The 576,716-nt window shown below is 45.2% G+C and overlaps 3 protein-coding genes, 4 long non-coding RNA genes and 2 pseudogenes across 14 annotated transcripts; 4 read left to right on the top strand and 5 right to left on the bottom strand.

The window, feature by feature from the left end:
- Nucleotides 1-39,390: 39,390 nt before the first annotated feature.
- On the top strand, nt 39,391-49,582 carry LOC133234125 (uncharacterized). 2 transcript variants are annotated; one of them, XR_009732030.1, is made up of 3 exons: nt 40,026-42,710; nt 43,218-43,525; nt 44,749-49,582. It is a non-coding gene; the product is annotated as an uncharacterized LOC133234125 (long non-coding RNA). The 2 variants fall into 2 exon arrangements; XR_009732029.1 differs by lacking the exon at nt 44,749-49,582 and having other exon boundaries at nt 39,391-42,710; nt 43,218-43,493.
- A 6,088-nt stretch (nt 49,583-55,670) lies between these two features.
- On the bottom strand, nt 55,671-65,059 carry LOC133234718 (BTB/POZ domain-containing protein KCTD2-like; annotated as a pseudogene).
- A 46,971-nt stretch (nt 65,060-112,030) lies between these two features.
- Nucleotides 112,031-224,122, top strand: CHD2 (chromodomain helicase DNA binding protein 2). 6 transcript variants are annotated; one of them, XM_061394299.1, is made up of 39 exons: nt 112,031-112,644; nt 112,986-116,811; nt 130,954-131,185; nt 135,131-135,217; nt 136,824-136,885; nt 143,401-143,505; nt 146,289-146,429; nt 147,997-148,130; nt 148,826-149,051; nt 150,368-150,468; nt 151,347-151,391; nt 151,539-151,717; nt 153,716-153,840; nt 157,038-157,254; nt 159,041-159,130; nt 160,007-160,197; nt 170,686-170,874; nt 172,407-172,569; nt 172,902-173,054; nt 174,787-174,858; nt 177,945-178,094; nt 178,782-178,930; nt 180,013-180,109; nt 180,523-180,615; nt 184,037-184,207; nt 185,146-185,321; nt 190,162-190,203; nt 190,760-190,899; nt 193,785-193,923; nt 194,107-194,257; nt 195,369-195,491; nt 196,715-196,843; nt 197,676-197,816; nt 199,513-199,647; nt 204,019-204,197; nt 206,175-206,274; nt 208,805-209,018; nt 214,062-214,308; nt 220,656-224,122. In XM_061394299.1, the coding sequence occupies exons 2-39, from the start codon at nt 116,711-116,713 to the stop codon at nt 220,987-220,989; spliced, it is 5,523 nt and encodes a 1,840-aa protein (XP_061250283.1). In that variant the 5' UTR covers nt 112,031-112,644; nt 112,986-116,710; the 3' UTR covers nt 220,990-224,122. The 6 variants fall into 6 exon arrangements, with proteins under 6 accessions (XP_061250283.1, XP_061250285.1, XP_061250287.1 ...); XM_061394301.1 differs by having other exon boundaries at nt 112,032-112,644; nt 112,986-113,118; XM_061394300.1 differs by lacking the exon at nt 112,031-112,644 and having other exon boundaries at nt 112,651-113,118; nt 113,992-116,811.
- Nucleotides 125,739-130,973, bottom strand: LOC133234122 (adenosine 5'-monophosphoramidase HINT1-like; annotated as a pseudogene).
- Nucleotides 160,204-162,626, top strand: LOC133234123 (uncharacterized). Its single transcript, XR_009732027.1, has 2 exons — nt 160,204-162,261; nt 162,317-162,626. It is a non-coding gene; the product is annotated as an uncharacterized LOC133234123 (long non-coding RNA).
- Nucleotides 174,824-175,713, bottom strand: LOC133234124 (uncharacterized). Its single transcript, XR_009732028.1, has 3 exons — nt 175,222-175,713; nt 175,011-175,138; nt 174,824-174,898 (listed from the first exon to the last, which is right to left on the bottom strand). It is a non-coding gene; the product is annotated as an uncharacterized LOC133234124 (long non-coding RNA).
- A 12,238-nt stretch (nt 224,123-236,360) lies between the features above and the next one.
- Nucleotides 236,361-286,302, bottom strand: RGMA (repulsive guidance molecule BMP co-receptor a). The gene is made up of 4 exons (XM_061394296.1): nt 286,003-286,302; nt 264,592-264,707; nt 247,224-247,738; nt 236,361-238,718 (listed from the first exon to the last, which is right to left on the bottom strand). The coding sequence occupies exons 1-4, from the start codon at nt 286,014-286,016 to the stop codon at nt 237,996-237,998; spliced, it is 1,368 nt and encodes a 455-aa protein (XP_061250280.1). The 5' UTR covers nt 286,017-286,302; the 3' UTR covers nt 236,361-237,995.
- Nucleotides 286,303-286,417: 115 nt separating this feature from the next.
- LOC133234120 (uncharacterized) lies at nt 286,418-422,090 on the top strand. 2 transcript variants are annotated; one of them, XR_009732026.1, is made up of 6 exons: nt 286,418-286,868; nt 287,367-287,427; nt 413,400-413,471; nt 413,679-413,739; nt 417,464-417,533; nt 418,924-422,090. It is a non-coding gene; the product is annotated as an uncharacterized LOC133234120 (long non-coding RNA). The 2 variants fall into 2 exon arrangements; XR_009732025.1 differs by having other exon boundaries at nt 418,920-422,090.
- On the bottom strand, nt 310,292-310,755 carry LOC133234118 (large ribosomal subunit protein uL29). The gene has a single exon (XM_061394295.1). It carries the CDS (start codon nt 310,692-310,694, stop codon nt 310,323-310,325), a length of 372 nt encoding a protein of 123 aa, XP_061250279.1. The 5' UTR covers nt 310,695-310,755; the 3' UTR covers nt 310,292-310,322.
- Nucleotides 422,091-576,716: the final 154,626 nt, after the last annotated feature.

Below are 576,716 nucleotides of genomic sequence, written 5' to 3'. Positions count from 1 at the left end.
AAACTAGACAGCATATTAAAAAGCAGAGACATTACTTTGCCAACAAAGGTCTATCTAGTCAAAGCTATAGTTTTTCCAGTAGTCATATATGGATATGAGAGTTGAACCATAAAGAAGGCTGAGCACCAAAGAATTGATGTTTTTGAATTGTGGTGCTGGAGAAGACTCTTGAGAGTCCCTTGGACTGCAAGGAGATCAAACCAGTCGATCCTAAGGGAAATCAATCCTGAAAATTCATTAGAAGGAGTGATGCTGAAGCTGAAGCTCCAATACCTTGGCCACCTGATGCAAAGAGTCGACTCCCTGGAAAAGACCTTGATGCTGGGAAACATTGAAGGCAGGAGGAGAAGTAGATGACAGAGGACAAGATGGTTGGATGGCATCACTGACTGAATGGACATGAGTTTGAGCAAGCTCTGGGAGTTGGTGGAGAAGGCAATGGCACCCCACTCCAGTACTCTTGGCTGGAAAATCCCATGGATAGAGGAGCCTGGTAGGCTGCAGTCCATGGGGTAGCTAAGAGTCGGACACGACTGAGCAACTTCACTTTCACTTTTCACTTTCATGCATTGGAGAAGGAAATGGCAACCCACTCCAGTGTTCTTGCCTGGAGAATCCCAGGGACGGGGAGCCTGGTGGGCTGCCGTTTATGGGGTCCCACAGAGTCGGACACGACTGAAGTGATTTAGCAGCTGGGAGTTGGTGATGGACAGGGAAGCCTGGCTGGCGTGCTGCAGTCCGTGGGGTCACAAAGAGTCGGATACAACTGAGTGACTGAACAACAACAACAAAGTAATTTCACTACCTTCTAAAACAAAACTCAACATTCTTCAAAGGTGGAAGACAGATTTGAGACTCTCTACAGTACGTCCCCCACAAAGTCCAGTATCAATAAGAAAAATTATTAGACAGGTAAAAACAAAAGAAAATGAGACATAAAAATAAGATAAATAATAAAAATAAGAGATCTAATTAAATCTAAATAAGAAACTAATTCCAAGATGACTCAGAAGTTGGAATTAGTAGACAAGAACTTTAAATCAGCTACTGTAAGGCTTCCCTGGTGGTCCAGTGGTTAGGATTTCGCAGTTTCACTGCCGTGACAAAGGTTCAATTCCCTTCCCAGGTGGCACTAACAGTAAAGAACCTGCCTGCCAATGCGGGAGACAGAAGAGACACAAGTTTGATCCCTGGATCAGGGAGGTTCTCTGGAGGAGAGAATGGCAACCCACTCCAGTATTCTTACCTGGACAATTCCACGGACAGAGGAGCCTGGGCAGGCTACAGTCCACAGGGTCGCAAAAAGTCGGACACAACTAAAGCAACTTAGTACACATGCACATAAATATGTTCAAAGACTTAAAGAACAATATGGTCATGATGAATGAATAAGTTAAAATATGAACAAAGGAATGGAAAATCTAAAAAGTAACCAAATGAAAATTCTAGAGCTGAAAAATGCGAAATCTGAAATTGAAAAAACAGGAACCACTGAATAGTTTACGTGTAGACTGGCTATAACACAAGGAATCATCGTGATCCTGAAAATCAGTCAACAGAAATCATACAAGCCACAGTTTGACCAAGTTCCCAGAATAATCAATAAAAGGGGACTCATACAGAACCAGTGGAGAATTCAATCATCATGACCATTCCTAGGTATAAAGAGGCGAGGGGATGTGGTATCAGAACCCAGAGAGAGTTGCAGAAGGAATGACAGCGCTCTCCTGCCCCTGATCTTTTCCCTTCCAGTGGGCCAACCAAGCAGACGCTCAAAGTCATGGGAGTCAGTTGGTTCCATGGGCAAAAATCCCAGGGCCAAAGCAGGCTGGGGGAAATGGAGACTGGATCTAGAGGGAAAACATGGAATACCTAGGTCACACATCTAAATATATCCCAGTAAGTGATTTAAAAGACAAAGGAAGACTTCCCTGGTGGTCTAGTGGCTAAGAATCCACCTGCCAATGCAGGGGACAGGAGTTCAATCCCTGGTCCAGGAAGATCCCACATGCCACAAGCAACTAAGTCTGTGTGCCACAACTATTGATCACTCGCTCTAGAGCCCTCGAGCCACAACTCCTGAAGCCCACCAGCCCTGAAACTCATGCTCTGCAACAAGAGAAACCACCGCAATGAGAAGCCCAAGCACCGCAACTAGACAGCCACCCCCTGCTTGCCTAGAGAAAAGTGTGCTCACAACAACAAAGACTTAGCACAGCCAAAAACACACACCAAAAAAAATTTAATTAATTTTAAAACAATAAATAAAAGACAACGGAGAAAAAAAAAAAAACACTCCAGCATAAATCCTAGGTCACTTACAAAGGAATATAACTCACACTGCTCAGAGTTCCTGCAGCAATAGCAAGAAGTCCCAAAAGACAATACAGTAATATCTCCTCAATTTTGAGCAGCAAGGTTGCAAACATTTTTCAACCTAGGTAAAAGGTTTTTCATGTGTAAAGGCAACAGAAAGTTATTCTCAGATGTCTAAGGATTAGAAAACATATCCTGCATGTTGCTTTGTGAACAAATTACTTGGCCAGCTAAGGCCAAGTATATATATATATACACACTTGGACAATTGTCTTTATAAATATATATAGTATATATATAAATATACAATTGTCTATATATATATAGTATGTATATATAAATATACTAAGGCCAGCTGAAATAAAAGTCAAAATTAAGAACTCAAAAACAGAGAATTTATGGTGTAAAATAATTTCTGTAATGATTCAATCACACAAGGAAGGGCTTATGCATTAAAATTATCTTTTTCTTTTTTAATTTACAGTTGAACAACATAAGACAGATGATGTATGCATCAAATCCACAGCCTGCTCCTAGGATGGGAGGGAAGAGTGAGAGGCTTGGAATCTGCATGGAGACAGGAAGTTTAAAGAAATGGTCCAAAAGGTAGGATCTTCTTTGCCTCTGCTGGGCACCAGACTCACCAATCCCATTAGACTATGTCCTATCAGATGGAATCTGGAGCTTGGGGCAAGGCTTGGCCCTGCGTGCTTTACTCAAGTGTTTCCATTCTGGATCTGATCCTCGCCCACTGCTATATTCTTCACCCTGCAAAACATACACTATCTGATTTGATTCCTTGAAACAATTAATTTACTGTCTTTCCCCACGACTTTCTAACAATGGCTAAACTTCTCAGGATTGAGACACAGTGCAAAGAATCACTGAATAATCTTCACAAAACCTGGTGCTAATAAGGAATCACATAATGGCTAATATCATTGTAAAGTAACTTGAGAAACAACTTTTCTCATTGATTGAAGGAAAAAAATCTGGTAACAAAGACTATCTCTAGAGGTTGGATTATGGCCAATTTAGACTTTCTACAGTAACAACTGCAATTCTATAATTTTTTTTAAATTTTTTACAATAATCATGCTATATATTTAAACTGGAAAAGTGTTTAAAGAAATCATTTTAAAATAAAATAAAGTTCCCTGTGCTGTACAGTATTTTAGTCGTTTCAGTCATGTCTGACTCTTTGCAACCCATGGACTGTAGCCCCCAGGCTCCTCGGTTCATGGGATTCTCCAGGCAAGAATATTGGAGTGGGTAGCCATTCCCTGTCTTTTCTTATGATGTCTTCGTCTCATTTTAGAATCATAGAAAGAATCTGAATAATTTTCCCTTATGCCCTTGAGAATGGTTTCCACTCAGTGAAACGGGCTTCCCGGGTGGCTCAGATGGTAAAGAATCTACCTGCAATGCAGGAGACCTGGGTTCAATCCCTGGATTGGGAAGATCCTCTGGAGAAGGGAAAGGCTACCTACTCCAGTATTCTGGCCTGGAGAGTTCCACAGACAGAGGAGCCTGATGGGCTACAGCCCATGGGGTCACAAAGAATTGGACATGACTGAGTGAGTGACTTGAAAAAAAAAGGAGTTCACCAGTGAAGCCTTTGAAGCCTTCAATGCCTGGGCCTTTCTTTGTGGGAAGTTCTCTGATTATTAATCTCTTCACTTGTTATAGGTCTATTCAGATTTTCTACTTCTTGTCAGTTTTAGTGGTTTTTATCTTTCTAAGAATTTTCCCAATTCATCTGTTGCTGCTGTTGCTAAGTCGCTTCAGTCGTGTCCAACTCTGTGCGACCCCATAGAAGGCAGCCCACCAGGCTCCCCTGTCCCTGGGATTCTCCAGGCAAGAACACTGGAGTGGGTTGCCATGTCCTTCTCCAATGCATGAGGGTGAAAAGTGAAAGTGAAGTCAGTCAGTTGTGTCTGACTCTTAGCGACCCCATGGACTGCAGCCTACCAGGCTCCTCCATCCATGGGATTTTCCAGGCAAGAGTACTGGAGTGGGTTGCCTTTGCCTTCTCACCCAATTCATCTAGTTTATCTAATTTATAGGGATACAATTGTTCATAGTACCTCCTTTCAGATTCACTTTTTATTTGTGTAAGATCACTCATACTGTGTCCTCTTTCATTCCTGATTCTAGTAATTTGAGCTCTTCCTCCTTTTTTTTTTTCTTATCAATCTAGCTATAGGTTTGTGGATTTTATAATTATATTAATGAGATTAGAAATCAACATTTTCACTCCATGGGAAACAGGTACAAGGGTAAAACCTAAGAAGTCACGTAAAAGCCCCAGAGTGATCCATTTGGATTGCAAGTGTCAGTATTAATACATTATTCATTTTTATTTTGCCACTGCAAAGGGTTAGGAACAATGAAAGAGCCTGAACACTAGTATAGAGTATGGTACCTCTCAGATGGTGGCATCTAACAGCCATTCCCCACAAAGGTAACTAGAGATCATGCAAACGTACCTGGTTCTAGGTCTGCGGAAGGACATGTCAGGGACAGCTGTGCAGAAAGCAGGGAGGCTATCTAAGAAAAATGGGGTCATTTCAAAATGACACAAAAGCCAACATAAAGGATCCTCATTGGCTATAGATGGTACAATGTGAATATCAAAGACATCAAGGGCTTTACATGAATCAACTCAGTTGATCCTTACATCAACCCTGTGAGTTATCTCCAGACTAGAGACAGAGAAACTGAGACACAGAAAGAGGTTAAAAGTCACTTGGCCCCGCGACCCACAACTACCGAGCCCATGTGCCGCTAGTACTGAAGCCCGCCCCTAAACTCCCGAGCTCCGCAACAAGAGAAGCCAGGGACTCCCCTGGTGGTCCGCTGGTTAAGAATCTGCCTGCCAACGCAGGGGGCACGGATCTGATCCCTGCTCCGGGAAGAACCCACATGCCGCAGAGCAGCTGAGCCCGTGCACCGCGACTACTGCGCCTTCCTGCGCCCCGAGTCCCGGCTCCACAAGAAAAGCCGCTGCAGTGAGAAGCCCGAGCTCTGCATCTAGAAAGCAGACCCCGCGAGCTGCAACCAGAGGAAGCCCACATACGGCGACAAAGACCCAGCGCAGCCACAATATAAATAAATAAAAAATCAATAGAAATTTTAAAAAACACAGAGAAGCCACTGCAATGAGAAGCCGGCACACTCCGAGAGTAGCCCACTCTCTGCAACTACAGAAAAAGGCCACTTGCACCAGTGAAGACCCAGCACAGCCAAAATAAATTATATATATACGTTTAAGGAAAAAAGGGTTACTGTTTAAAAAAACAAAAGGTCACTTGGCCCCTTTCTCACTGTTAGGAAGTGGTGGACCTGAGCTCAGAATGTGTACCTAACTCATTTTTATCTGCCTGTCAATAGTTATTATTTTATCTTCAGAAAAAGAAAGTGCTGTTTTTAAACTCTCTTATCATGCACTTACTCTGTAAGTTTTCTAGAGTTGAAATTAAGAAACTGGTGCTGACATTTTAGCTTTTAAACTTGGCTCTTTGGGTGAAATGCCTCAGACTAACAGCAGAAGTGGAGCATTCTTGAAGATCATGGCTCTCACATTCTTTGGCTTGGTAGGCAGAGCTGGGCTCCCGCTCCCAAGTGCTGTCTGGAGTTTGCCCAGTTCTGTGCTGGAGGCTTTTATATAGATAGATACATCAAGTGTCAGATATTCAATCCATGGCAGCTCTTATTAATACGAAAACCCCATTTGCAAAGGGCTTTTTCTACCCCATTGAATTGGCCCAGTAAAGTAATCCTGTTGAAAACAAAGACGTTTCTCCAGAAGCCCAGGAGGAGTTGCATGTTATTTGCATAGATTTGCATATCAATGCATAGCTGGTGGAACTCCTCATTAAGGGATGGATTATCCCAGGCTCCTGAAATCCTAGGAAGAAAATATTTTTCAACTAATCAATTCAGTAGATTACAAGTAATCTCTCTCTCCCTGCTACCAACCTCTCACCTCCAAAAAAATAATAATAGTAAGTCTTCATCCAAACCCAGATTTTCCATGGAAACTCTCTCGGGGTGGGGAGCTGGACGGTCATTGGATGAGGATTCTGAAGGAAGGAAGTGAGAAACACTTCAGGCCAGGAGGGAGTTCAGCTCCAAAGTTAGCATCCTTCTCTGAGATTCAGAGTCTGCAAAGGAAGCCCAGACCAAGAGCAGGAGCCCCAGGCTTCTCCACACCATCTCTTTTCTCTGGTGCTCCCTCTCAATTGCCTCCTCTGATTCCCCTCTGCCTGCATCCAAAATTCCTTTAGTTCCACCCTTCCTCTCCCTCACATCCTTCCCCTCATCTTCAGTGTCCCCCTCTGGCCTCAAGAATTAAAGAGGGGAGGCTTAGTTCTATACCTTCTTTCCTCTGAAAGAGTTATTGAAAGATAGCATCTGTGGCTAATTTAGGATACAAATTTAGATTCTTTTTGGCTCACATCTTGTTTGACATAGAAGTTTTTGATTCAGTAATCACTTACTGAATAAAAAGAAAAGTTAGGAATATAATAGATATTACTTTCAAGAAGTATGTGAAGAGCCTGATGCAAAGACCCGACTCATTGGAAAAGAGCCTGATGCTGGGAAAGATTAAAGGCAGGAGGAGAAGGGGCTACAGAGGATGAGATGGTTGGATGGCATCACCAACTCGATGGACTTGAGTTTGAGTAAGCTCTGGGAGTTGGTGATGGACAGGGAAGCCTGGTGTATTGCAGTTCATGGGGTCGCAAAGAGTCCAACACGACTTAGCAGCAACTGAACAACAACAACTTTCAAGAAAATAGCTAATGCTAATCATGAAGATTAAAATCTAAGTGGCTGGGATCATATTGAATCTGCACAGCAAATCATGGGTATTGGACATCTTAACACTATTGGCTGACACTATACTACACAGAACAATCAAGAAATGTTATCTGTTGGTCTGGGTTGCCAAGTGTTGCACAAAAAAACTACTGTACTGGACTCCCCTGGTGGTCCAGTGGTTAAGAATCTGCCTGCCAGTAGAAGGGACATAGGTTCAATCCCTGGTCCAGGAAGATCCCACATGCCAAGGAGCAACTAAGCCCGCAACACCACAACTACTGAAGCCCACACACTTAGAGCCTGTGCTCCACACACTTAGAGCCTGTGCTCCACACACTTAGAGCCTGTGCTCCACAGAAGAAGCCACTGCAATGAGAAGTAACCACAAAGACCCGCTGCAGCCAAATAAATAACTACCCCATGACTTAACTGGCATAAAACAAGCACTCTGCCTGCTCTAGATTCTGTGAGTTGGGAACTCAGAGAGGGCTCCGGGGTGGCTTTTCTGCTCCACACAGCATCTCCCAGGGTCATCCACTCAGCTGAATTCAGCTGGGTCTGAACTGGAGGGGAGCTTTCAAGGCTTCACTCCTCTGCGTTTGTTCACGTGGCCCCTCTCTTTTCACATGGCTAGCTTGGGCTTCCTCACAGCATGGTGGTCTCAAGGTATTCGGACTTTTTACAGTTTGATTCAAAAGGCGGCATTCTGAATGAGGCTTCAAAAGAAAGCATTCCAACAGTGGAGGCAGGAGCCAACCTCTGAAGGCCTCACCTCCGAAGTTACACAAGGCCGCTTTCATTGCTGTCGGTCGGTCAAAATGAGTCCCAAAGCCAGCACAGATTCAAAGAGCAGGGAAATAGGCTCTGCCTGTTGATGGGAGAGCAGCAGAGAATGCGCGGCCATCTTTTTAATCCATCTCACTGTTGTTTGGCAGTGGTGTCCACATCAATGCTTGAACTGTGTGACTATCTTCTAAAGCTTTTTCCATGGCCCTGGGAGTTCTCTCACACCTGAGATCACAGACCTTTCCAAAACACTGACTTAAACATGTCATCCTCTCTCTCTCTCAAATTCCTCTAGGATCCCACTGACTTTGGGAGAGAAAAACCTTGCATAAATTGCTGTGCTCTACAGACTAACAAGCAGGCTTCCCTGGTGGCTCAGCAGTAAAGAATCTGCCTGCCAATGCAGGGGAGGTGGGTTCGATCCCTGGGTGGAGAAGATCCCCTAGAGAAGGAAATGGCAACCTACTCCAGTATTTGTAATTGCTGTTGTTCAGTAGCTCGGTCAGGTCCAACTCTACAACCCCACAGACTGTAGCCCACCTCTGTCCATGGGATTCTTCAGGCAAGAATACTGGAGTGGGTTGCCATTTCCTTCTTCAGGGGATCTTCACGACACAGGGATCGAAGCTGAGTCTCCTGCTTGGCAGGTGGATTCTTTATCACTGAGCCACCCGGGGTATTCTTGCCTGGAAAATCCCATGGACAGAGGAGCCTGATGTGCTGCAGTCCATGGGGTTGCAAAGAGTCAGACACAACTTAGTGACTAAATAGCAGTAACAATGGCCTAACACACACGCACACCTATTTCCTCCCACAGACAACTCTCACACAAACAAGCACACAATATACAAACTCAAATACATACATGCTGGTGACTGCCGACCTCCCAGAAGGACCGCCAGAACAGCTTGGGCATCACACAGCCATGATCTTTTCCTGACCACAGTCACAGACATCCTCCCCAGCCTGACCAACCCCAGGAGGGTCTCAGAAAGGGGAGACCAGGGCAGATACAAACATGGCTTTGGTGTCTGAGCTCAATTGGTTGAAGACTGAGCAGAGGGACTTCCCTGTTGGTCCAGTGGCTAAGACTCTGCACTCCCAATGCAGGAGGCCTGGGTTCAACCCTGGTCAAGGAGCTAGATCCCAAATGCTGCAAATAAAGATCCCACGTGCTGCAACTAAGAAAAAAGAAAAAGTCCATATGCTGTAACAAAGATCAAAGGTCCCGGGTCCATCCTGCAACTAAGAGCTGGTGCAGCCAAATAAGTAAATAAATAAATTTTTTTAAAAAAAGACTGAGCAGAGTTCATGAAGTTATAGTTTAGGACTGGTGGCCATAGGAAGGCAAGGGCCCTAGAGCAAGTGTCTGTTAGTAAACAGCTGTTTGGCTAGTGGTGGTTTTGCCCAGGTGAGCAGCCAGTTGTTCTGAGAACAGGGCTATGTGCCCCAATGCACAAGCCCTTATTTGAATAAAGTGGTTTTCAGGAACTTCCAAAGCAAACAGTGAAATATCGAATGGCTTACAGTGCTTTCTTCCTGGGTAAGACCTTTCTGGAATGCACAGCCATCTTGTTGACACAGCTGGTTCCTGTCTTTCATCCTGAGCACGCCCCTCAGTGCGCACCTCAGGCCTGAGCACACAGTCGGACGCTGAGTGGTCCTGCTCGCCTCTGGCTTTGCATTTGCGCATCCTCACCTTCTTTCCTAGCAAAGTTTATTTTCTCTCTTCGTAAGTGTCATGTGTGCTCATCACTGGGAAGTTTGAAAAGAAAAAATGGCTAGAAGAAGTCATAGTGTACACAAGGGGATTAATGGATGGAGATGCTGTTGTATCAGTGTCCTAGGGCTGCCGGTAACACACTCCCATGACCTGGGGGACTTGAATGTACTCTTTCACAGTTCTGGAGGCCCAAAGTCTGAAGTCTAGGTGTTGGCAGAGTTCTAAGAATTTGTTCCATGCTTCTCTTGCAGTTTCTGGTGGGTCCCAGAAACTCTTGGCAGTCCTTGGGTGGGGCTGTGTTAGCTCCAGTCTCTGCTCCACAAAAGCCTGGCCTTTTCTGGGTGTGTCTCTGTGTATGTTTTCTCCTCTTCTTACAACACCAATCCCTGGATTTATGCCCCACCTTAAATCCATGATAATCTAATCTCAAGATCCTTAACTCAATTACATTTTAAAAGACTCTTAGTATATCCAAGTAAAGTGGACAACATTCTAAGTTTCCAGTGGACATGAGTTTTGGGAGACCACTATTTATCCACTACATGGGTATAAGAGACCTAAATTCTCACCTACCCTATCAGGAAGCCAACAGATAATGTCTAAAATCAATAAACCAAGAAATGGCGACTTAAGCATGCTATTGTGAGGAGGGGTGGGAAGAAGTAAAGGCTTGAACACTGTTCCTAAGGAGAGGAGGGAGAAGTTGGAAGGGGGACCACTCTTTTTCACACTTTTGTTTTCCAGTACTTCTTTTTTTTTGGCTGCGCTGGGTCTTATTGCTGGGAGTGCTCAGTAGTCGTGGCGCACAGGCTCCGTTGCTCTGCAGCCCGTGAGATCTTCCTGGACCAGGACTGAAACCATGGCCCCTGCACTGGCGGGTGGACCTCCCACTTTAACCACCAGACCTCCAGGGACGTCCTTCCAGTACTTCTTGACTCTGAATTATCAAATGACTTTTTTTGGAAAACCCAAAACTAAGAAGAAAATGTGCTTTTTCTTCCTTATGCTTTTCCACACTTATCTAGAAAAAAAATTTTTATTTCCAAATGAATGAAAATTCTTTTTACCCAGTGGTATTATGATAATAATTATAGTTAGCATGTTGGTGTATATATACTCTCTCCAAGTTTTCTAGGTTGCTCAGACTATGCAGTAGTGAACCCAGTTTAGTTCCACCTCACTTCATAATATAAACATATCTCCATATGACCTTTGTATTTTAATGAACATTATTTTTATGGCTATGCAAAATCCATTATTTACTTTAAATCAGTCCCTATTTTTTCACATTATTAATAACAGTGAAATATATATATCTTTGAGCAGTTTTTTGTTGTATTCAGATGACTTCCTTGAAACATATTCCAATTTCTAGAAGGTTCTATCACAGGGGCATGGCTGTTTTGAAAATTGTGGATATATTTGCCACAATTAATACATTTTAGGGGAGAAAGAGTTAACAGTGTGTCCTATAACAGCTCATATAAAATACTGGTCTTTCTTCTCCTCTTCTCAGTGAAAGCTTGTATTACAGGATTTTTGTTTATTTATTTTTTATTGAAGGATAATTGCCTTACAGTACTGTGTTGGTGTGTATCAAACGTCACCATGAATCAGCCATAGACTTGCCCATGTCCCCCCACCTGAACACTCTGCATTATAGGATATTGAGCCGCTTGGTCTGCTGCCCCCCAGTTTTACTTACAGTCCCAAAGTAGAGGACTCTGAGATCACCCTCAGGGCTTACTAAAAAGTAGACAAACTGTCCTTCGATGCTCACCTCCAGCCAGCCAAGAGGGAGAACACTGAAGTCCTTTTGACAGATCTCCACCCACTTTTTGGTTTTGGTTTCGTTCTGTTCTATTTTTTGGCCACTTTTGTACTTTCTGTCATTACAAGATGTTCCAGGATCATCTTATAATTTCCCTACCACAATCCTAGAATCAATGGTATTTCCAAGGGACCCTCGTCCCTTTTATTAGGGAATGGGATTGAGAAACTAAGACGCAGGCTTTGAGCGTGCTCTTCGTTGCTGGGGCGTCACTCTTTCAGACCCCCTCAGCAGAAAGAGTGAGGAAGTACGTGTATCCATGCCACCTTTTGTCATTAAACCAGTTTATGGGGGGTTTTGCTTTCCACTGACAAACTTTGGGTGCTGAGGAAAACATCGGGGCTAGAACCATCCTGAATTTTCTCTATGCAAGAAAGCAATTTGCTAGGGGAAAAAAGGGACTCCAGCAATTTTTTGTTGCATGCACTACTGGGGTAGGTTTGCCAGATAAAACACAAGTCCCCCAGTTAAAGTGGCACTTTTGAATAAATGACAAATACATTTTTAGTGTAAGCATATCCCCTGCCAAGATTCTTTATCTGAAATTCCAATGTGACTGGAGTCTTGTATTTTTATCGGTCAATTCTGGCAACTGCACAGTGGGGGCAGAGTTGAAGTGGGGGTTATAAGAACTTGGCTAGAGGAAGCATCAACACATGAGAGAAGAACAAAGCCCAAAGTTCCTGCCCAACCTCTGTACCTGCTCCCAACAGAGCCTGTCATATAAAGGGCGTCATCAGCCAAGAAAAATCTATAAGCGACACCAAGGTCAATAAACTCGGTACGCCTAGGTGTCCTTCAAAAGGCAGCTCAAATGTCACACCCTCTTTGAAGTTTCTTTAACTCTGCCCCATGCCAAACAAACCATGACTTGGCTGTGTTCGCCAAAGCCCCACGCCCATGGTCCTAGAGAGGCCTGAGCAATCTAAAGAAGAGGCGGGCGTTGTTCTTGGGCCATCCAGGCGGTTGCTCTGCACGTCTCCGAGCTCGCTGTGTACACAGCTCTCACTCTGTCCGTCTCTGTAGAAGCAGTGTCTACCATAGCTCCAGAAAGAGTCTGCGGAGGCTCTATCAACATTTGCTCAATGAACAAGTGAACAAATGAACGTTCGCTCCCATTTTAGAGATGGAGGAAACAAGACCCAGAGAAATTCAAGTCAATTTAAGTCCACACATTCTGTGTGTGTGTGTGTGTTTCTATTTTAATGAGTCCACTATGAACAAGAATGATAAATGATGTTTCAGAAGCTGGAGGGGAGGGCCCTGACACATTCTGATGGGCAGGGACGCCCGCTCTGAAGGACACTGAGCCCTGCCCTTCCTAGCCTGGGGCCAACATAGCATGGAAGGTGGCAGGCCAACGGCCGCCTTTTGGACTGAAGTCAAAAGCTCCATGTTCCATTCCGACTCTGACCTTGGACAATCACTTTGCCTCAGTTTTCTCCTCTGCAAACTGCCAGGAATGATCTAAACTAAGCAATCTCTGCAGTGCTTTGAGCTGGTTTCTCTGTCCATTCACCAACTAGGATCTGTTGAGCCCCTTCTGTGGTACCCTTCTGAGGGTACAAACTGAAATGCGATCCCTGTCCTCAGGGAAGTGGAAAGGCAGAGAAGTGAAACTGACGGGGCTGAAGTACGGTTGGTGCCATGGGATTAAAAGCAGTGTCCTCTGCTTATTTGGCGGGCACACTCGCCAAGTGCCAGCCACAGCACCAGTTCCCACTGTCGCCTTGTGACTGGTGTCATTTTAATCCCTGTTTAGGGAGGCAGCACGACTTGCTCAAGATCACTTAGTCAGTGTTTGAGCTGCCACTGAAACTCAGGTTTGTCTGACTCAGAAAACTAGCACTCATAACCAGGCAGCTATGCTGCTTCCCTGATAAAGGTAGATGAAGAGAACAACAGAAGGGGAGCTTGCCTGGTGCTCCAGTGGGTAAGAATCCTCCTTCCAATGCAGGGGACGTGGGTTCAATCCCTGGTTGGGGAGCCAAGATCACACACAGGCAACTAAGCCCATGCACCGCAACTAGAAAAAGTCCACACCACGGCAAAGACCCAGCACAGCCAAAAAAAAGAACAACAGAAAGTGCAAAGTAGGGCATAGGAAAAGTTTCTTAAGGCCTTTCTAACTATGACACAAAATCCAGGAACCATTAAATAATAATTTAAATAATTCAGTTCAGTCACTCAGTCATGTCCGACTCTTTGTGACTCCATGGGCTGCATCACGCCAGGCTTCCCTGTCCATCACCAACTCCCAGAGCTTGCTCAAACTCATGTCCATTAAGTCGGTGATGCCATCCAACCATCTCATCTCATCTCATCCTCTGTCGTCCCCTTCTCCTCCTGTCTTCAATCTTTCCCAGCATCAGGGTCTTTTCCAAGGAGTCAGTTCTTCGCATCAGGTGGCCATTGCACTGGAGCTTCGGCTTCAGTATCAGTCCTTCCAATGAATATTCAGGACTGATTTCCTTTAGGATTGACTGGTTTGATCTCCTTGCAGCCCAAGGGACTCTCAAGAGTCTTCTCCAACACCACAGTTCAAAAGCATCAGTTCTTCGGTGTTGAACTTTATAGTCCAACTCTCACATCCATACATGACTACTGGAAAAACCATAGCTTCAACTAGATGGACCTTTGTTAGCAAAGCAATATCTCTGCTTTTTAATATGCTGTCTAGGTTGGTCATAGCTTTTCTTCCAAGGAGCAAGTGTCTTTTAATTTCATGGCTGCAGTACCATCTGCAGTAATTTTGGAGCCCCCAAAAATAAAGTCTGTCACTGTTTCCATTGTTTCCCCATCTATTTTGCCCTGAAGTGATGAATTTAAATAATAGGTATCAAACACAGAATTTACTATGTTATATAGAGAGCATTGTTAAGAACACTTTAAATATATTAAGCATTTAATCTTCACAGAAACTGGTTGAATAGTATTCGGCACATCCATATAATGGAATACTTTGCCTTCTAAAAAGATTGTGGAAGCACTTTACAGATTGAGACAAGACAATTTCAAGATACGTAAAAGATTAAAAAGCCATATACGGTTGGTACTACGATCCCCATTTCAAAGAGGAGGGAGACGAAGCACAGAGAAGCAAGCATCGAAAGCCACACAGCCTGTTTACGGGCAGAGCCGGATCCTGAAGCTAGACAGTGAGGCGCAAGAACCGTGCTCCGATCCATCACACTACACTGTCAAACATCAAACGTAAAAATGACAAACTGCACAAAAAAAAACTTTGAAACTCATATCACAAAGGGCTAATCTCCTTAATATGTTAAGAGTTCCCTCTAAGAAAAAAGGCCAACAACACCACAGAAAAATAGGCAAAGCCTCTGAACAGATGGTGGTGGTGGTGGTTTAGTCGCTAAGTTGTGTCCAACTCTTGCAATCCCATAGACTGAAGCCCACCAGGCGCCATCTGTCCATGGGGTTCTCCAGGCAAGAATACTAGAGTGGGCTGCCATTTCCTTCTCCAGGAGATCTTCCCGACTCAGGAGTTGAACCCGAGTCTCCTGGGTTCAATTTCCTGCAGACGATTTACCTACTGAGCTATGAGGGAAGCCTTTCTGAATACTAAAATTAAATACATACAAGAAAAATGCAGATTGTAACCCTACCGAGATACCATTTCTCACAGACCAATTTGGCACAAACCCAAAAGTTTGACAAGAAACTCCATGAGGCTGTGAGAAACCGCTTCACATCCTTTACTGAGGGGATGCAAATGAGCTCAAGATTTATGGATGGCACTTTAAAATGACAAACCTATACACCTAGCAAAGCTATGTCTAGAAATTATTCTCCAGGTAACTCACACATGCAAAATGACATTAAGCTAAGGCTCATCTTTGCAACCTTTGTGATGGTAAAGTCTTGAAAACAGCCTTAATGCCCACCAACAGAAGCTGCTTGACTACATTTGGCACATTTGTATAATGGAATACTTTGCACTTTAAAAAGACTGAGGAAGCACTCTACAGATTGACATGAGACAACATCAAGATTCATGAAGGAAAAAAGCAAGGTGCAGAACGGTGTGTGTGATACATTATTCTTTTGTGTATATTATATATTCTTTTGTGTAAAAAGAAAAGGGAAAGGAATAGTTCTTGTATTGACTTGTACACACATTAAAAAATATCTCTGGGGCAAGACAGGAAAAAGGCAGATGGAGAGCAATGATGAGAAAGACAGCTTCCTTTATAACTTTTGCATTTTTGAGGCTTAAACCACATATTTGCATTACATGTTTTTAAATTTTTTATATAATTTTATTTTAATTTTTTTATTTTTGGCTATGCTGGGTCTTCATGGCAGCCTGGGCGCTTTCTCTAGTTGTGGGAGAGTGGGGGCTACTCTCTAATTGTGGTGCATGGACTTCCATTTTGGTGGCCTCTTTTGTTGCAGAGCACAGACAGGCCCTAGGTCCTTGGGATTCAGCACTTGTGGTGTGTGGGCTCAATAGCTTTGGCTCCCAGGCTCTACAGCACAGGCTCAATAGTTGTGGAGCATGGGCTTAGTTGTTCTGCAGAATGTGGGATCTTCCTGGACCAGGGATCGAACCCATGTCTCCTGCACTGGCAGGCAGATTCTTTACCACTGAACCACCAGGGAAGCCCTAATTTTTTTTAAGTAAACAAAGACTATTTAAATGAAAAAAAAAAAAAAGGCCTTTCAGAGAAGGAGTCATTTTAGAACTCTCTGGCTCCAAGATGACAACTCAATGGTCCTGCAATGAGATAGACTCTTCACGAACCCACTGGGGCTAAAAACAAAAAATAAAAGGATATTAAAAGATCCCCATGGGTCCAGCAAGATTCTTTCATTCTAAAGCACTCATACAGCTCATATTGCCTTTCCCCATTATGCTCCTGAGGCTCATTCAAAGCTAAGACTCAGGCACCACTGACATCTGGTAACATAGGTAACTGTGGGCAACCAGGCTTCCCTCGTGGTTGTCATGGCAATGGTGATGTTCCTACAGTTGGGTTTTCATTGGGAGGTAATTATCAGGCCTTGTGGTGGGCTCCTCCACATTTGCTGCTATTTCCATCAATGACAGTTATGAATGAGCTTAAATGAGATGCAGTTTCAGTCGAACTGTTAAGAGACGCTGTGAATTGAGTCAGATTTACATATCCTTCCATCCAGGGGGGCAAACCTTTTGAATTGTTTGATTAGCACAGCTCAGAGACGGGGAGCCACTTGCACAGCAGCCATCAAGCCCCAGGATGGCCAGAGACCCACCACGTTCCGATCCAAGAAGGGCAGTCCTTTCTCTTCTCTCCTTTCCTCCCCATCCACCACAAGTCATAGGAGCAGACCCAGCAGGCTCTTGGTTTCAACAGAACTTTGTTAAACCCCTGCATGTGTGCTCAGTCACTCAGTCATGTTCAACTCTTTGTGACCCCATGGACTGTAGCCCACCAGCCTCCTCTGTCCATGGGATTTCCCAGGCAAGAATACCAGCATGGATTGCCATTTCTTCCTCCAGGGGATCTTCCTGATCTGGGGATAGAATCCCATGTCTCTTGCATTGGCAGGCAGATTCTTTACCACTGAGCCACCTGGGATGTGTTGCTCAATCCATAGCCCTATATAATCAGCCCCACTTTACACTGGAAAAAAATCTCAAGTTCCTGCTGTGCAGAGTGTCTCCCCTGGAAAGTGATGGGCCCAGGGTCATCACCACATCTCAGAGCTCGTTCCACTTTAACTACCTCACTCAGGGGCTGGGGATGACAATTTTTTTTGTGTTTGAAACGTGAAACCGAGTTTCACAAAGTTCATGTGTCTTAGTGGACAGAACAGGTGCTTCTGCATCTATAGGCTAAATATCAGTAGGAAGTGGTTTGGTCCTGATTGCCAAAGATCCCAAGTGTCTCTGACAAGCTCCCAGTGACTCTTAACCCCATACAGACCTGTAACCCACTGATTTGAGTGCATACATCATACTCATTGTCGACTGAAAACAACTGCACAATCTAAAAGTTGAGAACTACGCTTTATTTGGTGGACTTAGTGGGGACTTAATTCTGGGATGCATACATCATCTGAGGGACTATTCTAAAGAGGTAAGGGAAGAGCTAGAATATCTAGGTGGAGAAGGCAATGGCACCCCACTCCAGTACTCTTGCCTGGAAAATCCCAAGGACGGAGGAGCCTGGTAGGCTGCAGTCCATGGGGTCGCTAAGAGTCAGGCACGACTGAGCGACTTCACTTTCACTTTTCACTTTCATGCATTGGAGAAGGAAATGGCAACCCACTCCAGTGTTCTTGCTTGGAGAATCCCAGGGACAGGGGAGCCTCATGGGCTGCCGTCTATGGGGTTGCACAGAGTCGGACATGACTGAAGCGACTTAGCAGCAGCAGCAGAATATATAGGAGCTTTTGCAAAATAAATGAACAAACAAACGGGGTTTCCCTTCTCAGTGGTAAAGAATCCACCTGCCAATGTAAGACACACGAGTTCGATGCCTGATCTGTAAAGACCCCACATGCCTTGGAGCAACTAAGCCCACGTGCCACAATTGCTGAGCCCACACGCCCTAGAGCATGAGCTCTGCAAGAGAAGCCACTGCAATGAGAAGCCCGTGCACCGCAACTGCAAAGCAGCCCCCACTCACCGCAAATAGAGAAAGCCTTCACAGCAATGCAGACCCAGCCCAGCCAAAAATAAATAAAAAAATGTTGTTAATGAGCAAACAAAAAACTCAGGTAGTCAAACATCAAAGATTACTGATAATTAAAGAAAAATCTCAAGTTAATGAATTTAGCACTTTATGTATGGGAAGATGCAAGAGTTTGGGCTTAGTGAAATTATTCCTTTGATATGCACCTTAGCTATCTACGGCCGTATTCTGTTTTTCTCCATCCTGAATCCTCTCAGGGTGCACAATCGAGGCAGCTGAAGTGGCTGATGGTTGGATGGCAACAACTTCCTCTGTTTACTAATATGACAGGCGGCCATTCTTTGTCCACATCACTGACATTCAAACACATCACTATCTCTTCCTGCACTGTATCATTCGGTTCCTATGCTATGCACTCCCTTAGAAGTGAATCCATTTTTACAGCCTGTCATTGAAATACAGTTAAAGGAAGTGTTAGGGGAAACCACTGGCTGAAACTGCCCACCCTGGCACCACTGTCACCATCTGCATGAGTTATTTTACCAGGAGGTGCTGGTAATGAACATGAAACTAACAAGCCACCACCAATGGGAAGAATTCAGGAAAGGTCAGAAGGAGACAGGAGACACCAGTCCGTATGCCGTACCAGCCTCCCAGAATCCTTCTCATTGGAATCCATCCTTCTCGATGCATGTACCACCAGGAAGGACCTGGAGTTAGAATGATGGGCCAGAGACAACCCGGAAAGGAATCCCATCACCATAAAATCCAAGACTGTGAGCCACGTGGCAGAGCAGTCCTCCTGGGTTCCCTCACCCTTCTGCTTGCCACCTGGGTACCCCTTCCCAATAAAGTTTCTTGCTTTGTCAGCAAGGGTGTCTCCTCAGACAATTCATTTCTGAGTGTTAGACAAGAACCCACTCTCGGGCCCTGGAAGCAGTCCCCCTTCCTGCAACAGAAAAGAAGCAGGAGAGAGGAAGTCTCTGGTGTTTTTCATGGTGTTTTTAGCTGCGCCACGTGGCACGTGCGATCTTAGTTCCCCGGCCAGGAATCGAACCTAAGTCAGAGGAAAGACTGGCAGAGGGGCCTGCCTTGTTCAGGCATTGATGAGACAGTGGCACAGGTGATGGTGATTAATGCAAGCAGGCACCTAAGTCATGAGCAAACATTCATCCTGCAGGCAGGCCTATGGAATCGAACCTAAGTCAGAGGAAAGACTGGCAGAGGGGCCTGCCTCGTTCAGGCATTGATGAGACAGTGACACAGGAGATGGTGATTAATGCAAGCAGGCGCCTAAGTCATGAGCAAACATTCATCCCGCAGGCAGGCCGATCCTTTTTACGCCGATCCGGAGACCATGGCCCCTTTGGCCCCAGACTATCAAATTCATCTCAAAGCAGCTCTCCTTGCTGCTTCAGATGGCTTTAAAGGAGCAGTCGCTCAGAAACCTGCATTAAACAGCTACTGAGGGGGGCTTCCCTGGTGGCTCCATGGTTAAAGAGTCTGCCTGCCAGTGCAGGAGACACGGGTCTGATCCCTAATCCAGGAAGACCCCATAAGCCTCGGAGCAACTAGGCCGGTCCACCACAACCTGAGCCTGTGCGCCCCACGGCCTGGGCTCCGCAGCAAGAGAAGCCACCACAGTGAGAAGCTCGCACACCACAACTAGAGAATATCTCACACAGCAGCGAAGACCTGGCACAGCCATAAATAAATAAAAAGACAAAGTCTTTTTAGAAATGAAAGAAAGAACAGCTACTGAGACGCACAGGGTTGAAAGCTGAAGCTTTGTCCTTAAATTCACCTGGATGGAACTTTTTCAGGTCAATCACATAGATCTGATCGCTATACCATTGCTAAGATTCAGTTACGATCAAGTTCCTGAGGTGGTCAAAGAATTAGATCCATGGTTCCTCTTTGCTGAGAATCAAGAGAATTGACTAACCAAGTTTAATTTAATTTGGGACTTTCTTATGGACTTAGTAATTTTTTGTCAGCATAAAGCCCCCTTCATCGTGTGAGATCTACAGGGAACTAAGCACCTCTCCCTCCGGACAAGGTTATTTGCTTTCTTTTCAACGCTCTTATTTAATAACACATAACACCTGGTACAAAATGCAAATGATACAAAACAGCGCCTAGAGAAAAGGACGTCGTCCAGTCCCGCCCCCCAGAGGCAGCCTTGGCAACCGTGGAAGGCACGTGTCTGTGCGCCTGCCCTGCTTCTGTTCTGTCTGGGTCATATACCAAAAGTAAAGCGGTCTGCACAGTGTTCATGACCTTCACGGTCTATCGTGGTGGCTGTGCCCTGTCAGGATGGACAGAGAGGCCCATTCTTTATCACGGCCACACATATTTCACTGTAAAGTTATTTTAAATCACTGATCCCCTGCTGCTGCTGCTGCTAAGTCGCTTCAGTCGTGTCCGACTCTGTGCGACCCCATAGACAGCAGCCCACCAGGCTCCCCCGTCCCTGGGATTCTCCAGGCAAGAACACTGGAGTGGGTTGCCATTTCCTTCTCCAATGCATGAAAGTGAGAAAGGAAAGTGAAGTCGCTCAGTCGTGTCAGACTCTTAGCGACCCCATGGACTGCAGCCCACCAGGCTCCTCCATCCATGGGATTCTCCAGGCAAGAGTACTGGAGTGGGGTGCCATTGCCTTCTCCGCACTGATCCCCTACACATGGACAATTAGATGGCTTCCAACCTTTTGCTATTGCAAACAATGCTGCAAATTAAATCTTTGTACAAAAGTCCATTCTCTGGGGACTTCCCTGGTGGTCCACTGGCTAAGACTCCAAGCTCCCAACGCAGGGGGCCCGGGTTCAATCCCTGTCAGGGAACTAGATCCCAAATGCTGCAACTAAAACCCGGTACACTCAAATAAATAAATAAAATTAATATATTTTTTTAAAAATCCATTCTCTGAATGAAAAGATAAACAAGATAAGGCATATACATACAGAAGAATATTATGTGTGCTTAGTCACTCTTTGCAACCCCATGGACTGTAGCCCGCCAGGCTCCTCTGTCCATGGGATTCTCCAGGCAAGAATACTGGAGCGGGTTGCCATTTCCTTCTCCAGGGGATCTTCCAGACCCAGGTCTCCTGCATTGCAGGTGGATTCTTTATTATGTGAGCCACCAGGGAAGCCTTTGAATGTACTTAACCTAACATACACTAAAAAATAGTTCAGAGGGTAAATTTTATATTTTACCATAATTTTTAAAAGTCCATTTTCTGTGTTCTTATTTATTCATCCATGCATTTGTCCAGTCTTTCCATAAACCTCTGTGTGCCAGAATCACACACAGTTATGTGTGATTTAGTGTGATTTAGTCCAACTATCCTTGGACTAAAAGAGACAAAAAGGAATTCAACATCAAAGATCTGACATGAGGACATTCCAGGCAGAAAGTTCAGGATGCCAGAAATCAAAAACCTGCACTAGTGAAGAGAATGGAGAGATAAGCCAGACATAAAGACGTCAGGCACCATGCTGAAAAGAGAAGGCTTTATTCTGTAAGAATAAGTAAATACTCTGAAAGGTTTATGCAGATCATCAACCTAACCCGTGTATTATGAGGGCTCTGGCTTCTGTGTAGAGACTGGACTTGAGGGAGCCAGGCAGGAGGCCAGACCCAGAGGAGATGGGCGCAAAACCTTGGGGAGAAATGATGACAAAGGACTTCCCTGGTAGTCCAGTGGTTGAGAATCTGCCTTCAGGGGGACTTGGCTTTGATCCCTTGTTGGGGAACTAAGATCCCACAAGCCTCAGACCAACTAGACCCTCGAGTCGCAATGAAGACCCGTGCAGCCAAAAATTAGTTAATTAATTAAATGTTCAACTCTTAAAAAAAAAAAAAAGGAAAGAAATGATGACAACCTCCACCAAAGGTCTTAAATGCACACATCAACAGCAGGCAGGCACAGACATTCCCAGAACCGCCACGTGAGCCAACACCACTGGACCAGAGGACCTCCGGAGGCCACCAGGGAGAGATCCTCAACTGGCCACAGCAGAGGTTATCAGTGAAGCCTCCGGGGCATCAGGGGAGCCAGCCCAGGGCCACCGACCGCTGCCAGGTCAGAGCCACGGAGACTGAAGCTGGAAAGGAATCCCTCTGTCCTGCTTCCCTCTAAAGAGGGTAGAGGAGCAGTGAAGCTTGGGGAATCCTGACCTGTCCAAAGACAGAACGCAGGAAACAGCAGTAAATTAGGGTATAAGTCACCGCTCCAGTGGGCTTCCCTGGTGGCATAGCAGTAAAGAATCTGTCTGCCAACGCAGGAGACATTGGGTTCAATCCGTGGGTCAGGAAGATCCCCTGGAGAAGGAAATGGCAACCCGCTCCAGTGTTCTTGCCTGGAGAATCCCAAGGACAGAGGAGCCTGACGGGTTATAGTCCATAGCGTCGAAAACCCAAAGAGTCGGACACGACTGAGCAACTAAACAACGATAACACACTGCTCCGATGATAGCACACTGTTCTAGTTGTCACAGTGTGGTCCCTGGAATGGCCACATCAGCATCCCCTGGGAGCTGGTTAGAAATGCAAATTCTCAAGCCCACGGGGATCAGAAATCAGGGCCGGGGCCCCAGCAAGCGAGGCGATGCTGATGCAAGCTCAAGCTTAAAACCCTATCCCTATAACGTAATTCACCACGGGTGTCTTTTAAACAGCACGTTTCTTACTCCTCCACCCGACTTGCTGATTAAAGTTAACACTCTGGCTCCTTTTTTTCCCCATTTCTTTCTTAAATTTTAATATTGGAGTATAGTTGCTTTACAATGTTGTGTTAGTTTCAGGTGTGCAGCAAACTGAATCAGTTACACATATATCCATTCTTTTTCACTTTATTTTTTGGCCACGTCCATCCCACGTGGGGGATCCCAGTTTCCCGATCCGCGTGGCATGTGGGATCTATCTTAGTTCCCAGACCAGGGATCAAGCCCACATCAGCTGCACTGGAAGTCTTAACCACTGAACCACCAGCGAAGTCCCCATCCACTCTTTTTTCAGTTCTTTTCCCACATAGGCCTTTACAGACTACTGAGTAGAATTCCCTGTGCTATACAGGAGATCATTTTTAGTTATGACTTTGGCTCCTTTGGGCTTCTCTTGTGGCTCAGCTGGTACAGAATCCACCAGCAATGTAATGTGGGAGACCTGGGTTCGATCCCTGGGTTGGGAAGATTCCTTAGAGAAGGGAAATGCTACTCACTCCAGTATTCTGGCCTGGACGGGTCGCAAAGAGTCAGACACAACTGAGCAACTTTCACTTTCACTTTCTTTGGCTCCTTTACTAACTCCTTTGGCTCCTCAGTAAATGCACAATTTACTCAATAGATAGAAAACGTTATTAAATTTACCCACTCCTCCAAATTTACTTGCATAAACTTGTCAAGAACATAAAGCAAAGAACTACTGTTTTATACACTTTACATATGTTCTATCTTGTTTCAAAAAACATTGGAGGTAGATCTGTTTACCACAGATCTCAAAGGCAGTTTATGAAGATGTAAAAAAAAAAAAAACTTAATTCTAAAAGACCTGAAACTTTGTAGAGACTTGAAGGCCACAGTTGCCCAGGCCACAAAGTCAAAAAGCCTAGGAAAGATATGTCAAGAAAGACCTGTGAACCATCCAGAAATACTGTATATCAAGTTGTCCTGGGGCCTTTAAAATGAGAGCCCTTGCTGGCTGCAGCATAACCAGTTATTCACAGCGTTTGTCTGTGAATTCAGATGTGTTATTGAACCACAGGAGATCCCTAGCAGCCTCTCTGGCTACAAAATATATTTTCTGCCATTGAAGGGAGTTTTGTTCGTCCCTCTGCAACCACGACAACGACTGCAGTTTTCTTATGCGTACGTTCCATGTAATAAATAACAGAAACACAGCAGCGGGCCCAGCGGAAAAACGAGCCTCTGCACCCTGGTGTTGAATTCCAGGTCTCCTTCTTAGCCTGAGACCCTGGGAAGGCCGCTTACACACCCTCTGCTGAGGAATCAGGCAGGCAGTGTCCTGAGTGCCTACTACGATACGGGAAACAAGGCAAATTCTCAACTAGAATCCATTATTCATGCTTTGATTCCCTTCGGGAGCACTGTCAAGGGCTGTCAAGACAGACAACGGGCCCGACGGCATAGTAACATCAGTCACCACTAGATGGCGACAACGGCGCTGAGTAATTGGTTATTAACGCTGGTCCTCAGAACCCAGCTCTACTTCCGTCACTCGGTGCTGACTCATTCATTCTTTCACAAGTGTGGATTCAGCGCCTGCTCTGTGTCTGGCACCACAGGTAGGATACAGGGATCGATGAAGGAAGACATCGACCCTGTCTATGGACCTGACGGTCTTAAGGGAGGAGACAGGCAGAGCATCACGTCAAAATAAAATAGCGTACCTACCACTTACACACAGTCAGTGCTGTGAAAGCGCCTGGGGAAGAACCAGCCTGGGTGGGGAAAGCGTCCCTAAGAAAGGGATGAGGAAAAGACGGAGGAGTCGAGATCCCGGGAAGAACAGCAGTTGGTAGGTGAGGGGTGGGAAGGCAGTGCTCAGACAGAGGGGTGGGCCTGTCAACGACTCCTAACGAGCAGGACAGCTGTTAGGCCACTTGGCTGGAGCCCAAATAGCAGGGCGGCAGGATGGGAGCTGCCCATCCCGGAGGGACCAGTGGGAGGCAGGCCATGCAGGGCCTTGTTCTTTGGGGGGATGCAGGTCTAGATGCAAAGACCAGCAGGAACCCACTGATGGGTTATAAAGCCCAGGAGAGGACAGAGCTGGGTGACCACGTTGGATCTGTACTTGACAAGGTGACTCAGCAGGTAAAGAATCTGCCTGAAATGCAGGAGACCCAGGTTCAATCCCTGGGTCGGGAAGATCTCCTGGAGAAGGAAATGGCAACCCACTCCAGTATTCTTGGCGAGAAAATCCCATGGACAGAGGAGCCTGGCAGGTTACAGTCCATGGGGTCGCAAAGAGCTGGACATGACTGAGTGACTGAGCACACACACGTCAGATTTGCATTTTGACAAGTGAACTGGGTCTGCCAGGGGGATTCAGCCGAAGGGGGAGCCAAGTGGACGCCTGCAGAGCAGTTTGAGAACTACCACTGGAATCCAGGGAAGAAAGATTTGTCTTGGATCAGGGTAGGGACATGGAGATGAAAGGAAAGGATTGAGAGGTAGGGAAAGGACCAGAACTCAAAGGCTAGGGTTCATGCAGGAAAGGAGGGTGCCAGAGATGCCCACCCAGTGTCTGGCTCAGACAGGCCAGCAGGTGGAAGGGAAATGAAGGGAGAAGGGGTCTCAAATGGTAGCTGGGTAGCAGAGACAGTCCTGAGTTCACTTTTTGACATGCTGACTTTGAGGGGGTTTTGAGATATCCAAGCAGAAATTCTAGAAGGCAAAGGACACTGTGAGTCTAGAGTTCAAAGACTGAATCAAGTTAAGTCGGTTGGGCTGGGATGAGATCAGACCACCAGGGCATGAAGACAGGAAAAGAAGGCCACCCAGATAAGGCCAACAGCCTGGGCACAGAAATCCAGCAACTGAGCACGGACAGATGGATATGCTGAGGGAGGCATTAAGAATCTAACCGAGACTGGAACAGAAATAGGGAAGATGTCAAGAGAATCGAAACATAAAAAGAGGAACTCCATGTTCCCAATGCAGGGGGGCCTGGGTTCCATCCCTGGTCAGGGACCTAAGATCCCACACACCGTTCAGTGCGGCAAAAGTAATTAAATAAAGAAACATTAAAACAGGGTTGCCTTGTGGAGTAAAGGATATGCAAAGTACCAGCGCACAGTTCTGTGCTTTGTTTAGTAGAATCTTAGTCCCTTCCCATTTATATTCCCACTTGCCCTTCCGCCCTAGGGGACAAAGGTTGCCTAACAGTGCAATTTTCTTTTCAGATTTTCCATAAGACGGACTTTGCTGGTTTGTTCCTTTTTTTTTTTTTTTCCATTTCGAAACATCTGAAAATTGCTGATGACTAGTTCAAAGTTTTGCACAATTCTTGGATTTAAGGACAAGACAGCTGAAGGGACTTCCCTTCCTGCAGGCATACCTACCCAAAGCCACAAGAATGTTGGGGGTTGGGAGGGGGATAAATGGAGGAAGACAGAGGTCTCCTGCAAGTGTACATTCATCCCACACTGCTCTGGCCAAGCTCTTAAGGTTCCAGGGTTTCTTCCTCCAGGCTACACGGGGCGGGGAGGGCGTGCCTGGCACCTCCGCTGAGAAGTAGCCCACCCTAGTTTGAAGGCGCAGGCTCCCACTTGTCTTTCCTGCCTCATCTGTTTTCCCCTCTTCCATCGCTCCACGTTCTAGCCACGTTAACCTACAGGTGGTTCCCAGCTGGACTCCGCGGTCATGTTTTTGCCCTTGACCATGCAGTAGCTCACACCTGGAATACCTCTCCCAGTGTTGCCCTAGCAATCCTGCTTTTCCACTCACCAGCTGGGTGCAATTAAACAAGCTGCTTCACCTTCAAAGGCTCCCTTTTCTAAGGGGTATTAATACCGTCCTCCTAGAGCTAGAGGATTAGGAAAGATGGCATAGAGAGAGGGCACTTAGCACCAAGAAACGGCTCGACAGATATTATTACTTGACACTTAAGAATGTTTCTGCTTTTCAATATGCTATCTAGGTTGGTCATAACTTTCCTTCCAAGGAATAGGCGTCTTTTAATTTCATGGCTGCAGTCACCATCAGCAGTGATTTTGGAGCCCAAAAAAGTAGTCTGACACTGTTTCCACTGTTTCCCCATCTATTTCCCATGAAGTGATGGGACCAGATCTTCGTTTTCTGAATGTTGAGCTTTAAGCCAACTTTTTCACTCTCCACTTTCACTTTCATCAAGAGGCTTTTTAGTTCCTCTTCACTTTCTGCCATAAGGGTGGTATCATCTGCATATCTGAGGTTATTGATATTTCTTTCGGCAATCTTGATTCCAGCTTGTGCTTCTTCCAGCATTTCTTATGATGTACTATGTGTGTAAGTTAAATAAGCAGAGTGACAATATACAGCCTTGACATACTCCTTTTCCTATTTGGAACCAGTCTGTTGTTCCATGTCCAGTTCTAACTGTTGCTTCCTGACCTGTATTTAGGTTTCTCAAGATAGCATATTGAAAAGCATAGACATTACTTTGCCAACAAAGGTCCGTCTAGTCAAGGCTATAGTTTTTCCAGTGGTCATGTATGGATGTGAGAGTTGGACTGTGAAGAAGGCTGAGCGCCGAAGAATTGATGCTTTTGAACTGTGGTGTTGGAGAAGACTCTTGAGTTCCTTGGACTGCAAGGAGATCCAACCAGTCCATTCTGAAGGAAATCAGCCCTGGGATTTCTTTGGAAGGAATGATGCTAAAGCTGAAACTCCAGTACTTTGGCCACCTCATGCAAAGAGTTGACTCATTGGAAAAGACTCTGATGCTGGGAGGGATTGGGGACAGGAGGAGAAGGGGACGACAGAGGATGAGATGGCATCACTGACTCGATGGACGTGAGTCTGAGTGAACTCTGGGTGTTGGTGATGGACAGGGAGGCCTGGCATGCTGCGATTCATGGGGTCACAAAGATCGACACAACTGAGCAACTGAACCGAACTGAACTGACACTTAAGAGACTGTACTGAAATGATCCTATTCCTGCATCTTTCCCTTGCTAGACTGTAGGCTCCCTGAGGACAGGCGATGCAGCTATTCATCTTCTTTGTATCTCTGCTGCTGCTAAGTCACTTCAGTTGTGTCCAATTCTGTGTGACCCCATAGACGGAAGCCCACCAGGCTCCCGGGTCCCTGGGATTCTCCAGGCAAGAACACTGGAGTGGGTTGCCATTTCCTTCTCCAATGCATGAAAGTGAAAAATGAAAGTGAAGTCGCTCAGTCGTATCCAACTCTTAGCGACCATGGACTGCAGCCTACCAGGCTTCTCTGTCCATGGGATTTTCCAAGCAAGAGTACTGGAGTGGCATGCCATCGCCTTTCTCCGTCTTTGTATCTCTAATGTCTATCATAACGATGGAAGGACATGCAAATGTGCAAGAAATCATAGGAAGGTTTATTTCCTTTTTGTTTCAAAATACAGCTTCCTAAGACTCAGACCTACTGTAGAAGGGGTCCTGATTTGTACGCAGCAGGGACAGTCAAGGGATGAACTTCTGTGATGTTTATCCGTAGCGACCCTTATCTCTAGCATGGATCTTTGCTAAATCGTATGTAAAGTGCTACTTCAAAACCAGTCTTCTACTCTGTATTAGTTTCCTACGGCTGTGGTGACAATTTACCACAAACTGGCAGGTTTAAAAACAACAGAAATTTGTTCTCTCACAGTTCCAGAGGCTAGAACTCAATTCAAGTGTCGGCAGAGCTGGGCTCTTTCTGAAGACTCAAAAGGAAAATTTGACGCAGACATAAAGAACAGACTTGTGAACACAGTGGAGGAAGAGGGTGGGATAAACTGAGAGACCAGTATTGAAATATACATATTACTGTATGTAAAATAGATAGCCAGTGGGAAGGGGCTCAAATCCTGTGCTCCGTGACAGCCTAGAGGGGTGGGATGGGCTGGGAGGGAGGTTCCGGAGGGAGGGGACATAGGAACTTTCTGAGGTATGGAAGAAATCAACACAATATTGTAAAGTAACTATCCTCCAATTAAAAGTAAATAATTAAAAAAAAAAAAAAAAGGAAAATCTGTCCCACTCTTTTCTCTCTGCTTCTGGGGAAGATTAAATCTCCCCCCTCATCTCAGGATCCTTAACTTAATCACATCTGCAAAGCCTTTTATTGTTTTAAACAAGACGAAGTAACAGTCACAGATTCCAAGGATCGGGATGTCTTTTGAGGGGACCCGTCATTCAGCCTCACACACACCCAAACACCATCAGTATAGACTGAAGCAAATTTTTAAGTTTAGAATCCCACTTAGATGGGCACTTATTATTGGTTTGTTGAATGATTGAACAAATGGCTTCCTCTATTGTAGAAAATCCCCTCTTCTTCCATCCACCTCCTTCCCTGACTTTAGATATAGCCCTCCAGGCAGAGACCCTCCTACCTATAATACTCCACTTCCAAAAACGTCTAAACACAGTTTTTGGAGTACTCAACTCCAAAAACACAGACACTCCCATTAGGAAGACTATGCCCCGCCACCTACCTCCCCCAACCCTTCACCCTTTTGTTCCCTGCAAATTCCCTTTTGTTAAGGATGCAAGCTTCCTCTGGAGGGTCAGAGGGCTGCCCAGACTGCTCAGTTTCTCCTTCGTCCCAGGAAATAACTTCTGCAATACTGGACTGACCCAGAAAAACTCATGATCCACCCTTTGTTTCTAGTTTGGTTTAAGAGACTACAGCTGTTGGAAACACTGGCCCCAAGACCACTAAGGGACTGCTGAGTCCAGGCACACTGTAACCCTGGGCAACCTGAGCGGGGCTAGGTACCCCGTCTGGGCTTCTCCCACCAGCGATAGTGGGGTGGCAGGCTGTGGTGTGCTGATACATGTTTAATAAGCAGTTCTCCAGCAAAAGCCTTGGATTTGTAGTGTCCACCTACTTCTCGGGAATAAATCATTGCATTGTCACCAAATTCAAGCTGCCATCATGATGTCACTGAAAGTGCGCCTTCATCCCCACCGGCCGATCCCAGCATGTCACTGCAGCTCCCAGCCATGGGTTTACTGGAAACTGCAGTCTCCTCTTGGAGAAAAGTTGCAGGCCTAGGAGCTGGACAATGTAGCTTTTAGAGAATCACTGCACACACACCCATGCCCTCCTCCAGGGGCTCTTCCCCACCCAGGAATGGAACCTGTGTCTCTTAGGTCTCCTGCATTGTCAGGCAGGATCTAGCACCACCTGGGAAGACCTTAGACGATTACTACAGAGAGCCAATTTCCTAGTTTCAGGGACCAAATGCCACTGCTAGGAGCAAGTGTCTACTCACACATCTTTACAAGCCCTTCCAACAATAAAGTTCTAGGCACAGAACAGTTCTAGGCACCTGGCTTTCCAGGCGACACAGGGGTAAAGAATCTGCCTGCCAATGCAGGAGATGCAAGAGACACAGGTTCCATCCCTGGATCAGGAAGATCCCCTGGAGTAGGAAATAGCAACCCACTCCAGTATTGTTGCCTGGAGAATCCCATGGACAGAGGAGCCTGGCGGGCTACAGTCCATGGAGTCACAGAGTAGGACACAACTGACCATGCGCAGAGGCACACATCAAACACTAATATCTTCCTCCTCTGAACTGTCATCAAGCTGTATTTCTACCTCTCTTTTTTTCCAAGTAGAAACGCAGACATAGAGGACAGACTTTGCACGCAGCGGGGGACGGGGAGAGTGGGATCAATTGAGACAGCAGCACTGAAAACGATACACTCCCTTGTGTGAAAAAGATAGCTAGTGGGAAGCTGCTGCACAGCACAGGGAGCTCAACCCCATGCTCTGTGACCTCAACCCCATGCTCTGTGACAACCTAGACAGGTGGGGTGGGGTGGGGGTGGGTGGAGGCTGAAGAGGGAGGGACCATACATGTAATTATGGCTGATTCATGTTGCTGTATGGCACAGACAAACACAACATTGTAAACCAATTATCCTCCAATTTAAAAAAACATTAGCACAATAAATGATCAATCTTTCCAAACCCAGGATGTTCTTCATATAGATACAGATTCATGAAAAAATAAAAAGCATTATTTATACATAATTAATTGTAAGTGGAACCTAATAAATATAAAATATACCGATAAAATTCTTCCCAGTGACTAGTCTTGGGAATAAGAGCACTTTGCCATTGCTACTAAAAGAGCTCCAATCTCTTGGCAATTGTCAATTAATGATAACATGAATATTCCTCGGAGTCTAGGTATTACATTTACAGTCCGTTTTACAGTTATTGTACAGCTGTTATTCGTAATCAAAATAAGAACAATTTCACCCACCAATGTGTCATGCACGTTTGGACCAGGGTCACACAGGCTCATTTTTCAAAGGTTAAAAACAGAAAGTAAATTTCTAACTAATACTTCATTATTAAAAACACCACCTCAAATTTATACAGAATTCTATGTTTAAAAGTGCGTCAGGTGTAGTCAATAGATCACTAGGATTCAGTCAGGTCTGAATGCAGATACTGGTTTCCATTCTAACACTATTCTGAATACCAATTTTCCATTTAATTTTATTTGGAATAAGATATAGATTCATATTGATAAAATAAAATTCATACTTTAAAGCAAGACAAGAAAAATTAAAGTTTTTTTTTTCTCTGCCCGCTTGGGCCTCCTCCCTCAAAGTGTATCAGTATATGACGTCCAATTGCATTAACCAGACATCCTTAGGAGATAACATTCCTTCTTCATCTTATAAAAGGTCATAATTCCCTATAAGATGACCATCTTTCTTAATCTGGTAAAGGGCCATACTGACCCACGACCCATGACTCACTTTTTACACATAGATTTAGAGTTTGCAAACGGTCAGTAATAACACGTCATTTGACAAATTACCCTTTTGCCTCAAAAACTTACATTAACTGTGCTCTGACCTCTAACAGGTGGAACAGTCCTCCCAGCTTTCTGAATGTTTTCCAGGTTGTAACCCTCAGGTTGGCTCAAATAAAATTTCCAGTTCTTTCTTACACCAACTACTCATTAATTTTTCATAAGCAATGTGGCAGACATTCAAAATTTACAAAGACTTACAGAAGAAAAAAAAAAAAAAACTCGTCCCAACTCAGTCCTGGCAAACCGCCTCCTTTCCTTGGACGTAAGGCACTATCAACAACTTCTTGATCTCCTCCTAGGGATACTTTTGCATACAAAGTACAAGCAAATACAGTAGCACATGTAAGCTTATACCATTTTGCACAAATATTAACATTTTACACACAAGGGAAGTTTGCTGGTTCAGTCTCCTGTAAAACAGCGTTGGGGAGGAATACATCACATAATTAGGAAAATGCCTAACCCTAGTGCCTGGCACGGAGTTCGCACTAAAAAACAGATTCTCTTTCCTTACCCTTAAAAAGGCTACGAGGTAAGGTATTTTTAGGGTGCCTCAGAATCACTAAGTGCTTGTTAATTACAGATCGTCACCAGCCCCTCCGGGGTTCCCAATTCAGCAGGGCTGGTAAACGCCTGGACATCTGCCTTTCCAGCTAAGCCCACAGTTGCTGTAGATACTACTGTTCAGAGCCATCTGACCATCTAAAGGCTTAGTGGGAACTAAGACGGCCCAGATTGCAACGCAGGCTCTGCCTCTGGACCAAATTACTCTCCCTGGGCTTCTATTCTCTATTTTTTAAAAAAATACACCACCACTCATCTCAAAGGCTGTTGAGCGGGTTAAGACACAGCAGATGCAGGAGCCTTTGTCAAGGCAAACGCTCAAGAACCGAAACGTGAAAGCAACCTGGGGCCGGGGGGAAAGTGGAGACAGCCGGGAGCACCGGAATCGGGGCGCCCCAGCCCGCACTTGGCTCCCCATCCCGCGTCCGGGAACCCGCGGGGCGGTGCACGCGCTCGGGGCGGACCCCGCTCGGACTCAGTGCGTCGGCGGAGGGCAGAAGCCGCTTCGGAAAAGCGAGGTTCGAGGTTCCCGTTTCAAAGTCCTGAAACACAAGACACCGCGTGCCAAAACCTCGTAGCTGCGGCCGCACGAGCTTACAGTTTAAACTGCGTGTAAAGACGCCCAGGACCCCGGCGGAAGCCCTGGGAGACGGGCCCGCCCCGTGCCGGGTGCATCGGGAGCCCCGCCCCCGAGACGCGCGGCGGCGCACATACGTGCGGCAGGCCAGGAAGGGAATGGCGAGGGCCGGGCCGGGCGGGGCGGGGCGGCGCGCGGCCGGCCGCCAGGGGGCAGCCGCGCGTCTGCGGGCCGCGGCCGGCTGGAACCGGTCTGGCCGGAAGTTGGGGCGGTGCCTCGGCTTCCGCTGGGAGAAAGTGCCACGTGGCCGGCCAGGAGGGAGGCAAACAACAAGATGGCGGCGGCAGGGGGCGGGGTCCGCTGGGAGCCCCTGAGGCCATGGGTCCCGCAAAGGGCGGCGTTCGCTGGGTGGGGTGGGCGAAGTGGTGCGAGATCCCTTTATTCGAGCGTCTGAGGTCGCCCGACCAGACGTAGACAGGGGCGTGGGCCCAGCGCACACCCTGCGTCAGCTCGGCCAGAGTCACCGCCGCGCGTTCTCAGGAACCCGCCGGCCAGCTTCTCATTTGCGGCCCGTTTCCATTTGTCCCCGCGTTTGTCGCTCCGTGCCAACAAGCACGGCAGAAACGCCTTTCTCCGGGCATTTTCGTCCTTTGATTAAGTGTGGCACATCGAGCCAGGGAGTCCTAGTTGAATCAACGCATTCTTTTTGCTACCATTTTTGGTTACCGTTTCCTGCCTTTGTTCAGCGACTTAGCACTGCTTCCCTTCTGATGGAGGCAAAAAAACCCTGGATAATCTGGACTTTTAGGTAGACTCCCAACCCTGTCCAATCGTGGTGGCAGTTTGACTTGTACACAGGAGCTGCTGTGGTATCGCCAGCGTGTGGCAGAGTCCGAAGTTCTGTTACTTTATATCTGCCACCTTGTACGTGTTTTCAGAAAGAAAAAACTGTGTGGACGGTTGCAGATTACAAGGTGCAGGAAATAAAGCAAAATCAACGAGTGTTGGTGGCCTTTCCATCACGGCCCGCAGTTTCCCCTTAGCTGTCCAAGGATCTAGAACTGGAATACGGAGTCTTTGTACCTTTGCCTGGCCAACCGTCGGGCTCCGCTTGCTTTCTTCATCCAGTTTAGTTTTACTTGAGTTTGACGCAGCAGACCAAGTATGGGTAAAAATAGTTAACACAGCCCTTCGGCTTGCGGTGGTATATTTAGAATAAAGGAGAGACGTCAGTCCTTGTTTTTGAAATATATTCCTCGTTTTTGAGAGTTAAGATTCAGATTCTTCTCGCTAATTTATGAGACTGTCGACAAGTCTGAAAGGAAGCGACTGTTTTTGTTTTAAAATAATGGAACTCGCCTCCCAAAGGTTTGGGAGTTTAAAGAAAATTTTCTGAATGTAAAAAGGGCCCTGCTACACTGACAAAGCAGAAGGACACTAATTTCTCTATGAAGACGCCCTTACAGTTTCCTCAGTCTAGTGGGGATTTAAAAACTTGGGCTGTGATCAAAACTGCGTTGCTGTTACGTGATAGACTAGAAACGGTATAATGGGGTCGGGCCGGAAAAGGGGAAGGAAAAAAAAAAAAGCTTAGTGTATTTTAAGGTTTAAATGCGTTTGTTTTCTTTTTTTTTTTTTAACCCAGAGATTTGAGAGAATCTCCCTTCACCCACTCCTGTTTTGTAAGCGCGCCTTCAGAGGTGTCACTACGGACTTGCCCATCACTTGGCAGAAAGGGGGCTGGAAGAAGTTTTTAAAGGATCTTTTTACCTGGAGGGGTTAGAACCGTCCCTTCCCTGAGCCTGGGAAAAGAATGCAAATCCTTCAGAGCAAATCCTTCCTTTGTTCTACTAAAGAAGGCTGCTTCATTGTGTCCTAACGTTTTGCAGTGATTACCTTCTTCTCTGTTTCCTTTTGTACTTACAGATACAAACTTGGGCAACTTTTTCTGCAAATCCCCCTGTTACTCAGGAGCACAAGAATTAGCATCCTCGAGCCTTCAGTTGTTTGCCTCCAGAATTTCACTAGCACTGCCTTACTGTTAAAAGGAGAAAATATATTTAAAATTTTTAATATTTCATGATAGCACATTTGATTTTTTTTTTAAGGAAATAAAAAGAACTTGTAGCCTAGCAATTCAGAGATAACTTGTAGACAAAGAAGGAAGTTTGTTTGGGGGGATTATATTTGTACAACTTGGTACCTTCACTTTTTCAGATACGTTTTTAGTTTATATTACCTAAATTATGTTCGACACAATATAAATAATACAGACGAATACAAAGAACAAATCACTCAATGCCATTATCAAGGAAGAACCACTATTAAAACAGCTTGTCTCTAGTTGTCCTAAAAGAGCACTAAACCTAGTTTGTAACTGATTTGCATTTTGTCAGTCAGTCGTGTTGGACTCTCTTCGACCCTGTGGACTGCAGCCCTCCAGGCTCCTCTGTCCCTGGGATTCTCCAGGCAAAAATACTGGAGTGGGTCGCCATTAGCCACTTGTAATGTACGTTTTCTAAGGTCAAGTAAGAATCTTTGTGATTTTTAGAGCCTGCATGATATACTATCAGTTCAATATACCACAATTAACCACCAGCCTTTCTCTTACTGCTGAACACCAAATTTGTCGTTTTTTGCTCTTATAAAAAACTCTGGCATGAGTAATTTTGTACAAAAAGCTCTTCCTGTATTTCTGTAGAATACAGCTCACAATGAATCTGAGCTTTGTAAGGTGGATTGATACATCTTTGACTCACCAGATTGTTGAGTCCATGGTGTTTCATCTGGACCCTTCAAATGACTGCATCAGCTTTGTTTACCCACACTTTTCTAAATTTTTTAAATTATAAATCATATATTCTTAGTATATTTTTCCAAGTTTTTAAAGAAGTATACTTGAGTTACATTGCTGTGCTTTGTATATTACCCTTGATATGAAGATGTGTCTAATAACTGTAAGAGATGGATACTTAACCTTAAGTTAAATATTTAAAAGGAACCCTTTCACTGTCAAATATTAACAATACAGAAACCTCTTTTCCTTTTAACAAGTTTTTTTTTTTCCTGTGTATAGATACGGTACAAAAGAAACTAGTTGTTGACATTTTCTTTCCAATGTGCAGCACGTATAAAAACTTTGTAGTTCTCTAACAGACTTAAGAACACAGCTTTGTGGGGAGGAAGTGGGGGGTGCATATGGAGAGAGTAATATGAAAACATCACTGCCATATGTAAACTAGATAGCCAATGGGAATTTGCTGTATGACTCAGGCAACGAAAACTTAAGAACCTAGAGGGGTGGGATGGGGAGGGAGGTGGGAGGGGACGTAGGTAAACCCATCAGCATTCAAGTTGACCTTTGGAGATTCACGTTGATGTTTGGTAGAAACCAACACAATACTGTAAAGCAATTACCCTTCAGTTAAAATAAATTTTTAAAAAAACTTTGTAGTTCTCCAAAATTGTCTAGTATAAATGAACTTTGGGGGTGGGTTTTTTGGGTTTTTGTAGGGTAAAAGTGTCTCTAAATCATCTGTCATCATTTAATTTGCCATTTTCAATTGTTTCATTGTGAGTATGCTACTAAGACTATCCACAGGACAGGAAAGACAGCTCTCTTCAAGCTGACCAATTAATTCTGTTTCTGCTCTGTGTTAGTGTAATGGTACTTGGAGACTCCCTACCAGGGAACCATTTCATAGCCCATTCCTCCAAAATGAAACTGTTTGCCAGAATCTTCTCTCTGCTCTCTGAAAATGATTTTGCAAACACAGAGAAGTAAAGATGAAAAAAGCAACACATGAATGATGGAGCAACATCAGCAGCCGTTCCGTGGACATCTTAAAATCACCTCAGAAAAATGTGACCCTCCTTTTCCTAGGGTAATGTTAATTCTGATCACCACCTATAATTTTTTGTTTTGTTTTGGCCACAGCATGTGGGATCTTAGTTCACTGATCAGGGATCAAACCTGGGTCTCCTGCGCTGGAAGCACAAGTCTCTACCACCTACACTTTAAAGCAATCCTATGTGTTAGTCTCTCAGTCGTGTCCAGCTCTGTGCGACCCCATAGACTAGCCCACCAGGCTCCTCTGTCCGTGGGATCTCCCAGGCAAGAATACTAGAGAGGGTTCTCATTTTCTACTCCAGGGGATTTTCCCAGACCCAGACCTGCATCTTTTCTGTCTCCTCATTGGATTCTTCACAACTGTGCCATCTTCAAATGAAGTCCTTCTAATTAATATACTTGGAATAAGATACATTCCATTAAAATGGAGAACATCACTTAAAAATATTGAAAAGGGCTTGGGGGTTCAAGAGCTACTGAATATAGTAATCATTATTATTCTGTAATAGATTTGCTCTTAGTGACAATACCCCAGTGCTGAGGCTTGTCTCTGGAAATATAGCATTTGAGCCCAGTTACTAAATAGTCTAACCGTACAGATAGACAGCAGTAAGCATGAAAAGATTTTTTAATAGCTACATCAGCATTGTGCATTAGATTAAAATCTATATATTATCAAAGATTCATTCACTGTCATCCTCTCAAAACAGCTCTAGATTTATCATTTAGATTTCATAGCTGATACCTAAGTCAGTAAATGGATGAGTATGTTTCATTTTAGTTCTTAATTTAAGGGACATTGAACAGCTTTTGGAAGCTATAACACTTAGAAGAAACCTGTCTCCTAAGAGCTGAAGTTTAAAAATCTACTGATATAAATGAAGAAGTTGGGGGAGAAGAAAAATTATTTATTTTCAGAGCCTTTGAAAACATCAAGATTCCATTCTCAGCAGGAGAAGAAAAGTTCTTGCAAATTGACCCCTTAACTCAGCACTACCGGAAATCAAAGAGGGAATCTCGGTTGTCTTCTGTCCTAGACTCTTGGCTGCTGTGTTGGCAAGTTGTGGGCACGTTCCAACAGGATCAGGGCCCTGGAGGTCTCAGCATCACTACGTTTTAGTCTTACTAGTTGCCCCTTCTTCCCCATAACAAATACCCCTAACGCCCTGCTCTCATCCTTTCAAGGTCCCTTGGAGCAGCAATTAGAAACTGGGGCTTGAGAGTCAGAGGAAATCAGAGTTGGTTTCTAGATCCGTCATTTACTAACTCTGTGATCTCTGGCAGGTTAACATCTCTGGGCCTCAGTATCTCCCCCCAGATACTGGGGATATCTCTCTGTTTGTCGTGAGGATGGTATAGTGGACAGTATGTAATGCTTAGCACATTGTGTGTATGTGTACACTAGCACGCATTCAGTCACTCAATCATGTCGGACTCTTTGAGACGCCCACAGACTGTAGCCTCAGGCTCCTCTGTCCATGAAATTTTTCAGGCAAGAATACTGGAGAGTTGCCATTTTCTACTCCAGGGGATCTTCCCAATCCAGGGATCAACCTGCATCTCTTGTGTCTCCTACATTGGCAGGTAGATTCTTTACCATTGTGCCATCTGGGAAGCCCTGCTTAGCATATTGCCTGGCACAAATAATCTCTCAATGGATGGGTGGTGTTGTTAACACTTCTACTTCCTTAAGCTGCTTTTTACCTGTGCTCGGTCCCTCATTCTCCTTTGGTTAGTTGCCTCCTCTTGGGTCTCCACCCCTCCAGCCTAGATCCCTGAGCTGCTGGCTATTCCTTGTCCCATCTTCCCTTTTAAACATGCTCTTTGCTCTCTCATCTGCCTCGTAAATACCTCCTCATTCATCAAAACTCAAACCTTACTATCCGGATGATGAAAGTATAAATTGGTATAACTTCTTTGGAGGGAAATTTTTGCAAACATTATCAGAATTTAAATGCACCAACTTACAGATCCAGGAATTCTACTTCTAGGAATGTATCTTATGATAATCTCACACATGGACAAAAAAGAAATATATACAAAGATACCAAAACTGTAAAATCTTACATGTCCAATGGAACGCTAGTATAAAATTTTTTATTTATCCCTACGATGAAATAGGGCTACTAAGAATAAATGAGCAGTTCCATATGTACTTATTTCCAAAACATATTGTTAAATGAAAAAATCAAGTTAAAAAAGCCTAGTAGAAAATGCCCCCATTTGGCTGAAAAGGAAGGAGTGATACATTTATATTATGTTTACATTAATGGGATGGTGGTGGTGACCCCTGATGATCAGTCAAGGATCTAGATGAGGAAAGATTTCCTTTTCACTGTATACTTTTTGCTCTTTTTGGGAAAATGTCTTAACTATTTGCATAAAGTATTAAATTTATTTAAATTAAAAATATATATACCCTAACTCCAGCATCTCTTCATTTTGGGAAGACTTGGCTGACCCTCTCCCACCCTTCCCAGGAAATTTCTGCCTCCTTCCTACTTTCTGAGTTGCCTTGTGTTTTGAATGTAACTTTAAATCCCATTGTATTGAATGTAACTGTCCACATGACTGGTTTCCCTCAAAACCCAGAGCATCTGTCTAGAAAGTAGAATTGATATTGTATTCATTTTTATGTTCTAAGAATCCAGCACAAGATGATACACACACACACAGTTTTTTTTGGAAAGAATGAATTAAAAACGTCTCCTTAACAAAAAAAATAAAAAATAAAAAAATAAAAATAAAAACGTCTCCTATCACAGTCTCTCCCACCACATCCCTGATCCTATTCTGGTTGTCCACAAGAGAATCTGAGCTCTGTCCAGCGTATAATCTGGCCCATCCTTTATTATTGGGCATTCCCAGCAAACCCTCTTTTAGCTCCTTCTGTTGTTTACTTGCTCAGCTGTGTTCAACTCTTTGGGGACCTCATGGACTGTAACCAGCCAGGAGCCTCTGTCCATGGGATTTCCCAGGCAAGAATACTGGAGTGGGTTGCCATCTCCTCCTCCAGGGCGATCTTCCTGACCTAGGGATCCAACCTGCATCTCCTGCATTGCAGGTGGATTCTTTACCACTGAGACACCAGGAAATCCTTGTACCTCTTGCTACACCTAACTTTTCATTTTTTAAGTTGTTGTTAGTTTATCCTGTCTGGTTGGTATTTTTTCTTTTTTTAATGGACAATGTCTTCACACTCCTTGCCTTTGCATATGTAGTTCCCTTAACGAATGTCCTTTCCTACTTCTCCAGTTTAGTTGCCTTCATTTAAATCACTTCCTCTTTGAAGCCTTCCTGTTCTTCTCCTGTCTTAGTCGATAAACTTAATGTTCCCATGAGTCTCTGATCAAACGTGTAATCCCTGGTATTTACTGCAGTTATTTTACATGTTAGTCCATCTGCCAAAAATATAGGACTTTTCAAAGACAGAGATTTTTAGCTTGTGTATCTTACTCTTCCCAGAATTTATGCCTGGCACAAGGCAGGTACTCAATCAACACCGTTAGTTGGATGAATGAACAAGTAAATGCACATGGTATTTTGAAGGGCAGCTTGTGGTGGCCATCTACAACTTATTCAGGGTGATATACTTGTATGCTGTTGTCTTACATTCACATCTCAGCCTGGCCCCTTGAGGCATTAGAGTAATGCAGGTGGAGAAATCTAATTACATGTGCCCTCTTTAAGGCCCTTACAGCAGAATTGCTAGATTTAACAACTAATAATAATGCAAGTTACTCAATTAAATTTGAATTTCCCAGAAACAACAAACAAGATTTTAGTGTAAATGTATTCCAAATGTACTTTTTAAAAAAAGTATTCATTGTTTATCATAAATTTAAACCTGACTGAATGTTCTCCTGTATTTTATCTGGCAGCCCTACCTCAACAACCAAATTCCCAAACCTCGTCTTCCTGCATTCTAACTCAGTAATTCTTAGAAAATGTTACAAACTATGCAGTCTTATCATCTTTATTAAATGTAAGCAACCAAAATCTACCAACTCTGCTTACTAAAATTTAGTGCATATTTAAACACTTTGTCTTCTTCCAAAACTTTTATTATATTTTAACCATCAGAGTTAGATTCTAATGTATATGAATTTAGCCTCTTAGCCACTTTAGAACTGGACCTGAGACGGAAAATCCAGATGACTTCACATCTGAAGTCTCTCCCTCGCTCGCTCTCTTTTTTTGTTGTTGCTCTCCTCTCTATTCTGCAGTAAATTTTAAATAACAGGAGATTACCCCGGACTCCTGTAGGGCGGTTAGGGAAGGCTCTCAGCCATTAGAAACCCTGCAGAGCTCTTTGGTCTGTAAAATACCACTTCCCTGCAGAGCTAAGGGGGTAGCCACACTACCCAGCGCTGGCACCTGCACCAACCAGCCCAGCAACCACCAAGTATTGTTACAGACTAGGCTTTCCACGAAAAGCCTATTTTAAAAATTAGAAGCATCATCTAATCTGAAATGGGGCATTTCCCGATTTCAGTTTCTTGGCATTGGTTAAGTATTCTCGCAGTGAAAAAAATTAAAGCACGAAACTCAGCTGCACCTATTTTTGTCTCAAAGGCACAATTCCCTTTACATCAAATCATATTCCCCTGCAACTTCAACATGGATGACAACTCTACACGACACAGCTTTTGGTTACAAGTAGTTAATTAGTTCTCCCTGTGGTTATGGAAAGATAATGTCACAAATATATCCCTTTTTTAACATCCAAACTTGCAAATTACAGGCTAAACACCGTCCTGCGTGTCTACATCTGCTTAGAACTCCAACGTCACAGCTCTGCGTTCTGAAAAATAAGAAAGGTTCATCAAAAATTACTAGGAAGTGGCGATTGGAAAGTGAGGGATTAAAAAAAAGACGTGTTAAAAAGGGGACAGGAGTGAAGACATGGCCCAACAGGGCCGCGAAGCAGAGGGAAATAGCTCTGTTGGGAGTGGAAAATCAACTTGCCAGGGCCGTGATAAGTCTGGGACATCACCTACACCTTCGTGAGAACCCACCATGACTCCCACGCTACTGTCCGCAGTCAGAGCGTGAGGACAAGAGTAGAAGGTGGGTACTCTCACAACCCGAAGACCACCGAGCAAACCGTCTGAAACGAACCGAAGAGAGTTAATGTGTCAAGAGCTTTACTTCCGGGAAGACCAACATCTCTATTTCGCCCAGTTGTTTCCAGGATGGCTTCTAGAAAATATTGCTTGGTAAGGGGAATCGTTTCCGAGCCACAGATTGTGTCTCAGATGTTCACGTTATAAAAATCATAATTGTTATTTATTCTTTCATAAAAGTAAGCCAGCGATAAACTAGCGCTTAACCTGAAAATCAGAAGAGCTTGTAACATGGAGAAAGTTCTTTGACGACTAACAGCCAGAAAAAAAAATCTCACTGATTATCTATTATACTGTAAAAGCCGATCTACAAAGAGAGGATAAATTTCCTGATGCCCGCTAAACCTATCCTGTTGCTTCTTACACGTTTATTCTGGTTTTTGGTAGTTTTTAATAGTTATAATTTGTCACTCCGTTTGTAAAAAACGGGTTTTCCTTGCTTCGGAACCTAATCATTTTTAAACTGGTTGACAGTCAATGTGACTATTTACGAAGTTGTTTCTTGCGTCTCGTTCCTGTGTTAGTAGCCCTTTCTGCACCAGAGTTCGATATATAAGATTTTTAGTTTTCTTTTCTTAACTTGATTAAGAAAATGCCTGTTCATTCCGACTTTACTTGCCTAAGTATAAACTAGTACTGGCCTGGAAATTGTGAACTGAATTTTACTACGTCTAGGAAGATAAAATGGAGACCCCCACTTCACATTGTAGCTTACAACGGAGATCAGCGACAGGGTTCCAGGCAATGTCCGGGCGCCTTTAAGAGGAAGCGCGGTAATTTTCCACCGCCCCGTTAGCCCCGCCCACGCGGTAGGCGGCTGGGCGCGGCGAAGTGCGGCTGCGTGGCGCGCGCCTTCTGTTGCTTGGAAACCACCTCCTCCACCCTCGGCGCCCAAAGTCCTTTTGTTTCCAAGATGGCCTCTGAGTCCTGTCTTAAAGAGCCAGGTACAAAGCCAGTTGAACACCCTTGAGCTTAGCAGAAAGCAAGAGTCGTAATGGCTGACTTTAAGAGTATTCTGTGCCAATAGCCAATATTTATTTGCTTTTATAACGTTAAAAAAATCCTTGTAGTTAGGTCGTCTGGATGGGGAAAAAATCAGGGAGTGTCTCAGGGTGTGTGTTAAGTCATGGACTAAGAGATGTGGTAGCGCTTTTGGCTTCAAAGTCGGTGATACATTAGCTTTTCATAAAAATACCCGTTTTTCCTGTTAAACTAGCTCAGGAAGAAGTCTTTTTAAACTGGCTTAACCACAGAGACCATATAATTACAAGGAGCTCAATCAGGGTAATAGCCCCTGGCTGTGTCACCTTCACTTTAAAGTTTTTTCTATTTTTCTCTTTCTTGAGAAGTTAATTTATATTCAAATTAATGGTACTATAATTATCATAACATTGTAAATTCCTCTGGAGATAAGTAACCGTATTTTCCCCATTGCTTCCCTGGGGCCACAGATGGTATAGAATTTGCCTGCAATGAAGGAGACCTGGGTTGGATCCCTGGGAAGATCCCCTGGAGAAGGGAATGCAAACCCACTCCAGCATTCTTGCCTGGAGAATCCCATGGACAGAGGAGCCTGGCAGGCTACAGTTCAAGAGTCGCACAGAGTGGGACACGACTGAACGACTAACACTTCACTTTGTATCCCAGAAATGTTTCTGCCTATAACCTTGAAATAATTCTAATTAAACTATGGAGGCTTTATACTCTGGAAAACACTGTTCTATGAAGCCGGTTTCCCCATTTTGTCTCTCATTTTCAGGTGAGAAACTAAGCCACCAGGAGGTTAAGTGCCTGAAGCAAAGATGGAAGGGAGAGTCAAACCCCGACTTTATAAGGAGAGCCTGTGCTAGCCTGCCATTGTGCTGTACTGCTGTCTGTAAATACTGCAGAGAGTACACAGTATCTTCTAATTGTGGATCTCTCAGAGAGGAGTGTGAAAATCTGTTTCTCTGAAGTCTGTTCTGCTTTGTCATGAACAGACTTTTCACATTTATATCAGGGCATTTAGATGCTTACCCATACCCTGAGCTGGAAAGACCCAAACTCAACCAACCTTGGTGGCAGGTGTTGAGGAAATATAATTAAAGACAAAATCTCCTGCCAACCCCCCAAAACTCTCCACAGAAGCAGAAGAGAAAGAAAGCTGTTTTACTACTGAATAAGCATTAAACCAAAATATGATGGGCATCACAGGCAATCCACTGAGAGGCTGCAAAGATGGAAAGGAATTTCACTTTTACACAGCGAAGCAGATATACCCTATTATTAATACTATCTCTTCTCAAGATATACAGTAACTAGTCGGAGGGCTTGACAGTACCATTTGTCACGTATAGTTCATCCTAAATTCACCTTGGTAATTGATAGCTGCTATCTGTATCAGTCAATTAGTTTATCCGAAGAAAAGACTTCTTACATATTTACGACAGGAGGTAAGTCAGAAACTTGGAAACAGGGACCTTGTGAAGTTAGATTCCTACTCTCCCAGGGAGAGTCATCTTTCTAAAGAGAGGAAATAGGGGTGTTATCTTCCTTGATGATTCCATTTCAAAGAGATAGCTCCCAGGTCTTTGAGAAAGGCATTCCTGTGTTGTAAAGCTGGCAAGAGGCTTATTTAGCTTTTAAAAAGGTTTGTGTAATTCTTAAAGGGCCAAAGAAGGAATTTACAACCATAAAATTTCTAATGTAAATGGGGAAAGAAACAGGGTTGGGGGAGAGAGGTCTCTTTCCCTTTCAGGACTAGGGAGATTTCTTATTTAATTTAGATTTGTGTTGACCTTGACACTAGATGCAGGGACAACTCAGGCCAGTTCTTCCAATCAACGATTCAGTTTGCATTCAGATTTTGACTACAGGTCCATCCTTCCCACAGACGTAATAGCCAAATAGCAGGAAATCAGGAGAAGAGTATTACCAAACGTTGAGGATTGAGTTTTCTATTCTAATTCAAAATCTTACATTCTGGTTTCTTTGAAATGACAGCTAATTCCTAGCAGACGCTGAGTGGATTTACATGCTGCAGCAGTCAGGAGGACTTGTCCGAGAGCTGCCAACCGGACAACGGGATTTGATGCTCTTTTGAGTTCCTCTTTCGTCCTCTTGCCGTTGCCTGACAGGGAAGACCTCTTTTTACCACTCGGTCTCCTGAATCTCACACTTGTATTTTAGCTTCTTTAACAAAAGGCTCTGACTGCTTGTGGCCCCCACACCTTAGCATGTGCTAACACCTCAACCTGGACCACCACCTTCCTCCACCGTTTCTACTAGCTTGGCTCAGCTAGCAATATAACTGACCTAGACTCATCCTCTGGATTCCTTCCCTGGCCCTCTTCCCTACCCACTCACCTTCCTCTGATTTGATTTCCTCTGGGCTCCCAGAACTCTTGGTAATTTCCCCTGTTTCAGCACACACACACACGTGTGTGTGTGAACTCATATATGATGTATTTATCCATAAGCTTCATGAGAGCAGAGTTTTTTTTGCTTTTCTGTTTTTTAGATCTTTGTGTTCCCAGCACCTCAGAGCAGAATACCTAGATGAATACGACTGAGATCTCAAACTGGTGACCTACAGGCCTTACCCAGCCCACCAAATTAATTTTGTTTGGCTCTTTTCTCAAATTTATTTTTTAAAATGTCAGGTCACATTTTAAAATCTGCATTTACATACTGATCAGGGTCTTTGACTTCTCCTGAAGAATGATCTATGCCCCCAGGCCCCGCCCCCAAGCCTGTTTCCATGTGGCAGCAGGCACCTAGCGCAGAGTCGGGCCCCTTTGACCAGACGCCAGCGCTTCACATTATTGCAGCCTCTGCCACTCCCTGTTGCTTCCTCCCTGAGCCTCCGTATGAGGTGTCACTTATATTTAGTGTGCACTAATGTTTTTCTTGCAGTTAACTCTCTCTTAGTACCAAAAGAGAGAACAAGGCTAAAGCATCTTTCAAGAGTAGTGGGAGAGAGCTCATTCATTTCTTGGAAATGAAGAGTTGCCTCTGTGTTTATAAGGCACATAAAATGTGTCTGTCTCCATTTTTCTCAAATTTACCTGCTTTATTTATTTACATTATCTTCTTGGTTCCTATAGATATTTGAGGTTTTGACCCTGAGAATAGATATGCAAAAGCTGTTTGAGGAAAGAAAAGCCATTAACTGCAAATGGTTAAAATTTCACACTTTTTAAGTCCAGCTACTTAAACCAACTTCCCAAACTACCACCTTTAGCCAGTCTTTCAATATCACCCTGAACATCTTTTTTAACGTGTTGCATTTTGGTTGGGTGTGCACATGACACTCAGATTCCTATAGCAGCTACCTTATCAAAAACCAGTGAGGAAAGTTCAGCTCTGTGCCCTTTGTCCTTAATGACTCAACAGGCATAGAATGCACACAACCAAAACAAGTTTAGTCTATGCAAGTAATTTTCCACAGCACCTTATATATGATAGACAGTGTTTGATGCATAGAACTGAAAACTACTTTTTAAAACATAAAATGAGGAAATGGTTAGTCCTGTTGCTGTTAGTGATTATATCAAAATGAGCATCTGAATAAATACTACCTTCAAAAAGATGCATGCACCCCAATATTCACAGCTGCACTATTTACAATAACAAAAATATGGGAGCAACATCAGTGTCCATCAACCGATGACTGGATAAAGAAGATGTGGTATATTTATACAATGCAATATTGCTCAACTATAAAAAAATGAAATTTTGCCATTTGCAAGGACATAGATTTGGAGGGCACTATGCTAAGTGAAATAAGTCAGAGAAAAACAAATACTGTATGATATCATTTATATGTGGAATCTAAAAAAAAGTAGTGACTATAACAAGAAACAGATTTAGAAAACAAACTAGTGAGGGGAGGGGTGTGGGGGAGGAGCATGATCAGGGTAAGGGATTAAGAGGTAAAAACTACGATGTATAAAATGAATAAACTACAAGGATATATTGTTGAGCACAGGGAAAATAACCAATATCTTATAATAACTATAAATGGAATATAACCTTTAAGAAGTGTGAATCACTGTTCATCTGAAGCTATAATATTGTAATTAAAAAAAATAAATACTACGTTTTCTCTCAACACTAGTGAGACGAGAAGTACTGATGCATGTACAAAGTAGAAGGATATTATTTATTCTGTCTTGCATGAAACATACCAAGAAAAGATTCAAGAAACATACCAAGAAAATTCATATTCAAGAAGTTATAAATGTTTTGAATCCCAGAGTTTTGTTTAATGGAGTTTCTGTTTTCAAGGAAAGGTTTGGAATTATTATTTCCTTCTAAATTCTCATAGCTTAGGGACTTCCCTGGTGGCCCAGGGGCTAAGACTCTGCGCTCCTAATGCAAGGGGCCTGGATCCCGTCCCTGGTCAGGGAACTAGATCCCACATGCCCCAGTTAAGACCTGGTGACTAAGTCAAATAAGTAACTAAATAAATATTTGAAAAATAAATTCTCATAGCTTAGAGTCACCTTATTTGAATAAGAATCCTGTCTGCTTTAGTGGACTGGAAAATTTTTCTGAACACCTGGAATGTCGTATAATACTGAGTGTGAAGTGATGATGTGAAGTCAAGACAAAGTGTTCCCTCTGCTCCGGACCTGCTCTGACATCATGAAACGTATAGTCCAGTCATCTGTCCCCTTCTTCTTGCCTGGGGTTTTAGAGTCATTAAATTACTGTTTTGCCTGGCCTTATTAGTCCTTTCCAAATATGTAGAGTTATTAAGGCAGGGGATTCCCTGGTGGTCCAGTGGTCAGGAATCTGTGCTTTCACTGCCACAGGCGCTGGTTCAATCCTTGGCCTGGGAATTAAGATCCCACGTGCTGCAAGGTGCAGTCAAATAAATAAGAATTAATAGGGCCATCAGTTGGGGGTAGGATCAGTTAGGAAAAGCTCACAGTTAATTGTGCCATTGTTGTTCAATCACTGTCATGTCCGACTTTGCAACCTCGAAGACTGTAGCATGCCAATAGTATGCTCCTCTGTCCTCCACTATCTCCTGGAATTTGCTCACATTCATGTCCATTGAGTTGGTGATACTATCTAACCATCTCATTTTCAGCCATCACCTTCTTTTTCTTTCAGTCTTTTCGAGTATCAGGGTCTTTTCCAGTGAGTCAGCTCTTCACATCAGGTAGCCAAAGTATTGCAGCTTCAGCTTCAGTCCTTCCAATGAATATTCAAGGCTGATTTCCTTTAGGATTGCCTGGTTTGATCTCTTTGCAGTCCAAGGGACTCTTGAGGGACTTCTCCAGCACCACAATTTGAAAGCATCAATTCTCCAGTGCTCAGTCTTTATGGTCCAGCTCTCACATCCATACATGATTACTGGAAAGATCATAGCTTTGACTATACAGACCTTTGTCAGCAAAGTGATGTCTCTGCTTTTAATATGCTGCCTAGGTTGGTCATAGCTTTCCTTCCAAGGAGCAAGTGTTTTTAATTTCATGGCTGCAGTCACCGTCTGCAGTTAATTTTGGAGCCCAAGGAAAGGAAATCTGTCACTGCTTTCACTTTTCCCCCTTCTGTTAGCCATGAAGTGATGGGACCAAATGCCATGATCTTAATTTTTTTAATGTCAGATTTCAAGCCAGCTTTTTCACTCTCCTCTTTCACACTCATCAACAGGCTCTTTAGTTACTGCCATTAGAGTGGTATCATCTGCATATCTGAGGTTGTTGATACTTGGACGAGCAATTTTGATTTCAGCTTGTGATTCACCCAGCCTGGCGTTTGGCATGATGTACTCTGCAAGTAAAGTCAAATAAGCAAGGTGACAATATACAGTCTTGTCATACTCCCTTCTCAATTTTGAACCAGTCGTTCTGTGTCCGTTTCTGTTTCTTCTTGATCGACATACAGGTTTCTCAGGAGACAGGTGAGGTAGGTGGTCTGGTATTCCCATCTCTCGAAGAATTTTCCACAGTTTGTTGTGATCCACACAGTCAAAGGCTTTCGCGTAGTCAATGAAGCAGAAGCAAATGTTTTTTTCTGGAATTCCCTTGCTTTCTCTATGATCCAATGAATGTTGGCAATTTGATCTCTGGTTCCTCTGCCTCTTCGAAACCCAGCTTGTATATTGGAAGTTCTTGGTTCACGTACTGTTGAAGCATAGCTTGAAGAATTTTGAGCATAAGCTTGGTAGCATGTAAAATGAGCCCGATTGTAAAGTACTTTGAACATTCTTTGGTATTGCCTTTCTTTGGAATGAAAATTGACCTTTACCAGTCCTACGGCCACTGCCAAGTTTTCCAAATTTGCTGATATATTGAGTACAGCACTTTAATAGCATCATGTTTTAGGATTTTAAATAGCTCAGCTAGAATTCCATCACCTCTACTAGCTTTGTTTGTAGTAATGCTTCTTAAGGCCTACTTGACCTCACACTTCAGGATTTCCAGCTCTAGGTGAGTGACTACACCGTCGTGGTTATCTGGGTCATTAAGACCTTTTATGCATCTTTCTTCTGTGTGTTCTTGCCACCTCTTCCTAATCTCTTTTGTTTCAGTTAGGTCCTTACTATTTCTGTCCTTTATTGAGCCCATCCTTGCATGAAATGTTCCCTTAATATCTCCAATTTTCTTGAAGAGATCTGTAGTCTTTCCCATTCTATCGTTTTCCTCTCTTTCTTTGCATTGTTCATTTAAGAAGGCCTTTTTATTTCATTTGCTATCCTCTGGAACTCTGCACTCCGTTGGGTATATCTTTCCCTTTCTCCCTTACTTTGTGGTTCTCTTCTTTCCTCAGTTAATTGTAAAGCCTCCTCTGACATACTCTGCCTTTAAACACCCCCCCCGCCCCCCCCGTCGTCAGTTTTCCTTTTAGGCACACTTACAAACAAGTCACAGAAAGACAGTGGAGTTCTCAAGGGAAAGGTACATCAGGTAGTTTTAGATCTATTAAACTCATGCTAAAGAGTTCTACGCAGGAGGAGAAAAAACAACTATGCAAATTGCTTTTCTTTTGGACTTGAGAAAAGAGGATGAGCCCACCACCCACTAGAAAGGACTTAAAATCAAGTTAGAGTCCCGATGCCCGTGTTTTCATGAAGAGACTCAGTAGGGTTGGGACGATGGCTGTACCAATGAGAAAATGGAGATGTCTCCTCTCTCAGAGCTTAGAAGCTGTCCCCAAGTTTAAATTCCAGTCTCTGTTGAAATGAGACTGGTGACTCTTCCTTGGTGGCTCAGAAGGTAAAGAATCTGCCTGCCATGCAGGAGACCCAGGTTCTAGCTCTAGATCAAGAAGATCCCCTGGAGAAGCGAATGGCTATCCATTCCAGTATTCTTGCCTGGGAAATACCACCCATGGACAGAGGAGCCTGGTGGGCTACAGTGCATGGGACTGCAAAGAGTCAGACATGACTGAGTGACTAACACACAGATACACATGGTGTTGGTACAAGAACCACAAGGGCTTCCCAGGTGGTACTAGTGTGAAGAACCCGTCTGCCAATGCAGAAGATATAAGAGATATGGGTTTGATCCCTGAGTCAGGAAGATCCCCTGGAGGAGGAAATGACAACCACTCCAGAGGATCGTGGAGGGCTACAGTCCATAGCATCACAAAGAGTTGGACACAACTGAAGCGACTTAGCATACACGCACGTGCAAGGACCGCACAACCTCTAGTAGGGAAGGAAGCTTATTGGTAAATAGATTAATTGTATGTGATATAAAACAGACTCATTTGGAGAACTACATTTACTTCTGAGAAACTGAAGCCTTGATTACTGCTATTTCTCTAAGCAAGCTGCAATGGTTGTGTCTTACCTACAAAAACAGAATACTTAAATAGTTAATCTTTGCAGGTTTTCATTTGCTTCAAAAAAAGATATTGCAAATACTTTGGTCCATGACTTTAAATCTGTTCAGGATTGTTACTTTATTTGATGAGGAAAACACTCTGCTGCATGCTCACCTCCCAGTTCGAGTCAGAACCCAGTCGTGGGTCTACACAGGACTTTTCTCCTGTCCTTTCTGCATTTGTTTCTTTTTTTTCCCTCACGTGTTTTTGAATAGTTTCCTTTAAACACCCAAGAATGTAGCTAAGTAGAAGAAGGAGGCCAAAGAGTTCAAAATCTGTTACCTATGACACACTGGCAGGGCCGCGTGATGCGTATGTGCTCTGTCGTGTCTGACTCTGCGACCCCACGGACTGCAGCCCACCAGGCTCCTCTGTCCATGGGATTTCCCAGGCAAGAATACTTAAATGTGTTGCCATTTGTTCCTTCAGGGCATCTTCCCAACCCAGGGATCGAACCTATGTTTCTTTTCGCCTTAAATGTGTGGTCTGTCTCTCAAGCTTTTGGACTGAGATGTCTCATGAAGGCAGAAGATCCTGCAGCCCAGGAAAATCTACTGACCCAGTTTCCCAAGAAGAGTAAAACTCACAGATACCAAGGAGCGGTTCCGTACATGAAAAAGTGAGGTGAGGCGTGATGAATTCTACCCTTTTCTAGAACCAGGAATGGAAGACTACAAGTCTTAAGTTTAGCCACAGGAAAGGATCGGTGAAAATTTCCATATATACAAATCACGGGTAATGTAAAATCTAGCACACAGGCCACAGGCTTAGGCAAGCTAGAGGTTTAAACTAAGTTTGCTTCATTTTGTAAGACTGTCTGTCACACAAGCTGTAAATCAGAGGACCCCTGGCTCTGGGCCCCTTTCTGTTTGTGGACAGTAAATTTACATCCTTTGTCCCTGGAAGACAAACTCTAAGCAGTAACCTTGGCTACCATTGCTGCACATTTCCAGTTCTACGCTCAGTTTTAGAAAACGGGTTAGGGGGAAAGGGTGGGGGGAAAAAGCATTTCACTCTGCCTCAGTTATTGACACCGAGAAGGAAGCACTCCTCAGACTGTTCAGAGGGGAAACAATGAGTCATTCATGCTGTCAGCCCAGGTGGTGCATGAATTCCAGACAAGCCACTGAGTTAACCCCTGCAGGCCTCCTCTCCCCCCTGGGCTCCTTCCCGCCACCAACCCCCCCCCCCAGCACACACACCCCAACCCCGTGGCCTCCAGGGAAGAGGGGGCGGCAAGGGGGCTGTGCTGGGAGGAAGTCCTAGCGGTAACCAAGGCACTGCCTCTGCAGTGTCAGTCCCGGGGGCCTCGAGCTGTTTCTCACCATGTGACTGGCTCCAGGAGAGGGTGGGGAAATGAAAACACTCTGCCGGGATATATTTAGTTGAAGTGCAGCTGGGGAAGCGCTTAAACAAGGGAGCTTTTGTCCTCATGCTGAAGTGTTTTTCTTAACTCCCCAAGGCTGAAAAAACTTAAGCCACTGGACTGATTTTTCTCCCCACTCGATTTTCTCTTCTTTGGGGGATGTTCTTATGCTGAAAGTTTAGAATTACCTGGGGTTTGCTGAGCAAATTTGATGCCAAACTGACACAAAAATCTCCACAGTTAAGAGATTAATTAAAATGCAGATAATTTCTGAGCACATTATATGTGGTTTGTGTGTGTGTGTTCATCGCTCAGTCGCATCCAACTCTACATGCACCATGGGCTGTGGCCTGCCAGGCTTCTCTGTCCATGGGATTCTCCAGGCAAGAATGCTGGAGTGGGCTGCCATTTCCTTCTCCAGGAGATCTTCCTGACTCAGGGATCGAACCTGAATCTCCTGCATTGCAGGCAGATTCTTTACCGTCTGAGCCACCAGGGAAGCTGGTACCTTCTTGCAATTAATTTACTGTTGATTCACCCTGGAAGTTAGGTATTTTCAGATGCCTTTACTGGACAATGTATGGAGTTAAAAACGTAATTAAGTTTTATAAACTGACAGAACCCTGTTTCCCTTGAGTTGATTCACATTTTCCAGTAATGAAAGATTTACTTCTGCGCTGATGAGCACAGCATCTTTGCAACAGATTACTGATGAGCCACGTTCATTGGTTCTCGTTCACGACCTCCCTCCAAAAACCACCGTGAACTGCCACCTTGCTACGAGGTTTTTCAGCCACTGTGTCAATGTTGTATATCAAGGGCACACCGTCTACTATTAAGAAGTAGCACAGGAAATATTTTACATGAAAATGCCATTTGCAGTTATGAATCCAGGGCGGAAACTGCTGGTCAAGAAGCTCGTGTTTTGGGTTGATACAAGAGAGCCAGGTTGTATTAGTCAGGATTCTCTAGAGAAACAGAACCAATGGGGGGGTGTGTGTGTGTGTGCGTGCGTGTGTGTGAGTGTGAATGAAGAGAGAGATAGAGACTGGTATTTTTGTTTGTTTCATGTCTATATTGACAAGACGGGGGAAAAAAGGGTCACAGCATTTCAGACTTTATTCAAAGACACAAACGGCAACAAAGAGCACTCACAAGTGACAGGCATGGTCCCTAAGGCCCTGGCTCAAAGGCCACCCTGGAGGGTGTGGGTGACTTCTCAGCCCTTCCTCTCAGCCTCTCTCTCTCTTCCTCCTCCATGCCTCACGGACACCCCTGAGTTCAGTGAAAACTGTGCAGAAACGAAGTCACTCTAGAGGAGGTTGGGCCCTGCCTGGCCAGTGTCGCCCACATGGCAGCCCTGGGCAGCTGAAGAGTGGGGGTCACCGGTCACGTGACACCCCCACAGCCAATGGCCAGGCTTCTCTCTGAAGTGGTCAGCCGGACTCTCCCAGAGGGAGACGGCTTTCAAGAAAAAAACACCAACTTGGTTCACGAAGGGCTTGGGTAAAATGCTTTCCCAGAAACCTTAAGAAATGATTCACTCTCAGATTCCTGGAGCATTGAGCAACTGAAACAGTCACTGGCTTGCCCGGAGGTGAGATCTTGGTGAAAGGCAGCCTGCTGGTTCCGCAGAGGGCTCAGCGAGGGGCTCGGCGGTCTTTGCACAGACTCCACAGTGGACCCATGAGAAGCACGATGAGCGAAATGGCACATCCAGAGGGGCTGGGCCCCAGCTGCCCTCCAGCCTCCTTGCTCCTGCTTGCTGGCTTGGGACCAGAGGCTGGTTTTCAGACGAGCCCCAGGAAAGCAGGTCTGCTTGGGCTTGAGGCCCAGATGCCGAGGCTTCCCTCCTTTCAGTCTGAATGTGCTTATTCCCTTTGGCCAGAGTTCCTCTCCCATTGTCCTCTGTCCTGCCCAGTCGACAGCAGCTTTTCCTTGACATGTTCAAATCTTTTTTTTTTTTTCCCTCCCCCTAAAGATGTCAGGATGGAAACCCTCCACCATTCTGCAGGGGTAACTGTTTACTGTAGGTAGCAGTTCCTCTAACACTTTATACCTGTAAAAATCCTGGGCACAGGCCAGACGTCTGTGGTACCAACGTTCATATTCACGTTGAGGTGTAGACACAGTGAGTCAGCAGGAGCCCCGGACACACACTTCTCCCCTACTCTACACACAGACATGTGAGGGCCATGTGAGGTTCCTGTCTGGGTTGGGGCAGGTCACAGGCTCAAAGGGCACTTGGCAGAGTCCATAGTCACTTTCAACAACCCTGACCCCAGACCCATGAGGTGAGCGGCTGAGCTGGTGATGGGCAAAGGGAGCCTCAGCGTAGAAGGAGCCATGGGCTTGCGGGGTCTTTTATGGACAAAGCACTCCCCATGGGCACCTCCCCTTCTCTGGACCACCTGCCACACTAGGAAAGTTAGCTGAAGAAAAGCCTGCGTTTTCTGGCCCCTTTGTGTTCCACGACTGCTCACCAAGACTCGAAAGCTCAGAGAGCAAGTCCAGTTACAAGTTCTGAGGCTTGGCTCCTCTGAGTGGAATAGTGTAGGATCCTCGACGCCTCGGCACCCACAGAAGGACGTAGTGGTGAGGGTCAGGGTAAGGGGAGGGACTCCTCAGCCCGCCCGGAAAGTGCACACACACTATGGTAAATGGTGCGCACTCACCACCACTGCCGAGGTCAGAAACCAAGAAGAAACACAAATATCGCACTTTGGGTTAAAGCATTTTCAAGAAACAACCACAAAAACAATGGCCACTTTTGATACTACAACCTACCACATTTGGCAACTTTCAGAGAAAACAGCTGTCTCCACCCCAAGCCATCAGAGGGTCCAAGATCCCTTTATCCTGGGCCCCAGTTTAAAAAGTCAAGGAAGGAAGACGGACCAACGGAGGGCAAGAAAAGGCTGAAGAAGCAGTTATACAACACCTACAGCGCCCACCAGTCTGGGTGTCTGCCTCCCTGCAAGAACCGTCTGCCTTGAACCTCTTCTTGGGGAGAAGGTGAGCTATCAGGGGGGCCCAGCTGCTGGAGACAAAGGAGGCAAGCTGAACATGGGAGCCGCCGTAGCCTCCAGAGCTGTGACCCCCAGTCTCAAACCATAATCAGGGACACCCCATCCTCCCCTCCTCAGAGGCTCTATTCATAGAAATATGGGGTACTCTGGTGACTCTATCCTTCACGAAAACTTCAATTCAGCCAGCCTAAACCAGATTCCTCTGCGTCTGTTGCATTAGTCTGGCGTGTATGGGAGAGAAATGTGGTGTGACTAAGCAGCTGCCCACGTCCAACAGGGCACACTCAGGTGAAAACGTGGCAAAGCTCAGGACAACACTCTTGCGTGTGCTCGGCCTTCCCAGAAGTACAGCCTCTGCAAGCACCTAGGCCTTCCTCTTCCCCGCCCCCATCCCTAGATAAGCTCCATCTGGGAACCCAGCCCAGCCGCTCTTGTAAAGATACGTTACAACACTAGCTAAGAAAACAAAAGCAGGTTTCTTTAAAAGGTATTGTGCAGCCGGAAGCGGCATCTGTCTGCGGGTTCCTGTGGCTGGGGGTGGGGTTCCTTTGGTTTTGACCAGAACACTTCTCCGCTGGGGGGGCCAGGCTTGGCGTGGCTTTGCAGAAGCTCGGTTACGGGAGTGAGACTGAACGTCACAGAGGTGCTCGGGTGGGTCGCGCTCACGTCACCGAGGACTCCGGAGTTTACATCCGAGATCCTCTGTCCTGAAGAACCTTCGCCTTCTCGCTAGGTTGGATGACAATGCCGTTGGTCGAATTATTTAGTTCTCTGGAGACAACACAGAGGAATTCTGCCTGATCCTCGTTCCCATAAGGCAATGGCACCCCACTCCAGTACTCTTGCCTGGAAAATCCCAGGGGGGAGGAGCCTGGTAGGCTGCAGTCCATGGGGTCGTGAAGAGAGGGACACGACTGAGCGACTTCACTTTCACTTTTCACTTTAATGCATTGAAGAAGGAAATGGCAACCAACTCCAGTGTTCTTGCCTAGAGAATCCCAGGGCCGGGGGAGCCTGGTGGGCTGCCATCTATGGGGTCGCACAGAGTCGGACACGACTGAAGCAACTTAGCAGCAGCAGCAGCAGCATGCTGATTAGCTGTTGGAATCTCCAGCCGTCGGACATAGTGGACACCATCTGCCTGAGCGCCTCCTCTTGGCGTTGCAGGACTCTGTACACGTGCTTCGCTGGGCCCTGGGAAGCTCAGTTTTTCTTGTTGATATCACCTCCTTGAAACCAGTCGCTGGAGAGATGCAATGTTGTAAAACTCCACTTCCTCCAGCCGCCTTTTCTGCCAACTCCTTCCTAAAGATGAGCTTCCCTTGACGGGGGTAGTTTAGGAGTGGACCCAAGTAAATAGGGTCCCTGTCAGTCAGATAGGCCCCTGTCTCGTCCTCGTCTGTGTCCAGCCCCGGATCCTCCTGGCAGCAGAGGCGTCAGAGAAAAGACCTGGGCTCCAGGCCTAGGGTCTGTCTGGTGGTCATGGAGTAAGGTGCTGCCCCGTTCAGCCGGATTCTGCGGGCCGATCACCGCCCCCTGACCCGGCGGCCCGGGACCCGGGCTCCAGCGGCTGCGCGGCGGCCCACAGTCGCAGGGGCCAACTGCAGCTCCGCCATCTTGGGCCGCCGCCGCTGCCCGCGCGCCCGAGACTGACTGATTGATTGGGAATTGGCTCATGGACTCTTTGCGACCCTATGGACTGTAGCCTACCAGGCCCCTCTGTCCATGGGATTTTCCGGGCAAGAGTACTGGAGTGGGCTGCCATTTTCTTCTCCAGGATTATGGAGGTCAAGTCCAAAATCTGCAGGGTGAAATGACAGGCCGGACACCCAGGAAGAGCCAGTGTTGCAGTTCAAGTCCAAAGGCGGTCAGCTGGCAGAATTCCCTCTTCTTCAGGGCAGGTCCACCTTTGTTCTGTTCAGGCCTTCAACTGATTGGGTGAGGCCCATTCACAGTACAGAGGACAATCTTCTTTACTCAAAGTTCACCAATTTAAATGTTAATCTCACCCAAAACTATCTTCACAGAACCATCCAGAATAATGTCTGACCCTGTATCCGGACACTGTAGTCTAGCCAAGTGGGTACATAAAATTAACCATCCTGTAGGCTAACACACGCATTTTGAAAAATTCACTTGTTATAGTACAAGATTGCTTATCAGATTGAAGCTGTTGTAAGGGTATAAAATGCATAAGGTAGAAAAAATAAAAATAAATGCATAAGGTAGGATCCCCTGTTTTCAGGATCCTCCCTTTTGCTCTCTCTTCCGCCCTCTCTCTCGAGGCTTTCCTTGGGAACCCAGGCACAGTGTTGTGCAGAAGCAGAAGCCCCAGAGAAGCCCCCAGCCAACACCAACATCATCTCCCAGTCCCCAGGGGCTCCTGCCCCAGCCTTCAGTCTTCCAGCTGTGCCCAGACATGTGGTGCCAGTTGCACCCTGTCTCAATCTCTGACCCACAGAAACCATGAGAATTTTCTTTAAATTTAATGCTATTTCAAGCCACTAAATTTCGGGGTAACTTGCTACACAGTAATAGGTAACCAACATGTAAGATTATGGTTAACTTTGTAAAAAACTACTAAAGTGTTTTCCAATATAATTTTAGCATTCTGTACTCCTACCAGCAGTATATGATGGTTCCAGGTGGCACAGAGGTAAAGAATCTGCTTGCCAATGCAAGAGATGCAAGATATGTGAGTCTGATCCCTGGGTAGGGAAGAGCCCCCCGCCCCCACAGTAGGATATGGCAACCCACTCCAGTACTCTTGCCTGGGAAATTCCTTGGACAGAGGAGCCTGGTGGGGTATAGTGCATGGGGTCACAAAAAGTCAGACGCAACTGAGCATGCATGCACGCACGCATGCACACACACACACACAAAACACACACACACACACATTTATCATCAAAGTCTTCCTAGTGGGTGTGAGGTGGTTGCTTGCTGTGATGTTAATTTGCATTTTCCTGATGATGCCACACCTACTTTGGATCAGAAATATTATTACCCAACTTAGAAGCCAACCTCATTTACTATGCTGTTTCATAGTCACATGTCATAGAGCTTGTGCTGACATTTCCAATTTGTTTTAACAATGATTGCTACCACATTGAATCTCTAAGGTTAAGAGTCATCTTAAGCTAACTTAAGAGGTTAAGCATTTATCTTGTTTGCATACCCCCAGAAGAATGAGGAATAAAAGCCATCTGGTCACAGGTGTGGGGCTCCTGGCCTAACAACACCATCATCTGTTGTTAATTGGTATTAATATGTTTTTTTGAGAAATGCTATGTGCCAGGCATTGCACATGTAGACGCTCACTTACCACAACACCTCTATAATGTTCAGGTTATTATTTTGAGCCTGTTCCAAAGGAAGAGAGGTTCAGAGAGCTCAAGAAACTTGGCTGTTGTCACACACTGAATTTGAACCCAATATCCTTTTACCTGATCTAAAACAGATTTCTCAGGCTTCCCTCGTGGCTCAGCGGTAAGGAATCTGCCTGAAAATGCAGGAGACGGGTTCGATCCCCAGGTCCAGGAAGATCCCACGTGCCATGGAGCAACTAAGCCTGTGCACAACTATTGAGCCTGTGTTCTAGAGCCAGAGAGCTGAGCCCACATGCTGCAACCGCTGAGCCCAGACACTACAGCCTGCAGTTCCCAGCAAGAGAGTAGCCCCTGCTTGCCACAACCAGAGAAATGCCCACACAGCAACGAAGACTCTGCACAGCCAAAAACAGGTAAATACAATTATTAAAAAAAAAGATTTCTCCTCACTTCTTTCTTATTTTGTACCAGAATGTAAGAAGAATTTTTGGCCTAAAGTTAACAGTATAAAATATTCTAGTCTGGGAGCTGGGAGATTGAGTTTTACTCCTGGCTTTGTCACTAATCAAGGGTCCCCTCTAGGGCCACTTCCTCTTTGGCTCACAGTTCCTCATTATTAAAAATAAAAGGTTGGGTTAAGATACTTTCCAGCTCAAAAATCACTTTATAGCAGGCACTATACTAAGCATTGTGCAAGTGTTAGCTTATTTTTATATATATATATATATCTCAGAAAAGCCTTATGCTATATGCTGCCTGCCGCTGCCAAGTCGCTTCAGTCGTGTCCAACTCTGCGCGACCCCATGGACTACAGCCTACCAGGCTTCTCTGTCCATGGGATTCTCCAGGCAAGAACATTGGAGTGGGTTGCTATTTCCTTCTCCAATGCATGAAAGTGGAAAGTGAAAGTGAAGTCACTCTGTCGTGTCTGACTCTTATCGACCCCATGGACTGCAGCCCACCAGGCTCCTCCATCCACAGGATTTTCTGGGCAACAGTACTGGAGTGGGGTGCCATTGCCTTCTCCCTTATGCTATATATAGGTGCTATTATTCTTCCCATTTTACAGATGAGTAAACTGAGGTAAAGAGATGAAATAATTTTCCCAAAGTCACAAAACTGGAAAATGGCACAGCTATGATTTATATATTTAGGGTACACCACAAAGCATGCAAGATCTTAGTTCCCTGATCAGGGCTCAGACCTGTGTCCCCTGCAAGGGAAACACAGAATCTTAACCCCTGGACTATCAGGGAAGTCCCAAGTTGGTTTATCTATCTATCTACCTACCTACCTGTCTGTCTGTCTGTCTATCTATCTATCGATCTATCTATTTGTTGGCCAGTATAGCTGTGATTTAAACCCCAGCTGTCTGGCTCCAGAGGATATGGTGTTACTCAGCTAGGTAGCATTTATAGAAAGCTTTTTTTTTTTTTTTAGGAAAGTTTAATTTTAACAAGACTTTATGATATCATGAGTTGCATTTTTCTCTCCACATCCTCACCCTCCCTTCCACTTAAAAAAAAAAAAACAAACCCAAACTTTATTTATTTATTTATTTGGCTGCACTGGGTCTTGTTTGCAGCATGTGGGATCTAGTTCCTTGACCAGGGAATGAACCTGGATCTCCTGAATTAGGAGCGCACAGTCTCAGTCACTGGACCACCAGGGAAGTCCCCCTCCTACTTTTTGAATGAAAACACTGAGCCTCAAAAAATGTATGATGTCCCAAGTCCCACAGCCAGCTAGTGGCAGAGCCAGGATGGGATGCCCAGGCAGCTTGTCATCCAAGTCTGGGTTGACATGTCCCCGTGAGTCAGAGCCCCCAGGAGTAAGAGACCACAGCGTTGCTTACCCCTGGGAATCTCGCCAAAGGCGAGAAACACCTTCGCTGATCTGACAGGACCACACCTTCCCCTCCAGATTCCAGCCTGGCTGGTTTGCCCTTCTTTCTCTGCCTCTCCTCTCACCAAGCCAGTTGCATGGGAATCAGAAGAGCTACAAATGCCCAAGGGAACCTGCCCTGGGGCACAGATGGGTTGGTGGTGGGGTCCCAGAATTGTTCGGCTGCATGCTCCTGGGGTCTCCCCTGTAGGTCTTCATTGTGATGGGACCTGGTCTCTCCCCCTCCAGACCCAATGTTGAATTCATTGCCTGGGAGTCACAGAAGAAAAGGGAGCTTGAGCAGACTGAATACTATAGTTCTGCTGCCTTGAGAATCTAGTTTTGTTTCTACTTTTTCTAGGTAAGTTGTTTTTTTTTTTTTAATAGAAAATTACACATAATAAGAAGTCAACACAGAAAGCATATTGTAAGTAATGAATATGATTCTTCATTTTAACCCTGCCCCTGTCCTCAAACGCTATGCCAAACTTTCTTGTCCTTCCAGCCAAAGATATTCTGGCATATATAACTATATATAACTATAACTATAACTATATATATATATATATATAAACTTTTTATTTTGTATTGGGGTATAGCCAATTAACAATGTTGTGATAGTTTTAGTTGAACAGCAATGGGACTCAGCCATCATATACATGAATCCATTCTCCCTTAAACTCCCCTCCCATCCAGGCTGCCCTGTGCTATACAGCAGGTCCTTGTTGGTTATCTATTTTAAATATAGCAGTGTATACAGACAGCCACAAGTTCATTCATGGAGGTATATGTTTTTAATCGCATATACTATACCTACTGTTCTGTAGCCTTTTATTTTTATTTCTAATGCTCAGTGTAGCTTGGAAAGTATTCCTTGTCAATACCTAAAGCACGCCTTTGCTTCTTTAAAAGAACTGCATGGATTCCTATTGTAGGGCTGAGTCATAATTTATCCAACCAGCCCCCTATGAGAGCGTTTGTTGTTGTCGTTCAGGTGCTAAGTTGTGTCCAACTCTTTGCAATCCCATGGACTGCAACACACCAGGCTCCTCTGTCCTCTACTGTCTCCCGGAGTTTGCTCAAATTCATGTGTATTGAATTGGTGATGCTATCTAACCATGAAAGCCTTTAGGTTGCTTCTAATCAAGCTCCGACTAGCCAGCACGGTGAATCTGCTTGTGCTTTTGTTGCCAGGCCATGTGGGCCCCTCTGAGATCTTTAGGGAGGGAGGGAGGGCAGGAGGGGAGCTGATGGCACTCTCTCCCCCAGGCAACAAGGCACAAAGAACTGCTGGAGTTTCCTCCCTTGGGTTGTAGTCAGAAGAGAATTCATGCGGCTACAAGGAGGCATTGCACAGAAAAAAGCATCCAGATGGCAGCTCAACTGATCTCTGAAATCTGGCAGCAGCAGCAATGAAAACATGCCACAACTTTTCCCAGCTATGTCTGGCCAGCATGCCACTGCCATCTTTTCCAGCAGGACCTGCAGTCCCAAGGACTGGGCTGATTCTGTGACCCATGCAGCTGGAGGCGCTGCTTATGATTCAGGGTCCAGAGGACAGAACAACAGGATGGGGTCTTCCCTCACTATGGTGGTGTCTCCAGATTCAGTTCAGTGCCCATATTCTCTCTGCTGCAATCAGAGCTTTGGGTAAGGCTGGTGGTTCCTCGTAGAAAAGCTGACAGCTGATGTCTGCTTCTGCTTGGTTTTGTTTGACGATGCCTTGCTTGACTGCCAGCCATGGGTGAGCCCCTCAGACGCCATCCCTGAGAAATGCAACCCACACCCCAAAATGCATTCGGCCAGGACAGAGGAGGAATAGCAAGTCTGGTCGATATTTTTAATATCGAGTCTACTGCCCTAACCCTTGTCACAACCAAAGTTAGTTAAAAGTGACCAACAGAAAGCCATTGATTGCCCCCCACCACCATTTCATTGTGAAAATTTCCAAACATAAAGAGACATTGAAAGAATTACACAGTGAACACACATCTATCTGCCACTTAGATTCTGCGCTTCACATTTTGCTGGATTTGCTTTCCTTATAATACAGACTTGCATCTCTCCAAGCTACTGATTTCTGCAGCTTTTTAAAATTAAATATTCAATTCATTTCCTTTTAAAACTTCAGAACTGGAAACACGCAATGCCTTGTCTGGAGCTTCCCAGGTGGCTCATGGGGTTGGAAAGAGTTGGACCTGACTTAGAGACTGAACAACAACAACGAAAGTGGCACTGTGGTGGAGAATCCCTCTGCCAATGCAGGAGGCACAGGAGACACAGGTACAGTCCCTGGGTTGGGAAAATCCCCTGGAGAAGGAAATGGCAACCCACTCCAGTATTCTTGCCTGGGAAATCCCCCGGACAGAGGACCCTGGCGGGCTACAGTCCATGGGGTCGCAAAGAGACGAGCACAACTTAGCAACTAAACAGCAAAGAATATATACCTCATGGGCCATATATATATGTTGTGTAGGTAAGCAGAGATCAATGCATATATGTAATAATGGCGAGTTTGTGCAGTTGTCTGCCAGGCATTGGGCAAAATGCCTTATGCACTTTATCGCATCCCATTCTTGTATCAGCCCTAGAAGGTGGACTTTATCATTGGCTTCATTTTAGAAATACGGAAGCTTGAGACTCAAATTGGTGAAGTCACTTCTGCAGGTGGCCCAGCTGGTGATGGGGGAGTCAGTTTGCCTGCATGCTTTGCTGCCCCCAGCATCTTGCCTGGTACAAACCTCATAACATGTGACTAAACAGGCTGCTGCAGAGGGTTCTTGCAAAGTCAAAGACAGACAGCCATGTGAAAGTGCAGAAAACTACCACATCCTTTAATGTTTGCTGAATGGCTGAATGAGCTCATCACATACTCATCATACACTTCAGCTGCTTTCTCTAAGCACTAACTCTGTGGATGCTTTCCTCTGAAGGGGATAAAAGATGAAAAATCTCCCTAATCCTGCACTCTACAAATGTCAGGTTTAACACTGCTCTTTTTTGTGTTCTGATCTCATTGATATTACAGCAATGGAGGTGGAAGTGTTAGTTGTTCAGTCGTGCCCGAGTCTGCAACACCATGGACTGTAGCCCACCAGGCTCCACTGTCCATGGGGTTTTCCAGGCAAGAATACTGGACTGGGTTGCCATTTCCTTCTCCAGCTGATCTTCCCAACCCAAGGATCAAACCTGCATATCCTATGTCTCCTGCATTATAGGTGGATTCTTTACCCCTGAGCCACCATGGTTATATTTTTGTCTGTGATCAAGTGGCAGGGCAGCAGATTACAAATGCCAGGGTCTAAGGTAAGTCCTTTTTTCTCCTGCCTGCTCCAACCTGCAATTGGAATTCTCCAGTGTGCCAAGGGCACCCCAACACCCAGGATGGCCCCAGAGAGGAGAACTGGGAGGCTCTTTACCCTGTGTGACTTTGGTAAGGCCTCTCCATGGACTGCTTGCAGTGGGATGTTTTGTGTAGCTATTTTCTACCTTTGTGATTGACTTCCCTTTCAAAACTTGTAAAACAATACCCTGTGAATGTATCCATAACTACAGTGATGATAGGTAGAATAAAGCAAGATCATCTATGGAAAAATACTTTGAAACTTTCTTTAAAATTTTGATTCAAATGCAAGACTTAAAAAATCAACTCAATAGCCCCCCAAAAAAAAAAATCATCTCAATTATCCATCAGTGGCTGAATGGATAAACACAATGTGGTCTATGCATACTGCTGCTGCTGCTGCTAAGTCACTTCAGTCGTGTCCGACTCTGTGCGACCCCATAGACGGCAGCCCACCGGGCTCCCCGTCCCTGGGATTCTCCAGGCGAGAACACTGGAGTGGGTTGCCATTTCCTTCTCCAATGCATGAAAGTGAAAAGTGAAAGTGAAGTCGCTCGGAGTAGAGTATTATTCAGCCTTAAAAAGGAATGGTTTGACACATGCTACAACATAGATGCATCTTGAGGACATTATGTGTGGTGGAATAGTCACAGAGGGGCAAATGCTGTTTAATTCCATTTTACATGAGGTATCTGGATTAGTCAAATTCATAAAGTTAGAAAGTAGGGTGGTGGTTGCTAGGGGCTGGCAGGAAAGGGGCGTTATTGTTTAATAGGTTCAGAGTTTCATTTTGGCAAGATGTTCTGAAGGTGGGTGGTGTGATGGCTGCACTGAATTGTACATGTTACATGGTTAAGATGGTCGACTTGGGATGTCCCTGGGGGTCCAGTGGTGCTTCCCTTGAAGAAGGCATGGTTCATCCTTGGTCCAGAAACTTAAGATCCCACATGCCCCATGGTACAGTCAAACAGAAAGGGAAAGAAAAAGCTCAACCCACAGACCTCTGCTTTCAGACAGGACCACACGAAGCCAGTTCATCCATTTTAAGGGATATGTGATGTTTTGAGAGAATCAGAGCACAAAATTCCAAGTTAAGTGTTTTCAGCTAACCTCTGTAGTTGTAAACACAGTGTGTTACCATTCCTCCTTGTCAGGGGGATGAGGGGTGGGGGAATGGGGAGGCGATTATTTAAAACACCAGCAAGTCTCTACAGTCTAATTTTTGTATCACAGCACGCTGTGTCACTTTCCAGCTTTTCATTTCCAAGACACACTAATCTAGTTTTTGCGCATGTGTGTGTTTTTTTTTTAAAGGCCAACTCTTTTAGCATGTCCCTGTAACTGGTTGTAATTTCCCTTTCTGTGTGTTCAGAATTGATGTAAAGGAGTAAAAGCCTTTCCGTTCCCTTCATTGCTTCTCCCTAGGGTGAAATTTAACTTCATGTTACAACAACATTTCCACAAGGAATGTCCCACCTGTGGATTTCCTGTACACGCTGACACCAAGTAACCGAACCATAGCCAACAGATGTCCTGTTTGCTGACTGTTGAATGTTTCCATATGCAGCAGGGAAAAGGGAGGTTATTGCAGTCAGGTTCTAGTCTGGCTCTAACCCTTCACAACTGCACAGCCTCATGCCTCCATCATTATAAAATGGGGATGAATTAATACTTCTTTGGGATTGTAGAGAAGAAGAAATGAAATGATAGCTATACACACATATATATATATGTATTTTAATTGAAATATAGTTAATTTACAATGTTATGTTAGTTTCAGGTATAACAGCAAAGTGATTCAGATATAAATATATATATATTGTGTAGAGAGAGAGAGAGGATAGATAGGTATAAACCTTTTCAGATTCTTTTCCCTTATAGGTTATTAGAAAACATTGAGTAGAATACCTAGGGCTGATTCATGTTGAAGTTTGACAGAAAACAGCAACATTCTGTAAAGCAATTATCCTTCAATTAAAAAATAGATAAAAATATTGAGTATAGTTCCCTGTGCTACACAGTAGGTCCTTGTTGTTTATCTATTTTGTATATAGTAGTGTGAATGTAATTCACAATTTTGGATTGTATTACAAGTTAATCACCAAAGGGATTTGCCTAGAAACTTAAATTATACATAACGGCCCATCTCTGGAAACCCTGCCTCCCAGGTAATGAGCATTAAGCTAAAACACCTTTGTTTAGCTCACAAGAAACATCCTGACCAGGCCCACCTGTGACGGCTGCAGAAGGAAGAAATTAACACATTCCCTCTGAAGGCTGATGGGAACCAGGAAGTGTTTGACTTTACTCCCTCCCTTTTTAGTATAAAAGAAGCCTGAATTCTAACTCAGGCAAGATGGTTCTTTGCGGGGGCACTAGCTCACCATCTTCTCAGTTTGCTGGCTTTCCGAATAAAGTTGTTATTCCATGCCCCAACAACTTGTCTCTCAATTATTGGCCTTTCACTTAATAAGCTGTATGAGATTTGACTGGGTAACATTTATGTTAATCCCATACTCCTAATTTATCCCTCCTCTGAGATGACAGCTATAAGTGTTAGCTCCTGCCTCTTCTTCTTTCTCTCATTCTCCCTTATTCTCTGAATTTTTTCACCTTGTCTCCTTTTTCTTTTCTCTTCCTCCTTTGTACTGCCTCTGTCCCCTCTTCCTCCTCTCTTTCTTCTTATCAAGGGAAGCCGCAAGAAATACAGCACCCTGTTCCCTCTCCCCACGACAAGGCATATCCTTTCTATTTTACTGGGCTGCCTTTCCGGATTTCTGGCCTCAGGCTAGCGATTGACAATGTGTGATCTGTCAGTTGGTGCGCTGGGATCTAGATTCACAGGCCCACTGTTGCCAATGTCTCAATCTTCATTCTTCAGTTTAATCAAATTTTCAGATTTCCCACCATCCAGGAAGTCTGTGGGTTTCCTTTCATGGAGCAGTTGTGCAGCAAAGTCCCCTTCCACTAGCTGGGAGAACTTGGCTCACTATTTCTCAAGGAGTTTGGTTTTCCTCCTTCTCCTGCTAATAGATCTTATCAGCAGGCATCTCTGCCTCCAATTTGGTGTTTTGTACTTCACTCATCAGAGTAATTCTGTGAATTTCAGAAACAAAAGCAGATCCTTTGTTCAAAAGTTCCTTCATTCTCTCCTTCTCTTCCTTAGGCTCCCTCCCCGCCTCCCCGATGCAGCCCCACCTTGTATCAAATAGTAGTCATACCTTCTGGAACAGTCCTGAGCTGTCATATGCTATGCAATGCAGACAGTGCATTTTCTCATAATCTGGAGTTGCTGGCAGAGCAAAAGGAAACAAGAAACAAAAGCTGCATTTCAGGAACTTCATTTAGTGAAATACACTTCCTTGTGGTAGTTTGCCAGTGAATTTCCTCAGCTGCCAATGATATTTTGAAAGTATATGGGCGTGGAGTGGGGTAGTGAAGAGAATCACATCAATATACTAAGTCAGGTGCCAGTTTCCAATGGTGTCGTCATTCATTCATGAAACTGTAGAAAAGAGAGAAATTCACTGGTGAATGAAATTTATTACCCTTAACTACTCTGTTCCCTGGGCTTCCTTTGTGGCTCAGATGGTAAAGAATCTGCCTGCAATTTGGGAGACCTGGGTTTGATCCCTGGGTTGGGATGATCCCCTGGAGAAGGGAAAGGCTACCCACTCTAGTATTCTGGCCTGGAGAATTCCATGGGCTGTATAGTCCAAGGGGTCACAAAGAGTCAGACACAACTGAGTGACTTTCACTTTCACTCTGTTCCCTGTGTCTCATATACAGGAGAATAAAGGAAAAAGAAAACAAAACTGATGATAAAAGGATTGCTATAGATTACAGACACCACCCAAAGTATATTAAAACAAACGTAATCTCTTACAAATGCTCAAAATTGACCCTATATTAAAATGTTTTGTTTTTTGTAATAATTAAAACCTTGAGATTATATGTTTCCTTATTTGATATTGAGGGGTCTTTAATTCAGCTGTTAAGATTACAGATAGCTACATGGGCCTTAAAAAGGCATTTTGCAGGGCTTCCCTTGTGGTCTGGTGGTTGCAAATCCGCCTTGCAATGCAGGGGACCCCTGTTAGATCTGTGGTGGGGGAAGATCCCATATGCTGCGGAACAACAAAGCCTGTGCGCCACAGCTATTGAGCTGCAGTCCTGCGACTACTGAAACCTGCCTGCCTGGAGCCTGTGCTCCACCGCGAGAAGCCTTCCTTCCCCAATCCAGATGCTATGAGTTAAATTTCCCCTTAAAAAAAAAAAAGGCATTTTGCATTTCTCCATATAGAGTTTTATCAAAGAATATCATCAATTATTTTTTCTCATTGGCAGATTAGCAAACTGTGGCTTAACAGATACATCTTAAAACATACAAGTCAGCATTAAAATAATACCCAGTGACTGGTCTTTTAAAAAAATATCATGTTAGCCATTTTAAAAAGTTTTGTTGTTCAGTTGCTATATCGTGTCCGACTCTTTGTGACCTCATGGACTGCAGCATGCCAGGCTTCCCTGTCTTTCACGATCTCCTGGAGCTTGCTCAAACTCATATCCATAGAGTCGGTGATGCCATCCAACTAACATTTATTTCTGGCTGCGCTGGGTCTTGGGGGCTGTGCGCAGGCTTTCTCTGGTTGCGGTGAGCAGGGGCTACTCTTCAGTTGGCGTGCACAGGCTTCTTATTGCAATGGCTTCTCTTGTGGTGGAGCGCAGGCTCTAGGGCTCACGGGCTCACCAGTTGTGGTATACGGGCTTAGTTGCCCCTCGGCATGTGGGATTTTCCTGGTCCAGGGATTAAACCTGTGTTTTCTGTGTTGGCACACAGATTCTTAATCACTGGACTACCATGTAAGTCCCAGAGTGATTGATTTCAACTTCTTCTCCCAGGGTCTTTGAGTACCAAATTATTTTCTGCTCAACAGGTATTTTTGAGCTCCCATTATGTACTCCAGTTGTGCTATGCACTGGAGGAGAATAGAAAGAAAGGAAACACAGTCCCCTCCCTTGCAGAGCCTTTCACATTCAAGAAGATGAGACATCCAAGAAATCTCTTGAAAACAACTCAAGACGTCCCTATGAAAAATAAGATTAGCTACACGGCATGCACTTTCAAAACATTGACAAAATCCATGGACGTATTGAAAAAATTCAAGATGGTACAGGAGAGTACCGTGAAAAGTAATTCAGCCTCCTACCCCTCACCCAACTGCTTTTTCAAAGGCAGTCTCTGCAATGAGTCCCTTGTATAGCCTTCCAGTGACAGCATAAACATTTTCAAGCAAGTTATGTATAATAGCATATATCTATTTATTTACACAAATCCTACCCACTTTTTAAAAGAAGAGTAATCTAGAAAAGCTAGGCATTGTTTAGCAATCTCAGGAAATGATCATATAGTAGGAACTCAAATATTTCAATGACTAAGTGAATGAACGAGTCCTCTTTGTCAGGACATTTTGATTTCTTGCTATTTTATTGTATTTATTTTTGGCAATACCACATAGCATATGGAATCAAACCCATGCCTCCCACCATGGAAGCGTAGAGTTTTAACCACTGGACCATCAAGGAAGTCCCATCTTGCTGTTATAAGTTATGCTGTGTGAAACATTTTTTCTGATTCAGCTCTTGGTTAGGTAGACATTTCCAGAAAAGAAATTACTTGGTTAAATACTTTAGGTATTTCCAAGTTGCTTTCCAATAGGCTATTTTCTCCCATCAGCACCATCATGGGTAGTTTCATTTTTCTTTGCTAATCTCATAGATGTAAGCATAATTTCATTGCTGCTTCTGTTTGCATTTCTTTGAATTAGTAGGGTTGGGCATTTTTTCCCCACATGTTTGCCAGCCATTTATAATCATTTCAAACTGTTTTTGCAATTATCTGGTAGAAGACTCTTGTGCATTTACCTACTGGGGTTTTTCTTACTGAATGTTACAACCTTGTTAAATACTGAGACTACTAATCCTGTTCCATGTTCTTAGTAAGTAGGTCCCCTCATCTAGTGTTTGCCTTTTTTCCCCTTTAATTGGCTTATTTTTGGCCCAGAAGATGTACATTTATATTTGTTCAGTTCTCTCTATTGAGTCATCCATAATTCATTTCATTGCCTTTGAGGCCAGAATAACCTACTTATTGCATCTTTTCAAGAACTGTGTAGAAGTTGAAGGAAAGTCCATCTTATGCTTATAGCCTGTCAACAGGGGGATTTTCTAAGCATTTGTTTGTAGAGCTAAATTTATAACTCATTCCATCTTTGGATCCCAGGTATGTGGACTTAAGAAAACATCTTAGACATCCTTCTTTTAGGGGTTTTGCCTTATTGGTGCAACTTTCATGTGGAAAGCAAATCATTTGGAGTCGTCAAATGCCGTTTTTCTTTCTCCTCTCTTTCCCTTCTACTCAGAGTGGAAAATTACTAAAGGCTTGGTCTCTAGCCTCTCAATTAGTTCATCTCAAGTCTTTCTTTCAAATTCATCCTCTTCTTGTGGCTACAACTAACAATGAATCTGATCATATCAGTCAGGGTTCTTGAGAAATAGAACCAATAGGATACACACACACACACACACACACAACCTCTCTCACATTAAAGCAATACCCGAGTGAAGTACGGAGAGGGAGGTTTATTTTAAGGAATTGGCTCACATGACTGTGGGGGTTGGCAAGTCTGAACTCCAAACAGCAGGCTGGAAACTCAGGCAGGATTTCCACATTACAGTCTTGAGGCAGAATTCCTTCTTCTCTGGGAAACCTCAGATTTTGCTTTTAAGAGATTCAACTGATTTGATGAAGCATTATCGAGGGTAACTTTCTTTACCTAAAGTTAACTGATTGTAAATGTTAATCACATTTACAAAATATCTTCACAGCAACACCTAGTCGAGTGTTTGACTGAACAACTGGGCACCATAACCCAGCCAAGTTGACACATAAATTAACCTTCACCCTGATCTTCCCACTGGATTGGCTTTCTTTATATCATATACCTAGTCTTCTATTCCTTTTAAGGTTTGTCTGTGAGTATGAGTAGCTTTTATTAAACACTGAGTATGTAGTCCACTAGCTTTTATTAAACACTGAATATGTAGTCCACTTGGAGGAGGCAATGGCAACCCACTCCAGGATTCTTGCCTGGAGAATCCCATGGACAAAGGAGCCTGGCAGGCTACAATCCAGGGGTTGCAAAGAGTCAGACACAACTGAAGTGATTTAGCACACACGCATGCCGTCCACTAGCTTTTGTTGAACACTGAGTATGCAGTCCACTGTGTGTGCTGTGTTCTTAGTTGCTCAGTCATGTCCGACTCTTTGTGATGCCATAGACTGTAGCCCGCCAGGCTCCACTGTCCATGGGATTCTCAAGGCAAGAATCCTGGAGTGGGTTGCCATGCTCTCCTCCAGGGGATCTTCCCAACCCAGGGTTCGAACCCAGGTCTCCCGCATCGCAGGTGGATTCTTTACCCTCTGAACCACCAGGGAAGCGGTCCACCAGCTTTTATTAGATGTGTCGTATGATTTTGATAACACTCACTTGTGGGTACGATCATTGCCAGATTGTTTCTATCGTTGGTTCCCTGGCTACGCAAATGTACTGCTCTAGAAGTAGAACTGCAGTGAAGCCCATCCTTGGAATTAGGAGGACATCATGTATATCTCTGACAGTATGGTTATTGGAGAGTTTGAGATCTGATAGGATATTTGATAAGAGGAATTGTTGATGGTGCATTAAATACCCCTTGTCTGGGGGTGGTATGGAGGTTTGGGCTAAAAATATCAGCTTTGTCCAGCTTTGTCCCTTACTAGTCTTGGGAACACAAAGCAAGGACTGGGAAAGGGAGGATGGAGGCATTGGTTGGTCAGAGTGCCACTAAATCAGAAGAAGAATATGGAACCAGATGTGAAAACCTGCAACTGCTCAGATACTGGGAGGAGGCAGGGTGGGAACCACCCTAGCAAAGGGGATGGAGCTATGTGGGCAGCTGCTGCCAACCTGGCAATGAAGCACAGCTGATGTACAGGATTGCAGTTATGGGAGGTAAAAAAGGACTTTACACCCCCAGCACTGATGGTGGGGTGAGGACACAGTCTTGCATCCAGGTTCTCATCCAGACAGAAGAAATAAAGTTGAACCTGCTTCTTTCTCATAGGACAGGTCAGTCCTTGGCTTCCTGAAGACTCACAGTCTTGAAACTAAGAGCAGTAACAATCACTTTTCCTAAAAAACGAAGAATCTGAGGTCCAGAGAGTTCAGTTCAGTCGCTCAGTCGTGTCTGACTCTTTGCAACCCTATGGACTGCAGCACGTCAGGCTTCCCTGTCCATCACTAACTGCCAGAGTTTACTCAAACTCATGTCCACTGAGTCAGTGATGCCATCCAACCATCTCATCCTCTATCATCCCCTTCAATCTTTCCCAGCATCTTTCCCATACATAGGACTGATTTCCTTTAGGATTGACTGGTTTGATTTTCTTGCAGTCCAAGGGACTCTCAAGAGTCTTCTCCAATACCACAGTTCTAAAGCATCCATTCTTCAGCGCTCAGCTTTCTTTATAGTCCAAATCTCTCACAAGGGGTCATTTATAACTGTATTCACATGTGTTATGAGTTGTGCCCTCTCCCCTCCAATTCATATGTTGAAATCCTAACCCCCCCAGTGCCTCAGAATGTGACCTTACTTGGAAATTGGGTCAGAGACGTAATTTGTTAAGATGAGGTCATACTGAAGTCGAGTGGGCCACCAAAAATGGGGAAACTCTACAGACATTGCATACAGGGAGCAGTCATGTGAAGATGAAAGCAGAAAGCAGGGTGATGCTTCTTTTTTTTCTAAATAAAATTCCCATTTAAAAAATAGCTTTATTTATTTAGTTATTATTTTTGACTGTGCTGGGTCTTTGCTGTGCAGTCTTTTCTCTAGTTGTGGAGAGCAGGGGCTACTCTCTAGCTGCAGTGCTTCTTCCTGCGGTGACTTCTCATGTTGTGGAGCACAGGCTCTAGGGCACGTGGGCTCAGTAGTTTCGGCTGCTGGGTTCCAGAGCCCAGGCTGAATAGTTGTGGTGCACAGGCTTAGTTGCACCGCGCCATGTGGGATCTGCCCGGATCAGGGATCAAACCTGTGTCTCCTGTATTGGCAGGCAGATTCTTCACCACTGAGCCACCAGGAAAGCCCAATGTGTTGCTTCTGTAAGCTAAGAAACACCAAAGGTTGCCAGCAGTCATCAGAAAGAGAAGAGGCTGAAACGGATTCTTCTTCTTGGTCCTTAAAGGGAACCAAGCCTGCTAGCATCTTGATCTTGAGCTTCTAACTTCCAGAATTGTGAGAGAATACATTTCTGTTGTTAAACCACCCAATTCATGGTATGTTATTACAACAGCTCTAGGAAATGAATACGACATGGAAGCACGTGTTACTTCATTTTTAGTTTAGACCTAAGCGTGTGGTTGTATTCGTGGCTACAGTTTATTACAGCAAAAGAATATGGAACAAAACCAGCAAAGGGAAAGACTCTAAACTTGGCTCAGGCCCAGTGTCACAAACAGCTCCTCTGTCATCGATAGAAATCACTTCTACTCTGGGTTTGATTTGCTTGACTTCACCCTCTTGTACTGACGTAGGTCCATCTCTCTCAAGGCTCAGTGGCCTAAACACGACACTCTGTTCCACCTTCCACCTCTCCTTCTCTCCTTTCCCTCCCATAATAGTAATAGCCAAGTCTCATAGCAATGTAAGATACACCAGAAACTGTTCTAAGGGTTTTGTATATCAACTCAGCTAATCTTCATAACAACTCAATAAGGTACGTGTGTTGTCATTGCTGTTCAGTCACTAAGTCATGTCTGACTCTTTGCAACCCCATGGACTGCAGCATGCCAGGCTTCCCTGTCCTCTACCATCTCCCAGAGTTTGTTGAAACTCATGTCCATTGAGTCGGTGATGCCATCCAACCATCTCACTACCTCCCTTTTAAACAAGAGAAAACAGGAATAAGCGGTAAAGCACATTCTTAAGATCTTACAACCAGTAAGTGGCACAACTTCAATTCAAAACCCTGTGGTCTGGCCCCAGACCCAAGGTCTCAGCTCTGTAGAACTGCCTCTCAGACTAACACACTCTGAGCTGCACACAGGCACATGCCCATGGCCCAAAGCTGAGCTAATTACAGACCTTCCAAACAGTGAAAAACAGGAACACTAACAGAATCAAAGCCTGTCCTCTACTAGCTAAAACTCCACTTACAAGCGTTTCCAAATTTCTTGAATGGCCATAGCTACTGTTCTCTGTAATGACACTATGAACCACAGAATACTGAAGTGCTTTATGAACTCTTAAAAAAAAAAAAAAAAGCTGTGCATAATAGTACAGCAATGTGTATGTAATTAATGGCATTGAACTGTATATTTTAAAGTCATTAGGGGAATTCACTGGTGGTCCAGTGGTTAGGACTCCACACTTTCACTGCCAAGGATCTGGGTTCAATCCCTGATCGGGGAACTAAGATTCTGTAAGCCATGTGACTCAGTCAAAAATGAAATAGTAAAATAAAATAAGGTGACTAAGATGGTGAACTTTATGCTGTGTGTTATTTTACCACAATTGTTAAAAATGCAGATACAGTTCTATATATTTTAGTGTGTTATGAATGACCCTTCCTCATGCATCAAAGGAGACTTTAGAGAGAAAGGTAATACTTTTATTTGGCCCTCCATCCTGATTTGAGGAAAAATGACATATCTAGAGTCCAATTGCCACTTGAAGCCTGGTCATGAAGATCAGGTGACCATTTGTATAATGCTGGTTTGAAAACAGCATCAATGCCCATAAGATAGCATCATGAATGTTTAATTGCCCTGTTACATATGGTAACAGCAACGTGATTCAGTTATCTGTATATTCTTCTTCATCTTCTTTTTCATTATAGGCTATTACAGATCTTGAATATAGTTCCCTATAATATACAGTAGAATATAATATGCAATAGGTCCTTGTTTATCTATTTCATATCAGTAGCTTGTATCTGCCAGGAGGCTTCCCAAGCCTTTGGGGTAACCCCGCATCCTCCCCAGTCGTGGAGATGTTTTCTCCTTCCAGAGCCGGGAGGGGGGTCCACTTCCATCCTCATCTGTGGTCTGCGTTGACTCTCATCGGTTTGGGATATCCACTCTTTCGAATCTTCTTGATAGTCTGCTTCTTCTAGAGATTTTTTTTTTTTCCTCTCAAACATAGAAAACAAACATGGTTACCAAAGGGGAAAGAAAGGCGGGATAAATTAGTAACTGGGGATTACTAGATACAAACTGTGTGTGTGCGTGCTCAGTTGCGTCCCATTCTTTGCAACCTCATGGTCTGTAGCCCGCCAGGCTCCTCTGTCCATGGGATTCTCCAGGCAAGAAGACTGGAGTGGGTTGCCATTTCCTCTTCCAGGGGATCTTCCTTGACCCAAGGGTCGAACCCATCATACCTCTTGCCTCTCCTGCATTGGCAGGCAGATTCTTTACCACTAGCACCACCTGGCAGATACAAGTTACTAATATGAAATAGATAAACAACAAGGACCTACTGTAGAGCATAGAAAACCATATTCAAGATCTTTAATAGCCTATAACGAAAAAGAAGATGAAGACTATATAGATAACTGAATCACTTTGCTGTACACAGAAACTACCACAACATTGTAAATCAGCTGTACTTCAACTTTTTTTTTTTAAAAAGCTTTTTTCTCTGTCCAAGGCTGTTGATTCTCAGCACCACAGTTTCAGTCCTACAGGGAACCTGCTCAGCCTCCCACCAGTACTTCTTCTATTTTATTTCCTTCTCAGGTATTAAAAACCTTACCTCTGCTCTCAGAAACCAAGACCAAACAGGCCTTTACAGTCTCCAGGGCTCCCTTCTGCTTTTTCCTTGGAGGCCAGGGTATTGTTGTTGTTCAGTAGCTAAGTCGTGTCTGACTCTGCGACCCCGTGGGCCGCAGCATGCCAGGCTCCTCTGTCTTGCACGATATCTCAGAGCTTTCTCAAGCTCATATCCATTGAGGGGGTGATGCTATCTAACCATCTCATCCTCTGCCACCCCCTTCTCCTTTTGCCTTCAATCTTTCCCAGCATGAGGGTCTTTTGCAATGAGTCGGCTCTTTGAATCAGGTGGCCAAAGTATTGGAGCTTCAGCATCAGACCTTCCAATGAATATTCAGGGTTGATTTCCTTTAGGATTGACTGGTTTGATCTCCTTGCTGTCCAAGAGACTCTCAAGAGTCTTCTCCAGCACCACAGTTTGAAAGCATCAGCCTTCTTTTTGATCCAACTCTCACATCCATACATGACTACTGGAAAAACCATAACTTTGACTAGACGGACCTTTGTCAGCAAAGTGATATCTCTGCTTTTCAATATGCTCTCTAGTTTTGTCATAGCTTTCCTTCCAAAGAGCAAGCGTCTTTTAATTTCATGGTTTCAGTCACCATATTGTTACTTAGCTGTGAATCAAACCCATGAGTACAGCTATGGTCTTTATCCATTGTATTTACAACTAAATATTTAAACAGAGCACGGAGTTCCTTAATTGTTCTATACCGAGACTGAGGAGAAAGGAGTAAAGGACTCCTTTCAGTAGCTTTTCTAAACTTTATTTTGTATGGTAGTTGTACAAAGTTTTCTGTGCTAAAGCACATCCCTTCCCCTGTCTTTATTTATTTATGTAAATTGACTGAACTGGAGACTTCTGGTGAAGAAGGGGTTAAGACTGCAGCCCAGTGGCATTTTAGGAAAGCAGTAAAAGCTTCTCCTTGGCTGTGGCCTCCTGGGAGTCTTAATTTTTACTCAACCTCACAGTTTTTCCTTCTAAATTTCAGACTTTTCCTTGCCTTTTTGGGTCTTCTCACTGTAACAACACCCTTGCCTGTAACTCTACCCATATTTCTTGAACTTTACATGTTTTCCCACTTTTGAGTACACTGGAAAATAACAGCTCCTAGAATCTTGTCCTTCTCTTCTTTTTCAGTTTTAAACCATGTCTGTCAGAGCTGGGGAATTTAATGCCTTCAACTTCACCTTTAAACTTGGTCATGTCACACATAACACTTTCTGACTTCCAAGTCTGAAGTGATGTACACTGATTTTTTTCTGCATATCCCGCATACTTTGCTGTAGTATGCAGGATCTTTTTAGCTGTGGCATGTGAAATCTAGTTCCCTGACCAGGGGTCGAATCCAGGCCCCCTGCATTGGGGATGCACAGCCGTTGGACCACCAGGGAAGTAGATTTGTGTTAATTTTTGCGTGATATATACTGCACTCAGTATGAAGTAGGACTTGGCTGAAAGGCTTTTGAGCAAAGCTAGTTATCTATTATATAGTTTGCTAGTTTTAAAAAAACTAGGCATTTGTTAGCTAATTAGAGGATTATACAGTGTACCTACATTCTTCCTTCTTGATGCTTTGGGCATTTTTCCTTTATTACCGAACGGTAAAGACAATGGAAACAAATCACCATTGATTCAGATGGCAGATGAAGAGCTTAGAGGGAAGGACAGAACAATGAATTTATTGAAAATCTCTGGTGGAGATCAGGAACATGATAAGCCATAATGAACCGCAAGTGTTGGATTTTGGTTGGGGAGGGGCAAGCAGTTTTGGAATGTGGGATAGAAAACCATGAGACATGTAGTTTTGTCCAGAGTTCTGACAAGCACAGGAGAGCCAGAATGAGGCCTGCGCCCCTGGTCCCTGGAGGAGCAGCCGTTTCTTTACCTGTCTCAGGCTAGCTTTACGTAGATGCTTCTCTTTATCCCAGTTTGAATAGCTGCTATGTCAATGGACTAACTTTAACATGTATGACTTTTCAAAAGCATGGCGTAGGGGACTGATACCAGCTCTGCTACTTCCTACAAGTAGGAGCACCCGCCTCCTACTTCTGCTTACCTAGGTCCTCACAGCTCAGGGTATAACTCCACTTCTCTAAGAAGCTCCCCCAGGCAGTCCCCACCGTCTGTTCTCTCCTCCCCTGGACCTCACGAAGCCATTCTAATTTGGCCCCTCGTTTAGATCCTTAATCATATTCCGGCTTCCATGAGACACTCACTTCATAAATGTCCCTCTTGCCACCTAACTTGGATGACAGCTTCTCAGGGGCAAGGCTCTTAGCACCTGTGTGTGCTGCATTCTTGGAGTTCCTGCACAGATGGGGGCTGACATGACGGCCTGGGAAGGAAAGCAGTTGCTCATAAAGGGAGCAACAACAGAAAACAAACTTCCAGGGTAAAAAAAAAAATCAGCATGAGAGGGTTGCAAAATATTACTGTAAGTGATACCAAACATACAGTTTGACTACGTTCTCTTACTATTAGGGGGTATTTTGCAACCTTGATTGACAAACTTTGAGAAAGCCTTGGGCATTTTAAGTAAAGCAGACAAGCAAAAACCAGACCTCCAAAAGTCAACTCTTTACCGCTACCTGATCTTACATGCTTCTACAAAAGAAAAAAACTAAGAAGTGAGAAAAATGGCTTTTAGATTCTGAGTAGCTGGGGACCAACAGGAACGTCACAAAGTTACCAAATTCATTCATTATGCAGATAGGTGTAAAATGCTAATAATAAAAGACTACTGTATCTTCTCCACTTGACTAAGTCACTGAAATGAAAACCCAGGATTATTAGATGTCTAATTAACTGGATGGATCAGAGGAAAATCTCATCCGTAACAGTCAAAAATTCTTCTGCTGGTTTTAGACAGCTTCTAATGTCCTTTCCTATTTAGCGCTGTATAGGAGAAGGCAATGGCAACCCACTCCAGTACTCTTGCCTGGAAAATCCCATGGACAGAGGAGCCTGGTAGGCTACAGTCCATGGGGTCCCAAAGAGTTGGACACGACTGAGCGACTTCACTTTCATGCATTGGAGAAGGAAATGGCTACCCACTCCAGTGTTCTTGCCTAGAGAATCCCAGGGACGGGGGAGCCTGGTAGGCTGCCGTCTATGGAGTCGCACAGAGTCGGACATGGCTGAAGCAACTTAGCAGCAGCAGCAGCAGCAGCAGCAGAAAAGGGAAACAATCTTATTACATAATTTCTCAGTAAGAGAAGCCATGTTTTCCTTGAGTGGGTAAAGAGTCTTCTAAAGAGAAAAACAAAACAAGATAGAATTACCCCTGTATATAAAAGTTACATAACAAAAGTACAAATGTTGTATGATACCAGTTATATGCTACTGAAAACGGGCATATTCATAGAGACTGAAGGCAATGGCACCCCACTCCAGTACTCTTGCCTGGAAAATCCCATGGATGGAGGAGCCTGGTGGGCTGCAGTCCATGGGGTCACTAAGAGTTGGACACGACTGAGCGACTTCACTTTCACTTTTTCACTTTCATGCATTGGAGAAGGAAATGGCAACCCACTCCAGTGTTCTTGCCTGGAGAATCCCAGGGACGGGGGAGCCTGATGGGCTGCTGTCTATGGGGTCACACAGAGTCGGACACGACTGAAGTGACTTAGCAGCAGCAGCAAGGTAGAATAGTGGTTACCGTGGGCTGGGGAGGGAAGAATGGAGGATTATCATTTAACAGGTACAGAGCTTCAGTTTGAGATGAAGAAACAATTCTGGTGATAAATAGAGGTGATACTTACACAACATTGTGAAATATTTAATGCCACTGGATTGTACATTTCAAATCATTAAAATGGTACATTTTATATTATATATATTTTATCACAATAAAAAAAACTTTAAAAAATAAGCAGCAAGAACAACAGTTTTTGATGAGACACTAATGAGATGTCACAAAGAAATTACATAAATTTGAAAATGTTAGTTGCTCAGTCGTGTCTGACTCTTTTTGACCCCATGGACTGTAACCCGCCAGTCTCCTCTGCCCATGGGATTCTCCAGACACGAATACTGGAGTGGGTAGCCATTCCTTTCTCCAGGGGATCGTCCCAACCTGGTGGTCGAGTCTGGGTCTCCTGCATTGCAGGCGGATTCTTTACCATCTGAGCCACCAGGGAAGCCCAACTGTACAGGAAACAAATAAATTAATGTTACACAATTTTTTTAGGAGAACCCTTAATTTCTATTCCACAGTCTGTCCTTTAAGAACTTAATATATACAGTAAGTATAACTATTGTACAAAAAATAATGACACTGTGAAAAACACAGAAGGTGTTAGCTCGTTCAAAATTATGGTTGTTTCCTGTATATGAGTCTAGAGTCTCAAATCATGTCAGGCTTGAATTATGTCAGCCGAGTCCAAGTTCACTTTGTCAAGGATATGGATTGAGAATGGAATTACATCCTATTCCTGGGTTCTGGAGAGGCAAAGCAGTAGTCAGGGTCACTCTGTTAGCACAGACTTATCCCAGGGTCAGAACCCAGAGGCCAAATAGATCTCAGTATTTGTTAGCTGCCGTGCAATTTCTGAAGGTCACCATCCCATTCGACCTAGGAGCTCACAGATCAAACTGGATTGGCTCATCCCTGCTTAAAGAGCAAGCCTGAAGACAAATGACTGCTAATTATTATCCCATTTTGTGTGCAGAGTAATTTTTTTTCCTATGAGATCTCATCTGACCATCATACTTAACTGCCCTGCAAATAAAGCGGGGCAGATAGAATCATCTGTATTATATGACTGAGGAAGCCATGAGGGTTAGGTCCAGGAAGGCCAAGTGTTGAGGCTTTCATGGCTGTGTTGGGTCAGAACTGAAGCCTTTTGGTTACCAGAATTCCTTTTCTGCAACTCTACCATCCACGTAGGACTGGGGTTCAGGTGAACGCACTTGTCTCAGGCACAAAATTTAAGAGGTGCCAAATCAAGACAAATAATATTTTTATGTAATGTTTTTAAAGGGGAAAATTAATGCTAAAATATCCCTGATGAACAAAATATCAAATATTTAAATCAAGACTGGCTATTTGCTGGGGCTTCCTTGGTGGTGCAGTGGTTAAGAATCCACCTTGCGATGCAGGGACATCATCAGTTAGATCCCTGATCTGGGAAGATCCACAGGCATGGGAGCAACTAAGTGTGAGAGCCACAACTCCTAAGCCTGTGGCTCTAGAATCTCTGCTTTGCGACTAGAGAAGCCATCACAAGGAGACTCCCACACCGCAGTTAGAGAGTAGCCTCCGCTCTCCACGACTAGAGAAAACCAGGGAGCAGCAACAAAGACTCAGCACAACCAAAAAAAAAAAAGGAGGGGGTGGGGGGATTTCCCTGGCTGTCCAGTGATCGAGACTCTGCACTTTCCACTGCAGGGCGGGGTGGGTTAAATCCCTGTTGGTTGAAGAACTGCTGCTGCTGCTGCTAAGTCGCTTCAGTCGTGTCCGACTCTGTGCGACCCCATAGAGGGCAGCCCACCAGGCTCCCCCGTCCCTGGGATTCTCCAGGCAAGAACACTGGTGTGGGTTGCCATTTCCTTCGCCAATGCATGAAAGTGAAAAGTGAAAGTGAAGTTGCTCAGTCGTGTCCGACTCTTCTCGATCCCATGGACTGCAGCCTTTCAGGCTCCTCCGTCCATGGGATTTTCCAGGCAAGAGTAGAACTAAGAACCGGTTATTTGCTTGTTCTCTGATCTCGAGTTATTGTGTAACGGGAATAGTTGTTTCCCCATCAGCCTGAGGTTTCCAGGCCCCCTAGGCTACCTCATCCCCCTCCTGTGGGTTTATGAGGGTTGATGATGCTGTGCAAACAGACAGGGAAATATGAGGCTTTCTACAGAGTCACAGGTTATGTTTGGAGACAAGTATGAGAACCTGGCTGCAGAGAGCCAGGGAGCAGCCAGGACCAGGTTGGATCCCACAGCTGAGGATGCCAAGGTCCATGTGCTCTGCTTGCTCCTGCATTGCCTCTGTCTACTCCCTATCTTTCTAGTGCCTACATCTAGGAAAGAGAAAAGACGACAAGGTATCACCCTACGGCACCCTGAAAATCAGAGCCCAGGTGAAGTCCCAAGGAGTTCTCAGGACAGAGTCGCTTCTGGATGGCTGGTCAGGGGCTATTGCATAAACATATCAGAGTTCCAGACAGTCTATCAGAGTGCCAGGGGCAAGATCTATTTTTGATCACTGACATACAGGGTGTGCCCTACTTTTAAGAAGCTCTAACTGGAGAAGGAAATGGCAACCTACTCCAGAATTCTTGCCTGGAGAATTCCATGGACAGAGGAGCCTAGTGGGCTGCAGTCCATGGGGTCACACAGAGTCAGACATGACTGAGTGACTAACTTTCATTTTTTCAATAAGTGGAAAACTATATTTACATAAGAAGTACATGAAATTGTGATGATTTACTTTGGCTAAATCATGTTGAAGCGCATTCAGTATAAAGTTCTCCTAATCTAGTTAATGGAATCTGATTACAGTTGGTGGGTATTTTAACAGAGCAAATCTTTCATCAGCTGATATTTGAGCATCTACAACTACGTAGTAGTAAACAAAGTCTAAGTAAGGTTTTCGGCTGTCAGCCAAAGCACGTGGAGCCTGCGCAGGGACATGTGCTCCATATACCCAAGTAGACAAATATTAAGCTATGAAAGAGCCCGTTGAGCACAGAATAACATAGCCATTGTTGTTTAGTCACCAAGTCATGTCCCACTCTTTTGCGACCCCCATGGACTATAGCCCACCAGGTTCCTCTGTCCATGGGATTTCCCAGGCAAGAATACCAGAGTGGGTTGCCATTTCCTCCCCCAGGGGATCTTCCCAATCCAGGAATTGAACTCGAGTCTCCTGCATTGCATGTGGGCTCTTTACCATCTGAGCCACCAGGGAAGCAACATAGCCATTAACTCATGGAAATTCCAAGGTGGGAAAGTAGTTCACTTTGGAGGACAGAAGACAGAACAGTTCGCATGAACTGGTTCAGTCCAACAAGCACAGCCCACTGTACTCTCAGGAGATGTGGGCTGCTCCCACTGAGGGCTAGGCAAAGGTGAGGGGCAGGCAGAGGCTAGATAGAATCACAGGAGCGTGACATCAGCAGTCTGGCTGAGTAGCTGCTTTATGAAGCTGGCAAACCACCAATGTTATGCTTGAAAGTGGCTATAGGAAGATGACTGAGAAAGAAATGGCTGAAGCAGTTAGAACAAAGCAGGGCCGGTACATGTCCAGGTCTGAAGAGCTCCAGAGGTGAGAGGTTAGTGGGTGATGCAGGAGGAAGGTCAAGGAGAGAAACACTTGAGACTGATGGTCATATCTGTAGGGGAGAGAATGTTGGGATGGCATGACTTCACAGGGGCTTGACCTGTCTGTCTGATAGGCCCCCCAGTCCTGCAGTCTTAGAGCCAACAGATAAAATACAACCACACTCTAAGTCATCTTGGTACTGTGATCCTTATAATAAAATCTGAAATATCTTTGGAAGGACATTGGGGAAACTGGTTGCATTGATTGGTTTCAGAGAGGAGCTCTGGGTAGAATAGGAAGAGAGAGGGGAGACTTTTCACTGTATAGCCTTTGAACTTTGAACCAGGTGTTAACTCTAAACCTTTTTTTTTTTTTTTTTTAATTAAAAGATAAAATCCAAGTGTGTTGGAAAAAAGAATGAAATAGGAACATAAGGTTCTAGAGTACAATCTTCACAGGATCCTCCATCAAAAAAAACAAATAAGCAGGGACTCCCCTGGTGGTTCAATGGCTAATACTCTGCACTGCCAATGCAAGGGGCCAGGGTCCAATCCCTGGTCAGAGAACTGGATCCCACATGCTGCAAGATTCCACATGCCACCAACTGAAAGATCCTGCAGGCAGCAAGGAAGATCAAAGATCTCAACTAAGACCTGGCACGGCCAGAAAAAAAAAAAAAAGCAAACTCCGGAAAATTTTAAACAAACAGCCTTATTGAGGTATAAAATTGACGTACAATAAGCTGCGCATATTTAAAGCATACAATTTGGTATGTTTCAGTGTGCACTTAACAGTTGCAGAACTATCAGCATGAAAAAGATATTCATCACCTTTAGAGATCTCCTCCCTCATGCCTTGTGATGTCCCTGTTTTACATCCCGCCCCATCTTTCTCCCATCTCCAGGCAACCAAAGCACTGATCTACTTTCTATTAGTTTGCATTTTCTAGAATTTTATATAAATGGACTCATATAGTATGTACTCTTTTTTTATTTTTGGCTTATTTTCCTCAGGCAAAATTAATATTGAGATCAACCCTGTTGCTTGTATTGATAGCTTATTCATTAAAAGTGATGGATTAGTATTCCTTTTTTCTTTTTTGGCTATACCACGTGGTTTGTGGGATCTTAGTTCCCTGACCAGGAAATGAACCTGGGCCCTAGGCAGTGAGAACATGTACTCCTAACCTCTAGACTGTCTCCGAAGTCCTGAGTAGTATTCCCGTTTATAGACACGCACCTGGGTAAAAATCGTACATTAAGTATTTTGAACTGAACAAGAAACGGCCAATGTTTTCCAAAGGGGCTGTACCATTTGGCACTTTCAAAAGCAAAGCATGAGCGTCTTTTATCGTTGCTCTGTATCCTCCCAAGCTGGCAGAGTTTTTTTATTTTCATTTTTCAGTTTTATTGAGATGTAGATGACATACAGCATTATATAAGTTAAAGATATACACCATAATGATTTGATTTTCATCCATCATAAAGTGATTATCACAATAAGTTAACATCTGTCATCTCATATAGGTACAAAATTAAAGAAAGAGGAAAAGTGTTTTTCTTGTGATGAGAACTCAGAATTTACTCTTACTAACTTTCATAAATATCATACAATGGTATTAATTATATTTATCATGTATATTATATCCTGCTGGGACAGTCTTTTTAAACTCTCAAGTTCCTATTATGTACATAGTAATATCTCATTGCATTTTCAATTTGAATTTCCCCGGTGACTAATGATACTGAGCATCTTATTTTTCTTATTTGGCTTCACTGCTTGGCTTGCATAACCTTCATTCCCCAACCAGGGACTGAACTCAAGCCCTAGCACTGAACCAATGGACTGCCAGAGAATTCCCCTAGCATTATTTCATGTGTTTATTTACTATTTGTCTATCTTCTTTGGTGAACTCTTTATGTATTTCACTCACTTAAAAAATTGCATTTTTTATTTTTTTATTATGTTTATTTACTTTTCATTGATTCATGATTTCCTTACAATATTGGTCTGATTTCTGTCACACATCAACATGAATTAGCCACAGGTGTACATATGTCCCCTCCCTTTTGAATCTCCCTCCCCCCTCCCACCCCATCCCACCCCTCTAGGTTATCACAGAGCCCCAGTTTGGGTTCCCTGAGTCATACAGAACATTCCCATTGGCTACCTATTTACATATGTTGGTGTATATGCTCCCATGCTGCTCTCTCCATCCATCCCACCCTCTTCTTCCTCCCCCTCCCCCTTGTCCGTAAGTGTTCTGTATGTCTGTGTCTCCATGGCTGCCCTGCGAATAGGTTCATCAGTACTATCTTTCTAGATTCCATATGGCCCATGCTCTCTTCTCTCTGGTACTCTGCCCTGGTAACTCCAGCCACCGTGCCCTCCCTGGGCTTCCTGGACTGCCAGCCCGTCTCCTCAGCTCAGGGAGATGGCAGGGTTCTGCCTGGGTTTCCTCTCCCAGCACCGAGGCTTGGAGACAGGGTTGCAATCCAGGCAGTAAGCGGGGGTAACAGCAGTGCTTATCACATTTGTTTCCTGCACTCAGGAATCATGGTCCTTTGTTAGCTGATGCCTGATGTCTTAAGTACCCTTGCATTTTTCTTGCCTTTTGTCTGTTTGTTTCAGGCAGGTGTGTAAATCTGGTTCCTCAGGCTCTATCTTGGCTGGGAAGCACAAGTTCCCTTACACTCTGCTTGAAAGTTTGATAGAATTCAACTTAAAATATATATTTATTTGGCTGTGCTGGGTCCTAGGTGTGGCACATTGGATCTTTGCTGCAGCATTTGGGATCTTTAGTTGTGGCATATTAACTCTTAGTTGCAGCATGTGGGATCTAGTTCTCTGACCAGGGATCGAACTTAGGCCCCCTGTACTGGGAGTCTGTTGTCTTAGCCACTGGACCCCCAGGGAAGTCCCTGAACAGTTATCACTTACTTTGGAAAGCCTGAGTTGTAGGCACTCACCTAGCTATCATGGTATATTGGCAGAGTTAGATGAAGGCTCCCAGGAGACGGCAAAGAGACGCATCTGCAGGTTGTAGTCTGACTGAGGCTTCCCTGGGAATTTACGAGAACCTCACCTCGGCAACATCAGGAGTGAATCCTGGAGAAGACACGCTGCAGCACAGTGGGGGCACTGACAGGACAAGACAGGAGGCGAGTGTTAGACGTGTGGCAGTTACGTGGTTCGGGAGTACGCTGTTCCGTTTTAATCTGCTTCTCACCTTGGTCTAGCAGTGGGTCAAAGCAGACCATATCTGTGGAGGAAGAAGTGAGTCCTCAGCTGATCTAGATGGTGTGGCTTAATGGGGGAGAGAGGAATTTTATCAATACCTGGTCCAGATAGGTCACGTCCAGATTATAAGCTAGGTCACAGGTGTGACCCCTGAGTTAGGAAGATCCTCTGGAGGAGGAAAGGGCAACCCACTCCAATATTTTTGCCTGGAGAATCCCATGGACAGAGGAGCCTGGGGGGCTTCAGTCAATGGGGGTCACAAAGAGTCAGACATGACTGAACGACTGAGCAAGAAAGCAGGTTCACCTGGGTATTCAGTCCTCAGGCACAAAGGAAGGAACCAGGGGAGGCAGATCCCAATGAAGCTATCCTGGAGTCTGTCTCTTGGGTTACGCTGCTCCAGTTCTGCCTGGTGGCTGTCTGGAGCAGACTTGACAGCCTGGGATCTCTCTGTACCGTCCACTCGGGGACTCTGTTTGCCCACCTTCTGCAATAGATCTCCCCTGTCCTCTGATTATGGCTTCCTCTTCCTTGGTTGCTCCCTTGCAGGATACATTCTCCAACAGCTCCTTGAGAAAGCATTCATGGGAGGTAAACTGTTTGAGATTTTGCATGAAAGTTGTCTTCATTTTACCTTCTACATGCTAGATACTTTGGCTAGAAGTAGAATTTGAAGTTGAAAATCATTTTTCCCTTAGTGTTTTGAAGATGTTGCTTCACTAACATGCTTTTTTTTTTTCTGGCCGTGCCTGGCACACGGGATCATAGTTCCCAGACCAGGCATTGAACCTGCATCCCCCGCTTTGAAAGCTCAGAGTCTTAATCACTGGACTGCCAGGGAAGTCCCTTCACTAACTTCTTGATTCCAGTGATGTTATTGAGAAGCCTGAAACTATTGATTCCTGGTCCTTTGTATGTGACCTTCCCTCCTTGAAGCTTGTAGAATCTTCCTTTGACTTCTATGTTCTGGAATTTCACAATGATGAAACTCAGTGTCTACTTCATCTGTTGGTCTTGCTTCTTGATCACCCTTTTCCAATTGGAAATTGTGTTCTTCAACTCTGGAACATCTTGAATTATTTAGTTGATGATTCTTTCCAACTCATTACCTTTGTTTTCTTTTTCTGGAGTTTCTATTATTCAGATGTTGAACCTACATGCTGCTGCCGCCGCCAAGTCGCTTCAGTCGTGTCCAACTCTGTGCGACCCCATAGACGGCAGCCCGCCAGGCTCCCCTGTCCCTGGGATTCTCCAGGCAAGAACACTGGAGGGGGTGCCTACGTGAGTTATCCTTTAATTTTGTCTCCTAGTGTCCATCACTGCAGATGGTGACTGCAGCCATGAAATTAAAAGACGCTTATTCCTTGGAAGAAAAGTTATGACCAACCTAGATAGCATATTCAAAAGCAGAGAGACATTACTTTGCCAACAAAGGTTCGTCTAGTCAAGGCTATGGATTTTCCTGTGGTCATGTACGGATGTGAGAGTTGGACTGTGAAGAAGGCTGAGCGCCGAAGAATTGATGCTTTTGAACTGTGGTGTTGGAGAAGACTCTTGAGAGCCCCTTGGACTGCAGGGAGATCCAACCAGTCCATTCTGAAGGAGATCAGCCCTGGGTGTTCTTTGGAGGGAATGATGCTAAAGCTGAAACTCCAGTACTTTGGCCACCTCATGCAAAGAGTTGACTCATTGGAAAAGACTCTGATGCTGGGAGGGATTGGGGGCAGGAGGAGAAGGGGATGACAGAGGAGGAGATGGCTGGATGGCATCACTGACTCGATAGACTTGAGTCTGAGTGAACTCCGGGAGTTTGTGATGGACAGGGAGGCCTGGCGTGCTGCGATTCATGGGGTTGCAAATAGTCGGACACGACTGAGCGACTGAACTGAACTGAACTGAATTGAGTGTCCATTTCTGTCCTTCATGCTTTGTTTTCTCTGAGTTTTCTCCAATTTTATTATTCTTTATTGAGTTTTCCATTTCTGTCACTATGTTTCTTTTTCTTTCTTTGAATTATTTCTTTATATGGCATCCTTTCCTTTTTCATGGATCCAATATCATTTCTTTCCCTTTTGAAATACTAATGATGATTAAGAAATTTTATTTTTTAATATCCTTTCCCTTCATGGCCTGTTTTTCCTTCAAGTTACTTTTTTTTTTTCATTCCTCTTGGTTTTGGTCCTTATCGTTCATGTGAGAAACTTTTATTAGTTGTTTGGCATTAGTTATTTACTATTAACAATTTATTCCTTATCAAGAGTGGAGTCTGAAAGGGTGACTGGAAGCTCCGACTGTAAGATTGGGTCTTATTGGAACTCAGCCAAGGTTTTCCTCAAGAAAGAGCCCAAGACTTACACACAGGGGAGTGATGACATGATCCAAAGAAGCAGGAGTGGGGTTGGTGGGAGGGAAAGTGGCAGAGCACAGCATCAGCATTAGACATGTGCCGCAGCGACCGGTGGTCTGTTTCACAGCATCTTCTGAGTCCCGTAGAATCTGTCTCAGCTGTCCAATCAGGGGACCAAAGTCTTCAAAGGTATCCTCACAGGTATTATCTTCCATAAATTTCTGGCTTCACATTCCCCCATGCTGATGCAGAGTGATTCTGTTGACCCAGAGACATCAAAGCAGCTTTGAGACAGAAAGTACATTCAGGGACGAGATAGGTCTAGATAGAGATAGTATAGGGAACTGGCTCAGGTGATTATGCCGAGAAATCTCATGATGTGTCATTTGCAAACTGGAGGGCAGAAGAACCAGTTGTGTAATTCAAGTCCAAGAACCGGGGGAGCCAATGGTGTAAGTTCCAGTGTGAGTGTAGGAAAAGACAAGTGACCCAACTCAAAAAAAAATATTAGGCAGGAAGAGTAAATTCTCTTGTCTGCTTTTTTGTTCTATCAAACTCTCAACCGATTGGATGAGGCCCAATATCCGCTCTGCTTCCCTGGTGGCTTAGCAGTAAAGAATTCACCTTTCATGCAGGAGATGCTTGAGATGTGGGTTTGATTCCTGGGTGGGGAAGATCCCCTGAAGGAGGAAATGGCAACCGCTCCAGTATTCTTGCCTGGGAAATCCCAAGGACAGAGGAAATTGGAGGGCTACCGTCCACAGGGTCGCAGAGAGTCAGACACGACTGAGCATCCATGCAGTATCTGCTCAGTCTACCAATTCAAATGGTAATCTCATCCAGGAGCGTTAATTAATATCTGGGCATCTTGTGGCTAGTTAAACTGACACAGGAAACCCATCATATTTGCTCTGGGAAGCTATATGGAACTTGATGGAACAGTGGCTATGACTTTGGGTAGAATAACAGCTGAGGTCAAGAGGATTAGGAAGCAGTGCACAAAAGGTGTCTGATACATTGATCCTGAGCTTTTCTGAAGGGTGACCTGGTTGGACCATTGTCAGGAGTTAGGAATGCCCCCTGTGGGCCTTCGTCATAGACCTATTAGATTCCTCAAAAAGAGTCTTCCAATCTCGTACCCAAAGGTAAATGTCACATTGCCAGCATTCTAAGAGCCAAATTGGGATTGTGGGTGTGCCCAGTTGTGTCTGACTCTTGGCAACACTATGGACGGTAGCCAACCAGGTTCCTTTGTCCATGAGATTTCCTGGGAAAGAATACTGGAGTGTGTTGCCGTTTCCTTCTTCAGGGCATCTTCCCGATGCAGGGATCAAACCCCTGCAGCTTGGCAAGTGGATTCTTTACCACTGAGCCTTGGGGCAGGACGACTGGAGTCATCTCACTTGCTGAGCATCTGGCCTCCGGATCTCCTGATTTTTGGTGTGGTAGCTAGGCCCTCCAATGTGCCTGGCATCCTTCAGACCAGAGACTCTCTCTTCAGAATAATCTCCAATCTCCTGCTGGAATCAGGGATGGGATGTGAGCTCTAACTGCTTCTCAAACTGCTGTCACTCAGCTCTCTTTATTTCACCCTTCCCCTTCCCACTTAGTCCCAGTGATCCCCAGCTCTGGTTTCTGAGCCTTCTGAGTGTAAGCTGGGTTGGATCTTAGCTTTCTCAAGCCTGCTTAATTTTAAGATAACCTTCATCCATCTATTTTCCAGCTTCGGAAATTGTGTTGCTCTCTTGTGTTCTTTCCCTGATAAGTTTATGAAAAGAAGAAAAGAAGGAAGTAAAGAAAGGGAAAAGAAAAGCTGTTTAATGCAGTTTGGGGATGGAGCAAAATAGCTGCATGCATACCGTCTGCCATGTTAGCCTGGAACTGGCTACACATAGCTCCTTCGTGTCCTTCTGATTTAATTTACATGTCACCTCCTCAGAGAGGTCTTCCCTGACCACTCAACCTGTGGTTAGGCCTTCCATCAACATACCTAACTGATGACTACTTGGTATTTTCTTATGTACAGACTTCTGCCCCATAAGAATATAAGTTCCATGAGAACAGGAACCCCAGTCTATGCAGCATCCCCAGCTTCTAAAATGGTACCTGGTGGGACTTCCCTGGTGGTCCAGTGGTTAAGAGTCTGCCTTGTAATCCAGGGGACACAGGTTGGATCCCTGTTTGTGGAACTAGGATCCCATATGATGCAGAGCAACTGGGCCTGCGGAACCACAATGCAGCTACTGAGCCCGAGCCCTCAGGGGCCCCAGTGCCACAACTAGAGAATGCGTGCACTGCAGTGAATATCCCGTGTGCTGCAACTAAGACCTGGCACAGCCAAACAAATGGACTTTTTTTAAAAAGGAATAAAGTTTAAAAAAATAAAATAAAATAGTACCTGGTACATGGAAGAAATAAGAACTGTGTTCGGAAACCTTTTGAATATACGAGTTTCAAGCTTGCGTGTGATGTACCCTGGGAAAAAGAAAGACCGCCGTCTGTGAAGAAGGAGCAGGGTGTATCCAGAAATAAGAGAGGCTGCATGTAAGTCACGTGAGTGTGAGCAGCAAGAGAAACTGCAAAAAGCAGGAGCAGAGAAACTCTGCCTCTGACATCAAGGTCATCCTAGGTTTTGATTGAGCCTCCGTGATGAGTTGGGCTGACCCTCGAAGGGAGACACTCCAGGCAAAGGTGGATGTGTAGGACAGGACATAAGGCGGGAAGCATGTCTGGCTGGCTCTTCTTTAATGGCCACCAGAGGAGAGGAGGGCAGAAACGGGAAACAGGCTCGCGGAGCTGCAGGGACGCAAGCAAGCAGCTCTGTCCTGCAGTGTGATGCCACAGCTCACGGGGACCGGGAGCTGCTGCCCATCATATGTGCCAGGGACCCTTACCATCAGCCAGGGACACTCCAGGGGCCATTCACATCTCTGGAGGTCCTGAGTGTTGTATGACCTTTGTTTCATTAAAAAAATAAAAAAAGGTACAGGTGTTTTGTGCAGCCAATGCAGATGACATATACACACATTTTTTTTAAAGACTTTTTGGATGTGGACCATTTTCAAAGTCTTTATTGAATCTGTTACAGTATTGCTTCTGCTTTGTGTTTTAGTGTTTTGCCCACAAGGCAAGGGGAATCGCAGCTCCCAGACCAGGGAACGAACCCACACCCCTGCATTGGAAGGTGAAGTCTTAACCATTGGATGCCAGGGAAGTCCCCACAAAAAAATCTTTTTTAAGTTACCTTTATAACAGTGGCAGCTTTTAGCCCAGGAGATCGAGTTTTCTCCCTTTTCTCTCTTCATTAAAAAGGTAATACCTTCACATGGTTCAAAGTTCAAATGTCACGAAAGGATATAGAGTACAAAATGCCTTTCCCACTTGATTCTCCACCTTCCTCTCAGGTCTCCTCAGAGGTGACCAGTGTAAACAGATCCTTGTATCCTTCCAGAAATAGTCTCTGCCCATCAAAGTTTTTTTTTTTTTTTTGACAAGATTAAATTGGAACAGATCTACTTAGAGCGCATGAAGAGGCCTTTCCTCTGAGGAAGTCAGGGCTAAGGGCTGGGTTCTTCATTTTCACTGGTAAAGAGATACAGTAGTAATAGGAGCCTGCGGGGGCTGGGGGAGGGAGTGACCTCCTCTGGGTTCACTGGCAGATCACTTAGCACGAAAGGAACTGTGGTGGAAGTAGACTGTGGTCAGCCAGGTATCAGGTGCTTTTTTTCAGGACAGAGCTAGTCTACCTTCCCTGGTGGGTTTTCTTGGTGTCTTAGTGGGAAAGATTGAGGGCAGGAGGAGAAGCGGACGACAGAGAGTGAGATGGCTGGATGGTATCACCGACTCAATGGACATGGGTTTGAATGGATTTGGGGAGTTGGTGATGGACAGGGAGGCCTGGCGTGCTGCGGTTCATGGGGTCGCAAAGAGTCGGACACGACTGAGCGACTGAACTGAACTAGTGGTAGAGAATCAGCCTGCCAATGCTGGAGACACAGGTTCGATTCCTGGGTCAGGAAGATCCCCTGGAGAAGGAAATGGCAACCCACTCCAGTATTTTTGCCTGGAGAATCCCATGGACAGAGGAGCCTGGCAGGCTACAGTCCATGGGGTCGCAAGGGTCGGACACGACTTAGCAACTAAACCATCACCACCAGTCTAGCTTTAAAGAGGATGGCTAAAGGCACAGTGTTGACATGGCAAAATAAATCATGACTGTCATGTGTGAGGTGATAGGGAAAACATTTCTATTGGGTAGATAAGGGCCTTCTCTGAAGAAGACGTTATGTGGAATGTAAGCTTGGGAGAAGAAAGCTGTTTTCTGTAAGCCACCCAAGATGTATCTTCTTAAAAGGGAGTCACTCCACAATTGAACCGTGAGGATCCACAATTGGACAAGGAGTAAAACAGGAGAGCTAGAGGGACTTCCCTGGTGGTCCAGTAGTTAAGAATGTGTCTGCCAACACAGGGTTCCAATCCTGCTTCTGGAAGATTCCACATGCCGTGGAGCAACTAAGGCATGTGTGCATGCTAAGTTGCTTCAGTCGTGTCTGACTCTTTGCAAACCCATGGACTATGGCCCACCAGGTTCCTCTGTGCATGGGATTCTCCAGGCAAGAATATGGGAGTGGGTTACCATGTCCTCCTCCACGGGATCTTTCCGACCCAGGGATTGAACCGGAGTCTCTTATGTCTCCTACACGGGTAAGCAACTAAAGCCCAGGTGCCATGACTACTTAAGCCCATGTGCCTAAAGTGTTGTTCACTGCAACAGGAGAAGTCACCACAATGAGAAGCCCGAGCACCGCAACCAGAGAGTAGTTCCTGCTTGCTGCAATTACAGAAAGCCCACACACAGCAATGAAGACCCAGCACAGCCGAAAACAAAACAAACGAACAAAACCAGAGCTAGAGACCTAGAGTTCCCAGGTGGCATGCCAGGCGATTGATAGCAACAGGGTGGAGGATGAGGACCAGGTCTGGGGACCAGGATTAAGTTAAAACGGATCTGATATCTCCCAGTTGGAGGGAGGCCCGATTCTGAAGGTGGAACATGTCAATGAAGTAGGGGAGAGAGCACCTGGCAAATCAGACAGCTCCCACAATGGGAGATCCAACTGAACCCATCCGGCAAGGGGACAGTCTTGGCCAAAAACTGGGAGAGGCAGAAGGGAATGGGTCTGGAGTCAGACTACTGGGCTCAATGCTGGTTCTAATATTTCTTAGCAGTGTGGACCTGAGCAAGTTAAACTTGCGTCTCAGTTTCCTAACAGAGATAATACACAGTGATAATAACAGCCTCTCATAGGGGTGCTGTGTGATCACCTAAATCAACCTCCAATGAGGGCTTAGAACAATGCCTGGTGCATAGCTTACTCAATGTTTTTGAGTCATACCTATTTTTAATAAGGACCTGTTCAGGCCAGTTTTGCTGGCAGAGAAGTACTCCATGATGAACCGGGACAAGCAGAATCATAGATGGATTTCAGGTAGGGCTAGGAGGGAAAAGGTGGGGGGATGAACAAAGAACACACAAGAACGAATCAGGAAGGATGAAGACAAAAAGTTCAGGGTGGGGCTATTTCAGAGAACAAAGCCTGCAGCAGGTCTACAATGTTCAAAGTTAGATTGTGTAAAGGAATATCTCTTGGAAATTAAATGGAGAAAAGCTGAATTTCAGTTAAAGAAGCATTCTTTTTGTGTTCACTTAGAGCTCAAATTACACTCTTAAGAAGAATGGCCAGTTTGCACAGAAGGAACCCTAAGATCTATATAAAGTTAGGAGATTTGAGTTCTAGCCCTAGTTCTGTCCTAAGTAGCTGATGCTTTTCAAAAGAAGGGGCCAGACCTAGTTCCTAGGCCTCATGAATATTTAACATTCTCTGATTCTAATTCAAGAACAGAAAACAGGGTCTTAAGAGAATTTCAGAGTTGCCCACCTTTCCCCAAGACTCCTTCCCTCAAATAAATCCGTTAGGACTAAGAGCATCTAGTGTTCCTTTCCTTTTTCCCAGGTCCCTTGCCAAAAGGAGCAAGATTTCTAAAATGCTGGCGTTGGGAGAGAGCCACTACTTTTTCTTTTCCCATCCATTTCAGTAAAGTTTAGGTTTTCAGTTATTTCTCGGTCTGCCAAGAGTTACTTCCAGATTTAAGTAGGAAGAAGGGGAGAGGGGGCGGGGAAAGATTTGCTTAAAGGAAGTGAAGCTTGTTTTGCCTGAGTTCTGGGAGAAGGTGGTTGGCAGGTAGACTATGACTGTTCAGCTTCAAACTATCGCTTTAACATACTGGGGAAGGGTGGAATCTGGCCCAACCAGGATTAAGAGATCCTGACTTACAAGGCCGAGTAACAACGTACCTAATACACTGCCTTTCATAAACGGTCAACAAGAAGGTTACAAACTCTCAAATAATTGGCATCTCAATTAGGATGCTTGGCTAGGGGGATGTGCTGGTTGGAAAATCACTTGGCTCTAATTCTTTGACCTTTAGGGAACGATTGGGTTGTTTAGAAGAAAAATCTTGAGTTCTACAGTTGAGAAATGGCTGTTGCCCAAGGGCTATGAACCTGCATCTTGTTTGCCCGTCATCCTCTCATTTTCCTTTTTTTTTTAAAAAAAAGACAAAAATCTGAAGTCAAAAACACCGAATTCCAAGTTTTTTCCAGGAGCGAAGGCCCCATCTCTAGGCCACTGTACTCATAATACTGGCCTGGACTATTTCGCGCCTGGAACCCCCCTAGTCTTCTCCGAGGGGTCCGCACTGCGGGGTGCAAACCCACAAACCAGCTCCAAACCAAATGTTCCATCGTCAGCCAATCGCTGGCTGGGACCCCTCAAGAAAAGCAGAGACACCTACAGAAGGTGAGTGGCATTAAGGCCAGCCTATCCGCGGGGAGGCAGCTGAAGGGGGTGGGTTCAGAATTAGCCAATAGTCTCCAAGTGGTTGTTGTTAGGCGGGAGGAAGACGCTTGCGAGCGTGCGTGAGGCCGCTCCCCGGGAAGGGGGTGGCAGGAAGCTCGAGGAGCCAATGGCCGCGGCGGGCGGGCGGTGGCGCGCATGCGTATTGCCACCTGGGGCTGCGGGCGGGAGGCGGGGAGGGTGGGGGAGGGGAGCGGGCAGGAACGCGGCGGAGCTGCTGCCGCCGCAGCCGCCGCCGCCGCAGCGAAGAGGCCATGTTGTGTGGTGTGTGGGGCGGGGGGGAGGAGGAGGAGGGAGTAGAGCCGAGAGAGGAGACGGGAGAGAGACACCACACACACACGGCACAAGATGGCCGGAGAGGCAGCAGCACCCCGAGCTGTCAGGCGTTCCGCCGCGGCCGCGGAGCCCGCCGGCCGGCGAGGACCTACTCCCGGGCGGCCCCCAGACCCGCGGGAGCAAAGCGGCCGTGGCTGGGGGGTGAGGCGGGCCGCGCGCCGGGCTGGGAGCCCGCGGCAGAGGCGCCCGGGGCGGCCGGGCCCACGACGCGGAAAGCGCCGCTGCGGCAGCGGCCGCCGAGGCTCCCCGGGGCCCCGGCGGCCCGACCCGTACGGGCGGGAGGCTCGGGCGGGCACCCTGGCGCGGGAGTCGGGTGCAGGCGACCAGGAGGGGTCGGCCGCGGCGTTCGGACCCGGTGAGTGGCTCCCCGGCTCCTTTTATTGTCCTTTGTCCTTGGGAGGAAAAGCAAAATGTCCTTGAGCGCGCGAGCAGGAGGGGGCGGCGGGCCGGGCCTCGCGGGCCGGCTCTCCCCCGGCGGCGCCGCTCGCTGGCTCTCCGGGCGGGAAGCGCCGCGGGGCCGGGGGCTGGGGGCGCGGGGCCCCGCTGCAGACCCCGCGGCGGGCGGGGGGCCGTCTTGCTGCCCGGACCGGCCCCGCGGGGAGAGGGGCGGCGGCGGCGACCGGGCGAGGAGAGCCCCCGTCTGTCCTGGTGAGTTATTTTGATATTTAGGGTAAGGAAAAAAGAATCCCCTTTTCATATCCTTCCAACTGGGGAGTTTTTTTTAACCCCTTTCCCGTGAGGTGGGAACTCATCTTCGTGGTCGAATTTAAAAGAACAGTGGAACCCTGACTACGTTTCAACAAAAAATAAAAACTTGTTTTTTTTTTTTTCCTTTTGGGTGTTGGCTTTTAACTCTTTCCAAGCCGATTTTGAAAACGGCTGCAGTGTTACAGATGAAAAGGTAGTTGCTGCTTGTTCAACCCTTTACTGACTTTAAGGTTGTATTTTTAAAAATGCAAGTTGGAGGAGTGCTTCTGGTATTTCAAAAATTACGAAGCCAAGTTTACTATGTCGTCAGGGCTGTTTAATGGAAATAGATTATAATTACGGTGCTAGAAGATGACGTTTGATTAAGGTTTATTTTACTGAGTGATTACGCCAAGATTGTTTGACATTCTGTTGTTTGAACGATGATTAAATCTACTGTTGGGGTACTTTTAAAAAGGTCATAAGGAGCCGTTATACCACACCTGAATGTTAGGAGGTACTTGGGTCAGTTCCTAGACTTTTAAAAGTTTAAGTTCGTCGTTTGATGATTTTTAAAAATAACGTATATCCTCACAAGCTGTGGTCGACAAAACTTCTGCAAAGGAATATTCAGAGACCAAATCCCTTTGTGAAGTTACTTTCTGGTAGTGTAAATATTAAAGTAGGATTGCTCGGTAATGGGCGATGAAGAGGAGCCATATTTGTTGCATGCATAAAAATCCAGTTATGCTCAAAATGGAACAGTATTTCAATAGTGTATTATGATTTTTTAAAAATTTGTAGAGTCCCCTGTACAGTCTAGAAATTTGAAACCTTGTCTGAGAGGGAATTTAAGTTTAGTGATTTGAAGAACAAACCACAAATGCACAAACCTTTGTGTATTTTAGAATATATTTGTCTTCGTCCTGCGGTAGCTCGTGTGTTGTTGTGGAGGTGAAGATCTACGTAAAAATAGTGTTGGGCAGATTTACGTAGTACTTGTAAAATCACAGGACTGTTGTATTTTTTAATGTTTCTGAGGGTATTTTTGTTAGTGAAATTGTTTTATTTTCCTAATAGCATTCATATACTGCTACACGTTACATCAGTTGCGCATATCTTGATTTTACAGACTGTGTTGTTTTAACCGTTTTGGTTTTTCAAATCAACGTTTTTTGAAATTTTTGAACCTTGCAAGTCGTTTGACATTAATATTCTGAATCTTAGTTTTTCAGAATCCTCTAAATAGCAAAATGCAAAATAATTGCTAGTTGTTTAACCTCCTAAGATCTTTTTACATGAGAAATGGGGGAAGGGAGACTGAAAAGGTTAGAGACCTCAGTTTGAAATTGAATAAAGATCATAGATAGTACATGTTTTAGATTTGCTTTAAAAGACAAAGCTAATATCCCACTTGGTGAGATCAAATAACTTGTGGTTTAAAAATTTAAAGTAACCAGTAGCCATTTTAACTTCACTTATTTCTCCTGGAGTTAATTTTTAATTGCTCGTTTCTTGTAAAAGGTAGTTCTAGATGGTAAAGAAAATTTAAGATGATTTCAATCTTTACCAGTGGTAAACTTCTTTGTTTTTGTATATTGCTTGGCATCAAAGAAAAATAAAAAGGAAAACAAGGTTACAATCTTAAACCTCTCCAAAGATGTGAATTTTTTCTTTTTTAATCTCCTTGCTTTCTCTCCAATGTCTATGCATGCACCCAGAGATGAGGAAAACAAAGAGTGATAGGCCCTCTGATAAATAGCTGCAACCTCACATGTAACAGGGAGCGCGTTGATGAGCATCTTCTTGATTTATCCAGTGAGCATGTCTCTGGAATATTTTCTCATTGTTCCATCACACTGAAACTTTGGCCAAGAATTGTTCAAAAATCAAAACACTGATATTATCTTTTTTTTTTTTTAAGGTAACTTACAAGATTAAAATTAAATTTGACGATGATTCTGAACAAATACGCTGTTTATTTGAGGTAAGAATGGGTAAATTTTACTACTTTGACATAAAAGTAAGCTTATTAGGTTTTTATTTTCTTTGATAATTTATATTTTTGATACTGATTATGAGTAAGTATCTGAAATAATTTTACAAAATCTTTACCTTTTCATTGAGAAGTATTACGTGCATAGCTATTGTAACTTAATGTGCCTTTTGAATAGTTTAAAATATTGAAGGTCCTTTAAAGCCTTTGTTTAATTTTGGGACCAAGAAAAAGACTGATTATACTTTCAGGAAAACCATAAACCAAAGATATGGTTTTTCTTTTTTGCTGCCTAATATGCTGTGTAAACAGTTTTAATCTTTAATATTAAATAAGTTCATTGGAAAATTCAATCTAGTTACTATTCATATTAACATTTTAGGGGAGAATGTTTTAAAAACTAGCGTTTTGTGAGCATAGATTTTAGTTTTTGTTCCTTTTATGAAATAAGAACTTTAAAAACATGTATTCGTACTTGGCTTTTGGTGGTTCCATCAATGAATTGTTTAGAATATTGTTTTCTCCCCCCCCCCCCCCCCAAAAGGTATGCCATTTTGAAGACTGAGACCATGGAATTTTGTCCTTGAGGATAAATCTTTGTGATAGTCTGTATTTTGTATAGCAAGTAAGTAAATGTTTTTACCCAACATATGAAGTCTAATAGCTACCAACATTTGAATAGGAAAATATCAGTAAAGGTTGTCAATGTGACATAAATTGTAGACTTAATTTCAAAAAAGGGATGAGGAAAAGCCCGTCAAGTGCATTTCCTTATATCAAAGCAGTTTTGTGTTAATGTTAAAACAGTTGATACATGTGATTTATATCAGCTGTGAGACATTCAGTAATTTTCAGTTAAATGGTGATTTAGATTTATGGTTAAATCAGAAGTTGAGTCATCTTTACAATCTGAAATGTACATTCTTCAGCCATTTTTTTGGTGATATAGATTATGTTCTAGAAATGGCGTAGAATTTTTGTATCTGCAGATCTTACAATTCTTAAAAGAACTGTATTTCAAAAATTAAGTAGACCCTTTCATAGTCTAGTTATTATTTAGTGGATTTAAAATAGTCATTTTACCTATTTTTGTGAGTCTTTCTTCCCAAACAGGTAGAAAAATAAGTTATTTTACAGGAAACTAAAATGATGTGACAAGAGAGACTTGTTACCTATAGCTTAGTAAGTCTTTAGAGCTTGAAAGGAAGGAATAATTTCAACATGTATATGATTTTTTGATATCCTAAAATTAGATACATGAATTAAAAAAAATAGGTACAGAATTGTCAGGAATAATTTCTTACTCCTTAACACTGAATGTGGAAATTAATGTCAAGTGATATTAACAAGGGATTTACCAGAGGAAATATGGAATATAATGAGATATCTTGGGAAATTTTAAGGATTGTCAAATAACCAATTAATTCATATAAGGGCAGGTTTGCATTTGTTCTTGTAATTTTTGTGGATAATTTATCATTGGTGTTAGCTTATTCTGTTGATTCAAATAGATGATAGAGGTAATATTTTTGTTTCTTTTAATTTAGCTTAATTTTTGCTTTTTGGTCCTTTTGCAGTTTGGTCAAATTTGTGTTTTTTATAATGTACAAAGGAAACCAAATGTTAGACCTTTAACAGTAAAAAGTTTTAAGATGTCATATATGTAGAGTCAAGACATGTTTTCATCCCAAGCGTCTTTAATACAAATATCAAGGTTAGGGATTCCTTCTTGTAAATGATAGGATGTTATTTTGGCATTCAGATGTGCTTGGACACTGTTGTAAAAATTGAGAATTGAGCTTCTTAAGACACAAATGTATGTGAAGTTTAGGGTAAGTTTAAGTAGAAATTGGCAGTGACTTATAATAGACTACCGAAGTTGTAATTTGAATCCATAAAAGTAAAAAAAAAAATAAAAGACTTTAAGATTAAAATATTAAGTGGAGATTTTAATTTTTTTGTGTAGTATTAATCATTATAAAAATACTTTAAATGATATAGAAACTCCTAAATTAACATAATGGAGTTCAGTTTTCCTTTTTATCACCAACAAAATAAATATTTTAAAAAGATCTGCATGTCCTTTGACCTTCATAATAATACGGTCAGTGTTTTGAAATCTGCTGAGCCAAGCTTGTAAAATTGGCAATATTCCTGGTAGACAAAAAGAATGGATACATGAGAGCAAATATAACCTAAGATTCCATTATTTTAAGTTTGTATAGTTCATAAAAAATTATTTAGTTTATTACTATTTTCTGTTTGAGTCAAAGTTAAAAATACTTAAATACTTGTTTTTATTTTAACATTTTGAATTCTTGAATCAAAATAACCTGATCAGGTTCGAGATTGAATTCCATTGTGTTTATCATTGTGGCAACAACTGTTTGAAAAATTCCCTGGAGTTCCACAGATAATGAAGGAAGCCATGCCCATAGTTAACAAAAGGCTTTCATGAACTATTGCATTATAATTAGAGGCTAGATTATATGAAATAGGTAATTTTGAATATAAATTTTCTTTCAAGCTTAGTTTACTATTCACAGTTTCTTGATAATTTAAAATTTTGGACTGTGGACAACCAATTAATTTGCCTTTTTTACTCTGATTTTCTTCTTTGTTGAGAGGGAAAAAAGATAACTTGAGGATATCTCCATCTTCTCCATTAATGAGAGGTGTGTGAAAGAATGGAAAGAATAACTGATTGAGCAGAGAGGAGACCCAGCTTCTAATCTGAATTAGTTCTGTAATCTTGACATTTTATTCACTGTGGGCTTTAGTCTTCCTATTTTGTATAAAATATTTGGAGTTTTCCAATCTCACACCAGTTTGCTCTTAAATTGTGTGGTAAAAATAATAGAATGTCTAATTCTCTTAAACTGGAGAGCAGTTTTTATAATTTTTGCATTGCAAATTGTAGGTATTAATTTTATGTTGAAGTTATTTGAATAACGTGAGACCTCGGCCGGTAGTATACCTGACTTTCCTAATTTTGATGGTGGTTTTGTCCCTAAATTGTGTCTGACTCTTTGTGACCCCATGGACTATAGCCTGCTAGGCTCCTCTGTTCATGGGGTTTCCCAGGCAAGAATTCTGGAGCAGGTTGCCATTTCCTTCTCTAGGGGATCTTCCCGACCCAGGAACCTGCGTCTTCTGCATTGGCAAGAGGATTCTTAAGCATTGAGCCACCAGGGAAGCTGTTTCTTAATTTTAGGCATTCTAAACTATTAATAAATAGTATAAATGCAGACAATGGAGAAGTGTCTTTAAAAAATAGAGATTTAGAATGCTGCAATGAAAGCGTTTTGAATTTTTTTCCTAATTATTTCATTAAGTAATTTAAAGATTGATGTATTTAATGTAACATTTGCAGCTGACTATCATGATTATAAAGCTTACATGCTTGGCATAACCTATATAATTTTCTCTGAATACAACTGTATTTCAGAGATAAATATTCTCTTACTCAGCTGCCTTTCCCTTCCAGGTTAAGTAGCTCACCGCACTTAATTGTCAAATTGAGTGTTATTTCTGAATATAATTAACCATGACAATTTAAATTCAAGGATATTCTGAACTTTACAAATAAAAACTGATTTGAATGTTTACGTAACTTCCAAGAAGCATGTTTACTACAACAATTTGATTTATACATTGTGTAAAGCTAGATAATCCACTGTTTTGGAAAACAAGCTTTTGTTTTTTGAGTTTATTTGAAATTGAATATTTTCCAAACAAGCAATTATATCCTTAATATATATTACAGAGTAGTCAAAATCATTTTAATTTAGGTTATCAAGCTAAATATTTTGCTTAACTTTAGTGGTTTATGAGTTGTGAGAGTTTTCTTATAACTTGATGACTTTACCACTAGTATCTTATTTTTGTGAAAAATTTCTTATATTTCACAATGCTCTCAAACTTTATTCTTAATTAAGATGTTAGGTGGTTTTGAGGACTTCAAAAGATGACAATCAAATGTAAGAAAAGCACAGATGGCCTAGTGTTAATGTAAGACTGCACTAAAGTCATCTTTGCATTTTATTATAAAGTGACCAGCAATCATAATATACCTTTCAGTTCAGTTGCTCAGTTGTGTCCGACTCTTTGCGACCCCATGAATCGCAGCACGCCAGGCCTCCCTGTCCATCACCAACTCCCAGAGTTCACCCAGACTCACGTCCATCGAGTCAGTGATGCCATCCAGCCATCTCCTCCTCTGTCGTCCCCTTCTCCTCCTGCCCCCAATCCCTCCCAGCATCAGAGTCTTTTCCAGTGAGTCAACTCTTCGCATGAGGTAGCTAAAGTACTGGAGTTTCAGCTTTAGCATCATTCCTTCCAAAGAAATCCCAGGGCTGATCTCCTTCAGAATGGACTGATTGGATCTCTTTGCAATCCAAGGGACTCTCAAGAGTCTTCTCCAACACCACAGTTCAAAAGCTGGATCTCTTTGCAATCCAAGGGACTCTCAAGAGTCTTCTCCAACACCACAGTTCAAAAGCATCAATTGTTCGGTGCTCAGCTTTCTTCACAGTCCTACTCTCACATCCAAAGATGACCACAGGAAAATCCATAGCCTTGACTAGACGAACCTTTGTTGGCAAAGAAATGTCTCTGCTTTTGAATATGCTATCTAGGTTGGTCATAACTTTCCTTCCAAGGAGTAAGCCTCTCAAATGAGGATCCTTGTTACTGCAAAATATTAGAGATAGATAGGAATATGAGCAAAATTGATATATCAAAGTTTGTAGTCTGCTTAAGGTGAACTTAGCTTGTGTTAGTGGCTCAGTTGTGTCTGACTCTGCAACCCCATGGACCCCATGGACTGTAGACTGCCAGGCTATGCTGTCTGTGAAATTCTCCAGGCAGGAATACTGGTGTGGATTGCCATTGCCTTCTCCAGGGGATCTTCCCAACCCAGGGGTCAATCCCAGGTCTCCACATAAAGGAAAGCTTTGTCATTTTGGAAAGGAGATTGAGTGGTAGATTACATAAGTGTCAGTAATTTTTGTGGTGGTGCAAAGTGTGATCCAACTTTTCATCTGGTTTTCATGGAGTGAGCACTCTGAACCACATACTTATACTGGTAGAGTGCTTTTTTTAATAAGCTGATGAGTTTTCCTCAGATATTTCTTTCATGGATATTCCCTTAAGTCATTCCTGCTCTACTCTCAGGGACTAAATCAATTTATTTTACTTGATTGATTTAGGATTTATCTTTGTTCAGTAACTGCCTTCTTTATATAAGGTCAGGTTAAATTTGGAAGCTTAAAAATGAGTAATGCTGTGTTTCTTATTAATTGCTTCATTTTATTAACTTGTTGGGAGGAAATTTTAGCACCTTGATCTTAGAAGAAATTTTGAAGCAGGTCTTTGCAATATTTCTTGGATATGAATAGTCAAAATGATTAATGGGTTTTGGTAAAGTTATCAGGAACTTGCTTTATAATTTGAAAATTGGAAACCTTGGTCTTGGAAAACATTTAAGGTAGCTTAGTTGTTGCTTAAATCTTAAACTTTATTTTACTTTCTAAAAATTCTTAAATTGGTACTTTTTTATATTGAACTTTTAAACAAAGCATTTTGGATAGTTCTTGCCATTATTTTGATTATTATAATCATACTTTGGCACAGGAGTGACGGGAAAAAGTATATACCTGTATTCTCAAAAATATACTCAAGATAGAGAAACATTGTCTTCCATGTTGGTGAAGTATTTCAGTCTAACCAGTGAAAAGTATGGGTATGGTATTTTTATCAAGCCACATACTTTAGAGAGGCTTAGTGTTGATGCTGGGAAAAATTGAGGGCAAGTAGAGAAGGGAGCGACTGGATGAGATGGTTGGATGGTATTACCAACTCAGTGGACATGAGCTTGAGCAAACTCAGGGTGATAGTGATGGACAGAGAAGCCTGGCATGCTGCAGTTCATGGATTCACAGGGTCCAGCAAGACTTAGTGATTGAACAAGTGTTGAGTAGGTCCATTATTTTTTAGTAGTAAAGGAAAGTTGGAAATTATGCTTAAGGTTTCTATCCCAGAATAGTGTTGATTTGATTAAGGTTCACGATAATATAGTAATACTGAAGAGTGAGAAACATGGCCTTGCCAGGTTGGAAATGGACGTTTTCCTTTAGAAATGTTGAAAGCAGGTTAGATGAAGGACCAGAAGATAAAATACTTCTCTTCTGTTGAGTGAGGTTGGCTCTGTTAAACAGCTGTTTTAACAACCATGACTGCCTGTTAGGGAGCCCAGATTTTTACCTAGGAAGTTCTTGGGCACTGAGACTTAACATGTGTTTTTATAATAACATTCTACAGGTGAAGCTCCGAGCATTCAGGTTTAAGATTCTCTGGATTTGAACTTTTGATCTTTTGGAACTGTCTTTATAAATACATGTCTGGTAATTGATTCTGATAAGATGTTGAAATTTCCAAGTCTATTTTTGTGTTTCTGTTCATAAAATTGTATTCCTTTTGCTTTCTGCAGGAATATGAATCCTGAAGCTGAATTACCTAAGGGGCCTCTACAGTGAAGTGAAATAGATGTTGGTGGAAGCATTTAGTAAGTTTTTACTCAATTTACATGTTTAATCTGTTTTTTAAGTTTAACTATGACTTTGGAAATTTTAAGTAAATGAGTCTATAAAAACAGATTTAGTGAGATTCAAAACAGTACAAAAATAGACCCATATGGTTAGGTGTGTACCAAGTTTATTAAAATCTTATTAATTTACTCCAACCTTTTATTACTTTCTGCTTTTCTAACTTAGGTTCAGGCAAAGTTTAAATGGCAAGAAATCATATTTGAATATGCTCTTAATACTATACCTAGGACTTCTCTTGACGGCCCAGTGGTTAACACTGGGCTCCACTGCAAGGTGCAGGGTTCGATGCCTGGTCAAGGAAATAGGAGGCCGCAGGTACAGCGCAGCCAAAATAAAAAACCTGCACCGTAGATCTAGGTGTTTGTAAACTGCCCTCTGTTTTTATAAATAAAATTTCATTAGAACACAGCTATGGTGTTTCATTTATACATTTTCTGTGTCTACTTTATTTAGAGCTACTGAGTAGAGAGTAGTTGTAGCCAATGGCCACAAACCATTGAATACTTAGTATCTTGTCCTGTAAGCAATTTAGCTTATTCTGGATCTTTCTTTTTTGTCAGCTTTACATATATAGAACTCAGAAGCCCTTGAATTCTCTTGGTAATAGAGCATACTTTTTACTGGATTTCATTGTTACTAATTCAAATAAATGAAGTAATCATGAGCTTTCCTTAAACTTGAAAGCCCAACAAAAAGTTCTTTTTACACTGGGGTTTTGCCTTGATAGTGTAGAAGGTTTGGTTACTACTATGGAATTTCTAATTCACCATCTGAGAAATAGTGAGAAAAGAGTGGTGAGACTGTATAAATGAATTTGGATGAATTTTTAAATGGATTTGTTTATTTTTGACAAAACTTTTTAGTGTAATTATTTAGTAATTGTTTTATAAAAGAGTTTTTGAATCACATTTGCGTATCTAGATTCTATATGATAATCTTTGTTTCTCATTATTGTTTGAACCTCTATTATATAAATGGTGACTAGGACCTGTAAAATTGAATTTTTTTTTAATGGGGGGTGGTGAGGACAGAGATGAAAACTTATCTAATGTAGTATAATTTATTGACTTCATGCCTTCTATTTTAAAGTGCTTAATTGCCTGGCACATAGTGGGTGCTCAGTAAATACTTGTTAATTTAATGTATATAGTTGCTGTTGAACATTTGTCAACTAGTGTTTGGGGTCTAAACTAAAAATGAAGGGAGATTCATGGTTAAGTTTATAATGCTTTAAATAGTAACTTTTAGATATGCTTTAAATACTAAACTTTGACTCAGTAAAGGCTTAAAAGTTATAAGAAACCACAACTTTCAATCTTTTCATAAACATGTGGTCAAGTTTTAAACTAATAGGGATAATGGGGAAGATCTGATAATAAAACTTTTAAGTAAGATGATTTTCTTAGCCCCCATAGTTGAACAGCATAGTTTTAACAGTGTGAACAGCAGCTGGCTGCTTTTGTTTCTTGCATGCCCACCTTATTTAGGACCCAGACTTGTTAATATATTTTAATCCTATTGAGGAGTCAAGCTGTTTTTGGTAATAAGACAATATGTGAATTGACTATATTAAATATTTTCAAATTTAAAGGCTGTGCAAAGAAGATTGAAATTATGACATAAGTACCAGGAAGATTCATTATGTGATGATAATGATCAATTTCTCCTTCTTACTGTAATTTTGTACCCATTTGTCCCACTCGTTTTGCATTAAGTCTTTGAATTTTAACAAATTGTAACATTTATTAGAACCACTTGTTTAAAAAGTTGAGTCATCTTTTTCCTTGTGCTCTTCCTGTCCTCCACATTTTTTTGTTGCTTGTAAAATGGGGGTTTGCTAAGAAGTAGAGGTAAGGAAGTGGCTTATTTTAGGGGAACCTCTCTTAAAACACATCCAGTAATAAATCACTTGCTTGAATTTCAACTAACAACTCATTTTACAGTATCCCAATGTGTTTTAAGCAAATTTACTGAATTAGAATTTAAAACTTTCTTGTTCAGTATTGTGTTTTTAATTTCTGGCTATACAGTGTTTGGGGATTTTAAGAGATAGTAGATACTTAATACCTTCTTACCATAAAAGTTTGTCTAGAACTGACTTAGAACAAGCAATTAAAAAAAAAAGTATAAGTGACCATTATAGTGGGAAAATTCTCTTAACTTTTCATAGTATTAGCTTGAAGCTTGTATGTTTGATGATGGAATTCTGGATCAAACCATCATCTCTTCAGTATGTTTGCAGTAATCCACAAATTGCTGAAAAGATACGGAGTAGTAGGGCTTTGATACTAAACCCTATTCAGTTTTCTGTACTGATCTTATTTTAATGCAACATTAGCATTATGTTAGTTACTCAGTCATGTTGGACTCTTTGTGATCCCATGGACTGTAGCCCACCAGGCTCCTCTGTCCCTGAAATTCTCCAAGCAAGTATACCTGACTGGGTTGCCATTTCCTTCTCCAAATGTGACATTAAATTCTCTTTAAAGCAGAAATTGTTTTTGTCTTTTAAATAGTTGACCCCAGGACTCTATAGATTTTTCAGAGATACCATGACCATTGGAATATAAATTGTTTGATTCATTAAGGTTAGTCTGTAGGTCCTCAGGTACTTTGGTTACTCTGGTATATTGGAGTAATAACTAATATTTATTGAGGTCGTTCTATATGCCAGGTAATGTAAAAGCTATAAATGTTAATCTTCACCACTACTGCTACATAAGGTAGGTACTACTGTTACTTCTGTTTTACAGATGAAGGACTGGATTTAGTTACCAATGAAATTTCCAGGCTCAACTCATGCATACCTTTTCACTTTTTTAACTTCGGTTATTTGCAAATTTAATTTTTGTAAGAAATTGAAATTCCATGAAATTAAATGGCTCATTCTGAAATCCTTTATTGTTCTTTTAAGTGCTTTGAATGCTTGACTTAGCTCTTTTGCTTATTAACAGAATGCTTACTTTCTGGGTTTTGATTTGCTTCATAGGAATGCAGATTGATCATGGCTTTTCTAGTACCAATCTTTTTCTTCATCCTACTCACCCCCCTCCCCCTTTTTACCATCTTATATATGATGACAGTATATATGATAGCACAACCAATATGCTGCTATTTTTTAATTTCTACTTTTGTCACACAAGATGATGTATTCTGTTAATTAATTTTGATATGATTTTAATATCATTTGGCTTCCTTGTGAATCTTTAAAAATATGGTTTTAATTTTTTAAAATAAGGCTTTAATATTTTACATAGTGTCAAGAATGGATTTTGCCTCTTGCCTTGTGGCAGGAGAGTATGAAGCCCTGAGTTTATCACTTAGTGTACTAGATTGAATAAATTGCACCTATTGCTATTGTAATGACTGTAACTTGATATCAATGCATTAACGTCATTGTTCATCATAATAGTATTTACATTCCAAACATCATTTAGAGCTTGATCCTTCATTGTAACAGAGTTTGAGAAATTGGTTTATAATTAACTAATCAAGAGGAATGAAGGTTTTTATCTTTTTAATATAGAGATATATGTCCCTTAATTTTAAGGAATGAACAATTCAAGTGGAAGCTATTTTACTGATCTGGGAAATAAATGAGTTATTTTTAGTTCTCCTTTTAGGCTGGAGAGATATGGGCAAAAACGTTTGGGAGAAATATCTTTTGTTTGATGTTTATTGATGTTGTGACACTCATTTTCAGTATCTGTTAAATGAGTGGTGATATGTCTTGGTTAATCATGTGATTTATTCAGTAGATTTTTGTACTGTATATAGTAGACAACAGCAACAATGAATCCTTATAGTTCTGGAATGAATGTATTAATTACCTAAAGAGCAAAAAATGCCCTTGTATTTAATAACTTCCAAGTCAGTCATCCAGACTTTATTGGTATAAATTTTAGTTTGAGAGCTGTAAAATTTATAGAGAAGATCAGAGTTAAAGCTTATTTTTCTAATTATGTTTGATCATGATGAATCAGGGCCATTATTTAATGGTAAAATCTTCTGACTTCCCTTAATTCCTTTAGCTCAAATTATTTAAGCAGTTTTTTTTTTTTAATGAGGAAAATTTGATGTTTTTGAAATGAGAATTTTACTTGTATTGAATTTGAAATCTGATACATCAAATAAGACAGGCAGACACTCTGCATTTTGATCATTTTGTTTTCTAGTGGCTATATGTTTCCTGCATTCTCATGTATGTAGCTCAAGATTATCCATATCCATTTGTGTTACTTATGCAAAATTAAGATCTGTTGCACCAGAGAACTGCTATGATCCACTGCTTTGGTCTTTTTTTTTTTTAATTCTTTAAGATTCTTTTCCATATTTAGTTTTATTTGAAGAAGCTTGGAAAGTTTTCTGCATTGAGATTTAGAATCCATAGTGTTTGCTGTACTTTAGCTTTCCAGAATTGTGGATTTGACTTTTTGTTTCCATTTCTCATGTAGATAGTATAACAACATTTAACTATTAAAAATGTGACTCTTACTGCCACATTTTTATGGTTACTCTGTATCTGTGACAGGAAAAGAATTTTGTTACTGGTGTGCTGCTGTTTGTGCCATGCTTCTATCAATGAGAAGTTGTCTGTGCAGCACATGCTACTTAATATAATACAATTTTAGAGTTTAAAGTTGTTAAAAAATTATTAAAGCATTATGTATGGTAAGCTTATCTTCAAGGTGGGTAGATGTTGTCTGTTTGAAGGAATATGATTGTTGATATTCCAACAGCATTTTTTTTTTTTCTTTTAATGTTTTCATCAAGCACCCAGTCAGCTTGAAGAGTCTCAAATGGACCCTACCACTGAGAAATCAAGATGGCAGTCCACTATGGGGAATTGAGAAAAATGGATTAATACAAGAGTGCTGTGATAATATACAACCAAGACAGGGTTCTTTTAACATGGATTTCATGAAATGAATGAAGATATAGGTTTTTTAACAGCACAAATGGACAGTAAATTTGTCTTTCTAGAGACTTTTTGTATCATTAGGAATATTTTTGACATTTGGAGAAAAAGATGGCACATTAACAGATGATAGTTTGTATGCCTGGAATTTTTTCAGTTTGATTTGTATGAGTATGACCTTGTGGAATGTTAACTTTAATAAAATTTCTAACACTTTAAAATTTCTCAGTTTGGGTTTTTTTTTTTTTTTTTAAAGCTCATGTTTCATTAAATATTCAGTGTCGCCTTAAATCACACTTTGACCTTTACAGTTGACCAGCAGTCAAATGTACTGAATAAAGCTGGTAAAATGGAAATGGTGTGCTGGAAAATATTTTACTTGGTTGATTAACATTTGTCTTTTCACAAAGTTGTGGAAATTTATTTGTGCCTTAAAAAATGGTTGTTCAGGTAAAATACTATTTTATACTTTCTTAAAGCATCTTGCTTAACCAGTGGGTCAAGGATATTTGATTTTGTGAGACTTTAATGAACTTAAAAAAAAAATGCCTTTTGCTTCAAAATTCAGCATGAATGATAGAGTATTTTTCTGAATTAGTATGTTTTGATGGAAATGGTCCCTTTCACCTATGCTTATTAAATATTATAAATAAAACATCTTGTAGAATATCTGAATATTCAAATTAAACTGAATCCTCCTTTTGGCTTAATGGTTAATATTAGGTGAAGAGGTGTTGGATTTATAGGAAGGTCCTTAGGGTATTCTCAGAAGAACTTAACATTTTGGTGTCAATAATGTCTACAATAGATTTTATAAGATAAGATTGCTTATTGTATTTTTCTGATTCTGTACATTTAGAAGTTTAGAGTAAGTGAACCACACTATGTCATTGATAACTTTTGTTTGAATTCTGGGTGAATGCTGCAGTTTCATTCATTGATAATAAGTTAAAATTATTTTCAGTTACTATTATGGGGTGTGGCAGACTTTGATAAATGAATTGATTATATTTTCCCATTATATAGAGAACAAATGATATTTCAGCTTTTGTTTTTTGTTTTGGTGAGAAAATGTTAATCACGCCATATTTGTAATTAATGGCAAATACCAGGATACACAAGTCAGTGATCAATGGAGATGTATTCATTCTCATTGGCTGATTTGAGTTGGTTGGTTGGTTTATATAGATCAAAAGTGGAATTTTGGATTTTGATTTTTGGTACAAAATTGTCTTTTGTAGAAAGTATGGAATTGAGACTGGGTTTTGTTTATGGATTTTACATTTACCTGGGTGCAGATTATTGCTTTCGTTGAGTATAAATCTAACGTTGGCTTCTCAGTGAGGCAAGGGTGGTATTCTGGCAGATAACGTTGAGTAAGGAAAGTTGATTGCTTTTGGATGTGTGAATGTTTTCTTGGGGTGCTTGTTGAGAAAGTTGAATAATTTGGTTTTGGCATTAGTGATTTTGTTTACGTAGATGTCATGGTTTTGATATGTAGGAGATATGTGACATTACTTTGGTAACTTTTCCATCAGATATGACATTGTTACTAGTTTACCATTGTTGAAATTGGTATATACTTAGAATTTGATTTGGAGTACAAGGGGATGGTTGAAATACATGTGTTGGTTTTGGAGGTGGAGTTTCTTGGGTTTGTTTTTTCATTGGTAGTTCCATGCTCTTGAATTTAATACCATTGTTCTGTGTGAATCAGTATGGTATGAGAATTTTGGGGGTATGGTTTTGGCAAGGTTGTATAATGGGTTAAAGAATCTTGTGAAAATACAAAGAAAAGTTGAGATTTTTGAATAAAAACTAGTTGCATTAATTTTTGCCCTAATGCAACTGAACACTAGGGAGGCGCTCTTGTGCCCCTTCCTTTCAGTTGGGATGGAAAATTCCCCCTTAAACTTAATCCTTAGATAATTTTTAGGCTTCATAAGGAAGGCAAAACTTGAATTTTAATTTATGAAACTGAGGTTTTGCTTTTATTTAGAAACCATTTTACCATGGTGGGGGTAGTTTTTAAAAAGATTAGTACTTAAGCTGAGCTTTATATTCTCCTAAGAATTATCCCTTTTTCAAAATGGCTTGATAAAACACCACTTCCTGTCCAGAGAGGAAGTTATTTTAGCTCAAGGACTGAAATATTTAGCAGATCTTTAGACAAAAGGAACAAATTACATTTCTCTCTGGCTTAAAAAGGGTGTTTGAGCCAGAGGGGGTTAAGAAACCCTCCCCCCTCCGCCTGATGGGGTGGTCTGGAGGGGCAGGGAGGGGTGGGGGTAGGGGTCCTTAGGCTCCCTGGGATGGAGGATCTTTTTTTTTTTTTTTGGTGGAGATGAAGGGGTGGGTCTATGGTACATCACCTGAGTTGTGGGGTAAATGTAGAGAGTGTCAATCAAAGGCAGAGCTCAGAGCTGGGAAGGAGGCTCTAGATGGCGGCTGTGCCTTAGAGAGAGCGCGCTCAGCTCCCTGCCTTCGCCTCACTTTACGCAACTTTCCCTAACTTTCGGGCAGCCTCAGGGGGCCCCCGCAGCCCCCTGCCTCTCCTAGTGACTTACTGGGGTCGATTCGAACCTTTTTTAGGGAGAAAAGCAGCTTTTGGGAGCTTTCTTTTCGTGCCTTGTTGGAAAGAAGCAGCCGTACTGAGAGCCCAGGTCGTTGTTTTTTCCAGCTTAGAAGCCATGGCGCACCTCCATTTTTGTGCGCTCTCCTAATGAGGTTTTTTTTCTTCCGGACCCGTTTCAGGATTAATTGTTGCTTTATTTTTTTGAACAGTTAACATATTTGAGGATTATATTATTTATTTTTTGCTTTTTAGCGGAGAATTTTGTTTTTATTTTTAATTATTTGGGATCTGATATTTTTCTACTACTAGATAGGACTCTTGCTTTGGACCTACTACATGGATCAGGTAAGTTCACGATCATTAGTGGTAATTTAAAAGATTTACATGTTTAAGTTTGCTCTATTTTCTGTAAATATGTGAAATTCCTGGATGACGCAATAAGATACAGAGATTGTTATTTGTATCCAGTGTGTTACTTTGAGAAACTTTCCTTATTGATAGTGATGATTCCCTCTGTTCGGTTTATCATGTTTTTTTTTTTTTAAGGAAAAAATAGAAATATTTTGTTTTTTGGTGTTTACCGCCGTTGTGTTATAACAATATCGTTACATAGTCAGGACTTTGTTCCTGATAATAAAAGCCATCGATAGAAGCTGGGACCTTACCTTTCTTTCAACTTTTGACAGTAAATACCTGGGCACAGGACTTCAAAGCAAACACAGATTCCCCCTCCCCCTTAATATTTAAGACTTAAAAGATGATGAGAAATAAGGACAAAAGCCAAGAGGAGGACAGTTCGCTACACAGCAATGCATCGAGGTATGAGCTATCAACTTTCTTCCTTTTTTCTTTTTTTTGGGGAAACCTCAGCTTACATTGTTTACCTTGACAGACAAGGATAGCTGTCTGTTTTATTTTAAGAATTTTACTAATTTGAGTTCGTTTTTTAAAGCGTGACCTTGAGATTGCTAATATGCCACACCCTAATTTTTTGGTAGCAATTTATGAAAGTTAAGTTGTGACTTAAGGCCTCTTACAGCAGTCAAAAGGTAAGGTACCTTTATTCAAGGGGGCCTTTCCTGCAAACCACAGGTTTTTTGACAGTAAATTTCAGTTTTTAGGTTTTCATGCTGTGGGAAAATGACCTTGTCGGTTTAGCCATTGCTGCATTGCACCATTTTACATACAAGGCAAATTTTTTCTTTGAAGAATCTAGGATACCCAAACTAGTAACTGAAGGCCATAGAGGAGCCTTGTGGTAGTAAATTATAGTAAATAGACATTTGAGAAAGTTATATGAATGAAAAAATGTACATTTTAAAATGAAATTGCAAAAAGGACCCTTTGACTGATGCCTCTCAGTTTATATTTTTATTTGACTCTATGTTTCTTTTGATACTGTTGACATTTTAGGAAATTTTGATAAGATTTAATCAAAACCTTTACTCTTGATGGTTACAGTTCCTGCATTTATAAAATCAAACCTGTGATCACAGAAATCTTGGAATACGATTAATATGCTTCTGTTTTGTGGTGTTACTGTGATTCTAATTGTTTATTTTATATTTAAAATACTTTATGGTTTGCATTTGTATGCTTATATTTAGACAATTTTCTCTGGTTGGTAGATGTAGTATTTTATCCTTGCATTTTAGTTGTAGCTGCTTTAAATTTATTGATTTATTTCGACAGAGTCGTCTGGAATGCTTTATCTTCTGAAGCTTACAAATGTTACTGTTTGTTCAAATCATGATTTGTTTCACATTTGTTGGAGTTCACCATATTAGTGACTAAGTAATAAAGCCTCTAAGATATCTTGTTGTATGAAAATCCTCTAAGATGTTTTGTTGTATAATCTGTATATTAATTTTCTAAAGTATGTATGAATACATTTCTTGATGTGTATTCTATGAACTGTCACATTACAGATTTTAAATTAATGCATTTAACAAGAACTTGATGGGTTTATATGAATTTTTTCCCTCCCCAGTTTGCTTTTACTTTTACAATTTTTTATAAACAATATATATTACTAGGTTAGTGATATGAAAGTTTTGAACATGGTTTATTTCTAATGTTGAATTCTTATTTGTGTTACAAGACTTAAAATATTTTCACCCTTGCTTTGAAAAATACCTTTCCAAATTCTTTTGCAAATTGAATTGTCACATAGTTTGGATTACTGTCTTTGAAATTGAATTACCCGTGTAATTATCTAGGCAAGATTTAGGACAGAAAACTCGTGATTCTAAACTGATTTTTCTGAAAAGTGATGGTGACTTGAAGAAATAGGAATCCCCAGAAATCTTTGACAAATTATTAAAGATTCAATACCTAAAATTGGTACTCCCTTGAGTGTATGATTTGCATATTTCACATGGGTTCTGGCTTTCTCATGCAAGGTTTGTGGTTAACGTCATTGACCAGACTCTGCTTTCTAATTTAAAAAAATTAAATGGTTTTGTTATTCTTTCATTAATTTACTCTGACCTGGAGAACGACATGCAAGTTTCCATGCATTTGTGTTCTGGTTATGGGGTTGCAGCTTAACTAGGAGCATGCACTGTACTTTTGAATGTTTTGTCAAGTATATTTTGGTTCATACACCTGATGAGTGTCAAATATTTGAGACACCTTGAAAAGAAGATGGAGTTTTAAATTACTGTTCCCCCTAAATTGCATACTGATACATGTACATAATTATGACATCACTTCCTTTAAAAAGTGTAAAGCTAAGAGAATGTTAGTGATGTTTTATTGTAGTAAATTATTTTTAAATGAGCTAAAACTGTGACTTACCACAGCTAGTACTTGGTTCCTTAATGCTTCAGAATTTCTCCATAAGGACCTAGTTTCAATGGCACAAAGTCTAGTGTTTGGGGAATATTAGAAAAATCACTTTTGCAGCCTGAGCCATCAGAGGAAGGGAGGAGTTTGCAGGTCAAGTAAACTTTTTGGTCTGTGAAATTACTTGAGGACCTGGGAGAATTGAATGTGATCTGTTATTTTCCTGTTTTGGGAAATAATGGCAATACTTAATAGTCATTATGTAAGTTTGTTACTCTTTTGAAGTTAATGCTTAAGTATAATGTTAACACTTTGTATGTCATGGTTTTTGAAGGTTAAAAGTTCACTTTCAAAAATGTTTTGATTTGGTATCTAAGTTTTAAGTATTTGAAACAAAGTTTTAGGGATGGACAGAGAAATGAGGATCACACACTTAGCTAAGACAATTCGCAGTGGGGGTGACTTCAGTAATAAAATAATGGGAAGGGAAGGGAAGGGCAAGTGAGTGGAAGTGTGCACACAAAGAGCTCTGTGTTCTAGGACGCTGCGTTTTGATTTTATCATTAAAGTTTATTAAAATTTATCTCCAAACCCTCTGCCTTTGAACCAGATTTATTTTGATAAGCTGAGCTGCCGGCAAAATCTGCTTTTTAAATCAGCCTTTTAGTTGTCGCTCTTAAAAGGCTGGTGATGGTTAGAAATTGGCATAATGCAGTTGCTTGTGAACTGGAACAGGGAGTTTTTTAAGTGGCAGCCATTTTATGATGCTGATAATTCTTATGAGTCGGGATTTTTTTGAGAAGACTGAAAATAAAGCAAATTTAAACCTGAATTACCAAAACATCTGCCCCTCTCCCCCCTTTTCGTTCTTTGGTACTGAAATAAAGGGCAGCTTGGTAGTTAGCGCAGGCAGCAGCTCTGAGTCCCTGGCATCTTGGTGCAGGTCCAGCTCAGTCACAAAATGGCTGTTCCTTTGTGCCGCAGCGCTGACAGACATACTGCATTGCACTGTGTACTCGCCAAACAGCAGGAAGTTGCCGTGCGGAGTTCAAAGGCCGGCCGGCGCCGTCGCCGACTGCTGATTGGCTGTGCGCGCGCCTGGCAACAGCGGGTCAACAGCGGCGGCCTTCGGGCAGGCTCCGCCCCGTGACGTCACGTCCCTCTCCACAGGGAGGGGTGTACGCAATGACGTTAGGTTGCGTGCGCAGCCTGGTTCGTTCTTTTTTGCGGAACCAGCCGCCAGCTGCGGGGCACGGGGGGTGGGGAGGGGCAGGGACGCTGGCTGGGACTTTCCGGTGGGCGGCCTCTCCCGGCGACGTCCTCCGCCCTGTCCGTGGCTGTCTCCACCCTGCGGCGTGTGTTCTTTGCCCAACCCTAGGAATGGTTTTCCTGATTTAGAAGCGGCTTCAGCTTTTGGAGAAAGTGAAGGACCTGCGTGTTGTTTTTACAATTTTCGTTTTCCTTTCTCATATCCTAGAGGGTTTTTTTTTTCTCTCTTTTTTATTTTTGTGTGTGTGTTTCCTGTGAAGATTAGTGAGTTTGTAACCATTAACCAAAAGCGTTTCACTGTTAGGAGATATTTTTAATTGAAAGTTCGTTAATGGTGTTACAGCTGTTTTAACACATGGCTCATAAACAAAGGGAAGATTATTTGAACTTGTCCCCGTGCATTTTTACTTGGTACCAAATATTTTCTCAATTGACATTTGATGGAGAAAAACTCAGGTCAGTATGTGCAAAGTGATTTATTTTTAAGGGATAATTAGGTAGAAAATAGCAAGAGATTTTCACCTTCTTAGTAACTATTAGTCTACTAATGTTAGGTTAACAAACGAATACATCAATAGCCGTTCATTACTATAAACAAATGTTAGGAGACAAGTCTTTTAAGTGTTAGAGCACTTGCTAAAGAATAGTGACTCCCGAAGCATGTGCAATAGTGGAATTCCTTGGTAAAATCTTAGGAAACTTGACCCGTTCTGGAAATTTTAATTCAGTCCTGGCAAACTTGTTAAAATATTACAATGATGCTCATAGTCTGCCTTTTTAGCAACCCTTGCAAGGATTTCTGGTTAAAAAAAATAATCATAGCTTACCAACCATGACTTTATAATTTGGTCATAAGTAATGAATTTAAGCACAGAGGAAAAACAGTATTGGTCTGTACTCAATACTGTAATCATACCCCGGTGAAGAGTTTTTTTTCCAAGCTTTTGGGGGTGTTTTAACAGTAAATGGAATATCAGATTGTTGGCAATAGTTAAGATTTTTTTTTTTTATAGAGTAAAATATACTTCCAAAGAGATGTGAAACTCCTGAGTGCAGGTAGAAATGTTTATCTGGGCATATCATGAATTTTTTTCTGAATCAAGTTTGTAGAGTAAAATTCACTACATTATTAATTGGTTTTGTAGATTCGCATAGTCTTTGTTCTTTAGGAGGAATTGTTGAAACTTTTAGGTGAAATTGGGTTTTCAGTTTGTTTTATAAACTTGTTCATCAAATATTCTGTAAATGATATTTCAGTTATATGCTCAAATATATGTGATGAAAATTTTAACAGCCTTAGGGACAAGTACTTAAATTTGAAGATCATTAACATATTAGCAACTTAAGGTGAATATAAAACAAGTAGAAAGGTTTGTTCTTCCTATATTTTGTGATTGAGTTCTGGTTACATTAAAATTTTATTTGCTAAATGCCCTAAAAGAGAATTAAGTAACACTGCAGTTGTGTTCTAGAATGTAAACTGCTCTGTAGTAGATGTCATAGATACTACTGTGTGAATTAAAATGACTATTATGATACATCCTTAGTCTCTGTGAACTATTTGCATGCTACTTGGAACCAGTTAATTTATTGAAGGGAAGTATTAGGTCTCTTCATTGAGCTTTCTATGGATTTTCCTCCTGTGTGCAAAATGTCATGAAATGGCAAGAAAAGTGCTGGTTAATCTTTTTTCTTTCTTTTAGATTCTTGACTTGAAAACCTGCAGTTTCCATTTGATATTTGGCTTTTTGGAGTGTAACATCTTTAGTAAAGGTTAAGCAATTGCAGGAAGGTGGGCCAACTATTTCATGAGGTACTTTAGTTATAAAAATTTTTAGCAAGTTATTTTTTGAGAGGTGAATCTGGAAGTTCGGTTGCATTTTACTCGACAGTATGTGAAACTCACATATTTTATAATTGGTTGGCTTCCTTCCTTCCATATGGAGTTAAACCCCCTGACAATTGTGAGATCTACCTCCTAAAACCACTTATTTCTAGACTCCTGTCCTTTCACACAAAATGTAGCATAGCCAGCTTGTTCCTGACATAAATATTAAGTGACTGCTCTGTGTGACATCTGGTAATTTTATTCTGGTTCAGAGCATCAGTTTTTTAAGGGTTTTTTTTTTTTTGGGGGGAAAGCCTTAAAACTTGGTTGGATTTCTTGAAGAGATATTTCCTTTAGGGAAGAAACAGTATTTTGTTTTGTTTTTAATCACTCGAGAGTAATTTTGTATACAATTAAAAACAACTGTGTTGCCTTACTTATGCTGCTATTTGTTACTATAGCTGACTACTTCCCTCCTGCATTTCAGCGTGACTGCACATTGAATTCGAATTCATACCTCACCAAAACTGCCTGTTACTACGTCTTTGGAACTTGAGTGTTATTAGTATAAAGCCGAAACAACAAAAGTTGACACAGTTCAGTAAATGCCAGTTAGTGTCATATGTTTATTATCAGTGATCTAGCAGTGTTGGAGTACATATTTCATATTTGTTTTATAAGTGGAGGTTTATACGTTTTAACTACCTTCATTTAACTCCCTGTCCCCTCAGACTCCTTACTCCCCTCCCCCTGAACCATTCCCAAGCCCTGCCTCTGGTTCTCAAATCTCATCTCTATGTCTATCATTTACTTTATTTTTGAAATATAATTGACGTACAGCATTATGTTAAGATGCTTGGCTAATGTCACCTTTTTTGTTACTTTAGTGATAACTTTGGAGAGACCTCACAGTTTGGGGGGGGGGTCTCCTCTTTATGAGGAGAATGTTGCAGAAAAGTGATGAGGCATCACTGTGATGATAGTTGTGATTTTATACCCATGTCAGTTCTGATGGGTCATTTTGTGATTTGTGGCGTCTTTAGCAGTTCCTTCTCCGCCTGCCCTGGCGAGAGCGGGTGCAGTGATGAGCGCTAGTGCAGCATTGAGGCTTCCCTGCTGGCTCCGTGGTAAAGAGCCCGCCTGCCATGCAGGAGACACGGAGACGAAGGTTCCATCCCTAGGTGGGGAGGATCCCCTGGAGGAGGGAATGGCAGCCCGCTCCAGTATTCTTGCCTGGAGAATCCCCTGGACGGAGGAGCCTGGTGGGCTAGAGTCCACGGGGTTACAAAGAATCGGACACGGCAGAGCACACAGGCACGGTGCAGCCTTTACTTTAGTACAGACGACTTCTCTCAGTTTAGGCCAGTGAAGTACATTGCTGGAATTTTCTGATTTTTGAAGTGTGGATATGGGACCTCCCTGGCGGTCCAGTGGTTAAGACTCAATTCCGCTGCTGGGGATGTGAGTTCAGTTTCTGGTCAGGGAACTAAGATCCCCCGTGCCTTGCAGTGCAGCCAAAAAAAAAAAAAGTGTGGATAATGTCAGTTTTCATTGGGTTACAAAGATTAAATTATGTAATGCTGATAAAGTGCTTAGCAGAGACACTGTTAGGTTGAAAGTACTCAATAACTGCAAGCCACTAGTAACACTTTATTCCTCATGTTTCATCTTTCTTTTTCAATACTTTATAAGTTCCTCTTTAAGAGCCAGGTCGCCCCTGAGGCTGGTGGCCAGGCCTCCCACAGGAGTCAGTTGAGGCCAGTTAGGTTAAGATGATTTTAGAAGGCAAGATCTCTTTTAGTTCGTTGAAACCTTGGGTGTATTTTGTAGTTAATCCTAGGATTTTTTTTGCTTGCTTTTTCCTGAGAACCCCAGCCTTCTGAAGGGAGTGTGTGAGTCTCTCTAGGCTAGACCAGCTTGTGTTGAGTCATAGTCTTCTCGCAGTCACTCTGAGTAGAGGCCTTGTCTCCTCCTCCCTGAGCTGGTGTTCACTGCCCCGGTCTACCCTCTGCCTCGTCTCCATCTCAGGCTGTGCCAGAGGGAATGATTCATACCAAGGTGCAGTGCTGTTTGGATATAAATGTAACTGCTATAATATTTCAACAAATGTCAGATTGGCTGTAGGTTGCTTTTACTAGTCAGTCTTCCCCGTAGTGGCACTTAATTTCATTTAACATAATGTGCAGTGTCCAATTTATTCTGTTAGACCTGTAGTCTCATGATTTGTGTTTCCCTTTCCCCTCCTTCCTTCATTTCCTTCACTTTTGGTTTATGAGTTCGTTGAGTTCTTTTTTTTGTTTGTTTGTTTCTACATCAGACCTTGGAGAGCTTCTAAAAATACCAATGTCCAGCCCAGCCCTTGTGATTCAGTTTTAAAAGCTCTCCACCTGTTTCAGATTTGCCTGTGTTTCCATACATTGATGTGATTCTCCATGTGTTTCAAATCTTCCCATGGCGCACTTGTTACATTCTTTTCTAACCCTTCCTCCATTACCTGTCCTGGTTTCTCAGTTGCCTTTTTAGGGCAACTGGCAGTTGGTCTGGAAGCAGTGGGGGATGGGGTGCTAGTAAGGAGGTGGTGTAGGGAAAGAGGGAAAGTTTGCATTTGAACGGCGTGCCAGATCCTGCTGTAGCATACCTTTAAACTGTTCATAGTGTTGGGTTTTTTTTTTTTTTCCCTTCGCCCCAATTGCTTTAAACTCTTGCTCTGTCTCTTCCTTACTGTGATTGTCTTCTTAAACCCTCTTGTTCAGTTGCTCAGTCGTGTCCTATTCCTTGCGACCCCATGGACTGCAGCACGATAGGCTTCCCGGAGCTTGCCATCCAGCCATCTCATCCTCTGTCGTCCCCTTCTCCTGCTGTCAGTCTTCCTCAGCATCAGGGTCTTTTCCAGTGAGTTGGCTCTTTGTATCAGGTGGCCAAAGTGTTGGAGCTTCAGCCTCAGTCCTTCCAATGAATATTCAGGGTTGATTTCCTTTAGGATTGACTAGTTAGATCTCTTTGCAATCCTAGGGACTCTCGAGACCCTTTTAGAGACCTCTAAAAGTTTGGATTGCATAATTGACTTTGAATGCAGTTACATTCCCTTCAGAATTCCTTCCCTCCCCCAGCTGAGGAAAGGTAGCTCAGGGCTGGAGCAGCTGCCCAGGGTCGTCCTGTGAAGCAGTGATTCACGGTCATATTTGTCACCCATTGGTGGGTTGTGAATTGTAACCAGCATTAAGAACGGAATAAGAAAATAGGATATAAAATAAACCTCAAGGTATTGCATATATAGGAGTGATTGCTCAGTCCAGCCATGGCTGGTAATCTTTCATATTGGATTTTTATCTTGAAGGAAAGTAACATATGTGGTGAACATTTTATAAGAAAATACCAGAGTCGATTTACATTTTATGGAGCGCTCACTGTGTCAGGCACTGTTTTAAGGAGTTTCGAATGTAGATTTTATTTAGCGCGAAGGTTAGTGTAGCGGGATTGCTAGTGACCTCCTTCCGCTAGCTTTCCCAGGTCTACCGTCCCCAGAGCTTGCCTTTGAACTTCTGTGGGTGGTCCTGTATCCTGCTGAGCTTTTTTACGCTAAACATGTCACCCCAATCCTTCAGTTGGGTTGTATACCTAGCTAGAGCGTTTGTCGTTACTTCTCAGATTCGTTTTTGCTGGCTCTGCTTACAGTGTTACACTTAGGTTAAATATCAAACCAGTAGCTCTGATTGTTGAGAGATGTTTCACTGAAACCTGTGTTGATTTATTCTGGAGAAGTTCAGTAATTGCCAATGGCAGTGGCTGCTGTGAGCCTGCCGCTTGTTCTGAGTCCTGGGTATGTGTTCCTCTGAGCTGTCTGTCCTCACGTATCTGTGAGGCAGGTACGACCGTTACTTCTCTGTTGTAGATGAGAAAACTGAGGCACAAGGGCGAGCAAAGGGTAGCCTTGGCTTCAGGCACTGGCAGTTTGGCCCCAGGATGAATTATTACAGATGGGTAAGCGGAAAGTACATAGGTGATTGAAAACGTAGAATAATTCTGTGTTCTGTTTACCTTAAACTTACTAAGAAACCAAAAGATGAAAATCACCTTCTGATGACTGATGGTGTGACTGATGAAGAGACACATTGCTTTTCAAAAGGCCATAAGGCCATACTTTTACAGGAAACGGTTCAAGTTAAATTGTTCTGGGAAGTGATTGCCCTGGGGGTAGTGGTGGGTGGGGGGAGGGAGCCCTGCTCTGGAACCTTGCCCTTGCCTGGTTTGACCTTCTCCAGCCACGAGTGCTGCAGCCCATGGGGTCGCAGAGAGTCGGACACGGCTGAGCGACTTCAGTGTCATGCACTGGAGAAGGAAATGGCAACCCACTCCAGTATCCTTGCCTGGAGAATCTCAGGGACAGAGGAGCCTGGTGGGCTGCCGTCTATGGGGTCGCAAAGAGTCGGACACGACTGAAGCGACTTAGCAGCAGCCACACGTGCACTTTGAATTTGGCCAGTTTGTAGACGCTGAGCTGCTCATTTTTCTCTCTTGCTGTTGGTAAGCTTAATTTCCCACTGTAGGCTTTGCATCAGAATCCCTTGTGAATTCAAAACACGAAGGCCCATACCTGATTGGATTTTGGGAGGGGAGGGAGGGAAAAGGAGACGGGAGGGGAGAGGAGGGCGTGGAAGGGAGGGGAGGGTGGGGAGGGGAGGAGAGGGATGGAAGGGAGGGGGCAGATAATCAGAATTATGCTCCAGGTGTGGCCTTGTAAAAGCCAGGGCTGGAACAGCTATTCTATGTGTGCGCTAGAGAAGTAGTTCCTGATGGTGGGTGTCAAAAGTCCACTCCAGTTATTCGACCTTCCCATGGAGGTCGAATATGGCTGGTAAGTTATCCTTTAGAAAGGGAAGTGGGTGATGGGTCAAATTCTTGTAGTGCTCCTTTACTCTTGCCTGATTAAAAGGTCTGTTCCTTCTGAATTTAGCTTTATATAGGCATTTAAGTCCCCAAATCTACTTGCTAAGAATCACCTGAGTTGCTTGTTAAACATTCCAGGCTTGCCTGGAAGTTGTAACTCAGTCGTTGAGGGATGTATGTGTGTTCAGTCACTTCAGTCTTGTCTGACTCTTTGTGACGCTATGGACTTGCCTGCCAGGCTCCTCTGTCCATGGGATTCTCCAGGCAAGAATACTGGAGTGGGTTGCCATGCCTTCCTCCAGGGGATCTTCCCAACGCAGGGATCGAATCCGTGTCTCTCTGTGTTCTGCATTGGCAGGCAGGTTCTTTACCACTAGCACCATCTGGGATGGTGCCCAGGAATCTATGTTGACAACAGGCTCCCTTGATTTCTGCACTCAGGCAGGTTTGGGAAATAGGGGCTAATGGGACAGGATTTGGGGTCAGTTCTGTTTCTTTTTAGCTATTGAATTGCAGACAGGACACTCTGAGCTTGTTTCTTTGATAGAAGTTAGAATTAAATAATGATTTAATAAACTAGTTTTGAAATAAAGGACACCACCTCCCTGCACCCCTGCAAAACTTTGGCAGCGTCTGGAGGTGGTGTTGGTTGGGGTTGGACGCAGTTGGCATCTAGCGGGTAGCAGCCAGGGACCCTGCTAAACATCCTACCATACACGAGCTTGTCTTTCTGCTCCACCCTCTCCCCAACGGGGTTGTCTGGCCCAGAACAGTGATGGCGAGTGTGAGAAATTGGTCGAAAACAGTACAGTTTTTGCCTCGAAAACTGTTGGCTGTTCTTAAAGTTGGGAGCCCTCACCTTTTCTGTGGACTGGTTCAGGGGCCTCACTTCCTGTGACAGTGTGGGCATAAGTTCCGCATTTACTACTGAGGTTAGCAGCCAGGACGTTTAAATCTCTTTTGAACTCTGGAGTTACTGTCTTATAAAAGTCTAAGACACAATTGCCTGAACGTTTATTAATAAGGAAAGAAAAGACTCAAAGGGCTGAAAGAAACTGGTTAAACAAGTTCATCCAGCCTCAGGGTTTAAATAGGGGTAAATACATCAGTTGATATGGTGGATTATGCCTTTGTTGTTCAGTCACTAAGTCATGTCTGACTCTGCGACCCCATGGACTATATAGCCTGCCAGGCTCCTCTGTCCATGGCATTTCCCAGGCAAGAATGCTGGAGTGGGTTGCCATTTCCTTCTCCCAGGGATCTTGCTGACCCAGGGAATGAATCCTTGTCTCCGGAGTTGGCAGGCGGGTTCTTTCACTGAGCCACCAGAGAAACCCATGGTGGTTTATAGGGCTAGTTTTACTTGTAACTGCCTTTCATTGCATGAAGGGTTGGTTTTCCATGTTACCTGGGTGGAAAGCTTGCCTTTTGTGTAGTCCTTAGGGCATTATCAGATCCGGATTGGGATAGGTGTTTGTGAAATGGGTATTTAATTTGTGCCTTACCCAGGCTTCTTGTTGTAACCCACTTTTTTTCCCTAGTGATTTGTTTGCCCGGATTCCGTTTGTTTTACGCTTTTTAAACCATTGAGGGCCACTCCTGTGTTTCCTGGTCATCGGGCAGCAGAAGCAGCATGATAGAGATGCAGGCGCCTTCTGCCTGACCCCAGCTGAGGATTCCAGGCAGATCCCTCCCCCGCCCCCGCCTCTGCCCCGGGCTACTTCTTGGGAGCAAGAGGTGGTTACTGATAGGACTTAACGTTTTATCTTCTGAAACTGTACATGGCATTTTGGTGTGCATTTTGTCTCATATGGGTTATTGGGTTGGCTGAAAAGTTCATTCGGCTTTTTCCAAACCTGAATATACTTTTCAGCCAACCCAATACCTTTATCTGAAAAGAGACTCCTTCGTGTTCCCAGTGTTAAATTCCCAAAGTATTGCTGAATCTGAGGATGATCTGCGTCAGAATACTGATTAGTTTTGCAATGTTAGAAACACAGCTCTTTTTGAAAAGTTAAGTTCAGAAAAGTTCAAAGAATGAAATTAAAGTTTAAACAAGATAGGTACAGTTAAAATCCTATCTACCCCTTTCCCCTTGTCACTCTCGTGAACTTGGCATATGAAAAACTTTGCATTTTAAAAATTATGATTCATGCAATATATTTTGTTAAAAAATATAGCCTTGAAATTGTCATATTTTTTTTTGAAATTGTCATATTTTTATGGATGACACATCCCTAGTCTTAACTGCTGTAGTTAATTGCATAGTATGATTGAGTGACTGAACGGATGACTTTCATATTTTATCTTTGCATTTTCGTGTATGAACATGTAAGTTAATTCCTTTTCTAAAATCTTGTGAGCAGATCTCTGAATATTTTTATACTTTTCCACCTCTTGCACACATATGATGATTTATTTAGGTTATATACCCACTGATCAAATCACATGACTCATACGCGTATTTTTTATCTCAACTGGATAACACAAAATATGTTTCCAAAGCTTCTGCTGATTACTTCTCCAGTAATCATATATGAGTACTATTTTCCCTACTTTCTCATCATCCTTTAACGTTACCAGACTTTTTAATTTCTGCAGAGCAGATGACTGTAAATTTAATGTGTTGTAATTACACTTCCCAAGTTACTAGTGAGGCCTGATTACCTTTTTTTTTTTTTTTAATGTTTATTGGCTTCTGCTGTTTGGTTTTTTGTAATTGCATGTTCATTTCCTTTGCCCAGTTTTTTACTGGAATTTTCTTTGCTACGTAATTCTTCCTACCTTGTATGTGTAAATGCTTTGTTGTGTGTACATTGAAATTTCTGTCTCTTGTCTTTGAACCTGACTTAAAATGTAGCTTATTCTTCAGAATCATGGGACTTGAACCAGAGGTGGAGGAGGTCTTAAAGATAGGATTCAACTTGTTAGAGGAACTATATCTAGTGTTTTTTATTACGAATAAGAAACTTGTGACTTAATGATCCCTGCCTTTCTATCCTCTTATGACACAAAGGAGTGATTGAGAAGGACTTGTCCTGCACGCCTTTGAAATGGTTCTGGCCTTGGTCTCTTGCTGGGTGGTTTAATAATCTCTTTAACTGATTATGACAGGGACAGAAATACCACTTAGAGGTTAATACTGTGGATTTCATAATTGAGACTGGGGATGGGGTTGACATAGACACATTCTTGGGCGAGAACTCTTCTGTAAAATGAGGGTGCGGATTAGAGGAGAATGTTAATGTGACGCAGAAGTGCTCTGTAAATTGCTAGTTATTTTATTATTGATAGTACATAGTCTGGAAGTAAGCTTTATGGAATTCCAGTGTAGATTGCTTTGTGTTTTTACTAGATTTTCCTTTCACCACCACCAACCAGAAAACCAAGCTCTGCCAAGCAACTCGGCCATTTTGTAAGTTTAGGAAAAACAACCCAGCAAGTGCTGAAATGGTAAGTTCGTGGGCAGAGACGCGCAGGCTTGCTCTTCAGTCAAGTGTTGCTGTGCTGCCCTCGTGTGGTCATTGCTAAAGTGGTGATTGAAAAGGGAACAGCTTGCTTTCACAGTCGAGTTGTAAAGACACACTGAATCTCTGTGTTTTTGCCAGCTTGAAAGGGATTTTCAAGAGTTATCAAATCTTTTTTAGCAGTGAATGACAGGAAGTGTTAAGCTTTTTTAAATAAGTATTTTTCTATTGGAGTCCAACAGTTCCCAGTTTTGACTTCAGTCCCCTGTATGTATTTATGCATTGTGTTTCCATTGTTGTGGTTGTTCAATCAAAAATTACAGAACTTGTCTGCAACTTAGGTTTTGTGTAATTTTTAGGTAAACTTATTTTTCATGAGAATTCTGTATGTATGGTGGATAATCATTCTCAAGTTCCATTTTTCATTGCCTTATAGCTAGCTATTAATGCCATTGGAAATCAGGTAATTTTATGACTTTAATTTAGGTGAAAGCTTAGTTAAAAGACTACTTACCCTCTAACTTGATTTGTCCTTTTTTCTAGTCTTGTGGACTTTACATATCTCCTACTCTAAGCATCTCAGCCTACAGTTTAATATTGATAGTATTTTGTATTATCATTAGGCATTAACAGTGAATCTTCATAATATTTCAGGAAATTTCATGTCCTTGGAATTAATAATTAGGTCATCAGTATCTTAAATGTGGAGATATTTATAGTTTTTTCCTAAATATTCTTTTTCTAATTTTATATTTAGGAACTTGTCCTCCTAGAAGTAGTATGCAAATTAATTGTTATATCTTTATTAAGGCTTATTTTAACCCCCCCCCCAAATATTATTTTAGGTCGCTTAAATCTGACTTGTTTCAGAAATGATTTAAAAAAAAACAAAACCCTTGGTCTTACTCTCATTCATATCTTAAGTTCATTTTGTGTAGGATTGGGGATTTTTACACCCCTTGCCTTGAATTTGACTCTCGGTTGAATTTATTATGAACAATTTGAAAGACTAAAAAGATTGATACATAGCGAACGGCTATGAACTCAACCACTCAGCCTCAGTCCTAAAACCTGTCCATATCATTTTCTGATTACATCTGCCTCCCTTTACCCCCAGAAGTAAATACAGTTGAAAATTCATGTTATGTCTTGGGTTTGACTTTCAGAGTTAACTGTTTTTGAGGGCTTCCTGTGTAGCTCAACTGGTAAGGAATCTGCCTGCAATACAGGAGACCCCAGTTTGATTCCTGGGTCAGGAAGTGCCCCTGGAGAAGGCATAGGCTACCGACTCGGGTATTCTTGGGTGTCCCTGGTGGCTCAGCTGGTAAAGAATCCGCCTGCAATTCGGGAGACCTGGTTTCAGTCCCTGGGTTGGGAAGAACCCCTGGAGGAGGACATGGCAACTCCTGGAGAATACATCTGTCTCCCTTAACCCCCATAAGTAAATACGGTTGTAAATTTGATGTTTTCTCTTGGATTTGACTTTTAGAGTTACTATTTTTATTTTTAAATTGCACAAGTAAGTAATTCATGAAATTCTCAAGGTACTTCAAATAACCCACCCCATAGAGTAAACCAGTGTTAGCAGTTTGGTGATTAAAATGATTTTATGCACGTAGCTATGTTTTACCTAAAAGGTGTTGTATGCCTGCTCACATTTCCAGAGGTCACTTTCCTACACAAACACAAATATAGAGCTGCACATGAGGCATATATACAAAAACAGTTTTGTTAAAGTGCACAGTTTTAAAATCTAAATATTTTGCTCAGGAATACAGAGATATGGAAGTATATCAATGATATTTGTAGCTTATTAGTTAAGAGAACAGTTTAAAAATTATGTAAATGTCCCTTTAATAAGGGAGCAGTTTAAATATGTATTCATCCTGTGAAGCCATTCAAAGAGAAGGAGGTATTCATGGACACAGGTGTACCCTGATGTGGGAACTGGTATCAAATTGTCTCTATCATGCATGTTGGCAGTGACTAATGGCATGGGTTGCAAGAGGGCGCAGGCCTGAGATGATCTATGGTGGAGACCCACACCAGGAGGGCCAGAGCCTGCACTTTGTAACTGGTCACTTCCTCGTGTTCCTTCTCGCTTGCTGAGCACCTTCTGAGTGGTCACAGGTGGAGAAGAAGTGAGTTGAGATGGTTAGTCACCTGGACTAGTTAACTTGACAGTGCCAAGGACCCAGGAGTCAGTAAGTGTGGTGGGGCCTTGAAGGTACTGAGTCACCATTACAGGGTTCAGGTTGATTGGCTGAGTCTCTAGGACTTTGAACTCCTGTGGTGAAATAAAACATGAGCTTTTTAGAGCCACACTTCAGGTGGAATTTCTGCCTCACTCCCCCCCAGCACTCTCACCCTCCGCACGAGGGTGGTAAAAGTGTTGCGCTGGTGGATATATAAGTTAAACAGACATGTAAGGTACTCGGCATCTATTACATGATCAGACAAATGATAAGTCGCTTTCCCCTTCTGCTCCCTTTCCCAAGGTAGACACTCGCCCACTCCCTGTGTTCTCATTGCTTCCTCGTGTCAACTGAAGTCCCTCTGACTGTATTTTGCTTGCTGTGGGTCACACGGGATATTTGGGTCAATGCCCCATCCCTGTGTACTGTCCTGTTCATTCTCTGGACACATCTGTCAAATGGTAGCACTTCGTTTCTGGTTTGGAAGAGAGTGGTGGTAGATAAACAGCCTCGCTCTTATTAAAACACCCTTTCTGATTTTCCTGCCGCGTGTCTTTGTCTTCTGGTCGCTACACCTGAGGTCCTTTGTGTTGGCACTGCTTTAGGTTCTGGGTTGTTGCCTGCTTCCTTCTCTGCCCTGCCTCTCCTAAATGAATAGAGGGTTTCTAAGCAGAAGAGCTGGGGGAGCTCTCCACCTTTTTTTTTTCCTGTAGAGTCCATCACATTTAGGTCTCTTCTCTATAGTGTCCTCATTCCTGCCACCATGCCCCTGGCTCTCTTTTTAACATTGAAGAACATGCCTTCTGTTTTATTTTTTGGTGTGACTTCTGCTGTCGTTCACCTGTTGCGCTTTCCTGGGGGGGGCTTGGAATGATGAAGTTGGGGTTGTGTGGGAGTCCAGTGGCAGTCTTTATTGGACTAGACTCTTTGTTTATCCTTTTCTTTTAAGTCTACCAGGTCTGGGACTCACCTGCAGGAAATTTCAGGGCAGGAGATCTGGTTTGGGGTTACTGTGTATATGTTTTTAATTTGCACCTGTTTTTGAGAGCCATTGATTGGATAGTTGGAACGATTGCATTTTTACTGTTTGAGTGACTCTGCCTTGGTTTTGTTTTGTTCTGTGTTGTTTGCTTTTTTGTTTGTTCCTTTTGTTTTGATTTTGTCTTTGTCTTAAGGAGGGAGGGGCTGAATAATGAACAAATAAGACTTAGTGGATTCAGACAGATGTACCTGGTTTCAAACACTACCTGCGTCATCAAGAATTATTCAACTACTTTTATTTTATTTTCAGGCTATGCAGCAATATCTTTTATTATGTATGGGTTTTTAAAATTATTTTTGCAATATCTCCATACACAGGCCAAAAAAAAAAAATTGTTTAGCATATTGGAACTTGCAAACCTGATCACTGCATAGAGAAGGCAAAATTATCCCTATAGCACACTTAACCAGGAGGCCAGTTCATCTGCCGACCTCCAAGAACATGGAGAAGAACCTGATAGACAGACTGGCCCCCATCTGAACCTTCATTCACCACCATTTTGATAGCCCTTCTTCAGGCCCAGATCAGCAGCACATTTCTTGGCGACAATCATCAAATGCCCAAGAAGACTTGCATCATCATCATCTGCTGCAGAAATCTGGGATGTATGTTTCTTGGGTATCACCAGAAAATGTGTTGGTGCTTGAGGGGAAATGTCATGGAAAGCAAGACACTGGGCATCCTCATAAATGATTTTGGCTGGGATTTCCTTGCGATTGATCTTATTGAAGATGGTGTCGCCGCCAGGCCGGGCGACCTGAGCCTTGGCGATCTCATCTGCCATCTCTGCCTCCCTCCCGTGCGGCCGGCTGGGGAGAAGGCTAGGAGGAGGGAGGTTAACTACTTTTAAGCTTCAGTTTTTCTTCATCTGAGTGAAGGACAAAATAATATCCCCCGTTTTATTTTATTTTTTCAAAGAGCTAATCTATATAAATTATGTGGCGTATGGCATCATGTAAGTAAATCAGGAAATGGTAGCTGTCAGGTGTCAGGGATGTTGAGAATGGCACTAGTGACATTATTTGCAAATAATATAAAAGTATGTTTGAAAATTTTGATCTCGTATTACCAAATTACTATCTGCTGTCATATTAATGCTAGGATTTTTCTTTTAAAACCGATTTATGTGGCAGTTCTTAAATTTTTTTTTTAATCTTTTTTTTTTTTTTTTTAATTAAGTCATTCAGCATCTGAAGAAGCTTCGGGTTCAGACTCAGGCAGCCAGTCGGAGAGTGAGCAGGGCAGCGATCCAGGAAGTGGCCATGGCAGTGAGTCAAATAGTAGTTCTGAATCTTCGGAGAGTCAGTCGGAATCTGAGAGTGAATCGGCAGGTTCCAAGTCCCAGCCAGTTCTTCCAGAAGCCAAAGAGAAACCAGCCTCTAAGAAGGAACGGATAGCTGATGTGAAGAAGGTATCGGTCTTGCTTACAGTACAAGTGTGCCGCGAGCCTGGACCAGAGCGCAGGCCCCTGCGTTCCTGTGGGAAGCTCCTTAGTGTGTCTTGATAATGAAAATTCATCTGCAGCTGCCTTTTCTAATAATACACTGTCTCTGGATCTAAATGGGGACTGCTCTCTGCTCTACTAGTTAAGACACAGGGCTATGAGGAAAATATTAATAATTACATGAACCATCATATAGGGCAGAGAGACATTTTGTTGTTTTGATTTTTAGCATTTAAAAAAGATGGTTTCATATATATATATATATTTTTTTTAGCACAATAGTAATACAAGAGAAAATCATTGACAGATGACTGTGAAATGCAGTTGTAGTTTGATGGATGATTCCAGTCCAAGAATAAGGGATGTTTTATTTTATTGAAGAATAGAAGGAGAAGTACTCCTCACAGAAAAGAAATTATCTTTACCTAGGCAATGTAGATATTCTTCGCCTAGCAGAAGAATTTTCCAGCAGAGAATGCAAAAAGGTGAAAATTGAGTTGCGTAGAATTTTCTCACTGATGTCCAAACTTTTGGATGCATTCCTTTTGGGGAAAAATAATGACTTGGTCTAGGTAGTCATGAGATGCAGCTGATCTTTTGAAATTCTAATTTGAGAGAATTAAGTTTAGAATCACTAGAAATATTTAAAAATTGCTTTTAGAAATTTAAAAAGGTCTTATGCGGAAAGCTTTATGAGAAATCAGTTTTTCCTCTAAGATACAAATCTGTGTCTGCACACAAGAGATCTTCCCTGGAGGACAAACAATTTTAAATTGCCTACAAGTTCTGTAGAATAGCTTCAGCAATCCTGAAATTAAAAAAACAAAGTGGCTTTTAACTGTTGGCAGAATTGAGATTAACTGTTATTTCAGTTCTTCTGTTCCCAGTATAGTCATTGCTTAAGGTTAAATGGCCCTGAAGGATTGGTGGGAGGTTGGGGAATGCTGGTGGTGGTGTAGTGTTAGGGACAGGGAAATGAAAACTCCTTCTTAGCTAACTCGTCACCAGAGAAGGGACTTTCAGACACTCAAGGATTGTGCTGTGTTGCCTGCCTCAGTATGTGGAGGCCCTTCACAAGAGACATGTCAGGTGGTGACTTATTCCAGAGAGACCCTGTGTATGGAAGGTACCACTTACGGTATCTTGTCTGAGTGTCATTCAGCTCAGAAATTAACCTGCAGAAGGCCTTGCTTGGCTATTTTTTTAAACTTTTTTCTGAACAGTGAAGAGTTCTTTACTTGCAGAGAGTAAAGAAAGCCACAGAAACCACGACTTGCACGGGGTGTTTAAAACTTTACTAAAGTCATGTTGACTGGGATTCTGGGAATCAACTGTAAGGCCAAATGTCTATGTGTGTGTGTAATATACATATATATATGTAAAACTTAATTTAAGGAGAGACTGGATTAAGATTGCATGTCACAACGGAAGTACAGGTTTAGGCAGAAATATTAAAGTTAAGGTGATCGATTTTAAGAAGTTAATAGATGGATGTACTAGCCAGTTAGAATGATTAGGTTATGACTTTAATAATTATTCTGAAACGAGCTTCTAAAGAACCGCTCTTTGTTTTCTGTACACTCTTCTTTTTCACATGGTAGTTTTTATTGAAGAGTTGATTAGGTATCACTAGCCCTCAAAAGGGAGAAGGCACTGGCACCCCACTCCAGTACTCTTGCCTGGAAAATCCCATGGATGGAGGAGCCTGGTAGGCTGCAGTCCATGAAGTCGCTAGGGGTTGAACATGACTGAGCAACTTCACTTTCACTTTTCAGTTTCATGCATTGGAGAAGGAAATGGAACCCACTCCAGTGTTCTTGCCTGGAGAATCCCAGGGACGGGGGAGCCTGGTGGGCTGCCATCTCTGGGGTTGCACAGAGTCGGACAAGACTGATGCGACTTAGCAGCAGTAGCTGCTGCAGCCCTCAAAAGGACAGATGGGAACACAAGATGATTTTAGGATGTACACATTACAGTGTGTGTTGTAGTAAAGTCCCAACAGGTGAGCCTGAATGCCTCAGATTTTAAAATGGTAAAACTAATTAATGTAGTACCATTCCCAGTTAGTAAACACTAATTCCTGTGGAGCCACTTCATAGCTCTCAGGTTGAAGAAAGGGTGGATGTGGGTTGATTGGCAGGGCTGGAGCAAAGCTCTTGCTGCCTCCCTTTCTCTGCCCCACTGGTTCGAGTTGTGGACATTGGCTGCCTTTTTTGCCTTTATTTCCTGCCGCTTGATTGTTACTAATTCTTGGTTGGATCTTTTGTCCTCTGACTCATTATTCTAAGGTTAAGGATTCTTCCCTTGTGTAAACTGAGGACACTGACCTACGTGGTTATATGGCTTCTCGTTCTGAAATGCCTATTCCTAGAACAGCATGCTTGTTATCTTTGGAGGGGTTGTTTTTCTTCGGCTTTCCTGGGATTTTTTTTTTTTTAAAGGTACTGTTGATTATGTCCTCCCTTGACTTTGTGACATATTGTGTTCCTGAATCGTCTTTCATCATTTTTGTCTTTTTAGGGATCCACTTTCCACACATTTCATGATGAGCCACAGCCCGAGGCTTCTCTTGCCTCACTCCAAATATTTTCATGACCTTAGCTGCCTCCCGTATTTCAATGGCAAATCCAGCTTTCTAATCTTGGCTTTCAAGCATCTCTTCTAAATGTTTAGCCCTGTTGTGCATCTTCACTTCAGTGTTCCACAATCTTTTAAATTCATTTTGCCTATAGGTGATTGATTTCATTAAAAGAACACACAACATGGGCCTCCCTCATAGCTGAGTTGGTAAAGAATCCGCCTGCGATGCAGGAGACCGCAGTTTGATTCCTGGGTTGGGAAGATCCCCTGGAGAAGGGAAAGGCTACCCACTCCAATATTTTTGGGCTTCCCTTGTGGCTCAGCTGGTAAAGGATCCTCCTGCAATGTGGGAGACCTGGGTTCGATCCCTGGATTGGGAAGATCCCCTGGAGAAGGGAAAGGCTACCCACTCCAGTATTCTGGCCTGGAGAATCCCATGGACTATATGTATAGTCCAGGGGGTAGCAAAGAGTCGGACACAACTGAATGACTTTCACTTCACTTCACTCACACACAACATACTTATTAGCCATACCTGTGGGAAGAATAGAGGCTGGGGGTTAGACGAATCCTTAGAGCAGCAGGGAGAAAAGGGAGGCCTTTTGTATTTTTCCTTTTGGTTTGTTAATTTGAGTCTTTTAAAGTGAAAGAAGGTTTATTTGTGGAGATACACACTCCACAGAAAGACTGTAGGCATAGAAAGACTGGAGGCCATCTTGGAAGGCCGGAGAGGCCAAAATCAGGTCTTAAAGGCAAAGGGTAAATACTGTTAGTAACATGAAGTGTGCTGGAGCAGGGGCGCCAGTGGGTCTTGTTCTGAGAACTTAAAGCTGAATGTTGGAAATAGTGAATTTTGACTGTATCTGGCATGTTGCACATCCTGAGGAATTTTTAAATATACACAAGTAAACTGATTCTTACTTAACAAAAAGTTGGTGGTGGGGTTCTATTGATTTTATTTGAGTTTCTCAGATGAGTCTTAGGCAGTCAAAGCTGAAACTGAAAGCATTAGGGACTTAAAATTCATAAGTAAATATTTTTTTAGTGGAAGCGGTTGTTCTCTTACGTCTCCATATTATTCAACTGTAAGTTTATATTTTGACAATGGGTAAGCAACGTACTTTCTAGTTTAATAGCCATGGAGTGATGAAGAGGCATTGTCACAACTTTAATGAGTTCTAGGGTAATTGCTTTATTCTTTTTAAAGATGGTCCTTTATTGTCTCATTAAACAAATTTGAATTCACTTAAATTGAAATATATGTTCCAATAATGTAAATAGTAAATGGGGATCAAGAAAAAAAGATTGATGTGTAGTCTGTTAATTTTACAGATGTGGGAAGAATATCCTGATGTTTATGGGGTCAGGCGGTCAAACCGAAGCAGACAAGAACCATCACGATTTAATATTAAGGAGGAGGTAAGAAAAAACAATGTTTTAAGGGAATATGATCACACTCCTTATCTTACCTCATCCTTTCTGACTCTGGTTTGTATTACCATGAACTTCAGGCATGGGAGTTAAGTGACTGGAAAGCAAGTTTTTTAAACCTAATTCAGCTGGAAAAGCCACATGTGGCTTTAAAAAAAAACTACCAGAAGATCAAGTCATAGTGTGTGCTTTAGTGGAGTGTTATATAAAACTGCCCTTGAAGTTTTGTTTGTTTGTTTCTCATAGTGCAGTTGATTATAGCAAGAAGTTTACTTTTTAAAGCATGGAGTTTGTAAATTCTAGATTTTGTTAACTGGGTCACCAAGCAACGGTGACAGTGAAAGTAGTTTCAGATTTTCTGCTGAGAAGGGAGCGTGTGCCTAAGTGATTATTTTACCTAAATTGTTAAAATTCGGTTTCCGAGTTCATTTTAATGTGCAATATGAATGCCTATTTACTTTCTGAGATTGAATAGATTGATGATTTTAAAAACTAGTGTTATATATTGGATTTTGTTGTCTGTATAGAATCAGACCTTTCCTCAGTTTGTGTGAAGTTTTTGGGGAAATCCTCTGTTTTAACTCTGTGTTAGGTTTATAGACTACATTCTGAAGAGGTGTTCTTTGGTCTCTCAGTGAAATGTCCCCTCTGCATTCTTTGGAGGACTTTGCTGTTCTTAACTATGTAACGTCCCACTGGTAACAGTTAAATATTAGTAGCCAAAGGTTAATGAGTTTGGGGCAGTAAGTATACTTTAAAAATGTGATTGACCATAACACACGCACAGCATTTGTAGTGTTTTATTTTGAGTGACCTCTCAGCTGGTTAACCTTAGTTAGCTTTCTTTTTCCATGTTTGTTACAGCCAAGCACATGGTGTATATACCTTTTCCCTTTTGTATATAAATTAACACATTGTTGATAGGTCACAGGACCAACAGAAATGGGAGTATCTTGCCGATTTGTTTTAACACGTGGGGAAAAGAATTGTTCAGATGTCCGTGACTGTAATCGCTTGCTCTGCTGCTATCAGCAGAGTACTGCTGGCTCATGACTGAACAAGTGCTTTATTGAGTCTGAAATGAAACAGGTTCTTAGTCACCGCCTTTAAAGGCACACTTAATGTTGTGTGGCATTTTTGTGCCAGACATTCTATATCAGCACCCAGTGTGGTCGCCATTAGACACGGGTCTTTTAAAATGTGTATTAGGTGAAATTAGGTAAAATGAAAAGTCCATTCCTAAGTGACACCAGCCACATTTCAGGGGCTCAGCCACGTGTGACTGCTGGCTGCTCAGTGGGCCACTGCAGATACAGGATGTTTCCTTCATCACAAAATTTTATTAGACTATGTTCTCTTAGAAGTCCAGCTGAAACAAATACTTCTTGGTGTTACAGGTAACTCAGCAGTAAGAGACAAATTAATTTTAAAAATGAAAGAGTGAACACCACCAAACAGAGGCTTAGGTGTCTTTCTGCCTGAAAGCTCATATTGAGTAATGTTGCATTGAGTAGATTGTGGAACCGGGGTTCGTGTTGTCCCTGAGAACTGTGAACTAAAGTCTGTGATCTTTTTCCCCCCTCACACCCTGAAGGCAAGTAGCGGGTCTGAGAGTGGGAGCCCAAAGAGAAGAGGCCAGAGGCAGCTGAAAAAACAGTAAGTCTCCCCTGGGGTGGTCCTGCCTGGGGAGTCGGAGCTTGCGGCTGTCTCTGGGCCCGCACTGTGTCTGCAGTGCGCCCTGGGCCCCAGAGCCCGCTTCTGTCTCTGCTGTCTTGGCTTCCTGTCTGTCTGAGTCTGCTGCAGCAGCAGTGGCATTTGAACATTGGGCTGCTTTTCAGGGCACACCACAGCTATTCCATCTGATTTGCCCTATCAGCCCCATTATTTTTTTTTTCTTAAAAATGTGCACAAATCCCAAACATACAGGCATTTGGTGTTCTGTTCCAGTTAAGCAAGGAACACATGTAGACTGGCTGTTTTTCCTGTTGATTTGTTCTCTGTGTAGGTGTGATAAAATTATACTGATTGGACACCCATTTTAATATGAAATACCTTATTGTGTCAGTGTAGTTTTACTGTTGGCAGTTCATAAGCAAGAAAATTTTAATTCACGAGGTTAATGTGAAATTCCTTTATGATATGGATTATATATTTGTTATTGTCAAACTTTAAAAACTCTACTTAATGGTAAAAAAAAATTGACTTTTTTTTGAGAAATAATTAAATCTTTATGGGGTGGAATGTATGAACCCCTTTGACAAACTGAATTCTACAGCTTGTCTTCTCAGAAAAATACTCAAAACCCTGCACACAAATTCAGGGGTTTCTCATGGTAAACGGCTGTCCTTGGCTCTTGTTGAGAGTCTCAGTTATATCTTCTCTGTTTTAAAGTATTGTAATCCTTAACTTGGGCTTCCCTAGAAACTCAGCTGGTAAAGAATCCGCCTGCAGTGCAGAAGACCCCAGTTCAGTTCCTGGGTCAGGAAGATCCCTTGGACAAGGGATAGGCTACCTGCTCCAGTATTCATGGGCTTCCCTGGTGGCTCAGACAGTAAAGAATCCAGAATCCATCTGCAATGCGGGAGACCTGGGTTTGAGCCCTGGGTTGGGAAGATCCCCTGGAGGAGGGCATGGCAACCCATTCCAGTATTTTGGCCTGGAGAATTCCACGGACAGAGGAGCCTGGTGGGCTATACAGTCCATTGGGTCGCAAAGAGTCAGACATGACTGAGTGACTAAGCACAGCATAATTCTTAAGTATTTGGCCAGAGGCACAGTAACGTGAGTCTTTAAATTTCCCCATCTCTAAAATAGGGTAATACTTATTCTGGTAACTTAACACAGTTATTAGAAACTGTGGTCAGAAAAGTCATAGTGTTTAATTTTGCCCTGCCCAGAGGGCATGCAATTTCCATTTGTGCTTTAAATATTTCATTAGAGTTGCAGAAATGATGACTGTAGGCAAGCCCCTGCTTCGTGGCAGCTCAGAAGGCTCTATCCCCATCCCAGGGCCTGCTTAGGAGATCTCAGTTTCCCAGGCTAAAGGCTTCAGAGGCTTTTTGGGAAGTCCATGCATGTGTGTTTTCCTCCACCATCTGGCTACATTCTGCTGGTCCATTGGTGGGAATCTAAATGTTCTGTACTTGAAAACCTGAACTCCTAATTTTTTTGGGCCACTGTGCATGTGGGATCTTAGTTCCCTGACCAGGGATTGAACCTTTCATCACTGGAGTGGGAGCACAGAGTCTTGACCATTGAACCACTAGGGGAAGTCCCTGAACACCTCATTTATGTAGCTTTATTTGGGTGTAAGAATCCCTCCAGCTTTCAGCCCCTGTGTAATACATCAGACTTGCTATTTTGACTGATTTCTGTATTTGCTTTTCCCTCTCCTTTCAATCCTGAGAGCTCTCCAAAGTAGGCAGCTCTCAGAGGCCCTTGTGACTGTTCTTTGCCCGAGTAGAACCTTTCCACTTCTTGTCGGGGAGAGGGAGAGGGGGTGTCTTCTGTGAGGCTGCTTGTCTACTTCTGGGCTCTTCCTTAGGAACTTACGTAAGCAGAGGTTCTCCTCATGCCTGTTTGGTTGGGCCCTGGGCTGGCCTCCTGCCATGCCCTCCTCTGGGCAGCTGGAGGGCACTGGGGTTTGTGGAGAGCTCTTCTCCCGAGTCAGTTTAGTTAGTAACATAGATTAGGGGAGGTCCTGCAGGTGCTGAGACTCAGGTCACGAGAGGCGGCACTGCCGGGCCCTCTGTGGTCTCAGCAAGGGCGACAACCTAGTGTGTGGGCACATGGGCTTCAGAACTGAGCGAGACGCGCTCAGAGGAGTGGACATTGTGAAATATTAGCACGGGGCAGTGTTTTTCCAAAACACTGCAGATTGTCTCACAGATTTTAAAGTTTTTAAAAGGAACCATTTTTTAAACTTTTTTGGGGGGATTAATTTCAAAGAGTTGAAAAATTTTAAGGGTAAGAGCAGTACAAGGAATCCTGTATACTGAGATTCACCACTGTGTACCGTTTTTGCCCCATTTGCTTTATCATTGTGAGAGTTCTCTTTATATATATTTATGTATACACACAAGGTAATATTTTTTCTGAGCCATTTCAGACTAAGATTCATACAGCATGGTCTTTAACCCCTAAATACTAAGTGTGTGTTTTCTAAGAATAAGGATATTCTCTTTTGTAAGCAAAATACAATTTTAAGGTAAATAGATTTAACATTGGTACAATACCGTTGTCTAATTTGGATTCCAATTTGGTCATTCAACTCAACAATGTCATTTATAATATTTTTCTACCCACAGTACAGAATCCAGTCTCAGGTTAAATATTGTATTAGATGTCAGCTTTCATTAGTCTGGAGCACTTTCACAGACTTTATTTGCTTTTGTGACATTGACACTTTAAGGACTACAGTCTTAGAAGGGACTAACTCTGCTGGAGTCATGTGATTAGCATTTTAAAAGCTTAGAGGAGGAAAACATTCTTTTAATTAATTGGCAATTCTTTATGGTCCAACTCTCACATCCGTACATGATTACTGAAAAAACCATAGCTTTGACTCTGTGGACCTTTGTTGTCAGAGAGATGTCTCTGCTTTTTAATACTGTCTAGGTTTGTCATAGCTTTTCTTCCAGAGAGCAAGCATCTTTTAATTTCACGGCTGCAGTCACTGTCCACAGTGATTTTGGAGCCCAAGAAAAAAAAATCTGTCGCTGCTTCCACCTATTTCCCATCTATTTGCCGTGAAGTGTTGGGAGTGGATGCTCAATGTTGAATGTTGAGTTTTAAGCCAGCTTTTTCACTCTATTTTACCTTCATTAAGAAGCTCTTTAGTTCCTTTTTGCTTTTTGCCATTAGAGTGGTATCATCTGCATATCTGAGGTTGTTGATATTTCTCCCCACAGTCTTGATTCCAGCTTGTGATTAATCTGGTCTGGATTTCTCATGATGTACTCTGCATAGAAGTTAGATAAGCAGGGTGACAACATATAACCAACACACTCCTTTCCCAAGTTTGAACCAGTCCGTTGTTCCATGTCTAGTTCTAACTTGCTTCTTGACCTGCATAGAGGTTTTGCAGGAGGTAGGTAAGGCAGTCCCTATTCATGCTGTCCTAATTTGTGAAATGTTGGGTAGGATTTCTGCTGACTCATTGCAGTCCCAGTAGTGTTCAGCTCCACTGAACAGTGGTTCCAGAACCCTCTTTTCCACCTGGAATTTAAAAAATGATTTTATCTGTAATCATTTGAAGTTATTCTCCTGAGATTATAGTTGAGATTATAGTTGTTTCTTCCTTTCCAGTGCAGTAAAGTGGAAGTCTGTCACAGTCCTGTGACACAGCAGAAGAGAGTCCTTGTTAGAACAGATTTATCCTCTTCATTGAGACTTGCTTTTGAACACCATCCTCTTTGGGAAAATCGACTGAAAATCAGTGATGTTAAAGCAGTTAGTTCCCTGTTTTCCTTATCTGCCTTCTAAAGTGGAGGAGAAAGGAGTTCCCTTCTTTGAGCTCTTAAAGACAGTTAATTAGGAAGCCTCAGTGGCTCTTGGCCAAATTTTAGGCCTATTTTATTTTAAAATGGCTTTTGTTCATTCCCTTCTTTATAGTTGTTTAGATTCGATTTTTCCCAGTAAAGAAAAAAGGAATCCACTTTTTCCCAGTAAAGAAAGAAAACCATACCTAGTTAACTTGCATTCTGACTTTTTCCTATCTATTTATATGGCCTTGAGGCCTCAGTGGTCAAATCTTGGTATTTTTTTCCCCCAGTTCCCAAAATTTTGGCCAAAGTTCTATTGAGTCCCATTTAGGGAATCCCACTGGTGGCTTCTTAGAACTGGATCTGGCAATTCAAGTCTCCTTTAACATGGAAAATATTTCAATCATGATCCTATATTTGAGACTTCTCTTTGTAGCCCAGCTTATAATATGGCTTAGTCAGGGAGTCTTCCTCCTACAGTCTACATTATTTGAGAAGCCAGCAAACTCTAGGGGTGGACGTTGGTTTCACCTGTTGGAGAGCCAGGGTTGGGGCAGTAATCTGTTAGTAATTGATTGCCCTTTTCACTTCACCACTTAGACAGAATTAACAGTATTGCTGGTCCTAACTTGCCCCCTCCCCCACCATTCTTGAAAATTAAAATGAAATTTGAAATAATCCACCAATTTCAGATACATATATATAAAACTTCTTTCAACCTTTTAAGCCTCTTAACTGTTCAGCTCCTCCTGGAATGGTCTTCAGTAGGTTCTGTTGAGAATAGCAGAAATGTGGGTTTGACATACACCAAACAGCTTGTTCCCACTGGGCTTGATTTTCCCTCTGTGTGGGAAGAGTACTTTGGACCAGTTGCTTGGCTAAGTTTTTGTACCTTCTCATATTGGAAGATTTGAAGTCCTCTTGGTTATCTGTACGTCTACAGATCTGCAGTTTAACTGGAAAACTCTCAACCTCCATTCTCTCAGTGTCTACTGCCACTTTAGTCTCTAAAATTGTTGAAGCAGACCTCGGTAGCTACTCTGATATAACAGTCTCAGTTCCTGGCAGAGTTATAGAAATTACGAATGACACTTGATTGTAGATCTTTCTCATCTCATCTGCTTTCCATTAGGTCTTACGTGTATGTTCTTTCAAGCTTGTTTCCTGTGAAACCACTGCTCTCCAGTTTGACTGTAAGCTCCTTCTAAGGGGTAAATAAACTGTTCTAGTCTTGGCCAAGAAAGGCTAGATCCTTAGGTGCCAGTCTCCCCACTGCTGGAGACATCTTTTTTCCTCCTGGCCATCACCATCTATTCCTTGGATCCTTTAGAACACATTTATTGTATGAGGCGCTAGGAAACGAGAATAAGGCGGGTGCCCAAAGTATGGTTTGCTTTAAAGAGGGAGGGATGGGTATTGGTGATGATAGCAGACCTTAATATTTTACCAGTCACTGTCCATAAGCACACTCTACCTGTCTGGCAGACTGATAGGATTCATTCTTTGTATTTAACAAAGGTGTATCTCCACTTGCCTGCCTTTGTGCCAGTAGAACTTGAGTAATGTACGTGGAAGTGCTCTATGGCCTTTTCATGGAAGGCTTGAGAACATTTTCTTTCCTGATGTTTCGACTGAATCAAGTGTAGGACTGTTTAGAAAGCTTCTTCCACTATTACTTTGAGTTATTTTCCCATGAAGAATATTGACTTGACTTTGCAATTTGACAGCAGTTGTCTTTAACATAACCTCATTTTCTGTACAGAGACCCAGAGGCACATGGTAATTGTTTTGTTTAGAGAGAAATCCTAAACCAGGTTCTTGCCTGTTGAGTTTTTTGTTTCCCTGGATGTTTCTCGACCAGTTGCTATTATGTGTGTTCCTTCCTTCTTCCCTGCAGGTGGGAAATGAGCTGAGTTCCTGTGATTTCTTTTTTGGTCTTCAAGGAAACTTCAGAAACTGTTGGGGCATAGCAGGGCACCTATAGGGTATGGCTCTCCCATGCCATCTGTTATCTTGATGAGCAAAAGGACACCTACTGTATTTAGTGATTATTAAAACTACTTCATTAGCTGGACAGGTTAATTAGTAGGTGGTAGGTTTATCATTAATAACATAATTTTAGGGATTGTTTAATCAACATTCTGAAGATAGCTAGTGTAGTACTCAAGAGAACTCTCTCAATAGTATCAGCATCATCTGAATTTGGTAACATTCAGATTTTTAGGCCTCACATTAGACCTCCTGAATCAAAAACTGGCTGTGGCCCAGAAAACTCTTTCAGCAAATCCTTTATATAGTTCTGATCCATACTAAAATTTGAAAACCTCTGATCTAGTATATATTATAGCTTCAGTCTGATCAATGATAATAGTAAATAAAAATAGAGTATTAGAGAATTGGCAACATTTTTTTTTTTTCAGAACCAATAGTTAAAAAAAAAATACAGCCTTAGCTTCATCATTTATTTTGATACCGGATACAAAATAGGAATAGATATTACACATCGCAGGAAGGAACCCAACCAAAATTTGAAGCTAAAACAAATCTTTTAGCATAATATCTAAAATATACACTTTCTGCCTTTTTTGGCTCTTCTGCTTGAAATTGGTTTTGTCAGATTCTTCAAGCGAAACGATCTCGAGGAACTCTTTTAGAAAAAAAAAAATTTTGCTTTGCTTTTGATCACAGAGAAAAACGGAAATGGGAGCTCTCGGAAGATGAACAGGAACAAGGCTCCAGTGCAGAGAGCGAACCAGAGCAGACAGTGAAAGCCAGAAGACCTGTCCCCAGAAGGTGCCGTGCGTGCTTGCGCGTCCCTGCCTCTGGTTGAGCTCAGTCTGTGTTAGGTTGAGGAGGACGGTGTAGTGCTGGCACGGGGGCCTCAGTTGCCAAGCTGCAGTGTGTTGTGACTCTGGATTCTGAATGCCTGATTAACTTCTTGCTCATCTGCTTCGTTAGCAAGTAATTAGATGACTGAGCTGCTGTGGATTTTGTGTGTTTGCATGGTACATAGCTAGAGAGTGAATCTTGCTGTTTCATATTCCAGGTGGACTGGTTCTGAGGAACAAATATATCTTCCACTCTTAAAAAAAATCTCTCTGTGTATTTGACCAGGGTACAGATTCTTTTGGGGAGAACTAATTTTTCCTACGTTTAATTGGCTGATTGAAACATACTTGACTGTTTATTACCCTGTTCGTACGATCTATATGACATTAAGCAAAGAATCTGTCCAGAGATGGAAGTAGGTGGAAGTGGGAAGAAACTGGTAATTTCTGATCAGACAGATGGCAACAAAAGGTATTGGTGATGGGGAGAGGAAGACAGGAGGCAACGAGGCCCCAGGAAGATTTTTCTCCTTGCAGTGTTAGGAGGGGTTGGCAAATGTTGTCTTTGGGCCAAATCCCACTCCCCGCGCCACCCCCCCCCCCCCCCCCGTTTTTATGTGGCCTGTGAACTCAATATAGCTTGTTTTTAAAAAGTTTTTGTGATGTGGACCATTTTAAAAGTCTTTATTGAATTTATTACAACATTGCTTCTGTTTTATGCTTTGGTATTTTTTGACCACAAGGCATGTGGGATCCTAGCTCCCCGACCAGGGTTCTGCATTGGAAGGCAAAGTCCAACCCCTTGGACTACTGGAGAAGTCCCTCAGTATAGCTTCTGGTGAACATTTGTAGTTTCATGATAAGGAACACTAAATTCGAACACTAATTAAGTGAAATGCTATCATCACTTCAAAAAGAATTCTGTTCTTCTCATTAGTAGATGTTGTATCACAAAAAATACACTTGATCATTATTATTTTATTTTGAATTTTTCCGTAAAATATTTGTTGAAATTTATTTTCTCTTGTTATTTAAGTACCTATGTGGTAGCCTCAACTTTGCCTCTTGTCTGAGAAAGTAAAAAATACTTATCCTCTGGCCATTTACAGCAGAAATATTTGTCTGTCCATGGCTTAGGATGTTGTACCTCCCCCCTCACCTTCCACCCCTGTAGGGAGATTCATTAGTGTTGTCTCCTTTCATCTGAGTTTCAGCTCTCAGCCCTGGAATCCACTCCAGGTCTGTCTTCTAGATTTTACCCATCTTTTATTGATTCTCTGGTCATCTGTCTGTGGAGTGTTGGTTATGGCAAGTATGAGAGAAAGAGATGGCTGTGATTGTGAGTTTCTGTCACTGTGTTTCTCCTCTCACCTTTTCGCCGCTGCTGGAGTACTTGATTTCCTTGTGAGAGCTCCTAGTCTGTGGCCCTCAGTCTTGGCTGCAGGGGAGGCGCCGCCTGCAGAGGGCCGATCTCCTCAGCTGTGCCCGTGGTCTGTGGCAGGGCACAGTCTCTCAGGTAGTCTCCAAGGTGTCTTTTATATACATGGAAGAAAAAATGTGTAGTTATTTCTTGTCCTTTACTTCTTTATACAGATGATAACATTCCATGCATCTTCTCCTGCATTTTTCTTTCATTATCTCTCTTGGAAATCTTTCCTTACCAATGCACGGAAAACTGCTCCCTCTGTTGTTTTTTATGGTCGCATGGTATTCTGTTTTCAGACCCTGATGCTGGGAAAGATTGAAGGCAAAAGGAGAATGGGGTGACAGAGGATGAGATGGTTAGATAGCATCACTAATTTAAGGGGCATGAATTTGAGCAAACTCCAGGAGATACTAGAAGACAGAGAGCCTGGTGCAGTCCATGGGTTGCAGAAAAGTCTGACGTAACTTAGTGGCTGAACAACAATAACAAGTATTCTGTTATTGAACTAGTTCCCACTTGATGACTATTCAGTTTTCCTAATCTTTTGTTATTGCAAATACCACAGTGAATAGTTTACTGTGCCTGTATCAGTTTATATCTGTTTGTATCTTTTACTTATTCCCAGAAGTAAAATGGTTACATTAGTAACTTTGGTAGATATTTCCAAACTGCCCAGAAAAGAGCTGCCCTCAGCAACAGGCCGTGTGTGTATTGTGGTGTCAGGCGATCCTGAGGAGCGGTGGAGAGTCGTAGCCTGAGAACCCCCAGTGCGGTCCTCCCTTCATCCTCGCCAGGGATGCTAAATAGATGCCAGAATCCACGGATGCTCAAGTGCCTTCTTATATGAAATGCTGTGCTGTTGTATTCCGTGTAGACTAGGCCTCTCCTCCCGTGTACTTTTAGTCATCTGTTGATTACTTTTAATACCTGCTGCAATGTTAATACTTATGTAAACAGCTGCTAATGGGCAGCAGTTTCAAGATTTGCATTTGGGAACTTTGTGGACTTCTTTTCCCCCCCAGATAAGTTTTTGATCCCTGGTTGGATAAGTCCGTGGGTGTGGGACCTGCAGTCACAGCGGCCGACGGTGTCTCCTATAAATGACTGGAGGGTGTCAGCAGTAGAACCGTTTTGTTTCTAGTGAAGCAGATTTCTCATGAACTAGAATCTCATGGAACAGGACCTAGGAATATTCATGTCTTAACATTCCCTTGGTTAATCTCTATGGTAAGCCCTGCTCTGGGCAGTACAGTTATATAGATTTGAAGTAGACACCAAATGATGAAATAAGGACTTGGCCATTTTTCCTTTTCTCACTTTAGAACAGTGCCCAAACCTCGTGTTAAAAAGCAACCTAAAACTCAGCGTGGAAAGAGGAAAAAGCAAGACTCTTCTGATGATGAGGATGAAGATGATGAAGCTCCCAAAAGGCAGACACGCCGCAGAGCAGCTAAAAATGTGAGGTAGGTGATGTTCCGGAAGGGTTTCATTAGTGAGAGGAAGGGGCATAGTGTAACTGGCTAGAGCTTGCTTTTAATAGGTCCAGGATCAGACATTTGACAATGACCTGTGTCTTGAGATTGTATTCAGAAAGGTTCTTTCAAAAAGAATGGTCCTGGCCAATAGGAAAATGGAAATAATAGTGATAAATCATATCAAGCCTTCATTCCTATGAAGAGAACTACTTCAAATTCACGTTTCCTTGAGTGGTAGTGACATTATCTTCATTTCATACCATTCTTTGGGACTTCCCTGGCAGTCCAGTGGTTGAGACTCCATGCTTCTAATGCATGGGGTGCGGGTTCGATCCCTGGTTGGGGAAATAAGGTCCCACATACGCTGTGGTTTGGCCAAGAAAATAATAAAAATAAAAGTATAGCACTGTTTTTTAGGAAACACATTTGGATTGCAGTCTTACTTTTGAATTATACTTTCAATCAGATAAATTCCTTTGAGTTTCAGCTTATATAGTGTTGGGCTTCCCTTGTAGTTCAGCTGGTAAAGAATCTGCCTGCAATGCGGAAGACCTGGGTTCCATCCCTGGGTTGGGAACATCCCCTGTTGAAGGAAAAGGCTACCCACTCCAGTGTTCTGGCCTGGAGAATTCACTGGACTGTATAGTCCATGGGGTCGCAAACAGATATGACTGAGCGACTTTCAGTTTCTTTATATAATGTTACTTGGATGTAATAATCTTAGCAAGGTTATGATAGTGTATGAATAATTAATAGAAAATGAAATAAAGGAATAGATACAAAACATACATACTTTATACCAGTCAGAGGGCATTTAATTTCATTTTAGAAGGGTACATAGTTTTCTTTTGGTCTACTTAAAGATGGTGAAGCTGAATCCTGAAGTTATTAATAACCTGTTAAGTGAATCCAGTTAATAATTTGAAAGCTAAGACTAGGCTTTGAATATATTAATGTGTAGCTTAGCACTTTTTCCTCCTATAGCTAGCTGTACTGCATCCAGTATTGTGTTTTTCTCTTTTGTAACTCCCAAACCCTTTGTTGTTAATATAATATATGGTGGAAGGTTATGTTTTAATATTTTTAGTACCAGGAAGCATGCTCAGTGACTTGAAGACTTAAATTTCATATTCTTGTTATTGGGAGACAAAATGCAGGGTTGATGCATTAATCTTAGAACCAGTTTTTTCATTAGGCAATTTTTTTCATTATGCATTTTCTTTATTTCGTAGTTGTTTCCTTGTTTATGCATAATAATGATGTCGTTAAAAAATGAAAACATAAGAATGTCCTTGTAGTTTTCTGTGTCTTGCTTACAAAAATCACTTTAGTCAGTTTTTATTTTGAAATATGAGTTAGCCTTCCTGCCGCTATCTGTGAACATGCAGTAATACTTTAAGCAGGAACAAAAAAATGAACTCTGAGCCCACTTTATCGTGGCTGATCTGCAAAACACCATGTTGGAGCCAAAAGGGTTGTCCTAATGATCTTACGTAAGGTGATTTTGGATCTGAAAAGATTGTTTCTTATTTATTCGGCATTATTCCTCATGCAGTTATAAAGAAGACGATGACTTTGAGACTGACTCAGATGACCTCATTGAAATGACTGGAGAAGGAGTTGATGAACAGCAGGATAATAGTGAAACTATTGAAAAGGTCTTAGATTCAAGGCTGGGAAAGAAAGGAGGTATGCAAAGACAGTGCTTCATTCTTGCTATAGGTGGCAACAAGCGTTAGGGCAGGGAGCGCAAATGTTGAAGGAGGAATGGATTTAAGGGTCACTGTTGCCTCAGGCACAGAAACAGCTTCCCTTTTTCTGGCTTTCTTAACCCCCTATGGCCCCGGCCCTTCCCTGCAGCCTCTGCTGTTAGCTCCCTGAGTTCCTTCTGCGCCTCTTGTTTCTGCTTGAATGCTGCTGCTTCCTTGTCCATCTCCTCAGCCTGCTGCTTGCGTTGCTTCAGGAGCTTCTTGCCACCTTTGCGGCTAGACATGGTTCCTGCTGCCACTTCCCTGCCATTGGAAGCTGGCAGATTTCTCTCTGCTCCGAAAGGCCCAAATTTTATGTATTTAGCCTGAGTTAGTAGGGACCAAAACAAAAGAATGTTGCTGTTCCGTATTTATTGTGTTTGAACACAAAGATTTCTTTGATTTCACCAGCAAATTTTAGACTGTTTAAATGGGAAAAATTGGGTTTGCATCTTGAAAACATTTGAAATTGCTGGGCATGTTCATTCTGTATTGTTTGTGAATATCTGCATATTTGAAGATAAAGGATTTTGGTACTTCATCCAAAAAGAGACTCTTTAGACAACTGTGTATTTGGGAAGCTTTTCAGGGTCTGGTTTCATAGACTTCTTAAAATTTAACTGAATCTTTTTGCAGCCACGGGAGCTTCTACCACTGTGTATGCAGTCGAAGCTAATGGAGACCCTAGCAGCGACTTTGACCCTGAAAAGGATGAAGGCGAAGTCCAGTACCTCATCAAGTGGAAGGGCTGGTCATATATCCACAGCACATGGGAGAGTGAAGAGTCCTTACAGCAACAGAAAGTGAAGGGTCTGAAAAAACTAGAGAACTTCAAGAAGAAAGAGGATGAAATCAAGCAGTGGTACATTACCTTTCCTAGATAAAAGAAATACACTTGCAGCCTGGGGGAAGGGAGAGTTTTTAAATGGTGGAGAACATGACTGTCTAGAATATCAAATTTTGCCTCTGTCAGACTGAATGAATGTGGAGGCATCCATGGTTACCTTTTATAAAACTGTGACCTGAAGATAGTATGTATTTTTATGTATAGCCAGAAAGTCTGTAGAGTTTAATAATAACAACGAGTGTATGGGGCGTTTTTCAGACCTGATCTTGTCGTCAGTCCTCACAGTAAGCCTGTGAGATTTGTACAGAGTGCTATTTGTTGACAGTGAGCTGCAGAGCCGCTCTGCGGCCATGGACGCCCGCAGCCTGAGTCCAGGCTCATGTCCTTGAGCACCTTGTCACTTTCTCTGGTTGTGCTGGCCTAGCCTGGGTGTCAGAAGTTTAGTGTTCTAGAACTCTCTGGGATATGGTATACTTAAAACTAATCTTGGTTTTACAGTTTACAGAAATGATGTGACAGGAATGTTCTGAAACTGTGATCACCTTGTGGTTTTTAGCTTACTTACAGCTTTGAACATGTCAAGTTGTATGAGAAACGTGGGGCCACAATACACACACCCCTAAACTGATAATAAATAAGAAGTGTAAGTTCTCCCTGGAGACACACGCTTCAGTATCATGTGATCAGGTTAATTAGTGTTAGGAATAGGGACAAATGGGTTCCAATTCCTGTTTGATTACTGTGCAGAATATGCTATTTCAGTAAATCAGATACTTTTTTTCTTTGAGTCAAAAACAAAAATATATATCTCTGAGGTATGGGTAGTTTGTAAAGCAATTATTAGAATTTTGAAAGTCCTTGAAAGTTATAGTAGTATTTAATTTCAAGTTGCTGGTGTTGTTTTATAACTGAAAATAATTGGTTTTCTAAAAATGTCAACATTTAATCACTCCTAAAGTCCATCATATATGAAAAAAAGACATCTTTTCTTATAATCTGAGTTTTATTGGCCTTGTCTATTAAGATATATGAATTTATCACAGATCATATGAATTTATCACACAAAATAGTTATTTTTAGGTTTCTTTATAAACAGGCCACATCAGCAAGAACAACTGGTGTGTCCTTTAAGTCTGAGGTTTCAGTGTTTTCTACAAGTCTTACATGTTTTTCTTAAAATCTCTGGCCTAATTATTAGTACAAGATTACTAAAGGGACATATGAAAGTAAAGACTAAGTTTCCTTTCCTGTTTTGACTTTGCATTGATAGATGAGTATGGATTCTCCAGATCTAATTAGTATGTACTCTTCCTTGTTTGACTTCTGGCCAGGTTAGGGAAGGTTTCTCCTGAAGATGTGGAATATTTCAACTGCCAACAAGAGCTGGCCTCGGAGCTGAACAAACAGTATCAGATCGTAGAAAGAGTAATAGGTAAGTACATGGAAACTCATTTAAGCAGTGTTGGAGTTCCAGGAATAAAGGAACTTCCTTTTTTGGGAGTAATGTATAGATATTAAAAAATGTATTTTTGCAGGTGTAAGTTTGGAGAATAGTCAGATGCCTAGATTTATTTTGAAGGAAAAGCTAACAAGACTTGGTGGTAGATTTGGAGATGGGGGAAGACAGAGGGGTGGTGTCAGTATTCCTGACCTGAGCAAACAGGAGATTGGAGGTACCATTTACTGAAATAGCAAGACTGAGGGAAGAGAAGTCAAGAGCTTAGTTTGTCAGTTTGATATACTTCACAGTCATCTAAGTGGATAGTATTGTGAAGGCTGTAGAGTATGTGAATCTGGAGTTTAGAACTCAGTCTTAGCTGGAGATTGAAACTTGAGAATTTATCTCTGTGTAGATAGTATTTAAAGCCTGAGGTTTAATGAGATCATCAAGAAATGTACACATGGTGAGAGCAGAAGTCTGAGGGCATTCCAGCTTTTGAAAGTTGTGAAGAAACCAACAGAGGAGCGTGAGAAAGGCCCGCCAGTGAGGTGGCAGCCAGGGGGTAGGTGTGCCAAGCACCAGGTGGCTCGGGCGGCAGGTGGCGTTGCCAGTCAGGGAGGACTGGGGCTTGGTCCTTCCGCTCGGCAGTAGTCCTGGCCCGGGGGATGAATCCATGGGGTGGTGGGGCTGCAGGTGGGGGTAGGGAGACAGAGAAATGGGGCCAGAGAGGGTCGTGAGAACAACACGGCTCTTTTTTATTTTGTTAAGATGTGAGATAGTAGAGTATATTTGTACTCTTGCTCACAGGGCCTGAAATGTCACTGTTTTCTTGGTTTTGTGATAACTTACCTGATTTTCCATTTATTTAGCTGTGAAGACAAGCAAATCTACACTGGGTCAAACAGACTTTCCAGGTAAGTGAGAGATTTTGTTTATAAATATTGTCTAAGAGCAATGCATGCTTTGCCACGTGGTGTTGCCTTGGTTACACATAAAACAGAATGTCACCCCTCTCCTTTAATTGGCAGTTGCTGATCTGTCAATTTTTGTATGTGAAATAGCTCACAGCCGGAAGCCGGCCCCTTCCAACGAACCTGAGTATCTATGCAAGTGGATGGGACTGCCCTATTCAGAGTGCAGCTGGGAAGACGAAGCCCTGATCGGAAAGAAATTCCAGAGCTGCATCGACAGCTTCCACAGTCGCAACAACTCAAAAACCATCCCCACGAGAGAATGCAAGGTGTGCTGACTGCTGGCGTTTGGGCTTTCGGGGAAAGGTGTATTGCTTAAAGGTCTGGCCACACACAGATGTGGGGGAGAGAAAAGACTACAGAAGTAAAGGACAGTTCTCATGTTGAAGATGACGACCTAATCTTGGTATCAAAGGAAAACCATTAAAACAGGAGAGCAGGATGTGTTGTATAATGGCTTTACTGACTCATTTCATCTTATTATTTACCCAGTTAGATATATCTAGTTCAGAGATACTGTGGAGACTCCTTGAAAGAGTTAAAGCACTTTAAAGAGAAGTGGCAGGAAAAGGAAGTGACTCTGAATTCTACAAAAGACAAGGATCTGTACAGGCTTTCTTATTTGATTGATCCAGAGACTGGATCAACCAGTCTCTGCTAGATTGGTTGTACAGATCCTTATCTTTTGTTGGTATTTATTCCCTGTATAAAGTGGAATGCTTGGGTCCTCAGTAATAAAACTATACTTAAGATATGGCCTCTTTGTCCGAGAGGTTGTCTTCAGATTCATAGACCCAAACCTGTACCTATAAAAAGCAGTGTGTCACTGGAGGTCAGTGAGTGTGACGATATCCAGAGGCAGAAGTCACTGAGCCACAGGGATCACTGAAGGGGTTTTAAAACTAGAGGAAGTTGTGGTACATGAAGTGCCCTACCCTTGAAGAATAGATTGGAGCTGGTTAGACAAGATAAAAGGGGGCCCAGGTTATTGCCCTCTTGTGAAAGATACTAAGAGAAAGATGTTCTTGTAATATAGTTGGGGGACCACCGGGCCTCAGGGTTGGAAGAGGGAGGTGATATTGACAAATCAAAGTGTGTATGTATTGAATACCTTGAGGGATATGTTGACTTTATCCTGTGGGTATTGATAAGCCTACCCTCTTGAGCAGAGCAGCAGGCCAGAAACAGTATTTCATTTAGAAAGCTTAATCTAATGACTGTGTGTTGGAGACTCCAGAGTAAGTAATTGTTAAAGCCAGAAGGTCCCACCAGGAAGATGTAGAATAAGCCCCTGAAGGGAGAGTTGGTGTGAGGATGAGGACAGTAGCAGCAGTTGAAGGGTCAGACGGGAGAAGCTTTGTGGGGAGACTTGGCGGGAGTGGACAGCTGCGAGTGAGGCATCTGATTCTGTTGACTGCCCGCTGCTCACAGAGGAGAGCTGAGACAAACAGTAATTACCTTATCAAATACTTTAGTAGGATGACACTTCTTAATAGGGTACTCATTCCAGAGAGTGCTCATCTTCAGAGAAATGCTCCCTGCAAAAAAGGCTTTTGTGGGCACATCACTCTGGGATGCACTCCTGAATGAGCTTCTCCTGTTAACTCATGGCATCCACAAACATGGTAGACTTGAAAAGTCACGAGCCATGGGATGCATGTAACTTTTTAACCCAGTGTTTCCCAAACTGAGTTGGCCGTAGAATACACATTTTGTGCAAACCATAGAGACATGGCTTTACTAGGCTGCCAAATCTTCACACCTCTGAAGGTGAGAGCAGCATCTTTTCCTTCAGAAAGCCAGACTCACAGAGTTGGGGCTTCAAGGGAGGTGGGCTGCTTTTCAGAATTTACAAACGCTGTTACGGTAGCATAGACAGACTTCCCGAGAGGCATTGTTTTGTGCTGTTGAGAGAGTAAGGTAACGCCAAGAGGAAAATAGGTGACTCACTGCCCCACTGCAGAGATGATGCAGAGTAAGTGCTGTTTAATGATGTTCACAAGCTTACTTGAGGAAAGAAACAATGACTAACAACATCTCAGGCTGCAGTCTGGCTTTGGGCATGTAGACAGCGATGCAGGAACTGATGGTTGGGTGTGGTTGGTGATACAGATGTGAAATTTCAGTTCTTATGCTTTCGTGTAGAGTGCACAAATCATGGTTAGCATTTTAACATATGAACAGGTTTGCATATGAAGAAAGTTAACAGGTTAACATATGAAGAAGGTTTTCTTCATACCTGGTCTTTGTTCAATTCTGCATTTCAGGCCCTGAAGCAGAGACCACGATTTGTGGCTTTAAAGAAACAGCCGGCATATTTAGGAGGAGAGAATCTGGAGCTCCGAGATTATCAGCTGGAAGGTCTCAACTGGCTTGCTCACTCCTGGTGCAAGTACGTAGAAGATTATGTTTGATGTTTTCTCTACTGTTTCTGGCTGTTTAAGATGTTACATGCAAAGAATTACTCCTTTTTATTCCCTTCTTCAGGGGATCTTCCCAACCGAGGGATTGAACTTGGGTCTTCTGCATTGCAGGCAGATTCTTTACCATCTGAGCCACCAGGGAAGCCCCATTGTATATTATTATTGTTATTTGTCACTATGTCGTGTCTGACTCTTTTGGAATACCATGGACTGTAGCCCACCAGGCTCTTCTGTCCGTGGGATTTTCTAGAATACTGGAGTGGGTTGCCATTTCCTTCCCCCTGGGGATCATCCTGACCCAGAGATCGAACCCATGTCTCCTGGATTGGCAAGTGGATTCTTAGCACTGAGCACAAGGGAAGTCCATTGTATATTATAGAAAAAAAAATCATATATATATATATATGTGTGTGTGTGTGTGTGTGTATATATATATATGTATTTGATTAAGAGAAATCACTTCTGGGAATTTCCCTGTATGTGAAATTACCACTTTAGCCTGAAGTAAAAAGTACTTTGTTATTTAGTTATTGGGAGGGTAATAGCCAGCGACCTGTGTCATACTGTGTTATTCGTGAGCACAAATAGCAAGGTAATTTGCCCAAATCTTTGGTGTGGAAGGAATTATTCTAAGACGAGAGAAGATCTTTAATTTACATACTGGTGCTAAAGAGTCTTGTGATTCCCCTGCTCCCCAATTGCTGTACAGGCCATCCCATTTAGAGAAAGTTTTCTGACAGTTGAACTTGTGAAATTATCCTTCACTTTTTGTAATAAGATTACCATAGTCTTGGGAAAAAAGAAGAGAGATGAGACAATGAGGTTTAAAGGTACTTTGAGACTGTACTCATGAATTTTATTCACCAAGTTCAATTGCAGACTCAAGTATTCCCTAATTACTGTGCATTAGGAACCCATGTAGGCCTTGAGAATTTAATAGTGAACTAAGACAAGACAGGATTTCCCTGTCCTCATAGAACATACAGGGTGAAAAGTACCTTTTTAAACCCCCTCAAGGTGTTTTATTTGCAAATATGTAGTATATCCCTTGAAAAAGAATCCAAAGGTTTCCCCTCCTGTGTTTTCATCTTGCTTCTTCATGGTCCATGATGCCCACTGAGGTTGTTGGTACAATGAAAACAAACTGACGGGACGGGAGCAGGCCATTCTGCCATTTTTCTAGATCTTTCAGTTGCACATCAAATCTGGGGCTGGTCACTCCACACTTACGAAGCCTGCCTCTGAGGCTCTCAACAACTTGTACAGCGCAGTGATCATGGATGATTTCAAATTTGCCAGCGTAACCAGGCTTCTTCTTCAGGGTTAGAAGCCTGACAGTGGCTTTGGAGCGTGGTTTGATAGGCACCTGGCATTTGCCTCTTCTCCGCACTGTTGGTATTCCTGAGAGCGCCAGCCCGGACACCCATGTGCAGCATCACGGCGGCACAGAGAGGCGAAGGAGGGAGGGGAAGCACCTATGTCTGTCTGCACATTCCTTCCCCAGATGGCAGCTCTTAATTTCGTCAGTATTTGGTGGCAAAGCAAGAATTCTTACTTCAGAATAGACTACAGCTCCAAAGCAAAGACGTGTGAGCTGCTTTTCTCAATGCTGAAAAGATGGCTTTTCATTACAGAGATGCGTTTATGTGACTTTCCCAGTTGAGCCGTCTGTTTTTTCTCTTGTTAAAATTTATGTAATATTTAACATTCAGTGTAAGAAACAAAGATCTTGAGGTTCCATTCCTTTGACTGAGAATGGAGGTCTGAGGTAACTCCTGTTCTCGATTGCTGGAAGATTATTTTTGTTTCCGAGAATAGTGAGATGTGAGCTTCCTAAAGGACAATTACAAGCTCAGTGGAGCCTTAGAAGTTGTGTAACTAATCCTCTTGCTTTACACTTCAGGACACACTCTGTAGAGTCTTTAAACTCATTAATTCAGAACCAGCTGAAAAAGGCCCAGTTAGCTGCTGGGCCCTGGTTGTGGGAACCTTGCGTTAAGTAACATGCTGTTTTGGTCTAGTTCCAGAAAAACAGGCAGATCAGACCTCCTTTCATGTGTATAAATGGACAGTGGCAGTTTGCTAGGGAGAGGAAATGTTGGAGAAAATTAACCCTGTTTCCTCCCCAGTGGTGTGAAAAGGTGAGAGAAATAAGAGGGAAATCACTCAGGGATATCTTCTTGGTGAATTAAATGTCTTGTTTTTCTAATCAGTTAGTTGTCTTTAACTTGAGTATTAGTTTTTGTTCTCTCTGGTCCACTGATTAAGTGTGTATTATACATACGTAAACCTCCCGTGGCCTGATTTTCAAGAACCTTTTTATATTTTCAACCTTATGGCATATATGCATCCCTAGTTTCCTGCCAAATGGACTCTTTTCTATTTCCAGAACATATTTCCTAACTCTGGCTATTTTTTTAAGTTTAAATTAGCTCAAATTAATTAAAGTTTTTTCCTAGTATCTGGACAATCCTTTCCTATTAGCACCCTGTTGAAATCCTGCCTGTCCTCTAGAGCCGTCTGTCTCAAAAGTGTGGTCCAAGGAGTATACCCATATTACAGTGTATCCAGGAGTGCTTGTTAACAATACAGAGTTCTGAGCCCTTTTCCAGATATTCCGATTCAGCAGGTCTGGGGTAGGATTCAGAGATCTGATCTGCAGCCTACCCCTGCTAGATACTAGTATGTTTAAAGGAAGCTCTGTGCACCTGCGGCATGTAGGTCTGGAAAGTAGTGATTACAGCATTAAGCAGCCCAGTGGCAGGCAGTGGAATGGGTGGGCAGTCTGAACAAGGGCCCGTGACTGTCAGGCTGTAGGGCTCACCAGGATTGGGGTAGCCCGTCTGCCTCTGCCTTCTGCATTGATGGAGCCCAGGGCATGTGCTTTACACCTATTCCAAACCTGCCTTCTGTTATAAGAGGTAGATGGAAAGCGGCTCTTACAATAATCCAGACCTCGATTATACTTAGATTACTTGTTACCCTGCTGTCTTCTGACGCAGGAGACGATTGCAGAGGAGAGGAGAGACTTTTGAGGCTCAAAACCCCTGACTTGCTGAGGAATATCGTGAGGCCTTGATGCCTCTGCTGTTTGTGCATGTACTGTTTTGTTTGTTTTTTGTTGTGAACTGATGATCTTTTTGTTTTTATCTTTTTCTTTCTGCAGAAGTAACAGTGTAATCCTTGCTGATGAAATGGGCCTAGGAAAGACCATCCAGACCATATCATTCCTCTCCTACCTGTTCCACCAACACCAGCTGTATGGCCCCTTTCTTATAGTCGTCCCTTTATCCACCCTCACCTCATGGCAGAGGGAGTTTGAAATCTGGGCACCAGAGATTAACGTAGTGGTTTACATAGGTGACCTGATGAGCAGAAATACGGTGTGTAAACAAAAAGAATTGGGATAGAATCTGTGTTATAAATGTATTTTGGAAATTGACCTAAAGCTATTATAGTCTTTAGTAAATTGTGCTTCTGACACTGTGCTATGCCCCTGTTACTGGGAGATTTCTGTATCACAAAAACACAATTTTGATAGTCTTAAAAACGTATGCTTACTTTGTAAAGAAAAACAACAGCTATACATGAACGGGAATCTTTCCTAGTTGGATTGCAGTATTAAGTTTTTCTTCTTTCTTTTCTGTCGACTTTGAAGACCACTTAATTTACAAAGGATTATGCGATAGAGTTTACACCTTATGAAATGTTAGTAGTATTTGACAGGGATAGTACTGACAATACTTTAGTTCTTAGAATTTGTTTCCTAACTTTTAAAAAATGGGGCAGTTATATAACTTATAAGAAAGGAGTAAAAGGACGGTGAGCTATTTCAGAGCAGCAGACATGAGAATTATTTGTCTGATATCAAAGTTAACTTGAGCATCAGGAACTTGGAACACAGGGGCTTAAGTTTATCTTTGTTTGACAGATCTTTTCTTGGTAACGAGTAACATTTTTTATGGTACTGTGTGCCAGGCCCTGTGCTGGGTACTTCATATATATTACCTATAATCCTTATGATAGTCTTTAAAGTAGATGATATTCTTTCCAATCAACTGATGAAGGAAATTGACAGAGAGGTTAACACTTGGCCTCAGGCCAGCTGGACTGTGGCAGAGCTGGGGTTGGGACAAGGATGTGTTCAGTCCCAGACCTGGGCTTTTTCACCACTGGATGTATGTTGGAATGAACTGTTTCTAGGAAGTTGCTGATGGTTTCATTGAAATTGCCTAACCTAAACTCTGACAGATTTCTTTGCTCTAATTTTGAGTTTCTAAGTACATAATAGTTCCTCAGTTTGTTGATCCATCCGTTAACCATTAAAAAAGAAAATCTAGATTATGTAGAATTGCTTCAAACACCACTGCACTGAAAGGTGAGGGCAAAGAAAAAGAACTCTAAATAATTGTGGGGTCAGGTACACTTTGTTTTCTTCCCAGTACTCCTTTTCTTTGTTCTTCCTTCCCACTTGATGGTGATTTTCTCAAAAGCTCTCCTTGACCCATTCTCCATTCCTAACTTGATAACCAAACTGTAGGAGCTTTGTCATGGGCCATTGTGCTTGCTGGGTGTCCAGTTATGTACTTTGTACTTTTGTATGAATGTGTTAGTTTTTATGTTTCTTTGCATTGATGTTATTTTCATTCTTACTAGGTTGTATTTTAATCCTGTAAGCCTCCCTTTCCTCCTTATTGGGGGCCACATCTTACTGCTATATGATTAATGAAATTTCTGACCAAGTCAGAAGTTGGAATTTGTTTTATTTACTAATAAAAGTATGCCCTACCCAAAGAATAATCAAATTATATTTCCTTAAGAAAATTCTCCTTCTGGAAGATCTCTAGATAAGTTCAAGTCACCAGGGTTTAATTACTCATGAAATGCATTTTTTTCTCAAATGTATTGGGGTGGGGGAATATGGAGAGAAGACTGTTTGAATTCTGGCAATAAAGTTTTTGCTGCTCAGTAATAGATCTTTTAATTTTAACTTGTATTGCTCTGTACTTTGGTTGCTTAGATCAGTTTAGAATGTATTAGGTATTCATTAAGTTCTAATTAGATTTAATTTTTTATTTGGCATATTTTGTTGCATCTGTCATAAGACTTGGTGATTATATAGAAGGCTTAAAGTAGAAATTGTGTCTTAATTTCTATTTTCTCTTATAGATACGAGAATATGAATGGATTCACTCTCAGACCAAAAGGCTAAAGTTCAATGCGCTTATAACAACATATGAGATCCTCTTAAAAGATAAGGTGTGTAATTGGTAACCCAGGAGTGTAACTTGTCCAAATGGTGTGGTCTCTGCCTCCCCCTTGCCATGTTATTTTTCTGTTTTTATTTAAAAAAGCCAACAAATGAAGAACAGAAAATCCATGAAGAATGTTAAGGTTATATATATATAAAAAAACCCTAGAACCTTACAGTCGAATGGGACCTTGGGTCACCTAAGCCAATTGAATAAGACAGGATGAAAGGGGATTGAGGCCCACACCTGATAGGAGATTCTGGTCAGTCATTGGAAGCTGGTCTTGAGTGCCTCTCAGGCATTTGCCATCTTATTGTTAAGCACTTCTCCAGAACAGACGTTGTGAATGGTCTCTGTGAAGAGGACAGAAAAATGAAGCTCTTTAAATTATCTCCTTCTACCGTTACTATGAAATGTATGTGCCAAGTGATCCCATTGATGATGATAGGTGTAAGCAAGTTCAGCTTGTTTACAAGCTGTGGCTTGTAGTAGCTTGTGGCTCTTGGTGTTTCTGTGCTTTCAGGGTTGGGATGGAGAATAGGCAGAGAAGAATCTTAATTAAGGAGAGACTGCAAAATCATGAGTTTTGTTTTTGTGTTGTTTTTGCCCAGCATACCAGTTTTTATGTTTTTGCTTTGAGGCATGCAGCGATACCTGAAAGACCCCCTGTAGGTTTTAGAGGATGACCTGCTGTTTAGCGTAAACACCAGTCTGGCAGCTAAGAGAATAAACAGAAGAGTCTTACGTACTTTTAAGTCAGTGAAGAATAAATGTTTCTGTGTAAACCTTTGTGATGGTATTTGTACAGAGATGATTAACACTTGAAAGTATTTTTAGGTTCCCTTCTGACCTGGTGGCTCGTTCTGTTTTGTTTTTACTTTAGACTGTGCTGGGCAGTATTAACTGGGCCTTTCTGGGAGTGGATGAAGCCCATCGGTTGAAGAATGATGACTCTTTATTGTATAAAACTCTGATTGATTTCAAGTCCAACCATAGGCTCCTGATTACGGGGACCCCTCTTCAGAATTCCCTCAAAGAGCTCTGGTCCTTGCTGCACTTTATTATGCCGGAGAAGTAAGCTCCTTCCTATGTATTTCAAAAGATGCTAGAATGTCTGAAATGCCAATGCTTTTTAACTTTTTTAGCAGACCTTAGGGAAAACAGATGGCATGGTCTGGGGAAAGCAAAGCATGGAACTGAGGCAGCAATAAAAGTGTGAAATGTTTTATAACAAATGATAGAAAGCTCAGAAATCAGTCTGTTAAGGAAGAAAGCATGTTGTCTACCAAGCATTTGAATTGTTTAATGCTTTGGAGGAAATAGTTGATAAATAGAAAACATTTCATACCTTCTCCCAGTAGCTATAAGGTCATCAATATAATTGGAATGGCGTATACAAGGTATACAATCTGAAAATAAAATATCCTAAATCTAAGCTTTTGATAGTAAAAGCATCAACTTGAGATTTGTTACAATTACCTATTTAAAGAATTGTGGGATGTCTTTACTGAAAAGATTTTTGTGGGAGAGATGGTATGTACATTTCATAAAACTTTAAAATTATCCAATGGTGTTTGATGATACTTGCAATCTAAATTGTTACCCTAATGTGGAATACCCTACTCAGCATCTGACCCATCTTAGCATTTTCTCCACCACTAATTGTGCTCCAGCCATTCTGGCTATCTTCTGGTTCCTTTAACAAGCCAAGCATTGCTATTCTTTTCTTTATTTTATTTTATTATTGTTTTTAGTTGATTGATGATTGGTTTACAATGTTGTTTTGATTTTTGTCATATGTCAACATGAATTAGCCACAGGTGTACATATGTCCCCTCCCTCCCACCTCTCACCCGTTCCCCGCTCTAGGTTATCACAGAGCCGCAGTTTGGGTTCCCTGAGTCATACAGCACGTTCCCATTGGCCGTCTATTTACGAATGTTGGTGTGCACGCCTCCATGCTGCTCTGCATTCATCCCACCCTCTTCTGCTTCTTCCCACCTTTGTCCATAAGTCTCTTCTCTCTGTCTGCCTCTCCATTGCTGCTCTGTGAACAGATGCGTCAGTACCTTCCTTCTAGATTCCGTGGATATGTGTTAATATACGATATTTGTTTTTCTCTTTCTGGCTTACTCCACTCTGTACAGTAGGCTCTAGGTTCATCCACCTCATTAGAACTGACTCAGATGTGTTCCTTTTTATGGGCATTGTGTGTGTGTACCACAGCTGCTTTATCCGTCTGTTGATGGACGTCGGGGCTGCTTCGGTGTCTTGGCTGTTGTAAACAGTGCTGCAGTGGACACTGGGTCCGTGTGTCTTTTCGGGTTTGGGTTTCCTCGGGGTATGTGCCTAGCAGTGACACTGCTGGTCACATGGTGGCTTTACTCCTGCTTTTAAAGGAACCCTCGTGCCATCTCCCACAGTGGTGTGTCAGTTGACATCCCACCCACGGCGCTGGAGGGCCCCCTTCTCTCCACACCCTCTCCAGTACTTGTTCGTGGATTCTTTGATGATGGCCATTCTGTCTGTGGTGAGGTGATCCCTCATTGTGGTTTTGATTTGCATTTCTCTAATAATGAGTGATGTTGAACATCTCTTCATACGTTAATTGGCCATCTGTATGTCTTCTTTGGAGAAATGTCTGTTCAGATCTTTCTGTCCACTTTTTGATTGGGTGGTTTGTTTTTCTGGTATTGAGTATTGTATGAGCTGCTTGTATATTTTGAAAATTAATTCTTTTGTCAGTTGTTTCATTTGCTATTACTTTCTCCTATTCTGAGGGTTGTCTTTTCACTTTGATTATAGTTTCCTTTGCTGTGCAAAAGCTTTTAAGTTTAATTAGGTCCCATTTAATTATTTTGTTTTTATTTCCATGATTCTAGGAGGTGGGTCATAAAGGATCTTGCTATGATTTATGTCACAGTGTTCTACCTATGTTTTCTTCTAAGAGTTTTACGGCTTCCGGTCTTAAAATTAGGTCTCTAATCCATCTCGAGTTTATCCTTGTGTGTGGTGGTAGGAAGTGCTCTATTTCGTTCTTCGATCCATCTCGAGTTTATCCTTGTGTGTGGTGGTAGGAAGTGCTCTATTTCGTTCTTTGATCCATCTCGAGTTTATCCTTGTGTGTGGTGGTAGGAAGTGCTCTATTTCGTTCTTCGATCCGTCTCGAGTTTATCCTTGTGTGTGGTGGTAGGAAGCGCTCTATTTCATTCTTTTGCACATAGTTGTCCACGTCTTCCAGTGCCACTTGTTGAAGAAACTGTCCTTTCCCATTGTATATTCTTGTCTCTTTTGTCAAAGATAACCTGCCCATATATGTGTGGGTCCAAGCATTGCTATTCTTTTTGTCTGGAATATTCTTTCTCCTCATCTTCAGAGGGGAAGTCACTTATTAATACCTTTGCCTTACCTTACATGACCAGCAAACCTGAAATTCCTTATTGGACATGCTTATCTTCCACACCCCGTTTCATTTTCTATATGTCACCTTCCCCCCCCCCCCCCATTTATTTCCTCACTGATCCTGTGCCATTAAATTATGCATTTAGAAGTAGCAGGGATCTTGTTTGTTTATTCATCTGTGGTCCACAGACCTAGAATAGTACGTGGCATACAGTAAACAGTTCAATTAAGAATTGTCAAGTTAATAGATGAAGCGCCACTTTTTTTTTTTTTTTTTTAATTTGGAGAAGACTTGAGTGCTTACTCTGTGCCATAAACTGAGCACAGCATGTTTTGGACAGCCTAAGGAAATAGCTTATGGGAATATAATGTATGTACCATAGAATGTGGTACGGGAGATGTCAAGGGACAGGGAGGCCTGGCGTGCTACAGTCCATGGGGTCGCAACGAGTCAGACAGACTGGATGACTGAAAAACGGCAACAACCGTGGAATGTACCATTTTAAGTATACAAGTCAATTTTTTTTTTTAAGTAAATTTATAGAATTGTGCAGCCATCCCCACAGTCTACCTTTAGAATATGTTCCTCACCGCAAAAAATTCCTTCTTGCCTGTTTGTAGTTAATCTCTGCTTCAACTTCTAGCTTTAGGCAGTCACTAAACAGTTTTCATCTCTAGAGATGTACCTTTTCTAAAAATTTCATCTAAATTGAATCCTAATAAGTAATCTTTTGTTTTTGGCTTCTTTTACTTAGCATAATTATTTTGAGATTCGCCCATGTTATAGAATTTATAGAATTTATTAGGAGTTATTCTCTTATTATGGAGTCATATTCCATTCTATACACCAGTTGATGGATGTTTGGGTTGCTTCAGTTTGGGGCTATTTTGTTAATGACTGTATACATGGGAGTGGAATTGCTGCGTTATTCATAAAGTATATATTTAACTTCTTAAGAAGCTACCGGCTGTTTTCCAAAGAGACTCTACCTTTTTACATTCCCATCAGAAATGTTGGAATTTTTTCATTTCTATCATTGCTGATACTTGGTGTATTGTCAGTCTTTTGGATTCCAGCATTCTGGTGGGCAAATAGTGGTATCTCATTGTGTTTTGACTTGCGTTTCTATAATGACTAGTAGTGCTGAACATCTCTTCATGTGTTCATTGGCCATTAGTGTACCTTTGGTCGTATGTCCGTTCAGTCTTCCACCCATTTTTAAGTTAAATTGTTTACCTTGTTGTCCTTTGTGCTTGGACGTGGGGTATCTTTTGTTGTGTTCCAACATATTCCTGTCAATGGTTGTTCCACAGCTTGTTGCGATTTTGGTGTTCTCACAGGAAAAGATGAGTGCACATCCTTCTACTCCGCCATGTAGCAGCACCCTTAATGAGTTGAAGAGGTTTTTAATTTTTTAAAAGTGGTCTAGATGGAAGTTCTTTATTAGACTCACATCTTCTCTTAAGGCTGTAGTACCTCATTTCTCCAGTGTAGGTAGATTCCTTTTATTTCTTTCTTACTGTATTGGCTAGAATTTTCCATGTTGAGTAGAGTTGGTGGGAGTAGGCTGTTGCAGGATTTTTGTTAGGTACCCTTTATAAGGTTGAGGAAATTTTCTTGTGCTCCTGGTTTTTGAAGAGTTTTTACGAGCTCTTGAGTTGTGTTGGATTTTGTCATGTGTTGCTCTTCTGTGCCTGTGGAGGTGACCATGTGATATCTGTTCTGTATTCCACCCGTGTGGTATAGAGCATTAGTTACCTTTTGGCTATTGTCAGTCTTTCATTCCTGGGATAAATCTGACTTGGTCGTAATGTTGAATCCTTTTTCTGTTTCTGGATTCAGTTTGCTAATACTTTGTTAAAGATTTTTCCATTTTTGTTCCTGAGGTACCTAGTTTTTTTGTTTTTTGTTTTAGTGATGTCTTTCTTTCTGGCTTTGGTATCAGGATCATAGAATGAATTGTATAGTATTCCCTCCTTTATTTTCTGAAACAATTGGTTAAGATTTGTATTACTTTTAAAAATATTTGATAGGATTCGCCAGTGTTGCCTTGTGAGCTTTGGCTTTTCTTTGTGAGAAAATTTTTAATGAGTATTTCCATTTCTAGTTATAGGTCTGTTCAGGTTTTCTGTTTCATCTTGACTTTGTTTTGTTAATTTGTGTTTAAGAATTAGTGTATTTCATCTAAATTGTTTTGTTTGTTGGCATAAAGCTAGTATTTCCTAATAATCCTTTTAATTTTTTAAGAATCAATACTGATCTAAGTAATACTTTGATTATGGTAATTTGTGTCTTATCTCTTGGTCTTTTTATAATAGGTAAAAGTTATCAATATTAGGGATGTTTTCAAAGACAGCAGCTTTGGAGGTTATTGGTTTGTTTTGTTTTTTCTATTTAGAATTTCATTTATTTCCACTCTCATTTTTATTATTGTCTCCCTGTGCTTTTCATTTAGTTTTCTTGTTTTCTATTTTCTTAAGATGGAAGCTTAGATTATTGATTTAAGATCTTTTCTTCCTTTTCCCAATATAGGTACTTAAAGATACAGATTCCCTCCCTGTACTGCTATAGCTGCAGCCCGTAAATGTTGCTATCTTCTGTTTTTGTTTTAATTCATTTTCACCTGTTTTTGAATTGCTCTTTTGATTTTTTCTTTTGTACATGGGTTTCTTTTTTTTAAAAAATGATTTGTAGTTTACTTCTGTCTTAGAGCACATGCTTTAAATGAACTATTTGTTATAGTCTAGTATGTTTTTTATTTTTGAGGATATTCCATGTATACTTGAAAAATGTTTATTCGGCCTTTGCTGGGTAGAATTCTGTGTCTGTTCAGTCACCTTTGTTAACAGTCTCCTACGTATCTTGCCGACCCCATGTGTAGTAGTTCTATCAGTAATTGAGTGAAGTGTTTTAATATTTAACTACAGTTGTTGAATGACCTACTTCTTTCAGTTCTGTCAGTTAGGGGGTTCTGTTGTTAGATGTGTGCACATTTATGTTGGGTTGACCAAAAGTTCATTTGAGTTTTTCCATAACATCGTACAGAAAACTCTAAATGAACTTTTTGGCCAAACCAGTATTTGTTGTTTGTTTCTGATGTATTGACCTTGTTACCATTATAGCACGGCCCTCCTCATCTCCAGTGCTGCTTCTCGCTCTCTGGGTCTGCTTTGATCTCTAGCTCCTCAGCCCTCTCCTGACGACTGTCTGCACAGTGTACTGCTTCCATTGGTTACTTTCGCCCTGTATCTTTCTTTAAGATGTGGCTCCTGTGGACAGCATATAGTTGGATTTTCCTTCTTCTCTAGTAAGATAATGTCTGCCTTTTGATTGGAGTACTTAGTTCATTCACATTTAGTAGAATTATTGATATGGTTGGATTTATGTCTGTTTTGTTTTCCCTCTATATGTCTTATTTCTTTTTTGTTCCTTTGCTTTTTTCTTTGCTGACTTCTTTTGTTTCAACAAATAGTTTTTAGTGGTTGCTCCAAGGTGTTTAGTGTATACATCTTACCAAAATATTCTTAAAATTAATACTGATTTAATTCTGGTAAAATATAGCAACTTTTCTGCAGTATAGCTCTGTTTTCTCCTCCTTCATTGTTTTAAACCCAAGAATACAGTGATAAAATGATTGCTTTATTCAGGCTTGTGTTTGAAGGAAATTAAGAAAAGAGAAAATATATTTATACAGTCTTACTTACCATTTTACTTTATCATCTTTTAGTGATCTTCATTTCTTCTTGTGCAGTTAAGTTGCCGTCAGGTGTCACTTTAGCCTGAAGGGCTCTATTTAGTATTTCTTGTAAAGCAGGCCTTCTACCCACAAATTCTGTCTTCATTTGTCTGTGCTGTTCTCTTTTCACCTTTAGTTTTGAAGAATAGTTTAAGACTCCTCAGAAGACAGAGAAGCTTGACTGCTCTGATTATGCTCTTACTACAGCAGTTTTAGAAAAGGCTTAGACTATTTCCTTTTTTTGAAGGCATCCTCACTATAGTATACTTGTGAGAGAGGAGGCCCCCCTCTATACCCCTCCTTCCTCTGCCTTCTCTTGGAACAGAGTTTCTTAACCTCAGCACTGTTGACATTTTGGGCTGGATAATTCTTTTTTTGCAAAGTGGGGGGTGGCTCTCCTTTGCATTTTATGGTGTTCAGCATCCATGGCCGCTACCTACTCCATGCCAGGAGTGATCCCCCTTCCTCAGTTGTGACAACCAAAAATGTCTCCAGACATTGCCGAGTGTACCCCAGAGGGGTGAAGTCACCACCTTGAGAAGCACTACTTGAGAGAGTTCCTGCTGCCTCCCCGCATTGCCCGTTCTGCCATCCTTCCCCCTCTCCCCAGTCTCATTGCTGATCTTTCGCCTGTCCCATTTGCTGCTCACCTGCTCCTCTGCTCCTCCGACAGAGCTCTGTAAGTCAATAGCAGCCACCTTTTTGAGGAGGGAGGCAGTTTCCCCCTTCTCTTTTTAAACATTCTATTGTCCATTCTGTAATGAATACCCTGTCCGTCATGTATTAGCAGAAGCCCATGTTTTTATACAGTGTGTTTTTCAAAATGTGCGTGCTATAAAACAGATGATGAATGAAAGTTTAGAAACAGTGGGGGTATCACTTATTAGTGATCTTTGTTTTCTGAAATGGATAAGAGAATTTTCAAGTATATTAGAGTTTTCATATTGTTTTCTTGTATCTGACTATTGATATACTGTGTATGTTTAGCCTCAGATTGTAGTGAGAATATGCCGCCTTAGATGATGAAAAATGTGTCTCATATCATATGGTTAATAACTGGATAGACTGAGATCGATATGTCTCATATCATATGGTTAATAAGTGGATAGACTGAGGCCAATCTCTGGTCTTCTGTGACCCAGGCCCATGTCTTTAAACTTCAAATTCTAAAGAGAAATAGTGCATTCTTCATAGCACCATAGAGATGAAGTAGAAGTATTCTGCATAGTAGGAACCTTGAGGCCTGTGGGAACTTATGTGCTCATTTTCTAGAGAAAGAAACGTGATGCTTAGTTTCCTCCAGTGAATGGCTAGCTAAGATTTGTCCTTTTGTTCTTGGCTAGCGAGGTGGATGGTAGGGATTTTGACTCCTAAATGGTCATAATTAATTTTTTGATGCTCTTAAGCAACTGCAGCATTCCACCCAGCATGGGCTACATTTTGGGAAAAAAGTTTTATGTTTTTGTTTTTATAACTGAAGAGAGGAATTTTGAATTACTTTTTTCCACTAGAGATGATCATTCAGTTAGTGTTTGCCAAAGTTTTCCATGTGGCCAGTTGGGTAATTATTGGAGGGTGGATTGGAGTTAAGGGATGTACTTTGTGTATGTGTGTGTATGCGTGTGTGTGTATCAGCATGTGTATGTGTAAGAGAGCTTTTTCTCTGTAAACTTTGTTTTTAAAACATTATTATTTTCAGACATTTAAAAAAATCATTTTTCACGAAGGTGTATGTGTAAGAAGGAAATCCATTAGTTAAGGAGTTTAGATTTTCCTTTATTTCCATCTGAACTTGCTGTGTGGACAACAAATCCTGTATTTCCCCCTACCCTTTGTGGTAGGTCCTGAGGTTCATTACGGCTCTCTACAACCGTGTGTTCCTTTTAGGGAAGTGATCCGCTGAAGAAACGTCATTGTACAGAAGAGAGGTTTACTCACATAACTTCCGGACTTTCCCTTCCTCAGCTGTGATAGGCCATTGTTCTCAGCATCCAAAAGTTACTGTTCTTTTTAACCAGCTGAGATGGCATTTCCTTTGTGCAGAGTCGATCCAGTCGCCTTTTCTGCATAGCGACTCTGACCAGGAGCCCACCCTTACTGTCTATGGTTACTACCCTTACTAGAGACACATATCATTGAGCCACTGTGTTCTGTATGTAGTGTTTTTGCAAAGTATGGGGCTTGCTTTTAAAGCGAGAAAGAGCTACGACTACATCAAAGAATTCAGCGTATACACATAATCATGTGCAAATGTGTATTTCATACCCACCCTACAAAATAACTTAGTTTGATAGAGTATTTTCGGAGATTTTCACCTCTTAGTGTTTTGTTGTTGTTGTTTTGCTTCTGCTGTCTAGTCCAGTCTGTGAATTTTTTTGCACTTTTCCTTTCACATATTTATCACAGGACTTCTAGTATACTGTTCTCCCTGCTTTGATTTAATTTTCTTCTTTGTTGTTCCTCATTAGAGTGAGCTTCTGTTTATGCAAAATCCCAAGGTCTGGAAAATGCAGAATTGTTTCTACTTCGGTGAGAGGCATATGTTAAATAAATACAGAAGTTGATTAACAGAGGAATAGTTAAAATAGTGACTCTATAGGCTGTGATGTGGTATCATTATAAGTTCACCATGATGACGGTATACCTTTTATATCCATGGTATTACAAACTGACAGTTGTCCACTGCATGGACCAGCACATTTTTCTTAAAGAACTTGGTAGTCAACATTTCAACTAGGCATATGGTCTCTGTCACAACTACTCATCTGCTGTATAGACAGAAAGCAGCCATAGGCAGTTTGTAAATAACTTAGTATATATCTAAGAAATAATATCTCATACTAACTTTTTTAATGCAATAAGAATACACTAGGTGGGTGAAAATACTTGTTGCCTAAAACAGTAGGAGCAGTAAGTCTTGTTTTAAAAAAAAGTTTATTAAGTTTTTAGACTAGTGTAGTTTTAATTAAAATGTGTTAATGTGAATTAAAACATTCCCTTGAAATTATTTATCTCCCAGCTCTTCAGAAAGTAGCCTGATGTATAGGAATGGTCTTTCATTTCCAGTTGCCTCATACATTTTGCGTTGAGATGCTGTTGAGATACCTCATTTTTTACATTGTTCCTTTTAATCCTCTTATCAGTTTTAATTCTTCAATTTATGTTCTTATTTTTCATAGCAGTATGGCAGAATACAGTGTGCCTTCGGTTTGTCGAGGGAGAAGCTTTAATGGTATTCTCAGATCGCTACCTCTAAAGGTTGTTTTCTCTGCCTCTCTGAACGTGGTTGTTTCAGGCATTGCCAGGTGTCACTGGGCTTGAAACTGATGCTCCTGGTGCCTGATGGCATGCTTGGCCGTTCCTGAGATCAGAAATGGCAGCAGACAGTTAACATCCTTGTGCCCAGAGGCAGTGCTGGCATTTGACTTTCTCTCTTATCAGAGATCTCATTACATGGTAGCTCTAGGTAGTGTCAAGTCCTGAGTTTATAATTCCGGGACTTGGCTGACCTCAGCACAGCAGGGCCTCATCTCACCCACTGAGCTTCAGTCTGTACACAGAACTAAGCAGCTTCTTCCAAGTGCTTTCTTGGCTTTCATTTGGCAAGTCAGCAAGCTTATATTTTTCTAAGCCCCATGAAAGAAACTTTTTTCAATTTTTATTTTTGAAAGAGCTTTGATCATAGTGTCCCATACTGAATTTCTGCCACAGGTCCTTTAGTGATTGAAAGATGGTTGAATTAATATTTACACAGGAGAAACTTTGATCTGTAGAGTCCAGGCAGAATTTGTTATGGGTGACTTGTTTTTAAATTTCATTGATAAATTTTGTGCCTCCAAGTTCTGTTAGTATTAAATTTGTATCACTTACATCATTCTTCTTGTCTGGGGGTTGTTGTGTGGTTGATTGTCATTGTGATCTATTAACTTTTAAATCTGTGGGCAGTAAGGATGACTGATGGAAACGATATAGTTTTTACATTTGGTGATACCACCACTAATTATTCTTTTATCTCTGAATATTGTTTTCCCTGTAAATTGCAGCTTATTAAATGATAGCTTATGATTAATTTTCTGCCTAACATTTTATCACAATAACTTGTTACTTATGTACTAATTGCATGATTTACTGAAATATTTTGTGAACCCTGGATCCAGTCTCAGAATTGGAAACCTGCTATTATCCAGTATAGACTTATGAAATTGTTTCAGTTGATTTTTCCTTGCCTTTTGTTTTCCCTGCTCTTATATTCAAGAGCTAGTGAAAGATAAAATTTATTTATCCTTATAGGGAAGATTCATTTTTTTTAACGGACTTTTTTTTTTTTTTCTAGTTGGTTCCTTAAAAAAGAAATTTTAATTGGGAAAAAAAATTTTTTTTTTTTTCTGTGTAATTGAGTAACACTGTTCTGTTTTATCTCTAGGTTTGAGTTCTGGGAAGATTTTGAAGAAGACCATGGGAAAGGGAGAGAGAATGGCTATCAGAGTCTTCATAAGGTGCTAGAGCCTTTCCTTCTCCGAAGAGTGAAGAAAGATGTGGAGAAATCTCTTCCTGCCAAAGTGGAACAGATTCTCAGAGTGGAGATGTCAGCCCTTCAGAAACAGTATTACAAGTAAGTCATTGGCTGAGTCAGGCCCAACTGGGATTAAGATCAGTGCCAGGAACACATGAGAGAGAGAACTGACAGGTAAACTGCCTTTTTTAGTGAAGTCTCAACACAGATTTAAATAGCAGTTTATTTGTGGTCGGAGAGAGGGAAATTTATTTTTAAGGAATTGCTTTGTTTAATTGTGTTGATCATTACTAATAGTTAACAGAGCTCCAAAGCCAAAACTGCCAAGTCTGGCCTGTTCAAAGACCTGCCTTCATTCTTGTCTCCTCCATTCCAGTTTCTCTTCTCCTTAGGTAATGATTACTGTTATATTTAAAAGTCTTAGTGTTTATCTTTCCTTTATTTTTAATTTTTAAAATAGAAGCAGATACACGCTAGCTTCTTCGGGCCTTTTGTCTTCTTATACAGATGGTAGCACACTGTGCAGTTTTCTGTACCTTACTTTTTTCACTTACTGATGCCAGACAGCTGTGCTGGGAACACTCCACAGTGGTGTACAGAGGCAGACAGCCCTTCCTTTTTACAACCGCATAGTGGATCTGTGGAAAAGTTTGTTACTAGTCCCCTAGTGATGGACATTTGGATAGTTCCAAATCTTAACTTTTATAAATAGTGCTGTAGTCTTTGAGCCATCCCTCTTTGAGATGGGTTCCTAAAACATGTGATTGCTGAAAGCGTAAAGAAATTTCACAGTGCAGAAGAAAAGTGCTTCTCATATTTTGGGGTTTGTGGTTAGAGCTTATTTGGATATGTGTGAATGTTCACGCACCCCGTCCTCCCTTCTTTCCAAACTGAGTTGTAAAACACACTCATCATGAGCACCATATTCTGTAAAACTCCCTTTTACACAATTTAAATGGATATGTAGCTTCTGTCTTTGATACATCTCATTTATTTAACTGATTTTCTAATTTGTGATAGCTTAATTTCCACTTTTATACTATATTAAAGACAGCTTCAGTGACAGTCATTGTTTATGTGAAATATATAAATGAAATATATGTTCTAGTATATATATATATATATATATTTTTTTTTTTTTTTTTTTGCCTTGGCTTTCTAAAAAAAAAAAGTACTTCCTTTCAATTGGAGGATATTGTGTTTGTCTCTGCCATACATCAACATAAATCAGTCATAGGTATACATATGTCCCCTCCCTCTTGAATCTCCCTCCTACCTCCCACCCTATCCCATCCCTATAGGTTGTCCCATAGCACCTTAATCATTGAGCTCCCTGCATCATACATCAGTTTTTTTATTGTTATTATCCTCTCTTAATATTCCTGTGCTCAGCCAGGTTGAATATTCCTGTGCTCAGCCAGGTTGAATACCTGATAGAATGTTGAATGGTCTGACTCTGGAGGTGTGTGAGGGCTCCTGCTGAGGTGGCAGAAGGTAAAGCGCCCTTCCTCGCCTTTTCAGTTCCCCTCTGCCCCCATGCCCTCAGTCATAGTGTTTCCTTTTATAATCTTCTGGTATGCCCTGTTCTCTTCCTTTGCATCTGATAATACCATTATTGTCTTACTTTGCAGATGGATTCTGACCAGGAATTACAAGGCTCTCGCCAAAGGAACAAGAGGCAGCACATCTGGCTTCCTTAATATTGTGATGGAACTGAAGAAATGCTGCAACCACTGTCACCTGATTAAGCCCCCTGAGGAAAACGAAAGGGAAAATGGACAGGAAGTTCTTCTGGTGTGTGCCTACCTTGTTTGTAATTAGTTTCTTAAGGACAGTTTAATTTCTGTAGATGCTTTTACTCAAAACACTCCTTTTCCTCCCTGATGGCTCTTCAAGGAGCATCAAAAGAAGCTTTAAAAACAGGTGAGGAAAACCAAATAGCTAGGAAAAATCTGGAAAGTATATTGTCACAGATACCAGGTAAAGAGCATTTTAGGAATTGCTTGTCAGTTAGATTGCAGAAGGCTTCCAGAAGCTTTAAGATGATTTTAAAAATATGAACTCTTAGAGGTGAAGGGCAGATTGAAGTATCCTTTTGATCATGATCGTGTCTTTTCGTTCTTCAGTCCCTGATCAGAAGCAGTGGGAAGCTGATTCTATTAGATAAACTGTTGACAAGACTTCGAGAAAGAGGAAACAGAGTCCTTATCTTCTCTCAGATGGTGAGGATGTTGGATATCCTGGCTGAGTACCTGACTATTAAGCACTACCCTTTCCAGGTAAGGATGCTCGGTACTTAGGGTCTCTCCCTTCCTCCCTCCCTCCCTCCCTCTTGGGTTGTATGCTTTGCTTGTTAAATTATCCTCAGGTAGAAAACAAAGAGTTTTCTTGTTTGAAACAAATTGAGATTAAGAGTCCAGGAGGGTCTTAATTTTACTTTTGTAAAATTAAGAGTTTTCGTCTTCATTCATTAATCTCCAGTAAGATTAGGAGAAAAATAAGGAGGAAGAAGGAGTTTCTTTAGCATAATATTTTTCTGCATGTTAGACAATAAAAAAACAAAAACTTATCTGTAATCTGTGTATAGGCATGTGTGCAATTTATTTGGCCTAACATTATTACATAAGTTTTTTCTTTAGTTTTGGATGAACTAATGCAGTTAGGCTGATATTGAAGATACTTGAAGCTAGTGATTCTAAGAAGACCAAGCTTTAAAACTCAGTGCAGATTGTCTTTCAGAGTACCCTGAAAGGCCTAGTTAACATCCATAATACCTGGTGTGGTCTTTCAGCAGCTGTCTTGATACTGTGGTTATTATCAGAAATAGCACAGCAGAAAGAGTCAGTGATCTTTCAGTACATCTGATCCCTGGCTGCTTTCAGGTCTGGCTCATCATTTGGCATCAGTGAAATAAGATGTTACTTTTTTCTCTAGGGAGTGAGTAGTCTGGTGTCTGCTTAGGTTATCATGCCTGTTGCCTTCGCTTAGTGAGAATACTAAAAAGAGGGCATTTGGGTTTTCTGATTTCAAGACTTATCTTTGGGTCAGGGCTGTCAGGTAGACTTGGTAGTCAGAAAGAAGAAAGGGGGTTCCCACATGTGATTCTGCCTGTGTTAAGGTGGCTCTGGGTTTGGTGGGCAGAGCGCTGAGCTGTGGGTCCTTCCAGATCCCGCCCCGCCCCGCCACTGATGACTGGCTAGCGGACAACATCTGTCTGGTCGGTTTTGCCCTCTGTAAAATGAGATAGTTTGTCTCAAGTGGTGATTAAGGGGCAGCAATATTAAAATGATTTTAAAGAGTGAGAAATGCTTTATATACAGTGTACAGGTAGTAATTCTTCAGTATCCACATGTTATGGTATCTCTACAGTGACATTGTTTTGGACCTAGAGTTGACATACAGTCTAATGTAAGAATTGTATGTGCTGGGAAATGCCAGAGGCTCTCTTGAGGATACATTTTGGCTGCTTGAATGCTTTAGTTTTTGGAAAAGCTGGGGTATATGACCAGCTGAATGTTTTCAGTATTGTGGGGAAATGTCTTCCAAACAAAATTATGTAAAGGATTTTTTGCTGTATATAGCAGTTAACATGAGGGCAGCTTTCAGCCATATTAACTTAGGAGCGTCACTTTTCCGCAGGAGCTAATTGTGAGGTGAGCAGTGGTAGTGTTTCCTGATTTCTTGAGTACCCACGGATGGAGAATCAGACAAAGCCTCTAAGCACAGCGTGGTTGCCGTCTTTCTCCTTATGTCCTAGCGGCAATTCTCATCCTTGGATGGACCTAGGTGGCCCTCAGAACCAGAAGCTTCTGAGCTTGAGTGTGTAACCAGAGAGCTTGGGGCATGTTGGGTGTGCTGCTCAAGCACAGCCCCTGGACGGCACTTGGCCAGTGTGTTCTGGTTATTTTTACTCAGAGGGTGTTGGAGTGAGGAAGGTTTCAAGTCTTCTGTTCTATTTTGAGTGCAGCTGATTTTCCTACCTTATGATTTTCTCGTGGTTTATTTTTACAGCGTCTGGATGGTTCCATCAAGGGAGAAATCCGAAAACAGGCACTGGACCACTTCAACGCAGATGGGTCTGAGGTACGGCATGCGTGGCTTTGTTACTTGGGCAGTCTGGGCTCTGTATCAAGGGGGAAAGCCTTTCTAGCTGAATGTACTCTGTTTCAGAAACAGTTCACAGTACAGTGTCCTACCTGATAAGAGAAATCACTGATGTAAAAGATGGCTCTTACCTTGTTTGGTTGTCACCCCCGAAAAGCATATCCATGCTTGTTTCTCTTCCCTGGGCTGAATTAATGGCAGAGTAGCTCTGATATCAACCGAGTGCTCTCTGGTGCTCCCAGATGACAAATTTCTGAGCCTAGAAGAAAAACAAGGCCAGGTTGTGGAGGGCTGACCAATAGGATTAACTTTGACATGTGTGCTAATTCAGAAGGTTCCGACCTGTACTCTTGGTGACTTGAGTCTTAGAAAGTGTGTTTGTGGTGTCTCAGATTTGCTGGACCTTGGTAGGGATGTGGCTTAACTCCCTTGCTTGGGCTGATAGCAGCATCGGTCCATCTGTTAGGTGTTCAGCTTGAATTTGGCAATATGAAGTATTTTGTTTTTAAGGCTTGTGTGGAAGAGCCCTTAGGACAAGCTAGAAGCCGTGTAACCTTGTAATGTGTGCCTGTCAAGCTGTTAAATACCGTGGGATTTGAGAGAAGGAGGGGGAAGAGGTTTAGCGTGGGGGGCTGTAGTGGTATGAGGAGGGGAGGAGGCCAAGGAGAGTGCTGGAGGTGGGACTAAGCAGTCTGTGGAGAGAGCGTGGGAGCCTCTGAAGCCCAGGCGGCTCTTCTGTGTAGAAAGACCGGACTTGACTTTCTGCTTCTCATGAGCTTTAAGCACTGCGTCTGTCACTCCAGAGAGTCAGGACTCCTGCCCCTCGAATTGCACACAGGCCCAATTAGACTGTGGTATTCTGGCTTCTTCTCTAGCTTAAAATTTTAGTTTCCTTGGGGAGTTTTAGACACTAATCTCTTCAGAACCAAGGCTCTGAATAGTCAAGGACAAGAGGAATTGAATTATTAAAACTATTGATAACCATCTAATTCCCACTCCTCCTTTCCCTCCTCCGAGTTCCTCACCTGTGAACTTTCACATGATTTTGCTCCCCGCTTCGTAACCCTGCGGTGGCGACTTCAGAGTAACAGTCAGCACGCAGCCCTGAGCAAGCGTGCCGTCAGTGTCAGCTGTTCCATTATTCAGAGTGTGCTGAGGTTGGCTTTTGTGCCCTACTCTAGGTTTAAACTCAGTATGAGTTAGATGTCTTGTACTGCCCTGTGTCAGAAAAAACTAAAGTCAGTTTCTTCACAGTTCTCCACTCAGCCCCTTTCCCCACGGCTAGAAGGAGAAAATGGTTTCTCTACCATTTTCTGCAAACCTGAGTCTTTCTTAAATTAATTTTAAAATTTATGTACTTTATTACTGGGGGAAAGGATTATATGCATATTTAGAAATTTTGCAAGTTGGTGAAGAGTACCAAGAAGAAAAGCTGTACAAACTCGCTCTCCAGCTTGCTATTCGTATCATTTGGGTCCATTTCATTCATCCCAGAGGAAACCGTTTATTTGTTTATATGTTTGCCCCAGTTGGAATCAGGCTGCATATAGTCTTGTTGTCATGTTTCATTCAAAATTCTACTCGAAGCATTTTCTCCGTTATCATTTAAAGATTTTAAAAATCATGGTTTCTAATATTTCTCATGCCTATTCCCTCATTTATTTAACCATTTTATTGTTGTCAGATGTTTAGTTAAGAGGATGTGAGCATGTAAAAAAGGTTTTTAGTGCCTTTTGCTGAATCACTTTTTCCAAACAATTTATATTCATACTTTTTAATGTATTAATTTATTTGGTTGTGCCTAGTCTTAGCTGAGGCATGTGGGATCTAGTTCCCTGACCAGGGATTGAACCCAGGCTCCCTGCATTGGGAGCGTGGAGTCTTAGCCACCGGACCACCAGGGAAGTCCCTATATTTATACTTTTATGTATGAATACTTCTATTTTACCTCACCCTTTAGTTTCATAGTTTTTTTAACCTTTACCTATTTGGTAATAGACATAACTAATACCTTAATATACTGCATACTACCTTTGATAAAGAATGCCATTGAAAATAATTTTTTATGATCATTCAGAGCTCAGATGTCGTTTATGTTTTAGATGTCTTATTCTCAAGTATTTACCTGTGGGCTTCGCTCTAGAGTGTGGAACTGCTGGGTATTTCTACCAAGGATCACAGACTCAGTGCTTCAACACCCCTGGCGATCAGTTCTCTCTTGGAACTGTTTAAAGTTCTTGTGAGACAGCTCTCTCTATTTTTAGTTCTCCGACAGTGTTGGTGAATGACTGTTATTCAGACTGGGGAGACCCTTTCATTGCATTTATGTATCTGTATTAAGTACAGCCATCTATCAAAAGATAACTCAGAACTACCAGTGTTTGAGATGCAGATACCACCTTCACGAGATGCAGATGAGCGTGGGCTGCCTGCCCAGTCTCTGTTATGCCGTTGCTGTGGAAGCTGGGATGCATCAGGGCCTGGGTCTTTCCCGTATGCGGCTCTTCAGCTTGTCCTTCCCTGGTTTCCTTGGTGCGTGTCCGTGGTGACTGAGGGCCCTGTGCTACCAGTGGCTCCGTCATGTCGCCTGTCAGTACAGTGTTTCTGTATTCCTCAGCAGCCTAATAAATGAATGGACATTTGCTCAATAAAGTTTCCTTGCTTATACGGACTGCCTGCCTTACATGGCATAACTCTCCTTTACCCAGGAAATAAGTGTGTAGACAACGTACTGAAGTGATCTGTTGATAACTAAGTTTGTCTGGTTTCTGTTAACTACTTGTATACTAGCTTTAGTTGGGCAAGACCACTAATTCTTCTGCTCCTATTGCCTTATCCATTTCTACTTGACTCCCTTAGCTCATTGCACCAACTCTTACCTTTTAATCAAATGAAAATTCACTCTGCCATCAAGTCCCTGACATTCTTGTAGCCTCCATAAAGTTTGTCCATCATATCTCACTTTTCTTCGCACCTGCAGGGGTTTCCAGGTGTGAGGGCTTGTTGGACTGTGAGGCTGTTTCTGAGAGGCCACTGCATAAAGTAGTATATTGCATTGTGTACAGGACTTCTGTTTCCTGCTCTCGACAAGGGCTGGTGGCCTGGGAATCAATTTGGCTTCAGCGGACACAGTTGTCATCTTTGACTCTGACTGGAACCCCCAGAACGACTTGCAGGCACAAGCCCGAGCCCACAGAATTGGTCAGAAGAAGCAGGTCAGTGGAGAAGCCTTTGGATGTGGCTTGGAGGGGAGGTCGTTGTCTCTGGGTAGATACCTGTTAATTAGCTCGTAGAGAGACGCTGTCTTTAGGGCTGAGATGAGATGAGCCTGTAGTTAGGGACCAGTTCTTTTTCACTGTTTGTAACGTGTATGACCAGTAACTTTCTGGCTTACTCAAAGGTACATGATGAATAGACTTAGAATTAAAAATTTCTGTTTTTGTATAGAAAAGTTGTGATATTCACATTGTTCAGCACAGTCTACTTCTGTTAACATGGTCAGTGTTAGCGCTGCTGTATGCTGCTCAAGTATGCACTTGTTCCTTCAAGGATGAATTTCAAAGTCTATTCCAGTATTAGCTACCATTTAAGTTTCATATGTGGTTGGAGATTCAGTTTTGGTAAAACAGATAATTCTTCAGCAGCATTTTTATTGTTAGGTCAAGGCTATAATAATAGTTCTTAGAGGCAATTTTTATTTAAGAATGTAGCATGCTGCCCATAGTAGAAGATATAATATATATTAATGCTTAAGTTGTCTGCTTGGATCAATGACTTACAAGTAGTAAGCCATAGCAGAGAACAGATTTTTTTTTTTTTTAATTTGCCCTCTTGGTTTTAGGCAGAAATAACTTTCTATGTGTGTGAACAGGCCATAAGCATAACATTGCCTTTTCCTACAGGTAAATATTTACCGCTTGGTTACAAAGGGGACCGTGGAGGAAGAGATCATAGAACGGGCCAAGAAGAAGATGGTATTGGACCACCTGGTGATTCAGCGCATGGATACCACTGGCCGAACGGTTCTGGAAAACAACTCTGGGAGGTCCAAGTAAGTGCCAGAAAGGTGGGAGAGGTAGCAGACATCAATTTTACATTGTCATTTCGTGTAATTCATTCATTCTTCTCATGAGATGCTCTACAACAGACATTAATCCGTTGATTACCTGGAAAGGACCAAGCCAAAACTGCAAGATGACACTTTGATTTTATTTTGCCTTCCCCATTTCTCCTTCCTCTTTTTTTTTTTTTTTTTGGCATACCAGCCCTCTGCGTGTGCCCTCTTGTCTTTGCTGCCCTCCTCTTTTTTCTGTTTTTGGGGGTACCAGCCCTCTGCGTGTGCCCTCTTGTCTTTGCTGCCCTCCTCTCCAGCCTCTTGCTTTTGCCTCTGCCTGTCCTGTACGACACAGCAGCAGCAGTGGCAGCTGTGTGCTCGCCCTCAGGCTTCCTGCCTGGCACGTATTGCCTTGGACTTTTCAGCAGCGAGGCTGCAGCAGGTTGAGTTGGCAGCCGTTTCTTATTATTGGTAAAAATGTTGGGTGTGGAGATTGCCTTTCCTACTGAAAACAAAAGGGTATGAAAGGAAAATAGTTAAGTTTCAGCTAGCTTTATTTGGAAGCACAACAATTTCTCTTAGAGAGTTTACATTTTGACCAGATTGAGTATCTTCTGTGGCAGTCTTAACAGTTGTGTTACAGGTTAAATCAAATGAGCCCTTTCTAATTAGGTGATGATGATTTTCCACTAAAAAGAAAACTAGGACAGAAAAAGCTTGTTCTTTTATTTTGGACCAGAGAGCAGGTGTTTGAAAATTCTTGGTGAACAATAACTTTCTGAATTAAAGGATGAATAGAGGATTCCCTTCTGTCATGTTGCTAATTACCTTTCTTGCTTACCCATGTAAATATATGAACCAACCAGAAAATAATTGCTGTCTTAGTCTTTTGTTAAGTTTACCACTGCAGACTCATCCTGTGGATTAAAAACCATGAAATATTTGTGAGATCATTTTTCTTGTGGCAGAATTTCTGTTCTCACCAGTAGTTGGACCTCTTTAGGAAGAATATATATTTAGAACTCAGTAGAGGTTATTTGATGTCCCTAAGAGATTACAACTACATTTTACTTCTACAGTTCAAATCCTTTTAATAAAGAAGAGCTGACGGCGATTTTGAAATTTGGAGCAGAGGATCTCTTCAAAGAGCTTGAAGGGGAAGAATCAGAGCCTCAGGTAATTAACAGCAAGGGGAAAGAATGTCTTGATAAGTATCATCTGTGAGAGTCTAAACTTTTCTGGAAGCACATTCTGAGCCTGAGACTTTTCTAAAGAAAGAGTAGTTACTTGCAGAACATAGTTTCTCTTTTTCCTTATATGGCTGAAAGTGCTTACAGAATTGAATGGGAAAGAATGAGAAAATCATGGAGGGTTTTGACTTTGCTGTTTTTTATTCCAATTTTATTTCTTGAAATTTCTGAAGTGTCATCCTATGATTTGTATAAATAGTAGTTTGAAACGTTGGATATAAAACATTATAAAAACTGTGAGTGTAAAAGAAAATGGAATCAGAGAAGAGGGTTGGTTTATTTGCACCAGTATTCTCAGTGAATGCTGACCACTGTTGGCTTTTCACCATGTTCTTTTAGGAAATGGATATAGATGAAATTTTGCGCTTGGCTGAAACCAGAGAGAATGAAGTCTCAACAAGTGCAACAGATGAACTTCTGTCACAATTTAAGGTATTAAAATCATTGTCTGAGAAAGTCCTTGGCATTGATTTGTGAACCAATAATAAGTAATGCCTGTCAGTACTTTGTCAGTGCAAGACACTCTGTGCTTTTCTTTTTACCTAACTTAATTCATACCCCTTAAAATCACTCTCCAGAGTTCCAAGTATGGTGTGAATATAGACTGTACAGTCCTTCCCGTGGGGGTGACCACCGAAGTAGTCCATCTTGCCCAGAGTCAGTGGACAGAAGAAAAATAGTTGGTGTGAGTAAGGCTGCAAATACGCTGTCAGTGGGACAGGTGGAGAACTAGATAATGTGGAGCTCCGGGAGAGACGTTAATAGAATCATAACAAAGAGAGGTCAGAGGTGTGAAAATAGAAGGTGGCAGTGGGGAGGCTCCTGATGACTTTGTGGCATTAGGGAAGTTGTGGGATGGTTGGTGGTATTTGATAGAAAATTAAATGAGATCAGGACCAAACGCAAAAGCTGGATACCGGATGAGGAGGAGGTGACCGCATTGAGTATAGACTTTATTAAAAAGCTTAGTAGCTTAGTAAGGAAAACAGTGAAAGTAATTTATAATGATGAAGGGTCAGGCAAGGTAAGGTTTTTTAAAGGTGTTACCATGTTTCTAGCTTGAGGAAAGAGCTTGAGAATAGGAAAACACTGGAAGTTCTAAGGAAAGAAGGATAATTGGGTTACACTGCCCAGGAGGAGACTGGAAGGGATACAATCAAAAGCACAGATGGGAGAACTGGCCTTCGAAAGACAAAAGAAGAATCCACTTTGGAGGGAGAGGGGAGAGAGGATGTAGAAGCTCCAGGTGGTGACCTTACTTACCAGTAAGTGAGGTGTTTACTGAGAAGTGGAGAAGTTTGGGGATGGTGCCATCCAGGGGCCAGGAGTTGCTGGGAGGAACTTGATAGGGACTAGAGCTGAATTTAGAAGGTGGGGCTTCATGTTAGAGCAAGTCAGCAGGATCAAATGACTCTCCAGCATTACTTGAGGTCAGAAAAACTGGATCAGTTGTTCATCCCAAGGTGGAAGATTGGCTTAGGAGGCACAGAAGAGTCATCAAAGTGGCAAAGAGTTGCCCAGATTCAAGTGAGAATGTGGTTGAGTGGATTCATCATTGGTTGGTTCCGAGCATGTTAGAGAAGAGGGTAAGAGGCTACATGGATGATTATGTGTGGTAGACCCACTAGGACTGAGAAGTGTTTGGGAGGAAGCAGTACTTTGTGATGAAGTCCAGGGTTGGCCACAGGTGGAAGTTGTCGCAGTGGAAGAAGAAGAAAGGGGCTGAGTGGATCACAGAGCTCTAGGATCAGAGTTAATGTGTCTTAAGGATGCAGAAGATGGAGGTGAATTGTTAGCATTTCAACTGGATTTCACTTCTGTGACTAATGCTCCCTTCTTAAACAGAAGTAATCTTCATGATGGTGTCCTAGTCAAAATATTATATGATTATTTAGATCTGAAAAACTTCTGCATATTACAGATTGATCAGAAGCCAGATTATTGGTGATACTTGTCTTTCTTTAAGGCCCTTTTGGCCATTATGTTTCAGCATCAGGTTAGGTAGGATTCTGCTTAAATAGGGACTCTATGTCTGGAGTGCGTCACTGAATTGACTTTCTTTTCCTAATAATTCTTTTTTGTTAAGCTAATTTAACTTGTTGGAAACATAAGAAACATTTCTTTGAGATATTTATGACTACATGTTTCTTAAGTAATAATAACCAATCCTTAGAAAATTCTTACTATACTGTAAGCACTGTTTTAAGTACATTCTGTATGTCAGTCCTTCAGTTTTTACAACAATATTATGTTGGAGTCACTTATCATCATTTATAGATGAGGAAACTGAGATGTAAGGAGGCTAAGTAGATTTCCTAAAGTCACACATGTTTGGAGTTGTTATTACTTCTTAGACAGGGATTCTGGCCTGTAGAGTGCTATTCCACTCTTGGGAAAGTTAAATTCCCAACTGCATGAACCCCTGATGTATCTGTAGTATTGGTATTTGTATCAACTAATACCATTTCAAAGTGAGATCTAAAGTAGTTACAAACAGTGCTTAACTTGAGAGATCAGTCAGATGATTCATTTTATGGAACAGAAAAATGTTAAATTTTAAATCTCAGAAATTACATACCTCTGGTTTTGTCCTGTAATATTAAAATTCTGATTGTGAAGACATGATATCCATGTTGGAAATTAGAGTTAATTTTGCCCGAAAGTTCTGATTTCAGTGTCAGCTCTTAAGTTATTTTGAGGAATGGAACTTCGTAAACCTCTTTAACTTCAGTCCTGACCTGGGGCCTGCCCACCACTGCTCAGAAGTGGCCAGAGTTGGTAGATGTTTCTCTGTAGCCGTAGTCCAAGGCTTTCAAACTCATACATGCAGATGCCTTTCTTTCTGGGATACATATTATGTCTGTATAAATATAATTAAATGTCTGATATCAGGCTTTCCTGATAGCTCAGTTGGTAAAAAATCTGACTACAGTGCAGAAGACTGGGATTTGATCCCTTGGTCAGGAAGATCTCCTGGAGAAGGCAATGGCAATCCACTCCAGTATTTTTGCCTGAAAAATCCCATGGACAGAGGAGTCCATGGGGTCACAAGAGTCAGACATGACTTAGTGACCAGACTACAAAATGAAGTAAATGGAATATTATTCCCAGTTTGCTTGAATTTTTTGCATTTTATGTTTTCGTTTTTATTCCTGAGACTAACGCACTTTTGAGCATGTGAAATTATGAAATACTGTTAGCTTCTGTACTTTTAATAAAAGTGAATCAGGTAACCAGTTGACTAGACAGTAGCTACTGCTTTGAGTTGTGCTTTGTTTCAGATGAGCTCTGTTCAGTATCAGCTTACAATGCACAGGCCTGTCAGTCCACACTGGGCTAACATTAGGGGTTCGGATGTGATGATCTATATTTACTTTATTTTTGGCCACACAGCACAGCATGTGGGATCTTAGTTCCCTGACCAGTGATCAAACCTGTGTCCATCCGCTGCAGTCTTGCAGTGGAAGCATGGAGTCCTAACCACTGGGCCACCAGGGAATTCCCTGCAAATATTGTCATCTAAATAAATCTAAAAGTTCTAGTTAATATATTAGAAAATGTGTATGATTTAATAGCACGTCTTTTAATAAAACATAAGACAGCTTGTATATTTTTATCTTTCTTTATTCTTCAGTAAAATTCCTGATGAACTTTAGAACTCGGCGAGTAGATTTTGTTGAGGGGATAAGGGAGAAATTAGTAGAAAAGTGATTTTTTTGATTATGTAATATCATAAGAGTCCTCTTATTCATAGCATTTTAGATTCAAAACACTGCATGAGTTGGTGTTTCAGTAGATGGTGTTTGGGAAATAGTGAAATGTCGGTCAGACAGTGAAGTCCTTTTGTTGTAAGGTTGCCAACTTTGCAACGATGGAGGATGAAGAAGAGCTTGACGAGCGTCCTCACAAGGACTGGGATGAGATCATCCCAGAGGAGCAAAGGAAGAAAGTGGAGGAGGAAGAGCGGCAGAAGGAGCTGGAAGAGATTTACATGTTGCCTCGAATTCGGAGTTCCACTAAAAAGGTGATCAAGTGAGACAAGAGAGACGGATGTGCTTCTGACGTGCAGGGTTCCAGGGCAGAGTTTCGGGAACTTAGCAGAGGGAAGTGGAAGCTTGCACAGGGCCCAGGAGCGTACCTGGGAGACGTTCGATCTCTGCATCTTGGCCCTTTGTGAGATGGCTGGACGTGATTTGAGTTTGACACAAGGCTGCCTTTTGCACCTGAGACTAAAAGTAGTAATTTTAACAGTTGGGTTCTGGTTGGCAAGGCCTTCAGCTTTCAGAGTCAAATGTCTCTTCCTCTGTAAATGCTCGTTCATAGCACTTGGTATAAATACTTAGTAAGAGATTATATAAAGGTGCTTCAGTTACAAAGTGCCATCATAGGCACTATCTAATTTGATTTTTGCAAGAACATAGAAATAGATAAACTCTGTTTTTATTACTCAGTTTGTTGGTGATAGCACACTCAGGTTTGCCTAAGATCCTAGTAAATCAATATTAGCTAATAGTAGTTGTCATTGAGTATGCACAGTGTACCAGGCATAAGTCAGTGCTTTTACAGTAACTGACTCATTTAGTTCATATGAAAACCCTGTATTATAGGTGCTATTATCCCCATTTTACAAATGGAAAACAAAGGCATGGAGAGGTAATTTGCCCAAGGAAATAAACATGAACCTACAATCCAGATATTTTTATTCCAGTGTACTTAATGATGACCAGATGACCAGAGACAGTATGTACTTAATGATGACCAGAGACTGTATGTCTCTGGCAGTGTGAATACACAAGCAGATCTTCTTTCATTGCATGCTATCTGCCTCCTCCTTTCTTAAAGGCAGATTGACTTGCCTGATAAAATAGGAAGTTCCGAGCTTTAAGGAGTTAAGATGGGCTGGTCTTAGTCCTTAGATCACTTGGACCTGGCATTTGCTACAGTGTAACTTTGCGTTTTCAGGCTCAGACAAATGACAGTGACTCTGATACTGAGTCCAAGAGACAGGCCCAGAGGTCCTCTGCCTCTGAAAGTGAAACGGATGACTCTGATGACGACAAGAAGCCCAAGCGCAGAGGGCGTCCCCGAAGTGTGCGGAAGGACCTGGTGGAGGGGTTCACAGACGCCGAGATCCGGAGGTTGGTGGAGGCCCCGCTCTCCCTCCCCTCACGTGTGGGTGGGCATGCTGTAAGCCTCAGGTGATGCGTCCCTGACCTGGGGGACAGGGCGGAGGGCAGCAGGGAGACGAGTCGTGCCCAAGACCCCGGGATGATTCTGCCTTCTCCAGGCTTTTCCTCAGTTGAGCTCTTTGTTTATTTCTTGTTCTCTGCTCTGAACATTTCATGATGAAGAAAGTCCAGCCACGAGGAAAGAGGCTGTTGGAGGTCACCTTGGGCTGGAACTTTTTTTTGTTTTTATTGAAGAATTTGAGTACATACATGCATACATATTTAACAGTGTATATAGAAGAAATGGTATAATATAAAAAATTAAAGCAGTACAGATAACCCCAGTTTACTTTCTGTTAGTGTTAATACTGGTATCAGTTTGGTTTACTAATACACACATGTTGTTATACACAGCATATTGTTTGGCAGCTTGCTTCTTGTCACTTTCAGCCAGTTTTAGGTATCTTTCTATTTCAGTACTTATTACACATTTGTTGGTATCTGATTGACATCCCTCTGCCCTCCAGAAAAATCTAAAATTGTTGCATTGACACCATTTCCCCCTAGTTTCTGTTATCTTTTTAAACAGGTGAAGAAAGTAGAAACTGTGAAGATAGCTAGCTTTATGATCTAATCCATATTATTAATTTAACTGTATCATGTAGTCCTTTTAAGTCAGTATTTGAAACCATGAGGTCGTTGTTTCCCACTAAATGTTATACCTGTTCTGTTCTTCTTTCTTTATTATGGAAAAACGTAAATACATACAAGCATTGATAAGACGTCAGCAGCCTTCCCCTGGGCATCGTCTTAACCCTTGCGAATCGGTAGTCCATCTTGTACGTGGCCCTGCTTCTGCCGCCCCTGCCCCGAGTGTCACACAGAGAAGGCTGTGTGTTGTGCTATGGCTGAGTGGGAGGTGCCAGAGGTGTTCACTAGGCCTGCTTGGTTTACTGCTGTTCAGGTCTTCTGTGTTCTCTGATTGTCCTATGCATTATTGGAAATGGGTGTTGACATCTCTATTGTTGCTGTATTATTTATTTCCTCTATTTTGTCAGTTACTGCGTCCCATATTTTGGGGCTCTGCTGTTAGGTGTGTATACTTGATGATGTGTTGTGTTGATGGACTGGCCCTTTTCTCGTTATAAAATGTCCTTTGTCTCCAGCAGCAGTTTATGTCTGAAAGTTTGTATCTTGGTTCAGTACTCATGTAGATACTCTAACTCTTTTGATATTGTATGTGTGGTATCTTTTCCCTTTTTTATTGCAATCTATTTGTGTCTTTGAATCTAACTTGCAACTCTTACAGGCTGTATTTAGATGATTTTTTAAAATTCATTCTATTGGTTTCTTTGTTTTGATTGAAGTCTTTAAATCATTTACATTTAATGCAATTACTGATAAAATAGAATTTATGTCTGCATTTTTGTTTGTTTTTTATGTCTTGTATCTTTTTTGTTTTGTTATTTCCCCCATTACTGCCTTCTTCTGTATTGCATGATTTTTAGTATACTATTTTAGTTTTCTTGTTTCTTTTACATTTTAAAAATTATTTTCTTAGTGGTTTCCCTGGAGATTATAATTAATATTTTAACTTAGAACAATTTAGTTTGGACTAGTATCAACTTAATTTCAGTGGTATTCTAAAACTTAACTCCAATTTAGGTACATTCCTTCTCCCTTTTTGTGCTTTTATTGTCAGGTTTAAAATCATTCAGTTCAGTTCAGTCGCTCAGTCGTATCCAACTCTTTGCGACCCCTTGAATTGCAGCACGCCAGGCCTTCCTGTCCATCACCAGCTCCTGGAGTTTACTCAAACTCACGTCCATCGAGTCGGTGATGCCATCCAGCCATCTCATCCTCTGTCGTCCCCTTCTCCTCCTGCCCCCAATCCCTCCCAGCATCAGAGTCTTTTCCAGTGAGTCAACTCTTCGCATGAGGTGGCCAAAGTACTGGAGTTTCAGCTTTAGCATCATTCCCTCTAAAGAAATCCCAGGGTTGATCTCCTTCAGAATGAAGTAAAAAATTACTGAAAAAAATACGTATACACTGTTTTTTACTTACTCAGGTATCCTCCTGAGGCTCTTGTTTATTCATGTGGATTTGAGTTGTTTCATGTGTTTTCATTTCTGCCCCAAGTACTCTATTTTAGTGTTTCTTTTAGGGCAGGTCTGCAGCAACAAGTTGTGTCTTGATTTATTGGGGAATGTCAATTTCTCCTTTGTTTTTGAAGGATAGTCTTTATTCTTTTTCTCTTTAACATCGGATAGTCTCAGTTGATTTACCTTTTCACTGATGTTTTTCTTCTGTCAGTTCACATCTACTCTGTGATTTTTTTTCATCTTATGTATTGTACTTTTCAACTCCAGTTTATATGTGACTCCTTTATATAATTTCCATCTCTGCTAGTATTTTCCATTTAGTGATACATCATTCTCAAATTTTCATTAAATTCTTCAGACATGGATTCCTTTAGTTCTTGTATATATTTACAATAGTTGATTAAATCCTTTGTCTATTAAGTTCAACTTTCGGATTTCCTAGAGACTATTTCCATTGAAAACTGCCTTCTTCCCCTGTATATGGATTATACTCTCTTGTTTCCTATAACTTTTTGTTGAAAACTGGACATTTTAAGTGGTACAGTGTGGCTAGTCTGGACATCAGAATCCCCCTGCCAGCCAGTTTTTTGTGTTTGCTGTTCATTGTTGTCATTGTTTGCTTACTTAGTAACTTTTCTGGACTAGTTCTGTGAAGTCTCTGCTCATTTAGCTTAGAGCTCAGCTAATGATTGGGCAGAGGCTTTCTTAAGCACCTTAAGTCTACCAAACAGTAAATCTCCAGCCTTTGCTGAAGGACTCCTTGTGAATGCTGAGGCATGTGTTCAGTGCTCTTGCAGGCAGTTTACGACTTTGCCTTATCCTTCAGCTCGTGTTTGTGTGGAGCCTGAGGACTGGTCAGAGGTGAGAGATGAACGGCTTCTCGTGTCTTCGCTGTGCCTGCACACAGCCCTACACATGTGCAGCCTTCTAGATTCCCGGGAATATGTCTGAGCTTTTCAAAGACGCCTGTGAACATCTTCTCACCTGTGAACACCCCAGTTTTTCCATAGCAGTTCTTGATCAGCTTATTCATCCCCAGCTTATAATGCTGCTTCAGGCAGCCATGGTGTTAAACCTTTGTCTCTAATTAATTTTTGACTGATGAACTATGGACAGTGTCTTCACAAAGACCCAAGTCAAATGAAGACAAGCCTGAGAATGGAGTTTCTCAGGGTGCCATCGGTCAGGCCAGATAGCACTGTGCTCTGGGGAAGAAGCTTCTGTGGAGCTCCAGGCCCATTCTGCTCCCTGTAATGGCTGCTGTGTTGCTGTTTGCTGGCTGCTGTAGCTAGAAAAGGGGTTTTCAAGGCAGTCTTGGTGCTGGGGAGAGGGCACGGGAAATAGAGCAAGTCAAAATGGCAGAGAGCTCACCATTCATACTGAGATTCAGCTATTTTCTTGAGTATATGCTTATAAGTTAGCTGCAAGCCTTTGATTAATTTCCAGCATTCCAACAAAGTTGACTTGGACAGTTTTTGCCAGTGTTCTTGTTGCTTTTGTGAAGGAGCAGATTTTCAGGGGTTCTTATTACTCCATCATTCCTAGAATGCTTCTCTGTCTCACTATTATTTTGAAGTAGGCTCAAAGGACATATTTCAGATGTAAAATATGTGAGTATATGTCAAGAAAGAGAAATGCAGAGTTGGGGAATAGCCCTCAGGCTGGCTTTCACATACAGCACTTTCCTAATCCTTGTACCCATGCTGTTCCTTTAATATTGTTTCTTAGCTGTTGTCACATTCATCACCACTTTCAAGAATCGCTACGCCTTCTCTTTTCATTTTTTTCTCCATGGTATCTCTTCTTTTACTGTTAGCTAACCAGATAATTTGGCATTTTATAGTGATGACCTTCATATATTGTGAATCTTGGTTTTTAGTGAAAGTGCTAGTGGTTGGCTCTAGGGAGGGGAACAGATTACACATATATTGGCATTTAGCATAGTTTAGGCTAGAGACTTGTGGAAGGATGATTAGGTTTTAGGTTGGAGACACCGTTTGGCAGAAGGAGTCAGAGTTTCCAAAATAGTTTTGCCTAAAAAGTTTAAAATCATATATTTTACTTTGCCTCATTACAAAAAGTACTTGAGGCAGTCCTAAAACTCTTCTAGTTGTATTATTGACCAGAACATAATGGAAAATATTGTAGTATGGAATTGGAAGTAACAGCAGTGGACTGAATAGACCAGTAAAACTGTATGGGATTTTATCATAAGAGTTGTGGTTACTAAATCATTTATTACCTATTACCTATTAACTTGTACCTTCTAAAACTGATAGTACTAGAGTTAAGCCATTTCCTTGGAGAAGAACACTCCAGTGTTCTTGCCTGGAGAATCCCAGGGACGGGGGAGCCTGCTGGGCTGCTGTCTATGGGGTCACACAGAGTCAGACACGACTGAAGCGACTTAGCAGCAGAGTTAAGCCACCATACTCAATTATATCCCTAAGCAGTTTCATGACCAGTCACTGAGAATAAAGTTGATCTTTGGTTTGAAAAGCTTTTTAGCACTCATTTTAAGTTGGCCATTTTCAAAGGCATTCAATATTTACTCGTGTAGTGGCAGTTGCAAGGATTGGGCAAAGTCTCTTTTTGACCATTTTTATGTTTTTGACCATTTTTATGGCTTATATTTCGTCACAGGATGTGTTTGCACCAGCATAGCCGAAGTCTGCTTTTTAAATGTGATTTATTAATCATTTTCCTAGGTTCATCAAGGCGTATAAGAAGTTTGGTCTCCCTCTTGAACGGTAAGCTTAGTAACACAATAGTTTCTTATCCACCTCTTTTTCCCTTCTGTTATGTAGCAGTTTCTTTTTTTGGTTCTGTTTTCCATTTTTAAGGTCTGGTACCTATTGACAGTCTGATTTTTTAGACATGACATGCTCCAGATGACTTGGAGATCAACAAAACATTTTGCAGATGTAACTGCACTTTGCTTCTAGGAACATTGCAGTGAATGGAAGTAGGCTGGAGAAAGGAAAGTGAGCACAAAGAGGCAAACTAGTGCTGATAGCTTCTGGGCACGTCACCTGACGGCCCATTTAGTTAATAAAGAAAGCTGAGCCCTTTCCCCTGTTTTCTGAATTAGTCTGTTTTTGTGGACTCTTCCAAGTCAAATTCTTTACGATGGAAAGTGAGTAAGTTAGTCATAGTCACTGCTGGAGGGTTCTTGTTGGAGCCTTGAACAGTCAGATGAGGAATGAAGAGAAAAGTGTCTTTGCAGGAACAAGCTTACGCAGAACCAAGCGGTAGCTCACTTGGGCACAGGCCTTGAGGGCTGTCCCGGTATGTGTCTCTCCTCAGGCTGGAGTGCATCGCACGTGATGCTGAGCTGGTAGATAAGTCTGTGGCGGATCTGAAGCGCTTGGGGGAACTGATTCACAACAGCTGTGTGTCAGCAATGCAGGAATATGAAGAGCAGCTGAAAGAAAATGCCAGCGAGGGTAAGTCAGCAAGTCTGCCTCAGTGATGCTCACAGACCTGGATCGGGATCTCTGCTGCTCAGGGGTCTCTTCTCCTCACTCTTTCTTCACACTTGTATCCTGTGCTGCCCTCCTTTTTGGAAGTGTGTATTCTCACCTGCCTTTATTTATGTGAGCTCAGTTGTTAGATCCCAAAGATTTACTCCCAAACGAAGTTGATTTGCCCAGGGTGCAGAGCACTGAACAAGTGGAATGATTTCTTTTAATGTTACTGTAGAAAGTTCACGTTGGCTTGGATGATGTAAAGATCTGAGGAGGTAAAGCCTGACTGGGCACGATTGTATCATGGTTGCAAGAGAGCACATTACAGAGCACCAGAAGGAATTATCTTGGATGCACATACAGGTGTTGTTTTGTTGTGATAAAGGATTTAGAGGATTAATCCAAACAGACAAAGCAGTAGCTGAATATTATAAAACTCTTTGTGAGCGTGAGTCTTTTTTAGCACTAGAATGTGTTGTAATTGAATTTGACCTGTAGCATGTTTTCTCTTATACACCAAAAGCACTTTTGCCTGTCCTCTACAAGCAGGAGGTGTCAGGAGAGAGCTGAGGTCCTTGTTGTTAAAGGACGCCCTTACAGTTGACCCTCAAAGAGATGAAGGTGTGACCATTCCAGTTCCCTGGCCTGTGGTGTATCTGTGCAGTTGCCTCCATTCTTGTCTCCCTTCACTGAGGTTACTCACAGGAGGCTCTGTCAGCTGTGATTAAAGGTTCACACGTGGGAGGCAGCCAGTGTACCTGGAATCTTGGTCCTGATGGTTCTCAGCTGCAAGATCTGAGACAAATGATAGCCTTTCAAGGATCTGGTGCAGAATGGAGTAGTAGCCCTGAGTCAGTGGGCTTGGATGGCCACTTGAATAATTTCATACATGCGAAGTGCTTGTCGTCATGTTTGCCTTGCAGTGTTAGCTATTTCACCAAGTAGAGCATTATTTGTGCTCCAAAATTTTCTTCTTTATACTATTACTGAAAGTAATAGAATTTTAAAATACCTTGAATACAGTCAAAAACATTTTTTAGGTGTGGTTTTTGTTTTTTTTTCCCCATGAAAGAAAGAAAAACTTGAGTGGTATGGACAATGATCCAAATTTGTGCTTTTATAGCACCCAGAATACATTCAAAAGTAAACCTTAGCATTACAGTGCTTTTCTTTTTTCCTTGTAATTGGTTTGAATAAGTATTACACTCATATGGCTCAAAAATGAAAACCAACTATCCCTGTTTCTTGTCTCTTTCTAGAAATGTAAAATATATATATATGTTCAAAAAAGGAATAGATACTATTTTAACACAGTTGGTGATGTAACATGCATACTGTTGTACCTTGCTTTGTCTATCTCACAGCATATTTGGGAATATTTCCTTGTGACAGGTGCCCCCTCGCCCACATACCTCTTTTCTCTGCTTATTCACAATCTGAATCTGATGGATTGCTTCCTCTGGGCATTACTTAACTTATTTCCATATACCTGTATTTTCTATAAACTGGCATTGAGTGTATTCCTGAGTCCAGGTTTCCTGCATTGGCAGACGAATTCTTTAGCATATGCCACCAGGAAAGCCCCTTCCATAGACCTGTATTTTCTGTACACTGGCACTTAGTGTAGTCCTGAATCCAATTTCCAATTCTAGTGTAAGATTATTGATACCTCTTTTCTCAAGCCAAGAAATTTTTGTTCCTAGAAATGTTAGCATAATCATGTATTTGTCTCACACATGTTTCCAAATATTAATATCCAATTTTACTGTTTTTTTTTTTTTTTGGTTTGGATTTTTGTTTGTTTGTTTTGGCTGTCTCTCAGCTTGCTTGGTCTTAGTTCCCTGGATTGAACCTGGGCTGTGGCAGTGAAAGCCTGGAGCCCTAACCATTAGACTGCCAAGGAATCCCCCCAGTGTTACTGTTAACAATAAGACTTCTCAATGCAAAGTCTGATTCTTTTGCATTTCTTTTTGTCCTTAAAATCCATGCTTTAGCAATGTACGAAGTACTGTGTTTTAAAATTGTTTGAAATTGTTCTTTTCCCTGTGTGGTTATGCCACCAGCTTATAATATGTAGTTCAGTATCTTTTGTTTACATTTCAGTTTCTAGGGACTGCTTTTCTTGTTTTTATGAAACTGTGTGTGTTTTAATTATGTAAACCATTTGCATGGCCCAGAGTCAGAACTGTCAAATAAGGAACGCATGGAGAACCTTGCCTTCATCCCTGTCCCCGGGGCTGTCTTTTCTCCCACAGACAAGTGCCATTATCTCACGGATTTCGACTTTGGCCAGAAAGTCTGTGGTTAGAGTTGACCTGCTTTGTTTTTGCCTCTAGGATTACTTTAATTTGAAACTCGACCTGGGGATAACCTTTCCATGACTTATTTTGTTCATCCTTTCAAATGTGTTAGGTATTAACTTGATCTCAGGCTTTTATAGTAAAGAAGTTCATCTTAAAAAAATTTATCGATGGGTTAGAAAAACAAAAGAAAAATCTTAAGTGTTTATATCACTCCTTGAAAATCTTCTTTCATTAGTTTTAGAGCCAAAGTATAAAACAAAGAGGAAGATTAAAATACAATTATAAACACTGCTGGACTGAAAAATTCTAAATCTTAAAAAACCGAACTGTTTAGAGATTATTTTACAAACATTAATTGAGAAAACTTTTTGCCTTATTGATTGTATCTTTGGATTAACAGTAAACCAGAGATATACATTGAGGGAATAAGAGAGCATTTAGGATTGTTCACCTGCGTTTTCTATGAATTCTCACGTATAGTGAGAATTCTGTATACTTCTTCTGTGTACACTTCTGAACAGTGAATTCTCATGTAACAAATATGCAATTGATGTTCTTTAGGGAAAGGACCAGGGAAAAAGAGAGGCCCAACTATCAAGATATCTGGGGTTCAGGTTAATGTGAAATCTATTATCCAACATGAAGAAGAGTTTGAGATGCTGCATAAATCTATCCCTGTAGACCCTGAAGAAAAAAAAAAGTGAGTATAACATGTACCCATGCACGGGTGGTTGTGCCATTAGAAAACAGATTTGAAGTTACAGAGTAGTATTTTCATTGTCTTTTTGATGTACTAGAATGCTTTGTCTATGTTCATTTGTGTTTATTTCCAAATCAGAAAGGCCTCTCCTCTCACGTCTTCCTGCTTTGGAAAACTTTTCAGATATTGCTTATCCTGTCGTGTCAAGGCTGCACATTTTGATGTTGAGTGGGGAGTAGAGGATGACTCTCGTCTATTGCTGGGAATTTATGAACATGGCTATGGAAACTGGGAGCTAATTAAAACGGACCCAGAGCTTAAGTTAACTGACAAAGTAAGTGATTATCTGTGGTGCTGGAGATTTCTAGAAGATTTGTTGTATATCTTTTTATCAATGACTTACTTTTAACTGTTTTCTGAGGGGTGGGGGATCAAATTAAAGATTAGTACAACAGTAAATTCCTGGGGTTTCTATCCTTGAAAACATTACTGTCTTTAGTGGACTGTGGCACTATTTCAGAGCTGAAGATAATAGCCAGGTGAAATTTTGGGGAAATACATAGGAGAAATCTTAAAATTCTGATATTTATCGTAGGTTAGATCTCATTGCAACAAATACCAGGGTTGGATTATTAATAATAAAAGCACTCCTCAGCCTGAGTTGTTGGCACTTTGTTTAAAACGATATTGGATCAGTTCTCCACCTGGAGAAAGAATGAGCCATGCCTTGGTATTTTTTGTAATGGAGTTAAACACGGGCTGTACTTCTCCCACAAAATTAAGCCTCCCACCCTATCCGTTGCACATCAGGCTGCCTAGTAGTGAGGCCGTGCTCAGAGCTGTAAGCAGGGAAAGCTGACTGGCTCAAATTTTCGTAGGATGCGCTCCATGTTGGGCTCCCGGCAGGGCTTTTCCCGGCACGTCCCTCAGTGCTCATCCCAGGTGCGGTGTTCTCAGAGGGTGCCAGCACCCTGCCATAAGCACTGAGACCACATCCAGCCTGGCCAGGAGGCCCAGCTGCGTCCTGGCGTAGCTCAGTGCTCTCCGGCAATGCTCTAAGAAGCATTTTCAATCTAAAACGAAGCTTTAACCTAGCTCCAGGGATTCCCTGCTCCTGGAAGGAGGAAATCCACGACGGCTGGGATGCTCTAGCAGACGAAGCCAACAAGCCCCTCCTACCTGAGTTGTTCTACCCTGTTAACAGCACAGGTAGGAGCCAGTGGGAGAGCTGGATTTCTCCATCCCATTTTGTAAAATGAGAACGGCTCATAAGGGATGTTCAGTGACTGGGAGCCATGGACATGAGATAGGATCTGAGGCTTTATCTGTGTTCTGGGTGGTTGGGGAGGGAAAGGATCGTTCAGCTGTTTGTCATCTCTGTTCATCCTGATCCACTAACCGGGCTGTGGGCCATGCCGGGTGCTTCTCTTCCTTTCCTGTTGAAGATTCTGCCCGTGGAGACAGATAAAAAGCCCCAGGGGAAGCAGCTGCAGACCCGAGCAGACTACTTGCTGAAGCTGCTCAGGAAGAGTCTGGAGAAGGAGGGCGCTGTGACGGGCGGGGAAGAGGTGAGTGCAGCTGCCGGCCTGGCGTCCCCCGGGGCCTGAGGCTCCTGCCCTGCAGGGTTAGGTGGGCAAGAGATGCCCCTTCCGGGTGCAGCACAGAATGCTATCCTCTCCTTGTCAGCTGTTGCTACTGGGAGTTCAGTGGTAATGGTTTGGTTGGTAATGGTAGGAATGTTCGTGTAGTAATTGAACACCTAAACACCTTGGCATAAACCCATTCTTCTAGAATACTGCCTCAAAATAGTTCTCATCTCTCCCAGTGCCACTGGTCTAGATAGACTTTCGCTATTGCTTTATGCCATTTCCTTGATTTTGGAATATAGATCTTGTTACTGTCTGAACATCACTGCATTTGCCTGTTCCAGCTAACACTGGCTACGTGTAGTCACAGGTCCCAGGGATAAAATGGGTAATTAGGATACACAGTTAATTCAGACAGTGGACTTCAGTTGCAGTGAGTGACCTTACCTGCTCAGTGAAAGATTTCAGCTGAGTTACTAATGGACTCCTCCTTTACCTTTTATTTCCTCAACTTGTCATTTCTCTTCAAGCCTGGAAAGATGCAAATCACAGTTAGGAGATAGTTCAGGTTACAGCCAGTACCAGTAGCCTTTGTGTGTACACACTCCTTAAGTGCTCCCAGAGCTATGCCATTTGTGTTAATTTCCCTGCATTATAAACAAAGCAAATTTCAGAAAATAAAAAATCCCAATCCCATACTTTGTCCTTAACAAAGTCCCATTATGTAAGTAATGTCACTCTTCACATATATGTTGAGGATATTCTGTAAGTTAGGTTCTGGAGAGAGAGATGAGACCATGGTTTTTACTTTTGGATAATGCTATATCTGAGTGGATAAACACATTTTCCTTATTTTTAGATACAGCATGCTTCTCCATTTTTTTATGTTCCTGTTACTATCTTTTGCATATTATTTTTCTTCTTATTTGTGCATAAGGTGATTTTCCTTCTTTTGAATTTTGTCTTGAGATTGAATTCCAAAAAATGGAGTCAGTGGGTTCATGAATATGGACATTTTTGTGAGGCACAGAATGATTTATTTTTTCCTCCTTCAGATAAAATTGATTGCACTACCATGAATTTTCTTTTGAGTTTCCTCTTTTGAATTATGTGGTTGCTACTATTCAAAGAATCGTAATGTTATGTGGTCATACTTTTGAGGGACTTGATTTGTAGTTTTATCATCATTTTCTTCTGGTTTCCAGGCCAAATTAAAGAAGCGGAAGCCTCGAGTGAAAAAGGAAAACAAAGCACCGAGGCTGAAGGACGAGCATGGAATTGAGTTTTCATCTCCTCGACACTCAGACAATCCATCAGAAGAGGGAGAAGTAAAGGTGTGAGGCTGCGTTTCAGTTGAGATGATTTTCTAAGTTACATTTATTGTGCCAGCTGGTGTAAAACCATTTGAAGTGTGTTTGGTTTACATACCAGAGTAGGTAAAATGGAAATAGAAATACGTGTATCTTTGCTTAACATGTGAGAGAGGAATATAGTTGTTCATGTAAAATCAGTGATTGAAATAATGAAAGCAAATAAAGGGAACCACGAAATTTAGTGATAAATGGCAGCTGATGCTCAGCCTCACTGTTGGGATGATAAGGAGTGGTGGAGACTGGTTAATCAGGGAGCACATGCCTCATGCATAGGGGCACCTATGATGCAGTTCATTGTTGGGCCAATAAAAACTCCTTGTGGTTCAGATTTGGCCCAGATCTGTCCGTTTGTAACCTCTGGTCTAAGGAAAGTGAAAAGTAACGTGGTAGCATTCAGCCTGTTGAATCAGGGACTGAAAACTATGGAATTTTATTTTGTTGCACTTTGAGGTTAGTTCCAGGAGGCTCAGAAGTGGGTATATGAACTAGCGTGGATTTGAGTCAAGCATACATAAATTCAAATTGTAGCAACCTTACCAGTTACTACCTAGCAATAAGCTCTTTGGTCTTCGGTTTTTTCCATGGGAATAATGATGCCTGTGTAGTGAAGAGCATCTGCCTCTATAGGCTTCAGTTGAAGCAGACGGCTTTAAGGCTGTGCTTGAGAACACGCTTCTGTGGGCGCAGTGATGAACCATTGAGGGCAGTGCTTTCTAGTTTTTTTTTTCCTAGAAAGTTAAAAGAGGGAATAAAAAGTTTGTGGCAAAAGCTCACAGCCCCATTTGTTTTCTAGGATGATGGCTTAGAAAAAAGTCCAACGAAAAAGAAACAGAAGAAGAAAGAGAACAAGGAGAACAAGGAAAAACAAATGAGTTCTAGGAAAGACAAGGAAGGGGACAAGGAAAGGAAGAGGTCGAAAGACAAGAAAGAGAAGGTACCAGTGTTGTTCTACTTCCTGAGATGCCCACAGCCTTTGGGATTCCCTTCTAGGATTTAGAAATAAAACGGGGTTTGAGGGCCCTGAAAGAATCGTCATTTCATGACTAGATCCCAGGAGGAAGGATGGGGCTTCCCGTCAGGATGGCTGCAGTTCTCCCTGCAGAGAGGGGGCAGTGTGTGCGTGGCGGTATTCTTCAATGTAGAAGCCTTGCTCTTTTATTACACATTTCAGAGAGGGTGTTAGAATGAGATCAGGAAGTTACGTGATACATGTTCTCAGACTCATGGTAGAAAACCACCATCTACAGATGAATCTGAATACATGAAAGGTTTAGAGTTCGAACCAGATACTATCAAGAGTAGAAATGGGTTAAAAGCCTTGTTATTGTGTAATCTTCATATTTCGGTTTTATGAAGTTCATTCCAAACCTAGAATTCTGGTTCAGTGTTGAATCTTGCTGACTTCTGATGAAGTTATTTTTCAGTTAATCTTTATAATCATTGTTAAAACATGCAAATAACTGAATTCTACCACCACTTATAAGTCTAACAGATTTCTTGATGAGGACATATGAAACTTTTTTTTATTATATGCATATAAGAACAAATATAAAAATTTGTTTAGGAAACAAATTTGTAGAAAAATTAGGCCAGGCTATTTGGATTGCCTTTTCTTCCCACATAGCAATATATCACAAATAGTTTTCCAAGCAAATAAATAAAAGTTAAAGCCATTTTTAGTAGATAAGGAAGATTTTGTTTGATTGTAACTTTTTGGAAGTAATTTAAGTTTCCCATATGGACATTGCTTTCAAATTTCTAATTATAAACTCTGTTGTGACACATATCTTTCTTTGCATTTGTGCTTCTGCAGAAAGATACCTTTAAAATGAAATATTTAAAAAATAGATGGACAGAGAACGATTTAACCAGCAACCGTGTACCCGATATTGGTACCAGCAACAGATATTGCAGCTGCTGACATTTTTCTTGTTTACTTCAAGTGGTTTTTTTCCGGCTGCTGTGTTTGGTGCTCCACACACCCATTACCAAACGCCCCTCAGTTGGAGCTCCCCTCTGTTCCTTCTCCCAGTTTCATTGCTGTCCTCTGTAACACTGCTCTGACATTGGTATGAAACCACCTTACCCATGCTTTTATACTTTTCCCAAATGTTATGTAATCATAAGCGAAGCATAGTATTGTTTCATGTTTTTAAATGTTCATACCTACAGTTAGTTTTTATTTGTATCTGTATCTCCATCATTCTGCACCCTTTCATGGATAAATGAGCTTCATCCACCTGCATTCATATAAATTCAGTCACTTAAACTATCTTAGTTATTTAGATTGAAGCATATGTTCGTTCTTAAGCTGTTAATAAAGTTGCTTCTTGCTCCTCTGTTGGAGCTCTTCAGTTTACAGTCTTAACCTCTTGATGACATTTTTGTACATTTCATCGATTAGGTGATAGAAGCCAAAATAGCACTGATGAAGCTAAAATTCTGTTTAGAGACAGGAATGGGAATGATATATGATTAAACTGTTAATTGAATGTGTTTGGCTTCATGATATCTCGAAACTGAGGCCGTCTAGTATACCCACTTACAGTGATGTGACACAGCGAAGAAGTCCGAATGCAGGACAGGAGCACACAAATGACAATGACTCCTTGTAACTCTTTTCTGAAAAGCCTAAAGGTGGTGATGCCAAATCTTCAAGTAAATCCAAGCGCTCTCAGGGCCCTGTCCATATCACAGCAGGAAGCGAACCCGTCCCCATTGGAGAGGATGAGGAGGATGATCTGGACCAGGAGACGTTCAGCATAGTAAGTTCTGGAATCGAGGGGGCGGGGTCTGCAGCTGCCGTGCTTGCCTCTCCCAGTTCCTGCGGCCCAGCTAGTCGGTCTAGTAGGTCTAGTAAGCAGCATGGCGTGAGACGAGGCTGGGGTCCGGCCGTGTGAGCCGGAGCAGTGGTGAGCGTGGCCTGTTTCACATGCTCCTGTGTTGTGGGCGAGGAGCTGAGCCACGGCCTGGGGTGTGGTGCAAGCCGCGGCGCGCCGCCTCCTAAGAGACAGGGACGCTGAGGGGAGAGTCATGGACCAGGCCTTGCACAGGATGGTGACAGGCCAGCGCGTCCTCAGGGGCGTGCCCCTCATCAGAGCTGTGGGCGCGTGCCTTACTGTGCTGCACTCGTCCCCTTTCTCCTCCTCTCTTGAGGTCGCTTCCTCTCCCAAACTTGCCCACATCACTGTGCACTTGATTCCAGTGTATGTTCATTTAGTTTTGAAGAAAAAGTGGTCTTCCAACTCTCAGAATATTCCTCCTCTGTGGCAACAGTGGATAGAATTTTGACCTCGTCCTGTAAGACTCTTCTCTTGTTTTACCCTTTTTTGTGTGTGTCTGTGTTCCCCAAAACCTATATGCATATGTGTATTTTTTTTTTCTCTTCACGCTTATCTCATTTTTCTTAAATCTCTTTACTCTTCTTCCTGTGAGCTCTCTGAGGGAAAGTACTATGTCTTCTAAAGTAGGTGTAGATGATAGAAGTATCTCAGTAAGTGAGTAAATGAATAAATTAATTACACAACCGCCTCTCTGATCTGTTTCTGGTTCTTCCTTGACCCAGTATTTATAGGAGAACATCATTAGCTAATGCTTCTGTGGTACCATACTATTTTAAAAGTGGCTTTTACCCAACATTGTAAATCAGCTGTTTGTTGCTCTTGTTCAGTCGCTAAAGTCATCCCCGACTCTTTGCAACCCCGTGGACGGTAGCCCTCCAGGTTCCTCTGTCCATGGGATTTCCCAGGCAAGAATATTAGAGCGGTTGCCATTTGCTTCTCCAGGGGATCTTCCTGACCCAGAGATCGAACCTGCATTTCCTTCACTGGAAGGCAGATTCTTTACCACTGAGTCATGAAGGAAGCATCAATCAACTGCACCTGAATTTAAAAAAAAAAAAAGAAGGAAATCCCATTTATATGTTCCAGCTCATTTACTCTTGTTTTTATATTATGATATCTTTTAAAAATGCAGACAATTTTCAGAAATATAATAGGCATTGATAGAGGTACCACAAAGTCTTGTCAGGTCTGAATTTTTTAAGGCTCAGACTCTAAAGTTGAAGCTCCTGGCTCTGCTTTGTTTCCTCCCCAGCAGTGACCACAATTCTAGTTTGATGTAGTTCTAATGTGTCGTGGTTCTCATGTGTGACTTCAGAGTTTTACTACTTAATCTCTTTAAAGACAGTAATAGTTCACATAATCAGCCAGGTATTGTTAGTGTGCTTTTTGTGTATTTTCTCCATGACAACCTGTGAGGTAAGTATTATCTCTGTTTTACCCCTTAAAAAATAATGTGAGGAGAGTTAAGTAACTTGTCCTTTTTCACAGAGTTAAGATGTAGAGCTAAGATCTGACCCACACGATTTGACCCGAGAGTCTGGGTTCTCCCCATGACACTGCGCATCCTCCCAACTGTCCATAAGCAGCATGCCTGCTGCTTCCCAGGTCTGGAGCCTGCTGATGAACGCCACACTGTGTATCTTGAAGCTTGCTTCAGCATGCACAGTTTTGAGATTTATTCATGTTGTTAATTGTGTCTCTGATTTCAGTGTTTCCTGTTATTCTGTTTTATGATTTCCACAATTCATTCTTTATCCTATTGATGGACATTGGGGTTTTCCAAACGTTCACCACTACAAATAGGCTACAGTGACATTGTAAATACATCATCAAACGTGTGTGTAATAGCTTCTCTAGTGTGTAGCTTGTGCAGAAAAGCCGGGTGTTTGTTTGGGTCCACACTTCTGCTTTATTAGATGTTGCAGAATTCATCTTCAAGGCAATTGTAAAGATTTGCTCTCTTTCTAGTGATGAGTGTGAGTTCTAGGTGCTTCCCAGTCTTGGAAACACTTGGTAATTTCTGACTTCTTACTGCTGCTGCTAAGTCACTTCAGTGGTGTCCGACTCTGTGTGACCCCATAGACGGCAGCCCACTAGGCTCCCCCCTTCCCTGGGATTCTCCAGGCAAGAACACTGGAGTGGGTTGCCATTTCCTTCTCCAATGTAGGAAAGTGAAAAGTGAAAGTGAAGTCGCTCAGTCATGTCCGACTCTTAGCGACCTGATAGACTACAGCCTACCAGGCTCCTCCGTCCATGGGATTTTCCAGGCAAGAGTACTGGAGTGGGGTGCCATTGCCTTCTCCGTCTGACTTCTTAATTTTTGCCAATCTAAGAGGTATGAAAAAATTGGCTAGTGGTGGTGTTGAACATTTATTTTCATATTTATCAGGTATTTGTGTTTCCAGTGAATTGCCTGTTCATATCTTTTGCCTATTCTAGATAACTTTTATATCCATACCTTCCCCCCCCCAATACCTGAGCATTTGTATTTCTCAAAAAACTTCAAGATAATTCTGATATGCGTCTGGATTTTTAAAAGTGATTACAGGTAGTCCTTACCTTTTCTATAGGAATCTTGTTCATGATACTAATCTTTTGTCTGTTACAGTCATTACAGGTATCTTCCAGTTTATCTTGTGTCCTTTTTAAAACTTTAAATATAATACTGAAAAGCAGATTTTAGGTATATGGCTATGGAGATTATCACGAAGTGATGGGAGTTTGTTGGATTTTTGTTGTTATGTAGTTATGTGGACATGTGGCTTACTGGTTCCTTATACTGGATACTTAGTGGCTGACAGCCATGCCCTACAGGTCAGAGAAATACTCCTGACTTACTCTGTGGTAATTTCCTTCTCAGTTCTTAGTTTTATCCTGGTTTTCGGACATTGGACTCTGGGAGTGGTCCCTGATATTATCTTAAAAATGTTTTCCACTTCTTCTTTGTCAATCCTACATTTCTCGGAGATCTCCTCAGCTTTGTTTCTGAGAAGAAATGCCATTATTTCTTTTGAGGCTTTCGCTTCTTTGTCATTTTATTTCCAGGATCTTTTCCCCCAATGTATTTCTCCTAGATTTGTTTCCATCATTCGTGTTAGATTTTTCCAGATGGCATGGTGCTCCCTGGTTGTCTTCTGATATTTAAGAGTAAGGACTGAGCTTCTGATTGGAACCTCTGAGCATGTGCGTGGCACTTGATCGGCTCTGAGAGTGTTCTTCGTAGGGTGATCTGGCTGGGCTGCTTCCTCAGAAAACTTTAGTCCGGTGGTCAGCATCTTTTGGTTCTTGCTCTTGGGTGGTCAGGTTTTAGGCGCAAGAATCCTCCAATTCTCCTGATGGAGGATTAAGACCTGGCTTTCTTCATTCTGGAATCTGCGAGGCAAAAAAAAAAACAACCAAAAACCAAGCTGGTTGGTGGCTCATCTAATATGCATATATTACACATGTATTCCATATAATGCTGTTTTCAGTGCAGCAGGCTTGCCCCTCAACTATGCCTGTGCAGCCCAGTTAAAAGACTTATCCTCCCAGAGAATAAACTTCCATATATGTTGTTGGGCAGAGTTAGAGATCTGGGTGTCTGTAATGAATCTGAGTATCTATTCCTTTTAGGCAATCTTAAAAAAAAAATCCTTATTTTCAGCCTTCACCCCTACTGCCAGTGATACTTAGCAAGCCTTTGGGGGAATAAGTTTGCAGCATGAATCGGGCTGGCTCTCAGCTCTCTAGTAAGTATCTATTAAGTGATTTCACTTGCTGTAATAGTTTGCTGCTGTTGGTTTCTTGGATTTCCCTTGTCTTTGTGGGCTTATCTCTTCTAAAGTCAATTCCTTTACTGTCGTCTTAGTGGATGGAGACAGCAAGAACAAGTTTCTTGTGTTCAGTCCACTGTCTTTATCTGGAAGCCTTTCCCTCAGTTTCTTATAAGCCTGAAGGACTTGTAAATATTTCACCCTGCAGTTTTAGGTAGTTTGTGGTGCCCGGTTTTCAGGTTAGGTCTGTAGTTCCACTTCAGAACTAAGTAGTTGCATCACGAATGCCCCTCTGGCAGATGGGGAAACAGCGGTGTTCTGGAGGCCAAGTAAAGTGTGAACGCCGCTGCTCTGAGCACTGGAGCCGAGACTGGAGCCTGACGTTTTTCCGACTCTCTAACATTTTTCTTTGTTGCCCTGCCTTTCTTTCCCTGCTTCTCTACAAGTGGTCATGTGGCCTGAGGGGGACTGTGTGTTCTCTGGGAGTTCAGGGCACAGGAAGCGTGGGGTGCAGAGGGCTTATGTCTCTCCTCTGTCGCAGTGTAAGGAGCGGATGCGGCCCGTGAAGAAGGCGCTGAAGCAGCTGGACAAGCCTGACAAGGGGCTCAGCGTCCAGGAGCAGCTGGAGCACACGCGGAGCTGCCTGCTGAAGATCGGGGACCGGATAGCCGAGTGCCTGAAAGCTTACTCAGACCAGGAGCACACCAAGCTGTGGAGGAGGTAACCCGCCGTGGCCCCGCACGCCTGTCGCATTGTCTGTCCTGACTTGATGACAGAGTGTGTGTGTGTTAGGGATTCTATTTTTGTTTTATACAACATGACACAGCCACCTAATGAAAACATTTTTTCTCAGCAGAAGCCGACGACTGGCAGCTTACCTGCAGGCTTCAGTTTTCTTTTCCTGAAATAGCCTATTCCTCTGAGGCCAGTCTTGACTGGGTAGGATGATATTATTTTATGAGAGAAATACTGTGGTGCTGGATTTGCTGGCCTGTCCTCAGAATAAAGACTCAGGCTTTGAACCTGGAAGGGATAGAAATCATGTATAATTTCACTGCTCTACCCGTCTCAGGTTAATAGTCAGAGATAATATAACTAATTGGTTAGTTCTGTATCAGCTAATAAGAGGAGGCAAACGCTCAAACCACTGGAGCTGTGAGGCTTCTTCTAATAGTTGAAGAACTCAAGTAGTAATTTGGATTAATGCAGTTAATCCAGAACTTCAGTTTGTAAGGCATCATGACTTACATAGGTTCATTTATAATTCATTTCTGATGTTTATAAAACATGCCTATAATTTCTCAAAGAGAATTGTAACATTAAGTCTCTCTCTATACTCCACAGTTAACTGAACTCATATACTTCACAGTTAATTATCTTTGTGTAATATGCCTAACATCAGTGGACGGATTTTTGAGTGAAAAGGAGATTTAAGAAAACCTCTGTCATGATGCTATTCATAGCATGCTTCACAGCCATGAAAAAAGAACATTTAAGTTTTGAAATGTGACTTGACTTTCCTCTTAGACTGTTCCCAACTTCTGGATCCCTGTATCTAGCCGTCTGGCTCTCTTTTTACCCAGCTTAACCCCTATTGGAAGATAACAAAAGCTCACCATCCTAGCGTATAGTTCCATGAAGCTAGGCTGGATACTGTGCACTGTGGCCAGTCTGTGTTTAGATGTGCTGGGTACTGTGGTCCTGGCCTGCTGTGGTTCATAAGTAAGTCCTTGCCCACTCATGAGAAACTGTCCCTCATGCAGTGATGCTTGGAAGATCAAGTCTAGTAGGAATTCCAAGAAGGTAGAAACCCGTGCAGAGGAGCAGTCAGGGAGGGAAGACTTGCAAGGGGCAGGCAGGTAGACCGAGCCGGCGTGGGAAAGCAGAGTGGACCTGCTTAGATGGGAGAGTTCTCAGGCTTCAACAAAACGTTGAAAGTGGCTCTTAAGGTTTAAAGCAGGTTGTTAGGATGACTGAAGTGCTGCTACAGAGGACTTGAGAGAGAAAGGTAAATGGCTTTCCGTAGGAGGCCGCAGGTTTACTGGTCAGGAGCTGGACAGTGTTCTCTGAGCGGCGCTGCGTGGCGTGGTGTGGCTGCTCTCCAGGACGCGCGCCTTTCCTTCTAGCACACGAGGGTACCTGTGCCTCCGTGTTCTGCACACCTGCTCTACCAGCCACTGCCCTGTTGACAGTCGTGCCACGCACAGTGGAATCGGAGCGGGGCAGTCGCTTGGAGTTTCGAAGGCAGGAATGACAGGCTGTGGTGGTGACAGCTGGGAGGAAGGGAGGGGCAGCAGTGCAGAGATGCCCACCTGTACCTGGGTCCCTGGGAGGCGGTGGTGATGACAGACTGCCTGAGGGCCCAGGGAGAACAGAGGTGGGGCGAGATCTTAGGTCTGAGGTCACAGGCGTCAGGAAATAAGAGGGGTTTTAGCTGTGAGACGGAACCCTTGTCTCCAGATCAATGTAATATTGATAATGTAATTGTCTCCAGATTGTCAAATTCTGTTGACATTAGTTAGCTTCCGAAGGTGTATTTGTTATTGATGCCAAGACCTGAAAGATCATTTCTCTATTTTTTATACTTGGAAAGTATTCCAAGTATAGCAAAATCAATTAACTTGCCATCCATAAAGGGAAGAGTTATTTTTAAAATTCTATAATTTACCAGAAAAAATTTCTTTTTCTTTTTTTTAGGAACCTATGGATTTTTGTCTCCAAGTTTACAGAATTTGATGCTCGAAAATTGCACAAGTTATACAAGATGGCTCATAAGAAAAGATCTCAAGAAGAAGAGGTAAAAATACAAATTTAAGCCTAATTCATACAAACAGATAAAAACCAGTTCTGCCAAAAAAATTCCCTCATTCCTGTTTTTGTCTCAGGAGATGATCGTAAACTCGTAGGTTGTGGTCTGGAAAGGGCCCGGGGTTCCCTGCTCTTACTTTACAGATGGAGGCCTGGGTCCGAGAGGGGCTGCGGGTGGGTTCTTGCCTGCTGGGTTCTTCCGCCGTCTTAGCCGTGCAGTTTGTCCACATACTCCACAAGCAGTCAGACTATCGGCTGAGACCTGATGGGTGGTAGTGTCAGTGTACAGGGGCCATACAGGGCTGGCATTCTGATGAGGGCCTGTTCCTCTGTGTTCTTATGTCCTGGAAGCGTTTACTCACCAGGCCCTTCCCTCCATATGCACCTGTCTCAGCGGTGGCTTATCAGTGTGGCTCTTGAAAGAGGACGTCGTGGGCAGCGCCCGCCTTCTCTCTTCTCTCTGGGCCATGTGCCCTTGGTGTCCTTCCAGCTTTTGCACACAGGGCACCAACCACTTGCATAAAGGAGCAAACACAGAAGGGCGCCCAGGAGATGCTGCCCCTTCTTTGGTAGCGGGAGATAGGCACGAAGACATTTGGCCGATGCTGCAGGGCAGCGTTCCTTGTTCAAGTGTGTCCATTTGCAGATCTGCTGACTTGCCCTGTGGGCCCTCCCACCAGTTAGCCACGTAGAGCCAGTCTAGGAACACCCAGCACCTCCTTCACCAACCCATCCACTCCGAGGAGGCCTGCGGGCTGAAGGGCACTCATCCTCTCCCGGATCGTCAGCACCTGGAGTCGTGCCAGGCGCAGGGCAGCTGTCTCCTGTTGCACGCACGTGTCCTGTGCCAGCACTGCTTTGAGCTGTGGGGCAGCATCGTCAAGTGGTTTATAATTTAGTTTCACATGGAAAAATATGTTAGAACAGCAATATACAGGAATACTATAATAACACTTTTGCTGAATGTTAGCGTGAACTTTACGCGTTGTGAAAAGTCTTTGAAAGAATAGTTAGGAAAAGCCCCAGTAAGGAGTGAAACAGTTGGGCAAGGCACTTGAGGGAAGAGGGGAAGTTAGGATAAGTGTAAGTTGGACATATGCTGTAAAGGGTAAAGGGCTTCATCAGTCAGGTTATCAGAAGTTAGATTAAGGTGGTAATGACACTAGTGGGCCTACTAGTTGGGGTTATTGTATACATTCACAGCCTTTCTGGAGGATAATTCAGTAGGGTTTACAGAAAGACTAAAACATGCAGTTCTTCTAAGAATTTAGTTAAAAGAGATAATTATTTAAATATGTTTATGTGGAAATGACTTCATGTATCCATATCAGGGACTATTCAACCATAAATATTATAGTAATATTCAGTAGGTATTCACATAAGATTTTCACAGTACATTAACTGAAAAAAGAATGTTAAGTAATACTTTTGTTTAAAACACACACACACATGCACACACACACAAGATAGGAGTTCCTCCTATGTAGTCTTGCTTTCCACAGTTTTAGTTAACTGCAGTGAGTCATAGTCTTAAAATATTACATTGAAAATTCCAGAGATAAACAATCTGGAAGTTGTAATTTACGCACGGGTTTGAGTAGCGTGGTGAAATCCTGAGCCGTCCTGCTCCATCCTGTCTGGGACGTGACCATCCCTTTGTGCAGCATGTCCACACTGGATTCACCGCCTGTGTGCTAGTTAATTGGTGGCCCTCGGCCGTCAGATCGACTGTTACGGTACTGCAGTGCTGTGTTCACGTAATCCTTATTGTATTTGATGATAGCCACAAAGCCCAAGCGGAGTGACGCTGGCCGTTTGGATGTCCTCTTACTGTGCCTGCCGTGAAGTGGCACGGGCATATGTGCACACGGATTCGGTGCTGTCCTGAGTGTCAGGCACCCACTGAGGGCCTTGGACTGCACCACCCAGGGACTGGGGGGACTACTGTGTATATATATATATATAAACACATACCGGCCCAGATTATTAACAGTAATTCCCTTGGTGGTGAGATTTCACGTCACCTCACATTTCTTAGTGTTTCCTTACTATATTTTCTGATGTTTTTATTTTGAATAGTCATTTCTGTGGTAGAGACATGATGTTACTTAGATAGATGTTCAGTGTGATGACTTTGGCATGGGAACCAGTTCCCACTGGACCAGTCGGGGGGTTGGTGGTTCTGGTTTCACGTGGTCCAAGAGCAGCCTGCAGGAGGGCTGACAGCCTGGCACCTGTTCCTCACCCCAGGCTCTGACAGCTACGGGTCATGGAGACTGGCTTCCTTACAGTGAGGGGCCAGTAGGTGCAGCAGCAGATGGAGCTCTGTAGGGTTTTCATGCCCTGGAACTCAGTGGAGTTTATGAGCATTTTTTCTTAAGAAGGTATTAAGCAGCAGGGAAGCCAAGAGGGACTTGTCAAAAATCAAGAGGGAAATGTTCAAAGGTGATGATCTTTATACTGTTCTTGGGTACTGCGCCTAGGATCCTGAGGGTCTTTGGTTTCCTTTGACTCTCCAGGAGCAGAAGAAGAAAGAGGATGTGATTGGTGGTAAGAAACCATTTCGACCAGAGGCCTCAGGTTCCAGCCGTGACTCCCTGATGTCTCAGCCCCACACCCCGCACAACCTTCACCCACAGAAGCCTCACTTGCCTGCCTCTCATGGCCCGCAGATGCATGGACACCCAAGAGACAACTACAGTCACCCCAACAAGAGACACTTCAGTAATGCAGGTGAGTCGTCAGAGAAGCTTTAAGAAGAGGTGACAAAAAAATTGTTTTCCTTTCCAGAGACAGCGGCCCGGCCTTTGTGCTTCATTCTTTTCTCTCACTTTGTTGTCTTCTTTTTTTTCTCAGTGAAATAATACACGAATAAAGATCCAAAAGGCTTAATTCAACTTTAGGAAGAACATAACTCGCACAAGTAAACAAAAGACGAACGAGAGACTGAGGGAAACCGTTTACACTGTATATGAGAGTTACATGGTAAACTGGTAATACTGAAAAACCCCTTATGAATTGATAACAGCCGGATGACCAAATACAAAAATGGGCAAAGGTTAGGAATGGACAATTCATTTGGAAGAGGAGATTCAAATGGCCCATAGGACAAGATGAACAGTATTACTACTAGGGAAATGTACGTTAAAGTAACAATAAGTTAACCGTTTTTTTTAACCCATTCAGATCAGCAAAAATTATAGTGTGAAATTCACACCAATTCCTGAGTGTGACTTGCTACTCCAGAAAATAGTCTGGAGTATCTAAATCCAGAGGCCCATTTTCTGGGAGTCTGTCCTGTAGAAATGCAGACACGTATGATGAGGGTGCTGTTGTAGCCTTGTAATGGCAAAAAGCTGGAAATAAATTGACTTCCCACTAATAGAAAGATGGTTAGATGAATAATAGGGCATTTATACTCTGTATTATTAGCAGTTGTTAAAAAAAATGAGTTGCTTTATAGATAAAAGTCAAAATTGGAAGGAAAAAAAGCAGCAGCAAGAACCACAGAATCTCTGTGGCATGTGTGTTTAACTTTACTAACGTGAAAGTCACGTACCGTAAAGAAGTGTAGCCATTTAAAATGAACAGTTCAGCGACATTTAGAACACTCACAAAGCTGTGTAACCACCACCTCTGTCAAGTGCCAAAGCGTTTTGATCATCCCAGAGAGAAAACACGCTTCATTTGCCCCTCCCCAGCTGTGGATTTACTTATTCTGGACTCTGTGTTAATAGCGTCACACAGACTCATGTAGTATGTGCTGGGCCTTCACTGGGCTCTGGTTTTCAGGGTCTTCCCTGTGGCACGTGTCGGTACTTGACTCCTTCTGTGACTGAATGATACACCACTACGTGGTTGGACTACAGTTTGTTCTTTCACTAGTTGGTGGGCGTTTGGGTTTCTGCTTTTGGTGGTTCTGAATTGTACTGCTGTGCACATTCGCATGCAATTATTTGAGTGCCTATTTTCAGGTCTTTTAGGTGTATAGCTAGGAACGTGGAATTGCTTGGTTATGTGATAATTCTGTGTTTAACTTTTTGAGGAGCCACCAAGCTGTTTCCCATCATAAATATTTGAATAATGTATTTGCATAAGCATAGAGAGAGATGTGAAAGCATACACACAATAGCAGTTACCTTAGACCTGGTGGCCCAGACAGTGGAGAGTGTGCCTGCAATGCAGGAGACCCAGGTTCCATCCCTGGGTCAGAAAGATCCCCTGGAGAAGGAAATGGCAATCCACTCCAGTATTCTTGCCTGCTGAATCCCATGGACAGAGGAGCCTGGTGGGCTAGAGTCCATGGGGTCCCAAAGAGTCGGACACGATTGAGCAATTAACACTTCCTTTTCTTTGTCTTTTTTTCTTCTAGGCTGGTAAAATGTGGGAGGATTGGAGAAAATTAATTTTTCCGTATCTGTTACTTCACTGGTTACAATGAGCGTGAATTACTTTTAAAGATAAAAATAATAAGAAAAAAGCATATAGAACAAAATCTTAAAAAAATATATATCACGGGCCCCCAACCTACAGGATCTTATGCCTGATGATCTGAGGTAGAGCTGATGTTGTCATAGAAATTAAGTGCACAGTAAGTGTGATGCACTTGAATCATCCCCAAACCAAACCTTCTTCCCAGTCTATGGAAAAATCGTCTTCCACAAAACCACTCCCTGGTGCCAAGAAGATTGGGAACCACTGGTATATATGGAAGCGTGGTATTAATTTTACAGAGAGTCAAATGTTCCATAAACTTTCTTTCTTTTTTTTTTTTTTTTGGTTTGGTTTTTGTTTTGTTTTGTTTTTGTTTTTTAATTTTATTTTATTTTTAAACTTTACATAACTGTATTAGTTTTGCCAAACATAAACTTTCATTTCATTGTAGTTTCTTTTTAAACTTCAGTGTTAGGATTTGCATTTGACTTGTTTTCTTTAAAGTACATTCTCAGCTTCCAGTAAAGTTCTCATGCCTTTAGAAAAATTGATGTTCTCCATCTTTTCTTCTTACTTGAAACACATTAACTGTAGATATTTAAAGATTCTTGTCCGCTAACTCTAATATCTGAATTACTGTGAGCCATTTTGTGTGTTTTCTTTTACCCCTTGGTTTTCAGTCATACAGCCCTGTCCTTTAGCGTGCCGAGTTATTTTTGTTTAAATGGCAGGCACTGTGTTTTAAAAATTGTACAAGCTCCAGATGATGTCACTTTGCCCCAGAGAGGATTGCTCTTTCCTCCCCCGTCATGCAGAGTGGGAGGCGATCCCTGCCACCGGTGAGTGGTCTGGTCCTCCTCTGGTCCCCCGTTCCTGGGGCGTGGCCCTGCAGGGTGCTCGGCAGGGGGCCTGCTGCACTCGCTGCCCCTCCCCGCCGGCCGCTGTTACACTCGGGTCTTGGTTTACCTGGCACTGGGCCTCCCTCAACTGTTCCGCTTGTCAGAAGGCCTCCAGCTCAGCTTTTCAGCCTTCCGCTCCCTGCAGATTCAGCAAGTGTTGTGAGGGAAAACTGGCTGTGTGCTTGGAGTCCCTCGAGTCTCCAGTGCCCCTTGAGCTTAGAAAGACCACCAAGGGCTCTGCTGGTGGCTCTGTTTCTCCAGCAGTGCTTCTCTGCTGGGAGAAGCCCAGATATTCAGCTGCTTGCTCAGGCTCAGAATCACAGATTTCTCCAGTGCACTGCGGTGACTTCCGCAGAAGTTGACTTTGGTTTTTTGCTCTTTGGAATCTTATCCCTTCTAGTCTTTATTGCTTGGGCTGCTCTTTGATGTCTTTAAGCAGATTATTTTCTGTTTATCTGGCATTTTCTAATCATTTTTGGCAGGGTGTAATTCTGCAGTAGTTACTCTTATCTAGAAGAAGTTCCATATCTATTAATCCTAAAAATCTTAGTTGAATTAATTGATCTCCATTTTGTTGGTGGGGTGAGGAATGCCGGTACAGTAACGTGGTTGGAAAGTATTTCCATGTCCTTAGCTGCAGTCTTAGCAGTTTTACTGGGTTTTTTTTCCTCTTGGGATTAGACTGTGAGGTCACTGATTTTTCTCTTCTGATCCTTAGAAAGAACTCTTCTTATTAAACTAACTCGTAGTCTTTGAAACTTTGGATTTGTCACCCCTCGGCTTAATAGTCAGTACTTCCCAACCTATGACCCTACCCCATGGAGGGCTCAAGAAGGAAGAAAAGCACTGTTTACTTTCTCTGGAAATAAATGACTTGGCTTGAGTTTTAAGCATCTCTACTACACCACATACCTTGACACCCTTTTGAAACCTTCTATTTCAAAATAGAAGGTTTCATCTTTTATTTGAAGATGGCTTCAGACGATCCTTTCATGTTGTGAAGGTGTGTCTTTTTGTTGTTTGTTGGTTCTTTGGTTAAATAATCAAAAGTTTTTTACTTCTTGGTCCCCTGGCCTGCTCCACCCTGGGTCGGCAATGAATTTAAGCCACTGGTTGACTTTGTATTATTTTGATGGTCTGAATTTCTAAGCCAAACAGGTTCCTTGATGGAATTATTCTTTGGCTTTGTAGAAAAACGCTAGAAGGGCAACAGAGTGAGTAGAGAGAGGTTTAGTTGGTGGCACATCTTTGACCTTAACAAATTGTAACAGGAAGATGGGTGTCCCGTGAGACCACAGAGTTCCTGCTGGTTAAAATCTCTGTGAGTTTCCCGAGATTGCTGTGACACAGTGCTGCAAACCAGGTGGTTTAGAAGAAGAGAAGTATGTTCTGCGGTTTCAGAGGCAGAGCTCTGCTATCAGCCGGGGGTCAGCAGGGTGGGTTCCCGTGTGCGGCCTGCGGGAGAGCCTGCTCCACACACTCTCCTGGTCTGTGGTGCGGGCCAGCAGGCCGTGGCGCTTTGGCTTCTGGCTGCCTGGCTCCGGTCTCTCTTCCTTTCTCCGTGGCCTTCCTCTACGCGTCTCTTTGTCCCAAATTGGATTTAGGGCCCAATGTAAATCCAAGATGATCTTAAGTCAGGATCCGTCCCTATAACTCAGAGACCTGTTTTCACTGCAGTCACAGAGGCCCCACGTGGCTCTACGTTGGGGGACCACATTTCAACCCAGCTGAGCCTCCTTTCCTGGACTTCAGTGTTTTCACTGCCTTTTATGATTCATAAGTGTGATTCTTCACCTCAGGAAAAAAGGGAGGCTTACAGAATCTAAAACAAACTGCAGTTTAGCTCCCGTCCTTGAGAGTTACAGAATCCAGAGTAGAGGAATCGCTTTTTACAGGAAGAATGCAAGGAAGTGGTGTGGGCTGAGGAAGAAGAGTAGCCTCAGTGGGTATGGTCTGGCAAGGTGTTCGGGGGCCAGGCATAGCTGACGGTACCAGCAGGTAAATAAACCTTAAAGGTATAAACAGAGGTATTACCTATAGCTGTGAAACTCAGCAGTGCCTTTTCCCAAATAATTGCTTGGTGTTGGGTTTTTGTTGTTGGTGTTGGGTTTTGTTTGCTTTAGTGAGATATCATTTTAAGAGTCTGCCCTGGATTGGAAGGTAAGCAGATAGAAAATGAAAAGCAGTAAAAGAAAAAAAAGAAAGGAAAAACAAAAAGCAGTAGTTTTTAAGATTGCAGAAGGAGAAAGGTGTTAAATTTTCTTTTGCCTTAAACATTTTGGGAAAGAATGTTAGGACTCGTTACTTGTTTGATAACCAGCAGCACAGAGGCCAAGGAGGAAATGGACTGTCTGCGGCACGTGTCAGCCCTTTGCAGTTTAAACTTTAGTGAAAGTGAAATGCAGCCATTCCTTGCAGTCATGAGATTATTATTTTCTTGCAGATCGAGGCGACTGGCAGAGGGAAAGAAAGTTCAACTATGGTGGTGGCAATAGCAATCTGCCCTGGGGGAGTGACAGGCACCATCAGTATGAGCAGCACTGGTACAAGGACCACCATTATGGGGACCGGCGGCACGTGGACGCCCACCGCTCAGGGAGCTACCGCCCCAACAACCTATCAAGAAAGAGACCTTACGACCAGTACAGCAGCGACCGAGACCACCGGGGGCACAGGGACTACTATGACCGGTGTGTGGAGGGCCCTCAGACTCTCGGCACTGACCTCTGCCTGGGGCTTTAGGTCTAGAAGGGAGGGACAAGCAGTGCACACTTAATGTTCTTCTCCATCAGATGCTCATTCTCACTGTGCGCCGGGCACGGTCCCAAGTCTGGTTCAGTGTTCTGCCATCACGGCGTCTTCAGAGTGCTGGGAAGAAATAACGATGCAGCTGATGCTGAGTGCCAAGGGATGGGTGGATGAAAGAAGGGATTTTTGAGTTTTTCCTGAGGGCTGAGGAAGAAGGGAGGTTTGATTTGGGTCATAAAGAGTCAGTTAAGTAGAGAGAGATAGAATAGACGTCACAGGACCAGGGCAAGGATGGGCCCCTAAGATGAGCTGCCCACCCCGAAGATGACAGGTTGGGTGGTGGAGGGGCCTTGAATGCCATGTTACGTGAATGCCACGTTACGTTACAGGTTTTACGTGTCATTCTTGGGGCCAGGGAGCCACCTGTGGTTTCATCATCACACTTGCGTAGGGAGAGTTTGCTTTCTTCCTCTGAGAAAGTCTAGAGAATGGGTAGCCATAAAATGCTAGAATCAGCAGTCAGAATGGTGACTGTACTAGGCTCTTGGCCACACCAGGCGGGACCCAGCTGGTGGTACGCCAGGAGCTGCAGTTTCAAGGGTCAGAGCCTGTCCAAGTCATCCCTTCTCTGCAGCCATTATATCATGTTCCGATGGGCCAGCTTCTGTAAGAGTAGTTGTGAGAGTTAGGAAGGGCTAAAGAGGTTTTATCTCTCTTTAATTTCAGGACTTAGCTATATTTTAACTTCCTAGGAGCTTCAGTTTCCCCTAGGCTAAAGACAGGCTCTGGCTGCACCTAGAGTCTAACATAGGAAATGTTCATATGAACATCTCCACATCCTGCCTTCTTTTTGGAAGAGCTGGTGACACCGGGCTGCTTTAGGGTAGTAGCTGTGGCTGAGCAGCAGCTGCCTCTGTTAGGCGGTCTGTGCCCCTCGCCCCCACGCGTCTGTGCCTCTGTTAGGCGGTCTGTGCCCCTCGCCCCCACGCGTCCCTGTCCTCTTGTCTGGCTCCAGTGGGCATTTGCCCTGCGTTGTCCTGCGTGGCTCTGTATTTCCATATCGCATAATTTTTCTTCTGCCTGAAGGACTTTGGTTTTAGTGTGGGTCTGCTGGTGATAAATTCTTTCAGCGTTTGTATGTCTGAAAAAGTCTTTATTTTGTCTTCACTTAACAGAAATATTTTCTGCTGGGTATAAATTCATAGATTGACAGGTATAAATTTATAGATTGACACTTTATTTCAGTACTTTAATGATGTTCATCTACTTTCTACTTGTATCATTTCTGATAAAAAATCTGTCATCTTTATTCTTTGCATAATGTGTCTTTTTCTTCACCACTGGTTTTTAGCAATTTGATTATAATGTGCCATGGTGTATTTTTCCTGTTTTTCTTATGCTTGGGAATTCTTCGAGCTGTACATTTATCATTTTTTCATTTTTTTATGATTATTTCTTGACTACTTTATTCTGTTCCCTCACTCTTGTGAAGATTCCAGTTAGACATTTGTCTCACAGTTCACTGGTGCTGTGTTTTTTTTAAATGATGTTTTCTCTGTTTCATTTGGATAGTTTCCGTTCCTTTTTTAATCATGTCTGTCTTTGACGTTTTGAAATCTGGTATACAATTTAAAAATGGTTTTCTATCCTTGTCTGCTAATTTTTATCATTTGGGTCAGTTTCAATTGATTGATTTATTATTGCCTCACTGTAGGTCTTACTTTCCTGGTTCTGTTCTTTTCCATTTTGGTTTCTTATGGAATTTTGCATATAGTTCCTTGAGCTATCCGGTAGGGCCTTGTTGCTTCTCTCTTGTGTGATAGCAGTTTGTGTCTACTAATCCCACACTCCCGATTCATCCCTCCTGACACCCTTTCCCCTTTGGTGACTGGAAGTGTTTCTATATCTGAGTCTCTGTTTTGTAAATAAGTTCCTTTGCATCATTTTTTAAAATTCCACATGTAAACAAAGTATATCAAATGATATCTTTCTCTTTCTGATTTAACTTCACTTAGTATATTATCTAGGTTTATCCATATTGCAGCCAATGACATTTATTTTTTTATAGTTGAAAGTAATATTCCATTGTATATGTGCACCACACCTTTTTTATTTATCTGTCCATGAACATTTGTTTCCATGTTTGACTATTATAAACAGTGCTGCTGTAAACATAGGGATGTCTGTATCTTTTCAAATTAGAGTTTTGTTCAGATATATGCCCAGGAGTGGGATTGCTGGATCATATGGCAACTCTATATCAGCTTTTTGAGGAACCTCCATACTTTTTTCCATAGTGGCTATATCTATTTATATTCCCACTAATAATGTAAAAAAGGGTTCCCTTTCTCCACACCCTCTCTGACAATTTATTTGTAGACTTTCTAATGGCAGCCATTCTGACCAGTGTAAGGTGGTACATTGCAGTTCTGATTTGTGTTTCCCTAATAATTAGCACTGTGAAGTATCTTTTCATCCGTGTGTCTTCTTTGAAGAAATCTCTCTTTAGGTCTACCCATTTTTTAAGGTGTTTTTTGTTTTTAAATACGGACCATTGTTTTAAAGTCTGTATTGAGTTTGTTGTGTCCTGGTTTTCTGGCCGTGCAGCACATGGCATCTTCGCTCCCTGACCAAGGATCAGATCTGCACCACCTGCATTGGAACATGAAGTCTTAATTATTGGACCCCCAAGGGAGTCCCTCTGCCCATCTTTCAACAGAGTTTGTTTATTTGTTACTGCGTTGTGTGAGCCGTTGGTATATTTTGGAGATTAAATCCTTGTTGGTGGCATTGTCTGCTGATATTGTCTCCCATTCCATAGGTTGATTTTTGTTTTGTTAATGGTTTTCTTTGCTGTCCAAGAACTTTTAAGTTTGATGAGGTCCCATTTGCTTATTTTTGCTTTTATTTCTCTATGCCTGATAATTTTTTATTAGATACCTAGTTAAGTGCTGGATATTTTTGTCTTCCTATAAATGTTCTGGAGTTTTGTCCAGAAGCAGTTTAGTTACTTGGGAACAGTTTGTTTAAGATCTTGCTGGTGGGACTTACGAGGCAGCACTGGAGCGGTGCTGGGGCGAGGGCACATGGACTTCCCCGCTGTGGCAAGGCCCCTCATGGCGTTGGACCAGTGCCCCTCGGAGCAGAGGGTTCCAGTCTGGTTGGTGAGAAGAGAGCAGGCACTGCTCCAGCCCTGCGTGAGCACAGGGCACAAGCATCTCTTGTCCTTCTCTGTCTTCCCCCGTGGCCCCTGGGTAGTTTTGGCACACATACAGCCTGAGCCTTATCCAGCTAGATACCCAAGGGAACACCTTTGCTGATCTTTGAGCTCCTTTCTCTGCAGAACTTTCTTCTCTTGCACTCTACACTTGAACTCCAGCTGTGTTGGTGCCCCCGCCCCATCTCAGGAAGCCTGGGCTTCTGCTGAGCTGGGTGCTTATAAAACTTACGTCATTCGTTTCTCATCCCACAGGGAGTGTTGTTCTTTCTTTCCTGACATCTGGTGTCTTGATAACCATTGTCGACACATTTTGTCCCTTTCTGACTGTTTGAGCAGTAGGTATCTTGGCTGGAACCTGGGCAGTCTGTCTCTCTTTCCCTCCCTCCCATCCTCTCCCCTCCTCCTTTTTTCATTCAGGTGAAACTCACATAACATAAATTATTTTAAAGTGAATAATTCAGGGACATTTATTTAGTATATTCAGTGTGTTGTGCAACCACCACCTCTGTCAAGTTCCAAAACACTTTGATCCCCTTAAAGAAAATTCTGGCCACTAAGTAGTCACTCCCCATCTTCTCTCTGCCTAGCTTCTGGCAGCCACCCGTCTTCTGCATTCTGTTTCTGTGGACTTGCTTAGTCTGGACAGTTTGCATAAATGGAATCATACAATATGTGGCTTTTATGGTTGGCATTTTCAGATGTTTAACATGATATTTTAGAGCTTCATTCACACTGTACCATGTATCAGTACTTCAGTTCTTTTCATGGGTGAATGATATTCCAGTGTATATATTAGGTGTATACAAAAGTAATTGTGGTTTCAGACTGAATTTTCAATCACTGTAACTAGGCTCAACCACATCTTTCTTAAAACAGGAACCATTACAATCAACACATGTTTTCCAATGAGATAGAAGTTTGTTTATTCCTGTAGCATAAAAGTCCGTGCTTTTGGGATTCAGTGAACTCTTGGAGAGCATTTTCTGCCTCTTGCTAGTTTTGGAAGCATTTTGCCAACAAAAAGTTGTTGAGATGCCTGAAGGAAGTGGTCGTCAGTTGGCGAGAGGTCAGGTGAATATGGCAGATGAGGCAACATTTCGTGGTCCATTGATTGAGCTTTTGGAAGCTTTGGTTGTGTGACCTGTGGTCAGGTGGTGTTGTGGAGAAGAATTGGGCTCATTTTTCTGTTGACCAATACCAGCTGCAAGTGTAGCAGGTTTTGGTACATCTCATTGACTTGCTGAGCATACTTCTCAGCTGTAATGGTTTCGCTGGGATTCAGAAAGCTCTAGTGGATTAGACGGGCAGCAGACCACCAAACAGTGACCACGACCTCTTTTTGGTGCAAGTTTGGCTTTGGGAAGCGCTTTGGAGCTGCTTCTCCAACCCCTAACTGGTTGTCTTGTAAAATCCACTTTTCATCACACATCACAATCCGAGAAATGGATCGATGTTTTATAGAAAACCGGCGGTTGTTCTGATTTGTGGTCAGCTAATGAGGCACCCACGTACTGAGCTTTTTCACCTTTCCAATTTGCTTCACATGCCGAATGGCCACAGAATGGTCGACATTGAGTTCTTTGGCATCTTCCTGTATGGTTACCAGAGGACCATCTTCAGTGACTGCTGTCAGTGGGTTGCCATCCGCTTCCAGGGGCCGGCCCCTGCATTCCTCATCTTCAGCGATTGCTGTCAGTGGGTTGCCATCTGCTTCCAGGGGCCGGCCCCTGCATTCCTCATCGTGGAGGCTCTCAGCTCCTTTGCGAGCTTCTTGAGCCACCACTGTGCTGAACCTTCATTAGCAGTTTCTGGGCCAGATGCGTTGTGGATGTGAGTTGTCTCTGCTGCTTTACGACCCATTTTGAACTCATTAAGAAAATCACTCGAATTTGCTTTTTTGTCTAACATCATTTCTGTAGTCTAAAATAAACATAAAGAGCAAGTAATATGTCATTAGCAAAAAAACGTGAAGTGAGAAACGCACATTAAAATGATGTACAACACATTTATTTAAGAATGTATTTCCACATCAAATGGCAAAGTTCAGCAATGCAAAACCAGAGTTACTTTTGCGTCAACCTAATACATTGTCCATTTGGTTTATCCATTCATTCATTAGTGGACATTTGAGTTTTTCTGCCTTTTGGTTATTGTGAATAGTGCTACTGTGAGCGTGGTGTGTGTTTGTTTGAGTATCTGTTCTCAGTGCTTTGGGGTTATTTACCTAGGATTGGAGTTGTTAGTCATATGGTAGTTCTAAAGAGAACCACCAAACTGTTTTCCACTAGAGCAGAACTATTTTACAGTCCCAACCAACTGTGTATGAGAATTGCAATTTTCCCACATTTTCACCAACATTTATTTTCAGTGTTTTGAATGTAGCCATCCTGACGGTAGTTTTGACTTGCATTTCCCTAGTGATTAATGCTCATTAAAGATGTTGAGCGTCTTCTCATGTACTTTGGAGCCGTTTGTGCATCTCCTTTGGAGAAATGTCTGTTCAAGTCCTTTGCCCATTCTTGAGTTGGGGATTGTTGTTGACTTTTACAGCTTCTCTGTTAACAGTATAATAGGCAGTTTGCCATAGTCCTGACTAAAAATCTTAATATTCTTCACATTGAGTCTGTTTGAAAGTAATTAACACTGCACTTACTGTTGAATATCTAGGTTGCTTGAGTTTTTGCTGTTATTAATAACTTGGAAAATGATTTCCGTGGCTCTTTTTCTCCTGGGCTGGGTGAGGAGCATGAAAGTGTTAGTAGGTCTTGCCAGTTTTCCTGAAGGGAATGTGAGTTTACAAAGCCATCAGTGAGTCAAGTTTGTGCTTGTTTCATTGCAGACTTGATGAGGCTCATGTCATTTCATGGGCTGTGTTTTGCCAACAAGTATAAAATAGCCCTTTGTTACTACTTTAGTTTGGTTTTGGTTTTGGTTTTGAGTTCTAGTAATGTTAGTATTTGCTCTGAGTCCCTGGAAGTGTCCTCCAGTGTGAGGAAGAGCCAGTGGATGACGGAGGAGGTGTGGGAATCCAGCCTTGGTCTTCAGCTGATTCTCTTGTCTCTATTTCAGGCACCATCATGACTCCAAGCGGAGGCGATCCGATGAATTTAGGCCTCAAAATTACCACCAGCAGGATTTCCGACGAATGTCTGATCACCGCCCCACTATGGGCTACCATGGCCAGGGGCCCTCGGACCATCACCGCTCTTTCCACACAGACAAACTGGGGGAGTATAAACAGCCCCTGCCGCCGCTGCACCCCGCGGTCTCAGATCCTCGCTCGCCCCCTTCTCAGAAATCTCCTCACGACTCCAAGTCACCCCTGGATCATCGGTCTCCTTTGGAGAGATCACTAGAACAGAAAAACAACCCAGATTATAACTGGAATGTTAGGAAAACATAAAGGAACGCTTGGAAAGCAGGGGAGCGCAAGCGTCATGAAGCACCTGGACGTCTTTGGTCTGATCCACAGGAGCCGGTTACCCAGACCCGAGAGGGTGTTTCTGGACGCGGGGCTGCCGTCAGCCTGCTGCTGAGGGGCACTCAGAGTGTGGGGGCCTTCGACTCAGTCCGGCTTTGATCTGGGTCACCCCCTCCTGCACTTGGGCACCCATCGCATTCCGGCCTGGTCCTGGCCTCCCACTCGGATGGGTGCCAGGAGGAAGTGGTGATGCTTTTGTCTACCAGCTTCACGGGCTGTTTCCCTGTGAAGGCAGGAGAGGTCTTAGAGTCGTGAATGTTTTGTTGCCCTGGACCTCATTGTGGGGTCAGGGAAGGCACGAGTGCATGAAGGCTGCTGGGACCCGCTGGACACACGGGGTCTGGTGCACTCTGATGAGACGGATGCTGCTGACGGGGTGAGGGGACACGTGGGTGGGGTCTCGCACCACAGGACTTGCAGGGGAGCAGGTACCCCCTCAGACGTGTCCTCGGGAGAAGTGACACTCGAGCCTCACTGTGTGACAGCTGTGGTGTGGAGGGGCGGGGGTGGGGAGCCACCTCCTCCACGGCCTCTTCCCCAGCAACACTAAATTTTCCCACACTGTGTGTCTCAGAGGTGTGGTCTCCTGCGTGGGCCTCCTTTACTGCCTGCACAACCCCCCCACCCCCATCCCCCAACCCCAGCCCCACCCCTGTCCCCGCCCCCGCTAGGCAAGGTAGTGGGTCCGAGCTGCAGTGGGCGGGGGCTGGCTTGCCTGGGAGTGGCCTTGAGTGCAGGGCGGGGCGGGGCAGGGGTGCGTGGCCAGAGCTCCCGAATCCACTTCTAGGTGGGCTCCCACACTGAGTGATGATGACTGGAGAGGACGGGGAGGGAAGAGGCTCATGCCTGGCTGGGTGCTGGCGGCACCGGGGCAGGGCGCTGGGGAGGGGGGTGGATGGGTTTCCCAGCCTGGGGGTGGGGGGGTTGGTGGTGTGGTCCGGGCAGTGGTGGGTCACCATCTGCAGCTCATCTTGGTTCCCTTTGCACAACCTGAGGAAGGAGGATTCATGGAATCACACATCTGCCATTCCTGCAGTGGGTGACCAGATACAAATCAGTTACTCCCTGTGCTGAACATGCTGCACTGCTGGTTGGAGATCATTAGAACTGAACTCAGTATGGTTTTAGAATGAGGTCAGGCTAAGTCTAAACCTAAGTTCACTGTTGCCCCCAAAACTGGAAGCCTTCAAGGACAGGGTGACTGAGCTGTAGGTAGGAAGAGCTGGACTAGAGGAGGGGATGGGAGGCAGGTTAGCTACAGCAGTTAAGCAGCCTCAGAACTCCTGGTTCTCGGGCCTTCCGTTCTGTTCACCCTAAATATAACTCACCAGTATTGTTAGAGTATCCAAAGGCCTTTCTAGACGGAGACAGAATAACTGACTTGAACGTGCAGTGAGCCTGTGAGTCTCCCGGCTCAGAGCTGGTGGAAACCCTTACCTCGGTGTACACAGGGTCACACTCCCCACACTAACTGCTCCTCTACAGGGGACTCCATGAGTCACCATCTACACACTCGCCGGTTCCTGGGCAGCACCACTCACGCCTTTACTGTTGCCTCACACGGTGAAGCAGGGACGGCTCTGGGGGGCTCGTGCTCTCTGCTCCCCGGAGCGTCTTTGGCTCACCTGTGCCGAGGTCCTTGTGAGAGGCTGGGTCCACACAGCTGGTGTGGGCTCTGTGGGCTCAGCACCTCCTGGTCCACTTCTCCTCCTGGTACTTGGGGTCGTTCAGCTTGGGCTTGTAGAGCACCTGCCCAGAGCACTGCCTGGGGGACCACAGCAGAGCCCCAGCCACGGTCACCCCACCGGGGCCATGCCTGAGTGCTGTGTGGGGGAGATAGGAAACTGTGTCTCTGCTCAGGTTGGGTTCCCTCCCCACGGTACTGACACTACCCGGGCCAGAGAGGAAGGGCAGGCTGGCTTGCAGGCCCCCGAGCCATCAACAGGCCATGGGGTCTGCAGAGCAGGCCCCAGCTCGGCCTCCCCTGTAGGAGGTCAGGTCGTGACCCTTTGAGTTAGAGGGGCCAGGGGGAGGACTGGTGGAGCCTGCGTTTCAGAGTTCAAGGTTTTTGTTTTTTTTTCCTCTGGAGTTGTTGATAGGAGATGCGAGTTATTCCCAAAGATGTCTCATCATGAGGAAAAAGGAGCTTCCTTTTGTTCACATCAGGACTTGTAGTGCCATATGCTGCCACAAAAGGCAGCATCAGCCAGATCAGTGTTAAATTGATTACAGAAAGTACAGTATCCTCACAAAAGCATCTGTTGAGGTGCCGGAGTGTGTGTGCAGAGTGGGTTGGTAGAAAAAGCATTTCCTCATAGTCAGTATGAATACTGTATGCTTCTGTCAAAACCAGAAATTTGCACAAATAGGAATTATCTGACTCGTGGATGGGAGAAGCCGCCCCCAAGTCTCTGAGGATGGTTTTCCATGGAGACTGGCTCTGAAGGATGTAGTTACTAGGTAGAGCAGGGGCCGAGGAAGAGGAGAGTTAGCGCCACCAGGAACCTGACCAGGAGCACGGATTCACCTGTGTGCCCTCGTCTCCGCCGAGGACGCGGCAACCCCAGACTGGCCCCCCCCATCGGCTGCTGCCCCGGGCTCCCCCTCCTTTCAGCCATTCCTTTCTCACACCCTCCGACGGGAACCCAGGACACCTCTCACGTCGTGCTGCAGACACTCTAACCTGATACCTGAGGGCCACATCAGGGCGCATGCGCACGGTGCAAACGCAATCCAGTTACGAATTCACACAGCGACGCGGAAATCCTACAGACCAAAACCCACTCGTCAGCAGGAGCGGTGGGCCCCCAGCTCGTCTGGGGGTGGCCGTGTCGGCGAGGAGAGCCAGGCCAGGGGTCCAGGCTGCTTTAGTCCATCTGCGCCCCACTTGGTTGGGGACGGGTGATTTTTCTTTATTGTAAAATTGTGGACTTTTAAAACCTGTTGACTAAACAGTAATTAATTTATATTTGTGAAAAATGCCACTGTCCTAGTGATTTCTGATGTAAATAATGTTGTTTATATAGTATGTATTAAATTTTCCTACATTGTAAAACTGCTGTACTTTTGACTCTTGTATATTAAAAAGTGTTACTGAGGATTTTTAGAAGCAGGCAAACACGTTGCATTGCATTGGCGTGACCCGTGACCGGACTCACCTCCTCATCTCGCTTCCTCCTGTCGCTGGGTCATCGGGATTCTTGGACAGCTTGTGAAATGGAGCTTTTCCCCTACCCGGGCCCCTGTTGTGTCGTTGGGTCCAGGACCTAACACCGCACGCAGGTTCTAGACTTTTCTCTGAGTAGCAGAGGCTGACAGTCCCTGGCCAGCGGCTGCTGTCCCCTTCCCTTGCCTGCGCTCGCCAGGGTCCGTGCAGGGCGGCTGCCCCCTGAGTCCTGGGTGGGTCACGCCGGGCGGGGGCCATCCCCGGGGGTCCCTGCAGCCCCCTGGAGGAAGCCAGACCGCCGGGTCTGAGCCAGCCTGCAGCCTCGAGGGTAATTTTACAGTTGGGCCGTATATTCCTGAAGGAGGAAAGAGCACTTTATAATGGAAACACTGACACGAATGTTAACGAGCGATTTGGCGCAGGGGCCGGCTCAGCTCCCGCAAGGCCCAGACGGAGGGAGGGTGGTACCGCGGTGAGACCGTCTGCACAGGAGGCGGAGAGGCCTGCCAGACCCCAGGGGTTTCTCCAACACTTGGTGACTTTGAAACCACACTTCAGCCGTCACGAAGGTCTTCCATTAATTCTCAACACCACTTAGGCCCGTGTGTCCGCTCAGAGCCTGGGGGTGAAGTCCTGTGGCGCCCGCCCAGGACACGCTGCTGCAGGGGCCTCCCTCGCCCGGCTGCGCTGGGGTTCCAGCGTAAGGAGTGGGAGTCAGAGACTCGAGGAAGAGCTGAGGGTTCTTCCTGACCATAAACTTAACTCTCAATTGTGTTGCAACTCACAGCTTGCCTGGAACCGCTCTCGGAAACTTTAAGAACAAGTGCAATAATCAGCTTATGATTTACAATAGCAGCCAGGCTTCTAAACTGACCGCTGCCAAAAACGCCTGCCTTTTACTGGAAGGAGTAGTCTCAGGCCCCTCCCTGCTCCCTGGCAGGGCCCCCGCACGTCTGGCATCCGGGCAAGTCCTCCTCAATTAGCGCCAACAGAAAGGTCACTTACTGAAACACAAGGCCCCACAGTTTGCCAGACCTGCGGCTCCGGGTTCCAACCTGTGGCTCTTAAAGGAGCAGGACCAGCTGTGCCTGAGGCAGTTCTTCCATCAGGTTTTGAGGTTGGAGAACCGCTGGGCTCACCTCCCAACCTGCATTTGTTCTGCTTTGTGAAGTGGGAGGAAGATACGGCTCATCTGGATAAACATCTGTAGAAACCCGGGCCTGTGGGGCCGCCCCCGCTGCTGCTGGTGGGGTCCTGCCCTGGGCTGAGTCTTGGGGACTCCAGGTCAGTTCTGTGCCCCGTGACAGGACTTCGTGTGGAATATAGGCAAGTCCCTAACCTACAGACTTCTGACCTCCAAGATGGACAGAATGACAGCCACTTTCTGCAGCCAGAGCTGCCCCACAGAGGGTTCACACCTTTCTCTGAATTTCTTTTGTGACCCAAGAGGAAACTGTTACCAAAGCAGAGTCCCCACTGACCCCATGCACTGAGATGGCCTTGGGGGCAGGGGTGGTTTGGGGGTGGGCAGGGAAGCCATCCCTCGTCCCTTTGGCCCCTCTCTGTATGCTGTAAGACATGTGGCCTTTTCACCTTCATTTGCACAGGAAGCAGACGGCTCCTAGGGTAAGTGAGAACTCTGGCCATGGAAAAGAGAGAGGTTTGCAAGCCCTGAGGACCACGCAGAACAGTCAGCATCCATCAGTTCTGGGCTGGGGGGATGGGGGGTGTGGGTCTAGGAGGGAGGGTTGGGGGGACCTAGAACGTAATGGCCCTCACCCTGGAGCCGACCTGACAATGGGAGCCGCCTGTCCTGAGAGCCCTGCAGGGGGGCCCCAACAAAGCCTGCTCTGCTCCGGAGGAGATTAAACACAGGAGGAAGGCCCATGGGGACTGGAGCCAGGTAAACACGGAGACAGAGGGCGGCTCCTTCAAGGCTCCCAGACCGGTGGGGAGACAGAGCTGGGACGAAATCATGAGAGTGAGGTGCTCCCCTGAACCGGGCTCTGTGCTAGGCTCTGTGACCCTGCCCTCTTCCAGCCGATTTCCTAGCTGGGGATTGGGGCGGGGGGCACGCCCTGGACAAGCATTCAGGAGGAGGACGAGACGTCACATACATGCCAGGGAGAGAGACGGGGGCCCGAGACGGCGTGAGGGCCGACCCAGGGAGGCATGGGTCTGGGAGGTGGGCACACTTGGCTTTTAACCAGCTGGCGTTCTTGGGTCAGTTTGCCACCTCTCCAAGCCTCAAACACAAACTATGTGAGAGCCTCCGGCCAGGCTGTGGTGACCTGCGTGAGGTCCCTGCGGGGTCTCTTGGCATCTGTGGATATTATCAAAGGGGCATGTTGGCACGTCCTGAGGCTCCAGGGTCCCTTGGATGCAAAGAGATCCAACCAGTCCATCCTGAAGGAAGTCAGTCCTGAATATTCATTGGAAGGACTGATGCTGAAGCTGAAGCTCCAATACTTTGGCCACCTGATAAGAAACGCTGACTAATTAGAAAAGACCATGATGCTCGGAAAGATTGAGACCAGGAGGAGAAGGGGATGACAGAGGATGAGATGGTTGGATGGCATCACCGACTCGGTGGACATGAGTTTGAGTAAGCTCTGAAATAGATGGGGAAACAGTGGAAACAGTGTCAGACTTTATTTTGGGGGGCTCCAAAATCACTGCAGATGGTGACTGCAGCCATGAAATTAAAAGACACCTATTTCTTGGAAGAAAAGTTATGACCAACCTAGATAGCATATTGAAAAGCAGAGACATTACTTTGCCAACAAAGGTTCATCTAGTCAAGGCTATGGTTTTTCCAGTGGTCATGTATGGATGTGAGAGTTGGACTGTGAAGAAAGCTGAGCGCCAAAGGAATTGATGCTTTTGAACTGTGCTGTTGGAGAAGACTCTTGAGAGTCCCTTGGACTGCAAGGAGATCCAACCAGTCCATTCTAAAGGAGATCAGTCCTGAGTGTTCTTTGGAAGGAATGATGCTGAAGCTGAAAGTCCAGTACTTTGGCCACCTCTTGAGAAGAGTTGACTCATTGGAAAAGACTCTGATGCTGGGAGGGATTGGGGGCAGGAGGAGAAGGGGATGACAGAGGATGAGATGGCTGGATGGCATCACTGACTCTATGGACGTGAGTTTGAGTGAACTCTGGGAGTTGGTGATGAACAGGGAGGCCTGGCGTGCTGCAGTCCATGGGGTCGCAAAGAGTCGGACAAGACTGAGCGACCGAACTGAGCTGAGGCTGCGGGGAACCGCACCTGGCGACCGCTCTTGGCCGGGCCAGCTGGGTGGGGTCCGCCTTGGCTTTGGGGATCAGCACCGGGTCTCTGCTGGAGGGGCCTAGTGACGCGGTTCTAGAACCGTCCTGCAGAGGGCAGCAGATTCCCACTAGAAACGGCCGGCCGCGCCGCCCCGGCAATGAGCTACCCGGGATGGGAAGGGGGTCGGTCCCCGGGGCTGTGAGCCCGCACCCGAGCCAGAGACCTGGAGGCGCCCTGTCCCTGCGGGCGTGTGGCGGGGTGGGGAGAGAGGAAGGTGCCGGCTGCAGGGAGGCGCGGCCTTGCCGGCCCCCACCAGCCGTGCCCCGCCACGGCCCATTCTCGGGCGGGCCTCAGGCCAGCCGCGCAGGCTCTCTGCCCCCGGGGTGGTCCGGCGGCCCCGCTCGATGGCCACCTCCCGCCACCCTGCGGGGACGCATGGGCTCAGCCAGCGCCAGCCTCTCCTCCCTCCCAGCCACACGCGGCGGCGGGCGGCGCCGCCCTGAGCCCCGAGGCCCAGGCATCCCTCTGCGGCTCCCTGTGACCCTCTCCTTAGCTCTAAGCTCGCTGGATGGGGTACGAGGCCCTGCACGACCTGACCAGCTCTCCAGGCTCATGTTGGTCTCCCGAGTCCCCCCGGCTGCAGCCAGCCTAAACCTTCCAGCCAAAGGCAGACCTTTGCCCCCGCAGCCTCAGATATCAGCAGATTGGCTTCCAGCCACTGTTTTCCCCTTCCTCCCTTGTGGTTCAGCTGGTAAAGAATCCACCTGCAATGCGGGAGACCCGGGTGCGATCCCTGGCTTGGGAAGATCCCCTGGAGAAGGGAATAGCTACCCACTCCAGTATTCTGGCCTGGAGAATCCCATGGACTACCGTCCAGGGGGTCGCAAAGAGTCCGACACGACTGAGCGGCTTTCACATCACTCACCTCCTGGTGCCTGACGAATCCTATTTCTCCCCAAGAGGCAGTTGGAGCTTGGTTTTCTCCACTGCCTTCTCTGACTTGCTGTCCCGTTCCTATCTGTCCCTTCCCTGTGCCCACAGACGTTGGCAGAGCCCCCAGGGTAATCCATTGCCCCCACGTTGTCACTGCTGACACCCCTGCTGAGAAGCGGGGCTCCCAGCAGGGCCCAGGTCTCTTTGGCTTCCAGTCCTGAGCCCCGATTCTGCAAGGGCCCTGTGGGTGTGAGGCTTGGAGCTCTTTCTTGTGCAGTGCCCAGACAGGGAATCCCGGGAGAGGAGGCCTGGGGTGCCCCCTTCCCTGGAGGATGAGCGGGCTGGGGGTCAGACCAGAGTTCAGGTCCCAGTCGGCAGGCCGCCTGGACCAGGGGGACATTTAAGGCAGACAGAAGCCAGTTCTGGGTGGTGGAACAACTTCCCCGAGGCTGCCTGGCCTGCGGCCCATTAGCTCTTCATTTGCTGGATTTTTAAGAAGGTCCAGGGAAATAACTGGAAGGGTAATGAGGCGATAAAGGCCTGGGGGAAAGATTGGTAAGCTGCCTTAGTTGCTCAGCCATGTCCAACTCTTTGCAACCCCATAGACTGTAGCCCGCCAGGCTCCTCTGTCCATGGGATTCTCCAGGCAACACTACTGGAGTGGATTGCCATGCCCTCCTCCAGGGGATCTTCCAGGCCCAGGTATCGAACCTGGGTCTCTCCCACTGCCAGCAGATTCTTTACCGTCTTAGCCACCAAGGCGGGGAGTATTAAGTACCAGCAATTTGCTAAGCATCCTCCCATCATAGCTCCTGGACTGGCTATGCTGGGCAGGCACATGGGTTCACAGTCCGCCGGCTGCCTTAGCCCAGGAGGGAGGCACCCAGGTCCTGGCCCCAGGCTCCCTGTGCCAGGCAAGAGAGTGAAGAGGCAGCGAGGTCTAGGGTAGTGGCCACAACAGGGAGGGGAGCTCCATGGGCTCACACAGGAGGGCCTACGGAGCGGGAAGGAGACCCAGGGCCCTCAAAGCAGCCCGGCTGAGAGTTTGGGTGCTGGTGAGACCACCTAACTTCAGATCAGGCTGCTCCCGATTGCCATGACCTGGGCCCAGTGTTAACCTCTGCAGGGTGGGGACCAGGGTTACCCGTTTGATGGGGAACAATGCCCAGCCGGGTTAAGCATCCTGCAGGGTGAGCCATCACCAATGCGGCTGGCTCCTCGGGGCGGCCTGGGTCTGGTGACCTGTTGTGAGGTCCAGCCCACTCTCTGCCCTCCATACCCCAGGGGAGGCTGGAGATGAAGGCTCCGTGGGCCTTCCTGTCTCCTTTGGGGGCCACCTCTTCCCACACTGCTCTAGGCCCCTGTGGCCCCAGCCCCCTGCTCAGAGCCTTCCTGCCTCCTCCTCTGAACCCTGTCCTGGATCACTCTATCCCCTGCACAGAGCCAATGCCGCTTCACTCCCTGAGTCCTGGGACAGCGGATGCAGGTGGGAATCAGATTAGCCAATTCCTGTCCTGCTGGGTCCTAGTTCAGTGTTTCCCGAGTTGGGGCCTACAGATACAGGGAGGGTAGTCCTTTGAGATCTCTGCGTGCTAAGTCACTTCCATCGCGTCCGACTCTTTGCGACACTATGGACTGAAACCCGCCAGGCTCCTCTGTCCATGGGATTCTCCAGACAAGAAAACCGGAGTGGGTTGCCATGCTCACCTCCAGGGAATCTTCCTAACCCAGGGATCAAACCCACGGCTCCTGCATTGCCGGCAGATTCTTTACCACTGAGCCACCAGGGAAGACTTTGAGATCTCTAGAAGAATTTAAATTCCTTTATGTTTCCGTTTCGATGAACATCTTTTCAGTCATTAAGAAGGGCTGGAAGGAGAAAAGAACCTGGGACTTGAGGGGTGTATTGGAGCTGAAAGATCCACGCTGGCTCTCTGGTGGTCGAGGGGACTCACGCCCATGACAAGCTTCCTAGGGTCTGCAGAGTCAAAGGTGGGGGGAGCGGGGGGCGGATGATGGGCAGCCAAGCTGGCAAGACCTTGGCCCAGGCGGCCTGCCTCCGGCCTCCATCACATGGGGAGGGCCCACTTAGCCTCTGCAAAACATCACCCATTGCTTAAATTAATGCTATCCCATTGTGTTTTATTGGTCTTGTAGTTTTGTTTGGGCTTAATTAATAAATGTGTCTTGATTTTATAGTTGAGAGAAGCTATAATTATAAAGATTCTATCCCTACCTCATAAATTATCAAATGAACTTCAGCCCTGGAGGGGCCCGGGGAAATATTAGCCCCTAGAAAGCATCTGGATGTCATGTGTGTCTGGGAGCCCCGAGCTGGTCGTGACCTTGACTTGTGAGTGAATGAAGCCACCTGAGCTACAGGCGTGTGGGCAGACGCCCCCGTCTACAGATGGTGGTTACCGGGTGCCAGACTTTGGGCCTGTTGCTTTATTCTGCTTTCTCCTTTAGTCCTCATGAAATTGCCACGAGGTCGGATTTTCCCCCATTTTCCAGCTGGGGATCCGGAGGCCCAGAGACTTGGAGTGATTCACCCGAGATCACAAAGAGAAGTGGTGGCGCTCAGATTCCATTCCAGCTGCTCCTGCCTCTAAAGGCAGAGCTGGTTCCTGCCCATCCAGTGACTTCTCTGACTGTCACTCAAGTGCCTCCGACGGGTATTGTCTTATCCTCCTGATGGCCCTGAGACCCTGTCCGGGTCCTTCCCCAGGACTAGAGATGGGGGCTCGGGGCCAGCATGTGGCTGGCTCAAGGCCAGAGAACAAGGGAAGCAATGTGAGGACCAGCGCTGGGCCGTTTCCCCCGGCAGTTCTCATCTCCTCCTTGCAGTTCCATCCTCTGTGATCTGTCCCAGGTGGGTGGCCTGGGATCCCTGCTGTGTCCCCAACAGAGGGCTCAGCCCCAGACACGTCATAGGGTCTCACTGAATGCGTGTGGACTAAATGAAGTGTCCCGGAGCAGACATGCAGGGGACACGCCTACCAGGGTCTGTGCAGACAGGAGAGAAGGGAAGGTTAGACACCCCCTCCAGAGGGAGGGGCCTGGGCACTTCCTGGAGGGATCTACCGCCCACCTCCTCCCACCTGGGAAGGATGCATCAACTCAAGGAGGCTGATGTTGGGGCTGCCCTGTCCTGAGGGCCATGGCATTGACCCTGGGGGTTCAGACTCCCCAGCCTTGACTTGAGGGCTGCCTGCTCACCAGGCCCATCTGATGGAGCCCAGGAGTCCAGTCACCTGAGCCTCAGGAAGGAGGCAGCTGGACGGGGCTCCTTGGTGACCCTCCAGTCCTTGGATAAGACAGTCGGCAGGGTACCTGGCATGCGGCAGGTGGCCCTGGCTGGGGCAGGGTGGGGGGCTCCAGGCTCCATGCGTTTGGGAGTGGGGTCTGCATTGGCAGCTGCAACAAGACTGTCCCCCAGCTGGGGGTGCTGATGACCGCCCCTGGACGGTGGTGACCCCGCCGAGGATCCACAGGTGCCTTTGATCCCAAGGCTCGAAGACTTCAGATCTGGGGGACCCTCTTTGCCTTCCTTGTTCTCTCCAGGGCCCATCGACATCCCTCTATGTGCCCAGCCTGCAGGTGAGGGTCTGGCCCCATTCCCTGCCAGCCCCAGAGCAACCAGAACCTTGGCTTGACGCCACCCCTGCTTTGGGGATCCTCAAGGGAGGGGCAGGTGGGTGGCATGGGATTTACCTGGAAACCAGATGGCATCTGCTTTCTAGGGCTCTTGTGAAAATGGTCACAGCAATTGTGAGTTCAGGGCAGGTGCAGAGGTTGGCATTTTGTCTGCAGAGGACATACAGTCATCTTCCCTTACAGGTGAGGGTGCCGAGGCTGGGAGCCATCCCAGGTCACCTATCACACAGTCAGGAGGGGACAGGGCTGGGGACTCTCTGTCCAGATGTCCACATGCCAGCTGCCATCCGGGCCCACCAAACCCAAGGCACAAGCCCTGCCCTGAGCTGAGGGCCTGGCCCTGGGCCGGGTGGGCCTGGTCCAGTCAGCCAAACTCTGTTTCTGTTTCCTTTCCGACGAGCTGCGGACTGCTTCTCTACCAACTTCCAATCGCCTTCAGGGGGTCCCCCTTAGCCCGAGCCAGCTCACCCACATTCATAAAGTGCCCCAGCCCCAGAGACAGCTGATGCTGACACTGGGCTTGTGTGCAAGAGGAGCCTGGAGTGAACTTGAGACCCAGGCCCCAGCCTGTTTCCAGCAGACGATTCGGGTGTGTACTTCCCCAGGCAGATCTGCTTGGCCAGACTCCTTTGCTTTGGCTACAGGGGGTGGCCTGGGGAGGGCTCTGATTCCTGTGGGAGGGAGGGACGAAGGGGACAGAAGTGAGTTCAAATGCAGAAGAATCCATGAGGCTTTCCAGCACGACTCTGGGTGAGGCTGGAGTGACGCTGGGGGACATGCCTGCCTCCACACATCATGCCTTGCACACCTGCTGGCCCATACAGTTTCTTAATTAAGCCCATCCTTCTGAGACCATTTTTTTAAATAGCCTGGGGAGCTATAGTACATGGGGTCGCGAAGAGTCAGGCATGACTGATGGATGAACATATAGTGAGACATGGCTGAAAAAAAGAAAAAAATGAAAGTGTTAGATTACTCAGACAGCTCTGAGGCCCCATGGACTGTAGCCCGCCAGGCTCTTCTGTCCAGGGAATTCTCCAGGCAAGACTCTTAGAGTGGGCACCCGGTGCCTTCTCCAGGGGATCTTCCTGACCCAGAGATGGAACCCTGATCTCTTGCATTTCAAGCAGATTCTTTACTGTCAGTCATAAGGGAAGCCCAGTACAGCATGGCTACTGGTTACGAACTGCCTGGTTAGAGACCCGTCTCACCAAGGAGAACATAAGGTAGAGTGTTTGGTCTCTGTCGCATCCCCCAGCACCCATGATCATGGAACCCAGTCAATCAGGGGACACGCGCAACGGCAAAGGCAGGATGAGGGCCGTGTCTGGCGGCCTCTCTGTTCTGCCAGGGCGCCGGGACCCGTGTGCGAGGCGATTTATGAATGTTAGCTCATTGGATTTCTGTAATGGCCTTGGGAGGTAGGTACTCATAATTCCATTTTACAAATAAGGAATCCAAGGTTCAAAAAATGCAAGGGAGACCACACAGTCAGCGACGGGCAGAGCCAATCTAGATGCCAAGCCGGCCGGCCGCCCGGGACCAGGGCCACCCCTGCTCTGTGCCAGCCCGCCCCAACCCTGCACGCTGGCCTGACTCTGATGAGACCCCTCTGGCCTGGCTCCACTGCTTTTCCTCCCAGAATCTGCCCTCTTCGTTATGAACAACCCATGCTCCTTTGTGTTTAACGGCCCTTTCTCTCCTGTCTTCCATCCTTAGGAAGTCTGCCTTGCCAAGATGTCCAAGTTCCCGGTGAGTGGGGATGGGGCAAGGAGAGGGCCCGAGCTCTGTCTGCTAATGCATTTACCTCCAGGCGCAGGGCCTTGGAGTGTCTCTGCTCCAAACCCAGCCTGCGGAGCCAGAGGAAGCCGCTTCTTGGGAATCATTTAACTCACGACTCAGTGTTCCATATTCACGATGAAGTGCAAATTTCCGTGTTCAGGAGGGCAGCGAGTGGCATGGTACTTGGAAGGAATTCCAGCTGGTAGAGTTTAAGGTCCTGAACACGTTCCAAACCAAGCCTCTTATCTGGCGACCGCCGTAGCCTTTTCATCTGATGGCCTGATTTTTTTTTCCTGATTTTTTTTTTCCCTCTCTCCTGTGTGCCCCGGCTTCTTAATAATCTGTTCTTCTGCGCTGGCCGACTGCCAACAGCTCTTGGTGGTACTCCCTCCCCGCCCCCCCCCCCCCCACCATTAGTGTTCATTTCATTCCAGTTTCTAGTGAGGGTGAGCAGCCTATCAATTTGGGCGGCTGGGTAACTGGGTAAGGCGTGTGTGGGATGTCCCAGCTTTTTTGTGTCCCTTCTAAGCTGGTTCTTCCTCCCAAAGCCCAGACTCCTGGTTCTCTCTGGTGTGCGTGTGCTAAATCGCTTTAGTCTTGTCTGACTCTGCGGCCCCGTGGACTGTAGCCGGCCAGGTTCTTCTGTCCATGGGATTCTCCAGGCAAGAATACTGGAGAGGGTTGCCGTGCCCTCCTCCAGGGGATCTTCTCAACCCAGGGGTTGAACCCGCATCTCCTGTGGCTTCTGCACTGCAGGTGAATTCTTTACCGCTGAACCACTGGGGAAGCCCCACCACCAAGCCCAGTAATGTGTGTGCTAAGTCGCTTCAGTCATGTCCGACACTTTGTGACCCCACGGACCCTATGGAACCCACCTCTCTTAAGTCTCTTGCTTTGGTAGGAGGGTTTTTTACCATTAGCGCCACCTGGGAGGCCCTTGGTTCTCTCTGGGAGCCTGCTTAAATAAGCACGAGGCTTAGAAAGAGCTCCCCTTCTACTTCAGCTTTGGGGTGGTGTGCAGGCGCACTGTCTTGGTTGACCTCGCTCCCGCGCTTCCAGGGCTCTGCGGCCCGCTCCCCTCCCGTCCCCCACCATCTCACTCGCCCCCTCTGGCCTTAGGGCAGCAGCGGCACCAACGCCAGGCATGCGCTGTGCCAGGCCCTGTCCTTGGTGCCTCACAGGAACGTACTTGCTAAATCGTCAAACAACCCTAGGGGATGGGCACCCCCCACTTTCTAAGGGAGTTGATGGAGGCTCAGAGCGGTTAGTGACTGGTCCAAAGTCACGGAGCTGGCAAAGTGGAAAGGCTGGGACGTGGCCTGGCGTCACAGTGCAGCTCGTCTGCCACCTGGCCTTTGGTATAACGGACTGGCAGGGATTTGGGGGGGCAAAACACACCTCGGTGTACATGTTGGCCCTGCCCTTGCTAAGGAACTCTGGGCCAGTCCATCTCCCTGAGCCTCTTTTTGGAGTCTGTAAAATGGGCGTGCATTTTACACGCCCATATACACATCTGATTCACTGGATAGCTTTAAATTGGGATGAGACTATGTGTTTTTTAATAATTTTTTTTTCTGATAGGGATCATTTAAAAAATCTTTGTTGATTTTGCTACAATATTGCTTCTATGTTTTTTGGTGATGCTGTATGTCTTTTATGATGTTTTATGTTTTTTGGGATTTTAGCTCCCAACTAGGGATCAAACCTGCACTCCCCACACTGGGAGGTGAAGTCTGGACCACCAGGGAAGTCCCTGTGCTGCGCTGTGCTTGGCTGCTTCAGTCATGTCACTCTGTGCGACCCCACGGACCATAGCCCGCCAGGCTCCTCTGTCCGTGGGATTCTCCAGGTAAGAATACTGGAGAGGGTTGCCATGCCCTCCTCCAGGGGATGGTCCGACCTGGGGATTGAACCTGTGTCTCCTGCACTGGGAGGCAGGTTCTCTACCAGAGAGCCAACTGCGAAGCCCAGGGACGTCCCTGGATGCAATGTGCACACAGCCAGTAGAGAAGCTGGCCCCGGCAGGCTCTGATCCTCTGCTCACCGATGGGCCCTTGGCAGTGCCGTCAGCCATTACCTGGGCTGCAGGTGAGGGGGCACCTCTGGACCGGAGGCAGCTAGTCCCCACTCCTGGGTCTCACACTGATGGGAGAAGCTGAGATGACTCCTCCTGGATCTCAGGCCAGCCCACCCTACCTCAGCCCAACGGCCCTCCACGTTCCTCCAGCACATAGTCATCTGTTTTGGGGATGATGCCAGCTTTGCAAGGGAACCTGGACCCCTCAAGCCCCAAAGACAGCTCATAGCAAGGAAAGTAATTTCAGAGAATTAGGGGGCTTTGGTTGTTTAATTGATTCCTCTTCTGCAGGCATTCACAACACTCAGCTCTCTCACACACACCCATATGCTACCCACCACGGACACCCACCATCCCCGAAGGAACCAACGTCCATTCAGAAAACAAACTCTGACACACAGTCCAAAAGAAAATAACAAAACAAAAAAACCCCCAAACTTTACTTGCATTTAGCCATTAATAAATAATTTACAGTATGTACACGCGGTGACACTCCACACAGGTCGCAGATGCGGGACACAGTGAGGGGCCCCCACTTCCAAGCAGAACGTGATCAAACAACCAAAATAAAGTGCTTCACTTTTTACTTCCAACATAGGGACCATCTAAAAACCAGCAGGGAGGGGCCGGGGCCACACTCCCGTCGACCGCCCGCCCAGCCCGCGGCTTGGCAGGGCTCCGAGGGGACCTCTTGGAGTGGGAGGCGGGGACCAGTCCGCAGCCTCCTGGGCCAGTGTATGAGAGGTCCCCGGGGTCAGCAGAAGGCGGCCGGCGGGGGGACAGTGATGGGGGGTGCAGGGCTTGCGGAAGGGGGCCCTCGGGGGCACGGCCACGCCTTTGGGGGCGGAGCCCAGCCCGCGGCGGCCTCTGGGGGGTCTCTGAAACAGCAGCGGAGGCGGGAGTGGTCTGGGGTCCTCGGATGGACAGCCTGGCTGACGTATAGTGGGGAAGTCTCCGTGTGGCCGCGGGGCTTAAAAGGAAGTCCGAGCCAGAGGGGACCCTGCCACCGATGCTAAGGGTTGAGATATCTTCCCGCTCCTCGCCCCGGAAGGCAGATGTGTGGGTGGGCAGAGTGGGGAGCAGGGCTCTGGGGGTGGGGGCAAGCGAGGAGAAAGCAGAGGATGAGGGCAGGCCAGCTAGCCCTCTCCGCCGGGTCCCCGGTCCACAGCCTGCAGCCCCAGATTCCCTGCCCACTGGATCTTACCACCTGCTGGGGAGGACCAGACAATTTAAAAACAAAGGTTCGACTTCCTAAGGACGGTAGACGGGAAGGGGGACGGAAGGACGGGTGGTGGGAGTAAGGGGCCAGAGCAGGTCATTGCTCAGAGCGCAGGGGGCCCGGTCACGGGGGCCTGAACCCGTGCCCAGTTGGGGGGCGCCTGGTGGTCTCTGCTGGGCTCACAGGGAGGCCACGGGCAGGAAGGCATGGGGAGCATGGGGAGGGTGCAACGTTTTGGCCAAAGGATTCCCCCAGTTTTCTACAGACGCCAAGCAGCGCCCTGGGGCGTGTCCTAAAGGCCCAGCAGGAAGGGATGCCCTGCTCAGGGGTCCAGCCTGGGCCCGCCCCCGCCCCCGCCCCCGGCTCCGTGTGTGCGAGTGTGTAGAGTGTGTGTGCGTGCGTGGGCGCAGGCGGCCCCGGGGGGCACGTGTGCAGCAGTCAGCTGGGCCTCTCTCAGTGCATCGCAGGGGTGGGAGCAGCTTGACATGCTGCCCTGTCCAGGGTCTCTGGCGTGGGGTGGGGGCTTCGCGTGGGGGCTGGGGCTCTGATCTGCACATTCACACGGTGGGGCGCGCGGAGACGGGGGCGGGGGGGGGGGCAGCTTGTTCTCTGCACAGCTGGAGGTCACACACGTCACAGCACCCGTCACCAGCACCCCCAGTAGCGGGTCCCCCGGGGGGGCAGAGAGGGGACATCCCATGCCCCCAGCCCTCGCCAGCAGGCAGCCCAAGGCGGCGGGGACGTAACTGTCCCCCGTGGGGCCCACGGGGCCAGCAGGAAGCCACCAGACCCCGTGCAGTGAGGGGCCGCCCCCGCGGTCTGTCCTAGGCGGCCCCCAGGAGCGCGGGGAGCAAGGCCAGGAGCAGGAGGGTGCCGAGGAGGGGCCAGGGGGCCGGGGGTGGCCCAGGGGCGGCCCCCGCCCGGCCTGGCGGCTCCCGAGTCCTCGCGTACAGGTGCAGCTTGTCCTTGTTGGAGTGAAGCATCTTGACGTCCTCCAGGGCATAGTAGGCGGCCAGTGTGAAGTTCACGTCCCCCGTGGTGAGCAGGTCGAAGACGCAGGCCTGGTAGTACAGGTCCTCCACGGGCAGCTTCTCTTTGCACTTGGCCACGGCCGTCTCGTAAGGGAAGGTGTCCGGGGCTGGGGGCGCAGGGCTGGCGGCCGGCGGCTGGGGGGCGCCAGGGCCCTCGGCCGCGCCGGCTCGGAAGGCCTGGAAGTCGATCTGCTGGTTGAGGGGGCAGCCCCGCAGGCAGAGGTAGAGGCCCTGGCTGTCGCGGTCCTCCACGGCGTTGACCACCTCTTCGGGCATGCGCACGGCGAACGTCAGGTAGCGCCCCACCTGGCGCACCACGATGGTGGTGCCGATGTACTTGGCCTGGATCTCCACGTGCTGGCCCGACACCTTCTCGGTGATTTTCAGGCTGCTGGCCCCGTGCTTGTCCCCACCGTTCTTGGAGCCGTCTGCGAAGGCGGCCGGCAGCTCGTCCATCTCAGCCTGGTACACCTTCTGGTCCACACACTCCTGGAAGTTCTTGAAGATGATGGTGAGCTGTGGGCCAGAGGGTACAGAGACAGAGAGGCCTGAGATGGTGCTGGTGACTGCAGGGGGACGAGGCCCAGCCCTGGACTCATCATGACGCTCTGCACGGAGCAGACGGAAGGCCGGAGGCCCCAGGACGCTCTGGACTGTCCCTTCCCTGTTTTGGTCCCTGTTCGGTGAGACCTGTGCTATTATGCATTTAATATTTTTCTTTAAGACAATTTGCTTAATTTTATTATTTATAAAGGGAACTTTAGAAACTACTTTTCTAAATAGAAAAGCAGCTCATTTACTATATGCAGAGGAGAATCATAAAACGACAAGCAGGGCTAATTAAAAATAAAAGGTCTTTATCCACTATGGTAGGTTGAATAACAGCCTCTAAGATACCATGCCCTAAACCTTGGAACCTGTTAAAATTCCAATACTTTGGCCACGTGATGGGAACAGCTGACACACTGGAAAAGATCCTGATGCTGGGGAAGACTGAAGGCAGGAGAAGGGGGCGACAGAGGATGAGATGGTTGGATGGCATCACCGATGCAACAGACATGAACTTGGGCAAACTCCAGGAGACAGGAAGGGACAGGAAGGCCTGGTGCGCTGCAGTCCATGGGTTCGCAAACAGTTGGCGACTGGACCACAACAGCAATGGCAGATGGGATTTTACTGGTGGGATTAGGTTAAGGACACTGAGATGGAGAAATGATCCTGATGGACCCTAAGCGTAATCACACGTGTCCTTGTAAGACAGAGGCAGGAAATCTGACCGTAGAAGAGAAGGTGGTATTTCTACGGAGGCAGAGACTCAAGGGACCTGGCCCTAAGTTGAAGGATGCCGGCAACCAGCAGAGGCCTGGAAGAAGCAATGAATGGACTCTCCCCAGAGACCCCAGAAGGACTGGCCTGGCCAACACATTGAGCTTTTTTTGTTTTCTTTAATTTAGGCTATTTTATTTATTTATTTAGGCTGAGCCAGCTCTCAGTTCTGGCATGTGGGATCTAGTTCCCTGATCAGGGATCGAACCTGTGCCCTCTGCATTATGAGCACAGAGTCCGAGAAGTCCCCATCTTGAGCTTTTTAAAGACTCGTTTCAGACTTTTCGCCTTCAGGAGTATAAGGGGCTCAATTTCTGTCTGAATCACTTAGTTTGTGGTACTTGTCACAGCAGTGACAGGAAACTGATACAGTCCACAACCAAAGGACGGTGAGCCCCGGGCTGAACAACACAGCAGCTAGAACAAAGGAGACTGCTGTGCACAGAAAGAACAAGCAGGCGAGGTCCACGAGGCAGAGGCCAGCAGAGGCCACGGCGGCAGGGCTGGCCCGAGGGGTCTCCCAGCCCGGCCTTGGCGAGCAGGAGGAAGCGGTGGGGGAGGGAGGTGCTGGTCAGCAGAAGGGAGACGGGTGCTCCCTGCAGAAAGGGCAGCTCTGGCCAGGGGAGCAGGGAGGCCCATTTCTGCTGAGCCTGCAGCCGGGGCAGGGGCTGCGCTGAGCTGCTGGAGAAGCAGAAGCAGCAGAAGGCCAAGAAGCTCCATCAGGAACTCTCCTCCTAAGAACACAAACACAGGCTCACTCGCTGCATTTATTACTAACACGCCCGTATGGTGCTGCAGGGGAGGGGACAATACCCCCGATTTACAGATGAGGACGTTTCGGTTCAGACAGTAAAGTGACTGGCCCCAAGGTCACACAGCCAGCAGGAGGCAGAGCTGGGACTGGGCTCTTGGTTTGCAGCCACCGGACATTTCTGGCCAAAACAGTCATAGTGTGGGCGGCCTGGGAGAAGGACAAGAGACAAGCAGCCCACGGAGTGACCTGTCTCCCCATCATCAAGGGTGAGACGCGTGGCTATGCTTTCCTTCCTGATGTAACTAGGAAGACTGTGGGGGGCAGAGACATGAGTGAAGCTGGAAGCCCCCCATGCCTGTTCCTGTTGCCAGGGGCATGCTGTTTTACCACTGGTGGCTCTGGGTGCCTTGACAGCCATGGCACCACCCGGACCAAGGGCAGCTGGAACCTGGACTCGCAGCCTGAAGCCAGGCAGGGAGGAGGGGTGATGGGGGTAAGACGGTGCCCAGGCCTTGTGGGTCCCTGGCTAAAAGCCCACCCCCAACCTCTGCAGGGCCCCCGGGCCCTCATTCTCAGGCCTTGCCCTGTCACCCCCACTAAGCCTGGAGAAGAAGAGCCTCACCAGCTGGGGCACCCCGCCTCCTCGTGATGTCTGCAGGCCCAAGGGGCTTCGGCAAAGGGCAGGGCACTGCTGACGCTGCATGAGGTTGGCCTTGGCGGAATTCTCTGCCTGGGCCCCGGGGGCGGCGTGGTGGCTGAAGGCCATGATGGTGGTCTGTACCCCTCTCCCTGCCCAGGGCAATGTAGCAACGCACTAGAGGAGTGTCTGGCCTAAGGGTGAGCGTGCAACGGAGCAAGGGCCCAGACCTGCTGGACACCAAAGAGAAAACCCAGAGCGGCGGCAATGGGGCAGCGAGGGCAGGAGGGTCGGGGAGGGGCAGCCAGGACCGCAGGTGTGTGGTGGGCACAGGCTGGGGCCCGTCTGCCTACAGTTCTGGGGGGGCCAGGGGCACAGCCTGGAGCCCGAGGGGAGCTGGCCCCAGCTGGGGGCCTTGGGAGCAGGGGCGGAGAGCCCCAAGGACTGGAGGGGGAAGACTAGCAGCTACAGAAGGTTCTGGGCTGAGCAAACCAACAGGGCAGAAAGAGCGAGAGCCCACGGAGGCGTCCCCGGCTGCGTTTTGCCACTGTTCTGCAGGTCCCCTCACGTAGTGTAAAGCCCAGGGGTGACCAGCGGCGGATGAGGGCCCTCGGGGGGAACACAGACAAGACCCCGGCCCTTCTCACCCTGTTCCTGAGAAATGTGAGGATGTCTGAGAGAGGCTGACTACAGTATGACTTTGGGGGAACTCCAGGCCCCTGGGCCTTCCTGTATCCCTGCCTCCATCAGAAATGGTAAAAATTAGGGACTTCCCCGGTGGCCCAGTGGCTATCACTTCACACTCCCAACGCAGAGGGGGCCCAGATTCGATTCCTGGTCAGGGAATGAGATCCCCCATGCGGCAACAAAGATCAAATATCCCACGTGCAAAGACAAAGATCCAGTGCAGCCAAACCAATAAATGAATATAAAAAAAGAAACATTAAAAAACCACCTCTTGTGACTGCATGGCTGTAAAGACTAATATAGTCCAGGCTGGCTCACACTGGTTTTCTCCTTCGGGCTCTAAAAGGAAGGCAAGCCTTTTCATGGGCCCTAGCCATCTAGGGGCGGAGGCGCTGGGGCTGCGGGGCCCGGCGGATGATGAGGAGGGTGGGAACTGGGAGCACCGTGTGAAGGGGGCGCACCGTGTGGTCCTCACAGGACGCAAGCAGGGGCTGGTGCTCGGAAGCTGAGGCTGGAGGCGCTGCCCGAGCCACAGAGGGCGACATCGGGCGGTGGGGGTGGGGGGCCCGCGTGCCTAGGTCCCTGGGCCCGGGGGTTCTATCTCCTCATCCCCCCCGGGAGGTCATAGCTGGTCTGGGGAGGCGGTCCTCTGGTTCACTGAGGGATGTCCAGGAGGGCTGCAGCCCCACCACTCTGCCCAGGCCCTGCGCCTCGGGCAAGCCCACGGCGCGGCCACTCCCCCACCACCCAGACCTGCACGGGGACCCATCTCTGGCTGCCTCACCTCCATCTAAGGCTTTCACCCCATGCGGAGGCCGCCTGCCTGCGGGGGGCGGTGGAGGGGAGCAGCCAGGGTGGTCTGGGCAGTGGGTGGTCCTGCCCCGGGGGTGGGAGGGGGCGTGGGCCGCGGGGCCCGGGGGTCCATTCCCTGTGCGGTGCGCAGGGCCACACAGACACACGGAGGCCGCGGGCGGGAGCGGGCCAGCCTTCCCGCTGCCATCGGCCTCCCTGGAACAGGAAAGGCTGGTTTCACTCTCCCCACCGTCGCTCGCGGAGACAGTCTGCTGGAAGGCTGACAGGCTGCTCGCCTCCTCTTGGCACCGGGGCCTGGGACTCAACCACAAGTAACAGCATGAAGGGGGCCTGTCGAAAGCGGGGCGGCCGGCTGCCAACACGGCCACGGGCGCGGCTGCCGCTCCCACAGCGCACGCCCCGCTCCCTGGGGGCCCGCGCCCCCCCCCCACCGGGCGGCGGGCGGAGCCCCGTGTCATCAAGCGACCTGTGGGGCCAGACCTGGGGCTGGGGGCTGTGTCCACACGCGGGAGGAGGCAGTCCACGACCCCGGTCCTCACGGGCCCACACTGCGGGGGCGGGGCGTAATGTCACGGGCCAAGCGGGTGACAGATGCTGGGAATGCGGGTGCTCCGGGGAGCCTGCACGGGGCGGGGGCACGGAGACCCGAGTTCCTCTCCTCCCTGAGGCTCAAAATGGGGTGCCCCCAGCACGGCAGGAAAGAAAAAAGCAGCGCAGGCGGGTGGGCAGGAACGGGAGGCAGGCCCCAAGGGAAGAGGAAGCTGAACTGTCAGCCTGGGCTGGAAAACTCAAGATCCGGACTCTCCACGAGAACGGGGCAGGGGCGGGCCGAGCAGGGCTGAGCAGCTCCTGGGTGAGGTACCGTGGCTGGGGAGTGTGTGCGTGCTAGGGCACTTCAGTCGTGTCCAACTCCACGAGACCCCACGGGCTGTGGCCTTCCAGGCTCCTCTGTCCATGGGGATTTTCCAGGCAAGAACACTGGAGTGGGTCTTCCTGACCCAGGGATCGAACCCACGTCTCCTATGACTCCTGCTTGGGCAGGCGGATACCTTACCACTAGCACCACCTGGGAATTGGGGATCGTGATGCCGGGGCTCCACTACCTTGGGGATAAGCCCGTACTCCGCCTGCTTCGGGGGTAAGCTCAGGGCCAGGACAGGCAGGAGGCCTTCCCCAGGGCTCCGGGTGGAGCCACCTGACGCCCCGACCCCGAGACCCTCAGCATCCCGCTGCCCCAGCCCCCCGTCTCGAGCACCCTCAGGGCTGATCTCGCTGTCCACCATTAACCCAGGGGCTGCTGGGCGCGAGGCGTCGCAGAACACAGAGGCTGGCACAAAAGAGCTGTCTGGCTGATGTTTTCTGAATCGGCGGAGAAACAAACACACCTGAGGACTGAAGGCCCACAGGAGAACAGGCCGAGGCAGGCCGAGAGCGCTGGAAAGCAGCCACTGGTGTCTCTCGCCTGGGCACACCTGGCCCTGCGGCCCGGGAGGGGCTTGGCCACAGACTGGGAGCCTGTGGCCGTTCAGCCTCCAGCAGCGCTCGCGCTGCCTTCTGGCTGACAGGGAGATCAGAGAGGGTGCTGCTCAAGTGCTTCTCCCGCCAGGAAGACGGAGGTGACCCTGGGTCATGGCAGAAAGGGGCTGCCTTCATTAGGGGGCTCTGCGGCAGAGTGCCAGGCCCATCTGCAGGCTCCACGCTGCAAGAGGAAGGGAGGTGCTCCCGAGTCTGCTTAGGCAGCTCTGCCGACCACGGTGCCCAGCAGTAAGCCGGCCACAGAGCGAGCATCTGAAGCGTGTGGGCCAGATGAATGAATGAATGGAACGCAAGAAGGAATGAATGAAGGAATGAACCACCGCTGAGCTAAGGGTCCCACCGAGTGTCCACAGAGAGCCCAGGGTGGCATCGAGGCGTTCTACAGCCAGGCACCTCGCCCTGGCCTGTAGGACTCCCTGATACGTGATCTAAAGGCTCTTTCTCTACCTCATCCCCCCCAGTCTAAGGTGCCAGCAGCCCCGCCTTGCTGGTCACTGAGCACAACCCCGCCCAGGTCTGTTATCACCCCTGATCCCCACGCCACGCTGGGTCAGGTCCCCCGAGGCCCAGAGCCCTCTCACACCCTCGGGAGCCTCCCTCTGCTCCCTGCCAGGACGGGACGGGGAGGCGGGGTCCCCCTCCACGGCATGTTTGCTGCTGGATTTAGAAGCCACAGCCTCAGGCTCCCGACACTCATTTATCTTGGCTCCTGGGAGAAAGGCGGGTAGGGGAAGGGGCCGCAGAGAGCGCAGCCGGGACCTTGCCTCGGGGCCCCCCTTGGTCTGCAGAGGGCTGGGCTGGGGAAGAGGTGAGGCCACCCACCAGGCTTCATGGCCCCGGGGCCAGAGGCTTGTAAGAGCACCCACGGGGGCCGTGGCCTGCTTGTTTTCTACCCAGCAGCTGGTCCCCGGAGAGATCCCTGTGGGCAGGCGGGGGCCACCGGCGCAGAGGGAGGTGGCAGGAATTTTCCTGGCGGCCAGGTCACCTTGGTGTCTTACCCCGGGGTGTGGAGGGGTGAGAAGAAACAGAAACACCCTTGTGGGCCAGCCTGGCGCTGCTCCACACACTGCCCTGCAACGTGCTCTTCTTGGCAAAACAGACCCACTGCCAGATCGGAAGCCCTGGGGACTCTGAGGGCCATGCCCTGGGGAGGCAGAGGTGTCCGTGTCGCCTGGGCTCAGATCACCCTGGGCCTCCTGGACTTGAGACCATGTCCTCTGGCTAAGTCTGAGTGTGAGATCATGGGAGACCCTCCCTGCAAACGGGGGGAGAGTCTGGAGGGGACTGGAATGTCCCATGGCCTGGGCCCCGGCCACATCGGGGCTGCCTCTGGGTGGGGCTCTGAGAGCAGCACTCGGGTCTTGCCACCCAAACACTGAAGCCTCCCTGGATCAGAAGACGACTGGCTTTTGGCGGCCTCGGGGGCTTCCAGGTGGGAACCGCCTCTCCTGACAGCGAGGACCTGCGGGGCTCTGGAGTCCCCTGGCCCGGGTGAAATCCTAGCGCGGTTTCCAGCCGAACGCACTTGGGTGGGGAGGCCGCTTTCCCTCTTGAAGCCTCAGTTCCGGATGTGTCAAATGGAGGTCCCCCGTCTGGGGAGGCTGCCTGGGTGGCCCCTGGGGTGCCCAGTGGGCTGATGCCTAATCCTCACTTGTTCCCTCTTCCCGATGCCCCCGGCAGCACGCTGCAGCCCCGTCCTCCAGCCAGCATCTTTAATGCCCTTCATGCCCCAGAATCACTGGGAGCTTTAAACAACACATCTGATCTCCACCCAGATATCTGGTGTCAGACTGGCTTGGGGGCTCCAGAACCACTATCCTCTAAAGTCTGCTTAGTTTGTAAACATGCAGCCGCAATGGGAATCCCTGGGTAGGGCCGTCACCTCCAGGAGGCTGTCAGGCCCACTTGTCTGGGGTGGGGTTTGACCCCTACTGGACAGAAAGTGCAGTGATGACGACGGCAGAAACATACCTGCATAGAGGCTCCTCTTTATCAGGATTTGACACTGGGCTTCTACCAAAATACAGTTTGAGGCAAGAGAAGAATACTCCAAAAGTTTGAAACTGAATGCTCTGGGAGTGTTTCTAAATTTTCCGGATTATTAACCGCAGGGAAAAAATCCATCTTACGTCTATAGCCAATGTGCATGCACATGAACAACAGAAGCTAAATTTCCTAAATGTTTACTCTCCCACTGACAAAGCATTCACAAACTGCCTTTAAGGCAGGCTGCTGCTGCCAAGTCGCTTCAGTCGTGTCCGACTCTATGCAACCCCATAGACTGGACTATGCAGCCCACCAGGCTCCCCAGTCCCTGGGATTCTCCAGGCAAGAACACTGGAATGGGTTGCCATTCCCTTCTCCATAAGGCAGGCTAGGTTTTGCTATCTTGTTCTACTCTGCCCGCCCACCCCCCCCCCCCCAACAACTCTATGCCTATGTGCTAGCTTGTGACCCTAGAGTGTTGCTTTCAAAGACCCCCCTAGTGGATGGTGGCTGGCAGTTAAAGAAACATCCCACTCTAGGCAAAGGGCAAAGGTGGTTCCAGGGTGTTTTGTTGTTTAGCCACTAAACTGTTTCTGACTCTTTGTGACCCCATCAACTGTAACTCGCCAGGCTCCTCTGTCCATGAAATTCTCCAGGCAAGAATACTGGAGTGGGTAGCCATTTCCTTCTCCAGGGTATCTGCCCAACCCAGGGAACGATCCCATGTCTCCTGCATTGGCTGGTGGATTCTTGACCACTGGGCCACCAGGGAAGCCCTCCAGGGTGGTTTGCTGTGCTGTGCTGTGCTTAGCTGCTCAGTTGTGTCTGACTCTTTGTGACCCCATGGACCGTAGCTCGCCAGGCTCCTCTGTCCATGTGATTTTCCAAGCAAGAATACTGGAGTGGGTTGCCATGCCCTCCTCCAGGGGATCTTCCCAACCCAGGGATCGAAGGAAAGGTCTCCAGCATTCCAGGCAGATTCTTTACTGTCTGAGCCACCAGGGAAGGCCAAGAATACTGGAATGGGTAGCTTATCCCTTCTCCAGGGGATCACCCAGGAATCAAACTCGGGTCTCCTGCACTGTAGGCAGATTCTTTACCAGCTGAGCTACCAGAAAATTCCTGCCTAAATATTCAGCTCATTGACTGACAATAAGAAAATGTTGGGTGCAGGAGGCGTCTGGGTCTGGTGGGGGAAAATCTGGGCCCTCCTGATCCTAGGACCTGGTGCTGTGACACCCCGCCCCCCCCCCACGCCCCGGCCCCCCAGCTTCCCCCATACCTTGCTGGTGGCAGTGGCCGCCGAGCCGGGCAGCACCGGTGTGTTGGTGACCTGCACATTCAGGTAATTATTGTCGATGAGGGGCCAGGCGCCCTGCACCTTGCAGGTCTGGAAACGGTCTGTGAAAGTCCGGAGGTGCGGGTCCCCGAAGAGGCCGCAGTGCGTGTAGTTGGGGGCAGCCGCGCGGTTGTGGAAGCTTTTCTCGTAGTGGCAGATCTCCGGGCTGTCCGAGCGCTCCTGGCTGTCCCCGGGCGGCGGCAGCGTGCGCAGGTGTGGCTGCGACGTGGGGCCATCCTTGGAGCAGTTGTGCTGGCTCATGAGGTCCTCGATGCCATGGACTGCCGAGTGGTAGGCCAGGTCTCCCCGGCAGGTGCGCGCGGTCCGCCGCGTGCACAGGGCGTAGGTGCGCAGTGCCGCGCAGAACTCGGGGGCGTCGTCTGCGGCCGGCGCGTGGCTGCCCGCCGTGGCGCTCCAGAACTCAGAGTTGCACTTGAGGATTTTGCACGAGGAGGAGGCTGCAGGGACGGGAAGAGGGGGTTGTCTTCAGGTTGGAAATGGTGAGCCCGGGCCTCCGGAACCCCCGCAACAGGCCAGGGCGGCGGCACGTGCAAGGGAGGAAGGCGGCCTCTTCCCAGGTCCCGCAGGTGGTAGGTGGTCCCGTGCAAGATCGGCCCTGCCTACCTTCCTTAACGACCCTGGGTGGTCAGCCCTCCGCAGGCTTAAAGGGTTGGTGGAGCATGCCCCTATTTTCCCTATTCCAGCCCAGCCCCCCAAGCTTTCCGCCCACCCTGTGCCTTTTGACACATTCACACCAACAGCAACCTGGCGGGGAATGAAGCCCCACTATTCAGTATGTGTTCTGATCTCTGCCGCTGTGAACCTTGCACGAATCACTTAGCTTCTCTGTGCCTCAGTGGGTGCTCAGTCCTGTCCGACTTTTTGTGACCCCAAGGACTCTACAGCCCACCAGGGTCTTCTGTCCATGGGATTTCCTCGGCAAGAATACTGGAGTGGGTAGCCATTCTCTTCTCCAGGAGATCTTCCCCACTGAGCCACTTGGGAAGGCTGCCTGCCTCATTATATCTATCTAGAATGTGGGGTAATAATAGTATCTACCCTATAAGGTTGCTCAAAGTGCTAAAGGACTTACCCCTGCATGGTGCACAGAGCAGAGACTCAATGAATGTTGGCCACTGTGATTATTCTACTAGCCCTGGTTCCCCGGCTTCCTCCACAGACTAAGGGCAGCTTCCCCCTCAGTTCTGTAGCTCTGCACACCATTATCCTGCTCTGGGAAGCAACTAAGAGTGATAACCTTGGACGTGCTCCAGTTCATGCTTTTTTCCCCCAAGGTCACTCACAAGCTCTGAGACCTTAGTGACAATTTTATTGTTGTCACTAAGCTGTACCTGACTCTTTGCAATGCCATGGACGGTAGCCCGCCAGGCCCCTTGTCCATGGAATTTTCCAGCAAGAAGACTGGAGTGGGTTGTCGTCTCCTCCTCCAGGGGATCTTCCCCACCCAGGGATTGAACCTGCAGCTCTGACATTGGCAGGCGGAGTCTTTACCACCGCTCCACCTCATGCCTGAGAACTGTGACTTTAACACACCTGAATCTTGCACCCCCCACACACGGACGCTGCCCTTTCCCACCCAGCCTCCTGGGTTCTTCTGTAGAGCTCGTGGAGACTACACGTGGCAGCAGGAGGGAAGCCTCTACATTGACTTCCAGGGGCTATGGGGCCAGCAGACCAGCTAGGAGGCCCAGCATTTGGCATTGCAGCCCAGTCAGCAGAGGAGAAGGGGGGCTCTGGCTCCAGCCACGCCTGCCTGGGCCGCTAATCTGGCTCTTAACCTTGGAAAAGTCTATTTACTGTCTTATACTGGCTACCTGATGTGAAGACCCGACTCATTGGAAAAGACCCTGATCCTAGGAAAGATTGAGCTGAGGAAGAGAAGGGGGCGACAGAGGATGAGATGGTTGGATGGCATCACTGACTTGACGGACATGAGTCTGAACAAACTCCAGGAGATGAAGCCTGGCATGCTGCAGTCTATGGGGTCACAAAGAGTTGGACATGACTGAACCACTCAACAACTGGCTTTTTACCTATACAATCAAGCGGGGATTAAAAGCAGGGACAGAAGTCCACGGGGGCAGGCTTCCAAAAGCACTGTATAGGCTGCCGCCCAGCCCCATACCTGGACAACCTATTTTGAGGCGCTCGCTCACCTCTGCAGGAGCAGACACCATGCTCCTGGAGCAGATGTGGCCTGCCTAAGTCACACAGCTGGGAAACAAGATCCTCGTCCTAAAATCCAGGCTTTTCCTCTAACGTGACCTGTGTTTGTCACACTGCTGGTAAACAAGGCCATTTCAGGTGGTATCTGGGTGAGCAGTCTTCTTTCAACTTGAGAAGTTACATATTTACTTAAATATGTATTGGGAAAAATAAAATAGATTTGACAGGAGAGCTACAGATTTCCCATTTTAAGTTGAAGAAGCCTGCCGACCAAAAGAAGCGGACCTGGTAAACGATAGGTGGTGAGGGCCGTGAACAGCTGCCGGCCAGGGAGACCCCCGTGTGGCTGCCCTCTCTGAAAGACATGTTCCTGGCCCAGGGCTCCTTTAAAAGGCGTCTAGAAGGGATGTCCCTGGTGGTGCAGTGGATAAGAATCCTCCTGCCAGCGCAGGGACACGGGTTTGATCCCTGGTCCAGGAAGATTCCACATGCAACTAAGAGTGTGCGCCCCATCTACTGAGCCTGCGTGCTCCAGGCCTGTGCTCTGCAACAAGAGCCACTGCAATGCGAAGCCCGTGTACTGCCAGCAAGAGAGTAGCCCCTGCTCTCCGCAACTACAGAAGCCAGTGCAAACAAGGAAGACCCAGGACAGTCATCAGTTAAAAAAAAAAAAAAGGTTGTGAGAAGATTCTCTGGGCCTGCCATCTTCATGATTCTCCAACCTGTGGAAGAGGCCCAAGGGCCCAACCTCCCTGTGGGCTGCAGATGCTACCAGGGCCTGCGTGGGAGACGGTAAAGGAGACTCTCGAGGCGGAGGGCTGGGTGTGGAGGGGATTGTGCAGAACAAGCCACGTGGAGGAACACAGGTCAGAGGAACTGGCTGATGCAGCCCCCAACCCTCCACCTCTGGTCTGCGCGATGTTCACTCCGGTAGCCTCAGTAATTCTGAAGCAGGTGAGCTGCCCTGCCCTGCTGCCTTCTCAGAATTCTGGAAAAGGCATCTCAGAGGAAACCATTCCGGCAGGACTGAGCCTCGAGTTGCATGGTGGCTGCTGTGGCTCCGTCTGCTGCCCACCAGCCCTGGGCCCCCCTCTGGCCCTTACCATGCTCAAAGGACATGAAAGACAGTGCCTGTCCCTTTACAGCCAAACTGCTGCAGCACACGCAGGCCTGCGTTGGCCTCAGCTCTCCTACAGAGCTCAGCTGGGGTGGCAGAGACAGAAGTCCCAGTCAACTGACTGTGTCCCAGGCTTGGTGGCTTGGGCCCCGCAGGTCCCACATCATTCAAGGTCCCAGGCAGCCCTGTGGGCAGGCACTACAGCACCCCATCTCCTAGAGGAGCAGAGCCAGGCTCAGGGAGGCTGGCTTTCTTGCCTGAGGTTCCACTGTGAGGAAGAAGCAGGAATTGAATTCGGCCCTTTAGGTAAAGAACCCTCCTCCCAATGCAGCAGACACAAGCGACGTGGGTTCGATCCCTGGTTTGGGAAGATCCCCCAGAGGAGGGCATGGGAACCCACTCCAGTGCTCTTGCCTGGAGAATCCCATGGACAGAAGAGCCTGGGGGGCTACAGTCCACGGGGTCATACAGAGTTGGACCCGACTGAGCGCGCACAGTCGCACACCTGAAGGGCCTAAGGGTCCTGAGGGCCTGGGCCCTCAGCAGCGCCAAGGCTTCAGATAAACTTGGTGCTTTCCTGATTCCCCCCAGCGGCCGCTGGGTGGTTCTCGGGCACACTCCCCCTCCGTGGGCTTCAGGGTGACTGCGCCTGCGGTGCTGAGAGGCCCCCACCCACCAGGAGGCCCACATGCTCTGTGGCATTGCATCCACACTCGGGTTCCCAGGGTCTGTTTCTCAGGGTGCAGCCAGCAGCGGGCAGGGACTTGAAGGCTGGGGTCAGGAAGGTGCCTAGGGCAGGGCCCGCCTGCACTCAGATGGTGTGGGACATGTCGGGGGGCACTCCTCACTCCCATCATGTGTGGCTCCATCCCCCCCAAACGTGCAGTAGTGGGGGGCTGTCCTGCTATCTCCACAGCCTTGAAAACCAGGCTCAGAGCCGTGTCTCAGAGCTCTCTGGTGTGTCTGGAACCCATGACTGAAATCCCCCTTAAGGTGCCCCCACAAAGGGAGTCCCTCAGATGCTCGGGGATCTGCTCAGAGGGCGCTCCTCAGATGTCCCTGTGCCCACCAGGGGGCTCTGACCCCACTGGCCCCCTGGTCCTGAAATCTGCATTTCCGCCAGGCCCTCTGGGGCCAGAGCGGGTTCTTTTCTTGTCAACAGTCACAGCCTCAGAGGGGCCATTACTCCCCACCCCTTCCACCGCCACATGCACAGGTCTGGGGTGTGCGCTGGGAACTTGGTTTGGGCTGGGGGCAGCAAGGAGCAAGCCCAGCAGGGAGCCCAGTTGCCAACGCGGAGTGGCCACGGCAGGCAGCTCTCATATGCTCATCCCTGCTCATCCGGGTGCCTTCAGCCACGGGGAGCGATGGGGATTGGGGGGGATGGCAGCCCTGCCCGCCCCCCAGGTGGCAGCAGAGGGTGCTCTCCCGCCCTCCCTGCGCCCAGGGTCCAGGGCCCTGCTCTCCGCCTCCATCTGGGTAGGGTGGTGGTGGTGGGGCTGAGCTCGAAGCTCTCAAGTTTCTGGAGAACGTTTGCGATGCTGTCACCTGGGACTGGGGCGAAAGTGGAGAAATCTGAAGGAGACGCTGCTCGTGCGCGGTGCTGGGCAGGGGTCTGGCCTGAGGTCCCGCTCTGTCCCCTCCTAGCACTTGTGGGGAGGGGCTTGGCCTGTTTCCACATCTGTGAAGTGGGGGCAGCACCAGCCTCAGAGCCTGCTGGAGACTGACGAGGTGGATGGGCGGTGCCTGGGACGAGTGGGCACTACCTAGATCAGAGTCCCTGCCAACAGTCTTGGAGGGGGACACATACAATCCCCGTGGGGTCAGAGGCTAAAGATCACGCGGCAGGGCTGGAAGGGGCCTGGAAGAAAGCCAGCACCTTCCCTGCTTCCTCCCCGGGAACCCAAGGATCACCCACAGCCTCCACTCCACTGCCTCCTGCTCAGGTCAGGGCCCTGGCTGGCCCTGGAACCTGGTCTTCCACCCTGACTCAGATCAGAGTCTGGGCAGCTCTTCCTGGGTCCACTCACACCCAAAGGCCCAGCCCCACCTGGATCAAGCCAGGACCGTGATGCCTTGGCCACACATCCCCGATGTCCTGGGTCTCCTCGGGCCTTGCACATCTTCCTGGTATCTAAGAGGAAGCCCAGGCGCTCTCATGGTAATGGACATGCAAGAGGCCACTGCGTAATGAGAGCAGGGGCCAGAGGTGGGGGACCCGTTCCCCTCTGCCCTCTCTCCAGGAGGTCGTGCAGCTCTTCCCAGCCCAGCTGCTGTCATTTCCTGGGGCTGGGGGTCCCAGGGAAGGGCGTTAGGGATGCCAGAGCTGGACAGTCCCCAAGGGTGGGGAGCCGAGGGGGCCCTGACCCCCATGGGGCCATCCTGCTGCCCTGTGTCCACTTCTGTAAATCACAGGCGGAAGCTCCCCCCACCGCCACCTCCCAGGTCAGAGACTTGATGTAATCTGGCCCAGCATCAATAGGAAAAGTTCTGCATGGGCCGTCACCTGCCAGAGAGAGCCCAAACCGGCTGATTTTTATGTGCTGTATCTTTAAAAAAAAGTCAAAACCACCTGAATTCCAGGCAGTAAACCCTAGCCTTTTCTGATGTGAGTGTTCAAGGAAGGAAGGAAGGCAAGTCTGAGAGTTTGAAACATCTTACTGTGAGTGGGAGGAGGAGGCGAGCTTTTCTGAGTGAGGCCGGCCTGGCTCCTGCAGACCTTGTTACGCGGCCAGGAGGCAGCCGAAGAGTGCAGAGCCAGGGCCTCAAAGTTCTCCTGAGCTCCTGTTTCCATCTCAGATGCTGCCATGTCTGTCCTAGGGCGGGGGCGGCTCTCAGGGAGCCCGTGCTGACCTTGGGTACCTGGAGCTCCATCTCAGGCACCCAGGAAAAGGCTAAGACCATGCACAGACTTCTCGGAAGCCTAGGACACCTGATTTGTTTTTGACTCAAGCCTCTTGGGACTTAGGACTTCGGGGATTAGCTACTAAGAAACAAACAGAGGAGAATCCAGAGCCTGCAAAGACACTGGCCAGCCCAGGTCACCACTAGGAAACCCCTGAAATTCCCTCCGGTGGCCCACGATGCTGGACACTTGGCTCAAAAGGTGGGGCGCAGGCTGGGGCTGTTATGGGACCAAATGACTGAACGAAACTGCCCGCCCTGGCCAGGGAAGACAGTAGCCACCTGCATGAGTTATCTTAACAACAGGAGGTCCTGGTAAGGAACAAGGAACTAAGAAGCTACCACCAACTGGAAGAATGCAGGAAAGGTCAAAGGGAGACAGGAGATACCAGTCCGTATGTCCTACCAGCCTCCCAGAATCCTTGTTGGAATCCATCCTTCTCGATGCATGTACCACCAGGAAGGACGCTGAGTCAGAATGAGGGGCCAGAGACAACCAGGAAACCAACCCCATCCCGGGAAAACCTGGGGCTGCCAGCCACGTGGCAGAGCAGTTCTGGGCTCCCTCATCCTCCTGCTCTCCACCTTTCCCAATAAAGTCTCTCGCTTCATCAGCATGTGTGTCTCCTTGGACAACTCATTTGTAAATGTTAGACAAGAGCCCACGCTCAGCCCTGGAGGAGGGTCCCCTTGCCACAGCAGGACTTGGGGACCCCGGGGATCCATTCGCTCCCGATTTGTGCAGTGAGGCTCAGGGCTTCTGTTTCTCCGTGCAACTGGCTTCGTCGAGATCACTGTAACTACGGATTGCTTGGTGGGCAAACTCCAGGTCAGCTTCCTAGTGTGCAGCATGGAATTTTAAAACCCCGGGCCTGAGAGCAGCCACAGGTCAACAGTTTGCACCTCCAGCCAGCCCCCGCGGCAGGAAAGCCCCCTGCCCGGTGGCAGTCCGGCCTCAAGGGCCGCCGGACCTCTGCTGGGCCGGGCCAGCCCCTCCTGCTCTTGACAGCTCCAGCTGTGGACCCCAGGTCTGCCGGCTTGAGGGAGATGGGTGGGGGCTCTGGTTCTTCTCTAGAGCCACAGGGAAAGGGCTCAACGGTAACCCTGCAGATACTGGAGATGGCCCCTCGGCTTTCCTGGGCCGCCTTCTTTGGGCCTCACAGAACTGTGTCAACCACCTACGGCTGAGTTGGGGTGCCACCTCGTGCCCACAGATCCCCTGAGAACCCTCTGACTCCCGCACTCGTCACTCAAAGCACCTGTACCCCCTCCCCTGGTACCCCACCTCTGTAATCTTTCACTTTGTGGGGAGGTGGGATCCAGCCTGGTGGTTAAAAAAAAAAAATCTGCCTGCAATGCAGGAGATGTGGGTTTGATCCCTGGGTTGGGAAGATCCCCTGGAGGAGGGCATCGCAACCCACTCCAGTATTCCTGCGTGGAGAATCCCATGGACAGAGGAGCCTGGAGGGCTACAGTCCATGGAGTCGCAAAGTCGAGCTCAACTGAAGCAACTGAGCATGCACACACGGACTCCAGACTACCTTCCTCGAGGTCTGAGACACAGCAGCGAGAGAAATCACAGCCATAGGGCTTGCCTGACTTAATTCTTTTCCTTTAAATAGCAACCCAGAGCCTCTTGGAACAGAAAGGCGGGGGGCAGGGGGCGGGGTGCCGGGATCTGGGAGCAGCAGCTGTACAGACCCAGGCAGGATGGAGATATTTATGCACCGCCATGGCATTAGCTGCTTTCGGAGACCTCCTTTGAACTGTTAATCAAGCCCAATCTTTCAGAATAATAGCCTGATTATTACCGCCTTGTTTGCATAACAAAAAAGCCCAATAAAACTCACTTCGCCGAGTGCCGAGGGGTGCGAAGGCCCGGCCCCGAGAAAGGAGTCTTAGGAATGTGGAGCCGCTCCTGCGCCTGAACCCGAGAATAAAGACAATGCAATTTGCCACCGAGAAAAGCCCAACAGACCAATAAATTACCCTCGTGCAAAGGGATTAGATCAGGTTTCACTGGCGGTGTAGGAGGGGTGGGGTGAGCCAGGAAAGAGAAAAAACCTGCCTCTTCTTAAAGGAGTAAGGCGTCTTAGAAGGCAAGCCAGCCCATCACGTTGGGTCTGCCCAGCTCTGTGGTCTGCAGGGTAACTGCCTGGGTTCGTATACTAGTTGAAGGTTCTGGACTCAGTCCGCTGCGTGCAGGCAAGGTGCTTCCTGCCATTCCTGGAACAAGCTCAGGTGCAGTCGGCTACAAAAACCACCGGGGTGCTGGGGAGAAGGTTCACGTGTACAGAGATTGAAGGATGGGGGCACAGATAGTACCGGGAAGCAGTCGTTCCAAGGGGTCTGGAAGGGCAGTGGGATTCGCCAGGTGATGTGGGGCAGAGGTACATAAGTCCAAGGGGCTCCGAAGCAGCTGGCACGGGTCGGAAGGCGAAATTCCGGATGGTGAGAGTGCGCTGGGAGTTTGGAGCCAGACACGGAAGCCCTGAGTGAAAGCCGGGGATGAAGCGAATGTGGTTCACTTCAAACTGCTTTGCTCGGCTCCGGTGCAAACCCTGTTGTCCCCATTCACCCAGCTCCCAGTTGCCCGATTCCACCACAAGGCGGCGCTACACGAGGCCCAGCCAAGTTGACCCGGTCATCACAACCCAGCCTTGCCTCTTCTTCCCCTCCAGCTGCTGCTGTTCCAGTACCCAGCTCAGCCGTGCAGCAGCAGCCCTCCTCACAGCCCCGGGCCCCCAAGGTCCTCTTCAGTCCGCTCAGTCGCAGGAGTGGAAGTCCCCTCCTGCAACGCTGTGTCTGCCTCCGTGGTCCCTCGTGGCCTTGCCCCTCCTCCCCTGCCCATCTAGACACAATCCACTGTAACAGCTCCCCCCTGTGGCAACACCCTGTGTGGCTTCTGTTTCCCTGACTGCACCCTGATAAGCCAGCCCAAGGATTTCAGGGCGATCCCGCTCAAAGCGGGAAGCCCACCGAGTAATTTTCAGTACGCACGTGGCATGATGAGAAGGCTATTTTAGGGAGTGGCCTAAACTAAGAGAGGGTGGCTTTAATTAGGGTAGGAGAAGGCAGAGCAGAGGGAGAACAGCTTCAAGGAGAAAGTGGAAGGGGTGAGAGCCCCCCCGCCCCTGCCCCGGGGCAGCAGTGATGCTGAGGCTCGTCTCTTAGCAACGAGTTGGGATGCGGATCCCCAAGGAGGTGGGAGATCTGCTCCCATTCTCTGGGAGCACCAGAAGCACCGCACTGTGGCACCAAGCAGGCGCAGCGGGCCACTCCCCACCCTCTCCTGTTCTCCAGCACCGAGGCTGGGAGGGGACAGGGGACGGATACAGTGCCAGAATTTGGCAAGCTCTGGCTGGGCAGTGTTCCGCAGTCTCCTAGCTTGAGAGGTGCCTGGGGCTGCCAGGCTTGTTGCTCCATCGTCCTGGCGTAAACATGCAGGTGTCTGGCGTCAGACACCAAAGAGGCACACACCCAGGTAAGGGACTGGCTTTTCACCAGGTGCAGAGGACCCTGCCTTACTTAACCCACAAGCAGCCAGAATGATCCCCTTTCCTCAAAGGTATTCCTCCCAGCTCAGCCTGAGAACGGTCCAAGGAACTGCCCTTGCCCGGGACTCCAGCGTGCCTCTTGGCCCCCCTGAGAGCACTGGGGACTTCCTCTGGGGACCGGCTGACCTGAGAAAGATGAAGGCAGGGGGAAGCCTCTCAGAGCATCTGTACTGGCTGACGGAAGGCAGGAGGGGATGTGTGCCCTTGTGCTAAGTCCCTTCAGTCGTGTCTGACTCTGCGACCCCGGGGACTGCAGCCCACCAGGCTTCTCTGCCCCTGGGATTTTTCCGGCAAGAATACTGGAGTGGGTTGCCACTTCCTCCTCTGGCGGTGGCGGGGGGGGGCGGGGTGTCTTCCCAGCTCCTGTGTCTCCTGCATTGCGGGTGAACTCTTTACTGGCTGAGCCATAGGGGAGCTGGGGGTTAACTAACTCACTGCTAAGTGTGGGCAGAGGTGGCTGAATGCCACTTGCCGAGCTGGGCAGGCGGCACTGCCCCCTCGTCACACCCAGCCAGGCTTCTCTGTCCCAGCTTCCACACACGCCAAGTCGCTGCAGGAAACCACGCCGAGTGCCAAGGAAAAGGGCACACCTCAGCTTTCCCAACTGGACACCCTCCCCACCCCCCAGCTCCCCCTGGAGCCACACGCAGCCGGATCTGCAGCCAAGAGGGCCACGGCGGGCCTGTCAGCAGGGCTTCTCTGGGTCAGAAGGGCCCACAGCAGGCAGGAGCCGGGCGCGGGATCCCATGCCAAGACCACCCTGCCAGGAGGGCAGAGAGCTGAGCAAGCCTGGGTTCCACAGGGAGGATGGTTTGGGGGCAAAAGCGTCACTTTTCAGGTATAAATGAAGCTTGCGGGCGAGCAGTTTGGGCTTCCTGCTTTGAGGCACACTCCCTTTTCCTGAGTCTAGGTAGCTGCTGCTATGCTCAGTCACGTCAGACTCTTTGTGACGCCATGGACCATAGCCCGCTAGGTTCCCCTGTCCATGGGATTCTCCAGGCAAGAATACTGGAGTGGGTTGCCATGCCCTCCTCCAGGGGATCTTCCTGATCCAGGGATTGAACCCGTGCCTCTTGAGCAAGTCTAGGTAAGGCTGACTTCAGAGATGACAATTTTCCATTCTGGTCCTGCCTCCAGGAGCCCTGCGCTCCTCTGCTCAGCTGTCCCGGGTCAAAATCCACGTGAAGTGGCTTTGCTCCCCCACCTCCCTCCGCAGGCAGGCCCTTCTTCCACCTTCCTAGAGCAATGGGAGGACACCGGCCCGGCTGGTGCACACACGTGTGTGAGCCTGTGTTCCTGGAACATTCCTTAGCACAGGGAGCAATAATGGCTCCTTTCTGCAGGGACCTGGGCGCAGAGGGATCACTTTAATAGGCGTTTCGGTATTCCGACTGCCCGGGCGAAATGGTGCATGAAATGAATAAATAAGCAAAAACCCCAAAGACATAAATCTGACTTGGGAAAATTTGCACCATGAGCGCTCTGCCAAAGTGGCATCTGCTTTGAAATGCTAAGTCGGGGATGGACAGGGAGCGGAGAGGGTCTCTGGGAAGAGGCAAGAAGGTGACAGCCGTGGGAAAGTGTGGTCACTCTTCATTCTGCTATCCAATCATATCTCCAAAGTTTCTTATTTTTCCCCTCTCATCATAAAGCCTTGTATGCTACACAGCTCAGAGTCTGAAATGCTACAGAGCACGTTCAATGAGGGTGTTTATCCAAAATCTGGCGTGTGGAAAAGCACAGAGGTCTGAGTTCTCCTCTTGGCTCTGCCGCTGACTCAGCTGTGTGATGTTAGGAACCTCTCTGACCCTCTGTCTCCTCATCGACACAGTACGAATGATGATGCTCGGGGGGAGGGGTGACCATCTCATGAGGTGACACATTTCAAACATTTAGCAGAATACCTTGGATGCTCTGGCCACTGGATAAATGGGAGAGCTTTAAAAATTGTTGTCTGGGGGGATTTCCCCAGTGGTCCAGTGGTTAAGGCTCTGCCTTGCCATGCAGAGGACACAGGTTCGATCCCTGGTCAGGGAACTAAGTTCCCGCATGCCTTGGGGCAACTAAGCCTGTGTGCCACAACTGCTGAGCTCAAGGGCCACGACTAAGGCTGACGCAGCCAAATAAATAAATAAATAAATAAATATTTTCAACGTTGTTTTTCACAAGGACCTGTCGTACAGCACATGGAACTCTGCTCAATGCTATGTGGTAGCCTGGGTGGGAGGGGGTTTTGGGGGAGAATGGATACATGTATATGTACGGCTGAGTCCCTTCGCCATTCACTTGAAACCGTCACAACATTGTTAATAGGCTCTACTCCAATACAAAATAATAAATTTTTAAAAAATTGTTGTTTTCCTTCAAATGATCATATTGTTTAGAATATAACAGTACCATGTCTCAAAGGCTATTCATGAATGTTAACTAGTGATGGCGCCTGTGGGAGGTTGGAATTTTGGTTATTTCCATTTTCTTATGTATCCTTTTCTATCTTTAGGTTTAAAATGAGTACTGTCTTTATAAACAGAAAAACATCTTTTGGAAAGAATGATTGAGATATCTGGACAACCCCCCTCCCCAAATCTGCGATCTCGGTCCATGGAGCAAAAAGACAAAGAGAAACACAAAGAAACGCAACGGTCCTGTAATTTCCGGGATTGTGCCAGGCATGTTTGGGGTGCATCTCAGAGAAAAGTGCACGCAGGAACAGGAAATGGGGTTCCTGCCCTTATAAACAGATCCAGTGATTTAGAAGAAGATTAAAAACCCAAGACTCGGGAAGCAGCCAGGACACGAGGAAGACAGGTATTAGCAGCCAAGGTGGCCGGTCCTCAGGTCATCGGAGGGACAGCGCTGGGCCCCGCCAGGTGGCACTGACCTTGGGCTTTGCCAGTGGGCGTTCCCTTTCCAAACCAGGCATGGCATGAGCAAGACCCAGCGGCTGCCCACCCATAAGGTGGGTGGGTGGTGGCAGGTACAGAGACCAGCAAAGACCTGGAGCCCAGGGGCATGCCAGAGGCCATGGGAATGAGGCTGGAGAGGAGTGTGGAACTGGATGTCAGCGGGCTCTCCCTTCTGGGAGCTCGGGAGTGGGTCATGCAGAGCCCTGAGCTCCTGAGCAACTTGGACAGTGGGGCGGGGGCAGGGGTCACCCCAGAGGCAGGTCCTGGGGCGGCTCAGCTGCTCGAGGCAGATGCCAGCGGAGACAGGCAGGACAGGGCGCAGGAAGGAGGCCCAGCGCCGGGCAAACGGACAGAAGGAGAGGCCCTTTACACCCAGCACTGAACTGTCTGCGGTGGCAGGATTAACAGACACAGGCCAAACCCTGGTCCCAGGACACGGAGAGTCCAGGGAGACCGACCATCCTGGGGTACCCAGGACTGAGGGGGCTTCTAAAGACACGGGACTCCCAACTTTAAGACTATAAATTCCTGGCTCCACTGGAATGAGGTAGTTGCCCTAAAGAAACAGTGCCCTCAATTTCAGGCAGGCTGAATGCAGCCAGGCATTGAAACAGTATGACGCCCCAACCCCTCAACCAAACATAAAACCTGGATCCTCTAACAAGGGCCGGGCGCATTGCACCCAAGAAGGACATGTTAGCAGGAACCGTATGACCTCCAACACAGAAAGTGGTCCCCATGCGATTCCCTCACCTCCACAGAGACCTGGACCCAACTGCCCCATCTCACGGAGCGTCCTTATCTGAGCCTGTTGATCGTCTCTGCCCAGTTCTCCTTTGGCACTGGGGTGACTGCTAGCAATTCCTCCAAGCTTGCAGCAGTTTCCCTTCCTAAACCTGACGACCAGAGATCCTCTCGTTATGCCCCAGCTCATCCTCAGGGCCAAAGGGTCAACCATCCACAGGACTTTACATCCCACCCTCCCTGGGAGCCAGGGCTCAGCCCTGCAGATCCCTTGGCGTGTCATGCACCAGCCTGCAGGCTGGCTCTACTGCCACCTGGCTCTGGCAATGGGACTCATTTCAGTCTCTCCCTCTGGGACACAAAGTCCTCCTGGGAGGACAATGATGTGATAAGCAGGTTGACTTGCTTGCACATTTTTGAATGGCAGCTCTCAGATAAACGTTCTCAACTCTAGAATGGCATGGATGTCCTTGGATACTACACAGGGCCTGGGTCTTTGCAAGCCTTAGTTTCCCCATGAGGATTAATTTCTAAAACAACTGCAGTTTAAAAGGAAAGGGAAAGACAGGAGGAAACATGGAAGGCACAGGGCAATAATTTTTCCAACACTGATCCTCACAGTTGAGGTGCATCAGAGCCCCCTGGAACGTCTGTCACAGTACAGACTGCATGTTCCACTCCCAGAGCATCAGCTTCAGTCAGTTCCTAACACGTTCCCGGGGGAGGCTGGTGCTGCTGGTCCAAGGACCACACTTTGAGAACCACCGGAGCTGGAGTACAGCATCCATATGTAGCCAACGGGAAGCGTGCCAACATGTCTACAACATATGACTTTGATGAGTTCCTCTTGGAAATCTGTTTTATTAAGTCAAGGTGGTTTCAAAGTTTTAAAAAGTATCTATTAATTGTGTTTTGAAGTGGATGTTATTAGTGGAAGACTCTCCTAAGAAGCCTTTCTTGGCCTCCTGCCACGCACCCCCCTCCCAACTAGACGTGGCCACCCTGTCCATTGGCTCAAAGTACAGCATCGTGCCCGCACACACCCTGACGAGCCGAGGGACATGGAAGGGCCCTTGTCCTTCCACCAGGCCTTGGAGGTGGACGCCAGCCTTGCTCAGATGAGGGCCCCCAATTCTGTCCCCGCGTCAGGACCGCACGAGATGCGCCATGCATGCTGAGAACATGTTAGCACTCTCACAAGCCCTCTCTGTCTAGCAAGAGGTTAAGGCATCTTTCTCCACATAACTATGTCCAATTTAATTTGCACTCCTATGGGTTTACTCCTGGACGCCATTCAAGTCAACTAGCACTGAACAAGCCTATGCTTTCATGCGGCTGTTCCAGAGGATTCCACCTGTCTTTGGAGGGAGAAGCCGGCACACAGGGCCCCTGACTGTCTCCAGCGCTTTCTTTTCTTTTTTCTCAAATGCCCACCCCACTCCCCACCAGACCTGCAGATTCTCTGACTTTATCCCCAAGCAGCCCCTCTGCCATAGGTCAAGAATACGATAGTCCATCCCTTTGTGGTGGAAATGATCCATTTCACCTCTTAAGAGCCTCTCTTCTTGACCCAGGATTCCGGAGCCCACACGTTCTCAGAGCCCCCCGGTGTATTCCATGTGGGCATACTGGAAGCTCAGTTTTCAGCAAGGTGGGCAATTTTGACTAAATGCGCCTGTCAAGGCCTCAAATTAGAAGAAACATTAGCCAGTTGGCATGACAGTGCAACAGCTATCTGCTCTATCTGCCAGGTTTTAGTTACCAGCCTTGAAGCCAAAAAGAAATGGGCTTCTTGGAAACAAGTGATGGAATTCGGGCTGTGCATTATGTAACCCACCAGCTTTCCTCAGACTACGGGGGAGATGTTTGAAGTTTTCTAAGATGGAGAAATCAAACAGCAACCCCCTCCACCCCTCACCACCACCCTGGCAGCTCCCTCCTACCTCTGAGTACCTCCTGCCAGCCTTTCCTTTCCTCTCCCTCCAGCCCAAGAAGCTAACAAGTGCTGCCGCTTTAAGAGCGGGAAGGTGTTGTTTTAAGGGCCTCTAAGCCCCCCTTCTCAATTTCAGCTCCAAGCTGAGATCACATCCCCCATGGCAGCCAAGGGACAAAAGCCATTTATCAACCCATCTGATAAAACCTCCAATGGGCTGGATCTTTATCTGGACCAAATAGAGATGCACACACACTGCAAACTCCTGCTCCTCCAAAAGGAGGGATTTCTTTTCTTTTTGAAAGAGGAGGGTCGCTTCAAATTTTATTTTCTTAGTTATTGGGAGGGAACCAAATCAGCCAGACCCTTCTATGGGGGGAAGCAGGAGGGGTGGAAACTGCCTTTAAAAAAAAAAAAGGAAGAGGAGGAGGACTCCCTGCTGCTTGACCCGGTATGGAGGTTGTAATATTCCAGGGCGAGGGTGCACCGGATGGGTCCAAGGGCTCTTTGAGGCATTGACACCCTCCATCCTGTCTTTGGCCGGGGCCTCCACAATGGAATCCTGGGCTACAAGCAGGTTGCGGCTCACCCGGGACGCCCTTGGGGCGCGCAGGGCCGGGTGGGTTCCGGGGAGGAGGTCCCCCGCCCCGAAGCAGGGCTGGGGCGGGAAGGTAAACGGATCCTTTCTCCCTTACCGCTGCGGCACGGTCCTCCCACCGGGAGCCCCAACTTACAGCCAGGCCGGGTCCGGACTGCCCAGTTCTGCCAGTTCCTGAAACCCAGTTGGCTGAGGAGCAAAACAAAACAACCCAATCCCCGGTCTAACTCAAGTCCTTTCTTGCAAAGCTCGGGAGTGCGCGGGGGCTGCGGATTCGTTCCGGCTGCCGAGCGAAGGCAAGCTCTTTGCAAAAAGACACCTCGGAACCCCGCAGCACAATGGAAGTGGCCGGGAAATCCCGCCTTGCATCGGGGACCATTTGGTCCGTGACGCTGGGTTTATTTGTATTTTTTTTAGCAAGGGGAAAATGGATATAAAGCTTGGCGTTTCCAGGCTGTGAGTAGCATATGGCAAAAATGGAATAAACTTTAATGAAACATTATAAAGAAAACAGACCCGGGATTTAAGTTTCGTGCCTTCCCCCTCCCCCCGAAAGGAAAAAAAAAAAAGTAAAGAAACTGGAGCGTTTGGGAAGGAACAAATGCTTCTCTGTGGAGTTGGTCTCCCTTCCCCCAACAAAAACAAGAGGTCCCGGCTCGGAGGAATTTGAAAGCAGCGATCTGCCAAAAACATTGTGAAAAACTATGGGGGATTCATTGGAAACAGATGGGCTTTTTCAGCTTTAATTCTGAAATTCTCTCCCTTTCTGACACAATAAAAACAAACAGGGGCCGACGCGGGATGTTATCACACAGGAACAAGGGGCCGGCGGTGCCCAGCCCGTGGGCTTCCCCGCGTGGGCAAGCCCGTGGGGGCGGGACGGGGTCCCGCGGGAGGGGGCGGTCCGGGCTCGGCGGGGACCTCAGAGGCGCCCCCGGCTCCACCCCTGGGCACCGGACAGGTCTGCAAACTGCGGGACGAGAAGCTAGAGAAAGTGCCCCCCGGATCCGAGTCCGTGCCTCCCTTTCTCCCCCTTCTCCGGGGGCCCTAAGGGGAACGTCCCGGGTACCCCCTTTTCTGGCAAGTTGGGAGACGTCCCCGGCGCCTGTGATCTCCCCGCCTGGCTCTTTCTCATTACAACCTGAGAGGGTTCCCCCAACCCCAGGTGCCCACGCGCATCCATCGCGCCTTCGGCTGGACGCGGGAGAAACAAAGACGCGTGGAAACGCGAGGCGGGGGCCCGAGGGCGCCCGGCGAACCTGAGCTCCGACTCGCCCGCAGACCTGTGGCCCGGCGCCGCGAGGAGACCTGGGGAGCGGGCCCCGCGCGCCAGCCGGCCGTTCCCGGGCTGGAGCAGTGCCTTACCTGCGGGGAAGCTGCAGAGGAGGAAGGCGAGAGTCGGCCAGAATCCCAGGGCTGGTCGTCCTGCCCCTCTCCCCATACCCATCCATCCAGCTCGGCCTGTTACCACTAGCCTCTCCCTGGAAGAAGAGTTCAGGAGAAAAAGAAGAAGCAGATAAATCACGCTGCCGAGAAAGGGCGGCCTCGCTCCGCCGGCGGGAGCTGCGAGCCGGGAGGCTCGGTCCACCTCGGCCGCGGGCGCCCGGCGCGCCCCCCCGCCCCGCGCGCCCCTCCCTCGCCAGCCATCGCCCGGCTCCCCGCCAATGTCGGCGCGGCCCCGCGGCCCCCGCCGCCGCGCGGCCCGCCCCCTCGAGCTCGGGTTTCAGCGCGGCCCGCGGGGGGCGGGCGGAGAGGAGCTGGGCGGGGACCGCGCGGCGGCGCTGGCCTCGGGGACCCGGGGAAGCCGGGGACTGTGGGCGCGCCGCGGCGCCCCGAACCCCGCGGCTGTACACCCGGGAAAGGCCCCAACCCCCCCGAGACGGCCAAGCCCCGCAGAGTGCAAGGATGGCCGCGCGGCACCCCCGCCCCCCACTTCTTCCCTAAAAGTGGCCAGCCTAAGTAGAAACTGAGCTTGAAAAAAAAACAACCCAGGACCCTTTTACAACTAGACTGCAGTCCCAAAGTCGCCACTGACACCCGGGCTCTTCTCTCACTCCGACGTGTCCCGGGTGCAGGAGGCTGAAAAATCCACCTCTGATGTGTCCGGGGTGGGGCGGGTGGGTGGCCCTCCGGATCTCCCCACCCCGCCATCTAGTGGCCCCCGAGCTGGGGCCCCCGCCCAACGGAGGCAGCAGGGTAGCGACCCCCGCCCCCACGCCCACCCCGAGGCGTGGATGCTGCGGTCCGTGCACAGGGCCCAGACGCCGGGCACTGCCAGGGCAAGGCCACCAAGGCCGCTCCTGGGAGGGCATCAGGGTGGTGACTTCCTTTAACTTGGTCACTTATTTTTCCAGGAGTAAAATGTCTCCTCCTCAAGATTCCCGAGACCTCGCAGCTGTCTTGCGGCTGTTGGGCTATTTAAAAGAGACTGGCAAGGTCCCCTGAGAAAGGTCTTTTGGATGGAACACAAATAGGCCGGAGCAAGTGTGTTTAGTCAAACTCTTTGAGCGACCCCCTCACCTCACTTCCAAGCCTACTCATCTGGTTCTTTGAAAAAGACTTCTGAGTTTTTATCCCACTCCGATGTTTCTCTTAAGCACTGCGGCAGTCGGTCACTCGCTGCCGGCCGCGAAGGCCGCAGGGCTGCGTGTCTGCCTTTGGGACGCTGCCGGCCTCCAAGGGAGTGAAGATGCAGCTGAGAAAGCTCTGGGCGAGGGGAAGAGGACCCTAGATCTGTATGCAACCGGAAGCAGTCAAAGTGCTGAACCTGGCTTCCACAAAACAGGTAGGAAAGAGGACGTAACAGCTCAAGCAGCCAGGCCACGGGGCAAAAGCCAGCCGTTGTCCCCTCAGGGGAAAATGCCATGATGGCCACTGCTGGCCCTTACGATCTGGAGCACCACCATACTTCCTTCAGAAATTTAGGTCTCAGTCCAACAGGCTCTAATTATCATTACCCACTCCCCCTTCAAAAAAAAAAAAAAAAAGAAGGGATTTATTTTAAGCCCCGGTTGGCAAAAATGCTAGAGGTTCGTCTAGGGAAAGGCCACCACCTCAAAATCCAGGTCTCAGATTGCATTCCTCTCAGGCCTGGCCGGACTGGGAGCCAGACCCACAATTTATTCTCTAGAATCGCAGGATGGCCTCAACACAGTGAGGCCGGCCCAGAACCAGGCTGCACAGAGGCACCTTTGAGGTCCACCAATTAACACCCTCCCCTAGATCCTGCCTTTCACAAGTTAGTTCTAAAGCTTCTCGCTAATGAGAGAGAAAGGGTCCATTAGCATTCCCAGCAGCCCCACCCCCACACAGCTGCAGTGTCTCCAGGTCAGAGAATGGGACTCGGGAACCCCGCAGGGAGGCTGAGAAGGAGGCCTGTGAGCAGGCCCTGCAGGCACTGTCCTTGCCCAACAGTGGGGGCCTTTGGCTGCAGGACTTTGAGCCTCTACACTTCAGGGTCTTCATCTGTAAGGGGCAGGCTGATAACGTTGTCACCCCAAGACCACGACTGAATACAAACGTACAAAGCAACTGAGCAAGTCATGTGATTTTTTCTTCTGCTTCCCAATGCATATCAAAGTTGTTTACACTGTACTGTACTCTGTTAACTGGAGAAGGAAATGGCGAAACCCACTCCAGGGTTCTTGCCTGGAGAATCCCAGGGATGGCAGAGCCTGGTGGGCTGCCGTCTATGGGGTCGCACAGAGTCGGACAAGACTGAAGCAACTTAGCAGCAGCAGCAGCAGTACTCTCTTAAGTATGCTATCGTATTATGTCAAAAAGACAATATGTGTGCCAGGTGGCACTGGTGGTAAAGAACCCGCCTGCCAATGCAGGAAATATAAAAGACGCAGGTTCAGTCCCTGGGGTGGGAAGATCCCCTGGAGGAGGGCATGGTAACCCACCCCAGTATTCTTGCCTGGAGAGTCCCATGGACAGGGCAGCCTGGCGGGCTACAGTCCATGGGGTCACAGACACAACTGGGCGACTAAGCACTTGCATTGGTATACAGAGGTGGGAGGGAGGACAGGATGGGGGGCACATGTACTCCTGTGGCTGATTCATGTGAATGTATGGCAAAAACTACCACAATATTGTAAAGTAATTAATCTCCAATTAAAATAAATTTTAAAAAACCAAGACAAACAAAAATACTTTGCTGCTAAAAAATGCTAACCGTTGAGTGAGCCTTCAGTGAGTCAGGAATCTTTTTGCAAGAGTAACATCAACGATCACTGATCACCTAACAAATGTATAAGTAAAGAAAAAGGTTGAAGGACTGAGCGAATTACCAAAATGAGACACAGAGACAAAGTCTGTGAAGCAAATGCTGTTGGAAAAATGGCACTGATAAACTTACTGGATGCAGGGTGGCCAAAGACCTTCAATTTTTTTTTTTTTTTGTAAGAAAGCAGTGTCTGTGAAGTGCAATAATACGAGGTGTGCCTGTACAATCCGGGAGGGACACTGGGCCGTGGGCGCGCCCCAGCATTCCTGCTGGGGCCTGGCCGCCATTTGGGGAGGAGATCCAATTCCTACAGCATAAGGGCATCATTTGGGCAGGGGATACAAAGGGCTTCCTTCTCACAAGGAGAGATGTGTGAGGCTGAATTTGGACATCGTAAAAGTAGAGATTTGGCTTTCACACAGCTAAGACTATGAAGAGAAATCCAGCCACAAATAGAGCAATATGGGGTTGTGTTGACCTTGAGGAATCTGTCTATACTGGCCAAACCAACCAGCTTATTATTGACAACTCCCCGGCTCTCTGCAAAAATAAGAAATTCTTGAAACGTAGGGTTTGGGAACTTAGCACTCCGTTTGCCATAGAAATTCACTTAACTCTGCGTGTAGCTGACTTAAGACTAACAGCTATCGTTACCTTCTGACCACCTCTGCATTTTCCCTGGAGACTTTGTCATGCTTCGGCTCCCTTTCCCTCAGTCTTGGCTCTGGAGGCAGCTCCACTGAACCATCATCCCTCCGTCTCTCCCTTTCCACCTTGGGGGGTGGTCGTGCTATGTGATGAATGGGCAGAGGGCTCCTGGAAGGCAAGGTCTACATAAGGTTGAAGCCCTCCTGGGACAGGGATTTCTGGCTTTCCCAGCCTCTGGGGTATGAACAGGGTGTTCTCAAGTCCAGGGCCTGAGTCATCGGTCAAGAAATACATATTTAGGACTAGAGCATGCTAGTCCCTGGGGGACAAAGCAATCAATAAGATAACTCCTGTCTTCTGAACTGCTGGTAGAAATAGATATTAGAGGAAGGTGAGGGGAGAAAGCAGAGGTCAGAAGTGAACAGCTGACTACCCGGAGAAGACTTGACCCCAAATCTTGCAAGGTGTCTTCAAAGATTCATTTTCAGTAAGAATGATAGCAACAGGGGCTTCCCTGGTGGCTCAGTGGTAAATAATCCACCTGCCAGTGCAGGAGACACAGGTTCGATCCTTGATTTGAGAAGATCCCACATGCCTCAGAACAATTTTAAGCCCACGGGCCACAAGGACTGAGCCCACGCTCTAGAGCCTGTGCTCTGCAACAAGAGAAGCTGCTTCAATGAGAGGCCTGTGCACCGCTCCCAGAGAGCAGCCCCTGCTTGCCACCACCAGAGAAGAGGCTACGCAGCAGCAGAGACCCAGCACAGCCAAATAAATAAATACAATTTAGAAAAGAATGATAATAATAACGGCTTATGCTTCAGTGTGCTCCCACATTATGTCAGGTGCCGGCTAAGTGCGTCACATTTCTAGACACTTTACGCTAAGGCAGGTTCTATTATTATCCCCATTTTGCAGATGAGAAAACTGAGGCTGGATGAACTTAAGTACTCACCCAATTACCAGCTAATAAACTGCAGAGCCAGCCACACCAAACCCCATCCCTGACATGCTGTATGTGTCTTTCATGCCAATGAAGCAAGTCCACACTGGGCTTAAAGTCAACGCAAGACAGATAAACTTAACAATCTCTTTCAATAAGGAATAACAGACTCTGACAGGGAGGCCCATAGGCACCGGGGGCCTCCAGCCCAGTCTAGGGTGCAGCGTGGGAAGTTCTCCCAGTGTGGGTGTGTGCCAGGGGAAGATGGTGGGCAAGGGAGGAGGCACAGGGCAGAGCTTCCAGGTAGAAGGAACACCAAAGATACCATTTACCAAGGTGTGGCTTGTCTGAGGAGCTGGAAGATCTTGATGATGGCTATAGGAGAAAGAGGTGAGGCTACAGAAAGAGTACGAGCCTGGGAAAGCCTCTGCAAGGCCAGCACATGCTCTGCTAGGGTGTACATCTTTAGAAATCAGGAGCTCCACCCAAAGCCTGAAGAAGAGGGATTTATTCCTTTGGTAGACCATCTCAGAGGACTTAACAATAATACATATGCCCAGGTGCCACTCAGGGCTTCCCAGGTGGTGCTAGTGGTAAAGAATCCGCCTGCCAAAGCAGGAGACTTAAGAGACGCAGGTTCGATCCCTGGGTTGGGAAGATCCGCTGGAGGAGGGAATGGCAGCCCACTCCAGTGTTCTTGCCTGGAGCATCCCATGGACAGAGCAGCCTGTCAGGCTACAGTCCATAGGGTGGCAAAGAGTCAGACACGACTGAAGCGACTTAGCATGCAGGCGCCACTTGGAGCATCTGAATGTGAATCTCAGGAGGTAGAGCCTTGGGTGTCCGCATATTTAATGAGCTCTCCCAGGTGACAAATGTTAGGGACTTGTAAGTTTTAAGTTCCATCACCCTCCATCAACCTTGGGTGCACATAAGACCCAGGTTGAGTCAATCAGTTCATCCTCTTGGACTTAAAGTCCAGGAAAGACAGAGAAACCAATGATCGCTTTCACTAAAGCAGAGACTGGCATGTGACCCACGCTGACCAATCAGCACCTGTCCTGAGACTGTTGCCATGAGGAAGCACCCAGTTCTGATTTCTGATTCCTCTGTAGGATGGATCTGGGGATGGTAATCTGACAGGAAGGCAAGTGTTGATGAGTGCTGTGGGTTGAAGCTGTATCTGCAGCGTTGGCATATATATATCTTTATTATTAAACTTGAATTGTGTCTGGTGAGCTTTTCAGGAACTGATGGAGATTTTCAGGGCTAACCGTCCCCACATCACTCTTTAGCGTGTGATTCTCCCTGAAGCTTTGTCTTAGCTCCTTGGAGCCACCTAAGAGCCTGTTCCAGCTATGGGAGCCAACAAAGTCCTAGTTTTGCTGAAATTGGTTTGATTTTGGGTCTTCTCATGTCTAGGCAGATTCCTGACCAACCAGGAGAAAGCTAAGGTCCAATTCTGGTCCCAGGAAGTATTTTTGCCATCCTCAGAAGTGCAGGGATGTGTTGTCAGTTCAGCTCAGTCACTCAGTTGTATCCGACTCTTTGTGACCCCATGGACTGCAGCATGCCGGGCCTCCCTGTCCTTCACCAACTTTTGGAGCTTGCCAAACTCATGTCCATCAAGTCAGTGATGCCATCAAACCATCTCATCCTCTGTTGTCCCCTTCTTCTCCTGCCTTCAATCTTTCCCAGAATCATGGTCATTTCCAAGGAGTCAGTTCTTTGCAACAGGTGGCCAAAATACTGCAGTTTCAGCTTCAGCATCAGTCCTTCCAATGAATATTTAGGACTGATTTCCTTTAGGATTGTCTGGTTGGATCTCCTTGCAGTCCAAGGGACTCTCCAGAGTCTTCTCCAACACCACAGTTCAAAAGCATCAATTCTTCGGTGCTCAGCTTTCTTTATAGTCCAACTCTCACATCTATACATGACTACTGGAAAAACCATAGTTTTGACTAGACGGAACTTTGTTGGCAAAGTAATGTCTCTGCTTTTTAATATGCTGTGTAGGTTGGTCATAGCTTTTCTTCCAAGGAGCAAGCATGTTTTAATTTCATGGCTGCAGTGATTTTGGAGCCCAAGAAAATAGTCTGTCACAATTTCCATTGTTGTGTTGTCAATGGCTCTTAATCCACGGGACTTCCCAGGTGGCACTAGTGGTAATGGATCCGCCTGCCAGTGCAGGAGGCTCGGGAAATGCAAGAGTCGAGGGTTAGATCTCTGCGTCAGAAAGATCCCCTGGAGTGGGAAATGGCACTCTTTTTTTTTTTTTTTGGCTGGAAAAACTCATTTACTGGCAAAATTTCTTGAGCCTCCTCCACTCCTCACATTTGAGTAAATTTTCTCTGTACCACATTTTGAGGAACTCAGTTGTTTAGTGGGACCCAATCCTCTTTTGTAATTATCTCTCAAATTCCTCTATTTTAAAAAACTATTTTTAATTGGAGGATAATTACTTTATAATATTGTGTTGGTTTCTGCCCTACATCAACATGAATTGGCCACGAGTGTACATAGGTCCCCTCCGTCTTGAACCTCCCTCCCATCTCCCACCCCATGCCACCCCTCTAAGTTGTCACAGAACACCGGATCTAAGTTCCCTGCATCATACAGCTCAAATTCCTCTTTCAGACTTCAAGGGCTACACTGAGTCTGGTCATCTCAGATTTGATGAACCAGAGCTGCTCAATCTGTGCGTAACCTTTAAGGTTTTATAGACTTTTGATCATATCACCTTTCTGGCTTCATCTTTCCACGCTGACATCCTTCAAGAACGAAGCAGGCCAGCTTCTTGGGAAAGCCTTCTGTTTGGGTGATTACTCACCCTCCTACAGTTCTGAGATATTCTTCTCTAGGAGAAGGTCATAAAACTGCCAGGTTTGGGTAGAGCCCAGGGAGAGCACTATTTTTGGCTTAGTGTCCAATACCATTTCTGAATGCTTGGTCCTGCATGGCCTTTAGCAAACAAACATTTTGCAAAGACCCTCAAGATTCCTTGGGAGCTATAAACAGCCTGGACACAGTCCGTTATTTTTGTAATTTGGATTATGTTTTCCTAAGTGCATTGGATGAGGCTTGCCCCTGTGAAAGCTTAATATGCATCTTCTTGTAAACTCATAAACTGGTCCTGCAGTTAATCACCATGTGTTTGCCATCTCTCCACAGAGTCTGGAACCATTTCATCTGCAGGCCTGGAACCATTCATTCCTCCAGATGATCTATGGACATTTAAACAAAGTCTGGGAGTACTGGCAATCCTTGGGGATCCCCACTGTTTATAATTCTTCATTTAGAAAAGTACCTGTTTATCATATTTTTTGTTTCCTATCTCTAAGGACAATTCCGATTCATGGCGATTTCCCCCTGCATTCTGGAGGAACTTACTGTTGGAAATGACCTTTGGGGTGGAACTTTGTCAGAAGGAATTTTGAACGTCTAAACATAATTCTTCCCTGTGTTTCTCCAGGCCTATTTCTACCTCCTCGAGGAATGCTAATAGATGATTGGTCCAGTTTCACGTTCTCTTTTCAGAAAGTGTGTTGTGCTTAGGCCAGTTAATTAGGACTTTACAAAGTGCCTGCTGACACTACCTTTTTAGTATCTGTTCCACCAAAGTGACTATTAAATGTGACCCTTCCTGGATGGGTGGGCTTCCTTTGTGGGCAGGAGGCCCTTGGGCGAGGGCCAGTGTGGAAGGAAAGTTGCCTTTTTTGGCCACCGAGATATGACTGCCATCTTTAATTGCCACTTCTCCCTTTCCTCCAGATAGATGGTCCTGGGGTAGAGGGCCCCAGGCTTTCCTTGACCTGTTTGTTGCCATGACGACGCAGGAATCTCCCTGCTTCTCTTCTTCTAAAGTCTGGTTCTCACTGTCCTTACTCTGGCATCAGGAAACCTCTTTACCGTTGATTCTGGAAAGCCTTACAGTGTGTTCCCGTTTTGGCTTATCTTGTTGTTGTTTTTTTTTTTTCCCTTTGCTTCAGGCTTCCTTTCTCTCTGTGTGCACACGGCTTTCTTGGTTCTGAGCTCTGTCCCTCACCCTGAGGGATGCTTATTTGTACTAATTAAAACACACAGAATTTTTTTTTTTTACAATATTTTAATGGATTTTTGAAACACACCTTTCCCTGACATTCCAATGGCTCTCTTTAGAAACTGAATGAATATTTCACCTTCACTTTGAAACCTCTCAATGGATTTAAAACACATTAGCAGATTTTATTTGCTCTTGGACATGTCTTTTGCTTGCCCAATGCCTCAGAGGGTGAAGAATCTGCCTACAATGCAAGAGATCCTGGTTCAGCCTCTGGGTTGGGAAGATGCCCTGGAGAAGGGAATAGCAACCCCCTCCAGTATTCTTGCCTGGAGAATCCCATGGACAGAGGAGCCTGGTGGGCTACGGTCCATGGGGTCGCAAAGAGTTGGACACAACTGAACAACTAATACTCTTCACGTGTCTTTTAATGTCTATGATCAGGTTAGTAAGATCCCTCCACTGCTACAAGGCAGATTCTTTTAATCAGTTTTTCTGTTTCATTCATTCAACAAACATTCACTGAGTACTGGGCTCTGAGCAGGTTTTGGGGGTTCTCAGATGAGCAGCAGACAGTTCGGCAGCCCCCGCCTGGAACCCCGGCGGGGGCAGTCAGATGTGGAGATGAAGAATTCTAGTTTTGAGGACTCTTGAGAGTGGTGTTTGTGTGGTGTCTCAGGAGCCTCATATTTATTTCCCATTCGGTTGCCACAAATCAACTTGGGACTTAACAAGGCTGGGGAGTCTTTCAGAACTGGGGGCTCTGTCAGTAGCTTCTTTAAGGAACTGGACCACTGACTGCAGAGCAAGACATCATTAGCACCAGGTATGGTGACAGCTATGGTGACAGCTACATCACTACTGGCCTCAAGACCGCAACACCATCTGTCAAAATTCCACCTTGTGAACAAAGCACGTCGGACTGCCCCGTGGGGTGGCACCCCTGCTCAGTTCAGTTCAGTCACTCAGTCATGTCCAATTCTTTTCAACCCCATGAATCGCAGCACGACGCCAGTCCTTCCTGTCCATCACCAACTCCCGGAGTTCACTCACACTCATGTCCATCGAGTCAGTGATGTCATCCAGCCATCTCATCCTCTGGCATCCCCTTCTCCTGCCCCTAATTCCTCCCAGCATCAGAGTCTTTTCCAATGAGTCAACTCTTCGCATGAGGTGGCCAAAGTACTGGAGTTTCAGCTTTAGCATCATTCCTTCCAAAGAAATCCCAGGGCTGATCTCCTTCAGAATGGACTGGTTGGATCTCCTTGCAGTCCAAGGGACTGTCAAGAGTCTTCTCCAACACCACAGTTCAAAAGCATCAATTCTTCAGTGCTCAGCCTTCTTCACAGTCAACTCTCACATCCATACATGACCACTGGAAAAACCACAGCCTTGACTAGACGGACCTTTGTTGGCAAAGTAACGTCTCTGCTTTTCAATATGCTGTCTAGGTTGGTCATAACTTTCTTTTCAAGGAGTAAGCGTCTTTTAATTTCATGGCTGCAGTCACCATCAGCAGTGATTTTGGAGCCCCCAAAAATAAAGTCTGACACTGTTTCCACTGTTTCCCCATCTATTTCCCATGAAGTGATGGGACCGGATGCCATGATCTTTGTTTCTGAATGTTGAGCTTTAAGCCAACTTTTTCACTCTCCACTTTCACTTTCATCAAGAGGCTTTTTAGTTCTTCTTTACTTTCTGCCATAAGGGTGGTGTCATCTGCATATCTGAGGTTATTGATATTTCTCCTGGCAATCTTGATTCCAGCTTGTGTTTCTTCCAGTCCCCTGTTCAGAGGTCCTCTTTGGAGGACCAGGTTGGCATGGGACATCTGCATGGAGTGTCTGCCCCAGAACCTTCCAGAAGCACACCCCTGCTGGTAGACATGTATGTGCATATTCACGATGCTGGAGAGATATAAAAAGGATTTTTTTTTTTTTTAAAGAAAACAGAGAGAGAGCAAATTTCCTGGACTTTCTGTTTCCTTCCATCTAACATCAAATTTATTTCAAGAAATTGAAACAGTATTATACATACATTAAAAAAAATCAATTTCCTGTTAAATGAAATAAATTCACTATCCCTGGAGGTCATGACTATTTACAGTTTCATGTGTATCTTTCTAGATATTTCTATATGCAATAAGCACACATAAAATCAATCAATCAATCGATTTCTCTAGCTAGCTAGCTATCATTTTACCAAAAAGTATTAGCAAGCCCCCAAATGCTCCCTCCCCAGCGGGTACTTCCTATTTCATTCTGTCTCTCAGTGAAATAGCCCTGTAAATCCCTCCACTCATGGCAGGAGCTGAAGAGACTAAGAACTGAGTTCCCCAGCTAAAGGGGATATATGTCCGTAGAGAGATTTAAATATAAAACAGTCCATGTGAACAAAGAAGCAGACTCAGATTTACAGAGAGCCAACTAAGGGTTACTTGTGGGGAGAGGGGAGTGGAGAGGGGCATAATAGGGGTAAGGAATTAAGAGATACAACTTATTAAGCATAAAAGAAGCTTCAGGTATATTGTACAACATGGGGGGTATAGCCAATATTCTGTAATAACTATAGATGGAGAATAATGGAGAATAACTTGTACAAATTGTGAATCACTATATTATATACCTGTAACATATAATACTGTGCACCAGCTATGTCGCTGTTGCTGTTCAGTCGCCCCGCTGTGTCTGACTCTTTGCGACCCCAGGGACTGCAGCACGCCAGGCCTCCCTGTCCCTCACCATCTCTCAAAGTCTGCCCACGCTCATGTCCATTGCATCAGTGATGAGTTGGCTGTTTGCATCAGGTGACCAAAATACTGGAGCTTCAGCTTAAGCATCAGTCTCCTTCCAGTGAGTAGTCAGGGTTGATTTCTTTTAAGATTGACTGGTTTGAGTTCCTTGCTGTCCAAGGGAGTTTCAGGAGTCTTCTCCAGCACCACAGTTTGAAGGCATCAGTTCTTCGGTGCTCAGCCTTCTTTACAGTCCAGCTCTCACAACTGTACGTGACCACCGGGAAGACCATAGCCTTGACTATACGGACCTATGTCAGCAGAGTCAGCTATACCCCACTTTAAAAATAAATGAAAATAAATAAAATAGTCCACGTGAGGAATGCCAACTGCCTTTACAAAATTACATCCTCTTTTTCTCCTGGACTTAATTCCCATTTTCAAAAACACGTATCCTGTCTTCTCTCATCTGTTAGTAAATCCACATTTACTGCAACTTACACGGTGGAGAAGGAAATGACAACCCATTCCAGTGTTCTTGCCTGGAGAATCCCAGGGACGGGGGAGCCTGGTGGGCTGCCGTCTATGGGGTTGCACAGAGTTGGACATGACTAAAGTGACTTAGCAGCAGCAGCACACGGTGGAAGGTAAGTAATCTGCGTCAGGTCATCCAGCTAGCTGAGTGGGCTTTGGGCAGGTCTGGGTGACTCCCAGCCGTCACCTGCCACCTCTGATGAGCTCACTGGCCCCTTCCCAGGCACAGAGATGGTGGGTTTTCTGTCTGCCTCTACTGACCCTTGTTCATCTATTAATACGTGCTCATCTTACTCAGGACAGAAGGAAGGATTCCCTTTGAGATGCCCCAGTCTCATCTCAGGCTGAGCTGGAGGCCTTCAGATGATCTACTAACAGTTTTTGGGGTCGCATTTCCATAATGTAAGCCCCTCCTTTCACCTGTTTGTACCTCTCCTTCTTGACCGCTGAGACTCTCAGTAAGCTCCTGGAGTAGCTTCGTTCATTCTTTTGCTACATCTTCCCTTTCTCCCTAGATGGGACTGTCAACTAGCATATAGTTGGAGTTTCATTTATGAAAGTCTTCCTGACTTTCCTCTCCAGTTCTTGTCCGTGACTCCAGCCCACACCTACTAGTTGATCTACAGCTGCCAATCCTGCCTACAAAGGCCAGTACGGAGTGATAGCATTTGAGAACTGCTTACTTGTCAGTGTTGAGATTGAGAGTTTTTATTTATTTTTCTTTTTTTGGCAGCCCGGTGCGGCATGCGGGATCTTAGTTTCCTTACTAGGGATCGAACCTGCGCCCGCTGAAGTGGAAGTGCGGAGTCTTAACCACTGGACCTCCAGGGAAGTCCGAGATTGAGAGTTTTTAGACACTGAAGTGGATACAGAGAAAGAGCGAGACCTGGGGTTCGGGGCAGTTCTACGTCTAGCTGCGTGGCCCCTGTCCCATCCTATCTCTGGACCCGCAGCTTCTCAATCTACAGAGTCATGACCTGGGTGCCCCACTCCCCCTGGGGGGTGGTGTCTCCCAGCTTCACAGTCTGGTATCTCTAGGGATTCAGTGACCAGGTATTAGCTCTGTAACTAAATGGCCTTGCCCACACCTGACTCTGAGGAGCCACTCTGGGGCCCCATCTGGACCATTTCTGGGTTCCCCCAAGCGAAATGTTGATGAGCAAGTAGGAAATGTTATTTGAAAAGTGACATTTGTATGTTTTAGTGCCAGCATGAAATTCTTCAGCAATCATTCCCAGCGATATGACCATATACCTGAAACCACACCTTGAAAACACTCAGTAGCCTCTTGTTTTAAAACAACTTTTGGGTGCCTATACTGAGATGCCCCAGGTTCCTACGAGGGAGAACAGGCCACCCAGTATGTTCCTCTTCTCATTCCAGTAAGTTCTTGGGAGAAGAACCAGCTTGGACCCATTTATCCACCAAATGGCAACTGTTTGAACCGACAGCGTGTCTGCATCTCCCCCAACCAGCAGAAGGCCACGGTATTTGGATTAATGAACTAGTAAGTTGGTGCCAAGCACAAATACCATAGGCATTTAGCAATAGGAACAGATAACCAAGTTATTCATCAAATTCAAAACTGTTTAGAATGGCTAATGCAAAGCTGAAATAAAGAAGATCCCCAGCTGATGGGTGGCGGGGAAGGGTGCCAATCTAGGAAAAAATCAATCTATTGCTTTATGTGACATTTTCTCTACCACCATGGTTTTCTTTTTTTAATTTGTTGGAGGCTGACGGAATGTTTTCACTTTTACATTAGAGAGTCAGTATAGCACGCTGGCCAAGAACACAAAGTCTGAACAGATACTCTAAAGCTCAGTTATCCCAACTGAAAAATGGGGATATACTTTGGCTGCCTCATAGGGTTATTGTGAAGATTAAATGAGTTAACACAGTGATAGACCACTTAGAACAGATGCTAGGAAGAGAGTAAGTGTTGATAAGTCATTGCCAATGTTAGTTCTTGCCTGGACAATCCCAGGGACGGGGGAGCCTGGTGGGTTGCCGTTTGTGGGGTCGCACAGAGTCGGACACGACTGAAGTGACTTAGCAGCAGCAGTAGCATTCTTATATTACCAACAAGAACCATTGTTTTCATGGTAACAAAGTATCTACTATAGGTTACAAGCCTTTAGACATGTGGGTATTGGGGAGAAATCCTCAGAATTCCCCCAAGGACTTTTATTTTGTTTTTTAAATTAAAAAATTACTTTTTATATAATTTTTAAAGGTCACACTCCATTTACAATTATTACAAAATATTGGCTCTATTTCCCATGTTGCACAAACACATCCTTACAGCCCATCTCACACCCAATGCTTTGTCCCTCCCACTCCCCCAGCCCCACTGCCAACCACAGGTTTGTTCTCTATGCCTGTGAGTCTGCTGCTTCTTCTTTTGTTATATTCACTGGTCTGTTGTATCTTTAAACTTCCACATATAAGTGGTATCATGCAGTATTTGTCTTTCTCTGTCTGATGTACTTCACTTAGCATAACGCCCTCCAACTCTGTCTATGTTGCTGCAGATGATGCTTTGACATCTTGGCAATTTGTAAGTAATGCTGCCATGAATATTGGGGTACATGTTATCTTTCTGAATTAGTCCCCAAGGACTTTTAGATAACCTTGACCTCTGGGTTGGGTTCTAAGTGCATTATCAGTTATACTCAAGTTTTGTTGAGCAACCACTATAAGACAAAGTCTCTCACGTAACTGTAGGGTCATTTCAACAAAGTGATGGACACAGCTGTGTCAAAATGAGGAGAATGAGACTCAGGGAGATTAAGTGACTTGTCCAAGGTCACTGAGAATATAAATGGCAGGGAGAGGTTCAAACCCAGGTCTTGTGGGGCCAAGTCCAGTGTATTTCCCACCAAATCATAGTTATTTCTCATTCTCACCAGGGTTTACTTTTTCCTGTTAGTCAAATAATATGCTCCATATATATAATGATGGCTCATGATTAGAGATGTGCATATGTTTAGAGATATACTGTTTTCCATAAACAAAGATATTAAAATATTTTAAGAAAAGAAAAAATTTCCTGAACCATCTCCCCTACTGTATCCCCACAAAAACTTAGGAAGTTGAAATAGAGAATTTTTTTTTCTTTCTTTTAGGTATTTTTAGGTCAAGTTTTCATAGAGTTTTCATAGAGCACTTACCTGGGCTTAAGAGCCTCTGTGTGTTATGCTCCATTGCTAAGTCGTGTCTGATTCTTTGAGACCCTTTGGACTGTTGCCCGCCAGGCTCCTCTGTCCATGGAATTCTCCAGGCAAGAATACTGGAGTGGGTTGCCATTTATTCCTCCAGGGGATCTTTCCTGATCCAGGGATTGAACCCTCATCTCCTGGCTGCATCGCCTGCATTGGCAGGAGGGTTCTTTACCACTTGAGCCACCTGGGAAGCTGACAGCCTCTGACCGACAGGTAAATATTACACAAAAAGATGTTTAGGGAATGCTATCTACAATATCAATTCATTGGAGTCCCTTCAGACCTCAAGCCATTCAGAGTCTATCTTAAATTCAAAATCAGATGGGCTTCCATCTAGAAATTGGTCACTGACCCAGAACGGGAAGACTTGGATGCCATCTTGGTTCGGTTTCGGTGTCATCTTGGCTTGGGTTTGCTTTACCCTCATTGACTCTTGGCCCAGGTGTGTACATGTAGGGAGCAATACGTTCCCTAGCAATGCACCCCTGAAGTCAGCAGACTCTGCCAATAGCATCTATTTGCTCATGAAGAAACCAGATGCTTGGAGTTTAGGAATCTCCTCTATCAAAACGCTCTCAGCAGAGAAAAATCAAAGCAATGTACAACCTCACCACATGTCTGAAGAGGGTCGTGTCAAGCTTTTCCTTACCATATGACCTTGAGATACCCAAGGACACAAGCTCCCATGAACTCCTTGTTCTGTGGCAGAAATGACCTACCAAACCTAGCAGTGAGGGGTTATTAGCAGGTCTGGACCTGTGAGGGAAGCGATCACGGACCTCCTCACGTCTACAGGTAAGCCAGTCCTCAAGCTCTACAGTTTCCATTTTTAAATTTTGGCCACACCACGAAGGTTGCAGGATCTCAGTTCCTTGACCAGGGATTGAACCTGGACCACAGCAGTGAAAATGCCAGATCCTAACCACAAGACCACCCGGGAACTCCTATAAGCTCTGTATTTCTTTGTGCTTGCATAAATGGAAGCCCATGTGAGAAAACACAGTTGTATTAAAAATCTATTTATTATTTATATTTTACCTCTTTTCCATAAAGGATATTGAATTAAATGTGGCTCAGACGGTAAAGAATCCACCTGCAATAAGGGAGACCTGGGTTTGATCCCTGGACTGGGAAGATCCCCTGGAGGAGGGCATGGCAACCCACTCCAGTACTCTTTCCTGGAGAATCCCATGGACAGAGGAACCTGGTGGGCTACAGTCCATGGGGTCGCAAAGGGTCGGACACGACTGAGTGACTAAGCACAGCACAGCACACAAATGAAAGTTATGTACCCAAACTTCCAAACAAACATGAATTCTCACTCTCTTCAAGGTACCCATTGTTTTGAGGAAACCTGGTAGCTGTTACAACTCTGTGAATGAAACTTGCATCCCCACGTGCTTTTGTGCGAGGACCTGTCAAATCCCCACTCTGACGCAGGGTTTCCACTGTCGGTGGAGCACCGGCTGCCGGGTGGGAAGCCACAGTTCACCTGTAGACCATGGGACAAACTGAAATAAGGACGTGGGCCACTCACAGGTCCTGCAGGACGGACCTGGTGTACCTCAGGGGGCCACACAGGGAGGTCACGGCCAAGGGCGAACAGAGAGACAGGACTCGGGCCACACGCCTTTAGGGGCCGTGGGTAGAGGGTGCTGGGGTTCCTGACCTAAGGCCAGATTGGTCAATTCAAACCAAAAATGTGGGCTTCTGGTGAGCCTGAAGGGGGTCTCAGCTAAGTGGGGCACAAGCGGTGGGTCCTGGGGAGAAGGAGAGACTGTGGATCATGACCATGACCCCTGGCTGTTATTTAGGGCATGCACTTGCACGAGGGGGCTGGTGTCAATTTAAGCTCCCCTCAGGCCTCCTGACCAAACAAAACAGATGCGGAGGCATCGATACCACGGGGTAGCTTAGCTAAACCCTCAGCAGCCCAGCGGATTTGTTCCTATGCGTGCAGGCGTGCTCAGTCGCTCAGTCGTGTCCCACTATTTGCAACTCCAGGGACTGCGGCCCGCCAGGCTACTCTGTCCATGGGATTCTCCAGGCAAGAATACAGGAGTGGGTTACCATGCCCTCCCCCAGGAGATCGTCCCAACCCAGGGATTGAACTCCAGTCTCTTTTGTCTCCTGCATTGACAGGTGGCTTCTTTACCACTAGCACCACCTGGGAAGCCCAGAAGATGCCCTAGTGAGATAGAAGTGAACAAGCTGTAGGGCACTGGTACTCATATACGCTCATCCCGCTGCGTGTCCTGTGAAGGACACAGAATCTAAAAGACTTGGCTGTTTTACCAGATTGTTGACGGAATCTTTTGTTTTCAAGTTTCTGCCAGATTTTCAGACTCTGACAAACCCAGGATCCTGATTCCTGAAAGCTCTTCATCTTGGAGTGTTGCTTTAAACAAAACAATCGAAAAAAGAAAAGTAAACTCAACTGGCAATTTTATCATAGTTTTCTGCATAAACAGTGTCTGCAGCACTTTCATTCTTTACTGTAGTAAATCTGGATATAATAATTTTATAAGGTATGTAGCATGCATTTATGTTTGTCTAGTAGCAGTGACTTTTAATCTTTTGGTGGTGGTTTAGTTGCTAAGTCATGTCCGACTCTTGCAACTCCATGGACCGGAGCCCACCAGGCTCCTCTGTCCATGGGATTATCCAGGCAAGAATACTGGAATGGGTTGTCATTTCCTTCTCCAAAACGGCTGCAGAATTGATGAAACTGTCAGCCATTTAATCATGTCCGACTCTCTGTGACCCTGCGGACTGTAGACCCCCCAGGCTCCTCTGTCCATGGAATTCTCCAGGAAAGAATACTGGAGTGGGCAGTCATTCCCTTCTCCAGGGGATCTTGCCAATCCAGGGATCAAACCTGAGTCTCTCACATTGTGGGCAGATTCTTTACCCTCTAAGCCACAGAGACAAATTCTTAAATCTTTCAAAGACAAAATCTGTAAGATATTTGCATTTGGCATTTTTTTCCCAATTTCTGCCCAAATCACAAAATTTTTTTCCTCCAGCCCTTAGAATTATAAAGTTTCACACCTCAGTGGGCATTCTTGCCTCCTGATCCTTAGGCTCTAATGTGATATCGCATTTTGTCCTTATGGGTCAGATCTGGCTAAGAAACTGTCATCCTTTTAAAAGATGTTCATTTTTTCACCAAGGAAACTGACTTCTGACTGACTTTGTCTGCACACTTGGGCAAGGCAGTCCTTAAATTTTTTCCACCGTCCTGTTCATCGCTCTTCAGAGCAATGTTGCTAAGGGAAGGCAGGCTGAAACTGTCACTCAGTCAAAAGGAGGAAACGAGAGGCCTGTCATCTGAAAGGCTGGATCTCCCCTCTTCAAGTTAAGTCTCTGTTAAGTTTGTTGAATGAATAATGAATGTTGTTTGAAAAGCAAAGCCATTCTCCTGGAGAGCCACAAGGATACTGCAGACACTTAAAAGTTGGGTGAACTTACAGTTGATGTTATAAGTCAAATTCTAGAACAGTGATCTTTAAGGAGGGGTGCCCTTTCGTTTCACGGAAGAGGTGGCAATAAGCCTGCACTCTGTTCAAGCTCAGTTTCATTTGGGTATATCCTGCCTCTCTTCCTGGGCGGCAGACTTTGGGAGAGAGTACCCCTCTAAGACATGACTTAATTTGGGGGCCACACTTGGCAAAAGCAAGTGCTTGAGTTTAATTCGCTTGGTAGCAAGGCTGAAGGGAAAAAAGCCCTTTAAACTTGCAGAACCTTGGCTCCACCTCTCCACCTCTCTAGGCATCAGTTTGGAGAGGCGGAAATGCCAGTACCTCTTCCTGACCGCTTCCCTAGAAGCAGCGAGCATCACTGTGAGAGTGACTTGAGACCCCGCCGCCCCGTCCCTGTGTTAGGAACGCTCCGTGCCTAATCATTTTGTTTCGTATCTCCTCACCTAAGGACTCCTCTATCTGGCCCCCACAGGCTGGTTTAACAGCCAAGTCAAGGGGCATGTGAACTAGGGGCTTCTCATCCTCCGCTGTGTATTATTACACACACTGGGGAGGGATTGAATCAGGCCTCAGAGACGCTTAGAAGGAGAGAAAGCAGACAGAGGTTTCCTAGCGAAGATCACAGAAGCCCTCTTTGAATAAGATGCCAGGTTACGGCAAGACCCTTTTTGTCCTAAATCTAGTTATTAACTAAACACCCGCAAAGGGGGACACAGTTTGCGATAGCGTGGGGAGTGGGCGGAGAAGCCGCCTCTCGTTTGGAATGTTTGCTCAGAGCATAGGCCCCTGTCTGCCACCTGAGAGGGAAAGGGTGGGAGCAGGGTTATTGAAAAAAGGATGCTGGGGACCTCCCTCACCACCACCACAGCTCAGAGGCTCTCGAGGGGGCAAGGACCCTTCCCACAAGGAGAGCACCACACCGCTCTACAAGGAACCAGCTGACTCTTCAGAACAGGGAGAGTCCAGCGCATTGCTAATATCATCTGCCCTGGAAGGTGGCAGCAAAAACCAGGCTCCGGCAGACGGTGGAGCCCGCCTGGCTGTGTGGGTGCCCCACCCACAGCCTTTGTCCGCTCTGTTTGCCATCCAACAAAGTCTGCCCCAGTTGCTAATTGGCGATCGTGTCCCTTATAAGGGAGGCCTGCTTGTTGCCTGCCCTGGTAGTGGAACAGCAGGAAGTCTCTGGGCAAAAAAAAAAAAAAAAAGCCATTTTTGTATATTATACCTCTCCTGGATGGATTTGTGCCAGACTCTTTTCCAGTTCTCCTTCAGCTGCCCTCCAGAGCACAGCCCACTTCTTTTCTAGGGGGTTAGGGCTCAAGACTCCCCTGACAAATCATTCATGTCTGTGATGCACAGGAGAAGATCACAGTCTGTGCACAGGTTTTGCCAATTTCTGCGACACGTGTCCAGAGAACATGCGCAGGCTCACTCTGGTGACATTCTAGGTCATGTCTGTGCTGTGTGCTCAGTCACCAAGTCATGTCCCACGCTTTGCAACCCCACGTACTCTAGCTCGCCAGGCTCCTCTGTCCAGGGAATTGTCCAGGCAACAATACTGAAGTGGGTTGCCATTTCCTCCTCCAGGGGATCTTGCCCACCTAGGGATGGAACTCATGTCTCGTGCGCCTCCAGCGCTGGCAGGTGGATTCTTTACTACTGAGCCACCTGGGAAGCCCTGTGCTTGTGAGAGAGGACCCTAAAGCCAGAAGGAGAAGGTGATGGATCTTCTCCAGGTGAAAGCCTGCCACACTCAGTGCGACCTGCAATTCTGACCCGTGAGCTGGGCGCGCGGAGCTCTGTCGCCGCTGCGCTTCAGCTCAGCCGGAAGGTAAATAAATACAGCGGGGAAAACTCGTCCCTGGGTTAGCTCCTGCCGCCCAGAGAGACGCCCCGAGTCTCCCACTTTGAGAACATTCAACTTCGACGCCTAAAAGAAACGCGCGGCTCATCATTTCCGCTAGATGGCGCGATGTCCCCTAATCCGTCCGCAAGACACCCGATTTATAAAAATAAATACAATCCGACGCCTTCCGAAACCACATCACATACTAGCAGCTCGCAGGCTCCCATCAGAAAAAAAAAAAAAACAAACTAAATCTGGGGGAATTGACTCTACGTCCGAGCAAATCTAACGCAATCACATTAACAGGCTGCAATCAAGAATTGCACGGGGGCGCCCCCTTCATCGGCCCTCCCCCTGGGTACACCTGTTCCCCTGCCCCAGCGCTTCCGCTGGGATGGGCCACGGCTCGAACCACGCGCGGAGCCTTCTCTGCTCGGAGCTCGCCGGGTCCACCTGTCCGCTTAGGAACACCAGGGCCCCCCGGGATCCTACTCCTTAAGCACTCAGCCCAAGCCCCTCATCTTCCTGCGCACCTGCCCTTCCAGGCAAGGGACCACTCGGACCCGAGCCCACACGGAGCGCAGCGTCGATGCCCCCGGGGCCGGCACTCGAGCCGCGGCTCTAACTAGGTAGCCTGGCGTAGGGCAGGGGTACACGGCCCGGGCGAGTCCGGCCAGTGAAGGCTCACGGCGGGACGGCCGGGTGGCCCGCTCGGTCTCAGGCCCCGCGGGCCGATCGGAAGGGCCGCCCGAGGAGGAGGTGGCAGCGCGGGAGAAACGGAGCTCCCAGCACGCGCACAGTGGTACAGACGGTCGCCGGGTGTGCCCAACCGCGCGCGCTGCGGGCTGCCGAGGAAGAGCATTTTAGGGAAAAAAAAGAACAAATACCAAACCACAAAAACTTTACTGCTGCCAAGAGCTCAAGCGATCGAGTCGCAGCAAAGCTCCAAATCTGGGCAAGATGAAAGCAAGATGAGACGCAGGGTTGGAGCGGGGGGAGAGGTGGGAACCAAAGCGGTGCGGTGGCCCGGGCAAGTGGCGGCGGCGGCGGCGCCTCGGGGCTGTCAGAGCCGGGTTGGTCAGGCTCCCGGCGCGCGCTTACCTTGGCGGCTGCATGAGCCCCTGCAGCCCGCGGGGGGTGGCGCTGGCCGGGCGGCGGGAGAAGAGGGGGTGCCGGGGCGCCGCTCTCGGCCCCGGGGCAAGGTGGGAGGGGCTCGGCAGGCGCTGGTCCCCGCCACCCCGGCCGTTTCAGCAGCGGCCCGGGGCGCGCCGCCTGCTCCCGGGCTGCATGCCTGCGAGCGCCTGGAGGAGCCGGCCCGAGAGCGAACCGCGAGTGCTTCCCCAGCCCAGAGGCTCGGGAGGCGCAGCCGGCGCTCGGGAGACAACTGCCGAGTCGGGCTGCTCGGGCCAGCCCCCTCCCTCGCCCGGCCCCCGCCCGCCGCCGCCGCCGCCGCCGCCGCCGAGCGCTCGGCGTCGCGAGGTTCGTTTGCGCGCGGAGGGGAGGGGGTGGGCCGGGCGCCCAGGGCGCGGGCGGGGGGCGAGGCGGGCGGGGCCGGCGGGGAGGGGGCGGGAGAGGAGGCGGAGGTGCGGACTCAGATTGCCCTGTCCTCCGCGGCCGCACCTTCCCGCATCAGCACCGGTTGAGGGGTGGGCTGGGGGTGCGCACGCTGCAAATGGAGACTTCCCTAAACCGCGCCCGGGTCAGGGGGGAGCGGGCGACAAGTGCGGCGACCCTCGAGGCGCCTCCAAGTTTCCTAATCTCCCTCTAGGATGCCCGGGAGAGCACGTTTCCATCATCCTTTCCAAGGTGGTCCAAGGGTCAGGGACCGGGGCGGGGTCGGGGGCAGTTGCTCTGAGGTTTCTGGAATAGACCTTCGCTTCCAGGAGAAATGCCGCTGCTGTCTCCAGAGACACACCTTTGTTGCAGACTGAGATGTTTAAGACTCTTCTGTTGGAAAACCAACACACGTATGTTAAATGTGTAATGCACGAATACATTGTTGCGTACAAAGCTGAGGCATATCTAGAGAATAAAGACGACTATATTACGTCCCCTCCACCTTGCAGCCGCTCCCCAGCGGTCACCTCGGGTCGGGGTGTGCTCCGCTGCGGGTCTTTCTCCTCCTTGCTCTGCCCTTTTACCCGCACACGCGCGGATTGCAAGTGGATTCTCACGGGCTTTTCAAAAGAAATGTTTCACCGCGCGGCGCACGCACACACTGGCGAGAACACGGCCACTTGAGCTGCGATAAATTCCCCAGAGGCTTCCGGAATCCGGAGAAAGATCCGGATCCCTGCAGTGACACACAAGGAGCCACCCCATCGCCCGCAAAATCTGAAACTGCAGCTGGGCCCTGAAGTCAGCCGGAGCACACAGCTCACGCCCCTGTTAGCGTTGCGCGGCTGGAGAAATTGGCCAGAGCATTTCAGACGGGGTGATGCCCTTGGTGTTTTGTTTTTTAACAGAAAACAAGCTGTCTTTGGATTTGGATGTGAGGAGACCTCTTTGGATTTGCAAAATAAAAAGGTATTATCTACATTAAAACGTGATCGCTGTTTATGCTGTGGTCCTGAGGGATGTGGTTTGAACTCTATGTTCTGTGTTTTATTGGCATTGAGATAGTCTATAGCTGGGATATAAATAAAATCCATGTGATTTAGCAGGAAGAGATTGGGTGTTGGGATCGCTGGTTTCTATAATTAGCTCTGACCTTGGGCAAGAGTTTTAGCTTTGCTGGGCCTCAGTTTCCTCACCTATAAATAGAGGAGTTGTGCTAGATGTTGGGAGAGGGAGCCGGAGGGGGAGAGATCCAGCCCTAACAGTTGGTGAAAACTGATTTCTTCCTTCCTCTGTCTTTCAACTCAGCTCTAACCTCTCCTCCTTAGGGATGGCTATTCCAGCACCACATGTTTCCCTTCCTAATAGTGATCTCACTTCGCAGTTATGCACTGGTCAGCATGACCCTTACATAGTGTGTCCTCCCATCAGACTGTAAGCACACTGAGGGCAGGAGTCTGGACCACTGGGGTCCTCATTGCATCCCCAGCATTTACTACAGTGCCTAGCACTTGACAGGCATGCCACAAGAATCTCTGAATCACTATCACCCAAATAGACAATTTCTTATTGCTTGTCCAACTCCCTTGTCATTTTTACAAAGATCTGTAAGTGGAAACATTTTAAAATGAAACCTTTGGAAAGGACCCAGCAGGGTTTTCCCTTCTTGGGGGACAAACACTTCACTGCCTAGATGAGGACAGACGATCCTCAGCTTAACCAAAGGTCGTGGAGACAGCTAGCTGCTATTTACCTTGATGAGCACCGGCTCCTATGGAGGCAACAACGAATATGAATGTTACTCATTAAAGTGCTTGATTAAGTTGGAACCAGGCAAAGGCAGTTGCAATGCACACACGAGCAGTCAGACTTAAATGAGGCCATGGGGTGTGTTTAGGGTGCAACTGAACAAATGTACATGCTCTCAACCAACCATCTAAAACACTCCTGATATCAAGTTCCAGGGAATGCTTGTCTTTCTTTACTGCAAAGGATCTGAATTCCTTAAAAAAGATGAACAGGAAATGGGCTAACCTGGGTCCAAGAGTTTAAAAAAAATTAAAGCCATTATGAAAAAAGGGGTGGAGAGGGGAGTGAAGGTCTAATGCAGCCTGAGACTAATATCTGTAAGTTTCTCTCTTGTTCCGTGTACAGAGTTGCTGGGAGAGGTTAAAATCTGGCTTTACATTTATAGAGGAAAATGAGAGGGGTGTGGTTTTCACCCCTTCTCGGCTACTTTTTTCTTTTCTCTTGTTTTCAAGGGATAGGTACAGCCCTGGATGCTCAACCCAAGTCCCTTGCACAAGCTTCTGGTTTCCACAGTGAGCCTTAGTCTGCTGGGAAGTGTGCCGTGTGGGTGAGGCTGATCAGGCTGGTGCCTTTGGGTGGAGGCGCCACCCCCCAGTGCAGGGAGCCCTGTGTTACTGGGGTGTGGAGCACGGAGCTGTTTCTGGTGAGCGGTGGCACCTGTAGGAAAGAGCGCACCCTCTGAAAGTAAATTCCCGATGAAACTGATTAAGGCTTCTTCCCAGCTGGCAAAGCAGTGTGAAGTGAACTGGCATGACTCTCCACTGAGGGCTGGCACCTTGACTGTCACTTTGGATTGAGTACCACTCCATCATGGTTTTCCGGGTAAATTCAGGTTCAAAAGTAAAAGTGAAGCTTAAAGGAGAAGCAGGTCAGGAGCTGTCATAGGAGCCTCTTAAAGAGAGAGGGACTGGCTGTCCCACACCTGGCTTCAGTGAGACACAAGGAGGAAGTGGATGCTGAGGACTTAATTCATTTGGCATAGACCTGAAGAAGCGGCACGGGGTGGGTTGCATCCCAGAGGCATTGCCTGCTCTAATAAACCCAGTGCGTTTTGTGTCAAGCAGTTATTCTACAGCTGGCTCTGTGCTGGACCCTGCAGCAGGCACTTACTTGAGGAACACAGCCTCTGCCCGTAAGACACTTGCAGTCCAGCAGGAGAAAGGAAGGCGGAGCAGTGAAGTCTCAGTAGCTGGGGTTTGCGGGGGGTGGAGCCTCAGCAGCTCCATTTTTCATTTCATCAGCTTCTGTCCTCATATAATTATAGTGACACAGAGTGTTTGTGCAAATGCAGCTTTAAGGCCAGACTCTGGCCTTCCCTTCCAACCAGACTGCTGCTCATAAGTTGCTATAGACTCTCTGGAGTTGACACTACAAGGTAAGGGGTGGACAGTGTCATAGGATTTAGAAGGTAGGTTCATCACTGGTTGGAAGGATTGGGAGCAAGTCTTTATGGAAGAGGTGTCATTGGAGATGGTCTCCGATGGGTGGACTTGATTTTAGTCTGGATGTTAGGGGAGCAGGGAGAGTGTTCCAGGCGGAGGGTTGGGGGGAGCCCCATGAATAAAGTCCTGGAGATAGCAAAATGTGGGAAGTTCAATAAGGAATGGTTAAGTCTAGTTGGAATTTATGGGCTGGAATAGAGATGTGATGGAGAAGGAGGTTAGGGCCACCATGTAGGGAAGCTCAGCTGCAGAAGGGCTAATAGGAAACCACGAAGGTTACTGAGTAGAGAAATAACGAAAGTGAAGCTTCACTTTAGGCAGGTCAATGAAAGATGGTTTGGAGAGATAAGAGTTGGGCAACCACCCAGAAGAGTCTGTGAATCTTGACACATTATTGTCGGGAGCATGACCCAGGGTGCTAAGACTGTACTGGGAGGTACAGAGCTGTAGAAGACACAAATGCTTTGCAGAAGTGGATGACAGAGGAGTATCAAGGTCGGTGTCAGATGGGGTGAGTTCTCATTACAGAGACTGGGAAGTTATGAGAAACTTGGGAGGGGGTAGATGGCGATTGGGCCAATCACCATTGTCTTTGCATGGGGGGGGAGCCCCAAAATTCCATAGAGAAAATCACTTAGTTTTCCATATTTGACAGCAGGTACGTAAGTTTAAACTAAAACCCAGTGCTTGCGCTCACTGTAAGAAAAGCAGCCCTAGTTAGTTCATTGTTCCTCTGCAGCTTTTCTCCCCACAGGCCAGTCACTGCTGCCTGATGGTGTGTTAGTCACTCAGTCGTGTCCGACTCTGCGATCCCAAGGACTACAGCCCGCCAGGTTCCTCTGTCCATGGAATTCTCCAGGAAAGAATACTGATGTGGGCAACCGTTTCCTTTTCCTGACCCAGGGATCAAACCCCGGTCTCCTGCATTGCAGGCAGATTCTTTACCGTCTCAGCCACCGCTGTCAAGACCAAAGTAAGGCAAAATAAAGGTTGCTTTTTCTTTCTTTGGTTAGGTAAGCAAACCATCAGCTCAGGAATATAAAGAAAACAAAACCTCTCTTTACTGTCGTTTCATGCCTTGGGACAATGGAATAAGGTGGTGGAAAAAGCAGGCTTTTCTGACTGATTTAGCCAGGAGGAGAGCTGGAGGGTTCAGGCAGCCACAGCTGCAGGAGAACAGCTGGAATGTGGTGGGCGAGCATAGCCACCCACCCCACAACAGCATCCACAGAAGCCTGTTTTTGACAGTTCAGAAATGGGGGAAGTGGGGAGCAGCTGGCACTGCAGCTCCTCATGGTGACATGGCCAGAGGGCAAGGCTTGCCAATTTCTTTGTCTCAAGGCAGGATCAGTTCGGGTTTGGTTTTGCTATTGTTTACTGAATGCTGACTGTGCCAGAACATTCTATGTTATAGATGCTTCCTTCCTCCTCATAGTGCTCTCTTTTGTTCAGTTGCAAAGTCGTGTCTGACTCTTTGCAACCCCATGGACTGCAGCACATCAAGCTTCCCTGCCCTTCACTATCTCCTGGAGTTTGCTCAAACCCATGTCTACTGAGTCGGTGATGCCATCCAACCATCTCGTCCTCTGTCGTCCCCTTCTCCAACTTTCAGTCTTTCCCAACATCAGGGTCTTTTCCAGTGAGTCAGTTCTTCACATCAGGTGGCCAAAGTATTGGAGCTTCAGCTTCAGCATCAGTCCTTCCAATGCACACTCAGGGTTGATATGCTTTAGGATTGACTGCTTGTATCTTCTTGTTGTCCAAGGGACTCAAGAGTCTTCCCCAGCACCACAGTTCAAAAGCATCAGTTCTTTGGCGCTCAGCCTTCTTTTTGGTCCAACAAGTCTCACATCCACACATGACGACTGGGAAGGCCGTAGCCTTGACTGAGGAGATCTTTGTCGGCAAAGTGACGTCTCTGCCTTTTAATACACTGTCTAGGTTTGTCATAGCTTTTTGTCATAGCAACCCTCTGAGAGGGTGCAGATATTCTTATTTTATCAACAACTGAGATTCAGAGAAGTCAATGAGTGAATGAGCACGTGGTATAGTCAGGATCTGAATCCATGTCCAAGTCCCCAGACAGTGCATTTCCCACTAAGAATGTGTCCCATTTTCCCGACCATCCTCCTCCACCTCTCCTGCTCAGGGTTAAGCTGGAAACGTCAGTGCCCACAACTCCACAGAGCAAGCTTGGGCCCTACTTTTGGCAGCACTGCCAAGGCTGGTGGAGAAATATGTAGTGCTATCACTCCAGCCACATGCACTCGATGTTCATCGAGCAAGATCTGCTGATGGGATGTTGTTCTGGTAGGTTTTGGAAGTCTTTGTTAGTTTGTGAACCAAGGGGAAGGGCAGCCAGATTGCTGGGTTCCTTTAAATATTCAGATGTGCTTCCCAGGATGTAACTGAGTCACAGCCATCCCTGTGGCTCTTAGGATGGTGTTCACATTTGGATCCTTTGGAGAGGAGCTCCCTGACTGATATAAATAAATTCTCATTGATCAACTGGGGTTTTCACCTTGCTCCCTGACTAACTCACCAACATCTTCAGTAAAATGATTCATTAACATGTGAAAGCCAGATCTCTTGACCCTCCCAGAACCTGGCCCTCCTGGAATAAACTTAATTTAAAAATCTATTTCTTTTCCAGCTGAATTAATATTAGATTTCATGATTTGGGGCTTCCCTGGTGGTTCAGATGGTAAAGAATCTGCCTGCCAGTGTAGGAGACCCAGGTTCAATCCCTGGGTCGGGAAGATCCCCTAGAGAAGGGAATGGCAACCCACTCCAGCACTCTTGCCTGGAGAACTCCATGGACAGAGGAGCCTGGTGGGCTACAGCCCATGGGATCCCAAAGAGTTGGACACGACTGAGCGACTAACACTTTCATGATTTTAAACTTTGCTTTATCAATTGTTAAGCATTTAAAAAGAACAAGGAATACAACACTTAATTCAAATATTTTTACAAATAAACAATAGTACATTAAAAAAAAAAAAGAAAAAGAAATTCTACCTCATGCGTGGAGGTCTTGTTGATTTTGTTTTCCAACCCAAACTGGGTTTTAAAGGCACTCCTGAGAACACACCAGGTATTGAATCTAGTCCACAAATAAGAAAAATTCAGACACAGATTGGAGTAGGGACCCTCAAGGATCTCCAATTGTCTGGAGGTACTGTTTATGGGGTTAAATTATTTTTTAACAGAAGAGGCCACTGGCATTCAAAAACATATAGATCAGTTAGGCTAAGGCTGGAGTGCTGTAATCAAGAGACTGAACAATAATATGACTTAAAGAATAAAATTTATATATGTTTTCTGGCACAGTCCTGGTGGGCGCTTCAGACTCCATGTGCGCATTCTGGGATTCAGGTTATTTTCAAGTCATTGTTCCATGCCCCCCAGAGCCTTTTGGTGACTTGCATAATCAAAGCCATAAATAAATGGTTTCTGCTTGCATCATCATTTCTCCTAACGTGCCACTGGATGAAGTCACAGGTCCATTCCGAGCTGCAAGGGAGGCTGGGAAATTAATATAGTTAGGCAGCTGTTCTGTTTCCACGGAACAAGGGAGCTTCAGTTTTGGTGGACAACTGGCGGTATTTGGTGAACAGCTAGCAGCACCATGTCCGTCTGGCACATGGCACAGAGAAGGAAGTGTTGGCTGTGGGCTCCGAATACCTGGGTTTGAATCCTCGCTCTGCTGTTCCTAATTGGACAGGCTGCCTTATCTCTCAGAGTTTTGCTTATTTCCACTGCTGTGCCCCTCTTATTGCTCGATGGCCTCAGTCAAGGTTGCAGGGAATGAAAACCAGCTTGAGCTAGATTTGAGGAAAGGGAGATTTAGTTTATGGTCCAAGTTATCCCACAGAACCCAAATGCAGGAAGTATACATGAACCTTGGTAGAAAAGGATCAGAATTAGAGCTGGAAGCATTTGATGGGAACAGGAGGAAAGAGGGAAATTCCAGGAGTCAGCCATCGATTAGCAAGTCCTGTTGGTACTAACTCCAAAATCAGTCCTGACGGCACCTACTTTCTCCCTCTCCACCTCCTAGCCTAGTCCAGGCCACCCTCACGCCTTGGCTGAACCAACACAGCAGCCCGTGACTAGGCTCTCTGCCTCTGCTCATGCATTCAAATCCATTCTCACACAGCAGTCAGAGTAAAGTGTAGCTACAGTAACGAGATTGTGTCTCCTGTTTGAGACCTGCAATGTCTTTCCCACAGCACACAGAATCAAATCCCAGCTCCTTACCCTGGTTTACCAAACCCACAAGACCCAGCTCCTGCTCTGTCTTTGACCTCATCTACTGCTCTGCCCTCTTACACTTTGCTTCAGCTGCAGGGCCCAGCTGTAGCCATTCAAGTCATCTAAAGCTTGCTTCTGCCCCAGGGCCTTCTTTGCATTAGCTGTTTTCTGTGCCTGGGGTGCTCTCATCACTTCCTCTTCTTTGTTATTCAGAGCTCAGTATAAAATGCCAGAAACATCTATTTATTAAGTCCTGCATGTCCCACTCTTTGAGACCCTAGAGACTGTAGCCTGCCAGGCTCCTCTGTCCATGGGATTGTCCAGGCAAGAATATTGGAGTGGGTAGCCATGTCGTTCTCCAGGGGATCTTCTTGACTCCGGGATCGAGCCTAGGTCTTCTGCATTGCAGGTGAATTCTTTAACTTTTGAGCCACCAGTGAAGCCCATTAATTAAGTCACCAACTTTAATTCTCTTGATAGCAGTTATCACAATTGATAGTTTTCTCACTAATTTATTCATTGCTATCCAATCCCCAGACTCTGTCACCCCAGTAAATGTAATGTAATATAAGAGCAAGGAACTATCTTGATCTTTAATTGTTTAGTAATATTTGTTGAATAAAACAATGAGTAAGCAAACCCTCGTCCAACAACAAAAGAGAAGACTCTACACATGGACATCACCAGATGGTCAACACCGAAATCAGATTGATTATATTCTTTGCAGCCAAAGATGGAGAAGCTCTATACAGTCAACAAAAACAAGACCCGGAGCTGACTGTGGCTCAGATCATGAACTCCTTATCGCCAAATTCAGACTGAAATTGAAGAAAGTAGGGAAAACCAGTAGACCATTCAGGTATGACCTAAATCAAATCCCTTATGATTATACAGTGGAAGTGATAAATAGATTTAAGGGACTAGATCTGATAGACAGAGTGCCTGATGAACTATGGACTGAGATTCATGACACTGAACAGGAGACAGGGATCAAGACCATCCCCATGGAAAAGAAATGCAAAAAAGAAAAATGACTGTCTGGTGAGGCCTTACAAATAGCTGTGAAAAGAAGAGAAGTGAAAAGCAAAGGAGAAAAGGAAAGATATAAGCATCTGAATGCAGAGTTCCAAAGAATAGCAAGAAGAGATAAGAAAGCCTTCCTCAGCGATCAATGCAAAGAAATAGAGGAAAACAACAGAATGGGAAAGACTAGAGATCTCTTCAAGAAAATTAGAGATACCAAGGGAATATTTCATGCAAAGATGGGCTCGATAAAGGACAGAAATGGTATGGACCTAATAGAAGCAGAAGATATTAAGAAGAGGTGGCAAGAATACACGGAAGAACTGTACAAAAAAGATCTTCACGACCCAGATAATCACGATGGTATGATCACTCACCTAGAGCCAGACATCCTGGAATGTGAAGTCAAGTGGGCCTTAGAAAGCATCACTACGAACAAAGCTAGTGGAGGTGATGGAATTCCAGTTGAGTTATTTCAAATCCTTAAAGATGATGCTGTGAAAGTGCTGCACTCAATATACCAGCAAATTTGGAAAACTCAGCAGTGGCCAGAGGACTGGAAAAGGTCAGTTTTCATTCCAATCCCAAAGAAAGGCAATGCCAAAGAATGCTCAAACTACCGCACAATTGCATTCATCTCACACGCTGGTAAAGTAATGCTCAAAATTCTCCAAGTCGGGCTTCAGCAATATGTGAACCGTGAACTTCCTGATGTTCAAGCTGGTTTTAGAAAAGGCAGAGGAAACAGAGATCAAATTGCCAACATCCGCTGGATCATCAAAAAAGCAAGAGAGTTCCAGAAAAACATCTATTTCTGCTTTATTGACTATGCCAAAGCCTTTGACTGTGTGGATCACAATTAACTGTGGAAAATTCTGAAAGAGATGGAATACCAGATCACCTGACTTGCCTCTTGAGAAACCTATATGCAGGTCAGGAAGCAACAGTTAGAACTGGACATGGAACAACAGACTGGTTCCAAATAGGAAAAGGAGTACGTCAAGGCTGTATATTGTCACCCTGTTTATTTAACTTCTATGCAGAGTACATCATGAGAGACGCTGGACTGGAAGAATCACAAGCTGGAATCAAGATTGCCGGAAGAAATATCAATAACCTCATATATGCAGATGACACCACCCTTATGACAGAAAGTGAAGAGGAACTAAAAAGCCTCTTGATGAAAGTGAAAGTGGAGAGTGAAAAAGTTGGCTTAAAGCTCAATATTCAGAAAATGAAGATCATGGCATCTGGTCCCATCACTTCATGGGAAATAGAACAGTGGAAACAGTGTCAGACTTTATTTTTTGGGCTCCAAAATCACTGCAGATGGTGACTGCAGCCATGAAATTAAAAGACGCTTACTCCTTGGAAGGAAAGTTATGACCAACCTAGATAGCATATTCAAAAGCAGAGACATTACTTTGCTAACAAAGGTTCGTCTAGTCAAGGCTATGGTTTTTCCTGTGGTCATGTATGGATGTGAGAGTTGGACTGTGAAGAAAGCTGAGCGCCGAAGAATTGATGCTTTTGAACTGTGGTGTTGGAGAAGACTCTTGAGAGTCCCTTGGACTGCAAGGACATCCAACCAGTCCATTGTGAAGGAGATCAGCCCTGGGATTTCTTTGGAAGGAATGATGCTAAAGCTGAAACTCCAGTACTTTGGCCACCTGATGCGAAGAGTTGACTCATTGGTAAAGACTGATGTTGGGAGGGATTGGGGGCAGGAGGAGAAGGGGACGACAGAGGATGAGATGGCTGGATGGCATCACTGACTCGATGGACATGAGTTTGAGTGAACTCTGGGAGTTGGTGGTAATGGACAGGGAGGCCTGGTGTGCTGTGATTCATGGGGTTGAAAAGAGTCGGACACGACTGAGTGACTGAACTGAACTGAACTAAACAAAAAAGTATGCTTATTGTTTGTAGCTCTTTTAAAACAATAAAATTTGAACCACTGTCTATTTCAACACAAAGCCCATATCATTTAAACTTCTATTCTTCCATTACACAGACCATAACTGATTTAAACCACTTCCTACTGTTGGATATTTACTGAACATAAAGTCTGCACATTCTCCATTATTTCCTGGAACACATTTGTGAGATAACAGAATCAAAGGATACGCTTTTTTTTAAAGGTTTATTTTATGTTTTGGCCATGCCTTAGGGCATGTGGGATCTCAGTTCCCCTCCCAGGGATCAAACCTGCACCCCCTGCATTGGAAGTGCAGAGTCCTTCCCGCAGGACTGTCAGGGATTTCCCCTGGATGCACATGTTTTTGAGGTTCAATGTAAAGTAAGGCCTTCCCAGGTGGTGCTAGTGGTAAAGAACCCGTCTGCCAATGCAGGAGACATAGGAGACTCAGGATCGATCCCTGGATTGGGAAGATCCCCTGGAGGAGAGCATGGCAACCCACTCCAGTATTCTTGCCTCTAGAATCCCATGGACAGAGGAGCCTGGAGGGCTACCGTCCAAAGGTGGCCCTATGGACTGTGTGTATACACACACACACACACACACACACATTCCATGAGAGATATGTGTGTGTGTGTGTGTGTGTGTATGGAAGGAAAATTATGACCAACCTAGACAGCATATTAAAAAGCAGGGACATTACTTTGCCAACAAAGGTCCGTCTAGTCAAGTCTATGGTTTTTCCAGTAGTTATATATGGATGTGAGAGTTGGAAAAACCTGAGTGTCGAAGAATTGATGCTTTTGAACTGTGGTGTTAGAGAAGACTCTTGAGAGTTTGGAGAAGACTCTTGAGAGTCCCTTGGACTGCAAGGAGATCCAACCAGTCCATCCTAAAGGAGATCAGTCCTGGGTGTTCATTGGAAGGACTGATGTTGAAGCTGAAACTCCAATACTTTGGCCACCTGATGCAAAGAGCTGACTCATTTGAAAAGACCCTGATCCTGGGAAAGATTGAGGGCAGGAGGAGAAGCGGACGACAGAGGATGAGATGGTTGGATGGCATCACTGACTCAATGGACATGAGTTTGAGTAAACTTTGGGAGTTGGTGATGGGCAGGGAGGCCTGGCATGCTGCAGTCCATGGGGTCGCAAAGAGTCGGACACAACTGAGTGACTGAACTGAACTGAATTGAACTGATATACATATATTTGTATACACACACACACACATACATATCATGGAATATTACTCAGCCATCAGAAAAGATGAAACCTTGCCATTTTCAGCAACATGGCTAGACCTAGAGTGAAGTAAGAGAAAGACAAATATTATATGATATCACTTATACGTGGAACCTAAAAAGTGCAAATGAATCTATTAGAGAACAGTAACAGACTCACAGACATAGAAAACAAACTTGTGGTTACCAAAGGGGAAAGCAAGGCAGGGGAGAGAGAAATTAGGAAGAGGGGATTGACAGATACACACTACTATATATAAAATAGATATAAAACCAGGATTTACTACATAACACAGGGAATAAGATAATATCTTGTAATATCCTATTATGGAAAATAATCTGAAAAAATATATAACTGAATCACTTTGCTATATACCTGAAACAGACATAGTACTGTAAATCAACAATACTTCAGTCAAAAAAAACCACAAAAAAACCCTTTCTTGATAAAATAAAAAGTTAGCAAATACATATTTGTTTCCCCTCCTCCCCTTTTTTTTCTGATATCTGTGAGCTCCCCAAATCACTGGATCCGCTGCTTTCAGTGGCCGGCTTTCCATGTAACTGTGGTATGTGTTCTGTCTTAGGGCTCCCCGAGTGGCACTAGTGGTAAAGAACCCACCTGCCCATGCAGGAGACACAAGAGACCAGTGTTCCATCCCTGGGTGGGGAAGAGCCCCTGGAGGAGGGCATGGCAACCTACTCCAGTATTCTGCCTGAAGAATCCCATGAGCAGAGGAGCCTGGTGGGCTGCAGTGCATGGGCTCACAAAGAGTGGGACATGACCAAAGTGACTTAGCACGTACGCAGGCGTTCTGTCTAAAGGGGAAGCTTGCTACACTTTTTGCAGTGAGCCCCAGAAGAATGATGCCAACTCCCTTCAAACGCTAGGAAGGCGTTTCTTTACCCACAGTGGGAACTGGGGCTCCTCTGGCATCACCCCAAGGAGGAGGCTGTGCTACCAAGTACAGGGGGGCCTCGCTTACACCGCAGGGCTGGTACAACTGTGGTGGGGGTGGGCATACTCAGCCCAGGAGAGAAGTTACCTTGGCACTAAGGAAGGTCCTCTGATCATAGGCTTGAGAAGATTCTGGAAAGCAAACTGAGGCAACGTGCAGGCAACATCTTCTCCACTACTAATTCTCTCCTCTTCCTCCCCATCTCCTGACTTCCTCAGATGGATTCATTTTAGGAACCTCGGGGGCCTCCAGGGAAATTATTTAGGGGGCCAGTTTATGCAGCCAAAGTTAACTTGCTTGTTTTTAAATAACCAGGGTCTGGACATTGAATTTTTAATTTAGAAAACTCCAAAAATAAAGCAAGAGGCTAAAGGTAAGTAAAAAGAAAGCTTCATGATTTCCCCTATTGTTGGAGAAAAAAAATGAAAAATGCGTGGAGGAGCTTTTGGTCCAGAGCCGCAAACATGCATGATCAGTTACATGGATGCAGAGCCATGGCAGGAGGTGGGGCCCCCCTTATCGCTGTCGGTGACTGCATCCATGCTAATTCTCAGGGCGGGAGACTTTGGAGGTATGATTAGGCGACTAGAAGGCAGTCTCCTATTTCTGAGAGAACAATCCTCGCCCCACTCCGCGTGTGATCTGCAGTAAGATCTTGGATTTGACCTATGCCTTCTGTGTCTCGAAGGATCAGTGATTGCGATTCGGTAACAGGACAGGACCAGCTCGCCTTTCTCTCTCTCTATCCTTCCCTCACTCCCAAGAATAACCTCCATTTCGTTGGAATCAGGTTTAAGCAGCAACCTTATGAGATGCCAGAGGCAAACTGGAACCCACCGTCAATGTGTTTTGGGGCCCTGACTGCCCCGCCCCCCAGAGCTGTCTTACAAATGAATAGGCTCGGTCTCTGGCGCGGAGTCCCCACCGAGACCGCTTGGTTTGCATTTCTACTCATCCTGGGGGCTTACCTTGCTATCATACTGCGTACCTGGGGGTGGTGGTAGGGGTAGGGGGTGTGTGGGTGTTGTCCACTTGGAGATGACAAGGGCTTGGGAAATGTAATTTTAAAAAAATCTTCTTAAAGGTTGCTAAGGAGAGCTTGCAGCTGGGTGGAAGCTCGGAGGGAGAGGCGCCGGGCAGCACTAGTGCGGAGCGGGTCGTCCCCTCTCCACCCACCAACCAGGGCAGGGCCCAGCGGAGAGCTCCCCTGAGGTGGTCCAGGCACAGCTCGGAAGGCATCTGCCCTTCCTCGGGCCTGTGGCTTTCCGCGAGCGGGCAGGCTGGGGAGAGGGATTCTCGAGTTCAAAGAGCCACCTGTTCCCCGCGGAGGAATTGGGGGCAGGCGAGAAGGGCGGTGGTGGGTGCGGCGGGGCGGGGGGGGAGTCCCCCGGAAAGAGAGCAGGTGGCAGATTGCCTTCAGGAAAAGAATGCCCAGGGGACCGGAAAGCCAGTACTTTGGATCCCAGACCCCTTGACCCTGGGAAGACCAACTGGCCGGAAGTCATGGGCACTTCTCAGTGATTAAACATTTTGCACGCTTTCACACGGGTTTAGCACTTTTATTATGTGGTTGAAAAGTACTCATACTGGGACAAAAAAATCTATAAATAAAAATTCGTTAATGAATGTGTGAAATCATAACCGAACCTATAAATTAATACAAGTTAAAAACTCAGGTGCGTGAGGCGTGTCACGTGGTATGGAAAATGCTTGTCTTCAGGGGCCCCGGCAGCGCCCCAGATACCTGGGGACGTGGCCTACAGGGAACCCAGTAGAAGAGCGTTTAAAACATCAGCCCCCTCCCCGCAGTAATCTTAGTGATGAGGGGTCGCTGAGTTTCCAATTCTGTATCTTCAGCCCAGATTGGACCCTGACTTTTAGCGCTCATATCCAGATGCTTTGGGCTACATGGATATCTGGCAGGCAAAACTCATTTCCAGATTGAATTTTTCTCCGTCTGAGTTAGAAACCTAGAAGTTATCCTGGATTCTTCCCTCTCTTTCAGTGATGCCATGACCTGTTTCGCCCGTGGCCATATTTGGCCAACTTTGCTTCCTAAAGCTCCTCTGTAACCCCCTACTCCACCCATCTCTGTCTCTTGACGCTCCTGGCCTGGCTCAGGCCAGCAGTGGTCCTTGTCAGGTTCAATAGAAACCACTTCCACAAAAACCTTTCAAAACTGCCTATTTGCCATACCACCCTGGTGCTTAACAATTCACCAGGTGAGGAAGGTCAATATGAGTAGTCATAAGAGAAATGCAATCACCCTGAGACACCACTACACACCATTCAGAGTAGCTAAAATAAAAAAATAGTGACAACATCAAATGCTGGTGATGATGTGGGCAAATTGTATCATTCATCTGTTGCTGGTAAGAATTTAAAATGGTCCAACTCTGGAAACCCTTATGGCAGAAAGCAAAGAAGAACTAAAGAGCCTCTTGATGAAAGTGAAAGAGCAGAGTGAAAAAGTTGCCTTAAACCTCAACATTCAGAAAACTAAGATCATGGCATCCGGTCCCATCACTTCATAGCAAATAGATGGGGAAACAGTAGAAACAGTGACAGACTTTATTTTGGGGGGCTCCAAAATATTGCAGATGGTGACTGCAGCCATGAAATTAAATGATGCTTGCTCCTTGGAAGAAAAGTTATGACCAACCTAGACAGCATATTCAAAGCAGAGACATTACTTTACCAACAAAGGTCCATCTAGTCAATGCTATGCTAAGTCACTTCGGTTGTGTCCGACTCTGTGCGACCCCATAGAAGGCAGCCCACCAGGCTTCCCCGTCCCTGGGATTCTCCAAGAACAAGAACACTGGAGTGGGTTGCCATTTCCTTCTCCAATGCATGAAAGTGAAAAGTAAAAGTGAAGTTGCTCAGTCGTATCCAACTCTCAGCGACCCTATGGACTGCAGCCTACCAGGCTCCTCTTTCCATGGGCTTTTCCAGGCAAGAGTACTGGAGTGGGTTGCCATTAAGCTATGGTTTTTCTGGTAGTCATGAATGGATATGAGAGTTGGACTATAAAGAAAGCTGAGCACCGAAGAATTGATGCTTTGGAACTATGGTGTTGGAGAAGACTCTTGAGAGTCCCTTGGACTGCAAGGAGATCCAACCAGTCCATCCTAAAGGAAATCAGTCCTGAATATTCATTGGAAGGACTGATGCTGAAGCTGAAACTCCAATACTTTGGCCACTTGATGCGAAGAACTGACTCATTTGAAAAGACCCTGATGCTGGGAAAGATTGAAGGTGGGAGGAGAAGGGGACGATAGAGGATGAGATAGTTGGATGGCATCACTGACTCAATGGACATAAGTTTGAGTAAACTTTGGGAGTTGGTGATGGACAGGGAGGCCTGGCGTGCTGCACACCATGGGGTGGCAAAGAGTCGGACATGACTGAGCGACTGAACTGAACTGAACTCTGGAAAACACACTTTGGAAAATTGCTTGACGGTGTCTTAAAAAAGCCTAGCATGCAATTACCATGGAACCAATAAGTACACTCCTGAGCAATTATGTTCATGCGAAAACCTATACATGAAGGTTCACAGAAGATTTATTGTAAACCTCAAAACTGTCCTTCCATACTCCAGATATCATTCAATAGGTGAATGAATGGTTAAGCAAACTCTGATACATCCATACCATGAAATAATATCCAGCAGCAACAAGGACCAAACTATTGAGAGATGTAACAAATTAGATGAATCTCCAGGAAATGATACTGAGGGTAAAAGGTCAAACCAAGAAGGAATGGATGATAGGAATGTACAATTCCATTTATATAACATTCTTCAAGTGATAACATTTTGTTTCATTTTTTATCATTGTCCTTGGAGGACAGGGGTTTGGGATGGGGTGGGGAGAGCAGGAGGGAGGTGGGTGTGATTATAAAAAGGCACCATGAAGGACACTTTTGGTTGAACTGTTGAGTAGTTAGTTTGACCGCAGTGGTGGATACCCAAACCTGCAGAGGGGACAAAATTGTTTATCTTTAACACATGCATACATGCACACTGCTGCTGCTGCTAGGTCACTTCAGTCGTGTCCAACTCTGTGCGACCCCATAGACAGCAGCCCACCAGGCTCCCCCGTCCCTGGGATTCTCCAGGCAAGAACACCGGAGTGGGTTGCCATTTCCTTCTCCAATGCATGACAGTGAAAAGTGAAAGTGAAGTTGCTCAGTCGTGTCCGACTCTTAGCGACCCCATGGACTGCAGCCCACCAGGCTCCTCCGTCCATGGGCTTTTCCAGGCAAGAGTACTGGAGTGGGGTGCCATCGCCTTCTCCATACATGCACACAAGTATGAGTAAAACTGAGAAATCTGAATAAGATGGGTGTAGATGGTATTAGTGCTAGCATCCTAGTTGTACTGCAAAATATTACCATGGGAGAAATTAGGTGAAGTGTAAGAGACTTTTCTGTATTATTTCTTACAACTGCTTGTGAGTCTGCAGTGATCTCAATATTTTCTGTTAAAAATTTTAATTTCTTTCTGTTAAAAAAATTGTGGTAAACTATACATAACATAATTTACCATCTTACCATTTATGAATGTTCAGTTCCGAGGCATTAATGCCACAGAATTAATGCCACAGAAGTAACTAATGGTTGTGATTAATGGTACAACCATCAACCTGTTCTTTGCCAGAGCTTTTTCATCTTCAGCAACGCAAACTCTGTACCTATTACTTACTAACTCCCCATTCTCTCTTCCCTTCATACTTCTTTTTTTTCATCTGGAAAAAAAAAAAAGAAAAACCAAACAACCTTCCTTGAAATGGAGCAGGACCCTCTGGGCCTTGCCCCCCACTGAGTCCTCTGCCGGGTCTTTGTGGAAAACTTTAGTCAAAGAATAAGTTTAATCAGAGAAGTGAGAAATGCAGAAACAAAGGAAAACAGTCAAAGGAGACTAAATAATAATAATGAAGCCATTTAGCTTAGTCAAGGACCTTTAGTTCTTTCTCAAGGGCTATAGATAATACTCTGAGCCATTGCCGGTGAGCTGTCTTATAGATACTGCAACTCAGGTGGAAGAAGCTACCTACATGATGACCAGACTGTACCCAGGACATGAGCTGCCACAATTCCCAGAACTGGCCTCAGAGGAATGGAAACAAACCACCCTGGAACTGAAGACTAACTGTACCTAAAACAATCAAGATGACGCTGGTCAGACCACCGATGACCAATCTGAAGATGACTGTCAGAGCTGACTGTGGTTTCTGCATGTATCTCCCCCCCTCAATCTGTCTATAAAAGCTCTCACCCCCATTTGTCAGGGCAGGGGAGTCAGCCTATGAACAGATGTCTGCCACCCTCCCTCCCCCAGTTGCTGGCATCTGAAATAAAGCTAACTTTCCTTCCCACCAACCTGGGATGTCTATTGGCTTTTGAGCAGCAAGCAGGCAGAGCTCACACACACACGCTCCTTTTGATAACATCCTGAGTGTCTCATTGACCACAGGGCAGGCTCTCTCAGTGTCTTGAGCTGTTCTTGTCCTGGTCTTGCTGGTGTTCTGGCCCTCATGGGAATCTTGTCTGGCCTTGTCAGTTCCCTGGGAATTTTGTTGCTGTCGTTTGCTTGTTAGGACACTCAACTTCTCCCTGCCTTGTGGATTCAGTTTCAGGTCCCTTCCAAAGCCCTGGAAGGGCAGCTGGCAATGTGTTCACAAGGCCATAAGGTTTTTTTTTAATTGAGGTATAGATGATTTACAATATTTCAGGTGTGCTTATATATGTAGGGGCTTCCCAGGTGGCACTAGTGGTAAAGAAGCTGCCGGCCAGTGCAGGAGACATAAGAGATGTGGGTTTGACTCCTGGGTTGGGAAGATCCCCTGGAGGAGGGCATGGCCACCCGCTCCAGTATTCTTGTCTGGACAATCCCATGAACAGAGGAGCCTGGTGGGCTACGATCCATAGGGTTGAAAAGAGTCAGATGGTGACTTGGCAGGCACATGCGTATCTATACATATACATATTTTTTCTGATTCTTTTCCATTGCAGATTATTCTAAGATATTGGATGTAGTTCCATGTGCTACACAGTAGGTCCTTGTTAATCTATTTTATATACAGTAGTGTGTATATGTTAACTCCAAACTCCTAATTTACTCCTCCCCTCAAGCCATACTTTTTTGTAAATTTGCAAAAATAAAATATTTTCTCTGCAATCAGGTATGACCTTGGGCATTTTCTTTCCTGGTCCCCCTGCTGCCTCTACCATGCCTAAAGTTGTTGACTGTTTTGGTACGTTGGTATGTTCCATGGTTTTTTTCCCCAGGTTGGCCAAGCATGGATTTTTCTTTCAAGAATTTAAGTGTCATGAGAAGATCTGCCCATTATGAAACCATGTGAACCTTGTAAAACAGAATGTGTCAAGTACTCTAAAATATATTTCTGAAGATTTGGGAGAAGAGCCTAAACATAATTAAGAAGAAAAAGCTTATTGAAAAAGTTGATAAACCTTGAATATGCATTTTTCTTGGCATTTGGAAAGAGATTTTGGAACATTTCAATAGAAGAAGTGGGAAATTACAGACTCTTAATTTGGATGTAGATGAAAGAGAATCTATTTTTGTCATCTTTAAATTAGTTTGTTTATTTGAGAGCCAACAGATAAACTTAATGGACTATGAAAAAACATTAAAATAAACCAAGAAATAAATACAAATTATTCATACCTTAAAAAATTGTAAGAGAAATTTTTTTTGATATTTCAAAGGCAGAAATTCACCAAGAGAAAGATATTCTCTTTCTAATAGAGGGGATGACTAAATCCTTGGATTTTTTTGATAAGCCAGTTAATTAAGAGGAGTGAATCATATGAACATGTTGGGAAAAGGCTTAAGTTTCTTGCTGATTTGCTCCAGAATACTGACATTGACAACACAATTTAAACTTATAATACACACTATAATAAGAAAATCAACACCAAACTGGTTAATGACATTCATCAGTTCAAAGAATTTGAAGAATCTCATAGTCACTGCCTAAGAAAATTTGAAATACCCGAACACTTCACAGCTCATATATAATCCTTGAGAGGTTCTCTTGGTTTTGACAACAATCCTACAATTTCCATGAACAAACCAGAAGTTAGTTGGGAAGTGGAAAGAATTCCTTATAAACTGTTAAGAATAAAAATAAAATTTCTATCAATCATGTCAGGAGAAGAACTGAATGATCTATTTTCCCTGCAGAAAAAATTACATTATTAGAGGAAGAGCAATCAGAGAATGTGCAGGACAAATGTGTAGGGATGAAAGTATTGCTGAGGTGGATTAGGCAGTTAATAAAAATATAGGTTTTTGGATAGTGTAATGTTTGTGATAGTTGATCAATTTTGCAAATTTGCAGTTTGTTGAGTTTTTTTGTTATTCTAAGTAAATATTCATTTTTGCACCTGATTTTGTATTTATAACTTCATATTTTAAAGGAAAGCCCTCAGGTTGCATTAGCCCCACAAAATCTGGCTCTATCTCTACCCCAGGTCTCATCTCACCTCTCTTAGTTGCATGACTCCCTGGGATATTCTAAGAGCCCATCTAATATCACCCCTCCCAACATGTTAAAAAAATAAAACCCCAAAAAACTTTGCTTATACTTTCATCTTCCTGACCACGAAGGACAATCATGTAATGGACAAGAGCAGATACTGAGTTGGCAAAAAAATTTGTTCATGTTTTTCCAAGCTATCTTCTGGAAGAATCCAAATGAACTTTTTGGCCCATCCAATATTTGGGAGCAAGGCTACCTGGGTCTGAATTCCGTCACTCTGGCCTGGCTGCTTTGTGACCTCAGGCAAACTCCTTATGCTCCCAATGCCTCCATGTTTTCTTCTATAAAACAGGGATGATAATAGTATACTCCGTAAAGTATCATTGTGAGGATTAAATGACTTCAATACAAGAAGTGCTTTAAAAAAGCCTGGCATGTGTTCCCAGGACCTAGCAAGGGATCTGGCAGAAAGTCTGGCATGTGGTAGGTACTCAGTAAAGGTTGGGTTAACATGAGTGAGTGGCTTGCTTGTGGAGAAGGGCCGAGGCATATGGCTTAACAGGATACAGCCTTCAGTGTATCGATCTTTTTGGTCTTGAATTTGTTTCCCCATAAAACAGCAGTCTCACAGTGAAGTCCTTCATAGTCCTAAAATCCTATGAGTTAGTGAATATACAATAATAAGTAATTGTATTATTCATTAGAGTGAACATTCACGGAAGCTCAATAACTTTAGTTCTCTTGACGATTTCTGGATACTTGCTCTTGACTCTGATTCTTCAAATATTTTCTGTAAGCAAGCAGGATAAAAATAGTAACAGCATCCCAACTCTAGACTTTGTGATTACAAGTTCATACTCATCTTATTACTAATAGTTGTCAGTCTTGAACATCCTTATTTTTCTTCTCTTTAGTAGTATCCATAGTAACTTGTATTTTTATACATCTCTAGATTTAGGAGGTATGTGCTTGCGATGGTGAATTTCATGTGTCAATTTGGCTAGGTTATGGTGCCCATTTGGTCAAACATTTGTCTAGATGTTGCTGTGAAGGCCTCTCCAGACACGATTAACATTTACCATCAGTTGACTCTAAATAAAGCATTTTATTTTCCATAACATGGGTGGGCCTCATCCAATCAGTTGCAGCCTAAGAGCAAAGACTGAGGTTTACGAAGAGGAGGGAGTTCTGTTTCAACATCGGAACATTGAAACCTTGCCTGAGTTCTAGCCTGCTGGCTTGCCCAGCAAATACGTTGCCAGGCCTACAATCATGGGAGCTGAGAGAAGGAGAGAGATTTAAGATCTCTCTATCATATGTCTACACGTATATCTGAAACATATATTCTGTTTCTCTGGAGAACCTAGACTCACACAGCACTCCAATAGGTCAACTCAAGATGTATACAAAGTATGCATGCATTCATTCATTTCTTCGTCTAGTCAGTAAGAAGTTATTGAGATAAACATGTATGTGGCACCATAAAGGGGATTGAACATGATCTGTAAAATGTCACAGGAAGTCTGATGGACTCACACTGCGGCTTCCTGAAAATATCCAGTAGCATCTTATTAAACAACAAAATAGTAATCATTAAGGGCTTCTCTGGTGGCTCAGTTGATAATGAATCCGCCTGCCAATGCAGGAGTCTTGGGTTTGATCCCTGGTTCAGGATGATCCTCTGGAGAAGGGAATGGCAACCCACTCTTGCCTTGCAAATCCCATGGACAGAGGACCTGGAGGGCTACAGTCCATGGGGTCACAAAGAATCGGATACAACTTAGTGAGTAAACCACCACCACCAGCAGTAATTATTATAGGAGCTCAGAGGCACAGTGTTAGTTTGGTTTGACAAAGGGCGTTTTTTCTGGGACCTCTTGAATCTAAACTCTAAGGATTGGAAGATGAGATAGTTAGCAGAATGTTCTCCGAAACGAGATCCTTCTTTTTCTCCTAGATTCTTGATGGCACTCATCTTCAAATCTTGATATTTTTAACATTAATTGTTTTTTTTTTTTTTTTGCTGTGCTGTGTCTTTGTTGCTGTGCTTAGGCTTTCTCTAGTTGCAGTGAGCAGGGAATAACCTTCATTGTGGTGCACGGGCTTCTCACTGCAGTGTCTTCTCTTGCTGTAGAACATGGGGCTCTGGAGCTTGGGCTCAGCAGTTGTAGCCCTCGGGCTTACTTGCTCCCGCACACGTGAGATCCCATGTACCCTGCATTGGCAGGCGGATTCTCATCCATTGTACCACCAGGAAATTCCTAACATTTTTAATCTGTGAAATGTTTTGATGCGGCCAAAAGACTTTGGGACTGTTTTGGAGCTGGAAGGTGGGAAGGGGGAATGAGAAGGCAGAGTGAGAGGGACAGGGCATGACGACCAGGACAGAGGGATCTGGTTACCAGTCTCGGCTCTGGCATCAACTGGGTGACCATGGGTACACCGCAGAGCTTCCCTAACTCTCATGTTCTTATTTGTAAAGTGGGGGAGAATCTGTCCTTGAAGGGCAATTAGAGGACTCGCCAAGATCACACGCATCGGATGCCAAGAACAGGATCTTTTTTCTTCCCAGCCAGCACGCCATCACTAGGTCGCCGCTCCCACCTTGCCTCCCATGCGCCTGCGCCTGGGCCAACAGGCTCTTGAATCCCGTGGTGGGAGTGTAGCAGAAGGCAGCGAGCCTTTCCCTGTCCGTTCATCTTCTTTGCAACTTTGCATTAAAGACAGAGAGAAGCTGACCTACCGGTTTAAAGCTCGAACACGAGCCATGCGCACTGTTTCCAAACTGTGGACGACACCTTTCTGGGAACCAAGCAGCAGACTTCTGACAGATGCTGCGTCTCACAGTTTGAGGGTCTGCTCTACGGCAGCGCCCATGGGGTGCAGCCCTGTTCTCTCCTGTTACAGTAAGTCCCTCCATACGAGCCTTCCAACTGAGAACTTGAAAGCATGCGAGTGTGTATTCGCACGTCCAATCACGGAAGTTAGTTCTATTTGAGGAGACACTGTCAGTTTTGGAGGTGCAGGACCTGAACGTGGAACGGTGCATGAAGTTTGGAGCAGCTATTCAGAACGCAATCCAGTGCCACCGTGTCATCCATGATAAGAATAAAAGAGCTGCTACCCAGATATCACTGGATTGGTTCTTCAAGAGGGTGCTGCTGCTGCTGCTAAGTCGCTTCAGTCGTGTCCGACTCTGTGCGACCCCAGAGACGGCAGCCTGCCAGGCTCCCCCGTCCCTGGGATTCTCCAGGCAAGAACACTGGAGTGGGTTGCCATTTCCTTCTCCAATGCGTGACAGTGAAAAGTGAAAGTGAAGTCACTCAGTCGTGTCCGACTCTTAGCGACCCCATGGACTACAGCCTACCAGGCTCCTCTTTCCATGGGATTTTCCAGGCAAGAATACTGGTAGATAGACTTAAATCCAGCAAGGAAGCAGAACCCTTGCCATCAATGTCAGGCGTGAGTGAACTCTTAGCTTGCCCTCTGTCTCCTATTGCCGACGACCCTTCAGGTCTACCGTCTCCCACCTCCTCTCCCTCCTCCATCAGGAACTCTTCTGGCCTGTTCACTCCGTGCCAGCCCCTGTGTGCCAGCTGTTGTGATGTACTGTTCAAGGTACTGCACTGTAAGATCAAAAATGCTTTCTTAATTTTTTTTTTTTTTTTTGCCAGTGGTCTGTCTGTTTTATTGACAGCTGGATGCTCAAGCCTTGACTGCGTACTTCCGGAGGGGGTACAGCCGCTCCTTCCGCTGCTGCTTCTTGGTCTTCAGGTTCTCTTCATGCTTGTTGAGTCGGCGGCGCATGGCACGTGTTTTCTTGGGCCGCAGATCCAGGGGCTTGTATTTCTTGCCCTTATAGAATTTCCTGAGGTTCTCTTTCTGAGTCTGGTTAATGACGGTCAGTACACGGGCGATGGATTTACGAACCACTCGGATCTTGGAGAGTTTGGAAGCCGCGCCGCCTGTCACTTTAGCCACGCGCAGCTGGGACAGCTCCACCTTCAGGTCCTCCAGCTGTTTCAGCAGCTCCTCCTTCTTCTTGCCGCGAAGGTCTCGAGCCTTAATCTTGGCCATGGCTGTACAGTCTGCCTCCGCTGCCTTCTCGGAGGGAAAGAGGAAGAGGCCCTTAATTTTTTTTGTGTTTGTCTTTTATATGTTGTGTTTGTGTGAAAAGTATTATAAACCTATTACAGTACAGTACTATATAGCCAACTGTGCTAGCTGGGTACCTAGGTTAACTGTATTGGACTTAATAACAAATTGGACTTAGGCATGCACTCTCGGAATACAACTTGCTCATACATAGGGGACTTACTGTCCTCTTATCCTGTGGTGTTGGATGGCATCTTGAGTGACCCAGGAGAGCTGCAACCTGCTTAGAGGAGTCAGAGAAGCTTAGTCTGTGAGCCTAATAGCATGGTGTTTGGATGAGAGAGATGAGCTTGAATCCTGGTTCCTGGTCTCCCTATTCTAAAGAGGACAGTCAGATGTCCCCTGTTCAGGCTCTTGGAGCTGACATTTATAATATGGAAGCTATTTTTACTTTCACTGGGGTGGGATTACTACAGAACCCATCTGACTACAGAGGAACTGCAAAGAGGACTCTAGACTGGATCAACTCAATTTGTTTGGGATCTAGTTCCTTGTTTCCCAGACCTGGTCTGGCCTTGGAATCAGCTGACGGGGAAGGTCTTGTTAAAAATGTAGGTTACCAGGACTCTTAACAGAGCTAATGAAATAAAATGTCTGTTGGGCATATGTGTTTATAAAAAAGGGACTTCTGGGTAGTGCTAGTGGTAAAGAACCGCCTACCAATGCAGGAGATGCTGGAGACATGGGTTTGATCCCTGGGTTGGGAAGATCCCCTGGATTACGGGTACGGCAACCCACTCCAGTATCCTTGGAGAATCTCAGATATTTGTACACCCCATGTTCATAGCAGCACTATTCAATAGCCAAAAGGCGGAAACAACCATGAGCGTGTTCATGGACAGAGGAAAGGAAGAAACAAAATGTATTCTACGCAAACAATGGAATATTATTCAGCCTTAAAAAGGAAGGGCATTTTGACACTTGCTACAACCTAGATGGACCTTGATGACATTATGCTAAGTGAAATAAGCCAGTCACGAAAGACAAATACAGTGTAATTCCACTTAAACGAGGTACCTAGAATAATCACATTCTCACAAATGGAAAGAAAGAGTGGTTGCCAAGGGCTGGAAAGAGAAGAAATGAGGGATTACTTTTGAATGGGCACAGAGTTTCAGCTTAGGATGATGAAAAAGTTCTGGAAATGGATGGTGATGAAGGTTGCACAAAAGCATGAATGTGCTTAAGGCCACTGAAGTGTACACTTTAAAATATTTAAAATGGTGAATTTAATGTCATGAATTTCACCACACACATACACAAGCAGCACAGGCTTTTCTATCACAATGAGGCCGGGAAGTTAAAATTAAGAATCCTTTGCCATTCCAGGATAAAGAAGTTGTGGTACATAGACATACAATGGAATATTACTCAGCCATTAAAAGGAGCAACTTTGAGTCAGTTGATGTGAGGTGGATGAAACTAGAGCCTGTTTACAGAGTGATGTAAGTCAGGAGGAGGAAAACAATGATTAAATATTAATGCATAGAGGATAGAATCTAGAAAAATAGTACTGATGAATCTATTTGCAGGGTAGGAATAGAGATGCGGCACACACAGAGAATGGACTTATGGACACAGAGTGGGAAGGAGAGGGTGTGAGGAAGTGAGACAGCCACGTCGACGTGTACACATTACCACGTGTGGAACAGATAGCTGGTGGGAAGCTTCTGTAATACGCTGGGGGCTCGGCTCAGTGCTCTGGGACGACCCAGAGTTGTGCGATGGTGGTGGGGTGGGCGGGAGGCTCAACAGGGAGGGGATATGTGTATACTTACGACTGATTCTGTTGGCAGAAACCAACACACCATTGCAAAGCAACTATTTTCCAATTAAAAATAAATGAAAAAAAAAATAAGGTGAATAGGAAGAAATCACAAAAAAGAGAATCCTTTGCTGTTCCACATGGCTTCCTTTCTGCTCTTTTACCCAGTGTATCCTGCACGCTTCCTCCGGGCATTGCCACCCCAAGGCACCCTTTTAGATAAGGATGCAGCTGAGCGGGGTGCCTGGGCTGGGAGGCAGAAAGGTTCAGCTGGAGGAGCTGTGGAGGGATTTCCTGTCAAGCCACAATCATGCCACTGCTGCCGTCCCATCCTCTACACCCTCTGTTCGCTTTGCCGTGTGAGGACAGGCGGGCTCGGGGGAGGTGAGCACCAGACCCGCCTAGGTCCTAGGGACCACTCTTGGCTCAGCCTTCTCCCCATCACTAAGCTCCCTCGTCTGACATCAAGCAGCCAGGATGACTGACCCAGGGCATCTCACCCTCACCTCCTTGGAGGGTTAGGGGAAGTGAGAGCCTGCAGCCTTCCTCCTGGGAGACAAAATCCGGTGGCCGTGGGAGTTGAAGGGTCAAGAAGGAAGAGAAGGGCAGGTTCCCAGGGACCTGCTGTTCCCCCAGCAGCCATCTGCTGCTGCCTGGGGTCAGAGCCACATTTTCCTACACGCTTCTCGCTTCTCGCAACTCAAATGTTGCCCTTGAATCAAGATTGTGGTTAAATAGCGCTAAATAATTAATCGCACTCTTGAACTGGTGTTCTCGGCCTGCTTATGCTTTTCTGGTTGCTTCTGCTGGTCTCTCTTTTTAATTCAGAAGTGGTATTAATAATTTATGAGCACGTCCGTGGTCACATATACCCAGGACCCGCCGTCACTCTGCGAGTCAGAATCAATACTGGGGAAGTTACAGCCTCCAACCTCAGGCTGTCTCTTTCCTGCTCTTTTTGGAACAGAAATGAGGGTCAAGTCTATGTATAGAGAGCTGGCCTGGATCAGGCTCAAGAGCTTTTTATTCTGTTCAACGACGTTGACAGGCGCTGGGTCCTGACAGACTTTAAATAGATGTACGTTCTGTGACAAAGAGCACCCAGGGAGAGAAATTAGAAAATGGAAAATGGAGCACTGCTTTTTATTCAGCCAGGACTTCAAAAAAGGGGGAGAAGGGGTATCTGATAAGCTGATTCCAGGAGGCAGAGTTGCAGGAGGAGAAAGCTCTGGAAGGTTTGGGATCCTTATTAAGGAAGTAAGCGGCCCCCACCAAAATGGGAAACAGAAGCAGGACTGGGACCTGGTGTAGGAGATCTCTGCGGTGCATTTCAGGCTGGCGGATAAAGGATGTCCTAAAGGAACCAAGAGGGAAATTGAGCACAAAGAATGTCCCTGGGCTTGCCTGTGGCTCAGTGGTAAAGAATCCGTCTGCCAATGTGGTAGATGCAGGAGATGTGTGTTCGATTCCTGGGTCAGTAAGATCCGCTGGAGAAGGAAATGGCATCCCACTCCAGTATTCTTGCCTGGAAAATTCCATGGGCAGAGGAGCCTGGTACACTACAGTCCGTGGTGTTCCAAAGAGTCAGACACAACTTAGCTACTAAACAACAGCAACAGACTGTCCTCGATTACAAAATGTCTGCAGAGGACAAACGAGAACACTCTAAATATAGGACTGCTCTAGAAGGGGATCAGGGATGAGGGCGGGGTAGGTGGGAGATTCATTTTTACTGAATATGTTCTAGAATCTTAAAAAATTTTGCCATTTGTAAGTATTCTTCTTTGGAGGAATCAGGAAACGAATCCATGAGGACATCAACTGGAGGCAGGTTCAAAGAGGCTTATTTGTGGTGAACAAAAAGAAATCAGAAACACATAGACTGAGAGGGCTTTTTTCCTGGTTTGTAAATATTTTTATTAGGTCCTGTAAGTACTCTTGCCTGGAAAATCCCATGGACAGAGGAGCCTGGTAGGCTGCTGTCTATGGGGTCGCATAGAGTCAGACGTGACTGAGTGACTTCACTTTCACTTTTCATGCATTGGAAAAGGAAATGGCAACCCGCTCCAGTGTTCTTGCCTGGAGAATCCCAGGGACGGGGGAGCCTGGTGGGCTGCTGTCTCTGGGGTCGCACAGAGTCGGACACGACTGAAGCGCCTTGGCAGCAGCAGCAGGAGCAAAGACGTAAAACGCAGTTAAATGAGGTTGCACTATGCAAAATGACTTTATTGGTATTCAATAGGTCAGATATGGTATAATATTGGCAATTTTACACAGGTTAATCCAGAACTTTTCAACCTTGGCACTATTGACGTTTTGATAATTGTATGGTGGTGGTCGGGGGGATGTTTTGTGGGTTATAGGTTGTTTAGCAGCATCATTTGTCTCTATTCACCAGATGCCAACAGCACCTCCTCAAGTTGTGACAATCTTTGATTTTCATGTCTCCAGCAGGAGTAGCAACATAATTTTGGGGTTCAGTGCAAAATAAAAATGCCCCTTATATAAAAATTATTAAGAATTTCAAGAGAGTGACAGCAGAAAATTAAATGAAGCATGGGGCCTGGGGCCCTTCTAAGAGTGGTACCCCATTCCACTATACAATTTACAGACCCACAAAGCTGATCTTGGTCTCCAGAAGCTGCCCAATGTGGGAACCAACCACTGGTTTAATCTAGTACAATTGGATCAGCATATACACATGTTCAGATTTACAGAGAGAAAGTCCATCATTTTTTGGTTTGTTTGTTTGTTTTTTAAAATAAGGTTGCAGGAGATCTTAAGAAATGCTATAGCTGGACTCCAAGTACCAGGAGGTTTGGATGGCAGCCAAATCTGGCCCACCACCTGATTTGTAAATAAAGTTTTATTGGCACACAACCATGCTCCTTTGTTTACACATTGTCTGTGGCTGCTTTCCCCTATGGCCGCAGCATTGAGACATTCCAACAGAGGCTGTGAGGCCAGCGAAGCCTGAAATATTTATTACTGGCTTTTTACAGGAAAAGTTTGCTGACCCTGTTCTTGATGATCGAGTTTGCAATCAGTGCTGGTGGTGATGGTTGTGGAACAGATGGAATTAGCTAGAAGTCCTTGGGTACGTGGTCCTCTAGACCTTGTTATCCACACAAGCTAGAACATTGAGTGTTCTTGTGGGGAGGCGATGGAAAACCACCCTGGACTTTTTAAAGCAGAGGTGAAATTTATAGGAAGGATATTGGGGGTATTCAGAATCAGTGGGTGGCTTAATTAACGCATGTGTGGACTGCATAAGATGGAATGCCTTGGATTCTTTTCATTCACCTTCCAGGCTCGTTTGGTAACCTGAGTGCATGTAAGAGAAAAATGAACAAGATAGAAGCTCTTTGAGCATTAACAGTTGCAGGATGAGCAAAGATAGCGTCTATGTGAGTTTTTATTGTATCCAAACAGGTTTATTTTATTCCTAATATTCTTTTACATGGCAGTTACTTTTATTTTTCTTTCATTTTTAAAAAAATATCACATTGCTCAGGAGACATGTTTGGCAAAAGCAGTTGAAAGGAAAGACGTCTGATGGAAACTCAAGTGGTTTTGCATGAGCAATAATAATTATTATGATGATAGGTTTCCTGCCTAAGCCTTCTCGGTGGGTAGTATTTGCAAATTAAACACACCATGAAATATTCAGCTCCTTGCCACACATCTTGGGTGATTTGCATAATCCCCCTGCACGGGCTCTGGGGTGAGCTACTCCCTAATTAATTATTAAATTCCCATCTGTACAGTGTGAACAGGATAATGAAATTCCAGGAGGCCCTGAGAAAGGCCGAGCACTGCCTCCTGGAAGAAGGGTCTTGGCTTTCCTGGGCTTGGGTCCTTCTTCTGGCCACGGGTCCCTTCCTGGGCACCTCCCCCAAGGACTAATTGTAGATCTGGCCTCTGACCGAAGCAGTTCCAACCTTCTTATAACCCAGGATTCCATGGTTCTGGTCTCAGCCCCTTACCACCCACGGCTCGGCCACCGAGGACTCGCCATGTGACTTTATAAGGACAATTTCAAAACAATCTTCTTAGACTCGCTTTATGGACAGCCCCTAAGGCTCATTGCTATTCCCCTATTACTTCATTTCTGGGTGCGTTTTTCCATGTGGCAAAAGATCAGTTTTCCTCTAATTGTTCAGCAAAGAGTTTGAAAGCCATGACGCCCTTTCTACTGCTCTGTGTAAAGCAACCTAGAATACTTGTAGAGGGGTGGGTGGGCATCCTGGGTGCAGAGGCAGGGGTGGGCGGGCATCCTGGGTGCAGAGGCAGGGGTGGGCGGGCATCCTGGGTGCAGAGGCGGGGGTGGGCGGGCATCTTGGGTGCAGAGGCGGGGGTGGGCGGGCATCCTGGGTGCAGAGGCGCAGTTACTGTGGCAGATGACGCTGAGGCTAGGGGCCACGAGAGCAGAGGATTCAGGTGTAATTCGGGGTCCCCCAAAGTGGGCTCACTCACCTGGAAATAGATTTCTGAGACAATCCCTGGTGATCACCTCAGTTTGGTCTTGTTTAGGAGCTATGTCTCTGGGTTTTTTGTATTTAAAAGCTGGTGCTCACTAGTCAAATTCTGTTTTTGGATACCCCAGAGAGAATTGTCCATAAAATGGCTGATATTTGAGATCTTCTGGGGTCCAGTGCATCTCAGACTTTCCTGTGTACGCACATTACCTGGAGAGTCTGTTGACATGCAGACTCTGATTTCACGAGTCTTGGGGTGGGGCCTGAGATTTCACATTCCTGGGAAACTCCCAGATGGTGTTGAGGCTGCTGGTCCATGGACCACACATGAAGTGGTGAAAGGCTGGGAGACAAGCTCATGCTTGTAAATAGGGAGGAAATCAGACTCACAGATGAAGGGGAAGAGCCAACATGCCAATCTCACGTATGCTTTTATTTTTAGCTTTTTAATTAAAAACACGATTAGCAGGGATTATAGCAAAGCCAGCATCAGACTTCTTTCTTATGCTTATTATAATCAGTTTTTCATTTCCACTAAGCTTGTGTTAAAATTTAGAAGTGGATCTAGAATTGCCCTGGGGTCTGTGCCTAGTATCATCCTGAGGTAATTGGGAATCTGCTTTTTTTTTGTTTTTTTAACAGCCGGGTGTGACTTCTAGGAAGTTTTGTTATCTCTCTGAGCTTCTTCCTCCATCTGTAAAATGGGGAAAATAATAGCACCCTCATGAAATTTGTACAGCTGGCATCATTGGGCGTAGGCTCTGGAATTGCTTAGCTGTTGTTCAGTCCCTAAGTCGTGTCCGACTCTTCGCAACCCCATGGACTGCAGCGCACCAGGCTTCCCTGTCCTTCACTGTCTCCCTGGGAGTTGCTTTGACTTGGGTTCACATCCTAACTTTGCTGCGTAAGGGTTTTTTTTCCTTCTCTGGCCCTTGTTCTCCTCATCTGTAGTGTAGGACCAAGTTAGGACCAGTCTTAGAGGATTGTTGAGGGGGTTTCATTAAGAATAGGACCTGGCACACGGCAAGCACTCAGTAATGTAGATACACTGGAAGTCTATCAGCTTACGGAAAGCCTGGCTGTCAGCTGGTCTAAGGCAGAAATGCCTGCCCAGGGGCGGAGAAGAGAGAGTGGGCTGAAGGTTTCCGATGCCCTTTGTTCTCTGATTTCACACTTGTGAAATGCTCCCTGTTGTGCAAACACTGTGTGAGGCTTGGTGGGATCTTTGAGGAAGAATCTTAAAGGGATCCTATAGGAAAATAGTCAAAAGGCTGATGGGGGCAAAAGAAATGCCAAATCTGACGCAAATGAAAAAGGTAGTCTGCTTCTGGGGGGCTAGCTGATACCACTGATTGAGCAAAATCACGAGGTTATCCTACTGTGAGTTGAGGAGAAAGTGAAGTGAAAGTCGCTCAGTCATGTCTGACTCTTTGTGACCCGATGGCCTATGCGGTTCATGGAATTCTCCAGGCCAGAATACTGGAGTGGGTAGCCTTTCTCCTCTCCAGGGAATCTTCTCAACCCAGGGATTGAACTCAGGTCTCTTGCATTGCAGGTGGATTCTTTATCAGCTGAGCCATAGGGAAGCCCAAGAATACTGGAGGGGGTAGCCTATCCCTTCTCCAGGGGATCTTCCTAACCCAGGAATTGAACTGGGGTCTCTTACATTGCAGGCTGTTTCTTTACCGACTGAGCTATCAGGGAAAGGAACCATGGAAAAGCAGGAATTAGGTTGAAGAAGGCAGCCTTGTTGTTGGGGGCATCATTTATATTTTTAAAAAATATTTTATTTATTTATTGGTTGCCCTGAATGTTAGTTATGACACATGGGATCTCTGATCTCCACTGTGGCACATGGGATCTTTTTTTAGCTGTGGCCTGTGGGATCTAGTACCCTGACCAGGGATTGAACCCTGTCTGCTTCCTTTGGGAGCACAGAGTCTTAGCCTCTGGATCACCAGGGAAGTCCCCATTTCTGGGTTTGAATCCTCAGAAACTCCAGTCCTCTGAGAGAGGTAGCAACCAGAGTGATGCAGGCAGCATGCCAGGAAATCGGATGTTTCACCCAGGCTCCACCTGGCAAGATGGTGCTGTGTGGAGTGAGCAGGTGCCAAGGAGCTGAGTTAGATAGATTTACATTGGTTGATCCCAGGTCTAGGCAGTAAGACTGCACCAGAGCTTACAATCTGCTGTGTTCAGCTTGCAGATGTATTTGTTTGGTCCTCAGCGTTTGTTTTGTAAAAACATTTGGATTAGTTGTCAACAAAAAACTATTGGAGATTTTACATCAAAGTCCAGATTTTCCAACTACCAATGAGAGTGCATGCTTCTGGGCCTGTGTTCTATGTGGTAGCAACCTGTCTGCTCTGAATTAACCCTGGGACCTTTAGGTGGGCACATCCACTTAGGTAGGTCACCATCCCCACCTGGCTTGCTTCAGCCATTCACGGTCCCTGCCTGGCCTTGGTAGGCATGTTAGTTTGTGGGATACCCTATTGAGACTATGGACACGACTGAGCGACTGAACTGAACTGAACTGATAAAATGCAGGAGATGTAAGAGATGCGGGTTTCATCCCTGGGTCAGGAAGATCCCCTGGAAAAGGGCGTGGCAACCCACTCCAGTATTCTTGCCTGGAGAATCCAATGGACAGAGGAGCCTGGTGGGCTGCAGTCCATGGGGTGGCTAAGATTTGGACGTGACTGAAGTGACTTAAGCACGCACGCACACATAAAATGGTTTATAATGAGAACCTACTGTATAGCACAGAGAACTCTACTCAGTGCTCTGGGATGACCTAAATGGGAAGGAAATTTTAAAAATGAGTGGATTTATGTATAACTCATTTGCTTTGCTGTACAGTAGAAGCTAACACACCATTATATAAAGCAACTATACTCCAATAAAAATGAATTAAAAAATATATCCTCGGTAGAATATGCTTAGTTTGACTCAAGTTCAAACTGACACGCTGAGGTTTTCCCCACCAAACCTCCTTAGTTGGTGGTGAAGAAGCTGAGCTTTGGCAAAGGAGGACCTTTATGAGAAGCTTGGGGTGATGGCTGAGTGTGAGTCAAAACAGAGTTAAAAAGAGGATTTTGGCCCTTTCTGTCTGGAATCATCACTATGCATTGATGACTGGAGAAAATAATGTAATTTGATTGTTCCACTGGGTCATTTCTGGGAATATGAAGACATTTTTCCAAAACTGGAAGTCCGCATACATTGGGAGAGTATCTTAAGGCCGGGTCCTGCGTTCTCCTTGGCGTCCACGCTCCCTGGCCCCCTGCTCCGTCCACGGCAGATGCTCGTGTCCCTGGGAAGCTCGTCTGCATTAGAGGTGACCCAGTTTTTTCCCCCACGGAACTTTGTTAGGGTTGAAGCCGTACTGGTCTGCTCAAGAAATCCCCAGCCTGCTTCCCCTCACTGCATGGCATTTGGCAGATGTGTTCTGCAGAAGGAATGTGGAGTATTTCCCTTTTCATCATGTCAGATCATCTGGCCTGGGCCTGGCCCTTCCCCAAGAGTCCAGTGGACACAGCTGGAGCCGGGCGGGGCCCAGGCCGGGTGCTGGCTCAAAGGCCGCAGCGGAGCAGGACTGATGAGGCCAGTGCGTCCCACGGGGTGGGGGAAGGTGCCTTGCATGACGCTCGGGTGGAAGGAGGTGGAGCATGTGAGGTCCCTGCCTGCTCCTCGGATCTCAGCTCTAATCCTGAGACCGTGGCCTGTGAACTCTCCCACAGAGCTCACAGCTCAACCCGGAGATCCCCACAAAGAGGAAGTCATTTCTGCAGCGGTGGGTCCAGGTTTGGGGTGGCTTGAGGTTAATACAACTTTTGGAATCTTTGTGGAGAAGATAAAATTACCCATAGAGAATTAAGGTCAATAGAGGGGCTCTGGCAGGGAGGAGGCCTGGTATCTAAGCTACCTGAGTGTCACAGGGAATCTGCCTTTTCAGTTTCTATTAGGCCCACAGGTGCAGTTGTTAAGGGTGGAAAGACACGTTGGGTCAGGTTTTGGTTGTTCACCTGTGAACCTGCCATTGCTTGGTCACCTGATGCTCAGGGTAGGCCTGACAGGTGGGAGAGGGTGGGTATGAGGCCCAGAGGACCTGGGCGTATTAGGACATCTGTGGTGGATACTCCACACTGGGGAAAGTCAGGGAGACACTCCAAAGTCAGCAGAGAAGGTCAACCCAAATGTCAAGTGCAGAGGAGCCAGACAGAATTCAGAGAGGCCGGACTTTTGTTTGCAAGATTTTGCACAGTAGGTTAGAGGTTGAGAGCTATCATTTCAGAGCTTCACCACTCTGGATTTAAACACAGACCAAAGTGTATCTACTTGCCCTGGCAGCTGGATCCTTTCTTCGGTTGCAGATACTGACTTCTGGAAGACTGACTCCTTTGCAAAGCAGACAGGTGCCAAGCCTGACTCTCACTTCCCAGCTCTGAGACTCCCGTTTCTTTGTCTATAAGACTCACATCATACATGTTTTTGAAAAGTTGTGATGATCAAACTTGTTGATACAGGTAAAGGCCTCTACTATAATTTTAAACATAATTCTTTAGAAACCAGAGTAAGTGAACACATCTCTAATAGTAAGTATATGGCACTTCTGGAGGAGGGCCTGGCAGCCCACTCTAGGATTCTTGCCTGGAGAATCCCATGGACAGAGGAGCCTGGCCGGCTACAGTCCATGAGGTTGTAAAGAGTCAGGCGTGACTGAGCGACTGAGCACACACTCACACATGTGGCACTTACATACTTAATCTAATTGACACACACGGAATCAGAAACATCAGAGATGAGGCATCCTTTGTAGGCCCACATGGAACATTTCCATAAACTGACCGCATTCTAGGTCTGAAAGTCTCAAATCTGAAGGTATATGTCGCATTCCTAATGACTGCCCTTGCCTTCATGGAATAAACTCAGCAATGTTGCTGAACTCACTTATTGATCTACCCTGTCAATACCCACAGTTCTTAAAAACTCAATGTCAAGTGAAGCCATGAAGCTGCAGAATATAAATATCATGTGATACCAATTACCTGAAATGGAAAACACACAAGTCTTTTTGTTTTTATGGATACATATTAACACTTAGATTAGTAAAAGCATAGAGACATGGTAGGAAGGATTTACACAACTGTTGTGAGTGTTTGAGAAGTTACTTAAATCAGAAAGATTTTGCTAAAAAAATAAAAAGTTCTGAAATAAATGTGGCGAGTCTACATATGTGAAATCTAGTCTGTGTTTACCGAGAGGATCGTCATATCCCTTACTTCATAGTCCTTATTGGAATGAAAAAGAAAAGGCTCAGTATTGGGCTCGTATTGGTATTTATCAAACAAACAAATTTAGTTTAGTCCAGACTAGTTTAAAAAAAATTCTTTTAAAATTCATTTTAAGTTCTTTTAGGCTGAGCTGGGTGCTCATGGCTGTGCACAGTCTTTCTCTAGTTGAGGCGAGCAGGGCCACACTTTGCTGTGGTGCCGGGGCTTATTATTGAGGCTTCTCTTGTTGCAGAGCACAGGCTCTCGGTGTGAGGGCTCAGCAGCCATGGTGCCGGGGCTTAGTTGTCTCTTGGCAGGTGGGGTCTTCCTGGGCCAGGGATCGAACCAGTGTCTCCTGTACTGGCAGGCGGATTCTTAATCACTGGACCACCAGGCTTTAGGGAGCATTCAGTGAGCTAACATGGGTGAAAGTTCCCAGGGCAGGCGCCTAGGATGGGTTTGCACTCTCCTTCCCTGTCTTCCTGTTCCCGTCCAGCCTCTCACCGGGAAGGTGTATCCCACGGCACCCGGCTGGCTTCTGGGGTTGGGGCAGCAGTAAAACCATCAGCTCCCACTTGTCTGTTCCCTCCAAATCTGCTCAGCTCCACAGGAACTGGAAGCATCAGAGAGGCAGCAAGGAGCCTCAGACGCTGGGGAGACAGGGCTTCTTAGTCCATGGCCAACCCTCTCATCCCTGCATCTAATAGGGTATCGAAACACTCTCCTGCCCAGTCCTGCCTGGCAGGTCAGGGAGCCATGGGTGCAGGAATAGCTGCCCTGCTCCTCCGTTATCCTGCTGTATTATTCATTAATACCTACCCTGATCTCCCGTTAGGCAATGGGCTTTCTTACCTTTTTAGGATAATTAGCTAACCTATTACACAATAAAACGTGGCTTGGTTTCCATGGTGATTTGCATGCTCTGTCTCTTGAGCTTTCAAAGGAGCCTATCTTAATCTCCATCAGCCCTACCACGGCTAGTCTCTGCCGAATCTCATTACAGGGAAAGTTTCCTTAAGAAAACACTATTTCTTAATGCTCCTTTGGCCGGGGCAAAAATTCCGACATACAGCATGACGATTATAGTTATCACTCTTGTATTCGTATACTTGAGGTTTGCCGGGAAAGCACCAGATTTGCAGTCTTCCTGAGATAGTCACAGGCACACACACAGTGGTAACTGTGAGAAGTGATGGATGTGGTAACTGTCGTGGTGAGCATTTCACAATACGTGTGTGTATCAAACCGTCACATGGTACACCTTAAATCTAGACAATTCTCTTTGTTAATTGTAGCTCCATAAAGCTGGGGGGGGGGGAGAAAATTTGCATTTTGGAAACAAAGGCTTCTTGGGTTCAAGTTCATTGATTTGCCTCCAATGCACCCTGTAATCGAGAACAACTTGTTTCTCGTCACGAGTTTCATTATCATCAGGATGGATTAAACACTCAGCATACACGCTGTTAAGCATCTTAAAGACACTCAGGACGTGTGTCTTTGTGGCCACCCTGCAGATATGTGCGGTGAAACCTTGACGTCTCCGCTTGGGGAATCTCTGAGAAATGCATGAGGGATTTCAATCAATGGCTCAAATGGAGAGTGTGCAGATGGTCAAGCACTGAGAAATATTGGGCGGGCGGGAACAAATCATTTTGAGTCAGACCCAGTGGGAGGCATGCAATGTGGGCAACTTCTTAACGAATATAGACCCTCACCATCCCGTGCATTATTTACCCAGCTGCGCCTATTACTATTTCAATAATTTAAGGCAATTTGTTACAGGGCTAACTTGACTGATTGCAATCAATAAGCAAGAAGCCTTGAATCTGATGTAAACTGCTTCAGGAAACCAGCTGGTTTTTCTGGGGCAGCACAGTGCCCCTCCATTAACCCTTTCTGCCCCTGAAACATCTCAAGAAGGGTCTTAAGAGATGGGTGTCGAAGGGTCCTCACTGTGCCCTCATCCAGCTGTGGGATACACTTGGCAGGTTCTTTTTGCTGTTGCTACTGGAAGCGTGGTCCAGGCATTGGTGGCTTCAGTTTTAGCATCAGCATCATCTGGACCGTGTTAGAAATGTGAGTTCTCAGGCCCCTCCCACCCCAGACCTACTGAATCAAACACTGGGAGGGGGCCCCATTAGCTGTGTTCTAACAAGCCTTCCAGATTGTTCTGGTGCCCACTCAAGTTTAAGAAGTTTGCCCACTGGACTCAGGCAAGACCAAATGTTAAGATAATAATAGAGAACGTAACTGGAGTTTAGCTTTAATATCCATCAAATGTGCTTGTATCGTGGTCCCCAAGATTATGAGCTGCAAGGCAACTGACTTCTCCACCCCTGATACCCACTCCCCCGCATGTGTCACTTCAGCATCCTCTCCACCATAGCATCCTGCATCCCTCAGGCTCTGCTCCACGGCTCCTGCGAGCAGAGCTCTCACTTTCACACCCCGCAGGGAAAGTTCTGGTTTTGCACATATTGCAACTGCCAGAATTGACAGAAGTGACATTTATTATAAAACGTGTATTTTGCTTTATCGCATCTCCCCGACGACTAACTATGACATTCTTTCCAACCCCCAAACAAATCTAGGAATAGAAAAAGTTCAGCAAGCAGTTTCTGGAAGAAGCATTTCTTGATTAGTGTCTCCTCTCTTATGACAGGGGAGTGACTCTTATTTCAAAAATTGAATTAATAGGCAGTATTTAGAACTGATCAGTATCTTAACCTACCCCCATCTTTACAACAAGAATAAGAGAGCTTCAGTATAGTTAATACACACATGTATCTAAAACAGCTTTTGTGAGCTATCATTCGCATACCATGCAACTTACCCATTTAAAGTGTATCCTTTGGAATTCCCTGGCCGCCCAGTGCTTAGGACTCACTGCCTTCACTGCCAAGGGCCCAGGTTCGACCCCTGGTCAAGGAACTAAAATCCCACAAGCTGTGTGGAGCAACCAAAAAATAAAAAAGAGAGAAAAGTATACAGTCTAAGCCACCCGGCTAGCTCAGATGGTAAAGCATGAGACTCAAACTACACAGGTCAGGGGTTTTTTGTATATTCTGAGAGTCATGCAACCATCACACTCTCAGTTTTAGAATATTTTCATCTTTCCCTAAACAAACTCTGAGCCCTTTATTCATCCCCACCCCCAATTCCCTCTTGCCCTGTAGCCCTAGGTAACCATGAATCCACTTTCTGTCTCTATGGATTTATCCATTCCAGACATTTCAATTATTTCATGTAAATGCGCTTCTTCAATATACAGTCTTCTGTAAATGGCTGATTTCCCTTAGCATAATGTTCATCCATCTTGTAGCGTCAGTCGGAACTTTATTCCTTCTTTTTGGCCGAATCTCAGCACCGTTTTCCTTCCTGACTTCCTCCTCTTCACCCTGTCACTTAAGTTGGATTTTAGCTCCAGACTGTTGTGTGTGTGTTTATTTTTAAGAATCAAGAGTTATTTACATGTAGTTTCATCATCAGCATCCTTTCCCCTTTTTCTCTCCTCTGCTTCTCCTTCTTCTTCCCCCCTCCCTCCCCCTGAGGTGGGAAGCAGATTCTTGCACTGAGAGATTTTCGAGCAGTGAAAATAATTTTAATAGGGTAGTTTATTTAACTCAATATACATAAAATATTATTTAAACGTGTAATCAATATCCCAAATTATTAATATTTCACATTCTTTTATTCATACACGATCTTTGAAATGCAGTGTGTATTTGACACTTACAGCACATCTCAATTTCGGTGCAAAATCTGCACTAGAAATACTTGGCCTGCATTTGAATTTCATTAAGCTTAACTGTCAAAATTTTTTTCACAGAGTGTATCTCCCATATTGCACTATTTATCTAAAGTTAAAAATAAGAACTTGTAATTTTTCAAATTTTGAATCAACACATTTTTGATATTATTTGAAAGGTCTTATATTCTACAGGCAACGGTTTGGATCTTAATTGGAGATCTTTCACTCCTGCAGAATACATTTAAAAATTTTCTCTTCCTCATTTTAAGCAAAACTTCCATAGCTGAAATAACAATTTCTTTTACCATCTTTCCATCTAAAATTTTTTTTGTGTGTGTGTGCGCAAAAATCTAAACCATTTTATAGCTGGCCGAAGTTATAAACTCAGATTTGTTCAAATTTGTTTAAAAATCTTTGTTAGATACAATTCTGATATCTGATGACTAATTTTCTTGATTCTTTTCTGGCCATTGACAAGAAACTTCTTATAGAATTCTCTGTGTACTTGTTGAACATGTCTCTTAATAGTATCCACTTAATTGTCCTAATTTTTTGTTACACAACAGATTCTCATTTTACTCTGCTGCAATAAGTTGCATTTACTATTTGTTGTGAAATTTGCAGCATGCTTTCTTTTAGCTTCTTATTTTTTTTCTGCAAAAAATATTCATAAGCAAATTACAATGTCACATCATTGTGTAACAACATAATTAGAACTGAGTTAGTTCATTGATGCTGAGAAGATTGGTGATGAGTTTAATGCTAGAAAAAACACAAGCAGTTTGAATCTTGTTGCTGGGCATATTATGAAACCAAGCCCTATCAAGTGACTTTGTTAAGCGTTTCCCTCTTGCCTGCAACATGGGCTTCCCTTGTGGCTCAGATGGTAAATATCTGCCTACAATGCAGGAGACTTGGGTTCCATCCCTGGGTTGGGAAGATCCCCAGGAGAATGGAATGGCAACCCGCTCCAGTATTCTTGCCTGGAGAGTTCTATGGACAGAGGTGGGTTCTTGCTTGGAGAACTCTATGGACAGAGGTGGGCTACAGTTCTTGCATCCCAAAGAGTCAGACACGACTGAGCGACCATTACTTTCACTTCACTTGCCTGTGACACAGATTATAGCACACAAGACAGTGCTCTGTGCATCTCGAGTGCCTCAAAGAGGCATTTTCCTTTCCTCCCAAAGAGGAGTCTGCATGTCATCAGAGCAACATGGGTCCATGGCGCTCCTCGGCAGGGATTGAGGCGGGGCGGTGACCTGAGATCATGTGCCTTTGAAGACCTCTGCCATGCCTTCTGCTGCCATCCCTCACTCATGCTGGCCTCTCCAACCTTATGTATGTTTCTTTTTTTAATATTTATTTTTATTTGTTTAGTTGGCTGTGCCAGGTCTTAATTGTGGCACACAGGATCTTTGACCTTCGTTGCGGCATGTGGATCCTTAGTTGTGGCATGTGGGATCTATTTCCCTGACCAGGAATTGAACCCAGGTCCCCTGCACTTGGAGCACCGAGTCTTAACCACTGGACCACCAGGGAAGTCCCCTGTGGATGAGTTTCCTGATATAGGAACCTTTTCAACACACCCGGATATGGCCCCAGACCCAGCACTGCGCCTGCCCAAGGGTGTAAGCACAACAGTGATTTGGGCTCCAAGGTGAGGCGTTAAGGGGACTACAGCTACACCATTGGGAGGAACACTTACTTCACAGACAGAGATCCTGGGGCTTAAAAAGGTACAGTGACTTGTCTGAGGCCACAGGGAACGTGGGCAGGACCAGGGTTGAGGGCAGGTTCTCCTGATGAATGGTTTGCCCACCTTCCGAATTTATTGCGGTTGCTTCCTTTCCTTCAATACCCTTTTTTACTTTTACTCTGAAACAAGCCTGCTTAATGCAAACCCCGGGGGTCATTCCATTGTGTCTACTCCCTTCTGGGATCGATGCCGTCACAGTTCTGTTCCACAGTCTTTAAGTTTCTTTCTGGTTCCAGCTGAGATTGGAACCTCCCACTGCCCCAACCCCAACCTCCAATTCCAGCCTTTGAGCTGCAAACTCATGTCCGCCTGCATCATTTTTTTCTCGTATTTTACCTTAATTTTTATTTTTTTCCTTTGAGTCATTTTATTTTTATTCATTATTGGAGCCTAGCTGCTTTACAATGTTGTGTTAATTGCTGTACTCCACTGTACATTCACTGTACAGCAAAGTGAATCAGCTGTACGTATGCATATGTTCCCTCTTCCTTGGATTTCCTTCCCATTTAGGTCACACAGACCACTGAGGAGAGTTCCCTGTGCTACACAGTAGGTTCTCATTAGTTACCTATTTGTACATAGTAGTGTTTATATGTCAATTCCAATCTCCCAGTGCATCCCACACTCCTCCCCTTCCCCCTTGGCATCCATACGTTTGTTCTCCACATCTGTATCTCTATTTATGTTTTGCAAATAAGTTCCCCTATACCATTTTTCTAGATTCCACATATATAATAATATACGATACTTGTTTTTCTCTTTCTGACTTATTTCACTCTGTATGACAGACTCTAGGTCCATCCATGTCTCTACAAACGGCACAATTTCATTCCTTTTTATGGCTAATATTCCATTGTATGTATGTGCTGGAGAAGACTCTTGAGAGTCCCTTTGGACTTCAAGGAGATCAAACCAGTCAATCCTAAAGGAAATTAGTCCTGAATATTCATTGGAAGGACTGATGCTGAAGCTGAAACTCCAATAGTTTGGCCACCTGATGCAAAGAATCAACTCACAGGAAAAGACCCTGATGCTAGGAAGGCAGGAGGACAAGGGGGCAACAGAGGATGAGATGGTTGGATGGCATCACTGACTCTATGGATATGAATCTGAGCAATCCCTGGGAGACGGTGAAGGACAGGGAGGCCTGTAGTGCTGCAGTCCATGGGGTCCCATGCAAAGAGTGGGACACGACTTAGTGACTGAACAACATTATATGTGCCACATTTTCTTTATCCATTCCTCTGCTGATGGACATACAGATAGCCAATAAACACATGAAAAGATGCTCAACATCACCAGTTATTAGAGAAATGGAAATCAAAACCAACTGCTTTCTTAACATCGATACACAGATGTCTCAAAATGTCTAACACAAGACTCTGATTGTCCATTGCCTACCAATGGTTCCTCCCTGTGCTCAGCCTTTTCCATCACATAAATGGCACCATAGTTCCTTCACTGCCTAGGGGAAGAATCAAGGAGACCTCCCTCACTCCTCTTTCTTTCATCCCCCACACTGGTGGACCCCAAAGGCACACTGGAGATCCATTCCCAGATTGTCACTTCCAACAGCTACCCCAGTCTAAGGCTCTTCCGAAGTTGCTGGACTTTATTTTTTTGGGCTCCAAAATCACTGCAGATGGTGACTGCAGCCATGAAATTAAAAGACACTTACTCCTTGGAAGAAAAGTTATGACCAACCTAGATAGCATATTGAAAAGCAGAGACATTACTTTGCCAACAAAGGTTCGTCTAGTCAAGGCTATGGTTTTTACAGTGGTCATGTATGGATGTGAGAGTTGGACTGTGAAGAAAGCTGAGTGCAGAAGAATTGATGCTTTTGAACTGTGGTGTTGGAGAAGACTCTTGAGAGTCCCTTGGACTGCAAGGAGATCCAACCAGTCCATTCTGAAGATCAGCCCTGGGATTTCTTTGAAAGGAATGATGCTGAAGCTGAAACTCCAGTACTTTGGCCACCTCATGCGAAGAAAAGACTCTGATGCTGGGAGGGATTGAGGGCAGGAGGAGAAGGGGACCACAGAGGATGAGATGGCTGGATGGCATCATTGACTCGATGGACATGAATCTGAGTGAACTCCGGGAGTTGGTGATGGACAGGGAGGCCTGGTGTGCTGCAATTCATGGGGTCGCAAAGAGTCGGACACGACTGAGTGACTGAACTGAACTGAACTGAAGTTGCTGGATCTACTACAATAACTCTTAGCTTGATCCTATAAAGGATTGAGTGTATACTGAAAACCCTTTCTTTCCGTAACTGCTAGATGGCCCGTTCAGAGTATGAACCAGAAAACGCCACTTTCTAGCTTCAATGCCCGTGATGGCCTCTGCCTGTCTCTAGAATGAAATCCAGGCTCCTTTTGGCTGTAAAGCACTCCCCAGTCTTTTCCAGGTCTGTCACCTCTCAGGAGAACAAGAGCTCTTTAGGCAGGGACTATTCTGTCCTGTCCGCCACTGATCCCGTGTGTCCAGCACACCGTGGGAGCTTAGTAACTGTTGATTGACTGTCTAACTGGTTCTACTCCTGCCTCGGCCTTTTTGCTTCCTTGTCTGACCACTGGACCCCAGATCCATCACTGAACCTTGGGATTCCAGTGCTCAGATCAAAGGCTGACAGTGGTGCAGTGATTTTTGTGATGAATACACTCGTTTGAAAATATCAATTCAAGGTATGTCTGTTATGATACCTTCCAAGGAACTATAGCATGGTAAAGTTTGGAATTTGTTGGGAAGAGTGGATTCTTCTCCTTCACTCTGTTGCTCATTTTCATCTGAAAGCTCTATTGTCCTCTGATTGGGGTCCTTTGAGCTTTGAAGACCGCATACTGTGTTTTGTCCAGAGGTCAGGCTGCAGCTCTTGAAGAAACTCCCACCTCCACCCCCACCCCATGTAGATTACTTTAAGGTGAAACGAGCCTGGGAATGAAGAATGCTCTTCACGGTAGGAAGCCACTAACACTTCTGCATTTGAGAAGAAGAGTAAGCATCAAACCATTAAAATGCTCTGGCTAATGAAACGGAAGGAAAAAGAGCTGTGAGAGCAGCATTCTCTACACTCGTAAATACCAAGCAGTGTTCCTAGGTGACCAGAGAAAATGCCTGGGGGACTCAGAGACCTTTTCGGGGCATAGTGGGTTCAGCAGGGAGGGAAGGGGTCTGTGCCATTTTCCCCTTCCCCTAAAGGGCAGGCTCCGGGGTTGCAAACTTTTGGGGAACGGTCCTTTAGCCCAGCCTTCTGATCTGCCCCTTGGGTTCTTGTCCACAGGGCTCTGCACATCCAGACTGGCTGCATTCTGAGGTTGGTCAGGGACTGTCCTGGGCAGAAGGGAAACATCACTGATGAGGCAGGAACTCCTTCAAATCCTTAGTGAGAAGAGATTTTCTGAAAGCTGCTTAGATGCTGGGATTCAGCCAGGGGTAAAAATGAGGAGCTCACACTGAGTGAGACCTGACTTAAGTCCTTAATAAGTGAAGGACTACAGGCATCTGATGACTGCCACGTTAGAGCAAAGCTCGAATGGCAGGGACACAGAGGATGGGGAGATCAACACAGAGGGCAGGGAAAGGAGTCAGACAAGGGGCCCAGGTAAACAGACAGCCTGGGTGAGGGCCTGGGGCTGTGAAGCATCTTGGGGAGCTGCAGACAGAGCTGTCTGGCTGCAGCATCGGGTTTGGAAGCAAAGTTTACCCTGGAAGGTCAGTGCTGGGTTGGTCAGTGCAGGATCAGGTCTGCATTTTAGAAAAGATCAGTCTGGCCACAAGGTGAAAAGCAGATTGGGGAGGAAATGAGGGGTCAGAAGATATGTGCATCCCCAGTGTCCACTATTTACAAAAGCTAAGACATGGAAGCGACCTAAATGTCCATCAACAGGGGAATGGATGAAGAAGATGCGGTGTATATATGTATACACACACACAATGGAATACTACTAGCCATAAAAGGATGAAATAAAGTCATTTGCAGCAACATGGATGGACCTAGAGATTATCATACTGAGTGACTTATGTCAGACGCAGACAAAAACCATGTGATACCACTCACATCTGGGCTTCTCAAGTGGCTGAATGGTAAAGAATCTACCTGCCAATGCAGGAGACACAGGTTCGATCCCTGGGTTGGGGACTTTCCCTGGAGGAGGAAATGGCAGTTCACTTCAGTTTTCTTGCCTGGAAAATCCCGCAAACAGAGGAGCCTGGTGGGCTACAGTCCATGGGGTCACAAAGAATCGGATGGGCCTGAGCACACACGCAGCACTTACAGGCGGAATCTAAAAAGAAAATACTAATGAACGTATTTGAAAACAAATCTACAGTCACCAAAGGGGAAATGTGGGGGAGGGATAAATCGAGAGTTTGGGATTAATGTATACACACTATATAAAACAGGTAATTAACAAGGACCTACTGTATAGCGCAGGGAACTATACTCAATATTCTGTAATAACCTACATGAGAAAAGGATGTGAAAAAGAGTAGATATATGTATACATATAACTGAACCACATTGATGTACACCTGAATCTAACACAACAGTGTAAACCAACTATACCCCCAATATAAAATACAAAATTAAGTTAAAAAAGAAGACTGATGGTCTAACCCGGCCAAGGCTGCAGCGGGGTACAGAGGAGTGGATGACAGAGGTATCAAGCATTTAGGATCAGCAGGTGGTGGTGGGTTGGTTATAGGAAGAGTTGAGAATAATTTTCATGAACATGGCACATAGCTTTTTCCAAATAGATGGGGACAGGGGTTGTGGTTAGAGGATCAGATTTCAGGAGAAGATAGAGTTTGGTTTTGGACACACGAGTTTGAGGTGTCTGCAGGTCACCTGAGGATGCTCTGAAGGTAGGGTGCTCTAGTTTGGGGTTCAAAAACATTATCCCATTTTAGACATAGGTTCAGACCTAGGGACCATCAACTTCAGAGCAGAAACGGAAGCCAATAATGGATGAGATTGCCCAGGGAGATTACAAATATAGACACTGGGCTGGATTGACCAACAGGGCTTGCATGTTAGATTTCTCACATCCAGTGCCCTGGTGGCATGGAGAGGCAGCTGAATCCCTGGTAACCAGGTGAGAAACTGTTTCACTCTGAGGGTCAGCTGTGGACCTGCATATAAGCCTTGCTATGATGTTTAGGACACTGGGGAAGCAGGGTCACAGCTTCCCAGTAGAGGGACGGGGGTTTGAATTCAGTGCATTCAGTCTGAGTGAGTGAGAGGGGAATGAATATCTAAATGAGGAGACTCTGGCGGCTAAACCTTGGGCCCGTGGGGCCCTGATCATTTGAAACAAATCATTGAAATCAAAGGAGACTTGCTCCCCTTGCCACGTAGCTGAGCTCTTGCTTCTTTCCAAGGTTGGAGCTGCACTGGTTTTGTCTGGAGTGGAGAATAAGACAAGTTGGTAAATACTCAGGAGGCACTGATGAGCTATTGATATTCTTAACCTAAGCAGCCAGCAACATGTCAACAGTCAATAGCTTTTCCCACCAGTTTAATCACTGCCATCTGCTCCATCTCACGTGCCCTTACTCTTCAGTGCTAAGTGTGATGAGCCTGAAAAGAGACACGTGGAATGTTGCTTTGTCACCAAAGAAAAATCCTACTGAGTTCAGGACTAAAAGAAGTGCCATTGTTGATTGCAAGATGAGTGTGGGCAGAGGAAGGCTTGAGCTTCCCTGTGACAACAGCCCCCAGAGGAGAAGAGGGCAGGGGATGTCCCTGTAAACAGTGACCAGGAGGCAAGGTGCTGGGACTGCATGCCAAAAAGTTGCCTGGGCAAGTAAGGGGCAGAGCAAGGTCAGGCACTGTTCAGCTGCTAAGAGGATCATGGTCAACTGCAACTCCAGCTGGTAAGTAAAGCAATGCCATGGGTGCGTGTTACTGAGACGCCTGGCCAGCATCAGGCACGACTGGATAAATGCTCAGGTGTACCAGACTTCGTCTCTCACCTCTTTCTTCTTCCTTTTGTGTGACTCTGCTGTTGGACAGGTTTTTCACACACAGTGGCTGCCAGCAGCTGTGGCTTCTTTCGTCCAGCTTTACAACGATATTAGCTGAAAGTTCTGGCTGAAGTTCCAGCACTGAATCTCACTGGTGTCCGTAGGACCTCTTGTCCATGCCCAAACCAATCACCATAGCTGCAAGGATGGACGCTTGGATAGATCTGGCTTGAGTTGGTGTTTCCTTGTTGAGATGGGGAAAGATGGAGATAGCCCCAACACAATGATATGGAAGGGCATAAGAATGGCGGAGGTGTTTCCCCAAAGAATAGTGGGTCCCTGGATGAGTTGAATGAGTAAAAGTCAAACAAGTGGGAGTCTTGCAATGAGTTGTGGAAGTGTCTGGTAGCAGAAAGCTTTGAGTCGCATCGTAATTCTGGCCATCACTCCATTCACAAGAGGACCCTAGTGTCATGAGGTGGGGAGCTTGCTGGGGGCAGGTGGGGCCCCAGTTGTGTCCGACTCTGTGCGACCCCATGGACTGCAGCCCACCAGGCTCCTCCGTCCATGGGATTTTCCAGGCAAGAGTACTGGAGTGGGGTGCCATTGCCTTCTCTGACCTAATTATGAGGGACTTTCAAATAACTGAATAGGAGAATAGATCAATAGTTAATTCAAACATTAAAAGAGTCTAAGTTTTGTTTATTTTTACTTAGTTTTTAGTTCAGTTCGGTTCAGTTCATTCTCTCAGTCATGTCCAACTCTTTGCAACCCCATGGACTGCAGCACACCAGGCCTCCCTGTCCATCACCAACTCCTGGAGCTTGCTCAAACTCATGTCCATTGAGTCGGTGATGCCATCCAGCCATCTCATGCTCTATCGTCCCCTTCTCCTCCTGCCTTCAATCTTTCCCAGCATTAGGGTCTTTTTCAGTGAGTCAGTTCTTCACATCAGGTGGCCAAAGGATTGGAGTTTCAGCTTCAGCATCAGTACTTCCAATGAATATTCCAGACTGATTTTCTTTAGAATGGACTGGTTTGATCTCCTTGCTGTCCAAGGGACTCTCAAGAGTCTTCTCCAGCACCACAGTTCAAAATCATCAAAAAGGATCCTTAGTTTTTAGGATATATTTATTAAAATATATTATTTTAAAGCCTACAAAAGTTAATAACAATTTAAACAGTAATGTAAGGAAAGATGGGCTTCCCTCGTGGCTCAGATGGTAAAGAATCTGCCTGCAATGCAGGAGACCTGGGTTCGATCCCTGGGTTGGAAAGATCCCCTGGGGAAGGGAATGGCAATTCACCCCAGTATTCTTGCCTGGAGAATCTCACGGACAGGGGAGCTTGGCAGGCTAAAGTCCATGGGGTCGCAAAGAGTCACACACCACTGAGCGACTAGTAAATATAAGGAAAGATAATAGAAATTATGCATATCATAATTCTAGTCTTTTCTGCATTGCTTAGTATATTGCTGGATCATTAGATGAACTTGAGCTTGGCTGAGCCCTGCTAGGACCCTAGATTTCAGGTTGGGTTCAGGTCTGCTGAAGATGGAGACGTGGAGCAGACCTGAACCCAGTGGCTATGCAGAGCGAGTTCTCATGCAAGTACAAGCAGCCTCCAGGCGAAGCCAAACCAACACAAGCCACCCAAGCACAGGTAGAGCCTCTGCACCTTAAGTGTGCTGATGTCTGATTGGCCAGAGCAGATCACATGGGTGGGCTCAGTCAGCTGGGTGGGGCTCTAAAGGGAGGGTCTGCAAAGTCACAGGGCAAGGGGTGGGCAAGGAAGGAATAAAAATGCTGTCTTCTCAATGGCAGAAGGGAAGGCACTGTACAGGTGTTCTGTGGATGGTCAGTATGTATTAGAAAGAAGACTTGTGTCCCAACTTGTGTCAACATCGCCATCAACAGCACTCCATTCTGGTAGAACTAGACAATTAACTAGCCTGCTAATGGCTTTAGTGTGTGTGTGTGTGTGTGTGTGTGTGCGCAAGTAATTATTTACCTACAATGTACAGTGTCAGTGTCTTACAGTTTGGTCACTATTAATAAATTAATAGTAGAAAGGTGATTACAATGAATGTTTATGGACTTTGAGATTTAGTTTTGGATCCCAGAAGTTCATTCTACATGGTGCTATTTGGATTTGACCTCTTTTAGCTGAATGTATATATTTCTTCACTCTTGGCCTTTCAGCGTGTGGTTAGATGTATACTGGTGCACCTCTCCTATTTCTTTCTCTCTTTGTCTATATATATATATATATATATGTGTGTGTGCAAGTGTGCATTCATGCATGCTCAGTCATGCCTGACTCTTTGCAGCCCCATGGATTGTAGCCCGCTAGGCTACTCTGTCCATGGAATTTTCCAGGCAAGAATGCTGGAATGGGTTGCTATTTCCTCCTCCAGGGGATCTTCCTGACCCAGGGATTGAACCCTTGTCTCCTGCATTGGCAGGCAGATTCTTTACCACTTAGCCACCTGAAAAGCCATATATATCCTGCTCAATACCTCATGGCAACTCCTTTCCTTCCTGTCCATGCCCCCCTTCCTGGTCACCCACAGCCACGCTCTGACGCCTCCACAATCAGCTCCCTGCCCAGACCTCTGTCCGGCCTCGCCTCTGGATGTACCCCCTGGAGAGGCCGCAGCCCCTCACCCGCCTCCCACCTGAGCCCCGTCCTCCCCCGTGCTTGCTGCCTTGGTAACTGGTGTTGCCATCCACCAAGCCATCACGGCAGGCCTCTCCATCACTCCCACATCTGATTAACACATACAGGTATGACAATTCTGCCTCCCACCCTCACACTTCTCAGCTCCTCTAATCATCATGGGTGTCTCTCTCCTGAGCTTCCCTCGTGGTTGCTTTCCCCACCTCCTGCCCACAGCACATTCAAGCCATCACATCCTGTGGCATCAGGCCTGGCTGTAGCTCTGAGATGTGTTCTCTGTCCTGTCACAGAGTCATCAATGAGACCGCCTGCCTCCCAGGGCTCTAATTTAAAGTGCATAGTATGGGCCTCCACCACACATGCACGGAATCAGAATTGCTGTTCTGGGGCCTAGGAATGTGCATTTTAATGCACTCCTCAAGTGATTATTAGGTTCCCCAGTAAGGCAATGGCACCCCACTCCAGTACTCTTGCCTGGAAAACCCCATGGACGGAGGAGCCTGGTGAGCTACATGACTGAACGACTTCACTTTCATTTTTCACTTTCATGCATTGGAGAAGGAAATGGCAACCCACTCCAGTGTTCTTGCCTGGAGAATCCCAGGGATGGGAGAGCCTGGTGGGCTGCCGTCTATGGGATCGCACAGAGTCAGACACGACTGAAGAGACTTAGTAGTAGCAGCAGCAGCTATAGAACAAAGTCAAGATTTCCTCCTGGCATGTACAAGAAAGGCCCTATCTTGAGCTTCAGTCTCTTCGGCTGCGAATTAGAACCCAGAATTTGCTTAGAAATCTTGGGATTATTGGGACTTTCCTGGTGGCTCAGATGGTAAAGAATCTGCCTGCAATGCCGGAGACCTGGGTTTGATACCTGGGTTGGGAAGATCCCCTGGGGAAGGGAATGGCAATTCACCCCAGTATTCTTGCCTGGAGAATTCCATGGACAGTGGACACTGGCGGATGTGAGAGCTGGACCATGAAGAAGGCCGAGTGACGAAAAATTGATGCTTTCGAACTGTGGTGCTGGAGAAGACTCTTGAGAGTCCCTTGGTCTGCAAGGAGATCAAACCAGTCAATCCTGAAAGAAATCAGCCCTGAATATTCTGGAAGGACTAGTGCTGAGACTCCAATATTTGGCCACTTGATGTGAAGAGCCAACCCACTGGAAAAGACCCTGATGCTGGGAAAGATTGACGGAAAAAAGAGAAGGGGGCGACAGAGGATGAGATGACTGGATAGCATCACGGACTCAACGGACACGAATTATAGCAAACTCCAGGAGAAAGCGAAGGACAGAGGAGACTGGTGTGCTGCAGTTCATGGGGTTGCAGCGAGCCAGACACGACTTAGCAACTGAACTACAACCAGGGATCATGAAGATGGGACATGATCATGAGATCATGGATGTGAAATGCAATGCACAGTCTGGCCCTCGGGAGATAAAGAGAGTGCCAGCACCTCTGGTCCTGCTATTGCTCTTCATGGCACCAGAGCCCAGGTCCACGGGCCAGGCCCACTTGGCCTGCTGGTGTCATCCGGCCGGCCTGCTGCTTCGAGGAACCTGCGCTGTGAGCTGTTTTCACTTCTACCCAGGCTCTCGCAGCCCTGGGCCTCCCTTCTCCTTGAGGGCAGCACCTGACTTTTGATGGGGAAGGCATTTCCCTCTGACTCGATTCCAACTTTCCAGGTTCGTGTGGAGTTTCGAGTGCAGAACTGGTTCCTCTCAGCTGTGCACTCAGCATTCAGAATGAACTGATGATTCTTCGGGCATAGATTCTTCTTCTTCGCCCCTTGCCCAGGCCTCTCTGTGCTCTTCCCTGCTCTGCTCTGGGCTCCAGCAGGCTGACCCCTAAGGATCATGTGGCCACATTGCTTTGCATGCTGGCTTCCAGCTGGGTGTCTCTATTAGCTTCTTCCGGCACCCGGAACACGCCCCACCATCTGGTTTAGACAACGGAAATTCTTTTCTCATAGTTCTGGAGGCGGGAGACTCTGAGATGAAGCTGTTGGCTGGGTGGGTTCCTCCTGAGGCCTCTCCTTGAGGAGCAGAGACGGCCTTCTTCTCCCCATCTTCACACGATCCATCCCCCGTACCCCCACCAGTGTGTCTGTGCTCCAGTCTCCTCTTCTCATAAACACACCAGTCACATTGGATGACGGCCCACCCTAACTACCCCATTTCACCTTAATTACCTCTTTAGGGGCCCTCTCTTCAAATGCAGTCACATTATGAAGTGCTGGGTGTTAGGACTTAAACATTTGAATTTTGGAAGGTGCAGCCCAGTCCCTAAGAGCAGCCAGAAGGAGGCACGGCTGGAGATGAGAGGGCGGCGGCGAAGTGAGGACCATTTGCTCCACCTCCCTCCTGCCCTAGCATCTTTCCCCAAACTGCTTCCTCCTGGTAACATCGCTCCCCCCTGGCAGGGGTGGCACCTGCTTCCCTGGCATGGGCCTCTGGTAACATCGCTCCCCCCTGGCAGGGGTGGCACCCGCTTCCCTGGCATGGGCCTCTGGGCACTTCAGTCTCCTTTGTTGGTCCTCTGCAGCCTGGATTAGAGCCTCTCCATCTGAATCACCCGAGATAGATTCTGCTTCCTGCTGGGGAGCTGGTGGTACGGTTCATTCACGGTTGGTTCAGCCCTGGTGGTCTTCCACTCGCTTGTCCCAGACACCCAGTCATATTGCCTCTACCCAGTGGAGAGGGGTCAGAATCCATGCTGATGGAATAGCGTTGTTGTTCAGTGGCTAAGCAGTATCTTACTCTTTGCCACCTTGTGGACTGGAGCACACCAGGCTCCTCTATCCTTTATCTCCAGAAGTTTGATCAAATTCATGTCCATTGAGTTGGTGATGCTAACCCAGCCATCTCATTCTCTGCTGTTCCCTTCTCCTTTTGCCTTCAATCTTTCCCAACATCAGGGTCTTTTCCAATGAGTCAGCTCTTCGCATCAGGTGGCCAAATTATTGGAGCTTCAGCTTCAGCATCAATCCTTTCAATGATTATTCAGGACTGATTTCCTTTAGGGTTGACTGGTTTGATCTCTTTACAATCCAAGGGACTCTCAAGAGTCTTCTCCACAATTTGAAAGCATCAGTTCTACATCACTCAACCTTCTCCATGGCCCAACTCTCACATCCGTGCATGACTACTGGAGAAACCTAAAACACTAAGATCACAGCATCCAGTCCCATCACTTCATGGGAAATAGATGGGGAAACAATGGAAACAGTGACTGGCTATTTTTTTTTGGGCTCCAAAATCACTGCAGTTGGTGACTGCAGCCATGAAATTAAAAGACGCTTACTCCTTGGAAGGAAAGTTGTGACCAACCTAGACAGCATATTAAAAAGCAGAGACATTACTTTGCTGACAAAGGTCTGCCTAGTTAAAGCTATGGTTTTTCCAGTAGTCATATATAGATGTGAGAGTTGGAAAAAGCTGAGTGTCAAAAAATTGATGCTTTTGAACTGTGATGTTGGAGAAGACTCTTGAGAGTCCCTTGGACTGTAAGGAGAGCAAACTAGTCAGTCCTAAAGGAAATCAACCCTGAATATTCATTGGAAGGACTGATGCTGAAGCTGAAGCTCCAATACTTTGGCCACCTGATGCAAAGAACTGACTCATTGGAAAAGACCCTGATGCTGGGAAAGATTGAAGGCAGGAGGAGAAGGGGAGACAGAGGATGAAATGGTTGGATGGCATCCCTGAGTCAATGGACACAAGTTTGAGCAAGCTGTAGGAATTGGTGATGGACAGGGAAGCCTGGTGTGCTGCAGTCCATGGAGTTGCAAAGAGTCAGACACGACTGAGCCGCTGAACTGAACTGAACTGGAGAAACCATAGTTTTGACTATACAAACTTTTGTCACCAAAGTGATGTCTCTGCTTTTTAATATGCTGTCTAGGTTTGTCAAAGCTTTTGTTCCAAGGAGCAAATGTCTTTTAAATTCATGGCCGCAGTCACTGTCTGCAGTGATTTTGGAGGCCAAGAAAATAAGATCTGTCATTGCTTCCACTTTTTCCCCTTCTATTTGCCATGAAGTGATGGACTTGGATGCCACGATATTAGTCTTTTGAATGTTGAGTTTCAAGCCAGCTTTTTCACTTTCCTCTTTTCCCCTCTTTCACCAAGAGGCTCTAGTTCCTCTTCACTTTTCGCCATTTGAGTGGTATCACCTGCATATCTGCGATTGTGAAGCAACACAACACTATAGGAGAGAGGCTCCCTTCCCCTCTGATGGTAAGGAGGGCTTCCTGGAGGAGGAAACACCGAGGCTGCAACGGGGACAGATCTGGTGAATGAAGAAGGATGTGAGGTGGGACAGAGCTTACAGCAAAAGCCAGAGCTGAGAGCTCCCAAAGCCAGGATGGCCCTCCCTGGGCTGGGGTCCCTGGCATTGCCATCTCCATGGTCATGCGGCTAAAGCCTTGGCACCAGCCTCAAATCTTCTCTTTCCCTCCCTTCCTACGTTTGGCCTGTCACTGAGTCTCCTTTTAATACGCTTCCCCTCTGTCCATCCTCTTTTCTCCATTTCCCTGACACTTCGGTGTGACAGCTTGACATGGGGGCAGGTCTTATCTGGCCGTTGTGTGGCTGGAAGAAATGCAAAAAGATGAGCTTTTTAAGAGTTATTTTAATTGGAGGAGAATTGCTTTACAACATTGTGTTGGTTTCTGCCGTAGGACAACGAGCATCAGTCATAATTAGATATGTATCTCCCTTTACTCCTGAGCCTCCGTCCCCTCCCCCATCCCACGCCTCTAGATCATCACAGAGCCCCGGGCTAGGTGAGATGAACCTTTTCTGGACATCTCCTTGATGACTTGCAGTAACCTAGGTAGTTTATCTTTTGTAGGTTTTGTTTCTTTTAAAAAGCTTTTTGGCTGCGCCCCTAGGCACGTGGGGATCTTAGTTCCCCAACCAGGGGTTGAACCTGTGCCCCCTGCAGGGGGTGAACCTGTGCCCCCTGCAGGGAGTGCTTGGAGTCTTAACCACAGGACCACCCGGGAAGTCGGATAGATTTTATTTTTGACTTTCATCACATTCTTGGGAGGTCAGGTGGTACGATCCCATCAGTTGATGAAGAAGATGCGCCTCAGAGGTGCTCGTGAAGTGTGTTGTCTCTCTGTGTTGCAGATGACCTTGATCTGGACCCAGGGCCAGACCAGGACTGGTGGCAGTCTATCTCTGGGAGGTGGCCAGGGTTGAAGGGTTGCAGCGTGCCCCAGCTCAGGTGCTTAGAGACGGAGCTTGTGTTCCTCACAGCCAGCTGCAAACAGCCTTTCCAGAGATCTGGACAGGCCCTGAAGGGGGGTTTTATTTCTCTGGGCAGCTCTAGGAGCATTTTCACCCAGTGGGCCCCAGAGAGGAGACGAGAGCAAACCTGTTTGTTTTTTTTTTTTTTTTGGCCTGCTTGCTGGTGAAATGGAGAATATTTTTAGCAGATTTGAAAGCTTTGGAGACAAATCCTGTTACTCAGAGCCCAGCTCGTAGCAGGCACTCAATAAACCTTTGTTGAATGTTGCTGAATGTTACTCATTGGCACAAATGATCTTCGGTGAATGCGCACATTAGGGGATTTGATGAAGATGTCAGCCATCCTGACCGTAAAAAGTAATCTTTATGATGCCATAAAGAGGAACGCGGACAATAGCTAGAATGTCATCCGTGAGCACAATGAATATTTCCCTGAAGTTCCTCTACCCATCAGAAAACCACATTGCATGCACTTTCAAAACCAGTGGCTCGTTTCAACTTTATGTAAAATGCCATTCTTTTTAATGGGAAATGATTGGGTTTGCAATTAACCAAAGTGCACAATAATCATGTCCACCTCGATTGATTTATGGAGCATCGAAAATTGCAAGAGGGTTAGTGGGCAAGCAGGATTTTCGGTGCCGCCAAACACATTCAGGATACTGTTCCTGGTGTGGATTTAAAAAAAAGAACCTTGGATGATGTGGTTATTCAGTCAGCCAGCCAGTGCTTGCTGAGAGCCTGTTGTGTGCCAGGCGTGGTCCTAGGGATTCAGAGTTGAAAGGTCAGAGGTGTTACCCCCAGGGGACTCACAGCCTAGTGGTAGCCAACTGCGAGAAAATGTCACAGGGTTGTGGGGAGGCGTGCCCAGGTCACTAGGAGAGGACAGGGAGGGAACAGCAAAATGTGACTTGGACGGGTCAGGAGACATTCAGGAAAATGGAAGGGATTCTTGAGGGGTGATGCAGGGAGCTAGGCGAGGGGGCTCTGGGTCCATCCTGGACCTGGTGGAGGACTGGGAATGTGGGAGCAGCTGGAGGAACGGTGTGGGTGCTGAGGCTGGGCAGGTAGCAGGGGCCAGGGTGGGGTGTCTCTGCCTGTCGAGGAGTCCGCACATCACCCATGCCTGCCTGGATGGGAGATGGAGTTGTAACTCTCTAACCTGGAGACTGATCCATGCGGGGCTGCCCCAGTGGACAGAGAGATTTTCCTTATTTGAAACTGGGATCTGTCTCTCTGACGTTCGAAATCAATGGCCCTTGTCCCGGCGTCTGCAAGACCCCAGAGTAAGCCTGTATTTTCTTCAGGTTTTATGATGGTTATTTATAGTTTGCCTTTTTATGGAGCTGACAGTTACAAAGCCTACCACTGTAGGTGTGTGATGATAAACACCCTCTAAATCTTCTCGGGGCACAATATCATAGCCTCCTTCAAACATGCCCTAAATGGCATACTTTTCCTTTCCACACAATCCGCAGCGTCTCAACCTTAAACTTTTTTCCGTTTATAAGTGTAATATGCCTGTTGTAGAAAATTAGGAAAACACAGACGGTGAAAAGAAAACAAAGGACTTCCCGGTTGTCCTGGGGTTAAGACTCCATGCTTCCAATGCAGGGGGTGAGAGTTTGATCCCTGGCTGGGGGACTAAGATCCTGTATACTGTGTGATGTGACTTTTTTAAAAAAAAGACAGTTGTAAGTAGCTTGCTGGGTACTTCTTTCAGCCAGACTTTCTCTGGATTGCCTCTTCTGCTGGTTCTGGGGCACTCAGGTTCCTCCCCGTGACTCAGTTCAGCTCACATTAACTCTTCGGTCTCGGATTCAGCGTAAATCCCGTCTCTTTGCCTCCCTCTTCACAGGCTCACGCCCAGGTCTTGGTTTTCCTGTTTGTCCTCCCCTCCCTCTCCAGTGCCCTGGGGTGGGCACTCGGAAAGGACTTCGCTCACGGGGACTGCCCTTGCTCCCGTCCTGACTGGCTGTGGGCGCTCCGTCTGGGTCAGACCTGAGAATGCTGGTGGCCTTGTGGGGCACATAGAGGAGTTATCTGGGGGGACTGTGGAGCTCCCCGACACCGTTCCCAGGTGCTGGAGACACGGCTCTTTTTATCCCTCTCAAGTCACCCACAAACTCAGCTCTGTCCTTTGGCTGGGGGCGGGGTGGGTGGTCCTTGCTCAGTGGGCTGCTCTCTTAGGTAAGGCACCCCCACGCCCCGCCTCCCAGCAGGTGTCGTTTGCCCCCCAACAAGCACAGGCATCCTTAGTGGGGCACCTGGCAGGAGTGTGTGTGCAAACCGTGTGTCTCCCCAGCGCCTGTCACTGTCTTTCGTTGTGCTGTTGAACTCAGTGTGTGTGCTAGTATCTAGTCAGGGTTTAATTAGAAGCTTTGCATCCTTATTACTGAAATGACTTTATTTGCTTTTCTGCTATATCCTTTCGTAGGTTTTAGTCTTAATGCTATGTTAGATTTATAAAATAAATGAGAGCATATTCCTTCTTTTTCTCTACTTTGGAACAGTTTACATAATGGGAGAATTATCTGTTCCACGAACATTTGAAAGAACACGCTGTGACAACAGTCTGACCCCAACGCCTTTTTTGGGGAGGCAGTTTTTCGAAACTTGTTTGCTTTCTTCCATGCTTGCTGGTCATTGCAATTTCTTCACTTCTCTTGGAGACAAATTTAGTAATGTGTGTTTCCCCAGAAAATGATCCACTTCTTTGAGACTTTGAAATATACTAACATAGAATTGTACCAGCTTACTCTCTTATAGTTAAAAAACAACCCTTGCTTATCTGTTCTTCTGTCTTGTTAAAAAAAAAACAAAACAGTCCTTGCATATCTGTTCTTATGTTTTGTTAAGAAAAACCCCTTGCATATATGTTATTTCTTGTTTTTGATTCCTATATATTTTTTGTTATCTCTCTCTCTTTTTTTGATATTAGGATTTTCAGAGGTTTCTCTACCCAAATGCAAGTCTGTAGAACCAGGTCTTGAAATTCCTGCTCATTTCTACAGTGGTTAATTTCTCTGAGTTCTGCTTTATCATGTCTTCTTATCTACTGTCCTTGGGCTTAAAAATTCTCGAGTTGAATGTTTATTTAGTATTTTTAAATAATACGAATATTTAAATCTATGACAATTCTCAGATGACAGTGTGGTCCCTTTGTTTTAGTCCTCCAGCTCTCAGCCACAAAATGTAACAATCTTGCAAATTTTTCCTGTAGTTAGAAGAGCTCAAACCTTCTCTTCCCTATCAGCAGCCGTTCCATAGTGATTTCTGTGGCAGCAAACCCATCTGCTTGTTTTGGAGTGGCTGCTACTGCACTTGGTAGGTGACCTTGGGCACACTTGAGGTGTGTCTGCTTCCTTTATACCTCCAGTAGGCCCCTCCTGCAACGAGCATGCCTTTAACTCTCCCGATTTCTCCTGGGACGCTTGGTGGAACTCAATTCTCATAAGGTGGCACAAATTCTAGAATATTCCTCTGTGAGATGGAAATGGCATCCAATTAAAGACCAAACCTGGCCTAGAGACTTCAGCCACCTGAAGAGTGGCTGTCTACATTAGCCTGTAACACAGCCTCACCTACTGCTCGATCCAAACTGGTGCTCTGAGGAGGGTCTTCCTGTAACGCTGGCCACTGACAAGAGAGCATGGGTGAAACAGCCCTCCCTGGGATGGGAAAATCCACTGGGATGTCCCATACGCTCCACTGTAATGGAGCTAAATTGCTGATGACCTGTGGCAGAGAAAATTCTGCCCAACGCACTGACTACAGATTGGGACCCTGGCCATAAGATATACTGACCCCAAGTTTAGTGAGATAATCCTTTACATAGATGCATGTCCTGTTGCTGATGACTTAACTATGTAGTCAGGGCCCCAGACCCCTAGTGCTGGGCCACTAAGATCACACCCGCATGAGGCACTTGCCTGCAGAGCTGAGTCCCGGAGCTGGTCGTGAACGTGGCCTTTGTTACCCAGGTACATGCCCACAGGAAGCAGTCACAGCTGAAAGGGAGCGACCCGTCAGCAGGCAAGGCTGTCTGTCACCTCTCCCCCAGGGTCTTCACCCTGGGGCGGGGCGTGCCGACGCCGATTCCTGGCCTAAGCTGGAGACAGGAGGGTGTGGGATCCCACAGACACTGACATGTGCTCCTAAGTCCTCAGAGGACCTCAATGTTCTGTCTGCCTGACATGGTGCTGGTGAGTGTATCCTTTGCATGAGTAAAAAATGTGTTAAAACTGATGCCACCTTCTCAGACCCATCTGATTCGAGTTCTTGCCCTTTCATGACTGTGAGTTTCAGTTTGGAGTGGTTATATAATCTGTCATGTGTGTGTGCTAAGAAGCTTCAGTCGTGTCCGACTCTTTGCGACTCTGTGGACCATAGCCCACCAGGCTCCTCTGTCCATGGGATTCTCCAGGCAAGAATACTGGAGTGGGTTTCCAAGCCCTCCTTCAGGGGATCTTCTGGACCCAGGGGTCCAACCTGTGTCTCTGATGTCTCCTGCATTGGCAGGTGGATTCTTTACCATTAGTGCCACCTGGGACACCCATATAATCTATCATAGCAACAACTAATAATTACTGATTGTTACTAGAGGCTGGGCGCTCTGCTAAGAGCTTTATATATTTTAACTCACTTCGGGAGATAAATACAATGATATTTTCTTTTCTATTAATTTCTTTTTTCCCACCTCAGAAAAGGAGAGAGAGGCACAAAGAGGTTAAGAATTTGTCCAAGGTCACACAGCTCTAAGTGGTGAGGCCAGGATTCAAACTTAGGCCATCTGCCTCCAGAGCCTGGGTCATTAAAATCATCTGTCTTGATGATTTGCAGGTCAGCTCAAGGGAAGGTTTGGGAGGTGAAAATAAAAAGAATTCTGGTAATCTTTGAAAATGGCACCCCTCTGTCCAAGACAGTTGCATTATTTTCTGATCCCCAAGAAGCATCTCCTTATTTCCTTTTAATCCATATGTTTAGTTCTCACAAAGAACAAAGCCTTTCTGCCTTCCGCCTTCCACTGACTGTGCCTCAAATACACTGTATAGATCTTACATCTGACATCATTTCTTCCAAGGTTTTTGCATCAGGTCAGCTATGAGGCCCAAAGTTTCTGGGTTTTCGTTTGTCAGCTTGCTTTGCTGAGTGTGCCTAGGTTCCCAGGCAGGAAGTGGGGTGTGAGTGGCTGTGGTCCATCCTAGAGGCAGCTCAGCTGTGGGCTCCATCACCCGCAGTCCTTGCAGCTTGGCTCTGGCTGCCCCCAAATGCTGCAGCCCTGAGATTTGGAAGGAGAGGGTGATTGCGGAAGGCGTGGGCTGTGACGGCTGCTCCCGAGGCCCCGGGAGCCCGAGCAGCAGGGGAAGTGGCTCCGGCACAGGCGGCCAAGACCGTGGCGTCCTCGTTACCTGGCCATGACCAAGGCAGCGGCTGCTTGTCCGGAGTATATTCTGGAAGCTCAGCTCTGGGTCTGCCCCTCCAGACCCACCATCAGTTTGTCAGGGCCTCGTTCCCTTTCTGTGTAAACTAGGTAGAGTGGTCCACGTTATTTGCAACTTGTGAGAGTTTTCTTTTTTTTTTTTTAACACAATTGGTTCAGATTGTGACCCCATGAAAAACGAAACCCTCAGATTTCTTTCCCCGTTGCTGTTCTTAGGCATCCTTCATCTGGATGTATGTGAACAGCTAAACTTACCTGCCCTGGGCCCAGCCACCCCGCCGGTGAGGCCCTTGGAGGCCTTGTCTCAGTGGGAAGCCCGCCACCAAGCAGGGCACTGCCCCACTGCCAACGCCTTGTCCCCTGGCTGCAGCATGCTGGCTCCACTGCTTCTGTCGAGAATCAGCTGGCCTGGTCTCTGCTCCTGGGAAGGATGGCCTGGAGCCCTTCAGTGCATCTGCCTCTCTCTCTCTGTCTCTGGGGCAACCCTGGCACCCCTCCTCTGGAGATAGGATCCCCCTTTTCCAGAGGCTGCCCTGCAGAGCCTTGCTCATGTGATGTGGGTGGGACCATAGCTATAGTCTGAGTACATTTTCCCTCGGTAACTCCTTTGAGGAAGTTATCTTTTCTAATTCCCAGACCTCCCAGGGGGGTGTATGGAGTTTCACTATAGTATAGTTTTTCAAATGGCAACTTATGATCCTCTAATAATATATAAAATTGATTTCAAGGTCTGGACCAACATCGAATGTATAGAAGTTCATTATAAATAGGAAGAATAAGTAGTGTCTTGAGTATCCACTTATTTGTAGGTCTGTACACCCATGGACAGAAGAGCCTGGTGGGCTACAGTCCAAAGGATTGTAAAGAGTTGGACATGACTGAAGCGAGTTAGCACGCATGCATGCATTAAATGATCCGAGGCAGAAGGAAATGATGTTAGGCACACACAAGAACTGTGGGTAGCAATCAGGGGTCCATGAGAGAAACAGAACCAGTAGGAGATGTGTGTGTCTCTACTGATTTCTATCTGTAAACAGCATATATATCGGTGTCTGTATATAAATATGTATCTGTATATATATATATCAGATCAGATCAGATCAGTCGCTCAGTCGTGTCCGACTCTTTGCGACCCCATGAATCGCAGCACGCCAGGCCTCCCTGTCGAACACCAACTCCAGGAGTTCACTGAGACTCACGTCCATCGAGTCAATGATGCCATCCAGCCATCTCATCCTCTGTCGTCCCCTTCTCCTCCTGCCCCCAATCCCTCCCAGCATCAGAGTCTTTTCCAATGAGTCAACTCTTCGCATGAGGTGGCCAAAGTACTGGAGTTTCAGCTTCAGCATCATTCCTTCTAAAGAAATCCCAGGGCTGATCTCCTTCAGAATGGCTAGTTGGATCTCCTTGCAGTCCAAGGGACTCTCAAGAGTCTTCTCCAACACCACAGTTCAAAAGCATCAATTCTTTGGTGCTCAGCCTTCTTCACAGTCCAACTCTCACATCCATACATGACCACTGGAAAAACCATAGCCTTGACTAGATGAACCTTTGTCGGCAAATAATGTCTCTGCTTTTGAATATGCTATTTAGGTTGGTCATAACTTTCCTTCTAAGGAGTAAGCGTTTTTTAATTTCATGGCTGCAGTCACCATCTGTAGTGATTTTGGAGCCCAGAAAAATAAAGTCTGACACTGTTTCCACTGTTTCCCCATCTATTTCCCATGAAGTGATGGGACCGGATGCCATGATCTTCGTTTTCTGAATGTTGAGCTTTAAGCCAACTTTTTCACTCTCCACTTTCACTTTCATCAAGAGGCTTTTTAGTTCCTCTTCACTTTCTGCCATAAGGGTGGTGTCATCTGCATATCTGAGGTTATTGATATTTCTCCAGAGGAACCAGAGATCAAATTGCCAACATCCGCTGGATCATAGAAAAAGCAAGAGAGTTCCAGAAAAACATCTATTTCTGCTTTATTGACTATGCCAAAGCCTTTGACTGTGTGGATCACAATAAACTGTGGAAAATTCTTCAATTCTTAGAACTGGACATGGAACAACAGACTGGTTCCAAATAGGAAAAGGAGTTCATCAAGGCTGTATATTGTCACCCTGCTTATTTAACTTATATGCAGAGTACATCATGAGAAATGCTGGACTGGAAGAAACACAAACTGGAATCAAGATTGCCGGGAGAAATATCAATAACCTCATATATATATACATATATATATATACATATATATATGTATATATATATATTTGTTGTTTAGTCGCTAAGTTGTGTCTGACTCTTTTGTGACCCTATGGACTGTAGCCTGCCAGACTCCTCTGTCCATGGAATTCTCCAGGCAAGAATACTGGGTAGGTTGCCATGCCCTCCTCCAGGGGATCTTCCTGAGCCAGGGATCAAACCTGTGTCTCCTGCATTGCGGGCGGATTCTATACCACTGAGCCACTGGGGAAGCCCTTCTTTATCTACAGATTGATTTTGAAGAGCTGGTTGACAGAACTGTAGGGGCTGCCTAGGCAGTTCTCAGATCCACAGGACAGGATGGACCTCTCAGGCACAAGCTGAAGCTTCTGTACACAGGCAGTGTTACAGAGGCCAAGCTCACTCTGCTTGTTGCACGACAGGCCAATGAATCCAATGGACGAGGTGCTGAAGCAAGGAATAGACTTCATTCAGATAGCCAGCTGACCAGGGAGATGGCAGGCTAACGACGCCTCAAAATAACCATTGTTGGGATCTGGATGCCAAGTTCTTTTATGGATCAGAAATGAGGAAACAAAGTGAAGAAAAGGCCATTAATCTGGCGAATATCTCCTAGGACGGCAAGCCTCAGGCAGGGGGCTGTGTTGGTTTCTTCCTTCCTGCGTCTGCAGGTGGACAGGGTTCTGAACAAAAGCACTTCAGTGTAAGTCAGGCAGAGGGGTGGGACCCTCTGAGGCAGACCTTTATGTGTGATTACACTAACAAGAGCAGCGGAAAATAAGTCCAAGAAACAGTTTCAACGCGGAGTCGGAATTGACTTCTCCCTGCAGCAGTAGGTTTCTTTAAGGGAAGTCTGAGCTCTGCCCTTAAGGCCTTTCAGCTGATGGATCCAGACCACTCAGATTATCCTTATTTAAAGACAGATATTCGGAGAAGGCAATGGCACCCCACTCCAGTACTCTTGCCTGGAAAATCCCATGGATGGAGGAGCCTGGTAGGCTGTAGTCCATGGGGTCGCTAAGAGTCGGACACGACTGAGTGACTTCCCTTTCACTTTTCACTTGCATTGGAGAAGGAAATGGCAACCCACTCCAGTGTTCTTGCCTGGAGAATCCCAGGGATGGGGGAGCCTGGTGGGCTTCTGTCTATGGGGTCTCACAGAGTCGGACACGACTGAAGCGACTTAGCAGCAGCAGCAGCAAAGACAGATATCACATGGCATCACTTATATGTGGAATCTAAAAAAAAATGGTACAAATGAATTTATATACAGAGCTAGAGCTACAGACAGAAACAATCTTATAGTTACCAAAGTGGAAAGGGAGGAGGGAGAAATTAGGAGCTTGGGATTAACAGACACACACTACTGTATATAAAATAGATTACCAGCAAAGACCTACTGTGCATCCCAGGGAACTATATTCTGTAATAACCTATAAGGGAAAAGAAGCTAGAAAAGAATGTATTGTTTGTTGGTTAGTCACTAAGTTGTGTCTGACTCTTTGTAACCCCGTGGACTGTAGCCTGCCATGGGATCTGCCTGGCAAGAATACTGGAGTGGGTTGCCATTTCTGTCTCCAGACAACTTTGTCTGGAGAAGGAAATGGCAACCCACTCCAGTATTCTTGTATACCAGTATATATATATGTGTGTGTGTGTGTCTTGTATTCCAGTATATATATATACACGTGAAACTAACACAACATTGTAAATCAACTATACTTAAATTAAAAAATAAAGTGAGGGAGGGGGGTTTGGGATGGGGAACACATGTACACCCATGGCTGATTCATGTCAGTGGATGGCAAAAACCACCACAATATTGTAAAGTAATTAGCCTCCAATTAAGGTAAATAAATAAATTAATTTAAATGAGAAAAAATAAAGTGAATTAAAAAAATGATGATAGACTTTAATCTCATTTCCAGAAAACCCTCACAGGGACCCCTAGCTTGTGTTTGAATCCCTGGGGACTGTAGCTTGGCCAAGCTGACACATAAAACTATCAGAATAAGTGTGAGTATATACTGGGTGGTGATTAAAGGTGAATTCCTTACCGTAAAATGTAATGTGAAGAACACAGGTGAAATCCGTGGGTCCTCCTGCCCTCTGTTTGGGGGGCTGATGCATTCATATCTGCCCCCCTTTCCTTGGTCACAGCCTCTAGTCTTTTCAGGCCTGGGGGACGCGCTGGCAGGCCAGTGTTACTTTACATGTGTTGGATGTTTCGGCTTCCCCCAGGGCACGGGTCAGCCACGTGGAGCAAGAGGAACTGACATCCAGGGCGCTGGTTCCCTGGATTGCGGGCAAGCTTGGAATCAGGGATCGCTCACAGCCTGGGTCTGAGAATGAGCCTCACTATTGTCAGGGCACAAAAGGAAGAATCTGCTTCCTGGGCCTCAAGGTGGATCCTAAGATCCCAGAGATTCTCATTCTTGTAAGAGGAAGTGGCGGGTGGTCCCAGAGTGGAGAAGCTTACAAGCACGAAAACCCCCCAACCCTGATATGTCAGGAGACAATGCCTAAGGAAGCAATTTGAGAAAGATGCAAGAGGATTGCTTCTCCTTCACAGTTTCTTATTATTCCTGCAGTTCAGCTCTCCCGGGTCCTTTTACAAAGGGAACAGATGACTCATATATTTCCCAAGCCGAAGATACTGGTAAGGAAGGAATATATGACATCATGGAGAAATAGAGAAATCCTCAATTGTTAATGTACATAATAGAAAAGCATCATCACAGGGATCTTCTTTAAATTGTGTGTGTCTTTCTTAGGGAGCAATTCAGTTGTTCCATGAGCGAGCCAGGTGGTCTGCGAGGAGCTGGGCTATGAAGCTAAGATGAACCTTTAAAATGCCTAAGAGGAACAGAAGGGGACACAGAATCTCAGCACAGTGAGAGCTCTGAGTGACGAGGACATGTGGTGGAGCCTAGGCATGTGTTGGTCACTCAGTCGTGTCCGACTTTTTGTGACCCCATGGACACTAGCCCGCCAGGCTCCTCTGTCCATGGGATTTCTCAGGCGAGAATACTGGAGTGGGTTGCCATTTCCTTCTCCAGGGGATCGTCCCAATCCCAGGACTGAACTCACGTCTCCTGCATTGCAGGCAGACTCTACCATCTGAACCACAGGAAAACACACACGATGGAGGAAGGAAGTGTGTAAAATGGTGAGCGCCAACGATACACCAGGCTCTGTAGTTAGCACTGGGGATGGGGTAGCCTGCAGGGTGGGATGGAGCTGAGGTCTACAGATGTTTACCGGTCACCCCAATGTTAATCACTGGCCCTACCATGGGCATACCACCTTAAGGTCCTGCTTCAAGCTTAGGTTCAAGTTTACTGTAGAACTCCTGTTCTAGAGGGCTTATTGGTGCCCCCCACCCCCACCCCCAGCCACTTAGCCGAATAGGATCTTAGTTGAGGAAGTGACATTCCCCAAGTGACATCACTGCATTAGAGAAATCCCTCTTTAACAGTCAGTTCCCTGAGACCAACAGATTAGATGGATGAAGTTTGCTTGAACCGTTCTGTTTGGTTTTAGAAGCATACTATGGTATTTTCCTTCTTTGTCCCTCCAAAGAGCCTTCTTGGCCCCTTGCATCTGAATGCTTATTAGACTTTGCTCCTCCACCCCCAGCCTCCCTAACTGTCCTATTTATAACTTTCAGCTGTTGGCAGGTCCTCAGTGTTGAGCCTTTGCGGAGACATATGCAGAACAAGATGCCTGTGGGTTGTCTGGGAACACGGGCTGGGGTGATACAGTCACCCAGGCCAGTCTTTTCTTTCAGAATTTATAGGGAAGGCTTGGCTTTCGAGAGCCTGGGGTTGGTGATGAAACAGTCCTGTGCCTGGAACACAGAGAGGTGGGGGTGGGGCACATCCCCCTGAGGCCAGAACTGGCTAAAACCAGCTTTTGGATGCACCAATTAGTCAATAACTCTCTAGCAAAAATTAGAAATAGCGGTTTCAGTTACACATTGTCTTAGCTAAAACAACTTTTTTTTTTTTTTTTAACAGAAAGTGAGATATTTGGGACAAAGTTTAAATAAGGGTTTTGGGCAGAGAGCTTTTTTCTGGACCAAAGATGCAACTGATGTTGGGTCTGTAAATGGGTCTTCTGAGAAATGTGCCAGGAGAAGGGTGGTGGAGATGGAGATTAATGGATGCTGGGGCTGTCTCTAGGTTTAAATCATTCATGCTAAAACTGGCCCTGATAAGTGTGCGTGCGTGCTCAGTCCTTCAGTTGTGCACAGCTGTTTGCGACTGTGGACTATAGCCCGCCAGGCTTCTCTGTCCATGGGATTTTCCAGGCAAGAATACTGGAGTGGGTTGCCATGCCCTCCTCCAAGGAATTCCTAACCCAGGAATCGAACCTGCCATCTGCTGGGTCTCCTGCATTGACAGGCGGGTTCTTTACCACTAGAGCCACCCGGGAAGTGTAAATAATTCCAAAGTGACCTCCAGTTTGTTCCCTGGGGTTCAGAAAGCTACACTTCCCCCAAGGCTTTACCAGCTCGCTGTCAAGGGAACAAACACCATTTTAGAACTTGCTTCCCAAAGTCTGATTGCCCTCATTCTGAGAAGCTTCTGCTGAAGACCTTTTGAACTATTTTGTCCACAGTTCTATCCAATTCAGTTGAGATTATGGATCTATTTTTGGACTGTGGATGAAAAGACCCTGCTGTAACATCATTACCCTAACTTCTTCTGGGCTATCTTGTTTAAAAGTTGCTCTCCCTGAGATTTATGCTGCCTCAGTTTTTTTCACTTTGCAGAGCTTCAGATTTTAAAAAATGTGTTTCTGATGCTCAGTATCTTGGCCTGTGATGGGCTCGCAGGGGGAACTTTCTCCCCTAAATTTGTCTCGGGCTTTAGCACGTCAAACCCATTGTAGTCCAAGTTAACAGAGCCCCAAAGCTCTGGGCTGGAGTATTGCTAACTCTCCAGCTCATGGATGGAGCCAGACAAAGCGCCTGAGGTCAAAATGTTATATCCCCAAGCTGTGTCCAGATGTATCTGTGTTAACTGGAAGAGGAGGACTGGTCCCTCTTTGTCTGAGATCATGTAGAGTCCCTGCTGTGAACCAGGTAAGCATTTATTACTCCCTCTTCAGTATTCTTTGTTCATATGGCTGGTTAAGCTTTCAATATTATTATTTTTTTTTATTGAGTACAGTTGATTTACAGTGGTCTGTTAATTTCAGGTGCACAGCAAAGTGATTCCGTTTTATGTATGTATTCTTTTTCAGATTTTTTCCCTTACTGGCTATTACAAAATATTAAATATAATTCCCTGTGCTAAAAGTAGGTCCTTATTGGTTATCTTTTTTTTTTTTTTTTATCAATTTCTGTCTTTTGGTGGTATGTACTGATCCCAGAGGGTAGGGTCTGTGTTCTTGATCGGTTTTCAGAATCCTGGCTGGTGAGGGAGGAACAGAATTGACAGATGGTTGCTGCATGACTGAGTGAGTGTGTGATGGGTGACTTTCTGTCAACTTGGCTGGGCAAAGGGATGCCCAGGTTGCTGGGAAAATGGTTTCTCTGGGTGTGTCTGGGACGGTGTGTCCAGAAGAGAAGGGCTAGAGTCAGTGGTCTGAGTGAGAAAGTGACCCTCACTGGTGCTGTGGGCATCTTCCTATCTGCTGAGGACCTGAAGAATGCAAAGGTTGGAGAGGAATGAATTTGCTCTCTGCTGGAGCCCAGACATCCAACTTCGCCTGCCTTTAGATTCTGGCACTCTTGGTTTTTCCGCCTTTGGATTCTGACCGGAAGTTTCACCACTGGCCCTTGATTCTCAGTCCCGTGAACTTGGGCTGGCTTGCACTGCGGGCTTTCCTGCTTCTCTAGCTTGCAGATAGCTTTTGGGGCTTCTCAGCATCTGTAACTGATCCCTATAATTCGAATTGTGGTGTTGGGAAAGACTCTTGAGAACCCCTTGGACTGTAAGGAGATCAAACCAGTCAATCCTAAAGGAAATCAATCCAGAATCTTCATTGGAAGGACTGTTGCTGAAGCTGATGCTCCAATACTTTGGCCACCTGATGCAAAGAACTGGAAAAGACCCCAATGCTGGGGAAGATTGAAGGCAAAAGGAGAAGAGGGTGGCAGAGGATGAGATAGTTAGATAGCATCACTGACTCAGTGGACATGAATTTGAGCAAATACCAGGAGATAGTGGAGGACAGAGGAGCCTGGTGTGCTCCAGCCGTGGGGTGGCAGAGTGGAACATGACTTAGCAATGGAATGACAACAACAACAAAAATCTGTATAATCTATCTCTCTTACCTGTTATCTGTCTATCATCTATCTAATCAATCTATCTCTATTATTTATCCATGTATCTATTGGGCTTCCTTGGTGGCTCAGGCAGTAAAGAATCTGCTTGGAATCTGGGAAAACTCGGTTTGATCCCTGGGTCGGGAAAATCCTCTGGAGAGGGAAATACTAGAATACCCACTCTAGTATTCTTGCCTGGAGAATTCCATGGACAGAAGAGCCTGGTGGGCTGCAGCCCATGGGGTCATCTATTGGTTCTGCTTCTTTGGAGAATTCTGACTCGTAGTAGAGAATGAATGATCTGTCCCCAGCCTGGGGAGCTGTGTTGTTCTGATGCTGTGTACCTCACTTGGATTTATCCCACACCGGTGCGGTCCTGGGTGGGCCATCAGGAGTTGGGCCAGGCTGCAAGGTGCAGGGAGGACAGAGAAGGGGCTACCAGGGACTCACTAGGTGGTGCCTGGCCTGGCTTCTCAAAGCCTCCGTTTCTTCATTTGTAAAAAGAGCTAAGAAAAGATGGTTTCACCAAATTCCTGTACAGTGAATCCGCTAAAGAACTCACTGACCATCTTGTTTCTTTTTATAATATTCCTGTAATGTAGAGAGAGACGAAACCTACCCAGCTGGGCCCTGCAGTGATGTACATGAGGTAGTGGTGGCTGGTACCTACCAGACCTGCCCCCTTCCCAGGGCAAGTATATAGTTGTACCCTGTCTACTCTTCTGAAATGAAACTTGCAATTTATATAATCTACCCACCCACTAACTAAAAAAAAATAAGGCTGTCACTTTTGTATAAGGGAGAAATAGCAAACGATATTTATAAGAAAATATTTTATACTGAATAATGAAGAAGAAGAGTGTCAGTGAATGAGTTCAAGTTTTTAAGATGTAACATAATATTCAACTGAATAATTTTGAAACTTTAACAATACTTGACCTTTCAAAATCAGGACTCTTATATTCATACACGTTGGTAGGATAACACAATTTCTTTGGATGTGCACCTATTCAGGTGTGTTTATTGGCAACCAGGATCCTATGATACTGTAGGGAACAGGATTTTCTGAAATGGTGAACAACTTTTGGCATAATTGCTTATAAATGAGGCAAAGAATCATTTTTTTCAAATAGTAGTTGCATTCCTGGAAAACTATATTAAAAAAATTCCTTGTTTTTATGTCTAAAGTGGAGTTAGGTTCCAAGCTCTGATACTGTATGGAGTTTTCACCTGTGTGACTGTCTCTAAGCACATTAGAGAACTGTGCAGGACACGGGGTCGTTCTTGATTCTGCACAACTGTCTCTGCACGGAGACGCCTGGCGTCCCTCTCTCCTGGCCACTGAATGCTATCCCTGGGGCACGGCCATCGTGTGACTGTGAAAACCTCCCCGCATTTCTTGCAAATCCCCTCTTAGGAGTTTCTGCCCTTGTTGAGAACATTTGCATTTATTTTGCGACTGGATATCTCTATTTCTTAATCTCTGCCACCTACTTCACTCACCACCCCCTGGCAACCACCTGTTTATTCTCTGTATCTCTGAGTCTGTTTCGTTATGTTGGTTCATTTGTTTTGTTTTTTAGATGCCACAGGTAAATGAAATCATATGGCATTTGTCTTTCAAATAATGAATACTCTGAACAATTTATTTTTTGGCTGCACTGGGTCTTCGCTGCTTTGTAAGGGCTTTCTTCAGGTTCGGGCTTTGTCTAGTTGCAGCAAGTGGGGGCCACCCTTGGTTGCAGTGAGCGGGCTGCTTGTTGCGGTGACTTCTCCTGCTGCAGAGCTCAGGCTGTAGGGCACGCAGGCTCAGTAGTTGTGGTGTGGGGGCTCAGCTGCCCCGCAGCATGTGAAATCTTCCCAGACCAGGGATTGAACCCGTGTCCCCTGCATTGGCAGCTTCCCAGGTGGCACAGTGGTAAGGACTCCAGCAGGAGGCACAGGAATTGGAGGTTCCATCCCCGGGTCAGGAAGATCCCCTGGAGAAGGAAATACTGGCAACTCACTCCATATTCTTGCCTGGAGAATCTTGTGGACAGTGGAGCCTGGCGGACTACAGTCCATGGGGTCGCACAGAGTCGGACAGGACTGAGCATGCGTGTCACTCCCCTGCATTGGCAGGTGGATTCTTATCCATTGTGCCACCAGGGCATCCCTCAAATAATGAATACTTTATTCATAGCACTTGCATCAGTTAAAATGTTTTGGGTTGCAAGTAGAGAAAATTCATCAAGAGCCAGGTTAAACAATAAGGAGAGGCATTGGCTGATACAGGGGGAAAAGGCAGGTATGGAATATTGCCAGCTGTGAAGAGGTGCAGTGAGTGTATTTTCTGGAGCCAGACTAGCTGGGTTTATATATTAGACCCACAGTGGGGTGGCCCCCTGTCCTAGCATACACAACTGTATTGCCTTCAGCAAGTGGCCTAACTTTTCTCTGTCTCAGTTCTATCGTCTGTGAAATGGAGTAGAAATATGCTCACCTCACAGGATTAAATAAGTTAAAATAGGTAAAAGTGCAGCACAGGGCTAGGCACCCAGAGTTTTGCCCATGCATGCGTGCTCAGTCATATCTGGCTCTTTGTGATCCCATGGACTGTAGCCCACTAGTCTCCTCTGTCTATGGAATTTTCCAGGCAAGAACACTGGAGTGGGTTGCCATTTCCTACTCCTGGGGATCTTCCCAACCCAGGAATTGAACCCACGTCTCCTTCATTGGCAGGTAGATTCTTTACCATTGTGCCAAAGAGTTGATTTTAGTGTTAGCTGTTATTAGGGTTCTTTACCGTTGCTCCAAAGAGCTGATTCTAGTGTTAGCTGTTATTATTATTGTCATTAGTATTACTATCAGAAACAACAAAGAACTTGCCTGTTTAGAATCATCTTGATTTTCCCGTAGTAAGACCCTAAACAGAGAATTCTACCACACTATAATCAGACTAAAGAAACCAAGAGATAATGCAAGTATTGTTTTACACTCTGAAAAATGAAAAGTGAAAGTGTTAGTTGCTCAGTTGTGTCCGACTCTTTGTGACCGCATGGACTGCAGCCCACCAGGTTCCTCTGTCCATGGAATTCTCCAGGCAAGAATACTGGAGTGGGTTGCCATTTCCTTCTCCAGGGGATCTTCCTGACCCGGGGATCGAACCTGGGTCTCCTGCATTGCAGGCAGATTCTTTACTGTCTGAACAACCAACTGTAAGTTTGTGGTATTTTGTTACACAGCTATTGAAAACCAGTTTAGCTGGCTTCCTGCTAAGGTTGTTTCCTCGGGTGCTTATAAGAGGGCGGCCAGGAGTTACTGGTGCCAGATACACCTCTAGTGGGAGAAAAAGGGACCACTTCATTGTCTGGTTTTCCTTATGGACAAAGAAAATTTCTCCAAAAGTCCCCAGAAAACTTTGTCTCATATCTTATTAACTGATGGAATTGGGTCAATGTACTTGCTCCTTAATGAATTGCTGATGGTGGGGACTGCTGTTAACCATGGTTTGTTACATGGTGTCAAGTTTTAAAATGAGACAATTAAAAATACACTTGTAATGGAAAAAAAATTGGAAGTGAACAGAGAAGATAAAAAATGGTCCAGTGCTTAAATCTCTTTGTGCGTTCCATATTCCCATTGGTGGCCCACTGTTCAAGCATATACAGTGTATTCAAATCCCCATGAGATCTGGATCCTCGGATTGGATGGAACTTAAGATAAACGCTTAGGGCTTCCCTGGTGGCTTAGAGGTTAAAGCGTCTGCCTGCAGTGTGGGAGACCTGGGTTCAGTCCCTGGGTTGGGAAGATCCCCTGGAGAAGGAAATGGCAACCTACTCCAGTGTTCTTGCCTGGAGAATCCCGTGGATGGAGGAGCCTGGTAGGCTGCAGTCCATGGGGTTGCAAAGAGTCAGACACGACTGAGTGACTTCACTTTCTTTCTTTCACTTTCTTTAAGATAAACGAATTAAAATCCAATCTTAAAATTGGATGGGTTTTAAGGTAAGGGAGGTTGGATCACTGGCTGCCTTTGGAGATGAAGGAAGGTGGGGTGGGTGAGCGCCCAGGTTCCTGGTCTCAGTCTTGTGTATGAGGCATTCTCAGGCACTAATGGGATCTCCAAATGGCACCCCACTCCAGTACCCTTGCATGGAAAATCCCATGGATGGAGAAGCCTGGTAGGCTGCAGTCCATGGGGTCTCGAAGAGTTGGACACGACTGAGTGACTTCACTTTCACTTTTCACTTTCATGCATTGGAGAAGGAAATGGCAACCCACTCCAGTGTTCTTGCCTGGAGAATCCCAGGGACGGGGGAGCCTGGTGGGCTGCCGTCTATGGGGTCGCACAGAGTCGGACACGACTGAAGCGACTTAGCAGCAGCAGCAGCAGTGTTCAGTGGGCAGGTTAGAAATACGAATCATGAGCTTGGGAGTAAATGTCGGTGATGGACTCGGGGTCCCTTTTAAAGTGTGCAGCCCAGTGATTTTTATTATATTTACAGTCTTTCTTGATGTTCTAAATGTACCTGAGGAAAATTTTCAAAGTCCTGCTTTGTGCCCCCAAATGTGTGGGCAGGGTGGAGAAACTAGAGCTGAGAGACACAGCTCTAAGCCTGTGGTTTTCAAAGATCCTGAGCCGAAAGGCCCGTTTTCACACGTCCAACCGTTGGTAGGCCGGTACGTGGTCCCAGGGCGTATGGCTTGTCGTGGCCTGGACCACGGCGCCTCTGTGCGTGGGTTCAGTGATGCCCAAACAAGTCTACGTGTGGATCCATCAGCCAGATCCACTGATCTCCTGCTTGGATATTGTGAAATTTCAAATCACCACACAAGTTCCAAAGGGCTCATTCTCAATTTGTGGACCAGTAAGAACAGGTTTCAGAGAGGCACTGGTCTGTGAATCACATTTGAAGTAACACTACACTAGAGGAAACTTCTAGAAAATTTAGTACCCCTATAGTTTTCTTTCTGGTTCTCCTTTTTTTTTTTTTTTAAACACACAGATTCTTTTCTCCTAGGTCTTAGTCACCTCTTGGGCTCAGCTATGTCCTCCGAGTTTCCCTGAAAAGCCACGTTGCCATCAGAGGCAAGCCCCGAACGCTGCTGACAGGAGCTGGAACTGGAGCTGGCTGGCGGCCATGATCCCGTTCATTGTCTGCAGGGCCAGGCCCTCCTGCACAGACACCCAGGGTCTCAGCTCCAGTTTCCTGATCTCTGTGGATTCTCCTGGATTCGCAGAGGCTCAGCAGTCTGGGGACCAGGGGAAGAGGCAGAGCTGGGAGCTTCCAGGCCCTCAGGCAATATTTAAAGAGAGCTCAGTGGCCGGGTGCAGAGAGTTATCCGATGCAAAGCCGTAATAATAGCCGAATACTGGGAAATCTTTATTGAGATGTAGCAGTCAAACCACACAGTTGTTAAGCAACCATAACGATGTCTTAAATAATCAGTTCAGCTGGTCTCTATTTAACGTAATAGCTGCCTATTAAACATAAATTAAGTACAGAGTTAAATGTCTCCAGGACACAAAAAGCCCCAAATGCCTGCCAAACCCAGAATGGAGCCTCTGGCTGGAAGGGGCTGGGAGGGCGGCCGCCTGGCCTGGGTGTGCTCCGGGCTGGATGCAGTGGGAGCCCCGCGCCCTGCCCAGCTGTCTGTGCACGAAGAAGCAGCTTTCCCAAGGTCGGGGTGGGGAGAAGGACTGGCTTCGCAGCGCACTTCAGTCCCGATTACGACTCATAAATCTTTCAGTTTCATAGACATTCCTGAATATGCCAGAAATATAGAAATGCTTCCAAGAGAACCTGTGAGGCCTCGATGGCCTCGAAAATGCCAGAGTGATTGTGAGTTCTGCCCCTTCTCCCCACTCCCCCTCCCGGCCATAGACAGGCCCTTATCCTGGGCTTGGACCACGGTTGGAGATTTCCAGCCCCTGGACTCCTTCCAGACCATTCCCTACCCTGCCCTTGTTCAGCCATCCCTCTTCCTTCCTTCCTCCTTGCCTCATCCTCTCCCTCCCCACTTCTTCCCTCCCTTCCTTCTTCCCTTCCCCTTCCATCTCCCCCTTCCTTCCTTCCTTCCCAACTCCCTCTCTTCCAGAAATACTTACTTTACACCTACTGTGTGCTAAACACTCTGGTAGCAGTACAGTGGCAGCAAAAACAGATCCCAGGGCTTCTGTTTTGGTGGGAGAAGCAGACAGTGATCAGCCTGCTTTTTCTGGGACACAGCCTGAACTCAGACTCTTTGGACCTTCTCTCTCCTGATCTCTAAACCCCCGGGAATAAAGGCCTCATTTATTTCCATTCTCATTTCCTACAACTTCCTCCTTTCTCTTCCCAACAGGCCAGCCACTAAGTGCACCCAGTTATTTATGTTTCTTAGGACTCCTTCTGGGGACTGCCTGCATAGAATTTACCCAGGATTATAGCTTAAAAAGAGGGCTTCCCTGGTGGCTCAGACGGTAAAGAATCTGCCTGCAATGCAGGAGGCCTGGGTTCGATCTCTGGGATGGGAAGACCACCCAGAGGAGGAAATAGCAACCCACTCCAGTTTTCTTGTCTGGGAAATCCCATGGACTGAGAAGCCTGGTCCACGGGGCTGCAAAGAGTCGGACACGACTGAGCATGCAGGCATACTCAGAGATGACTGGGTATGAATCAGTGCAGAGCTCTGTTGATACAGCTGTGCCCTCTGGAACAGGCGTCCCCGCAGGCCAGCTCCTCTGCACAGCCAGTTCCCGGATGGCTCACGGCCTGCTGGCCCCTGCACCTAGCTGAGTAAGGCAAGAATGGCAATGTACAGTGACTAAGAGAAAAGGTTCTCTCCTGGCCCCTCTACATTCTGGCTCTGTAGCACTGTGGACGCAACCACTAGGAACGTGCTTGCCCAAGTGTACATGAGGATGTGGACTGAAAAAACCACACAGCCTAAAAGCTATGAGTTACGTTTTATTTGGTGGCCACAACTGAGGACTTAAGCCTGGGACACAGCTTTCGGTAGCTCTGAGAGCCTGCTCCAAAGAGGTCAGGGAGGAACCAGGACATAAAGGAGTTTTTGCAACAAAGACTAGGTAGTTGGAACATGAGAAGATTCTAATTAGAGAAAACCAGGCAGCTCAGGTTAAGGAATTTAGCACTTTCCTATGTATGGGAAGATGCCAGAATCTGTGCTTCACGAAGTCATTCCTTTGATATGCACCTCGGCTACCAGGGGCAGTGTCCCCTGTTTTCACATCCCTAGTCTCCTCAGGGCGCTCGCTGGGGGCTGGTGGCTGCAGTGACTGGTGAATTGGTGGGCATTCTGTTTCCATCCTGAGTTCCCTCAGGGCTCACCATGGGCATCTGTAGCAGCTGATGGCTCCAGCATCTTTTGTATACTAACCTGGCAGGCAGCATTCTTCGTCCTCAGGGACAATCCACCAGATTGCAGGGTTGTCTCGAGGAATAAAGAGTAAATACATTTGGTGGCTCAGAGGGTAAAGAATCTGCCTGCAATGCAGGAGACCCAGGTTCGATCCCTGGGTTGGGAAGATCCCCTGGAGGAGAGAATGGCAACTCACTCTCAGTATTCTTGCCTGGGAAATCCCATAGACGGAGGAGCCTGGTGGGCTGCAGTCCATGGGGTCACAAAGAGTCGGATACGACTGAGAAACTAACACTTTCACTTTCAGTAGTTCTCCTAACTGATGCTTTCACCCTTGAAAGTGCCCATGAGCCACGTGGCTGTCTTGCTGAACTATACATTCTCATTCAGCAGGTCTGGGCTGGGGGTCTGTGGTTTCATCCCTAGCCAGTTCCTTGGTCATTCAGGGCTGCTGCTTGGGAGCCCTAGTCTGAGTAGCAGTGGCTCCAAGGGTGGATTATTAGTAGCATTATTGATATTAAAACCAGTGGGCATATGAGAAAACACAGTGAAGGTTTTCATTAAAACACAATGAATTTCAGTTTGGAAAGCAAAACTGTGTAGTGTCTGTTGCCTGTCAGCTGGGCTCAGCTTGGTGGTCAGAAAGTGGCTCCCACTACCTGTCATTTATGCATCTCCAGATGTGATATTGTCTTGTCCTCTCCTCTACCCCTGGAGGAAGCAGATGGAGGGTGGTGGATACCGGGGTGGGTGCTGGTCTTTCCCTGGGCAGTGGTGCATAGCTGTAGGGAACAGAGCCTGACCACGCCCTGCCTGTATCCAAGCGTGTGTGCACAGGAAACTTGCTGTGTACTTAATTCATCTAAATGCTGGAGAAGATATGTTTGGGGCTCTTTGTAGTACTGGAATCTTTACTTTCTTACTGCCTCTCTTCATACTACCCCCTCACCCTTATACCACAGAAACAGCTCTTGCTGAGAGCATTCATTACCTTCTGTCACTGCAAACACCAGATATTTCTCTGTCCTCTTTCTTGACCTCTCATCAGGGTTGAAGGATGATGATTCCTCCCTCCTTGAAACACTCTCTTACTCTGACTGTCCTGATGTTCCACTTTCCCGGTTTTGCAGGATTGCCCTTTTCTATTGGCATTAAACGTCAGAACTCCTCAAGAATTGAGTCCTAGGCTCTCTCTCCTCTTCTTCTTAATCTTTGGGAGGTCTCATTCACCCCAGTTGTAAGCCTTAAGTCTGAAGTCATGTAAGTCTAGTACCACTTATCTGAGTATAGCCCAGCCATTTGTAGGTTATCTCTGCAGAACTACTAAGCAATTGCCAACCCCCTCTCAGAGCTCTCAAAGGCATCTCAAGATCAGAATGTCCAAAACCGCACTTGTGATCTGTCTTGCTTCAATCTGTCAATTTCCAGGTTTCCCAATTCAGTAACTGACCCCAGTTTATAGGGGGAATACCTCAATATCATCCTTAACATTCCCCTTTCTCTCGGGGTTCCTGAGTTAGGAAGATCCCCTGGAGAAGGGAAAGGCTCCCCACTCCAGTATTCTTGGGCTTCCCTGATAGTTCAGTTGGTAAAGAATCTGCCTGCAATGCAGGAGACCCGAACTGATTCCTGGGTCGGGGAGATCCACTGGAGAAGGAGTAGGCCATCCACCTCAGTATTCTGGCCTGGAGAAGTCCATGGGGTTACAAGAGTTGGACACGACCCAGCGACTTTCACCTCTTAAGGCGTTTCTCTTAAAACCTGTCTATGACTTTTACACCTTAAGGACTTTGTCTCGAAACCTGTCTACTTTGCTTAATCTGCATCACTGCCACCTCTGTAGGGCTGTGACTACTGTTTTGGTTTGGAGCACCACCTGCCTTTTCCTCTACTGGAGGAGATCAGGAAAGCCAAGTATCCCACAAAGGCGAAGACAAGCAATGGATTTCATCTCTGCTCTAAGAATAGCTTCATTCAATATGGCAGAAAACCGTTCTTGTGGGATGGCTTGGATCACAGACACAGGATGGCTTGGACCAAATTAGTCCAGGCTTGGTTTTCTCTTCCTGAGGGTGTAGGCATTGCTGTTTCATGTGGGTGATTTGACTGCTAAGGATGCGTGCGTGTCTGCTCAGTCCCTTCAGTTGTGTCCAACTCTTTTGTGACCCCATGGACTGTAGCTCGCCAGGCTCCTCAGTCTGTGAGATTCTCCAGGCAAAAATACTGGAGTGGGTTGCCATCTCCCCAACCCAGGTATCAAGCCAGAGTCTCCTGTATTGCAGGTGGATTCTCTACTGCTGAGCCACCAGGGAAGCCTGACTGCTAAGAATAGGAGGGAGAAATTATATCAGTGTCTGTGGTTCAATCAATTTTGCTTTCCACATTTTAAGAGCAAATTCATTTGCTCTATATAATAGTCTGAAACATGTTTTCTTTGTTCATCCATTTACTCATTTGGGAAGATCTATTTTGGGGACTATTTTTTGCTTTATTGACAAGACAGTGTAATCCATAATGAGAAATTTTCCATTTTCATGCTTCTGCTGAGGACTATGGGAGGGTGAGAAGCATGGTGATGAAGACTGGCAGAGCCTGTCCTGTCCTTGACTTTGCCCCTTGCCTGAAAGGCTTCCTGGGAGCAGGTGTCATAGTCCCCAACTCAACTGAGCTGAAACCTTGGTTTTTATGTTTGTTTGCGTATTTATATTAATAGTATCTTGCTGTAAATCTAGAGCCAAGGCATATTTAAACATTTTTTTAAAATTATTTTATTTATTTATTTTAGGCTGTGCTGGGTCTTCGTTGCTGCTCGTGGGCTTTTGTCTAGTTGTGGCGAACCGGGGTCTACTCTCTAGCTGCGGTGCACGGGCCTCTCACTGCGTTGGCGTCTCTTGTTGCAGAGCACAGCCTCTAGGGCACATTGGCTTCAGTACTTCCGGTTCCCGGGCTCTAGAGCGCAGGCTCGATAGTCGTGGTGGATGGATTTAGTTGCTCCGCCGCAAGTGGGATCTTCCTGGACCAGGGATCAAACCTGGTCTCCTGTATCAGTAGGCAGATTCTTTACCACTGAGCCACCAGGGAAGCCCCAAAGCACACATTTGATGCCTTGGTTTTCTCTTAGTTAGCTGGAAATCATGTCTTTGCACTCAGACTATTTGGTTTCAAATTCTAGTTAAGCCTCTTACTTCCTAGCTGTGCGTTTTGGGGCACGTGACTTACCTTTTCTTTGCTGTGGTTTCTTCAAGTGTAAATTGGGGATCATAATACTATCTCATCGTTAGTGCTGTGAGGATTAAACAGGATGGGGTGTGTTGTTCAACACTTAGCCCAAGACTTTGTTTTTGGTGGCTATCTTTTTCTTTTCTTTTTGACATCAGTCTCTCTATTTTTCTTCAGTTTATTCTTTCTCACCATCCTTTCTTGGCATATTGTTTCTATCTATGCCTCAAACGTGGGCTTTCCCAGACCTTCTGTCTTGTTTTTACTCAGCACATATTTTGGGGGTGATCTAATTTAGTCTGTATCAACTCTCCTTTCCTTGGGTTTGACCCCAAGATCTGAAACCCTAGCCCAGCCCCTACACTGCAAAGCCCAGACTGCATCACTAGAGACCTGCTGGGTATCTCTGCATGGATGTCTCTTGGACAGTTTTTGGTCTGAGACCCCCTTTCTACCCCACCTTCTTGCCTCGACAGCAGCAACTCAGCCTTCTCCTTTCTCCTCGATTCCAGCTCCTTAACATCATGGATGTTGCCTTTGAACTTGTACCAGGCTTTCTAAATAATAATGATTATATTACTATACGACTTCAATAATTAAAAAAAGTAAGCCAGACAATCAAACTCTTATTCGTACAACATGGCAATGCCTTTAAATGCAAAAAGTACTGCTTGCTTTTGTCCAGCTTGGCTACCAGTTAAATGTTCCCAAGATCCCCTTCTCAGGTTTGATAATTCATTAAAATGGTTCACAGAACTCAAGAAAGCTGTTTACTTACTGTATTGCCAATTTCTATGAAAGGATACAACTCATGAACAGCTAGACTAGCTGCACAGGGAGAGATAAAGGAAAGGGCACCAGGCTTCCCGGCCCTCTCCAGGGGTACCATTCTCCCAGTTCCTTCACATGTTTAGCAATCTAGACTCCAAAATCCTTAGGTGAGGGTTTTCTTTTCTTTCTTTTTTGGAACTGGAATATAATTGCTTTACACTGTTGTGTTAGTTTCTGCTGTGTGGCGTAGTGAATCAGCTCTATGGATCCATATATCCCCTCCTCTTGGACCTGCCTCTCACCCCGTCCCCAGCCCCATCCCTCTAGGCCATCACAGAGCATTGAGCTGAGCTCCCTGTGCTGTACAGCGGCTTCCCACCAGCTAGCTATTTTACACATGGCAGTGTATAAATGTCACCCTCATCTCCCAAGTCATCCCACCCTCCCATCCCCGGCCCCCAGGTCCGCATGCCCATTCTCTACGTCTACTTCTCTATCCCCTATTCCTGTCCTTCAAATAGTTTCTTTTTTAAAAATGGAGGCATCATTACACAGGCATGATTGGCTGAATCACTGACCATTGGTGATTAACTCAACCCTTAGCCTCTCTCCTCTCCTAGAAGGTCAGGGGTGGGGCTGAAAGTTCTAACCCTCTAATATTGCGGTTCATTCCCCTTGCAACCAGGCTGCATCCTCTAGGCATCATTCTATTAGTATAAATTCAGGTGTGGCTGAAAGGGACTTATTATGAATAACAAAAGACACTTCTCTTTCCCCATTGCTCAGAAATTCTAAGGGTCTCAGGAGCTTTGCCCAGGAACTGGGGATGAAAGTCAAATACATAATGCTCATCACATCACAGTATCACATCTTTCCTTTACATGTAAAATGAAATAAAACTCTTCACTGTGGCCAACTGTGTGGTCTTTATTCTATCATCTTCCATTGGCTGAGGGTTGGTAGACTCTATTGTTGATCCGTGTGAAATAAGCACCAGGTGGAGAAATGACTCTTTTCTCCAAAGAATAATGCTTTTCTGCCAAAAGTGGAGCTTCAAAATTGCTCACAGCTTAGTATAGGACAAGAAATTACCAGCAAGAAGAAATCAAGATTAACTTTGAAAACGGACAGAAGAGGAGATAAATAGAACCATGAATAATGCCAGTATAACTCATAGCTTCATGATGACACATCCGAGGAGTGAAGGAGATTCACAAAATTTCAGCTAATTGTCCTAAAACCTCGCTTGAGAGTTAGCTGGGTCTCAATTTCATCTTGGCTGTCCCTTGAATGAGTCACTTTTTCTCTCTGAACCTGTTTATCCCCCTTTATAATGGGGGGGATTGGGATAGATCACTGGCGCTTCTAGGGAACAGTCTGAAAGTGTGTGGGGACATTTCTGATTGTCACAGGGATGGGTCTGGGGTCTACTGGCATTTGGTGGGTGGAGACCAGAGAATGATGGTATTCTGCACAAGACATCCTGAGTCGGTCCCACCAACTTTTCCTCAAGTAGGTAAAAATCTTGTTTGTAGTCACCTGGGCCTCGAACCTAACTCTGTTTTGCATGTACACTCAAGCCATTGTTTCATGGTTACAGTGAATTTTCAGGAAAGGCAAGTATCACCTCAATGGAAGAAAGCATATATTGACACTTTGTTTTGTTTGTAGCTCTGCAAAGAATTGTTCGCCATTTTTGAAAAATCATGCCACTGATGACAGCATTGTTCCTAGTGTCTGATGTGACGATACAGCATCAGACTGTCTGCAGTTGTAGGCTCTGAGTTCATGGTGATTCTATACCGATTGTTAATATACTTATTTAGCTCTTATTTGAAAATGTCAGCTAGAAAGAATGAACGTGGATAATATATCAAAACTAGATATAAGCATCTGATTTGTTCTTTATGTCTTCTAAGTGTGAAATGAAAATGAAATGAGAAGTTAGTCGTTCAGTTGTGTCTGACTCTTTGCGATCCCATGGATTGTAGCCCACCAGGCTCCTCTGTCCATGGAATTCTCCAGGCAAGAATACTGGAATAAGTAGCCATTCCCTTCTCCAGGGGGTCTTCCCGACCCAGGAATTGAACCTGGGTCTCCCACACTGCAGGCAGTTTCTTTACTGTCTGAAGCCATCAGGGAAGCAAGCATATTTGTCCTTCTAAGTGTATTTGTTCACAAACATTCCAAGGTTGAAATTCATTTTATTGTGCTGTAAATTGCTTTATTTCTTATTGTTTATAGCACAGATTGCTATATTTATTTTTAAAATTATGTACTTAGGTTGGTTATACATCTATATTTCCATTTAAGTCTAGGAAAGGGGATGGTAAATGGAAATTATTGCATTTAGAATGGATAAACAACAAGGTCCTAATGTATAGCACAGAGAACTATATTGAATATCCTATGATAAAACATAATGGAAAAGAATATAAAAAAGAACATACATATGTGTATAACTGAGTCACTTTGCTGTACAGCAGAGATTGGCACAACACTGTAAATCAGTTATATGTCAATAAATTAAAAAAAAGTGTAGCAAAGGAGATATTGCAAAATATTTGTTATAAAAATAGGTTCTTGAGTCTCATAGGATTAGCACACTTTGGAGGGGGTAATTTTCTGTTCTAATATTTTAGGAAAATGAAGTAGCATCAAATGATACAAAACACCCAGCCAGAACTCTTAACAAAAAGAATGAACAGCGCAGTAACCGAAGAGATTGAATATGCCCTTCACAGTGGCAAGTCTCCCGCACCCGCCCCATTCAAACAAATGCCAATTACAGAGCCCTCCATGTCTTCATCTCCACTGGGAGTTGAGTCCACCCTCATAATCTTCCTTGGCAACTGTTGCTAGGAAGATGCTGCTTCTCCACCTGACCTTCCAAAGACTTGAGATTGCAGCTAGTTTGTTTCCCAGCTGCTGATGAGGAGATCACACTTGCCCTGCCAGAGTGATGGAGAAACACAAACAGCACAGATAGCAGCAACACTTTTAGGATGCTGGAGACTATATGCTAACACGAGACTTGGTGATCAGGAGATGTTTGATCATTGCTTCCATTCCTGGAGGTTTGGGAGGGAAAAAAAAAGACCATCACTAATCTCTGCCTTGCACTTTCTTGTTTCAGCAGTGGTGGAGACACTATAGGGAACCTGCTATTTTGGCAGAGCTCAAGGCTCACAGGCAGGCGGTGTCCACGTCTCATTGCTTCAACTTGTGCTGCTCTGTTCTTTTGAGATTGCTGAATAGTGATAGTGATTATGATAATGATAGCTACCATTCGTTGAAACTTGCTTTGTTCCTGGCATTGTCCTAAGTGTTTTTCCTGAACTGCCTCATTTAATCCCCACGGCAACCCTTTGAGGGAGGTATCACAAACTCCCTTATTGTATTAATGAAGAAACTGAGCAGAGAGAGGTTAAATCTCTTGCCCAGTTCCACTTAGCCACTTTCCTCTGCTGTGTTAATCTGTACTGTGATTTTATTTTTTAAATATTTACTTATTTATTTGGCTGTCTTGGGTCTTACTTGCAGCATGCGGGATCTTCCGTTGTGGTGTACAGTTTGAGCACACGGGCTCAGTTGCTCCAACTGGAGTCTTAATTCCACAGCCAGGATCAAACCTGCATCTCCTGCTTTGCAAAGTGAGTTCTTAACCACTGGACCATCAGGGAAGTAACTACGCCGTGATTTTAAAAGAGACTCTCTTCTTTAGTCAGCAGATGGACATCTGCTTTGCAGGCAGACACACACTGGCCAAGCCTTGGGATTGGAAAGTATGAACACGCAGCAGAGAACGTTCCTACTTTCAGATTGTTGCAAAAAAAATTTCTGGTTTGGGATTCGTGAGAATTTCTTGACTCTCAACCAGACTCAGCTTCTAACAGTGGCAGACATGGGGTGGAATGGGGGGAGAATTTGGGGAATACCACGTGGCTATGAGAAGCTTAGGATATTTCCCCATGTGTTAGAAATGCAAGCAGGCCAGTGTTTTTAGAAGTGGTGAGCTACAGATGGGGGTTGGGGCAGATGTCCGTTTGCATCATTGAGAACCCTACAGTCCTCTCAGGAGTCAGAGATCATTAGTGGGTTGAAGGAGGAAGCCAAATGTCTCAGCCAGCCCAACCATAGGCAGACCACCCTGGTGCTGAGAAAGCCAGGATCACTGAAGCATCTCCTTTGCAGGCTTCGATCCTTGGGAGACTTTAGCTTTATTTCCTTTGATGCTTATGGTATTTAAGCCCATGCCTGGATCGTTGTTGTTTAGTTACTAAGTTGTGTTCAACTCTTTGCAACCCCATGGACTGCAGCATGCCAGGCCTCCCTGTCCCTCATGCATGGATAGAAGACTTTATATATCTTTGACACCACTGATTTCTGGACTTCAATTAAAAAATTTCCAGGCAAAATGTCCACCTTTGCTTTGGGTTATCTCTCCATTGACAGAATTGTCACCTCTGGTGCTGGAACTTGGAGAGAACAGATTCTAAATGGGCCCTTGACACCAGTTAGCAGCTTCATTCCAATTTCCTCACATTTGGAGATATGGAAACATAAGGAAAGAAAGCACAGTTTTTGGACTTCCCTGGTGATCCAGTGGTTAAGAATCCGCCTGCCAACGCAGGGGACATGGGTTTGATCCCTGGTCCAGGAAGATTCCACATGCTGTGGGGCAACTAAGGGCCGTAAACGACAGTTACTGAGCCCACCACAACTACTGAAGCCCACCTGCCCTAGAATCTGTGCTCTCCAGCAAGAGAGGCCACCTCGATGACAAGCCCGAGCACTGCGGCTAGAGATAAACTCCCCGCTTGCCGCAACTAGAGAAAGCCTGCGTGCAGCAATGAAGACCCAGAGCAGCCAAAAAAAGAAAAAAAAGAAAGCACCATCTTTACTTTTAAGGATCTCACAGTCAGGCGGACAGAACACTGCTTAACCAATGATTCTATTACAGCAGGAGAGGAGTCTAGAGATATGTATCCAAGCTGTTCTGGGACCATTTGGAGGGAATGGGAGTGGAAGATGATGGTTGGAGGCTTCCCAGAAAAGGAAAACTTAAGTTGAGCTTTGGAAAAAAAAAAAAAAAGTAACCAGTCAAGACAATAGAAATTATAGGTGGAGGGAAGAGTGGGGCAGGTGCTTAGTTACTCAGTAATCAGCTAACTCAACTGTTTCTCAAAAGACATACCAGGCATTGCCCTTCATGCTGGGTTACAGTAATGTTCTCTAAGTGGGCCTCAGATGAAATATTTCGTGTGACTCAGCTTATTCTTGCCTCTTTTGTTATTGTTTAGTTGCTAAGTCATGTCTGACTCTTTGGCGAGCCTGTGGACTGTAGTCCCGCTAGGCTCCGCTGTCTGTGGGATTTCCCAGGCAAGAATACTGGAGTGGGTTGCTATTCCCTTCTCCAGGGGATCTTCCCAGACCAGGGATCAAACCCACATCCCCTGCATTGGCAGGATTCTTTACTGCTGAGCCACCTGGGAAGCTACCTTATACCATACAAATTTCCAGGCTGGTGGGAATGAACTGTTAGAAAACGGCATAGTAGATTAAAAAAAAATCACTCTATCCTTTGTCTTCCTGGAAAGTTCCCCAGGCCCTGAAGATGCACGTGGATGCAAAATATGTGCTGATCTCCATCCTCAATGCACCAGAGGTTTCTGTTAATAACACTCATCCCAGATCACAATTGAGTGTAATTTAGCTCCAACCCTCATGTGAGGGAGTTGATCACTGCCCTCATTACAATTTAGGTTTTGGGGAAGGGGTTTCAAAACAGAATGAGACTGGGGATAATTGCCCTGGGAGAGTAGGGAGCCATAGCCCTGAAGGATGAAAGTTGGGTTGTTGTAGAAAGATGTTCAAATGATTAGGAGGATAAAGAAGGTTCATCTTTGTAGAGCTCTTCATGGTTTAAATGCCAGTCCCTTCACTCTGATGGAGGTCAGTTTCATGCTTATCTCCAATTTGCAATGTAGAAATCAAGGCCTGGGGGAGACAGTGAGAGGGTCAGGACCTGAACCTAGGCTTCTGGTTCTAGGCCTGATGCTTCCTCCCCTTTTATCAACTTTGTTGAAATCCCCTTAGACAACGTGTTTTCTGTAACGCTTGCTGGGACAGCATCTCTCAAGAACCTTCAATGGCTTAAGTGTAAAATGCCTCCTGGGTCAATAGTGTCTTACAATTGGCTACTAATTTCTTGATGCTTCTGTTTCACATCCAATTTGGTTTTGCCATTTTGAGGCTCACCTAGGTTCTCAGAGCTTGTTCTCTGTTGAGGAATTTCTCACGATAACTTTGGGGGCAGGACAGGAGGTAGTTCTTGGTTTGTACTGAGGGGAAAATCTGTACTGGGGGACTTCACTTTGTATTCCCCTAGTGTGAAATCTCAAGCACAGCAAGAAATTAAGAATTAGGTCTTCAGGGCAGATAGGGATACAGGGCCAAAAGGTAGTGGGAGCTGGTAAAAATGCCACAGTGTGCTTGGAAAGCTAAGTGCCTAGGAGGCAGGAAATGGTGAGCACAGGGATGAGAGAGAGAGAGAAATAAAGGGATAAAGAGAGAGGGAGAAAAAGAGAGAGAGAGAGAGAAAGAGAGTGGGGGGAGAGAAAGAGAGAAAGGGAGAGGGGGAGAGAGAGAGACAGAGAGACAAGAGAGTGTCTTCATTCACGCTGGCCCTCCCAGGGCCCAGCCCAGGCCGAGCTTAGTACTTATCAAGCCGAGTGACTCCTGCTTAGTGACTGTGGGAACTGGGCTGAAGGGACTGGCATACTGGCTGCTGATTCTGGGAGTCCCTTAGGGAGAAGTGAGTCTGAAGGCAAGAAGGCTTAGTCACAGACACACCTGGTCTTCCTAACGCACAAGTGCATTGTAGAAACTAGAGGAACGAACAGGCAGATTCCTCCAGGACCACCGCCCCCAGCACCATCTTAACCACCTCTCTTCTGCCCCTGCACTTGCTAACACGTTACCACCATCACCACTACCGCCAACAGATCCATTTCATCATCGTCTCTAACACAGCCACCATCACTGCCGTCAGCACCGTCACTAGCATCCCCATCTCCACCTCCAGCCCCAGGGCCATCTCATCAACCCCTGCCACTACCATCCCCTTCATGGGGGCCCTTGTTACATGCCAAACCCCATGCTAAAGGCTTCACATGGGTGTAACCCTCGCAACACTCCTCCACAGTAGGAACGACTGGCCCTGTTTTCAGGGGAGGGGATTGAGGCTCAGAGCAGTAGAGTCATTTGCACAACATCACACCCTAGAAAGCTGCAGACACAGAATTTCACCCCAGGCGAGTGTGTGCTTCTAAGAGGGAAGGCGCAATGGTTCAGAAAGCTGCCATGCTGCACACAACGGCGTGTGCCGGGGACTGGTTTTATGTCCAACTGGATATGAGAGGCTCCTATGGACTGTGACAGGCCCACCAATCTGTTCTTCCTTCCCTTTTCTGGTTTCCTTTCACACATTCTGGATCCTACGGTTTTTTAGGTCAGAGAAAATTAAAATGCTTTATATCCCCCCTTTTCTGAGCTGTTTGCACACAGTTCTGGAAACAGATGGAGTCTGATAGAAATCCCAGATGATAACTCAGATGTGAAAGCACTGTGCAAACATCCATGTAGCATAAATACCTCTGAGCATACGAGAGAGAGACAGAGAGAGAAACAGAGACACAGAGAGATACAGAGAAACTCAGAGAGTGATATACAGAGACAGAGAGAGAGAGAGATGGAGAGTGACAGAGACACAGAGAAAGGCAGACTGAGGGAAAGAAGGAGAAACAGAGACAGAGAGAGAAAGAGACAGAGAGAGCGCGAGAGATAATGCCTGATGACACCATTGGCTGTTCATGCCATTTGGGACCAACCCTGGGCCTTCAGGTCACCTGAGCCAATGACTTCTCAGTAGCTTCTGTTATAGTTGAAGGAATATGATGCAAAAAAGTAAAGCTCTTAGCTGAATGTCAGGCTGATTAAGTGCCTGAGAAGGCTAGCAATTCTTTTCATGGACAAGAGCATCTCTTGGCCAGTCATGACTCTGCCCCATCCCTGCAGTTCCCTAGCCTGGTTTCTGATCAGGAACAAGCGGAGGAGGACACCGCCTTCTTCCCGTAGGAGCCCCGTGTGGCCTGCCTGCTCTCGAGACATCTTCCTCCTAGTGCTGGACCGGATGTGTATCCTTTCCATAGCATCTCTGGCTGGAGGTCAGAGTCCGGTGTGAACACAACTCAAAGTTCACTGCCAGGTACACAACATGAATTCGAGGACATGCCAGCATGGGTGGAAAGTGCCCTGGAAGCTGTCATTTCAAAGTCAAGATGGTTCTTACATGGTGATCCAGTGGCTAAGACTCGGCACTCCCAATGCAGGGGGCTGGGTTCAATCCCTGGTCAGGGAACTAGATCCTGCATGCTGCAACCAAACGTTCCCACAGCTAAGACCCTGCACAGCCTAATAAATTGAAAAAACAAGTCAAGGCGCCCTGCGTTTAAAGGGAGGCTTACAGCATGGGACTGAAATCACCAATGGTTCCTGTGAAATGGGAGCTTGATTAAGGTTCTGATCTATAATCAATTAACCTGGAAAAAGGCTTCATGGGGACATATTTGGCCCAAAGGGGAGGGGCGGGGCTGCTTATGCTCTGGCAGCGGGGAGCTCAGAGTCTGTTGAGGACATTACCTGGAGGCCTCTGGGCACTCTGCAGCCGAGGAAGATTTATGGGCAGAGATGTATTATCCGTGGTCCTCACCCTGCGTTTTCTTTCAGGACACTGCCTTCTTCCTGTTTTGCTCCCTCCTTCACTCCGCCTAAGCATCCTGGGGTAGCCCGGGGCTGCCACAGTTTCCAGGGGACAACCCGAGTCTGCTATCATCTCCACCTCCATCTTTGTAACCGCAGTGGAATCACTGATTTCTTGGAGCCTCATCTTTGAAGTGGGAATAACGGTAGCCTCCCCATTTACCTTGCAGAGGTGTTGGAAGGACAGGAAGAAACAGCAGCACGAAAGTCCTTCTCAAAGAGTAAAGCTCTCTTCCAAAGCCAGGGGTTAACTGCTAATTCTATTGCTTTTGGTTTGGGGTTATTTTCCAGAGGTGGAGACCAAGGCCTGCAGCTGGTGAACAGAATAAGTGGCTCTTCCATCTGACCTTGAATTTGGTGACCTTGGCCAAGTTCTTTGGAGCCTAGAAAGCTTTATCAACAGAATTGGAAACTAATAACATCACCTCCTGCTTGGGACCATTTAACATCAAGGTCCAAAGTCAGGATGTAAAGCTGAGTGACAACGGGATGTCACTGACTAGTGAACAAGATGTGAGAAAGGATTCAGCCCCCCACAAGGGTGCTCTCAGTGTGGGGACATCATAAGCTTTTAAACATTAATTTTACTTCATTTGTACTTTGTAGATCTTCTGTAATACCCCCTTGAATTTCCCACAAAGCGTTACTTTTAAAATTGGGAAGAGTTAATGAAAATTTGAATTTGTCTGTAGCTTATTTCCCCATCTCCTTCTGCTGCCTGCTCCGTCCTTCCCAGGTAACCTTCCCCGGCCCTTCCCAGGCCAGCCTGGCTAGTCCTGCCTTGGGCTAACTGGGGGGAGGCCTGCAGGGCTGGACAGACAGCGTCTGAGGAGCCAGTGGGTCCTGCCGCCTGGGACATTGGTTGCCCTGCTGGAGGGGCTGGGCTGGGCTTGGCAGCGTCTGTTGGTTTGGAATTGGGACAGAGCACAGAGTGTGATGATGGAGGTGACCCTCTGCTCAGTTCCAACCCTGTACCAGAGTCTTTCTGAGCCACGTCTCATCCCATCTTCCCATCAGCCCCGAGAGGAGTACGTTGCCATCAGCTCTCTTGATTTTGCAGATGGGGGTGCTGAGGCTCAGAGAGGTTAAACGACTTCCCTAAGTCACACAGCCAGTAAGGAACTGTGCTATAATTTGAACCTGAGGGCTTGAACTCAAACAGTGGGGCTTTTCCCACCAGTAGGAGCCTCTCAGAGGTATTAGGGGCAGATGCATCATGAAATGCACTGGGTGGGGTGTAGAGGGGTAAGAGGAGTTGTGGGGGGAGAGGAGGGAATGTTTGAGGTGGGGAGTACTGATGCAACCCCACCTTGATCACGTATCACCAACAAGATGTGGCCCTTCCTGGCTATCCAGAGGATGTTAGTCTAGTTTTCCTGGCAGACAGGAGCAGGTGGGGGCTTTGTGGATCCTGTTGACTCTGAATCTTTCAAATCTGAAAGTAGAAAATACTTAGTCTGGGCAGAAACTTGACTTCTATCTGCAAATTGTTATATCTCTATTTCTTGTTTAAAAAAGAGGCCCTTATTATTCAACATAAAATGTGACAATGTGATGCTGTTAAGAAACAGAAATCTGGGTCACCAGAGGTTCATGTAGACTGAGGTGGGGCCTCCTTTCTGGGGCAGCTTCCCCAGGATGGAGCTCCACTTGGAGAGTGGCAGGTCATGTGGGAGCACAAGGGACAGGGTCCCTGATGCGTGTGTGCCCTGGGGGTGGTCCAGGCCCTGTGGGGTGAGGCGGGAAGGCTGTTGGCATGATGGGGTGCTCCCCAGGGATTGGGACTTCCCGAAGACTCTGCCAGTGCATCCTGACTGGAGCCTCGCCAGGGCGGCCCTGCATCCCTGCCATCCACACGCAGCCTCGCTGCCTCCCAGAGGAGGGGAGTTAGGGGCAGCTAAGAAAGGATGTGCGACAGACTTAGAGAACAAACTTACAGTTAGCAGGGAGGGTGGGGAGGGGGGAAGGATGGAGGGAAGGTTAGCCAGTTTGAGATCGACATGTACACACTGCTGTATTTCAAGTGGATAGCCAGCAAGGATCTAGTGTGCAGCACAGGGAGCGCTGCTCAGTGCCATGTGGCAGCCTGGATGGGAGGGGAGTCTGGGGGACAGTGGATACCTGTATATGTATGGCTGAGTCCCTTCACTGTTGACCTGAAACTATCACAACATTGTTATTGGGCTATGCGATCACGTGTGCTAAGTCGCTTCAATTGTGTTTGGCTGTTTGTAACCCCATGGACTGTAGCCCACCAGGCTCCTCTGTCCATGGGGATTCTCCAGTCAAGAACACGGGAGTGGGTTGCCATGCCCTCCTCCAAGGGGTCTTTCCCACCCAGGGATCGAACCCATGTCTCTTACGTCTCTTGCATTGGCAGTGGGTTCTTTACCACTAGTGCCACCTGGGAAGCCCTATTGGGCTATATCCCAACACAAAATAAAAGTTTAAAAAAACAAAAAGAAAGAAATGACGTGTAGGATTCGAACCCAGGGCTGTTGAGTTCCAGCTCACCCGGTGAGTTCCAGCTCTGCACTACCTTGTTTCCCCAGGGCAGGGCAGGAGCCCCCAGACAGGGGAGGTGGTCTTTCTGAACCCATAGCAGTGAAAGGGAAGGAGGGAGGAGCCCCCCCAAGCACAAAGTTTCCTTTGACTGCACGCCAGGACAGGACACAGGCCGTGCACCCCGCCGGGACAGGGCACCGCAGGCGTCTGCCTTTGATTGCAAAGGGCTGCGGCCCAGCAAAGACAGGACTCATACCTGTGGTCTGGGGCTGCTCTCGCATCCCCAGAAATGCCATTTGCAGATGGGGAAGATGTGAGAAGACAGGAAGGAGAAAAATCAACAGATGCAGGGCAGGCATCCTGGGAGGTCGGGTCACAGCCTGGGAGGGAAAATAGGCCCCAGCCACGGGTCAGGGCATAAACACAGAGGCCCCCTGGGCCTGGCGCGCTGGAGGGAACCACGCTGGGCTGGCTCGGGGAGGAGAGGTTTGCCATGTGTGTGGTGGCTTCAGAGGGAGCCCTGGCTTCTGAACCGAGAGGAAAGAAGAGTACCTTTCAGAGTGGTCGGGGCCATGGACGGTCTGCTCCCCGAAGCTCCCGTCGGGCGGCTTCCGGCCCAGTCCACCCTCCCCCACCCCAAACCCGCACCTCCGTGTGAAGCAGGAGGGACCCGTGACCCTGTCGGGAAGGAACGAACATTCTGGCCGGGAGAGACCCAAGGAGGAGGCTACGGGTCCTGGTACACACAGGGCCGTGACGGCCTCGGGCCGTGATGGCCTCAGACCGTGTCTTTCTTTTCTGCCTTTTGTAGTTAAAAACTGTGCGGTTCTATTGTACAGCACAGGGAACTCTGCTCAACTGTCATGTGCCAGCCTGGGTGGGAGCGGAGTTTGGGGGCGAATGGATACCTGTATATGTATGGCTGAGTCCCTTCCTTGTTCACCAGAAACTAGCACGACATTGTTAATCAGTTATACCTCAGGACAAAATAAAACATTTTTAAAAAGTACGGTTCACCGCGGAGGACAGCGCTGAGCTCCCTGTGCTATACGGCAGGCTCCCAGTAGCTAGCTATTTTACACTTGGTAGTGTACGCATATCAATCCCAACCTCCCGGTTCATCCTACCCATCCCCCCAACACTGTGTCTACACATCCTTTCTCTGTGTCCCTATTCCCGCCCTGCAAGTAGGTTCATTAGTACCGTTTTTCTAGCTTTCACATGTATGCGTCAATATCTGATACTTGTTTTTCTCTTTCTAACTTAGATGGGTGGGGTGGGGGTGGGAGGGACATCCATGAAGCCGGGTATATATGTATATAGATAGCCGATTCACTTCTTTGTTCAGCAGAAACTAATGAACTAACGCAACATCATAAAGCAACTATGAAAGTGAAAAAGGGAAGGTGTTAATTGCTAAGTCGTGTCCAACTCTTTGAGACTCCATGAACTTTTACCCCCCAGGCTCCTCTGTCCATGGGATCCTCCAGGCAAGAATACTGGAGTGGGTTTGCCATTCCCTTCTCCAGGGGATCTTCCTGACCCAGGGATCAAACCCAGGTCTCCTGCGTTGCAGGTGATTCTTTACCATCTGAGCCACCAGGGAAGCCCCTGATTATTTGCATATATCTTGGCATCTGAGCAGAAATCCCCAAATCAGTCTTAAATGCTCCTGTATGATACAATTGCCTAGCGATAAAGCCCCCCATTAAACACTGTAAGATCTCAGAAAAGCAGAGAAAAAATTCAGACCTCCCAATTAGTGCTGGGATGTGCAGGGGCAGGTCTCCCTAGAGCCTCTGCTGCTGGAGAAAAACCCTCATTTGGGATTCATCAGCTGTTTTATGTGAGGGTCATTGGAACCTCTGGTTTTCACTAGTCACTTGGTTTGTCTAATACCAATTCCCTCCTTTCTTCCCTCCCACCTTCCTTCCTCCCATAGATATTTATCACTGGCTCTAAAACCTTGGGCAATTTCCTTAGTTCCTTTTGCCTCAGTGTCCTCATCTGTAAAATGAGAATGCTCATACTACCTACCTCATAGGCTGTTATCATGATTAGATGTGTTAATACATACTCAGCACCTAGTATAGTGCCAGCCGGATCCAGTTGTTCAGTAAGTATTAGAGCTATTTAATTTAAAAAATTATTATATTTATTAAAAATTTTTATTATAGTTGCTTTACAATGTTGTGTTAGTTTCTGCTATACAGCAACGTGAATCAGCTATATGTATACATATATCACTTCATTTTTGGACTTCCTTTCCATTCAGGTCACCACAGAGCACTGAGTAGAGTTCTGTGTGCTACGCAGTAGGTCCTCATTAGTTATCTATCTTATACATAGTACGCTTGCTCATTGGAAGAAAAGCTATGACAAATCTAGACACCATGTTAAAAAGCAGAGGCATCACTTTGCCAACAAATTTCCATATAGTCAAAGCTATGGTTTTTCAGTAGTCTTGTATGAATGTGAGAGTTGGACCATAAAGAAGGCTGAGTGCTGAAGAATTGATGCTTTCAAATTGTGGAGAAGGCTCTTGAGAGTCCTTTGGAGAGCAAGGAGATCAAACCAGTCAATCCTAAAGGAAATGAACCCTGAATATTCATTGGAAGGACTGATGCCGAAGCTGAAGCTCTAATACTTTGGCCACCTGATGTGAAGAGCCAACTTATGGGAAAAGATCCTGATGCTGGGAAAGACTGGGGGCAAAAGGAGAAGAGGGAGACAGAGGGTGAGATGGTTGGATGGCATCACCGACTCAATAGACAAGAATCTGAACAAACTCTGAGAGATAGTGAGGGACAGGGAAGCCTGGTGTGCTGTAGGCCATGGAGTCGCAAAGAGTTGGATGTGACTTAGCAACTGAACAGCAATAACAGTATAGTTTCAGTGGTATATATATGTGTTAGCTTTATTTTGGAGAAGGAAATGGCAACCCACTCCAGTGTTCTTGCCTGGAGAATGCCAGGGATGGGGGAGCCTGGTGGGCTGCCGTCTCTGGGGTCGCACGGAGTGGACACGACTGAAGCGACTTAGCAGTAGCAGCAGCTTTATTTTAAAAAATTATCTTTGAGAGGGAAAGGGTTTTATAGGTCCTCTTGTCCATCCTGCAGCTTTCAGGAAGCCCATCACCTTGTATGGTAAGATGTGCTGAAGTTAACAGCTTACATGGTCATATGTTCTTGCTTACTTCTGATCAAAATGACTGCTCGAAGTCCCTAAGGGAAATGGAGAACAGTAGACCCTGGGTAAAGTATCAACTGCCTCTGTCTTTTTTCTGTAAATAAATTAACTAAAAAAACTTCTTTTGGCTGCACTGGGTCTTCACTGCTGTGTGTGGGCTTTTCTAGCTGTGGAGAGTGGGGGCTCCTCGCTAGTTGCAGTGCACGGGCTTTTCACTGTGGGGGCTTCTCTTGGAGCACAGGCTCTAGAGGGGCACGGGGTCCCGTAGATGTGGCGTGTGGACTCTAGAGCACAGGCTCGCTCCAGCTTAGTTGCTCTGTGGCATAAGGGGTCTTTTTGGACCTGGGATTGAACCAGTGTGCCCTGCATTGGCAGGTGGATTCTTAACCACTGAGCCACCAGAGACGTCCACTTCTGTCTTAATGGTTCTTAACCTGAGTTGAGTTTGTGGCTGGGGGACATCTGGCCATGCCCAGAGATATTTTTGGTTGTCACAGCTGGTGAGGGTTGGGGGTGCTGGCATCTGGTAAGTGGAGGCCAGGTTTGCTGCTGATCATCCTAGAGTGCATGGGACAGCACCACCCCCTCACCCCGAAAAGTAATTATCTGGTCTTAAATGTCAACAGTGCCACAGTGGAGAAACTGCCACCTCAATGGGAGGCAGTCTTCCAAGTAGAAAAAATAGGGGCCTCAGAGCCCACGAGACAGGGGTGTGCCTTCTGACTCTTCCTGTGTCTGCTGTGTAGCCTGGAACAAGTTCTCAAACCCCATGCACACAACATGACCTACATGAAAAATGGAGTTTAGTCAAGCTGACTGTGAAGTGTTACTGAAAGTCATTTGAGAAAATGTAGATATAATACTGGAGAAGGCAATGGCACCCCACTCTAGTACTCTTGCCTGGAAAATCCCATGGACGGAGGAGCCTGGTGGGCTGCAGTCCATGGGGTCACTAAGAGTCGGGCACGACTGAACGTCTTCACTTTCACTTTTCTCTTTCATGCTTTGGAGAAGGGAATGGCAACCCACTCCAGTGTTCTTGCCTGGAGAATCCCAGGGGAGCCTGGTGGGCTGCCGTCTATGGGGTCGCACAGAGTTGGACACAACTGAAGTGACTTAGCAGCAGATATAATACCAAACACAGTACCTAGCACAAGGTAGCTACTCAAGGAATCTTCATTCTCATTGCTACCTCCAATGGAAAATGGTTTTTCATTCTCCCTTCAGTCTTCTGTACCAGCAGGATGGTTCCGGGTGTGTTTAACTGGCCGTTAGTCTCGTTTTTCAATTCTTTAATCCTGTTGTGGTATTCTGCTGAATTCTCTCCAATTTTGTCAAGTCCTTCTGAAGTAGTGCTAGACTCAGACGCCCCAAGGTTGAGGAAAGAGAGAATTATAGCAAAATTGTTTTACTGACACTCCCATTTATACATGTGCGTGCCTTCTGGATGGAGCCTTATCCTGCTGACAGTTCATGAGCTGGCCACCCGCTTGGGCCTTTCATCTGCCTCTCTATGTCTATGTATTCCTTCTAGTCATTCAAGCTTTGTTCCCCGGATTTCATAATGAAGAATTATCAATGATAATTGAGAAGAAGATAGACATTTAAAAAGAGCTCAGGAGATAAATGTAAACTCATAGGCACAAAAAACCAAGAGTTAAAAAAAAAAAAAAAAAACGTCAGAAGGAAAGACAAGAGAACGAAAGGAAGAGAGATTGATATATTCGGTTGCAGGACACCTTTGGGTATTACCCATCAGGCTTCACGGTGTGCTGGAGAAGAGGAATGATGCAATGGGGAAGCAAGCTTGGTCATGTGACTTGACAGAAGTGTCAGTCTGCTGTTTTGGACTCATGGCCAGTTGGCCCCTTGGAATCCACAGCGTGGGGCCCTGAGACCTGGCTTCCTCACAGGAAGTGGCAGGAGAGCGCAGTTATCAAAGCCCAAGCTCTGGAATCAGACGAACCTTGATTTCATCCTGGCTTCACCACTAACTGCATCGTACGTCCGGGGCAAATGGTTTGCCTCTTCAAGGCTGCCATTTTGCAAGAGTAAAGTTGTAGAACTGGTAGTAGTAAGGATGCCTCATCCTAGGAGTGTGCCACAAGGCAAGGCATGTAAAACATTGAACTCAGGGCTGGACACAATAGACATACTCAGTAACTGTTACTGATGAAGAAGATGATGTTGACATGGTTGTCTACTCATGAATATGTGCTCTGGCTGTCTAGTCTGGTTGGAAACACATACATACGGGACTGCATGTATATGCAAAGCTGAAATCCACACACTGTGTGTATATACCACATGTGTACAACACACATACATATGTACTGTTTAGTTGACAGTCATTTCTGACTTTTTTGTGACCCCATGGATTATAGCCTGTCAGGCTCCTCTGTCTATGAAATTTTCCAGGCAGGAATACGGGAGTGGGTAGCCATTTCCTCCTCCAGGATGCATATGTATGTGCACATATGTATTTTAGCTTTTCGTGCACATGCAGTCATGTCTTGGAGTTGGTTTATCTGAATCTATCTCTTCCAACCTCTGGGCTTTGTAACGAATGTCATATTGGTAGCTCCGTCACGATAGGAATATTTTATGGCATATGTGTATAGTTGGTAAGTCATGTCCAACTCTTTGCAATCCCATGGACCATAGCCCCACCAGGCTCCTCTGTCCATGGGATTTTCCAGGCAAGAATACTGGAGTGGTTAGCCATTTCCTTCTTCAAAGGATCTTCCCAATGCAGGGATTGAACCCACAGCTTATGCCATGTCTCCTTCATTGCAGGCAAATTCTTTGACCACTGAGCCACCGGAGAAGCCCATTTTATGGCATGTAAGTCACTTCAGTCGTGTCCTACTCTGTGCGACCCCATAGACGGCAGCCCACCAGGCTCCCCCATCCGTGGGATTCTCCAGGCAAGAACACTGGAGTGGGTTGCCATTTCCTTCTCCAATGTGTGAAAGTAAAGTTGCTCAGTCATGTCCGACTCTTAGTGACCCCATGGACTGCAGCCTACCAGGCTCCTCTGTCCATGGGATTTTCCAGGCAAGAGTATTGGAGTAGGCTGCTATTGCCTTCTCCAATTATTTTTATTCTATGGCATCAGATCAGATCAGATCAGATCAGTTGCTCAGTCGTGTCCGATTCTTTTCGACCCCATGAATCCCAGCATGCCAGGCCTCCCTGTCCATCACCAACTCCTGGAGTTCACTCAGACTCACGTCCATCGAGTCAGTGATGCCATCCAGCCATCTCATCCTCTGTGGTCCCCTTCTCCTCCTGCCCCCAATCCCTCCCAGCATCAGAGGCTTTTCCAATGAGTCAACTCTTCGCATGAGGTAGCCAAAGTACTGGAGTTTCAGCTTTAGCATCATTCCTTCCAAAGAAATCCCAGGGCTGATCTCCTTCAGAATGGACTAGTTGGATCTCCTTGCAGTCCAAGGGACTCTCAAGAGTCTTCTCCACCACCACAGTTCAAAAGCATCAATTCTTTGGTGCTCAGCCTTCTTCCTGGTCCAACTCTCACATCCATACATGACCACAGGAAAAACCATAGCCTTGACTAGACGAACCTTTGTTGGCAAAGTCATGTCTCTGCTTTTGAATATACTATCTAGGTTGGTCATAACTTTGCTTCCAAGGAGTAAGTGTCTTTTAATTTCATGGCTGCAGTCACCATCTGTAGTGATTTTGGAGCCCAGAAAAATAAAGTCTGACACTGTCTCCACTGTTTCCCCATCTGTTTCCCATGAAGTGGTGGGACCAGATGCCATGATCTTCATTTTCTGAATGTTGAGCTTTAAGCCAACTTTTTCACTCTCCTCTTTCACTTTCATCAAGAGGCTTTTTAGTTCCTCTTCACTTTCTGCCATAAGGTGGTGTCATCTGCATATCTGAGGTTATTGATATTTCTCCTGGCAATCTTGATTCCAGCTTGTGTTTCTTCCAGTCCAGCGTTTCTCATGATGTACTCTGCATATAAGTTAAATAAACAGGGTGACAATATAGAGCCTTGACGAACTCCTTTTCCTATTTGGAACCAGTCTGTTGTTCCATGTCCAGTTCTAACTGTTGTTTCCTGACCTGCATACAAATTTCTCAAGAGGCAGATCAGGTGGTCTGGTATTCCCATCTCTTTCAGAATTTTCCACAGTTTATTGTGATCCACACAGTCAAAGGCTTTGGCATAGTCAGTAAAGCAGAAATAGATGTTTTTCTGGAACTCTCTTGCTTTTTCCATGATCCAGTGGATGTTGGCAATTTGATCTCTGGTTCCTCTGCCTTTTCTAAAACCAGCTTGAACATCAGGAAGTTCACGGTTTGCATATTGCTGAAGCCTGGCTTGGAGAATTTTGAGCATTACTTTACTAGCGTGTGAGATGAGTGCAATTGTGTGGTAGTTTGAGCATTCTTTGGCATTGCCTTTCTTTGGGATTGGAATGAAAACTGACCTTTCCCAGTCCTGTGGCCACTGCTGAGTTTTCCAAATTTGCTGGCATATTGAGTGCAGCACTTTCACAGCATCATCTTTAAGGATTTGAAATAACTCAACTGGAATTCCATCACTTCCACTAGCTTTGTTCGTAGTGATGCTTTCTAAGGCCCACTTGACTTCACATTCCAGGATGTCTGGCTCTAGGTGAGTGATCACACCATCGTGATTATCTGGGTCGTGAAGATTGTTTTTGTACAGTTCTTCTGTGTATTCTTGCCACCTCTTCTTAATATCTTCTGCTTCTGTTAGGTCCATACCATTTCTGTGCTTTATCGAGCTCATCTTTGCATGAAACGTTCCTTTGGTATCTCTGATTTTCTTGAAGAGATCCCTAGTCTTTCCCATTCTGTTGTTTTCCTCTATTTCTTTGCATTGATCGCTGAAGAAGGCTTTCTTATCTCTTCTTGCTATTCTCTGGAACTCTGCATTCAGATGTTTATATCTTTCCTTTTCTCCTTTGCTTTTCGCTTCTCTTCTTTTCACAGCTATTTGTAAGGCCTCCCCAGACAACCGTTTTGCTTTTTTGCATTTATAGAAACTGGTAAACCTAAACATCAAGTTTCCCCAACCCCCCCGGAGAGCCAATTTACTGGGATACCAGTGTGCCTGTGCACCTTGCATCTCCAAGTAGACTGAACTCCTTTAGGGCTGGGGATGTGCTGAATCCACCCCTTGACCCCTACAGGGCTTGGCATGTGTCTTTTGTGTAGCAGTCTTCAAAGGATGGACTGGGCCAAAAGGATCAAAGGGTGAGTGGATGAAAGCAAAGGACAACGTATGCAGAAATGGAGCTAATAAAAAAGACAAAGTTGTGTCCGAAAAACTGGTAGATGAGTAGCCAGGAAGGGAGTGAAGGGTCAAGACAGGGAGTGTTTGGATGAGTAAAAATGGTCTGTTGATAGGAAAGAAGGGCTCTAGAAATAAAAAATCAAGACAGAAAATGAAATTCAGGATAAGAGTGGACTCCATACGATTTCAGACCACTGCTGGTAGTGTAGTTTTGGAGTTCCATTCTTTTAGATGAGTGGCATTTGTTAAAAATGTTGGGACAATTAAGGAATTGTTTATAAGAAAAACAAAAAATTGAAATCAACGTAATGTCCAAGAGGTGGGGACTGGTAAAGTAAACAGAATACATTCATTTCATAGAATACTTTGAGGTCATAAAGAATGATGGAAAGTTGCAATAAAGTGCAGTCAGAGCAATGAGAAAAAGGAGGGAAAACTTGAACAATGTTATTCACAACATTAAGGGGGAAAAGCAGGTTAAAAACTGCATGTAGAATCACCCAGTTGTAAAGATATGCATGTGCAGAGAAATATCTGAAAGAGTGTATATTAAAAATACTAAGGGTAATTACTTTTTGAAGGAGTTTTTTTCCCTTTTCTTTTTTGCTTATTTTTTTCTATTTTTTATTGTTCTTTTTTTTTTTCCTATTTAGAATACTTCTGTAATTAAAAAATGAAAACATTTAAAATGTGTTTTCCACCCTTCCTCTGTCTGTCTACTCCTCATTGTCTCCATGCGTGTGTGTTAGTCACTCAGTCATGTCTGATTATTTGTGACCCCGTGGACTGTAGCCTGCCAGGCTCCTCTGTCCTTGGGATTCTCCAGGCAACAATACTGGAGTGGGTTGCCATTCCCTTTTCCAGGGGATCTTCCCGAATCAGGGACTGAACCTGGGTTTCCTGCACTGCAGGCAGATTCTTTACCATCTAAGGTACTAGGGAAGACCCCCTCTCTCCATTTATATATATATATATAAAACTGCCTTTTAAGGTTATGGCTTCCTGAATATTGTTAGCAAAGTGGCTGAGAAAAGATCTGTGGACTAAGGAAGGATTTTCTCTTACTTGCGAATTTATCTAAATACATCAAAATTTTTATACTGATTTAACAAATCACAGTTAGAACTCTGAAACACTGTAGTAAATTGCTTTGATTGAGCACAAGTCAGCTTTAGGAAATTGGGACCGTCCTAAGGAATCACGAAGTCTGCACTGGGACTGGGGGCAGGATGTTGCATTGTTGAACGGTGACTCTCCAGAACAGCTGGAAAAGCTACAGGGTTCCAGCAGAATGACAAGACAATTCCAAACATAGCAGCCTCCCAGAAATGCAGGGCTGGCGATCTAAAGACCTCCAGACCCCACAACGGCTTCACTGAACTCAGTGTCTAATGAATGGCAGGTGTTAGGATGCAGGCAAGAGTTTCCTGTGGCAAATCCTGCCGCACAGATGGAAGATGCATTTCTGCCTGCAGGGAAGTAGTTTAGCGGGAGGCAGACCAGGGAGCTGAGATTTCCAATAAAGTACCGTTGGAGCCATGAATGAGCAGGCACAAGAATGAAAGTTTTCATCTTCCGGGAGGACAACAGAAGAACTGGAAGTTTTCTCCATATTCCGTTTTTCTGAGAGGCAGCGTGGCGCAGTGACAAAGAGCCTGGACTCTGGAGCTGCAGGCAGGGAGTTTAACTTCTGGCTCATTGTACCTCTTGAGACTTGGCTGCTCTGTACCTCAATTGACCAATCTGTGAAATTGACATGGTATGAGTCCCTGACTCATGGGGCTTTTGTAGGGATTAAATGGGGTAATATACATGAGGCACTTAGTGCAGTGCCTGGCATGCGGGAGGTGCAATGGAAATGTTCCATGTATTATTATTTCTTGGTCTCCTTCCTTCTCTCTACTCTCCTTTCCTTACCATTCTGCCTTCTTTCCCCTCCTCCTTTTTCTATCCTTCTCTGCCTCTCTCATCCTCCCCACAGTTTAGATTTCCATGGTTGATGGACTAGTTCCTATCTTCTGAGATAAAATTGAATCTTTCTCTGAGATTTTTTTTCTTCCAGGATAAATAAGACCTTACCTTTTGATACTTCCAGGAGAAGACCTTACGTTTTGATACAAACTGGTGCTAACGCCAACAGTTTGATTCTTCATGCAGTGTCCTAAGTGAATTTACTAAGTAGGTTGCTTATTTGTTTATTAAGCAAATATATATTTATTTTCCTTGTACCTTCCCTATGCTAGGCATGAGTCTGTTTAACCTACATGATTTCATTGCATTATCATTCCAACCTCAGGAAAGAAGTAACCCGTTCAAGGTCCCACAGGTAATGGTTCCTGCCATTCGTAGCCAGCTGAGAATTGGCATCGAACAGTTCTCTACAGTGCAGATGACCTTGACCTTGCATTGCCACGTGGATCAACCCCAAGGCCGCTGGATGATGTCACAGATATGAGCATCCTGTCCTCTGGAGCCGGCTAATGTTGATTTACTACAGCTGTTAATAATTTACCAGTACAGAAAGTAAAGAGAATTCTCCTACACCAGAAGAGGGATCTTTCATTATTTTTATAGCAGCCTCTTTATGATGGGAATGATCTGGCCTTTGGAAACTCCATGTTGACTATGAGATTATTAACTAAGCGAGAAGCAATATTATGTGTGGCGGGTAGTTGGTGGGTGGGTGGGTCATGGGGCAATGTGTGTGTGTGTGTGTGTGTGTGTGTGTGTGAGATGGGCTTACAGCCTAGGGATACATAAGGACTTGTATAGGGCACAGGAATTAACTGTGGTGGATCCATAGTTTCAGATGAATTTAGTCATGTTGGTATTGACTTTTTAGGGGAAAAGCAGGTGAAGAGTCTTGGAGAAGGGACATCTCATAAAGTATGCATGTGCGTTGTGTCTGACTCTTTGCGACCCGAGGACTGTAGCCATATACTACAATACACAAAAAGCACACTAACAATGCCCGGATATTTACTGAGCTATTGCCGTCTTCACAGGTACTAAGTAGTAACACTCTAAAATTAAGCATGCTGCTGCTGCTGCTAAGTTGCTTCAGTTGTGTCCGACTCTGTGCGATCCCATAGACGGCAGCCCACCAGGCCCCCTGTCCCTGGGATTCTCCAGGCAAGAACACTGGAGTGGGTTGCCATTTCCTTCTCCAACGTGTGAAAGTGAAAAGTGAAAGTGAAGTCGCTCAGTCGTGTCTGACTCCAAGCGACCCCAGGAACTGCAGCCTTCCAGGCTTCTCCATCCATGGGATTTTCCAGGCAAGAGTACTGGAGTGGGGTGCCATTGCTTTCTCCAAAATTAAGTATAAGAATTATGATTTGATCTATATGGAATTTAGCATTGTGGTCATTTACAGGGAGGTAACAAAGCATGACCACGAGCTTAAACGTTATAATCTAAGCCTTAAAAAATTCAAACCTGATAAAACTTCATGGTACCTCTATCAAAGCCTATTATATTCCTGAAATTTTTCTGTATTTTTTAATATGCGCGTGTGCGTGCTCAGTCGCTTCAGTTGTGTCCAGCTCTTTTCGACCCTATAGATTGTGGCCCGCCAGGCTCCTCTGTCCATGGGATTTCCCAGGCAAGATACTGGAGTGGGTTGCTATGGCTTCCTCCAGGGGATCTTCCCGACCCAGGGATCGAACCTTAGTCTCTTGTGTCTCCTATATTTGCAGGCAGGCTCTTTACCACTAGAGTCACCTGGGAAGCCCCTCATAAAGTTTGTCCCCGTTATTTTGCCCTTCCTTTCTTCTCCCTTCTGCTCTATAACATTTTCTCCTGTTAGCAGATGCCTGTCCACATTCATATTTGAGAAGCTCAGATCCTTCCCTTAAGACATTTTAAGCAGAGTTTTCACTTTTTCTCAAAGAAGGTATCTGCCCACAAGGATTCTTCTACTGGCTTCTGTGACATGCAGACAAAGAAGTCACACTATTATTGTTGTTTATAAAAGTTAGGAATTTATAAAATGTTTGTACATTTCTCATTTTAATCAGCTATCAGAACAAATTTTTTAGGACACTCAGAAATATGTCTTGTTCAAGGCCATGTTCTCACTGAGTCGAAGAGCGTATCAATTTTAAACTTCTATGTACTCAGTCAAAATGCCGCTCAAAGGCTGCACTGATTTTTACTCCCGTATCTGTGGTGCAAGGGTCCTCATTTTCTTATACTCTGTCAACGTGGTCTTTAGGTTTTGCTAATTCAATGAATTTAACACATTTCACCATTTTAAACATTTTCCGATTTACTAGTAAGGTTGGTCACTTTTCATGTATTTATCATCCACTTAAATTTATTTTTGAATATTATTTATTCATATTCCTTGGTCATTTTCCTGTTGGTGTGTTAAAGTATATATTCCATTGTACCATTTTAATTTCCTTGTTGCTTCTTTTACTGTATATTTTTTGAGTTACTTTCCTAGTGGTTGCCTGGACTTACCAGAATATCTTAATTTATAACACTCTAGTTCTGACTAATACCAACTTAATTATAATAGTGTATACAAATTTTCCTCAGCTATATCTCCTTCCTCCTTTATGCTGTTGTCACATATTAGATATACTCATGACCATCAGCGTAGTACATTCATAACTCTTTTTAGAAAAACTTTTAATATACTTTCATAATTTATAGAAACATTTAAAAATTATTTTATTCAGTTGTCTTCTAAATCATCAGATCAGATCGGATCAGTCGCTCAGTCGTGTCCGACTCTTTGCGACCCCATGAATCGCAGCACACCAGGCCTCCCTGTCCATCACCAACTCCTGGAGTTCACCGAGACTCACGTCCATCGAGTCAGTGATGCCATCCAGCCATCTCATCCTCTGTGGTCCCCTTCTCCTCCTGCCCCAAATCCCTCCCAGCATCAGAGTCTTTTCCAATGAGTCAACTCTCCGCATGAGGTGGCCAAAGTACTGGAGTTTCAGCTTTAGCATCATTCCTTCCAAAGAAATCCCAGGGCTGATCTCCTTCACAATGGACTGGTTGGATCTCCTTGCAGTCCAAGGGACTCTCAAGAGTCTTCTCCAACACCACAGTTCAAAAGCATCAATTCTTTGGCGCTCAGCCTTCTTCACAGTCCAACTCTCACATCCATACATGACCACAGGAAAAACCATAGCCTTGACTAGATGAACCTTTGTTGGCAAAGTAATGTCTCTGCTTTTGAATATGCTATCTAGGTTGGTCATAACTTTGCTTCCAAGGTAGGATATATAAACAGGAGAAGAGGAAAAGTGATTTTGGAGCCCCCAAAAATAAAGTCTGACATTGTTTCCACTGTTTCCCCATCTATTTCCCATGAAGTGATGGGACCACATGCCATGATCTTCGTTTTTTGAATGCTGAGTTTTAAGCCAACTTTTTCACTCTCCTCTTTTACCTTCATCAAGAGGCTTTTTAGTTCCTCTTCACTTTCTGCCATAAGGTGGTGTCATCTGCATATCTGAGGTTATTGATATTTCTCCTGGCAATCTTGATTCCAGCTTGTGTTTCTTCCAGTCCAGCGTTTCTCATGATGTACTCTGCATATAAGTTAAATAAGCAGGGTGACAATATACAGCCTTGACGTACTCCTTTTCCTATTTGGAACCAATCTGTTGTTTCATGTCTAGTTCTAACTGTTGCTTCCTGACCTACATACAAATTTCTCAAGAGGCAGATCAGGTGGTCTGGTATTCCCATCTCTTTCAGAATTTTCCACAGTTTATTGTGATCCACACAGTCAAAGGCTTTGGCATAGTCAATAAAGCAGAAATAGATGTTTTTCTGGAACTCTCTTGCTTTTTCCATGATCCAGTAGATGTTGGCAATTTGATCTCTGGTTCCTCTGCCTTTTCTAAAACCAGCTTGAACATCAGGAAGTTCACGGTTCGCATATTGCTGAAGCCTGGCTTGGAGAATTTTGAGCATTACTTTACTAGCGTGTAAGATGAGTGCAATTGTGCGGTAGTTTGAGCATTCTTTGGCATTGCCTTTCTTTGGGATTGGAATGAAAACTGACCTTTTCCAGTCCTGTGGCCACTGCTGAGTTTTCCAAATTTGCTGGCATATTGAGGGCAGCACTTTCACAGCATCATCTTTCAGGATTTGGAACAGCTCAACTGGAATTCTATCACCTCCACTAGCTTTGTTCGTAGTGATGCTTTCTAAGGCCCACTTGACTTCACATTCTAGGATGTCTGGCTCTAGGTCAGTGATCACACCATCGTGATTATCTTAATTAAATGATACATGTGAGAAAAAGACTTACAAAGTAAACTTACACTGTCTTTTATACTTACATCTGTAGTTACCTTTATCAGTGCTGTGCATTTCTTTGTGTGTATTTGAATTAGTTTTGTTGTTGTTCAGTCACTCAGTCATGTCTGACTCTTTGTGACTCCATGGATGGTAGTAAACCAGGCTTCCCTGTCCACCACCATCTCCCAGAGCTAGCTCAGATTCATGTTCATTGAGTCGGTGATGCCATCCAACCATCTCATTCTCTGTCATCCCCTTCTCTTCCTGCCGTCTATCTTTTCCAGCATCAGGGTCTTTACCAATGAGTCAGTTCTTCACACCAGGTGGCCAAAGTATTGGAGCTTCAGTTTCAGCATCAGTCCTTCCAAAGAATATTCAGGACTGATTTCCTTTAGGATGGACTGGTTGGATCTCCTTGCAGTTCAAGGGACTCTTAGGAATCTTCTCCAACACCATAATTCAAAAGCATCAGTTCTTTGGTGCTCAGCTTTCTTTATAGTCCAACTCTCACATCCAACATGACTGCTGGAAAAACCACAGGCTTGACTAGATGGATGTTTGTTGGCAAAGTAATGTCTCTGCTTTTTAATATGCTGTCTAGGTTGGTCATAGCTTTTCTTCCAAGGAGCAAGCGTCTTTTCATTTCATGGCTGCAGTCACCATCTGTAATTATTTTGGAGCCGAAGAAAATAAAGTCTGTCACTGTTTCCATTGTTTCCTCATCTATTTGTCATGAAGTGATGGGACCGGATGCCATGATCTTAGCTTTTTGAATGTTGAGTTTTAAGCCAACTTTTTCACTCTCTTCTTTCACTTTCATCAAGAGGCTCTTTAGTTCTTCTTTGCTTTCTGCCATAAGGATGGTGTCATATGCATATGTGAGGTGCATAATATTCCTCCCAGCAATCTTGATTCTAGCTTGTAGCTTCATCCAGCCCAGCATTTTGCATGATATACTCTGCATATAAGTTCAATAAGCAGGGTGACAAAATACAGCCTTGACGTACTCCTTTCCCAATTAGGAACCAGTCTGTTGTTCCATATCCAGTTCTAACTGTTGCTTCTTTAATTGCATACAGGTTTTTCAGGAGGCGGGTAAGGTGTTTTGGTATTCCCATTTCTCTAAGAATTTTCCACAGTTTGTTGTGATTCACACAGTCAAAGGCTTTAGGGTAGTCAGTGAAGCAGAAGTATTTTTCTGGAATTCTCTTGCTTTTTCTATGATCCATTGGATGTTGGCAATTTGATCTCTGGTTCCTCTGCCTTTTCTAAATCCAGCTTGAATATCTGAAGATCTTGGTTCATGTACTGTTGAAGCCTTGCATGGAGAATTTTGAGCATTACTTTGCTAGCGTGTGAGATGAGTGCAATTGTCTGGTAGTTTGAACATTCTTTGGCACTGCCTTTCATCGGGATTTGAATGAAAACTGATCTTTTCTAGTCCTGTGGTCACTGCTGAGTTTTCCAAATTTGCTGGCATATTGAGTACAGCACTTTCACAGCATCATCTTTCAGGATTTGAAATAGCTCAACTGGAATTCCATCACCTCCACTAGCTTTGTTCATAGAGATGCTTCCTAAGGCCCACTTGACTTCACATTCCAGGATGTCTGGCTGTGGGTGAGTGATCACACCACTGTGGTTATCTGGATAATGAAGATCATTTTAGTATAGTTCTTCTGTGTATTTTTGCCACCTCTGCTTAATATCTTCTGCTTCTGTTAGGTCCATATCGTTTTTGTCTTATCGAGCCCATCTTTGCCTGAAATGTTCCCTTGATATGTCTAATTTTCTTGAAGAGATCTCTAGTCTTTCCCATTCTATTGTTTTCCTCTATTTTTTGCATTGTTTACTTAAGAAGTCTTATCTCTCCTTGCTATTCTTTGGAACTCTGCATTCAAATGGGTATATCTTTCCTTTTCTCCTTTGCTTTTTGCTTTTCTTCTTTTCTGAGCTATTTGTAAGGCCTCCTTAGACAACCATTTTGTCTTTTTGCATTTTTTTTTTCTTGGGGATGGTTTTGATCACCGCCTCCTGTACAATGTTATAAACCTTTGCCATAGGTCTTCAGGCACTCTATCAGATCTAATCCCTTGAATCTATTTGCCATTTCCCCTGTATAATCATAAGGGATTTGATTACTCAGAGGGCTGAGTCTCTCTGTTGTTCACCTGAACCTGTCACAACAGTGTTAATTGGCTATACTCCAATACAAAATAAGAAGTTAGAAAAATAAAATAAAAACACAGAGCTCACAAAGTCTTTAAGCAAAATAAAATAAAATATTTGTAAAAACTGTTTCTCTACATCGGGATTCCTCAGGTACAATTTCTGTTAATTTTTTTCCTGTGATTAGGCCGTACTTTATTTGTTTGCAGTTTTGTGATTTTTTTTTTTTTTTGGTTAAAAACTGGACATTTATAAACGCATAATGTGACAGCTTTGGAAATGATGTTTCCCCTCCCCAAGGATTTTTTTTTTCCTACTTGTAATGATTTTGTTTGTTGGACCTAATTCTGTAAAATCTGTTTTCTTAGTATGTGTAGTCTTTGAAGTCTGTCCTTAGTTAGCTTAGCAGTCATCTGAGATTGGATAGAGATCTTCTTAAATGTCTGAAACCAGTAAGTCTCCCAGTGTTTGCCAAAGGGCAGTGTGTTGTGCTGGGAGCATACTTCAATACTCAGGCAGGCAGTCTATGACTCTGCCTTAGCCTTCACCTCTTGTTTGTGCAGGGCACCAGAGTCAGTGAGAAATGAGAACTTTTCACCTTTTTAGGTCGTGTATGGATGTGTGACTGTTCACAGGTACATGCACAGAGCTGTGCCTGCAAGGGGCCCTCCAGAGTCCCAAGAATATTTTGGGCCTTTCCAAAACTCCTTTGGCCACATGATGCAAAGAACTGACTCTTTTGAAAAGACCCTGATGCTGGGAAAGATTGAAGGTGGGACGAGAAGGGGACGGCAGAGGATGAGATGGTTGGATGGCATTGCCGACTCAATGGACATGAGTTTGCGTAAACTCTGGGGGTTGGTGATGGACAGGGAGGCCTGGTGTGCTGCAGTCCATGGGGTTGGAAAGAGTCAGACACGACTGAGCGACTGAACTGAACTGAAAACTCCAATGGACATCTCACTCCAAAACTTTTTCTTTTAATTAAAAATTTTTTTTTGATCAGATTGTTATTCGCCGCCACTGTTACTACTTCAGGCAGCTATAATGTTAAACAATTGCTGCTGATTATTTTTTCCTAAATAAAAGCTCAGGGGAATCCTACTTGTGCTGAGCAAGCTCTGAGTCAGGTCAAATAAAGAAAAACCCTGTGAGTGGAATTTTCCGGGAGAGGACCAGATAGGACAAATTATGACAATTCTCTGGGAATAGGGCTTTGGGAGAGTTCCAATTTCATTCTGTCTTTTCCAGTGGCTGCTAGGCTGCTGTTTCTCATTGTGATTGCTAGAGTGTTGATTTTCAAGGCTACTACAAGTAGGCTGGGGAGAAAGGAGTTGGGAATAGGGCAGGTTAAAATGCCACGAAGTTCACTGTTCTTACCGAGATTTAGCCATTTTTCTTGAATAACTGTGTCAGGGACTGCTACCACACTGTGATTAATTTCCAGAATTCTGAAAAAGTTAACAATTTTTTTCTAGGTCTTAATTTCTTTAGTGGAGAGGAGGAATTTCAGAGGTCCTTATTTCACTATTTTCACTGATATATACTCCTTATATTACTTAATTTAAAATTGTATGCATAGATATAAATGAGTATTACACAAATACATACACATAGCTATATATTTTTCTCTAACTACTGCCTTAGTTATACCTCATGAGTTTTGATATGTATATTCGTTATCATTTATTTATTAATATTTTAAAATTTTCTTGCTTTTCTTCCTTATCACTCTCCTCTCATGTTTTTATTACCAAGGGAGTTTGTTGTTTCTTCTCCTTCTTCTTCCTCTTCTTTTTCTTTCTTCTTCCAGGATCACTTCAGTATTTATTTAGACTAAATTATAAGCTTTATTCATTTATTTGTTTAACATTATCTCTTAAACTGCACATCTTTCTTTTTTAACTAATTTTTCATTTCCTTTAGCACTCCTGAGTAGTTCTTCAGTGGGAGTCTTGATGCAAATTTTTTTTTTTTTTTAGTTAAATTTCTATTTGTTTTTCAATTATTCAATACAGTAAAATTCTGCTTTGGTTTAACAAAAGGCTTTTATAGTTTCTTGTATTTGATTGGAATTACTCTTGAAAATATTTGCTTTGGGGACCAAAAAACAATTACCCTTGAAATAGCAACTATTCATCTGAGCTTTTAATGACTAAAAATGTCTTTATTTTATGGTTATTTGTTTTGCTGGATTTACACTTCTAAGTTCAAAATAATTTTCTCTGTTCATTTGGTTTTTTTGTCTCCAAAATCCAGAGTTGAAGAAGAGTTTTATGTCAGTCTGTTTCTTGTGTCTTTATCTTTTTAAGATAATTTTCCTTTTTGGCCATTTCAAGGAATTTTTGTGTGTGTGTGTGTCTTAGGTGTACTAAAATTTCATCAGGCACATAGCTACATTAATTGCTAGTTGTAAGTACTTGGCCAAAGTTTTTAGTATTTTTCTAATTGGTTGCTTCTTTTGTAATATGGGGAAAATGTTGGTTCTAAACTCAGGTTTACTATGAAGGTTAAAATATATATTGTATGGAAATCACTTAGCCCAGTGCCTCTCTCTGAAAGAGACAAGTTTTTTAGGCAATATATTATTTACTTCATTTTACTCAGTGAGCTATTTTAATCTAAATGCTCATGCTTTTCTCCACTGAGTACTTTTTCTAATAGTTTTCTGATGTTTTTCCTTTTCTCATTTTCTCTCTTTCCTTTTCTATTCATTTTCTGATTTTTTTCCTTTTCTCATTTTCTGTCTTTCCTCCTCCCAGTGAAGTTAGACCTCTTTGATAGATTCTTCAAATATCTTAACTTATATATATATATATATATATATATATATATATATATACACATGTTTTGTATATATATAAAGCTTATATATAAATATAGCTTATATATATATGTTGTATATATACATATAAAACTTACTTTTTATATATAGGTTTATAATATTAAACCTACTTTTTTCTTATGTACTTAGACATCTTGTTTTAGCTCTTATCCTTCACATGGCTGCTTTTTCTTAAGTCTCTAGGGACCTCATTTGGTTTCTATGTTCTAGGAATTTCTTATTGTATCTAGTCTATTGATGATGTGTCTTATTGTTTTACAGCACTTTTATGAATTTATTCTAACAACAACAAAACCCAAAAAACTATTCTTTGTTATTTTAAGAGATGTGGGCAAGAGTTAAAGTAGTTAATAACTTAAATCATCATTTTGATTCCATCTATTGCTTTTCTCTCTCTCCCAAAGATCATTTTAAGATAACTTGTTTTTTTTGTAGATTTCAAAGTTCAGGTTCTCTATAGAAATTTTGGAAGTGTAAAAGCAAGAAGCACTGACATTAATTCCACCATCATTCTAGAGAGAATGTTAACATTTCATTGTTTGTAACTTCTAGTTTTTTATGCTTATGAAAAATGGAATTCTACTGTATATTTGTTCTTGTAACATGTAACATATATATGTAACATGTATATGCACATATATTGTGAGTATATTTGTTATTAATCTTCTAAACATTATTTCTTAGTAAACATATAATATTATATGTATATACCAACACAGACTTGATCATCTCATTGTTGAACATTTCTGTTTTATTGGTGCAGTGATTTGCCTCTCCACAGAAAAATATTTGCACAAGTCTATGGCTATATCTTTGGAGAAGGCAATGGCACCCCACTCCAGTACTCTTGCCTGGAAAATCCCATGGACAGAGGAGCCTGGTAGGCTGCAGTCCATGGGGTCGTGAAGAGTCGGACACGACTCAGCGACTTCACTTTCACTTTTCACTTTCACGCATTGGAGAAGGAAATGGCAACCCACTCCAGTGTTCTTGCCTGGAGAATCCCAGGGACAGGGGAGCCTTGTGATCTGCTGTCTGTGGGGTTGCACAGAGTTGGACACGACTGAAGCGACTTAGTAGTAGTATGGCTATGTCTTTGTCTAGAATACTGGGGTGAAAGGACTTGTAGAGATTTTTCTCCCCCATTATTTGAAAAGGAAGTCCGGAGAAAGTTGTATGAAATCATGATCCTACCAGCAACAAGGGCTGGGATTTCATGGAAGAATTCCTATCCTTTGGTGGTAGATTGAAGAAGGAACCCAGCTTCATTGAATACAGTGCTTTCCAAAGCTAGCCAGTCATCAACATCACCTGGGGTGCTTCTTTAAATTACAGAGTTTTGGACCCACCCTTGGAAATTCTGATTTACTAGGTCTAGTGCTGAGCCTAGGAATCCATGTTTTTAACAAGCTCCCTGGTGATTCTAATGATTAACTGGGTTTAGGAAATAAGATCTCACAACTGAAGGGCCTGGGGGTGGGAGCAGGCGGGTGGAAGGTGGGGGCTGCCCCAGGTGCTTCCCAGTAGGGGATGTAGAGATGGTGGGAACCGAAAAAGGGCGGTTTTGAAAGCAGGACTGACCACCCTCGGGGCTTTTTAAACACGAAGAACAAAGGCACAGGCTCTCAGGGAGGACGAAGACGTGGAGCATCTGACACTTGGGCGGCTCCCTTTCCGTCTCTGGTTCTAGGCGTTCGTGTAAACTGAAGGAGTTGGACTCATCGGAGGCTTTTCCAACTGAGGGAGCCCAAAGCCACAGTGGTGGAGGGGTGGCTGAGTGGGTGGAAGTCCAGGCTTTGCCCCAGCCCACCCTCCCCAGGGCCCCTGACTCTGCTTTATATTGAGGTCTCTTTTAAGATTTTCTTTGGAAAAACGTCTTTGGCTGCCAAGAAGTTTGACAATCTCCAGACTAGATGACCTTTCAGTTCTAAAAAGTCATATAAGTTTGTGAACAAAAGCCAGGGGGAGGAGGAACAGTCCAGAAGATGGGGTTGAGTGAAACAGAAGAACAATCCAGAATGGGCATTTCAATCCTCACTTTAACCTTAGGACTAACTCTTTGGGTTGTGACAGGAGCTCCCAATTTCCATCTCAGGATCGAAGTACTTCCTGAGTCAACTCAGAGTGACCTCCAAGGAAAATTCTGGTGGCCTTCCCATCATACTCTTATATTAAATTTGGGTGGGGGACGTCCCTCCCTTCACAGGACCTGGAAGCCCAGAGAAATCACGAAGGTTCCTCTGCTAATATGTTGGTCATGTCTTGCTATTTGCAAGTGTTTCAACAATAGGGTATGTTTGACCTTCTTTTGGCCTCCTTTCAAGCTGGGAATTTAAGGTGTTCTCTGAATGCAGAGCAAACAAAGCTTCGGCTAACTTGCTGCTTTGATCTCTGAGAATTCATAGGAGCAAGAAGGGAGGAGATGGGCCAGGGGCCCTGGAGGAATTAACTGTGAAAACCTGGCCAGGCTTTGTTGGATGGGGAAGCTGGGGTGGGGTGTCGGGTGTCTGGGGAACAGATGTGAGCCTGACTTGATCTTCTGCAGCTGCAGACAGAGGTTTGCCAGAGGTGAACGCGGGTTCCCACAGAGGCCGTTAGTCCTCTCGGTGTCGCCCACCCGTCAGTGGTCTCTTCTCCCGCTGGAGCGGGAGTTAGTGCAGAGCTTTTGCAATCTGATTCCAGCGCCTCTGCTAACAGGTTGGATGGAGAAAGTGTTTCTTTAGAGAAACCGGGGATTTGATGGGTTTTATCTCTGTGTTATTATACTCATTTCTAAACATTCCAGAGAGGTGATGGAGAGACAAAAACAGCCTTCCTCCGTAACCTTTAACTGCTTTGTGATCTCAGTTGAGATGGTGGGCAGGGCAAGGTGGGGCTGGGACAGAAAATGAGCGACTTTCTCCAGAGCAGCCAGTCTCTGAGTATGTTCTGTGGAACACTCGTCCCAAGAGATGCTCTGAAAAGTTCACGATCAGATAGGTTTGGGCAGTTCTGCATGTCATATTTTCTTCTGGAGATTCACAGCACACATTTGAATGCTAGGGACTCTGAAACATCCTAGAGTCAAGAGTCAGAAGTCTTTGATTTCTTTGACTTTGTTGAGCTGAAAACGTCTCCAACTTAACTGACCAGGAACCATCATCCTTTTGGGTGAGGTAGTTCAGTTCAGTTCAGTTGCTCAGTCATGTCTGACTCTTTGCGACCCCATGGACAGCAGCATGCCGGGCTTTCCTGTCTGTCACCAACTCCCAGAGCTTGCTCAAACTCATGTCCATCGAGTCGGTGATGCCATCCAACCATCTCACCTCTGTCATCCCCTTCTCCTCCTGCCCTCAGTCTTTTCCAGTATCAGGGTCTTTTCAGATGAGTCAGTTCTTAGCATGAGGTGGCCAAGGCATTGGAGTTTCAGCTTTGGCATCAGTCCTTCCAATGAATATTCAGGGCTGATTTCCTTTAGGATGGACTGGTTTGATCTCCTTGCAGTCCAAGGGACTCTCAAGAGTCTTCTCTAACACCACAGTTCAAAACCATCAACTCTTCGATGCTCAGCTTTCTTTATAGTCCAATTCTCATATCCATATATGACTACTGGAAAAACTACAGCTTTGACTAGACAGACCTTTGTTGGCAAAGTAATGTCTCTGCTTTTTAATATGCTGTCTAGGTTTGTCATACTTTTCTTTCAAGGAACAAGTGTCTTTTAATTTCATGGCTGCAGTCACCATCTGCAGTGATTTTGGAGCCCAAGAAAATAAAGTCTGTCACTGTTTCCATTGTTTCCCCATCTATTTGCCATGAAATGACGGGACCAGATGACATGATCTTAGTTTTCTGAATGTTGAGGTTTAAGCCAACTTTTTAACTCTCTTCTTTCATTTTCATCAAGAGGCTCTGAGGCAAATTAATATCAAGTGGATCGCACTTCAGGAAAGGCTGGTCTATAGGCTGCAGAAATAGAAGGCTCTTCTTGGTGTCCACAGTGGGGAGGGGTTCCTGGAGCTTCTCCTTTTGCCCTTGGCGGCATCAGTCACCCAAGAGTTCTTCCTAGGAAACCTGCTCCTCTACATTATTCTAATACAGTAGCTCTGCTTTTGATTTTATTTGGAGGAAAAAAAATCTATAAACTGAAACATGGTTGAATCAAATTTCCACATAGAGGAAAAAATTTCAGAACCTAGACTGAGTCTATTTCTAATCCCCAGCTCCATATTTTCTTCCTATTGAAGGAGCCAGAAGAGGTGAGAATGTGGCATCCTCTCAGCTACAGTAAATGATTCAGGAATGGGTAGTTGATCCATTAACCAATCAACCCCCAATAAAGCTTATCATGGGAACTTTGGTTGAGCGACTTATAAGCAAGTATTGTCTTTTCTACTGCACTTGTGAGGATGCAAGCTTGTTGAACCCATGTTTCCATGAGGGATAACCTGATAAAGGAGTCAGTCAAGGGATGGGGAGAGACTGGATACCAATGAATCATTTGTGTGCCTGGATCCAACCAAGCCTGAAGTCGGTGTGATTTGTGTATGCCAATATTAGTGCAATTTTCTGTTGTAGAAGCTTGAATTATCTTTACTGTTACAGTACTCATCAAAGATCTCTTGGAACTAAACATCCCAGATGATAAGAATCGATTTCTCTTTTTTCATTGAGGTATAATTGATTTACAATGTTGCTGGTATAGAGCAAAGTGATTCAGTTTATATATATGTGTGTGTGTGTGGGTGTATATATGCATATTATTTTTGGATTCTTTTCCACTATAGGTTATTATAAGATATTGAATATAGTTTCCTGTGCTGTACAGGAAAGTCCTGTGCTATACAGTAGGTCCTTGTTGGTTATTTTATGTGTAGAAAGTGTTGTTAGACCCAAATTCCTAGTTTATCTGTCTCTTCTATTTTCCCTTTGGTAACCATAAGTTATTTTATGCCTGTAGGTCCATTTCTATTTTGTAAATAAATTCATTTGCATCATTTTTTTTAGGTTCCACTTGTGATATCACATGATATTTATCTTTTTCTGTCTGATTTACTTCACTTAGTATGATCATGGCATTATTTCATTCTTTTTATGGGCTGCATAATATTCCATTGTTTTATATATAATATTCCATTGTTTTATATATAATATTCCATTGTTTTATATATAATATTCCATTATATATATATACATCTTCTTTATCCATTCCTCTGTGAATGGACATTTAGGTTGCTTCCATGTCCTGGCTATTGTAAATAGTGCTGTAATGGACACTGGGATGCATGGGCCTTTTTGAATTAGAGTTTTCTCTAGATATATGCCCAGGAGTAGGATTTGGGGATCATATGGTAACTCTATTTTTAATTTTTTTAGCAAACCTCTATACTATACCAATTTACATTCTCATTAATAGTGTAGGAGCATTCCAATAAGAATTCATCTCACTACATCTTTGTAGCTTGCTGCTGCTGCTGCTGCTAAGTTGCTTCAGTCGTGTCTGACTCTGTGCGACCCCATAGATGGCAGCCCACCAGGCTCCCCCGTCCCTGGGATTCTCCAGGCAAGAACACTGGAGTGGGTTGCCATTTCCTTCTCCAATGCATCCTTGTAGCTTACTCCACCCCTAAAATCAGAGCAAGCAATATCAAAGAAATTGTTATAATAATCATCATTAATTAGTAATCAATAATTCTTTTTTTTTGAGTAGGAGATACTTGAAAGTTTATCTAGTCCAAAGCCCTGTCTCATTCTTCAGATTTGAATCCTGCCTGCCTGTCATTTCACTTTCTGGTCCTGGGCTGACTGCAGATCAGGCCTCATCCTTCCCCCATAAAAGAGGTTCCACATTTTTGAAAGTAGCTAAGCCTTTTCTCCTACACACCAAAACACATCCCTAGCCTTTCCTGGTACAGCCAGTTTGGGTGTTTCTCACTGTTGCACTATGAACCCGCTCTGGATGGCTTCTGAATTTCTTCCAACTCAGGTTAACTTTCATGGATGAAGCCTAAAGCAGCACATGCCTGTTGTAGCCTATTTAGAAAAGCAAGAAGAGGGAAACGAAAACTCAGCAGCGGCTGAGCTGCCAAGAGATGGCTGTGGTTGCCATGTCGGGTCACCAGCATCCCTTCATTTTTCTGTTCGCGTGTGTGGATGAGCATATGCATGGCTGTGCTGGGACTTCGCTGCCCTCCTCCTCCCTTCTCGTTGCCTGGGAGGCTGGCCTGCCGTGGACCACACCTGCAGCAGATCTTCTGTGGCCCCCAGTCCCAGGTGGGTTTGGACTGTGGTGTACTCTGGGCACAGATCTGGCTTAGGAGAGAGGTCAAGGTGCTTATGTCTCTGTTTCCTCCCGGGAAATTGCCTGGGGCTTGTGTGTCCATCAGCTGGGCACTTCTCCTCCCAGGGAAGCTTGCAGAGTTGCTTCTGCCCTTGGTCTGTTGCTAGCTCTGGGCTTTCCTCATGGTCCCTTTCTCTCACCCCTTCATCGGTAAACTCCCCTGTGAGTGTCCTATTTGAACATGCCATCTGTTTCCAGTAGGGATTTTGACTGATAAACTTGTATTTTACAAATACGAAACATACTCTGTGGAGTGATTTATAATCTGCTGTGTCATTTCTTGGGATACTGAAAACCTCTCCTTATAGTGTTTAACATTCCTCTACAACATCATTGTGAATGGCTAAGTGGGTTTTTATTTTTAACAAATGTACCATAGTTTATTTAAACCTTGAGAACTAGAGAATTAATTTTTTTCTCCAATTAACTTTTCCCCTATTACTTTGGAAGTACTTGGATGAATATCCTTGTAGGTAAATCTTCACACACATTCATCATTTCTTCTTCAGGATAAATTTGTAGAAACAAAACTGCTGGATCTGTAGTCATGAACATTTGGAAAAAGTTCTCTGTCTGTTGCCAGATAGCCCTCCATAAAAGTTTTATAGCAATTTATAAACTGTTTCCAATTGTGCCTAGGAAGATTGCTTCTTACATTCTCTCCACTGTTTAATACTACAGTGAAACAGTGACCTCGCTGAATCTTCCCAGCACTGTGCTTGGCGAGTAGTAGGTGTTCAGTTAATGACAATGCCCCACCCCTTTCCCACAAAGAAATGTATTTTACCCTTAGGGTTTCCATCAATAAGAACATCCACATGCACACTCACACTCACACATATGGGTGCACACCCATGGGTCTTCTCATCTCTACTTGCAAGCTGTGTATTACTCCTCTAGTCTCAGTATTTTAGAAATGATATATCTATTCATACTGTAACCAAGAGGACCATCACCCTTTCATAAATCCTTGGACAGAAAGAGATCCAGGAAGTCCCAAGTCCACTGGGTCCTAAAAAAAGAAATCAAAAACTCTGTCATCAGGACATGCTCAGATGCTGCACCCCCAGCCAGGGCTTAGGTTTAGCTTGGATGAGTTCAGGAAGCAGGAGAGGGTCTGGTGGAACAGTCTAGAACCTGCTTCCTCTGCTGGCTGCCCCATAACTGACGCTGAACATTCTCCAAGCCTCCTTCCTGCTCCCATGGCTTCTGACTAGTTCAGAACTCAGAGCTGACACCCATAGCATCTGAATTCCCATTGTTGTTCAGTCGCTAAGTCATGTTCGACTCTTTGTGACCTCATGGACTGCAGCACACTAGGCTTCCCTGTTCATCATCAACTCCCAGAGCTTGTTAAAACTCGTGTCCATTGAGTCGCTGATGCCATCCAACCATCTCATCCTCTGTTGTCCCCTTCTCCTGCCCTCAATCTTTGTTAGCAATGGACTCTTTTCCAATGAGTAGACTCTTCGCATCAGGAAGCTGCATTTTACCATCTCAGCTTGCCTGGGAAATCTCTGAGAAAACTGGATGTTTTGAAGTTTGGAAAACTGGACCTTTCATTACTGCCAGCTCCAGAGGGCTTAATCCAGACCCGGCGTCCCCATGGGCCCTCAGGAAAGATCTGCTTATGGATCGGTTACGACACTCCATCACTTTCAATGTTCTGTTTTGAAACCCAGTGGCGAAGTCCAGAACATTCTCTGATTTTATTTTTATTGGAGTCCAGGAATCAGACAGGAACTCTCTCTGGTCCCCAGCGACCTACAAAGGCCACTCCTTAAACATTTCTCACAGGCCCTGTTCCCAGAGAGACCCAGGCAAGCACACAGCCTGGAGACCCATGGGGCGTAATACAGGCTCCCCCGGGGCTCAGTCACCCTGGAGGCTCTCGGCCACGATGTGAGCTTTCAGAGATGTAGAGGGGAGCTGTTGCAGTTTTCTGATGTGCTCAGCTGCCCCACTGTCCCGAGTTGTGGTCTGTTCAGGGAAGAGGTGTGTATTATTAATAGTTAAGTAAGAGTCATGTAACAATGTGCATTTCCAACTGGTGGCTCAGAAGGTAAAAGAAACTGCCTGCAACGCAGGTGACTGGGTTCGATCCCTGGTTCGGGAAGATCCCCTGGAGAAGGGGATGCAACTCGCTCTAAAATTCTTTTCTGGAGAATCCCATGGACAGAAGAGCCTGGTGGGCTACAGTCCATGGGGGTCGCAAAGAATCGGACATGACTGAGTGACTAACACACACACACACACACCCCCCACACGTGATTTAGGCTGGACAAACCGTGTGCTAAAGTGAGAAGAGTTCAGATTTGGGATTTGGAAGCCCTGGGTCCAAGTGCATACTAGTTGTGTGATCCTAAGCAGGGTACTTTGTGTTTCAGTGGCCTCACCACTGAAATCATAATTATGAAATTATAATATCTCACAGGGTTGTTTGGAGCCTGAAATGAAAAACGAACCTGAAACCACGTTGTATGTGACTTTTGGTTCCCACTAGTTTTTCATTAATAATTCCATTTCCTGATTTCTGGCTGTGCTGTCTTTGTTGCTGCGCTTGGGCTTCCTCTAGTTGCCGAGAACAGGGGCTGCTCTTTGTTGCTGGGCGCAGGCTTCTCAGTGAGGTGGCTTCTCTTGCTGTGCACCAGCTGCAGGTGAGCAGGCTTCAGTAACTGCAGCACTCGGGCTCAGTACTCGTGGTGCACAAGCTCGGTAGTTGTGACTTGGGCTCTAGAGCGCGGGCTCGGTAGTGCGGTGCCTGAGCTTAGCTGCTGCATGGCACAGGGAATCTTCCCAGACCAGGGATTGAACCCTGTCCCCTGCACTGGCAGGCGGATTCCTATCCACTGCGCCACCAGGGATGTCTGTGTATGTACTTAGCTGCTCAGTCGTGTCCAACTCTTTGGAACCCCACAGACTGTAGCCCTCCAGGCTCCTCTGCCCAGGGGATTTTCCAGGCAAAAACACTGGAGTGGGTGCCATTTCCTCCTCCAGGGGATCTTCCTGACCCAGGGATTGAACCTGCATCTCTTATGTCTCCTGCATTGGCAGGTGGGTTCCTTATCACTACTGTCACCAGGAAAGTCTTCGTTACATCATTGGTAGTTTAGAAAAATTTCTTTTACTTTCCTGTTAATTACTGGAAATGTCTTCTTTTCCAGTATATGCATTAGATGATATAAATTTCCCTGGAAACTCTACTTTTGCTGTATCCCATAAACTTTGACAAATTATATTTTCATTTTATGGCTGCTTTTACTGTCTTCTTTTTTTGCCATTTCTTTATATTTTGTAAGGGTGATCCTGCTTGAAATTTGTTGCGATTCCTATGCCTGAAATTTGATGTCTTTAAACAAATATGGAAAATTTTGACCCATTATTTTCTTGTGAAATATTGCCTTTGCCCCATTTTCTCTGATGTAAATATTTGTTAGACTTCTTGCTCTATCTGCCATGTTTCTGAAGGTTATGTTCACAATTTCCAAACATGTTTCTAAGTGTTGCATTTTAGATAATTTATTCGTATCTATCTTTCCATTCTCTAATTTTCCATTTGGCTGTGGCTCATTTTCTGTTGAGGTTTTAATTTCAATTGCCATGGTTTTCATTTCTAAATGTTCTCTTTTTCAATTTTGCTTGGTTTTTTAAAAAAGTCTTTTATTTCTTGTTTACATTTCAAATTTCTCTTTTATTCCCTTAAATGTAAAATTTATATTCTTTGTCTGAAATTCTAATGTCTGAAATACTTGTGAGTCTGATTCAGCTATTATTGTGTCTGCTGATATTCACATAATGCTTCGTTTCTACGTGTCTTTTGTTATGTTTGGCGGTGAGTTGCTCGTTTTCCCTGGAACACACATAGGTGATCTAAAATATTCTAGTAGCTATGTTAAAAAGGTTAAAAGAAACAAGTGAAATTAGTTTTGATAATATATTTTATTTAAGCCAATATGTCAAAATTGTATCACTTTAACATGTAGTCAATAAAAATTTTTTAAGGAAATATTTATATATATTTTTGTATGGAGTCTGAAAAATTTAGTGTGTATTTTATACTTTCAGCACATCTCAATACAGACATTCACTTTACCAGAAACACTTGATCTATATTTAGGTTCACAAAATTTACAGTTGAAAAAGTAGATTCACATACCCAAGCTGTTTCAAACATACTTTGAGTTTTCCTACAATTAAACTGAGTATCAGTGTTTAAATTGAGTAAAATAGAGTAAAAAATTTAGTTCCTCAGTAGCATTAGCCATATTTCAAGGGCTTGACTTCTACATATGTCTAGTGGCTATTGAATTGACTGTGTGGTCTTAGAACAATTAAATTTTGCTCTTGACATTCCAGTTTAGGCATGCTTTCTAGAGTCCAGTCTTTGGCAAATACTGTATAAGTTAAGACTTGTGGGTTCTCCGATCTTGGGATCTATTAAAAATATCCATGTATGGGTCCCCTTGGATTAAAGGAAGTGAATTTTTGCAGGTGGGATCTGGGCATGAGTATTTTTTTTTTAAAACCTTCCCCATGATTCTAATGGACAACCTCAGCTAGGTGCCCTGGAAGATGAATTTGGGGCTAATATTACAATATGATGCTTCTTATGGTCTGAGCAACCTATGGAAACACGGAAAGGAATCAACTGGTACCAAGTACAAGGCTTGGTACTTTTTAATGCCTCTGTCAGAACTAAAATCTTTTTTTTTTTTAAATAATTATTTATTTTAATTGAACGATCATTGTTTTATAATATTTAAAATCTTTTAAAATTTAGATTTGGCTAGTATTCTTACCAGTGGGAGAACTCTATCAATAAGGTTTTCAGTTGCTTTATTACTTTAGAAATAAAAAATATTTAGCCTTTTAGTCAACATTAAGTTTGCTGTGGCCTTTTGACTTCCAACAGGACATGCTGTTACCATTTTATTTAAAATGTTTAGAGGAGACTTCAGTTCTGTATGAATGCACCTACCTATACTTATCTGTGAACTGTAAGCTCCTAGGGAGATCTTGCATGCCGAAGTTACAGCACAGCTGCTTCTTGCTAACCTATATTGACATAATAGCTTTCACTCTACCATGACTCACCATTGTTGATCAGCCAAATTGGTTTTAGCAACACATCTGACCTAACTTGAGTGACATCATCGTGGCTGAGCTAGTTTGGGTGAATTTCATGAAGATCTTCCTGTTCCGTGCCTGAACTTGCCAACTGGTCGTTTAGATACCTTTCCTAGTTTCAATGGTTGGGCATTTGTATTACTTAATTAACTTACTATTCTTATTTCCAGAAACCTAATGATATTTTTTCATTTCACTAATGACATTTTTTCATTTCACTTATTCAATCAGCAAAATTTCATGGTGCAGCTACCCGGCTCCAGGCATTATGTTAGGTCTGATTAGCAATTAGGCTTCATCTTGTGTGGCAACCCTAATCATTGATAGCATGGTGTTGAAAAACATTCTGAATTTCTGCCTAGGCTTAGTGGGAAAGAAAGTCATGAGCAATTAGTCATGTCTGCCATAGACATTGGAGAAGGCAATGGCACCCCACTCCAGTACTCTTGCCTGGAAAATCCCATGGATGGAGGAGCCTGGTAGGCTGCAGTCCATGGGATCTTGAAGAGTCGGACACGACTAAGCGACTTCACTTTCACTTTTCACTTTCATGCATTGGAGAAGGAAATGGCAACCCACTCCAGTGTTCTTGCCTGGAGAATCCCAGGGATGGGGGAGCCTGTGGGCTGCCGTCTATGGGGTTGCACAGAGTCGGACACGACTGAAGCGACTTAGCAGCAGCAGTAGCAGCCATAGACATAGGAGGAGATGCGACCGAAGCCATAGATTTGATCCCTGGGTTGAGAAGATCCCCTGGAAAAGGAAATGACAACCCACTCCAGTACTCTTGCCTGGAAAATCCCATGGATGGAGGAGCCTGGTAGGCTGCAGTCCATGGGATCTTGAAGAGTCGGACACGACTAAGCGACTTCACTTTCACTTTTCACTTTCATGCATCAGAGAAGGAAATGGCAACCCACTCCAGGATTCTTGCCTGGGAAATCCCAAGGACAGAGGAGCCTGGTGGGCTACAGTCCATGGGGTTGCAAAGGGTTGGACACAATGGAGCAACTAACACACACACACACACACACACACACACACACACACACCCCTGAATAGAATCTCCAGTTACCCTCCTGTTTTAGTCCATTCCAGCTCCTATTAAAAAAAATACCATAGACCAGGTAGCTTATAAATAATGGAAATTTAATTCTCAGAGTTCTGAAGGCTGGAAGTTCAAGGTCAGACTGCCAGCATGGTGGATTCTCATGAAGGACCTGTTCACTGAAGGACAATTTCTGGGTTGCAGTCTGCCAGCTTCTTGCTATGTCCTCACATGGTGGAAGGGAGCTAGGGAGTTCTGTTGGTTCTGTTTTATGAGGGCACCAATCCTGTTTGTGAGGCCTCCACCCTCATGGTCTAATCACCACTTAAAGGCCACACCACATACTACCATCATATTGAGCTTTAGAGTTACAACACATAAATTTTGAAAGGACACAAACATTCAGACTATAGGGCTTCTTAAGGAAGACCTACCTCTCAATTCTTGATTTGAAGATGAGTTTTAAGCCTGAATTTTCCATGTACTGCAATCTCATGTGTTGCAGATTCAAGCATCTCAGAAGAGCTGCCAAAGATGCTGGGTCCAGACTTCTCCCTCTTTCTCTCTCTCCTGGGAGAAAAGATGTTTCTATTCCTCCTTTGCATGTCCTGACAGGCCCTCGGGGAGCAGGCTGTGGAGAGGGCAGCAGATCTGGCCAGTGTTGGCAAGGACGGCTTAGGATCCACAGGTGACCGTGGCCAGTCAACCCCCCATGAGTGCCAGCACAGTTATGAAGCCAGGAGACTTGCTGATTAAACTGGAAAACTGCTATTCTTAGTGGCAAGCTGTCATCCAGCCCTTTTGAAAAAGGAGAGAAACCACTCAGCCAAGGTCTAAAAATACTTAGGGACTGACAAGCAGCTCTGGCCAGAACTCGGGCATACAACCTTGTTGAGATGGACTGTGTAGAGGAAGGCACAGTACATCAGAAGGACCTTGCAAGATCACAGAACACTGTGTTTTGTGACCCAAATAAACAGTTTTTTTTCTTTTTAATTTTCTATCCATGTCCCTTTTGGACTTCCCAGGTATCATGGTGATAAAAAATTTGCCTGTCAATGCAGGAGACTCAGGACATTTGGGTTTGATCCCTGGAAGCTGGCAGTTCAATCCTGCAGGGTTGGAAAGATCCCCTGGAGGAGGAAATGGCAACCCACTCCAGTATTATTACCTGGAGAATTCCATGGACAGAGGAGCCTGGTGGGTTAGAGTCCATGGGGTCACAAAGAGTTGGACACCACTGAGTGATCGAGCATGATTGAACACACATGGCCCTTTAATTATTAATTATAGCTAAAATAAAATTTGTAAATATTTCGTATCAGTTTAGTTCAGTTGCTCAGTTGTGTCCGACTCTTTGTGACCCCATGGATCGAAGCATGCCAGGCCACCCTGTCCATCACCAACTCCAGGAGTTCATCCAAATTCATGTCCATTGAGTTGATGATGCCATCCAGCCATCTCATCCTCTGTCGTCCCCTTCTCCTCCTGCCCCCAATCCCTCCCAGCATCAGGGTCTTTTCCAATGAGTCAACTCTTCGCAGGAGGTGGCTAAAGTATTGGAGTTTCAGCTTCAACATCAGTCTTTCCAATGAACACCCAGTTCATTTCCAACGGCCTCCTGTAGGATGGACTGGTTGGATCTCCTTGCAGTCCAAGGGACTCTCAAGAGTCTTCTCCAACACCACAGTTCAAAAGCATCAATTCTTCAGTGCTCAGCTTTCTTCACAATCCATACATGACCACTGGAAAAACCATAGCCTTGACTAGACAGACCTTTGCTGGCAAAGTAATGTCTCTGCTTTTGAATATGCTATCTAGGTTGGTCATAACTTTCCTTCCAAGGAGTAAGCGTCTTTTAATTTCATGGCTGTAACCACCATCTACAGTGATTTTGGAGCCCCCCAAAATAAAGTCTGACATTGTTTCCACTGTTTCCCCATCTATTTCCCATGAAGTGATGGGACCAGGTGCCATGATCTTAGTTTTCTGAATGTTGAAGTTTAAGCCAACTTTTTCACTCCCCTCTTTCACTTTCATCAAGAGGCTTTTTAGTTCCTCTTCACTTTCTGCCATTACAATGAATAATAATGATAAAAGCTGCTTATACGCTACCATATTTCCAACATGGCAGACACTGTTCTAAGCTGTTGTGTACTTTATTTGATTGAGCCCCTCAATATCCCTGTGGGGTAGGTAATAGCATCACTGCCATTTATAGATGCGAAAACTGGGTTTTAGATGTGAGGAATCTGGGTCACTCTAGGTAGCCCGAAGACAGTCTAGTATGTGGGATGGCCTGAAATTGGCCTTTGATTTCCATCCCTCCTCTTTGATGGCTGTGGGTTGCTTGATATTGTTTTCCTGGGCGTTCACAAGCTGCTCTCTTTCAATATCTCCCAGGAAAATCTTTTTGGTTATTGGACCTCTATGGAAAAGTTCTCAGTGCTTGCTTGCCTTTGGGTCTCCTTGTGGAATTTATGCGTCGTGTTCTGTTGAGCACAGTGGTCTGGTTTAATGATGCCTGTTGCAGTCTGCATAGAGATGATCCTCCCTTCCACCGACACAAATGTTAGCTGCCTGACTTGTAGTATTGCTTGTGGGTTGACTCAGTGCCAACAGGCACCTTTGCCTGTGAATATGTTTATAGGGTTTATCTTTTTTGAGCCTATTAATTTTCTCCTCCTGTGCATTGAGCCCTGGGCACAGTGGAATTCTCAAAGGCTTTAGGGTGATAGCAGTATGGGCTCAGTTCTAACTCATTGGAATCCCCATGTGACGCAGCTACTGTGCAGGCGTGTTCATCTTTGTCCTTCTGCATTTGTATTTCAGGGGTTCTTGGGAGGGATGGAAGATGAATCTCAGGTTGCCATCTTGAATTGGAAGCCAGCACCTCCAATACAGGTTATATTTCCTTGATTCTGATGCTTCTCACTTAACAGTTTTCTGTTTTATGGTTCTCTTGTAGCTATCTCAAATTTTATGTGGATGGGGCTTGGGCACAAGTTCATAAATAAATAGCACAAACAAATAAGCAAACACAAAAATGGTGACAATAATGCTTTCTTAGTCAGCAAAAGACTGCCTGCCACATCTGTGTTCCTTTTTCAGCAGGAAAAGGGAGGAAAGAAGAAAGAAATGGAGAAATGCCTCGCTCATGCTGGTGATAACAGTAAATCCAAGTCCCCTTTCGGGTGTCTCCGTGTAAATAGGAGCTGAGGCAATCGAGGTGGCAGATGGCATGCCATTTGGACTGTCTCCTGCCCTGTGGGTATTTTGCCTCATTCTAGTGTCTGGCTAGAGCCCTTGGTGACAGTGACTTCAGCTGGTTCATCTTGCAAGCCTCTGGATTATGTTTTGTATAGAGGATATTGGCTTAACAAGCTCAAAGGAATCAATGGTCTTTCTCTGCATATCAGCCCAGATGAATTCTTCATCAGCTGCCTCCCTCAAAGTGGGCCCATCAGCTGATCCTAAAGAGTGGGGGAGCCCAATTATAGACAGCCCCACCAGGGAAGGGCTGGAGCTGAGAGGAGCAGGCATATTTTCCTTGGGCCCAGCTGCAGAACACACCACAGGGCTGCCCTCTCTGGAATGCACGCTGCTGTCTGAATTTTGCCATCCATAAATGCCTCCCTGGACCAGCTTTTGCCCCCTCTGACCCCTTGCTTCTCAGAACTGCTTATAAACGAAGTGCCTCGGAGGTGGGCCCTGGGCAATTGCTCGGTGGAAGTGGACATAAGTGAGGCTGGCCTGTTCTTCTCGAAGGAACAGAGGGAACAGCACAGGAGTCCAAAACCACGCTCTCTGAAGAGTTGGCCAAAAAAAGGGAAGGAATGCAGACATCTTTCATAGCCCCTAGATGTGTCAGCCGTCATAAAAACGAGTTTCTGGGTGACTTTTAGGGTTTTTTTCCCCCACAAAGTAGGATAAAGTCTTAAAAAAAATTAATCTTAAATAGTTGATGTATCAACTGATCTCTGCCTTAGAGCAAATAGGGCCAAAACACAAAAAGCACTGATTACTTCAGGACACTGAGGCAGCTTGTGAATATTAGCATAGTTGGAAATAACCATGAGGCAGTAGTCTAACACTTGGAATATCTGTTCTCTGAGCATCTTCAAGGGCCTTCTGTAAGATGAGGCCACAGGGTAGAGAGGTGGCAAGTTTGGACTCTGATACTTTATCACATTGCTGGCTCCAGTATTCCTGTTTTTAAAAGTTCCTGGTGGTTCGGGGCTTCCCTGGTAGCTCAGTTGGTAAAGAATCTGCCTGCAATGCAGGAGACCCTGGTTCGATTCCTGGGTCGGGAAGATCTGCTGGAGAAGGGATAGGCTACCCACTCCAGTATTCTTGGGCTTCTCCTATGGCTCAGCTGGTAAAGAATCCACATGCAATGTAGGAGACCTGGGATTGATCCCTGGGTTGGGAAGAGTCCCTGGAGAAGGGAATGGCTACCTACACCAGTGTTCTGGCCTGGAGAATTCCATGGACTTAGGGTCCATGGGGTCACAAAGAGTCAGACACGACTGAGCAACTTTCGCTCCCTGGTGGCCCAGATGGTAAAGCATCTGCCTGCAATGCAGGAGACCTGGGTTCAGTCCCTGGGTTGGGAAGATCCCCTGGAGAAAGAAATGGCAACCCATTCCAGTATTCTTGCCTGGGAAATGTTATGGATAGAGGAGCCTAACAGGCAACAGTCCATGGGGCTCGAAAAAAGTTGGACACAATTGAGTGATTAACACTTTTACTTTTGTTTTATTCAAATGCTCAAGCTGTGTTTAAGAGTGACAGTATGACAAGGTGAGAGAGCTTGCATTCCTAGCTCTAAGGCAGACGTGTCTTCCAAGTGTCTAGCCTGCTGCCATCAAGGAGTTGAGGGACAGAGCTGGTCACCATCACTGTTATTCTAGGATCTCAGAGAATTCCCCCGGGCGCCCCATCAGCTGTGGGGATCCCAAGCCTGGTGGTAGGCCTCCCTGCCTCCCTGCTCCCATCCTCTCTCATCCCAGTAGCACTGTCCAGTTGATGCTACTTCCCCAAGGTCCAGGGTTCATCCTGGTCCCCATCCTCCTCACTGCAGCTTCTCTAGCCCAGGCTCCCTGTCTCTCACCAGATGGTAGAGACAGCAACCTTGCCTGCCTCCCATACAATTTGCACACGGCACATGGTGTGCCATGGAGTTCACAGCAGCTCTTAGCCGTCACCAACTCGAACCCCTTCAGGAGTTGCTAAGATGCTTGCCTATTCTGAACCTGATGTGTGTGGACCTTCATGATCTGGACTCTTCTGGCTTTTTAAAAAATCTCAAGACACCCCATGCCTCCAGTCACCTCCTTCCTACCTCCAGCCCCTATTCTCGGTTGTTTAGAATTATTTTTAGCCACTTACTAGCTGGGGGATCTTGGCAGGGAGGAGTCAGTTAACATTCCTGTTCCTCAGCTTCCTTATTTGTAAACTGGGGATAATGGGGGTTGCCAGGGGTTGTTGAGGATAAAATAAATTAAAACAGATGTCATGCTATGACCAGAGCCAGTGCCGTTTTGTTGCAGAAATGTCATTGGATGGGCCCAGTGATAATCACTCTAAGTGAAGTAATTCAGACAAAGACAAATTTCATACTATATCACTTGTGTGTGGAATCTAAAAAATGATACAAAGCAGAAATATCCTCACAGAAATAGAAAGCAAACTTACGATTATCAAAGGAGAAAGGGAGGGGAAGGATAAACTGGGAGTCTGGGATTAATAGATGCATGCTATTATATATAAAATAGAAAAACAAGGGCCTATATTCAATAACTTGTACCTTTAATGGAAAGGAATCTGAAAAAAGAATATATATATATGTAAAAATAAGTCACTTTGCTGCACATCTGAAACATCGTAAATCAACTATACTTTAAAAAAATAAATGAAAGTGTTTCAAACATGTGTAAAATCTAGGCACATTAGACTGCCAGCATATTGCTTTTCTGTAACCTGAGTAGTAAGAATAAATACCTCTCTGGTAAAGAAATGTAGTACCTTAAACCACTTCTCTCCTGTTCACCCTGGAGGGCTCAGCTGAATGCCATGATAGCTAATTATCACCCAGAAGCCCCCATCCCTACCTGGACAGGGTCCCCTGCAAGGTGCTTTTGTAGCGCAGTGATCAGCACTTCTGCAGAATGGGACCCATCCACGTTGTGGCATCACCATCTGCATCCCACTCTGTCCCTGCAGCAGACTGAAAGTGTTTTGAGGGCAGGAACTTTCTCAGGTACCTGAGGCCTCTTGGTAAGTACATATTGCTAATATGAGTATTCATTGAAAAGACTGATGCTGAAGCTGAAGCTCCAATACTTTGGCCACCTGATGCGAAGAGCCAACTCATTGGAAAAGACCCTGATGCTGGGAAAGATTGAGGGCAGGAGGAGAAGGGAATGACAGAGGATGAGATGGTTGGACGGCATCACTAACTCAATGGACATGGGTTTGAGCAAGCTCCGGGAGCTGCAGTCCATGGTGTCTCAAAAGAGTCGGACATGACTTAGTAATTGAACAACAGCAACATATATATATATATATATATATATATATATATATAAAATGAACAAAATTGGCTAGATGGGAGAGACTAGGCCAGCCTCAGGTGGATGCTTGTGAACCCAGGGAGGGTCATATTTCTTTTCATTATTGGATAAATGGTTAATTCTCTTTTAACGAGCCAAAGGAAAAACAAATTTACCAAGTTGACATTTAGCAAAAGCCATTTCGGTATCTAAAGATGTTCTTAGTTCTGCAACTCTGAATGACCTTGCACTTGAAAATGTCACTGCCAGTTTGCTGGGCTGATTAGGTTTGCCTGTTCGCTCTTGCTTCTAAACCCCTGCCCTGCCCATTTCTTTCCTCAGCTGGGGTTTCCTCCAACACACTCCCACTTTGACTAGAATTCCATGCTCCCTGCTCTGGCCTCAGCTCAAGGTGAGTTTCTTCTGGGCTCTTGAGAGCAGCTGGGGAGATACTCTCTGTATTTAGGTCTCATGTGGTTGTGACTGGACACAGGGTGGTATTCTGGGGAGGAGACAGTTTCTGCAGCCTGGACCACGGCTGAAGGGTTCCATCATTCCAGTTGACCATGGCTAACTAAAATGTGTGAGCTTGCTGGGAGCTAATAGTTCCAAATCCGTGTACTGTATAGGGCTATGGGAACAGATTATGGTGGGTCTTTTCCAATGCATTCGATTTGTCCATTGTCACATGAATCAGAGAGGGGGAGGAAGGTGTGTAATACACTGAGCTGTTTCTCCAAAACTTACACCTGGAACCTCCTTCTGAGAATATATAATCTCTTACCTTGCCTTGTCCTATAAGAATTAAAAGAAAATAAAATGCATTTTGTCACTTTCTCGTGTTACCAAAATTGAACTTAAGAATTTTTAGACATGTTTTTCCCCACCTAATTATTGATGCATGCTGTTCAATTTACTCTAAATTAATTATGTAAGAAAAGCATGATTCATCCACAAAGACACTCAGTAATTGCATAGTTGATCATACTTGGTTGAGAAACACAATTTTAAAATGTAAATGGAAATTTAATTATGTGTTAGGATTGAAAATAGGCAAGACCTGCTTTTGTGACCTCACATTTGGAATTCCTGCATTTTAATTGAAAAAAATTCAACTGATTAATTTTGAGTTTTATCTCTAAATATTGACATAAAAGAGGAGAACAGGTCACTTGCCGTTATTTATTTAAACTATCCCATTGGTGGAGTGAATAGTTTCATTCCTAGTAAAGGAAGAAGCATGCATTTAATTCTCATTATAGCTTTCTTACTTTAACATTGGCTTCTGGAATGCCAGAGACAGCCTGAAGGGCTACTAAGGCTTTTGACTAAATAAATGAAATTTAGAGATTAGGCTCAGAAAATATAGGAGTGATTTGGCAGAATTATCATTTCTTGAAAAGTTTTTGATGTGGACCATTTTTAAAGTCTTTATTAAATTTGCTGCAATATTGTGTATCTTCTATGCTGTGGTTTTTCGGCTGCAAGGTGTATGGGATCTTAGCTTCCTGACCAGGTGCTGAACCCACACCCCTTCACTGGATGGTGAAGTCTTAACCACTGGACCACCAGGGAAGCCCCAGAATTATCACTTTTAAGCTTCTTGTGTGGGAGGCAGCTTCTAAGATGATTCCTTCTTCTTGAGTGTGAGCTGAACCTGGTGAAACTGATGGGATAACAAAGAAACTGACGGGATATTACTTCTAAGGACAGATTGTAAGGGACTGTGACTTCTCTTTTGCTCTGCTTCTCTCTTCTCACTTGCTCGCTCTGATGAACCTGGCTGCCATGTTATAAGGAAGCCTCCACACAAACCCTCCAGGGCGACTTCCAGCCAACAGCTGGTGACAAACTGAAGCTCTCAGTCCAGTGCCCCATGAGGAGTGGAATCCTGCTGAAAACCATGGAGTGAGCTTGGAAATGGATCTCATCCCAGTCAAGCCTTTAGATGACTGCAGCCCACCTCAACACCTTGATTGTAGCTTGTGAGACCTTGTGAGCCAGAGGATTCAGCTAAGCTGTGCCCAGATTCCAGAGTCACAGACATAATGTGACATAGCTTGTGCTTTTATTTTAATCCATTAAAGTTCAGAGTAATGTGTTATGCTGCAATAGGTAAGTAACACATTATTGACCAGAAATGTATTAATATGTCTTTTGTTACCTGAATGCTATTGACTAGAGTGCCTCAATATATATACTGGTGTGTTCACTTACATAACAAATTATAGGCCACAGGTGTCAGTTTCTGCAAAAATCCCCTGGTCAACAAAGAGTTAAAATGTTTTGTTTCTTGCTTGCTGATTTCCACATCACTGTTTCTTATGCTTCTGGTCTTTAAACAGAGGCGACACGTTAAGGGAAATCTGGTATACATGGCATAGAAACACAGCAAGGTTACTCAGATCCAACCTGGGCAGCTGAGCCTCAAATCACGCACAGGTCTGAATCATGCATGTGCCCATCTGCCTTCTCCAACAATCACCCTAAAATTAGACAAAGAGGGTCTCAAGCAGTTTTGTTCATTTTAAAGAGAAAACGTATTTATTTCCTTTGTTGATTTTAAAAAGATGCTGTTGCCACCTTTTGTGATGTGAACCCAGGTGATGGCTAAGGGAAAAAAAGAGCATTCATGGGGCAGCCAGGAAAAGAGAGCGTGTGGGGCACCCTAGCAGAGGTTTTGACAGCCAGGATCAGAGGCAGAAAATAGCCCCTCTGCTCGCATTTGATCCGCTAAAAGTAAGTGTCAAGACCATGTCACACTGCAAGGGATGCTGGGCAATATAACCTAGCACTGTACCTGGAAGGAGGAGTAGACAGATTCTGGCAAAACATAGCCTGTCTGCCAAAATAGTTAACTCTTATGAAGTTAAACTGAGCCTCTATGATGTACAGGGGCTTCTCTGGTGGCTCAGTGGTAAAGAATCTGCCTGCCAATCCAGGAGATGCAGAAGATGTGGGTTCAGTCCCTGGGTCAGGAAGATCCCCTGGAGGAGGAAATGGCAGTGCACTCCAGTATTCTTGCCCCCCAAATCCTATGGACAGATAGCCAGGTATAGTCCATGGGGTCTCAAAGAGTCTGACACAACTGAGTGACTAAACACATACATGATATACAGACACCATACTAAGCATTACAGATACACACGAGGTAGAAAAGAGTGGTCCTTGTTCTCAAAGACATCACAGTCTAGCTGGAGGCATTGGTTGATGAAAAGTGGTTTGGAAATCAAGCCTTCTGCCAGCTTCCACCACCCCATGTAAAAAACAGTGGCAGCTACAGAGCGTCCTGTTCATGGGCTGAACAGTACACGTTCATCCTGTGGAAGTCTCATCCCCAGTGCCAGGGGGCCCCAAAACCGCTCACCTGAAGACTCTCTTTGTTAGCAACTATGGACATGACAAACCTCTCCCTCCCCTGGGGCAGTGTCTGTGACTGTGAACTTGCAAGTGACATGTGCGGGAACCAACTTGGCTAGTGGTCTGAAACTCCAGCGACCGCTACTTGCAAGAATAATGTTTTCTAAGGTAGTTTTCAACATTTTTGCCAGGAACTTGGAAATCAGGGTGTAAACTGGAGCAAGATCTTTGGAAACATGATTTTGTACTATAGACTAAGTGGAGAGTGAAAAAGTTGGCTTAAAGCTCAACATTCAGAAAACGAAGATCATGGCATCCGGTCCCATCACTTCAATGCAAATAGATGGGGAAACAGTGGAAATAGTGTCAGACTTTATTTTTCTGGGCTCCAAAATCACTGCAGATGGTGACTGCAGCCATGAAATTAAAAGACGCTTACTCCTTGGAAGGAAAGTTATGACCAACCTAGATAGCATATTCAAAAGCAGAGACATTACTTTGCCAACAAAGGTCCGTCTAGTCAAGGCTATGGTTTTTATGGATATGAGAATTGGACTGTGAAAAAGGCTGAGCACCGAAGAATTGATGCTTTGGAACTGTGGTGTCGGAGAAGACTCTTGAGAGTCCCTTGGACTGCAAGGAGATCCAACTAGTCCATTCTGAAGGAGATCAGCCTTGGGATGTCTTTGGAAGGAATGATGCTAAAGCGGAAACTCCAGTACTTTGGCCACCTCATGCGAAGAGTGGACTCATTGGAAAAGACTCTGATGCTGGGAGGGATTGGGGGCAGGAGGAGAAGGGGATGACAGAGGATGAGATGGCTGGATGGCATCACCGACTCAATGGACGTGAGTCTGAGTGAACTCCGGGAGTTGGTGATGGACAGGGAGGCCTGGTGTGCTGCGATTCATGGGGTTGCAAACAGTTGGACACGACTGAGCGACTGAACTGAACTGAAAATATATATAACCTGTGACTCAGCAGTGTTCTCCTTCCTACCTTGGGAACTAGTTTGATCATGCACACGAGCATAAGGATGTTCATCACAGAGATGTCTGTACTAGTGAAAAGCTGACAACAGCAGAAATGTCCATCAATGATAGAATAAAGTATGGTGTAGCCACACAGTGGAGTATTACACAGCAGTGAACATGAATAATTTATAGCTTCTTGCATTAATATGAACGAATCTCAAAAATGTAATGTTGAGTGCAAAACACAAGTCATACAGATGACTTCATTTATGCGAAGTTCAGAAACATCCCAAACTAAACAATATGCTCCTTAGGGATATGTATATAGGGCTGGTGATTCGTGCTAGCTATTACTTCCTTGTGCTCTGAGAGGGGGCAGGCAAGGGATTGGCATGGAGGGATTGAACTTGCATTATTCAGTCTTTCTGCTTGTTCCTGCCCTTTTATCATCAGAAAAATGAATGACTTGGCCCTTCCTGTCCCTGGAGCGTCTCATGCTAACTTTGGCATTGTAGTGACGTCCTGGCCAAAGCCTAGAGGATGGAGGGAGGAAAGGACAGAGAAAGAGAGAGGAGGGGGAGAAGAAGAAAAGGAAGGGGAAGAAGGAGGAGGAGAGGAGGAGAAGGAAGGGGAGGGAAAGTTAGAGGGAGAAAGAGAATGAACATGTGTGTGGAGGGTAATATGTTTTAAGAATGGAAGACAGAATCAGGTTTTCTGACCCCACTTACACGTTCAAAAAATGCATATGCGGACTAGATGTCTATTGAACAATTTCATAGCCCTTTCACTGTACAAAGCAATTCCGTAGATTTCATGTCATTTCATCCTCACAGCAGCCCCACAAGCGCATGCAGTCGTTCCCATTTTCCCTATTCGGAGTGTAAAACTCAAGGAGGGTAAGGGATTTACCCAAGGTCATCATGGTGGGGATGAGAACTTTGGTGTTCGATCTAAAAGGTATAGATGCAGAAGTTCAGGGAATATGCTTGGAAAAATCTCATGGGAAATAACTTCAGTGAAGCCTTGTCCCTTTGAATACTGCCATCTCAGCCTGGTAGTCCCCCTTCTCCATTTTAATTTACGATTTTTGCCCCAGGGTACATCATTTGAAGGGCAAATAAAGCCCTAGCAGCGTTCTCCCTGCACTGACTCTGGAGGCCTGCTCCTTTGAGCAGGTGGCTTGGTACTTACAGATGTGGTGAGCTTATACATCTGGCAAGCATTAGTTAGTGGGCAGCACACGCTATTTCACAGCCCTAATGAAATCTCGGTCTGCTGCATTTTAATAAACCATCCAAGGAAGCAAGATTCCTGGCATTCTGTCGGCCAGTAAGGGTCTGGAAGAAATAGAAAAATTTCTATCATCACAATGGATTCAGTTATTTTCATCTTGTACAAAGTTACTCTGGGTTGAAAGGCTGGACAAGATAGCTCTTGATTAAATGAAAACTATGTCTGACTAGTACATAAATTATGTAGTGGAGGAACAGAAAAATCAGTGTGCTTTTATTAGCTCAGTCCCCATCATGGTTTAACTCAGACTGAGAAGCTTGTCTGCCTTGAAAGTATGTTAACAGATAACATGGCTGACACATTTCTTTGAAGGAATATTGGGGTCAGAGATTGAGTTTTAGTGATGGGCATTAGCTGTTCTGAGCTTCCCAGATGGCTGTAGTGGTAAAGAACCCAACTGCCAGTGCAGGAGATGTAAGAGACTCAGGTTTGATCCCTGGGTTGGGAAGATCCCCTGGAGGAGGGCATGGCAACCCCCTCCAGTATTCTTGTCTGGAGAATCCCATGGACAGAGGAGCCTGGCTCGCTACAGTCCATGAGGTCACAGAGTCGGACACAACAGCGACTAAGCACTCATTAGCTGTTCTGGATATTGCTATGTTCATCTTTGCGGTTGTACTTCTTTATTTTGTGTTTATTAGCCCATTGGTTCTGCTCTTACCACATTCATACCCAAAGGTCCTTTTTTATATCTTTTGGCTTATTTGCTTGATTTGTAAACCCATGACTTGCCTTCCTCATCCTCACCCATCCATTCCATGTTCCTAGACATATATTAAATGTACAGTTTCTTCTTTCCCCAGGAGTCAGTAGCCTAGCTACTTGAAATGGGGAGGACAATGTAGTCAGATGGAATTAACTGCATTTTTTGTTCTCCTGGGAACTTGAATTTAGAAGGGAGTAGTAGTAAATAATGCAGTTCAATAAATATCCCTGGTTCTCCTTCTTACATGGTAGGACTGCATTTCTTGGCTCCATTGTGGTTGGACAGAGCCTTTGAATAATTTCGACCATGGAGCTGTGAGCACAACTGACATGGGTTTTTTCAAGGATGTGCGACTCCTAAAAACCTTTCCCCCTTTTCCCCTTTGGCATGGCAACCTGCTGGAGATCCACACCAACTCTGATGAACAGATTCCCTACCAGTACACCATGGACTATAAAATAAGTGAGAAAAGAAATTTATTTCTCAGAGAACAAACTTATAGCTACCAGGGGACAGGTGAGGAGAAGAGGGATAGATTGAGAGTCTGGGACTGACATGTACACACTGCTGATTTTAAAATGGATAACCAACAAGGACCTACTGCACAGCTCAGGGAACTCTGCTCAATATTTTGTAATAATTTAAATGGGAAAAGAATTTGAAAAAGAATAGATACATATATATGTACAGCTGAATCACTTTGCTGTATACCTGAAACTAACACAGCCTTGTCAATCAGTTATACTCCAGTATAAAACGAAAATTAAAAAAAAACTAAAAAAAAAAAATAAAAGCCGTTGAAGTGAAATTGTTTGTTACTAGTTTATACTAGTAATCGTCTATACTGACTGATCCAGAGGGAGAAAAAAGAATTCAGGTAAGAAAGAAAAGGAAGAGAGGCTAGAAAGTCTGGGATTAACATATACACACTGCTATATTTAAAATGGATAACCAACAAGGACCTACGTATAGCATATGGAACTCTGCTCAATGTTATAAGACAAACTCAATGGGAAAATGTATAACTTAATTCACTTTGCTATACGTCTAAAGCTATCACAACACTGTTCATCAGCTATGTGTGAATATGTGTGCTAAGTTGTCTCAGTTGTGTCTGACTCTGTGTGACCCCGAGGACTGTAGCCCGCCAGGCTCCTCTGTCCATGGGATTCTCCAGGAAGAGTACTGCAGTGGGTTGCCATGCCCTCCTCAAGGGGATCTTCCCAACCCAGGGGCTGAACCCACGTCTCTTAGGTCTCTGGCATTGTCAGGCGGGTTCTATACCATTAGCGTCAACTGGGAAGCCGATTAATCAACTATACTCTAATATAAAATAAAAAGTTTTTTAAAAAAGGAAAGAAAATCAAGGAGAGAGTGCTTCTTATGTCTGTGTGCTGGGCTTGCAATGTACGACCTTAGGACTTGTGGTCGTTCATTAGTGTCCATTCACACAGTATGTAACATTCTGAGTCTGGCTTCTTTCATTGAGCATGATGCATTTTAAATTAATATATGCATTTGCATGTATCGATAGTTGGTTTCTTTTTATTGCTAATTCAGAGTAAGTAGCTGACAAACCTACCCCACAGGAAGCTCACCATCATTGCATGGTCAAATATTGTACCCTATCTGCTTGCAACCCCAAGATAACACTGATACCTTATTTTGCCGTTGGCAGAAAAGAGATGTAAACTTTTTAATTTTTAAGAAAACCCCCAGGAATCCAGAGGTTTCAGGGTAATGCATGAAGCACTGGAAAGAACCTATCATTTCCCAAAAGGTCATGAAGATCAGTTAACGTTACGGAAGTATGTCTCAAAACTGCAACACATGTGCTTATGTGTGTCAGGGTTATTTGACACTCTCAGTGTATTTTTCTGGCTCAACTGACTCAAGTATTTGGAATAAGTGCTTAATAATGTTTTTATTTAAAAAATAAACTGAAAAGTACTTATAGAAAAGTACACAGATCACAAATGAACATACCACTGAGTTTTCAAAAACAGACCTCACCCTTGTAGCGGAACTTAGATCAAGAAATAGTATCTGCTTCCTCCAGGGTCACCATTTACCCTGACTCCTAACTCTGGACATTAGTATTGCCTGTGTTTATACTCTAAATGCATGAAGGCACACGTGATGTGAGCCTAATTCTTTCACTCAGCACTGACTGTGGGATTTACCCATGTTTTGAATGTAGTGGCTCATCCTTAATTTACAGTATTTCATTGTGTGACTTCCCTGGTGGCTCAAACGGTAGTCTGCCTGCAATGCAGGAGACCTGAGTTTGATCCCTGGGTCAGGAAGATCCCCTGGAGAAGAGAATGGCTTCCCTCTCCAGGATTCTTGCCTGGGGAATTCCATGGACAGAGGAGCCTGATGGGCTACAGTCCATGGGGTCACAGCGACTAACACTTCCACTTTCATTTAAAAAGTCGTTATTGAATTTGTTACAATATTGCTTCTGTTTTTATGTTTTGGGTTTTTTGGCTGTGAAGCATGTGGGATCGTAGCTCCCAGACTAGAGACTGAACCCACACCCCCTGCATTGGAAGGCGAAGTCTTAACCACTGGCCCACCAGGGAAGTCCTGGTTTGTTTTCTTGAATAGACCCTTTCATTGTCACATAATGTCCCTTCTCATCTCTGGTATTTTCCTTGTTGTGAAATCTTCTTTCTCTGAAATCAAAATAGTCACTTACTAATTTCTTTTGATTAGTGTTTGTATCACATGTCTTTTTCTATTTGTTTACTGTTAATTCATTTGTATCATTATTTTTAAAGTGGATTTCTTATGGACAGCATATAGTGAGTCTTTAAAATTCTTTCTTAAATCCCAGCTGATAATTTCTGACTTTTAATTGGTGTGTTTAAGCCACTTACATTAATTATTGATATGATTGAATTTAGGCTACCCTATTATTATGTGTTTTCATTCCTCTATTTCATCTCTCCTGCTTTCTTTGGGTTGAGTATTTTTTAGTCTTTTATTAAAGTTTTTCTATTAACTTTTGGGTTTCTCTCTCTTTGTGTAGATTTTTAAAGTGTTGCTCTGGGGATAATAATTACATATGAATTTTTACAGTCTAATTAGACTAATTTTACAGCCTAATTAGTCAAGTAGAGTGTGGAACTCTCACAACCAATTAAGTACCTTTCACCTCTGTCACTTCTGTTGTTATATGTATTATACTTACATACAGTGAAAACCTCACTAGGCAAAACTGTAATTTTTGCTTTTAATAGTCATAAATATTTTAAAAACTTAAGAGGAAATAGTGCAATACGTTATGCAGCTATTTATCATTTCTATTGGTTTTCCTTCCTTACGAAATTCCGCCTTTCCCTTGGTGTCACTTCTCTGTGTAAACGGCTTCTTTTACCATTTCTTTTTCAGCAAGTCTGCTAACAATGACTATCCCACTTTTCCTTCATCTAAGAGCATCTTTATTTTGCACTTATTTCTGAAGGATATCTTCACATGGAGAATTGTGCAGCAACAGCTCTTTTCTTTCAGCATGCTATGTAGATGTTCTCATTCCTTCTGATCCACATTATTTCCATAAATAATCTTTAGTAACTTGAATTGTTGCTCTTTTTTATGTAATGTGTCATTTTTCTGTATCTTTGGTTTTCATCAGGTTGACCATGATGTACCAATGGCACAGTTTTCCTTGAGTTTCTCTGATCTGGTGTTCCTTGAGATTCTTAAATCTTAATTTATGCCTCATATTACTTGAGAAATTTTTAGCTATGCTTTTTCAAGTATTCTCTTTTTGCACCAATTTATTGCTTCTCTTCTGGAACCCTAATGATACATACATTAATAGTTTCCTGATAAGGAATTCTAAATTCTAAATAATTCTAAATTATTTTTATATGAAAGTGTGCAGCCTAAGACTGCAAGATTGGCATGAACTTTTCAGATAAAGCTTGTGTTTGAGTACATTTTGGCTCACAGGGGCTTCGTCTTTCTGCTTAGAGAGAAGGCAAGATGGAGAAGGGACGATCCCATGGGGATAGGTCATGGGGGTAACAAAGAGCCCTGTTCATTGGTGACCGACCAACCCTGTGAGGGTCTGCAGCCCCTCTTTCCTCAGGAAGACTTTTCTTTGGAGGTTCTCTGCTACTTTTTTTTTTTTTTTTGCTGATAACTGGTACTGTCAGAAATTTTATGCAGACTTACTGATTCTAGAAAACAGTAGAAAACACCCCTGGCTGCATGAATCATGGGCGTCTACTGGGACTGTTCCTGTCTCCACTGTAATGGTTCTGGGAGGTGGCATCCCTGGGAATTCCATTTCTCCGACATCCTTGCCTCAGGCACGAAGAGGCTCTCTTGCCATAATGATGCATTGAAAGTGTGCATTGAGACACCATTTTTGGAGAAAAATTGTCATTTAATTTTACAGATGCTTCCTGTTGATGGACAGGATGGGGGTGGAAGATACTGAGGGCTGAGAGTGCCTTCCCACGATGGGAGCAGGACTGAAGTTCTTCTCAGCCCTGGGCACTGGGCCCAGAAAGGGGGATGGAGCGGAGAGGAGAGAGCGAAGGAGACAGACGATGGGGTCTGCAGACGCCTGAGTGGGGCGACTCTGCGGGGACTGGATGAAAGCCCAAACAAACCAGCCAAGCTTTCTGCATCATCCCCTGGCTCCCAGGTGTTCTTGTGACTGGCCTCCAGGGAGAGTGTACTAACCGACTTTCACAACCAAGCCAGCATGTCTTGTAGCAGAGCGAATTCATCAGGAATATAGAACTTCCTCGTTTTCATTGAATACATTTGAAAGAATCGGGTGAGGTGAAGAGATATTTGGACCTCTTCTCAGGCTACTCTCAGCTTTGGGATATGTAGGAAAATCTTAATCTATTCTTTAAAAATTTTATTGAAGTATAGTTAATTTACAATGTTGGGTTGAATTTCTGCTGTATTGCAAAGTGACTCAATTATGCATATACATATTCTTTGTCATATTTTTTCCACTATGGCTTGCTACAGGATGTTGGATATAGTTCCCTGTGCTGTACAGTAGGATTTTGTGGTTTATCCATCCTATATATAAAGGTTGGCATCTGCTAACCCCAAACTCCCAATCATTCCTCTCCCACCCCCACCCCCTTGGCAACCACAAGTCTGTTCTTTGGATTTGTGAGTCTGTTTTATTTTTTTCTCCTAGATATGTTCATTTGTGTTGTATTTTAGGTTCCAATCTTGTCTTTAATGGCCAGTATTCTAGGATCAACAAAAAACTCATTCCTGCACCCTGGATGCTGTCCCTGTTACCTGCCATGAAGGGTGATCAGAGCTGAGTGAACCTCGATGTTTGCATTAGTCATTTTTGTGAGATGGTTATTTTCTCTCATTGGGGCTGTGATTTGAAATTGGATAACCTTAAGATGTAGACCCGGAGAAGGCAATGGCACCCCACTCCAGTACTCTTGCCTGGAAAATCCCATGGACGGAGGAGCCTGGTGGGCTGCAGTCCATGGGGTCGCTAAGAGTTGGACACAACTGAGCGACTTCACTTTCACTTTTCACTGTCATGCATTGGAGAAGGAAATGGCAACCCACTCCAGTGTTCTTGCCTGGAGAATCCCAGGGACGGGGGAGCCTGGTGGGCTGCCGTCTATGGGGTCACACAGAGTCGGACACGACTGAAGTGACTTAGCAGCAGCAGCAGCAAGATGTAGACCCTTGATTGTATTTAATATTTTGAGTCATTTTGTGAAATCTCCTAATATTAGGATGCAACCTTTGTCCCAAGTTTCTGTCTCTACTTGCCTTCGAATCAGCTTATATTGTTATTGTTTAGAAACAATAGCTGTTATTTACCTACTGCTGTTGCTCTTATCGCTAAACATCAAATAGTGCCTTCCCAATGGCAACCCACAACAGTGTGTGTCCTCCTGGTTTTCTCTTCTTCCTCTTCTATACCTTTCGTTATTTACCCACGGTTCAGGGAGAAAGCCTCTTGCGGGCGAGGAGATGGTGCTGTCAAAACAAGAAAAGGAAAAGCTTACCCTCCTTTCATTTAATGTTTTTTTATTGTGGAAATGCTTCTGCTGAAAGCTGCCAAGACACAAAAATGGCCGAGGGAGGTGGGGAGGTTGGCAGGAGTCCAATCTCCAGACAAGGCAGGGAAATACCAGCCGCAGGATAAGGAGAGGAAAAAGAGATTCCTGGGGTCAGGGGAGACCCACCTACATGTGGTTGGCGTGGATAAACCTCAGGCAAGCAGGAGTGGAACAATTTTCCACTGTGAGTTTTCCACAGGTAGCAGTAGCCCCTCCTGTGAGGGATGAAGTAGGGAGTGGCTGGTTTGGTGCCTGGGACTCTGGGCTTAGCAGTGGTCAGCAAGAAGAAGGAAGCACCAATAACAGACCCGAAGTTGGGGGTTCTTAGTCTTGGTCCAACATTTGGAGAAATGAAAAAAAACAATTCTTGGGTTTTATCCTAGATCAACACTTCTTGAGCCCTAGTGTGTGTTAGAATGATCTGGGAATCTTGATGAAATAGAGATTCTGATCATTGAGGTCTGCAGTGGGGTCTGAAATTCTGTGTGTCTAAATGAGCTCCCTGCTGATGCTGTTGCTGCTGGCTCCGGGACCCACAGTTTGAGTAACAAGGGCCTCAGACTCAGTTCAGTTCAGTCGCTCAGTCGTGTCCAACTCTTTACGACCCCATGAACCACAGCACGACGCCAGGCCTCCCTGTCCATCACCAACTCCTGGAGTTCACCCAAACCCATGTCCATTGAGTTGGTGATGCCACCCAACCATCTCATCCTCTGTTGTCCCCTCCTCCTCCTGCCCTCAATCTTTCCCAGCATCAGGGTCTTTTCAAATGAGTCAGCTCTTCGCAGCAAGGGTCTAGAACAGTTCAATCATAATCTCTCAGGGGCAGGTCCTAGTTATGGGCTTCTGAAAAGGCTCCCCAGATTTATAGGGTTGAGACCCATTGGCTTAGAACCTCATAAACGATGGGAGTTCAGGAATTTGGGGACCACCATGACGAAAGCTCACCATGCTGCGGTGGTGTGACAGATGATCCCCTCTGCGTGGAACTTGAAAGATCTCCAAGTCTGCGTGAGGGAGCAAGGGACAATTCATTATAGCACATGGCCTTGGTGTCTTTGAGGGAAGAGGTTTGCTGTGTGGAGCCAGAGTGTCCTCAGCAAAGTCCACGTCAAGGATTTCTGTGGTCAACAAGAAAGATGGTCACCACCATCTCCTCTTGGTGATGGGAGATGAAGTCACAAAGCTCCCTCACTCTGGATTCTTCTAGTTACTATGATTCTCTTTTTAGAGTGATTCTGTTTGAACTTCAAAAACTTCTCTTTTACCCTCAAAATGGCATAGCCAGTTCAATTCAGTTCAGTCATTGAGTTGTGTCCAACTCTTTTTGACCCCATGGACTGCAGCACGCCAGGCCTCCCTGTCCATCACCAACTCCTGGAGCTTGCTCAAACTCATGTCCATCAAGTCGGTGATGACATCCAACCATCTCATCCTCTGTCGTCCCCTTCTCCTCCCGCCTTCAATCTTTCCCAGCATCAGGGTCTTTTCAAATGAGTCAGTTCTTTGAATTAGGTAGCCAAAGTATTGGAGTTTCAGCTTCAGCATCAGTCCTTCCAATGAATATTCAGGACTGATCTCCTTTAGGATGGACTGGTTGGATCTCCTTGTAGTCCAAGGGAGTCTCAAGAGTCTTCTCCAACAACACAGTTCAAAAGCATCAATTCTTCGGTGCTCAGCTTTTTATAGTCCAACCCTCACATCAATACATGACTACTGGTAAAACCATAACCAGGTCTGTGTCAAATGCATTTTTTTTACCTGATAGAAAATGGAACCATTCCAGAACTGTCAACCCAGAACTCAGACACAAACAAAGCAAAATTAAAATAAAAACACTTTGAGAGAAGGAAGTAAATACAATATAAAAAAACTGAACTGTCATGGCTGGTTGGAGTCAATTCATAACCCATCAAATGTCCACCTAGTTTATATGGTGAATCATCCATCTTGAGAGTCCCTTGGACTGCAAGGAGATCAGACCAGACTAAAGGAAGTCAACCCTGAATATGCTTTGGAAGGATTGATGCTCAAGCTGAAGGTCCACCTGATACTTTGGCCACCTGATGTGAACAGCCGACTCATTGGAAAAGACCCTGATGCTTAAGAGTGAGGGCAGGAAGAGAAGGGGACAACTGAGGATGAGATGGTTGGATGGTATCACCAACTTGATGGACATGAGTTTGAGCAAGCTTCGGGAGATGGTGATGGACAGGGAATCCTGGTGAGCTGCAGTTCTTGGGGTAGCAGAGAGTCGGACATGACAGAGTGACTGAACAACAAATTATTCTTCGGGTAATTTAACCTACTGCCTTGCAGATTATTCCTTTGATTTCCCGCATGAGCCTAAGGCTATTCCTTCAGAAGCCAGAATTTACCCTCCCTTCCTCCCTCTCCATGGGCTCTATCATTCTTTCTGATTTTGATTGCCCTGTCATTCTGTGACTTTGGATAATAGGCCATTATTCTAGGAATTACCATTATATTTTATTAATAAGACCCAGGAGAAATTATAGCAGTGAAACGCTGAAAGATTTGCGAGCGGAGCCCTCATATCTCTTGTCGAGTGTGGCCCTTGGCCACTGACGGATGACGACAGCACATTCTCCCTCCCCACCTCCCACCCTTTGCAGCCGGGGGAGTACCAGCCAGACCCTGGATCTTGGCACTGGTGGCTGAGCCTGGCCCACGGCCTCCCTGGAGGGACAAGAGCTGGCAGGGATGGTGACACGGAGGACTTACTGTGAGCGGGGTGGCCAGTCACCCCTGCAAGTGGGGTCATGGTCAAAACTTCAAGCATGGGCTGACAAAGGAGAAAGCTGTGCACATCTCACGTGCATTATCTTTTATGGTGTTTCTTTCCCCTGATGATCAAAGAAGTATCTGCTTATCATAATAGACACATTTGGGAAGTACCGAAAAGCGAAGCGTTAAAGAAATGTACCATTTTTTCGAGGCATCCAGAAAGCTCATGTGTGGGCATATTTCCCTCTCATTATATATTCTTGATAGCATATTCAAAGGCAGAGACATTACTTTGCCAACAAAGGTTCGTCTAGTCAAGGCTATGGTTTTTCCTGTGGTCATGTATGGATGTGAGAGTTGGACTGTGAAGAAGGCTGAGTGCCGAAGAATGGATGCTTTTGAACTGTGGTGGTGGAGAAGACTCTTGAGAGTCCCTTGGAGTGCAAGGAGATCCAACCAGTCCATTGTGAAGGAGATCAGCCCTGGGATTTCTTTGGAAGGAATGATGCTAAAGCTGAAACTCCAGTACTTTGGCCACCTCATGCGGAGAGTTGACTCATTGGAAAAGACTCTGATGCTGGGAGGGATTGGGGGCAGGAGGAGAAGGGGACCACAAAGGATGAGATGGCTGGATGGCATCACTGACTCGATGGACGTGAGTCTGAGTGAACTCCGGGAGTTGGTGATGGACAGGGAGGCCTGGCGTGCTGCGATTCATGGAGTCGCAAAGAGTCGGACACAACTGAGCGACCTGATCTGATCTGATATATTCTTGTGTGGTTTTTCCCTTTCTATAGTTAAGCTCATTCTATTTACATAATTCTGTATACCCTTGCTTCCTATGGCATTGCATTAACTCACGTAGTTCAAGAAAACTCTTCTTGAACATCATCTGACAGTGATTTTACCATAGAATTAAAATCGTGGCTAACCAACTCCTGTGCATATTTACCACTGATCAAGAGGGGTCTTTTCTCCACTGGTGAATTCCCCTAAGGCACGGTGCTTGGGGAAATTCCATCAACCATCTAGGCCGTATGTCAGCGCCAGCCTTTTCTAGATCTGTGGCCACCCCTCCCCCACTCTGCCGTGTAACTGTGGGCAAAGTGGGAGTCATAATAATTAGTGGTGCAGAGTTGCTGTATCTGTGAAAGGAGAGTGTTGCTGTAAAGCACCCGGCAGAACAGCAGGGCTCTTGAAATCCGCTTAAGTCAGTTGCAGCAGAATTTCAAGTGTCTTTGCACTTGGTGTCCCCTCCACTTGGAATGCTTCCCTCCCCCCAGCAATTTGTGTAGGAATCTGCTTGATTTCCTACTAAGAAGTAATTTCCCACTCCGCTGATTTGCTCAAAGATGACAGTAACAAGGAGGTCTTAGTGGAGAAAGAAGCTCACATGGGTTTCTTCAAGGGCAGTTGTTCTGCATGGCCACAGTGCTTTGACTACACAGTGCTTCTCCATCCATGAGATTCTCCAGGCAAGAGTACTGGAGTGGGTTGCCATGCCCTCCTCCAGGGGATCTTCCCCACTCAGGACCAAACCTGTGTCTCTTAAGCCTCCTGCATTGCCAGGTGGGTTCTTTACCACTAGTGCCACCTGGGAAGCCTTTTGATTACACAAAGGAAAGGAAAAAGAAAGGAAACTGAAGTCGCTCAGTCGTGTCCGACTCTTTTCGACCCCATGGACAGTAACCTACCAGGCTCCTCTGTCCATGGGATTTTCCAGGCAAGAGTACCGGAGTGGGTTGCCATGTCCTTCTCCAGGGGATCTTCCTGACCCAGGGATTGAACGCAGGTCTCTCGCATTGCAGGCAGATGCTTTATCTAAACCAGGGAAGCAATAATAAAGCTATTGATTACACAAAGGAGAGCAAGATAAAGCCATCCTTTTTCAAGTGAGGTATAGTTTATTTGCAATATTACATGTTTCAGGTGTACTTTACAACATATTGATTCTATATTTCATAGGTTATAAAGTTATTATAAAATATTGGCTATATTCCTGTGTCATATAGTATAATCCTGTAGCTTATTTACTTTATACATGGTAGCCTGTATTTCTTAATCCCCTGCGCCTGTCTTGCCTCTCTTCTCTTCCCTTTCCCCTCTGGTAGCCATTAGTTTATTCTCTATATCTGTGAGTCTGCTTCTTTTTTATATTCCACATATGTGACAACATATAGTATTTGTACTTCTCTGTCTGACTTATCTCACTAACATAATACTAACTCTACCCGTCATGTTGCAAATGGCAGAATTTCATTCTTTTTAATGACTGAGTAGTATTTCATTCTTTATCTTCTTCATCCAGTCATCTGTTGATAGACACGTAAGTTGCACCCATGTCTTGGCGATTGTAAATAGTGCTGTTATAAACATCAGGGTTTCTAAGTAGTGGTTTTGCTTTCTCCAGCTATATACCCAGGAGTGGAATTGTTGGATCATGTGGTAGTTCTGTTTTTAACTTTTTGAGGAACCTCTGTACAGTTTTCCCATAGTAGCTGCACCAATTTACATTTCCATCACCATTGTACGGTGTGTGTTTAGTTGCTCAGTCGCTTCAGTCGTGTCCGACTCTTTGCAACCCCGTGGACTGTAGCCCACCTGGCTCCTTCGTCCATGGAATTTTTCAGGCAAGAACACTGGAGTGGGTTGCTATTTCCTACTCCAGGGGATCTTCCCGATCCAGAGATCGAATCCGCATCTTTTATGTCTCCTGCATTGGCAGGCAGATTCTTTACCACTGCATTATCTGGGGTTCCCTTTTCTCTATACCCCACCAACATTAGCCACTTGTATTCTTTTTTGATGATAGCCATTCTGACAAGTATGACTTGATATGTCATTGTGGTTGTGATTTGTGTTCTCTTATGATCAGTAATATTGAGCATCTTTTCACATGCCTGTTCGCATCTGTATGTCTTTTTTGGGGAAAATGTCTATCCAGGTTTTTGTCCCCTTTTTAATCAGGCAAGGTTTTATTTTGTTGTTGTTATTGAGTTATATGAGCTGTTTATATTTTGTATCAGCCCCTTATCAATCAGAGCATTTGCAAATATTTTCTCCCATTCTGTAGATTGTCTTTTTGCTTTGTCGATGGATTCCTTTGCTGTGGAAAAGCTTTTTTTTTTTTAAATCTTTTTAAAATTGGAAGATAATTGCTTTACAATGTTGTGTGCAAAAGCTTTTAAGTTTAATTGGGTTCCAACTGTTTATTTTTCCTTTTGTTTCCTTTGCCTTAGGAGACAGATCCAAAAAAACATGATTTATGTCAAGGAGTATTCTGCTTTTGTTTTTTTCTAGGAGTTTTATGGTTTCCAGTCTTACATTTAGGTCTTTAATTCATTTTGAGTTTATTTTTGTATATGGTGTGAAAAAATGTTCTAATTTCACAAAATGAGGTCACCCCTTGAATGTTTCCTGCAAAACTCTTCTCTTTCCTTTCCTTGGCTCTCATTCCCTGACCCCCCCTTCCCCCTTCTTTCTTCCTCACTCTTGATAACGGCTGCTTCCACCATCTTTTACTTTCTTAAATTGTCATATCTAATAAAGACCCTAGGCCTAGGGTGTGTGGACTTAGGCTCAGTTTGGGCTGGATTTACGTGGGAGGCATGGAGCCCAGTGGGAGGGGAAATTGGAGTGGACCCCAGCAGACCTGCGTTCTCTCTTCTCTCTCTTACCACACAGCCCTATATTTGTAAAGTGGGTACACTGAGAAAATGTCCCTCAAAAGTTAGAAAGAGAAAAACAAATATCATATATGAACACATATATGTGGAATCTAGAAAAACAGTTTAGATGATCTGATTTGCAAAGCAGAAGTAGAGACACAGATGTAGAGAAGAAACATGGATACCAAGAGGGACGGGAGGGTGGGAGGAACTGGGAGACTGGGGTTCACACATATACACTATTGATGCTACGTATAAAATAGACAACTAAAGAGAAGCCTCTGCGTCACACAGGGACTCACTCAGTGCTCTGCGGTGACCTCAATGGGAAGGACATCCAAAAAAGAGGGGATATATGTTGATTCATAGAAACTCACACAACATTGTAAAGCAACCAGACTCCAATAAAAATTGATTGAGGGAAAAAAAAAGATTCTGAGGCTGGAATAAGATAAAGCAACTAAAAAAGCTTAACTCAATGTTTGCTCGTTGGAAATGCGCAATTAGAGAGTCCGGTTTTCAAATAGTGACATGAATTCCACCCTTTTATTTCCTGGGACAATCCACTGTGGAGGTTGCATTGTTGCTCTGATTCCTGTGTTTGCTCAGCAAACACGCAGCAAGACCTTCTTTGGGATGAGCATTGTGCTGGGTGCCAGGGTACAAAGACGACGCCTGGGTCCTGGTCACGGGACATCGTAGCAATTTTAATACGATGCAAATTAAGTTATATGTTTATGGTTATAGGTTTTTGAAGCAGAGTTAAATCTTACCATTTTTGGCTAACTGGGGAAGGCCCTGAATGACAGCATATTTCAGAATAATCAGTCTCATATAAGTGCCGATTTGAATTAAATGGAACTTAATCTTCTTTAAATACATACTGTGGTTGAAACTAGGTTAACAAGTGTTATCTAATAAAGAGATCCTTGGTGAGAACCAGTTAAGAATGACTATAATTAGTGATTGTTTATCATTGTCAATTTAAATCCTTGGGTATTCCTAAAGTACTTAGAAGTGCTTAAGACGTGTCTGCCCTCTTAAGAGGTTTTAAAAACATTTTCTCTACAACCTTGTTGACACAGTTAATTAACAGTTAGAACAATAGACACAAATGCTTTCTTCTCAGGTTGTACTGGGGTAAAGCTTAAAGTACGATTATTTAAAAAATTCTAGTGTGTGAAAGGCAGATGGATGAGTGCTGGATGGCGTCTTAGCTCTGGTTAGTAATGGGCTGCCGAAAACATAAAAGTCCAAGCTTCTCCATTCTTACTGCCTAATGGTTTTGTTCAAAATGTTTCAAATTTCTCAGTTTTTTTCTACGAAACTGCTTTTACTTGAAATATCTCTGACATGGTACTTTCAATCCTGAAATGAGCCATTAACTAGGGAGCTATTTTACTTTATGTGGACTCTTTCTGACAAGAAGGAAATGGCAATCCACTCCAGCCAGTATCCTTGCCTGGAAAATCCCTTGTCAGAGGAGCCTGGCAGGCTACGGCCCACAGGGTCGCAAGAGTCGGACACGACTTAGCGACTAAACCACCACCACATCTGACGAGAAAGGCAGTATGCAGGTTAGATCTGTGGTTTGGGACTTTAAAATACAAACAAACCTCCCAGGATAATAGTATTACTTTCTGGGTGGAATCGGCTGTGAAAGATGGAGAATCTGTGCCTTTTGTTTTAATGCAGCCAAGTGTGCATTAAAGATGTGCATGGGCTTGTTCCGGGCTTCTCTGGTGACTTGGTAAAGAATCTGCCTGCAGTGAAGGAGACTGGGGTTCTATCCCTGGGTTGGGAAGATCCCCTGGAGAAGGGAATGGCAGTTCACTCCAGTGTTCTGGTCTGGAGAATTCCAATGGACAGAGGAGACTGGCGACCTACAGACCATGGGGTCACAACGAGTCAGACACTCTTGAGTGACCGACACTTTCTTTCAGGCTTGTGCATGACAATTTGTTGGGGTACAGGGAAGGGAGGAAAAAAAGTGGAAAAGGGGGGATTTTAAATGGCTGGGGGTGTGTGTGCCTGGAAGTGTGGCTCTGGGGGTCTTCTGGTAACCTCCAGGGCTGTGGGAACACGGCCCCTCCCTGCTCCTCCAGGCAGGATTTCATGATGGCCTCTTTCCTGGGCACGAGTCAGGTGTGCAGGGATTGGAGTGGGCCTGCCAGGCCCCTTTGTCTTGGCTGCCAACATATTTGGAGCCTTTGCCCGGCCCCCTGGGGAGACAGCTGGGGTCGCTCTGTCAGCAGGGCTGTGGGGAGAAAGGAAGCCCTTCTTAAGCCTGGGAGGAACACCAGCTTCTAACAATGCGAACATAACCCTCGTATAAGAAGAAAAGAAAGAAAGGAAGGAAGGAACAAATGAATGAACAAACGAAAGAGCAGAAGGAAGAAAGAAAGGAAGAAAGATAAAGAAAACACCAGTTCTTAGCGTGGATTTGAATTCACTTTGGCTTTCCTTGTCACTGAATGCACCCAATGGCTGGGAGAGAGGGTCGCTTGGTCCATGGTCCTCAGGTGTGGTCCCTGGACCCACAGCATCGGCATCTGTGAACTTGACCCAAATGTGAATTATTGGGCCTCTCCCAGACCCACTGCAGCAGACGCCCTGGGGCTGAGGCCCAGTGATTTGTGTTACCAAGCCTCCAGGTGATACCGATGTAGCAGAAGTTTGTAAATCCCTGGCTTAGAAAAGTGCTAACATCTGGCCTTGAGGATTTCTTTGTTGCACACTAAAAGAGGGATTTTAGACTTAGCATCTCTGAGTCCTCATCTACCCGATGGAGGTGATACTGAGCATCCCTTTATTCAACAAATACGGATTGCATCCTTACTGAGCCAGGACAGTGGACAGGAAAACCAGAAAGGACTTGAGATCAGAGAGCTTAAAGCCTGGTGGGAAAAACAGATGTTGAGCGAATCATCACAAAATAAAAGTATATTGACCAACTGCAGTGAGCACTCTGGAGGAGAGCCACAGGCTCTGAGAGTTTGGAACAGGGACACCTGACCTAGTTTGGGAGCTTGGAGAAGCTTCCCCAAGACAGTGACATTTGAACTGTCAGCTGAAGGAGGAGAAGGTTGAGAAGGTGTCGGGGGAAGGGAGTGTGGGGGTCCAGGCAGGAGGAAGAATGGGTGAAGCCCATGAGCAGGTGGGGTGGGCACCATCTGGCTAAGGAGAAGTGGTCCCCAAATTTATCTGCACCCTGAAATCACCTGGGGAGCCTCAAAAAACACTGATGCCTGGGTTACACATATAGAGGTCATGATTCAGTTAAATATTAAACAAGTCCAGTGACTCTAACATGGGACGAGTCTGAGAAGCACTGGACTGAAAGGTGAGACTGTACAGAGCCCAGAAGAGGAGAGGCGTGGGGAGGAGGTGAGGGGCCGGGTAAAGATGCCGTTCTCTTAAGTGCAGAAAGAGCCCCTGCAGGGCTGTGGCGGTGGTGTGGCGGGGGGAGTGTGTGTGCTGGGGGTGGGCGGGAGGGTGGGGGGGTGGGTGTGGATGACTCTGGTGGCACTAGGGAGAAAATGAATTTGGGGGAGGTGGAGGAGATAGAGATGAGAGGATTTACCCGTCTCAGTACAGAGGACAAGGAGGTGGGGAATTCATATGTGCGTGCTCAGTTGCTTCAGTCGTGTCTGACTCTTTGCAACCCCATGGACTGTAGCCCACCAGGCCCTCCTGTCCGTGGGATTCTCCAGGCAAGAATACTGCATTGGGTAGCCATGCCCTCCTCCAGGGGATCTTCCTGACCGGGGGATTGAAGTCTTTTACGTCTCCTGCATTGGCAGCCCAGTTCTTTACCACTAGCACCACCTGGGGAGCCTGAGGAATTCATAATGGACCTTATTTCTGGCTTGCAGATGTGCAGAGGCTGGCAGGGGACCCGTTTCAGGGGAAATCGTGAGTTCGGCTTTGGATATATTGAGTTCATTGCAAAGTGGTGGAAAAAATGCCATACACAGTGACTTACACAAGTAAGGGACTTGTGTGTCTTGTGTAACAAGGAGACAGGGGCTGGAGTGGTGGCTCGGAGGCCCTTTGAAGAGTTTAAGCTCTGCGCCTTTGCGCTAGTGGTTGTGGCTCTGTGGTCCTGGGTGGTGGCTGTCCCTCTGGTTGCCTGTCGCCATTGCAGGCCGGAAGCAGGAAGCAGCAGGAAGGGGGCCGCGAGGGAGTGTGGGTCACGGGACCCTGGGTCAGAAGCGTGCACACTTTCTCTCAGCTCCTCCCCTGTGCCCTTTGGGCCATGACTGTGTACCCGGCCGCCCCAGGGGGAAGGCAGTCTGGGGCAGCACACTGCACCCCAGATGAAACTAAGGGTCTGTCATAGGGATAAAGGGGAACGGACAGTGGGTGCCTGGCATGGTGCATACCCTTGAGACGATTTTGACAGCCAGGGAGAGATGCCGGGCAGGTCGCTGAGAGGGAGTGAGGGGTGAGCATTTTATGGGTGTGATTGTAGCAATGGCATTACAATCCTTTCCAGTGAAAAGGGGACCTTTCCTTTGTGACTCCTGCTGTTACCCCAGTGATCAGTGTCCAAGTTAAAGAAATTAGTAATCCTGATCTAAGTCTTTCTCCTAAGTAGTTTTGAGAATCATATGATCCTTGGGCTTGTAAATGTCTGGTCAGCTGACAGGACAACTTGAGTCTTACAGTAGAGGCTGTCATCAAAATAAATGCCTGGGTGGCCCTCCCTGCTGGTCCAGGGGTTAAGAATTCCTCTCCAGTGTAGGGGACACAAGTTCGATCCCTGGTCTGGGAAGATTTCAGATGCCCCCAGGTGACTAAGCCCGAGTGCCACAACTCCTGGGCCCACAGCTTCAGTGCTTCCGTGCAGCAGCTACTGAAGCCTGTGTGTTCTAGTACCTGTGCTCTGCAACAAGAGAAGTCACCATAACGAGAAGCCCCACTCGCTGCAATTGGAGAAAGCCCATGCGTATCAGTGAAGATTCAGTGCAGCCAAAGAAATTAAAAAATGTCTGGGTGTCTACTAGGTGGGGCACTGCATTAAATTCTTGAGTACTGTTGGCCTGTGTGTGTGTGTGTGTGTGTGTGTATGCGTGCATACACGTGCATGCTCACCTCTGGGTATGTGTAGCTAACTGAAAAATGGCCCCCATTCTGGTATACCTGTAGGTGATATGACTGCTTGTCTTCTCATCAAGGCAAGCGATCTATTTCTCCACCTCTTGAGTCTGGCCTTGGCTGTGTGACATTATCAAATGTGATGTAGGTAATGTAGCTTATAAAACTTCTTTTTAAAATTGAGTTATAATTGATCTACAATATTCTATTGATTTCATTACAGAGCTTCTGTGTATTGAGGCTTGCCCTCTTATTGAAGAACCCTGGATCACGGCCACATGAATGGGTGCAGGCTAGTTTGTTGGGTGTCCAGGTTGCTCCTGTCATCCCAGCTGATACTGTGCCAATACCAGACCCAGAAGCCGAGACCATCCTAGGCCACCCAGTCCTGGCTGAGCCAGCCAGCCCAGAAAAATCATCCAGTGCTTTAGCTGCTAAGCTGGGTTTCTGGGGTAGCTTGTTACATAGCAAAAGCTAGGTGACACATGTGTAGCTCGCATGAATTTTTTCTTGCAATGTGTTGTGTATTGTTTCGGGGAGGCAGTATTGAGTAGAAGCTCTGAATATGGGTTTTAGGGTTGCAAATCTGGCTTACACACTTCCCAGCTGTGAGATTTGTTAGTGCTGTGCCCCAATTTTCCTTGAGTGTTAGATGGGAAAATAAGAGACTTTGTAGTGCTGCTGTGAGGATTAAGAGAGTGGGCTGACAGTCTTGCATATGCTGTATCCGGCCTGTGTTCGACTCTCAATAATGTTCCTTATCCTTGGGACTGTTATCTGTGGCAGAGGTGGCATTGGTTTTTACTGCCCAGTAGACACTTACAGCGGAGAAGGCAATGGCACCCCACTCCAGTACTCTTGCCTGGAAAATCCCATGGTCGGAGGAGCCTGGTGGGCTGCAGTCCATGGGGTCGCTAAGAGTCAAGAGTCGGTACGACTGAGCGACTTCACTTTCACTTTTCACTTTCATGCATTGGAGAAGGAAATGGCAACCCACTCCAGTGTTCTTGCCTGGAGAATCCCAGGGACTGGGGAGCCTGGTGGGCTGCCGTCTATGGGGTCGCACAGAGTCAGACATGACCGAAGCGACTTAGCAGCAGCAGCAGCAGTAGACACTTACGGGGCTTTCCAGGTGGTGCAGTTGTTAAGAGACACAGGTTCAATCCCTAGGTCTGCAAGATCCCCTGGAGTAGGAAATGGAAACTCACCCCAGTATTCTTGCTTGGAAAATTTCATGGACAGAGGAGCCTGATGGGCTACAGTCCAAGAAACCGAAAAGAGTCAGACACGACTGAGCAACTAACACACACACAGACCGTCATGAGAGAAGGACTTTGTTGTGACTCAGAGTTGGGTCTAGGTCAGACTCTGCTGGGCTCCTCTCAGAGGCTCACATTTTATTTTGGGGAAATAGGATTTAATCGCAGTAATGAACATCAAAGGCAGCTTATGAGGAGTATGAAGCCGTAAAAGAGAAAGGAACACCTGATTGGCAGGACCCAAAGGAACATTCTCTCCTCCAGCTCCCAAGGAGCCAACGGGAGACAGAGAAGCTTGGTCAAACCCTCGCCTTGTGCAGAGGTGAAGATGAGGCTCAGTGGATTAAGCATCTTCCCAAGGCTGTCTGTCTACCGGGGTCCCTTCCCCCAGCCTGGCACACGCTGTTACTTTCCCCCTGCCTCCCCCCGCCCCCCGCTGGGCCATCATTCCCTCTAGCAGGGCTCAGGGAGAGTGAATTGCAGCTTTTCCCTCTTAAATCGATAAAATCCACAAACCTCATTAGACCCTGAGGAATTATGCCAGATTCTGCAAGCGAGGCTGTGCCTTGGGGTGGGGTGTGTCAATCAAATACTGCTATTCTTCAGGGCTGCCTTCCAAGGTGACTCTTGGAGGTAGCTTTTGACAGGCCGAGGCTATGTTCGTCCATTCATTCTGCCCCACCTGGACAGGTGTGCGGCTTGCTGGGGGCTCCTGGCCTTGGTTCCCCCCTTCCATCTTGCACAGTGTCTTCATCTCTGTGTGGATGTGGAATTCTGCCCCTTGGTCTGCCTCCCCTCTACCTGCAATCTGGCTGCCTAGTGATGATACAGCTTTCTAGCAATACCTCTTTGCTGGGTCCCTCTGACTCTTGATTTCCTCGCCAGGGGCCTGGCTATTCCCTACTGCCTACACTATCGAGGGTGTAGCCCAGTTTTACCATCAGGGGCTCCCCAGGCCCCTGCCCCAGCATCTAGTGGCTAATGCTTGGTGTGAGTGAGTGCAGTGTAATTTTGTGGCAAACCTGACTTTGCTGATGGGGGCCACGGGGGTGGCAGAGACTGGGAGCCCCCTCTGTGCAGCCCCAGGAGTCCCCTTGGGCTTGCCACGCCTCCTGACAGGGTCTTGTCTTCAGGTTTTTAATCACCACCCTTTCCCATCATTAGGAAGGACATTAAATCAGGCTGGCTGATTGCCAAGGTGATGCTGGCCCTTCCAGACCGGAGGGGGAGAGGGCCATTCTCTTTTCAAGTTGTCAGTCTTGTCTTTTTTCCTGGACCAACTCTGAAAACGAGGACAAAACACAGACAAAAACAACCAAAACGTTGAGCTGACCAACGAAGCCCAGAAGAGGGGAGGGAGGGGGCCCAGGCTCATCAATAGCGCTTTTGTCTGCTGGGGGCTTTTTAACACTCTTGCTCTGAGCAAATAAAGACTTTGCTTTCTAAGCATCAAACTCTAAATGGGCTCAAAAATTATGGAGGAATTTCTCTGGCCGTAATTAAGCTGTCCCCAGATTCAACAGGTTTAAAGCCCTGAAAAATTTCAAGCCTCTGTGTCAGAGATATTCTGGGCTTGAGCCAAAGCAGAGGGCAGGGGCAGTTCATCAGGACCCCGTCCTTGTGAGCAGGTGGGCACCCGCGCTGTGTCTGGCTGCCTGGGGCCTGTTCTGCTGAGCCGGAGGTCAGGGCCTGTGCGGATGTGCTGTGGTCTCCTCTGGCCCGCTATGGTTGGCCTGAACAGAGGGCTTGGGCATTGTCCTTCTTCGGGAGTCTGATGGAAGACCCACGGAGCAGCAGTCAGGAAGGCTAAAGGAGATGAGGCCTGGGAAGAAGTGGGGCCGGGGTCCTCAGGCCCTGCTTGACCCCATCTTGAGCTGTAGAAGGCATTTTTAAAATCCGGCTGCACTGGGTCTTAGTTTTGGCACAGGGGCAGAGCTTCACTGTGGCACACGGAGTCTCCAGCTGTGGCACACTGGCTCGGTAGTTTCACTGTGTGGACTTAGTTGCTCTGTGGCACAAGGGCTCTTAGTTCCCTGACCAAGGATCGAACCCACGTTTCCTGCATTGCAAGGTGGATTCTTAACCACTGGACCACCAGGGAAGTCCTTGTAGAAGGGTTTTTGAAGGACTTGATGCGATCAGGTGTGCTTCCTGGAAAGCTGAGTCTGGCAGAGGAGGAGATGCAGAGGGCACCAGCTTGGAGGCCAGTGGAACAGCCCAGGCAAGAGAGGATGGGGCTCTAGATCAGAGACGGAGTAGGAACTTAAAAGCTATGTAGTTCAATCCCGGGTCGGGAAGATGCCCTGGAGAAGGGAATGGCAACCCACTCCAGTATGCTTGCCTGGAGAATTCCATGGACAGAGGAGTCTGGCAGGCTACAGTCCATGGGGTTGCAAGAGTTGGACACAGCTGAGCCATACATGCCACACACACAGGGGTTCCACTAGATTCACAATTTGGAATTGGACCAGGGAGTGGAAGCTGTGTCAGCAAGGGCTCCCAAGAAGCTGAATCCTGGATGGATGGATGCTGGTGCCACTCACTGATAGAGGGGACCGTGGTGGGCAGGGGGCAGCAGGGCTGAAGTGGCAAAGTACAGGCTGTGTGTGAGTGTGAGTGTGTTTCTGGGTCTGAGGTATGTGTATGCTAATGATGTGCCTAGTTTGTGGTCACTTTAATAGAAGAAAGTGAGGAAAGCAGAATTTTATCCTTGATTAGCCATCAAATATCGGCAACTGTGGACTTCCCTGGTGGCTCAGATGGTAAAGGATCTGCCCACAATGGGGGAGACCTGGGTTCGATCCTTGGGTTGGGTAGATCCCCTGGGGGTAGGCATGGAAACCCACTCCAGTATTCTTGCCTGGAGAATCCCATGGACCGAGGAGCCTGGCAGGCTACAGTCCATGGGGTGGCAAAGAGTCTGACTTGGCTGAGTGACTAAGCAGAGCACTATGGGCATATTAGAGAGGAATGAGAAGGAGACAGTGTCTACTTAATCTCTTGTTTTTGTGTAGCTTTTTAAAGTCTTTCTTTTTTTTTTTTTAATGTGGACCATTTTTAAAGTCTTTGTGGAATTTGTTACAATATTGCTTCTGTTTTTTATATTTTTGGGGGCCACGAAGCATGTGGGATCTTAGCGACTAGACCAGGGATTGAACCTGTCACCCCCCTGCATTGGAAAGGGAAGTCTTAGCTGCTGGACTACCAGGGAAGTCCTCCTTCCCTGTAGATTTTGACCGAGCTTCCCATGCGTTTTCCTGTTCTGTCTCTCACACACCTGGAGGCAAGTGTTGTTGTCACAGTTTTGAGAGGGCTACTGGGAGCGGCAAAGGGCTTTGTCCAGGACGGCAGACAGGACCACGATCTGGGTGAGCAGATTGTCTGGCTTGGGGACTGAGCCTGGGCAGAAGACACTTTTCTAGGTACCAGACGGTGCTGAGCTGACCCTGAGATGAGGGTGGAAGGTTCAATGCCTTCCCTTCCACTCCTTCGGATTCTCTCCTCCCTGGGGTGGGACCGAATGGACCCAGCTGAGCTGAAACGCACACACAGCAGTCCCAGCATTTCCACCCGATGCTTACGTGGCAAGTTCTGGTGCTGCCAGCCTGGTGTGGGCGGGTCTGGTGCCTGCCCCCGCCCTCCCAGGCTCCAGCCCTGGCCATCGAGGGCTGGGCACTCATTGCCATTCTAAGGAGACCAGTGTCCTCTCCTCTCTGGAGGGCCCTGCCTGGAGGCATTTGTCTCTGCCTGCTGCTGTGTGTGACCTGAAAGCCTGGGTACAGATGCATCTGAAAGCCTGAGCATCCACCTTCCAGCTCAAGGTCGCCTGCCTTTCTCAGCTGACTTGGGCAGCCGGCCCCTTGGCTAACGTCCTTGGTCTTGGTCCTGTCCTTCTCAGAGTCTAGCTCCCTTCTCTTCACTCTCAGGCCTCAGCCCCCAGGTGAGGAAGGTTGGGCAGAGTCTAGTAGATTCCACTGATGCTTAGATCGACTGTCTAAGCTGGTTGTCACGAAGGGGTCTGAAGACCACACCACTGAGTTTTCCAGTGCCGAGCACAAGTCAGGAGCGTGCTCCCCAGGGCACCTTGGCTGGTCCTTCTCCAAGGGACCGAAGGTCTTGGGATTACAGGATGGTCTTTGAGCTGTGGCAGCGATGGCGTCAGGTTCCCTAGTACCTTGGAACGTCCCCTTCTGCTCCTGATGTGTGGAATGCCTCCTGGCGAAGGGTCTTTCTCCCTCATCTCCTGTCAGGCAGCCTGAGGACTTCTCCATCTCTCATCCTCAGTCCTCAGTCTCAGCGAGGCTCTTGGAGGTCTGTTTCTGCCAGGCCGCATGTTGCACGACTGCAAGGCCTGTGCTCGCCCAACTCCAAGACAGAAGGAAGAGCCAGGAGTCGGTGGCAGAGACACCTATGGTTTCACAGGTTGGGGAGCTTACACCCAGCTTCCTGAAGCAGGGTCCTGGAGCTGCCTCCACTGTGTTCCGCTGACAGAGAGGCTGTCAGGCTGGCAGGACACGATGGCAGTCGTTGCTCCCATGGGTGGGACGGGGCATTTACCAATTACAGGGGGAACTGATATCAGGTTGGCTCACCGGTTACCAGGGAAACCAGCAGAGGGGCACGCCCCTCACCACCTCTTTGATAAGCGTAGTGGAGAGTTCTGATATATAGCTGGGACAATCTTAGCTGGGGCCTGGGGCAGGTCAGTCAGGGGAGTAGGTATTGGTGAAGCAGGTGCTGATCGAGCAGGGAGAGTACACACAGCAAGAGAGCAACCAGCTTGAGTCACCTGCCCATAATTTCACATTGTGGTCTTTTTATTCTAATTAATTAGTTAATCTTTAGTATTTATTTTTAATTGTTGAAAATGAAGTGTATACTCTTTTAAAATATTTTTTTTTTTTTGACGCAGACCAGTTCTTAAAAGTCTTCAGTGAATTTGTTACAATGCTGCTTCTGTTTGGGTTTTTGGGCCTCAAGACGTGTGGGCTCTTAGATCCCCAACCAGGGATCAAATCTGCACCCGCAGCACTGGGAGCTCAGAGTCTTAAACGCTGGACCGCCAGGGAATTTCCTCAAGTATAGTTGATGTACCGCGGTTTAGTCTTTACTCTAGGAAGTTTTATTAGTCTTTATTCTAATCATCACACGTCATGATGAGTATAAAATCTGACCTTGGAAGAATCCTTAGCTGGGCCTAGGCAGTGGCTAGAAGTCTTAGAATGGAAGCTGGGCGTTAAGAAATGAGCTATTCAACCTGTGACATTTTTCAGTGGGGGAAATGGAGGCACAGAACGGGGAGGAGAGGGACCCAGAATGCTGCAGCCAGTGCCTGGTGGAGCGCGTGCCCCGACTCCCCGGACCCCTCTGCACGCCAGGCACTTGCGGTTTATCCGTTTGCCACAGCAGCTCACCACGAAGGGGTCTGTGCCTGTGTGCTCAGTCGCTGCAGTTGCGTCCGGCTCTTCGTGACCCCGTGGGCCATAGCCCGTCAGGCTCCTCTATCCGTGGGATTCTCCAGGCAAGAATACTGGAGTGGGTTGCCATGCCCTCCTCCAGGTGGTCTTCCTGACCCAGGGACAGAACCCAGGTCTCCTGCACTGCAGGCAGACGCTTTACCGCCGAGTCGCTGGGAAAGCCGTGGAGGGGCACACACACACGTGAACCACTGTCGTCACTCGCAATGGCTGCAATGTTGGCCCCAGCCCAGCTCAGAGGGGCTGGCAGCCGGATCTCGGGTGGATGGGTGAGCGCGGGGCTGTGAGCGTGTCCCGGACAGGCTCCCTTTGGGCCTTGCGTGAATTCAGTCCCTGCTCATGACTGTCTTCGAGGCAGGCGTGACAGCCATGAGGCTTGGCACAGGGAACCAGGGCCGGACCCACAGGGTCTGGCTCCCACAAGATGTTCTGGTGGATGCCATCTCCGAGTCAGGACGGCCGGTGTTCTAGAACCCGGGAACCTGGGCTCCCAGGACACTGCAAGGGGTCCTCATTGCGAAAGTCTGCCGGACGGGAAAGACTCGCTCATTTTTCCGATGGTGTTACACCAAATGTAGGTGCAATGTGCTCTGAGCAAAATGATCCTTTCTGTCAGACAGGGACTTGTTAGCCGATAGAGGAGGCCGCCTTCCCTCCTCTGTTTTCCCCGTCGTGGGCTCAGCCTTAGAATCCTGCCCTGCCCCGTAATTTGGAAGAACAGCAGTAACAATGACAACCAATGCCAGTGAACTCTAATTATCTAAATTTGACTCCGAGGGGGATTCGAGGTTTACAACCCCGTGTTCTCTGCCACAGAAAGCACTGCTGCTAATGTCTCTTTTTGCTGAGGGTGTGGCTTGCAGCAAAGTGCCCCATGGCCAATTTCAGGTGATTCCCAGAACTGTGCTGTTTGCCAAAACCCACTCAGAGAGTTCATTGTATCTCAGGGTGGTGGTGTTTGGGAGGGCTACTTCTAGAAACTTCTTAGAGTTGCCATGCTTCGTGAAGGAAAGTTTAAGCTTTCTCCGAAATTACGTTTCCATCAAGAAGCATCTAGTTCTTGCACTCTCTTACACTTAATCACACCAGCTTTCCCATGAGGAGTGTGGGTGTGTGTCCTACTTAGTGGCATGCATACGTGCTAAGTTGCTTCAGTCATGTCCAACTCTTTGTGACCCCGGGGACTGGAGCCCCCAACTTCTCTGTCCATGGGATTCTCCTGGCAAGAATAATGGAGTGGATTGCCATTCCCTTCTCCAGAGTAAAGTGACTTTTAAAAATGGCTTTTATGTTCCTTCACAAGAGTTCCTGCTACCTTAGGACCAGAGGAGACCCAGGACACCAAGGGTAATTGGGGCAGCCTCACCAGCTAAGTGCCTCCCTCCTGCTTCTAAGGCTTCCACATTCTAGATCTGCATCTCAGCAAAATTACAGGTAACGGCCAGAAACAAGGGTTGAATTTGGGTGTCATGGTCAGGCAGGCTTGCATTTAAATCTAGGCTTTGCCTTGTTGCTAGTGCAGCTATGTGTGCATGACCTAACCACCGAACAGTAAATTCTCTGCAGCACAAAGGACTTGCCCAAACGCCACAGCTAGGAAACTTCAGCCCAGCTTCAATCTGTGTTAGATCGCCTTAAGGTGACCCCTGCCCTGGAACTGAATTCTTGCTCAAGTAAGTGCAATGTTGTCAAATTGCAAAATCCACATTGTCCCAATCCACCCTTCCAAACCATTTCCAGTAATTCTCCACTCATCCCCTTCTTGGAGAAGATAATGGCACCCCACTCCAGTACTCTTGCCTGGAAAATCCCATTGGCGGAGGGGCCTGGTGGGCTGCAGTCCATGGGGTCGCTAGGAGTCGGACACGACTGAGCGACTTCACTTAATTTTTTCACTTTCATGCATTGGAGAAGGAAATGGCAACCCACTCCAGTGTTCTTGCCTGGAGAATCCCAGGGACGGGGAGCCTGGTGGGCTGCCGTCTATGGGGTCACACAGAGTCGGACACCACTGAAGCAACTTAACAGCATCCCCTTCTGTAATTGCTCATTTTCCCAATAACCCACCTGGTTCTTTCTTTCTTACCTCTTTTCATTTCCTATAACCTCCTTTTCTGACTCCTTCTCTGTTCTCCATTAACCTCAGTTATCTTTGTTTTAGGTGGAGCTGACCTGTTTGCGGTGGAGTCTCTCTCCTCTATGCAGAAGTCTGAATAAAATCTGTCTTGCCATGAGTAAGACATGTCCAGCTCCATTTTTCTTTGACGAGACTTGGCTTCCTGACCTGGAAAATGGAGATATGAGTGTTCTTCTTCTATACGTTACTCTGTGATTATGACTATACTCACAGTAACAGGTTGTGGCCATTTGGACTGTCTCCTAAAGCAGAAACCACACTTGTTAAACGTGCAAATGTGATTTGCATTCAGTTGATGGTGAACTGAATAAGAGAAAGACTCCCAGGTACACAAAAGCAAAAGCAGCAGTTGAAAGTGGAACCGTTTATCTCAGATTGGGACTTGAATCCATGTGGCTGGGACTTGAACCCAGCTTAAACCCAGAGGGCCTGGTTTCAAGACCCAATGAAGCTCAGGTTCTTGGTCTATCATTGCAGAAAGAATTCAGTGAGAGACAAAGTGATAGGTAAGAAATGGATTTATTTGAAGAGGAACACACTCCATAGACAGAGTGTGGACCATCTCAGAGGGTGAGTCTGGCCACCTCAAAATGTGGTGTGGTTAGCTTTTATGGGCTGGGTAATTTCATAGGCTAATGAGTGAGAGGATTATTCCAGCTATTTTGGAGAAGGGGTGGAGATTTCCAGGAGTTGGGCTACTGCCCACTTTTTGGTCTTTTGGTGGTACCTTGGAACTGTCATGGTGCCTCTGAGTATATCATTTAGCTTACTGATAGAAGATCAAGGTCTAATCAAAGTTGAATTGTCTGCCATCTGGGACCCATCGATTCTAATTGGTTTATATTATATCTCTGGGCTATGTCGTTCTTTCAGAAGTTGTGCCCTGCTACCTTCCCTCCTGTTTCAAAAGCATCTTTACATTTGCCTGCTGCGAAGGAGAATGTGAGTCTATTAAAGAGTGGACAGTGTATGCAAGACAGACTAGTGGAAGAGGGGTGGGGTGGAAGTGGGGGCTAACGAAGCAGAAAAGAGGCGGGAATGTTCAGGATTAGGTTGGAAAGGGTCCTGTAAGATTGAGCAAGTGCTTAGATTTCATTTTTTAGCCAGCAGGAGAGTTGAAACTGTTGTAGTCACGCGTTCCGGGAAACAAACTCACTCAGAAGGACAATGCAGATAGTGGAGTGCAGTGTATTACACCGGCGGGCCCGAGGCAGAGTCTCCTCTTAGCCGAGGACCCCGACCAGTTTTTGTGAAAACCTTATATACCCTAAGTGTACGTGCCCAAACCCACCTCCCCAAATTCCCTGAAACTAGTCTGAACAAAGGAAAAGAAAGATACAGTCAAAGTTAACCTGTGATTCGTATGCCTTAGGCCTAGGTAGTTAACAGTGGACAATTATCAATAGGCCTGTGGTCATACCCCAATAAGCATAATAGAATTTATGATTCTATTCGGTTACACAGATAATTAGGGTATTTTTTTTAGGCGATGGAGAGTCTAGGTAGGAGCCCTGGGGCTCTTCCACCTGGAGTGCGGGGGCGTTTCTGATTTTCCAGTTTGTATGTCGTTTCCATAGATACAGGGGATATAGCTCAAAGTCCACAGTCCAGCCCAAGATGGAGTCCGGCTTTCAAGATGGAACCTGTTCTGTCTGTTTCCTCCTTCAAAACCACAGGGTGAGCCAGGACAAGGTAATTGGTGTAAGGCTGGGAGGTATGGGGACCAGGTGTGGGAGTGGTGAGGAAGATTTAGCAGAAAGTGCAAACCACAAGGCAGAAAAGAGATGAATCTGATTACATTCAAACAACTGATTACATCAAGTCACCATGGACAAAGTTAGAGGACAGAATGGGAGAGGATATATCTAGGATATGCAAGGAATCTTCAAAGCAGCAGGAAGAAATTAGCAAGTCTTAACAAAATGGGGGGAGGATATGAACAGATACTTGTCAGGAGAAGAATCCCCCCACCCCAAGTAATAAACACATCAGGAGGTGCTTCATGTCATTAGAAACCAGTTAGATGAAAATTAAACAACAATAAAATATCCCTTTATGTCTGTTAGACTACACTATATATCTGTTAGGAAGCTGGATAATGCCAGGTGTGGTGGGGTGGGAAATACATGTGCCTTCCCCACTGCTGGGAGGAAATTGGACTGGGGAACAAGCTAACTGAGTATGCACACACCTTGGAAGCTGGTTCGTAGCTGTAGCTGGAGGTTTGAACGAAGACGTTCACTGCAGAGTTATCTGTCATGGTAGAGGGTTGTCCCTCAAGCTAGAAAACCAGGCTGGCAAAGTGCTGTGGGTACGGGTGAAGTTCAACATCCAAATGGTGGAAACAGATCCCATATACGACAGCAGCAGAGCTGGACCTTAAGAATGTAATGAGAACTCTCTGCTTCATTTAGGAAGCAAAATGAAACATTAAACAATGCCACTTGCATAAATGAAAAGTATATGCATGCAAATATGTACAGCTTTTAAGGAATATGTACAAAACACTGTAAGTTAAACAGGACAAAATAACTGCCTGTAGGCAGGGAGGAGGCAAATGGTAGTGAGGAATGGAGCTGAAAGGGAATAAATAATAAGAGTGGAAGCTTTCAAGGGTAGAGGTGATCACACGCCATGGGCTGAGACGCGAGATAATTTCAGTACACTTGAGATTAAAACAAACAAGCAAAAACGACCATCATTTTGAGGAAAAGGATTTCCTTTTATTCGTGTATGTGCTTTAATGGGCCCTGGCAGGATGCCACACATGCTTAAATAGTTAATAGTTTTAATAATAATCCCCTATAATATTTATAGGGTCTTCAGAGCCCTTGCCCAAAGGTGGACCCATTTGAGTGTTATGTGTGTGTATGTGTGAATGTTAAGTCGCTTCAGTCGTATCTGACTCTTTTCGACCCTCTGGACCTTAGCCTTGTAGCCTGCCAGGCTCCTCTGTCCACGGGATTCTCCAGGCAAGAATATTGGAGTGAGTATCTTCCCAACACAGGGATAGAACCAGCATCTCCTGTGGCTCCTGCATCACAGGCAGATTTTTTGCTACTGAACTAGTGGGGAAGCCCTTGAGTGTTATGACAACTATATAAATATAATCGAACAGTAGAGGTATTTTTGGAAAATGAAGAGATAGAGCCTTGGATGGGTAAAGTGACTCGACCTGAGTCACACAGCTGGGAAGTGGCAACACTGTGAGTCAGACCTGGGACTCGGGTCCCCTGTTGCAGGGCTTCAGGTTCCAAGGAGCATCACTGCACCAAACGGGAAATCTTTGCTTCTTTGAGGAAATGAGAATGGAAAATGTCACTTGGCTGGGATTTTTTTTTCTGTTTCCACTGCTTTTCTTTTCATTTAGATTTTTTTTTGTTTGTTTTGGTTATTGTCGATGGAGAAATTTTCTTTTTCATTGGACATCCTAAATCTGTGGTTGTTACCTTGCTAACATGCTGTAGTGGGTTTAGCAGAACTGCTAGAAGATATTTTAAATTTATAAGCATCTTTATTATTTTTTTAATTTAAAAATAATTTATACTGCAGTGAAACCCACCTTTATCCTACCATCCAGAGATTGGTTACCACTTTTAAGAGTTTAAATGAAATTCTCCTACATTTTTTTTCCCCTCTAAGAAATTGAAAGTTGAATCTCCTTCTGCAAGGAGGAAAAGAAATGAAATCTGCGATTGGGTTAGAATCTTGGTGACAGTAATTCTGAGGAGTTGGGTCCAGCTTAGGCATGTTGGAACATATGCCTCCTGAAGCCGGAGATTCAGAAATTGTTGACTTTTTGCCTTCACAAAGGAAATTTACATTTTTAGATGCGGCTGGGCTCCAAGGACGGAAGTTGAATTCCCTGGAGGGTAAGGCTCTGAATATCTCAGACACATGTGAAGTCAGAACAGTTGTGAATTTGCCTGAAGAGAATTCCAGACTTCAGGCTGCTTGTTACAAATTTAGCTCAGCCTCTAAGAAGCATTCCCACTTAAGAGCGATTCTTGGTTGTAGAATTTGATTCCCTGTGGAATTTCCCAAGTGTAGTTAAATAGGCACTGTGGTTTTTAGACAGTGGGACAACAGATTTGCTCAAGATCTCGTCTGTTGTTATGATTTGAGGGTAACTTAGGTGGTATTACGGATATCAGTTGGTTTTGAATTTTGCCTGCAAAGCATACTCATCCTTTAGCTTCTGGTGGAAAAAAAAAAAAACAAATGAAAGTACTAGTTGCTCAATTGTGTCTGACTCTTTGTGACCCCATGGACTGGAGCCTGCCAGGCTCCTCTGTCCATGAGATTCTCCAGGCAAGGATACTGGAGTGGGTCGCCATTTGTTGTCTTTGGTATTTGTACCCAGTTTTTTTTTCTTGTTTCTCACCTGTATTGGGTTGAATGGTCTCCTCCCACTTGGAAATGTGACTCCTGCTCAGAATGTGACTTTATGTGGCAACTAGGTCTTTGTAGGTGTAATAGTTAAGACCAGGTCATACTGGATCTGGGTGGGCCCTAATCCAATGACTGATGTCAATAGAAGGTCATGTGAAGACACAGAAAAACATGAGGCAGAAAATAGAATGATACAGCAAAACTGAGTACCTCTAAAGCCTAAATTCTTCTACTGAATTTATGATTAACCTCTCTATCCAAGGGCTTCCCTGGTGGTTCAGATGGTAAAGCATCTGCCTGCAATGCGGGAGACCTGGGTTCAGTTCCTGGGTTGGCAAGTTCCCCTGGAGAAGGCAATGGCACCCCACTCCAGTACTCTTGCCTGGAAAATCCCATGGATGGAGGAGCTTGGTAGGCTACAGTCCATGGGATCACAAAGAGTCGGACACAACTGAGTGACTTCACTTTCTCTATCCAAAACTTTATTCCCTTTCTTGTCCCATCACTATTCCCCTCAAAATTGAAGAGAATCAAAGAAAAGAGGAGATTGAAAATGAGCAGAACCCTGGAGGGGTCTCTCGGTTACAAAAGTCTCTCTGTATTCCCTGTTTCTCCTTTGCAGAAAAAGACTCCAGTTTCCTAGTCTTTCCTTGAATTCCAAAGAGCAGGCTCATGCAGTTATTAAGTAGGGAAGTGAGGGAGTGCAGAGGAAAAGGAGAGGCAGTCAAACAAGACAAGTAATGCAATAGATCAGCATTAAAGCAGGGTCCCAGTTCTCCTTAAGGGACGTGCATAACAATCTGACAGAAGGCTCTGAGTTATTCTTCAGGATCTAAGACCCCCCCTGCCAAGTGGAGGATAGTGGCAACCAAGCAGAAGCATGGAGACGCCAGACTGGTTGGAATCAGCAGGTTGATGACTTGAGTTTCCTGGAACACCACCCTGTGCCCCCATCACCAACCAATCAGAAGAAAGGCATGCATCCTGTTGCCCTCACCCCAAACACAGTCTTTAAAAGTGCTTTCCTGAAAACCATCAGGGGGTTTGAGTCTTTTGAGCCTAAGCTGCCCTTATTCCTTGCTTGGTGCCTGCAATAAACACTGCACTTTCTTTTCTTTTTATGTTTATTTTGATGTGGACCTATTGCTTCTGTTTGATGTTTTGTTTTTTTTGCTGTGAGTCATGTGGGATCTAGGTCCCTTAGGTCCCTGAGCAGGGACTGAACCCGAATCCCCTGTAATGGAAGGTAATGTCTCAACCACTGGACCACCAGGGAAGGGCCAAGGCTGCAGTTTCCTTCACCATAACCCGGCGTCCGTAAATCGACTTTTTTGCATGGCGGGTGAGCAGACTCCAAGTTTGGTCCAGTAACAACAGTTCCAAGTGAAAGAACCCCAGGGACTGCTGGTGACCACCAGCAGCCAGGAGAGAGGCTAGAACAGTCTCCCTCACAGCCTCCAGGGGAAACCAACCCTGTTGACACCTTGGCTTTGGTCCTCTGGCCTCCGGAATTGGGAGAGAATAAATTTCTACTGTCTATGCCACCCAGTTTGTGGTACGGTGATATGACAGCCTTAGCAAACCAATATATCACTCTTCTACTCTGTCAGAGTGATTGGGTGGCCTGCCTCCAGGGCAATGCGTCACACAGGACTGAGCAGGTTGTAGCAATTTACTCAGGGACAGGTGCATCTCTCAATCTGTCAGAAAGAGTCACCTCCGGGGCTTTTTCTGGATTGTTCAGGAAAGAGGATCTCTTTTTCGGCCAGGTCAGTCAACCTGGGGCCGCTAGAGATAGTTTTTGTCACCAAATGCTGAGAGCCAGCCCAAGAATGAAGCTGATGGGAGGAAAGAGGTGGAGAGACAAGTTCCTGACAATATCGTGTGGACACCTTGATCCAGCTATGCCTGAATCCCACTGGACTTTTCAGTTTAAGTTAGTTAGTGTTAGTCACTCAGTTGTGTCTGATTCTTTGTGACCCCACAGACTGTAGCCCAGCAGGCTCCTCTGTCCATGCGATTCTCCAGAATACTGAAGTGGGCTGCCATTCCCTTCTCCAGGGGGTCTTCCCAATCCAGGGATCAAACCCGGATCTCCTGCATTGCAGGCAGATTCTTGACCTTCTGAGCCACCAGGGAAGCTCTTCAGTTAAGGGAGATGTGATATCCTTTTAAGCCTGTGGAACTGGGGTTCATGTCGACCATGATCAAAGGATTCTGACTGTAATAGTCGTTTAGAGATAAGCATTCAATGCTCATGGTCTTGAATGATTTTTCCCCAGAAACTCTAAATGGTTTGTAGTTGTGTTTGCTCTGGAAGATAGGAAAATGAAAAACTAACACAGGAAACGAGGTAACTAACATTTATTGAATGTCTGCTATGTAATAAGCCCCATCCTGGCACCCCACTCCAGTACTCTTGCCTGGAAAATCCCATGGACGGAGGAGCCTGGTGGGCAGAAGTCCACGGGGTCGCTAAGAGTCGGACACGACTGAGGGACTTCACTTTCACTTTTCACTTTCCTGCTTTGGAGAAGGAAATGGCAACCCACTCCAGTGTTCTTGCCTGGAGAATCCCAGGGACGGGGGAGCCTGGTGGGCTCCCGTCTATGGGCTTGCACAGGGTCGGACACGACTGAAGTGACTTAGCAGTATTTTAAAGATTTTTAATTTTAACTTATTAATAACAAAACCATCCTAAGTTTTGGTGCCCATAAGTTACAGAGGCATTCCTGAGACTCAGAGAGCCATTCGAATCCATTTGATTCTGAAACTCCTGCTGTCACATGGCTCCTTGGAACTAATGATGTAACTGAGCCTCAGACTCTCCCCAGACACCCTTACAGAGTCTGTATCTTGCTTTATGGAAGGCATAGCCTGGCCTTGAGCTCCACTCGCTCACTCAGGAGCTTAGTGATCTGTTGCCCTGGGGAGTCAGTGATTATTATCTTGCAATCAAGGAAACAGGGGCTCCCAGAGTTAAATACCTTTCTCAAAGTCGTGCAGTCAAGAATGCCCTGGGAAATATCCGAAACTAGTTGTGCTGAGCCCTTGCTATTCAGAGCGTGGTCCAAGGACCAGCAGCCTAAGAATCACCTGGCGGCTCGTCAGAAATGCAGAATCCGAGACTTCCCTGGTGGTCTAGTGGTTAAGACTCTGCCTTGCCGTGGGGGTGACATGGGTTTGATCCCTGGTCGGGGAACTAGGATCGCACACACCGCTGGGCAACCAAGCCCACGCACCATAGCTACTGAAGCCCATGCTCTGTAACAAGAGAAACCTGGGCACCTCAAGAAGAAGCCCCAAACCCAGGCATCACAGCTAGAGAGAAGCCTCCATGCGCTGCAACTAGAGAAGGCCCGTGCATCCCAACAAAGACTCAGTACAGCCAAAAAAAAATTTTTTTTTTTAAGCAGAATCTCAGTATCACCCAGAAACATAGAAGCAGACTGTGTTAGAACATCCTACTGCCCTGTGTAACCATTATAATTCAGAGCTCAGAAGTCTCCATGGTGGTCCTGCAGGTGGGGACCCTCACAGGCTGTGTGCCCAGCTGAGCCACATACCCCGGCCTGCATCCTCACCACCCGGGCCCAGCTGGAGGGCCAGCTGCTTCCGCCACCGGGGATTAGGCCCGGAGAGCTTCCCACAGCGGCTCCCCGGATTCTTTGCTAAGCTGCTTTGGGAACAAAGGGCCTGCGGAAGGTCCGTGGTGCTTTTGGAAGGGAGGGGATAAAAGTGGGCACCGCACCTGTCATGAGAAACATGGGAACAGCCCCGTGCCAGGAGAGGCGGGCAGGAACGTTCCAACACGGCTGCCTTGCAACTCCAGGCTGCCGTGTGTCCGTGCCCCCTGGGTCAGGAGCTGCTGCGGCTTACTGACGTCTGGGGCTCTGCCTGGGGCTCTGCCTGTCACCTCATCAGCCGGCATTGCGACCACCTGGAGGGGCATAGGTGCTGGGCTGTCAGTGCTGGGACAGACCCGGGGAGCCAAGTTAGAACGCTGACTGTGACTCACACGGCCCAGGGGTCAGCCCAGGCCTCGGGCTCCGGTTTCCTGCTTATACTCAGAGAGATTCTCTGATGGCACAGAGCAGCCTACGCAGAAGGGGGAGTCATTCCCTGATTGTCGATGCTTTCAGGGACGATAGGAAGGATCACTCTGTGATCCATTCCTAACAAGCTTCCAGGGGCTGCTGCTGCTGGTCTAGGGACCGCACTTTGAGAAGGAGGGATTAGGATGGAGGTAGGAGAATTCTCTCACTTCTGGGCCTTTGCTTGTCCAATGTGGGAGATAGCAGTGTCTGCAGGGGGCGTCACATCCAGTCATCATAAACGACCAGTGGAGCTCTCCTGGCCTAAGCCCAGGCTCTCAGCTCTGCTTGTACTTTGGAACCATCTGAGGAGTTTTAGAGGGCTTCTCAGTGGTGAAGAATCCACCTGTCAATGCAGGAGATGCAGAAAATGCAGGTTTGATCCCTGGGTTGGGAAGATCCCTTACAGAAGGGAATGGCAACCCGCTCCAGTATTCTTGCCTGGGAAATCCATGGACAGAGGAGTCTGGCAGACTACAGTCCACGGGGTCACAAAGAGTTGGACAGGACTGAGTGACGGGGCAACTGAGCACGCAAACGTGGGGAACTTTAGAAACTATCAAGGCAGGGGTTCCTTCTCCAAAGACATTCTTTTGTTCTTTTAAATCTTTATTAAATTTGCTACAATGTTGCTTCTGTTTTATGGGGGAGAGGTTGTTGGTTTTGTTTTTGGCCAAGAGGCATGTAGGATCTTAGCTTCCTGACCAGGGACTGAACTCGCACCGGCTGCATTGGAAAGTGAAGTCTTAACCACTGGACCACCAGGGAAGTCTGCGTCCTGATGAAACATTTGGAAGAAACTGTTCAAGGTGTGTTCTGGGCATGGGGATGGTTAAGGCTCTACAGGGATTTCTATGTGCAGTTGAGAACCATGGTCCTGAAGCAGTCCTGGTGGAAGAAATGGCAAACATCTCCCTAATTTTTGGAACATCTGAGATACTTTACGCCCATTCTCCGTGGACCTGAGAACTCCTGTTATTGGTTGGCGAGAGATATCCAGACATCAGGAGTGTTCAGGACCTTTTGTGTCATCTTCACATTGCTAGACTGCAAATTCTTAGGACCCAGCCCAGACTTTTGGATCCAGGATCATTTTAAGAAGGTTTCCAAGTGATTCATAAGCACATTCGTGTTTGAAAAGTGCTGTTCCAGAATTCCTCGGCAGTCCAGTGGTTAGGGCTCTGCACGTCCAATGCAGGGAGCCCAAGTTCGATCGCTGCTCAGGGGAACGAAGATCCTGCATGCCATGTGACATGGCAATTTTTTTTTTTTTTTAAGTGGTGCTCTAAGGAATCTTCCTGAGAAATTAGTTCAAATATATGGGAGAGGGCAATGGCACCCCACTCCAGTACTCTTGCCTGGAAAATCCCATGGACGGAGGAGCCTTGTGGGCTGCAGTCCATGGGGTCGAGAAGAGTTGGACACGGCTGAGCAACTTCACTTTCCCTTTTCACTTTCATGCTTTGGAGAAGGAAATGGCAACCCACTCCAGTGTTCTTGCCTGGAGAATCCCAGGGACGGGGGAGCCTGGTGGCCTGCCGTCTATGGGATCGCACAGAGTCGGACATGACTGACTCGACTTAGCAGCAGCAGCAGGGGTCCTTCATACAGAACCATATTAAGGACTTCTGGAGGTAAAAGAATTTCCAAGCATCTTAGCTTAAGGTTGGCAAACTTCTATGTATCCTTCAAAACCTTGCTCAATATCTCCCTCTTGGTTATACATTTTCTAATCTCGGATACCATTCTCTCCTCCTCCCTACTGCATCATATGCGAAGTTCTATCATTTCATTTATCATATCGCCTTACAAACACCTGCTTTTAGGTTAGCCTCATCCTGTAGGTGGTGAATTATTCTCAAGGAATAATAGCCCTGGCCAGGAGGAGGATGCTGATGGCAGCAGCAAAGGTGATAAAGATCATGTCAGTTCCCACTTCTGGGGTCTGGTAACAGGGCTCGAGGACAGAGTTGCCTTGTGGCCGTTCTGGAACCCCCAGCACCCAGTTCTCTTCCCAGTACAAGTAGGTCCTCAGAAACATTTGTTATGGTCCCTGCTTAGCTGAATATTTGTCCATTTGCTGAGATGGACATTCTTTTTTTTTTTCGTCAGTGCAGGCTCCAAAGTATTTCTGGGGGGAGCAGCAGTTCCCCTCAGCTGCTTTGGCATTTTGGGGACTCCTCACCACCCAGCTCTTGCATGGAATTTACATGAGTGTCCTCCGCTCTTCATAGCAGAGACCCATTTGTCTGGGCTGCTCACCCCAGTGTGAAAGCCATTTTGGGGTGAAATCAATTATAATGTAGGGAGAAAAAAAGCTTCAAATTTTCATGGAAAATTTGAGGCAAGTGTGAAAAACATTAGGTGCTTCTTTCAAACTCTTACAAATATGTTCTTACTTCTTTTTCTCTCTCTTGCTATTTTTTTTTTTTTTTGCCCTTGGTAGAAATTGTGTCATGCTGCCCAACCTGCATTGACTAGAATCTCTGACACATCTCTCTGTTTAGATGCCATATCATCCTCTGGGACTCTGGGACCAAAGAAGACCCCCTAAGAGTTGAGGCTGAAGAAGAGACAGTGCTCTGGAATAGATAATATTGTCATTTTTTATGTAAGCAATTTATTTTTCATTCATTCTGAGGAATTTTTATTCATCAGTTATTAAACAACTCTGAATATTTATTAAACAAGTATTATATAGTCACTTCAATCTTTCCTGGGAAAGACTGAAGGCAAAAGGAGAAGGGGGTGGCAGAGGATGAGATGGTTTGATAGCATCACCAACTCAATAGATAGGACTTTGAGCAAAATCTGGGAGATAGGGGAGGACAGAGGAGCCTCGGGTGCTGCAGTCCGTGGGGTCACAGAGTCAGACACAACTGAGCAACTGAACAGCAACAAGTAGTCACCTGAGGGGTCAATTAATCTGCCTGCAATACAGGAGACTCAGGTTCAATCCCTGGGTCAGGAAGATCCCTGGAGAAGGGAATGGCTACCCACTCCAGTATTCTTGCCTGGAGAATTCCATGGACAGAGGAGCTTGGTGAGTTACAGTCCATGGGGGTCGCAAAGAATCAGACACAACTGAGCGACTAGCACGATTTCCACACAGAGAGAGATGCTTCAGTGGAGACTTTGAACATGACTACTGGCTCAACAGGTGAACTGGAGGGGAGGAGTTACTGAGAGAGATAACAGTTATACAAGGTCTCCGAGGCAGGAAACGACATAGCGGTTGTATCTGACTGTGGTTTAGTGTCTAAAAGAGGAAACCAGAGTGGCTGAAATTAAATGAAGGGTTACTTCTCTTCCATGAAGAAGTCCCAAAGCAGGCAGGTCAGCAGTGGTGTGGAGGTGACTTCTCACTCTCTGCTTTGGCCATCCTTGGGTGTGACTTTTATTCTCAGGGTCACAAGATGGCTGCTGGGCCTCCAGGCAGGATGTCTGTGTTCCAAGCAGAGAGAAAGAAGAGGGGATGGGAAAAAATTTATTCTTTCCATCTCAATCAGCCCTCCTGAAAGAGGCTTCTTAGTCTCTACCTGGATTCCAGGGAGGAGCTAAGCACATTGCAACCCTGAATAAATCCCAAGGTCTGTTATTAAGGATGAGGGGAGAATGGATACTGGGTAGGTTGCCATGGTATGCTTGGAGGAATGTTAAGTTCTCCATTCTCGGTATTGCCAGAGCCTAAGGTGACAGAGAGCATGTCGGGGGAAGATCATGGTACTCAGGGCAAGGGAAATATGTGTGTTCAGCTGTGTCTGACTCTTTGCGGCCCCATGGGCAGTAGCTCGCCAGGCTCTGTTGTCCGTGGGATTTCCCAGGCAAGCATATTGGAGTAGGTTGCCTTTTCCTTCTCCAGGAAGGATCTTCCCGCCCCAGGAATTGAAGCTGAGTCTCTTGCACCTCTTGCACTGGTGGGCAGATTCTTTACCACTGTGCTACCTGCAGCAACGGAAGGCACCGGGAAATCCTCCTGCCTGAAGTTGGAAGTGATGGCGCTTAGACAACGCCTTACCTGTGAGCCTGCCTGGCAAAGTCCCTGGCGTAGAGTGTCCTGGTGTTCCCTCCCTCCATCCCTTTTCGTGCTGCCTCCTTTTCTCCTTCTTCCCTACTCTTCCTCCCTGCCCCCTTCCCCAAGTGACTCTTTTCTTTCTTTTCATCCTGCTTCCCTCCTTGCAGAGTCCTCAGGATTTCGGTAGGTTACAAGAAGGAAAGGTGAATACTTTCTAGTGAGAGGTGGGGAGGAGACAGAGGGCATGCCAGGGAGTGGTGGAGAGCGAGTTTCCATGGATGGAGGAAGCCTGGGAGCCTAGAGATACTCACCTAGCAGTGGGAGGGAAAAGAGAGACAGCACTGCTTCTGGGCAGTGAAGTCACATAATTTATGCATATTTAAGAAAAGTGAGTCTGTTGGGAATGGTGTTCTTTAAATTACTTCTTAGTTATACACCCTTGGCTCAGAGGGAAGACACCCGTAAGAAATCTACTGTTGCGTCTTTAGTGAGGGATCCTGCTGAGCCCTTGGTCCCGAGTGTCTCTCACTGCCCTTGCTTGAAATCCTAGAGGAGCCATTTCTTAACGTAGAACTGGAGAAAAACCAGTTTCCCTTTAAGAAGTTTGTAGTTTTCTTCTTCTCCATTAATGAAATTTACACAACACATCTGACTTCCATTATGTCATGGTTTCCAGGAAACACTTGAAGCAAATGGCTGGACTGCTTGTATTTCTCTTTTCTTCAGTTCTCATGTTCTGTTTCTACTCATACTTTATTTCTTGGGGGTGCGAGGCTTTATTTCACTGTGTGTGTGGTCTCCTGGCATTGAGGCATTTCTATCTGTGAAGTGTGGTGGGGAACAGAGTTCTGTTCAGTAGGTGAGAGGAGATGCGCGTAGGGCCTTGCTCAGGAGTCTTGGCTGGGTGCAGACCCAGCGATGGTCGTGGTCCAGGTGGGAGGTGGCAGGATCGTGATGGGAGGGAAGTTTGGGTGGATCTGGGAGAAGCCCAGAGCGTGACACCTGATTGCATCAGTTTCACAGAGGGGATGGCGGCTGGGCTTGTCCAAACATGTGTCTTCACCAACTGGGGATGGAGTTTGCTAGATGGGTTCCATTCATACACTTCTTTTTAAAATAAGTTTACTTATTTATTTATTGCTGTGCTGGGTCTTCGTTGCCGCGAGGGCTTTTCTCTGGCTGCAGCGAGAAGGGACTGCTCTCTAGTTGCGGTACATGGGCTTCTCCTTGTGGTGCCTTCTCTTGTTGCAGAGCACAGACTCTAGAGCACAGGCTCAACAGATGTGACTCAAGGGCTGTAGCTGCTCTGAGGTGTGTGGGATCTTCCTGGACCAGGGATTGAACCGTGTCTCCTGCCCTGTAGGCGGATTCTTTACCACTGACCACCAGGGAAGCCCTTGTTCATACATTTCTGATCTCAGTTGAGAGTCTGTTGTTTACATACAGTAGTGGACTCTGTGATTGGCTCTTCTTATTTTCCTCTCTGTTTTCTTGGGCCTGAAATTGGGGAACTATGTTTCCTAGGCTCCCTGGCATGCAGGTGTATTAGTTGTAAGGGCTGCCATAACAAAACCACATACTGGGTGGCTGAAACAGCAGAAATTTATGTGTTTACAGTTCTGGAGGCTAGGGGAACAAGATCAAAGGGTCAGCATGTTTGGATTCTCCTGAGGCCTCTCTCCTTGGCTTGCAGATGGTCGCCTCCAAGCCATGTCCTCACACGGCCCTGGTGTCTCTTCTTATAAGGACATCAGCTTTGTTGGATTAGGGTCCCACTATTATGACCTCCAAAATCACTGCAGATGGTGACTGCAGCCATGAAATTAAAAGACTCCTACTCCTTGGAAGGAAAGTTATGACCAACCTAGACAGCATATTAAAAAGCAGAGATATTACTTTGCCTACAAAGGTCCGTCTAGTTGAGGCTATGGTTTTTCCAGTGGTCATGTATGGATGTGAGAGTTGGACCATAAAGAAAGCTGCTGCTGCTGCTGCTAAATCACTTCAATTGTGTCCAACTCTGAGCACCAAAGAATTGATGCTTTTGAACTGTGGTGTTGGAGAAGACTCTTGAGAGTCCCTTGGACTGCAAGGAGATCCAACCAGTCCATTCTGAAGGAGATCAGTCTTGAGTGTTTATTGGAAGGACTGACGCTGAAGCTGAAACTCCAATACTTTGGTCACATGATGCGAATAGCTGACTCATTGGAAAAGACCCTGATGCTGGGAAAGATTGAAGGCGGGAGAAGGGGAAGACAGAGGATTAGATGGTTGGATGCCATCACCAACTCAGTAGACATGAGTTTGGGTAAACTCTGGGAATTGATGATGGACAGGGAGCCCTGGTGTGCTGTGGTTCATGGTGTTGCAAAGAGTCAAACACGACTGAGCAACTGAACTGAACTGAACTGAACTGATTATGACCTCATTTAGCTTTAATTACCTCTTTAAATGTAGTATCTTCAAATGTAGTTATGATATGAAGTTAAGGCTTTAACACATGAATTTGGGAAGGGGGACACAATTTAGCCCATAATACAGAGTGATACGTGTGACCTGTGTGCTGTGCTGTGCTTAGTCGCTCAGTCATGTCTGACTCTTTGCAACCCCATGGACTGTAGCCTGACAGGGTCCTCTGTCCATGGGGATTCTCTAGGCAAGAATATTGGAGTTGGTTGCCATGCCCTCCTCACATGTGATCTAGCTTGGCCTCAAAGATGCATCTACTTGAGATGCAGATGCTGAAGTGAGCAAGGGGAGGTGCTGAATTTCTGCAGATATACTCACAAGCATGTGCTCAAGATATCTGTTCTTCTAGGGTCTCTGGAATTCTTTTAACATCAGGCAGAGCATTGTAAGAGTCAAGTGGTGCGGGGTAGAGACAGTGGAGGTTCTCTAGAACAGACCCACGGTGAGGTTGGGTGTTTCTCCTGGTTCTGTTTTTCCCTGTTTGTGTCACATGCAGTCAGTTTCTGTTCCTTCTGAGGATACCATAAACTGTCCAATATGAACCACTTTTTGGCCTTAACCTGGCTACAGTGGGTTCTGTTGTCTGCAACTAAGAACTCTGATACAGGGAAAAGATCCCCCAACAGATCAAATAATAATGTAGTAAGTTCTCAGTTGCCCAGGATGTTTATGGAGACTTTGAAAAGAATAACCTGTCCTCTCCTAACTCTTGGCGCCACTTGAGTGTAACTGCTTCCTCTGTTGCTAGACCTATCTAGTAGCCCATCGATCTAAGAATCACTCTTCAATGTAGTAACTTAGTAACTGTAGTAACTCACTGAGTAATTAACTAGTAACTGCATTTATTTATACCCAAGAAGCAGTTCCCATTTTTGGGACTGAGATGGACCGAGACTCAGCTCAGAGGAGGTCGAGTCTTGGCTCTGCTTCTCTCTAGCTGTCTCATCACCACCTGGTTGCTTCTGCTCCGTGAGCCTTACTTTCCTCAATGGTAACATCAGAATCAAGAATCCCAGGTGTCCGTCTCAGTGGTGCTATGCTGTATGACTTAACAGTCCTCTGCTGCTGCTGCTGCTAAGCGCTTCAGTCGTGTCCGACTCTGTGCGACCCTATAGACGGCAGCTCACCAGGCTGCCCAGTCCCTGGGTTTCTCCAGGCAAGAACACTGGAGTGGGTTGCCATTTCCTTCTCCAATGCATGAAAGTAAAAAGTGAAAGTGAAGTTGCTCAGTCGTGTCCGACTCTTAGTGACCCCATGGACTGCAGCCTTCTGGGCTCCTCGGTCCATGGATTTTCCAGGCAAGAGTACTGGAGTGGGGTGCCATTGCCTTCTCCGAGCAGTCCTCTAGTGGAAGCCGAAGCATGTTGACCTGTGTGAGGGAATGAGGGGCAATCTGCTGCAGAATCTGTCAATGGTCTGGATGGACATCGATGGCCTGTGTTAGAAACACAAATGTCCAGAGGCATCTCTGTCTTTGTGACAAGGGGAAATGGTGAAAGGCAAGGCTACAACTAAAAAGGCTTTTATGAGATGTGTTCTTCAGGGCACTAACCCCACGAATTCTCCTTCAAAAAGGATTCCCTGGGGACTTTCCTGGAAGGCCAGTGGTTGATTCTGTGCTTCCACAGCAGGGGGGAAGGGTTTGATCCCTTGTTGGGGAACAAAGATCCCACATGGCTTGCAATGCAGCCAGAAAAAAAAAAAAATCCATAAATGCGAAGGGTTCCCTGGTCAGCAAACTTCAAGAAACCCTGCATAACCTATTGCCTTTGCGAGCGTTCAGTGATCACTAACAGGTTAAGGGCCCCTTGCAGTGAGGAAACCCATTGATCAATCCCTTTACCAAATATGTTTGGCCACTAAACCCTTTGTTTTCTACATAATGCACATTAGCACCCAAAGCGGCACTGCTTTGGGGGCAACACTGAGCTTTGGTGAGTCTTGAAGTCTTACAGGATAAGCACAGACCTTGAGAGGTCCCATTTGGTCTGGTGAATCCTGTCTGTGGCTTCCCTCACTCCGGACGAAACCTGGGGCCTCAGGCTTCTCAGCAGAGGGAGGCCAGGTCAGAGCCCCACATGTGTGGAGGCCACGTGGAGCTGGTGCTGGTACCAGGAGTGAGTCATGAGCACCCACATTGGGACACAACCGTTAGACATGAGTCACAGACATATGGAAACCTTATTCACGTCTACCTTCCTTTTGGTCCCTAATCCTTTGTAATGCCCTGGTTTTATGACGTCACTTCAGGGGAATTAAGTTTGGATAGCACAGTGATGTAATTAATGTGACTCAGCTTCAATTAAAGTCTTCCGCCAGCATGACCTCTGACCCTATCAGTTTCACAGAGGGGATGGAGGCTGGGCAGATAGGTGCGTCTGCCAACTGGGGAAGGGATTTGCTAGATGGGTTTCATTTGGGGCTTTATTCCAGTTCTTGGTGTTGAACATCTAAGGCTTCCCTGAAGACACACTTTTCAACATTTCCTGGCTCAGCTATTAACTCAGGACCATTTTGGAGACTTCAAGGCACCCTGACCTGGGCGTTGTCCAAATTCTTCATTCCCACAGCTAGTCTTTTCTGTCTATAGCTACTTTCTCCAAAAAGAAGTCTCCTTTTATCAATTCAAAACAAGTAAAAACAAGTCTGTTTTGTTGAGCAGTTATTAGTCACTGTGTCCCCTTTAAGGGGCATATTGACTTATCAAGAAGGTTTGGTGGTGGCCATGCTTTGACCTAAAAGTGGCGTAAATAGTGGGAATTTGACCTGTGTCATTGGGGGATGACCAGAGCAGCTTCAAATTTGCAAAAATATGCTCTTTCTCTCACTTCTGGAGCCACTGGGTATGAATATTTTCTTGTTGCTTTCCTTCTCAGAGCTACAATCAAAGAACCTTCTGGAACAGGTGAGCATGTCCCCAGCCTGGGACATACCTGTGCTGGCCTTAGCTGCTCTCTGCCCAGTTGCTTCACCTTCCACACCTCCGGCGCCTCCTTCCTTTAACCATCCTGCTTCTTGCGGGTTCTGACCTCCTGTCCAGTTGGAGAGCCTGACAGCTGTTTGGGGGGATGGGGGGTAGGGGAAGGGGGTTGGGGGGCGGGCAGTGAAGGTGGGTAGTGCAGGGCTAGAGTCAATGGGGCTGCAACCTGAGCTGGGAGAGGGTGTCATAGACCCTGCTCCTCCCCTGATGCCTTTGGGGAGGAGGAGTGGCTAAAATAGCATCAAGTTTTAACCTTGAGTCTATGTGGGGTCTCCTGGGAACAGCCTCGCTTTCCCTCTGGGCTGGCTGAGAGCGTTTTCCTGCTGTACTGGGTGCTTGGCTGGACATTCTGACCCGTTATCTCCTAGACAGGGCTGTGCACATTCCAGCCCTTCAGTGTTAGCCACTTGAGCCTTTTTATTCCTTCTTCCCTAGCTCACATGGTCCATTTCTGAGCCCCTTAGCGAGATAAGGGAATAGCTACTGAGAATCACTAAGCTGTATTGTGGTGGCTCAGTGGCAAGGAATCCACCTGCAGTGCAGGAGACGCAGGAGATGTGGGTTCGATCTCTGTGTTGGAAAGATCCCCAGAGAAGGAAATGGCAACGGTATTCTTACCTGGAGAATCCCATGGACAGAGGAGCCTGGCAGCTGCAGTCCATGAGGTCACAGAGTCGGACAGGACTTTTCAACTAAACAAGCTATATTGGGTCAGGTTGGGCCAGGCCTGGAAATATCTCATCTACATCACCTTGTTTTGTCCTTACTTAGACCATCTGTTGAGGAGCTGTTATCATTCCAGTTTATCTTAATTTTTAGATTTATTTCTTAATTGGAGGAAAATTGTTTCACAGCGTTGTGATGGTTTGTCACCTCCAGTTTAAAATGAGACAGTTGAGACTTCAAGAGGGTAAAGAAATACCTTGCCCAATGTCTCTCCACTAATCAGGTTTGGAACGCGGACTCACTCAGAGAAGCACAGATGGACCCTCCGCTCTGGCCCAATCCTGGCACAAGGAGCTTCAGGATTGAGACCTGATCAGGACCAGCCCTGTTCAGGAAGGGGCGTCTCTCCCAGACTCCGGTTTAAGGAGAAGAGTGAGACCTGGCACAAGTCTGGAGCAGCAGCAGGGGCAAGGAAGGCAAAGGAGAGCAGAGGGGGCCACAGAGGTAAAGGAAGAGAAAACGCAGAAAATGATGCAACCCGTCTAGGAGCGCACAGCGCCCGGGGCAGCGTTCGTGCTGAAAGACCTGCGCCCACCAGATGAACGCCTTCCAGGCGGGCCTCTTGACCCACCTGCGGCTCCACGAGGGCTCCTTGAAGGGCGTGAAGCAGGGAAGGTCACGTGCGGAGGTGGGGTTTGGGAAGGTCATCTGGCAGCAGGAGGAGGGTGGGAGGGGCTGGAAAAGGCGCACAACCCGATTTTCTTTCTTCTCTTTCTGGGGAAAAATAAAAAATGATCAATCTGTTTCAGTCAGCTTCACTAGAGTCTTTTTTCTTTTTTTTTAAAGATTTTTTGCTGTGGGCCATTCTTTTCCCCAAAGATAAAGGTTTATTTATTTATTTAAATCTTGGCTGTACTGGGTCTGGCTGTGTGAGCTTTTCTCTGGGGTGAGCTGGGGGAGGCTACTCCTGGTTGTGGGGCGCTGGCCTCTCTTTGTGGTGGCTTCTCTTGCTGCGGAGCACCGGCTTTAAGGCGCACGGGCTTCAGTAGCTGCAGCACATGGGCTCTGTAGTTGTGGTTCCCAAGCTCTAGTGCGCAGGCTCAGCAGTTGTGGGACATGAGCTTAGTTGGGCTTAGTGGCTCCATGGTATGTGGGATCTTCCTGGATCAGGGATCAAACCCGTGCCTTCTGCACTGGCAGGCAGATTTTTTACCACTGAGCCACCAGGGAAGCCCTGAGAGTCTTAAAGGTAGAGGGAATTTGCTATAAAACACCAGAGAGAAAATTCTAGGACACCAAAAGTGATATTCCAATTTTGGAATAAAAGTGTCAAAATAAAAAAAGACAAGAAGGAAATAAATCAAAATGCCATTAAGATCTCACTCTTTGGTAGAGGGGTAATTAGTTTTGGAGTGTCCATTGAGCTCACACACACACAAAAAAACCCTGAGATAATTCTCTGTGTAGTTGGGGCTTTCCAAACAGCTGAATGGCTTCTGACACCTCACTCTGTCATACGGGTTTGGGGCCAGGAATTTATCAAGTTGGAGGAACTTGCAGGAGAAGATCTTGAAAAGAGTGGCAGGGGGTACGAGAGCCTGAGGGCCTCTGAGACTTTTCAGGCGGCTGGCACTGACCCTAGCAGTGCTGTACTTCATTAAGGCCTTGCTCTGGTAGTGGCGACCTGGATTGGAATAAGCATGGGCTTTGGAGTCAGACCAACCTGACTCCCTGCACTTCAGCTTGCTAATCATATGGCACGGGCAAGGCCTTCAACTTCTCTGAGATTTTCTCACTTACACAAAGGGCATAAAAGTAGTTCTCACTTTTTAAGTGGTGGTATAAGGAAAAAAAAAGCTGCTGGCCCTATTAGTCAGGGTTCTCCAGGGAAACCAAACCAATTAGATACATCTCTGTATGTCTACGTACGAAGAGATTTATCATAGGGATTGAATGTCTTGGTTATGGAGGCCGAGAAGGCCCATGATCTGCCACCTGCCAGCTGGAGACTCAAGAAAGACAATGGTAGACCCGAGGACCAGGAGCTTTAATATTCCAGGACAGGAGAAGATGGACACTGAAGCTCTATGAGAAAGAGAGAGAGATGGAGAGAGAAAGAGGTCCCCTTCCTCCACCATGCTATAACCTCAAAGGATTGGATGGGTCTGCCCACAGTACTGAGGGTGGGTCATTTTTACTCAGTCTACTAATTCAAATAGTAATCTCCTCCTGAAACACTCCCATAGACACACCCAGAAATAAGCTATCAGGGTCATCCCTTAGCCCAGTCAAGCTAATACATAAAAAGAACCATCACAAATCCACCCCTTGTCAACCTGGCAGTTATATGCATTTCCTAAACCATATTTAATCTCCAAATAAAGGCAATAATGAGGTCACACTTGTACTAACATCACACAACTATCCTGGTGCAACTGAAAATACACTAATTCCTTTCCCCGAAGAGGAAGTAAAGTGATGTTTACTCTTCTGATATTCTGTACTTTGAATACTATGATGTAAGATCAATGATCCTTAAAAAAAATACTAATACAAAGTCAATACATCTTATGTTGCGTGATATGGGGAAAAGATAGGAAAGTAGATTTTGCTTAATATCTTCAGATGTTAGTATAGACACACACATGTATTTGTGACAAAATAAGGAGGAAATATTCATGACAATTCCAGTTCTAGCTACCATTACAGGTTGTGTGGTTGTAGTTGATATTTATGGGCTTCCCTGGTGGCTCAGAAGGTTAAAAAAATCCACCTGCAATGAGGGAGACCTGGGTTCAATCCCTGAGTTGGGAAGATCCCCTGGAGGAGGGCATGGCAACCCACTCCAGTATTCTTGCCTGGAGAAGCCCCATGGACAGAGGGGCCTGGTGGGCTATGGTCAATGGTGTTGCAGAGTTGGACACGACTCAGCTGATATTTGTAACTATCTTCTACTACCCATTCTGTATTCCCTTTGCCCTCAACAAGCTCTACAGTTAGTCATGATTCTTTACCTGGTAAAACCTTCATTTGTGAAGGGTCTGGTCTTAGATTTGGTGTAGTTTTTCATTGACCTTAATCACAGGGCATAGTCTTTCTAACAAGTGCCCTAAGGGATCTCCTATCCTCCAGATTCTTCCTTACCTCAATGATTGCATAGCTGCTGCTGCTGCTGCTAAGTTGCTTCAGTTGTGTCCGACTCTGTGCGATCCCATAGACGGCAGCCCACCAGGCTCCCCCAACCCTGGGATTCTCCAAGCAAGAACACTGGAGTGGGTTGCCATTTCCTTCTCCAATGCATGAAAGTGAAAAGTGAAAGTAAAGTCGTGTATGACTCAGGGACTCCATGGATTGCAGCCCACCAGGCTCCTCCGTCCATGGGATTTTCCAGGCAAGAGTACTGGAGTGGGGTGCCATTGCCTTCTCCAGATTGCATAGCTAGGATCAATTAAATGAGCCAACACTGGAACTCCTTGTTTTGCCTATTGATTCAGAGGCATGAGGAATACAACATGGTTGAGTGGCTATCTTAACTTCCAATTCAATGGAACAATTGTTGTGTCTCCTGGTGAAAGCATTCCTTTCCCTGGAACTAAGACCTCTAGGCCAGCAGAGGATAGAGTCGTGGGAACAGGAAGCAAAAAATTTGCTAGTGGTTGTTAGGGGTAAGCGTGAGTGGTGCCACTCCCATTTCTACCCCAGTCTCTCTAGAAATAGTTTCTCTTATAGAGAATGGTCAAATTAGTAGCCATCTCATAGGTGGCGGTATGAGAAAGAGATTAAGTATTGCTCAGAATGCCTCTGGTCCATAGTAAGAGCTTAATGCATATAAGGTTTTTTTTTTTTCCTTTCATTTATTTATCTTTTAATTGAAGTATAACTGATTTACAATGTGGTATTAGTTTCTGGGGTAGAGCTAACTGCTTTAACATATGTATGAAATAGAATATATTAATAATAAAGATGTGTTTGAGCCTAGTTATGATGATTTAAAATTCACGGTCTGAAACCACGATTATGTTTGCACCAACCTAATACTTCAGCCCCTAATGCCTAAGAAGAAGCACATTCTCTATGTCCATAATTCCCTTGTCACGCTTAAGAAAATTAAAACAATTCTTTAATATCATGTAATATCCAGTTCTTATTCGACATTCTACAATTCCTAAAAATATCTTGTGTCTTTCCATTTCTTTAATGAATCACTCCCTTTCCCAGCCATTTTGTGTATTTGATGCGTTTGAAAAATGCTTTCAGTTTCAGATTTGTTTAACAAGTTTCTTTTCTGCTCAAACCAACTCCAGTCTCTTCCAGTTACAAGTCTGGTCTGGTCCACACAGTTCTTCTTCCTGAAGGAGCATGTCCACATGCCCAGGGAGATGACTTTCCCACAAGCTCTGCAGAGAATAGTGATTCCGAGAACAGTCAGAAGGTCTGGGTTGAATTGAGCCCCACCACTAACTAGCTGGGTTAGGGCAGATTACTTAACCACTGTGAGGATCAGGTTCCCAAACTATTATTACTAATTACTTCCCAAATTATTACATGAAAAGACGTAATAGTAATAATAGTCTCAACTGAGTGCAGTCGTTGGGAGGATTAAGTGAGTTCCTGGATGTTAAGGGCTTAGAGTTGTCTGGCTTGTTGTTTGAATAGTCTGTAAACGCTGTGTGTGTGCTAAGTCGCTTTAGTTGTGTCCAACTCTTCGTGACCCCTGACTGAAGCCTGCCAGGCTCCTCTGTCCAGAGGATTCTTCCTGACCCAGGGATCGAACCCGCATCTCTTACTTCTCCTGCACAGGCAGACAGGATCTTCACCACTAGTGCTACCCGGCAAGCATGTAAGGGCTCTCTTTAAAGAGGCATCCTCTTCCTGCCAAGTTCTTCCCAGCCCTCTCTCTGTAGGTCATTAGTTTCCTAAGAAAATAGTCCCTAATGGAAGACATTACAGGTGTACTTCATTTTATTGTGTTTCCAAGATATTGCATTTTTTTCTTTCTTTTTACAAAGTGAAGGTTTGTGGCAACCTTGTATGGAGCAAGTCTGTGGGCACCAATTTTCCCAACAGCATTTGTTTGCTTTATGTCTCTGTGTAACATTTTGGTAATTCTTGGAATATTTCAAATTTTTTTCATTATTACTGTATTTCTTATGGTGATCTGTGATCAATGATTTTTGATGTTACTATTGTAATTGATTTGTCATTTATTAGTAATAAATTATTTGAAAATTGGTAGCGTGAGTGGTAAAGAACCTGCTTGTCAATTCTAGAGATATAAGAGATGTGGGTTCAGTCCTTGGGTCAGGAAGATCCCCTGGAGGAGGGCAGGGGAACCCAATCCAATATTCTTGCCTGGAAAATCCCATGGGCAGAGGAGCCTGGCGGGCTACAGTCCCTAGGGTCCCAAATAGTCAGACCCAACTGAAGTGACTTCGCACACACAGCAATAAAGTATTTGAAAACTAAGATATATCCATTATTCTTTTAGACATAATGCTATTGCACACTTAATAAACTATAGAATAAACATACTTTTATATGCAAAAAGTCCATGTGGCTCAACTTTATCATGACATTTGCTTTACTGCAGTGGTTCGGAACAAAGCCCTCAGTATCTCTGAGGTCAGCCTGTATTCTATGACCCATTTTTCACCATAGGGTGATACTACCAGCTGTCTCCTTGAATGGTGCTTTGGAATTTTTGCAAAGAAGAAGCAGTTTCTGTAGAATGATACCCCTAGAAAGAACTTGCCCAAACTTTAAACATATCAGTAGCTGTCATGTACTTAGGGCCCATTAAGGCCAGGCTCCGTGGGCACGTCACTCCTCCATTGCTCGGGGAAGTGGGCATCACTGCTGTCATTCGACACCCAGAAACCAGGGCTCAGGAGTCAAGTCACTTGCTCACGTTCACACAATCAGTAAGTAACAGCTTTGGCATTCAAACTTCAATCTGTCTGCCAAGCACAGCTCTTTCCATGCTGTGGAAGCCATGCTGATTCTCTCCCCATAAAGACAGCTGGGTTCTAGTATACTTAGCTGATCTCTCCCCAGATCATCAATGAAAAGACATGAATGTGGAAAGGGTTATTTCTCTGTAGACAGGAAAAGTGGGACCCATCACTCCTAATTGGGAGCAATATCCAATCTTCTTTTAGAAGGAGAAGGGTGAGGTCGTTCTCAGGAAAGCACTGAGCTGCCTTCTGGGGTTGCATCCTCTTAAATCCAGCACTTTGGAAAATCGTGTTGCCTGGTAATTGGGAGGATTACTGTTGCCTGGTGACCAGGGGCACCTCAAACACACAGCCGAGTAAGGGGGAGAGGCGGCGTTCTTGCCTCTTTTACATGCAGGACTTCAGGCCACTGCTGTCACCTGATTCAGTAAGGACAGGAGGCGACACAGCTAAGGATGAGTTAGAAAGCCAGCTCGCTTCTGTTTAGTGATTCGGCTGGTCTTGCGGCTTTCATACCTGAGGACCATCTTCTCTTTGACCTAGTATTTTCCTTAGGTTTCGAAAAGAAGGAGGGTAAAATGTTTTTTCCACAGAATATTTTTTCCTTTTTAAAAAATAAAATCTAATTGAGTCATTTATAACCTTGGAATAAAGCTGTCACAAGTTAGGGGGTAGGTCACAGTCAACCGAGGCAAGTCAAGGCAAAACATCTTCTCTTTCAGAGTGTTTCAACCTTATTTGTATAAGCAAAATGATTTTCCCCCAAATCTATGTTGTATGGATGAATGAGTGAGTGAGTGAAAGTCAGTTAGTCGTGTCCGACTCTTTGTGACCCCATGGACTATACAGTCCTTGGAATTCTCCAGGCCAGAATATTGGAGTGGGTAGCCATTCCCTCCTCCAGGGGAATCTTCCCAACCCAGGAATTGAACCCAGGTCTCCCGCATCGAGGGTGAATTCTTTACCAGCTGAGCCACCGGGGAAGCCCATGTTTTAAGGACACTCAGAATAAGAACTGATGATAGCAGGCCCACCTGGTGGGGTGAAACCAGAGGCTGGACCCCTACTTACTGCCTCCCTTCTGCAGACATCCTTCCAGTTCTCCCTGGAACCCTATGGCTGTGCGGAACACAATTCCAGGACTGCTGTTATACTCTATCAGGCTTTGCAGGTGGCACTCGGGGTAAAGAACCCACCTGCCAATGCTGAAGACATAAGGGACGTGAGTTCGATCCCTGGGTTGGGAAGATCCCCTGGATGAGGGCATGGCAACCCTCTCCAGTGTTCTTGCCTGGAGAATCCCGTGGCCAGAGGAGCCTGGTGGGCTGCAGTCCATAGGGTCGCACAGAATCAGGTCTAACTGAAGCGATTTAGCATGCACACGAGGATATCTGAATAAAGTTACGTACTTTAGTTAACACTATGTATTGATATTGGTTCATTCATTTGTAACAAATACACCATTGTAACAAGATGTTAGTAACAGAGGAAACTGGGGAAGGGGTACATGGGAACTCTGTACTACCACTGACAAAAATCCCAAACCATTCTAAAATTAAAAGTTATTTTTTTTAAAAAGGTCTATTCCATTACATAATAGTTTCTACTGTAGAAAAGGTTATTTTTAATTCAGTCTATTCCTTCCTGGTCCTACATAGAGGCTAAAGGGATTTAAAAGGCTGTGATCAGGGTCTAGACTTATAAAATCCATACGTCTCGCTTTACCAGCTTGGGATACCGAGTGGGGGCGGTCACATCTTTTTCAACATGCAGGGTAATGGACTCGCATTCCCCTTTGACAGACTCGAGAAACTTTCTGCTGTGCCCTTGGCCAAGACAGCCTGGTCCTGTCCTCATTAGGGAGGCTCCCAGTGGTCGAAGAGGGCGCTGCCTCTGAGGGTCTGGGCATAACTGGTCAGAGGCCACTTTCTCCATCACACCTGTGCGCCTTTGCTTCAGGCCTGGGGTCCCTGATGGTCCTGGCTCCTTGTTCTCCAACTCGGACATCTTCAAGGTGTCTGGTAGCTTGGAGGCCGACCTGAAGTCCCTGAAGACTTCAAAATGAAAACGTGGTCCTTCTCCCTCAATTTCAAGCTTGCCCATTTCCTTCTCCAGGGGGAGTGATATTCCTCCGCCAAGGGAATACCTGACTTAATTTTCTTGCTGTTATTGTTCCGTCCTGGGTGGAGAAAGCCACTGCCGCTGGTGGCTCTGACTTAGACACAGAACTCCATCTCTCCTCTCTTTTTTTTTAAAAAAAGACTGATTTATTTATTTTGGCCACGCGGGCGCTTCAGTGCTGCACGTGGACTAGCTGTAGTGTGGTGGGGGCTTCTCTTCATTGCGGTGCCCCAGGCTTCTCATTGCAGGGGCTTCTTTCATTGCAGAGCATAGGCCCTAGGGCGCAGGGGTTTTAGAAGCTGTAGTGCACTGGTTTAGTTGCTCCTAGGTACGTGGGCTCTTCCCGAAGCAGGGATGGGAGCCATGTCCCCTGCTGTAGCAGGTAGAGTCTGAACCACTAGACCATGAGGGAAGCACAACTCCCTCTCTTTCAACACACGTGGAGGTGGCAGGGAGGTGAGGTGCTCCTTGCCCTAGAAGAGAAGGGACTGGAGTTCTGGCCTGTGTCCCCTAGCTCTGTGAGTTTACCATCCTCAATCTTCCCTCGTGGCTCAGACGGTAAAGAATCCATCTGCAATGCCGGAGGCCTGGGTTTGATCCCTGGGAGATCCCCTGGAGAAGGGAATGGCTACCCACTCCAGTATTCTTGCCTGCAGAATCCCATGGACAGAGGAGCCTGGCGGGCTACAGTCTATGGGTCACAAAGAGCTGGACATGAATGAGTGACTAAGAACACTCACACACACACACAATCTTCTGGGACCTCAAGTTTTCTCATCTGCAAATTGGAGAGAGCAGAGACAGACTTAGAAGAGACAAGCTTGATTATTCTTGTGTTAATTATTATAATTATTATTCTTGTGTTGTTCTTGATTATTCTTGTATTCTGAATAGAACCGTGTGTTCTGTTCAAATCTGGGGCTGTTCCCTGAGGCCAAGGCTGGAGCTCATGGTCTAGATTCCTAGGAACAATTCCTTGGCCAGAGGATAGGGGGTAGGTTCATCTTCAGGGACAGGTAAGGAGAGGCAGGCCTGGCTGGGTCCCCAACTTAATCTTAAACCCCACTCTGAAGTACTGATGCTATTGATCTCCGAGGTTAGCTTTGTGAGAATACCGTTCCTTAATGATCTAAGATTCTTTCCAAGGAATAAGCAACTCCCCCACCAGAGAGCACATTCACTAGATAGGGTCAGAATTTACTTTTTTGTTTGCAAAATCCAAGTCTTTTCAGTTTTCCCTCCAAAGCAATGAAAAGGAATCCGGCTGCTGGGACAAGTCACAAGGAGGATGAAAGCGGCTTTCCTGAGGTTCAATTCTTGCGGAAACAATCTTCCCCTTCTCTTCTCCTCCCACCCCTCCCCGACTTACAATGCTCCCAAGTGTATATTGTTTTTAAATGTCAAAGAGAAAAAGAAAAAGAGAGGGAGAGAAGCCCCTTTGGCTCTGACTGTCACATTCTGGCGAGGGGGGAAGAAAGGCAGAAAGAACAAGTGGCGGAATTAAAGAGATGCAGATTTTTTTGTCTCCCCGCCCCTATTCAGGTCTCCAGCCTGCCCCTCTCCCCTCTCCACTCTCTCTGCTTCCCTCCCCCGGGTTGCATTGAAATGTCAAATGCAGCAGTTTGCTGCTGAAAGGGGGGTCCCTGGTGGGAACGGACTGCCCTTCTAACCTGCAGGTTCAAGCTGGTCCTTTCTGCCCTTGTGTTTGCTTTCCCCTTTCCTGGGCGTCTCTCATCCACAGATTTTGTTTGGGATGGGGGAGGTGGGGGAGGGGCGGGGAGTCCGATGCTTCCCACCTAGGGGCGTGAAGGAGGCGCCCTGGAACACCCTTGGTCCCTTCTTGCCCCTAGTTCCCCGACCTCCAGCTGGCCCCTCAGGGCCTTTTCGTTTTCTGCCTTGAAAGAGAAGGGCTGGGGAGAGATGCTCCGGGTGGCGTGCCCAGGGAGGCTGGCTCTATCTGGCCATTTCGCCCCTGTCCCAGGGCTTCTGACCAGTCGGGCCGGGGTCAAGACAAAGCAGGAGCGTGATGTGCTTTCCTGAAAACGTGCACACTGGAGGTTGAAATATTTTATGAAACGTGGAGTGAGTGAGGGTGTGGAAAATGGGTGTTTTCTTAAATTGCTGGGGGAGGCAAAGTGGGAAGGTTTTCCAGAGAGCTTTTTGGCAAGAAGGATCAACAACCTTAGAGAAAGTGCAAATGCCTGATTCAGCAATTCCAATTCTAGGGATTTTTTTTTTTTCCCCTAAGAGTATAATTAGGTAACTGAGAAAAGGTTTCTGCATGAGGCTGTTTGTCCCAGGAATATTTATAAAACAGCATGATTGGAAACATCCTAATCTCTCTTCATAAAGGATGAAAAAAAAAATGCTGGCCCTATAGAGTCATTAAAAATGATCATGTAGATTTATATTTGCTGATGTGGAAAGATACCCACAAAAACTAAAGAAAATAAAAAGATTATACAATGTTATATTTAGTTCTTTCTCATTTTTTTACGTTAAAGGATGTATATGAGTAGAAAAGTGTGGAAGGATGGGCATCCAGCTGTTCATGTCTGGATGGTAGAATGATGGATATTTATCATCTTCTTTATGATTTCTAATGGTTCCTAGTTTGCTGACATTCACAAGTGTCAACCACAAATTGACACTTGCCATGGCACTTGCCATCCACCTCTGCGTGTGTGCATGCATGCTAAATCGCTTCAGTCATGTCCAACTCTTTGCAATCCTATGGACTGTAGCCTGCCAGGCTCCTCTGTCCATGGGATTCTCCAGGCAAGAATACTGGAGTGGGTTGCCATGCCCTCCTCCAGGGGATCTTCCTGACCCAGGGATTCAACCTGCATCTCTTATGTCTCCCTCATTGGCAGGAGTGTTCTTTACCACTAGCACCACCTAGGAAGCCCACCATCCACCTCTACAAGGATTAAATCATGTGTTGCTGCTGCTGACCTTCAATACCCCCTGAAGAGGTTCAGGGTGGAGCAGAAATGAGGCACTCCTTGCTCTGGGAAAACTGGCAGAATAGGTCTTCAGATAGTTAGATATCCTCAGGAGCTGATTCTATGAGCCCAATTCTTATATCTCCTCATATGTAGAAAAACATGAAAATCCTTCATGGTGACACTGTTCCTTGTGACTAGTGAAGGCTTCACAAGACTAGTAGAAACCTGGAAAAATATGCATTTGATTGCACGTACTCCCCCTTCACCATAAATCACATGCTGCTGCTGCTGCTAAGTTGCTTCAGTCATGTCTGACTCTGTGTGACCCCAGAGACGGCAGCCCACCAGGCTCCCCCCGTCCCTGGGATTCTCCAGGCAAGAACACTGGAGTGGGTTGCCATTTCCTTCTCCAATGCATGAAAGTGAAAAGTGAAATTTAAGTCTCTCAGTTGTGTCTGACTCTTTGCGACCCCATGGACTGCAGCCCACCAGGCTCCTCCGTCCATGGGATTTTCCAGGCAAGAGGACTGGAGTGGGGTGCCATTGCCTTTTCCATAAATCACATATATACTGACCTTTCACCCGCCTCTTTGGAGCAGTTTCTCAGAGCTATCTGAGGTGCTGTCTCCCAGGCTACAGTCCTCATTTTGGCCCAAATAAAACTTAACTTACAGCTCTCACATTGTGCATTTTTAAAAAGTTGACACAAATATTCCTATTATGATGAAAAAGTCCACAGAATTACTCATTAAAAACAGAGTAAACTAACTTTTGCCCCTTTGGGAAGAATTCCTGTTTTTTTTCTTTCTGTTGTGCAAATAAAAATTTTCTGGTAATTAAAATTCTCACGTTAAAAAACAAAGGCAGAAATTCATTGTTTTTGGTATATTAGAAGCAAAGCAAGTAATAACTGATAGGTTGTAAGTAAAGTTTAATAAGTCTTTCTTTGGTTATGTAGTGTTTCAATGTGATGGCTCTCTTGGTAAAGAATGAGTTTTCATCTCTCCTGTTCTCCAAGCTGGGTGACTCCCTTTTACTCGACTTCTCCCAGGTTACCATCAGCCTTTCTGCTGATAGACTTTGTGCAACCACTTCTCACCCCCACATCAGGGCACATCAATCAACCTGTTTAAAAGGAGACTATCCTGGACAATCCAGGACAAGTAGAGATTGCAATAAAACATGCTTTCCTTAATAGGAGATTTCTGTAAGCTTCCCAGCTTCCCCTACCCAATATTGTTTCCCAAATGCACTCAAGTTATTGTTTGAACTTTATGTGATTCTTCCCTTAGAGTCAAAACTGGATCCTTTTCCTTATATGTCCATGATTAGGTAAGGTCTTGGCTTTAGATATCACATATTACAAAGGTCAAAGTCCTGGTTCTTTTACTTCAAATACAAGCTGGTGTTTCTAGGAAATACACTGCAGGATTGATCTGAATTTCCAACTTGTGCTCGAGGGGGAGTGGCTGAGGGAAATAAGAGGCTCAACATCAGCATATGGGTATCAGCCGGTATATTGGGAAGTCGGGGGCATGCCTTGAATGATGCAGTTAACTCTTGGTGCTCATGTTCCTGTCAACCTCATCAAAGTAAAACTAGAGCTGGACAGTAGTTAAAGTGGTAAAAACAGATTCTGTTCAGCAACTATTGCTATAAAGGAAAACTGATCTCAGTTATGAATACAACATGGATAGGAGGGAATTGATAGTCAAGGAGCAGGCTGGTGGGTGGTGGGGTGAGGATCAGTAGATGGAAAATTACTAAGAGGGAACATCAAGGATAAGAGGATGTTCTTGCCTAAGGCAGGCCAGGGTGATCAAATATCACCTGGGGAATGGTAGTTCAGTTCAGTCGCTCAGTCGTGTCCAACTCTTTGCGACCCCACGGACTGCAGCACGCCAGGCCTCCCTGTCCATCACCAACTTCTGGAGCTTACTCAAACTCATGTCCATTGAGTTGGTGATGCCATCCAACCATCTCATCCTCTGTCAGCCCCTTTTCGTCCCGCCTTCAATCTTTCCCAGCATCAGGGTGTTTTCCAGTGAGTCAGTTATTCACAACAGGTGGCCAAAGTATCGGGAGTTTCAGCTTCAGTCCTTCCAATGAACATTCAGGACTGATCTCCTTTAGGATGGACTGGTTGGCTCTCCTTGCAGTCCAAGGGACTCTCAAGAGTCTTCTCCAGCACCATAGTTCAAAAGCATTTATTCTTCAGTGCTCAGCTTTCTTTATAGTTCAACTCTCATATGCATACATGGCTACTGTAAAAACCATAGCTTTGACTAGACGGACCTTTGTTGGCAAAGTAATGTCTCTGCTTTTTAATATGCTGTCTAAGTTGGTCATAACTTTCCTTCCAAGGAGCAAGCGTCCTTTAATTTCATGGCTGCAGTCACCATCTGCAGTGATTTTGGAGTCCTCCCTCCCCAAAATAAAGTCTCTCACTGTTTTTACTCTTTCCCCATATACTTTCCATGAAGTGATGGGGCTAGATGCCATGATCTTCGTTTTCTGAATGCTTTAAGCCAACTTTTTCATTCTCCTCTTTGACTTTCATCAAGAGACTCTTTAGTTCCTCTTCACTTTCTGCCATAAGGGTGGTGTCATCTGCATATCTGAGGTTATTGATATTTCTCCCGGCAATCTTGATTCCAGCTTGTGCTTCTTCCAGCCCAGCTTTCTCATGATGTACTCTGCATATAAGTTAAATAAGCAGGGTGACAATATACAGCCTTGACATACTCCTTTTCCTCTTTGGAACCAGTCTGTTGTTCCATGTCTGTTGGGAAGCCCAGTACAAAATAGCCGGTTGGAGGAAGTCCTTGGGAAAATGGCGAAGGGCCAGAAATACCCCGGCTTGGTATGCTCGGGCAGAAAAACATCTCCTGCCTTTGGTTATGCCCGGCGCCAAGATTTAATAATAAATATTAAGGATGTTGCTTGAGAAAATGGGTTATGGGATAAGCACATGGGTCACTTAGAGCGCACTGTCCTTGAAATATTTTTACTGATTAGGTGTTAACCCCGTACGTGCTCTGCTGGCTGTATACTCTCAGCTCTTTGTTCCTACTTCTATAAAAAGGCTTGACTGCAGAAATAAACTTGTCAGTCCTTGGAAGAGACTGTCCGAGTGTTGGTTCGTCGCTTCCAAGTCCCGGGGAGAAAATCCCCAACAATGTCCAGTTCTAACTGTTGCTTCCTGACCTGCATACAGATTTCTCAAGAGGCAGGTCAGGTGGTCTGGTATTCCCATCTCTCTAAGAATTTTCCAGAGTTTATTGTGGTCCACACAGTCAAAGGCTTTGGCATAGTCAATAAAGCAGAAATCGATGTTTTTCTGGAACTCTCTTGCTTTTTCAATGATCCAGTGGATATTGGCAATTTGATCTCTGGTTCCTTTGCCTTTTCTCAATCTAGCTTGAACATCTGGAAGTTCATGGTTCATGTACTATTGAAGCCTGGCTTGGAGAATTTTGAGCATTACTTTACTAGCGTGTGAGATGAGTGCAGTTGAGTGATAGTTTGAACATTTTTTGGCACTTGATCAGGTTTGGAATTTGATCAGATATCTAGAATGTTAGGATACTGCGGGTAGGGGATTCTGATTAAAACAGTTTAATACGATTCTTGCTAAAACTGGGCAATGCAAAATCAGACACAAAGTCCAAAAGTTGAAGTCCAGTTGGGAGGAAAATGGTGAGGAGCCTGCCTGGCATTTGACCAAGGAGAGCAGTGTTTCTGGTCTGGCAGTGTGCAGACTGACCTCTCACAGATGGTGATGGGGGAGAGAGGATGAAGGCTGGGAGAAGGCAGCCTTTATCTGTACTTATTCTGCAGCTGGGAGGAAGGTGTCCGAGGGTTGTAATACAGCTCACATGGCTTCAGCTGCCTTTGGCGTGCAGCTCTGCCCAGGTGCTGGCCATCACTGGCAAGGAACAGCGTGTGTACTCATGGCTATCTCTTGGTGATCTTGTCCTTGCTAAGGAGACGTTCCCCAATGACCACGGAATGGAAAGATTCACCAAGAAAATCCTCTGAAAGTCTCGCAAGGAGGCCTTGAGTCTGTGACGCACTCAGGGTTCAGGAAGACCACAGGCCAACCAGCCTCTGGAGTGTCTCTTTGGTACCAGCCCCTTTGTCTGCCTGGTAATGCAGAGGTGGTTCAGTGCGGGGCGGACAGGGCTGGAGGGAAAGCGCCAGTGGCTGCTGCTTCCCTGGCAAAGAGCAGTTTGGGGGAAACAAAAGACAGCTTGGTAAGAAACAGCAAGGTGCTTCCACAGAGACTTTCATTTGGTAACTCAGGCCATGCTAAACAACAGCTAGAAGGGGCCTTGGGCACCTGGGTCTGGCCAGACAACAGTTCCTTGTTGTTGTTTTTTTTTTTTTTACCATAGATGGGGGCGCCTTTCTCTAGGACTGAGATGTATTCTCAGTTTGTCTACAGTTAGCGTTTCAGTTTTCTTTTCTCTTTCCCTAGGGTTATTGGTCTTTACTGTTTATTGAGAAAAGTTCGCAGTTGCTATTCAGTTGCTAAGCTTTGTCTGACTCTTTGCGACCCCGTGGACTGCAGCACTTGAGGCTTCCCCGTCCTCCCCTATCTCCCGGAGTTTGCTCAGATTCATGTTCATTGAGTTAGTAATGCTATCTAGCCATCTCATCCTCTGCCACCCTCTTCTCCTTTTGCCTTCAATCTTTCCCAGCATTAAGGTCTTTTCCAATGAGTCAGCTCTTCACATCAGGTGGCCAAAAATGATAGGTTTCAAAAAACCCAGCTCTAGTGATTATAAAACATAACGGTCCTGGATCCTTGAACTTCGCTAGTCTTAACTTTCCTTCACTTTTAACTAGAGACTGGGTTACCTTCTTTAGGAGGTCACGGGGCTCATGGTCAGTCATCACTGATGTGGTCCTGGGCTGCCTTTTGAGCCCTATGTCACGTTCACCAACATTTCAAGTCACACTGATGCCTTTGCTCTTTCCTGTTGGTGGGCTCTTTCACACCTTCTGGTTTTTGTACTCGCCTTTCCCCTGCCTGGAGTATCAATCCTCTCAAACTCAGCTTATCCTTCAAGAGTTATCACAGAGTGTGGGCTCCTCTGCTCACCCCTACTGGAGCTCATCATAGGCTCTGTTGTTTGGAAAGCTTTCTTAAAAACTGTCCCATGTTCCCACTGGACTGGGAGCTTCTTGAGGATGTAGAATATTCATGGCTAAATGAATCAACAGACGACTTAAGAGCTGTGTGAATGCTAACTGCTGTTCTTTCTACTTTTCTGTTTTTCTACAAGTTGTCCCAATTCTAAAGAACCCTTAGTCCCAGATGAACTGAAGTGACTTGATCACGTTCTTATAACTATCAGGAGAGGGGTCCTGGCTCATTGTTTCTTACTTCTAATGAAGCCCCTGGATAGTGCTTGTCAAAGTTGTCCAGAACACTGCAGAACATTTGGAAGTTACTGTATTCTATGGAGGACACCATGAAATATTAATCACGTTCATCCTATGCATTAGCAATAACTTAGTGGAATAGGTGGTCGATATAAGTAATATAAGATTACAACCAAGGACATATATGTGTATCCATAAAATAATAAACAAAGCCCCCAAAATTCTCCCCAAGTCCAAGCTCTCAAACGAATCATAATCCTGTTCCTCTTTTCAAATTAATGTTTATTTTCTGCTTACTTATTTATTCATTGATTTGATCTGTGAGTGCTCACTAGTAGAGAAGGATAATAGGTGATAAATATTTAAAAATTTTTTTGGAGAACAGCTTAAAATTGAGAACATTCAATGGATTAATTACTCCTCAATTTTGACAGCTTAATAGTCTTGTCTAGTAACGCTAATTGAGTACTTGTGAAGTGAAAAAACTGAAAGTGTTAGTCGCTCAGTCACGGACCCCCATGGACTGTAGCTTGCCAGGCTTCTTGTCCATGGAATTCTCCAGGCAAGAAGATTGGAATGTGTAGCCATTCGCTTCTCCAGGGGATCATCCCAACCCAGAGATCGAACCTGGGTCTCTTGCATTGCAGGCAGATTCTGTACCATCTGAGCACTTACAATGGACCCATCACTGTGCCCAGGGCTGTGTGTGGATTACTTCATGTGTCTTCACTCTCATGGGATAAAGAGGACATTTTTATGATTTTTATCATAGTGTTGAGAAAACAGAGGCTTAGTGTTCAAGGACACATGTTTTTACAAAGTAAAATCATGACTCATACAAATATAAAATGAACACATGTCAAAAATTTTATTTAAACCCACTAAATAATGAGAAGACCAGTAAGATGTTACAACTAGTTCAAAGCAGACTCCAAAGTCCAGAGCATACACCTGGCAGTGTGGCATGAGGAAACAGATGGGAACTGGCCAATATGCTCCCAGGGCAATAATCGATTGCTTTTCCACAGGACATGTCTGTATTTCTATGAACAGGAACAACTTGAATGACTATACATCTTCTACAACATACAGGATTGTAAAATGGTTTTGTTAATGCAAAGTGGATGTAACCCAAGGATATATTACTCAGAACACCCAGATATGTTTTTGGCCATTTCAAACTCTTGCCCAGGTTTTCATGTAGTTAGAAAAGGTAAAGATTTGCCTAAGGTCACATAGCCAGGATGAGAATCCTAGCAATGCAGAGCCAGTGTCCCCAGCAACAGCTGTGAATAAAAACTTTAAGTACTACCAATGGAAACAAAGACCAGCTCTTTTTAGAGTTGTTATTCTGCTGTTGTTTTATGTTTCTAGGTACATATCTTTTTGTCCATGTAAGTACACTGTGTATGTTTGAGTTTTAGGAAATGAACTCATATACTGGATTCTTAACAGGTGTCGGGTACTGTGTCAAATGCTTGAAGTCTGAGATCCCGTTTTATCTTAAGAACACCCACCTAAGGAGGTATTAGTAAATCCCCATTTTACAGGTGAGCACTTAAGTGTTTGGACTGATTCCCAGAGTTACACGACTGGTGAAGTGGAGCTAGGATTCAAACCCACATCACTCCTTGCCAAGGCCCATGCTGTTCCAGCCGATGAGCCAAACAATAATCCTAACAAATTCTAACAAAGAATTTTCATAGTTCCCACCTTCTGGACCGTGTATCATTTGCTGTGGGGTTGCTGAGTTATGCTGAGGACCGGGGGATTGTTGTAAAGAAAACAAAATTGAGAAGAAACACTTCTTATTTTTTGGTCCTCTATGGTCAGTCCAAGCCAGGCTTCAGCAATATGTGAACCGTGAACTTCCTGATGTTCAAGCTGGTTTTAGAAAAGGCAGAGGAACCAGAGATCAAATTGCCAACATCCACTGGATCATGGAAAAAGCAAGAGAGTTCCAGAAAAGCATCTATTTCTGCTTTATTGACTATGCCAAAGCCTTTGACTGTCTGGATCACAATAAACTGTGGAAAATTCTGAAAGAGATGGGAATACCAGACCACCTGATCTGCCTCTTGAGAAATTTGTATGCAGGTCAGGAAGCAACAGTTAAAACTGGACATGGAACAACAGACTGGTTTCAAATAGGAAAAGGAGTTCGTCAAGGCTGGATATTGTCACCCTGCTTATTTAACTTATATGCAGAGTACATCATGAGAAACGCTGGACTGGAAGAAACACAAGCTGGAATCAAGATTGCCGGGAGAAATATCAATAATCTCAGATATGCAGATGACACCACCTTATGGCAGAAAGTGAAGAGGAACTCAAAAGCCTCTTGATGAAAGTGAAAGTGGAGAGTGAAAAAGTTGGCTTAAAGCTCAACATTCAGAAAACGAAGATCATGGCATCCGGTCCCATCAGTTCATGGGAAATAGATGGCAAAACAGTGGAAACAGTGTGAGACTTTATGTTTCTGGGCTCCAAAATCACTGCAGATGGTGACTGCAGCCATGAAATTAAAAGACGCTTACTCCTTGGAAGGAAAGTTATGACCAACCTAGATAGCATATTCAAAAGCAGAGACATTACTTTGCCAACAAAGGTTTGTCTAGTCAAGGCTATGGTTTTTCCTGTGGTCATGTATGGATGTGAGAGTTGGACTGTGAAGAAGGCTGAGCGCTGAAGAATTGATGCTTTTGAACTGTGGTATTGGAGAAGACTCTTGAGAGTCCCTTGGACTGCAAGGAGATCCAACCAGTCCATTGTGAAGGAGATCAACCCTGGGATTTCTTTGGAAGGAATGATGCTAAAGCTGAAACTGCAGTACTTTGGCCACCTCATGCGAAGAGTTGACTCATTGGAAAAGACTCTGATGCTGGGAGGGATTGGGGGCAAGAGGAGAAGGGGACGACAGAGGATGAGGTGGCTGGATGGCATCATTGACTCGATGGACGTGAGTCTCAGTGAACTCCGGGAGTTGGTGTTGGACAGGGAGGCCTGGCGTGCTGCGATTCATGTGGTCTCAAAGAGTTGGACACGACTGAGTGACTGATCTGATCTGATTTGATCTGATGGTCAATGGACCCAGATTTGCAGGCAGCAACCCCAAAGTGACGCACGTTCTGGCCTAGCCCTTGACTTTCGCCCATCCTCAGCTGTTGGGGGGACCTTGATTTTGGAATGGCAGTGTGCCTTTTTAGTTGTGCATGGGCTGGTTTCCTGGTGGCTCGGCAGTAAAGAATCTGCCTGCAATGCAGGAAACATGGGTTCTATCCCTGGGTCGGGAAGGTCTCTTGGAGAAGGAAAGGCAACCCACTCCAGTATTCTTGCCTGGAGAATCCCATGGACAGAGGAGCCTGGCGTGCTGCAGTCTACAGGGTCACAAAGAGTTGGACAAGACTAGAGTGACCGAACTGAACTGAAAGCGACTGAGCGCACGAGCGTGCATCAGTTATCAGCTACCCGCACAGAAATGCTTTGACGTCTGCGGCTCTCCCTATGCCGACTGACACTGGTGAATGTGTGCATGCAGGCCTCTTTCAGGTTTCCCAAGCTTGCTCCTGGAGCACCTTCTCAGAATGGCCTGGGTGCTTTTATAAATTGCAGTTTTATCAATAGTACTTGAGACTTAATGAATCAGAAACTCAGGGGGGTGAAGGCTGAAAGTGTCTGTGTTCCAAATCCATCCTAGGGGGTTTGGAGAATCACACAAGTGCTTGGGCTTTGGATTCGACCAGGCCTGGGTGAGCATCCCAGCCACACTGTGTGATATTGGGCAAGTTCACTCAGATCTTTCAAGACCTGCTTTCCTCCTTTGAAAAATGGGGATAATTATAGTTGTGAGAAATGAATGAGACAATCCATGGGAAGCATTTGGCATGGGTCCTGGCACCGGCTATGTTCCCAGGAAGTGTCCGCTATTAATATATTTCATTGATCCTATAAGATGCTCACAATTTTTTTTTTCCATATTAACATCTCTGAAATCAGTCTGTTTCTTAAAATGGATGGTGTTTCATGGTCTCATCGGTGGTATTTTTTTCCTTCTTAGTGGTGGAGCCCTGTGGGCTATAGCCCATGGGGTTGCAAATAGTCGGACATGGCTGAAGTGGCTGAGCACGCATGCGCAGTGGTCTCTAAAGCAAGCGTGCATCTTACAACAGAGGGTGCCTCAGACCTGGTGAAATACAGTGTATGTAAGGGTTCTGGGGTGCTCTGTTGTCCGCCATAAGCCCTCCTGGAGGACAGCTAGAATCTGGGGACTCTCAGGTCTGTCTGTATCCACCTCGACAGTGGGTAAGTCAAGTGAAATTTGGATAAACAAGGCAGGTGGGCCCACCCCTCTCTGGAGGGGGCTCCCTGATTTCAGATGTACTTGGTTGGTCTCCCTTTTTGGGTCCCTGCTCATGTTTCCTGTTGGGGCTTCCCAGGTGGCTCAGTGGTAAAGAATCCTCCTGCCAATGCAGGAGATGCAGAAGATGCAGGTTTGATCCCTGGGTTGGGAAGATCCCTTAGAGAAGGGAATGGTAACCCACTCCAGTATTCTTGCCTGGGAAATCCCACAGATAGAGGAGCCTCACAGGCTACAGTCCATGGGACACAAAAGAGTTGGACACGACTTAATGGCTAAACAACGACATGTTTCCTGTTGGGAGACTTCAAGCCAGGGCGGCTTGAACAGGGTGGGGCAGGTGGGGCGGGGGGCATTGCCCACCTCCTTCCTTCATTCCTCTGCATCTCCAGACTTGCCTTGTTGGATATTTCTGGGCCACCTGGCCACCACTTTTATTTTTGGGTCCCCCTTTAGGTCCCCTTTCCAGGGAAGGGTTTTAAGACGGACCCTGGGGTCCAGAAGGAGTGAACAATATCCCTAATACTGCCTGCCTCAGAATTACCAGTATTATCTCAGTGAATTAGGAGCCCCTCCTCCCAACAGCCCCACTGGCCCAAGGTTCTTGTCTGCTCAGCTGTTGATCAAAATGGGATTTGGCAGCAAGATAGTGGTGGGGGAAGTTTGGCTTCTTGTTGGTTTTAAGGTGATCTATAGAAGGAATCAGCTTAATGAGTGGTTTGCTTCCTTTGAAAAAGCACCATCTGGGTTTAGATTTCATATTTACTATTTTAAACCTTTTCAATTAGACCCCTGGGGTTTCCCAGGCTTGCCTGGGGGAGTTTTCTTTTTCCAAGCTTCCCTTCCCTTCCTGGGACAAATGTTTGTTTTTCTCACATATTCATCACAGCCGCCCACCACCCCTCCTTCAGAGAGCCCTGGGCAGCTCCTCCTAGACATGGGGGCCTGGTGCCTGGTGGGGGAGCCTTCAGCTGGGAGCGGCGCTTGGCAGGCTGCTTCCTGCCCCATGCCCGCCTTCGCCATGGAAAGCCAGGGGGCGTGTCTTGGCGCATTGGCGGAGTCTGCTGGAAGCTCTCCTTTTTGAGAGGAAAAGGGACTTTCTCATGGGTTTCCCGCTCCAAGAGTATCAATCAGCTCCAGAGAAACACTAGGGAGGCGAGAAGTGGTTTCCTAGCAGGAATCGCGATTACAAAGGCCACCGGCTCCCTCTGGAGCTTTTGTCCTGGCTGGCACCATGGTCAGAATTTAGGGGCCATCCCAGGGTAGCCTTTGCTGGCCCGAATCTACTGACCCTGAAAATCGGGGAGAAGGAGTAGAAACATGGGCCTGGAGCCTGTTAAAGTAAGTGAAGTAAGTCAGAAAGAGAAAGAGGAATACTGTATATTAACACATTTATATATATGAAATCCAGAAAGATGGTACCCACGAGCCTACGTACAGGGTGGCAAAGGAGACACAGACGTAAAGAACAGACTTTTGGATTCAGCGGGAGAAGGAGAGGGTGGGATATGAGAGAATAGCACTGAAACATGTACATTACCATATGTAAAATAGATAACCGGTTTGAGTTCGATGCATGAAGAAGGGAACGCAAAGTTGGTGCTCTGGGACAACCTGAAGGGATGGGGTGGGGAGGGAGGTGGAGGGGGGGGTTCAGGATGCGGGGGGACTCATGTATTCCTGTGGCCGATTCATGTTATGTATGGCAAAAACCATCACAACATTCTAAAGTAATTATCTTCCAGTTAAATTAAAACAAAAAAGTGCCTGGAGGAGCATGGAGCGGCTGGATCTAGAGGTCTCGCTCTATTGCGTGATGGATGGCTTTTTGCAAAAACTGTTGGCTCTTGACAAGCGGAGAGGGAAGGATCAGACCTGTCTCGTGTGGTTGTGACATTTGGGTGGGCTGTTGTGACCTGCTGGGCTCTCAGTTGGTGCCCTTTAAGTACCACTCTCTGCCTGCCCTTTCCCTTTCCTGCTTTCCTTGGAGAGTTGAATCTATACCTAATGTCATTTAAATATGATTTTTGAGATGATAGTTGAAGCAGGGGAATGAGGCAAGGAAACAGGAGGAAGAAAGTAATTTCATATTCCACCCCCTCCTCTGTTTACCACGACCCGAAGCCCCCCAAAAAAAGACTCTTTTTTTTTTTTTTTTAACACTGCATGTGTTATTGGGCAGAAGACACACAGCTGTGGCTGGTGACTGCCTTTCCTTGGCTGAAGCCACAGCTCCCGAGGGAACCGCTGCCCTGCTGGTCTGTTGCTTTGCTCAGCCGAGATGTGGGGTGTGGGGTTAAAGGACCCTTGCCAAAGTGAGGAGTTTTATCTAGCTTCCTGACAGCTGTGAGAAATCCTGATTGACAACAGGGCGGCTTCTAAGCAGGGAGCTGGGAGGCTGGCTGATGTGAGGGGGCCCGAAAGGAGGAGACAGGTCCCCACGCGTCAGTTTTGAGAGGCACTATTGGTTTCAGATAGATTTCATTCCCGTATTGGAAAGGAAAGCTGCTTTAACATGGAATCGAAAAATAGACTTCTTTAATATGGGATCAAAAAATGCCTAAGGCTGTAATGAAGGGCAGTCGCTCCAGGCAGAGAATGGTCTGTGTTAAAATGATGATCCAACTGCCCAGTGGAATATACGGGCTTGATGCTAATAAGAGTAATTGAATTTATAGCAATAGCTGTGCGCTGTGAATGGCTTTTGGAAGCCCACAGCTTCTGGGGAAGAGAGGCAAAGGGTTTCTAATATGCAAAAGAGGCTGGGTACGAAGCCCCCAGGATAAAAAATCACAGGAATTTCATTCATTACTTTATTAACAGGTGGATTTCTAGACTGATTTAGAGTTTCATCAGTGTGCAAATTAATTAAGCTGTTAAAGGTGTTGCAGAGGTACACACAGGCATCCTTGGCCTTGCTTGACAAGAAGCGTGCATGCTGCTCTGGGTCTAATTGTCAGAGTAATTATTTTCTCCCCTGTAAATTACTGGCAGCAAATTCAGTGCAGTGCACTGGTATGCTTTTAATTATTCACAGGATCCGAGGATGGGGGCTACGTGGGATAGGCTTTTATGAAATATGTAGGTTCATATATGTGTAAAAATACCTGTTAATCCCTCCCAGCTGGGTTCATTTATTTTACACACATCATGGTGACCAGATATAGGTTTGGGGCTTGGGGGGCTCCCACAAGGACTATTTATCTTCGGGGTGTGTGGATTTCATCTTTGTGTGAATGATAAATTTTTTTTCAGCCTTTTTCAAAGTGCACTTGCTGCCTGCAAGCCTATTTTTTGTGGGCATTGTTATCATAACTGGTATTAGCAAAACATTTCAAAATACAGGCTAAGGGCCAGAACAGAGCAATAGAAGAAAATTAGTCTGTTCTGTGGAAATGACAACCATTTGGGCTAAATAAGCAAGCCGGTGTCACAGTGAAAACAACACAGGTAGAAAAACCAGAGTGTCGTTCATTTGTTCACTTTCATTCATTCATTTGCTAAGTTGCTGGTGGCACCTAACGTGCCAAACTGTGGGGATATAGAATAAATTGTTGTCTTGGAAAGAGCTGGAGAAGTATAGTTGGAGAAATGGCCGAGAAGCTGAAATACAGGGTGCAGTGAAAGCAGACCTGATACAGAAGGGCAGAGGTGGTCAGAAGAGTGGTCCCTTGATGAGCAGGAGGAGTTAACTAGATGGAGTGTGGGCGTGCATGCATGCTGGTGGCGATGAAGCAGAAACAGAGTGTGGAGAGCCTGAGGCGGAAAGGTGATTATTACATGTAATAGTTTGTTAAGGGGGCGACAGAGGATGAGATGGTTGGATGGCATCACTGACTCAATGCACATGAGTTTAAGCAAACTCTGGGAGACAATGAAGGACAGGGAAGCCTGGCATGCTGCAGTCCATGGGGTCACAAAGAATCAGACATGACTTAGAGACTGAACAACAACAAGGCTTCTATACCAAAGTGCCAGAGACTGGGTTGCTTAAACAACAGTGCTCACAGCTCTGGAAATTAAAAATTTGAGATCAAGATGTTGGCAGGCTCGGTTTCCTCTCAGGCTTCTCTCCATGGTTACCTTCTCCATGGGTCACTTGAGGTCTTTCCTCTGTGCTTGTCTATATCCTAAGCTCTTCTTTTTTCAGAAAAATTATTTACTTATTTATGATTCTGCTGGGTCTTAATTGAGGTGTATGGGCTAATTATGGAGCATGGGGTTTAGTTACCCTGCAGCATGTAGGATCTTCCTGGACCAGGAGTTGAATCTGGAGGTGGATTCTTAGACCACCAAGGAAGTCCCTGACCTCTCCTTATAAGAATATTAGACCTATTGGATGAGGGCCATTCTCATGACCTCATTTTATCTTAATTACCTTTAAAAGACTTTACCTCCCAATATGGTTACATTCTGAGCTACTGGAGGTTAGGACTTCAGTATATGAATTTGGAGGGGATACAATTAAACCCATAACACTTTATGAGGAAATTGAACATAAATTTCCAAGATTCAAAATTATGTGTTAATAACAAACATAATTTATGAGAGAGATTATAGAGTTTAAAGACATTTAATCCTTCTTATTACCAGTTACTATGAGCATGTTGCAACCCCAATTATGCTAGAGAAACACTGGAGAGGGAGAGTCAGATAAAGTTCTTATCTTACTCAGGGAAGTGCAAATGTTTTTTTTATTGGCCACACCATGTGGCATGCAGAGTCTTAGTTCCATACTTGGATTTGAACCTGCGTCCCATGGAAGTATGGAGTCTTAATCACTGAACTGCCAGGTAAGTCCCAGGAAATGCAAATTCTGATAAATAGATTAATAAAGTGAAAATCCTATTAATAAAATTTAATAAAAGTGGTGGTTGCATAACATTTTGAATGCACTAAATGCCATTGAATTGTTCACTTTGAAATGATAATTGTGCCTCAACAAAAACAAATAAACAAAAAACTCAAAAAGTTTAAAGCAGCCACTGGTAGAATTTTTTTGAATGGTGAATATAAAGCGTATAATTTTCAAGCAGATTAAGAAACAACTTATAGACCATAAAAGCAAATGAAAGTAAAAAGATACAGCATGAAAAGCTTACAGCCAGAATGCACAAAATGATGTGATAGGCATGAGACAACTATAAGCAGAAATAATTTAAACTCTTTTACAAAAGTGTCTAAATTGTATTTAAAAACCAGTGAGTTGTATCCTGCTAACACAGAATACATCTAAAATAAAATGGGGTGAGATTGAAAATAAAATAACAGACTGAGATTGAACAGGCAACACAGATTCAAAGGAGGCGGGGCTGCAGTGCTACTGCCGAAAGCGTGATCTTCAAGGCAAATAGCACTAAATGGAAACCAGGGAGTCCCTTTATACGGACCAGTTGCATACGCTACGCTCTGGGTTCTTTCTGAGTGTGGACCATGTCCTGGTTACTACGCTAGGCGCTGGTCATGCATTATTTCTTGAAAGTTCTTAGGGGCATGTGTTGTTATTTTCATCATTTCAGAGGAAGGAAGTGCGAGGATTAGAGAATCTCACAAGTAATCAAGGGTCAAGGGAGAATCTGAACTTGGAAGCTGATGCTTCCCCCCTCCTTGCTTCATATACCCAACAGCCCAGCAGGATGTGTATCAATCAACTGTTTGCATTGCAAGAGGGTAATGGTAGTGTATGTTTTTAAAAATCTTTATTAGCCTATGTCAGATTTAAAAGATATCTTGTCACAAAGAAAATATGAACAGCTTCCCAATTTATTGTGGAATTGTACAGGTCCTTGTTTTCTAGCTCCAATGTTATAAAATTTGAAACCAATAATAAAATTAAGTGAAAGTCTCTATCCCATCACTTAAGAAATAAAGCAATAAAATTCCCCAAATCTCTCCAAAACTCAAACTTTTTTAAAAAAGCATTGAAATATAGTTAATATACAATATTATGTTGGTTTTTGGTGTACTCTATAGTGATTTAATATTTGCATACATTATGAAATGATCATGATATTGTCTAGTAACTGTCTCCATTCAAAGTTACTGCAGTATAATTGACCATACTCCTTATCCTGTGTATTATATTCCCATGGCTTCTTTACTTTATAACTGGAGTCAAACTCATTTTCATAATAGTTTGTTTGGAAATTAGTAAAAAGAGAATATTTGCATTGAAAACATGAAATGTAGACAAAGTTGTCCTCTAAGACAAATGATTTGCCTTTTAAAAAGAAAGAAATAAATGGATGATGAAGTCATCTCAACAAAACAGGTGAAAGGGCAATAACAACACAAGTGAAAGAGAGGAAAAAAGAAATTTTAATTGAACTAGAAATTCTGATTTATAAAGCAGAGACCCTTCTAGCATAATTGACTAGCAGGTCTAAGAACAGGTTTTCTTGGTGAATTTCTAGAAAACCTGAGAACAAAGAATAAGAACCTACTGTATAGTACAGGGGACTACATTCAATATTTTGTAACAACCGATAATGGAAAAAAGTCTGGAAAGGAATATATATGTGTATAACTGAATCACTGTGATGTACACCTGAAACTAACACAATGTGTAAATCAACTATGCTTCAATAAAAAGGATTATGACTCCTAGATTTATTAAAATTTAATACAAATTTTGTTTCTCTTCTCTGCCTAAAGTGCTGTAAGACTGTGTGTGTGCACTCAGTCATGTCCAGCTCTTTGCAAACCCATGGACTGTAGCCTGCCGGTTCCTGTTTATGGGATTTTCCTGGCAAGATTACTGGAGTGGGTTGCCATGCCCTCCTCCAGGGGAATCTTCATGACCCAGGGATCAAATCCCCGTCTTCTATGGCTCCTGCCTTGCAGGCAGATTCTTTACTGCTGAGCCACCATGGAGGCCCCTTGATGTCTTTTAGCCTGGTGGCTAAAATTTATCCTAAGACCAGAAAAATTTGTGTTGTTTTTACATTTAAGAAAGATGTCATTTTCATGCTGAAAGAAAAAAATCATGGAAAAAAAAATTCAGTTTTACAAAGGTGGCTTAACCCTGATCTTAAAACTTCCTTGATAGCACAAGTAGCGTTAAGGCATATGCTCCATGATGTGGATACAAAATTTGAAATCATGAAGGTTAAAATAAAAAGTAGGGTTTATATAAAGAAATCAAGGACAGTTTTGGGTGAGAAAAATTTTCTGATTGATCATGCTATGAAAGCCAAAACAACTTGTTAATACCAATTAAAATTAAAACATAATCAATAAAACTCAACACACTCACTTATGATCTTTAAAGAATATTCCCATAACATTTACTAAAATTAATAGCTTTGTCATATATAAGCAGTCAAGCAATAGTTGGAAACTATAATAGAGACAGCGCTCATATTAACTAGCAACAAAAATCACATAATCCTGGGGAATGCTACCAAGAAGCGTGTGGAACCTTTATGATGAGAACTCCCAAATTTGACTAAGATGTTATAATAAATAAGACTCAGAGGATGGAGATATACATCATTCTATACGACTTAATTTTATAAAGATGTTAATTTGTTTTCAGTTAATTTACAAGCCTCAGAAATCTCAGTAACAATTCTCAATGTATTATTTTTTGGAGAAATTTGATAAAGTTATTCTAAAGTAAACAGGCCATGAAGGAGATAGGAATAAAAGAAGAACCACTTAAATAGGCAAAATGTATAAAGCTACAAAACTCAGACCAGTAGATCTAGACTGAATAGCTAGTCTTTGAGGTCAAATCTGCCTGAGAGCTTCACATAGAAACAATGGCACAACACACACTGGGGAGAAGATGGGATCTTTCAACAAATAGTATTGGTTCTTTGGGAGAAAATAAAATCAAAGCTGCTCCTTACTGCAAACACCAAAATAAATTCCAGATGGAGTCAAGATTTAGATGCAAAAATATTCTACTGCATTAATAATCAAGCAATGCAAATTAAAATGAAATGTCACTTTCTTTTTTGTTATATTGGCAAAGTATTTTAAAAAATCACATGATTTTGGGAGAGTGTGGTAAGGAAGTCCTTTCAGACTTCTGATCTGAATTTAAAAGAATTCAGCTCTTCTGAGAGTGATATTTATTAGAAACCTCTAAAAGGTTCAATTCTATGCCCTGTAGATTCCATGTCTTGGCATCTCTTCAGGGAAAGATAAGATATATAGACAAACGGTTAAAGGAGACAAAGATGTATCTATAAGTATTTTTATTTCAGATGTATTTGTAGTAAGGTCCAGTAATTGGGAATTTGTTAAATATACATGGGAAATAGATGGGAAACAATGGAAACAGTGTCAGACTTTATTTTTGGGGGGATCCAAAATCACTGCAGATGGTGACTGCAGCCATGAAATTAAAAGACGCTTACTCCTTGGAAGGAAGGTTATGTCCAACCTAGATAGCATATTCGAAAGCAGAGACATTACTTTGCCAACAAAGGTCCGTCTAGTCAAGGCTATGGTTTTTCCTGTGGTCATGTATGGATGTGAGAGTTGGACTGTGAAGAAGGCTGAGTGCCGAAGAATTGATGCTTTTGAACTGTGGTGTTGGAGAAGACTCTTGAGAGTCCCTTGGACTGCAAGGAGATCCAACCAGTCCATTGTGAAGGAGATCAGCCCTGGGATTTCTTTGGAAGGAATGATGTTAAAGCTGAAACTGCAGTACTTTGGCCACCTCATGCGAAGAGTTGACTCATTGGAAAAGACTCTGATGCTGGGAGGGATTAGGGGGAGGAGGAGAAGGGGACGACAGAGGATGAGATGGCTGGATGGCATCACTGACTCGATGGACGTGAGTCTGAGTGAACTCCAGGAGTTGGTGATGGACAGGGAGGCCTGGCGTGCTGTGATTCATGGGGTCGCAACACGAGTTCATTCAAGAGTCAGACACGACTGAGCTACTGAACTGAAATGAGGATGCAGTCGATGAATACAAATTTTGTAGACTATTTAATGACATAATAAGATACTTATGATGTCATGTGAAGCAAAAAGGATGATACAAACTATTTGTACATATATAAAATAAGCTCAATTTTATAAAAAACATATAAAAGTATAAAAATTACAAATAAATATAGGGAAATATTAGCAGTGACTATCCCTATGTGTGATATTATAGAAAGTTTTTTGTGATTATATTTTTCAAGTTTCATACATTGAAAGTGCAATGATTTTGTGAAGAGAAAAAAGTTTTAATGTCAAGTAAAATAATAAAAAAGTTAAAGGTGAAAAAATGAGCCAAAAATGTGGAAGAAGGAGAAATATATGTTTAATTTTTTAGGCATGTGGAAAAACTTTGAAGGCATGAGAGAAGTATAAAAATTATGAAAAAGATAGTTCATAGATTTAATGCTCATAAATTAAAAGCTAATTGTCTAAAAATAAAAACTAAATTTAAAAGCTAACACTTGGCTGAAAAAGTACTTGCAATAAAATTGATGAGACCACAGGAAAAATAAAACTCAACTCATCTTTAAATATAAAATTAAATGATATTAACAGACAATGGTAGAAAAAATAAAAATGTTTAATAAAATACATCCTCAGAAATCCAAAATAAACATATTAAACATGGAAATATTATTATACTTTCAAAAATATTTACAGATATGATATAATATCAGGTGACAGCAAAAAGTTGAATACACTGTATGCTGAATTTTATGAAAATAAATGTATTGAAAAATAGACAGAAGGCAATATATCAGATACACTAACAATAGCCATTTCTAGGTAGGTAGATTGGTGTTTTTTTAAAATTTATTCTTAAATGGTATTCTATGGACTTTGTACATAGCAAATACTACTTTATCAAAGCAGTGACGAACAAAGGATTTGACCATAATACAAATGCATCCACTATCACTGCCTTCCAAAGGGAGGACACCTCTTGAGTTGTGGACAAAGGTTTTTAAGAACAGAGATCAGAGATGAATGGATAAAAAAGATGTGGTATAACACAATGGAATGCTACTCAGTCATGAAAAAGAATGGAATCATGCGTTTGCAGCAACTTAGATGGGCCTAGAGATTATCATACTAAATGAAATGTCAGAACGAGAAAGACAAATACCATATGATATCAGTTATATGCAGAGTCTAAAATATGACACAAACTTATTTATGAAACAGGAACAGACCCACAAACATAGAAAACAATCCACTAAAAGGGAAAGAGGGTGGGGTAGGGGTAAATTAGGAGTTTGGCGTTAGCAGATACAAACTACCACATATAAAACAGATATAAATAGGCCATATATAAAACAACAAGATCCTACTGTATAGCACAGGGAGCTATATTCAGTATCCTATAATAAACAATAATGGAAAAGAGTATGGAAAAGAATGTATGTATATGTATAACTGAATCACTGTGCTGTATAGCAGGAACTGAGACAACATTGTAAAGCAACTATTATTGTTGTTTAGTTGCTAAGTCGTGGCTGACTCTTTCGCAACCCCGAGGACTGCAGCCCGAAAGGCTCCTCTGTCCATGTGATTCTCCAGTTAAGACTACTGGAGCGGAGTGCCATTTCCTCCTCCAGGGGATCTTCCCAAACCAGGGACTGAACCCACGTCTGCCTTGAGAGTTGGATTCTTTACGACTGAGCCACCAGGGAAGCAAAATCAACTATATCTTTTAAAATGTTTTCAAAAACTGGAATCCTGACTTTTTAAGTAGAGGATCCTACTTTTTAAGTAGGATCCCACTGGGTTTCTCTTTGGCAAGAATCAAAAATATCTCCAAATGTACATATCCACTTGCTACTTGAGCATGGCTTTCAAAAGTGGACCCACTTCTTCCCAACCTATCAACCTACAGCCCTGTCGGTAAAAACTTCTTTCTCACATGAGCCCCATACATCAGTCTTGCCCTCTGAAAACCCACAGAATAAACTTAATGCCTTTCCTTTTCCATATTATAAACTTCATTTTGCAAAAAAAAACAAAAAACAAACAAACAGATAAACAAAGGGAAGAAAGTAAAAACCACTTGGAAGCCAGCCACCTAGCTATAAGTCCCGTTGCCACTTTTCATGCATGTACTCTACGCAACTGCAAGCATCCTTTTCAAAGAACGAAATAAAGTAATGATGAACACACTTATTGTATACTCCCTCCCCACCAATTTGACGATATACAGACATCTCCCAGTAACTCTCAGTTACCTCTAAGTGAAAATCTAAAAATTTTATGCACAAAAGTGCTAATCAGAAATATTTTTCTTATTATTTTAAATGGAAAAAGTTGTAATGGGTTATAGAGCGACTCCAAATTTCCAACCTTTTTCATAGGGCTGTTGTGAAGATGAATAGTAACTGTCAAATGATAAATGCAGAGAGTGGTACTGGAGAAAGCACACATATCAGTACATATCAGCCAGACGGAGAATAAGGCCACAGCTCGCTCTGGTCAACTATGGGGAGGGGAGAGTCATGTGTTCTTCTAGAGACTAAGTTGATTCTCTTTAACACAAATGTGGGAGGTCTTCTCTCATGACCCATGGCCTCAGTCCTGGACTCTGGGCTTCCTTTCCGATGTTCACAGGTAAAAGTTTCCTTTCATCCTGCACAGGTTGTTCTGAGCAAAGGATGATGACTCCAGGGGCCAGGACTGGTGCATCTAGTAGAAATTATCCCTGTTGCTAAGTTGCATCTGACTCTTTGCGACCCCATGGACTGTAGCCCACCAGGCTCTTCTGTCCATGAGATTTCCCAGGCAAGAATACTGGAGTGGGTGGTTATTTCCTTCTCCAGGGAATCGTCCCAACCCAGGGATCAAACCTGTGTCTCCTATGTCTCCTGAATTGCAGGCAGATTCTTTACCCCTCTGAGCCATCAGGGAAGCTCTAGTAGAAATTATAATGAATACTTAAAAAAATTATTGAAGTATAGTTGATTTATAATATATTAATTTCTGTTGTGCAGCACAGTGACTCAGTTATACAAATATACATTCTTTTTCATATTCTTTCCCATTACGGCTTATCACAGGATATTACGTACGGTTCCCTGTGTCCTCCAGGAGGACCTTGTTTATCTATCCTGTATATACTACTTTGCATCTGCTGGTCCCAAACTCCCAGTCTTTGCCTCTCCCTACCACCTTGGTAATCACAAGTCTGTTCTCTGCGTCTGTGAGTCTCTTCCTGTTTTGTAAATGGGTTTGTTTGTGTTGTATTTTAGAGTCCTGTAATAAATGCTGCTGAAACGGGAGGAGTCAGAGTCGGTGAGCATTGCCCTCCTCGTCTCTCTCAGCAGTCTCGTGGGTTTAGAAATTCTGCTTGCAAAGTCCTGCTGGGACATTCAGTAGGAAAGTCTAGAAGAGCAGGATCCAGGCCTGGTTGGCTGGCAGGGAAGCCAGGTTCCCATGGGCTTTTATAACAATGCTGGCAGGCACCGGGCCACCTGGTGGAGCACATTTATTGTGTAAGGGCGCGTGGGTGGTGGGTTATGGTGTGAGAAGTCACGGCTGTGGGGTGCACACACGGTCCCTTCTTCCTTGCCAGGCCTGAGTCATCACTGGAAGCCATCGGAGGCTACCCAGGGGCACAAAAGGCACAGGCCAGGGCACATGCCCGTTTAAGTCATTGCCACCAGCTGAGATCCTATGAATTTTAAAGAAGGGAAAGTCTGTGGGAGGGCCCAGCTGGGACACAGCCAGGCGGCCACTTGTCAGTTTCAATACTGCAAGACACGTCACTTTCCTAGGAACACAGGAAGCCAACACTGGGTGGAATCTAACTTGATTTTTAAGATGAAGATGGCTAGCTCAAGCCAAAACTTCAAAGAATCCTCTCGGTAGCTCTGGTTGGCCTCCAGATTCCATGTTTGGTGTCTACCTTGCTTCAGAGGCTTGGCCTGAAGAGCAGTGACTCCAACCTGACGGTTGGATGGGGGCCCTGGCTGCCATCCAGTGAATCTGATAGTCTCTGGACAGCCCTGAGGAGTCTCTGCCCACATGTGCAAGCGAAGTCTCACCTGGAAGTGAGTTCTCAAATCTCAGGGCCTCTCAGAACACTATGGAAGCTGAACGTTCCTGAGGGCTTAGTAGGTGCCAGGCCCTGGGGTATAAACATTTACATGAACTGCACAATGGGATGGTGGGGAGACACAGGATTTGAGGTTAAATGTGTGTTGTTAGTCGTTCAGTCATGTCCAGCTCTTTGCGACCCCATGGACTGTAGCCCCCCAGGCTCCTCTGTCCATGGAATTCTTCAGACAAGAATACTGGAGTGGGTAGTCATTCCCTTCTCCGGGGATCTTCTTGACCCAGGGATCAAACCCAGGTCTCCTGCGTTGCAGACAGATTCCTTACTGTCTGAACCACGAGGGAAGCCGAGTGGTGCAGTGGTTAAAACTTGCCTGCTAATGCAGGAGACGTAAGAGACATGGGTTCGATCCCTGGGTCAGGAAGATGCTTGGAGGAGGGCATGGCAACCCACTCCAGAATTCTTCCTGGAGAATTCCATGGATGGGGGAGCCTGGCGGGCTACAGTCCATAGGGTCGCAAGCAGTTGGACATGACTGAAGCGACCTAGCACGCATGCAAGCATGGGGTTAATGTCCCTCAGTTCAAATCCTGGCTCGACTGTTTGCGACTGGGTGCTAGAGGGCAAGGCATGCTTCCGTCTCCTTTTCTGTGCAGGAAGTGTGTGTGTGTGTGTGTGTGTGTGTGTGTGAGAGAGAGAGAGAGAGAGACAGGAGTCACTACCTCACAGAGTTGTCATGAGGCTTAAATGAGATAAACATGGAGACATTTTAGTGACCACAGCATCCTAAACAGTGTCAGTTCTGGAACCTCACTCCAGCAGTGATGCGCTGTGACTTATACGGTGGCCGAAGCTGAAACTCTGGAGTCCTATGCCTGACCTAAAGGAAGGACTCCCGCAAGTGCTTTGAATCAAAATGTAAGTCTGAGCAGTATGACACGGTGTGAACCTGTCAGCCCTGGTGCTTAACTGAACAGATTTAAATGTTGTCACGCCTCCCATTATGATCGATACTTAAACTCAGTGCTTCTGAAGACAATTTAAGACCTTTATCACTCACCTTGCCCTTAATGGATAAAAAACGAAGTCCATTTAGGATTACCTATCCCATATTTTATTTTCTTGGAGAGTTTAATAGAGTTTGACCTCAGCAGTTCTAACCTCTAGTACAGAGAGTTTTAATTCTTGGCCATCAGTCTTGGGAAGGGTCACCCTGCTCCGCTCAGAGACACCTTGCTACCTCCGCATTCTTCATCACTGGGGAGGAGAAACAGCTCCAGTGGCGAGTCCGCTTGCTTGGTGCCTTGGGTACTTATTTCTGTAAAAACGCAACAAGAAGGGATAGCACGGTTAAGGCCGAGTTCATATGGCAAGAGTCCCAGTTGATTTCATTGCGGTTCTGGTCTTCCCTCCTGGCTTTCCCCCTGCAATCAGCAGGGTCTTGGTTGTGCTTCTATACCCTTGATCTCTCTGGGTCAGACCCCAGCTCACCACACAGCTGGGTTGGCGGTGAGAACCTAGGTGGGCCCCTTACTGTGGCCACGAGGCCGCGGACGCACGGATCTTCTTAACTCCAGCTGCATATTGCTGTGCGTGCGCGCATGCTCAGTTGCTTCAGTCATGACTGGCTCTTTGCGACCCTATGGACAGTAGCCCACCAGGCTCCTCTGTCCATGGGATTCTCCAGGCAAGAATACCAGAGTGGATTCCCAGGCCCTCCTCCAGGGGATCTTCCCACGGACGGAACTTGCATCTCCTATATCTCCTGCATTGCAGGTGGATTCTTTACCCACTGAGCCACCTGGGAAGCCCACTTATTGCTGAGTTCCTTATATTCAGCAGGAGTCTGTTAGGGTCTCCAGGGCTTACTCCAAAGTGACTGTAACTGAAAAAAAAGATGACTATTCCCCCCCCCCCATATGTGAACCTACAAATGTCCCTAGTTAAAACTCATTCATGGATTCTTTCTTCTGCAGCTGGAAAATTGCTATTTGTTTTGGGCTGCGTTCAGTGAGCTGTGAACTGCCCCAGGATTAATTAAACCTGCCTGTTCATCATCTATCGGTGTATCAGCTGTTAGTGATAAGAGGCCCTTGAGAAGTTGAGGAGAACGATGGGTGAGCAAAGCAGATGGGCAAGTGCAAGGGAAGCCTCAAAACCCAAGACTAAGTAAGTCTCTGCCAGTCACCCTGTCCCATACGTGTTCTTGGTCAAGTCCTCTCACTGTTTTAGGCTCTGGCTGAACCTAATCATCTCTAGAAAGGTCCAGCTGTAAAAAGCTATGATTCTAGATTTTGGGAAGAGCTACCCTTTGTAGTTTATTCTGGAAGTCAGAGAGCATGACTTTTGAGCCTACCTGGGGGTACAAAAGGCACAGACCAGAGCATGTGCCTGTGTAAGTCACTATCATCAGCTGCCTGCCTGCTAAGTCACTTCAGTTGTGTCCAGCTCCTTGCGACCCTATGGACTGTAGCCTGCCAGGCTCCTCTGTCCATGGGATTCTCCAGGCAAGAATACCAGAGTGGATTCCCAGGCCCTCCTCCAGGGGATCTTCCCGACCCAGAGATCGAATCCACGTCTCTTAGGTCTCCTGCATTAGCAGGCAAGTTCTTTACCACTAGTACCACCTGGAAAGCTGCCATCAGCTGAAATCCTATGGATTTTAAAGAAGAGAGAGTCTATGGGATGATCTAGTTGGGGACTGGCCTGGAGACCAGTTGTTCGTTTCAACACTGCAAGACACATCACTTTTTTAGGAACACAGGAAGCCAACTCTTTGGGTGGAACCGAAGATGATTTTTAGGATGAAGATGGCAAACTCAAGCCAAGACTTCAAAGAATCCTCTTGGTAGTTCTGGGTGGCCCCTGCATTCCATGCATTCTATCTACTCTGCTTCCAAGGTTTTAATCCATCTCAGTCTCACTGTGATGTTACAGCTCTGGTCTCTTGATCCTGTGTCTTTCATGTGGGGATAAACAATGCTCATTTTGCAGAGATGTTGGAGGAACAGTGCTCATGGGCAAAGGGTATCTTGCATGGTCTCAGCACAAGGCAGGTGCCCTGTGCGCCAGGGTCTCCTGCTTCAGAGTGGTGTCCACCTTATCATTTGTTTGTACCTACAAATGCCCAGCAGCATGGAGGCAGAGTGGACACTGGAGACAGAAACAAAGGCAACTTTAGAAAGAAAAAAGAATAGCTTGTTTTCCGTGTCCTCCCAGGGGGCGCCTTAATCAGAGTTGGCCACTTTCTCCCACGTGTGCTGTTGTTGGGCAGTTAGTGTCCCAGCTGAGCCAAGGACCAGGGCACAGTGAGGGTCTTTGTTTTAGTCTCTTAAATTTCAACGTGGGTTGGAAGGAACAAAAGCCCAATTCATTTAAGAGATACCTCCAATCTGATTCCATGCACTGAGCCAAGGGAGAGACGGCTTGGCAGCTCCGGGAGTGGAGGGTGAGCTGGACAGCTCAGACAGTAGGACCTTAAGGATGCTAAGAGAAGTGGAGGGGCAGCTGGCAGAAGCTGGCCAGTTTCAGTGCCCTGGAGATGTGGTCTGTGCGGGGAAGTGCCCCAGAAGCCTGTTGTAGAGTCAACCTAAGGGCAGTGATTTTTTTGTTCTCCTTGACTCTTAGTAGCCTGATATCTTCCAGGTTGAATGCTTCTGAGAGCCACTGAACTGAATTTGGCAAACACTGCTGGTCTGTTTCTCATGTCAATCATGGGAGTTGCAGAACTGGGTCTAGATGGATGTTCAGGAATTTGCAAGGTGAGACAGTTGGGCAGCAGAAGAGAGTTCTAGTAAAGAGAGCAGCATATGAGAAACTCAGGACTTGGGCATATATGAAGTGGCATGCATATGGGTAGGGGGCACACCTGGAGATGGCATTCTCCGCCCCCATGGTTGGTGTGATCCAGCATGACTGGATTGCAAAAGCAAGGGTGAGGACAGAAAGAATCACCCATAGTTGATGCTGTTGGATAGATTTCAACTTGGAAGTCTCTGCTCAGAATGAAGCTGGACCACTCGGGTCCAGAGATGCTTGGGACGCCTGACAAGCTGGTGAGGAGATGCATTAGGAGTCTGTTTGCAGGATTAAGGACCTCCTAAGGGAGAGCTGACTTTAAAGGAAGAGGGAGTCAGAAGTGACAAATGTGATTAGGAAAAGAACCTTGGGTATTGAATTCAGGAGGAGGTCATTGTGAGCACAGCGTAGAGTTTGTCACTCAGATGATCTCCTGACCTAGACCTGCAAGGAAGAACATCTGCATTCTGTGGGCATGTAGCACTTGGGTTGGCCAATGGACAGTGTGTGTGTGCTCAGTCGCTTCAGTCATGTCTGACTCTTTGCAGCTCTATAGACTGTAGCCTGCCAGGCTCCTCTGTCCATGAGGTTCTCCAGACAAGAATACTGGAGTGGGGGATGTGACAAATAAAATCTGAAAGTTACGTCTGTTAACCACCCCTGATGCTACACTCATGGCTCTCAAGCAGCATTGCTTTGCTGTCTTTTCAACAGAGCAAAGAACATTCTCCCTGTGTGGCAACTGGACACTGAACATGGACTCTGGAGGGAGGTGGACATGGCTAGCAGGTACAGAATTACCTGGAGAACGGGTGGCAGTGGCCAGCAGGCCCCTGAAACCCAGCAGGAAAAAGTTGCAGTGCCACTGGTAACTCACTGGACTCGGCTATAAACTCATGTGAGCTGCTTTCTGAAAACTTCCAGAATTATTTGGGGACAGAGTTTCAGAGAACTGATTCTGCATTTGCATGTGGGGAAAAGGCAGCAAAATACAGATTATACTTGATTCAGGTTTATTAGAAATTCTGTTTTGGTAGTGCAATGCAGTAGACATTGTTGATTATTTCCTTAGCATCCATTTCTCATTTCCTTACTTCTAACAAAATCCTTATTTTGTTTGAGTCCCCTCTCTTCCTCCATGCATGGGAACTAATTCCATTCACAGGGTTCAGGAGTGAGCCTGGTTACTTGTCTGGTTACTTGTCTTTGTTCCTCTCTACAGTGACTGGCTGGGTTGGCCGTATAACCCAATTTAATCTAATAAAGTATGAAGAGAGGCTGGCTATGGGCATTGGAAAGATTTATCTGCATTCTTCTAGGACAGGGTCTAGAAGCAACTCACTTTGCTTTTCTCTGGACGTGGTCATGCACCAATATAAAGGCCGGACCCCAGGTGGCCCTTTCTTGTTATGCTGAAAGCTGCAACTTTCTTGCCATGCAACCAGGATGAAAGTGGGTAGATTGGAGGATGGTTGGGAAATGTATGCAGAGCCTTTGAATTCCCAGGTGGCTCAGCGGTAAAGAATCTTCCTGAAATGGTTGGGAAGATTTCTTGGAGTAGGAAATGTCAACCTACTTCTCTGTCCCAGGGACAGAGAAGCTTGGCAGTCTATAGTCCATGGGGTGACATAGAGTTGGACATGACTGAGTTACCAAGCACAACACAGCACAACTTTAAAGACTGCGAATTCTCAGGCAGCTCAGTGGTCAAGAATCCACCTGCCAATGCAGGAGTTGCAAGAGAGGTGAGTTTGATCCCTGGGTTGGGAAGATCCCCTGGAGGAGAGCTCCAGTATTCTTGCGTGGAAAATTCCATGGACAGAGCAGACTGGTGGGCTACAATCCATAGGGTCGCAAAGAGTCAGACATGACGAAACATATACAAAGACTGCAGAACTTCCAGGTATGAGTCAAGAAATTTCTTTACTGTTTATGACAGTTTGACTTGAGTTTTTGGTTGCTTGAAAATATTTCCTGATAAATGTGGTTTGGCAGCTATCTTTCAGTTCCCAGAAGGAGAGATATCCTAGGCCAGATGGACCGTTTCTTGTCGTGAAGTTTATTTACATTCTGAGAAGATCCCTCCCTTTCTCTTTTATGTGGGAGGTACTGTTTATCCCACAAGAGCTTGGCATGGGTAGGTCCAATGTTTGGGAAAACCATCTGGCTCTGGCCATTTTTGAGCCTTCCATTGAGAGATGAAGGCTGTGTTCTTCCTCTCTTTGAATCTGGGTTGACTTTAATGACTTGGTTTTAATCAACTGAGTGCAGTAGAAGTGATGCTTTGTAGCTTCTGAGGTTAGGTCAGGAAAGGTTATATACAGGTCCCACTGCTTCTTGCTTTGAGGGAAGCAGCTGTCACGTAAGAAGTCCAGTTACCTGAGGCAGCCTGCTGGGGAAGCCATGCACAGGCAGCTTGTTGGATGGCCCCAGCTGAGCCCCTAGCAGACAGCCTGCATCCATTGCCAGCCATGTGGACGAGCCGCTTTGCATGTCCAGCCCAGCAAAACTGGACTGAAGCCAGGTGACTGCAGCCCCAGTGCACATCTGGCTGCAATAGCACTAGAGACCCCTACCTAAGACCTGCCTGAGCTTTTCCCAAATTCCGCAAAACTGTCAGCAAAATACAATGACTGTCTCGAGACAGTAAGTTTTGTGATAACTTGATATTATAATAATACCAAATTGTTCATTGTTCTGTTTTGCATACAATGATGTAGAAAGGGTTTCTTCTTTTCTCTTCCTCAAGGGTAGAAATGTAGAGCATTAGACTCAGAATTCCATCTTATTCTAGGCTCTTTTTGTTGCAAGTCAAATACACAAACTAGCTTAAGTAAGAAAGGGGGATGTCCTGGAATGACACTGAGAGGCAGGTAGTCAGTCTGTCTCTCCCATCCTTGGGTATTTCCCTCCCATACAGGGTGGGTCTGTGTGGCCTGTGGAATAGGGTGGAAGTAATGGCATGTCATTCCAAGTTTAGGTTATAAAATAGCACAGATTTTGTTTTAGTCTCTCTCTTTTTTGAATCACTTACTCTGGGGGAAGCCGTGTCATCAGCAGTCCTCTGGAGAAACCTGTGCGAGAAGCAGAGGCCTCCTGCCAGCAGCCATCTGGGTGCGCTGTCTTGGAAGCAAATTCTCCAGCCCCAGTCGAGCCTTCACACGACTGCCGCCCAAGCCAACGTCCTGACCGTAACCTTATGAGACACTCTAGGCCAAAACCACCCAGCTAAGCCTTTCCGAATTCCCAATACTCAGGAAACTCTGTGAAGTGTTACATGTTTGTTGCTTTGACTGTTGAGTTTTAGGGGTATTTTGTTATGCAGCAATAGGTGCAATAGATACAAAATCTTAGACCCCTTCTTGTCTAGCAAGTAAAAAAAAAAAAAAAATGGAATTCTCCAAAGGATTTTCTTCTGATGACTTTTATTCAGCTCCTGATACATTTAAATGGTGGAGAAAAAGCACTCTGTTACTTTTATCACCTTGTCCTAAGCAGTGTTTCCCAGCCTAGTTCTGTCCCTGTTTCTTCCAATATAGGCCCCAGGTGGAGAGTTTCACGGTGGGCAAGTGTGTGTTCATGGTCCCCATGTGGTGCGTGTATTGTTACACATGTTGGTGTTTTGTCCACGTTTCTTTTGGGGAGAAGTCATGAAGGAAAGCATATACTGATTATTTTTTCATGTCAGGCAGTATGATCAATACTGTATATATTTCAAGGGAAAGAAGAAGCAAATCAACCCCAGAGCTACTCACAGTGCTTCTGTCTTCTAAGAGGGAGGTGGTGACATAATTTGTATCAGTGGGACCCTGAATACATGTTCTTCTGGGACAAAGACAAAGTGTGTCTGAAGCTTTGACAGTTGTTCTGGGCTTCTAAGTGTGAGATATAAAGTGAGGGGTCTTTTTATCAAAAACATGGAGTCTATAACCATGGAAATGTAGGCATCAGGGTGATGAGCTAGGGTGTCCTATATCAGATAGAAGTGAAAACTGAGCTTCTGCGGGTGTCTTGAGGATAAAGGGCTCCAGGAAACAGAGAAGATGGAAGATATGAAGGAAATTTCAAGAAGGGATAGGTAGAAATGAAGAAGTGGATTGACACGGCAGAAGGCTGAGAGGCATGGCAGAGGGCTGGAACCTTCAGGGAAGGTGGCATTCACTGGTAGTGGGACAGTCATGAGTCTGCTAGAATGAGAGAAGTTGGCTGCTCATTTTAAAATTGTTTGAATTTTAGCTGCTGCTGCTAAGTCACTTCAGTCGTGTCTGACTCTGTGCGACCCCATAGACGGCAGCCCACCAGGCTCCCCCGTCCCTGGGATTCTCCAGGCAAGAACACTGGAGTGGGTTGCCATTTCCTTCTCCAATGCATGAAAGTGAAAAGTGAAAGTGAAGTTGCTCAGTCGTGTCCGACTCCCAGCAACCCCATGGACTGCAGCCCACCAGGCTCCTCTGTCCATGGGATTTTCCAGGCAAGAGTACTGGAGTGGGTTGCCGTTGCCTTCTCTGAGTTTTAGCTACACTATCCCTTCCCCAAGTCCCCCAATCCTGCTTCCCATATAATGCCTCCTGTGACTGTGTTTGGAGGTAGAGCTGGCAGAGGCACAAAATTCTGGTTGTACCAAGCAGGAAGTCCAGCTGAGGACTGGGGAGATGAACGAGCTCAAAGTTAAAAAGAGCTGGAATTTGGAACCAGAAGGACCAAGAGGATGCAAGGCTCTGGGAACGTTGAAGGGGACATGGAATTTTGCCAGGACCCAGAGCTGAACTGAAAGCAATGTTGTTTAAGTCTCAGAGGGTAGAGTGACCTCAGTTGACATCAAATTGAGCTTCAATTATGCTGTTTTAATAAATACGATCTCCATTTTGCAGATGAGGGAGCCCAAGCATGGAGATGCTCATGAACTGGCCCAGGTCATACCCGAGTGGTGGCCCTGGGCTGGGATGCTCCAATTTTCATGTTAGTAAAATGGAAGGCTTTCTTCTGGAAAGGGCCAGATGAATGTTTAAGGTTCTGCCAATGATACCATGGACTGTAGACCACCAGCCTCCTCTGTCCATAGGTCTCCCAGGCAAGAATACTGGGGTGGATTGCTGTTTCCTTCTCCAGATCTTCCCCATCCAGGGATCAAACCCATGGCTCCTGTATTGGCAGGCGGACTTGTTACTGCTGAGCCACCAGAGAAGCTGCTATGTCTGTTAAACCTGCTCAACTCGGCTGCTGAAGGGTGAAAATGGTCTCAGACAATACACAATACACAAATGCTTGGCATAGCTGTGTTCCAGCCAAACATTACTTGTAGACACCAACATTTGTATTTTATATAATTTTCACATGTTATAAAATATTATTTTTGAAGTTTTTTTTAAACTGGAAAGATATTTTTTCAACCTTTAAAAAGTGTAAACGCTATCCTCAGCTTGTGGGCCATGCAGAAGCGGGCAGCCAGCTCAGTTTGGCCCCCAGACTGTACTGTGTGGATCCCTATACTACATCATTCAGTTAATCATATGTTCGAAAGCGAACAAATGCGTCAACAAGAGAGCTTTATCGAGGACAGAGGAGTGATAAGTATTGACAAGATAAAGAGGGGTCATTATGGTATTTTTTTTCCTAAGGAGACCTTGCTGAAATTTACACAAGGCTCTTTTCAGACAGCTAAATGCCTTGCTGTTTCCACTTCTTTTAACCTATAAGCCCGAATGATACATCATTTCCTTGGATATATCATCCCCATCTCACCCTTATTTGCCGTGTGTGTGACGTACATGTGTGCGTGCATGCATTTCACGAGGAGGTCTGACTAGTCATCTTCAAGACTCTGAAATGCTCAGATTTCATGAAGACGTTTCCAATTTTTAGGGACTCTCCTTCCCCCTGCCCTCTTCTCTCCAATCCTATGAACATTCTCCCCGCTTTGACCTTGCTTCCTCTCTGATAACTCTATTTCAAGGCTAATGGGATTATCGTATCCAAAAACATCCCAGGAAAAAACAGCTGGAATATCCAGGATAATAAAACAAGCCAGTAAAAGGGGAAGGGCTGTGTAATTGCTCTGCTTTGTGTCGACTCTTAAAGCCGCATGTTTTAACTATGTCATAATGGCAGAGAGTTTTCTGTGTTTTTTTCTTTTTCTGAGAGGCTGATGTAATATCTTCATGTTTTCCTTTTTTTTTTTTTCAGGAAAAAATAAGAATTCATTTTCATTGAGACTGACAAAATCTTTCTTCTTTTGTGTCGGCAATACGAGGTCTTAGAAGATCTCTGATCTTGTGTTGAAAAATTATAGCATTACAATGGGACACAGAGGCTAAGGGCTTGAACTCAATTTGGATTAATGTGCACAGCAGTGGGCATCCTGTGACACATGGTAGGAGGGTCTTAGGAGTGGGTGCTGAGGATCAGCCCTTGGGGACCAAGCCCATACGCCCAGCCTATTGTTCACTCTAATCTGAGGCTGGTCACTGGGAGGCTGAGCCCACAGTCAGATGCTCTGAGCGGTGGGATTGTGTCAGACTGTCAGCCAGGTGGCTGTGAGGTGCAACTGTGCAAAAGTAGGAGTGGTATTGAGCTGGGATGTTTCCATACGGAAGTTGGGGTGTTGGTTTAAGCATTTCACCTCTCTAAGTCTCAGTTTCTCTGACCATAAACTTGGGTCAATTATTTGGATCCCAAATTGTCATCAGCCTGGAGGGACATGGAAGGGATCATGGTGTTCCACCATGGCAAGTACTGCTTGATCGAGATAAGAGGGCTGCCCGCAGGCTTGGGTTTCCACTGAGACTCTGAGGGCAGAGGGGGCCGAACAAGGAGACAGAAAGAACAGGGAGTTCTGGGTGGGGTACATAATAGCCATCATCTCTTTGAAAGGGAAAAGTGGAAGTGTTAGTTGCTCAGTCGTGTCCAACCCTTTGTGACCCTATGGATTGTAGCCCACCAGACTCCTCTGTCCATGGAATTCTCCAGGCAAGAATACTGGGGTGCATAGCCATTCCCTTCTTCAGAGGATCTTCCTGACTCAGTGATCGAACCTGGGTCTCCTGCACTGCAGGCAGATTTTTTTTTTTTTACCATCTGAGCCACCAGGGAAAACTTGTTATCTCTTTAAAGTGGGTGTTTCTCGATACTAAGGAGCTCTTTGAGTCAGTATAATCTGGGGGTAATAATTTAAGATTATTTCAAGTGCTAGTTGAAAAATGTCCCCATGACAGAAAGTTAGGCATCAAGTGGAAAGAGTAATTTCTATGGTGTGGGATGTTGTGGGGATCAAAGGGCAGTGGGTTTGATAGAGCAAAGATGGTGATGCAGCTCTTTCCTGGGTCCCCTGAAAGTGGTTCTCCTTTCTTCACTTCTGGTTCCACTTTATTTCTTAAAATCTGAAAGAAATCTTAACATATTGCTTTGCCCACTTGCTCTGAGGCCTTGATTACTCCCTAAAGAATATCAAACTCCTGGAAGTTCCCTCATGGTCCAGTGGATGAGAATCTGCCTTCCAATGCAGGGGATGTGGGTTCGATTCCTGGTCGGGGAATTAGGATCTCTCTTACCATGGGGCAACTAAGCCCATGCTCGGCAACTAGAGAGCCCACAAGCTGCAACTACAGAGCCCTTGCTCTGGAGCCTGTGCACCACGACAAAAGATCCTGCTTGCAAAGACCCGACGCAGCTAAAATAAAATAATAAGAATATCAAGCTCTCATGATCTGTAGCCAGGAGCCCCCTGACTGTGGCCAAACTACTCTCCCAGCTCCATTTCTTATTTCTCTTCTACACAATCACCCTATCAGGTGAAAGTAACTCTAGCTGTTGTCCTCATAACAAAGCCTAATATTTTCTTTTTTTTCTTGTGTCTCTGTCCTTCATCTCTTTGTCATATTTATGGTGATGACTAAGTCTGATCATCAATGGAAAGTGCTCCAGACAGTTTATCTCATGGTAAACACTGTATGTGTTCAAAGTGAATCCCAGTAGCTCTGAAACTGTTTTTAAAAAGAAAACCTTCCTCTGACTTCTGTCTTTATTGGTCAATGCTGCTGCTGCTGCTAAGTCGCTTCAGTCGTGTCCGACTCTGTGCGACCCCAAATACGACAGCCCATCAGGCTCCACCTTCCCTGGGATTCTCCAGGCAAGAACACTGGAGTGGGTTGCCATTTCCTTCTCCAATGTATGAAAGTGAAAAATGAAAGTGAAGTCGCTCAGTCTTCGACTTAGCGACCCCAGGGACTGAAGCCCACCAGGCTCCTCTGTCCATGGGATTTTCCAGGCAAGAGTACTGGAGTGGGGTGCCATTGCCTTCTCCGTATTGGTCAATAGATGCAGGTATATTTTCTCTAAATGGACACAGGTAGGCAATGGCTGTGCAGACTGGTTTCCTTCTGGGATCCCCGGGAAAGAAGCCAACAATTCAGTTTATCTTCATTAGTGTTTATTTGTGTTTTCCTCGACACCCAGTGCATTGTGTGAATGACTATGCTGACTGAAAGTTAAATGTGAATGCTCGAATGGTCTCCAGGACGAGGCTAATGGCTTGCATTCAACCCTCAAGACGGAAGAAAGTTTGACTTCTTCCCCGATAGCTCTCTCTCTATCTGCCTTGCTTATACAGCTCAGAGTTAAAACTACCCAATACAGAGTCTACCTGTTTCATGGTATTTTCTCTTTTCCTGCTATACTTCCAGCTCCCTGAAGGTCAAATGTCTTCTGTGTCTTGAACAGACCTGGCGGTCACCTTTCACTGTATCTAGCATGGCCTTTGTACTCAAAGGCCACTATCAGATGGCGTCCCTTTAGGACATAATGCAGCATAAGGGTGAAATTATTGCTATTGTGGATGATGAACTTTCGATTACTATGGAATTAATGATTTGGATTCAGTATTTGGATAAATTTCGGATGTTGTCATTGTTGTTGTTTCTTTAAATAAGGGTGATAGGGTCCCTAGTGGTCCAGTTGCTAAAACTCTTCCAGGGCAAGGGGCCTGGGTTGGGTCCAAGGTCAGTGGACTAGATCCCACATGCTGCAACTGAAGGTCCCACATGCTGCAATTAGGGCCCAGAGCAGCCAAATAAGATAAATAAATAAAATATAAAATAACATAAAAATAAGCATGATAAATATACTTAAGAAGGTGAGAGGATGACAATAGCAATATGAATCAAGAAAAAGCAGCATGGAGTTCCTGATGTTCTTGTCTGAGATATAGCTGTGTGCTCCATGGATGTTTCCAGGTATTTCCTTCTGTTCTATTAGGAGAAATCAATGCTGCATGTGATGCAAATAAACGGGAGGATTTTAAGTTAAATATTTTGCTTAAGTGGCTCCTATAAATCAGGCCCTAGACACTTGTGTTTACCATTTTGATTTTTATTTCTTGCAGAAATATCGGAACGTTAAAATGGAAATTAAAGTAAAAGGGTATAGAGTTCCATTAGTCTAAACAGGTCAACGTTTTCTAACCTTCTGTGATTCATTCCAGTTACTTCTGGTATGCATATCTATGATTTTAAGTAGTTAGAAACCCTAACAGAGCTAAGAATAGTAATCTAATTAAACAGTGAAGCCATGGTTTATTAGTACTTAATATTTGCCAGGCAAAAAGATTCACAGGTATTTTTGAATCCTCACACTTGTCTTGGGGGATGGTTATATGATTATTCCCATTTTATTAAATTTTTAAAAATAATTATATGTTTGAATTTGTACTTTTCAATTAATTAGGTACCAGTTCTTAGTTGTGGCACGCGGGATCCTCAGTCTTCATGGTGTATGCAGGATCTTGAGTTGTGGCTTGTGAACTCTTCACTGGGGCATGTGGGATCTGGTTCCCTCACCAGGGATGGAACCCAGGTCCCTCCCGTGCATCGCGAATATGGAGCTTTAGCCACTGAGCCACCAGGGAAGTCCTATTCCTATTTTGCAGATGAGGAAACTAAGTATGAAGGAGGTTGACTCACTGTCATCCTATTTGAACTTTTTCCTCTTCACTATATTAAACAGGGCCTGCCAGGTTGAAAAGCAGCATCAACACAATTGACAGCTGAAACCCGACCCTCTGCACCACACCCAGAAGCCCTGGACAACTTCCAGCTGCCCCAGGGTGAGGAGGGAGCTTGTGGCCCTACTCAGTGCTGGACAGGTAGGGGGAAAGCTGGACCATCTTTGCAGTTCAGATCATCACCTGGAAGGGTCTGTGGCATCGTGCCCTGGCCTCGCATCACAAAGGTCTTTGTGCGATGTTCTGGCTTCCAGGCTGTGTGGCTAAGTGTCAGGAAATGAAGGCACATGGAGGCCGAAGGAGGGTCTCACGGCTGCTCTGAGTTCCAGCAGCTGAGAAGCCTGTGGCTGGTGGCCTTGCCTGATGGCCCTTTATGATGTCATAGTCTGGCCTATGTTAGACTCTCCACAAATGTTATTGGATGGATAGATGGATGGACAGATGGTATTACTTAAACCAAGCAGCTATACTCTCTCTTGCTTGATAAGTGATTAATAAAATAAGACATTCCCAGTCTTTCTTTTTATTAATAAGTCAAAAAGGGAAAGCTGAAAGTGCATATATATGTATGTATAACTGATTCACTTTGCTGCACATCTGAAACTAACAACATTGTAAGTCAACTATATACCAATATAAGATTAAAAGAAGGAAAGTTGAATGTATGCAAATGTGTGGGAGTATATACATGTGGGAGAGTGTATAAGTATGTATGTGAGTGTGTGTGTGTGTGTGCTTTTGTGTGAACACATGTACCTGCCTAAGTACTTGTGACTCTGGGTACATGTGATTGTGTGTACATATATGTGAGAGTGTCCTTGGGTGTGTCTGTGTATGGGGTGTGTGAGTGTGAGTTTGTGAATGTCTGAGTGTGCAGATATGCACGACAGTCACCTACACACGAACCTTCAAACTGCAAACTTTGAAAGATGCGAATGTGCATCTAGTTCCAGCAAGGAGCCAGAACCCATGCCATCAGCATCAGGCGTGAGTGAACTCTTAGCTTGCCCTCCGTCTCCTGTTGCTGACGGCCCTTCAGCTCTACCGTCTCCCACCTCCTCTCCCTCCTCCATCAGGAACTCTTCTGGCCTGTTCACTCCGTGCCAGCCCCTGTGTGCCAGCTATTGTACTGTGCTTTACTTTCATATCCTCTAAGATTAAAAATGTTTTCCCAATTTTCTGTTTGTTTTTTATGAATTATTTATGTGAAAAGTATTATAAACCTATTGCAGTACAGTACTATATAGTCAACTCTGTTAGTTGGGTACCTAGGCTAACTTTGTAGGACTTATGAACAAACTGGACTTATGAACACACTCTTGGAATGAAACTCCTTTGTACATAAGGGACTTACTGTATACAAGTGTGAGTGTGTAAGAGTGTCTGTGTGGATGTCTGTGACTCTGTGACTGTGTGTGCGAGGGCATGAGTGTGAGACAGCATGGATGTCTGTGTGTGAGTGTGAGAGAGTGTGTGACTGTGGAGGGGTGGTGATGGAGAGGGGGCAGGGCGCTCTCGCTGCTGGAGTGCTTGCTGCAGCTATCTTTTCTCGCTTCACACCGTCAACAACGCTACGTGGTGGATACGACAGTACGCGTTGACCAGATGTGGAAGCAAGATTCAGAGAGAGTAAGTACTCTTGACCCAGGTCATCCTGGTGAGATGGCAGAGCTGAGTCTAGACAATGTGATCAATAAAGCTGGTGACACCAATATAGTATATTAATGCCTATATATGGAATTCAGTAATGACGATCCTATATGCAAGGCAGCAAAAGAGACACAGATATAAAGAACAGACTTTTGGACTCTGTGGGAGAAGGCGAGGGTGGGATGATTTGAGAGAAGAGCACTGAAACCTGTATATTACCATATGTGAAATAGATGACCAGTGCAAGTTCGATGCATGAAGCAAGGCACTCAAAGCCAGTGCTCTGGGATAACCCAGAGGGATGGGGTGGGAAGGGAGTTGGGGGGTGGGGTTCAGGATGGGGGACACGTGCACCCGTGGCTGATTCATGTCGATGTATGGCAAAAACCAGCACAATATTGTAAAGTAATTAGACTCCAATTAAAATAAATAAATTAATAAAAAAAATAAAGCTGATGACCTCACCACACGGTGCTGGACAGCTCAGCAGGACAGTGCTGGTCCTGATGTGGCTTCTGAGCAAAGAAGCTGGGAGAAGACCTCAGAGGAGGACTCAGCTGCATTCCTCCTGCTGAATCCTGGAGGAGGAAGCCAGGGCAGGAAGCTAAGGAGGGGTCTCTCTGGGGGGCTGGGGAGGGAATGGGTTGGAGCCAAAGGTGACAGCCTGTGTGTGAGCACTCTTGGGAGATTCAGAAGGATGGGGGGAAGAGCTCAAGGAGCGCTCTAGCCTTCCTGCAATGTGGCTGGGAAGATTTCAGTGCGTGGACATTTCCACGAATGCTCAGGCCTTTCTGCCTGGCCCCGCATGGGAACAGGCTTTAGAGGTACTGGCTGGACTGTCCCCTTTACAGAAAGCATCTTGCCCTTCCCCAGCCTCCTTACGGGAAGACTCAGAAGGAAGGGGAAGTCCCCAACCCAGATGGAGCAAGGCCACAGGCCAAAGGAATGAAAAAAGGCATTGTTTGTAAAGTGTAAAGAAAATCCTTCACCCCTTCTCTTCTAAAATCCCAGTATCCATGACAACTGGACCAAGGGACGAAGATGGTGGTCCCCTCCCTGCTTCATTGTCTCACTTCTAGTTGCTGCAGCAACTGAATATTCGGGCAGCCAGATCTGCAGGCGCTTTTCTTCTTTCTCAGTTCCCCTTTATTTCGTGCCTTCCTCCGTGCCAGTCTGGCTTTGTCTTTCACTGGAGAGTTCTGTGAGAACTGGGATGGGCAAAGTGTCAGGCTCTTGGTGCTGTGGAAAATCCTTTGAGATGGGAGAGGTCGCTGGAACAAAGACGCCGGGGAACAAAAAGCCCTGAACTGCTTCACCCCTGAGAAGGAGGGTCTGGGGGTCTTTATCATCTTAAACCTTGTGATTTGAGAGTGTCTGACTTTGCCTTTCCCAGGCATGGTTTGGCAAGGAGACACAGAGATCCGGTCCAGGAAACTGGCTGGACAGCAACCTCTGAAGAGGGAACTTCACATGGAGACAAGGCCTCTTTAACTTAGGCGCTGGTCTTTCTTCTTTTCCCATCTTTTTCTATTATTTTCCTTTTCTTTCTCTGTCCTTCCTCCCTCCCCACCTTTCTCCCTTCTGTCTCTTTTTCTCATTCTCTCTCTCTCTTTCCTTCCCTCTCTTTCTTTAATATGTTTCCGGTTAATACCCTTCGCACTTGAAGAAATTCTAAGTGGTTAGCTAGAGCTTCAAAATCTTGGAGCCATCAGTTCCTTTTCATAATTTGTCCTAAGGAAATCATCAGACACTTGCTCAAGATACCTCCATGATCCGTGGGAGTGTTGCTATGTTTGTGAAACAATGGAAAAGTTGAAATGACCAGACATAATATTGGACAAATATGTTGTGGCTTATTTACACTGATCCACAAACTGATCATTTTTCATTCATTCTTCCTGTTGCTGTATGTCAGCTTGGGGCTGACTGCTGGGGATCAATGGTGAGCAAAACAGGTGTGGTCCTGGTTCTAAGGAAGCTTAAAGATGTAGTCAGACGGTGACTGTTGCAATAAATGTGTATCAGAGGGACTTCCCTGGCAGTCCAGTGGTTAGGAATCCACCTTTCAATGCAGGGAATGTAGGTTCCACCCCCCGGTCGGGGAAGTAGGATCTCACATGCCTTGGGCAACTAATCCTGCCCACCATGCCGAAAGGCCCACATGCCACAAGGAAGACCCAGCTCAGTGGGAAAAAAAAGGAGGCTGATGATTGTTTAAAAAAAGTGTGAATCAGAAATCATGGCCAGTGCCATGATAGAAAATAATAGGATAGGAGAAAGGATGTCTTCGAGGCACTGAACCTCCTCCAGGGATGGGCAAAGATTTCTCTAAGTGGCAATGATCTTCAAACTGTGGTCCAAGGATGAGACAGAGGAACTTGGTAAATGGATGGAGTGAGGAAAATGCAGGCTGGACAGAGGACTTTTGTTTTTACTCATTTTCTTGCAAGGAGACTTGTAGGTTATTAACTTGAAAAATTATTGTTAAACCTTTTTTTACCTTAAAGGAATAAAGTAATAAAATATTTGTTGATATGAAATATTCTTCTCTTAAGGTGGACTAGTAGAGGCACTGTTAATTTTAAGGTCATATTCTCATATCTGAAGTTATTCCTTCTCTGCCTGAGGTCCATGGCTGTGAAATCTTTGCTTCCTGGTGTAGATCCAATTAACATCCGGACGAGCAGCTCAGCCCGCAGGCAGTAGTCTTGAACCTGCTTGGAGAGCTAACTTCCCTGCTCAGCAGTGGTGTCTTTGATAACTCTGTTGATTTTGATTAGGAAGATAATTCTTTCAAAAATATCTGGGCTTAAACATTTTACCTTATTTTATTGTTACTGATAATAGCAAGATACTAAATGGTGTAAATATATGCTTTTAGTTTTGATATCTTTATGTCCTTTCAAATGAGTTGAGAAGAAAACTCTTTGCCGCAGTTTGGCTTGTAGGGTGTATGAGGATGTGTGAGTTGCATTAACAAAAGACCCCACAGGTTTCAGTGGCTCAACACCTAAAATAAGACAGAAGTTTAGTAACTTCTTAAGGTCTCACAGCTAAGAAATTAAAGGGCTAACACTTCCACTTCAACCAGTTTGACTCTAGAACACCTGTTCTTCACTTCCCTGCCATTTCCATCCAACATGCTAAGATGACTCCAAACGTTATTTCTTGCCCCACTTCCTCATACATGGGAGAGTCGTCTATCCGTATTCTCTGGCGGTGTGCATCTAACTGGGAATGCAGAGGTGGTAGATACCTCAGATCAGGTAACGTGCTGAAAGTGAAAGTATGAGTCACTCAGTCACTCTTTGAACCCCATGGACTGTAGCCCACTGTCCATGGGATTCTCATGTAGGCTCCTCTGTCCATGGGATTCTCCAGGCGAGAATACTGGAGTGGGTTGCCATTCCCTTCCCCAGGGGATCTTCCCAAGCCAGGGATCGAACCTGGGTCTCTTGCATTGCAGGTGGATTCTTTACCATCTGAGCCACTGCTTAAAACTTGTCCTAAGCCATACTGGTGAAGTCACAGGTAGGCTAGGACATGCTGAGCTATTGCACAACACAATGTATTAATGAACACCAAGTGGGGAAAGTCAGGGAGGGATAAATTGGAAGATTGGGGATTGACATATATATATTATATATATGTATTTATTCAGTTCAGTTCAGTTCATTCACTCAGTTGTGTCCGACTCTTTGTGACCCCATGAATCACAGCACGCCAGGCCTCCCTGTCCATCACCATCTCCTGGAGTTCACTCAAACTCAAGTCCATTGAGTCTGTGATGCCATCCAGCCATCTCATCCTCTGTCGTCCCCTTCTCCTCCTGCCCCCAATCCCTCCCAGCATCAGAGTCTTTTCCAATGTATTTATTAGTATGTATAAAATAGATAACTAATTAGAAATAAAAAAAAGAAGGTGCAATCTATTTGTAGGACATATATTACTGCTACTGCTACTGCTACTACTGCTGCTAAGTTGCTTCAGTCGTGTCCGACTCTGTGTGACCCCATAGATGGCAACCCACCAGGCTCCCCTGTCCCTGGGATTCTCCAGGCAAGAATACTGGAGTGGGTTGGCAAAGTTAACCTTAAAAATGCACTCCAATATACATTAGGTGCAGACAAATGCTGTTTGACTCCACTTATATGCCATACCAAGAATAGTCAAATTCATAGAGTCAGAAAGTATGCTGATAGATGCCAGGGGGAGGAGCGGGAGGGTCAGCTTAGGAAGGTGAAAAATTCGGGAGATGGATAATGGCGAGATATGCACAACAATGTGAGTGTCCCCAGTACCACTGAACTGTGTAGCTGAATATGGTTAAGATAGTATGTTTTATGTTATGTGACTTTTACCACGATGAAAAGTCATTTAAAAAATACATATTATAATTGCCAGAGAGAATGTCTCCATTGGTACCACCCTGAACCATCTCGTGTGTGACGCACCTGGGGAAGCGAGGTGCTAACTCTAGAGCCTGGGCGGTGTGTGTGTACAGACTGTTCTAGGACCTTGCTGGTGGGTAGCGCACAGGCTTGCTTCAGGCACAGGCTGGCTCTTCCCAAGGACACTCAGGATGAACTTCCCAGAGCTTCCCCGGAGCAGCACGGGGCACAAACCTCCCGTCACCAGGGCACCATTAGACGGTGGAGCACACTGCCTGTGACCTCCACCTCCATCCTACCTGGCGGCCCCAGCCAGGGAGGCAGAGCGGGGAGAGGGGAAGACTGAGGCTTTCTGAGATGCTGTGAGAAATCTGGACAGCAAGGCCATTGTTAGCACAATGCCGTGTCTGTCCACATGAGAGGGAAACAGGATCTGACTTAACCCTCACGTGTGGGGACATAAAGGAATTCCCAGGCCTCCCTCTACTGTGAGCCTGAGGCAGCAGACAGACCTGGTCTGGGGCTGGCTTGGTCACTTTGGAGTCGTGTGCCCGTGGCTACAGAGTTTTGTAACCCCGATTTCCTAATTTGTCAAAGGGACTAACAACACTATACATGTGTGGTTCTTTTTCCAGAACACCTGTCTTCAGACCCCATATTTATTGGAAAGCAATGGAGAGTGAGAATAAATCAATCATCCCACCAACCTTGGTCTCATTCAACATTCTATACCCGAAGAAAGTGCTTATGCCAGAAAGTTCTCTGACTTTGGAAAGCTGACAGACTCACTGGGCTCATTTTACAAGATTCCATTCGTGTGACACACCCGCTATCAGAGTTCTTTCCCTTAAATGAACTGCTATGGTCGGGAAGAGCTCCTGGAGAAGGAAATGGCAACCCACTCTGGTATTCTTGCCTGGGAAACCCCATGGAAGCCATGCCCTAAAGTTTGTCCTAGAAAGAAGCTTTCTCTTACTTACTAGTACTTCTCCCAGCCACAAAATAGCTAATACCTTCCCTAGGCACCCACCCCACCCCATGGCAACTTCTACACAGAAACTGGTACTGGGTCCCCTAAACCCAGCGCATGCCCAAAGCCATCCTTTATCTTTCTCCCGTTTCTCCAGCTGAGCTGCCATGGGAAGCAGTTAAAGTGATGAGAGAGTGGGATGGAGGCTGTTTGACAGGAAAGTCCTAAGAAAATTCAAGAGCTGAGTCTGCGAGAAGACTAGTGTTCCTGAAAAGTTGCATCACAGGCTGGCTGTCATCACAGAGAAATTGACTGACAGCATCAGATCCACTCCCTACCCAATCCGCCTTGACTCACGAGAGGCTGACATGCTCAGTAAATCTTGGCAAGCTCCTTTTTTACAGAGACCTTTGGACAGTAAGGGTGCACTAAGCTATGCTAATTTCTTTCTGAACATAATAGATGGAGCAAACACAATTACTTGCCTGCATTTCATTTTGTATGTAAAGAAACTAGAGTGTAATTAAAATCACTTTAAGTGAATCTAGTAAGTTATGAAAAGTTATAGCCAGTGAGGTAAGAGTGTGTTCTTTGGTAACTAGAACTATTTAACCAGGGGGCAGGGCTCCTTTCATACGAGACTGAAAAAAAAAATCTTAATTTGTCTGAGGCAAAAATTCCTTGGCTTATGTTTCTAAGAAAACCCAGCAGAGAATGTGAAACTAGAGGAATGGAGGTTTCCTGAGTCATATAAGAGATGCGCTTACTGAGGCCTCCCCCGTGTGCCAGGTGCTGGCCTCAGCGTTTTACCTGGGGATCATCCACTTACTCTCAGGACAGCCTATGCTATAAGGAAGGTGCTGTCGCCCATTTTACAGATGAGGAAACTGAGCCCCTTGGAGCCAAAACTGAAATCCAGGCAGCTGGACCCTGTGCCCTGAAACACTGCACTCTTTGCCCTAGTAGCTAAAAGGCAGGCAGGTTACTGAGGATAAAAGTTGGGTCTTAATCATTATGCAAAACACAGTAAAGTGAAACGTTCACAGAGCCCTGAATGGACCCTGAGAGCTGAGGTGCCGAAGCTGCTGAGCTGTAGTAATGTTGCCTGCAAGAGTCTGGATAAATGTTGAACTGAAATCAAGCATCATTACACGAGTTGTCAGGCCTGTCTCCCTGGTTTACTGACATTTTTCTTATTTCTTTGGTCTTCAGCTGGGTAAACCACAGAAAATGCATTTTCCTTGAAAAAGATTACCCAGATCATGGAAAACTACAATTAAACATGTGTGAAGCGATCCTGCTGGCATTTAACTTAAAATCCCAAGATGTGTGTTCCGAGGCTGGAGGTGGTCAGCACGGCTTGACCTCAGTGCTCACTTAAGGGGCGCCCTCCCCTGTGGCCCCTTCTATCCTGCCCACCCTCTGACCACCCCCTGGTGAAGCACGGATATCTTCGAACTGAAGTGGAGGTTCTAACTGTGACACTCACTGCCCCCAGAATACACAGGACTCGGGTGAGCAAACGGCCTGTCCAGAGTCTACCCAACCTGGCCACAGGCGTGCCAGCAGGAACGCAGGGTGGGTGCGGGGCTGGGCTCATGGGCGTTCAGGATGGCAGGGGTGGGGGCTGCTGCTAGTGAGGTTGAATCAGGCACCTGGCACTCTCTGCTCCCACTGCTGGCGCTCGCAGCCCAGCCAGCCCGGCTCACTCCTGCCGGTTCTCTCAAGCCTGTGGAGGTCAGGATAAAGCCACTACTTCAAGAATAAGAGTTTGAGGTTTAGAGAGGATGAGTGATCTGACAAAGGGACAAAGGTTACCCTGGAAGTGATGGCATCAAATTTAAGTCTAGTATTTTTTTTTTTTTTTAATATTTATTTGGCTGCACCGGGTCATAGACACAGCGTGTGAGATCTTTGATCTTGGTTGCGGCGTTCGAACTCTTAGTCGTGGCGTGTGGGATCTAGTCCCCTGACCAGGGATCGAACTCCTGGTCCCCTGCATTGGGAGCACAGAATCTTAGCCTCTGAACCACTAAGTCTAGCTCTTGATCACCGTATCTCGGCCCAGCAGGGACCAGGGGAGAGGACAGGGAGACAGAGGGGTACTGTGTGAGCGCGTGAGTGAGGAACGTGGGTTAGAGGTTTCCTCCGTGTGAAGACAGATAGAAGGCATGTCTTTGGCTCTACTTGAAAATGCATCTTGCTTGGCAGAAACTTGGCTTGCTAAAAAAAAGTCCCAAAGCTCACCCTCGAGGTACTGCTCTCCTGGCGATGTGTGAGCTTTTTCTGCCCTACTCTGGTGCAGCTGGACTCAGTGTCTCTTGGGCGGGGACACTTGCTCGTTGCCTCTGCTGCTAAAGAGCCCACATTTGGGACAACTGTGAGGTTGGGTCAGTGGAGGCAGCTAGGAGGACCCAATCACTCACAGAAATCCCTTCAGGAGGACTTGGAAAACCGGGAATTGAGGAGATAACCTCTCCTAAGATCTAGTGGTTGTTATTGTTCAGTTGCTAAAATGTGTCAGACTCTTTGCGACCTCATGGGCTGCAGCCCTCCAGGCCTCCTTGTCCTTCACTATCTCCCGGAGTTTGCTCAAACTCACGTCCATTGAGTCGGTGATGGTATTCAACCATCACTTCCTCTGTCATCCCCTTCTCCTGTCCTCAATCTTTCCCAGCATCATGGTTTTTTCCAATGAGTTAGCTCTTCACATTGAGTGGCCAAATATTGAAGCTTCAGCACCAGTCCTTCCAGTGGATATCTAGGGTTGATTTCCTTTAGGATGACTGGTTTTATCTCCTGGCTGTCCAAGTTCTAGTGGTAGGTGGGAGCCAATACTTTTAATTTCTTCTCACTGATATTTAAAAACTTAAGTAATTCCAAACTATAAGCTACATACAGAAAAGGACACAAAATAAAGCTATGAAATGAAGCAAACAACCATGGGGTCAGGAAATAGAACATTTCAGCATTTCCAGAATCCTTCTCACGCCTCTTTCTTTCATCCCCCCTTCTTCAGGCCGAAGGTAACCACTCTCTGACTTCTGTGGTAATTATTTCCATGCGTTTTAAAATAATTTTACCTATCAGACATTCATTCCAAAATACTATCATTGAATTTTGCTTCTTTTTTATACATCAATAAATATCTGTTTGAAATATTATTTCATCTTATTTCCTGTATTGACTTTTTAGCTTTCCCCTCTTTGTATTATGTTTTGCATTGGTTACTGTAGCGAAAATTATATTATGCATGTTTAATTAATCACAGTCACATTGGAATTTATATTGTATCACTTCAGATAAAATGTAAAAACTTTGCAATGGGATAAGGTAATTTCTCCCCATTCTTTGTGTTATTGCTATCTTAAATTTTACTTGTACTTATTTTTAAAATTCCACAATACACTATCGTGATTTTGCTTAAAATGCTCAGTTGTCTCTTAAAGGAATTTTAAAACACTATGTTATATTAACCTGTGTGTTTACCATTTCTGGGGCTCTTCACTCCTTCCTTAGATCCAAGTGCCCATTTAGACTCACTTCCCTGCCACCTGAAGTTTTGTGAAGTGCAGGATAATTGGCAAGTGGGTTCTTTCAGTTTTTTTTAATTCAAAAGCCTTTATTCTGCCCTCATTTTTAAATGATAATTTTTCTAGATTTATAATCCTGGATTGCTGCTGCTGCTGCTAAGTCACTTCAGTCGTGTCCGACTCTGTGTGACCCCATAGACGGCAGCCCACCAGGCTCCGCCGTCCCTGGGATTCTCCAGGCAAGAACACTGGAGTGGGTTGCCATTTCCTTCTCCAATGCATGAAAAGGAAAAGTGAAAGTGAAGTCGCTCAGTTGTGCCTGACCCTCAGCGACCCCATGGACTGCAGCCTTCCAGCCTCCTCCATCCATGGGATTTTCCAGGCAAGAGTACTGGAGTGGGGTGCCATTGCCTTCTCCAATCCTGGATTAGCAGACATTTTTCTTTCAGCATTTTAAAGATGTTAATTTATCAAGAAATTTATGTTATCGTCATTTAAAAAATATTTTGACATTAAAAATTGTAAACTTTTCAGTATTTAAAAAATGTTTTATTGTCTTCTAGCTTTTATTTATTTTTCTGATGCAAAATCAATGCTGTTCAAATCATTATTTCCCTTTAATGTCTTCTTTTTTGTATTAATTACTGTGAAGATACTGAGCATTATAATATATTCTTAAGATATAATTAATTACTATTAATATCATAATATACATTAGTGGGTTGGTAGCAGAAGGGAACTTTTACTTTTCCCTTCACACCCATCCAGACTGCTTCACTCAAGCCCATGCCAAATTGGCCACTGGAGGCATTTGAGTTTGTACTCTTGGTGTTGGCAAAAGAGGACAGAAAAACAAGGAAGGCATGGTTAATTCTATCTGTGAAGATGAGCAATGAGAAGACTTTTGATGAGTTTGGAAAATGTGAAATGGACCATGAAGTTAGCAAGACTTTGGCACTGCTTGGGATGTTCCTGTGGTCAATTAGGCAGGTCAGGCTTCCTTGCTAGAAACCTGACTGATGCCCTGGACATCCACATCAAACACCAGATCCAGTGAATGACCCCCAAGAACCTCTCTAGTCCACATCCCGTTCTCCCGTCTCCACCCTCCTGGCGTAGGACCACGCTCGCTTTACCTGGAGAACTTGTATTCCTTCTTAAGGCCTTGCTTTTCAAAGTGCGGCTTCCAGACTGGCAACACTAGCACCTGGAGTCCTTACACAGGTAGGATTTCAGGCCCCATCCTGTGCTGTGCTAAGTCGCTTCAGTTGTGTCTGACTCTGTGCGACCCCATAGACGGTAGCCTGCCAGGGTCCTCTGTCCACAGGATTCTCCAGGCAAGAGCACTGGAGTGGGCTGCCATGCCCTCCTCCAGGGGATCCTCCTATCCTAGACCTACTGATTGGAGATCTTTCGATGAACAAGATCTCAAGATGATTTCTAAGCACATTTAATTTTGAGATGCATCCTTACAAGTCAGTGGTTCTTGAATTTGTCTGCACATAACCCCCTTACTGGGGGTGTGTTAAAAAATTCTTTAATCCCTCTCTACACCCAGGCCAGTTGAATCAAGTCTCTCCTGGGTAGGACCAGCCACTGGAGTTTGTGAAAATCCTGCAGATGATTTCAAGGTGCAGAGAGTCAGTGCCTTAGGACAGGGGTTCTCAAAATGGGCTATGTGTTTCACTCACCAGGAGGTTTTGTGCAACTGCCAAACCCAAGCCACCCCCAGGCCGGTTAAGCCTCAGGGCCCATTGGACACAGGCCTTGACAATTGTGAAACTTTTTAAGTGACTGCCGTGTGCACTTAGAATTGAGGGCCAGTGCTTTAGGGCTCAGCCAGGCGTCTCTCCCTCCTGGAACCCCTCATAATATATCTTCTCCCCGAAGGATGGGTCAGGAGCCCTCCGCAGAATTCCCACAATGTCCTGCTCCTGCCTGCAGTCTGTCTCTACGCAGTGATCTGGGATGTGTCTGTCCTCACCCACATCAGGAGGCTGGGAGCTCCTAGAGAGTAGACATTTCTTCGATTTTCTTTGCCTTCCTTGTGTCTTTCACAGTGCCTGCATATAAAATGTACCTGAGAGATTATTATTATTATTGTTTTTGTTATTCTTCCAATCCTATGGAAGAATGGTTCTGTGGTCAGGGCTGTGGTGCAGAAATCTCCCCCTGGAGCAGTGGATGTTCAAGGTGAGGAAATCCGGGAGGCAGGCAGGGAGGCTAGGAGGTGACAGAGGACTAAATGACGGTGGTGGCAAATGCAGGCACCAGAGAGGGCCCACTGAGGAGGACATCATATGGTAGAACTGAGGTAGGAGATAGGTCAGCCCCCGAGGCAAACAGCTGTAGCTGGTCCTCTGTGGACTGATAACTCCAAGACGAAAAACAGCAGGGCCATGGTGGGATCAGGCTGGGTCTTGCTCAGAGAGAAGAGACTGCTTATTTCTCATTCTCAACGTTAGGAGACTTCCCCAACCATACATGTGCAGAAAGGCTCCTTGGAGGTTAGAAAGGGAAGGGGGCACCACCGCGTAGTAAGTGATGCTAACTACATACAGGCCTTTGCAGTAGAATCCATCCTGGCTAAGAGATGCATGTGCACACATGAGAGGATCCTGAGATACACCAAGTTCGGACTCTGAATCAGGCAAAGCAAGATGATTGGCCAGAGGAAACCCAGAAGACATGCCCCATATAAGAGATTTAAACTGCCAGAAGGGCACGATTCTCTCTGTAAGTCCGCTCATGTGTCTATCTACACATACTAGACTTGTTTCACAACTTTCTGTCTTTGTGGGAATTCTTTTCCACAAAGCCGCAGAGCCAGGGCCTTGTCACTGACCACTGGTCTAGTGGCTAGGATTCAGGGCCTTTCCTCTGAGACCTGACCTCCATCTCTGGCCGGGAACTGAAGCCTTGCTTCAAGCTGCTGCAGGCTGAGGCCACTCAAGATCAGAACCAGGAGGAGTGTTACTTTGCTGGGAAACTGTAACTAAACGGTAGAAATGTATTGACTCATGGTTCTGGGGGCTTCAAGTCCAAGATCAAGATGTAGGCAGGGTTGGTTCCTTCTGAGCTGCAAGGAAGCCTTTGTTCCACGCTTTCCTTCTAGCTTCTACTGGTCCACTGGCCATCCTTGGTGTTCCTTGGCTTGCTGCACATTGATCTGTCAATCTCTGCCTTCATCTTCATGTGGAGTTCTCTTTATATGTGTCTCTGTGTCCAAATTTCCCCTTTTTATAGGGATGTGAGTCATATTGGATTGGGGGCTCTCCTCCTCTAGTTAACCTCATTGAAACTAATTACATCTTCATGTGTGCATGCGTGCATGCTCAGCTGTGTCCAATTCTTTGAGACCCCATGGATTGTAGCCCACCAGGCTCTTCTGTTCATGGGATTTTTCCAGCAAAAATACTGGAGTAGGTTGCCGTGCCCTCCTCCAAGGGATCTTCTCAACACAGCAATCGAACGCACGTCTCCTGTGACTCCTGCATCACAGGAGACTCTTTACCTCTGAGGCACCAGGGAAGCCCTAATTACATCTTCAACAACTGTATTTCCAAATAAGTTCATATTCTCAGACACTGGAGATTAGGATTACAACATGGGAATCATTTTGGCGGTGGGAGGCACAATTTAACCTGTAACTGCAGATATAAAAATTCTTGTGTGAACTGTGTCACGTGCAAGGACTTGGAATTCAGGAATTTCTGTTTCTCCAGTTCAGAGATAAACCAAATGTTTGCTGTGAAATCAACACACCAGTTCCTAAGCTTTGGGCAAAATTGCAACTTATACAAAGGAATTCTGGAGATGTTGACAAAACTGGAAAAACAGATGTCTCTAGCCAACGTGAGATCCATGTGAGCTGAGCGGAAGCTTGGGAAATTCAGGTGAACAATACATAAATAACGGGTCTGGGTTGTTTTTTCACTTGCTGTCTACTTTCACTGGCTAATTCACTCCTGATGCTTTTGGCAGACTTAATGCCCTGAGATTTCACAAGTGAACATTTACAGGATGACGGAGAAGCAGAGAGATGATTTAAAACAACCGTATACATGCTCCTGACAAATTACACTGGATTTAAGTCTCCCCGCCTCCCCACCTCCCTTTCCTCCTTCCTTCTCCCTTCTTCCTTCCTTCCTCACACTGCTTCTTTTCTATTTATTCTTTTCTTTCTTTCTAGGATCAATTGACAGCTCCTGCCTTCACTTGTTAATTGCTCTTTAGTGATTTTGTTTGCAGCAATTAACTGTAGGGCAGGTTTGGTAATTCGTTCTGTAATTAGAAGCACTTCTGATTAGAAAGGTGTTTCCTTTTCCTGTATTAGGAGCTGTTGCCTGCATTCCCTCAAAAAAAAAAAAAAAAAAAAAGCCTGTACTTGGCTGGGGGTGGTTAGAGGGGAGTCACCAGCTAAACACAATTCACAGCAGAAAAGGGGCCTTCAGCTAAGGAAGGATAGCACCTTGCATTCTGCTTCCAGAATCCTCTTTTGCAGCTGCGAGCAGATCTGACAAGCGTGGAGGGCTGCTCTCCCAGTTAATAAGTCCCAGATCTCGGGCGGGCCCCTCCTGCACCTTTCCAGTCTGCAATCTGGATAATGTTATCCAGGACAATTCAATGCCTGCCAGAAAGGGATCGTCTCCCAAAAGGTTGTCTGTCTGCTGTTTTTCCTTTTTTGGGCCAAAGGGACTTTCAGGAATTTATTATTATTTTTTTAAAATATAGTTTATGTTCCAAATGGGAACACCTGTAATCTCTTGTCAAAACAAAAGTTCAAAAAAACCCCCCAAACCCCAGAAACTCCCAAACCTATGAATTGTCTTCTTTAAGATTCTCCATCTGTCTTCCCAGACAAAAACCACACACACACACACAAACACACACACACCCTAAAACCACACACACACATACACACACACACACACAGACACACAGCCTTACAGAGTTGAAATAAAACCCAAGTGAAGATCTCCAACTGGAAACAGTTGCTGCCTGCGGATCTTATCCATGGGATCAGCTTGGAAGAAGTTGGGGGTTGTGTTTGTAATCTGTTGTTACCAGAAGTCGGGCTTCTGGGAAGAAATAAAAGGATCATAGGTTGTGATTTGCTCTTCTGCATTTTTGGTCTTAACTTCTTCTTTTCTTCCTGTATCTTTGAGGGCTCTGGATTTTGAATCCACACCAGAGGGCCTACTTTCAAGGGGCCAAGAGGAGTTTGGGAACACTCTTGCTGGTTGGATTGGTGACTAGTGGCTGGGCTCCAACAGCTCTGCAAACAGTAAGGCTATTTTCTGTGCCTCCCTGTCTCAGGCCCTGTGGTCAGCCCAGTGTGGACTCAGAGGTTCAGATTCATGTGTGGGGTTCTTCCGGTCTGCCCAGAAGTACTCTGAACACCCCAAACAAGCAAACATCTCAGCTCCAGGTCTGAGGAGGGGATTGTCTTTGAAGTGGTTCAATTAAGGTATGATACATATTCAAAATTGCTTTTTATTTAAAAAAATTTCTCATGAGTTTGGTACTCTATTTCTTCATATATCTATTTTGGTTTTAGGACTAAAGCTGAGCTTTTCTGCCAGATTTTTGATTAAAATTGATGTTTCCATGCAGATGGTGTGCATGTCCCCTAAGACCTGGAAATGGGCAGGTGTGCAGAACTGACAAAGAGCATCTGGAGGGAGGAAACAAACACATCTAAATTATCATCAGATCTGAGCTGCCTCACAGAAGGGACTCAGGAACCCTTTGGCATCCCTTTGGGAAGATGGCTGCCTCAGACGCTTCTGTTCCAAAGTCTTGTTTCCAGAGGAAACTGTGACCACCTGGCTTCCTAGCAGGGGACTCAGTCTACCTGGCTGTGGGGTTGCTTTGTCCTTCTCAGTTCACTCTTGGAGTCTTGGAGCAGAGGTCTTGAAACAGGAGGAACCCCCTGCTCCCCACAAAACCCTGCCATGCCCCCAGCCAGTACCACGGAACATCTAATGTCAGATAGAACATGCTCCTGTTGCAGGCTTATCAAGGAAACCTAAATGTCTGGGGATCACTTAAGTCTCTGAGCAACAAATGGAGGATGCTTGCGGACTTGGAAAGAGTAGCTTGCCCACGTGTATACTCCCTTAATCTCTGACAATCCACAGCGCTGGGTTGAAAAGACAATTGGTATTCTCTCTCCTCTTCTCCTCCTTCTGAGGTTTCCTTCCATGCAGTGATGTGAAGAGTAGGTAAAGGGGGCCCTCATGGACTCTTGGACACAGTTGATTCATTGGGATCATCGTGAAACCAGAGGGAGAAAGGCACCTTACCAGGAAGTGTTGAGCAAGCCCTCATGGACTCTTGGACACAGTTGATTCATTGGGATCATCGTGAAACCAGAGGGAGAAAGGCACCTTACCAGGAAGTGTTGAGCAAGCAAGCTCAGTGGAAGTGTTTTGTTTTGTTTTGTGTTTTTTTTTTTTTTACAGTTAAGACCCTCCTCAGAGAAAGACTCTCCAATTTGCACATGCTACTTCCCAAACTCACTTCTCCCCTCTCACTTTGTCTATAATTCCTGCTTCTTCATGGAAACATACTCTTCTTGCTGACTGAGTTATGTTCTTTAAATTCCACTCTCTCAACTCCACTTTTACCCAAAATATCACACACAAGATATTTCCAGATATACCTGTCTACCTCCAGGGCCACTTAGAAGATCAAATGTTCTCAAACATACTTAATCTAAAGCTTTCCTCTCATTTGAATGGCATGCATTTCCCCCTTTAATCAGTGCTACTAACGGGGTTGGCAAGAATTCTAGGAAAAGTGCTAAGATCCCAAGAGCATCTGCATTGTTACTGCACAGATCTAAGTCCAAGTGTGAGCTCTGCCACCACAGAGCTATGAGGCTAGAGGTCTCAGAGCCTCAGCTGTTACACCACAAAACTGAAGATAATAATAATGCCCTCATCACAGGGGTGTTGAAAGGATTAGGTAAAGATGACAAATGCTATTTCTAGCATGATATCTGTTACCTCCAAACTTCTAAGCAATTTGAGTTCCTCTATTTCTTTGGAGGAACTAGCTTGCTAAACACATAAAGCCCCACTCCCACCAAGAATCTGTTTAGGTTTGGGACAGAAACCCATTGAAACCAATGGTTTAGGGACTTGGCACATTTTACATAAATAAATGAGTTTGGATTATATCCTCATTTGCTAAAAGCCCAGCAGATCTCACTGTTGTTGGGCTTTTATAAAATAAATGAAGGACTTATACTGAGGAAGGCAATGGCAACCCACTCCAGTACTCTTGCCTGGAAAATCCCATGGACGGAGGAGCCTGGTGGGCTGCAGTCCATGGGGTCGCTAAGAGTCGGATATGACTGAATGTCTTCACTTTCACTTTTCACTTTCATGCATTGGAGAAGGAAATGGTGACCCACTCCAGTGTTCTTGCCTGGAGAACCTCAGGGACAGGGGAGTCTCGTGGGCTGCCATCTATGGGGTCGCACAGAGTCGGACACGACTGAAGTGACTTGGCAGCATACTGAGGAAGAAGTGTGTGAAGAAAATACGTGATCTAGATTTTAAAGCAAAAGATCGACCTTGAATGAAATATCCAGAGTTGACATACAATATCTGCATTGTTCCACTCAGGGTTCTGATAGACCTTCATCTCGCTTCAATCAATATTTCCATAAGTCTATTGGAAGGACTGATATTGAAGCTGAAACTCCAATATTTTGGCCACCTGATGTGAAGACCTGACTCATTTAAAAAGACCCTGATGTTGGGAAAGATTGAAGGCAGGAGAAGAAGGGGATGACAGAGGATGAGATGGTTGAATGGCATCACCGACTCAATGGACATGGGTTTGGGTGGACTCCGGGAGTTGGTGATGGACAGGGAGGCCTGGTGTGCTGTGCGGTCCATGGGGTCGCAGAGTCGGACACAACTGAGCGACTGAACTGAACTGGTAACAGTCCTTCCTTCTCTCATCTAGTCTTGAACCTTCACCAAAGATCTTAGTAAAACCTGTTAGAGAATTGTTGTGAGAATTAAATGACAAAATGGCAAACACTTAGCTGACATCATCAGCAAATGTAGCTCTAATTATTTCTGCAACTTGAAATAGAAGGTGAAGAAAGCAGAGCTAGATTGTGTTAAATGTAGGCTCCTAATTATCTTGATTTCCTCTGATCAGCAATTCTCAACTGAGAAGGGTTTTTCCTCCAGGAGACACTTGAAAATGTCGGGAGACTTTCTTTTTAAACTTTTTTTTTGTATTGAGGAAGGGAATGGCTTACCCACTCTAGTATTCTTGACTGGCGGATTCCATGGACAGAAGAGCCTGGCGGGCTAAGTCCATGGTGGGTCCCAAAAGAGTCAGACATGACTGAGGTGACTTAGTACGCACACATGTGTGGGAGGAAAAGATTTTTCTTTCTTCAGTAAATTAGAGCAGTGATTGCAAGTCCTAGGTTTAGCAAGTGTACCTACCCAAGAAAATATACAGAGCTTCATAAAATTGTCTTTGATCTTAGCAGCTCAGCATTTTTTATTATGATAGTGACAGACTAGGCCTATTTTTATGCTTTAATAAAAAACATCTTGCTGAAAAGTTTAATGTGTTTTTTGAGAAACTAAACTGCTCTAAAAATAAAGTATATTAAAAAATGTCTAATGTGCAAAAGAAAGTCTAATAGAAAAGTGATGTTGCTCAATGGAGATTTGTGATCCATCTTTGATTCTTTTCTAAGTGAAGAGTTATGGTCATATGAGTTCCAGGAATAAGACTTATTTCAAATAGGATTATTCAGATTCTTTACATCTTTTCTAATCATTGGATTAGCTGGAAAATCTCATTTGATTTAATCGAGTATGGAAGTAAAACCCACAGCTATCATACTCTCTGTGTGCGTGTGTGTGCTAAGTCACTTTAGTTGTGTCCCATTCCTTGAGACCCCTGGCTACTCTGTCCACAGAATTCTCTAGGCAAGAGATCTAGAGATCTCTAGGCAAGATCTACTGGAGTAGATCACCATGATCACCATGCCCTCCTCCAGGGGATCTTCCAGCCCCAGGGATCGAACCCACGTCTCTTGTGTCTCCTGCATTGGCAGGTGGGTTCTTTACCACTAATGCCACCTGGGAAGCCTATCATACTCTCCAGGGGATTACAAATCTTGAATATCTAGGTCAGATTAAGTATGTGTTCTTAATTCTTTTGCTACACCTCTCACAATTCTGCACTTACTACTTTGTTGATCACTTGACCATCTTAGGCCTCAGTTTACCCATCAGAAAAAATTAGGGGTTAGACAAGAAGCCCCCCTAGTTCCTCATGATGCTGAGATTTTATGTTCTTGTGAAGAGTTCTTAAGTGTATATTCTAGTCGGGTTGGAGCAGAGATATATTTTTGGGTGCAGGTCACTATGTTGGTGGGAGGGACTTCTCAGGTGGCTCAATGGTAAAGTATCTGCCTGCCAATGCAGGAGCCACAGAAGATGTGGGTTTGATCCCTGGGTCAGGAAGATCCTCTGGAGTAGAAAACGGCAACCCTCTCCAGTATTCTTGCCTGGCAAGTCCCATGGACAAAGGAGCCTGGCGGGCTACAGCCTATGGGGTTGCAAAGAGTCGGACACGATTGAGTGACTGAGTATGCGTGCACACACACATGATGTAGGATCTTGTTGAAACATGAACATGCTGAGTGCTTGTGACCTCTAGGAGTTAGATCTCAGAAATTCATTAGGACCGCAAAGCTGTCAAGACCCGCTTTGGTCTCTCAGATCTCCACCAAGTTCCCATAGAACTGTCTTCCTCAGCACCTTCTCTTTTCCTCTGTTCCTCTGGCATCTGGGCTGTGAATGACTAGTCAACCTGACCCAGGTTGCTGCTGCTTTTTTTTTTTTTTAGTTTATTTAATTTTTAATTGAAGGAAAATTGCTTTACAGAATTTTGTTGTTTTCTGTCACACATCAACATGAATCCGCTGCTGCTTCTTGACTGTCGGCAAAGGTAACCTGTGAGGCAGGCTGAGACTCCATCTTGACCCGACAGGTCCTGGTTCCAGGAGTTGGGGAGGGGTTGGAAGCTGTGGCTGTTACCCGAGATGACTCCTGATTCAGGTCCCTTAGCTTAACGTGGTTCCTCATCGAAAGCTGGAGACAGGTGAAGGGGGAACACTTCAACAGAATGTAACATCAGATCTGGGGTAAGGCAGAGAAGAGAGCTCTGCAGATGGTTACAATAATCGCCCCTGTGAACACACATCTGGGCTATCCACACCCTGTGTACGCATCCAACCATGTGTATCCATGTCTCCCCATGTGGCTCTGGGCTTGGCCAAATAACTTGCCTTGGTCAAATGGACGCTAGTAAACATGACATAAGCAGAAGTCTGATAGGCCCTTGTTTCTGGGACTTTGTCTTCTTGGTACTCTGGGTCAATGTGGAAAGAGAAACCCAAAAAACAGCATCAACAGTCTGGCCATATTAGATCATCCCGCCCCGGCTGGGCCACTAAGTAACTGCAGACACGAATAACCCCAGGAAAGACAGCAAAAGAATGCCTCTGCTGGGCCCCACCCAAATTGCCAACCCACAGAATGGGGAGCAATAATAAATGCTTTGGGTGATTTGTTATAAGGAAATTGATTACTGACATTAGAGCCCACTGCCACTCTGCCGATTGCTTATGGGATCTGGAGCACTAGGAACACCGGCCCAGGCCTCTGCCACCCTCTCCCTTGTCATCTGCCCTTTCTTTGCTATGATTTGTGTGATCCTCCTCTGTTCTCCCTGAATGCTCTCTGACTATCACTCACTATACTGCATTCGTTTGCTTGTCCATGACCCTCCTTGGTCTGAGCACCTCAGGGACAAGGACTGTGTTCCTTTCAGCTGAATATTTCCAGGGTCTGGAGCCAAAAGTTGGTACTCAATGGGGAAATGGAGAAAGGGGTCCCGAGGCACAGTCATTTGTTCCTGTTACAGAAGAACTTGTAATGGCTGACCTAGCCTTGCTCCTGAAGACTTCCCAGTGTTCCAGCTGGCTCCGCAGTGAGGGATGGCGCACCAAGTCAGGCTAGGGAGCTAGTCATGGCAGTCAATCAGGTGTCTCCCACTGGTCCTCACCCAACTTCCAGTCTGACTCAGTTTCCACTTCATTATTGTTCAGTTGCTAAGTTGTGTTCAACTCTTTGCGACCCCATGAACTGCAGCACCTCAGGATTCCCTGTCCTTCACTATCTCCTGGAATTTGCTCAAACTCATGTCCATTGAGTCAGTGACACCATCCAACCATCTCCTCCTCTGTTGTCCCCTCCTCCTCCTGCTCTCAATCTTACACAGCATCAGGGTCTTTTCCAGTGACTCTTTGCATCAGGTGACCAAAGTATTGAAGCTTCAGCTTCAGCATCAGTCCTTCCAATGAGTATTCAGGGTTGATTTCCTTTAGAATGGACTGGTTTGATCTCCTTACTATCCAAAGGACTCTTCAGAGTCTTCTCCAACACCACAATTCAAAAGCATCAATTCTTTGGTGCTCAACCATTTTTATTGTCCAGCTCTCACATCATACATGACTACCAGAAAAACCATAGGTTTGACTATATGGACCTGTGTGGGCCAAGTGATGCCTCTGCTTTTTAATATGCTGTGCTGGAATCAAGATTGCTGGGAGAAATATCAATAACCTCAGATATGCAGATGACACCACCCTTATGGCAGAAAGTGAAGAGGAACTCAAAAGCTTCTTGATGAAAGTGAAAGTGGAGAGTGAAAAGTTGGCTTAAAGCTCAACATTCAGAAAACTAAGAGCATGGCATCTTGTCCCAGCACTTCATGGGAAATAGATGGGGAAACAGTGGAAACAGTGTGAGACTTTATTTTTCTGGGCTCCAAAATCACTGCAGATGGTGACTGCAGCCATGAAATTAAAAGACACTTACTCCTTGGAAGGAAAGTTATGACCAACCTAGATAGCATATTCAAAAGCAGAGACATTGCCAACAAAGGTCCGTCTAGTCAAGGCTATGGTTTTTCCAGTGCTCACGTATGGATGTGAGAATTGGACTGTGAAGAAAGCTGAGTGCTGAAGAATTGATGCTTTTGAACTGTGGTGTTGGAGTACATTCTTGAGAGTCCCTTGGACTGCAAGGAGATCCAAACAGTCCATCCTAAAGGAGATCAATCCTGGGTGTTCTTTGGAAGGACTGATGCTAAAGCTGAAACTCCAGTACTTTGGCCACCTCATGTGAAGAGCTGACTCATTGGAAAAGACTCTGATGCTGGGAGGGATTGGGGGCAGGAGGAGAAGGGGACGACAGAGGATGAGATGGCTGGATGGCATCACCGACTTGATGGATGTGAATTTGAGTGAACTCTGGGAGTTGGTGATAGACAGGGAGGCCTGCTGTGCTGCAATTCATGGGGTCACAAAGAGTCGGACATGACTGAGCAACGGAACGGAACTGAACTGAGGTATGTCATAGCTTTCCTTCCAAGGAGCAAGCATCTTTTTATTTCATGGCTGCAATCACCATCTACTGTTGCTTTAAATTCTTTGAAACTCCTAGCCTGAGTTGGTGCTTCTAGGTCAGGTCACGGCTCTCACCAAAGACTTGCCATCTGGCTCCAGCTCATTTGGGACTTCCTGTGCCAGGACATGAGCTCCATCCTCTGCCCTCCACCTCTTCCCATTCCCCATCCCTCCCTGTCCCCTGACCCTGTGACTTGGTGAGGGACTGTGTAGGGTCAAAGTTAAGTGACTTCACCACGGGAAGAAGAGTGATGAGGGCTGCTGTGTGCTCTCGACTCAGCTTTGCTTTATTTCTCTTCATTATTTTCACTTTTTCCTTCTTTGTCATGACAAAAAAGCAGTCCTCTTGTTAAGTTGCTTTATTTGAATGGTGGCCTAAAACAATATCAACATGGAAGACAATCACAAGGTTAAAACTAATAAATGGCCATAGAATTGTTCTACGTTTTAGGTTGGAAAGCCCCTCTTCGGTATTTATAGCTATAGGAGGCAATGGTTTTGCACCTAATCAGACTGAGAATGTCCAGAAGCTGATGGAATTCCTCTGGAACACTGAAGGATGGGAATCTGGCCCCATTTATACTAACATCATCTATTATCATTTCTTCAGATTTAAGGATCATGAAAATCTCATAAATGACTGATTTCTCTGGATTCATTGTAAATACATCTGTACAATTCCACACAATAAGATGGTCATATACAAAAACACACCCCAAAGACATACATTAAAAAATAAATAATACAACAAAGTAAACTAAGCCAAACAAATATGTTTTGCTTCAAAACGTGAAGTTTTTTCAATTTGAGGTTTGTAAGAATTAAAAGGAAGGCAGGATGTTTAAAATGTATGTTTTCAAAGACAAGTCTTCGTTTATTGTTGTTAAGTCATGTCCGATTCTTTTCGACCCCATGGACTGCAGCACGCCAGGCTTCCCTGTCCTTCACTATCTCCCAGAGTTTGCTCAAACTCATGTCCATCGAGTTGGGAATGCCGTCCAACTATCTCATCCTCTGTCATCCCCATCTCCCCTTGCCCTCAATCTTTCCCATCATCAGAATCTTTTCCAATGAGTTGGCTCTTTGCATCAAGTGGCCAAAGTATTGGAGCTTCAGCTTCAACATCAGTCCAACCAGTTCTAATTGAAGGCTTATTAGAATCTTAACTGTTTCATGGATCTTCAAGGAGACTGGATTTATTATTTATTTGAATCAGGGTTGGAAGAAGTGTTCAGATTAAAATAACAATCTCCATCACAAAAACTGAACATCTACTAGCAATGGCTCTTTTCAGAGGTAGGGAGTCAGCCTGAGCGCTTGCCCAAGCTCACTGAGACAGGAGTAGCAGAGCTGTGGTTTATAACCAGCTTGTATGAACTCAAAATGCAGTGACTTCTGCCACCTCCCCAAATTACAGTGAGCAATCTTTGGAAAATGCATCATCTGTATCCTGCTGCAAGGGACAAGTATGCCGTTTAAGAAACAGGCACTGGGCTTTTAGAGTAACTGTAATGTTGAGAACTGTCCTCTGTCCTTCTGTGAGGCCTTGAGATTGCTGGTATGATGTCTGTGGCAAAGAGAGCTGACTGTCCCCTCCCCAAATTCATAGGCCTGTCAACAGTACAGAGTGCTCCCTGGGAAGCAGCTACCCAGGCAGGGGTGTTATATGGTTCCCTGATGAGTGCGAAAGATGTTGGTGGCACCCAGGTGGCCGAGACGTGGTTAAGCATTGTTTATGCCTCCTACCTCCTGCTAGAAGGTGTCCCCAAGGCAGGCTTGGAAAGAACATGGAAGAGCCATCTACCTGAGTCCCTGCATAGACCTCTCTGGTCCACCCCAACCAGGGCCAAAGACATTGAAGTGGGTGAGGACTACTTTTCCGTTGTTAAGCCATTATGATTCGGGGTGTTCTTTGTTACAGCAATTAACTAATGTTGTTGTACAAGAAATATGCCTTTCTTTGAGTTTCCTTTAGGAGTGAAGGGTACATTGTGAGCTGCAGTGAAGTGGTCAGAACAGTTAGAGAGAAGGATGATGTACATCTTCATGTCCCCAAAGGGATTTTCAAGTTTTCTAGGTGATCAGAGCTGTATTGATGGCCAGACTTACTTTGACAGTGAGCCCGGGGTGAGAGGTGACACAGAAGGGGACCGTGGAGGTTGAGGGGACGGACGAGTCTAGGCCCAGTGAGGTCCAGATTCTTCTTCTCTTTTCTCTGTGGCCCCTTTAGTACATTTTCAGTTACATGAGACTATTAAGAAAGAGAGACTACTCTCTTTCTCAGAGGAAGAGAAAAGCGAACTCAAGTCAATGTCTGTAAAATAAGGGAGCGGGGGTACTCTTAAGGAATGACTTTTTGAAAGAGTGGAATTTGACATCTGATCATGCTGCCTGGACGAGGGGCATTTGCCTTTCTATTTTCGAAAATCTTGGGTTCTTCTCTGTAAAGGAAAAGACTAGGAGCGCATTTCGCCACCTCCCCCCGCCCCCACCTATAACATAAACTTCACATCCCTTCCCTTTCTTGTCAGGATGTGCTTTTCTGGCCCTGAGGTGATTGAATATTGATTCGGTTAAGAATGGAGAATGTCTCTCTGCTGAAACACTGCAGTTCCTCCTCCCTCCAGTCTTCCACGTAACTTCTATTATCTTTTCTGAAAATCAATGGAATTAAAAATGCCATGGATGGTTTATTGAATTTCATCTAAAGAACAAATAATACAGAGAAAAATGATGGCCTTATAACCCTGCAAATAGATAGCTGGGTATTCAGTTTTGCAGAGAAATAAAACTAATTGTTTAAACATCACTTAATGAGAACACTCTGTTTTGCCAGGGCAGTGGTAGGAATGAATACATCTTCATTTAATAATGGAAAATGCTGAGAATCACTCAAAGCAGTCTGTTGAAGTCACTGCATGCGATCCACAGCCATTTCTCCTGGCAACAATTTTGTTCCAAAGCCAGGTCTATTTCAGAGAATAACAATGGACCACTTACATAATAGAAGTCTATTTTCTATCATGCAGTTAATTTGTTAATAAAAACAGTACTTTATTCATTGATCTCAGAAATAAACCCCTGAAATTTTGATTCTTCTGTGGGGGGGGGCGGGTGGGGAAGTTCTCTGATTTTAAAAAAGAGCAAAGGGCAGTCTGCCTTTTCCTCCATAGATACCAAGAAGGAAGATGACTTTACTATAGCCATGTTTCACCATGAGGAAAATCGGTCTCAAAAGGAAGTCAGTCTTGTCGACAGCAAAGAGGAAAATCCTGGGCTGTAGCATTTCTCAATTTGGACGCTGTTGACATTTTGGGCCAGATCACTTTGTTGTACAGTCTGTCTTGAGCATTGTAGCATCTCAGGCCTCAATCCAGCAGATGCCAGCAACATCCCCACCCCTGACATTCAAAACTGTGTTCAGACATGGCCAGATATCTCCTGGGGAGAAAAACTGCTCTGAAGCAAGACTGTTTAGTAGAAACAAAATGTGAATCACATAAGTATTTAAAATTTTCTTGGAACCACATTAAAACCAGAAAAAGACACGAGTAAAATTAAAGAATGTAGCTTCCCTTGTGACTCAGACAGTAAAGAATCCACCTGCAATGCAGGAGACCCAGGTTCAATCCCTTGTCGGGAAGATCCCCTTTAGAAAGGAATGGCAATCCACTCCAGTATGCTTGCCCGGAGAATTCCATGGACAGAGGAGCCTGGCGGGCTATAGTCCATGGTGTCACAGAGAGACACAACTGAGTAACTAACACTTTCCCTTTCACTGGCAGGACAGTGACTAAGGGTCTGTGCTTCCACTGCAAGGGGGACAGGTTCGATTCCTGGTTGAGGAACTAAGATGCCACATGCTACATGGTGCAGTCAAAAAATCTTTTATTTAACCTAGTTTATTCAAAATGGAATTTAAATTATATAATCTATATAAAGTTATTATAACATATTTTGCATTCTTGTTTTTTGGAACTCTCTGAAGTCCAGTGAATATTGTATGCTTAAAACATATCTCATGTCTCACCAGCCACATTTTAATCACACAATGGCCCAATGTGGACAATTCAGTTCTAAAGTCACCAACAGGGGGACTTCCCTTACTTTTGGACTTCTAGTTCCATGTGTTATTAAATTTCCTTTTTTAAAAAAGGGCCAGTTGGGGTGGTACTGTCTGTTCCTGCTCACTGAATATATCCTAAATATAAACCCGTATGGCCTTTCTGGTAAAGCATTAAAAAACTCAAGATCGCTTTGCTAGCGTGTCTTCTTTTTCTTTTTGGATGTGGACCATTTTAAAAGTCTTTACTGAACTTTGTTAGAATGTTGCTTCTGTCTATGTTTTTGTTTTTTGGCAGTAAGGCATGTAGGATCTTCGCTCCCTGACCAGGGAGCGAACACAGGTCCCCTGCATTGAGAGGCCAAGTCTTACCACTGGACTACCAGGGAAGCCCCAGCGTGTCTTCTTTGTTATGCAGGCATTGACCAGTAGTAAGTTTTTAGTGTGCTATTAAAGAAGCAGGGGCATCTGACTGCATGTCCAGGGCCTGCAGACTCAGGAAAGCTTTCCTTGTCCATGAGCCCTGCTTGCTTCTCTGCATTTTCTTGAGTCCTTACATCATGGACTTGATCATCTGATGGCCATGCCTCGGCTTATGTCTTCTGCATGTGCAGCAGTTCCTTGATTGGGGCTCTCTACCATGGGCTCAGCTTTGAGTATCTCCCAGAGGCAAGAAGAGTGGAGACACATGAGGGATAAGAATTTTCCTCAAGCTTGGAAGAAGTGGGCAGAAACAAAGCATCTTTGCTGACTATAGCTGGGAACTGCAGTAAAACCAAAGGAAGGAATTCTTGCTGAGTTGTTAAAATCAGAAACCTACGGAAAATTTATAAGGAAGCAGATTCAGAAGACTGCAGGCTTGCATAATTGAAAACACTTTGGTCTTAGAACCAAGAGTTTTGCTCCAGAACTAGAAATGTTAGAAAGTCACATAGTCTATCCCCCTTCCCATTTTACAGATGAGAAAAGTCAAGTTTACAGGAGTTAGGAAACTTGCTCAAGTCTATGCAGTGTTTGTAACAGATTCAGAATCATAACCTGTTCTCCTGGCTCACGAAGTGTTTCTACCTCAAACTGCTGCCTTCTTTATTTCTTTAGAGTTTATTCAACTATATTCCATGCTCCCCAGCCACCAGGTGTTGGTATAAAATTAAAATTTTTCTTTGAAATGACTTTCAGACATACATAGCCGTTACGGAAATAGCACAGAATTTTCATGTTCTTCACCTGGCTTCCCAATACCATCTAACACAATGATCGCACAGTTACCCAAACCAGGAAACTGACATAACAGAACACTATTCATCACAGATCTTAAACAGATTCTACTGGTTCTTATACAGACTTCTTTTAAAAAAATTTAGCACAGGTTCTATGAAATTTTACCATACTTACATAACTACAACAATCAGCCCAGAGAACTGTTTGATTTCCACCCCCAAAACTTCCTTGACCTCTTTGCAGTCATAGCCTCTCCCCAGTTTAATTACTAAAACAATGAACGAACTGTCCTTCATCACTATAATTTCATTATTTTAAGGATTTCATGTAAAAATAAAGATACAGTAGGCACCTTGTCGAGACTGCCTTCTTTCACTTAGCACAATGACCAGGAGATTCATCCAGCTGGTTGCCTGTATCAATAATCTATTCCCTTTTATTGCTGAGTAATATTCCATTGTAAGGATGCACCAGACTGTTCTTTTTTTTTTTAAACTATTCCCCACCCCCAACCCTCAACACACTGCTCAGCTTGCAGGACCTTAAGTTCCCTGACCAAGGATCAAAACTGTGCCCCCTGCAGTGGAAGAGCGGACTCTTGACCACTGACCAGACTTTGTTTAACCAATCATCCACTGAAAGACAGTTAGCTTGTTTTCAGTGTTTAGTGATTTCTGAAAATAAGGTGCTACAGATATTTCACATTCTCTTTCAGTCATTTTCCAGTGCTGTAGGCTGAGTCTTAAAAATTATTTTCACCATAAGTCTTAGTTGCTAACAATCCTTAACTGGATGGCAGGGATGTAAAAAGGGAGAAACACAAGATGAAAATGGTTGATTCCCCAATTTGGGACATGTTAATGAGATTTGACTGACTGAGGGGCCATCTCCCCAGAAAAGAGATTCGTCATTAAGCTTCTTCAGACGGTCTCTAGATCAGCAGCAGCAGCAGCAGCACCTGGAAACTGGTTAGAAATGTAAAATTTCAGGTCCCAGCTTAGATCCACTGAGTCAAAAACTCTGGGAGTTGGTCCAGCAGTCTGTGCTTTAACTTTCTGAAAACACTTCAGTAAGGTAACAGCTGAGAAATTTCATATTTTCACCAAAACAGAGGCTGGGTCTGCATGGCTGACCATGAGATGCTGTTATTTCCTTTGGACTGGACAGCGCTGTTCTGAATTTCATGTATTTCTTTCTTTCTGTTTTGGCAGAGATTGCCTGGTGGGTTCAAATATTTCAGTACATTTTAGAACAAGCTGTGTTTTAAATGTTTCTATTTCCCCATTTGGACATCTCTAGTTCAGTTCCTAAGTCATGTCTGACTCTCTGCGATGCCATGGACTTTGCATGGACTCTTTGCTGCCATGGACTGCAGCATGTAAGGCTTCCCTGTTCTTCACTATCTCCCGGGGTTTGCTGAAATTCATGTCCATTGAGTTGGTGATTCTATCTATCCATCTCATTCTCAGCCACCCTCTTCTCCTTTTGTCCTCAATCTTTCCCAGCATCAGTGTCTTTTCCAATAAGTTGGCTCCCGCATCAGTCCTTCCAATGAATAGTCAGGGTTGATTTCCTTTAGGATTGACTGGTTTGATCTTCTTGCAGTCCAGGGGACTCTCAAGAGCCTTCTCCAGCACCATGTGGACAACATAGGATGATTAATGTGACTTCAGAAGCACAATGGGGACATTGTGTCGATCAAAGGAAGGAGCACATGGACAGGGCCATTTAGACCAGAGGATATATATCATTTGAGTGAATATTCTCATACCACATAAAAAGCTCTTCTATGGAAGGGCCTTGGAGTATTAGAGGGACCAGGCTTAGCCGATTTAATAAAATAAGACTCATCTTGGCCTTGGACACAGCAGAGAAGCAGGAGACGCTGTCTGTGCAGAGTGATTTGGGGTTCTCTCTTGTCCCCTGACCCCTTGCAGGAGTCCTGTGAGATTTCTACCCATTCGCTTTGTCTCACCTCCTCCAGAACTGCATCGAAACTTCACCTTTTCTGTATAAGTCATTTAAGCTCTTTCCTCTGCCAGGTGACACTGAATTAATTAGACAAGTGAATCCCTCAATTTCATTATACATTTGACAGGTTATCCCAAAGACAGGCTGTCACTCTGCTACATATTCCCTGCTTTTCTTTGGGAATGAAGTCATCACAGCAGAACAGTAAATGGTAGGTATTTCAGGCATGTTGTAGGAGACATATGGGTGATACTCTTCCCATTGGAATTATTTAAAATAGCTCTAATTACTACAGGCTGACAACTGGTCAGATCTCTCCTATAAATAGTTCTTCAGGATGTCTAGGATTTGTGTGTGTGTGTATGTGTGTCTTTAGTGGGGGTTGTTCTGAATGGGGGAGAAGCATCTGGATGCTTTATGTAGTATGTAAAGAGACTGTCCATCTTCAGGCGAGCTGTTCAGGGTGAGTTGTCGGCTTCAAATTAAAAGATACAGGTCAAGTTAAGCCTATCATTTCTGTTCATTTTTCCCCCCCTCATGCTTTCTGTTTGATTTTAATCATAATTCCTTTTGAATTCATTCTGTTCTATTAGCAAAAGACTCACAACGTGGCAGCACTCACAATTCCTACCCTGAAAGGTTTTCTTACAGGCATGGTACGGAGGCTGAGGGTCAGATGCCGAGCTGTGAAGACCGGCACATCGCAGGGGCCGGAAATATCGTGAGATGAGGGACCATCGCGCTTCCTTTATCCTAAGTCCTGAATAAACTTTTTAAGAAAGGCTCTTTGTGGTTTTTTGTGAATCCCAGCTCTACCTTTGCCCCTTTCCCCAGAGCACAGAGAGAATAGAAGGACAACGAGTCAGGGAGCTGCTTCTTAGGGCAGATTCTAATTTCTTTCTGTGAAGGCTGCCCTGAAATTCAAAGAAGCTTTATTATTTCATCCAATTTAAAAGTCTGCCCAGTGCTGAATGGGCAAGCACCTAATTTCACCTTTGGAGGCAAATGGGAAGCTTTTTGTGCTGAAAGAAAGGAGAGGAGAAAAGAGGATTCTGGAGGATAATTGAATGGAAATCCCTTCAAAGTGCCAGAAAACTGCTCACATCCATAAGGGATGGAACGAGGTCAAAATATATTTGTTAAAAGTGTGGGGCATGAAAGCCTTAATTATTTCTTTGGAAAGTCATGTCTTTTAAAGACTTAAACAAAAGCTTCAAGAAGGTAGGTGCTGGGAGAAATTGCCCATGGCTTTAGGAAAGGTGGAGCTGAAAGGAAAGCAATTACTGGTGAACAATAGTATATTAGCAGGGGTTATCTTCCAGACTGGGGGCCCCTTCATTGGGTCTGGGGTGAGATCCTGTAAAAGATGGCCTGGTGGTCTGCCTAGAAGTGGGCGGGAGAGGGCACAGGGTCAATCTTACCGTTCAGGCTAGGAGACCTTTGCTGACTTAAGGAGGGAAAGAGTCATTTTCATTTCTTATACTCTAAGGAAACCTTTATTCTCTTGGAGCAGAAAGGCCAGCTGCTGTGAATGCTCTCTGGATTTAGACAGATGTATATCCTAATTTCTAACCCCCCAGTAACTAGCTTTCTGATTTTAGGTGTTTTCCTTTATCCTCATCTTCTTCACTTGTAAAACAGGGAAAATCTGATGAAATCAGGTGATGCTGGGTCCCCAGAAGTGTCAGCCTCTGGTGTCAGTCTCTCTTCTGCTTGTCCTCTGCCTCCTGGGCAGGCTCCCCACCGCCCTGTAGGTTCTAGCTGGTGAACTCCTAATGAACCCACCCCTTTACCCCTGCCCAGTGCTAGCCCTGCAGGCTCTCAGCAGTCTAATTGCTAGTTCCGGGGACAGTCACCATCTTCTCATCCCTTCCTCCAGACCCTTATCTACTTGTGCTCTGGCTTCTCTCTGGAAGTTTCTAGACTAGGAAAGGATCCAGAATCACCCCCAATATTAACAGAGTCCTGGCAGGAGTTTGTATTCCTGTTCACTTCGTATCAACTGAGTTGCAGGGCAGTAGTTTTCTCCAGGGAAGGAGGTGTCCTGGCTGAAACAACTCATACCTAGCCTTTGGAATGTGCTATGTCATACAGAATTTCCCCAGAAGTCTTTTGATTTGTGTGTATTTTTATGTACAATGACTCAGCCAGAAATGTTAACTGGTTTCTCATCAATTGATTTTCATGGCAAGAATTGACCATCAGGAACCTTCTCCCCTCTTACTGATGGACCTGACCTTCTCAGACCTGGACTCCAGATAGCGGGCTGGATGCCAGGCTAACTTGGCTGGAGATTAACAGGGGGCAGTGGGATTGGGCTTCCCAGGTGGTGCTAGTGGTAAAGAACCTGTGTGCCAATGCAGGAGATGTAAGATATGTAGGTTTGATGCCTGGGTTCAGAAGATCCCCTGGGGGAGGAAATGGCAACCCACTCCAGTATTCTTGCATGGAGAATCCCATGGACAGAGGAGACTGGCAGGCTATGGTCTATAGGGTCGCAAAGAGTTGGACACAACTGAAGTGACTTAGTAAGCATGCACATTAGGGTTGGTAGAGTCTGGCTGGGGAGCCCCATTTTGAGTAGCCAGGAGATCTCTGAAAAAGTTATCAGACTTTGTTAAAAACAGCACATGTGGGGTTCCAAGTTCATGGGTGAAAAGATTTCCTGAGAGTTTCAGAGCCCATGATCAGCACCACTTTCTAGGAGACCATTAATTCAGGGACAAGGCCCTCCACCTCATTTTTTGGTTAGAAGAGTTTCCATAGCACATTCACACTTTGTGGGCATTGGTCTTCCTAGTCTCTCCCTAGAAAGTTGGATAGAGTCCATCTTTTTCTGACAAGAATTGGCAAGAACTGGCAACTATCTTCTGCTTTCTTGACTGGTCTAGTAAAGGAGGGTCTTTGAGTGATTTGACCCTTCAGCTCATTTGGGAAGACTCTGCATGCACATGATCTGGGACATGAGCACAAAACTTGTCCTAGAGGAACACTGGATGTCATGGTATGCTTGGACTTTTGTCAGAGGGAATAAAGAACATTAGAGCAGCAGCAACAGCAATTATGTCCCCCCTTTTGGGGCCCAGGGGGTATATATCTTCAATTCCTTGGCAAATCATCTCTTCTTAAATTGGTAGAACTTGCTTCTTGAGGCATATGCAAGCACTATGTGAAAAACCAGAATTTTCTTCCAACCAGAGCTCTCTCAATAGTAATGAGCTTCCTGCTCCAGGAAGTGTTCAAGCCCAAGGACACATATCAGTGAGATCAGAGCTGGACTGCCAGTGTTCTCAGGAGGCCGGGCAAACCAATATAAGTCTTCCCAGACCTGGTCACTCACTCATCCAGTCACCTTGAGAGCTTGTTGGTGATATATCTACTCCTAGACTTCAGAGCCTATGCAAAATCAAGATCTGTAAGGGCAGGGCCTGGGAATTTGCACTGTTAACAAACCTTCTCAGCTTTATCTCCTGAAAATTATGGTGCTGAATTCCCTCTTCATCTAAAACCCTAATACAGTATGTCCCTACATATGGACCTTCACGTTGTGAACTTTCAAAGATGAGAACATGCATTCAGGTGTGTGTAAATGGTAGCTTGCCCTCCGTCTCCTGTTGCTGATGACGCTTCAGCTCTACCATCTCTCACCTCCTCTCCCTCCTCCATCAGGAACTCTTCTCGCTTGTTCACTCGATGCCAGCCCCGTGTGCCAGATGTTGTACTGAAGTCCTGTACTTTTCAAGGTATTGTACTGTAAGATTAAAAATGTTTTCTTCATTGTTTGGTTTGTTTTCATGTATTATTTGGATGGAAAGTATTATAAACCTATTATGCTACAGTAATTAAAAGATGCTTACTCCTTGGAAGGAAAGTTATGACCAACCTAGATAGCATATTAAAAAGAAGAGACATTACTTTGCCAACAAAGGCACATCTAGTCAAGGCTATGGTTTTTCCAGTGGTCATGTATGGATGTGAGAGTTGGACTGTGAAGAAAGCTGAGCACTGAAGAATTGATGCTATTGAACTGTGGTGTTGGAGAAGACTCTTGAGAGTTCTTTAGACTGCAAGGAGATCCAACCAGTCCATCCTAAAGGAGATCAGTCCTAGGTGTTCTTTGGAAGGACTGATGCTAAAGCTGAAACTCCAATACTTTGGCCACCTCATGCGAAGAGTTGACTCATTGGGAAAGACCCTGATACTGGGAGGGATTGGGGGCAGGAGGAGAAGGGGACGACAGAGGATGAGATAGCTGGATGGCACCACCGACTGGATGGACATGAATTTGGGTGAACTCCAGGAGTTGGTGATAGACAGGGAGGCCTGGTGTGCTGCGATTCATGGGGTCGCAAATAGTCGGATATGACTGAGCGACTGAACTGAACTGAACTATATAGCCGATTGTGTTAGTTGGGTACCTGGGCTAACTTTGTTGGAATTATGAACATGCTGTCAGAATGAAACTTGTTTGAATGTAGGGGACTTACTGTAATACCAAATTTTGGACAAGACCACTGTCTAACTACAGTTTTTCATGAATCCTCGCTGCCTGAGATGTCCTCAGAGTTTAGAGCTGCTCTTTCAGTTCCCTCTGGACTTCCCTTGGGCCTACAGCTTCCTTCATGCTGTTCCCATCCCCTCTCCTGTTCATTTCCCCTCTTCCTTTCTCTGTACTTCCCTCTGCCTCCATGGTTTCTCCTCCTTTTGTCTCTCTTTCCAGGGTCAGCCTAGCTGACCCACTTAGGATCTGCCCCACTCCCTTTGTGATAGCAACACCTTCACATCTGTAGGTCAGAACTCTCAGGAACATCATTTCAATGCAGCTTCCACAAGTCTGACCTCTGTAACAACAGCAGGCCAGGCCCTTGGCTGCCTATAGGAACCGGCATCTTGGGGATGACCTCTGAGGTGGGCTGGCGACCCTCTGAGTTGTCTTCAAAACTAGGGAGAGAAGAGTTGGCTTCTTATTTCCATGGGTTGTTTTGCACTTTCATTCACATGTCTCTTAGCATAAAAAATTCTATGATCAGAAAGTCCCTGTGGGTTACTTTCTCTGAGAACTTTAAATATGGGGTGGTTTGGGTCACAAATGTCAGTAGTAAAAGGGAAGCTTCACAGAGGTTGTCACAGATAAATTGGAGTGTAGATTAGGTGCAGGAAATCAAGACACATCCTACCCTGTATTAGTCCCAGGGATAGAACCCGAGTCTCCTGAATCGCAGGCAGTTTCTTGTGGATTACCCCAGATTGAGTGAACACCATGTTGAGAGCCACAGCAGAGCAATATGACAGTGCAGTAACTGTGTAGTCTTCCTATAACTCAATGCATGGGTTTTATTGATTTTATTCACATTTTGGAAAAGCTGGATGTAGTTCTTCTCTTTTTTTGAGGTGCTGTGAGTTCTTGGGACCTGGGGGTGAGACCTTTTAATTTTTTGACATCGCTCCGAGTGAGGGAAAGAGCAGAGAGTTTGGAGGGATCCGAGGGTCCCATTTGTGACTGGGTTCCTCCAATACACGCCACTCGCCATCACCCCAGTGATCGGAGGAGTGGTTAATGGGTTTGCCACCTTGGCCTTGAATCCATTTATTGTGTGTGTGGGCACAGGAGTTGGTCCTCATGCACAGACATTGGTGACCCTGTCCCTTCTCTTCCAGGGCCGTTCCCACCCAGGTGAGGGGTGAGGCAGACAGAAGAAACAGAAAAGCAAAGGAGCCTAGCCGGGTGGGCGGCGAGACACGGCGCGGGAGGGCAAAGGACACGGCGCAGGAGAGGCAAAGCTGGGGCGGTCGCCAGGGCGGAAGAAGAAAGACAGTTCGCGCTGACTTTGTTTTTAAGGAATTGCAGTTAGCAGGAAAGAAACCACAACTGATGACAGCAAAGTATTGAGCTACGGAGAGCTAGGAACATATGTGTTAAGGGAAGGACAGCAGTGCGATTCCACGTGGCGGTGGGAGGGGGTGGGAGTTGGGGTGGGAGGATGAATGACGCGCCAGGGGTGCGCTGAACTGCCCATCCTACCTTTGTTAGTCCAAGGCCTTTTCTTTGCTTTTCTCTTCTACATTTGGGAGTTACAGAGCAATAAGACCATGGCTCATATTCATAATTTACACAGATAATTTATTGCAGTTTTGACCATTCTGTTACATGTCCAACAGCTGTGAAATCTGCGCTTTTTCCTTAAAGGGAAATTCTTGTGTTAGGAAGAATTGCTCTCCCAAACCCCCTCCGTGCGATGCTCAGAGTTCCTGCGTGTAGAGGAACAGGAGTGTTGTCAGGACAAGGAGCTCAGCTTCTCAGTTTATGGGTTGTTCAGCTCATAAACTCATCCTTGGTAGGATGCAAAGGGCCCCTGCAGAGTTCCCTGTTTCCCCTGGCAACCTCCTCTCTCTCTCTCTCTGTCTTTCTGAGTGATGGCTGCTCATGCTGATGCGACTTGGGAGGGGAACAGTTGCTGGGCAAACAAGGAGGAGAGAGGGCAGCAGTGGGCAGGGAGCCCTCCAAGGATTTCCTCTGGTCCCCAGAGAGTGTGGGGTCTGAAATGGAGGCTAGAGGCCCATGTGTTGTACCATAAAATTCTAGGAACGCTCCATCTGCACCGCAGGCCTGAGAATACCCGGCGTGACAGTGTATATAACATTCCTGGCTTATGCTTCTTAATACCAGCCTATAAAAATAACAGTCCAACTGGATGAGATCATGGGGAGATTGTGCGGGGCCATATGCCGTGGCCTGAGTTGGTGCTGACTGACAGTTGGAGGATAAGATTCTGGGACTTGTTGGTTTAGGAAGGAGAAGAAATCAGAGGGTGGGACTGGGGCCCGGGGAGTAGGAGAGGGAGTGAGGAAGAGGATGGATGAGCCTGTCTCAGCAGAAGAAAATCCCATCAATTAAAACATAATGGGGAAGGGGGCAAATACCATCATTCATTGGGCATCTACCATATCCCAGAGAATGTTGTTTTGTTCCATTTAATTCTCTGTACAATATGAGTTGCATAGTTAAGTCCCATTTTCCCAGTGGCAGAAAAGCTGTCTTGGTGACAGCTATCTGAGACTTGCCTGGAGGCTGTAAGTGGGTAGAGACAACACCCAGCCCCGGGGCTTCATGACCCCAAGGCTGGGAGCACTGCTGTGATACTGCAGAATCTCCTCAGGAGGAAGTCCATTTTCCTGTGAGTGAAACTCTCCAGTTGGAGTTGAGATGGCTGTTGGAAACTGATTTAATTGATTTTGTCTCCCTGGTGGCTCAGATAGTAAAAAAATCCGCCTGCAGTGCAGCAGACCTGGGTTTGATCCCTGGGTCAGGAAGATCCCCTGGAGAAGGGAATAGCAACCCACTCCAGTATTGTTGCCTGGAGAATTCCATGGACAGAGGAGCCTGGTGGGCTACAGTACATGGGGTTGCAGAGTGAGACACGACCGAGTGACTAACATTTCATTTCCGTATTGAAGTGAGCTGTTGCCTTAGGAGCCTGTGGATACAGCTTTTCTCTCTTCTTTCCAGGCTCCTGTGGTGGAGCTGGGCCATATGGACAAACACAGCTGCTGTTGGCTCAGGTTGTTGGAGGTGAGAGACCAGTGACAGGGACCAGTGGTCAGTCTCTTAGAAAAACCTCAGCTTCCCTAGGGGATAGTCCAGACAGACGGAGCTCTGACAGACAGACATGTACAGACCACTTCCCAGGTTCTGTCATGATTGGTAACCCCTGAACAAAACTCAAAGTAATTTAAAAACTTAGTTCAGTTGCACCTTTATATTATATATAGTCTAACAAAAATATAGCAGCACTGAGCATCTTCTATTATGTCAGATACTTTACATACATGATACAATTTAATTTTCACAGCAACTTTATCAGGAAGACAAAGTTGGCTCCATCTTATGGAAACCAAAAACCAGAGGCTCAGAAAGGATAAGTAAGCTGCTCAAACCAATACTACGATGATTTTGTTGCTTTGAGATTTGAGTTCCCTTTGTCTGATTTCAGAAGTTTTTTCCCTCACTGGTCCCATCTTGAGAGGCACCAGGGAGGATCCTGTCTCTGAATCACAGTGGGTGTGCTTTGGTTCAAATTGGGCTCACGATTGTATTTGTCACCAGCTTCATAAACTGTGTCGAGATTTATGAAAAAGCCCTGGAGGTCCAGCTGTTGAATGACAATGTTACTTAAGCTGGAAACAAAGATCTTTTCCTTTCTTCATTGAAAATGGCTCATGTTTTTAAAAACAAAATTACATGTTTGGTAACAGTTTTACTGAGCTTCCCTGGTGGCTCAGATGGTAAAGCGTCTGCCTGCAATGTGGGAGACCCAGGTTCGATCCCTGGGTTGGGAAGATCTCCTAAAGAAGAAAGTGACAACCCACTCCAGTATTCTTGCCTGGAAAATCCCATGGATGGAGGAGTCTGGTAGGCTACAGTCCATGGGGTAGTAAAGAGTCGGACACAACTCTTGAGCTATAATTCATAATCATATACCATATGATTCTCCCATTGAAAATGTACAATCCAGTAGTTTCTAGTATATTCGTAGAGATGTACTAAACCATCACCATAATTTATGAACACTTTTATTCCCCCCCAATATTACATTTTTAATCAGAAAAAAGAAATTCACATTAAACAAAATAGATAAATAGAAGAAGATCTCTCAATTTAACTTTTTCATTAAGGCCACACTTTCCTGTCTTTATGTACTGAAGATACAGAGCAGGGCAGTTCCAGTCATCCTGTGCATATTGTTTTATGTCTCTTTTGTAAGGTGTCATTTCCCATGTTGTTACTTTGGATTTTTAATAGCCCGTGATATTCTCTTGCATTAATGTGCAATAATTTACGAACTCACCCCCTTTTGCTAAACCATTGGTTTTTTTTCCTATCATAAACAATGTGGCAGTGAACATCTTTGCACGTGAAACTTATTTCCTCTGTTGAATATATTTCTCGGGGTTGCATTCCCAAGAGTGAAATTACTGGGTCAAAGGGTATGAGCATTTTATGTTCCTCTCTCCCTTCTCCCATGTTTATTCCCAAAGAGGTGACACTATTTTTCAAAATGAAAATATAGTGCATATATATATATATATATATATACACACACATATATATATAGAAAACATTATACATAAAAATTAATTTAATGCAAGGTTTTTGCTTCATTATGTAGGTTGGGGACAGGCAAAATCTATGGGGTCAAGCGTTGTCCGTTCCTTGAGAGCCCAGAAAGATTGTCCTTTTTCGTGTCCACCTGGTGACTTAAATAACTTGGCCATTTCCTTTAGAAAATGATTCCCATGGAAAATGATTCCCTCAACCTCCTGACCTTTTATTGGTTGCTGTTAGCCCGGGGCAGCACTTTGCTTCCAGCTGTTCTTAAAAGCCACTTCGCTAGCATTTAACCCTTTGATGGCTCACAGGGTTGACTGCAGTGGGGATGGGGAGAGACGCTTAGCAGGAAATAGGCAAGGGAGAATTTGCATGCTCTCACCACTGTGCCTTCAGGTCAGAACGAGCCAAATGTGAGACAGTCAGCTCTGGCTCAAAAAATTAGAACACGCTCTGACTTGTTCTCTTGTAAATAACAACAATTTGGAAGCGCTCATGCTGGTGACCTTCAATGTCCACACAAGAGAAGCTGTTAGGAGTGGGAGCCAGGCTGAACTGCTGAGAGGGATTTTGAGAGCTCTGGCATAGCATGTTTTGAATTTCAGGATATGCAACATTTTTAGGTGTCCCTTAAGACAGCCCCAAATGACTACTGGATTGAAATTTTGTATCAGTTCAGGTGCTTTGGGACATAAGCTGCGGAAAACCCACATGAAACCAACTGAGAAGATAACAGGAGTTTTTAGGTAATTGAAAAGCCCAGGGGTTTGATGTACAACAGACTGAATATTGTTCCTTCTCTTCCTGCTACTTTCCAAAGCATCGGCTCCCCACGTGGTCTCAAGATGGTTGCCAGGAACAGAGAGAGGAACTCATGCTTTCCTGCTAATGTTCAGCAGAAGAGGGGGGTTATTTCTTTCTTTGAACCAGAGGATCTAAATCCTAGATTGTACTGTGACTGGACAAACTTAGGTCACATACCTTTTCTGAACTGAGTGTTGTGTCTGGGGGTTGAGGTTATGCTGATCTGTGATTATGCTGATTTGTGACTCATGGTTTAGACCCATCAGGGTCCATTCCGATTAATCCCACCCAAACGGAGGGGGCTTCTGCTCTTGGAAGGGGGTGCCAGGGAGGGGGTGCCAGCTGTTGCTCCCTATAATTCTTTATGTCAGCCTTAGGTCTTTATGTTCAATCCCTTAGGTCTTAGATAAGGGATCATCCTGCCTTTGTTTGAACTGCTTAACCAGAAAACTTACGTGAGAAATCATTCTCTTCCCCCAGAATATGTGTGTGTTTGGAGCACGTGGCCTTGACCCCTAGGAGAAAAAATAAAAAGTATGTAGAAGATAAAAAAGGAAAACTGGGTTTTATAGATGTAAATTTTTATAATCAGACATGACTGATGGATTGGCAAATAAAAATAGGGGAACATGAAGAGTCAGACCAAGGTTTTGAGTTGGCAGAGGTTGGTAGAGGGGGAGGAAGCAGGCAAAGGGGATAGAAAAAGACATAACTTGAGGGCTATACAATTAAAACTTCATGCCAGCACATTTGGAAGACTCAGCAGTGGCCACAGGACTGGAAAAGGTCAGTTTTCATTCCAATCCCAAAGAAAGGCAATGCCAAACAATGCTCAAACTATCGCACAATTGCACTCATCTCACACGCTAGTAAAGTAATGCTCAAAATTCTCCAAGTCGGGCTTCAGCAATATGTGAACCGTGAACTTCCTGATGTTCAAGCTGGTTTTAGAAAAGGCAGAGGAACCAGAGATCAAATTGCCAACATCCGCTGGATCATCGAAAAAGCAAGAGAGTTCCAGATAAACATCTATTTCTGCTTTATTGACTATGCCAAAGCCTTTGACTGTGTGGATCACAATAAACTGTGGAAAATTCTGAAAGAGATGGGAATACCAGACCACCTGATCTGCCTCTTGAGAAATGTGTATGCAGGTCAGGAAGCAACAGTTAGAACTGGACATGGAACAACAGACTGGTTCCAAATAGGAAAAGGAGTTCATCAAGGCTGTATATTGTCACCCTGTTTATTTAACTTCTATGCAGAGTACATCATGAGAAACGCTGGACTGGCAGAAGCACAAGCTGGAATCAAGATTGCTGGGAGAAATATCAATAACCTCAGATATGCAGATGACACCACCCTTATGGCAGAAAGTGAAGAGGAACTCAAAAGCCTCTTGATGAAAGTGAAAGTGGAGAGTGAAAAAGTTGGCTTAAAGCTCAACATTCAGAAAACGAAGATCATGGCATCCAGTCCCATCACTTCATGGGAAATAGATGGGGAAACAGTGGAAACAGTGTCAGACTTCATTTTTCTGGGCTCCAAAATCACTGCAGATGGTGACTGCAGCCATGAAATTAAAAGACACTTACTCCTTGGAAGGAAAGTTATGACCAACCTAGATAGCATATTCAAAAGCAGAGACATTACTTTGCCAACAAAGGTTCGTCTAGTCAAGGCTATGGTTTTTCCTGTGGTCATGTATGGATGTGAGAGTTGGACTGTGAAGAAGGCTGAGCACCGAAGAATTGATGCTTTTGAACTGTGGTGTTGGAGAAGACTCTTGAGAGTCCCTTGGACTGCAAGGAGATCCAACCAGTCCATTCTGAAGGAGATCAACCCTGGGATTTCTTTGGAAGGAATGATGCTAAAGCTGAAACTCCAGTACTTTGGCCACCTGATGTGAAGAGTTGATTCATTGGAAAAGACTCTGATGCTGGGAGATGTTGGGGGCAGGAGGAGAAGGGGACGACAGAGGATGAGATGGCTGGATGGCATTGCTGACTTGATGGACGTGAGTCTAAGTGAACTCCGGGAGTTGGTGATGGACAGGGAGACCTGGCGTGCTGTGATTCATGGGGTCGCAAAGAGTCGGATACGACTGAGCGACTGATCTGGTCTGATCTGATCTGACCTCAAAATTTCCTGGAAACTTCCCTGAGTCCCCACTCATGGATCCTAGACTAGGATTGAAAGCAAGGATGTTAGTTGAAGAGATTTATTACTGAGACATTTGGTTACATTCTAGAGATGAGGATCTATGATGAGGTTCATATATAATTATTAGATTCCCAGGTGGCTCAGTGGTAAAGAATTCTGCCTGCAATACAGGAGTCACAGGATCTCTGGGTCGAGATCCCCTGGAGGAGGGCATGGCAACCCAGTCCAGTATTCAAGCCTGGAGAATCCCATGTACAGGGGAGCCTGGCAGGCTACAGTCCACAGGGCTCAAAGAGTCAGGCATAACTGAGTGACTGAGCACGAGCGCTTATTAGATTTAGTTACTTTAGACTTAATTTACTTGTTTAGATTTGGAAAATGAAGTTTCTATCTGAAACTGTAGGGCTGTACCTGGACTCCCCTTGGAAAGCACCAGCTTTCCCCAAACAAAGATGCTGGTTACATGGGAGGTGGGCAGACTAGGACAGAAATAGCTTAGACTATATGTATTACTTTTTTCCTCGTGCTGCCAAAACAAATTGCCTCTAGTGGTAAGGAACCTGCCTGCCAATGCAGGAGACTAAGAAACCTGTGTTCAATCCCTGGGTCAGGAAGATCCCCTGGAGGAGGGCATGGCAACCCACTGTAGTATTCTGTCTGGAGAATCCCGTGGACAGAAGAGCCTGGCGAGCTACAGTTCATAATGTTGCAAAGAGTCAGACACAACTGAAGCGACTTAGCATGAGTAGCTTAAAACAACAAACACTTATTCTTACGCAGTTCTGTAGACTATAAACCCCAAATTGTGGGGTTGGCAGGGCCATGATTCCTCAGGAGGGTCTAGGGAAGAATTTCTCCTTGCATCTTGCAGCTTCTGGTGGCGGCTGACAATCCTTGGTGTCCCTCAGCTTGTGACAGCATGAGCCTAATCTCTGCCTTTATCTTCACATGGCCAACTTCTCTGCATGTGTGTGTGTGTTCACATTGTCTTATCTCTGCAGAGGCCTCTGTTCAGATTTCTCTCTTCTTATAAACACACCAATTATTGGATTAGGACCGACCCTGATGCAGTATGACCTCATCTTAACTTGAAGACATCTATCAGGACTTCATTTCTAAAGGAAGTCACATTCTGAAGTTCTAGATAGGTAGACATGATTTTGGAGGACACCGTTCACCTCAGTACAGGATTAAGCAAGGCTTTTGTGTCAGGACAGAGAGTGAGCTGAACAAAGCAGCAAAGTGGTGCACTTGTAATTCCCTTGCCATTATATAGCCATCCCCCAACTTTCTCATACTGCATGGCTGGCAAAGACTGAAATCTTGATGGCTAGTGGAGGTGTGGGTAAGTGAAATGGAGAAAGGGTGGGACTTAGGAGACTGAGGCAGTGGTGGAGGGGCCTTTCTGAATCTGTGCATGTGTGCTAAGTTGCTTCGGTCATGTCTGATTCTTTGTGACCTCATGGACCATAGCCCACCCACCAGGCTCCTCTGTCCATGGGTTTCTTCAGGCGAGAATACTGGAGTGGGTTACCATTTCCTTCTCCAGGGGATCTTTCCAACCCAAGGACTGAACCTGCATCTCTTATGTCTCCTGTACTGGCAGGCGGGAACCACCAGCACCATCTGGGAAGCCCTCCTTCTGCGTCTCCCATGTTTTAATGTCAGCCTTTTGTAGGGACTGCCTTGAGTGTTCTGCCCCTGGGATACAGGAATGAGTGTTCAAGGAGGAATCCAGGGACTGCTTGGCATGGGAAGGAGACACTGGGACCCATGCAATTGTGTCTGAAACTCTGAGAATGTGCAAAGGCAATTATTTATTAAGAGGACCATACCAGTCGTGGGACCCTTAAACAAGTCTGTGACATGTCTCCTCCTTCTCCTCAAACCGAAAAAGTGGCTTTAGCAGTGTGTTGAGCGATGAATAATGCAGCAGCATTATTCAAATGGGACAGCGCTGGAGAGTCCTGGCTGTTGAGGAGGGCAGCCCAGGCATGGTGGGAGGTGGCTCTGCTCCCTACACCACTTCCACCAGTGTGTGTGACCCCACACAAACCACCCCTTCCTGGTGGCTGCAGCTGTCACATCTGGAAAGCTAGTTGAACTAGATGATCTTGACGGTTTCTCCCAGACTTAAGAAAAGGACTGTCATTTTTCTGTGTGTTTCATTAATTTGATGCATGTTAGTGATGCTTGAGCAGGTGGTTGGTGGGCACACCTGCCCAATGATATGTTCTGTTGGGTATGCACATTTGCAAGGTAGGGTTTGTGAAGATTCACGAAATAACACACAGAAGGGGCCAGGCTCAAGGCTGTCATAAGTAGGTGCTAGTTCATCTGCTCTTCTGAACACATCAATATTTACTTTCCATGCACATCAATTTTCTGAAGTGAGGATTTAAATTAAAAATACAATGAAAAGACAACCTACTAAATGGGAGAAGATGTTTGCAAATGATATGACTGATAAGGGGCTAATTTATAAACACCTGGTATAACTCAACCTCAAAGAAAACAAACAACTTGATTAAAAAAAGGGCAGAAGAACTGAACTAAAAATAGAACTACCATATGACCCAGAAATTCCACTCCAGGTGTATATCCAAAAACACCAAAACACTAATTCAGGAAGATACATGCATCCCAGTGTTCATAGCAGCATTATTTACAATTGCCAAGGTAAGGAAGTACTAAGTGTCCATAAAGAGATGAATGGATAAGGAAACTGTGGTAGGTATATAGAGTAGAATATTAATCAGCCATGAAAAAGAGTGAAATTTTGCTATTTGCAGCAACATGGGTGAACTTGGCGGGCATTATACGAAGTGAAATAAGTCAGACAGAGAAAGACAAATATTGCATGTTATCATTTACATATGGAATCTAAAAAATACAACAAACTAGTGAAGAAAACAACAGGGAAGCAGACTACCAGATGCAGAGAACAAAGCAGTGGTTACAGTGAAGGGGAAAGGGCTGAGGGGGAGGGGCAATATAGGAGCAGGGGGAAAAGAAAGGTTATTACAGATTATATGAAATCACGTGTGTTAAACTTTTGAAAACTGCAAAACACTATAGAATTTAAGAACTGATCATTCAATAAAAATTATTTATATGAAATTCAAATATACAAAAATGTTTTTTGAAAAAATTAAAAAATAAAAATCACAAGAGTACGGGAGTAGCTGGATGTTGAATGACTGCAGTCTAAACTGAAGGGCTTCCAGTGTCTTGTGTCAACAGAAGTCCAGGGCTGCAGTGTGACTCCTTCTGTGTGTTTCTATCTGCTGTATTTGGCTCCCCTCCATGAGAAACACTGGGCTGGAGGAAGCACAAGCTGGAATCAAGATTGCTGGGAGAAATATCAATAACCTCAGATATGCAGATGACACCACCCTTATGGCAGAAAGTGAAGAGGAACTCAAAAGCCTCTTGATGAAAGTGAAAGTGGAGAGTGAAAAAGTTGGCTTAAAGCTCAACATTCAGAAAATGAAGATCATGGCATCCGGTCCCATCACTTCATGGGAAATAGATGGGGAAACAGTGGAAACAGTGTCAGACTTTATTTTTCTGGGCTCCAAAATCACTGCAGATGGTGACTGCAGCCATGAAATTGAAAGACGCTTACTCCTTGGGAGGAAAGTTATGACCAACCTAGATAGCATATTCAAAAGCAGAGACATTACTTTGCCAACAAAGGTTCGTCTAGTCAAGGCTATGGTTTTTCCTGTGGTCATGTATGGATGTGAGAGTTGGACTGTGAAGAAGGCTGAGCACCGAAGAATTGATGCTTTTGAACTGTGGTGTTGGAGAAGACTCTTGAGAGTCCCTTGGATTGCAAGGAGATCCAACCAGTCCATTGTGAAGGAGATCAGCCCTGGGATTTCTTTGGAAGGAATGATGCTAAAGCTGAAACTCCAGTACTTTGGCCACCTCATGTGAAAAGTTGACTCATTGGAAAAGACTCTGATGCTGGGAGGGATTAGGGGGAGGAGGAGAAGGGGACGACAGAGGATGAGATGGCTGGATGGCATCACTGACTCGATGGACGTGAGTCTGAGTGAACTCTGGGAGTTGGTGATGGACAGGGAGGCCTGGTGTGCTGCAGTTCATGGGGTCGCAAAGAGTTGGACACAACTGAGCGACTGAACTGAACTGAACTGAACTGACCTCCACACAGCCACGTGAGAGACCCAGAGGAGCAGGATATGGGACCATGTGATCTTGGTTTAAAGAGGCCTCACCAAGGGGTGTCCTGCAGACAGGACCTAGGTCAGAGCTGCCCTAAAAATACTCATCACTCCCCTTCCTGTTTTCTAGATGTCTTCTTTTTCTATCTTATCTCCCAGTTGGGCACATCCTATGTGCTGTGTGAGGTGCATTTATCACAATAGCTGTTGAATGCCTCCATCTGGACATGAACAGATGGCTACAGTGGTGTCTGAGTCTGATGAGTCTGCACAGCACAGGCCAAGGAGAGATGAAAGGTGGCCTTGCAGTGGAATCAGGTGGGAACCCAGGAGACGGCCCGGGGAGAAGTAAGCTGAGGGACTGGCATGGAGGCAGCGGCCAGGGTGGAGGCCATGGTCTGAACTCTGAGAACCAGCAGTGAGTGGACTTGAGACGGACTCCAGAGCCACTCCCTGAGCTGCAGGGACCCAGTGCAGAGTGTCTGCAGCCAGGAGGGAGCACCTTTCTGGACTGATGCTACCCTTGTGCTGCTAGGGTAGCCTCCGATGGTGCCCAAAGCAAAGTGATGAGGCCGTGGAGGCTTGGACTGAGAGCCAGGGACCAGTTCCTCTAGCAAAGACTGTCTTGCCCTTGGGCTGGGTGGTGGGGATGGCATGACTGGTGATGGTGCGAGAAGGTGCTTCCCCTTTCTGAGCCTGAGGGTCATTTGTTTGGGAGCCTCTTTTGCTGAGTGAGAGAGTTGGTAGTTGATTTCAGGTTATAAAGAGTTAATTGTTAACTCCAGTGTAAGCTGTTGATGGCTTTAGCTGTGCCCTCCTCCTGGGTTATTTGCATTTTAGATGGTACTCCTAGGAGACCAAAATTCCTTGAAGACCTTAAAAGAATGGGGTGTTAATGAAGGTATAAAGGATATCTGTGTGTGTGTGTGTGTGTGTGTGAGAGAGAGAGAGAGAGAGAGGGAGGGAGGGAGAAATGGTTTTGTTTAAAATTCTTCAAATCTTTAATTTGTCTCTGTGTATTGAAGGATGAGGATTTTATGAACCATCTGTGATGATCAGACCCTAAGGGTGGAATGTGCAGGAACTATTTTTAATATTTGACTTAGCTATAATAATTCTGCATACATTAAGTGAAACATCAGGTATCGGACCAGTGTGATCGTCATTTGGTGATTATTTGCGATTCTAGGGGTGGAGAATTATCAGAGAGATGGGGGCCACGAGATTATGTGATGCCTGGGGTCTCTTCAGGAGTAAGAGCTCGCCCCTGTGATCCAGATTTGGCCTTTGTTCTCCCATCTCCAGTCCCTTGTCTTCACCGCAGGACCCCACTGCACGCATCACCAGAATACCAACTTCTCCAGGCCGGTTCACTGCTCAACCAGAGTCAGGAAGATAACAGGTGCTCAAGAGACTGTTGTTGAGGGTTGCTGTTCTGACTGCTGTCTTGCAGAGGAAAGAGTTGATGCTCTGAGTTCACCCCACTGGAGAGGGGTCAGTGCTGCTGGGTCTGTAAGCTGAGAGCTCCCGGTTTGCCCTCTGCTGCTGAATGAGGGACCAGCCCAGGGCTTCGTTACTCTCCAGCTCTGATCCGGGGGCCCTGCTGTTCTGGCTGCTGGGCTTGGAAGGTTTTCACGGTAGAATCTGGGAGACTGAAAGTGAACCACTCACCTCAGATCCCAGCTCCTCCCACCCTTTCTCAGAAATGAAGAAAGTGAGCTTGTTGCCTCAAAGGAAAGGACGGGCAGACTGTACGTGTTGGCAATGATAACAGTCAAGCTTTCAACAAAGATTTGCATGTTGGAAAACTTGTCTACCATTGTGAGCTTGATAGATTCCTAATACTTAAAGATTTTCTGATGGGATTGGCAGTGATGTTAACAAATGTGACTTCTTTGATGCTGTATAATGAAATATGTCAACATTTAGAAGATCTCTGCAACTCTGTGAACTAATATTTCCCAAGTGACCAATGAATGATGCTACAGACTCTTACACATAAAAGATCTATTGAAAGGGCAAGAGCGGACCAATGGATTTTTCAAAGGCTGCCTTTCAGCTCTCCTTGGCCTGTGCTGTGCAGACACACCAGGCTCAGCCCCAGATCTGCTCAGACCCACTTCAGAGGTCCGCCCATGTCCAGAAAGAGGGATTCAACAGCTATTGTCATAAATGCACCTCACAAAGCACATAGGATATGCCCAACTGCGAGGTAAGAGAGAAGAAAGAAAATAGTCTGCAAAGACTATTAAAATGCACTTTCTCTTCCCAACTACATATCTTCATAGGCTTCAGCCAAGATAATATGTGGTAGGTGGACTGCAGAAGCAGATATGAGCATCTCACTGTCTTCCTTTAAGTCACACACTAAAAAGATGTAGAAAAGTGAAAAAAACTTTTGCTTCTCTCCTCACTATATTTCTTGTTTTGGAAAACATAGTTATTTTTAGTAAAAATGTTGTTTATGTTTACATATAATGCATTTATTATTTTTTTAAATAAATGAAGAAATCTTTAGAAAGTCTTGTTTTCTAAAATGGAAATACTGATAGATGTAACAGATATGAGCAAAATCTCTTGTGGCTCTAACATATTTTTAAGAGTGTACAGGGTACCCCTTCTCCTGCTCAAAGAGTCCTTAGTGGCTCAGATGGTAAAGGATCTGCCTGCAATGCAGGAGACCGGGGTTCAATCCTTGGGGCCAATCCCTGGATTGGGAAGATCCCCTGGAGAAGGAAATGGCAACCTACTCCAGTATTCTTGCCTGGAAAATTCCATGGAGAGAGGAGCCTGGTGGGTACAGTCCATGGGATCACAAAGAGTTGGACACGACCAAGCAACTAATACTTTCACTTTTCTCCTGCTTAAAATTTGTGAGCTGATTTAGAATACACAGAGATCTCCTACGAACCAACAAGAATAAGGCAAGACTCCAACAGAAAAAGTGGGCAAACAGATGATTTATAGAAACAGCCAATAGTCATGTGAAGAGTTGCTTGGGCTCCTTCTTAGAGAAATGCTGAAAAAAAAATGTGACATCTATTGTCAGTGAAGTATAGAAAATTGAATCACGACCAGCGTTGATGGGGCTGTACTGATGGAGGACACTCTCCCCAGCTGTTGGTAGGAGTGAGAAAAGTACAGCTGTTCCAAAAAGCAGTCTAGTAGTAGTAGCTACTCCAATTAAATACTCACAGACAGGGAAGCCTGGCGTGCTGCAGTCCATAGAGTCGCAAAGAATTGGACACGACTTAGCGACTGAACAGCAATAGCAAGAAGTCCTTATTACCCAGCAGTCCTATGTTTGGGTGTATAAACAAAGGAAATTGTCACACGACCCTCTTGACAGGTATGCAGGTTGTTTATCCCAGCTGTTTGTGGCAGCAGGTGGCAGGAAGACATCTGGGCACCCATCACTATGAGTGTCCTGGGAACATGTGAATGCACGCTACTGCTACCTGATGTTCGGATGCTGTAGATACATCCCAAGGAAATGAGAAAGGAGCAGAAGTAGTCCACAGCACAGTATCATTTATGTGAATTCAAATAAGTCATAGGAAGGAGTTTGTGTTTTGCAAGAGCACAGAAAAATGGAAGGATCTATGCTGTGACCTTTTCGTAAATAGGAAATGTCCCAAACTAGGTGATTTAAAACAACAGAAATGTATTCTTTCATATTTCTGGCATCTGGCATCTAGAAGTTCAAATCAAAGTGTCAGTAGGGTTGGTTTCTCCTGGAGGCTCAGAGGAAGAGTCTGTTCTGTGACTCTCCTAGCTTCTGGAGGTCACTGGCAATTCTCAGTGGTCAGGTGCCCAGGCAGATACTTTGAGATCCCTTCTTCCAACAAACTAACTCTACAGGGGAGGGAACCATAGGGAGATGGTCTAAGGAAGGGAGGTGAAATGATCAGAGCTCTCCAAAGATGAAAGGACTGCCATGGACAGATAGGTAAAACATTGGATGCAAATACAATAAGAGTTCAGAGGCCACCAGGGAGGGCTATGTTAGGAGGGTCTCTATCATCAGATGAGATGCTGGACAAGGTAGTTTATATTTTCTATCGACTCTGGGAGGCAGTGTCTGGTATTCTGCCCACCCACCTCCATTCTGGACTGCCTACCCTTGTCTTCAGTCTTTGTGGGATAGTTTTGGGTGGAGGAGGAGCTGAGGTACTTTTGGAGGAGACACTGACTGTGGCAGTCTGTGACGGGGATGAAGCTCTGGAGGATGGGAAATGATTTACCGGAAGAGGTGCAAGTGGCATCGTCTACAGGGCATGACTGAGCATGCTGGATAAACAAAGCAGGCTAAGTGCAAGTCATGAGAGCAAGGTGAGGCCCTTCCTAGGAAAAGGGCAGAAGAGGTCAGAAGCTGCAAAGGAAGGGCCAGGAAGGAAAATGGCGGATAAGTGGGTAAAAAGCAAGGTTTTCGGCAATGGAGGGAGAGAGGGTAGGGAGGTGAGAGGAGGGGAAGACAGCACCTCAGAGCAAAAGTGGGGTCCTTGTGAGCTTGGGGGCCACCGTGGCTGCTCTGTTCTGGGGTCAGCATCACTGGTCAGCAGGATCACCCTTGGAGGTTGGAGGGTCCTGACCTAGCCCACCAGGAGCATGGGGCCTGTTTGGATGGGCTCATTGCCCAGGAGGGTAGTGAAGAGTGTGCGTGTGGGCTGAACCACTTCAGTTGTGTCCAACTCTTTGCAACTCTATGGACTGTAACATGCAAGGCTCCTATATCCGTGGGATTCTCCAGGTAAGAAAATGGGTGGGTTGTCACGCCCTCCTCCAAGGGAATCTTCCTCACCCAGGGATTGAACCTGAGTCTCTTGTATCTGCTGCATTGGCAGGCAGGTTCTTTACCACTAGTAAAGAGCAATGCAGAGTATTTCCGGGTCATCTAAAGGTGAACTCTAGATCACAGGGGTCCAGGTATTTCAGTTGGAACCACAGATAAGGAAGGTGGGCTGGACCCATTTCCCACCAGGGGGTGGATAAGAGCATATCTCAGTGTGGAGCTTTCTCACCTGGTCAGGTGCTCTGCTGAGCATTTCCTGCACATTGCCTCATTAGTCAGGCTTCCCTGGTGGCTCAGAGGTAGAGAATCCACCTGCAAGGCAGGAGATCCAGGTTCGATCCCCAGGTCGGGAGGATCCCCTGGAGAAGGGAATGGCTACCCACTCCAGCATTCTTGCCTGGAGAATTCCACGGACAGAAGAGCCTTGTGGGCAACAGACCATGGGATTGCCGCAGCAGTGTGATATGACAATTATTTTCTGTTTAAATTTTACAGGTAATGAAACCAAGAGTCCTGGAGGATGAAAAGGATGGTCAGAGATGTTTGCTAAACTCCAGGGGATAGTGAAGGACAGGGAAGCCTGGCGTGCTGCAGTACGTGGGGTTGCAAAGAGCTGGATGTGACTTTGTGATAACAGCCAAGCGGGACATCAGATCTGAGTTGGTCTGACCCTGAGGCTGGTACCTCGATTACTTTTTGGACAAGGTGTCATCAGGCCACAGGGTGTTCTTGCTGAAGAGATAGTTGAAAGTTTCTCTCCCAACCTGTTCTTTTTACAAAAGAGGAAACTGTGGCCTGCAGAGGGAAACACATGGCTTTTCTCAAAGTCTTACATGTAGATCCAGCATCACAGCTGGTGTTTGAAGCCGGGGAATCCTCACCCTGTCCACTGCCCTTTCCCTCTTTTGTTTGGGGGCTGAGGAGCCTGGCTGTTTGCCCTGATTCCATCGACAGCTGAGCAAACCTCAGGCTTTCTGTGTCCTTGGGTGTAAATGGGAAATTTCCAACTTGGCCAACTCCTGGGCTCAGGTGGCATTATGATTGGGGTTGATTACCTGCTGGGGGGAGAACTAGGGTAAAAGTTCACTTAAAAGATATTATTTATATTAGTTTTTTTTATTGAGGTATAGTTGAGATACAATATTATATAAATTACAGGTGTATGATATAGTGATTCTCAATTTTTAAAAGTTATATTTCATTTATAGTTAATATAAAATATTGCCTATATTCCCTATGTTATATATCCTTGTAGGTTATTTTATACATAATTTGTACGTCTTAATCCTTGCCCCTATATTAACATTATTATTTTTTTAACTAACCTGATCTATTTGTAACCAGAGCCGCTTAGAACAATATTAAAAAAAAAGTGTTGTGAAATGGACCCAAATTTAAATTGCAGTTCTTCCTGTCACTTCCTGGTCAGCATGAGGAATATTGAGCTTTCTATCTAAGTGCTCATATAAGATATGAAATACCCGGATAGCAGGAGCAATTTGCTACTTGAATTGGAACCCTGCAAATCAATTATCAGGAACTAGAGCATGCATTTTCTTCCCAGCCCAAAACTGTATTCTTCCAAATGATATTTGGCTGCTTAGCGCATGTCATAATCAAACTTGGAGTGAGCTCCTGTTTCCATATCTTGGTGAAAAAGAAAACAAATTTCTTGTCTGAAAAGCTATAAATCTTCTAAAATATGTGATCCTATTTTCAAGACTGAAATGGTCTTAGGAATTTAAGGAGTTTGAAAGTGAAAGTGAAAGTCACTCAGTTGTGTCCCACTCTTTGCGACCCCATGGACTATACCATCCAGGGAATTCCCTAGGCCAGAATACTGGAGTGGGTAGCCTTTCCCTTCTCCAGGCTTCTTTCCAACCCAGGGATCAAATACAGGTATCCCACATTGCAGGCAGATTCTTTACAATCTGAGCCACTATGGAAGCCCAAGAATACTGGAGTGGGTAGCCTATCCCTTCTCCAGCAGATCTCTCCAACCTGGGAATTGAACCGGGGTCTCCTGCATCGCAGGCAGATTCTTTACCAACTGAGCTGTCAGGGAAGCCCTTAAGGAGTTTAAGAAAGCAAAATTTAACTCTGATTTAGTTCTTTAGTGAATAACCTAAAGCAAAGCCCAAACTCTTCCAGGTGATATTATATTGCACCTCGTGATACTTAGTTTGGCAGGTCAAGGTGGCGCTAGTGGTAAAGAGCCTGCCTGCCAATGCAGGAGACATAAGAAACCCAGGTTTGATCCCTGCGTTAGGAAGATCCCCTGGAGAAGGGCACGGCAACCCACTCCAGTATTCTTGCCTGGAGAGTCCCATGGATTCTATGGGCTACAGTCCACAGGGTCGAAAAGAGTCGGACACGACTGAAGCGACTTAGCATGCACGTACATGGAGAAACCTTAATCAGCCTCTTCAGAGAGCTAAAGAATTTTTTAAAGTGGCCTGCTGACCTTGGCTTGGCCCTCAAAAGCCCTCATGTAGCTGGAAACCTCAGGAAACCATGCAATTGTCACAGCTCTCATGTTAAACATACTTGGTGACTTGCTTGCCTTTGTAGTTAAGAAGTGGCTTTGGCTCGGGCTTGTATTTTCCTTCGCAATTGTGGAGGATTTGAGAAACCAAGGAACCCTGGAAGTCTATTTGAAATGAGCTCAACATTTTATGTAAGATGAGTTTTAACTGACCATAGAAATGAAAAGTTCTTACCAAAGACGGATATTGGAAAGACATACATCAGTGATTTTATTTCCTTATTACTGTTTGTATTGGAATTAAACTCTTCCAAATGAACACTCGGGGTGGAGAAGAAAACTTATGAGCCACTTCTGAGATTAACACCCCTAATATGGTACATCTAGACAGAATTTGGTCTTTTCATCGATACTCTGCCAATATATATGTCTGCTCCCCTCCGGGGGTAAGATTGCTCAGGCTGGGAGAGTAATTTGATCTTGGAGTGACTTTAATCGATGTGCTTCTGTTAAACAAATATTTCCAATTTTTCAGCAGGTTTGTTTGCTGTGTAAATTTCTTTTTGCTGCCAATATGCTGAGCTGGCACCGTTAATTTCTACAGGTGGGACAGATTGGCTTCCCTGGGTAACTTCTCAGCGTGTTGGGGGCTGGAGAGATAGAATTTCATGAATCGTTCCAGCCAGCTGCTAAGCACCTGGGGCAAACGTCTGCAACGAGTCAGGGTGACCACCCCTTGAGGCCGAGTGCCCCCCACGTTGCTGAAGGAGTTCAGTTGTCTGAGGTTTACTTTGGACGCATTTTTAATTGTCGTGGTCGGCACAGACAGGAAGGCTGAGCCAGGAACCAAAAAACTGGGAGCCACAGATGTTCCAGCTTGGGGGAAGTTTCTGGAATGACCTCTCCTGGAGACTCTGTCTGGGTGGTGGTGGTGATTATCTGAGGTCTGTTCACTAAGTCAGTATCTTTAAGAAGCGGGATATTAAGATTCTATGTCCTGTGTTTCAACTTACAGAAACTAAGGGCATCAAAACCGTGGATGGTGAAGCACCGTTTTAATGCATTTCATCTACTCTTTCAGTCCTCAGTAGGTAGAGAAAAATTCCTTCTGCATGTGTCCTTATGTTGGTGCGTAAGGGGACACATGGAAATCAAGGCTGAAGTTCTGTAGAGGGAACGGGGCATAGAAACGCAGGCACATCCCGCCTCCAGCCCCCATGGCCTACACAGAGTCTACCTGGCCTCAGAGAACAGCCTGATCCCACTATCTCAGCTTGGTCAGCTCTCTTCCTTTTCCTCATAATCCTGCTGGTGACAGAGAGGTGACCTCCTTTTGCAGTCTGCAACGTTCTTCCTTCCAGTGGAAAATTCAAATTTTACCCATCTTCAAGGCTCAGCCCTAATGCTGGACTTAGTAAGCCCAAGGCTCTCATTTTGTATGTCTCTCTTGTTTTTTGACATTGTTTATTTGGCTATATCAGGTCTTATCTGCTGCGTGTGGGCCCTTCATTGCTGTGTGCAGGCTTCTCTCTAGTTGTGGCATGTGGGCTTAGATCCCTGCAGCCTGTGGGATCTTAGTTCCCCAGCTAGGAATTGAACCCACGTGCCCTGCGTTGGAAGGCAGATTCTTAACCACTGGACCACCAGGGATGTCTTTTGGATGTCTCTTATGGTAGTAGGCACTGGCTGCCTTGTCCCATCGTCTTTGCTAGCCATTGTGAAGACAAGGCCTCTCTTTGGGTTGGCTCCAAGCTCCAAGCTTGCCAAGCTCCTAGCCCAGTGTCAGGTATGTGGAGGGAAAGACCCCACCTGAGGCTCTCGGTGACCCCTCCATCAGGGCGGCTCAGCTGCTGGTCTGTGTACTTCTGTCAACACCTATAACAAGGAATATACCTCCTGTAGGTTGGTGGCTGGTTGGCGCCTGACTATGGAAGTCAACTTTTATAGAAAATACTTCAGCCTGAAAAACATAATAGCTGCCATATTTCTTGGTCTTTGACAAAGGCAGTGGTCTGGGGTGAACATTTTTCACATGTGACAATGATGATAGCAACCTTCTCTGTCTCCTCTAGATGTCAAATATAGTGGTCAGGGTTTTCAAGAATGTTCTCTCACAGATCTATGGGGTAAGTTCTAAGAGGCACACCGGTGATGGGTGATTGGGTTTATAGAGATGAACTCAGTTTCCAAAACTAAACCCAGAACTGGTGAAGCCAGGGCCGCCTGACTTCAAAGTCCTTGCTCTCTTCTGAGTTTCAGTCCTAAATCATTTCAGTAGAATTTGAATTCCAAGTGAGGCGGACGCTTGAAATATAGATCAAAGTTCCCTTGATGATCTATTTTTCATGATGTGTGAGATTTGGGTTAGAGGATTACGTACAGATTTGAATTCATTCTAACCTGTTTCCCTGGTCACCTCTTTAACCCTGACCTACAAAGAATTAACCCCCCAAAGCCAGTTGAGTCTAGGTACACTCCAAATGATCATTTCTGTTGTACATACCATTAAATATTTAGGGTTTACTTTTTATGGTAGGAAAAGAACATCTTTCCTAAGCTTATGTTTTCCCTATTGGAAGTTCTTGGTTTTGTTGTAATAGTTGACTGAATCATGTCCAATCTGTGGGACACAACAGTAGACTGGACTGTTTTGTACCCTAAATTCAGGAAAAAAACATGATTTCCAAACTGCCAAAGCAAGTGCTTAAACTTGTGTACATGAGTAAGTGGTTGGTATAAATTAATGGATGTTTCTGACACATAGCGATGCCAGTTCTGTGGTAAAGACAATAGAAACTTCAGAGGGACTGCATGTTGACGGGAGTATGTGACTGAAATGAGACCAAGAAACATCAAACAGCAAACACATGCATGCATACTGGCAGAGACCGCAGTAAACACCTAAGAACTTAGTATTTACCGGTAGTTAATAAAGAGCTCTTGATTAGCAAAGTAGGACACCTTATCAGAAAGGGCATGGCTCTTGAAACACCCATCTTCCGCCCCTGCCCTGCTTCCAGCATTACATGCCCTAAGCAAGATTTCAGGGTAAGAGGCAATCTGAGAACATGCTATTCTCCCCTCTCTTCCCACTGGAGAATAAAATAGGGAGCTGTAGTATGGCATCCACATTCAGGAAACTTTGAGGGATTTCTGCTGGACTGCTATTTCTGGATTCAAGAGGAGTTTGCGATTCCCCTTGTGTAAAGGAGCTTGCTTGAGTGGGCAGAAGGTGGTGAGAAATCACAATAGAAGCCCCTTGGTATGAGCCTGAGATCCCATGTCTGCAATTCCAAAACGTGAACATATTTGAAGATGCTTAGTTGTTTTCAAAATTGGCAGCAAAATGGATTTGGCCTTGCAGACTCTGCTCCTACCTCAACTGAGATGGATAATAGTCACGACATTGGGAATACATGAGAAAAAATTCTCATAGGTGAAATGGTGAAAATGAATTAGTTGCTGCTTTGGCCAACATGCACTTATCTGTGAGTAAGAGATCGTGGCTGTTGACCCAGGTATAGGCTGTTCAGAAACTCATGCTTCCTGAGAGGAGGGACACAGGACATAGTAAGAAATGGCATCTAACGTGGTACTAGTTCCAACTCCAACCTGATCACAGGAACCCCCGGATGACATGGATGGTTTTTGCATGCAGAGCTAAGGGTATTAGCCTAGTTTGCAATGTGGGTTTGAAGTTATTCTGAATGATTCTTTAGGAAAAATTCCAGGGTTTGTGTACTTATCCCCAAATTGTATTGGCATTGTATCTATTAAACAGATACATTTTCATGTTAATCTTACCTCAATAAAAGTTAAATTTGAGTGTTTATGATCTATATCACATTACTTCACCAACCTGCCTGCTCTGAGCTACATTAACTCTGAAGAAAGCTCTACCATGTTTATACGATTTGTCCCCTTTATCTCATTTACTGGGATTCTTCCTATGTTTTGCAGCAGAATATGTGTTTGATTCCAAGATGTTGCCTGAAACTTACCTGCGAGTTGTGTGATGCAGGCATGATGGGCAAGGCGGGTGCTCTGCCCAGAACCCTGGTGTCTATTTTTAGAATCTCATTGGCATGTGCTTTTACTTCCCAGGGACCACACCTGAGACCGAGGCTCTTTCTTGGAGAACTGCCCTCGGGCTACAAGAGGACACTGTTCCTTCACATTGGCAAGAACTCAAAGCATCTGCGAATTTACGCCTCATCTTCCCTCTCCCTCCCCCTTAACCAAGGGACTGACCGGATGCTCCAGTTGCCTCAGTCATGGGTGGCATGTTTTCGTGTAACTTATACTCCACCCTTGCCCTGCAAGATTCTTTCCTGTTATAACCCTCCTTCTCTTGCTTCTACCTTTTTAAAATCTGAATTCTGGAAAACAACTGGCCCCAAGGGATTCAGATAAGGATTGAAGATCTGTGTCCCCTTCTATGGAGGGGCCAGGGAAGGCAGAGAGTATAGGCCACCGACCCTTCAAAAAGACTCACCTTGATCTCACCTTCATTTCTTGGAAGTGTGCCAGGTACTATCGGTCATGTAGCCCAGGAGCTACAAAGAATGTGTGTTTCCTATTAGTGATGATGGCCATGCAGTGAATGGCTGATGACTGCTGAGGGCAACTTTTCCAGTTAATGAGTATTGGATGCTCTGGCCTGAGTGATTCCTGGTTGCTGCCCCAAATATAGACAAGATTTTCTGTAGCACATGAATGGAGCTCCTTGCTCATAGCTATTGGCTCTAGAAACTCCCTGCTGTCCACCTGCTCTGCTTTCATAAGATCAAAGTTACATCATACGTTATTCAGAATATCCCCTCTTCCCTTTTAATTTGGGCCAGCATGATACAACTAGAGAGCTTTATGTTCTCTGCCAGAACTCATCTCCAATGTCAATGCTGGACAAGCAAAGACCTTCCTGTATAAAGAGGAGAAAAAGGGAAAAAGGATTGACTACATAAAAAAAAATTGCAAAGAGGATGGTGACACTGAAGAATTACAATAAATGAGTACCTACACTATTGCTATTAAAATATGCAGAAAAGAACTCCAGAAAACATGAACTTGGTATGTATTAAGATTAAAGACAGAAATTACCTTTATGGTGGTTGATTATAATGAATAAGGACCAGACGAGACCAGGAATTCTGCAAGGAGATGAAAACCTTGATTGTTGAATCAGGAATGGCAGAGAGGAAATAAATGGTGGATTGGAAACTAGAAATTGAATCAATAAAAATACTGGCCTGAGAAATTCTCCCAAAAGTCAGCCTAAGAGTACTTGGAGCACTTAGATGAGAGAATAGATAAGAAGCAAGGAACACTTGGGCTTCCCTTGTGACCCAGCTGGTAAAGAATCTGCCTGCAATGCAGGAGACCTGGGTTTGATCCCTGGGTTGGGAAGATCCCCTGGAGAAGGGAAAGGCTACCCACTCCAGTATTCTGGCCTGGAGAAGTCCATGGACTGTATAGTCCATGGTGTTGCACAGAGCTGGACACGACTGAGCGACTTTCACTTTCAAGGAACACTTATTGAGAAGATGCAATTTACATAAAACAAAAATCCCCCAGAGAAAACAGAAGAGCAAAAACAGTGATCAAATAAATAGAAGACATCTTGCTTGAGCTGAAGAAATATATTTAGGTCTTTCCTGCATAATTGACAAAGTGAATAATAAGCATCTAGACCTATGCTGGTAATATTTTGAATATAAAGAATAAAAATATTCGAAAATCAAAGAACACGCCAGATATGAATAAATCAAATACACCATTTTCTGAGTCAATAGCACTGAAAAACAACTGAAAAGCGTCAGCAGAGTTTTCAGGGGAAAGACTGGGGCTCAAGATGACAGAGTTCTTCCTATGTGCATTGTGACTTTGGTGAAAATGAAAGTCACTCAGTCGTGTCCGACTCTTTGTGACCCCATGGACTATACGGTCCATGGAATTCTCAGGCCAGAACACTGGAGTGGGTATTCTCTTTTCCAGAAGAGAAGTCGTTCTCTTCTCCAGGGGATCTTCCTAACCCAGGGATCAAACCTGGGTTTGATCTCCCACATTGCAGATGGATTCTTACTAGCTGAGCCACCAGGGAAGCCCTGTGGCCTGCTGCATTGGAAGCACAGAGTCTTAACCCCCGGACCACCAGGGAAGTCCCTGACTTTGATGGGCCCTGGGCAAAAAGTCCACATACTGAATAGGAAGAGACACTGGCAGACAATATTATCTGACAAGGGGTTAATATCCAAAACATACAAAGAACTCTCACAACTCAAAAAGCAACATCAAAAACTTAGAAATGGTCAGAGGATCTGAACAGACATTTCCCTAAAGAAGACATACAAACGGCTAACAAGTACACAAAAAGATGCTCAGCATTGCTAATTTATCATCAAAGAAATGCAAGCCAAAACCATGGTGTGATATCACCTCACACCTGTCAGAATGACTAATATCGAAGAGACAGCAAATTACAAAGTTTGGTTGAGGATGTGGAGAAAGAGGAACACTTGTGAATTGTTGGGGGGAATGTAAATTGGTACAGCCATTTAGTATGGAGATTCCTCAAAGAATTAAATATAGAACTACTATATGACCCAGGAATTTCATTTCTGGGTATTTTATCTGAAAAAAACAAAATACTTAGAAAAGATGTATAGGCCTTTATGCTCATTGCAGCATTATTTACAATAGCCAGAATATGGAAGCAACCTAAGTGTCCATCCATAGATGAATGGATTAAAGAATTTACATGTGCT

Source organism: Bos javanicus, chromosome 21 (genome assembly GCF_032452875.1).
Source record: "Bos javanicus breed banteng chromosome 21, ARS-OSU_banteng_1.0, whole genome shotgun sequence".
Lineage (NCBI taxonomy): Eukaryota > Metazoa > Chordata > Mammalia > Artiodactyla > Bovidae > Bos > Bos javanicus.
Note: the sequence above shows the minus strand (reverse complement) of the source record. Positions and strands in the feature narration are given on the sequence as shown.

What these genes read in the sequence shown, in the direction of transcription:
- RGMA (XM_061394296.1), bottom strand. An exon ending in CCTCTGCAGCTTCCCCGCAG is followed by an intron (nt 247,739 to 264,591) that starts GTAAGGCACTGC and finishes CCGTCCCTGCAG; the next exon opens with CCTCCTCCTCGTGCAAAATC. An exon ending in CGGCCACTGCCACCAGCAAG is followed by an intron (nt 238,719 to 247,223) that starts GTATGGGGGAAG and finishes TCTGGCCCACAG; the next exon opens with CTCACCATCATCTTCAAGAA.
- CHD2 (XM_061394298.1), top strand. An exon ending in CAGAGGCAGCTGAAAAAACA is followed by an intron (nt 136,886 to 143,400) that starts GTAAGTCTCCCC and finishes TTTTGATCACAG; the next exon opens with AGAAAAACGGAAATGGGAGC. An exon ending in CGAAAGACAAGAAAGAGAAG is followed by an intron (nt 197,817 to 199,512) that starts GTACCAGTGTTG and finishes TTTTCTGAAAAG; the next exon opens with CCTAAAGGTGGTGATGCCAA.
- LOC133234118 (XM_061394295.1), bottom strand. Translation starts at nt 310,694, where the DNA reads ATGGCCAAGATTAAGGCTCGAGACCTTCGCGGCAAGAAGAAGGAGGAG.